At 38.5% G+C, this 537,516-nt stretch overlaps 32 protein-coding genes and 1 long non-coding RNA gene across 65 annotated transcripts; 10 read left to right on the forward strand and 23 right to left on the reverse strand.

Moving 5' to 3' along the window:
* Window positions 1-11,171: 11,171 nt before the first annotated feature.
* Window positions 11,172-40,435, reverse strand: fes (FES proto-oncogene, tyrosine kinase). The gene is made up of 18 exons (XM_044097982.1): window positions 39,981-40,435; window positions 39,231-39,404; window positions 31,049-31,145; window positions 30,780-30,963; window positions 26,832-26,913; window positions 26,292-26,329; window positions 26,033-26,155; window positions 23,584-23,779; window positions 22,602-22,691; window positions 20,222-20,428; window positions 19,768-19,890; window positions 19,028-19,081; window positions 16,685-16,803; window positions 16,486-16,580; window positions 16,288-16,411; window positions 11,745-11,902; window positions 11,515-11,637; window positions 11,172-11,441 (listed from the first exon to the last, which is right to left on the reverse strand). Exons 1-18 carry the CDS (start codon window positions 40,203-40,205, stop codon window positions 11,299-11,301), a joined length of 2,355 nt encoding a protein of 784 aa, XP_043953917.1. The 5' UTR covers window positions 40,206-40,435; the 3' UTR covers window positions 11,172-11,298.
* A 5,420-nt stretch (window positions 40,436-45,855) lies between these two features.
* Window positions 45,856-127,319, reverse strand: furina (furin (paired basic amino acid cleaving enzyme) a). Of its 6 annotated transcripts, XR_006372681.1 has the most exons (17): window positions 127,077-127,319; window positions 119,094-119,418; window positions 85,662-85,760; window positions 79,911-80,006; window positions 77,956-78,084; window positions 77,762-77,838; window positions 70,685-70,773; window positions 66,849-67,021; window positions 65,091-65,303; window positions 61,342-61,442; window positions 60,201-60,304; window positions 58,078-58,195; window positions 54,908-55,087; window positions 54,701-54,825; window positions 52,934-53,053; window positions 49,682-50,349; window positions 45,856-49,604 (listed from the first exon to the last, which is right to left on the reverse strand). XR_006372681.1 is itself a non-coding variant. In XM_044137816.1 (16 exons), the coding sequence occupies exons 2-16, from the start codon at window positions 119,301-119,303 to the stop codon at window positions 49,763-49,765; spliced, it is 2,421 nt and encodes an 806-aa protein (XP_043993751.1). In that variant the 5' UTR covers window positions 119,304-119,418; window positions 127,077-127,319; the 3' UTR covers window positions 45,856-49,762. The 6 variants fall into 6 exon arrangements, 5 of the variants coding, with proteins under 5 accessions (XP_043993751.1, XP_043993759.1, XP_043993768.1 ...); XM_044137816.1 differs by having other exon boundaries at window positions 45,856-50,349; XM_044137824.1 differs by lacking the exon at window positions 127,077-127,319 and adding an exon at window positions 126,516-126,861 and having other exon boundaries at window positions 45,856-50,349.
* A 4,373-nt stretch (window positions 127,320-131,692) lies between these two features.
* Window positions 131,693-146,050, reverse strand: LOC122843247 (stereocilin). Its single transcript, XM_044137869.1, has 28 exons — window positions 145,877-146,050; window positions 144,580-144,604; window positions 143,922-144,480; window positions 142,501-143,388; window positions 142,359-142,421; window positions 142,154-142,279; window positions 141,245-141,411; window positions 140,980-141,166; window positions 140,628-140,743; window positions 140,329-140,461; window positions 140,032-140,217; window positions 139,491-139,529; window positions 139,234-139,410; window positions 138,875-139,024; window positions 137,979-138,037; window positions 137,755-137,878; window positions 137,581-137,663; window positions 137,366-137,501; window positions 136,743-136,945; window positions 136,472-136,562; window positions 136,180-136,351; window positions 135,915-136,084; window positions 134,889-135,044; window positions 134,658-134,800; window positions 133,476-133,624; window positions 133,127-133,224; window positions 131,975-132,122; window positions 131,693-131,856 (listed from the first exon to the last, which is right to left on the reverse strand). The coding sequence occupies exons 1-28, from the start codon at window positions 145,947-145,949 to the stop codon at window positions 131,768-131,770; spliced, it is 4,710 nt and encodes a 1,569-aa protein (XP_043993804.1). The 5' UTR covers window positions 145,950-146,050; the 3' UTR covers window positions 131,693-131,767.
* A 4,614-nt stretch (window positions 146,051-150,664) lies between these two features.
* Window positions 150,665-154,093, reverse strand: LOC122843253 (dynein regulatory complex subunit 4-like). The gene is made up of 11 exons (XM_044137882.1): window positions 153,978-154,093; window positions 153,657-153,752; window positions 153,259-153,456; window positions 152,605-152,805; window positions 152,468-152,522; window positions 152,178-152,383; window positions 151,763-151,918; window positions 151,585-151,665; window positions 151,293-151,502; window positions 151,136-151,201; window positions 150,665-150,985 (listed from the first exon to the last, which is right to left on the reverse strand). The coding sequence occupies exons 1-11, from the start codon at window positions 153,978-153,980 to the stop codon at window positions 150,938-150,940; spliced, it is 1,320 nt and encodes a 439-aa protein (XP_043993817.1). The 5' UTR covers window positions 153,981-154,093; the 3' UTR covers window positions 150,665-150,937.
* Window positions 154,094-154,958: 865 nt separating this feature from the next.
* Window positions 154,959-160,652, reverse strand: LOC122843262 (transcription factor E2F4-like). 2 transcript variants are annotated; one of them, XM_044137893.1, is made up of 9 exons: window positions 160,567-160,652; window positions 160,227-160,380; window positions 158,792-158,901; window positions 158,564-158,698; window positions 158,365-158,408; window positions 157,328-157,392; window positions 156,923-157,238; window positions 155,227-155,268; window positions 154,959-155,145 (listed from the first exon to the last, which is right to left on the reverse strand). In XM_044137893.1, exons 2-9 carry the CDS (start codon window positions 160,374-160,376, stop codon window positions 155,099-155,101), a joined length of 909 nt encoding a protein of 302 aa, XP_043993828.1. In that variant the 5' UTR covers window positions 160,377-160,380; window positions 160,567-160,652; the 3' UTR covers window positions 154,959-155,098. The 2 variants fall into 2 exon arrangements, with proteins under 2 accessions (XP_043993828.1, XP_043993836.1); XM_044137901.1 differs by lacking the exons at window positions 154,959-155,145; window positions 160,567-160,652 and having other exon boundaries at window positions 155,223-155,271; window positions 160,227-160,446.
* Window positions 160,653-161,960: 1,308 nt separating this feature from the next.
* Window positions 161,961-169,169, forward strand: si:ch211-122f10.4 (cathepsin A-like). Its single transcript, XM_044137915.1, has 11 exons — window positions 161,961-162,275; window positions 164,124-164,235; window positions 164,313-164,450; window positions 164,527-164,685; window positions 165,300-165,391; window positions 166,147-166,231; window positions 166,307-166,459; window positions 166,547-166,692; window positions 167,390-167,552; window positions 168,621-168,710; window positions 168,786-169,169. The coding sequence occupies exons 1-11, from the start codon at window positions 162,097-162,099 to the stop codon at window positions 168,867-168,869; spliced, it is 1,401 nt and encodes a 466-aa protein (XP_043993850.1). The 5' UTR covers window positions 161,961-162,096; the 3' UTR covers window positions 168,870-169,169.
* Window positions 169,170-171,059: 1,890 nt separating this feature from the next.
* slc38a7 (solute carrier family 38 member 7) lies at window positions 171,060-179,289 on the reverse strand. The gene is made up of 12 exons (XM_044137927.1): window positions 179,130-179,289; window positions 177,012-177,371; window positions 176,878-176,931; window positions 175,413-175,557; window positions 174,791-174,935; window positions 174,619-174,717; window positions 174,469-174,526; window positions 174,271-174,385; window positions 174,026-174,173; window positions 173,442-173,641; window positions 173,312-173,363; window positions 171,060-172,769 (listed from the first exon to the last, which is right to left on the reverse strand). Exons 2-12 carry the CDS (start codon window positions 177,264-177,266, stop codon window positions 172,667-172,669), a joined length of 1,374 nt encoding a protein of 457 aa, XP_043993862.1. The 5' UTR covers window positions 177,267-177,371; window positions 179,130-179,289; the 3' UTR covers window positions 171,060-172,666.
* Window positions 179,290-179,964: 675 nt separating this feature from the next.
* got2b (glutamic-oxaloacetic transaminase 2b, mitochondrial) lies at window positions 179,965-187,631 on the reverse strand. The gene is made up of 10 exons (XM_044137937.1): window positions 187,458-187,631; window positions 184,839-184,995; window positions 184,615-184,743; window positions 184,470-184,529; window positions 184,224-184,385; window positions 183,903-184,007; window positions 183,583-183,733; window positions 183,236-183,401; window positions 182,488-182,638; window positions 179,965-181,125 (listed from the first exon to the last, which is right to left on the reverse strand). Exons 1-10 carry the CDS (start codon window positions 187,538-187,540, stop codon window positions 181,003-181,005), a joined length of 1,287 nt encoding a protein of 428 aa, XP_043993872.1. The 5' UTR covers window positions 187,541-187,631; the 3' UTR covers window positions 179,965-181,002.
* Window positions 187,632-190,728: 3,097 nt separating this feature from the next.
* LOC122843296 (calretinin-like) lies at window positions 190,729-210,204 on the reverse strand. The gene is made up of 11 exons (XM_044137949.1): window positions 209,918-210,204; window positions 202,308-202,384; window positions 200,710-200,799; window positions 200,524-200,604; window positions 199,543-199,599; window positions 197,607-197,684; window positions 197,106-197,161; window positions 196,978-197,017; window positions 193,609-193,662; window positions 191,391-191,462; window positions 190,729-191,268 (listed from the first exon to the last, which is right to left on the reverse strand). The coding sequence occupies exons 1-11, from the start codon at window positions 210,009-210,011 to the stop codon at window positions 191,152-191,154; spliced, it is 816 nt and encodes a 271-aa protein (XP_043993884.1). The 5' UTR covers window positions 210,012-210,204; the 3' UTR covers window positions 190,729-191,151.
* A 10,082-nt stretch (window positions 210,205-220,286) lies between these two features.
* Window positions 220,287-226,627, forward strand: cmtr2 (cap methyltransferase 2). Of its 2 annotated transcripts, none has more exons than XM_044137962.1 (3): window positions 220,287-220,327; window positions 221,040-222,299; window positions 222,969-226,627. In XM_044137962.1, exons 2-3 carry the CDS (start codon window positions 221,049-221,051, stop codon window positions 224,013-224,015), a joined length of 2,298 nt encoding a protein of 765 aa, XP_043993897.1. In that variant the 5' UTR covers window positions 220,287-220,327; window positions 221,040-221,048; the 3' UTR covers window positions 224,016-226,627. The 2 variants fall into 2 exon arrangements, with proteins under 2 accessions (XP_043993897.1, XP_043993905.1); XM_044137970.1 differs by having other exon boundaries at window positions 220,318-220,387.
* Window positions 226,628-231,272: 4,645 nt separating this feature from the next.
* On the reverse strand, window positions 231,273-239,370 carry slc38a8b (solute carrier family 38 member 8b). Of its 2 annotated transcripts, XR_006372687.1 has the most exons (11): window positions 238,661-239,370; window positions 236,511-236,709; window positions 235,632-235,788; window positions 235,425-235,526; window positions 235,280-235,337; window positions 234,140-234,254; window positions 233,914-234,061; window positions 233,645-233,847; window positions 233,077-233,128; window positions 232,054-232,134; window positions 231,742-231,833 (listed from the first exon to the last, which is right to left on the reverse strand). XR_006372687.1 is itself a non-coding variant. In XM_044137982.1 (10 exons), exons 1-10 carry the CDS (start codon window positions 238,847-238,849, stop codon window positions 231,725-231,727), a joined length of 1,332 nt encoding a protein of 443 aa, XP_043993917.1. In that variant the 5' UTR covers window positions 238,850-239,367; the 3' UTR covers window positions 231,273-231,724. The 2 variants fall into 2 exon arrangements, 1 of the variants encoding a protein (XP_043993917.1); XM_044137982.1 differs by lacking the exon at window positions 232,054-232,134 and having other exon boundaries at window positions 231,273-231,833; window positions 238,661-239,367.
* Window positions 239,371-244,390: 5,020 nt separating this feature from the next.
* nrn1lb (neuritin 1-like b) lies at window positions 244,391-250,602 on the reverse strand. The gene is made up of 4 exons (XM_044137998.1): window positions 250,530-250,602; window positions 249,872-249,980; window positions 247,299-247,446; window positions 244,391-244,814 (listed from the first exon to the last, which is right to left on the reverse strand). The coding sequence occupies exons 2-4, from the start codon at window positions 249,924-249,926 to the stop codon at window positions 244,508-244,510; spliced, it is 510 nt and encodes a 169-aa protein (XP_043993933.1). The 5' UTR covers window positions 249,927-249,980; window positions 250,530-250,602; the 3' UTR covers window positions 244,391-244,507.
* Window positions 250,603-255,367: 4,765 nt separating this feature from the next.
* Window positions 255,368-257,250, reverse strand: thap11 (THAP domain containing 11). The gene has a single exon (XM_044138009.1). The coding sequence runs from the start codon at window positions 256,743-256,745 to the stop codon at window positions 255,933-255,935; it is 813 nt and encodes a 270-aa protein (XP_043993944.1). The 5' UTR covers window positions 256,746-257,250; the 3' UTR covers window positions 255,368-255,932.
* A 977-nt stretch (window positions 257,251-258,227) lies between these two features.
* gfod2 (glucose-fructose oxidoreductase domain containing 2) lies at window positions 258,228-265,258 on the forward strand. 2 transcript variants are annotated; one of them, XM_044138061.1, is made up of 3 exons: window positions 258,228-258,517; window positions 259,767-260,120; window positions 261,636-265,258. In XM_044138061.1, the coding sequence occupies exons 2-3, from the start codon at window positions 259,868-259,870 to the stop codon at window positions 262,529-262,531; spliced, it is 1,149 nt and encodes a 382-aa protein (XP_043993996.1). In that variant the 5' UTR covers window positions 258,228-258,517; window positions 259,767-259,867; the 3' UTR covers window positions 262,532-265,258. The 2 variants fall into 2 exon arrangements, with proteins under 2 accessions (XP_043993996.1, XP_043994004.1); XM_044138069.1 differs by lacking the exon at window positions 258,228-258,517 and adding an exon at window positions 258,634-258,876.
* A 395-nt stretch (window positions 265,259-265,653) lies between these two features.
* LOC122843347 (zinc finger BED domain-containing protein) lies at window positions 265,654-270,493 on the forward strand. 5 transcript variants are annotated; one of them, XM_044138037.1, is made up of 7 exons: window positions 265,693-265,862; window positions 266,028-266,115; window positions 266,541-266,951; window positions 267,071-267,198; window positions 267,716-267,776; window positions 268,207-268,626; window positions 269,680-270,493. In XM_044138037.1, exons 1-7 carry the CDS (start codon window positions 265,848-265,850, stop codon window positions 270,042-270,044), a joined length of 1,488 nt encoding a protein of 495 aa, XP_043993972.1. In that variant the 5' UTR covers window positions 265,693-265,847; the 3' UTR covers window positions 270,045-270,493. The 5 variants fall into 5 exon arrangements, with proteins under 5 accessions (XP_043993980.1, XP_043993962.1, XP_043993953.1 ...); XM_044138027.1 differs by having other exon boundaries at window positions 265,684-266,115; window positions 269,701-270,493; XM_044138018.1 differs by having other exon boundaries at window positions 265,690-266,115.
* An 828-nt stretch (window positions 270,494-271,321) lies between these two features.
* Window positions 271,322-285,619, forward strand: cog4 (component of oligomeric golgi complex 4). The gene is made up of 19 exons (XM_044138082.1): window positions 271,322-271,530; window positions 272,795-272,877; window positions 272,965-273,079; window positions 273,174-273,348; window positions 273,604-273,797; window positions 274,549-274,654; window positions 274,737-274,894; window positions 274,965-275,023; window positions 276,508-276,632; window positions 276,732-276,850; window positions 278,738-278,904; window positions 278,998-279,163; window positions 280,465-280,527; window positions 280,615-280,728; window positions 280,854-280,946; window positions 281,030-281,113; window positions 281,189-281,290; window positions 281,408-281,536; window positions 282,944-285,619. Exons 1-19 carry the CDS (start codon window positions 271,396-271,398, stop codon window positions 283,076-283,078), a joined length of 2,322 nt encoding a protein of 773 aa, XP_043994017.1. The 5' UTR covers window positions 271,322-271,395; the 3' UTR covers window positions 283,079-285,619.
* gnao1b (guanine nucleotide binding protein (G protein), alpha activating activity polypeptide O, b) lies at window positions 283,827-292,461 on the reverse strand. The gene is made up of 9 exons (XM_044138097.1): window positions 292,362-292,461; window positions 291,286-291,748; window positions 291,146-291,188; window positions 288,240-288,381; window positions 287,833-287,993; window positions 287,609-287,737; window positions 287,386-287,515; window positions 286,128-286,281; window positions 283,827-286,043 (listed from the first exon to the last, which is right to left on the reverse strand). The coding sequence occupies exons 2-9, from the start codon at window positions 291,401-291,403 to the stop codon at window positions 285,856-285,858; spliced, it is 1,065 nt and encodes a 354-aa protein (XP_043994032.1). The 5' UTR covers window positions 291,404-291,748; window positions 292,362-292,461; the 3' UTR covers window positions 283,827-285,855.
* A 1,832-nt stretch (window positions 292,462-294,293) lies between these two features.
* On the reverse strand, window positions 294,294-312,181 carry tradd (tnfrsf1a-associated via death domain). The gene is given in 6 exon segments (XM_044138110.1): window positions 294,294-296,258; window positions 301,111-301,261; window positions 302,515-302,581; window positions 302,635-302,800; window positions 302,898-303,058; window positions 312,093-312,181. Coding segments are annotated over 6 exon segments (933 nt in total). The 3' UTR covers window positions 294,294-295,959.
* A 1,436-nt stretch (window positions 312,182-313,617) lies between these two features.
* ogfod1 (2-oxoglutarate and iron-dependent oxygenase domain containing 1) lies at window positions 313,618-322,911 on the reverse strand. The gene is made up of 13 exons (XM_044138118.1): window positions 322,651-322,911; window positions 320,098-320,243; window positions 319,978-320,024; window positions 317,863-317,963; window positions 317,664-317,780; window positions 317,489-317,580; window positions 317,283-317,411; window positions 315,873-315,986; window positions 315,718-315,797; window positions 315,392-315,651; window positions 314,015-314,143; window positions 313,870-313,928; window positions 313,618-313,795 (listed from the first exon to the last, which is right to left on the reverse strand). Exons 1-13 carry the CDS (start codon window positions 322,808-322,810, stop codon window positions 313,640-313,642), a joined length of 1,590 nt encoding a protein of 529 aa, XP_043994053.1. The 5' UTR covers window positions 322,811-322,911; the 3' UTR covers window positions 313,618-313,639.
* A 1,647-nt stretch (window positions 322,912-324,558) lies between these two features.
* nudt21 (nudix hydrolase 21) lies at window positions 324,559-329,268 on the reverse strand. Its single transcript, XM_044097995.1, has 8 exons — window positions 329,047-329,268; window positions 327,672-327,680; window positions 327,479-327,640; window positions 327,338-327,401; window positions 327,175-327,264; window positions 326,279-326,354; window positions 326,067-326,181; window positions 324,559-324,865 (listed from the first exon to the last, which is right to left on the reverse strand). The coding sequence occupies exons 1-8, from the start codon at window positions 329,166-329,168 to the stop codon at window positions 324,844-324,846; spliced, it is 660 nt and encodes a 219-aa protein (XP_043953930.1). The 5' UTR covers window positions 329,169-329,268; the 3' UTR covers window positions 324,559-324,843.
* Window positions 329,269-330,964: 1,696 nt separating this feature from the next.
* Window positions 330,965-339,660, reverse strand: LOC122843413 (flocculation protein FLO11-like). 2 transcript variants are annotated; one of them, XM_044138137.1, is made up of 8 exons: window positions 339,416-339,660; window positions 338,414-338,517; window positions 337,865-338,336; window positions 337,694-337,786; window positions 337,577-337,613; window positions 334,125-334,196; window positions 332,796-334,040; window positions 330,965-331,624 (listed from the first exon to the last, which is right to left on the reverse strand). In XM_044138137.1, exons 1-8 carry the CDS (start codon window positions 339,512-339,514, stop codon window positions 331,347-331,349), a joined length of 2,400 nt encoding a protein of 799 aa, XP_043994072.1. In that variant the 5' UTR covers window positions 339,515-339,660; the 3' UTR covers window positions 330,965-331,346. The 2 variants fall into 2 exon arrangements, with proteins under 2 accessions (XP_043994072.1, XP_043994064.1); XM_044138129.1 differs by having other exon boundaries at window positions 330,966-331,627.
* Window positions 339,661-342,509: 2,849 nt separating this feature from the next.
* On the forward strand, window positions 342,510-349,617 carry LOC122843426 (transcriptional repressor CTCF-like). Its single transcript, XM_044138150.1, has 13 exons — window positions 342,510-342,727; window positions 344,885-345,151; window positions 345,236-345,418; window positions 345,516-345,888; window positions 345,995-346,165; window positions 346,366-346,499; window positions 346,589-346,709; window positions 346,798-346,947; window positions 347,077-347,237; window positions 347,321-347,503; window positions 347,580-347,736; window positions 348,258-348,407; window positions 348,517-349,617. The coding sequence occupies exons 2-13, from the start codon at window positions 344,906-344,908 to the stop codon at window positions 348,756-348,758; spliced, it is 2,271 nt and encodes a 756-aa protein (XP_043994085.1). The 5' UTR covers window positions 342,510-342,727; window positions 344,885-344,905; the 3' UTR covers window positions 348,759-349,617.
* A 4,511-nt stretch (window positions 349,618-354,128) lies between these two features.
* LOC122843428 (rho family-interacting cell polarization regulator 1-like) lies at window positions 354,129-378,012 on the forward strand. Its single transcript, XM_044138162.1, has 17 exons — window positions 354,129-354,285; window positions 358,986-359,067; window positions 359,189-359,320; window positions 359,405-359,483; window positions 360,363-360,386; window positions 360,917-360,970; window positions 362,628-362,777; window positions 363,512-363,575; window positions 363,650-363,693; window positions 363,785-363,910; window positions 367,054-367,202; window positions 367,296-367,404; window positions 374,070-374,606; window positions 374,681-374,904; window positions 376,601-376,691; window positions 376,764-376,857; window positions 376,936-378,012. Exons 3-17 carry the CDS (start codon window positions 359,229-359,231, stop codon window positions 376,977-376,979), a joined length of 1,881 nt encoding a protein of 626 aa, XP_043994097.1. The 5' UTR covers window positions 354,129-354,285; window positions 358,986-359,067; window positions 359,189-359,228; the 3' UTR covers window positions 376,980-378,012.
* A 365-nt stretch (window positions 378,013-378,377) lies between these two features.
* vrk3 (VRK serine/threonine kinase 3) lies at window positions 378,378-390,312 on the reverse strand. 6 transcript variants are annotated; one of them, XM_044138175.1, is made up of 16 exons: window positions 390,052-390,173; window positions 388,330-388,514; window positions 388,112-388,246; window positions 387,861-387,986; window positions 386,728-386,856; window positions 385,755-385,907; window positions 384,184-384,227; window positions 383,947-384,013; window positions 383,641-383,725; window positions 383,459-383,561; window positions 383,279-383,371; window positions 382,135-382,267; window positions 380,876-380,993; window positions 380,731-380,789; window positions 379,725-379,865; window positions 378,378-378,830 (listed from the first exon to the last, which is right to left on the reverse strand). In XM_044138175.1, coding segments are annotated over exons 1-16 (1,602 nt in total). In that variant the 5' UTR covers window positions 390,081-390,173; the 3' UTR covers window positions 378,378-378,828. The 6 variants fall into 6 exon arrangements, with proteins under 6 accessions (XP_043994110.1, XP_043994137.1, XP_043994120.1 ...); XM_044138202.1 differs by lacking the exon at window positions 390,052-390,173 and adding an exon at window positions 389,326-389,397 and having other exon boundaries at window positions 378,383-378,830; XM_044138185.1 differs by having other exon boundaries at window positions 378,384-378,830; window positions 387,861-387,983; window positions 390,052-390,172.
* Window positions 390,313-391,146: 834 nt separating this feature from the next.
* rab27a (RAB27A, member RAS oncogene family) lies at window positions 391,147-405,930 on the reverse strand. Its single transcript, XM_044138232.1, has 6 exons — window positions 405,608-405,930; window positions 397,028-397,196; window positions 395,696-395,781; window positions 395,512-395,615; window positions 395,167-395,290; window positions 391,147-393,114 (listed from the first exon to the last, which is right to left on the reverse strand). Exons 2-6 carry the CDS (start codon window positions 397,178-397,180, stop codon window positions 392,919-392,921), a joined length of 663 nt encoding a protein of 220 aa, XP_043994167.1. The 5' UTR covers window positions 397,181-397,196; window positions 405,608-405,930; the 3' UTR covers window positions 391,147-392,918.
* Window positions 405,931-406,908: 978 nt separating this feature from the next.
* LOC122843470 lies at window positions 406,909-408,415 on the reverse strand. The gene is made up of 2 exons (XR_006372713.1): window positions 408,254-408,415; window positions 406,909-407,268 (listed from the first exon to the last, which is right to left on the reverse strand). It is a non-coding gene; the product is annotated as an uncharacterized LOC122843470 (long non-coding RNA).
* Window positions 408,416-408,912: 497 nt separating this feature from the next.
* pigb (phosphatidylinositol glycan anchor biosynthesis, class B) lies at window positions 408,913-413,467 on the forward strand. Its single transcript, XM_044138287.1, has 12 exons — window positions 408,913-409,292; window positions 409,396-409,519; window positions 409,857-409,974; window positions 410,065-410,169; window positions 410,259-410,389; window positions 411,012-411,152; window positions 411,231-411,282; window positions 411,346-411,557; window positions 411,634-411,698; window positions 411,769-411,988; window positions 413,079-413,256; window positions 413,331-413,467. Exons 1-12 carry the CDS (start codon window positions 409,181-409,183, stop codon window positions 413,442-413,444), a joined length of 1,572 nt encoding a protein of 523 aa, XP_043994222.1. The 5' UTR covers window positions 408,913-409,180; the 3' UTR covers window positions 413,445-413,467.
* ccpg1 (cell cycle progression 1) lies at window positions 413,410-423,195 on the reverse strand. 4 transcript variants are annotated; one of them, XM_044138275.1, is made up of 11 exons: window positions 423,075-423,195; window positions 422,548-422,628; window positions 421,606-421,723; window positions 420,781-420,866; window positions 420,519-420,708; window positions 418,831-419,145; window positions 418,619-418,734; window positions 417,388-417,507; window positions 415,527-416,821; window positions 415,402-415,453; window positions 414,051-414,185 (listed from the first exon to the last, which is right to left on the reverse strand). In XM_044138275.1, exons 2-10 carry the CDS (start codon window positions 422,605-422,607, stop codon window positions 415,423-415,425), a joined length of 2,331 nt encoding a protein of 776 aa, XP_043994210.1. In that variant the 5' UTR covers window positions 422,608-422,628; window positions 423,075-423,195; the 3' UTR covers window positions 414,051-414,185; window positions 415,402-415,422. The 4 variants fall into 4 exon arrangements, with proteins under 4 accessions (XP_043994196.1, XP_043994186.1, XP_043994210.1 ...); XM_044138267.1 differs by having other exon boundaries at window positions 420,519-420,726; XM_044138261.1 differs by lacking the exon at window positions 415,402-415,453 and having other exon boundaries at window positions 413,410-414,185.
* A 7,384-nt stretch (window positions 423,196-430,579) lies between these two features.
* Window positions 430,580-462,554, reverse strand: prtga (protogenin homolog a (Gallus gallus)). Of its 3 annotated transcripts, XM_044138298.1 has the most exons (19): window positions 462,400-462,554; window positions 460,241-460,543; window positions 449,954-450,098; window positions 449,570-449,703; window positions 448,211-448,507; window positions 447,970-448,129; window positions 446,655-446,902; window positions 445,529-445,693; window positions 443,657-443,962; window positions 442,481-442,669; window positions 436,740-436,835; window positions 436,474-436,660; window positions 435,311-435,438; window positions 435,049-435,219; window positions 433,055-433,234; window positions 432,841-432,964; window positions 432,608-432,749; window positions 431,762-431,881; window positions 430,580-430,930 (listed from the first exon to the last, which is right to left on the reverse strand). In XM_044138298.1, the coding sequence occupies exons 1-19, from the start codon at window positions 462,464-462,466 to the stop codon at window positions 430,580-430,582; spliced, it is 3,513 nt and encodes a 1,170-aa protein (XP_043994233.1). In that variant the 5' UTR covers window positions 462,467-462,554. The 3 variants fall into 3 exon arrangements, with proteins under 3 accessions (XP_043994233.1, XP_043994241.1, XP_043994249.1); XM_044138306.1 differs by lacking the exon at window positions 431,762-431,881; XM_044138314.1 differs by lacking the exons at window positions 460,241-460,543; window positions 462,400-462,554 and adding an exon at window positions 459,372-459,519.
* A 4,513-nt stretch (window positions 462,555-467,067) lies between these two features.
* nedd4a (NEDD4 E3 ubiquitin protein ligase a) lies at window positions 467,068-499,085 on the reverse strand. Of its 4 annotated transcripts, XM_044138338.1 has the most exons (30): window positions 498,858-499,085; window positions 496,810-496,883; window positions 496,202-496,228; window positions 494,263-494,341; window positions 494,135-494,173; window positions 493,432-493,485; window positions 481,269-481,319; window positions 480,040-480,101; window positions 479,822-479,924; window positions 479,233-479,393; window positions 479,014-479,134; window positions 476,572-476,736; window positions 476,353-476,436; window positions 476,068-476,187; window positions 474,984-475,220; window positions 474,820-474,897; window positions 474,628-474,682; window positions 474,472-474,530; window positions 474,058-474,123; window positions 473,745-473,974; window positions 472,299-472,420; window positions 472,127-472,197; window positions 471,932-472,027; window positions 471,778-471,851; window positions 471,633-471,693; window positions 471,494-471,553; window positions 471,286-471,393; window positions 471,100-471,196; window positions 470,329-470,401; window positions 467,068-469,019 (listed from the first exon to the last, which is right to left on the reverse strand). In XM_044138338.1, exons 1-30 carry the CDS (start codon window positions 498,906-498,908, stop codon window positions 468,917-468,919), a joined length of 2,781 nt encoding a protein of 926 aa, XP_043994273.1. In that variant the 5' UTR covers window positions 498,909-499,085; the 3' UTR covers window positions 467,068-468,916. The 4 variants fall into 4 exon arrangements, 3 of the variants coding, with proteins under 3 accessions (XP_043994273.1, XP_043994280.1, XP_043994260.1); XM_044138345.1 differs by lacking the exon at window positions 496,202-496,228; XR_006372720.1 differs by lacking the exons at window positions 493,432-493,485; window positions 494,135-494,173; window positions 494,263-494,341; ... (1 more) ...; window positions 496,810-496,883; window positions 498,858-499,085 and adding an exon at window positions 487,026-488,297 and having other exon boundaries at window positions 467,068-467,664; window positions 468,707-469,019.
* A 7,230-nt stretch (window positions 499,086-506,315) lies between these two features.
* On the reverse strand, window positions 506,316-526,498 carry LOC122843542 (DNA-binding protein RFX7-like). The gene is made up of 9 exons (XM_044138357.1): window positions 525,958-526,498; window positions 520,971-521,004; window positions 518,733-518,821; window positions 517,886-518,008; window positions 515,919-516,035; window positions 514,287-514,371; window positions 513,974-514,193; window positions 513,055-513,335; window positions 506,316-512,484 (listed from the first exon to the last, which is right to left on the reverse strand). The coding sequence occupies exons 1-9, from the start codon at window positions 526,152-526,154 to the stop codon at window positions 509,509-509,511; spliced, it is 4,122 nt and encodes a 1,373-aa protein (XP_043994292.1). The 5' UTR covers window positions 526,155-526,498; the 3' UTR covers window positions 506,316-509,508.
* Window positions 526,499-527,842: 1,344 nt separating this feature from the next.
* Window positions 527,843-531,793, forward strand: LOC122843549 (testis-expressed protein 9-like). Of its 3 annotated transcripts, none has more exons than XM_044138369.1 (8): window positions 527,843-527,926; window positions 528,916-528,967; window positions 529,063-529,165; window positions 529,316-529,407; window positions 529,718-529,891; window positions 530,023-530,100; window positions 531,488-531,622; window positions 531,702-531,793. In XM_044138369.1, exons 2-8 carry the CDS (start codon window positions 528,947-528,949, stop codon window positions 531,774-531,776), a joined length of 678 nt encoding a protein of 225 aa, XP_043994304.1. In that variant the 5' UTR covers window positions 527,843-527,926; window positions 528,916-528,946; the 3' UTR covers window positions 531,777-531,793. The 3 variants fall into 3 exon arrangements, with proteins under 3 accessions (XP_043994304.1, XP_043994313.1, XP_043994322.1); XM_044138378.1 differs by having other exon boundaries at window positions 528,922-528,967; XM_044138387.1 differs by lacking the exon at window positions 527,843-527,926 and adding an exon at window positions 528,806-528,823.
* A 1,290-nt stretch (window positions 531,794-533,083) lies between these two features.
* On the forward strand, window positions 533,084-536,930 carry LOC122843566 (testis-expressed protein 9-like). 4 transcript variants are annotated; one of them, XM_044138399.1, is made up of 12 exons: window positions 533,084-533,191; window positions 533,463-533,593; window positions 533,854-533,917; window positions 534,055-534,131; window positions 534,282-534,330; window positions 534,484-534,566; window positions 534,648-534,787; window positions 535,195-535,286; window positions 535,459-535,632; window positions 535,745-535,879; window positions 536,417-536,551; window positions 536,628-536,930. In XM_044138399.1, the coding sequence occupies exons 1-12, from the start codon at window positions 533,144-533,146 to the stop codon at window positions 536,703-536,705; spliced, it is 1,206 nt and encodes a 401-aa protein (XP_043994334.1). In that variant the 5' UTR covers window positions 533,084-533,143; the 3' UTR covers window positions 536,706-536,930. The 4 variants fall into 4 exon arrangements, with proteins under 4 accessions (XP_043994334.1, XP_043994343.1, XP_043994357.1 ...); XM_044138408.1 differs by having other exon boundaries at window positions 534,285-534,330; XM_044138422.1 differs by lacking the exons at window positions 533,084-533,191; window positions 533,463-533,593; window positions 533,854-533,917 and having other exon boundaries at window positions 534,484-534,564.
* Window positions 536,931-537,516: the final 586 nt, after the last annotated feature.

Here is a 537,516-nt window from a genome sequence, read left to right on the forward strand (position 1 = left end):
AAAGTCACATGCTCACCACCTTTAAAAACGTTTTGTGTGCTTCATATCTCACTGATCACCTGACCAAAGATAAATTACAGTTAAAGAGTTCATCATATTTCAGGTATGGCTCCCTGAGTGACACCTAGAACATTCCACTCGATATCTGTTTTCTCATTTAAACATATTCACCTCACACTTATGTAACACTGGCTAGTCAGAGATTTCATGATAAATTCCCAGGATGCTCTAAGGATCTATGAATGATAAAGATGGCAACGTTCGATTAAACAATAGTAATAATATTATTTTTGAGTGCTGGAGTTTTTTATTGCTGTGTTTTCATTTGACGTGTTCAGTTTCTAAAATTTGTTTGCAAGAATATCTAGAAAACAAAACATAAATATGTTTTCTTGTAGGTAACTGAATTGAAAGTATAGACACAAAGTGTATGTTAAGTAATTTATCTTCTTGTGTTCTTAGAAATATGTGCTGAATGCTAAATTAATGCAAATTTGTAAGCAAGATTTTGTATTCCAAGTTAAAAAGTATCAGATCTCTTCCACATTTTGTCTTGCTCCTTTTTTGTACACTGACATTTTTCAGATAATCGAACCAATTTTAGCATCAAAAGTTTCTGAATTATGATTTCCTTTATTCAGTGAAAAAACCTATAAATTCAACCTGATGTCATGTGAAAATTAAATATGTAGGAGTGTAAATATGACCACTTGGCGGAAACAAAAATTGGCGAAATGGATGCATGACAACCGACAAAGACTCACTCATCACTGTGGAGGGGTTTGTTAATTCATCCCTATTTAAGGATTTTCAAGTATAAATATTGGAATCAAATTAAAGTCCAGACTTTGACTAGGCCACTGCAAACCTTCTCATTTTTAGCCATCTAATCGGACTTGCTAATATGTTTTGCATCATTCTCCCAACTGGGTTAGAACTTAAGTTCACAAACTGGTAGTCAGATGTTCTCTTTTGGGATTTATTTATTATTTAGCTGAATTCATGTTTCCACCATCAAGTTTGACTTCTGGTATTAATTTAAGCTTTTAACCATTTTCAAACCAGTAGATCTCTTTGTTTCTCATCTGGTCTTAAAATCATTTAAATCAAAGTATAGAGTGTTGATGTTCTTACTTTTCTGCTGCCTACTTCATGTTGTCAGACAGTTTCTTCTAAGTTGATTATCTGGACTGTATTTTCCATTTTTATCATGCTTGTTTTCCACTATATTTACAATGTTGTTTAGTATTTCAATTAGCCAATATGACCAGGTCAAAATTAAATCCACTTTGTCAAAGTTGACAAAAGCATAAATGCTGCATAAGTAGTAAAGAGATAATATGCATCTGTTAAAAGGCTCTTTGTTGGGTCTATTTTAGTTCCCAACCTGCAAGGAATCAACCAAAAACACAAATTGCTTTTCTGCAGAAAAGGGAAGCTGAGCCAGACGCGGAGAACCGCCGTCAAACACTGTCTGTGGTTAACTCCGTCTGCTCTCAGTCCCCAACTGCCTTTTATTATGATTACAAAGAAGGAGGTTGGCTTTTTCACACAATGAATTAAAAGACCTTTACTACAGGATGATCCGGAACCTTCTGTGGACATGCCCTTACAAGGACACAAGGCTGACCATTACCAATCAGTTTCACAGGAAGCTAATAAAACAATCAGCCAATGACCACAGCAGCTGAGGACACAGGAATGTGTAAATGTTTCTAGCCTCCAGGCAAACATCCTAAAAACAGTTAATGATGTACCACAAAAGAAAGACGTCAAACAAGCAACACACAAAATAATAATATGAAAACATTACCTTAAACTCATAAGTAAATGAACCTAGATCAGTTTTTCTAACACTCTTCTAAGGAACACTTTACTCCTTTTGGTTGATGAAAAACATGTTTACAGACACAGAGAGTCCTCAGTCAGGAGACAAAGTGCCATGAAAATGAGGAATGTCACTGAGTCACAAGGTCACATTTAAACATCTTTATACAGAAGCATTCAGGCTGCTGAAAATCCCTCAAGCAAAAATAAATCTTGCTGTTATTCAGTACTTTGTAAACATTTGGGTCATGCTAGAAATGCGGCTGTCATAAGTTTAGAGAAATTATCAAATGTTTTATTATAATTATATGATTTTATTATGTTTCCATGCAAAGTGTAGACATATAGAAAGTCTCCACACTAAAATAATTTATTATTATAATTTGTCAGTTTGTTTTGGACGTAGTTGGATAACGTCCAAAACGTTATCCAATGTTGTTGGATAACTATTTCTAAACTCCCTAAGCAATCATCAGCCTTGGTCAGTTTTCCTTTTCAGCTACAAAAAATTCAGGATTTGTTGAGTTTATGGTCTTTAGAAGGTAAAGAAGGAAAAGTTAGTCTGTTTTAATGCATCTAATATTTATTTACTTCCCCTTATTTAACAGTGAAACCAGCTAGCCTTTAATAGGGTGAGAAAAACTGGTGTAAGTTAAAAATTACAGAATTAATTCAAACAGAAAAGGTATGAAAGCATAAGAACAGAAAATGTGTTGAGCAATACTTAAAATCAATTCAATTCAGTGTATTTACATAGACTCCATTCACAACAAATTTACAAAAATATTCAATTTAATCACACAAATATACCAATTAATCATCTTTATTGAAAAGTACGCTCAATCAATTATTTGTAGTTTAAAAATGTTTGTCTAAGGAAACCCAGCAGAGTGACTTTGTTTTATTGACGCGACAAAAACTATCAACGTAAAAAAGTTCACGCAAAAACTCTTAAAACACACCATCAATCTCGTCAACCACTCCTTTAAAAGCTTAATTAAATAAAGAATAAACAAAGGATTCTGTTTTCATAAATGAGTCCTTTACCTAAGCCCCAGCTAGAATAAAATACAAGTAGAATAGTGAATGTAAAATACAAGTCTTTGTATCTAGAAAAGTCAAAATAATTAATAAATCACCTAAACAAATCAGGGAACCGTGATGTATGTTAAGATTCCCCCAATGACCCTTTGATACTGGAAATGCAGAATTAGAGCCTAAAGATGTTTTATTGCATCTGCTGTGTCAGTTTAGTCCTGATTAATAATCATATTGAAAGAGTGTGCAGCTGGATTTAGCTCAAAGCCCACAGGACGCTGTTTCAACAAGAGTTGAGGTGCAACAGTAGCGTTTGTTTACAAACTGCAGACTGCACCAGCAAAGACGACTGCATTTTGTCACCTTTATAGTGAGTGAGAGCTCTGTTACAACACAATGTTCACTTTACATTTTTCATCCATTGCTGCTGAGGGTGGGACAATTTTTGAACAGGGAGCGCTTAGATTTCCTTGAGTCAAAAACAAGCAATAAAACGATCAACGCGTGTAAGTATATTCTTTAATATACGTGGATTTATTCATAAAGTATGAGTACATCCAGATTTGAAGTCAGAGTTTGCTGATAAGAGCCAAACCAGACCTGCTTTGTTCCTACAGCAGCTTAATTAAAGTTTACTTTAACTTTACATTATCGTCAATCTTCTTAAACTTGCTTCGTGATTCAAGAACCACCAGGACCAATTTATGGGGAGGCAAATATTCTACAAAACTTGGATTATTCAAAGCTAACAAGTGCACTGGATGCTGATGATTAATCTACAGAGCCCCACTTCAAAATGTTAAAAACAATCTTTTCACCTTTTTGATATTTGTTGTTGTAAATGGGTATTAGATGTAAAATGTACACCTGGCATTATTATGAACTAAACCTCAACTGTGCTAAAACTGCTATAGCAGAATAAACCCCGGTTATTTTCACATACAATGTCTTATAAAGTAAAGGGAAAAAAATAGATAAATAAAAGCGTTTGGCAAAACATTTTTTTTCTAACTAAAGCTCATAAGATAGTCCACAGACGACAGAGGACTGTGGAAAGGTGGAAACATCTGCTTGTAAGCTAAGTGATAAACACTAAGACATGATAAAATATTGCCCTGAATAGATGAAACATGTGACAGAGGAGCAGTGTGGAGGTTTCAGATCTAATCAGAAGAAAGTATCTAAGTTATGCTTCGTCACATGCCGTGGCGCATAGCACTGGAATGAACGCAGCAAAGATACAAAGAGCGGCTGTCAGTCTCGGGTAAGTGAGCCATACCACAGTGGCCTTCAGTTATTTAAACAAAAATAAAACTTTGAAGATTGTTCTGTTGTTTGGTTAGCATTGTCTGGTAGCGTGGCTGATTAAATGGAGATGAATGCACATCCAAACAAAAATCGGATGTGTGCTTAATTATGTTGTGGGTTTCCCCCTGTACTGCCACAGTAGTCAAATTGAGCACACTTTGATTTAACTCGTCAACCTGCAGAAAGTGACTAATGTTGGAGGAATTTCTCTGCAGGTACAGAAACCACACAAAGACAGATGTCATGAAGATATCATAGCGTCAGCCGATCGGTCGGCTTGCTCTTGGTGACGGAAATCTGCCCCCCTGCAGGCGATGCTCCTTTCTGATAATTTTCAGCATGAAGAGCAGAGGGCGCCTTGTCGGCCAGCATCTTTGCTCCTCACATGTTGCCTCATGCGACAGCATGCAGAGATCTTTCTGCAGGATCTCCGTCACATGACGCAGGTAGACGCACAGTAATGACTGTGACCGAGAGCAGCCTCCATTCTCAGACGGAGCAACATCAGTTGTTGCACTTGCAGTTCCTTCTTCTTTTTCTTTTGCTTGTTTCATTTAGTAGATCAGAGAAAATCCCGTGTTTATTTCTCTATTAAAATGCACACTGACGTTGAAAATACAGGTATCATGAGGTGAAGCAGGTTATTTTATCCTCAGCATTGTTTAAATAATGTTCCTCTGTCTGGTATGATATATGTGTTTATTTTAGAATGTGGTTTATTAAAAAAAAAAAAAAAAAAAAAGCTCATATAATCCACCTTATTTGTTTTGCTAAATGTAAACAAAATTTTAGAAACAATTTTTTAAACATGATGATTCTCATGTTGAAATATATACCGGTATATATATAATCATCCAAACAACGAATGTGATCATTTCTCTTCCTCCTGTAGTTTGCTTATGACAAACGCTAAAATATGTCAAAGAAAACGTTATCCTGAAATGAAAAATATTGAATTAAAAGCAGTCTCATTCTGAAATTAAAATATATTTGTACTTACAAAATGCTTAGAGAAATAGAATATGAAAACAGATGAGAAAAAAACACATTACTGTTTTTAGAGTTTTCCCTAAATTGTTTTCCAATTGTCGTTCATTGGAAAAACATTGGATCTTAATTAAATATTTATTTTCCAATTAATCTCTAAAAGTTCAAAACAATAAAAATTCCCACTTTTGGAATTCATTGGAGAATGACGTGTGTAGTAAAACAAATACTCTGAGATTATTTAAACTTGAACATCTAGTGAGTAAATGTTAATTTATCGTCTCCAGACAGATTTACTATTTGACAAAAGAGTCTCCAAAAACAACTCCCTGCTGTTGTCTCATACAGACACTTTAACAGTGTTGAAATCAAATGAGACAATCTTAATTTGGTCAAATTGTTGGATCTGTTGTGCACTTAGAATCGCAGTTCAAAACCAGATGTGCCTGTAATTCTGGACGTTGACAAATGATTTGTCTGATTAACTAATCTATCACACAAGCTGTCAAAAGAGCAGGGAGGAATCTTCTCATCTTGCAAGAACTTTGTTCTGTTCATGTTTTGTTTCCTTGGAGGCAAATAAATCACAACTCTTTCATCAGACGAACTAAACGTTACACAAAACAAGCTCAACCAGTAAGGTTTCAATTACAAAACAGCTGCAGGGGGGATGGAAAGTCTTGACTGATGAGGGACACACCTTCCTCTTTGCACGAACAGCATGGAGCTTTATTTAGTCTAGAGCACAAGTGTCAAACTCCAGTCCACAAGGGCCGGCGTCCGGCAGTTTTTAGATGTGCCACAGGTACAAAACACTGGAATGAAATGGTTTAATTGCCTCCTCCTTGTGCAGATCAGTTCTCCAGAGCCTTGCTAATGACCTAATTATTCTATTCAGGTGTGGTGCAGCAGAGGCACATCTAAAAGTTGCAGGACAGCGGCCCTCGAGGACTGGAGTTTGAGACCCCTGGTCTAGAGGATGCCAAAGCACCTCAGACTACATTCAGTCATTCACACACTCATGGTGGAGTTACATTGCAGCCACAGCTCCTCTGTGGCTGACTGACAGAAATGAAAACGGCTCCACTGGACCCGCTGGTCACCAGGAGGCAAAGCGGATGAAGGTGACTGGACAACTCCGACCTCCTCAGCTGCTGTCGCCCCATCATTCTCATACATAACTGTTTGGGAATTTCTAGCCGTGATATTCAATTTCTAGTAAAAATAGCAACAGATATTCATATTATACTTGAATGCCTGGAAGTTTTTTTCTCTCTTATTCATCCATCCATCCATTTTCTTACACCCTTATCCCTAGAGGGTCAGGAGGGTTGCTGGTTCCTCTCCAGCTACATTCTGGGCAAGAGGTGGGTTCACCCTGGACAGGTCGCCAGTCTGTCGCAGGGCAACACAGAGACACACAAGACACACAACCATTCACACACACACTCACACCTCGGGAGAATTTAGAGACCAATTAACGGTCATGTTTTTGGACTGTGGGAGGAAGCCGGAGAACCCGGAGAGAACCCACTATGCACAGGGAGAACATGCAAACTCCATGCAGAAAGACCCCGGGCCGGGAATCGAACCCAGGACCTTCTTGCTGCAAGGCAACAGCTCTACCAACTGTGCAGCCCTCTTTCTTTTATCTACAGGTTTGAATTAGGTTTGAAGCACAAAGTCTCAAAGCGTGCTCTCACTGCAAAGAGGATTATCCACACTGAAATGTCTAATACACATTAAATAAACGTCAAGAAAAGAAACTGCACAAAATTTCATGATTATTTAACTTGATCTAATCTGTGCAGCTGATACAAAGGACCAGACAAAGGTGTTTTCTTAGGTCTCTGGTGACAGTATGTAACCTCTGAGTGACTTCACACACTCAGAGTAGAGTAGTCATCAGTAGACATGTGTTTGTCATTCAGGAATGTCACCTGCTCACTCTCTAAAAATGCAGCTGTTAGCAAAGGTTTTCCTCTCCTATCACATAACACATTTGAACAATGCTTTGGGTAATAGTTTCAGTTTTGGCAGGGGGAGAAAAGGCAAAACTATTCATTGGTTTTTTTTCATCAATAAACACCAGGAAACAATCTGTCCATTCATCTGAGGTAACACTTTTATGCATACAAGGTCTGCAGGGATCTGGTGCCTATTTCCAGAAATGAAGGGGTGAGATGCAGGACTACACTGTGGACAAGTCACAACAGCAACACAGACAAGACAGCAATTATGGGACTCCCACTTAGTCATGAAGTCTCCTCATTTTACTATGTCACCAGGTGATTCTGAATGCATCCTTGCACTGAACAAGTGTGTGGAACAAATCAATGTGTGGATGTTACCACAATGTTCTCCAGCTGAACAAAAACAGAACTGAAGTTATTATCTTTGGACATAAACAGGAACGAAGCAGAGTCAACACAACATATATTACAGATAGAAACTGGAGATCAGGCATGAAATCTGGGTGTAGTGACCTAAACATTGAGAGTCACTTAAAGACAGTTACAAAGTCAGCCTTCTATCACCTGAAGAGCATCTCGAGGATTTTGTCTCAGTGAGATCTAGAGAAACTTGGTCCATTTATCTTCAGTCGCAGTGATTACTGCAACAGTGTTTTCACAGGTTTGCCTAAAACAATCAACCTTCCAGCTGCAGCTGATCCAGAATGCTGCTGCTCGCATTCTGACTAAAACCAGAAAGTTAGAGCACATCTCCCAAGTTCAAAAGTCCCTACACTGGCTCCATGTAGCTCAGAGAATAAACTTTAAAATACTTATTTTAGTTTATAAATCACTGAATGGCTTAGCAACAAAATAAATAAATAAACTGCTGTTGCTGCATCAACTCTCCAGACCACTCAGGTCTTCTGGTTCTGGTCAAAATTTTTCATAAACACTTTCTTAAACCTTGCAGAAAGCCTTCATATAAAAATGAAAACAACGTAGGGTGTGTTAACATTGTGGCTTAACCACGGGATGCTACTCAAGTTCACACGTTGTGAAGCAGGTATAGTGTGTTTGGGAAAATGTAACTATTGTGATTCATTCCAGCGAGAGTCGATGCACTGAATACTGCTACTTTTTAAAAGTTATTTTGATACAACAGCACATGCAGCAGAATAAATCATCTCTTTCAAACTGGTTATAGATGTGAATGAAGTAGCAACATTTCACCACTTGTTAGAAAATGCAGCTGTCTCTATTTCTGTTGTAGCTGCACTTCACGTGACTCCTGCTTCAAAAGTGTCAGCAGCAGCTCACTGACATTATCTGCTTTTACACTGCTGACCTCTCAGCTTTTATAAGATGATTTATATTTATCTCAAAGTTAAACAACATAGCTGCAGATTTTGACCCTGAAAAATGATTGAAATTTGATTTATTTTAAACAGATTCATACCCAATTTCTCCTTGAATTAAATATTAATTCAAATATTTTTTTTTTTTTAAAGTACTTTTTGTTTTTCCGTCTGTCATTTGTACACAAATGGAAACTGGAAAAAATAGTAAAAATTGTTTGAGTGGATACAGATCAAAATATATTTAAGTGTAGAGTGGCTCCTACACATCATAGTGCAAGCTTGTATTTTCTGCAGCATGTTTCTTTACTGAAGGACAGTTTCGTGTCAGATTCTCTCCTAGTGCTGCAGCCAAACTCCAGTTCCTCTCATTATATGAATTTTCTCACTGAATTCAGAAATGAACACTCTCTTTCAAACAATTTTCACTTCTCCTGGCATATTGCAGCCGCTGTTGATACTGGCAGAATATTTTGAACATGTTTCTAAGGAAATTCTTCTCTCAGCTAAAACTAATTACTGTTCATCTTTTAGGGAAAAAAACAAGAAAGGTAATGAAAACATTTCCATGTACTAAAAACAATTTTCCCTGACAGCTGTTTATTTAAATAGTTTGACAAACCTTTTGAGTCATTTTGCATTTTTTTTCTTTAATCAGAACAGAAAACTGAATGAAAGTGATTCACTTTGCGTTCATACCTGGAACTAGTTCACTAAGCTCTTCTTCAATGGGATATTTTTAAAGGAGTTAAGCAAATTATGATTTAAGATCATTTATGCATGCATCACTTTTTATGCTGCTCACTTTTTACCAGCCACAGTTGTGTTTTACATTAAGTAAAACCTAAATTAAAACAATTCAGTGATTACTAAATGAAGTGAGAGCTGTGTAGATCTGTTTAAAGTGAGATTCCAGTTATCATTGGTTTCTGAGCTTATCTCTCCAGCTGCAGGCTTCTGCACCAGCACCAGGCCATCTCTCTTGTTAAAAGCAAACTCCCATCCCTTCTTTATTTGGGAAAGTTGCAAAGCGTTGCACAATTTTTGAGAGGCGGGACTGGAGCAGGGACTATAACTCACCTAGCTTCATGGCTCTCTCTCTCTCTCTCTGCATGATCCAAGGAAGTTGGATCGGCTCCAGATGAGTATGTTGAAACAGGTTTGGACACACCCTCCGCTTACACCTCATGACTTATTTGCGCTTTGAATTACGACTTTGAATGGACTGAATCTAGAAAGATTACTATGTCTGGAGTTTATCAATCTCTGTTGTGGGAACAGTTTTAATTAAGTTTACAGACTCACCATGGGAATATTTTGGGAGTGTTTTTTTTGTTACTTTTTTATGTCTTTTCTCTGTAATCCTTCAATGAATTACCTCAGTCAATTTTAAAAACAATACCTGAGTCACTTTTTTTAAACAAAAGCAGCCTTTGTATTGTAGTTTGTTATGTTCTCTAGGGTTCCTGAAGCTTGAAGAAAGTCTGCTGTATTTATTCCAAAGTTAGTTTTATGTATGTTTAAATTAATCATCCAATTATGTCCAAGTTTCATCCATATGTTGAAAAAAAATTGCAGCCTGGCAGCCCCAAAGCATGATGTCCCCACCACCATGCTTTACAGTTCTGTTACTTAGTCTTAAAATCCATTCTTACTGCAATCCCTCCAAACACAATTTCTTCTCACTGAGGCCAAATCACTAAATTTATGGAAGTTTGATGATTAAATTTTATTTCATTTGCAGTTTCCATGGTGAGTCCTGGGTTATTATCTAACATCTGGAGGTAAGAGTTTAGGTCAGCTGGCTTAAACAAGAACACAAAGAGTGTTTTCAGTAGGTTAATGATTTAAAAATGCATTTAAAAAAAAGATTTTTAAATGGATAAAGCAGAATTGCTTTTAGCTTCTCGAATGGCATCAGCTTCAAACCTTTTGAAATATAAAGTTTATTCTAAAAACCAGATCCACACTAGGAAACCAGCAAACTTAAATGAACTGTTATAGCAACAGTGCTGAAATTTATATCACAAACTTGATGATGGCAATAAAAAACTTTCAAAAGGACATTTACACAAACATAAGAGAGGATCAAAAGTGTATGTATTATATAAGACCCTGTGTGTACAAACGTTTGTTTCTGAAATTCAGCGTTTTTATGTGATTCCTTTAACCCTGAAAAGACTGAAAGTCTTAAAAGCAACAAAAAAGCAAAAATGTATTTGATGCTGCATGAAAATGTGTCACCAGGTCCGTAGATTTGTTGTATTTTCCAAAGTGCCTCCTGCTCTCACAGCAGAGCCCCACAGGGCCATGGGAGCTGCTGTTTTTATTCAGCTGAAAATATTCAGTCTCATCCTTTAGGCGGTTAACGATAGCTAGTTTTGATTAGACTCTTGCATTTCTTTTACAGCATTTAGAAAAAAGCTATACAAAAGCCCCTCTTCTCCTCAGAGCAGCTTTGCTGGACAGCACAACTGGAGAACACACACTCTCTTTCTCTTTCTCTCTCTCTCTCTCTCTCTGTCTGAAAAGAAGTTTTCTTGTGTTGAAGGCGACTTTGGAAAAGTCGAAATAAGAGAAAAAACGCCCCCAGGAGGCCGACCAACACACTTCCCGCCTCTAAAAGTAATTCTCCATGTAGTTTTCACACCAAGAAAAGCAAAAAAAAAATTATTAAAAAGCCAGTAAGATCCATTGATTTTCTTTTTTTATTTGAGTACTTTTTCAGTGTTCAGCTCTTCACCAGAAGGAAACTAAATATATAAAACAAGTGACAACAACAGGCTACTAATAAAAGGACAGAAAAAACCCTATGACAGAGAAGTGTGTCATGTGATTTTGTTGTGTATAGCATTGAGCTCAGTCCGAATTTTCTTGAACGTTGGTCTGTTTTTGGGGTCATACTGCCAGCAGTTGCTCATGACCCTGGAGATCTCCACGGGGCAGCCGTGAGGAGCTGGCATCCGGTATCCTGCAACAAGATTCACCATCAGCTCTCCGCAGGATTCCCTGAACTCCAGCGTTTATCCAAGAGACGTGTTTACCTTTCTCCACCTCGTCACGTGTCTGCTGGTTATTCATGCTGGTGTAGGGCGTCATCCCCATGGAGAACGTCTCCCACAGTAAGATCCCGAAGCTCCACACATCACTCTGAGTGGTATAGCGACCTGAGAGAGACAGCAGAGGGCAGCATTCGCAAAGGAAAAGGTGTTGTGTTCTTTTGACGGTTTGCAGTTTGCAAAGTGCAATAAGGGTGAAATCATTTTTGGCCTACCATAGTTCAGGGCCTCTGGAGCGGTCCATTTGACGGGGATCTGCCTCAGACCCCCCTCTGCAGAGTAGACCCCGTCATCTCGCTCGCGGGACATCCCAAAGTCGCTTATCTTCACCAGTTTGTGTTCTGCAACAAGGCAATTTCTGGCTGCGAGGTCCCTAACAAAAGAAACAGATGCATTAGGGGAGAAAAACAGACAGAAAAATCATGTTCTGCAGAAGAAACGGGAAGGAGAGAACAGACGATGGTGAAAAGGAAAGAGAAAACGTGTCTCTGGTGTTTTATGTGGGTTCGTTTTGACATTCTGTGATGCAGGCTGAGCAGCCATTCTTCCAGAAACCTGCTCTGATCTGTTCCCGCTGTGTGAACTGTTCTCAGCCAGATATCACAATCGCCGTCTCCTCCTCCTCTCCACAACTCCCACAGCTTCATGATGCCTCAATTCCTCAGCCCACATCGACTGTTTAACTCTCCATGAATTTTCTTGTTTTCAGAAATTTTCAATTGCATTGATCTCTACTTTTACGTTTTCGTTGAAACGAGCTACAAGGACATTTCAAGTCTGAATAAAGAACCTGTTAAATCTGTGTGCAGTCAAACTAGAGATAATGAGACTTTTCTCAATTAGCTCACAAATGAGAAGAAACATATTCTGCTAACAGAATAAAATAACTTCTTTCCTGGAATGAAGATGCAGAGCTGCTCCTATCATAACTTCACTGTGAAAAACCATTTCTCTGCATGAAGTTTGATTACGTTTCAATGGGGCACCGCGTGTGCACATAGGGGAAATTCTGCATGTGTTTGTTCATATTTATATAAAATAAAGCAAACAGTTCTGAAAGAACGGAGCTGTTTGCAATAAAAATAAAATAAAATGTTCCGAAAGGCATTAAGAATTGTGATGCTGGAAAGAAAAATAAATGTGTGGAAAAACATATCCAACCTTGGATGTTACAGAAGGTATAAAGCTTCCTCTCCTCCACGAAGCTATGTTAGATTGCCTTGCAAATAATGTTTCTAATTTAATGAACTGTCTACATTTTTTAAATGCTTTTTAAAGTTTGTCACTGTGAAGAACACAGACTCTTCAACTGCAGAGATAATCAAAATTATAAAAAATATAAACTCTCAGAAAACAAATATAATTTTTAATTCAGCAAATAAAATTAACAACATACCTGCAAAACAAGGCTGCTCGTTTTGAAGTCTGATACAATTATAAGTTACTACGGACTCCTGTAATGTCATGCATATTTAATTTTTATCTCCAAATGAGTAAAATAGAAGCATCATTCCTGCCTTTTTCAATCTGCAGCATCACATTGGTTTAGCAGCATTAGTGAGACCTGATTGTGCCAGATGTTGTTCTTAAAGCTCTGAAGAAAACTTAATCAGGTCAGGACTTGGAGTTCCCTGAAAATTATAGAGAAAAATTACATTCTAATTTTCTTCTCCTCCTTTGATCACTTCAGCTTCTGCTCTATTTTTGGGTGAAAAGTTGGTGCAAATTGTTCCCATCTGCTGGATCTGGTCGACACGTTGGCTCTGGCATCTATTAGGCTCAATCTGCCTCCTGAATCAAGTGCATTAATGAAACAGTGAGAGCAAAATAATAGCAAAAACTATTATGAAAATTAGTGACATATTGAGTTGACTGTATTTAAACATTTGCAGGTTTGTTTTTTATAAATTTTGTTGACATATTGTGTTTAAAGTCGTCTCTTCCAGTTTGAATAATTCAAGTTTTACTTTTTAACATCTTGACTGTTGACATTAAGTTTCCGTAAACTATTCTGTTCATTTCCAGTTTAATCTGATCTCATTAAATTACGCTTACGGCAATATGTCACAGAGGAGTTTTCTCACGTTTTATTTGAGGAAATTCCTTTATTCCTGTTTTTAAAACTGTCATGACAACAAATGAGGAAGTGTTGTGAGGAAAGTTAACAGATTGATGACGTCTGTGTGCTAATTTAAGGGTTTATATTTCAGTCCACATCAAAGGAGCTTGAGCTGCTTTTCTTCTCCGAAATATTTCCAACACTCAACGTTAGCTTGAGGGTAAAGGTTGAAAATGATCAAATAATGAACTTTTATTTCTCTCATATTCTGCTTTTGGTGTTTCTGTGCTCAAGTTGGGAAACCTGGATCTACAGTGAGAGAAATCCTGTTGCATCATGGGTTGAAAGGCCCCTCATAGAGAGCAGGAAGCCTTTCTGAAACGCCAGATTTGCAAATGCATTCTGCAACAAAGACCTTCACTTCTGTAGACATGGTGTGTAATCTGAAAAAATAAAAATTAAAGTGTTTGGGCAGCATTATCTTTGTTACATTTGGAGGAAAGAAAAACTTGCAAGGCTTAAAACATCATCCAAAGTGTTAAGTGTAGGGTTGGCAGCACCATGTTATGGGAGTGTTTTACTGCAGGAGGGACTGGTGCACTTTAGAAAAGATGGCTATATGAAGAAAGAACATTAAATGGAAAAAGTGAAGCAACATTTCAGAATATCAGCCACAAAGTTAGTGTTTAAGAACACGTGGGTCTTCTAAATGAATAATGACTTTAACCATAGGCAAAATCTTGTTAGAATCTGTCTTAAGGAAACAAAATCAGTGTTTTGGAGTGGATGTCCTGATCTCAGTGCTGTGGAAATCTAAAGAGTTCAACTTTTTTTCTTGTGAGTCCCCAGAATATTTTCCTAAAAGTTCTGGGAATCATTAAGATGTTTTCTGGAAAATCTGAGACGAGCCATAATCATCTTGTGGCTTTTGTTTTGAAACTCTGTCATGGAGCCATTTTTGCTTCTTTCCTTGGGTGAAGACATGAACTCTGACCTTGAGTTAGGTTAGGCCTCACTTGCCTTAATTTAGGCAAGTGAGGCCTAACCTTCAGTTCTTTGGATGCTGTTTTGGGATCTTTTGGGATCTCTTGGATGAGTCGTCGCTGTGCTCTTAATTTCTGTTGGCCAGCCGATCCTGGAAAGTTCACCACTGTTCCTTTGTTTTTCCATTTGTGGATAATGGCTCTCACTGTGGTTCAGCAGAGTCCAAAAGCTTTAGAAATTACTTAACTATTTCCAGACTGATGGTTCTCAATTACTTTCTTTACTTGCTCCTAATCTTTCGGTGATCTAGGCGTGATGTTCAGGTTTTGAGAGTATTTTGATGTACTTCACTTTGTCCATCAGTCTTCACTGAGAGCAGTGGAGCAGGTGTGGCTAGAGAGTGATAAACAACCACCACTTCTCATACAAAACCATGTAGGTTTGGATCATCCTTTCCCTAACATTAAACACCTTCATTTAAAAACTGCATTTTGTGTTTACTTGTGTTGTTTTTGATGTTCTGAAACACTCAAAGTGCAGAAGAAAACAAATGGAATCACAAAAGGAACAAACATTTTTTTTTCCAGCACTGCGTAGCTGGAGTACAGGAGGCCCTCGCTCTGGATCAACCCACTCTGACCTTCCCTGCGGCAAGCGGCTCCGACTCATTTCCTCTGCAGTGGCTGAGTTTCTCTGAGTGTGACAGCTTTGCTGTTCGAGCTCAACTATCCATTCCTAACGTTCCGGTTTGTATCAGCTCAAAAACGGTCGCTCTTGCGCATTATAGATCCACAGAAGGAATCAGCTGAGCAAAAAGGAAAAAAAAAAAAACACACTGGAGGGATGATGGCTTGAGCAGAGTCCGTATGAAATCCCTGGTTCAAACACGTCTGTGTGTCTGCTGTCAGATGAAAGCTGCATGTCGCAGTGGGAAGCCACCGCTGTGAAGCACTGAGAGAGGTCAAGGATGGTTTCAGGGTGCTGGGCTGCAGGAAAACTGTCTGATCTCTGTAAAATCAATGGAACATGCAATAAACATGGATAACGCTCCATCCTAAAGTTTCTCACTAAGCCTTCAGCAGCTTTAACCCACACACTCAGACTGAGCAAGAACCAGTTGGCAGAGAAGAAAAGGACGAATGATGACCTCAAGATGACCGGTTAAAAGATTCACTTCACAGGAGGTGGCCTCAAAGAAGGAAAGATTGCAGCAGGTCTCAGTGAACGTGGCCAAAATCCATTCTAGTAAAAGGTCACAGAGGTCACATGAATGCCTCCATGATGTGATGCTGTTAAAATTTAAGTTTTCTATTATTCTGAATCAATAAATTCAGAAATCTTTGCTTTTGCCTCCAGTTCAATTAGCGCTCCAAAACTCTTTTACATGGGTACAGTTTTTGCTGTTTGAATGCATATTAGTTGTTGCGGTAGTTTAAACATTCCTTAAACTTTGTGAGTCATGTGAAATATTAATTTTACCTTTCATTTATTGTCAGTGGAATGACATTTCCTTTTGGCTAAATGAAGATCTTGCCTTAAATTATTCATCATCCGTCCTGTTTTTGTAAGAAAACTAAACTAAATCACAGCCTTGCTTTAAAAGTTTCACAAGTTTTTCCTAGTTGGAAAGATGTGCAAAAATAAAACTCTCTGTACAAAGACACAAGAAGGATCTTTGGTGATTTATTTTACCAGTAAAACACATCGCCACCAACCTGTGGATGCACTTTTTACTCTCCAGGTACTCCATTCCTGCTGCTACATTTTCAGTCATTTTGACCAACATCTTAGGAGTCAAACTGTGACCCTCGATCCGCAGGAAGGTGAGGAAATCCCCACCTAGAAAAGTTTAAAACAGAGCGTGAATGATGCAGCTGAGTGGATGGAGCTGAAGATGTAGAGATGGTGTTCACCTGAAACGAGCTCCATGATGATGTAGATGGGCTGTTTCTGTGTGCAGACTCCGATCAGTTTTACGATGTTCGGATGGTTGTACTGCTTCAAGATCCTGTAGGACATGCGAGCATCTCAGAGACTTTGCTGCTGATTGATCTGTGTGTGTGTGTGTGTGCGTGTGCGTGTGTGTGTGTGTGTGCTTGGAGACACACTGACCTGGCCTCCATCAGGAACTTGCTCTTATGTTCTGGAGCCAGATTCTCTTTGCAGGACTTCACAGCGACAGGAGTGTTATCGGAGCGTAAACGACCTCTGTACACCTCCCCAAAGTTGCCCTGCAGAGACATTTTTAAACATCTATGTATGAAGCTCCTTCAAGATCTTTTCACTCTATTATAGACTTCTGTCACTAACTCTGTTTCCTTTAACCATATAATTCCACAACCTGACATGTCAAAAGTAAATTGACTTCATTTGGTCTATAATGAGGTCAGGTTAGTGTATTTCGTAAAACTGCAATGGAAATATTTTTTTCTCATCACGCGAATCACGAGATCAACAACTGGACGTTGCCACTGGTGCAAACCATGAAGAAGACAACAGGAAGTAGTTGGAGGATGATGGTCCAGCATGATTTTTAGGACTTGTTGCTTGAACAAACTTATTCACATGTAATTTTAACTGCATTTCTTATTTACTGCAATTGCAAAATTGTGGGGTTTTTTAACATTAGTGGAATAATGACAAAGTTTTGAGCACATTTGTAGTGCAAACACAGACATAGTCTTCTTCATTTGTTGCAATTGCATCAAGTTCTGGGCATCTTTTTGTTCTTGGTGAGTTTTTTGGGTTATTCTGTAGTTTGTGTAGAAAATCTAAACTATTTAATTATGACATTTCAGAGTTTTTAAAGAAATAGCATTTTGCAGAATTGTGCAGCGTCTTAGCCGTTATTCAGCCTTAATACTGAAAGGGCTAAAAAGTTTCTAATTTTTATACCGTGTATGAAATCATTACAAAAGGTGGGAAGTTGTGTGGAATAAAAAAACCAAAACCTGGTGTTGATATAGATCTTAGTAAGACATATGTTGCATCACCTCTTCTAATAATAGCACTTCATTTTTGGTGATTTGATGAGACTAAATTCTTTTGCTTTAAAAGGAAAATTGATTTTAATTTTGTCTAATGGCTTTCTTCAGCTGAGAAACGGCATGAAAATTCAAAAGTTGCATCTCAGACTCTAAAGGCCTGTTACAGTATCCTATTTTAAAAATTAAACGTGAGTTACTTTAGAAAAAGACTGAACAAGTTTGGATTATTTGAAATGAAAGGGCTGCCAGAAGAAACTGTTGGCACTTTGCAAAGTTGCATGAATCCCAAGGCTTCTGGAAAAATGCAATTAGAAAAGATTAGACTAAAGTAGAAATATTCGGTCCTAATGCACTGCAGCATCTTTTGCAAAAAGCCAACACAATACAAATTTTCTTCTCATCTGCAACCCAGATCAGATCTAAACTAGACTGACATGTAGTGAGACCTTCAGTGAACTTTGAATGTCTGAGAACTTCAGTGATATGAAGTGGAAAATAAGAGACTTAAATGACTAATTCAAGCTATTTTAACTAAATCTGATCTCACAAGTTGTTGGGGGTTTTTTTCCCCATGACTTTAAATATGTGAATGTAATAAGGTATTAATAGTTCAGATCCTAACACGATATCCTGCACTGATTTCCATCCATGTCCTGGTAAGAAGCTCTTCCTTTCTCTCTTCAGCCCTGAGGACACAGCAGCCATGATTTCCCAAAGGAATCTAAAACTTAACAGCAGATTAAATGAAACCAAAGAAAGGCTGTGTCGTTTAAAGATCTTAAATTACTTTTTCCCCTTCATGAGGATTTAAATTGGGCTTGCAAATGCAGATGCAGTAAGTGTTCTTGACCTGCTGCAGAGATTTTTTTTTGTATAGCTTCATGTTTTACTCTCGATACTCACGGTTAAAATCCGTTTTTAATAGCCCTTCTTACAACCTCCCACTGGTTTTGTCTTACATCAATGCATCCATCAATATTTGCAATGAAAATTTAACTTTTAGATTACAAAACAGCTTGAAGGTTTAGTGTTTCACAGATGAGTTAACTTTTCTCCAGCCTTTCTGTGTTGTGCATTTTACACCCAGCAGTGTTGCTGACCTGTAGCCAGCAAACATAATCAAGCGGGACCGCTGCGGTGTTTCCCCCCGAAGCAGTTTAAATTTAAGCAAAAGCAGGCAACATCAATACTCTTCCTGCTGTGCAGAAATTAACTCCCAAGCGAAGCTAAAATTAAAATGAACTTTCTAGAGACAGAAAGCTCAGGAATCTGAGCTGAAGTAGCAGAAACACCAAAACAGGCACCATTGAGAGGAAAACTTCAGAGGAAAAGCACAGCTGTGTTACAGCTAAGCTTGAGAATATATGTTAATTTTTCCCATCGCTTTCACTTGCAAACAGTGTTGAAGTAAAGAATTTTTTTTCATGCCACTTCAGTGTTTCTGCCAGTAGATGCGAGATGTACTCACCTTTCCAATGAGGGGGCCCAAGATAATGTCATCATGTTCAAGCACCCATTTATCCTGCAGGGGTTGGAAACCAAAGGAGAGGCTGCGTTACTCCGTGACAGCAGCAGGTGACAAAGTGGAACGGTGATTATTAGGGAAGAAATTTAATAGAAGAACCTTGAACAGGTTAAGATAGGACTTTTGCACAAAATCATTCTTAGATAATGACATTTCATTCTGCTCAGTTCTGCTTATTTTCAGCTTCTGTCAGAATGAGATGTTTTAGGGCCTCCTGTCACTTTAAATCCAAATAAGCTGCTGCTGGCCACGCCCTCTAACTCAACGCTTACACTCACACATGAACATTTTCTGCAGACAGATGCAGAATTCAACAAACGTACATCTTTGAAAAGCAGAAGTAGAGCCTTCTACACAACCAACAATTATGCAGCAAGTGGTTTCTGGATGGTAAGTCGGCATTGTACAACGCACACAGCGGTAAAGACAGCTGACCAAACTTGCTGGAGCTACACTTGGGTTGCTAGGTAACGGTGGAGTGGCTGCCAATTTGGGAGGTTTTTGAAACAGCTCATTTTAAAGACACCAAAAAACAGCGATGAAAAAGCAACGCACTTCATCTAGCAGCTCGGACAGAAAACCAGAGCGGAGCGCCAAAAGCCAGACCACATAGATAACATCAGGTGATAATTATGAGCATAAAGGTTATTAGATGCAGAAAGTTATGAAAGTCATAGTTTTACTTTCAGTATTGGTTTCTTCAGGATGGCCTCTGACTTCCTGGTGACGGGTAAACGAGACGACTGCAGGTGGTTGATAAGCTTCGGGATGCTTTGGAAACCTTCTCCATCCAGACGGTACAAATTCTACTGACACACATGGAAACGAGTTCAGATGAAACCTTACTGACATAAAATGTTGTTTTTAACTGTTAAACTAGCTGAACTGATGTGTTCTTGTATCCAGTTGGTGTTCAATTAGCAGGATAAATACCCAAGCTGGGGGAAACTACATAATTACTAAAATGCTTGCATAGTTTTTATTTACATAGAAAAAAAAGAAAAAAGCATCTTTTTCAAAACCTTTGAAGATATAAAAAACTGTATTCTTAAAAAAAAAATGAATGCAATATTAATTGAGGATGGAGTGACGCAAGAAAGTGAAATGCGAGCTGTGCTTTTTGAAAGGTTTACTTACATCCGTGTTCTGAATGAGGAAGTGCTTGCACGATCCTTCCCACTGCACAGAGATGACATCCACCTGTTTCTCCTGACTCTTCCTCACCAGAAAGTCTCCGTCGTTCTGGAGCAGCTGCTGCACCTCCAGCCTGGGAATGGCCCCGTGATACCAGTCCTGCTGAGACAGGGGCCGGTCCACTTCCTTTACGGTGGGGACTTGGTGAACCTGGAAGCAGGAGGAGGAGGACAGGGAGACGGGATCTTTAATGGTGCTGGCAGGAGTCTTAGGAAAATAAACGGAGACAGAAGATGCGCAGAGATCTGGGAGAGATTATTTGAAGACACTTCAGTCGAGACTCTATAAAACTTAAAAGTCTGAGCGCTCCATCGTCTGTGCATGCCTGTCGGGCACCAGAGTGATGTGAAAAAGAGAAGAAGGAGCAGCTCACTCAGAAATTACATTTTATACTTCAGGTGCAGCATTTTAAATATCACAGCATTTCTGCCATTTGAACTCTCCGCCCCGTCAGTGTGTTTCTCAGCATTTTAAACGTAAACGTGCTGATTGTGAGGTAGAGCTGAATTTGGGTCGAGCAGAACTTTGAAAGCAGTTGACCTTAAAATGTCCGTGCAGCATGGTGTCAGAGCACGTCAAACCCACAGGATGTCCTCCGAAACTCTGACACGGCGTCTGCAGTGTGATTTATTGTTTGTTGCACTGTGAGGTTTGGGAATTCAAAAACAGGCCCTGCAGTCAATCTGCACTAAGGTAGGACCAAAAGAGGAAGGGACATTACCTTCAGCAGGAACAAATGTCCTTCACTCATAATAATATAATATAAAGCTGTAACCAGTATGGGTGTGCTGTGGTAGCACAGCCCTTGAATGGAGGCTTTAGTCCTCGACACGGCCGTCGCAGGTTTGATTCCCGGCCTGGTGACCTTTGTCTTCCTCCTTCTCTCATTACTCTCTTTCTTGTCAATTCACTATCAAATAAAGGCCACAAGAGCCAATAATAAAAAAAAAAGCTGTAACAGGTACTATGAGGTTAAATAGTGCACTAATCAACTTCACAAATAAATGTCTAACAGAATTGAATGAGAAACAATATAATAATAACAATATTATATAAAATAATTATAGATTTTAAAATTATAGTTCAATTTTAGATAATATGATAAAATATTAGGAAAAATTATTATCTATAATATAATATAATTTCCCTCCATCTATTTTCTAACACCCTACTGGGGTCAGGAGGTGCTGGTGTCCATCTCCAGTTAACGTTCCGGGCGAGAGGCGGGTTACACCCTGGACAGGTTGGCAGTCCATCGCAGGGCAACACTGAGACAGACTGGAAAAACAGGCATACACACGCACACACACACACACACACACACACACACACTCCCAGGGAGAATTTAGAGAGACCAATTAACCTGACAGTCATGTTTTTGGACTGTGGGAGTCAGAGAACCCGGAGAGAACCCACCATGCACAGGGAGAACATGCAAACTCCGGGCCGGGAATCGAACCCAGGACCTTCTTGCTGCAAGGCAACAGCTCTACCAACTTACAACCATGATTCATTTAAAATTTACCGTACTAAACCCATCATGACCTCTATTTCCTGCAGGTAAGACAAAAAGTTAATATCACACTTCCTTAATTCTTATACAGTCTATATAATCAGGCTGGACCAGTCTAACCTGACAGACGAACTGCAGTTATACATTTTATAAATTTCTCATTCTTATTTTCGACTGGACGTTGTGGTTAGTTTGCTGTAATTTTTGTTGCTGTAGTCGCCATTGAGCTCAATTTTCTTTGAATGAACATGTTAATGTTTTTGACACATTAACTAATAAATAACATAGTAAATCAACAAACTTCTCAGAATATTTTGTACAGATGACAAATATCTGATTAACAGTTTGGTCAGGTAGTTAACCCTAATCACAAACTGCTGATCATATTTCTGTAAATAAGGGAAACTTCAGCAGCAGCTCATAATCAATAAAACATCAATTAGTAATTAGTCTCACATTTATCTCTGGCTCATTTCATAATCAGTTATTGACTAATATTGGCCTTTTTAATTTAACGAGATAATCATGATAGGTTAATGATCAACTACATTCAGTTCATAATTTCTGTTCAACAAAACGATTGTTTTTCTGGCCCTTATTTGTAAGATGTTACCAAAATGTGGTCATTTTTATCACCTTTCAGAAGGAAGGAAAGTTTCATTCTGATGAATTTCATAAACACTCAGTTTGTTAGACTGATCTGTAGTGGAATGAGAATCATTTTAATTTCCTTGGGGAAATATTTGGCCATGTCAACATAGTTACTGTTCGCTGCAAAAGCAGCTTAATGAAATATTAATCCCATCCTACCTCAGATTTGTGTCGAAACAGGTTGCTCAGGTTGCTCAGGTTGTTCATGATCCCCTCCACGAGGATTTTACCCGAAGTTTGAACATTTTCCTATAAACAACAGAGCAAAGCATTATGGTCAATATAAATGTAAACTGTAAAATGGAAAGAGAAACATTTTTATGCAACAAAACAAAAGGTAATCAAAAGAAAACATTTGCTTTAATTGTTGTTATCTATGACTCATGTTGCTTTCAGTTTGACTCATAATGTAACCGAACGATTTACCATTTCAGAACATATTTTTGTTCGAGTAATACCGTCATGCTGCAGTAATACTGTTAAGTTTGAACACTGGCCTTGGTACTCTGAATAAAATTTAAAAAATAAAAAAAAAATGCAAAGATTTTTCTCATTTGCAACAGTGGATACAAATATTTCTGTGTTGTCCTACTACCAACAATGACATTGACAAGTTATGCAACTTTGTTTAAAAAAATAAAAGAACTATGTGAATTCAAAGCCTGGTCAAAGGAAAATAGCTTAAGGTTTACTTTAACTAGACCGATGTTTGGGATTTGTAACCTGGTAAATCTATATAGAAATGGAAAGAGGTGACAACACCCAGCATATCTGCCTCCCAGAAAAGACTGCAATTTGTTTTTGTTTTGAATTTTTTTCCTGAAATTTTATTTCTAAAGTTTTCAGACTCCAGTTTTGTAGCGGTCCTCATTTCTATTCCATCTTATTTATTTTTTTTATTTAATTCTTTATACAAAACCTCCAGCTTCAACTTGATATGAAACTTTCTCTGTACCACATCAAGACTCGCTCATTTTAAAACCAAATGTCGGTAGTTTCTTCCCCACTGAAAACATCCAATCACTTCCAGTGAGATGTTACACACTTTCTGCAAGACGCCTGTTTCCTGGCCTGCTTCAAAGAACTGACAACAGCTGAGGAAAAGGCAAAGCAGAAAAGGTCTGCAGCAGGGGGAACATACATTGCTTGTGCTGGATGAAAGCGAAACAGAGTCCATGTCCAGCCTGAGGGCTTGTGGAGGTTCTCTGAAGCCCAGCTGGTCCAGTTTCTCCGTTATAAGAAGTCTCTGAACATCCAGTTTGGCTTTTATACCCTGAGACAGAGCAACCTGCTGTCTGCACTCCTCCATTGCATGTCTCTTGCTGAACTGATAAACCCTGAGGAGAGAAAACATAAATAAAGTTACTTTTTTTTATTATTTAGCACATCCTGAAGTTTACTATCTGCACCTCAGTCAGCTGTGATGGTCCATGAAACTAATTAGAAACATGCACACCAGCCACAAGTTTCAGGCCACAAACACATCCTGTGTGTGCGAAGGTGTTGCCATCTGCCTTTGATCGCTAAGGTTGTTTGTGTTATGAAATACTTGAGGGGTTTCCGGAAAACAAGTTTCTGAATTTTAATGAAATTTCTCAATTCGACATGAAAGTTGGGAAAAATATGTTGAGCAGAACAACATCATAGTGAACTTTTTTTTTTAAAAATCTATCCCTTAACTTGACTAAAAAACAAAATTAAGCACTTTATGTGTTTATTTGTCTTTATTGTTGGCCAACAGTTCAACCTAAAACATCTTCTATCTGCATTCGCCCTGGAGCTGCTGATGCAAGGTTGGTTATTTTCGCAACTGTTGATTTCAGCAGCTGCAGCGAAGTGGTTTGTGTTGGTCCGTGTGGTGAGCGGCGTTGCAAAGCTACTGGTTAACAGTTCAGCCAAAGATTTCTTCTTGTCTGTTGTGATAATCATGGGCCTACAGACATGTCATTTCAAAGATACACCTGCCAACTACCTGATCAGCTTGAGGCTCAGCCTTATAGTTGAAAGCTCCAATTGGTGTGCTTTAAATAGGACCTATTATTCAGAATTTACATATTGTACATTTTTAATACTTCCTCTTTGGGTTTCAAATGCTACTAAAAACAAACCAAGCACTTAAAAAGACAAAGTCATTTTCTGGTAATTAGTGAATGTTTTATACTATCTGGAAAATTAGCTCTTTCAACAACCTCCAGCTTGTTAAATCACAATCACTGTTACCTAGCAACCCCAGCAAAGCCACAGGACGTGTGGTCGGCTGGTTTTACCACTGTATGGACTGTACAATGGCTGCTGGATAAGACAAATGTTTTCTTGTTGACTTACTGCACAGAAATCACTTTCTACATTGTTGTTGGTTGTACTGGATGCCCCACTTCTGCTTTTCAAACATTTGTGGTTGTGTAATTTTGCATCTGTTTACAACCGTTTTCACGTGAGAGTAAACGTTGAGTTGGGGGGCGTGGTCAGCAGAGGCTTATTTGGATTTAAAGAGACAAGACGCCATTAAACAGCTCATTCTGACTGGAGATCCAAATAGACAGAACTGGTCAGACTAAAATCTCATCATCTCAGAATGATTTTGTGAAAAAAATGTCATGAACATGAACAAACCTATCCCAGGAAGATAATAGGTCTCCTTTTAAGATGGATATGACTGCTTTCCATTGGTTTCTAACAGACATGAATCAAGAGTAATGTGCATGGAGAATCTAAATTAAAAATTAGGAATCCTTCAATCTGCAAGCTAACGTCCAGGGAGGATGAAAATCGACAGACCACCAGAGAGGAAACCTTTTGAAAAGGGTTAACAGAACAGCTGAGAGCAGATCAGATACGATTTTAGGTGTCAGATATGAAAAATGTAGGAATGCCCTTTTTATGAGCCACAGTACCTTAATGGTTGACGTTCCACCTTTCTTCTTTCTGACTGATGATGATCCAATTACACACAACCAGCAGCATGCGTATCGGTTTTCTGTTATTTTACTTCCGCTGTCGGTAAATTATTTGCCATGTGCTGAAAACAACTAAACTAGCTCTTCCCTGAACTGTACTTCCCAGTCTTGACATGACAATGTTTGTGAATTGTTTCAAGAGAATCAAGCTGAACTGAATTACGGTGCAGTCTGAAGCAGAGGATCATTAAGCCTGACAGCTTCAAAAAGGTCACAGCAGGTCAGCTTGAAACAGATTTTCCTGCTGGTTTACAAAATGTTTCTCTGAAAATCTCACCAGAGGGCAGCGCGACCTCCACTTACTTAAAAAACACCATATGTGCTTCCTGCCTTTCTGTAATGATTGTCAGAGTTTTGCAGGTAAACACTCTGTTTCCGTTTGTCCTTCAGGAGCTAATTAATGACTGTGACACCTCTGGACAGGCTTGTCAACCAAGAAAAACGAGGGGACCGAGAATCATAACTCCATGCATATTACTGCCTTATTATTATTAATAAGGTGCTTGCTGCCTCTTGAGACCAGGCTGGCTATTAGCAGTCACTCAGGGCTGCACACAGAGGCAAAGCAGGAGCAAGATTTCAGCAATTTGTTTCCTCCATTGTGTGAATGCAGCAGCCCTACGCTCACTTCACCTCTGGCCTTTTTTGTCTTTGTCCAGCTCGTTGTCCAGCTCCAGCTCCAGCTGCTCCACAGACATCTGCTGAGAGCCCAGAGACCAAGACAGGGCCAGCAGCTCCTCTTCGATCGCAGTCAGCCTAAGAGCAGAAGTACCATGAGGAAAGAGGGGAATTAAAGGCAGGGTTTAAAGGAAATAAAGGCAGAAAAGAAGAAAAGGAAGTCATTGAGATATTAACAGAGGAAACTGGGCCTTTGCCATCTGATTGTTCTCACTTGTGCTGGATCGTCTCCAAGGTGAGGTCATTCAGCTCCTCTGGACAGGCTTGTCAACCAAGAAAACGAGGGGACCGAGAATCATAACTCCATCATATTACTGCCTTATTATTATTAATAAGGTGCTTGCTGCCTCTTGAGACCAGGCTGGCTATTAGCAGTCACTCAGGGCTGCACACAGAGATGAAAGCAGGAGCAAGATTTCAGCAATTTGTTTTCCCATTGTGTGAACAATGAGCAGCCACGCTCACTTTCACCTCTGGCCTTTTTTGTCTCTGCCAGCTCAACATTGTCCAGCTCCAGCTCCAGCTGCTCCACAGACATCTGCTGAGAGCCCAGAGACCAAGACAGGGCCAGCAGCTCCTCTTCGATCGCAGTCAGCCTAAGAGCAGAAGTACCATGAAAAGAGAATTAAAGGCAGGGTTTAAAAGGAAATACAGAACAGAAGAAAAAAGGAAGTCATTGAGATATTAACAGTGAAAAAAATGCCTTGATCTCATTGTTCTCACTTCTGATTTCTCCAATGAGGTCATTCAGCTCGATCTCTTTGGGCCTCAGCTGCTCCGTGTCCTCCAGGAGGCTGCAGTCAAAATCTGCACAAACAGGATTCTCCCCGACAGACCTGAGATCAGAAACACAGAGTCAACAGCTTCACCTCCATCAGAGTATTTATGATTTTAATCAACTTTCAAGTGTTTTGCTTCTTTAGTGAGGTTCTGCTGGATGAAACTCTCGTGAACTCTGTCATCAGATACAGATGACGGATGACATTGCACACATGTGGACCTTTACTAATTAGGAGTGAGATGTCAAAGTATTCCTGCAGGATCCTTCAAATGGATGTGAAGAATAGTTAATAAAACCTCAGAGAGACAAATATTCATTTCCTCTAGACATTGGTGTCAATAATCATTAATTTCTTATATAAAAATCTGATAATATATATAATGTATAGGAGAAGAAGAATTGAATAAACTGTATCACAAATGCAACCGCCGCCTAAGGTCAAACTGAGCATCCTTCCATGTTTAGCTGAACTAAGGGTGCCTCTCAGGTTCAAAGCATCCTCTGATATAAATGACATCCGTTCAGGAATCCATGCTTTATTGAGTTTTATGAAAAGGGTTAAATGCTTTTGAAAGGGGCCACAGTTTTTCCCATTTTCACCAAAGCCTCTCAGAAGTGATCATACGGGTGTCTGCATCCTGAAACCTCTCATCTGTCACAGCAAACTGGAAACTCCTGGTCGTGTGACACATCTACAACTTTCTTCTTTTCACGGCTTCAGGTCTGATTTGACTTCATCCTTTTTCATTCAGCACTTCATTTTTCAGTTTAAAATAATTAATAACATCAGTAATTTGGTTAAAATTAGGTGCTTTTTAGCAGATATCTTTTTGATGTTTTGACTCTTAATCATGTTTGATATGTGCAATATAGTTTTGGCACCAGTCGTCCATAAAATACCCAACATGTTTGGGCATATATTAGTCAATCCTCCTTATTATGGTGACTTTTATCAGCTCCTCTGAGATTCACCTGTTCTTTTATGTTGTGTGTAAGTTGTGTTTTCCTTGCGTTTTATTGTTTCACATAGTTTTATGTCTGGTGTCTTATGCATTGAGGTTAGCATCAACCTGCTGAGTGCCGAGAGACAAACAGATAGAAACCCTGGGTTATAATCCAGCATGTTTACAAATATTGTGTTTTTGTTCATTAATATGCTCCATTTCTGCTTAAATACGTAAATAAATCTGAAATATGAGCCTCGGATCCATAAGTGTAGGAAACGTGTCTAACTCAAGGACCATTCTGGCCCGCTGTAGCTTTTCATGTGGCCCTCTAGACTCCAACTTACATCAATAAATTCCTCCACATTTTAGTAAATCCACAAAATCAAAGATTTTTTCAGATTTTACTACAATTTTTTCTCAAAATTGGCCAAAAACATTGTGTTTAAGGGATTGCTTTACTTGACGTGAAGTTGTAGAAGGTGATCGATGCGATTAATAAAAAGTCACATTAACCTCTTATATTAGCGCAAATATTGTAAAAAAAAATAAAAAAATCCTTACAAATATTTCTAAATGAACACCACACAATCTGTGATTTTAACCACAAAAACAACTAAGAAATTCTGGATGGACTGAAAAGGTCTTCAGTCATCATCTCATTTTACTGAAAGCTGAAACTAAGATATTTATTGATATTTGAACAGTTTAATGGATTCTATCAGTAGATTCTGACACAACCGGCCCTTTAAGAACAATAAGATTTTTGATTTTCCCCAAAATGAAAATGTGTTTGATGCCACTGGTGTAAAACTTCCCAAATAAAAACATCAGTATTTTTAGAATCAAATGTTTTTAAATTTAATCTGACTTTTGAATTTTTCTCTGTTTTTTATTAAATAGGGGTAAAACAGCTACCTTCATATTTTTGCATAACATTTTTGCTTGCTACATACAGCAGATAAAGTGGTATCAGCTATAAATAAAAGTGCAACAAATCTCAATAAAATGAAATTAAAACCCATGTATACAGACAAAGAAAATTCTTTATGTCAATTAATAAATAAAGTAAGTTGAAAATTGGTGACTATCTTTGTCTTTTGAGTGTTGCAGTGAATAACAAACCATTTTTTAAGTTTTTAGCGTCAACTTCTGCACGCTACTCTTCACCAACAATGAAGCACATGTTCATCAATAAACGCAGCTTGAAGGGAAGCTGATTTTTCTGATTTTTTTTTGCTTTTTTCTGCTTTTTTCAGGGGGTTTTTTCAGTTTTTTTCTTTGTAACAACTCTTCCATCTAACTAACACACATCAATCTCTCTAACTCGTTCTTCTTGATGTTTCTTTAAATCTTACATGTTTTTCCTCATCAATTATTTAAAGATGTGAATGGAAGCATTTTATTTACTTTGAATTGTTGTTTTTGCTGTTCTCAAACAGGGGCTTTTAATATCCAACCGACTGCAGAAGAACAAAGTAAAGCTTCAGCTTCATTACTAATTCATAGGAATTTGTTTTTGTTGAAAGTAAGTGAGAAATGTTGATAAACCAGACAAAATGTTGACGTTTCACTCAGAGATGAGGAGCAGCCACTGTGGTTTAACGTTTTAGTAAAATGTGAGAGAAACTGCTGGAAGAAGCTCCGTTTTCTCCAGCCTGCCGTTCATCGAACAAAGGCTGCTACACTTATATATCTCTTAAAATAATACAATTAAAAATATACAAATATGGATGTATGAAATTATTCCCTGTTGAGAAAAACATGGACGGTAATAATGTGGAGACTAAAAGAAGTGCCAGCAAGTAAACATTGTTTAAAGCTAAGAACCCAGCTAGCGATACAGAGCATTGACCCGCTTATATTAGCTTGACATATTTGTCATTTTGTCTATAAAAACAAGAATTGCAAAAATGTGTCATGTTTAAAAAACAATGCATATTTTTAGTGTCAAGCCAATATTTTTTACTTGAATCCAGGTATCACAATTAAAACATCAATAACGAGATAATTATACCGCTAATATTTCATCATTTAAACAATAATGGAAATTGTATTCCTTTTTATTTCAAATAAAGGCAATTAGATTCTGTTAAACATATTGAAGTTAAATCTACAGGTGTGTATGGAACCACATGTATGTTTTCTTTCAGGAACTTTGAGATTTAAATTTTTGTCCTCATCTGACCTCATGTGCAGAAAAACACGCCTTCATGTCTGCTGGCTGATCAAAAAATAATGACACATTAATCCAATCCCAGCCTGGTTACATTAGCAACCCATTAAATGTGGAGTCCACTTAAAAATGACTACATTTAGATTTTAATCAACTGCACATCAAGTTCCAGCTCATGTGTCTGACCTTTGACACGGGTGCTGACCAGAGGTTTCCCTCTGTCCAAACCAGCTGTTTGAGGTGGAAAGGTTCTGGGATGATTTATTCAGGAGCAAAACATAATTGAACCAGTCAGAGTGGATCAGAGTCAAATTCACTTTAAACCATATTTTAATCACCTTTGACTTGATTCGAGAAACTTTGTCTCAACTTTTGCACCGTTTATATTTACATCATGTTTTCCCTATGGACACTTTCTTGACACTTTTTGGTCTATATGATGCAAATATATCCTTAACTAGTTAAGGATATATTTGCACTAAAGGACCTTTAGCAGTTGTTTAAAATAAAAAGTGTAAGTTCAACAGTAAATTAAATTAAAAAAAGCAAAATGGATATAAAATTATGTATTTGAAACTACCGAGTCAAAACGATGAGAAATTGTTTTGATTCAGTAGTTTTAAATTTATTGCTTTATATCTATTTTTCATCAACTGTTGATCTTATATATATATATTTCCACTTCATTTAAATGAAAGTTTATTGACATTTTAAATGTATGTCTCTAATTTTCTTTAAGCCTCTCTCACACACACACACACACACACACACACACGCAGACTGTGTTGAATGCAATCTTACAGGATGAGCACCATCTCCTCCTGCAGGGTCTGCAGTGCGCTCAGCAGAGCCGGCTGCATCTGGCTGTAGTGATGCTGATGGTAAACCTGAGCCGCTTGCACTGACAGCACGTACTCATTGTGGAGCTCATGCAGCTTAAGGGAAGCCTTTATATAGCGCTCCCTGTTCTTTTCTCGCTCCTTATCTGCATAAAGAAGAAGAAGAAGAACGTACAAGACGTGTCTGAAACTGATCCTATTTAGAGAAGCAAAAACCCTCACAGTTCTCACCTTTACTCATGTCCTGGTACTTCCTCCTTGCCAGAGCTGTGTCTTTTACCGCCTGCCTGTAGCTGCTCTTCAGCCTCTCCAGCTCTGTGTGGGTCACCTACGCAAACAAAATAAAGCATTTTTGAATTAATAAATGACAACATAAATTATGACTCCGACAAGATGCTTTTTTTTGTATTCTTTGTTTTGTTTTTGTTTTTTGTCTTCTAGCAAATGTCTTCCTTCAAAGCACGAGATGCAAGTGAGCTGGAACAAGGAAACAAATTGCTTCACGGACGCTGAAGAAGCCAAATCAATTCAGAAACTGACAGCAAACCAATGCAGAGGCTCTTGAACGTGTAATGTGTTCTCTCCCTTTGGTCAAACACAAAATCAGTCAGCAGCAGAGGTTCAGTTTTACTGCCTCTCCCCTGTCTACAACTCCACAATCCTTCTCATTACAACAACAAGGTTCAATGCATTTACTGGGATTTTCCGTGACTGACACACACTAGTGTCTTAGTGGAAGAAAAGCACATACAGTCTTTGAAAATCTTAAGGCATTGTGTATTTGTATTTACCTCCTTTTGCTTTGATTCATTTAAATAAAATCCAGTGTAACAAAATGCTTTGGTAAAGAGAGCCTGGCTCTGCATGAAGAAACTTCTTACTGACAGAAAAATAACATATTGATATAAAGGAAGCAAAACACACCCTCTCTAAGATAAAACACGGCTTCATATTGTGACGATGAACTGGAATAGGATGAAGGTTAACCTCTCAAACAGTCTGACTGCATTTTTCAGATTTTATTTTACATACCGTACATATAAAAAGGAAAACCATGAATCCTTTTTACTTCCACGTAGCAGTTATGAAGTGCTGTTTGTTCGTCTGCTGTTAAAATACCAGTAAACAATTTGCAATTTGTTGTGTTGTTGTGCTTAATAAAGCATTTATTAATAGATTTTGGAGGTGTTGGAAAAGTTGTAAAATTACATAGTGAATATAGCCGGGTGTCAAAATAAGTGTGATGCACAGAACGTGTAAACAGGACTGACACCTTTGTATGTTTCATCTTTTTATTGCTTTTACAAATCAGTCATGATCAACAAACTTTAGCTTTTTGACAAAAAAAAAACAAAAAACAAAAACATTTAATATCAAAAAACTGATTTCTACAAAATAAGCGACTGCATAATTTTCTCCCTTCCCACCAGGATTCAGTAGATGCACCTTGAGCTGCGATCACAACATGGAGTCTGTGTGAGTCGGTTTCAACAGGGATCACACATCTGGAGACTCTATTTACTCCATTCTTTCTTGCACAACTCTTCAAGCTCTGACAGATTACATAGGAATCAGATTCTTTTCAAGTGCTGTCACAAATTCTCTATGAGATTGCAGTCTGGGCTTTGACTGGGCCACTCCAGAACATCCACCTTGCTGTCTTCAAACCAATAAATGTTCTCTAACTCTAGCAGATGGAAACAAATTCCTTCAGTATTTCTCTATATTTGTAACACTGAATTCTACATAATTCTGCCAGCACCGTGCTTCATTGTGGGGATGGTGTGTTCGATGTGATTTGTTTTGTTTGACGGCCAATGAACTCCATTTTGGTCTCATCAGAACAAATAACTTTTTGTTATTGTCTACCTAAGTGCAGTCAAATTCTGATGTAAGTTTTCTTAAAAAATGTTGCCGCTCTTCTTTACTTAACTGAGATTATGAAGAAAGTCTTTCCATTTCTTGATGATGGATTTCACTGATGTTTAGTGCCTTGGATTTTTTTTGGAATCCATCCCCTGACTTATACTTTTCAAAAACCTTTTCTCTGACTAGCTTGGAGTGTTTTTAATCTTTATGCTATAATGGTAGCCAGGAATAATAATTTAATGAATGAATGGACCTTCCAGATGCAGGTGTCTTTACACTACAATACCTGAAACACACTCACTGCACTCAGGTTATTTCTGTTACACTTTTTATGAGAATATTAGCACCAATTGGCAGGACCTTTGTTGAATTAAGTCAGCCACTTTAAAGCAAGTGAATAATTATGACTATTGGTCATTATTTTTTAGAAATCAGCTTCTACTTGTAAAAGTTTTGTCAAATTTTGATGATCGTGACTGATTTGTAAAAGCAATAATCCGAGGGGAGTGAAGACTTTTTACCAGCAGAGTTTCTTTGCACCTTGAGATTAAATACCATAAAACACAGACACAGGAAGTGGACAGCAGACCTGCCGCGTTCCTCCTCTGAAGGAACATAAAAGCTGACAAACAACATTTGAGGAAACAATCTGACCTTTGTCATGTAGCTGGTGGAAACGTTTCAAAGCTCTTTGATAGCATCTCTGACTGCTCTGTTGGCTCAGTCAGGACAAAAAAATATCTATTGTAAAACCGCACAGTGATGCTCGCATGCACTGCAAAGTAATAGCACCATGCTAAGCAAACGACCCAACAAATGTTTGTGCTGCAGCCCAGCATAGATTTACAAAACGTTGCACTTCATTTGTTTGATGTAATTGGGTAATAAAACAAAGAGGAAGGGCTCGTTTTAAACTGCACCGGGCTTTTCTGCTTAGGTTTATGAGAATTAGCTCTAATTATAAATCTGCCACTCATCTCATCTGCAGAGGCAAACCTAACACACATTATTGCCAATTTTCCACATTGTGTAAGTCAATTTGTGTTTTGTTTACCCAGAAAGAAAAGACTTTTAGAAATGGTCGAGACTGGAAGAAATAAGATTATGGTGTGTAAAAGAATACTTTGATGTTGCTAATATTTACAATGTACCTATTAATTGATTGCTTATATATATATATATATATATATATATATATATATATATATATATATATATATATATATATATATATATATATATATATATATATATATATATATATATATATATATATATATATATATATATATATATATATATATATATATATATATAGTTAGCACTGGATTTCCTGTGCAAGTTTACTGCTCCTCTATTTCAGGCCAGTGGTATTTTAAAGACTCCAGCAACAAGAACAAAACCTCAGTGATCTAAAACAAAACATGTTGAGTCTTTTTGTTCATTAGTAACTAACCCGCATTTTTAATGTGAAAATGGAAGGAAGGGAGTCTTTGCCCGCATTATTGAACTGAATATATTAGCGTTTCTCAACGGGGGCGTTCAGAGGACGGCAGGGGGCGCTGGCGGAAATCTTTACAAAAGGGGGGCGCTTCGATTCCTTTGGGGGACGTTTGCTCGATGGTAAACTTTACTTCTTTTATGCACAATTATGCCAGTTTAGACTTTGAGCAACTTGCTCAATACACAAAATTGTATAGTGTAACATTAAAACATGCTTGGCTGCAACTGTACCGATGGCAGCTCTTCTTCTCTTCAGTGTTTCTGTTAGCTTATTAGCGCAGCTCCGTTCTCCTGCTACTGGTAGCTTCACTGCACCAGTTCCTCGTTACACCGGCTGATGACGTTGCTGCGATTCACTTGTCTGGTGTCTGATTTTCAAATATTTTATGTTTAATTCAGGATTTTTGCACATATGTTTTGGCAGTGCTGTGATCATGTCAAACTTATATTAAAAACTGTGTTATTGCTGCAGTCTTCCAATATGAGAGGCGAATCAACACATGATGCTTAGGCGGCGCGCCAGGTGAATAAGCATGACGAGTGAAGATTACTGGAGGTAAGCGTCAATAAACGACGAAAGAAACTAAAGAGATCATAGCAATAAATCAAGAGAGGATAATACTAATCAAAGAAAACTAAATGAAGAACAAAATGCAAGAATAAACTAAGAAACTATATTAAATAGGAGGTGGAGGTGTAAGGAAGATGGCGGCGGCGGTGGCGGCGGCGGCAGCAACAGCAGGAGCGTATCGTTTTGACAATTCCTTTTCTCGGACAAAACCTGATGTCTATAACACTACCTGCGGTAAAGTGATTGTGGAAGATGAGTTTTTACATTTTATCTCTGTTAAGATAAATACAGCGGAATAAGCTGATATGGCAAGACCTTTCGAGCAATAATTAAGGACCGTATGGCAAGAACAAACAAACAATCAAAAAAGATATAATTGATATGTCTGATCTGGAACTTTGTTTTTCCACTGAACGCTCTGTTGCACAGTAAATGCCATGTGGGTGAAATTTTATGGATGATACTCTGATGTCCCATTCCCCTGAATGCATCACAGAGCTCCTCCACCAGAAACTCACAGAAAACACTGAAGAGAAGAAGAGCTATGATTAATGTAGCTGCAATTCTATTCGTGTTTTGATGTTGCAGAGCACTGTCTTTTTTCAAATGGATCAAAGTTTAAACTGGTATTGCTGTACATATTTTATCTGGTCATTTTGTCCGAGATTGAGCAACTAACATCAGAAGATTGCAAAGAACAGGAATATTTTTTCCCCATTTTTTCCATATTGATGATAAATACAAAAACAAGCATAAAAATCAAAACAAACAGATGGAAAGTAACCTTCAATTTCTTTGGTGGTGGGAATGGGGGGTGGGGAGTGGACCTGGATAATGGATAGGGGGCGCTGGCCCAAAAAAGGTTGAGAAACACTGCAATATATTACAAGGAGTCTTGAAGGATATTTTTCTGAGTCTTCTGAGTTACAGGAAGCTAGTCCAAATATGGATGATGATCATGACGATCTATAATGTCATCGTCTGGAAGCTCTGTCATGTCAATAATTAGTATTCTTGATAAATAAAAAGAAACTAAAAGGCAACATGTTTGATGGACGCCTGATGTTCAGGAGAGGTCCTCTCTTTCCTGAGAACTTTTTTAGATTATAATTTAATGATGCTCAACTTAGACATGAATAGGCCTGTCGTGATAAACGACATATTGATTAATCGTACGATAAATTAATACTATCGACGTCATTTTAATTATCGGCGTTATCGTCTCTTCCAGCCTTTTTCTCTTTCTGTTGATGACGCTAAATTAAAAAAGGGTCAACTCCGGTGCTCTCCACTGATCCTCCCTTCCTCATTTCCTTAGTGTAATGCCCAGCACACAAGACACCATCTTAGTGCTGTCAGTCGATTGACGGCCCATTTTCAAAATCTGAGACCAAACATTAGCCGACAGAAATCCTAGGTATAACGGTTCGATTGGGTTCGATGTGCCGTGTGGTGTCCAACAGTGGGCACAAAACTATGGCTACAAGTCCAGCTAACTAATTTTAAAACCAGGCATTAATCAATGCTTTACTACAATCTACCTGCAAAGCATGTGGCTCTAGTGTCAGCGTAACGTCCTGACTGAATGAAAATCATTAGAACCGATTTATGTCACGTTAACGAAGAACAGCTGAAAAGTTACCGGGTTCATCAACGTAGCGATTTCGCTCCAACTCCTCCCCTCGTCATTTCTATATTCTTTCCACCAAATGTTTTATAACCAGTAATGTTGTTTCCACATATCATCTCCAATGTCCGCTGGACTTCGGGTTGCGCCGTGTCAGCTGTTTGGGATTCCCCTCGGTAATTTCCCCTCAGAAAACACGGAGCAGAATCCGGCTTTCTGATTGGCTACCTGTCACATTCAACAGGCTGCGTTAACGATCCCAGTGGGGAAAACCCCTGATTTAGTAGGAGGGTACCACAACGATCTACCGTAACACACCACACACTACAGGATGATAACAAGAGACAATCTTAGTACGATAAAAGTTCTAAGATTGTCATAAGGGGAAAATGTAGGTGTGAACTAACATGTAGTGTGAACTATTGCATTAGGTAGTCGATGTGCCCATCTTCTCTATTTAAATCTAATGATTACTGAAGGGCAATATAGTAAACAGACTTTATAATCTGCACTCTTTTGGTTGAATGCAGTATTTATTTACACTTTGGCTTTATGTTATTTCGTTTTTATTCAAGTACATTTTTGTTAATGGAGACTGAGAATCAATTTTATTTTTATTTTTGGTTGTTTTGTTTATTTTGTTTATAAGTTCCAGTGTTGGGTGTTCTTTTGAAAATAAAGTGTATCTGTGTATCTATCTTTGGCAGGAAATCGCATGCATTATTACGTCATTTCCATTAAATCAGTGTAAAAAGGTCTTCAAACAATACTATTGTCTATTGCAATAATTTTTTGAGACAATTAATCGTTCAGCAAAATTTGCTATCGTGACAGGCCTAGACATGAACAAATTAAATTACTTTTTGGGGGGCACTAAGGGTAGCGTTACATTTATTTTTCTTTAATCTTCAGCTTGGTAACTGCTGACACATTTCAGCGAACCACGAAAACCAAAATTTTAGCGCCTTAGTTTTTGTTTTAGCCCCTTGATTTTGCTCTTTCTCTGAGAATTAGACGCTCCAGTAGAGAAGAGGAGAGGACAAGTGCAGCTCTGCTTACTTCTAACATTTCTTTCAGAAGACCATACAGGTTAATATCTAACATTTACTTTGGGGATGATTTTGTGACACAGTAGATTTGAACAAAATCAGGATTTTAGCTTGCTAACTAAATATTCAGTTTGTAAAAAATATTAACTTGTGACTTAAATATTTCACTTGGAACTGTGACTGTTATAATATATCAATAACATTAATAAAATATGACTTTGCAAAATGAATTAAGGTAATAGAGAAATTACCTTGTCATTTTTCTATGACAAGGTAAATAAAACCAAATTACTGTTGTTGTATTTTTACTCTTTAACTTTAAAAACGGTTCACCATACTCCCAAGTCTACTCCTCACAAACGTTAGATCCCATCATCAACAAGCTCCCAAAGTCTCTCCAGAGTCCAGAGCGTCTCTAAAGATGCTCTGGACATTTTTTCTTTTCCAGATTATACTTCAATCTGGTCTTATGTGTCTGTTTGTCTATAAAAGCCCTAAGCAGAGCTGTGCTTTTAATCTCATTGTACTGCTTATTGTGCAATGACAATAAACCTCGTCTAATCTAAAATAATCTAGTCTATGGCTGCTCCTCGCCACAGCAGACATTTCTGCGGGCCACTTTCAAACAATCTAAATATCGATGCAAAAACAGCAATCTAATTCAGGTTTAATAAATCACATTGTGAGTGGCAAAGCCATTGCAAACGCCGCTGCACTGAATGCTTTGACAGATGCTTTACTCAAGTGAAGAGAAAACCCAACAAGTCAAACCAGTTATGTGGAGATAAAAGTGAGGCTTGCACAACAATCTGAGAAATCATGAGGTGAAATTCTGCAGGCCTAGTTACTGAATGGAAATGTGCAGACACATGGCTATTCAAATAAAAGCTACAACTCTAAAATTACGTGTAAAATTAATGCTGAAGTTTTGTTTCTCTTTCCCAGGAGCATCCAGTGAGCCAGTTTAAGTCTCCAAATGATAACATCACAATACTTCTTCTGTCTTCACACTATTTTTACATCAGAAATGTCTCCATTTTGAGCAGGGAAATTAGTATAGGTATCACAAGCAACATGCCTGAAATAAACATTATTACAAGAATTGTAGTGAAGCTCCTGGGTAACACTTTACATGAAAGGTGTGCATAAGGTTCACTTAACCAATGAAGGAGTCTTCAGGAAGTGACATTTGGTAAATAATGAGACTTTTAATGCCAAGTTGACATTTTTAATTGACTTTTCATGCAGGTTTTAATGGAATTGTGCATTAAAAGCTTAATTATTTAACGAATAATGCAAAGTTGACACTTTTAGTGAGGTTTTAATGCAACAGTTAGAGCACCTTTGCATTAAAAGTGTCATTATTTGCCGAATGATATTTTATGACAAACATTTATGAAGACTCCTTCATATTTATAACACGTTTTATGTCATGTTTATGACAGCCTCATGTCAATCTTATGCACATCCCTTCAAATAAAGTGCTACCACTTTTAATGGACGTTCAAGGCAGGTTTTAATGCAACTTTGCATTTAAAGTGTCATTATTTACCAAATAACACAAAGTTGACACTTTTAATGCAACTTTTATTGCAACTTTACAATAAAAGTGTCATTATTTTTGTCATGTTTATGTCAGTGTCACACCAGCCTTACGCACACCCCTTCGAATAAAGTGTTTACATTAAACATTTTAAAAACTTCTTAAAACAAACTCCAGGAGTTAGAAGAAAAACTCTCCAGCAGGAAGTGAACGTGTCACAGAAACACCTCGCTGTGTGGTTTGTTTCGCACCTTGTTGAGCTCTTGTCGCAGAAGGCTCCAGTGCTCTGCGTAGGTTTTGCGGAGCTGCTGTTTGTCTCTGATGAGCAGAGTCAGTTTGCTGATGGGCCCGTCCAGCAGCTCCTCGGAGCGCCTCCTCATCACCTGGCTGAGGGACTCGGTCTGCGAAACCAGCACTCCCCACGACTGGCACACACAGTGGTGGGGAGAAAAATCATCAGCTTTTACGTCCGACTCAGGAGAAACATTAAACAGGTTTTAGATTTGAATACAACAGCATGCAGATTGCACAAAGTGCCATAAAGTGCCCTGCTTCCACTTTCAAGAGCTGAAGCCGTTCAGCATCCAAATGCCATAAATACCAAGCGCTGTGTGACTACATCCCCTTTTCTGGTGGCTCACCAGCATTTTTACCTGAATATCAAACCGTATTTTAAATAATCCATGTTCATGAGCTCGTCACATATTCTGAAAGCCATGTAGATGAAAAATTAAAAAGACTTTCCAAGATGAGTAGTGGCATTCCAAAATAAGTGCAATCTTATGTGGGGCTGGGAATTCATTAACATTAAATTAATGGTGCGACTAGAGGAGAAAGGTCTCTTGATAAAACCATTTTGCAACTTTTGGTCTTTATTAATAGTTTTCTGATGCGTTTTTTTTAAATGAACATCATCATCTTTGACATTTTTAGACTCAGAAGATAAAATGAACTCTACCAGACGTTTCAGTCCGTCATTGTAGAAGTAGAGAAGACCCCACCTTGCTAAGTTGACTGATGTAGTCCGCTCCCGGGTTGGTCTGAGGCCGCTCCATCTTCTCAGCAATGGCCGTCATTTGGTGGAGTTGCACTGAAAACTCCCGTTCACTCTTCGCCCGCTGACCCATCCACTTCTTCATGACCTCCATCAGGTGAAGCTCGGAGTCCAGGAGCCTCATGACGGCCGCGTGCGCCTGCGGACACCGGAGATCCTCACCAAAACCCATCTCTGGACTGATACAACCTCCTTCTGCCTGGGATGCGTCGTCAGCAGCGCGTTCTCATGAGTGAAGCAGCGGCTGCTCTAATGACCAGCAGAGTCTCTCTCTCTCTGCGGCCATGCAGAGGTTTCACTTCCCTCTGAGCAAGAAAGAAGTTTACAGCGGTTTATGAGAGGCAGCACTTCCTCATGTATGTTTGAATACGGTTCTACTTTCAATTTGCAAACAACTTCAGTGGCATAACACCTCCCAAACTCCATCATGTAACTCCATGTGTGCCATAAACACAAATATATATATATGTATATATATATATATATATATATATATATATATATATGTATGTATATATATATATATATTTATTTATTTTTTACTTCTCTGGGGAAGAAAACTAATGAAAAGTAGATGTTGAACACAGCTTGAGCTGGAGTCATGGTCCTTATCTACATAATTCATCATGTCTGTTCATTCGCTGCTCTGTGCAGCACAAACATGAGATTCTCAGTTTGATCGGCTCGGTTGTGTTTCCTAGACTCAGATATCTGCAGGGTCTCAACAAGAACATATTCAAAGTCATCAGCAAAGCATTAAGCCTCATTAAGTTTCTCTTTATTTGGAATTAGTCGATTTACTGCGACTAAATGATGAGAATCTTAATCATTAAATCATTCGAATTGTTCCGTTTGACATGATGACTCTACTTTCGTCTGGTTGCTGCTCTGCTTTGCCGTAAAAATGGGTTTTCCTTGATTGATGTAACATGTGTGTATTACATACAAACATCCTCTGATTGCATGGTTACATTAAGAAAGAAACTGAACCTCTACAAATACCGTCAACATGAAACAGATGAACTCAACATTGATCAAATTACAAGAATTTCTAGATGGCATCAAAACAGGACTGATTTCACTGTTACTGCCTAGAATCCACTCAGAAAAGGGAAATTAAACTGCCTGGCAGTGGGATATACATAAAGAATGAATATTTCCCTCTAGAAAACAACTTTAAATATCTTATGAGCAAACAAAAATGTTGTTTTATGGGAGGTTTGGTCATGTTACATCATTTAGTGAAGTTAAAACAGTAAAACAAACTTGTCATAAGGTGCAAAGCACTGACAACAGAGAACATGTTTTTGTTTTAGAATAGATTCATTTCCAAATGTTGTATAAATGGACCATCTAAATGTGAACTGTATCATCACATCATTATATGCTATATAATGAACTAATGTGTTAAATTTCTACATATGTTTCCTTTTTTGACAGAATATTGTCCCTCAATATTGATCACAAGAAATTAGCAAACCAGCTGCTCTTAAAGCATACACCGATACGTGTAAGTACGCCGTCACAAACGGTTCTGATGCAAAAACTATAGAAAAAAGATCCCAAGCAGACAAGAACAGACCTGCACAATGTGCTAAATTAAAAATAAAATACAGCAGGACAAGGAAGTTGTTCTGACTGAACTGCATTTCAAGCACCTTTCCCCCCCAACTATCAAAGACACAGTAGTTTAATCTCTCAGGTATTAAATATTTCACATGTGGAAATATATTCAACACAGGGAAAGAAAGCTGACTTCTACAGTTTTCAGAAGAGACACAGACAGACACAAATCCCATCTATGTTGATATCTTGGACAATAAAAGTGCAGAAACCTTCAGCCAGTCCAGAGTTTTTCTGGTTGGCTTGTGTTGTCAGAGAGTCCGTCGGACTCAGCGGTGTTTGGAACCTCAATCATCCACCGACTCATGGAGTATGTTAACCCCCTTTTATTACACCTCCTGCATTGTACGGGGTTCCAAATGTGCCAAAAATGCTTGTACATATTTATGTGTGCGCACTGAGTTTTGTTTACTTTCCCTTTGGGAGCAATAAAGTGTTTTTGAATTGAACTGAATGTGCTGTTGACTATGAGTTATGTCAGAAGTTGGAACTTGGAGCTGGTTTCACATCTAGTTAAGAAGCTGGAATTTAAACATGGCAACATAAACAAACGCGATCTACAGCACCTCTTACAAACATCATTTTAAACTTTACATAAGGAAGCACCACTTTGGAGTTTGGAGTTGCAGACGCTGCACGCTCCCAGTTACCCAGGGACTGTGGCACAGTTAAACACAGTCTGCAACAGGTAAATATTCAGGCATGTTGGGTGTTTTTGGCTTATTTAATGATAAAGTAATATTTTAAGACAGGTTGGAAGGAAAAGGAAGACTGTGGATGAAGAAGAGATGATGCCAAATTTTGTCATTTTGTGACCCAGTTTATCTTCTACAGCCTCACTTAAAGGAGCCATTGATTCAGGTGTGTTGCATCTAAGGGTTGACATTGATAGGTCACTCAGCGACAGGTCTATCCAGGAATAAACATACAGCTCGCACTGGATTTCAAAAGAGTATTGGTTGAGTTATTTTTCTATGGTATACCACAAAAAGTTCAGCCAGCAAACAATTGAGGGTCTATGTTGCATTAAACCAAAAGTTTTCTTTTTTTTTTTTGACTGAGCACAGCATCAAAGCTGGCCTTTTGCCGTTACTTCAATTTATGAGATGGTTTTATTGTTGAGGGCAACCTCCCTGCTGTAAACTCCTTCACAAAATTACACCGACCATAAATTAGAAGCACTCTCATTAGACAAGCTATGGGGGTGAAGAGGCAAGATTGGCTCTGCAAACAGACCACAGAGGAAACAGCTGCAGAACGTGTTCATTCGCTGCATGCACAAAACCTGGATGTGAGGTTAGATTATTAGGCTGTGTCCACTGGCCCTCAGGGGCCACAGTCCTGCACGGTTTAGATCTCATGAATCTAAGATTTAAATCTCTGAATTACTTCCCTGGCCTGTTTCCAGGTTCTGCAGAGGTCTGGGTAAGAATCTGTTCATTAAATTCAGCCGCGTTGAACCAGAGAAACATCTGAAGCATGCAGGACTCCAGCTCCTAACGACTGGCGCTGGACATCACTGCTCCAGGATCCGGACTTCATCATCTTGAAGTCCAAATTCGGACTCTGAGTCAGAAGTCTACATGAGGAAGACACCAAAGTGCCTTTGAATGTCACTTCAGAGTTACTCGAGAGAAATGACACACCAGTTCTTGATATACCAATTGAAGTATTTATTTTGGTACAGTAGTATAATAAAAGACAAACACTTTACACGAATTAAAAAATAGAAAGGAAAAAAAAAACGTTCACACAGCAGCTATTCCTAATCTACTCATTTTAAGCTTAGCTACATGAATACATCTATCACACTTCCTTTTCTTAAGCCACCTCACATCCTGTATATCGTCTCAGTGTTAATTGTAATTTAATGGCACAAATTAAGATCTAAAAGCACAAGACTTACAGCTTAGCATATTTTTTTTGGTGTTTCAGGTAACTGTGTAGTGAGCATGTCTACCGGTTATTTTTTTCCCCCTAAATATTTGCATCTCTACGGCTCTGCAACTCGGAGCACTCAGCTTGCAACCCTATGTGAATTTTTCTGTATTTTTTTTAAAGTGCTCTTGATTACAAAACACTGGTGGGAAAAGATGCACAAAAAACAGAGATAACTTCACATTGCACAGTTTGAGTGCAGACAATGGATGTTTTTTCAATTTTAAAAACCACTGTGGGTTGGAGTCACTGCAACCCACAGTGGTTTTTAAAATTGCAAAACCAGCGACAGTATACAAGTCTTCTTTTCATTAAAGTAAATTTTGCATTTAACTTGCTAACGATGAGCTGGTGCAGACATGCACCAGGAAGGTTTGTAGTACTTCAAAGGAGAAACATGGTTGTGTAGGCAGAGTGAAGGAAATGAGCAGGAGGTTCTTAAAGAGACAGAAGCACAATTTCAAGGTGTTAAACTGAAAAACCAAATTTCTCTTAAGTCATGTTTCATGTATACAGCATTTCACAACAGAAGTTAACACAGATACTAGATGGTGCTACATAGTGCCACAATGTGGCTGAAAATGCATAATACTGCCCCTTTGACACCTCAGCAGGCATAAAGACTGATGACCTCCATGCCACGATGCATTTTTAAGAGCTCACCTTTTCCTAGCAGTTTTTCTTTCCACTTAATTTCTAGTAAATGTGTTTCATTATAAGACGGTATAGCCTGTGTGTCTGGGGTTTAGCCTCCTTGTGAAGAGTCTTCATCACCCTCTGCTGGGTAAATGTGAAGTCGGTATAGTTCAAGTAAACCTTCTTTAACACATTTGAATTGGCCTTTAGTGATACTTCATGAATTTCAGATTTTAGTGTTGAAAGTATCTTTATATTCTGGTAGAAATGTCCATGTGGGGAAGAAGTTCCTTGGATTTCCCATCTGTCATTGAGCTGCTAAAAATGGAAACATCCAAAAGCAGAAATAGAGTTTTTAAAATTCTGTTGGGGTTTTTTTTTTCCACTTATTTCCCTATTACCAACTTCATGACTTGACATTTACTCTGTAGCTTTCTTGAGCAGGAACAACTCGTCTACTGCTGGGAACAACTGAAATATTTTTAAAAATAAACTATGCAAATTTACTCCAATTTGGAATAACAAGGTGTTTTTTTAATACAAGACAGCAGCTTTCAGTTTCAGTTAAATTATTCTGCTCCATAAACTTTGTAATTTTAAATCGAAATGTATTTTTATACATTATTAATTTGCCGGATGCACATGGAAAGGTTGAGTCACAGCTTCAGCACCGTGTTTATTTCAGTTCAGCTCACTCAACAAACTAAGATGTTCTTCATGGGAAAAAAAACCAAACTTCAGGCGCTCCAGCGTTCTCAGACCTTAAGACAAGATTTAAACACAAAATACAAACTTAGGAAATATAATGGGGCAGGTTTTAAATACCTGAAAACAAGGAGAATAAGGAAAAAGAGAAAGGAAAAATAAGGATGGCAAGAAAGTTGAGAGACAAAGAAAGGAATGGTTGATGGAAGGAAATGTTTGACAGGAAGAAAGAAAAATTAAAAACAAGGAGGAAAGAAGAGCAAAGGACCCAATGAAGGGGAGAAGGGAACAGAAGTACACAAAGACGAGAAAAAGGGAAAGACATCAAGAAGATAAGAAAAAATGGCAAGAATGGAAATAAATGAAAGACGAGGAAGGAGGTAGAAATGAAAAGTGCAAAAAGGGAGGAGACAAGGGACAAAGGAAGAAAATGAAAGGAGGTAAGGAAGAAAGGGAGGCAAGAAGTAATTAACAAAAGGAAGGAAGGACATAGAAAGAGAAAGAAATGAAGGTAGGGGAAAGCAAGAAAAAAAGCAGAGGAAGTACGCAAATGGGAAAAATAAAGGATACTGAAGAGAAATGGTATGAGGGAGAAAGAAAAGAAGCAAAGAAGGAAGGTACAAAAGAGATAAGTGAACACAATGACAGCTTCAAAGTACGTGAGGAAGGTGAGAAAAGAAGGGCACAAAAAAGGAAAGGAAATGAGTCAGAGAAAAGGGAGGAAGCAATGAAGGACACAGCTGTTAGGAAGGACAGAAGAAAAGAAACGTATAAAATGAAAATGAAGAAAAAAGGAAACCAAGTGAAAATGAAAATTGTCTGAAAATATTTTTTCTTTCTCCAGGCCTTGGAAATACTAATTAAAATTGCACTTTTCCCAACAGCAGAGGAACCGTGGAAGAAAACGAGTGAAGACACGCTTAAATTTGCATAGATCTTTATTTTTAGTAGAATCTATAATTGACATCAATTAAATAAAAAGGAGAAAACAAAAGAAAAACATCTTTAAATTACAAGAAAATTACACTGCACCATTCATATAGTACAAAAATAGGCCTTATTTTAGCGTTATGTCCCATGTAGAATAGTCATTCTTGTACATTAATCATAGGTCACAAATCTGTAAGGTACTGTGTGCAGCCACAGGTCAGGATCCTCGCCAGGAGGCGGGAGGAGGTCAAAGGAGTGGACCGAGACGGCTCCTCCATCGCAAAGTGTTTCGCTTCGACTTTAACGAGCTTGTGCGCGCAGATCCGGTTCAGCCCTTAAGGTCATGGCGATGGGATACATTCTACCTCCTCCCTCCACAGCTGCTCAACAGGCAACATGTCGTCACATATCACCGGTGGGCTTCGACTAAACACGCCGAACGCAGCTACAGGAGGACGATGGGACGAACCGACCTGGAGGCGACGCGTTCTAATACGAAACAGACGGCATCTGAATGATTGTCTTTGGTTATGCCAAAGATATTGCTCCTATCAACTACGTCCGAGTTCGTGTGGATAACTTCAGACTGCATCGTAAAAACGGGGACAGGAGCAACACCGAGCTCCGAGTGATAGCATTAAAACGACATGATGGGGTTTCATCTTTATAATCAGAAAAGTAAAAATTAGCATCAAAGTGATTTTTGTCAGCATTTAACAGCTTTGAGCTTTACTGCCAGCGAGGTGGGGGCTTTACAGTCATGAAAAACGCTGCTTTCTGGGACTATTAGCGATCTGGTTTCCTTTTTAGTGTGTACTTTATATCACATTCTGGCAGTGAAAGCTGCTGATGGGCTTCAGCAGCTCAGGAAGCACAAGCTAATTAAGGCTGCTGCCATTCAGGAGTTTCTGTAAAAGTTAAACCCTTAAATGAAAAGAGTGAGAATCGGTTAAGAGTTGTAGTGAATACATCAACCTAAGATGAAGGAAAAACAAATCAATCTGTGAGCTTTAATGGGCTCCAAGAAGTTGCAAAGAAAGAGTTTGAAGCGGGGAAAAGGCAAAGTGCATTTTTCATTATAATTCTTCAACATTCATATTTTAATTGGAACCTGTTTTGTTGCCCATTTTCTGGTGTTTGCACAGAGCCGGTTGAGTCTGAGGCCGGAGCTCAGTGGAGACCAATCAAAGCATTAATGGCGGTAGGCTGCAAAGATCATCCCCAAAAAGCAACAACTATAACATCTTTGTTGTTTCTGAGAGCGTTTTCCACCAGATCCGCTCTCATGGGTCTCCTTCCAGTCCAGAAACGACCACACTGCGAAAACACAAGAGCTTACCAAGTATTTTTCATCTAGTTTCTGGGGCTAACATGTCAGAACACTTTAAAAAAGACAAAATTATCTTACAGGCAACTAATCAGCAAGATATAAGAGATTAAGTGAATAATTCCTTAATATTGTTGCTAAAATAAGAGTTCCATTGGCAGATTATTTCACTTATAACATGAAAAAATTATCTCAAAATAATTCGTCAGTGGAGCTAGTACTTTTTTTGACATAAAAATAGCTTCTATATTTTGCCGAAAAGCTTCTAGTAAGTTAGTTTTCTCTGTTATTTCTAGTGTACTAAGATATTTGCACTAGAAACTAGATCAATAATACTTGGTAAGGTTTTGCATTTTTGCAGAGCAAACATGTGTCTCTGTTGCATTTTGGCCATCGGAGGGGATTTTATGGTGTTTGACAGCCTCCTTACTAATACATCTGTATCCCTCAGTTCAGTTTCTGAAACACCTGTGAAGACTTTACAACACCAGCGGTAAAATTAGAAACTAAAATTGGTCTCTTTGTGTGCCTTTGCACCCTCTTGCACTCAAGACAAGGAAATTGATTGTCAGTGACATAAACGTAAGAGAAAAAAACAACAACAACAACAAAAGAGTTTGAGATCCAGAAGGAGACGCCCCATTAGAGATGGAGAGCAGAAACGCCCCTGTTGGTTTAAAGGTTGATTTAGCACTTGAATGCCAGCCATTTTCATCTGTGAACATTTCATCTCAGTAACCCTTTTTAAAGCCCGCGTGTGACCACGCATGATGCCGATCCTCGAAGGCAATACATTTAAGAGAACAGAAGAGTTTCCAGGAAAGTAGAGCTGACAGTTTCTGATTTACTTTCACCCTTTCCCTTCTGAAACATGAATCCAGCACGCGCACCCCGTCACCTAAATCACCACAGAGAAGATTTTCATGCCTAACCCACATTTAAATTCACCTCTGTAATTAACAGCTCCTCTAAGCGTCTACGAAGCCTCGCTGTGGGATATGAGAGGTAGATAAAAGGATGAGCAGCTGCAGTTTTCTATGCACGCCATCATCTGAAAACCTCTCCCAGCAAGCTTCAGCATTTTTGTGCAGAAATTTAAACAAAAAGGAAGAAAACAAAAAATCAACATGGCTATAATGGATTAAACAATGCGATGCTTATTTCATATGATTACAGCTCAGGAAGGAAAAAAAAAACTGATATCGCTTAAAGAGAAATGATATTAATAAAATCTCTTTGCTGTAATATCATCTGGAGTATGAAGCACGCCGACTTGATGATTTGAATTTCTGATTGGATGAGGATTGGAGTGCAGGGACACTGATGAGCTGAGGAGCGTCGACGTGGGGCTTTAATCAATACTCGAGATTTGAAGAGCGGAGAAAAGAAACCATCACTTCAGAGGCCAGGTGAGTCAGGTGGTACTTCACATCCTGACGCACGAACCCGCATCCAGTCATTACGGCAAGAGGCTGGTGTTTGTGGGGCTGATTCGCTATGACAGCGGGGGAGAGCCTTGATGTATTGTTACGGCGTCGGCTGAGTCGAGGAATCAATCACAGGTAAGTCAACACCTGCCAGCTGCTTTGAGGCTCACACATGCGCGGCGGCGCCTCGGCCGATTGACCTCTCACCCCTCAGGACGGGTGCATGAGATGCAGCCATTAAACATCTGCGATTGAGTGTTTGAGATTCTTGTCTTTTGCTTTATTTGGCTTTTTTTTTTTCTCCTAAAGTGCAGAAAATGTGAGGCTGGAATCTAAAACGATGGAGCAGCTTTTAGTTATTTCTTGCTTTTAAAACTATTAAATTTAAATTCTTATTGCTAGTAATGCTTTTGATTTGAAAGCACTTGAGAAGCGCGGCTCCCTGCTAAAACATTGGCTTTTGCTGCACCGGTTTCAAATCCTGATGTCAACAAATAATGTGGAGAGAAGAAATGTTTTTAAGTTAATAACCGTCAGTCTGTCATCAGCTAAAATATTAAACGACAGGAAACGCTTTAAACGACTTCACTAGGGGCGCGACGCTCCAGGCTGCTCATCAGATCTCGACACCCTTTATGATGCAGGCTCATTCATTCAGAAATGCACACGCACACAAAATCATCTCTTACTCTCACATTCAAAAATCTCATCTGGCTACTGCACTGAGACTAATGGAAGGTAAGGGGGGGGAAAAAAGGCAGGGAGACGCAGCAAATGATAAGCATTTGTTTACTGTAACAAAAAGGAGCTGGAGGGAAATGAACTCTGCACCAACTGATGCTGTTAGCGATCAGACGCTTGGAGGAGGGAGACACCTAAACAGAAATGCAGCCAACTGTGAACAGAGCGAAAAGCTTAGGCCGTCCCCAGCTTTCAAAATCAGCAGCTTCCCATCAAGGCTCCCGCAACCAAGTGAGACCAGTTCCTAGAAGCAGATGAGGGTCTGATAAGACAGAAAGAATAAAATGAACTGGGTGTATGTGCGGATGAGACTGAGCTCACCGAACAGCCATGAAGTGTCAAACAGATGGAGAGGAGAGGAGTTTAAAAGTAGAGCAGGAGGAGGAGGGACTTATGAAGGCATTAAAGAGCACTTTGTGTTTTGATAAAGGCAGTTCTCTCGTTATGGACGTCAAACTCTTCATTTTCTGATTCAGTGTTCAGTCCGTCGTCCCCCCAAACCGTCGGGATGCCGCGGTACGACACCACCCTGTCCCCCCTCAGGCTGAAGCCGCCGCCGGGCTCCAGCGAGGGCAGCTTGATGAGCGCGCCGGAGCGCAGCTGCAGCATCAGGAAGACGCCCGCGAAGGTCGCAATGATGGCCATGCAGCCGAGCATGGCGACGGTGAGGGGCAGCCGAGAGTCGTGCTTGAGCCAAGGCTTCAGCTCCTCCATGAAGGCCCCCGGCGACTCGCGCATGGAGTGGTTGAGGCGCAGGCAGGTGCCAGAGATCTGGTTAAGGGAGCTGTGATCGGGGCAGGTCAGGCAGAACGGGGGGCTGAGGCTGCTGCAGGTGACGCAGGGCGACGGGCACGGCAGGCAGGCCGGGACGGAAGCTGGCTGGATGTAGTTCCCCACCGTGTAGTTGAGGGGCTGGGAGCCCACCGCGAAGCCCGCAGGACATTCTTTCACACAGCCCTGCTGAAAGAGGTAGTAGCCAGGGTTGCACTCTGCGCCGGCGAGAGAGACAGAAACTGAAATTAGCAGCTGCACTCAATATTTACCCCCTTTGGGGAGTCAGAACAACCACAAATAAGGAATTAAAAAACCTCCAGAGCTGGGTCAGTCATTAATTTATGAGTCTCAAGTGTTTTCACTCAATTTATAAACATTAAACGTCAGTTAAACGAGTGGTCACATACAGAGCATTTTTAGTTTTCAATAAGTAAATACACTAACTTGACTTCAAGTCAAGTTAGTGTATTTATTAGAATAGAGTAGAAATGGCCTTTATTGTCCCGCAAAGGGGAAATTGAGATGCAACAGCACAATCAGATATAAAGGTTCACACAAAATAAAGTTCCTAAAGTGTTAAAAACAACATGTGCAAACATCAGCATGTATTTAAATACTTATTGATTTTGCTGGGAGCTTTGATGGCTGTAGAGTCTAATAGTTGCTGGTGGGAAGGATCTGTGACAACGCTCCTTTGTGCATTTAGGATGCAGTTATTGGCTAAAATCATAGGTTGATCTTAGCCAACGGTCCCCAGACACACATTTCAACATACACCACAGAGAACAAATAGGACAAACTGGAAGCAGAAGTGGATTAAAAAGGTTTACCAGAAGGAAACATGAAAAGCTATATAACCTGTTTATCTGAGTGGTAGGTGCTGGAACAAAACCGATTTTAAATGTTGCTGTTTGGGACCCAGAAACCTTTTGTATAAGGAAGAAACTGAAACTGTGTAAAGAGCAAGCAAAACTGGACCAGCCAACCACTGGAGTTGAAGTCATTTCCCAGAACAAATAGGGAGGAAAGGAGGAACTAGTCATTTTGCAGATGTATTTGTTAAACTTTGTTGAATCAGATTTTATTGTTTGTCACAAGGTGATTTGCGCTGAACATCCATTACTTTGTCCCGACCGATGCATGTTTCATAGCCGCTTTGAGAACCGACGGTCTAACTCTACACTCATTTCTCAAACACTATTTATATTCTGCTATAAGGTAATGGCTTACGTGACGACTATTAGTCATATCAGGATATTTTGTTTTAATCTGCAGTCATGTTTAGCATCAACTATAATAAATGTAAACACACAATAGTACAAAGTTTCAAATTCTGAGCATTTGTATGTCAACCTAGCTCCACAATTAATACAAATACTTCACTGGCAATAAAAATAAACAGATACGTCTTATTTTAAGTACAAAATGGTTTCTTTAGAGGTAGAAAATGATAGTAGGAAAGGACAAAGTAGCAATAAGGTTGGATGTTGGTGAATTGACCTGATGTCAGTGAAAGTCCAAAACTAAATTAACAAATCAGTGCTGACGTTGCACTTCAAATTAAATATTAAACAAATATAACATCAGAAATATTCTGTCCTGGGTTACTTTAGGTTACAAGCGTCTTACTGAAACAACGGTTTTTATTTATTTACACTACTGATACTAACTGCTGAATGTTTTATCCAAGTTAAATAAAAATATAATGCACATACAATAGTTTTACTAACTGGTTATGTTACAAATACAACTTTAAGAGGTTTTATTTGCAAAAACAAATATCTGACATGGCCTTCTGTTTACTTCACAAATTCTAAATAAATGTAAAGATTTGCAGCTTTTCAATTACTTACTATTTTAACAGCTTTTATTAATTTTTAACAGGATCAAGAATAGGTATCGCTTTGGGTCATTTACGCAAAATTTTAAATTTGATAGCGTCCATGATGAAGTATCTTATGATTTCATCAGTAAAAAGGCAGGAAAATTATTAGATATTTTGACTCAAGTTTGCATCTTCAAAGAAATAAACCAAAAGTGTGTTTTTCTTCAGTTCAATTCATTCTTGGGCTGTTTGGTTTCCATTTCCTTTTTCTTATTTCAGTGAAAACCTTTGCTGCCTTTCCCATTCCCAAATAAAGCCGGTTCAGGTACAGATCACTGCCTATAATGATCATCAGCAGCACGAGGGGATCAGAGCTGAAAAAATTAGCCTTGAACACGGCAGCATTTCAGCATCTAGAAAATAACATAATTGGGATTCAGCTGTCATGCAGAACTCTGTTCCTGAGACACACAATTATCATAAGGTTCTGTCTGAGATGATTCAAATGCACGATAATTGCGTTCAGTCAGAACTCGAGTGCCAGCATGCATGACCCTCAGACAGCCTGTAGGGGTCACACCGTCTCCACCTCCGTCAACATGCGGCTGGATTCAGACTGGGCTCACTGGGAGCGTGAAACCTCGCCTGTAGCAATATTTGTATTGGGAAGAGCGGAGGAGAGCTTTAAATTAAAATGAGATTAGCTAAGAGACCTGAGGTGAAGATTATTTGATGTCATCAGGGGCTAGCTATTCATTTAAAACACTGACAATGAGGTCAAGACCCCACGCAGGAGTGTGGTGAAGATCTGAGTGAAGCTGCTGTAGAAAAGCCAAGCAGGCGGGTGCAGCTGAGCACAAGCCATCACGTTAGGGCTTTCCCTCCAACGCGCTTCTTTTTATCTGTTCTATCCACCCTCCGACTGCTGTGGCCTCCTGCGAGGAGTTAACCGGGGGGAAGATAACGGATCTTACCAATGCATTTCATACTCAGATCCAACGTCTTGCATATGTCGTTGTTGGACTGGGGCTGTTCAGAGCTGGAGGATGGTGAGCCGGTGCCGTACAGCACCAGGGTGAACTGGGTCAGGGTGCCTAAAATGAGATGAGGCGATAAAAACAGAAATTAGAAGTAGGCCTGTCAGAAGCTGTAAGGCTCCAGTGCTCCCAGGGGATTCTGGTAATTGTATTCTCTTGATATTCCTGACAGAACATGACTCTGCGACACATTTCAACAGAGCAGCCCCTCTCTGTGACTAAGTTCAGTTACTGAAAAGATCCACACACACACACACACACACACACACACACACACAAAAAAGACTAAATAGTAAGACTTTAGTGAATAACTCTGGACTAATGGACCTTTTTCAGGTTGTTTATCGAGTCGTGGGTGAAGCACCTTTGTTCATTAAGCATTGAGAGATGGATGTCAAATCCAAAAACAAACATAAAAAACACCTTTTTGCTATAACTTATGCTGCCTCGTGTCCTCCTTGCACTGGTGACCTAGAAATTGTTCCCTGCCCACGATCCTGAGCCATCTTTCAATCCCTTAAAAGCACCTTGAGAAGATGAGGACAAAGGAGGCTTCAGCAGGAGCTTAGAGCTGAGAAATCAAAGGTGCAACCTTTCTTCAATGGGTTTTTTTTTGACATTCTCTTAGAAATGAGGCAGAAATGTGTTTTCTTACAATGAAAACACCCACAAGTTGTCTACTACGGTGTTCTCATGCAGAAGAACAGAATTGAACAGGTTAACTGGCTGCTGTAAGGCAACGCAGTATAAACCAGCGCAAAGAGAGAGAGAGCAAAGACACCTTGGCTTCAAGAGCCACTTGATCTCTAATCGCCTTGCAGTGAACCTTGAACCTCTTAGCTGAGGTCCAGACACAACAAATTACAATAAGTTAAAGAATCTTAAATAATGGTTGTCAGATCTAATTTTTTTTTTTTGGTACTTTTTAAAATTATTTTTACACATTGAAAAAATAAAAAAAAACAACTCAGGTCACATCAGTATCACAAACAGGTGAACAGAAAAAAATAATCTCATCTTTGCATTTATTTAGTTCATTTTGAACAATTTCTATACTTGAGTTTCAGAGACAAATACTACTCTGTAGGTAAAAATTTGTACTCCATTTCGTCCAATTCTTAAAGAATCCTTCCTTATGCAAATTCACTGAAGAGCTCATTCTAAATATTTTATAAATGTGTTTAATGATTCCAGTTAATTCCTCTTTTATTACAGGGTCCTTATTTTGCCATTTACTCATGATTGCAAAACGATAGTTTTGTCAAATATTTGTCTGCTAAATTAGTTTACTCCATCTACCCGTAGGTATGTGGAGTAAAAACCATATTCTATATTCTGACTAATAATTAAGTGCTAGCTGACTCCTGCAAATAAGGCTGGAGAACTTGACAATCACAAAAAATACCATATGATTCCCACATTCTCTTCAACAATTGGTGTTTTACTTTTGCTTAATTTCAGGTGTAATAAAAATAAATAAATGGGTGATGTTGAGGTAGTTACAGGAATTTTACATATATCAAGCCATTAATCTTCAGTTATAATTGCTCCTATTTCCTATTTGGATTTAATGTAAAATGCAGAAATTTTGTTAGGTTCCTGGAAAGATGAATATATTCTTTTGACTACTCTTGTGTTAATCTTACGGTTGATTCTTATAAATATAATAAATAAATTTTACAAGTAGAAAGAAATCTGTTTTACCGTAGTCACTGGCACCGGCGACATTCTCAATCTCCAGTCTCCACACGCCGCTGGGGTTCTCGTCCCAGGAGTGGGTTGTCATGAACGCCCAGTCATTGAAACCCTCCGATGAGTAGTCATGGGGCCTGCAGGAAACCAGGGAAGCAACTGCGTTAAAAGGTTTGTCCACTGGGACTGCATGCGTCCATATTCTGGTACCACTGGTACCTCGGGTGGAGCAGGGTGGAGCGCGTGCCGGCGGGACTGATGAGGTGGATGGCCAGGTTCCCCCTCCGGTTGTAAGTGAGGGTGAGCCGGGCCTGGACGTGCTCTAATGAGGTCACGTAGCTGTCTGAGCCCAGGCAGGCGTCCACGTTTTTGTCAATCGACAAATGGCTGCCAATGTTCCTGTAGGGCCACAACAAAGACGGTCAGGAACAAGCATCGTCTTTGCTTCGTTGGAGTTTTTCTTTCGTCACAATTTAGAAAACAGAGAAAGATTTGGCTGCTGTGAGGGACTGTGAAGGGTGAAGAGGATTAATGCCTTAGAACCTGTAGCACCGCTGTTCTCAGGCGGGTAAAGCATCGAACACTCTTTCTTTCCTTCACCTCAAATCCTCTTAGGAGATTAGACACATCCACATCCGTTCTGAGGAGGACCGCAGCACCGGGCTTCGGATCCACAGATGTGAACATCTTTTAACAGCCGGAGTGATTCTTAAACCTCACATATTGCCTCAAAAACAAAGCCTGCCTCTGGTTTCAGTCCAAACATATACACATATTTTAATCTCCGTTAAAGGATTGCCTGCAGTAAAACACTTTGACCCGTAAAGCAGCTTTACTTTGGAAAAGACATCTATAAGCTGAACTTAAAGCGCAGTGGGGGAGTGATAAAATGCGGCTCTGTAACCTGTAATTAGTTTCTTAAAACCAGAAAAAAATGAAACGCACAATTTCTTTTCAAACCAGGTTTGTAACCTGCATATCATCTGGATACTGGGTCTAAAAAGTCATCAAAGTCTGCCGCAACAAATGACAGCTCACACAAGGCCTGAGATCCTAATAAACATAAAACAGTTACTTTCCACTGTCACCACATGCTTCTTCTACAAATTGTCTAAATTTGTAAATGTTGCTAAAAACTTTGACACTTGAACTCACAGAGTTCCTTTAAATCATGTTTTAAAAACCCACCTGTTTCAAGCTGCCTTCGATTCATAATAACTGGAACGTGGATCAATATATATAATGAACATTTGCTTGATTTTGATCAAGCAAATAGAGCTGCATTGGACAAAACTTAATGTTTATTGCTTGCTTCATAATTGGTTGCTGTATGATGTTTTTATGGTTGCCGAAATACGCTATACAAATAACTTGACTTACTTCAATCGTTAGAGCTTCTTTAGATATAAATTATTACCCATTAGCATAAAGGTAAACTGGCTATCTGTATTGTGCAATAATTAGGATCAATGAACTGTATTTTCACTGCTATAAACTAAACAGATTTTTTACTGATTTTGGACTGAACTGGATTGTACATACAGTAATTGTATATGAATTTTTAAAGTGCCTAGAGATGCCATCTGCTGTGATTTAGTGCTGTATAAATAAACTAGATACCGGCAGGGCTCATCAAGGTTGTTTGAAATAGTTATTTTCCTGCCATAATTTTTTTTTTTTTATAATCACCTTTTTTGAGCTATTTTTCCCCAAAGGCAACACCTCTGTCTCCCTCTTCTGTCAGTGGGAGTAATTACACCCTTAATGGACGTGGTGGATATGAATAAGACCCAACATAACGATGCTCGACAGGCAGCACTTTAAAACACTGACTCTTGTCTTAATGGTACCAAATGGGGGGGAATTCAATATGAGGTATAAAGCAAACATTGAAGATATGAAGTTGATTTTTTTTCTCCCTTCTTGTGTTAAAGAGTTTTAAAAAAAATGTTATCAATCAAATGAAAAGCAGCAGATTAAGCTGCTAAGAGAAATCGGTATCAGCCAGAAACTAATTCTTATTTCTTTTAAGTGTTTGTAGGATTTATCTTAGCAAACAAAAGACAATTCTTTGAGCCAACCAAATGTGAGGCTTTGTGATGCTGCGGCTGGGTAACCTAGGAGAAACAGGAGAGTGTATCGAGACTATAAATCATCTGCTGAAAAGCTCCCAGTGAGCTTCCAGCTCATCCAGCTGGTCTTTTCTCAAATTGCTCTCTCTCCTTTTACTCATGATTACTTGCAATCAGCATGTTAAATTCTCAGTAACAACAAAATGGATAAATCCATAAATTCATAACACATTCAGAGGTCATGAAATTCAGCTTATAACATATGCAACCTTATTCAGTTGGGGGAAAGCTCAGAGGAGTTTTTCTTCCAGTGGTATTTTCTCTTTGGTTAAAAATCTATTTTCCACACATGAACACAGAAGCTGTCCGAATCAGATTTTAGATAAGCAGAGCAACAAACTGATGTTATTCTGCAAAAATATTAAGAAGCCCTTTTGATGTGTTATCCATTACACAAGTACATCTCTATCTGTGGCTGAGATAAATCCCTGCAATTATGGGCGAACAGACATTTTAATCAGATACAACTCTGTCCGCACAGCACTGCCAGCATGTAGTGAATGTACCATTGGTAACAGGATAATTCCTTCTTCTAATCATTTTTTGTAAATCACTGTTGATAAGCCAGTCAGCTAAAAACCTAGAATGTAAATTGAATAACCTGCAGCTCCCAGACTCTCGACCATCTGCTCAAACCCAGCGAGACGAGTGACAGCGAGAGCATAATGAACAGAGCATGTCACACAGAGTTTAGTCCGTGTCATCAGGAAGAGGGGTGGGAAAAAGATGGCTGAAGAATAATATTGAACATGTAATTGGGAGAAGCCTGAGCAGACAAATGTTGGCGGAGATTTTAATGAATGCCACCAGGTTGATGAAGATGAAGGCACAACATTTCACTGAATTGATGCACGAAGGCTCGATCAGACACAGACATCTCATTCACATGCATTTATGATGATGAAGCATTACAGCTTCACAAACTTGACTGATTCAACAAAATCCTTCTCCATGCTGAATCTACTCCATTGTAATTTTGTTGATTATTCTCCAAAGAAGTCATATTAACTCAGTCTACATGCAGTTACTCTTGCTTTCACCCTTTTCACTACAAATGTTGTAATCAATACAAAATACAGACATAATGCTACAATAAGTGCTCCCAGTGGTACATTAACACCTACTATAATAGATTTGTGGTTTTAAATAAGTTTGCTCATTATTTTTTGTCGGATGGAGAATTTTTTAATGTTTATCAACTGAAATGTTAAGTGAATTGAGCACAGTGAGATCCGTGTTAATGTACAGCATACAAACCTCGGTTCACTGAGAACGGAGATCACACACTTTCTCTGTGGCCCCACATTTGTCCATGTCTTCGCCTGTGATACAATTGCGCTGGCATCAAGCAGACCGTATCCATATGAATGACTAACTGCAGAAACAAAGAAAGAACAGAGGTGAGATTTTCAGAGATGTCCTGAAGGTCTGTACTGGTCCAGTTTTAGACCCAGATTTCAACTTGATACACGTTTTTAGTTCTCATTCAGCATATCTTTTTAGCATGAAGACTTTGCGATTGCATTGATTGCACTTTTGGGCATTGTAGATAAAAAAAAACATCATCTCTAGGCTAAAGCATTGGTTGGACATCAAAGGTCCTATCTTTTTGATGCATCACTAACAAGCTTTTATATTTGCCTTGGAGGTGTCACAAGGCTCGTTTATCGGACCGCCTCTTTTTTTCTGTTTTCTCACCAGAATCATAACATTTCCTTTCATTTCTTTGAAGACTGCCAGGTTTTCTGTCCACTAAAGATCTTTGCTGACTGCTCTGATATCAGGCGGTAATTGGAATCCGATTTCTCAGTCTTTATGACAATAAGACTTATGTCAGGCTGTTCAGGTTCAGTCTCACCAGCAAATACTTCAGCTGTGCCTCCCAAGCCTCGCTTGAGTAAATCAAATATTTAGGTGTGAGAATGGAGTCTTCTTAGACTCGATAGTCACGTTAAATGCACTGGTAAAATCCTGTGTTTTCCAGTTTAATTGGTTATACCAGAATATACGCTGAGTGTATATTCTCTCTTGATGAAACACTGAAACACTAATCCTGCTTTTATAAGACTGTGTCTTGATTGCTGTAATGCTTCTTTGTGGAATTGGTCCATTTTCCATGTTTCATTTACAACTGGGAGCAAATGCCTGCAGTTGATTTTTAACTGGTACAAGCAAAAAAAGAAAAAAAGAGCCTGTTTCTCCAATTTTGGCAGCCTTTCCCTGGCTTTTTCACTGCATTTCCTTTTTTTTTTTTGTCTTTAAGCCTCTTAACAGTTGTGCTCCCTTTTATCTGTGAACCGCTGCATTCTAATGTACCGTCTCATTCCCTCAGGTCAGAAGACCAGATGCTTTTACATGTTCCAAAGACGTGATGAAACCTCAGAGGACGTAGAGATTTTCCTGTTGGAGATCCAAAACTGTGGAATGCTTTGGCTTTGTATCAAGCAGGTACATTTTCTTATGGTTTCTAAATCTCTGACTTTTAATCCAGTGTGAATTACTGACAGCGTCGTCAAATTCATTTCCTCTCTATCCTACTTGTTCTAATCCTTGACTATTTTTTTCTTCATAACATCCGCTGTTCCTGTGTGATTAGTTTATTTCTTATGTTTGGTTTAATTGTGCAGCACTTCTGTCAACGTGTTTTAGTTTTATTTGATTATAAGCAAAAGACTACGGCACTGTAAATCCAGCATTGTGCAAAGGTTTTAGGCAGGTGTGAATAACTGATGCATACTAAGAATACTTTCATCTCTGGAAGTGTCAGGTTATTTTCACCATGTCTTCGCCTGTGATATAATTGCACTGGCATCAAGCGGGCCAAGTAAGCAGTGAAGTAAATTAGCAAAAGAAAAATCTAAATCAGCAATATTTGGTGTAATCACTCATTACGACAGCATCAACTCTTCAAGGTATTCTTCAAGTGTTTTGAAGAAGCGCACTGGGTCGGTTGTTTCAAACACCTCTCAGAACTAACCACAGATTTCCTCTGGATGTAAGCTTTCTCAGCTCTTCCATGCCTTCCTGATAGAATTGGACAATGCACGATTATCTTGCTGCGTCTGTCAGCCTCGAGTCCACCAAATATTGTGACCAAATCAAATGCAGCACCAAAGTTGTAAGGAACAAGGACCATGCTTCACTGTTGCCTACAGACACTCGTTGCTGTACTTTTTTTTCTGGCAATTTGGCAAACTTTTTTTCTTGACCCCAATTGAGAGTCTACCAGCCTCATATTATGCGAAAGAATATGGCTTTTTCTCTGCAACTCTCTTATAATACCCACATTTGGTCATACTTCTCTGAAAAGTAGATGTAACTCAAACTAATCTCTGATTGATTTAAAACTGACCAAACAAAAATAGATTATATTTCTGTACCTTTGCGTGCAACTCCATTGGTTCTCCAGTCACTGGCGAGCAGGTGAGCAGGCCGAGAAGTTCGCACAACCAGATGCTGCATGTCCCTCCAGGTGAGGTTTTTACTGGAACAAATGGAAATGGATGTTAGCACGTAAAAAAAAAGGCACATACAGGCTAACATGTATAATAATATACGCTCGGGCTTGTAAATCAAGCTGGAGCTCCCAAGATCAGGCTACAGTTTTAACTTGCAGGTGGACAGATAATTATAAACAATGAGCTCAGTGTCCAGGCAGTCTCTTAAATCTTCAGCCAGCGTGTGGGTTGAGGCTCATTTCAGCCCTTTGGCAAAACAAAGAAAAACTGATGAGTCTCTATTGTTCTTCATTCCTGGAGAACACTTAAGATTTAACCGGCAAAAAGGGGGTAAACACAGTCAGAGCCTGATTTGTCTCCTTTTCATTAATTTCATACAAGCTTTAAATTCATTATTGCTTTTTATTGTGGATTTGGCTTAAATGACTTAAACTCCAGCTAAATCCTTTCTCATCAAATTCATTTCCATCTACAGTTTTTCCCCTCAATCATTTCACTCTGCTGCAAGACTAATTACTTACATCCAGCCTTGTGCTGAACATATTTTACGACCGTCCATTAGTGCTGGGTGACCAGATAAGAATGATTAGTGCTCCGAGCTATTTGTAAAAGCACAATTTAAATATGCGGCAGACGGCTTAAATAACTTTATATTTTAATTTTAAAAAATAGAAAAACAGCATTAAAAGGAATGCTGGCAAAACAAGCAGAGGTGACATAATTCAACATGAAGGCTTGAAAACGTATCAATTTATTACTCTTTTTAAAATATTCACACTTTTTTAATGAAGCGTTTGCTGTCAGGAGTTTTCGAGCCACATGGCAGGAACTGATAACATGTGGCCATTAATTCAAGCTGCTTTGAAATCTAATTTACTCAAACCAAAAACTCTCCAAATGTCCTTATAAAAATTAATGCACAACTTAACGAGCTCGTTGTGTACACATTTTTGTTTTCTTCTTGTACATTAGATTAATTTGAATCAAATAAATATGCCAGAATTTAAATGAGGCAGTGCAGCTCATGGTCCAAACTCATAGAAAACTGGTGATAAACACTTACTTGGCTTCTAGGGCGAGAGCGATGATCCCAGCAGCCAGTGGGGCGGAGGCAGAGGTGCCAGTGTGAGAGTCGGTACATTTGGACTTGAGGTCTGTTGTTATCTAAGGAAGAGAAGCAAAACGCTGAACAGATTGCTCCGCTCTTATAGTGCTGTGAAAATATATTAGCTGCCTTACATTTGCTTCTTTTTTTGCCATCTTGTCTCACTTAAAAGTTTCAAACTAAATTGAACTAACACAGAGAATCAGCACAAAAGTGTTTTCTTTAAAAACTGGCTGTGCCACCTGTGTTGGCATCAAGAGTTTATGGTAACAGACGAGGTTTTTTACGTCACTGTGGGGAAATTATGACCCAGTTTTGTTATAGTTTTACTTCCGACACTTTTCCATAAGTGATGGCTTGGTCATACTTGCTTCAAAGGTCATACCACACCAAAGCAATCAGATGTAGGTCTAGGCTTTGACTAAGCCATTTTAAAGCCTGTCACATTTTTGAGCTACGCACCTAACAGTGTGTTTCAGATTACTATCTTGCTGCTTAACCCAATTGTGCTTGATTTTAAGGTCACAAAGCAATGAGTGAACATTCTGATAATAAGTAAAGGATCCAACTCTGGCAAGTCATCCAAATATTGAAACAGCAATATAGCCAGAGATCATTACACTCTCATCAATATGTTTGACTGTCATGTTAATGTATATTTTCCTAAAAAGCTGTGATCTCTTTAGATAAGTGCGTGATATCATGCGTTTTAAGATCTTTTAGGCTACTTCATGTCACCAGAAAGGTTATATTTAAGTATTTTTCTTTATTAGAAAGGCCTACAAAAAATAAGTCTGGGTGTGGCCCAGGAAACGTAATCAATGTTGCTAGTCACAGTTAAAGGTTTAAAAAAGTGGCAACTAATTTTTCAAAAAGGGACAGGTTTCTTTGGAAAGCTTTGTTCCTCTAATAAAATCATCATCTGAAAACTGCTTTTTGTTTTTCGGTTAACTTTGAATTTGAAACAATATGTAGAATGGTTTTATAAATCTAAATGCATTCAGGCAAGTTAGTGCAAGTATACTTTATAATAATGCTATATTACAAACGCTAAATATTCGTACAAGCTGATTTGCGCCCTAAAAATGTATTTGCAGGATCCCCTTCAAATAACCAGATTACTTGGAACTGGTCTCTGTAACATGAATAAAATCCTTTGCTCCTCACCACATTCTCATATGTTATCCCATACTGCTTGTATTTGCTGGAGGCAAGAATCATCAAATGCATAAAGAAGCAGAAGGTTAAAAGTAAAAAGCCGCCAGCTAGAAAATCAAACCGCAGAAAGCAAGTGCTCTCCTTCTCTTTAAGAGAGTCTCCTTTTAGAATGAACTGCTTCAGCAGACATCCCCTAAGTGATCCACAGCAGAGAGTTGTGGATTCACTGGCCAGCTCCCAGATTTTAATATCTCCCACCGCAAGAATAAAAAGTATGTTGCTGCAGAAGCAGAGAATTTTTTCAAAGAAATCTCTGACTCCAATGATACGAAAAAAAAAGACTTTTCATATGTCAGAAGTCTTACATGTGAAAAGCCTGCTGTCCTGCAGGATGATGCAAAAGAAGAAGTCTGCCTGTTACTGAAGAAGACTGATAAAATAAAAGCAGGAGATATTTCCGCAGGCTTTACAGAATGATTATTTAAAAAAAAGAAATAAAAACTGGGATAGTTTTGATATTTCTAGAAGCTCCCCCTTGCTTCATTTGGTTTCATGTTTGGTTTCCAAAGCAAAACAAAAAAAAATCTTAAGATGAAAATATTCTCTCTGGTATAACCTCACAGATGTCAACATCTCTCCTCTTCTCCAGCTCTCCAGCTCTTTATTTCAAAGTTCATGAGTGACATCATAATTAAGTCGGTACATCACAGACACATTAAGGGACCAGCCACATGTCATGAAGTTGTCATCGGCTGCCTGTCAAGCTCTTCACGCTGTATGGCTGCATGCTATAAAGAGGCAGTCTGTGTGTGTGTGTGTGTGTGTGTGTGTGCGTACGGGTATGTGTCTGCATGTGTAAGAAATAGATTTAATGCTTGTCACAAGAATGTTAAGCAGAAACAGATTTGATGGATAGAGCTCCAGCAGTTTGCTATGAACTTTTTAATGACTCAAAACAGCACAAGATCTGAAGAAAAGGTATGTAGCAATTGCAACAATTAACTGTTAGTTGAAATGGAAAAAAAGCTGCAGCAATAAATTTGACGATGGGTTAATGTACTAAAAAAAAAAAAAAACTTGTTAAAAAGTTTATTTACTTGCTAATAAGGTAAATATCCAAAGTGATTGATTTTAAAATGAGTGAGTATTTTCTACTGTTTAGAATTACATTAAACAGGAAATACATGTACATATTCAATTATAAATGTACATTTATAGTATTTTATCTAGTTCCTCTCTTTCAATCATAAAATTAGCAACAACCAAACCATATCTGATCACTTAAGTCACGACTTATCATTTTTAAAAACATTTACCGTATTCATCCATACTGATAGATAACATGTCAATGAAAGTGTACATCAGTTTACATTCTTCATCCATCCATTTTTGTCTGTCTTGAAATTTGAATCCGGTTTAGGCAAACCCTGCTTTTCCGAAGGGACACCGAGGCATTTCCAAGACATTCAACAGATATAATCTGTCTACATTTACTTCCTGTCAGTCAATTTGGACACTCCTACGCTAAGAAATGTCAGGTTTACTGGATGCCTGAACCCATTTAGAATCACTCCTCTCAATTAAGAGGAAAAACAACTTTTCCCTAGTGATTGTGCTTCTCTGCATCGTCCTCTAAACATCCTCAGAAGAGCAACACCCTTGTTTAATTTTGTTGCAGACAGAGAAACAATCTGAGGTTTAATCTCTGACTCTGGTAGCAAACAGGACTGGACTGCAGACTTAAAGCAAGGCCGCGACTCACCGGTGTAATCGAAGATGAAAACAATCCGTTTGTCTTTTTGCCATTTAAACATAGGTCAAACTTCTTTCCCCCAAATTACTGTCTGTGAAGATAGTTCCCTGTCTGAAGTCCGCAGCAGAATCTGTGTGCGTCTGTGTGTGTTGCACACATCCGCTGTGTTTATCAAAACAAACATGGCAGATAAAGCGTCTGACTCACTGATAAAGAATTCTGGTTATTCAGATTTCTCAAACACTGAAGTGGTCGAAAACATGGAAACATGGTCACTCAGCAATTCATTATGGGGAAAACAAGCAGAGAAAATATTTAAATATACAGAGTGTGGACATCTGCTTTTAATATCTCCACGAACATGAAGACAAAATAATCACCTTCCAAAAGCCTTTTTATGTCTAGATTGAAACAGTCCAAACAAGTTCACACACTATAGCAACAAAAACAGTTTGCGTTCCCTGCTAATATCTGAATATTATCTGTTACTATCTCTGGGAGAAGGAAATTGAAACTTCACTTTCTGCACTATTGAAGGCTTCACACTAAGCGCCTTGTAGCTGGAATATATTTTTTTTATTTATCCGGTTGCTAAAGGCAAAAATTTAATTATTATTTTTTTTAAATCCAAAGCCTCCATCTAGTCAAATATTTCAGGAATGACAGCAGGTCCGCTTTGAAACCAGTCAGCAGAGAAAGGATGGAGAAACTCAAAGTAAAGTCAAAGCTCTTGTGCAACAGAAACATGAAAAGGCAGACAAACGCAGAGGACACGCTGCCCTCGGCCCCAACTCACAATCTGTTTCTCATTGATGTTCCCCGAGCTGTAGGTGGTGGCGAGGGTGGAGGAGCAGGCCTCGCTGTACCAGGGGACATTGCCGTTCTGCGTGGTGCTGCTGATGGACAGAGTGTAAATGCTGTTGGTGTAGCCGTCGCAATTACAGCTGTCCTTCTCCCTTCCTCCGTTCCCAGAGGCCCACACGAATATGGAGCCCAAACCGCCACGACCCTGAGGAGCAGAAATCACAAAAAAACATAAAAACGCTGAACACCAGCAGCGGGTGATGCAGACTTAAAGGTTTTATCAAGATATTTTGCAATAGTATTGTGATAACAGTGAAAGGGACAATAAGAACTATTTATCACATCCTTTTTTAGAAAACTAAAAAAAAGCAATCATCTTGAAAAAGATTCCCATTTGTAATGTGCTTCTTTACAACACCTGCCACATAAACAAGTGTGATTCGTATCGCTACACTACCCATGGTAACTGTATCTCACATTTGTTGCCATTTATTGATACTTTCATTGGACCAACAGCAGAAAAAATAGTAAAGTTGTCAATCATAGCAATATGGACAGTTTTGGGGGGTTTTAAACATCATAAATTGGAATTTATTGCGACAACAAGAAATCAAAATTCTCAAGAAATTTATCACAATAAATGATACGATAAATGCCTACCCTACTGAAGACACATCCTTTTACTTAATTACATCACAGACCAACGACAAAGAAGAGATTCTCATTCAAACTTTAAAAAGAATCCCACTTACAGGAGGGTGACTACAGGTCCTCAGAAACCTATATCCTGTATCCTGGGCCGTCCCTCAAAGAGGTCCCATTAAAACCCAGTGTACATCGCCGGGGCCAAGGTGGTCACTCAGTAAATTGCAAAGAGCTAAGTATCGCATGACAGCAATGCAATACATAACGACTCAAAATGACAACAGCTCATTGTAATAAATCATCTAACCTCTCAGCCTTTAAAGTGCAATAATTTTCATCTAAGAGCTGCTTTATTGTATTGAATGGCACCATCTCTCCATGTGTTGATCAATTCCAGTGATGCACCACCCACTCCACTATCTGACAGCGCTGTCAGAGTGCCAATTATCTTAGTAGTCAGTGTCAGCGCTTCCAATCAGCTTTATGGGACATGCTTTGAATCCTACAGCCTCACAGCAAGAGACAAAGCGAGCAGAGACAGTGTGAGGAGCAATCTGTATTCTTATAATTCTGTTGACTTGTTCATTTCTCAAAGAGCTGCGATCAGCAACAAGACTGTCGACATCACAATATGCATCCTTTCATGTTTAATATTCAGACTGTTACTGTTAAGACGCTGACAGACTGGCTTTCAGCATTAATCTCCTGAAATCTCCAATGTTTGTGCATATACATAGACATTAGAGATTAATTGGGAATATTTAATAATTCAAAGCTGCAGGAAAGGCACCTTTATTATAATAAATAGTCTTTCAAAAATACCTAAAACAGTTCTTCAGGTGACAACACTGCTTTAAAACAAATGGGGAGAAGAGGGGAGAACCTTCTGGAGACAGTTTTTTGTTTTCCCATTCTCCCTGATTGTCCTCACTGGCGGCTTTTAGAGGACATTTCTTCCCATTCGGGATGGCCAGGGTCAAAAACTGCTTAGTCCCTCTTGCTGGTGTCCTCTCATGCCTGAACAGTTCAATTACTTACTGGTGAAAGGAGGCAATACAGAGGCAGTAAATAATTCTGCCCCACACAGACACAATCATACACCCACCTCTGTGACTCCTCGAAGAAAGGCTTCTTTGGCCAGTTTAGCGGGTCCATCGACTGTTTTTCCGTCGTCCTCTGGGCCCCAGCTGGCGCTGTAGATGTCGATATGTTGTGGGTTCAGACTGAGAGACCGGGCCTCCACCATGTCAGTCACTTCTCCATCCAGCATGCGTACTCCTGCAGCCAGGTTCACAGCAATAGATTTTCTTTAAGCACTTCTCATTGAAAGCAGAAATGATAGTTTTATATGAATATTTAATGCACACAAATCACCAACTTTATAGGATTTATAGTCAAAGATCCCCTGTCTTCAAACAGGGTTAATCCAACTTTAGTTGAACACCACATGACCCCATTTCATTAACGTTATTTAGTTAATAAAAACTAAGCCAAGCTGCCGAAGCAGTGTGTAAAAAAGCTGATTACATATTTAATATTATCACTGCAATTAGGGGGATAAGCAGCAGCCAGGAAATCCGATTAACTCATCGTCAGCCAGTGAGAACCTCTATAAATGGCAAAAGTTCTGGCAGTTTGCTGCTTTGGTGCATTAAGATGAGTCAACGAAATGACAAGGAGTAAAAACTTCAGCAATCTTAGAGGCGCTCTTGATGCTGCTTATAAATCAAGGATGGCTTTTACAGGCATTTTAAAATGCTATAAAGTCTCTTAACAGATGCATCACAATAAGTTAGATTATGATTTACTTTAGCTACTCTTTAAAAAGAGAAGCTTGTGAATTACAAGCATTCACTGCTCTCCTAGTGCTATATATTTTATTTATGATACTTTTGATGATCAAGGCTTACATTTGTAACGCTTAAATATAATAACTATGCTTCTCAGAAAATTTTACTTTGCAGGTTCGTATTATATTTGGTCAGTTATTATTTGATATAGGTTTTAGTGACAGAGATGCTAAATACCATCAAGAGCTGTGAGGACTCCGAAAAAAAAAAAAAAGAATAATGAAGATAATGTTGGCTAATCACAACAATATTACAGTCGCATGTTATGCTGCTATCATGAGTATCTACTCACAAGTAAAAAAAATATTTAATAAAACAATTAGTGTTCGTTGGAAAAGACATCTAAGCCAATCAGTGCTAACAAAGCACTGCACAAAACGGCATAATCTACATATCTCTCTCCCTCGCCTCACTTAGGGATTTCTATCCTCAAGTTTGATAGAGTAGCCGGAAGAAAACATCTGGTAGAAAATGAGATGACAGGAAGACTTAGCTTTCCAAAGCTGTGCATGAACAAACTACATAACTTCAGGCAAAAAAAAATAAAAAAAATCCTGTTGACAGACTAAACAGGAGAGATTAAAACTATAATACACAGCTCTGAGTTTCGTAAAAACAAATCACTGCAGAGAAGAACAAACACCAAGCATCAATAAATGCGGAGGAGTGATGATTTTAAATTTCTTTTTGAAGTCACAAGACCCTGCAAAGGTTGTAGCTGGTTTCAACTATAAACCCCTCTGAATTTAAAAGTATGTCCAACAGCTAAAGCCTGGTCCAAACTGGGTCATGCAACTGGACAATAACTTCAAACGCTTCAACAACTTCACAACATAATGACTCAAAATGTGGGCAAAAATATGGTTCACTTTTCAATAAGGAAGTAGCTCAGATGAGGAAAAACCTCAAATGTTTCCCCTTAGTGATTGATATGGATATTAACATGTGTTATAAATTAAGTAACCTACATGTCTTTCATGTAAAGAACATTCAGAATGGAAGGAAATGCCGCTAGTGTACATCTGCTATCATTTCAATTTAGAGCCAGCACCATTATTCAAACAGTAACTATGGATTTTTGTCTGTACTCGAGATGGTTGTAAAAGAAATACCAAAAGAATGAGATCTGTTGAATCTTGAGTGAAATCTCCTTGAGAGTTAAGAAGACATCCAAGACAAAGCATTCATCAAACAAAGGAAACGGTACTTGACTCTAAAGACGGGATTAGAGCAGTAAATTGAACCAGATTCGCACTTCATTTTGCAGATGCAAACAAACCAAAGTTAATCAGAAAGCTACAAATAAAGTGAATTTATAAAGAACAGTCAAAAAATAAATAAATAAATACATACATGACAATTAGATTACATTATTTCATGAATTATTTTTCCATAGTTGAAAGTCTTATGTAGTAAACAGCCAGATGTGCTTCATACAGTGCTCAGTTTATTGTTATGGTAACTTAAAAAAATTCTGCATTAATTAGAGTACAAAAATAACAAATTGTGATTTATTTATTTATTTTTTGTTATTAGGCATACCAAAAGCAGGCTCCCATATGTGGGTTTTAATAGATTTTGCTTTACTCCCTGCAACAACTTGTAAAAGAAATGTCCTGCACCTCATGCATTGTCTTTAATAAAAAGAAAATGTATTTAGATTTGCAGTACAACAGTTATCGAATTTCTGTCGCTTCCTTTTTCTCTGACAACATCAGCACAGCACAGAGGAAAGGTGCATTTCAACTCAGCAACCCAAAATGCTTTTCCTGTGGAACTCATCTTCCTTGAATTTATTTTATTCTACTCCATCTGTCAGCTGTGTCCGTGTACGCTGTGAGGTACAAAACTCTGTGGTTTACATAAATTACATCTGCTGATGCTTAGCAGTTCCTCCTCCTGCAGGAGAGATGCTGCTGTTACTATCTGGGGATATAGATCTCCCACCGCAACAGCAGTCCAGTCCAAAACATGATTTAAAACAATGAAGTCAGACAAATAATGGTTTTAATATAAGGCAATTTTATAGCGTTTGTTATTTAACAGCTATCTAAAGTCAGTCCAAACGCTGTTCAAAGTTAGAACAGATTTAATTCAACTTGGCCAATCCTGCTTCCCAAGTCTGTTTAGTGAAAAGAGGAAGAAGTGGTGATGATTCCCATGCATACATGATTATTTCACTGTAATTACCCTCTGAAACTGATGTAAAATCACTTTAAGCTCAAAGGAAGCTGGTAATAATCCGCAGAACTAAACAATTAAAGTCTAAAATTTATGCCCAGAAGGAGCAATAACTATGCAGCAGCTGCATATCTGTTTCTTTTAAATATCTCACAATAATTAAAGGCTGTGATGTTTTAACTTTGCATTTTAGAACATAACAATAGAATGTGAGGATATTACTGGAGAGATTCCATTAAAATATCCTTGATGAGATCACTCACTCCACTGAATTCATTTAATGAATATTTCCACCAAGTTAAACAGATTTTATTGAGTTATTTGAATGGTAAAACACTGATTTTTAACATGACTGTGTGGACTTCAATGTTCCTTCATTGGAAACACACCAGGCATTATTTGTAAATTACATGATTTTAAAATAATCCCACACAAGTCACACTGGTGTATTTAATTTTTTTTTTTTTGCTAAAATAAAGTGAAAGCGTAATTAGTCTGACATTATTAAAGTGGATGCGGCTGATGATACTTTTGCACTGAAGGTTATTTAAAACCCCTGGTCACAAAATCTACACAGGCTATTTCTGCTAAACATCGATAAAAACTGAGAGAAGAGAGTTTGACAATACATGCACACAAACTGAATCAAGGCTGTTGTATTGTGTCATTTCAGGAACCACTTCTCAAGACTGTTACTCCTTGCAAAACCAATACACTTACAGCAGCGTGCCAATCCTCACAGCTGCAGCGATGCTTAAAAAGATTTAGAGACATGCTGTGTCTGAGAAATGCAGTGAAGAAGTAAAAGAAAATCAGGTGCTGCAGGATTACTATTTCATTTCAGTATTAGGCTGTTCAACATGCAGTCAAAAAAGAACAGGGACGAAGCTTTGAGAAACCAAATTCTTACCTCCAATCTTTGCATTATAGGCAACGCCGATTCCACAGACCCCATTGTTGGCCACGGCCGCCACCTCTCCAGCACATCGGGTTCCGTGCCTGGAAAGAAAGAAGAAAAAGAAACAGATAATCCTTATTCTCGTAAATTTGGTCAACCTGCTGACAACCAGTTACTGTACATGCAGCCAAAAGAGGGATACATGTCTCTGAAAGGTTACATGAGAAAAGATATCTCCCATCATGTGGTGTGGTGAAGCTGTACAGTGAGACGATACAAACGTTTGGAGACAGGTACTTGGCATGGATACTGTTAAACAAATAAATTCATCAGTGTGGGGAATCCATTGTGCATTATCTCCAGCTCTGTAGCATTAGTAACCTTGGAATGCCTCAAGCTTGAATAACGAGGAAGCTGTGAATTAGGCTTGCAATTTCCATTAAACATGAGCCCCTGCGGTAAGGGCTAGCTCCAGGCACCACAGTGTGGGGATCCAAAATAAGAGCGCTAGAAGGGCAGATGATCCCACCGCAGTCAGGTGTGTGTATCCTTCCCAGCCAGATGGACACACAGGTTTAAAGCCCTAAAACCTTTAGCTGAGTCTCCCTGGACTGCAGCCATTCCTAGACAGGAAAGCTGGATCCAAGGCCGTTCATTCACTGCTCACGAAACACTCCGAGCCAGCCAGGCTCAGCTGAGACACTAGCTGACGAGCCAAACCAAAACCAAATAATCAAACACAACATCAGCAGCCAACATCTTCCACTGATAAAATACTCTGCATATAATGTCAGGGTAAGGACATTTAGCTGCGTTTTAGCTTGTAGTCTGCCAGGGGGGCTATTACCGGTTACTAATCTGTAATGCATTCTGCTGCCAAGGTGCATTTTGAACTGTACAAAGAAAAAAAAAAAAAAAAAGACAAGAGGTCTGAATCTTCAGGGACATCTAATTATAATCAAGATTTCTGGTTGCATAAAAAAGCTCGAGTATACTGACATAAGGTCAGAGGACTGTAATTCACTTTTCATTCCCCTGAGTTTTCTTAAGACACAGTGGTGAGCTCAGAGGGCGAAGGCTAATGTAAATGCTACAATCAACAGCAACACCAGGACTTCAATATGTCGCAGGATGTTATTTAGAGGGAGACGAGGCTTGACTGAAGCATGCAGAGAGAAACATGGTGGCTGGGTATGAATAAAAAAATAAAAATAAAAGCTCATTGTAGACTCAAAAAGAAAAACACCTTCACACAAAAATGTCATCCGAGTCATTTCCCACTGAGCTTTATCACAACATTCCTGGAAGTGCTGGTTGATACTCTTTGGGGTATTATGTTGCTCTGCATCTGTTATTTTTGTGATGCAGCTGATAAGCAGAAGCCAAGGTGTCTGTGATCAGATGCCAGGCATGCACAGACCCATTCCTCTCATTGTCAGCAAAACCCATTTTCCAGCTGTTTTTAACAGATTCATTTCCTGAGTAGGCCGATGTACAGAATGCAGCAACACTAGCAGAGGTCAAACTTTACACTCTTATTATGCAAAAACTGCTTGCATTGTCAGTACTCTCAAACTAATTATCTTGGGAGCGATATAACAATCCAAGATGATATCTTCTAACTTCTCCCACTCACTTGTTAAATGCCAAGGAAAGCAGCAAGGATACATCTGACAGTAAAACACTTTAATTAGAGACCGATTCCTTAAACAACCATACAGGGTGGTTATATCAGAAATATGCCAGGGGATGGCAATGTCACTAATCATCAGGCCACCGCACAGTCTGAATTTTAGCTCCACTGAGAACCTTTAATGGGCTGGAGCAAATCCATCATCAATAGTCTACCAGTGAAACAAATGAATGCAGCGCTGACAAGAAATCAATGACGCACTGCATACTGTAATTGTTAGGAAACAATGCAGACAAAATAAAAGGTAACAAAGATCTAGTCAAGCTTTCACCTTTTGGGCCGGGCAGTAAAAATACGCTGATGACAAATCATGCAAAGAACCAAAGTAAAGGGTTTCAGGAATGTGCTTAACCACAAAGCTCTGCCAGAAAACCATCGGTACATGTTGGCATTGATCCTAAAGTCTGCAGCTCTTCACTGCAAGGTTGGAATGCCAGTCTTATTGATGATGGAGATGGTGCAGAGAATTATAATACCGGCGCAATAAAAAAAGAAAAAGAAAATCTCTTGTTTAAGCTACATTGAGATCTCAAGACCAAGGGGCACCAAGTAATTTTAATTAAAAATGACCTTTAAATGCCAAAAGAAAGTCAATTATCTCACTGTATGAACACAGTCTTAGGATTTTCTTTTTCATTTTTATTCATTCGATTTGTTATGGAGCAAAGGCTAAAGACTATAAATCTTTACGGCACAATATCGGGAACAACAGAAGCGGTCAACAGGATGTGCGTTTATTAATGGTTCCCCCAGGGGACAACTAGTCCTCCAACAAAAAAGGCAAGATGTGAGGAAATTTTCTACTGCTCTGTGGTGGCTGAGCAGACTGCACAATGCACAAGATCATCACAGGATGCACACCAGTAAGCATGGATGTCAGGAGGAACAATGAGCTGATGAGTGGGAATCGTTAACAAGTCACCCTGATTAATTCTGTAATACCTGCCTGATGGATTCCCTTACGCACTTCACAAAGAAAGCCACATTCAACTGCTTACCCACCTTCTGCATATTTGGTTATATATTGCAGTTTTATGTAGCTGCGGCCAGTATTTCAGACAATTGTACAGGCATAAAACTTGTAGAGACACAAACATACGACAGATAAACTATTATTCCACCAAAATTAACAAGACTTGTTCCTGTGCTTCATGCAGTCAAAAACAACTGATACACGAATCAATCAGTGTGGATTCCCCCGAATTTTGACACATGCTAGCAGTAAGTGCACCGTTGGACTAAAAGGTCAACACCTTTTCTTTTCACACAACAAATGTTACACCCAACATCCTGATGATGAAAGAAACAGGAAGATAAATGTGGTTTGTATTTAGACACTTCTGTCCTAACACATTCACACCAGAATCTTGAGCAGTTCAAGGAAAAAGAAAGTAAAACAAACGCTTATTGGGTTCCTACATATTCTTCAGCCTTGTTAGATGCACATGGTGTAACAATAGTAACCATTATTGATGACAAAAATAAAAAGTTTTGTTTAAACATATGGAGAACCATTCTGATGGAGGACTGTTGGTACAGAACATAACTGAGTGAGGTGAACAATATAACCCAAAGAAGACAAATTACCAGGATTAACCAAAATAAAAGCCTTACAGAACCCATGTAAGGGAGATAGTACTGCAAAACAGATGTCTTCCAACCTTATCCAAACTGCAGAAATAGTACATTAAAGAGTAAAAATGGGAAAACGATCTCTCTTATTTAGCTGTTTATGAAGGAGATCTGCAGAAAAAAGGGAAATATTAACATCAGATACAATCCAGGAACCGGATCCGGTACGGGAAGAATTCTTTGATGCAATTTTGGGTTTATAGACGACAGGATAAACCTATACACAACATTGAGGTTAAAGTGTTTTAGATTGGAATATGTAGCTGATTTAAAAGCAGATAACAGAATCTGATCTTTACCCAAGAATCATAAATCAGAGCAAATCTATGGTTATACCTCACAAAATCTAAATTTGGCTCCTGCTCTTTAAACTCAATGTGAAAACTTGGCGCAGACAAACAAAAGAGGAACAGAAATCATTTAAGAAGGATTTGATTACATAGGATTAGAAATATTAAATTCTTAATGCTTGTGCTACTGAAATGGCCTGAGACATTCAGGATGTTCATACACAGATTTTAAGAGAGCATCACTCCAATTATTATCTTTAGCGTACCAGCACTCCCACATTTAAAGATTTACACAAAGCATATGTTTATGAATCTCGCCTCAGAGCTTGATTACATTAAGATAAAACTTTTGAAGAATCCGAGGTTTTCGAGGTTGTAGAAAGTTGCATTTGCAGTTCAATAGTTCCTTGGCTTCACTAAACCTGAAAGGTAAATTAGAACAAGTGTTCTGCTCTGCTCCTTCTTGAGTCAGTTAATGGGCCTGTCTGTTAACTAATGAGCTGGTCTGCAGCACAAAAGGGCCAGTGATTTTTAAAAAATCCAAAGTAAAGAAACCAATCTTTCAAAATAAAATAAATCAAGCATGTCCCAGGGAAGTCAGGCATCACTTGATTGCAGCTTTGTAAAATCTTCCTGAGTTTTCAAGTACTTCTTTTATATGCTTGTTATATATGTCGGAGATTATCTAAATATATACATATAATTAAAACTACAACAGTTGACACTAAATGCACTTATACAGCATGTATATTAACTTATACAGTTCTACAAGCAATTCCACCCACAAAAACAATTTGAAAATCATTCAAATAGGTTTTTAGAGAAGAGCCTGGAAAGAGAAACATCTATAGATTACATGCTGCTTTAGATAAACATGAGGGTGACTCGTGCTCTCCACGGCTTGCATGCTGTGAAAGAAAGGCAGCCTTATGGGAGTGAACAGAGTTGAGCTTTCAGAAGAGAACAGACAGTTACAGTCTCTCTCACATATTCAAACCCTCACACAGGTTGTTTGCACGTAGATCTGCACTAATGGTACAGTATAGCATACAAACACATGTAGAAGCACACATGCAAACGTTCTCCCTCTAAACTGGTCCAGCCAGATGGAAGCCACAAAGGGCTGGGTGGCTCCAGATAGGAGCTGGAGTTTGTTTGTGAGAGCTGGAGAATGAAGGTTAATCCACATATAGGAAAACCTCAATAAGAAACGTCTTTGCTGGGCTCTGGGCCACCATGAACCCCAGGAGGGGCTTAACCTTCTTCGACATAGATTTTTGACTTGAGGAAGTGCACAGGAGGAATTTTTATATAAACTCTTTCTCAAGGAATACCACCATTTAAGGTTTTATTAATGATAGTGGGATAACTTTCTGGGACAGCAGTCCCAGAGTGTCTTAAAAAAAATCACTCGACTAGTCAGCACTAGAAAGCCATGGTTTATTGTTTGTATTGGATCATTACTTGTCAAACTTTTTCTCCCAGATATGTGTGAATATAAAGAAGTAACCTATTTGTAGTGGGATTAGATTCACAGACCTGTGGTTGTCATCCCTCTGTCCCAGGATATGACACAAACATACTAACAATCTTCCATCTGTAGCTTACAATACACCTCTTTTTCCCAAAGTCTAATCTTCTCTGCCCATCATCAGCAATCACACAGCGCCTCCCCTTAAAAAGGTTTCCCGGGCCAGCGGCCAACAAACAGCAGATTACTGCAAATCAGAAATTAAAGGGGAGAAACAGGGGCAGGCAGCGAGGGTGAGGGGGAGACAAGTAGGGACCTTTCTGAGCCAAGAGATTTGCTGTTTCATTAATGCTGATGAACTTAATTCAATCCAATTCACTGCAGGGCACCATGGTGGCGATAAACAAGCCCTAATGTCATCTGGAGACACCGCCGCAATAATTATGTTTTCTACACGCAATACCTTAATACCACAGCAAATTTTCTCAGACTATAAGAGAGTCTTGGTGGTACTGTGGTGCTTTAGGAAGCCAGAAAACTGGAGTCCTGTTTCCACTGAGTGGTACAGATCAATGCGGTGGGCTATTTTATTTTTCTATTTTTTGAAAAAGCAGTCTTTATAATCGACCCTACAGCACTATTCCTGGGCCAACTTCAGCTGTAGGTGCACAGGACAATGCTACGGTAGCTAATGGCATCACAAAACACAGTTCAGAAAAACATCACTGCATGAGACATGCTAGTGCGTCAAATTTGCTGTTGCATTAGTATGACACAAAGTAAGGTATTTGGGTTTAACCTCACCTGGTCCTATACTTGGGACCCAGTTGGTGGTAGAAATGCTCTCCTAAATAAACTGGGCCATAAAACAGCTTACTGAACAGCAACAAACCCACGTCGCATGTACCACTCAATGGAAACAAAGAAAAGGTTCAGAAAGTACCAAAGACTTAGGATTTTCTAGAGTCTCAGAGTTCATCTTAATTAATTAGATTGTCTTTAAACGTTTTGAATACTTCAGCAATGGAAATAAAGAACTGTATATTCAGGTTAATTACAGAGTAGTCAATTTTAAAACTTTTAGTGGTGTTATTTTATAATTATGGATCATAGCTAACAAAAACCAAAAACAAAGTGTCCCACAAAACTCCAGTATTTCATCAGGTAATCATTGAGATCCTCTACAAAGAAGATGGCTGCTCATGTAGTGCTAAATCCAAGCATATCAAGGGAAAATTAAGTGGACGAAAAGTATGGTGGGAAATGTATAAGTGTATAGTAAATTTTTCTGAAATACGGGCGATTTAGGGAGTTCTGTCACTTGCTAGTGTTGTGTCTGTAGTCCAAAGCCAGTGCAATCCATGACTCACTCTGGTGACGTGCTGTAGGCTTTGCTCATTTTTCAGAAGGACTTGGCACCTGCTCATACTCCCAAAAGTACCTATTCCCGCTTCAATGACCAGGGTATCACTGAGTTTCACTGGCCAACAAATTGGCCTGATCTAAACCCCAAACAGAATCTATGGATACTTGTCAAGTGAAAAATGAGAGACAAGAACAGGAGCTGAAGGTTGCTTTGCAACTTTTCAGTAGGCTGACATTTCTCTTTTAAAAATTACTCTCTTTTTTTTTTTTTCAGATTTTGTGTAATTGTCTAAGTTCAGAGAACCAGTGACAAGCATTAAAATGATCAGAAATAAACATTTCTAATTCCTAAATTCGTAAGTAAGTAATTTACCTTTCTAAATTTAATAAGTAAAAATCACCTATTTACTTTAATAAACTTGTATTTATTCGCCAGCAGATAAAAGGTTTTTTATTTAGTTTTGGGTGACAATTATTTACACGCTAGAAGTGTGGTGAAAGCAGAAATTGAGCAACAGGACTTCCTCTCAGCATGTATCCAACAGAGGCACATTTACAGAAGCAGCAGCATAGTAGGCCAGGGGAAGAAGACACAAAGCAAGAGAACAGATGAAACTGTGATCAGTATAAACAGCTACCTGTTGTCATTAAGCTGCGTGTACCGAGGCGTAGGATCGGGGTCCGCATCATTCACATCATAACTAGCCTCCGGGTCCTTTAAAAGACAGAAGAGCAGCTTGCGTCATCAACTGTTGGTTAATTTCTTTTTAACTTGTATACCAAAAATCTGTTAAATTTTGTGTGTGCATATTTTTTTTTCCCATGTACTCACATAGTTCTGCGACAGGTCAGGATGGTTCTTCTCTATCCCATCATCCAGGATGGACACCACCACTCCTTTACCTGTGTAGCCCAACTGCCACGCAGCTTTGGCATTCAAGTCCTGGTGGTTGTGGTTGTACTGAGAGCAAAGATGGCAGATATATGAGAAAAAAACTCATTATGGAACAGAGGAGAAAACATGAGACAACGTAATTATTTTAAGAATTACTTCCTTTTTGGGTGAAATGAAAACAACTTTTACCGTGTGAATTTTTCCCACTTAAAGGGAAGCAGTGATGGTATAAGGAGCATCAAGGGTGTATATTTAAGGATATCAGTATCACACTTGCTCTGACTACACTTCCTATAGCTAGCAAGCAAAGTAAAGTAACAGTGAGGTGAGTAAGGGCACACCGAATGCAATTTGCATGCTTTTGACGTTTAACTTGACCTTTCATCAAAAGTCACATTGGGCTTTCAAATGGTTCAAAGCTCCTCCTCTCGGAGTTAACCATTAAAAAGTAATGTGTCTGACGTGTCATCCAGAGCACTTCTCCCATGGATTTCAGTACAGTACCATGTGAGCCTGGGTCGATCAGACAGAATTAAATTACTCCACAACCTTGTAAGATCCTTGACATCCCAAGCATCAAGAAGAAAAATCAATTAAAACTGAAAGTTCTCATTTTGCAGACTTACTCTGATTTGCAATGCAGAGTAAGTCTGCAACAAAAAAAGAAAAAAGGCCGTTTTGTGGCTGATGTTTTTAATTCTGAATGGTGTCCGTCAAGCAGGAGCATCTCCTTTCTCATATCATTTCAGCAAACTGACAAAAACTTTGTTTTATTGACAGCTTATCAGTGGGACATTTTTTATCTCATTCAAATAAATTAAAACATAATTAAACATGTTCAATCTAATATCAGAGCCATATGTCCATCAATATTCCTTTACTAAAAGTCCTCTAGCCTATCGGCTTTGATTGACAGCCATATTGGTAGGTTTTATAGATGTGTTGTAATCTTAATTTAGGATAGGGTTTGACAAGATGTTCCATCCATGAGACATGGGAAAATCACTTATAACCTTACCCTGCTTTAAACTTTCTCTTTTTTATTAAAGTATGTCAGGGAAAAGGGGACTGAATACATGTACACATCTTTTTGTTGTTGGTTTTTTTTTTTTCAGATTTTTACTTGTAAAAAATTTTAAAAGTTTTGAATCACTAGATAATTATTCTCTCTCACAAAACAACCCAATAAAATAAAATCACAAATAGAAAATTTGTGATTTTCTGTAAAACTCTGTAAAGCAAATCTTACTTTGAACTGTGTGCAGTTTTCCTACAGCTTTAAGGCTGAGGGTTTTATAGTTCATAAATAAAAGAGAAACCTTCATAATGAATGAAAATTATATATTATTAGATGTATTAGAAGTAACTAAAGGTGCAATTAGATTTCAGATAAAGTAGTTTTTTTCCATTTTGCCACACAGGATATGACATAAGTTAGGGGTAAAGTACTATGCTCTTACCAGGATGAGTAACAAATACCAATTCTACAGGCATTTGTGGTCTTTTACTTCTTTTCTTGTCAAAACTACTAACTACAGGCTCTGTCCCTCCAGTTTGTGATTCAAGTCTGTTTTGCATCGCCATGAATCGTCTTCTGCCGGCAGCAACCTCACAGTAATTGAAGAGCGGCGCTGAGCTGAAAGTCTGAGGAGTTGTTGCCACTGCTTTTAACGGCCTAATGTATCAGTGGCATTCCTCAAGTCAAATGTGAAAATCAATCCAATAAAAACAAGACCACATCAAGATAAACTGCACCCGTCTCGCTCTTCCTTCTCTGTTTGTTGCTGTGCTTTTTATGAACTACTGCAAAGCCAGCCTTTCTGTTTGGACATCACTGCAGGTCAGGCAGTTTCTGCTAAGTTGGGTTTTTGTCACACACTGTTAATACTCACCAAGTACCACTGGTCTCTGAACTTGGGATCAACAAATTCTGTGACTGTATCCCTCTTTTTCCTCTGTTTGGACACCTGTTGCTCTGACCAAGTAACCTAAACAGAGAGGGCAAAAACAAAAACAATTAGAGGCAAAAAAATATAGACGTTTCTTAACCTTCAGCGAAAGAAAAGAAAATGCACAAGCAAAATCACTCACGACATTTAAAAGAAGGGGGGGGAATAGAAGGTATAATTATGCGCTGCCCATGAGCGTCAGCATGCCAATGAAATAACTGAGATCCAACTCTCTCTGGGACAGCAGCTGAAAGAGTGAGATTAGAGGCACAGGGGCATGCTGGACTCCTCTCTAATGAGGCTCGCTGATGAATTCCAGAGCAGGCCAAGACTAATTAAAATTTCCGGTTTGTGTAAAGTGAAATGCAATGCATCAGAGGTTATTGTGAATATGCGCACACCTGAACATGAATGCACATTAGGGTGGGACACGTAACAGTACATAAGTGTGCAGCGGGCCGTCATAATGGGGGAACACTTGTAGGAAATGTTGGCAGAGTCAGAGGGCTTACAGAGAAAATGTTTCTAAATATTACTCCCTGCACTGGATTGTGTTTTCATCACAGGCAGACACTTAGGTTGGCATGTCGCATATTAAAAAAAACAAAAAAACATTTCAAAGAAGAAAGACAGAACTGTCTGCAGCAAGGACGGTGCACCTGATGTGAAGGACAACTAAATTACATCCGATCTCCCTTTTTACTCAAATCTCTGGTGATGCAGACAGAGGGAGAGGGACAAAGAGGGAAAAAAGTAATGAAGGTTACATTAACTGCTGAAGCAATGTCATAATGGAAGAAGAACGCTCTTCAAAACGTTAAAGAGGTCTGGGTTTGGGCTCAATCAGTTTAAGAGGATGTGATGTTTTTATGCTATTCTAACAGTGAAGATCAGGTCAGCTTTGAGCTGCGTCACCATGGCAGTTCACACACTCTGAATCAGCTCTGGTTGGTGATGGGAAGGATCAAATACAAAAAATAAAATAAAATCCTTAATAAAAAGGTTTTTTTATATATATATCCATTACCAGAAACAAAATTATAGACTCTAAAGACCTTAAGGCTTTAAATGCATCAAGCAGCAGCATGTACTTCGATTAACTATGAGTTCCATAACAAATTTAAGAAAATTTAAGGCCATAAGCTCTGATAAATGAGTTAGAATATCTTTACATTCTCTGTAGTATTACAAAACGTGCAGAACATTTTCATACTTCATGTTCTATAGTCCTCAAAGGGAAAATTGAAACAAAACGATAAAATAAATACATTTCTAAGTTGGTTCTGTGCACCTCTAGTTGCAAGTGTGGGAAAGTGAGAGGAAGCAGCTCCTGTGTTGGTCCCTCATACCTCATAAAGCAAACATCTAAATCTAAAATATACTTTGAAGTACATGTTTAAAGTATTGTAAGCCTATGAGAGCATTCAGGACATGCTGCTAAAATCTTCGTAGCTCTTTTGGTTTGAGGATTTAATTCTTCAAAAAGGAACCTGGACAGACTATCTAAACAAGCATTTATTCAATACTGCTTTCATATTTTTTTTACTTCATAAAGCAAGCCAAGGCAAACACTGCTTTTAGTACAATCAGATCAGAGCCTATAAAATCTGACATCACTGTATCAGTTAAGTGGAAGAGTTGCTAAAACCTAATTCTGATTCATGAATCACTGAAGGTCTGAGACACTCTCCAAGTTTCACAATATATGCATCAAATTTTGAACAATTTAAGTGGTCAGACAGAGACAGAGATGAAAAGGCAGCTAATGGAGCGCTTTGCTTCTTTCTTCAGCTTAATTATGGCTTTCCATTTCAATGAGACGACACATTTTTTAAAACAATCTCTATGGACAGAAGAAAGCAGTCATTTTTCTGCATCGACTAAACTTCATTTGATTTCAACTTAGATTAAAACTAGTTCTTTTCTTCTGCGTCATCAGGAAGAGGGTGTGATTTCCCCCTTTTCGTTTGCTAGCACCTTCTCTATCAAATCTGACACTCTGGTTTCACACATACGCAGGGAAAGGCTGTTGTGTGTAGGAAATTTTCAAGCTGACCTATATGCAACGATTCATATGTGTGGTGTGTAAAGTGTGGAGCAGCAAACACCTCACTGCCCTTGTTATCTGGATATTTTGCAACCTTTCACATTTATTCCATCGCTTCATCAGAATTTCGAGCACATGGGATGTTGCAACCTTGAATCCTTGTATGCTGTGAAACACAATGCAGAAAACCACAATGCGCAGATCATGCTGTAACCCCGACTACACCTCCCTCGACTGTGGAATGTCTGCTCCTAACACCTAACCAGGAAATGGTAAAGATGTTTTACCAAGACAAACAGGAAACATTGGTCTAACAAGCAACACTTCTACAGCTGGGAAAAAAATTTGCAGTAAATGCTCAGAAATATAGCTTACTCATATCAAAACACCTAAAATCCCCCCCTTTTTGAGTCCTTGGCCAATTATTTATTAGTTTGTATAATGCAACTGAAGAATTATAGGACTTTATGGTAATTGTTACCGGCTTTGGCAGGATCAGCAAGAAAGCACACTAGCAAGAAGACTTGTGTATCTTCATGTTATACACTAGACGACTTCTCTCTTACAGCCAAACTGAAGTAAACATGTTTGACTTTTTACAGGAAACGCATCCATGATGATACAAAGTCACTTAAAGATGCTTTCTAAATTCTTTTTCATGTAGAGAATGTTTGAAAATTAAAATCAGAGTGTATACCAATCTAACGGAAAGCTGACGTTCAAAGAGTTTGCCTTACCTCGTGTTTAGGAGAAAAAGTATTTTTCCTCCAACAAATTAAATCCCCATGCACTCATTTTGTCCACCGTCTGCATTGTCCTTCCAAATTCAACAAGCAGAGCACGGCTCCCCGGTGACAAACTGGAGCCATGAAATAAAGCTGCAGTATTATGAAGGAATATTCTAGCAGTTTATCTATGAAGCTTGTTTAGTTGTGGCAAAAATTGCTATTACTGCAGAAGTAATAAAAGCAGTAACAAAACATATCCCATAAACAAGTGTTGGATAATTAGTTGAAATCGGTGCTACTGCTGTGCCTTTTGGCTTTTTACTGTCCCTCTAGAAAAAAATGACATGCACTGAAACAAAGTACTGTACGAAACAACAAATAAAACCAGAATAAAAGAAAACAGAACAATGCATGTGCGCAATAGATAAAACTCTAAACCCTTAACTCACTTGCATTTTGGGTTTATAAAGTCTGGCAGATGCCTAGGTGCTTCTGTGAGCAATTAATCACACTTCAAATAGAATTCAGTGGAACATTTAGGCTTCATCTCAACTAGCTTAAAAGCTGCAGAGAGTCTCTCCAGGGTTTAAAAAATCCTCCTATTTTAACCCTTTTCTTTGGGGGGGGGGAGCTGTGTGGTTCAGTAATATGGGAGCACAATTAGCAATAATCTCATAGTTCATAGGCTTTGATCACGCTGTTAATAACAGAAAAGTTCAAATATTGATGTTTATGTGAGGGAAGGAGCCGAGGGAAAGTGCGCAAGTAAAGTAGAATTGGCAAAGTTCTCCTGATTAAACCAGATTGAAAATAAATTAAAACCCAACTCTTACTTTAACAGACAGGAGGAGCTGAATGTGTAACGGTCCATTTTGTCTGAGGAGCTGTGGGACAAAAGGAATTCAACAACAGGAAATGGAGCTGCGACGTTAAAGGAAATCCCAGAGAGGGAGGTGGACTGCTTCCACCGTGTAAAACAAGCCCAGCAGACGCTCGTCTATTCCCGCTCAGCACCTGTGCAGCGCAAATTAAACCCGTCAGTCAGAGGGCTGCATTTCTACAGACTGATGCCAAGATTTATGAGAGGAATTATGACTGATTGCAGTACACAGCTTAAATATAAAGTCTTTCCAGTTAAAGATATGAGTTACTAGCATAGTAATGCTCCCCAGCTACACTGCTGGTGATCATTATTAGCAAAGGAAATCACGCTGATGTTCAAACTCAATGCTCTGGTCGATATCAAAACGCCTAAAATCCCTGGTTGATCCATAGGTTACCCCTAGGTAACCTATGGATCAGAGGCCATCACTTTCCATAATTATTCATGCACCAACTGAAAGAATATGGAAGGCAGCTACAGCTGTGCTGCACACTTTAAAAGATGAATGCTCTCAGTTTTTGATTTTTTATATGGTTTAGTGACCTGCAGAAATTGGAAACTGAAGAATAGAAAATTTATTCAGGATGAAGAAAAAGTGCCTGAAATTGGTCCACACTGTTGTCTTGCATCATTCACAAAACGCCCCGAGAGCACAACAAAAATGGAAAGAATAAATAAAAAAAAGCAGCAAGAACTACCTAAGACAAGCTGCACCCCATCATCACTGGCACACCAGTTCTTCCATTAGGTTAAATTTATGTGTTTTAATCATTCTTCGTGGCAGAAATAATTAGTGAATTAATGCATCAAAGGAAACCCTCTGGAGGTAGAGCAGGTTGCTCACTAATTGGGGGCTTTAATACTGGTTCCTCCTTTCGGTGAACCCCTCAGGCAAGACCTTGAGCCCAAAATCATCTTGATGGTTTGGCGAGGATTCCGCTTAACATCCAGCCGCCACCAGAGCATCGGCCTCGATGTGGGGAATGTGTGTGGTACTTCCAAGGCACGGCAGAAATGTTTCAGAAAGTCTGAAACTATTTTGTCTTTTTTTGCCCTAAAATTTAGACATCTGTTTCTACATGAGTTTCCACACTTTATTTATGACAATGCTTCTTAAGTATAGCAAAAAAAAATGTAATATTGATCTGGACCTTTTGTTGGCAGTTATGATGGAGGATCTTTCAGCGCGGGGTCTACTTTCAATGCATCTACTTTCCCAAAGCACATAGCTGTAAATCACATATGGTGAAGACAGCAAAGATTTCTAAGGAAACGCCGACACCTTACTACATCTGCACTGCAGTAAGAAAATCCAGCTCTGCTCATGCTTTTCATTGGGTTAATTATTTTTAATTAGTACCTTGATTGAACACTACTTTCTTTTACAACTCTAAATAGTGCAGCTTTGAGTTTTCTACTTCGATTTACCAAACATGATGATGTAAAAAATTTATTTTAACTATTCCCATTTCTACGTGATTGCCGTACAATCAATATGTTAATGAGTTATGTGCATATTATTACTTCAGATTAGATGCTGGAGCTAAAAGACATTCATCTATTGTCAGAGGAAGCCTGAAATTTGTTGTACAAATAGACGGAATTATAAAGTAAAGACTGAAAGATGACTCCACACTGCGCCACACATAATGTTCCATTTTCCTTTTAGGATTGACTGATTTAAAAAAGTATTTCTCAGTTTAACATCATTAAATGTTGAAATCCTGTGGAATCTTCAACCTACAGGCAATAGAGCTAACTCTGTTGAATAAGTAGAATAAAGCAATGCTTTATATCTAGACTCCATCTGACCTGCAGTACAGAAATGAGACATCCTTAATTGCTATGACAAGTTCTAACTGGAAGGCTCACTGCAGGCATCACAGGCCTAAAGGTGGGAAATAGCAACTAAAAATGCCTTTTAGCTGGAAAACAATAACTTCTCACTTTCCATAAAGATGCAGCTGTCCCCAAAAGCAAGCCTTAGCCACATCCAAATCTGAACACCCTGTTACCCCAAGAAATAAACCTCTTACCTTAGGATCTCTTTCCAGACGGACTTGTGCCCCTCTGTGATCAGACAGCGATCTCTTTACCACTCTGCGATGCCGGAAGTGATAGTAATCACCAAATACCTGGAAAGACAAAGAGATATGATCACCCATCACATCCTGTGGTTCAGATCTGTCTGCCTATAATCTGATAACACCTCCGTATATCCTCATGGCATATCCTCTGCCACTAAATGACAAATATTTCTATAAACTTTACAGAGTGGCAATAAACAGAGGAGCAGGCTGGAAAAAAACATCCTTCTACTCTAAGATGAAACCAATACAACATAAATAATTACAGTCATCTGGCCTGGCACCGAATATTTTCTTTTCTTGAACATGCATAACCTTTAACAGCATCAAAAATATTCCTTGCACTTTGTTTTTACTCAGATTATTGCAAGCCCCATGCACATGTTTCTCCACAGACAAGTCTTCTCTGCATTTTAAGCTCCCTGGTTAGGTTTGTTCTGTCTTTAAACACAGGGATCATCATAACTCTGCTGTCTAAGTAAAATATATTTATACATTTTATCTGGAAAGCTCAGCTCATTCCCCCACAATCCCTTCCTCCCCACATGGTGCCACTCCAGTGTGCACTGCAACATTCCCTCGGTCTAAAAGAATTACAGTTCAACCCTCATCAGCCTCCTTGTTCCCATTTAATCACAGTAAACAGGCTGATTCCAGCAGGGGTGACACAAAAAACCCCTGCACACAAACCCGGCAGACAATAGGGAAGCAATAACCAAGAGGAAGCACATGGTTAACGGTGATATTCAGCTCTGAAAAGGACCACCAAAAGCCACAAGCCTTTGTGTGTGTGTGTGAGAGAGAGAGAGAGAGAGAGAAAGAGAGAAAGAGAGAAAATGTGTTCCTTTGTGCGTAAAACTATTAAAGAATGACACCAAAGTTAAATGCTGGTCTTATAGAAAGAAGGGAAAAGAATGCAAACACTTACAGCCATTAGCTGAGCTGACTGTCCCCTTTTTCTGAAGAAGAAAAGAATAAACCAGGCCGAGGGTCAGCTGTTTAGATAAGGTCCTGCTTGACTGGACTTTAATGAAAAGTTTCTTACAAAAGATGGTTCAACGATAAACCCACAAACATGAACCTTCCTTTATGACTCCCTTGGTATTTCACTGAAAGAGTCATGTACCTTTCAGTGACAATGTGCCCTTAAAGAAGTCAAGCTAGCATTGTGGAACAAGTGAGGGAAAGTTGGACCATTGACTTTAATAGCAAGCTGCTCAGGAACTCACGTCGGTGACTAGGTCATATTCTCAATGCATAATATAGGTGTGTGTTTTTTTATGCCTCATCATCTGCTGAAAGGTGCCAACTCAGAATTTGGGGCTAGAGTGCTTCGTTATGTCACTGATCCATATCGGGAGGTGGTCATAATGACAAAAGAGACTGCAAAACGGCTGTGAAGCGGTTATTCAATACAAAGCAAACCCACCAGCAGCTGCAGCAGTACAAGGATATGCAAGGTGCTCATAAGGAGACAAAGGCACACACCAATGTTACTTTTCATTTAAAACACTGAGTGCATTTGAACAGCTTGCATACAGATTGCAACACAGTTCAGGCAACATGCTGTAAAAACACACTGTCCTGGGATTTCATGGGATTACATGAAACACAAATTAAGCTGGAACAGGGATGGTACTAGTTAGGTGTTAATAGTGAAATTGTAGCCATGTCAAGAAGTAACAGTCTGCACAGAAATAAGAAAACCTTGTACTACCCCCACACCGTTTTTATTTTGGTCATTTCATGACACACTTTGGATTTTTCCAAAGTTGTAGTGCTTAACCAGGGCTGTTGCTAGTGCCTGATCTTCTCAATCATGACTAACTGATCAGAGATCTGTATCAGCAGTGTTGTAGCACAAGAAGTGGCTTGTTGGAGGAAACCCCCACTTGTGGGTGTCAAGAGTGTCTTCAGAACTTTGTATCTTGAATCATTAAAAGCCTACTGTACCCAATTAAATGTATAGATTTAATTGTTAATTTACTGATAAATCTGTTACTGTCTGTCCTCTTATTGGCAAAAAAAATCCTTATTTTCTTAATTGTGATGAACTGGTAACTGTGAACAACTTTTCACACTTGTCACAATCTTGTTAAGTCAGGAACAAGATTTTTTTCTGTCTCCGTGTGAACCACGGGAGGACCAAAACTGCAACAGTGGAAAAAGCATAGTGCACAAGCGACAAATTACAAGATATTGAAAAGATAACAGTATACGTGTCGGAGATCTAGATATAGACACCCGTATGTATATCTAAACATGGATATGCATAGACTCGGCTTAATTTCAGGTAAACTGCTCAACTGTTGCAAGTGTATGGACGGACACGCACTTTCACCTCATTCAACAATGTGAACCAGAATCTAGTCCTTCGAAATGCAAACCCAACAGCTTGAACATTGTCTGGCAATCAGCAACAACACTTTCAGGGGTTCATGTTTTCAGCAATTCTAACTCAAGACCACACGGTTTCTTATGGGGTTTAACTGCTTTCCACTGAGGTGGAAAAAAAAAAAGCCAATTTACAACTAACACATTTAGATGGAAAACCGATGTGGAAACAGATCAAGCTCTGTGACCATTACTGATGTGATAAGCTTGGAGCTGTTACAGCACAACAGGCCACTCAACATGTGGTCAGTTACCAGAGCGAAGCAATAATCCATCAACATTAAAATGCAAAGCAACGCACAGCAGAAAATTACTGCCTGCTGGTTTGTTTGCATGTTTGGTTCCTCCCCTACTGCCAAATTTACCTTGTGGGAAAGCAATTATCAAAAAGGTCCGATGTCTTATCCCCACTGACTGTTGTTGACACAATTATGTCTTACAAAGAGACAAACAATGTCAGAAGACAAGCTGTTAAAGGAGCTTGGGGCTGTATTAAATTAACAGAAAACCACAGCCCATATGGAATCGTGAACATCAAAGACAGCCAAAGGATTTCACTGGAGAGCGACGTCATTGCAGTTCATTTCCAGACACTTTTGACAAGGCATTCTCCTTTTGATTTTGATACCATCTGATTTACAGGCCTCACACAGAGTGGAGCATTAACATATTTTGTTTGCACATCAGTGAGCTGAAATAAAGTGGGAGCGCAAGTGTTACGGCCTTCTAAAATAGTTTGGCAACTTGTTTGTGTAATGAGGCTAAAGTCCAATTAGGAACTGTTCACTGTGGTAAACGGGTAGGAGAGGGGCACCAGTTCCCCACAGTGGCAGCCAGACATAAAAAGCTCTTTCTTTGAAAACACAGCACCCTGAAATGAACCCATACATCTGAAAATACTTTTACTCATTATTTATACCTTCCTTAAACATTTTTACTGCTTAAATCATATATAGAGCTCTCAATCTGTTGCCCTTTATTCAATTTTACTTGGCATTTAGGTTATGTATATGTTTAAGAAGGTTCAAAGCTAAATCAGCACTTTAAGCCTCTCACTTGCCTTTTTAGCCTTGACTGAAGCAAACACAGCAGTAGAGCAGCACTCAAAGAAATGAATCATTGACTTAACATCATTTTTTTATGTCGACAGGTTCCACATAATTGCATTGTGTTAGTTGAAAGCAAAACATATATAGCAATCTAACATTATGACTTTATGTTTAACTAAAATAAAATGAATGAATTAACCCAACTACTTCTAATCACGTCAGACTGACAAAATAGTAGTTGTACTAACTTAACTTTTTTGTGTTGGTCTGACAAAGCAAACATTCTTTCAGTGAACTTATGTTTTATTTGTTCACTAAACATAAAAAGATTACTTTAAAGTTATTTTAACAACTAATATTAGCTTTCCATCGACCAATATATTTTTTTAAGTTAACTAATTATTTTCTAGTCAAGTTAACTAATTTCAAGTTTATCAACAGGTTCCACAGAAATGAATAAACATGTTTATACAAATCACTGTAGTGTTGGTCAGACGGACAGAACCAATAAAATAGGAAGGAACAAACTATTGGCCAATTCAACCCCTCTTATTTATAGACGTGACATCTATTCTCAACACGTTACTCGACCGTTCCTCCTCTGTGTTTGGAGAGCAAACAGATTATCATTCTTGACACCATCCGCTTTCACTTCAGTTGCTCGCAGGACATTAAATTTGTTCATTTTAATAGTGTTGACAAAAACAAATGGAAAGAACAGGACAGTGACATATGGAGGATTATACTCAGAAGGAGAGGTATGAAAAGATACTCAGTTTAATATCCACAGGGGCTTTAAAGGAAAACATGGACTATGCTCTGTTTTACTGACTGTGGGTAAAAATGCAGATCATTAAATATCTGCATTCTCTCCAGAGACGTTAACCTGGGATGTGAGTGAGCTTGTAAAAAATCCCCCTCAGCACCTTTAGTCTCCCTTCTAGCAAACACAGATGTGTCAAAACCGCACCCTAAATCTCTTGAAAAACATTAAGTGCTGTTTATTTGGTGTGTTTGGATGTGGCAACTCTTCAGTATGGCTCTAGAGCTGCACTGCTGAGGGGAGAAACAAATTTACAGCTGCCAGTGAAGCTCACTCACCGGACGTTTGGCTCCCCCCGTCCTCAACTGAAGGATGTCTATTCTGGGTACCATCCAAAAAACAAAGATACCCAAAAGTCCTCAGTGTCATTAAGACTTGTTAAAAAATTATTTATTTTCCCTAGTGAGCAAAGATAAGGAAAATAACTCATTTCTTGTTAAAAGTATTTATATAAAGGGCAAATATTATATAGAAGAGCCATAAAAACTATAAAGAATAGGAATATGTTGAATGGAAGAGTTATTGGCAGAACAAAAAAGGAAGGCATTTGGAGACAAAGATCATCTCTGCAGGAAACATGAGTGAGCTCCATAGAAGTAATCAGACATACACAGAATCTTCCTGAGCCAACAAAACATTCTCTAAGTTTAAAGGAAAGTTTTGTGTCAGGATTGCTAGACTAACTGAGTCTTCAATTTAAGTGAAGACATATCTTAAACAGGAGGGAAGACAGCCCAACAAAGCTAGGACAGATACCTGACATATCCACCAGCCAGATTAATAAGGCGACCATGGAGTCGTTTGTGAGCATAAAGTTTAAAATAATTACAGTGGTTCTTGCTTCTTGTTTTGTCATTTCAGTACAAAATGTCAGCTTGGCTTAATTGTCAAGCCAAAGTTGTGCCTCCCTTTCATCAGTGTCTGAGCCAAATAAAGAGAAGAGTGACAGCAGCACTCGTCTGATTGCATTGTAAGTTCTTTTCCCTTCCACATTTTAGATTGAAGCAAGTTTTTAGGCATAAACAAGCCCCTTGGGAGGAACGAGTCTGCACATAGACTGAAAATAAAAAAAAGTTGTCAGAGGTTTCGTACTGTACTGTATTAGAACCCCGATAGAGTAGGGAACTTCGCCAATTTTTGCTTTCATTCCCAGATGCCTTGTACTGACTTATTTAAACACAGTAAAAGTGCTAAAATATTTTTATTTTATTTTTTTTAATTTTCTGTATATATTCCACTGTTTATTTATGCATTTCATAATTATTGAACATTGTATTTTCAAGTATAGTGGCTCACTTTAAACTCGATTTTAGTGTAATAAAAACAAGTTAGAAAAAGATGATCTTTAGCGAAGATTTTAAATTTGCTGTAATACATTACTAAAAATATTTCCTTGCTTTTTCTAATTCAGTCTCTCGGAAAGGAGTAATATTAAAAACATAAGTTGTACCACTGTGTAATAAATACAGATCTTTAGCAGTTTACCATTTCTTGCTTTCTCACCACATCTCAGCATTGGTAAATAATGGCCACTGAAGCATTAGCTTTATGGTTAAGATAAGGATAAAAAAAAATAAATCAGTCATGGTACAACAGTTATAGAGATACTAATTGGACATTGAATGCTTTCATCACATGTCTAAGTCTTTAATGTTTATGCTGCTGGAAAGGCAGTAGTTAAAAAGGCAGAACAAATATGTTAGGTTTCATGTACAAGACCAAAGCCCAGAAAACACTAAGTTTGCACAGACTTTGATAACCTTTAATAGAAAAGCCAATGTATCCAAGAAATACACACACAATCAGTTAGGTTCAAATTTGCTGTTAAATACTGTAAAGTCAAGAAAGGGAGCCGTTGTTGCCTCTAGGGATTCCACCCCATTGCTAGTTTCAATCATGGGTTTATCACATGTCTTCTCACAGTAGAATAGTTGTCAGAAGAATAGCATGCATTAACAAGGTAGAAGGAAAGAAGAAGATGAAAACCTTCTGCAGATAGAGTCAGTTGTAATCTCACAAAGTTAGTTCATCCTGAGTAGAGAAAACCAGCAGTTCCTGTAGGATAGAGGGCTTATTTTAAAGAACACACTGAACCAAGTCTGTACTACAACTCCCTTAGTGTTGATTTCAGAAGCGCTACAAAAGGCAAAAAAGTGCATTAAAGTGGATATTGGCAAGACGAAAGTAAAGCATTTTAGTATTTGACATTATTTTGTAATTTTGTCTTACAACTTTTTTTCAGTTCTGATATTTGTGTTGTCAGTTTTAGTTTTGCTGTGTTGCTTAATTACAATTAGCCATTGTTGTGTCACGTTGTGTTGGAGAGGACATTTTTAATGCCGCTTTTTTATTACATATACAAATGTAAAAGTGTCAAAGGCAAGATTTCAAAAAATTTCAGTCATTTTGGTAATTATGGGGGGAAAAAAAGTACTGTAGCAATAACAGCTCTAGCAACCTTTCTGAATAGTTAAATGGTTTTGGTTTAAGAAATAATGAAATAGTACTGAGGATGAACCAATCTTCAGAGGGGAATATTGAAAAAGCATGAGCCTTTTTGCTCATTTATGCAAAAATAAGTGACATCAGAAAAGATAATAATGTGGAAATTGGGAAGAAACACCAAGACATTAGCCAGGATGTTAAAGCTTAGGAACATATGGGTCCTCTACATGAACAATAAATTCAAAGAATCAAAAATATAAAATTAGATACAAAGTTTCTAATAAATGGAAAAGATTAGTCTAATTTAATGTCATACAGTGAGAATAAAATGGTTATGTGGATATGATTTCAATTATAAATACATTCAAGCATTTGAATACACTAGGCTTTGCGATGACATTTTACTTTAAAATATCCACATCATCAACTGTCAACCTAAGCATTAGGACTTTGTAATTTCTCCACAAATATTAGAATGATCCAAAATCATAGTAATCCAAGCTTAAATTGAATTCAGTGCCACAGGCGGAACTGTTTTCACTCGTGTATAATACTTTCTGAAGTTTCAGTAATTTCTGCCAAGTTGCACAGCAACCTTGTCATGAGCACTTTTACTCACCGATCCCAGTAAAAACAGCTTTTAACTCCAAACTGCTTATACATCAGGCAGAAACAGGATCCAACTCAAAGTCCAGGCAGAGAGACAGAAATATTGTCTAATACAATATTAATACAAGCTTTTTCACAAGCTTGTATTAAAACTGTTACCGGGTAACTGTTAATTTTCACTCTGGTTATTTAATCACTTAGTTGATAACTCACTTAGAAATGATTTACAACAATATAATGATGGACAACTTGAACAAGTTGCCTTTTATCTACAAACACTTCGAAGAACAAACAGACGTTGTTATGGCAACTCGTTGACCCCAGGTCTTAATTAAATGCCACTCTTGCTGGGATCTTTTTTTAATCTTCTTTTGTATAGCCACAGAGTTACAGGTGTGAACTTTTCTGTAACTCTGTTTTTTCTGTGAACTTTTTAATTTTTGTTCTGGCTGTAAATGTGTGCATTTGTATGATAACAGCTTATTTCTGCCTTGCAAGCTTGTTCTTATCTTTGTCATTTGGCAGAGAAAAAAAATGTAGGCCTCCATGTCACATCAAGTTTATCCCCCAGAAGAGAAGATTAAAATTAATCAAACTGATTCCCCCTTACTATATTTTTTCATGCTTAAAAAAATAATCAAGCCTCCAGTCACTAGGTGGCAGCAGTGCTCAAACTAAACAGGATCTTTGTCCAACCCAGCAGAGGAAGCCTACACAGAACTGAGACAGAGAAGTTTGTGATGGTGAAAAAAAAAAATAATAAGGGCAGCAGAGGCAAATAAAGTGATTGCGGCTCACAGTAAAAGATCAGGAAATATCATAAAGCATAATTAGCCCTTAGGTTTACTGTGAATGGGAAATGTTAGTCACCTTTTCAGCTATTCCGATATACTAAAACATAGGCAATGTTGCAAATTCTATAAGTTAATGACTTTACTGTTTTTCAAAAAGGAATAACTTGCTGAAAATGACAAGTAACCAATGTTTACAATATAAAAAAATTTTGAATGTTAGTGTGGTCAGTCTAAAAATGCCCATCCCAGTGAATCATTTGCACTTTTTTCTCTTTTGAGAAACACACAGATTGAGCAGGTCTTAATTAAATGTTACAAATTGAGTTAGCATAATGAACTTGGTCATTTTTAAGACTTAGAAGAATAAAATAAATAAAAATGTAAGTTGTTGCAGCTTCTATTATTGATCTGTTTTGATAATCAGATGATTGTATGCAGAATGCTAGAACCAGAAAGTCATACAATGGTTTGTAGAGATATATAACTAAATATCATCAGTTTCTCAACAGTATATCAATTTAGGACGGTTTGGAAAAAACAATTATGTTCCTTAATGGGGTCATGACAGAAAATAACCAAGAGCCATTGCCTTAGACGAATCTCACAAAGATCAGAACAGATGTTTCAGTCTTCCTCTGATCATACAGTCATTTCAGATGGGCTACAGGCATCCCTTAAATACTGTATCTGGTGTCATAAACATTTAGCCAGATTTAATTTAATATTTAATATAGTTAGGTCAATGTTTCAATGAGGTATCAGGTTCCTGGGAACACGTGCAAAACAAAGGAGACAATAAGAAAAGCCTATTCATTTATTTTTCTCTATAAATCTGTAATACTCTGCAGTTTGCAGGTTTTCTGCTGCATCATACAGTATGAGCACTGGAACGCACTTCATGCATCAATGGCTTTGAAGCTTAGCTTCCTGTGCTCTGCTCTCCAAAAGACTTTGCAGTATAAAGCATAAGAAAAAAAAACTGGGTCCCTTTTTATCCTACTCAAATCTTCATTGTTTGTTCAGCGGTAATCACAAATCTCTAAAATGCTGAATCTAAAAACTCTTCACATTTTGAGTAAATGTGTCAGAGACCCGGAAGCAGGAAGCGTTTTGTGCTCAGTAGGCTGGAAATAAAAGATTGTTCCTTTGGAGTCCTGCTAACAGCTGAATAATCTGTGTAAATATGTTCCGCTCTCTCATTCAGATGCCCTGATGAGCTCATCCTCATTAGTGGACGGCATCGCCCGGTACACAGAAAGACTGAATATGTGGAGAAGAGGGTTGGGGGGGAAGTGGCGGTGCTGCAGAGAAGTCTGGCAAGCAGAAGCAACTCAGCGGAGATGGAGCAAATTGGAAAGGGACAGGGAGGAAGCAGGTTTTTATCAAGAGGGAGACAGTTTTATCACCGTTAGAATGGATTCTATGATTGCTTTTGACACTATGAGGTTATATTAAATCTAATCAGAGCTTGGAATCTCTGTTAAATACACAGCAAAACTGACCAGCATGCAATACAAAATGAGAAAAAGGTACCATTTGATAAACGGATACTGAAGAGCTATTCTGCTCCAACTGTGGTCGCCATTTTCACTTTCCTACATTTTATCCCATTCCCAGTGTTGTGAAAAATCTTTTGGCCCCTTATAGAATACACACTGTTTTACACAATAGTAACTCGTTGTACCACCCTTAGCACTAACAACTGCTCAAGCTGCTCAAGTGATAACTGGCAATGAGTGATTGAAGCTCGCACTTCAAAGAACTGTTTTAATTCGGCCACATTGGGAGGTTTTCGAGTATGAATAGTCTGTTTAAGGTTATTCCCTCACAGCATCTGAATTGGATTAAAGACTTCGACCGTAACAATCCTCAACCTAGTTAGCAATTGTTGGGGTCTTGCCAACTGACGAACACAGCCACTTTACCACCATGTTTGATTGTCTGTTGCTGTTCTGAAATACCAGGTTAGTTACACACGTAAGTTATGGAACGTCCAAAATTTCTACTTCTGTTTAGTTTGTCACTTGAATATTTTACCAAAGGTCTTGGGGACAGCTACAATGTGTTTTGGTATTTTCTTGCCATTTTCTTTTTGGACAGTAGGGCCTTTCACCGTCAAACTCCTCCGTCTGTATCAAATCAAGCAACTGGATAGAAGGTGAAAATGAAGAGGTGGGTCTCAGAAAAATGATGAATGTGGGATTAGACACAGTCATTTTCCTTTACATGTTTGCCATGAACCATAATAAAGAGAACTGACAGAGAGCCTAAGTAATTACATATTTATAATACAATTCATATAAAAGCTTTTTTTCCTAATCCAATGCTTCAGAGCAGAATAAAACCTGAGTCCAAGATGGAAACAACAGGAGACCTACAAAGAATTCAGCTCAAGTATTTTTGCTTCACAGCCTCAAAGACCCCCTGCCACAAGTGCTGGCACAAATACTGTTATTTAAAAAGGCATGAAAGCACGCTGTGTAAAATCTTGAGTTGGACAGAATGTTCACTGATGAATAAGCATGAGCTGTGATATTAATACAGTGGTGAGTCATAAAATACAAGCAGAGCTACAAATTGATTTATTGCATTTGATTTTTTTTTAAATCAGATTATATGATTTCTGTTTCTCCTTAAAAAAATAGTAATAGATTTAACAGATTTCTGCATCAAAACTGGTACATGAACTATTTCGTCGGTAAAGTTAAAAAGTAGGAAAACACTTGGCAAAGTCATCATTCCATATTCAATGCCATTAATAATCTGGAGACATTATCTGTGTGCTTTTCCCCATTGCTTACTTCTACACAAAGCACACACACATACTCTCAGAGATAATGAAGAAGGTGCAAAAGGTGGCTGCCAGCGGGACAAGAGCTAATAAGATTTAACTCTGCTGTCTAATTCCACCTCCCCTTTTTAATCTCAGAGCAAAGACAGAGCACGCAGCTCCTGGACAGAAATACCAAACTGGTTCTTCTCACCTCAGTGAGGGACCGCTGGGGCCATTTTAGAAAGCTGCACTCTCTTAATTTCCCACAAACTTACCACCTAAGACATTTCCATCATTGTCCTCTTCATCCACAGAGGACCAGCTACTTAAGTGGCTGTGCTCAGTTCACCACCGCAGGTAGCCCAGCTCTTTGCCCTCCAATTAAACCCAGTGTGATGAGGGTCTCCCAAAAGTGCAAAGTGCCAGCGATCCGAGGGACCCTTGCCTTCACAATGTCAGGAGCATTTTCTCAAACAAATCCTGTCAGAGATACTCCATTTTCTATTAATTTAAGAGAGGACCTGAACATGTCAGCATCATCCCAGAGGAGCACACTGCGAGTTTCTGTGAAAAGTCACATCAGCAGCTTTACTTTATTGGACCATTCATCACATTTAAACACAGCAGTTACGAATGGCCTTCAGTCATTTATAATGGTGAGGTTGTATTCAAAAGCAACCAGACATCGCTGATCAGGATTTCCTACTGCGTGCAGTGGAGAGCTAAATGTTTAAGAAAACAAAATGTTGGGCACATCTCTCTGTAACAGCTGGCAGCCTCAAAACGTCATTAATTTGGCGAAGAGACGTGTTCTTGTGTGAGGGAGCGCTACAGGCTTGGTCGGCATCAATAATGTTATCACAAAGATGCTAATTTAGACAAAATCCTCCTGCTCCCTCCAATCTGATACAATAATGGGCACCTCAAAATGTTTCAAACCACACACACACACACACACACACACACACACACACACACACACACACACACACACACACACACGCCCACGCACGCACGCACTTCCACTGTCGCAAAAATCCATCCAAAATCAAATTCTCAGCTGAAAGTACTGAAAAAGGCAAAGAAAATTGTCACATCAAAAACTGTAAAATGCATCACACAGTGCCATCAAGAGTGGTGTGTAGATGTACAGCAACAGCCGTTCTCCGAGTATGTTTTGCAAGCGGGGCTCTGACTTCGAGGTTTCCCATAAGTCACCTGCAGAAGAACTAGATGCTACCTGGAAACAGCCACAGACCATGTCTGAGAGCACTTTCGATATTTATCTGCTGAAGGAAACCAGAGGACATCCTGTAAGTACCGGTAAAAAGGATAATTTCCTTGATACAAATCAAAGATATTACAGGCCAAGCTTGTTACACACAGGGTATGTTTAGCACACAGTGGCTGACCAGATAAGATAAGGCACATTTTAAACTGGTTTATATTTAAAAGGGAAGACTTTTTAATTACTGCACTTGAGATAATATCTCAGTCTGGGTGTGGCTTTGAAACTGTATTATTTATCCCTTACTGTGACAGATGAGATATCGGCACAGGGTTTGACAATCAGCTACAACATTCACTCATCTGAACATAACATTGTGCAGAGGGACATTTAAAGATTTAAAGACTCTCAGTTACTCCAGAGCAAAGATCACTAGACACAAGTTGTCTAAAAGAAAAAGAAGGTTTCAAATATTTTACAGAGCAAACTCCATCTAATTGTTTAATTTACTGAGATGCCAGAGCATGTTTAGTAGTAAATTAAAGGATTTCCAGCTGAGTGGAGTTGTCCCTCTCCTGTGGTTGAAAGAATAAAATCTGACTTTTCCCTCACATATTACAAAGACATAGAATGTGTTAACCGGAAACATTTCTGTTGGGGAAAAACAATGACAGTCATTGTCTGAGAACTGAAGAAAAATGACCTATCACTTTTATTAAGGAAGGAAGGAAGAAGGAAACAAAACAAGGAAGTGTGTGAGAAAGGAAGGACAAAACATTCAAACAAACAAATTCTTAGTGAAGTCTGGAAACTGAAATCCGACTCCATACATTAACACTTCTCCAGACTCTGGAGGAAACCCTAATACTAACTGCTACACGGTTTTAATAAAAGGAACTACATCGTATCTAGCATTTTTTTTTTTTCAGTTTTAGATTTGTGTGTAAATATCACAATCTAATATTTTGACTCAAAGTTATCATTATGTGAAAATTTCATCCCAGTCCAGGCCTGGATCTGAATAAATCTTGGCCATGGCAGAGTAACGACTACTGGTGAAAATTTATAGACTTACATGAAAGTGCTGCACTAATAAAATCTGATAGGTACATCAAATATAAAAGTTTAAAGCTAATTAAATGCAAAATGTGCATTTAATAGGTGGTCAATTAGGATACATATTGATCAGCATAATGGTAATCATAAGGAAGCAGTGTCTGTGGTAATAGATTAAAAACAAAATTAAGAAAAGTGGAAAAGTCAAAAAAAAAAAACTGTAAATTTTGGGAAGACACATAAAAATCCTATGCACATTATGCCGAGGTAACGCAATAAGTTAAATTAAGTAGGTGACTGCCAATGAATAAAATTACCCATAATCAGTATTCTCTCAGCATATAAACAAATGGGGTCTTCCAGACAAATAATTCAGCAACAGATGGAAAAAAATACTAAACGCAACCATTTGGCTGATTTATTCATAGTAGACAGAAGAGTGCAGAAAACAACTTGCGTCTCAGCGACATTATGAGAGTGGAAAGCAGTCAGGGTCTAGTCATGGAACATTAAAATCATATGATATGGCTGCCTTTACTTCAGCTCCTTGTCAAATAAAGCTGTGCTTGACCTGGCATGGGGATGATATCAATCACACACTTGTTCCTGAGAAAGGGAAGCATTATAGTTATTAAGCAGCACACAGCTCCGCATAATCTGTGCAATGCTGGAATAGAAAACAGCCCAGTAAAGCCCAACAGCAATACAGAGTTTAAGTAACACAACACAGGAGTGTGTAGAGAGTTGTGCATACAAGATGAATTACCTGAAGCAATTACCAGCATCCCAGTTTTACTCAGTTGACTAACTTCAACATCGGGCCACATGGCTTCACAGACTGCATGCTAAGTGTGCACCACTCAAATGAGCCACTTTAGTCATATTTTTAACTCATCAGCAACAGACGTTAGAGTGACTGGATTTCTCATCACATGCAGTAAAATGTTTATAGCTTGGGAGAGGCTCAAAATATCAACCAAAGCAACTTTATTAACCTTTTGTTAAGGTTTAAATTTAGCAGAGCTCTACACTGGACAGCTTAAGAGAAGCTGAATGGGTCCGTAATGACGCATCGTCACTCCTCCCAAATTCGGAGCCATTTTTTCAGCCTTGTGTTTTTCTCGATATACGAGCTTACAGCCGGAGAGAGAGAAAACCCACACAGCCACTCATAACACAACGTCTACATATTGGTATTGACATAACGGCAGCAACCATTCAAACTGCAGATCCTTTACTTTTCCCAGAGGAGTGTTTGACACGGCATCAATACACCACAAACACACACGCAGCTGAAAGGCAAATCAAAATCAAAAGCTCGCCTCTTCTGCTGCTAGTGCAGTCGGGTCACTTTAGCATAACGCCTCTCTAAACCCTCCACTGAACACATCTGAAACCGAAGCCACGCAATGTAAATGTGTGTTCAAGGCGTTGTGAGAGACTGGAGCGTTACGAGGTGCGCGCACATGGCCGCTGTCAATGCCACAGGCTGTCACAGGTGACATATACCTCTGTAAACATGTAATTATCCATCTAGTCAGCGAAGGCTGCAGTGGACTCAAACAAGCTGGTAAGAACTGGGTTTTATTTCCATCCCTTGCCCCCCCCCAAGCTTAGGCGGAGAATGTCAAGAGCTGAAGACATCACAGAGTAACTAAGATGAGCTCAATTATCTCATCGTAAACACAGAAATAAAAGACAGACTGCTTCCACAACAGCTGCTTTATTTCATCTGCGGACAAGCCAGAAGAGAACTTCTCCGTGAAAAACCATTCCTGGTCAGAAGGTTGGTAAAAAAAAAGAAAAAAAAAAGAAGACTAATGTTTTACTAAGAGTCCCCTCATGCCTCTGTGTGTGTGGGTGGGATGGTAACTGCTCACCCACACAGCTGTGTTCACATATGCTGTGCAGTAAGTCCAGACACTGCAGGTGTGTTGAAGCAGCGCTGGGCTGACAGCTCCATCACTCTCCTGCTACGGCACCTGTTCAGCCCGAACCACTGGCAAACCCTCATTTGAATGAGTTCATTAAACTTAGTGGTGTCTCATATTTTCTGGCCAGACTACATCCAACCTTAATCAACTCCGAGTGGAATTTTACAAACGCATAAAAAAAATAATGTTGCTATTTAGTAATACTTGTATACATACCGTTATTTTTAAAAGGCACTGGCACCATTTTTTGTCTATCAAGAAATATTTATCTTGATAAACAAGATAAATGTTGCTTATCAAGATAAATGATACGTCAGCTAAATTTCACTGTTGGCTGAAGTGAAATTGGGACTCAGATGCTTTTACGTGGAGGGGCTGCTTTCTGTTATCCATTTAAGAATTAGATTTTTTATTTGTCATTTAATTTACTGCTTGTACAGCGGGCAAATTTTGTGAATGTGTATTTGCCGTACATACAGTTTGTCTAAATTTCATATCAGTTTTTATTTCCTGTTTTGACGCTAATAATATGTGTGTGTACATCATGTACACACGAGTAAAATGTAATTGGTCTCACAGAATGATCACAAAACAATTCCAACTATATAACTTGTTTCTACTTTTTAATAATGTAACAATGTTTTTTTTTTTACATATATTCAGTTATTTTGTTCAACTGTCATTGATTTTATTTTTGCCTTCTTTCTTACTCACATATTTGGTTTTACTGTGTCTCTTATATGTTTGCATTGAATTGCATGCATTTGCTGCACCGCAATAGAGAAAATCTTTGGGTTTCTTACGTTGTTCACTGAACTCAAAGAAATTATAAATCATCTAAACACAATTTAAACTTCAGAGATCCTGGGACTAAACTAAACACCTAATATATTTACCTTTGTTAATTCTAATAGCATGAAGTTTTCCTAATCATAATTGTTAGCATAAAAGACTTCCATGTCGCATAGCCCAAATGGATCTCCACTGAATAACACTCAAACAAATTTTTTTAGATATGGTTTAAAAGACCCATCCCGTAAGCTGACACATGTGACAAGTTTTTCAACTTAAGCCTCTTGGTTGAAAGTTTGATCGTTGAAAATTTGAATGAAATTACAAATTCAAACACTAGCTGGCAGCAGAGATTATGTGGGCCTCTAAATTTGGCCTCCCTGCATTTTTGCAACAACAGTCTGGATAAACCACACAAACCCAAGTCAAACAACCAAAACATACAATTTCTAGAAAAAAATATAGTGTGTAATTATGGGTAAAGTGGAATAAATATATCAAATATATCGTCAGAAATAAACTTCTATCTTAGATTATGACTAAAACTGATATAAAAAAAAAAACTTAAAATTGGAAACGGAAGATTCCAATCAGTCTTTGCCCAGTCTGTTCTGTGTGGCCCCCAAAGGTTTGAGCATCCCACTTAATTAAATTTGGGTCAAATTAAGAATATTAGATTGGAACAATAAAATTGCCTAAAACTGAATCTGTGTGGAAATGAGTAAGATTTCCTTTGATTTATTTAACCCTTATTGGTTTTTTTTTTTTATCTTAATGTTCCATTTGAAACATTTAAAAGCAGATAAATCCACCCCAACTAATGTCAAATATTGGTTTTATGGGGGGCTCATTAAAATGCCCTTATCGTTCTCATGGGTGTAACAAGAGTGCTGTGCTTTGGAGAGAGCGTTCCTGATTTTTGGTGGCATTTCAGGTCAAACGACCAAGACAGGGACATTCCGTTCTGAGTCGATCCCAGACTGAGGTTTACAGAGGACCAACTCAGCCCAGATGCAAATCACCCAAGCTGGATTCAGCCAGATTCTGGTGGTCAAACCAAGCTGCAGTGTGGAGGCTGAAACAATAGCAGGAAAGCTGACCACAACAACTTCCTGGACTCGTTAACACCCCTAGCATCGCCTCCTATTGAATGCCTTTAATCAATGGGAAAAAGCAGGTGAGCTTTAAAGCTACTCTTGCTTTATTTTATCGGTATAATCAAGAGTGTATATTTTTTAAGGCATCTACTTATTATTCCCTCCAGTCAAAATTTGACTCAGCTCTTAACAGCCATTACAAGGAACCAGCATAAGGTTTCCAGTCATTTCTCTTTCACTGAGTAATTGGGCCAATGGGGGAAAAAAAACTAGTGACACCAGTGTCTGAGGTTACCGTAAAGTCCAAGAACAAGGATGAATGAAAATAGTCTGAAAATAAACGAACAAGCCTGATTAGTGCCAAGTAGAGATAATAAAAAGGTCTGGAAAGCGGTGGGAGGCAGACAGTCTTCTGCGGACTAAACACCGAACCCACTTGTTGGGAAAATTACCCCAGAGCTCGGCTCTGCACCGGACTCAGTTATTTCAAATATACCATAATTGCAGTTCTCCTAGTTTACTTTGTGCATTTGAAAAGCTTGGGGAAGGAGACGGCAGCACTGGATTCAGGGAAACCTGCAAAGTGGAGAAAATCCGCCCAGACGGCAGGGAGCAAGAAGCGAATTACCCTGGACCACTGCCCTGGGAGAGAGACTGAGCCGCTGGGGCTCAGCTACTGCCGCCCTCACTACGGTATCCTGTCCAAAACATGGGAAGTATTCCCCAAACTGAAGCGGCTTTCAGAGAAACAAATCTCAACAGATGGACCCTTCTTCCTGAATAAATTCTGTGTTTACAAAGCATCTGGTTTTCTACATACTTCTGTAAATACAGCAGGAATCTGAACATTTTTTTTTTCAATCATTGGATCCTTAGTCACTTTGGAGCACAATCTAACACAAGCTAAGACAGATAACGTTGGTTTAAATTAAGATGGTTCTTTACTGCGAATATAAGGAAGTACAGCAAAACCATGTGCTTCAGAAAGTGACAAAAATATAAACAGCTAAAACATAAAAGGAAGAAACGAATCTGTACCTGCAATCTAACTCCTAGGAGGTTATGTGATTCTTTTTATTTTATTCTACAGAGCTTTGCAGCTTAAGGGCTTAAAAAAAACAAGATAATTTCAGACTGAAGTCCTGACCAATTCGTGAACTCTGAATAAAAACAAAATCAGTCAGTGTGTTTGACTTTCAGGTTTGATTTGGAAAGAAAAAGTACAACTTCACAAATCAAAGGAGGAGAAAAAAAGCCTTCCTGGCATGGATGTTCCCTCAAGTGCTTTAAAACTGGCTGTGCAGAAACGATTAAACTGGAAAACTTATATAGCTTTAAACCCAACGGTGCCTACACCATGAATTATTACCAAACATCTATGGCAGAAGTAGGAATTGTGTTCAAGAAAAGCATTTTCTAACAGTTTGGCAAGTGCTAAAATTTAGCTCTCTAAACACAGAGCTAAGTTTAATTAGCTCTGTGTTTAGAAAGGTCAGGCTTGAAAACTGCAGATTTTCTTGAAAGTTCAGGGTAGATTATCAGCGGAACCAACTTCAAAAATTTTGAGATAAGTCTGAAAGACATTAGAAAAAAGCTGATGTGTCGCTGGATATTCCATGAAGAAATTAAATAATCAAGTCAACTTGTGTTAATAAAAAGAGCAAAAAATATTTTCTTTAAGGAGTTTCACAGTTTAATAATAATAGTATGTTATCAAAATCAATAGTTACTGTCAGAAGCAAACCCTACTACCACAGTTGTTATTAATACTGGTCTTTTAGGGACCTGTTGATGGGTTTGATATGAAAGCTGAAGGATAACCTTGGTTGCTCAGAAACCTTGGGGTACACAGGTCATCTTTAATGACTATAATCCTTCTATTAGTAGTTTGTAAATCAAATTTTTTTAATGTTTATTTTTTGTTAATCTGCTGCATTGATGAGTAGATTTGATGCTCGAATATTCACACACTGGACTTCGTTTTTCTTAGTTGAGGTGTTATTTTTATATTGTCTTTTTTTTTCCCTTGAAATACACAATAATCCTGAACAGACATCATTTCTTCTTTAAAGAAATTGTAATTCACCCCCAGATTGTTTTGTTAGATTATAAAACGGGTTTATCTACCGGTATGTACTTTAGAATAGGTTTAACGTAGCTCATCATTGTTATGTAATATAAAAAGAAAATAATGTGCCTTTAGGTTTTTTTTTTTCTTTAAAAAAAAGCTAAATAAAGGTACTACTCCTACCAGAAGCCAAGACCCATATATTTAAATTAAAGTATTATTCCTGATGCATACACACAGCGGTCGTCTCCCACAGTTAAAAAACAAACAAATAAAGCATCCAATTTAGTCAGCACGGCTTCAGTCAGCATAACCATCATAGACAATAAAGCAGATAGCGAGCACCCAGAGATTCAATTTCACAGACGTGAGATGAGGTGAGGGGCTGGGGAGGCCCGTAACTCACTGATGCAAAGCTTACATCAGCAATAAAATATTCATGAACACTCTAACACCCTCAAGAACAACCGGTGGTCGACACAGATCTGATAAATTTCACTTCCTCTGCAAAGTGGATGGCAGATGCAGAAAGAAGCAGCTCACTTTAGGTCTCGGGTCACTTGTCTTTCGGGTGCGAGCCAACGGAATGGGGGCTTTCGTGGGAACTGAGGAGAGCCGAAGATACTGTTGCTTCAATAAAACAGATGAAATGACAAGCTGGAAAGACAAACACGGCATTTTCTAGAGTCACCAGGAAAAATACATTTTACCTCCAGGACTTTTACGCAAGACTTCTGCCAAGTTGGCAAGGCACTAGTATATTACTGGAAACCCTCAAACAACAAACATGCAACCTACTCAGAACGTAGCGCTGTGGAGAGGGAGCAGCCTCGTGACTGAGGAGTGTGGAAAACAAATTGAAAGAGCAGCTCAAACAGATCAGTTTTTCTTGTTATTTTGACAAGGTGCTGGAGGAAATAAACTTAAGTTAAATAACTGGCATCTAGTCACGGAGCGAAAACTCAAAAAGTGAACAGACAGACGAGACGGGTAACATTGCAACTACAAACGACTTAACAAGGTGGGAAAAAAAGAGCCCTTTTTTTTTTTTAGCAACGGACCACAGTAGCGAAATCAAATATTAACTGGTTTCATCCTCGTTTCATTTATGCAGACAGAAACCAGCAGCTCTGTGCAAACTGACAATGGAAACGATATCTGATCTGTATCCTAAAACCTCCGTCTCCGTTTCACCGCGGCGCATCCAAACAGGTCAAACTGCTCCCACCCCGGCAAGACTCTTCATGTAAAAGGAAAAACTAAATGAAGCTCCACCCAGCTGACACATTCCTCCCACAGTCCTGCCTCCATTAGGCTCGTTAAAGGCTGCTTTACATCCACCTCCTTGTTTTCATTGTTAAAAGGGGCTTATCAGCGATCCGGCTCTTTGTGCTTCCCAACTTGTTACCGCAGAGGCTGCCCCGCCTTCCGGGGTAAACTTGCATGTGTGCCACATCAACAAACATGAGGAGGCGAGGCCGGGTCGCGGGGCCCGCGCTGATGAAGGACGCAGGAGCTTGACACAGCAGAGAGCCCTGTCCTCATCGAGGGCTCCGTGACACGAGGCGCCAGGCGAAACCAACGACTTTTATTAATCTGTGGCAGTTCTCTCCAACTCAGCTGATGAAACAAGAAAGATTCATGCTTTCTTATGAAATTAAATTATTATTCATGAGGTTTTGTGTAATCATTGCACCAGAATGCTGCTTCTTCTTTTTTTTTTTTAAGTCACAAACATGCTCACACCTGGACCTACAGCAAGCTTATCTTGTAACAGCTGGGTAAGTACTTCTTTTAACGGCGCCATGAAGTAATTTCCTTCCCTGAAGGGGTGTGTTCAACCCCCAACCCAGATTCAGAGTAAATAGGAATCATATGAATCTTTGAACACTTCAGTACTCTGGGGGTTTAAACTAATGAGTATTTTCATAAGCAGTCAGCATTCTTGTTTTTCTTTTTGATTAAATCTGCTAATCGTCTCATCTTCGAGCTGTCAAGAGCGTAAACTCTGAAAGTGATTAAAAAAAAAGAGAGAGAGAAAAAAAGTTCCATTACTGTCCTAACATTCTTCAAATGCTTCATCTCCCACGAGAGAGCGCATGTGCGCACATGTGTGCGTGCTCATACTTAAAAAGGTAAAGAGGTTCCTGCCCAAGTGTTTTCATGTCTCTCCTGCACATCTGGCTCTCGTTACAGTCTCTGTGACCTGCGTGTGGTTGGGCTCCGTCCCAGCCCCCATCGCTCCGCTGTGGGAGAGCAGAATAACGACTGAGCGTTGCTGGGTCCCAACTGCTGCGGTTCCCAGGACTCCTGGCAATATGGGTGGTTCACCGCTTTGCTTCAGGCAAGAGATTGCCTCCCACTGACCAGGCTGCTATTTTTCTTTTCATCTTTGTCTTTAGATTAAGTTTTTTTTTGTTTTTTTTTAAGCCACCTCCAGAAGTGCTTCTAGAAATGGATTTCTGTTATTTTAGACCTTTAGAAAATAACAGCATTCTCCGCCATCGTCTGTGGGATCATTTTGACCAGATAGTAGTTGTTTTTTTTTAATAACAGTTCTTAAAAAAAAATTTAAAATAAAATCATGAAGACTGAGAAACACTGTGCAGCTCTACAGATGGCAGCAGAGTTGAATCACACATCATTAGACGTAGCTGCATCTACTGATCTGATCCATTTAAAAATGTCTATCCTGATACGTGATAAACTGAAACATCTCCAGGCGTAATTTCTAAAGCAATGCTGCTACATAATTAGTTCAATTATTATAACAAAAGCAACATTGGGAGCTGAAAAGAAAGAGGCAATTTGTAACCTTAAGCATCAACATCTGGAATGTTACTGAGTCATCCTCAATTGGGATTAGCTCATGAAAATTTATGAGCAGACCAGTAGCTATTTGTTGTTCACTGTGGAAACTGCAGCAAACACTTTTCCTTTCATATTTAGCAGAGATAAAACAGACCAGTGCTTTTCAGAGAGATACAGATTTTCAGCTTCTCTTCGCAATCTGAGCTGCTGATTCCAACTTCTGTTTCCTAACAACGACATGAGGGGGGGAAAAATGTGCAGCAGGTTTGTCGATGTTGTCGTTTTATATCCCATATGAAAGTGCACGCTGCTTACAGTCAACTCAAGTCAAATTTGTGTTGCACATTTCAGCAACAGGACTGTTCAAAGCTACTCGCATCATAAAAACTCAGAAATTATATAACCAGGCATAAATGTCACATGTTGTCGAATGTTATCATAAAAATCATGAAGCAAATACATCAAATATATGTTGATCTGTTTTCCACAAAGGCAGCTCTGAACAGGGAGGTTTTTAGTCTTAATCTAAAGGAACTCAGTTTCAAATGTTTTTCAGTTTTCTGGGAGTTTATTCCAGATTAGAGGAACATAGAAACTGAATGCTGCTTCTGTTTGGTTAGAACTTAGTGATCTGGAAGGTTGAAGACTAACTAAATTGATTTTTTTCAGTATTTTAACTACCTATGGCACCAATCTATCTATGGAAAAAGAGTGCAATATCTCATCAGCTGAAAAATAATTAGAGATTTTTTTTTTTCTGGCATCGTTTCTACTGCAACATGCATACAGACAGTGAGTCAGTATTTTTTTTATTTTACTTTTTTGGATAGTCACTTTTTGGCTGGCAACTTTATTCTTTCGCCACCGAGGTCTTTAGCTGAACGAACAAGATGAGTCAGCTGTGAAGTTCATTAGTGTCCAAAGAGGAGCAGCTGTGCTAAGACGAGATGAGAACTGGGGGAACTTGATGAACAACAGATCGACGCCCCGGATAAAGGAGGCTCTCTTATGGACGAACGCAGAGGCACCGTTCTGTCACTGACGAACCAGCCCAGCCTCGGTAACAATACTCTCCTCCCTGGGTAAAAAAAAGCCTGTCTGCACCCAACGAGGGGCCAAATCCAACAACTCTGACAGCACACACCGACTTAGACGCATTCATTACCGAACTTCAAAGCAGCATCATCTCTATGGGTCTCTATGGGCGCTACGATATCTGCGCTACGCTGCACAGCCTTCCGCTGAAGTAGGACAGAGTCACAGCACAAGAGTGCTGCGTTAAAGATTAATGAAGATATGGCAAAAGCAAACCAGCTTACAAAACATGCTTAAACGTAATCAAATATTTAGAAGTAGCAATCTGTGTGTGTTGCGGTGTTTGACTCGAGGACCCTGGAGAGGCCTTTGGGGCATCGTAACGTATCCGTAATGAATAGCATGATTGATGCTTTAACAGCAGCTGGATCTGGTCAGCAACAGGAAAACAAAAAGGGGAAAGAAAAAACACAAACGCTCACTGTTCACACTGCTCTGTTATTCAAGGAGGAGTTTAATGTGTGGTAGTGAGACATTTATCACCTTCAGGATGATATAGGGATGTTTGTGTTTAGGGCTAATTTTATTTTATCAGGCCACATTTATTAAATGGGCTGTGCCTTGCCAGTATATAACTCGTTTTTTTCTAACAGCAGAAGCTCGCAGGATTTAATTAGAGTCGCACCCTATTGACCAATATTAGCTAAAACATTTCCCGTAACACTCATTTATGAAAGGGGTTTTTCCACATTAATTCCCGTTTTCTCAAGCTGAATGCTCTTAGTGACGCACCTACTTCGTTGTTTTTTCCCCCTAAAGTAAACTCGCTGACTCGTTTGAACGCCGCTGATGAAGGGAACAATTATTCTCACTGTTTTTGTGAGAAGTTCAGAGTTAATTTCACACCGTGCTGCAGAGCAGCCTGAAACGTTCAGGCATTGTTAGGGAGAGACAATGAGGAGGAAAAACAGGGAGGTGTGGACTCAACTGACAGGGTTTACTGAAGGCACTGAGTCTTGTTTTTTTTTTCAGACAGGTCTGTGTTTGGCAATAATGATCACAAAAAGAGGAACCACCCACGTGGGACGGTCCGACTCATGCCGAGAAGCTCCAATCAGTACTCAGCGGGCTGCCTTCTTCTCCAATCATCGTCACGTCCTGCTAAAAGATTTCCCAGCAAATATCTCTGACCTCCTCCCGCCCCACAGTTAATTATTTCATGTCTCTGGAGTCCAATTATGGACTCTGAACGCTCAGCTTCCTAATTTCCAATGTTTTCTACTTCAGAATGCTTGCAGGTTGCCATGAAGTTTCAGCAGATTGATGGGTCAAAAATAATTCAGGCCTTATCTGGCTGTGCAGCCTCTACAGTTTACCAGAGCATCTAAATTAAGGTATTTGGAAGTCAGCACAATTAAACGAGCCCACAAGCTGAATGGCAGAACCTTAAACAGTTATCAGTTTCCACAGGTAACATAAACCGCAAATAATTAAAGCACAACAAACTGCTCTGCTCCTTCCAACAGCAGAACCGTTCAACAAGCTGCTTTGTTTATCTTAAAATATTCAAAAAACTTAATGTAGACTCGATGAGGCGCTGAAATGGCGCAACATTTTTCATCATACTGAAGACGACTTTGCGAGGCACGATCCAGCAGATGGATTCAGTTCACTTCATCAGGCTAATACTTCTCAAGTCTCCACTGGGTTGCAATGCAGCGGAGAAGGCCCCCACTACTTTTAAATTATTTATCCAGCAGCATTCAGGTCATTCAGTGGAAGAAAAAGAAAAAAAAAAACCTGTGAAACTGTGAAAGATTGACAGACAACAAAGAAATGATCTGAAAGCAGAGTGAGAATGAATTTTTATTTGCAGTGTTTCAGACTAGAGAGAAGCAGAGAGAAAAGAGGGGAGGACGTGCAGCCAAGGCCCCGACGTCGAGAATTTAACCCCGGACGGCTTCGTCAAGAAACATTAGCCGAAGTGAACAGGGCACCCGCTCTGCCCCTCGCATGAAATATTCAATTCCTCTCTATGTGGCGCAACTCCTCTTGTATTATCATTCAAACACTGGACAACGTCACAGAAGAGACTCATATCATCGGTAAAAAAAAATTTAAAAAATAAAAATTTAAAAACAGGAAGCGTTTCTGGTTAATGGTAGCAGAACAGAATTCTTTTTTAGGACTTTTCTAGTCTAGTTTCGCAGTGCAGTCATTTTTCACTCACTCGTTCACTGAGATACAGATCAGTAGGTAACTGAGGTTTAACTCTTTCCTCAGGGCCAACTCAACATGTGACAGGAAGAAGCTGAAGTCAAACCAACAAGTTTCTCAATGCAAGACAACAACACTGAGTTACAGACACAACACATACCTCAAACATGATTGCAACATAGGAACCTTCAGAGCTTTTTCTCAGTTAACATGCTCCACAGGTGAACCTTCATCCTAAACTTTGATGGATTACAACTAATTACTTTCGTAATCAATTATTCTGACAATGAATTGGATTTTAAAAGATTGCCATCTCCTACTAATTTTTCATTTTACCACTTGAGCCATTTTTATACAACATTAGACATTCATAAAAAGATTATAATAATTCAATTCCTTTCTTAAACAACATTTATTTAATTTACTGTTAAAATGCAGTGATAGAGAATTTCTTTAGTGTATGTTTCAGAATTTGTAGCAAAGGATGCATCTGGTTCATTAACACTTCTACCATCAAAGCTCAGTCCTTCCTGCTCAACTTGATACCAACACACTGTAGGGCTGATCTGCTGATTTTTTTTTATTTGCATTTACTGAGCAATAACTGAATAACAAAAAGTGCCAAATAGATTCTTTTTGTTGCATTTTTGCAGAATTTAAACAGGATAAGCTAAAACTATACCACTTTAGTTCTGGACAGAATATATTTACAGACACAGAAACGTTTTTCCCACATTAAATACAAAATGGATTTGACCAAAATAATGCTCTGAATGTTGTTCTTTCAGCAAATGGCCCGTCTGAGTCTATAAACTCTAGTTAACAGTTAACCGATTACTAAGTCAGTTAACAATTATCTCAATAATTCAGTCATCACAATTAACTGTGTCAGCTCTTGTGATAATGATAAAAAAAGAAATCGTTTTATTTTCTTAATAGGTAAGGAAAACATGCTCGACCATCTTTTGATATCTTTCCACAAACATGTTCACACAGGATCAGGATGCCAATCCAGTGTTGGCTGCTGCATTAGCAATTCCTAAAACAGATGATTGCATAACAGTAAGCTTCCAAAAACAATAACCAGACATGTCTCAATTCATATTAAAACACCTTACAACACTATAAAGCTAAGTGGAGCTTGGTTGATTGCTTAATAGAAACGTCTGTGCATAAAGCAACCTAAATCCCACATTGCTACATGGCAGCAAACCAATTTGAGAAACCCGTTTTGATTCCTTTGAGAAACGTCGGAGTCAATATTCAGGTAAGGGAATACTTTTCTCAGCTGGAAGAAAGTTGAGAAAAACTTGCCAGGCGAATCAATTACTAATTACACTGCGAAGGAGTTTCTTGTCTACAATCTGTGCGATTTCCACTAAATTTAAGCTTCATTCCGTCTGATCTAATGAAGTCTTTACAGTGTATGGATCATTATCAACCATCACGGTCACACTGAACACATCTGCTGAATACTTGTGGATCTCAAAGCCTCAAGCCTCGAATAGAAAGAAAGAAAAAATGGTTCAAGTTGCACTAAAATTTCATCCGACTTAGAGCAACATCATCATAAATTCCTGTTAGGGTGTCAATAAGATGCAGAGTGAAAATTTCTGTGAAATCAACTTGCACAGAGGGCTTATGGCTTTTTATTCTCGCCTGCATGCAAATGCAGCCACAATGGAGCATGAATTGTGGCCACATTAAATTCTTTGGTGAAATATCTTGCAATATCCTTGCAAAGCCCCCAGGGGGGAAGGGTGTACTTTAAACAAGCTGTTAAAATTACAGGGAAATATCAGAAGTGGTAAGATTAGAAGTTGTGGCGTATCTTTTCCAGCCTAGAGAACGGTGGTTTAGATAAAAGAGAAGTTCTCAAAGAGGCTGCCCTTAAGTGCAGTGCTGTGTCATGACTTACTGATAGCACAGCCCTCATCTACTTCATCAGAACTTGGACGGTGTTTGCCCTTTCTGCGCGGTTCTTTAATCTTGTGTTACAGAATATTAATGGCCATAAAAAAATTTAAAAAAATTAAAAATGCTTCCACCACTTCATAAGGAAGGAGGAAGTGAGTACTTTTAGTTAGAAAGCTGGGCCAGATGGTGCCATGGAGTACAGCGAGGGTACAGTTTTCCAAACACAATCCTGCCTTACAGGCAAAGCCCCGGGGTAGGATGCTGCGCTCTAAATAGATCAGCTATGAATACAGGTTATTATCCACTGTCACCATCAGAAGTCCATGTTCACATGAAGGACTTCTGAGAAATGCAGCTAAGGAATGCCTTTTTTTTTTTTTTTTTTTTTTACATGAAGCAAATATAAAATAGCTGTATTTAAAATCAAACAAAATAAAAATCTTTCTCATAAATAATCAAATCCAACTTTGCAGAAAAACTTGAATCTTGGTTTTGCATTCTGAAAATCCGGCTGCCTTCTTAAAATGAGCACCTGGTTCATGCCGCAACAACAGGAGGAAGCAGGAAACAAAAAAAATATGAGCTTCTGGGAAAATGAGGCTTCCGTCAGTCACTGAGCGGCACTCGCACATACCGATCATTATAACCAGGATGGCGCGGCTTTCCGAGACTCTACGGCTGATAACTAAAAGAAAGGCATTGATGAAAGTGGAGTTAATAACTCACTCTAAGGTGCAGCTACAAAGAGTGAAGGTTTAAGGATTCATCTTCAGGAAAAGAACTTTGATGTGCCACATAGAAGATGAGAAAGATGGTGAAATCCTAAGGTCACAAAAATAGACAATGTTTCAGTCCCACAAACAGCAATAGCAGCAGCTTCACCAGCAGCCAAGCTGATCAAATGGAAAAGAAGTTCTTTTGTTGCAGCGCTGCCTGCAGTTTATTCATTTTTAAATCATTCCTTTGATCTCGTAACATTTGATCCTATCCATGCTGAAGATCGCGCTCCTAATGATCCTCGGCATTCATTCGCTTGTGTCAGTCCTCATTACTGACCTCCGTCTTACCAGTAATGGCTTCCTTCAAATCCCATTTCACTATTTATTTAAATACCCCCCTAATGGGAGCGCAATCGGACCGGGAACAGCGCCACAATTTCAGGTTCTGCTTTAACTGCAGCGCAAGTTTGATGATGTGAGCAAAAAAAAGAGGGTCTTTAAAATGCAAAATAACCATCAGCAGATGCAGGATTGTTGCTAAAGCCGGTTTACTGCAGTGTGAGTCAGCCATTTCTTAATTGTATGACTTTAACTTGGTTTTAATTATTTGCCTTGTTCTGAAGAGCACTCTAATCTAGAAGCGCCTTCGCAGCGAAAAGTCTAATCACTTGGTGACCGTAGCTGTTTACGTTTAAAAACATCAGGTATTTTCAAATACATTTAATCATTTTTTGACATCAACAATTTTTAAAACATAGTAGAGAAAAATATTGAGAAAAAAAGAAGTGGATGATTTACAAAGTTTAGAGGATAACAAATGTCAGAGCAACGAGGCAACACCTTCATCCCGACAGTTAGTGCACTTCTGGGTCAGAAATTCTTATAACAAACTGCTATCTGTCAACAGGACTTCAGTGTTTCCACACCATCAAACAACCCACTCGCACCAGCCAGCTCAGCTTTATCGATTAGCAGGGAAAGGAAAACAAAATGGAGTTCGAATGTACTTTGACCTCAACAACTGTGCCAATGATAAGGACAGATCCATTACACCAGTCAAGAGAAACATGAAGGGAAACAAGTAGTAGATCCTGATCAAGCAAACATTCCCATCATTCCCGGCTTTCTGCCCCCACATTTGCACTTTCTGATACAGTCCAACAGCAATTTAAAACCTTATTGTACTATTAATTTGGATCCTAATGACAACTTAAACGAACACAGATCTGACGTAAGATTTTGTTTTACTTTATTTACTGCAGAAAAATGTACCTTTTTCAAACCTTACAGAATTTTAATTAAGGAAAAGTTTTGGAAGTAATTTTTGACTGCATATTTTTAAAATAAAATAAAAATATATATTTGTTAATGTATACATAAAAGACCCCCAAGTTAAAAATGCTTGTGTCAGCCCATTATTGTCATTACATGACAATAAATGCGACAACAAATAGCCACAGGATTATCAAACATCTTATCAAATATTCGAAAATAAAAAAATAAAAAAAGTAACTTCTTTAGCTTCCATTTGTAATTGTTTTTTTCTTCCGTCAATCAACCTTGAACTTTTGGTGCACTGTTTTTTTTATCAGTGAACAGACCAGACTAAACTCTACCAGATTGAGCTGATGGGTGTGGATGCTGAGATTATCTGTGCACTGAAATTAAGTCAGAGAAGCAGAGACATACAGCCATGGAAAAAGAAGCTGTCGTTTCCATACTGAGTTGAAACATGTTCAATCAGGTTGTGAGAGAGAGCTAGACTTTCAGAAGATGACAGGAAGGCTAACCAGAGAACAGCACAGTTGCTTTTAGCATTGGTCTGGTGTGGAAGATGCTGGATTTGGAAATATTTGATGCTTTTCAGGAATCTCAGAGTCAAGGTAAGGCTTTATTTACATAGGTTGATGAAAACAGAAAGTTTGAGTAATGCTAGCTGTGCTAATTGTTAGCATAGAATGCTAAAAATAGCTAAAAATGTGTTACAGCAAAGCCCAAGGAAAACCAAAACTCGCTTTGAAAAGAAATTGTAACTGCATCCAAGAGCATCTAAGAAAATACAGCTTTTATTTTCACAAGAAATTTTGTTGTGTAGGATTTGTTCCTAGCAAAGGCTATATTTGCAGAAATGTGTCTTTTGTGTGGACATGAATGACGGCAGACAGCAATAAATAATCCATGTCTTTAGGGTAGAAGAGCTACAGATGCCATATTTTAAACGGAGAGAGTGAAGGTGGAATGAAACCAACACCTGTCCAGCTGGTCTTTGATCCCATCATGCAGGCCTCCTGTCCAACGCCAACACAAACCAGAGGAGAGAAACTCAGAGCAACATCACAGCTCAGATATGCTACAGTCCGTCACTCACACACACACACACACACACACACACACACACACACACACACACACACAGCAACTTCCATTTCTAATCAGCTGTGGGGCAAAAAACCCTCACAGATTTGTTTGATCATTTCTAAACTAATGGCTTCATTTTAATCAATGAACAAAAATGCTATGCAGTCTAGGCAGTGCAGCGCATCAGAGCGTCTTTATTGAAATAACTGCTTGTGATTCTCAAACTCGCCATTTAAAGCTAACGAACAGAGTATTTATTTATACCAGCCCAAGGCCGAATGGTACCTGTCCAAACTGAAAAAGGTAAATCTCCTGAAATGGTGTTCATCTAGCAACCACCCTCATAATTAATTAATTTATCATCTTATAATTGTTTGGCCCATACAGCACAAAGGGAGGAAGTGCTCATCAGTTTTATAAGGCCCAAGGTGGCATCTTTAACTGCTCTTGGTTGCACAGTCGACAGTTAAAGCTCAGCTCCGCTGTTGAATCCCAGCGAACATAAACTCCATCTTTACTTTGTGGCATCAGCAGAACCAGATTAATCCTCATGTTTTATTTCAGCTTTCCTGCTCATTAAATTTTCATTCTATAATTCATTTTAAACAGGGAATACCATTCACATGTAGTTCTTCTGGTAAGGAGTAAGTGTTCCTCTGTTGAACTCTTTGATACTTTGACTTTACTTTTTTCATGAGGCAAGAATGAGTCACATGCATGTAAAGTTAAACGTAATAGAGGTCATCCACAGCACAAAATGGCTTCAATGATTTAACAAGACGTGGCTGGGATTTTCTTTTTGTTTGTTTTATTAAACAGGGTGATTGGTCCTAACTGGGTTTAATTAGCCAACGTTTAAAAAGATGCATGGGGGGTAAAGCGATCAAAGTCATGGAGAAAGAATACTGGGAGAGATCACATCTGTTTTCACTTCAGTGGCTGTTCAAGTCTTTACTCAGCATCCTTCTAGATATCCTCGTTAATGCAGCGTTATGAAGCAGAAACAGCCTCAGACACTCCGTCAAGTCAGTCCAGCTCAGACAAAAGAGTCCATCTTCTAGCTTTTTTCGGAATATCAAAAATGATCTGAAGCAAGCTGCTGAGTCCGACCAAAGCTCACACAAGAACTCTTCTCCAGGGAGCTGTTTTCTGAGCACCCAGGTATAGTTGCTTTGTTTGTGTTCCCCCACTTTTCGCAGCAAATACATACTTAAAGGGTTTAAGTGCGTAGGATTGCTCATTAGTGTTCATGCCATGATGCAGAACGCAATTAACATCTTTCCCATGTGACCAGTCAGGCCATATGGGGCAGAGACATGGTGGACTTTAAACATCTGGATGAAGAGCTGCTTGTTCTCCTCTGGTTTTCAATTGCAATAGTAGACTGAACTCTAACATATAAAGACTGCTTTGTGCAAACAGCAGAACACAAATCAAATGCATTCTTAAATATTTATATGGTCTGAAATAGAGACCAAGTGGAAATGAGGATACTTGTGTGATTAAACTGTAGCCTTTTAACTAGAATCTATAGCAACAATAATGACATCTACTTTTACAAGTAAAAGATCTGCTGGGCATTTAAGCACTGTCACGGATTTGATGCTCAGCAGTTCCCAAGAAAAAAGAAATTGAATAAAAACAAACATGTCCAGCAACATCTTCCTAAAGGCTACATTCATTTACGTCAGTGTTTGTTTTTAAGAGAGAAGCTGATGATGGGAAATGATAACCCAGCTGATCGCCTTCCAAGCAGGAAGTCGTAAGGAAGGAAAATGTCACCAAAGCATGTAGGAAAAGATCATAGTTTGTTTTACACAAAGCCAAATTATCGATTTAACTACACCTCTTTAGAACACTTAGAGCAATCTTCTGCATCACAGTTAGATGTTTCAGGTCAAAGACCAAATAAAGATATTACGAATCAATTCAACAAACAGTTCAATAATAATGGGGGAAACAAATCTACCTGCCGTGTAAGAAATTGTAACTGCCCCTTTTGTAAAATCATGAAGCAACTGAGGTTAATCCCTGTATCACAAGTATTTAGTTCAACTTGACTACCAAGAAACTCATATATCATTTAATTAAAGCCTGTCTAGCAACATGAAGTGGGACAAAAGATCTCAAAAAGAAACACACCATGTCCCTAATTTTCAAAAAAACTCAAATCCTTCCTCCTGACTCTGATTGGTTGTTTCTAATCAGGAGTGGTGTATTTCTGCAGATGGCTGTATGAACATACAAAAGAAGAGAGGAGCTTGATTTTTTCACATACCATATTGTCACAACATGAGAACAGTTTCAACACTCGTATAAGAAGACACATTTGTTTATAAAAGATACATACAGAAGCTTTAGTGGCTCCACAAAAACTAAGCTTTTAGAGCTGCCGAGTAAAAGTTTGAGGTGTTGTGGTATGACCTTAAATACCACATCTTAAAACAACAATTCTGAAGAAGTGCGGACCAGGATTCATTCACTCATTGCCACATTTTGTAAGCCAGATGATTAAAATTTGCTTCATAATCTGAAACATGCATATGTGACAAAAGCTGTTTTATTTACAGGGATTTTTTCCTTTTATTCTAAATCTGAGAGAACTTTCCATGTCAGCTTTCAGATTTACACGTAGATACACTATACTCTTAGACTTGCCAACTAACTTGTTCAACTGCAAGCATTTTTCACTTTCAAAAGCTTCCCAGAAACAACCCAGGAACACACCTGTTCTTGTGAACTGAATGCATTCGAAGAAAAACCCTGTCAAGTTAACCCCAGAAAAGAAAGATCAGTGACACACCTGTAAAAGATATCCTTCCCACAACAATGAAGCACCTGCAAAAACGTTAATACGAGGTGGTTTCATTGCAAACACAAAAGGGGAGCTTTTTTACTCTTTGAACATGTCAAGGTTTCTGTTTGTGGAAGGAAACCTGAATAAAAATACAAAGGCATTATGTTACTTTGCTGTCCTCCCACAAAAAAAAAAAAATGAACATAAATAATGAAAAATCATCTATGAATATTTCAAAGAGGGGTTGAAAGAGTATGCAAGAGCTTTTTGGAGAACCCTAATAGCAAATAAAGGCAAATATTAGCTACAAAATAATGGATACTGTGTGCAACAGCTTCAGGTTTTAGCCAGCTCCTATTTGCATAGTCAAAACCTGGCCTTGGTAAACTCGACTAACAACTACCCAGAGGAACATATCCCAGCATCATCTAAAGAACTACACTAAAAACAGCCTAAACAACTTACATGTCCATGGTTTATGAAGCCATGTTTCTTGGCAATTTGGTCAGCTTCCTCTGGACCGCCGGGTATGTGGACTGCCCATGTGTTGGTGTAGACCTTTTGACCCAGTGCCGATCCAAACCCGGACACCAGCAGCACAAACACAGCCCCGATTAGCAGCTGCAGCAGCCTGAGCCTGCGGCCTATGGAGGGAGATGGAGGCCCAGAAGCCATGGGTTCTCCTAAAGCAGGACAGTCACGGACCAAAGCAGCTCTCCAACAGGCGGGGGCTGCTTATAGCACATGCAGGTGGCACAGGGAGTCGAAGGCAGCGAGAGTCGCAGCTCACCTGGAGAGAAACAAAAAAACATGGGAAACCACAAAGCATTAAAACCAACGTACAAGTTCCAAAACAGCAAGCTGGACTGAATCCAGTATGAACAAAGATGATTTATCACCCAGGAAGAAAACAGAAGAACAAGAAAAAAAGATAAAAATCACATCTCTTCCTTGAGTTTTAAATATAGAAAACTAAAGAAAGAGCTGAAAACACGACAGCTGCTGATTTTAAGAAACCGGCTGCTAATTTCATCTTAGATGTATGCGTTTCTATGAGCAAATATTATAAAGTTAGACATAAAAAAGAACCATTTAAGACATACTGTATCAAACGTACGTAGATGCATTTAAGGTAGACTGCATCTTAAATATTATTTGAACATTTTGGCTCTGAAGTATAAAAAAAAAAAAAACACAACATGCTGCAAGTTGTATTTACAGACACAAAAGCAGATGCTATGTACGGAGGGCCACAAGGGACAAAATCTAATAAATGCATCATTAAATTATTAATCAGCCCCTCAACTTGACAGATAAAATTGTGTCATGGTGACACTGCAGAACAAAAACCTAGGAATACATTTAAATACATTTAATTAATAATCTGCAAAAATTATTCAAACACAAGCTTATGCTTACACAGATCTGTCAGCCACGTAGTCTGAGTGATAATCTCCTGCTTCCATGCCGTCTGCTAATTGTAAAATCTCTCCAAAGAGCTCACAGGAAAACTTATTACAAAGGCTGCCACAAAAATCCGGCTGCACTAGTGGAGTTCAACAGATTCATGTCTGTTGGAAAGCCCCACCCACTGGGTGGGGCTTTCTGCTGTAATGTTGCTGGTAAACACTGCTGGGGGATAACTTTTATTTTGAAGAACAGAAACCAGGATTTATAGGAAGTTAGTTTTTAAGAAGAGCTTTTCTGCTGAGATAATGCTGAAAACTAAAATTCCAAAGAATGGACGAAGAGTGCAATTATAAAATAGAGCAGCAGTCACATGCTTCTTTTGTCTATTATATTTGATACCAGCCTTTCATGTGGTCCAAAATCCTGAGTCTGTCACATGCATTGGTATGAAAGTCAAATAAAATGTGACATAACCAGTTAGAAAACATTCGACAAATATAGAATTTAGGATCACAAAGTGGCCTGGGTGTGATTATATGAGAGAACAAAAAACTTTTTAAATACAAAATATATGTAAATCTGCCTATGAAACACCAGATGTTAAACAAATCACATAGCTTACAGTATTTACTTATTTGTTTTTGATCAACCAAAAAAAAACAAAAAAAAAACTAAAGTTTCCAAACAGCAGGTTTGAGCAGCACAGCTAAGAACAGGCATTTAACAATCCGGCATGACGCAGTGAGCGGGACGTCTGGAGAGGACCTGAGATTGTGGTCAGGCACACGGCAGCAAATTTAGGCCTCCAAACTCCCACGGGACGTTACTGTCAACGAAGGTTGCAAAAGAAAAATGCTTAGGTAAACCGAGTTGGCAGCAGAGGTGGAGGAGTGTGGTTGGAAAGCAGGACCACACCCTGGATGCTGAGGGATAACAACAGAGTCCGTTTCAGTAGGAAGTGAAGCAGCCTCTCGAGGGCGAACGCCTCAGGCAGCAGTGGCAGCTACTGAAAAGGCTGCAGCCAAGGACAGCACATAAAAAGCAGTGGAGAGAAATTTTTTCACAAAGTAGAAATTTTTAGTCCTTCCACTTTTTTTCTTTTCTTTTTTTGTGTGTAGCATGCTGCAAGATAGCCTCCCACTATAAACAAAGATGGAAAACCCCATTCCTCATTTTAGGTTTTCTGCTACCAGGTTTGTACCCAGACACAAATCTTAGCTTGTTGTTTAATTGCTGTGGGGTCAGCTTTATTGTCTGTACAGACCATTATCCCTCATGCTAACTGCTGTGCCACCGAATGAACTAGACCTCACTGAGCACAATGCTCCTATTGTGCGGTTCTCTCTCCGTGCAGTTATACGAGATCTCCAGTGGTGTCTATGGTGGAGCCACTGCTCTCACCTATTTCTTTCTTCTTCTTTTTTTTTAACTCAGGTGTTATAAGCAATATAGTCACTTCTCCCATGTAAGCCATTGTGTTAGCCTCGGGAAGGACAAACAAGCTCCTGAAGATTTCCCATGACGATATGCTGCAATGAAAGAATAATGCGTTTAGATGCAGCGGTGGCTCATTTTTCCTCTCTTATAAAAACCTGTTATTTCAAATTAAAAACACAGGAGCATTTCAGTGTACGGGTAATTAGGGGCAATTAGAATAAAAAGTGATCGCTTCACATCTCTAAAACCAAATGCAATACATTTTCAAGGGCAGATTGAAGCAGGATTTTTTTTTTTTCCTTTAAGGTCTTACTCGCTGATTGAGGATTGGACTGATTCTGATTTTCTCCCTCAAGGAATAAATGGGGAATTACAACATCATCCCCCATTTATGAAGCTCACATCCCCAACAGGCAAATTATTTTAATCAAACTAAATAAAAGTGTCTTCAAGAACACGCATTTTGTTGATGTGCTTCTGATACAAATGGTGGGAGTTCTTAGTTTTGATACATTCAAACAAACAGGAATATTTACATTTTTCAGTATCTGATTTGCCTCTCATTTACCAGCATCAGTCAGTTGAAAAATCAGCTTATTCAGATTTATGACTGGTTAATCGGTGCATCCCTAATATCAAGTAAATAATTGATGATTTTGTTAATTCAGGAATCATTTGACTCGGTGATGGTTGGATCAGCGTCACAAAAACACATTTGCCTAGTTGAAAGACCGAAAAAAGTTAATACGACCATTAAATCTTATAATATGGCTTAACGGTAGCATGTGGCTTATCTTGTGCTTGCTACACAGGGCCAACAAATATTTCCGAGTGTTAACACACATTGTGGAAACAGCTGATCTGACAAACTCCTTGGCTGGCACAGATAACACATCAGCTAAAACATTTGCTCTTTTACTCTTCCATGGATCAGAGCAGAACTTGCCATCCAGTGATATTTTGTTTGTCTGTATTGGCGGGCAATGTTGCTATAAAGAAAAATCCAGATAACCTTTAGTGCTTTGGGTTGGTTTCAAAGCACTAAAATGAAATTTAAAACCATTTCATAACCAAAATGAAACGATGAAAACATCCTGAGATGTCCGTTAGTAAAGTGAGAAGTTAGTGTCTTAAATTGTAATGTAAATTTCCATCAGTAGATTATGAGGCAACCATCCACAGCAAATACCAGTCAAACAGGTCAACCTGTTTTTGTCCCGGAAAGACAGGCTGCTAATCCATGTCAGGCTTTACAAATGCCTACATTTTATTCTATAAATAGCTTCACAACAGAGACAGATCTACCTATGTCATGTTGAGCCAACAGAAAAAAAAAACACAACAAATTGTCACTTTATCAAAGATATATAAATCAAATCTTTACAAACCTCCAGTTCCAAAGAGGCTACAATACAGAGAGAAACCTATCAAAAAGTCTGCGTGTATAACTCACTCAGTTTTGTCCTCTGTCCTTTGATGCAACAAGCAAACAGAGTGTGAATGTTCGCCAGGCTTTTGTTTGATTTTCAGACACACGCTGACATTTAACTGCAGAAGCCTGTGACCTCATCAGAGCAGCTAACCACTCAGTTTCCTTAACGTCAGCCTAAAAAACCGCAAACCCCACGGCCAGCAGACCGCCAAACTCCTGCAAGAGACACTAGAGGAGTCGACATTCGCCACGTTTAGCGTCTTTAGGCTCCCTGAAGTAAATTACAGCGCAGGTCAGAGTCTGACAATGCGTTGAAACTATATTATAATTAGCCAGGAATCATTAAACCCCAACAGATAACTGTGACCTCATTACAGAGCACATCAGGACAGTTTTGGTAAGGAAGCACTTTTTACACCTCATTGGTTTATTGTTTATGTTCTGATGAGATTAAAAAAAAATAAAAAAAAATAACAAACTCCAGCGGGTTTAGCCAACATGACCTTTAACAAGTTATTCTAAGTCCGCAATTACTGTCGGCCCGCTCACTGAGACACACATGAACTAGGTTCTCCGCAGTCAAAAACTCTCCAGAGTGTTTTAGAGATAATAGGCTGCGAGGGTAGCCAAGGACTGAATTATGAATATAATACATGAATGAATATAACAAGGACAGCGCATATTAGCCTATGCAAAATTTGTGGTTTGTTTATTGGACCAACATACAAATGAGTAATTTATTCATTCACGGCAAGTCGCTCTATAATTAGCATTGCAGGTGTTGCATAACCATAGGAGCGCCTATTTTCTGAAAAATCCTTAATTAGTTCCAATTAAATATAAAAATCCAGCTTACCATTTCAATTATAGTAAAAAAAATAAATTAAAATAAAAAATCTTGGTTTCATGGATTGCACACAAACATTTTAAGGAAAACACACAGCATGATCTCACTGACTTGATTAAAAACAGAAAGGATCGACTGATATTCCTGCTGCTAAAATGAGTCTGTGCTTAAAAAAATACTAGACACTGTTAAAGCCGCATAGTTTATTGAATAAATATCATAAGCACAAAACTAATGTGTGCAAAACCAAAAATTTAAAAGACCAGGTTAATGATCTGAAGTCCAATAAGTGCTAATAATGCATCCGTTTACTCAGATGGAACTTCCTGCCGCTATAGCAGAGCAGAATGAGGATTTCCTCTCTTCCTCTGCAATGATGGCAAAGAATATGGCAAGTAAATAAACAGTGGGTTGGTTGCAACTCATATCAATACCACATTTTTTTATAGTTGTATCTCAATTGCACGCTTTCCCAATATGGCACAGCTCTAGTTATATTTTTTTATAACATACATTTTAGGGAAATATGTGGAATAAAGTAAATGTAATTTTAAAACAAAGTTTCCTAAATATGAAGGATGGACGGCTCTTAATTTCAATTTCATCACTGTAATTTCTTTCTTTTTTACCACAAATAATTTAATCAAACAAATTTGCATGTTATATGAGTAAAGGATAAGTGTACAGCTGAGTAGCAGTGCTCAGCAGCAGGTAAGGAAAGGACAGGTGTGTTCCTCATGGCTAAGAAAACTCTACATTTTCTCCAGCATCTCATAAAAAAATAATCTTGACCTTTGGAAGTCTTAATGTGTAACTTTATAAACTCTTCTAAAGTTTATAACTGCACCAATAAAACAGGTACAGTTTTATTGCACCTGCCTAACAATAAAACTGATTCTGAAACTGAAGATCACCGTCGCTAAGCAATCGTTCTCAGACTGCGTCAGAAAAGCTCAACCGGAATGCGACAGAAAAAGCTCATAGACGCTGGAAGGCAGCAGGTCTGGAACCAAATGACTTCCAGAAAGGCATTATCAGAAGTGACAGGAGCACAGCCCAGAAGAAGATGCTTGTTTGTATCTTTGTTGGAGAAAGTCCCCGGAGAACGAAGACGTCATCTGCAACAGTCACAGCATTTCTAAGAAGAGTAACAGCAGCTCTACTCCTTTTTGTCAAACAGGCCTGATTAAAGACGATGATAAGACGTGTTTTCGATGGGATTCCTTTTAAACGGAGAGGCTGCGGGGGCTTGGGGAATGATGACTGAAGACATGAAGAGAAGAACTAGACAGTAAAACGGCACCAACATTTCAAACTGAAATTTATTTTTAAACATCAGAAGGCACAAATGCAACAGTCTTTATTGCAGATACCAATAAAGCCTGCTTGCTGTCTAAAAAAAAAAAGTTTTAAATATTTGTATTATTTCAAACTGATATATTTTCTATACTGAAAAAAAACTAATGTAAATGTTGGAAACAAAAACCCAAGTCTCCCACATGTTTTCCTTGCTTATAACAACAGGGACAAATTTGGAAGCACAACAACAATCATGGTGTTTAAACGAAAGAATAATAGTAACAGTTTTAAAACCACAGTTGTTGAGCAATGTGAGCAGCAGACTGCAGGCTGACTACTGGAGCAGACAGCCGAGCTACTTAGCAAGCTTTTAAAATATATAAAAAGGAAAACAGAAATAATTAAATCTGAGCAATACATACTTTAAAAAAGCTATCCTATTTTTTTTTTTTTTTTTTGCTTAAATCAATGCATTAAAATAATTTTTAAAAATTATAGAGATAACACTATTATAATTTAAATAATGTTATAGCATAAGAAGAACTCAGAGCACCAAAATCGAATTGCTTATTTGTCCAGTTAGGAAATTGTTAGTATTTTCAATATGCAACAGTTAATCACCAGGTAAAATAGAGCAACGTGTCTGATGGACGTCAACAAACTGCTGCAACTCTAAGTCTCACTTCGGCTGCTGGAATGTGAAGGTCATCTTGAGAAAATGGGAGGAGGACGTGTGGTTCTGATGCAGAATTATACATTTTGTGGCTGCCTGTGAACAGCCAGAACTCTGGGGGAAACGCTGCTCATGTGACATCGCAACCTTATTATAACAAGAGTTAATAAAACTCTCAAAGACACAGGGCTCAGCTCTTAGCCGAAACAATCCCTCTTTCATATTTATATGTAAATACTGCGACGTGTTTTTGTCTTGTACTGAGAGGCTTCATGTTTTGTGGGATAAATGCTTCATTATGTGAATTTTTGCATTTGTTTGGTCTTTTTTTTACCTACTGCATGTCAGTGGGTTTCACAGTTTTCTGTGATTATCCATAATGATCACTAGCTGAAAATTTCGAAATTGCAGTGCAAGACAAAGACAACAGGAGATCACTTCTCATAATGTACCAATGTAGCAACAACTCTGACACCTAATATCAAGAGAAATAAATCACCAGAAACTAATGCCTTGACCTCCTCCCTTATGGATTTAAAGCAGCCAGATTTATCTTCGTTCCTTTATAAAGTTTCGTGAAAGAGGAATCACGCTGTCCCCGAAAAACACACGGAGGACCAACAAAAGTCTGCTGAGAGCTGAGCTAAACTGCAGCACAGAAGAGGAAGAGCCAAACTTCTCTCTCTCGATCTGGCCCCGAAACGCTCAAAATATCAATATTTAGCAGATTAAGTTACAGGGTTTTGATTTTTCGCCCCCTGTTGTGAGTTCTCCGTGGGGTTGACTCACCTCAGTCCTCCAGTTCGCCACAACACGGAGTCACAGTTTGGCTCGGAGCTGCGGCTGGAGCTGATCCGATGATGATGAGGATGGTGATGATGACTCCTCCGCTTGACAAATATGTCTGAAACTGTAGCGCTCAGTGATCAACGCAAACTTGACGCCACGCTGCTCCTTCTCACATGTGCCTCCCCCCTTTTTCCCCCTCTTTCCTCCCTCCTCTTACCTACTTCTGACGATCGTTTCACAATTGTTTTTTTAGGGGACACAAACCGATTTAGTAGCGCAGATCGGAAGCAGCAGTTTTCCTACCGTCCGCAGGAACAACCACAGAAACCGGACGCGGCGTAGTCGACGTAGGCTCCGTTTATGTGTGATTTTCCCCCCTCCTTTTGGGAGATCGCCACAAACTGACAACAGCGTAGTCAATAATCCATTGCCTGCTCCTAAGTGTCAGGGTTTCGGCGTAATTGGGGGGCAGCTGGCTCGGTGAAAGTCGGCAGCCCGACCAGAACAAGTCAAACACAACAAGCTAAAGCAAACGGCAAACTTACCAACGGCTCAACTTACCAGCTTCCTTTACATCCTGCTCGATCCTGCGGCTTATTGTCTCACACTGCGGTGTTAAATCCGACGACGACACGGCGAAACGACTGAAGAAGGCGTAAAAGACAACTGCTGATAATAAACAGTCATGATACCCCTCCGGTGTACCACTGAGTGGTCGGCACAAGCCCCAGGAAATACGTCAGGATCATGGACAAAGTGGAGACGTTTGAGCAACACCTCCTCACGGAGAAGCAGCGCTGCTACATCTCCACCTGCTGATCACAGGCGGAACTGCACCATGGATGTGTCGCTCGAAAAGGAGCAGACTCTCTTTGCCGGTTCCCATTACGTTCGCGTTATTTATTATTTCAAGGCTTGCCCAAGGTTGAATGAAATCCTGAAAATAAATTGAGTTGGCGGCCCATTTGTAAACAAAGCATTCGATAGGTAGCCACCACTGCGTCACTACATGTAAGATGCTTTTTAGAGTTTACTGGGGGCAGACATAAATTAGTCTCCCTTTCGCCAATAATTAGCATATTATTCATGCTAGCGCATATACTTTTTTTAATAATTCAGTTTTTCCCCTAAATTGTAAGGGTCATAAAACAATAAAATGTCACTATTTTATGTGATAATGTTATTTCATGTAAACTTTGTATTTTACTCCATTTACATTCATTATGTTTTAGTTTTTTCCAAAGAAATACAACAGAATTTGAGTCAAGTTGCCTATGTTTGCACATTATATTTCAGTCAACAATAAATAGCTTACAGTGGCCACCCAATTTAATCAGTCCTCCCCTTTCACCACTTTGCATCCTCATTTTGTACCCAAATGTTTATTTATTTATTAATTAATTAATTTATTTATTTATTTTGCCCATTTGACAGGTTATTCCCTTAGAGTTTTAATAGTTTTTGCTGTGTTTGATTAGTGTCAGAAACTGGAGCTCAAATCAGAACACCGTCACACCTGAGTTATTGTATTAGCAGTTTAAACAAAGAATGGGACTTGCCATTTGTTGTGGCTTTGGAAAAACTACAAATCCAGGAACCTTTGATTATTAGAAATAGTGTAGAACTGCATTGTACCATCCTTTGTCTTAATATCAAAAGAGTATTCCAAAATGCCATTGTTTTGTCTTTCAGAAATCGCATTACAGTTTCCTAAATTTTAAAATGAATTATAAAGTATCTAAGTTAAAAGTGAAACAACCCGGTTAAAGTTTGAACAGTTTGTGTGTTTTAGATTTTGATCTGAAATTAGCAAATCAGTTCAGATGTCTTGCAAAACACTGAAATAGCTCTTTCCAGATTGGCTTTGTATGTAAATAATCCACAAGGAAGCAAATCTTCTGTTCGAACAACAACTTGTATTTCCCTTAACAGCCCTCACATGTGCCGCCCTCAATTGGAGTGGTGCCCTTGTCAGTGAGCCATATCACTCATGTTCAAAGCCACCATTGGTTGGCGCTTGGAAATGCCCACTTTATGGTACAAATGGAATGCAATGCAAGTGCCGAGCCATTTGCAGGCTTAGTTGGAGAGTTGAATCAAATGATCCCGTTCCAGGAGAAGAGCTGAAATTCAACATGATAGGCTTCATCTGACATGCAGGCTGTGTGAGTCAGGCTGATGCCAGCCAGCCAGACGGTCAATTTATCATGGGGAAAAAACGTTCACTAAAGAACCAGTAAGGAGACTGTATGCCAACAAGCATCATCCTGACTGAGAAAATTGTTGCCAGCATGAAAGGATTATAAATCGGCTCACCGGGCTCATCCCCAAGGTAAGGAGACCCCTGCAGCTCGCAGCCTCTCTTTGAAGTGATTAGCAATTCTTGCTTAATAAATCAATCAAACCCCTGCAAACAAGCACTAATTTATGACATGTTTATTTTAAGCTGCGAATAAATTGAACAAATAAAAAAATAATAATGAAAGTGCATCAAAACATTAAAACGGCACCAAATCTAATAGAAAGTCCAACAAAAAAGTACATCAATAAAACCTTAACCCAGAGTTTATTTTACTTCAAAATGAAGTTGTTTTTTTTGCACAATTAGCTGCCTGCTCTAAAATTGATAAATGCCAGAACAAAGATAGATTTTCTATGTCACAGAGTTTTTGATAGTATGATTAAACTTGACTTTAATTTGAAATATGCGCCATCTGGGTCGCTCCTGCAGCCAACTCTGAACTGGTTCCCATCCATGAGGCCACCTGTGTTGCATCTTTCTAATTCATTTCATCCATTTCATTCGCCACCATCACTCCGCTTGTCTCTGTTGGATCGATTAAATAAAGGTACACAATGCCAAGAAATGAAAGGGGGTGATTGAAGTATATTGACATCATAACTGGATTTATTTCAGCTCAACCAGAATAAAAGTCTCGGTGTAGGATTTTGAGTGAAGGAATTTAATCTCCTATTCCTAAATGTAATTTTTGGCCTTATTCTTGATGATTTGTGCTAAACTAGCTTGAACATGTTTTAAACGGTAATTCATCTTCTTTACCTCTCCTTTATTTAATGAGCGACCACCTGTAGTCATGAATTGAGTCTTCAATGGTCCTTGAACAAGAAAGGGAGTATTTCAGTGGTTTTTAGAATGGTGCTAAAGTAAAAATTTTAAAAAGGAGACATCACTAAATTCAATCATATATACACAAAATTAGGTTCCTAATTGGAACAATTTGTCATTAGATCACCAGAAACAGACTCCCACACTAAAACAGGCTGCTTTTGAGCCTCCAGCTATCTGATATTTTCCTGGAGCTCTGCCAGCAAATTAGGTTACAGCAGCACCTTCACCCTCTTTAGCTACATCATCATCCTCATTTTAACAACTACAGCGTCTTAAAGAGGTGTCTCTCCAGATCTGGATCCTGCATGTATCCCTGCTCCAACTGATCTGCGTGAAATAGTTGACTTATTTCCAAAGCTGTCCACTGATTCTCCAGGAGCCTGCTGCTGATCACCTACTATTTGAGTTAAAAGCTTCAGCATGACCCGAGCATCATCCAAATCTCACTTCTACCTTGTCGCTGTACTGAGCTTAAGCTACATAAAATAAAAAGATACTAACTATACAACTAATCAAAGTTGCATTGGCTTACAATATAAATGCTTCAAATTGTTTTAGGAGATTTTTATTAAATTATAGAGTCACTGTAATGTTAAACGAAAGTGCATAATCACTGATGCATGATTCCAATTTAGTGGATTATTGGCAATTCCTGTCCATCCATCCATCCATTTTCTGTTCACCCTTGTCCCTAATGGGGTCGGGAGGGTTGCTGGTGTCTATCTCCAGCAACGTTCCGGGCGAGAGGCGGGGTTCACCCTGGACAGGTCGCCAGTCTGTCGCAGGGCAACATAGAGACATACAGGACACACAACCATTCACACACACACTCACACCTAGGGAGAATTTAGAGACCAATTAACCTGACAGTCATGTTTTTGGACTGTGGGAGGAAGCCGAAGAACCCGGAGAGAACCCACCATGAACAGGGAGAACATGCAAACTCCATGCAGAAAGACCCCGGGCCGGGAATCGAACCCAGGACCTTCTTGCTGCAAGGTAACAGCTCTACCAACTGCGCCACTGTGCAGCCCTGGCAATTTCTACTCCTCATGAAATAAATACTTGAAACTTTTCATAATTATTAGGTTTTGTACTGTATGTATGTTACAGTATGTTTGAGATGCAAGGTATTTCTCGCTGTTTTCCAGCTGCTGTTTTAAATAAGTTTCTCTGCCCTTCCAGCGGTCTGCCAGCAGGTGGCACTGAATGGAGTGACAGACTAAAGTTCATTGAAGTGGTCAGTTACCTATTAGCCGTCATAAACTGCTTGAGGAAATTGACTTTTGAATGTAGCTGCAACCAAATTAAATAAGTAAAAATAAGATCTGAATTTGGATAACATACGATAAGGTGTATTAAAACAAATTAAGTAAGATGGTTTAATTAACACAAGGCTTTACAGAAGATCTAACCTCATTAATGCCTCCAGCTGGATGTTGTCTGTTGACTAAAGTTGTTTCTTTATTTACCCAGAATTTAATCTTTTATCTTAACTTAAATGTATGAATGTTGCATCTTTTTGGTTAAAGAAACACACCTAGAAACCTAATTAGTATTGCAGAGGGACAAATTTTGAAGTTCATATAAATCCAGACAATACAGTTGTTGAATTTTCACAGAGGACGAGGGGTAGCATTTCACACGACGGGCTCCAGGAGCTGCTGTGAGCAAATCACAGAGCCAACAAGAGTTATTACTGAATGTGTGCGAGAGTTTAATGGTCTATTATAGGTTTCTGATTCCATTTCTGTTCTCACTGTTACAGTTTGGTTCCCTGCATGCAATAAAATCTCCTCTCAGGTCTATCTCCCTGGTTATGCTGTACAAATGTTAGAAAGACTGTTCCTCTGTCAAATAAACATTAATCACTGTCACCGCCTGTTGTTGTTCGAAGAAAAGGTCAATAAACATTGCACAAGAACGCGAACAGTGATTTACATCCCATAAAGCTAATAAATCTCATAAAAGTGAATCATGTGAAGGTACAAAGCACATCTGATGTCTTCGTAAATTCAGACTCCATTACAATGAAGAGTGGGGTAATTGAAAATATTTATTTGCATTACAAATATAATACCAGGAGAAGTCAATGTGAGAATCAATTTTTTTCCCCATTATTTTAAATTAGCCGCTGTAACAAAAGGCACAGAGCCAGTGAGCGCAGAGGGAAGCTGTCCGTGTTCAGGACTGATGGAGAAGAGTTTCGTCCTGCAGAAAACATGGAGAAGAATTCATCACAACTGAGCTCACGCAGTTTGACACAAACAGACTCTTTACAAGAGAAAGGCTGGCTGCAGTTTTCTCAGAAAACAAAACAAGAGCACACCTCTGAGCTCCATCAGGACGTCTCCCTCGTAGCGAGCCAGTCCAACAGCGTGCCTCTGTTCTGCGTCCAGCTCTGCCCACTGCTCCTCTGTGACGGCCCACGCCTGCTCTGCACTCAGCCACGATAACTGCACTGCACTGAACACCACCTGTAGCACAGAACAAGAAACAACAGTCAAACTGTTGGTGTAACACCATACTGTAAGGCTAAAGCTTTCCATTTCTCTTTTTAAAAGAAAATTGTGTCCATCTGTCAGTTTTTATTGATTAATATATAATAATCCTGCTTCAATTTTTGCAAAAAGTTCAGAGAAAAGTTAAAAGCAAATTGGGGAAACTGGGTCTGGTTTATTTCACACTTAAGGCAAAAGAAAAGTGCCTTTAATCTTCACTAAAAACACTGTTATCATTCACAGTCTGTCTGTCTGTCCAGTGTAAGCAGGCTGATAAAGTAAAACATGTTCTGTGGCTGAAAGCTGGTTACTAAACTGCTTCAGTTCATTAAACATTTCTGAGCTGCCTGATTAACAAGAGAAGATTGTAAATCACATCATCACAAATCAACTAAATTAAAGTCAGGATTATAATTTAACATTTTTTCCTGTTACTGAAAATATTATTAAATTCAATTTAAAACAAATAATGGTTTCTATCTCTCACTTGAGCCTTGATTGTTGCAACAGAATGCTTTTCTTTTGCCTGAATTATTTTACAGTTCTGCAGATCAAGTTCATTGAAAGACATTTTTGGACTTTTCCAGACAAAACAAGTCCTATAATCAAGTCATGACAAGTCAAAGTTGCTGGGGCAAATTCACAGAGTGTTTTGCTCACTGTGAATGTGTGCAGATGAGAGCAGAGATGTTTCTCTCTGCTCTGAAGCAGCTTCCTCACATTTAAATGAGGTTTGACGAATTAGAGGAAAACCCCCCATAAATATATGTGAAATGCATAAATATATTCATCATAGGAGTTGTTCAAATTAATCTGAGGTATGTATTTTCCTCTTTATTACAATTTAAAAATATGTATTTAAATAAATTCCAGCTTATGTGCATAAAGCTTGTCATCTGTGCTGTAACTTGCCTGTTGGCCTGCATTGATACTGCAGGTTCATCTGCACAAACACCTTTTTATTAACAAGTATAACTCACTGCCAACTTTTTCGGAGACATCAGCGCTACAGCTTCAGGGGTGATTCCCTCCATTTGTTCTTGTAGCAGAGCTGACAGCACTATATCAGGCAGGCCCGCTGGAAACACGCACAAACACTGAAGTCAGGTAATTAATGTTTCTAATTTCAAATCACAGAAAAAGTGTTCAAAAAAACTTTTCCTTCCTCCTTCTCAAACCTTAAACCTCTGGGACTGTTTTAATTGGACATATCTGTCTAACAGCTGCCATTTTCAACCATCACCCTTCTCACTCTTTAAATCTAAGACGAATTTTAGAAGTCTGTGCACAGGAAGTTTGCACTCCGAGGAATAAAGTGCTCCACTGTACCTGCAAGTGTCCCGATTTCAGTGAAAATCTCCGGCCCCCAAGCACTGACAGGACCAAAGGCCTCCGCTCTGGCCAGGCAGTTTGTCAGCGCCTCCATCTGCTGCTCTGTGCAGGGCAGGGTCGATTCCCGCAGGAACAGGACGGCCATGCTGCAGGTTCAGAGGAGTTGTGTTGTTAAGATGCCACCAGTCGTACAGTTGACACGTTCATTTGTTTTGTCTTCTAGAATCTGCTCACTCGGTCATGCTGCACAAAAAGGTGTCACTGCTATATTTCCTTCTGCTAATAATATGATGAACAACTATGAAGGGATTTTGTATCACTGGAGTTAAACAATAGAACGGACTGAATATGTATTTAAAACAAGAATCGACCAGTTTAAAAATAAACATTAAACTATATTACTCACAATGGGAAGTAGGGGATTGACTCAAACATGTATGACAACGAGTTTCTTTCTTTAGTCTTTTGTGTTACTGTTACAATTACAAGTAAATGATTATTGTGATATTACTATTATCATTAGTTATTTTATTTTATTTTATTTGTTGGTTATATAACTCTGAATTTGAAAGTGTAATATATGGTACATTAGCGGGAGTTAGTAATTATTCTGAGGCTGCAAGTCTGGTTGTAACTTAGAATTGACATTATTGCACGTAATGATAATAATAATAATAATAATAATAATAATAATAATAATAATAATAATAATAATAATAATAATAATAATAATAATAATAATAATAATTCCTTGTCCTGTTATGAAAGTCTGTTTGTAATCATTTATCTTTTCTGTAATATAACTTTTTTGTTGGTTCATTAGAACAGTGAATTGAACAGATATATGAATAACGCAACATGTTTTTAATTACACATTTCTGATAATTACTGAGTTGGTAAATTATATATTTAATTAAATTAAGATAAGGGTTACTATTGGATAAGTGTTCACTTCTTTCCACTCCTTTTCAAAAAGAAAAAGAGTGGGAAGATTATTTATTTGGTTCTTATTTATAAACGCAGATGTTTTCTCTTGTCCTACTGGTTATTTGTTTTCTTTATTTTTAAAAACCCGATGGAAATAAATAAATGTATTTATCAAATGTCTGATTATTTATCTTTTTATGAGATTTTCAATCATTTAGAAAATATTAGATCTAAGTTGCATATATGACCCACCTGAGGTTGTAGGGGCTCAGGCGTTTAATCTCTGTGGGATACAGACCGCAGATCAGATGGCCGAGCGTTGCCATATCAACAACTGATAAATGCTCCACTTTCAGTCCACTTTTCCTCAGCACACTTAAAACCACCGCTCTCATCTGAGAAAGGTGAACACCAGCATTCAATAATTATTGCTACGTAAATTCAAGCTTTCATCGCATTTTAGATCCAGAAAGAGGAAGTTACTTTTCGAGGGGTCCAGTTCGTCAGTGAGCCCAGATGTACCAGCACGCCCAGATCAGTGAGACTGGTGTCCTGAAGCTCTCTGTCTCCCATCTCTGTCAACAGCGATCCCAAAGCTATCACCTGATCCGCTCTCAGCCCCCTCACCGGACTCAAGGACTGCGTCGAACGAAGCAGAGTTCATCCACAGAACATGTCAGGACTTTTCGAATTCATATCCTTTACAGCAACAAACTTTAACATGGAGTACCGTGGTTTTAATTTCATCTTAATCCTTTAACTGGGCACTGGCAGTTAAAGTGCCAGTGCCCAGGGTCCTGCATGTGACGGTATTTGGGGTGGCAGTTAAAGGGTTAAAAACAAAAATCTAAACAGTGTGGTGTACATTTACAGGCCCATTTTAAAAAGTTATTAATATTACTGAAGAGCCAATTTATTTCAAGAACTTTAACACATTTATAGAACAATTACATACAGATGGATGTTTGAAAGCATTTATTCCTCTTTATCATGATTATTTTCCACTTAAAGGTAATTAAAACATGGCATTTAGAAAATTGCATCAGACCAATTAAAAAAAAAACTATTTTTAAAAACAGAAATTTGAGATTGATGAAAAGCATGGAACTCAGCTTGGGTTGCTAGGTGACAGGTTGGGCTTTGCTTTGGTTGCTAGGTAACATGCTGGGCTTCGCTGTGGTTGCTAGGTGAGGGGCAGTGCCTGCTGATTTGTGACGTTACATTCGGAAGGGTTTTGAAACAGGTCATTTTAGAGACGCCACAAAACATGAACTTATTGCCAAAAAATGGCAGAGAGTTGGGGTTTTTTAGCGCTTGGGCTGTTTTTAGAGGCAGTAGACACAAATGGAAGTACAAAAATGAGCAAATGAGAGTTGTGCACATTTTTTCCTCCAGAGATCTCTTAACTGATGAGAATTTATTAATTTATAAGCACCACGGTTCTTCACACAGGAAGACCTGTGTGAAATTTGTTGTGAGTGTTGTGTTGCCTCGTGGAGTTTCTCTGACCTGCCTGAGCTTCACCCAGAGCGACCGTCGCTGCTCAGAGCTCAGCGACGGATCCTGACCCAAAACGTCCACACACTCCTTCAGCTCGTCTATGGACATGCGGCGAAGCTGGGTGGGGGTCCAAGCAGACGGGAACGTTCCTCTGATGTCCGCACAGCTTGGGACTGGCACTAAGTAAAACACACAGGCGAAACCAGTGCTATAATTAAACTTAATTCACATGTAAAATGTTTCAGATTCAGCCGATTGGAAGCATGTGTTTAACCTTTCGCTCTCCGGTTTCGTGCTTTGACAATTCCTCGAATTAGACTCCAGGTCTGCTTTCTGTGGTACTGTTGGTCCACACACTGACTAATACAGATCCCACCGACCAGACTTTCCTCCCAGCGCTTTTGACCCACCAGAACCTGCTCCACTGTGGTCTTGTTTAATACCGTCTGTTCAATAAAAGCAAGACCATAAGTTTACAGAAAAAGATTTGCTTGAATTATTCTCATAGATTAACAGAAATAACTAGTCTGAATTAGTTTACAGATTAGTTTATTTGAGACTCTGACCAGGGGAATGGAGTTGATCTGCTTTGTTGAGAGAGCAAACACCAACCTTCCCAGATGCTCAACATCCCCAACCTGCCATTTGGATGGATTTCTGGCAAATAACCACATGTAACGTTATCGTTACTCCTGCTTTATTAAAACAACATCTATATGTAAGCATAAAACCCAAACTGTAAACTGTGGACAGCATTTTCAGTCAAAGACAGCCAAACTTAGACTCTACATCCATCAAACCAATCAGCTAATCCATGAAGAGGTGAAAATGTTTTACCCAAGCAAATCTCTCTGAGTGAGAAGGTCACTAAAGTCTCTGAGCGCCTCTTTGGGGAGGCAGAAACTCCTCATCTCTTCCAGCCGCAGAGCCAGCGCTCCTCTGTCCACCAGAGCCAGACTGTCTCTGTCCAAAAACGGCAACAGAGGCCCCAGGACATCCAGAAGGGCGCCATCAATCATCCCCTGAGCCAGAGAAGGACCCTGTGGAACAGCACAAACACAGAGGTGCTCTAGATTAGCTTGGCTTCACAACGTCATCATCCCGCTTCAGTAAAAACTGCTGAGCGAAAAGAAGACTGCTTCCAAATCATTTTCCACCTGCTTCTGAGCTTACAAATATCACTTTGAATATTTTATGATTCCCCATCACTCAGCCTGATTTAGATTTCCTAAGAAAATTGTTCCTGAGTTGGCATTTCCTCTGAATTGTCATGGCAGCTTTTTATCACTTCAATTACCTTAACACAAACCTGTGATTTCCCATTCCACTAATTAGTGTTTAAAATTACACCGCCATCTGCTTTCCGATCACACTTTCTCACCTCAAACACATTGCAGTGTGCAACCATGTTCACGTCTTGCAGTAAATAAGGCATTTGTGAAGTTACAGTAGTACCTTACCAGCTCAGATAAGGCCTTCTCAGCTAAACTTGTCTGCTTATAATGAGGCAGTCTCAGGAAATCAAGAAAGTGTAGCTGAATGTGGCTCAGGATTCCTCTGACAGACGCATTTGACAGGTTCTCTAGCATTGTTACTCTGGAAAACAAACAAACCGTTTCAAAGGTAGTTACTGGAGAAATGTGCTTTATCTATCTAAAACACTTCGCTTACTTACGGTAATGTTGCTGCAAACCCAGAACTCAAAGAACTGAGGTCAAGTTCAGGTTGTTTCCGCAGCTCATCTACAAGGCATTTTCGCTGGAAATATTTTTTTTAAAATAGCGTAAACATTATTATAGTTCAGAAATAGTTACATTTTATGGTTGCATGGATGAGGCTTGCTTCTTACCAGAGCCGGTCTTGGACCTCCAGGTAGATCAGTCAAAAACTGAAGCAGCTCAGTAAAATCGGTGTGGTTGGTCAAACGCCTCACAAAGTCACAACTCATTCCAGCAGCAACATGACCCAGATCTCTGTTGGCAGCAGAGAGGTCATTGTTGATTATTACTGGAAATCTAAGTGGTGTGGTTATGCTGCAGGATCAAAAGCAGGAATACAGAAGGTCAGACTTACTTCACCGTCTTGATGGTGATATTTTTGAATTCATGGATCTGTCTGAACAGAAATTGAGCCTGTGCATAAAAATGAGAGATTATTGTACATTTTAAAGGGACGGTATTGTGTATTTTGTCAGAAAATTACTGAAATAGGTTCTAAAGGTTACTGACCCCTACCCTAAAGATTAAAATTTTCAGAATTGTAAGAAGTTGGATTCATGTCCTATTATTACTTTTTTTTTCCAACAACTCTTGAGCCAAGAACAATATTTTTCTTCCATGGAAACAAAACACTGAGTGGCTTTATAAGCACGTCAGCAGAAGAGCAGCTGCTCCAGGCACAACTTTGCTACTAAAAATGGACAAAAATATATTTTTTGTTTGCAATGAGATTAATTCCTGCTTAAGAGCAAACATACAAATTAAGTTTGCATTGTAATTTATATCAATACAGCAGTTCTGGCTTTAGGATAAACTCTAATATCTAACCATGATAAAGATTCAGATCATAATATGGACAGTATATAATTCATCAACAGGGTGTCGTAGATTTCAGCATAAGTGAAAAGGGTGATCTTTATTAAATTAATTCAGGTCTTGTTAGGCTGAGAACAGGTGGTGAAAGAGCGCTCATACATTCTTGGCTGTGATAAAAATCCCTTTAAGGCAGCCATTATTAATTTATGCCACACTCCAGCAAACTATTGTACTACATCCAAAGTAATTAGTCTGATGGCAGCTGATGTGAACGGAGGATTAATATCCTGAAAGGCTCATCTGAAGCATATCCAATGGGTTGCAGATAAAAGGGAGCAAGACACCATGCTGAGAAGATTCTCCTTTTTACCCACTGTTGACGTTTCACAGAAACGCGAGGCTGCACACAGGAGCAGATTATAGAAGAATGTGTACCTGCTGTGGAGACCACTGTACATCTCTGTATGAGCTAATGCCCCTCCAAATGGTGTTGCCACTCATAGCTGGTATCAGCTTTCTCAGCGGGACAAAGGGAAGCAGACAATTTGATTCCTGAGAGAAGTTCATCGAGTCTTTGTGGAGAGTCTGTCAATAAACAAGCAATAAAAATAGATGTTAGACACCACGACTGTTCCTGAAAGTACAAATGAATCTGATTCATTCACCATTTAAGACTGAGTATTGAGACTGAAACTTTAAAATGTGGCATGCAGCAAGTGAGATGAAGTCCTCAGCAAACTAAGAAAGGAGAAGACGGTGAGAAGTGATGCTTTAAGGCGACAAAGCAGCATCACCTCCTGCATTGCATTGAATAACATGGCTCTGTGTCCAGGCTTAAGCTCAGTTTGCAGCCTTCTCCAGCACGGACAGTGGGTATCCTCACTGAAATCGGTCCACCGGAGGTCTCGGAGCGCAGCGGGGAAGAGACCGGAGAGTAACGGCTTCAGGCTGCACAGGTTTTCCACAGAAAGCTGGCAGGAGGAGAGGGACAAGGTGCTGAGAGTGCAGATGGCTGTCAGTCAGTGCAAATGTTCTGGACATGATTACTTACATTGCCGTCTTTTGTGATCTTGGATAAAATTTGAAATGCCTGAGGAGAGGATGGAAAAATATGTTATACAACAAAAGAGTTGAGTTTCAAAGAAAATGTATGCATTTTAAACGGTAATCGTATTACAACTTATACGCATCATGTCACATAAAACTATGAACTTCAGTGTAGTACTGTATGCATAATTGTTATAATTTCTTCCTCTCACTGCAATTATAGATGCAAGTCTTTTGGGTACGACTCTGTCAGATTTGCACGTAAATGACAAATTAACAGAAAAAATGAAAATTATTAAAAATATATATTTTAAATTTAACTTTTCAATCAAAATCAGTATTCGATTTTTGTGGAAAAGCAACATGCATCTCTGTTCCACACAGGATCTTTGGGAAAAGAAATGAAAGGCTTTTGAAAACCTTTTTTGTAACATATTCTGCTCATTATTACACACCCACTGGGCTGAAACAGACAAGAAAGCCACAAAAGCAAAGCAGAATAATGCGAAACTAAAAGTGTGAAGAAGCTCTCCCTCCCTGCTGACCTGCGCTGGTGAAAATGTGTGAAAACCCGGCTCTGACAGGATTTCCATCAGTCGCTGTGAGGAGAGTGACAGCAGGAAGGAGGCTCCTAACTGGGGCAGCAAACCGCTGAGTGCAGACAGCTCTGAAGAAGTCACGCTGCTGATGTTCAGCCTGCTTGATACTGCTGGGATCAACCAGGATGACAGCTGTAGTGTCCATGAAACATAGTTAAGCAGAGTCAGTCAAGCAACTTATAACAGCGCATAAAAACAAACTCTAGTTTATGCTGCAAGTGGTCCAAGTAGTGTGCAACTCACCCTGCCGCTGGAACTGATGAGCCCCTTGGAAATGCACTGAGACAGCTGCTGCCAGAGAGCAGAGGACACAGCTGGGTCCTGGAGATATAAACCCAGTTCTGCAGGATCCAAGTAGCACGCGAGAACTCCTAATCTGGAAAAGTACTTTATTCTTTACCTTGCTTTTCTTCAAATCAAAGGTAAGTTCAAACAAGTCTTGTAAATATGAGTTTCCAGCTGCATGCTGCTTGTAATTACAACATAGTTACAAGTCCTTTAGTGACCCAAACATAAACAAGCATAAAGAATCTCAGTCCCACCTCAGCAGGTCATCACCAGTTAGGTTCTTTCTCTTACTAAAAATTGTCCGTAGCACATGGCGGCCACGCACGCCATCCAGACTGCTGTTGCCTATCAACTCCACCAGAGGAGACAGCTGAGGAGAGAATCAGTGAAATATCAAAACTAATTTAAACAAGATTTACTAAAAATAACAAAGTAAACAAAGACAAAGAATATAAATTCAGTAACTGCATAACTCATCAGGCTTAATTATTATTCCATATGTTTTGTTTTTCTTAAAACAACAGAGAAGACTTTCCAGCTCAACATTTAGTGTTTGTCCTTATTCAGCACTGCAGTGACCTGAGGTGCTTTTATTTAATCTCTGACCTGTTGAGATGTCAGCTGCTGAAAATGATGGACAGGCAGGTAAGGCAGAAGTGGGAGGATGGAGCTGAGGAAGTACGGAGGCCACGTGGGCACGTCGCCCACCATGTTTGACTGCAGCAGTCGTTTCACAAAAGCCTTCTTCTGCAACGACTTCATCTCTGAACTGTGGTCACGAATGGCTGTCAGCCTGAGGAGCAACGACAGAAAGATCGTTGGAGGAGAATCATCTTTAAATTAAATGTTAAACACTCTACCGGTGACTCACACGCTGTCGTTCACAATCAAGGAGGTTGGGAAGTTCATTATGTCAGAAACAGACATGAAGGGGATGAACTGAGAAAGGTCGACAAAGAGCTCTGGGGTCACTCTGGGGAACTTGTGGATGAAAGCCGCTGTCATTGTTTCCATGGCCTGCAACTCTTGTTGAGAGGCCTGAAATAGCAAATTAAACAAGATGAGAGAAGATTCATTTAAATAGCTCTGAAATAACCACAAAAAAGTACAAAACATTGTGAAATAGGTAATGAACGCTTTGCTCATGAGAACCAACAGAAACTGCATTAAGGGTGTTTTCACACGTAATACTAAGATAGACCCGGATCGATTGGGACCAAAATTGTAACATTTACACCATTTTCAGCTGCTGCAGTTTGCTTAGACACTGGGCTGTGTCAAATGATCCAAACTCATTGAAAAAACTGTCCTTCACCTTGTCTGAGGTGGAGTGACACCAAAAACAAAAACCTCCAAAGACATTGAGCAAACTTCCTTCTTCATAAAATGTAAACAAAAATGGAGTGGCATCAGATTTTAGTAGCTGTGGGATTTCTCTTTTGTCTGGTAAAAGATCACTAATTTCTCCTTCTAATGTTTGTTTTGGTTGTATTTACCCAGAATGCCCTGTCCTATATTCCATTTCCTGCTTTTGGAGAGATCTCTGGTCCATTCGCATTCACATATGCATTAAAACCACGCAAGAGTACACTATCTGAACCGAGATCAAGGGTCTTAGGCGGAGTAGAGTTCACTTTCTTGATCCACATTGACTGGGCATTCACACCTCTCCAACAGAACCGGACATTCTAGGCAAACAAACTGTAGTTTGATTAACGTGGACTAATCAGGCATGGTGGAAATTCACCCTAAGAACTATAAACAAGCTTGTGGAGATAACCTGGCTGGTTTCAACTTGAAGCTGGTCCCAACTTTGATGCATGTGTGAGATAAATCTCTTCACAGCCTCTTTCTCTGCAGACATCACCAGAGAACGAATGCTGTCTTTTGGCATCTGGAGATACTCCTGGTGAAATAAAACGTCAAAAAGTCAAGTGAGCCAATCGGTTCTGCAAAATGCAACCATAGCTGCGAAGGAGCAGTACCTGCAACAGAACTCTGAGAGCGGACGAGTTTCCATTTTGCTGGATGAGGTCCCAGAGGACGGGCTGAAGTCGCAGCAGAAGCAGGTTACTGATTTGTTGTTAGTGTTGGAGACAGAAAGAGAATTGAACAAGTGCATCTTACACTGAAGCAGCTCAGCAGGTCCTCCTTCACGGTGGCGTTCTGCTCTCTACGCAGGAAGACCCCCACGGTGTGAAGGACGCTCATGGAGGCCTCCGGTTGCAAGCTGGCCCAGGAAGTGTTGTCAAGGAGACTGGACAGGAGGATGGCCTGGCCCAGACCCTGTCTCGCCTCTCGTTCCCCTTCGTCCAGCCCTGAGGACAGACCCACCACAAAGTCCAAGACACGGAGCACGTAGCCCAGCACCACCAGAAACCCCTCTCGCTCGCCAACGTCCATCTCACACACACTCAGCTTGTGTATGAGGTCGATCAGCATCGGGGCCGGCTCCACGCACAGCTGGGAGGTGTCAAACTCATATCGTGCTGGAAGCATGTCAAAAATCCTCTGCAGAAGGCACTTACTGCTTTCCTGCTGAGCCCGCAGATCTGAACAGACATCTGCAAACTGTGGTATCAGTCCTACCAGCTGCTTGTAGAGCGTAGCATTTAAACACATGTGCTCTCTCAGTCCCTGAGTCTGTCCACACAACTCCAGCAGAGTGAAGTTGGTGAAATTTTCCACCGTCCATTGCCTGTACTGACAGGGCTCTCTGAATGTGTCATCAAAAGTGAGGTTGTCAATCTTGGAGCAGTATGCTGCAGCCCAGCTGCCTTTTGGCAAGGCCTGCTGGGAACCAGGGGAGTCTCTGCCACACAGAGCTGAGATCAGTACCGAGTTATTAGGAAGGAAGCAGTTTCTGAAAGCTTCGGCATTGAGCGACCTGCTGCCCAGCTGAGCCAGACAGTTCTCACTGAGTTCTGGATTCACTGCTGCATCTCTTGACAGCTGCACACAAAGGTCATCGATGCTTGTGTGGTTAAAGAAATGATAGTCCTGTAGAGCTGCAGCCTGCACACACAAGCATGGAGATTAGTGAACAACTGCAGTGCATACAGTCACATTAGACCTCACCTTTTACACACATCTATTCACTTTCACCACAGTGTTTGAAAATCCATGACTTTAACGCTGGTCAAATGACACTTTTAAGTCATAGAGATGATGTCATTATTGGCTGACAGTGCTGGTACTGTAAGTGTAATACTGTATTACATGTTATGAATTTTATTGTAAGCCAACTTCCCATTATAATATATACATTACTATGGGATTTGACAACATAAACAAGTAGTAAATCATCATTCTTTGCATAAAACTACGTATAAAAGAAGCTCTTTCATTAGAAGAATTAATCTTTTAGACTTATTCTATAGATATTAAACTAATCAATTAGTAGATAATGATCAATTCTGTGCACATTACTATATTTTAATGTGATTGTCAATTTTAAAAATTTTTCAGGTGGAATTTAATTTTAAACTTGCAGAGTTTCCCTGAGGAAAGTTTGTGCCAACTTTCAAACTCTCAAACTAACTCTTTACCTGCTGTGCTTTCTGCAGCCAGAAAGAAGAGTTGGCACACACCGTGTTGTTGAATTCATGGGCAAAGAACTCCGTGCAGACATGGACCCAAAAGAAGTCCTCCTCAGCAGCAGACAGGTACCAGGCTGCATCCGAGCAAGTAGCGTGCAGATCGAGCCCTAAATGAGTCGCAGCAGGATTGCCCGACCCGTTCTCGCCTTCAAACAGTTTGCAGTAGAGGAAGACGGTGAAGTTCGAGACACCCGTCAAGCCTGGGATGGAGTCATTACACGCTGCCTCCAGGATTTCTGTGGAGGTGAAGAACTCCATCTGTTTCTGCTTCCTGTTACTCTCTGTGAACTGTCTGGGACCTGCGGCTGAGGGTTTACGACTTTGTGTCTGTTTGAAGGGTTTCTGTGACGATAGAGTCTTTTTTGAAGATGACTGAGCTGGCAGCGGAGGTGACCGTAATTTCCCTTCCTGGGTGGAGGGGCAGGACAGAAATGGGAGTGAGCTTGGGAGACCGTGAGAGCTGGCACCCAAAGCCTGAGCGTTCCACATCACATTATGTCTTATCCCCCTGTAAAGCCATGGAAACAATTATTCGAGTATGCACATGTCTTTGCAAAGAACACTTTAAAAAAAAAAACACTGCCCCTCAACAATGAAATACACTTACCACAGGATCAACTGCCTTAGATTGCCTTAAGAAAGAAAAATCAGAGGGAAATGTTTGAAAATCGCAGTGAAATCAAAATGAATGGCAGAAAAAGCAGCTGAAGCCCCCTGCAGTGAACAACTATGAGTGATGCAACAGCTCAGCTCAGCTGACAATGCCCAAGATATAATGTTACTGACATCAATGGACGGATAAAGAGCTTAACTGAGCCAACAACAGAAGCTTTCACTGGACTGAATGATTCTAAAGATTATAAAGCAGTGTCAGTCACTGTCACACGAAACATGAGCCAGGCTGATTAAAAAGGATTTAAATTATTAATTCAGCACAGTGCACAATTTATTGGCAACCCTTGGTTAAGATTTGTAGAGAAAACCAAAACATAATGTCACAATAAATAAACCAATTAAAAAAATAAATTTTGATCTCACCAGACCAAACTGCACAGCTCCAGTTAAACTCTCTGAAGAGTTTGAAAACCCAAATATTGAAGGCATTTGTTGAGCATTAAGCCCCAAACAACATGCATATAGCATCTAATGAAAGAAATGGCAATATGAACTGAAAGGTTTATCATATCAATTGCAATAATCACAAAAGTAAAGATTCTGCTGGGGAGTTTTCTAAATATGGATGTGACTTTTCACAATCCCTAAAATAAAATGTACCCATTATCAAGCACACACCTTCACTACACCAGGTGTATGGAGTGGTGCTATAGTACTGCTAAACAGCACATAATTATTGCATTTACTCATATTTTCAACTTATGAGTGTCTGTTGATATTTATTCATGCTCCTATTAATCAATCAATGGACTAACTAAAACCTTATTAATCCCAAATGTACTGTCAGTTTTTTAGGTATACCTAAACATCATGTATTAAAAGGATTTGTTTTTTATCTTGATAGATTACAATTCTCATCACAATAATTTTACCCTAATGATAAACTACACAGTAGTTGCTAATTAATCTAATGGGTGTCCCCAAGAAGTCTTCTGCTACATTTATTTTAGTTTGTGATCAATAATTGTGGCACCAATTATTAGCAAAAATAAAAAGATTATTTCATTATGTGGGTGATTTTTTTGTGGTTATTCTCAGAAGCATCTAAATGTTTGGTAATAATCCACAACATCCACAACGACCCTTTAGAGCACAGATGAACTGTAATTGCTTCTTTTTGTTTTTTAATCATCAAACATTTTCAGAATTAGATACTGTGACTGATTTTGAATGTTTTGTGTCATCCCTAACATGTCTGGGTGGATAATCATCTCATCTCTCATACTCACCCACAGAGCAGCGGCCCTGAAAGTTGGGCTGCGGCACTTCCACCAGGCTGCTCACATCATCGAGTATCGCCATGGTAACCCGTGACACTTTCTCCCTCAGGCTGCCGTAGACAGAACTGCCCACCCTGTGCAGAAGGCCTCGTCTCAGTCCATCCAAACTCTGCACGAGAGCGAGGTTTTTCTGGGCCTGCTGCCCGCCTCGATCCCCGCCACCTGAACGAGACAAAGCCTGCAGCAGGAAGCTCTGCACCGAGTCCAACTCGTCCTCTTTGCTCATCATGTTTTCTGCAGATGCATTTGCTGGGAACCCGTCCTGCCTCCACATGGCCTCAGGGGGCAAACTGAAGGGTTTAAAGCGTCCAAATGCACCGGGGCCCTTGCCGTGTCCTGCAGGTTCCCCTGCTGGGTGCAAGCTGACCACTGGCTTCCAGTTGCGTGTTTCCAGGAACTGCAGCAGCTGCTGAAGCCAGCTAACACTAAAGGCGCAATCGCTACGACCCTTTAGAGCACAGATGAAGCCCTGAAGGCCTGCGCTGGCCTGGCCGTACGTCCCGCTGATTACAGCCTGGAGTGTCGCCTCCAGCACAGCGCTCACCGTCCTCCAGTTCTGAGATAAGAAAGCCAAGATTGGTCTATAGGGCTGACGCTCGGACAGAGTGATGAGACTCTGCAGGAGCCCCAGCAGCCAGTCCCAGTGTGGACTTCCTCTCAGGGACAAAAACCAGTCCTGCACTTTAACGCTGGGTCTGGGCGGTACACGGCCGTTCCACTGGTTCAGGGCTGCGTTGCCTTCAGACTGGAGAAAGAAATGCAGCACCTTCTCCCAGAGCTGGTCCTCATCTTGCTCTGCGGGTACGTCCTCCAGCTCTGCACCCATCTCTTGCAGATACAGAGAGATGTTGTACAGGAATCCAGAGAGACGGCGTCTATCTATTGGCTTGTTTAAAGAAGGCAGGTTCTTACTGGGAAAAATAGTTTTTAACCCCCCCATAATGCTTCTAACCCAAGAGGGCAAAGACTGGTCCTTGTTTGTTTCAGGTGGGGGTCTCAAACCTGCTTCTTTACTCCATTTTGAGACGATCTCCTTCAGGAGAGCATCTCTGTGGTCCACTTTTTCACCTCCTAAAACAACAACAAAAAAAAAAAAAGGATGACACAGCTTGAGCAAGCCTTGAGAAACACACAGACCCAAAAAATTACCAGCATGGCAATCACAATGGTATCTTACTCACCTGTCCTCTGTCCAACCAAAACAGCACAAACTATGATGGCTGTGAATTTAAAAGCGGCCATTCCTGACCCTTTCTTCACCATCGTCATTTCATGCTGCAGCACAAAACCGGTGTCACATTTTCCTTTTAAGGGTTTTCTTCCCTGTAGATTTTACAAAAACTCTGTTTAACTTTCATCGAGTTTTACCTTTTATATATGAAGCAGTAGGAATAAACATTATGGCAGTCAGAAGTTATTAAAGTGTAATGGCTGGCTTGAATTGCACCTTATGACTTGCACTGCAGATGATTGAACCAGACAAACTACAGTCTATTAGAGTCGAAAACTTTGAATATCTAAAGTTTAATCATGTGTTTAGCTTAAAAGCTAAATTAATTTCAAATAGGCTATATGCCATTATTTTCTATTAATATTAAAAAAGAAAGTAAGCTAATAAAGAAAGATTTTTAACTTACCAGTGGTTATAATCCATTTTTTTCTTTAAGTGTCTTCCAGCATCTTTTTAAACTTATTGTATCCATTACACGGTGAGCTGCCCTCCTTCTGAGTGGGTCTCTATTTCACTACCACTGTGACTTTCTCTACCTTTCACTCTCTTTCTGGCACCCCTCCCACCACTCACCACGACTACTCTGCTATTTTAGATGTATGAGATGCATGACTGCTTAGTTCCTAAGGTTTACGTTTATTTTAAGCTTCGAATGTGGGATTTATTCCCCTGTTTTGTGTCGATTCTAACAAACATTTTGCAGGCAACAGCTTTGCACACATAACCACTGTTTTTTTAGCTCTCAGCATTCTGATGTATTATGATGTTACAGGAAGGTCACAGCTCTCAGCTCTGTGTGTAAACAAGGTGAAAATCTGGATCATATTAATCACACCCAGGATATCCATCCTGTTCTCGAACCGTCCAGTGTCTCCTGCTGACTGATCCCCCATTGAGCTGGGACTCATCTGGTGACACTGGGTTTGTTGGGGGTGTAGTCTTACCGAAGGGGCCGGGTCAGCAGGACTGTGCAGCCTGTCAGTGTTTTAGTCTCTTCTATACCTCAGTCGGACAAACGTACAATTGGGCCTTGTGCGGGGGCACAAGAGCAGTCAAAGCACTGTCTGCGAGCCCTGAAACCCAAGAGGGTCGGGTGAAAGGACCGGCCCCTCCCTCCGCCTGCTTCAGCGCTGTGATACTGCAGCCTGCGCAGGGACAATAACTTCCTCCTATATTATTGATGCCACAGGGAACAGCAATCACTCAGTGCAGCAGGGCTCGATTCACCACGGGAATAGTCAATGAGAAACTGGATCCGCCCCATACCTTCCTCCTCTCTCCGTTGTTGCAAACTCGGTCATGGCAGGAGGGAAATCAGCTGCCGAAAATGCTGCTGTTGTTGAGATTTTTTTAATTCATGGTTCGAGGCAAACCTTTGGTCTAGATTATAAATAGAAGGGGAGCAAAACCATGAAAGCTGAGCGTTTTATATCAGAAAGCAGGAAATTCTCTCTGTCAAACATGTTGTCGTGCATTTTTTTAATTTTCTTTTGCACAGTGCCGTGAAAGAGCATTTTACAGGTTTTAATCACACAAACATAATCTGAATAAACACACAAAGCCGTTTTTTAATTTTGATTTCATTTATTAAAGGAAAATAAATCTTTCCAAATAGCTCTTACCATTAATGAAGAAGTAATTATTCCCCAGATTTAATAACAGGTTGTATCACCCTTGGCAACAGCAACTGCTATTAAGCCATTAGTTAATGGATCATTTTCTATCAGATTTAAGCCCTGACTTTGACTAGGCCACTCCAAAACCTTCATTTTGTTTCTTTAAGGATTCAGAAAATAAATCTAGTGCGTTTTGGTAACTTGTACTCCTGCATGACTCAGTTGTGCTTGAGCTTAAGGTCAGAAACTCCCTTGTCCATCAGTTATTTTGTTGTTTAATAAGTCTTCTGCGCCCCAAAGCAGCAAAGTATCTAGAACATCACAATATTTTTATCTCTCAATATCATATCCAGTTTCTAATTGCTGTGTTAGTTTTGAGTCAAATAAAATACTGTGCACTTTTTCCAAAATGTTCCACTTTTATCTGGCAAATTCACAGAATGCTTTTTGTAAAAGTTTTGTTGATCATAAAGGTCTTTTTGGTAAATGTGAGCCAGCACCAGTTTCCGCCCTGCAGCTCTCCTGTGGATGCCATTTTCATCCAGTCTCTTTCTTATTGTTGAATTATGAACACTGACATTAGCTGAGATTAATTAGGTCTGCAGTGCTCTAGTTGTTGCTCTGGGTTCTTTCTGACCTCCAGGATGATATTTGAATTTGTTTGATGATCTGAAACATTTAAGTGTGACAAGAAACAAAAGGAGAATAAAGCTGTAAGATGGCAAACACAAAAATTCTGTAGTTAGTTGCTGATTCTTGTATTATTTATCAGAATAAATCAGTATATCACAGATTGGTTTTCATATTTTAGACAGACGTGAGGATTTCTTCCAATTTGCTTCCAGTTTAATGAGGTTTAGACACTCAATCCCATTATATTGATTTGAGTAGTGAATAAATGCAGCACAGCAGCAGGTCAGAGATTTGTCAGACAACAGAAGTTTCTCTGTACCATTATATTTGATCAAACACACATACATAACATTTATTGGGTGTGTGTTCAAGAAAAAAAACAAAAAAAAAAACTTTTGCAGAAACAGCTTTATTGTATCAGCTCTAAAATTCTTACAAAGTCACTGGTACACAGCAGAACAAAACAAATTCATCTCCACAAACTACTTAGCAAAATTAAGTATTACAAAGGCTAAATAAAATAAATTTTATACTGTTACTTAACACATACAAACATTTCTGCATTACGTCTTTTCTAGCATTTATCTTAGATCAGCCTTTTAGATGCACTATGACAAGTTCACAGTCATATTCAATAAATTAGAGCATAATAACATTTAAACAGGTACTTTTCAATAAGTCCATAATTTTTTATAACATATATTCACATATATGTTTTTATGTATTTAATTGGTCTGATGTAGTAATCTAATCTTGGATGCCGTTTCATCAGTTGTGAGCAGAAAATCACCACAATTAACAGAAATAAAAGCTTAAAATCATTAGTCTGCGTGTAAATAATTTATAACGTGTGTCAGTGAGTTGAGTTACAGAACCAAACCTTTAGGTAAAGACAAAAATGTAACGACAGCCAATAGCAAAAAGACCATTTCATTTCACTAAAATCACCTAAAAAGCTTTAATTTTATAAATAATATTTGATTATAAACCCAGATTACTTACCTAAGAGTTTATATTGTGCATAACTAAACATTTAGGAGAGTAAAATCTAACTGTTAAATAAGGTTTTGCCTGTTATGTGACTCCAGCCCTTTTACATCCTTAGATTACCCAGATTAAATGCCATCAAAACCAGTTTATGCTTCATAGCTGCTATTATTGATTGGTTTTAGTCAACTATTGAAATCCCTTTCCTTAAGCCAAATCTTGATAAACATGCACCTTTTTCATCATAAGGTAAATTATTGTAAACACCTAGCAAGATTTGTTTTTATTTATTTCACCAAAAAAAACTACAACAGGGTAGCTTTGGTTACAGAGCTGTTTTAGGGGGTCAATATGAGGATGAAAGTTTGGCTTTGAATTCCTTCTGATAAGGTGATTTCCTGCCCTAAGTCAATATTTACTTTTGTCAAAGAGTAACTAAAAATAAAAATTAAACCAAGAAAAAATAGAATGAACAAATTTAAGATCTGACCAGATATAATCTAGCAACTTGTGTGGGAAATCAAGGGCTCTTCCAGATCTTTTTTACATCACGATGACGCCCTCCGCCCTGTCTAGTGCGGCAGTGTGGGCCTGAAAGACACACATTTATCTCCCATGAGTGTGAGTCCAAAGCTCACATGATCTGCTTGTAAGACAGTGATGCAAATCAAACCAAAAGTTTCATGCAACAGTGTGATCAAAAGCAAGGCTCTCATTTTCTCCAGTAAACATACGACTGACCGTTGATATCAGGTATCTTTTATGCTTCAGGTTCTTGATAGCTGAATTTCTGATCTCCAGTTCTTTCTGCAAGCAAATGTGTTTTTGTTATGCTTTTGAAAACATTCTCAGAGAACTTAAAAGAGTAGCCACCAAAGGTGTGAGCTGGCAACATTACCGCGACTTTGTGAGTGATTTCAGTGACAGCAGTTTGGTCCACGTTAGGGGCTGAGATCAAGGTGTGGAGCTGAGTCTGGACCTTCTCCACATGGTCATTCAGAGCCATTAGCTCGTCCTCCAGAGGCCCGAGAGACAGATCTGCTTGTTTCTGCGCAATATCAATTTTCGTAGGAACAGACGATTGCAGTTCCTCCACCTCAATCTGAAGCTACACAAAAGTTTAAAAACCACTTCAGTCATATGAATGCTTCTTACACTCTAGCCATCAAAATCTTAAAAAAAGCTGTTACCTTGCTGAATTGCTCTTGCAAGTCTTCAAACTCCGTCTTCTTGTCTTTCAGGATCGCTTTTTGAGGAATTGTTAAATTTTTCTGTGAAACACATTGTAGCAAATTACACTTCAAAAAAAGACAGTAAAAAACCCCACTTATAACAGCAAGCAGTTACAAAAAGAATCATCAACACAACCTCTGACTGTGAGAAGGATTTTGATCTCCTTTCAAGACGGCTATATTCATTCTCGGTTTTTGCAACACGCTTTGCAAATTCTTTATTTTCTTTCAAAAGTGCAAAAAATTCGTCTTTCATCGTCATCAGCTCCAAGACCTTTTTATCTCTGCATTCCTATGATGACACACAAAAAAAAAAGAAATTATGGGAGTTAAATACAAAAATTACCACACCGAGGCACACATCATGATTAAAGCTGCAGGGACTGAGAAATCTAAAAATAATCATCATTAGTAAAAAGTATGTGTGTGTAAAGTTGCATTTTTTTGTATTCAACAAAATTACATTAAATCAAAACAAAAAATGTATTTTAATCATTCAACTGAAATTGCATCAAAAATCAGTCTAAGAGCTATTTTATTTACGGGCTCACCTTAAGAGCTGTGATCTCTCTGCCTGTATCTTTGCTCAGCATACTAATAAGATCTTTTGCGTCACTTATGCATCTGTCAATGTCTTCATTAAGATTCCCAAAGTGGCTCTTCCAGAGCAGCTCTCGCTCACATGTCACACTCTTCATTATGTAGTCGTGTTCCTTTTCCAGCTCTTGTATCTCCGTCTTATTTTTGACCGCAGTTTCTGTTTGAACAGGAACCAAAGATGTAGCTCATTGTATTGGTGACACTATGAAATGCACAAGTGTGTAGTAAATTAGTCGCTCACCTTTCAGAAGTCTCTCCCACTTCTCTTTAGCTGCAGTCATTTCTTCTTCATGTTTCTGTTTTTGAAGAAAAAGAAAAACACTGAAGTGCGCGTCAGAAACGTTGATGTGTTTTAATGTCATTCTGTACAGGACGAACCAGCAGAAGCTCTTTAAAAACGTCTTCACAGCTGGACTCCTGCATCTCAACCAGGATGCCCATCATTTCCCTATACAGATCTGCCTCCAGTTGACTCTGCTCATCCTCCAGCACATCGGTTGAGGTTACAATATCTGCTTCCAGCTCAGTGACTGTGTTATGGTGTTCACACAGGAGGTGCTTCATCCTCTGTTTAAAGACCTGGCAGGAAAGATATCAAATGAAGCTATATAAGTTGGGAAATCTATCCAGTTTTTTCATTCAAAATGCACTACAATTATATGGGCTAAATGCTTTTTTTTTTCTATGCGATGTCTGAAAGTGGCGACACCTTTTAGGTGGCTGTGATTCATAATGAAGATTAAGCATTCTTATGTACTTCAAGCTACAGACTGAAACAACTCATTTTCAACCAGCTAATTGTTTTCAATCATAAATGATCATCATAGGGGACAATGTGGAAAAAAACATAATAGTAACTACTACTGACTTCCAAACAGTTCTTTGCTAACATAAGATTGCACACAGAACTGTGGATTGCACACAGGTGACTTTTTACCTTCGTCAAAATACATGTTTGTCTGAACACAGACTAAAACTATATTCAGCCCTACTTGTGATAGCGCAGCTGCAGTATTTGAGCATTAACGTTACCTTAATTCCCACTAGGTGATGTGCCTCATCATCTTCTATGGCCTTCTCCAGGTTTTTAAGTTCAGCCTTAACCTCCGCTAGTTTTCTGTCAGAAACTTCCCGAAAGGACTGAATCTTGTCTCTCTCCAGCTGGAAGTAATTCCTCTCCTCCCTCTCTCTGTCCAGCACCTCACGAAGTTGCACCACATGCTCTTCTATCTGAAAGACAAAATTTCGCTGTAAACAATCCATACACGCTGCCATTATTTTGTAAAGAAAGACATAAAGTAGGTGAAAAAGTATGTAAACCCAAAACAAGGATATAAAGAGGACTGTCTTAAGTGGTATGAAAAAAAGACAGATGTTAAGGTTAGTGCGGTTCAAACCTATACTTTAAAAAATTTAAATTATAACCTAACCTGCTCCCTCGATATCTCATCCTTTGTGAGGCCATTTATTAGGATAGGGGGCTTCGCTTCCGCCTTTTTCTTCTTCTTTTCATCCTTTTTGGGCGGCTGTTAGACAAAAAGAAGTGTAAGATCCAACTTTCATAGCTCCTGAGCTACTTTAAATGGCAACGTCATAAACATTTTTTGCTTATTAGCCTAACACCTAGCATTTCCGGAGAAAGCCGTAGCTGTTACCAACAATTTACAAACCACATTCGGTAATTAAATTAAAACATTTTAATTTACGGTAAGTAATTCGTAAACTAAAAATCATATTTAAAAACACTTTACCATAATTCGTTTAGAGTCGATAACGATGACGGTAAGGGATTATGTTTTTAAGATAAACAACAGCGGCCAGCAGGTACAAATCCAGTGGTTTACACTAAGGTTTCCATAGCAACAACGCCGCGAATGCGGAAGTAACTTGTATTTAAGTACATTTCTGGCTTACGTGCTTTTTAAAGCAAAAAAGTAAGAAGAAACTTTTACTTTTCTACGTTTCGTCAATGTAGTGATTAAAGCCACGCTCATGTAGAAACAAGGCAGTTATAAATCTCTTGCTTTACATTTGTTTTGCAGTTACAAAAAATGTGCTTTGTGTGTCTCCCAAATTTATGTTTTCTTTTTGTTTCTACTTCTCCACTTTGTGGATCCCAAATTTGTACCATGATTTTTCTGTCTGACCCTCTTAAAGCTGCAGTTTGTGAAAATGTATAGAGTGTCAAATGTACCAAAATGTTCTTTTTATAAATTATTAGATATTTAACATGTTTGAAATTGAACCTGTAGTAAACACATATAATAGATAAATACATGTATTTGTGTTAATTTACTGAGCTAAATTAAATGTTTATTACCTAAAACCGGTGGCTCATTTTATGTAAAATCATATAGAATTCTTTCAACAAGTTTGGGTTTCATAGTTTCCGTGTTACCATAAAATTGAAAAAAAAAAAAAGAATAACATATGTTAGGTTAACCAGGATATTAAATCTACTGCACAAGTAGACAAGAGTAGTGTTAGCACCCCTGATGGCTTTGATGAGTAATGCTGACAGACTAAAATAAATTCATGACGTACTATAGAAAATCTGAAATAACTAGTGAGATAGAGGTTATACTTTTTAATATATTAAGAGGCATTTGTTTGTTTCATTTCCAACCAAAGTAAGAGTCTGTATAGTGGTCTGATACTTCTGCAGTATAATTCACACTGCAGACAACTGTTTCAGTGCAAGCTTTTAAATCTGAATTAAGACAATTTCTGTATTATAATTCAAACTTTATTTGTTGACAAAAATATACTTAAACCAAATATACATCATAAAACATTGCTCATGAAGAAATGTAAGCATTGATGCCAAAAAACAGGATATCAACCAGGTAACTCATCCTGATTACAGTGACCTTTACGCCTTAGATGGGGATGTAGACAGCTGGACGATTGGAGGGAGCACTGAGACAGAAGCAAACATTATTAATGCAAATAACAATATGCAAGAACTACAAGCATAAGCAAAAACTACAGGACACTTACCTTTCGAGCGAATGAACTGGGTGAACAGATCTGCATCCGTAACTTCTAACAAAAAGAAAAGAAATTTATATGAAGTCAACTAGGCAAAATTTAATCAATATATCTTCACTAATAGCAGGATTCATAGATTCATAGATTCATACTTCTGTAGTTCTTTTGAAATGTTTTGACCTAAGAATAAAACATTTACCCATTACTAAAGAGGTGCACTATTCCATAGTTGGAGGAAAATGATATCAATATATTTTAACATACAAAATCTGCAGCGGGTGACATTTTCATAAATTCAGTAACCTTCACACCGACAGCCCTAAATAAATCCTAGGACAAATAATTGTCTTCATAAGTCAGGGAAGTAGGAAATGAAGTTCACATCATGTGTGTAATTAAATCTCAGTATAAACCTATGTGAAGCTGTCACAGGTTTGTTAGAAAAAACACAAAAGATTATCTCACTAGAAATATATATTCATAATTAAAAACAGAATATACTATGTAGTCCAAGAATACCCGAGACATTCCCATTCACTTCAGCTAAGAGGCTCATAGATAAAAGAATTAATTGGAGAATTAGTCAAGAAGCTTATGACAACTCTGGGGGAGCTGCAGCGATAAACAGCTCAGATGGGAGAATCTGCTGAACAGACAACTTCACAGAAAGCCCCATTTTACAGAAATTAATTGAACGTCATGTGTCCGGTCTGCCGGATGCCTTGTACAACACAACAGGGTGGTTTGGTCAGATGAAAGCACAACTGAACTTTCTGCCTTAAATGTAAAACGCTGTAAATCATCTGTAATGTGAAATCTGGTGGTGGTGTCATCATGATCTTCTGCATCATCACTGATCCTGGTCAGAGGCAAAGGGAGATTGATGGAAATAAATACAGGACAGCCCTTTAAAAAAAAACCTGTTAGGGACTCCAAAAAACGTGATGCCGAGACCAAAGCTTACCTTCCAGAAGGATGAGGAAATTCATATGACTAATTGGCCTAGTCAAAGTTCCAATCTAAATTCATTTGGCAATCTTAAAAGGTCAGTCCCAACATGCAAGAAAACTTGCATTGTAATTGCATTTAAAGGTGGTTGTATTAAGTATGGATTTAAGTAGGGGATGAAGTGAAAAAACTTATTTTATGCTTTTATTTTTAAAACAGGGCTGCAGAGTGGTGCAGTTGGTAGAGCTGTTGCCTTGCAGCAAGACGGTCCTGGGTTCGATTCCCAGCCCGGGGTCTTTCTGCATGGAGTTTGCATGTTCTCCCTGTGCATGGTGGGTTCTCTCCGGGTTCTCCGGCTTCCTCCCACAGTCCAAACACATGACTGTCAGGTTAATTGGTTTCTCTAAAATTCTCCCTAGGTGTGAGTGTGTGTGTGTGTGTGTGAATGGTTGTTTGTCCTGTCCAGGGCAACCTGGACAGGTTGCCCTGCGACCTGTCCAGGGTGAACCTGCCTCTCGCCCAGAACGTTAGCTGGAGATTGAGACCAGCATCCCTCCAGACCCCATTAGGGACAAGGGTGTTAGAAAATGGATGGATGGATTTGTATAAAAATTTAAATTTAATTTCCTTCCACTTCAAAACTCTGAGCTATTTTATGTTCATCCATTACAAGAAGTGCCAATGAAATACAGCAATGTTTAAGTTTGGATTCACTAAATGAAAAGTTTCAATGTGAATGAATACATTAGATACTCACATGCAGACGCTTCTATTTTGTTGGGGCTGGAGTTTATAAAAGAGGTTTCTTGAAGTTGCTGCACGTCCTGCTCAGCTCCCCATTCAGATTTAGCGCTTTTTGCGATAAAAGCTGATGCCTCACAGAGTCCATCATTGTTTTCTTTATTTTCTGATGCAGATATTGCTGACTTGGCAAACTGCAAAATTTCTTCAGGCGGTGGGACTGGAAGTACAACGAGAGCCGAGCTGACAGTTCTCTTGTTAAGAAGGACAACATCTATAGGCCCTCTGATGCTTTTCAGATAGATCTGATACTTTGCCGGACAGTTTGGGACCTGCAGGAAGATACAGCCATTATATCATCTGAATGAAAGGCATCAAGGACAGAGGAAGCAATAAGGATTCCTAATGAAGCAGAACTTACAGCTTTGGGAATGGGAACATCTAGCTGGGTGCCTGGTGGTGCTTGCACTGCCAAAATAATGTGACCTGGAGGGAAATTAGATAATTATAATAACTTTTACGCAATTTAAAGCAAAAAAAGAAAGTTTCTTTTTGCCCCTTGAGCTGCTATATTCTTCCAGCTAACTGGTGAATCAGCTAAACACCAACTCATTCTGTTTAGATGACAATAAAACTTCAATTATTCAGAACACATAATTACATTATCAAACATTTGAGTACTTTTATGTCAAAATCAGCTGAGCTTTTTAATAATTTAATCCCTGCCTTTGAATTTCTGAAGCCTTGCAGGCTGAATCTAAGCCAAACCAAATCCTCCAGATTCACAGCAACTTTCTCTTCCTCTGATTTCAACTTGAAGGACACTTCAGTCAGAGAGGCTGACTTTTTAACCCTCGTGCAACTTTAATGGTTTTGCATCTTACTTGACTCATGCTGCTATAACAATGTTCTTCAGTCTAAAAAAAATATTCCCCTCGGTTTTTCTTGTTAGCCTCCTCAGTGCCGTCCTGTGAGAGCAGGTTTTGGTCGGATGCTGTATGTCCATCTTCATTATCATGTGATGTTGCATTAGTTGGTGGGAGCTTTAGATGGCACCCTGAGTTGATATGCCCTTGAACTGTCACACATCAAACACAACCTATAGACAGGATGTGCTTGGCTTTTTTCCAAGCAGTAAAAGTTTAATGGCCTTGGTCGATTGCTGCAGAGAATCTGGGGGAAACAAGTGATATCTGACTTGGCTCAATAGAGTGAAATCTTTAAAATATTTCACCAGAGCAATATAGACCAGGTAACTGTAGCATCATGGGATAAAGTAGAATTCCCCCAACTGTATTTTTTTTCTCATGTAATCCTGGATTATAATGTGCAAAGTGTTTTAAAACAAAGTCTGATGTTCTCTCATACACAACTTCACGTTACTGTCATGTACTGTAAAAAACTAATTACCCTTTAACCACTTTAAAACAAATCAGCCATAAAAAATCCCAGCCTCACCACTGAAGCAGTTGCAGATATCTTCATTGGTCACATAGGTCAGAGTTGATTTGAGTCAAGAAATATAGATAAGCCATATAGTTCATCATCAACGCGATACACATGATTAGCTTGAATCTGATCACTGCAGTGCCAAAAGAAATTAAGAAACAGATTGTAAATCAACATGTTTATGCATAAACTGCTACAAAAGGGATATTTTTTCCATTCTTCTGTTTGGCTCCTGATGACGTCTTGAACCAACATCCTCTGCTGGTCCAATATAGATTCCTTCCACTTCAAGTCCTCCAGCTCAGAGTTCAGGTTCATGAATCTGTTGTCAAGAGGCGTCCCTCTTGTAAATCAAAAAGAAAGTGTCAAGCTGTTATACAGACTCTGTTTTGCTCTGCAATCCTAATATGCAAACCAACAAGAGGTAAAAACTTACACCCATTTCACATGGCGCTTGGATATTTTGACAATAAGGCCGATGCCCTCCAGCACGTTTGTGATATCGTAGATTCTTCTGATATGTTTCACAGCCAGAACCTTGAATGCCTGAAAGAGTACGCCCACATAAAAATTAATAGACTGAATATCAAAAAAAAAAAATTCTAATTACATTAGGAAAAAAACTATTTAAATGTTTTCTGAAGGTAATTTATGAACATCAGTTCTTTTACATTTTTTGATTTGATGTAGACTTCTTGAATAATTTTTTTTTTTTTAATCCAAAGTACATTTATGACAGATACTTTAAATATGGAACCTGGACAAAGAAAGAAGAAAAGAAAAACAAATCAGATAAGAAAAGCTTGTCAGATGTCTCTATTATTTCAACATTGTGTTTTTATAGTATAAAGTAAAAAACAAAATTATGTTAAAGACACCCCAGATGTCATCAGTGGGATAAATATTAAGAGATGCAAACATGCAGTCATTTTCAATAAGAATAAAATTATGTGTTCCAATGTATTGAAAATAAACTTTCTGCAGGTATTTAACATAATTTTCAATAAGCCAATATTTCTGAATTAAAATGTTGTTTAACTGGTCTGCTGTAATATAATTTTAAATGAGCTGTAAGTGGAAAATTATCATAATAAATTCAAAATAAAGCCTTAAAAATAATGATATGCGTAATGTTCCACTTAGTGAATTGTGTTACTGAATAAATAGATTTTTAAATATTTTTTCAAATGTGTTAAATATAGCCATTTACACTTTACCTACTAAAGTAAAACAATAGGTAAGGTGTTTTACCTCCTGTTTTTCCATTCCTGTTTTTACTGATAATCATGGCTTACAGCTAATAGAAACACAAACTTAGGTTTTTGGAAAATCTTGAATATTACATGAGACCAATAAAAGAAATGTCATACTGAAATATGATGCTACAGCCTACACAATCACGACTTAACAGCTGTGCAACAGTCATTGTCTCCTTCCACAAGGAAGATAAGCTGCAAAAAGCCATTTCTAAATAAGCTGGCTGATCACAAAATGCTGTATGTAAGCATAAAACTGGGAAGTTGAGTGGAAGGAGAGTGGTAGAAAAAGCTGTACTAGCAACAGGAACAACTGTAGAAAGGAGATAATTGTGAAGAAAAGTCAATTCAAGAAATTGTGTGGATTCCCAAATTGTGGACTGCAGTTGGAATCCTATTTATTTATTTAATACTAGAAATTGCCAACCTCCTTCCTTGTTTCTAAGGTTGTAAAAGCCATACACATAATGTGCAAACAATCTAAACTTCAATGTTGAATGAAATATTATAAAAGTAGTTAGCTAATTTAGATAAAAAGAAATTAAATAAGTTTAAAAGGACTTTCAACACAGACTATTTCAACTTGGGTCGTGTTGCGTTCACTGTTCAACTTACGTGACTAAGGTCCAGCTCCCCGTGCTCGGCCTCCTGTAGTAGCCTAACAAACCTCTGAGTCAGAAGCGTCAGGCTCTTAAGAATCCTTTGGGAACTGAGGTGTTGTCTCGAAACAAAGGGTTTTTTTTCTGGACTTTCTTCAGAATCCATTCTGCTGCACAGAACAATCAAACAAACCCGATTTGAATGAGCTGCGCGGTGCCAACAACCGCAATGTTGTCCTTCAAAATAAAACCCCAGTCGGGTTTCCTGTGTATGTTTTCTTCGAAATTGTATTGTGATGTTGCTGATAAACTTATATGAAATTTTTTTTATAAAGACGACTAAATTACGCGCTTACCTTTTCTGTTTTTAGGAAACTAAAACCAAAGTACTTCCAAGCAAAACCTTATTTTTGCAAGACTTCTAAGCGGAAGCACTTTTGTGTATGAACAAAAAGTTAGTGACTCCTAATGACAACTACTTTTACATAAGATAAAAAAGTTTGAAATGTTGGTGAACATTGTCGTAGTTTAATTTCTGATGTCAATGCCGTCTTTAATCACTGTTCCATGTGAACGTGTCTTGTTTTGTGATACGAAGCTTCCTGCTGCCTTCAAATTAAAAGCTCAACTGCTTTTTAAATATAGTGATTTCTCATGAATGAATTTACATTGGATGTACATGAAAATTGTAAGCGGACAAATAAAATAGCTTCTATTTTCAAAAATGTGTATTTGTCTTTCAAAAGTGAGGAAACCTGTGACTAAAGTCTAAATTATTTTTGTGCAAGGGAGTGTGACTCCAATATTGTAAACACTCTCTTCCCAGATTTCAGTAAAATGGGTTTAGCTTGAATAGAAATAGTACAAACCATATCAGATATTATTTATATTTTTATAAATAGAAGGTTGTAAAGCATCTTGATGTTAAAATTAGAGTAAAAGTATGGTGAGTCTTTGACATTGATTATCTTTTCTTGCTTAATTTTGTAGCACAACTTTATCTGAGGCTATTGTGTCCACTTATCAGTCCTTGTGGCTCAGACTTGTCTTTGCCCTTTGTTTTAGGTTTTGCATTGATAAGCCCCACGATTGTTTTTCAGTGGAAACTTCACTCAGCAAATTATTTTTAACCTTCTTTTTCCAAGGTCTGAGATGAGTAAAGTTATCTATTGAGAAGTGTTCAAAATAAAAACACAATGTAAGCTGTGTATTATATTCTTCTTTATTGCTTTTATTCCAAGACATCTCTGTGTTACAACTTGACCATGAAAAGGAAAAAGAAACCATTCATAAAGCAAAATAAATAAGTCACCATCCTCCATCAATTGTATATACAGTACCTGCGTTTCAAGGTATCTTTTTGTTGTGGATTTGAAATCTCATCAAACTTTAATTCCAAATGTGAAGAATCAGCGACAAGAACTCTTAATATTTTTTGAATGAACAGCACCTAATTTGTTTATTTTTTTAAAAGAAATTAATAAAAAAAATCTGTTTGTGTTTTCCTCAGATCCAAATTGTTGGTAAAAACTATATCCACATCTTTGAAGAAATTGCCTTATACCTACCTTACTTTTACTCATTTAATTTTCTAATTAATGTCTCTCTTTCATGTGCATGTTTGTTATATTCCAAGAAAATATGCTCTATTGCTTTAATTTGACCACAACGAACACAGCAACCTGTAGCATGTTTAATATGGTTCCTTCCTTTAGCTAATTTAAAAAAGTGTTGAGCTGTTTCCGTGTTCCGGCACGCAGTGGTCACGTGACTCCGCAGCAGTCATATGACCCTAAGTTTGGATCTTGGTGCTTTTCAGTGCAGGAAGCTCTTATCTTCGTCTCAGTGTCTGGGGTTTCTGTGTGAAACCCTGGTGAAGTTCAGCGATGCACGCCGGCGGTTTCCTGCTGTGTTTGCTGTCCGTCCTTCAGCTCGGCGCCCGGGCTCAGTACGCGCCCGATGAAGTCACTCACCTGCCGGGCATGACGTTCAAAACCAACTACAGTCAGTGGTCTGGATACCTGAAGGCAGGAACTGGGGATAATGTGAAGTTTCTCCATTATTGGTGAGAGACTTTGTGACTGACTGATGGTGATGGTGGGAAATCTTTGATAAAATACTTTAATGTCGTTTGCTAAGATACTGAAACTGCCAAAGATATATTTGACTTCAATTGACTTCAATTACAAGGTGTGTCCAAACTTTTGGTCTTTGCTGTAGATATTAAACTACAGAAATATTATGTATTTCTTTCATATTTAACACAATCTCTTAGATGCCGCGAGATTTTCAGTCACCGTGTTTTGTACTATTGAAAAACATGCGACAACCTAACTTTCTGGTTTTGTTGAAGAGGCTCATTTTCATCTTCAGCTACTTTGAAGATTAACTAAAATAAAGAAGTAAGAAGTAAAGAAAATCTGTTTTAGTAAAAGCTGATGTAAGCCTTCTTTAGGGATTTTCACAACAGGAAAAAATATAATCACTACAGTAAAGTATCTCAACATCAAGAAGTGAGCAACCAGAACCGCAGCTGATAGTGAGAGATACCAACAAAGTACTCCTGCATTTTGCAGTAAAGGGGCAGGTCAGGAAATCATTTCTTGGAGGTATTTGATTGAACTGCTGAAACCTGGAGTGACATGTTATGTAAATGTTTCAGAGGAATATTTAATGATCCCACCTTCAGTGTCGATGTGAAAACTGAGGTGATCCTTCACAGATCAAATTCACTTCATCCCTACTCTTCCCCAATGGGCTCAGTCGTCAATAACCACCAATATCGTTCTTCTAGTCGACTATTTTAAAATACTTTGAGGTAAAGTTTAACAGAAAGGAAGAGAAGATGTTGAAAACTAAAATTACTTAAATTTTTATATCAAAAGAAAATCCTTGCAGTACCCAAAGTGGAATGCATGCAACAAAATAAAATTTGCTCGCAGCTGATGCCAAAAAGCAACACATTTATATTTTACTATAAGCTCAGCTTTGAACTTCCTCTCCCAGAGCTAGAACGTTTTGAGAGTAACAAAAACCACAAGAACTAAGAAGTTACCCATAAATAACTGTGACAGCTTCCCTCTGTTATTTCCTCTGTTTTCTTGCTTTAAATGGGAACTAAACTCTCAGATAGCTGAATAAATAAAAACAGTCATATTTCTATTGACTGTACCTTAATTTGTAAACAACAGTTATAAATTTCTAGCGACGTGGGGGGGTATTTAATTTTTTTATTTTATATTTGTTGGGTGTTTGGATCAGAAAACTGCAACCTTTGCAAGCTCCTACTAAATAAAAATCAAGAGCTTGAAAAATATTCCTACTATATGAAATGTGCTTTTGTAATGCAAAGATTTCACTTCTGTGTTTGGGTTTGGAACAGAGAGAGGAAACTATCATCTTTATTGAGTGGAACATTTTATTTTTGTGGTAAAAGAAGACCAGCATGTAATGCTTGGCTTAATGCAGTGTTTCTCAATTCCGGTCCTCACCCCCCCCTGTCCTGCATGTTTTAGCTGTTTCCCTTCTGCTACGCACCTGAATTGAATATGTGGGTGATTAACAGGCTTCTGCAGCACTTGATGGTCATGCAATCATTTGAATCAGCTGTTCTGGAATAGAGGCACATCTAAAACATGCAGAGCAGGGGAGCCTGAGGACTGGAATTGAGAAGCGCTGTCTTAATGACAAAGAGATTTCTTTAACTCATAATTTAACTGCTAATTTTTAGCAGCTTTTCCATCCAAAGTTGCGAAGAATCACTTTGTTTTCTGCTGGGTCTGATCCTGCTCCTTGTCACAAGTTTGCATTTTTCTTTTGTTAGTTTGTTTCATTTGTTGCTAATCAAATGTGTAAATCCTGGCTTCCATGTCGTGTATGACGCGGTTAATTATTTATCTGTGATGTTCTGCAGGTTTGTAACTTCTCAGAGAGATCCGGCCACAGACCCCCTGGTTCTCTGGCTGAACGGCGGGCCCGGCTGCAGCTCTCTGGACGGATTCTTGTCGGAGAACGGGCCGTTTCATGTGAGCTCTCTTGTCATGGACTTGTCTGTGCACTGTTGGTGCAGACAAACTTTAAATTGTTGGTCTTTTATTTGCAGGTAAATGATGATGGGGCCACTCTTTATGAGAACAAATTCAGCTGGAACAGGATCGCCAACGTGCTGTACCTGGAGTCTCCTGCAGGAGTGGGATACTCTTATTCTGACAGTAAAACATACGACACGGACGATGATCAGGTATGTTTGCTTCTCTTGCTTGGACCAAAAGGAAAGCTGGCAGATAATTTGAGACTCTAAATGTTCTTTTTCTCAGGTTGCTGACGATAATTACAAAGCCCTTCAGAGTTTCTTTGCCAAGTTCCCGAACTTTACTCGGAACGAGTTCTTCATCTTTGGGGAGAGTTACGGAGGCATTTACGCTCCGATGCTGAGTCTGCGTGTGGCAACGGGAAAGGCTAAGATCAACTTCAAGGTGAGGTGCTGCAGGCTAAAACTTAAAAGTAGAAAAGTTCAAGAAGTGAAAGTAGATTAATTTCCTCGGAGTGAAATGTTTTCAAGGAATTATTATTATTATTTTTTTTTTTTATAATTATTGCTTGCAGCAAGAAATTTCAACATTGCAAATGACCAGTAAAAGATATTTAATAGAGAAATGTCAGCCTATTGAAAAGCATGTTCATGTATTGAAAAATATTTTCAATCAGTTGCTTGTCCTCATTGAGGTTTCATTTGAGGCTTTGAGATCCTCTTCACAGGTTAAACAAAATATAGAAAAATGCTAAAAGACATTTGTCCCTTAAATGATTGAAGAGAAAGAAATTTGTCTGTTTTTGTTTTTCTTTGTGATTGTTAAATTGACTTTGTAGAAAGCCATTCATATTCAACCAATAGTTGTGGTTTTCAATCACCTTTGCTTATATTTTATGGGTCAAAAGCTGAAAAATTCAGAAAACAATAATAATTACAAGAATGTTTGTTTCATTTTAGTTCTTTTAACCTTTTTTCACTGATTGCTTTTATACTAAGCTCTTAACTTTCTAAAAAAAAACTTTTTTAATTGAATCATTTTAATGTTTGTCTTTTCAGGGCTTTGCGGTGGGAAACGGTCTCAGTAGCTTTGCGCTCAATGACCAATCTTTGATCTACTTCGGTTATTACCATGGCCTGTTTGGAGAAGAGTAAGCAGCTCGCTCTACTTTTAGTTTTTAAGAAATTGTACAAAAGTAGATGAACCTCAACCGTTTTACTGTGCAGAAGTTCGGGAACGTATTTCTGTTTCAAAATTGTAAATAAAAGTATCACTTCTGTGACGTTAATAGAAAAATAAGCATTACTCTTCAGTTTGCTGTTCTTGTCTTTTTAAATTTAATTAGGTAAAATCCTTATTTGTTACCAAATGTTTTTAGTCTAAGAACAAATAACTATTATCAGTGGTTTCAGATCAATATATCAGGAGAAAATCTCTCTTCCTGTCTGAACTTTGGTCTCGTTTAGTTACTGGGTAACATTCCTGAGTCAAAGCTTGTTTCTTTCTATTTTGCCTGAAATGTGTTTACGCTGTTAAAATGACCTTGTGCAATTGTTCTCCCAGCTTTAAAATGTCTTCTTTTTGTCTACTATTTCACTCCTGTTGTGTTTTTTTTTTTTTTTTATTTTATTTTATTTTTTTACAACTACCAATAGATTATTGCATTGGAATTGGAAAAAATCCTTTAATTCTTTTGGGGGGGTTGAAATGCATAATTAATTGCAGAAATAAAAACAAATCTTTCAGTCCCACTCATCAAATAACCAACTTTAAATGTGTAAGTTTGTGAATTTTCAGTGAATTTTCTGTTTGTTCCTTTTTTTTTTTTTTTGGGGATGATTTCTGTCATGTGACAGCAATTCTTTTACAGATCGCTTATGAGGTTTGTTTGTGCTTCATGTGCAGTTTGTGGCGTGATCTGAACAGAAACTGCTGTGACGAGAAAAGCTGTAACTTTTACAACAACACTAATGAGAAATGCATGACTCTGGTATGTGTCGACCGTCCTGCGGGAACTTTCTGGCTTTCCAAAATGAAGCTCAACATTTCCTTTTTTATTGTTCAGGTGAACGTGGCGTTTGTTATCGTGTATGAAAGCGGACTCAACGAGTATGCCCTCTACCTGGACTGCGAGGGCCTCAGAGCGTACCACAAAGGATACGAGCGAGCCATGAGTCATCTGTTCAGGAGCTACAGGAAAAACCTGTCCAGCTTCAAGGTGCTCTGCATTTCGATCACTCGTCTGTGATCCCATCAGATTCTTTTTAATGCAATGCAACATTACTGGCGATGATGTCGAACGCAGCTTCCAGATGTCAAGAAGTCGTTTGTGTCTCTGAGGGGCGTTCCTCCCTGCATCAACAGCACGGCTCAGATAAACTGGCTGAACAGAGGCGACGTGAGGAAAGCGCTGCACATCCCAGACGTTCTGCCACCCTGGGACATCTGCAGGTAGATCGACGCAAACAGGAACATCATTTACCTCATGTTTTATTTTAAATCTGCAAATAGTGCTTACCGTTTCAACTAAGAGATTTTTTTTAATAAGTGATGGCGATAGGGGAACTAGAGCTGAAATGATTAATCTCGATGAATCAATTATTGAAATGATTGTCAACTAACTTAGTAATTGCTAAATGGGGCATACAGACCATTTGGTGAAAGAACACATTAAGAGCAGTAAAGACAAAGGGAAAAAAATACACATTTTACATGTATGGAAATATGTTCTAACCAGAACTCAGCTTCAGCTTCACCTGGTTCAAAATCGTTTTAAAAAAAAATCTCATATTGAGATCATTTTTGCATAAAATTATTTCAGTTAATAAGAAAGTGTGACTTGATGGCACTGAGTTTTTCATGTTGATGGTAGAAATACTTTCTTAGCTGCAGATGCATTCGCTAAAGGAATGCTCTGTTGTTGCCTTTCAGACAATAATGTGTTTATTTTCTTATTTAAAATCTTGTTTTACATTTGAATGTATTTCTGATATTGCATAAAAAAGGTAAATGAAATCTCAGCAAAATGTGCCATTTTAAAAAAAATCCAAGTAATCGATAGAATAATTGATTAGTTGCAGCGCTAAGTGGATCTACTGTGAATTATTGTTTCCAGATAGTTTATGTTGATTACATGTCCTTGTTGCAGTGACGTTGTTGAACAACAATACATGATGATATACGACACAATGAAGGAGGTTTACCTGAAGCTGCTCTCTCTGGACCTGCGAGCGCTCGTCTACAACGGAGACACTGACATGGCCTGCAACTTCCTGGGAGACCAGTGGTTTGTGGAGGACCTCGGGTTTAAGGTGCATCCTGAAAATATTTTATTTAAATCCTTAAATACAAAACTTCTTAAATGTACCAAAACATGCACACATTTTATTGATTTATAAAGATTAAATGTAGCAGGAGTTACTTGAGTAAATAGTTTTTCTTTTTTCTGTAGAGCTCTGGCACACCCTAGTGGTAGAGTTGAGGTAGTTCAACTGTCAGGGAGGCTTGATTTGCTCGTCAGGCTAAAGGTGTTCCGATCCGTCCACTGTAGAATTGGTGACACGTATTCAGAGTGTGAATATGTTATGCATCAATGCCTGAGATTGAAGTCACCAGCCTTTCATCACTTCCGCTCACTAGTTTTTTTGTTTTTTAAGAAATAGCTGTTTTTGTTCCACAGAAAGGAAATTCAGATAACATAACATCAGATATGTAGTTCCAAAAATTTTAGAAAATATACGGAGATAGTCAATCTTATTTATAAAGCATGTTTAAAAACAGCTATTGACTATGGCACAGTGGTGTGCAGTATTCAAAAAACACCTGTAATAAAACGTAGGAGTAAAGCAAAATAAATTAAACAGGACAAGTAGAATACAATGTCAGACCTTATGTAAATGCCAGAGAATAAAAATGAGCTTTAAATGTTTCAGACTCTGGGAAGATCTAATGTTGAAGGCTACGTTGTTCCATAAATTCAGAGCAGTGGCAGCAAATGCCGGGTCTCTCCTCTGCTTTTAGTCTGTCAGAGCAGTTTATTATTTGATCAAAGTTTTCTGGAAATGGAATAGTAGTGAAGATTATTCTGGAGGTAAGTCGGCGCTAAGCCACTTATAACTTTTAAAAACCAATAAAAGAATTTAAAAATCAGTCTGATGGGAAGCTCAGGTTTTCCAGGTTCCAGCCGAGCTGCAGCATTTTGAGTCATTTGGAGATGTTGTAAAGATTATTAGTAAATATTGGAGTGATCCAAGTGTGTCGTAATGAAAACATGCATAAGTTTGTGTTCTTTCTAAACGATTTAAACCAAACAAGCCCGGAGACGTTCTTCATCACGCAGCTTTAAGATTTGCCTCGTCACTGTGTTAAAATCTCTCCAGGCAACCAGCAAGTACCAGCACTGGATCCACGATGACCAGATTGCCGGTTTCTATCAGCAGTTTGGAAACATCACTTTTCTGACAGTGAAGGTAAGTGCTGATGTTTGCATGAAAACATGTCCTGATTCGGCGAGTGTCACAGATGTTGCATTTCATGTGTTTCAGGGCGCCGGCCACATGGTTCCCCAGTGGGCGCCGAGTCAAGCTCTCCACATGTTTCAGTCCTTCATAGAAAACAGACCGTACTGAGTCTGTGGCGGCAACCTGCGTTTTGCCGCCTGCACTCCATTTTACATTTCAGGGAAGATCAGTTTGCCTAAAGACTGCTGAGGCAAACTGACCTCATGTTTGATATCCAAGTGTTTTTTCTTGTGGTGGATTCTTGCATATATTGCCTGTCATTTTATTGCTTTGCTTGAAGAATGGGAATAAATTTGAAGTTTGTTTGATCATATTTGTTATGGCAGGACTGTCGCAGTCCAGAGCAAAGCTACAAAGAGAAGATGTAATGCTCAACATGTAACTGAAAATAAATTCTATTAAAATTGAGCTGATTTTTGTTTTTAAAAAAAAAAGAGGATCTTAATGGGGAGTGGAGGAGAAATCATTCAAATTTACCAACAACGTGGAGTTGCAAGAACAAAGTCTACAGAAAATGGGAACTCTTTGAATCAGTCCAAACTGGTGTCTAAATTAAATTTAAAAGTCCTTAGGAGCCATAAATCCTGCTCTGCTTAAAACACAAAATTATTTTATTATGAATTCTCTGGTTTTTATCTCCTCTGCAACAAACTAAAGATGAAATATTTTGATAGAATAGAAAAAGTCCAATTTGTTTTGCATCTAAAGAAAGTTCTCATGGCTTAAATCCAGGGAAGGTGTAGCAAAGTTTAACTAATTGGCTCTTCTGAGTAAATAGTCCCCGTATGTTTGGGACCTACAATATTTAAATTAAATCTATAAACACGACTAATAAGTTATGAACTGCAGTTAGGAGTCACTTTAGTTGCTCATACTTTAAGGGAGTCAATTAATTGCACTAATTTAAGGTTCTAATTATTTTTGACTTTTAAAGTGTAGTATGTGAGCTCTGGATTGATGATGTCACTTCAGGAAAAAAATGTTGGTTTTATTAATATTGCAATGACTATATATAAGTTTTGCTATAAAACAACGGGGCCCAGCTCTGGACCCACATCGACATGCTGAAAACAAAGTTTTCAGCATGTCGATGTTCTTCTTAGGCCTCTGCTGATCCATCACTGGATCCAGGTGTTGAACCAGAAACCAGACTGTGAAGGATTTGGCCCCTCCTCCCTAACAGGTGCTGGTTTTTGTCATTCCTATATTCTAATTTATCTGGTCAATGTATTGCTTTTGTTTGGAGGAAGCAACTTGCTTTATTTAATATTTAGTTTGAATAATTCTCTCTTGTCTTTGAGGTCACCAGGTCATGTGTTGCCATGGAAACCCGCCCATGAGCAGACCTGGTGTTTTCAATCCATTGTTTGAGAGGGAGGGGAGATGTTTTTGGGTTTTCTTTGGGCCCAGATTGTTTTTGAAGTTGTTGGTTAGTTGTAATGGTGTAAATATGTTTCTAGGAATATAGTTTAGTTCAAATGTGTTTTTCTATCTGGAAATGTAAATGTTGTCTCCACCCCTTAATTAGTCCTGGTAGGAGCCAATGCTTTAAAAGCCGGGTGGTTTTAGATCAGAGACTCTCCCTCCTGTTGTTTGAATGCATGTCATGCTGCGAACTGGAATGAAATGTTTGAAGAAGTGCAGGAAAAAAAAAAAATCAGAGCTCTACAGTTTCTGGATTCTGTCTTGATTTCTCATCGCAAACCAACGCAGGGGGAGAACTGAAACAGGAAAGTATGCCGGCCCTCCAGGACCCACTTTGGGCACCGCTGCTATAAATCCTCATCGTCCTCCTTTAAGATGTTTATACGAGGCTCTCGCATCCGTCTCACAGAGCAAGTCAAATCAAAAAAGGAAACTTATTTACAGACTCATTAAGTACAGTGATAGAAATTTCCTGTTCATGTAATTATGGTTTTAGTTAAAACCCAAAAATTCAGGAAATGATTTATGAGGCCAATAGTTATTTTTAAACACAGAAATACCTGCAAAATTAAGGAAAAGACTGCTGACTTGACTGTTTGACAGATGGCATCCACAGAAAGGGGGCAACCAAAAGATCAATGGAAAGCTGAGTGGAAGGAAAACATAGTGGAAAAAGACAAACACACACACACACAGCTAGTGATCAGCTTTTGTTGTAGATCGAGACAAAGTCCATTTGAAGCGACTGGTACTTTTGGACTCTGTGCTTCCAGAGCCACCATGCAGATATACGAGGGACACAATGAAACAAACTCCTGACTAATTATAGGGTGTAAATCTTAGTTTTACACAATATTCTGAAAAGCTAATGTCAACAAAAAAAATTCAGGCCATGTGTGTTTAAGGAATCTATACATTTTAAATGTCACTTTAACTGGAATAACTTATTTATTGAAGTACAGCTGCATTGTTGAATGTGATTTTTTGATATTTAAAAGGACTATTTGGAATGATTTAATTGGCTAAAGTTTCACTCTGATATTACTATAAATAGTGTGAAATTGGTGCTTCTAATAATAAAGTATAACCCATCAAGTTAAATTACTCTTTAAATGGGGAATGCTAAAGAAAAGAGACCAGTCCATTTCTACATAACTTTGATTAAAATGTCTCAACAGTAATTTTGTACTTTTTAATGTATTTTTTATTAAACATCACATTTGTCCACATGCCTTTAAATTCATTGCTTTCAAGTAATTCTAAATAAAAACAAGTCTGACAAATCAGTATTTGATTAGTGTTGATTTTTCCTGTAGTAAATCAGATGAAGCAACAAAAAGTCCATTGGAGAAAATATCAATACAAAAAAAGAAAAATCCCAAATGCTTAGGCACAAAACTCAAAATATATGAAAAAAGATGGAAACATTTGGAATGAGAGTTTAAATAAATACAGCACAACATTTTTGGCTTAGATTGCAGCAAACCACACATTTAAAAAAAAAAAAATCTCTTTAAAGTGCTTTCCCTCATTTACAAATTACACCATTATAGGAAAAGAAAAATAAAACGTCAGAGCTGAAACACTAGAGTCTTCCAAACATTTACTACAACTTCCTTTAAATGTAAAAGAGCTGCAGATATAAAGCACAGACATCTGGACCAATTGGCTCCCAACGTTTGAGGTTTTCTTCCCTTGTTTTTCCCCAGTAAACATAATTTCCTGATGCATTTTAAGTCAACTTCTTAAACTGGCTCCTTCAAGGGGTTTCCAACCCAAATCCTCAGGGGCCAGGAACACCCTGTGCTCAACACAAATGATTAAGATGACCTCTTCACCGGGTCAATAAGTTGTTCAGTAAACAATGAACCAGTCATTCTTTTGGTTGAACGTGACACCAACCCGTGTAACTGATCCTGGACACCAAAGCAATCATGACAGAAGCTGCATTTGTTCCACGTCAGCTTAAGAGTTTTTCCTTAAGCCGTCCAAAGTAAACAACAACAACAAAATCTAAATAAATACATGATTTACTCAGTTTAAAATCTGCATTAGTCTCACCCCCACAGTAATGCTTCACCTTTTATCCAACTGCAGCACCTGGATTTGATGATAGTGTAGGACGGAAACATCGTCACATTTTCAGTGATTAATGGTGACATGCAGGGTAAAACTCACAAATTGGTACAATTTCATTAATAATAAAAAAATCAATGTGATTATAAAACCCCTCCACCCAAAGTCCCTCTGCCCTTGGAAACCAGACGGGCGTCATTCATGCAGAGTTGAGCGGCAGCGGGAAAAAAAAATAAAAAAAATAAAAAATCTGTTTGATTCCTTTAGGAAACAGATAATAGAAAAAAAAAAAAAAAGAACAAAAAAAAAAAGAACTAAATCTGTCCATAGTGGTTCCCCGACCAATTCTCTCCAGAGCAGCAGCACGGTTCTTGTTACGGAGGAAAGAGCAGACGGGGTCCTTTTTAGTTCACAACATCCTGGTAGATGGAGTTGGACGTGGTGAGGCCAAAGATGAAGGCTCCGAGTGTTACCATGGCAACGCCAAGGCTCACCAATAAATGCCAGCTGGAAAACATCAAAACAAAAAGGCAAAGCTCATAAAATAACTGAAATCACATATTTAAAAGCTGCTTTATCTGCATAAATATTGGTGTTAATTATCTGTAGACTACATTAAAACAAAATAAATTTTTTTAAAAATCCTTAACAGCTACACCTTTAAATCAAAAGGTGTAGAAGTCAAAGATATTTGTTTAACTATAGGAAATGGGGAATTTGGACCACAAATTTCATTATATGGCAACATAAAATAATAAAATTAAACTTCAGTCTTCTGAATTATAAATGCATCACTATAAACTGTTTTAAGAGCTAAAACACCTTCAATACATTCAATTGTAGGTGAAAAAATACTGCAAACAGAGTAACACACCAAAGCATACAGTTGCATCTCAATCATTAAGATTACTTATTTGTAATGTAGTTATAGAAAATGTGTCTAATCCTAATCACTGAAACAGTCAAAGAACATGCATGTGTCCATTTCCTACAACTAATTATATATATATATATAAAAACAAATGTTTGCAGAAAATAAGCAGCCTCACCTTGTGGTTCGAATGTCCGTCTCTGAAAGTTTGGCCTGCATCAAACACAAACCTGTGAAGTTAAAGAGACATAATGAGACGTTTAAGCTCCACTTGGACCTGCAGGCGGGCGCAGGACCTGCAGCGTTACCTGGGAACACGAAGATGAAGCAGGCCGCCAGTCCTCCGATCAGCGAGATGACGCGGCCGATGTCTGGGATGAAGAGAGCGAGGACGAGGGTGACGACGAACCACACCAGTGTCTGCAGGATCCTCCTCCTCCGCTCCCGGCGAACACACACCTCCACCTGCTCGCCTCGGAAACGCAGCCACAGGCCCTCTATCACCGCCCTGCAGGACAGAACGGGGTCAGGGTTTGAGATCGATAAGTCAATTCATCTAATAAAATAAAGGGGTTTTTTTTCAATGGGTTTCTATAATTCAGACTAATGTCAGCACAGCTAAAACATTTCAATTTATATATCTCAACTTTGAATTCTCCAAAAGAATCTGGATCTGTAATTAGATGCAATAATCAGATAAGCTTCAAAAATGATAAATCATGGCCGAGTCCAAATTCATGGGTTTCATCCTTCAAAGCTCGATTACATCACAGCAATGCAACGAAGGCTCCAACAAACTGACACTTTTCATTGCATTTTAATATTAAATATCCACATTGGCTTTAAAATATCTTTGCTTAACCCCCAAAGTTGCCTTTCTATTGGATCTTACCTGCCACAGAAGTGTAAAATGGGGTAGGAAGTCACCACACAGATGACAATGAAAGCTCTGGCGATGGCCACTGCGATGTCATCAGGAGGGTAAGACATCAACACGTCCTGATTCACACTGGAGCCAAAGGTCAGGAAGCCGCAGACGCCTGACCACCAACGAGTTGCACACCAAGAGTCAATAATAATTCAACAGGAAACGCATGAAGGGAAGCTGTCAGAGAGAGATAATCCAAGGAAACCCACCTGTCCCCGTGTAGACAAAAAGGCAGATTATCATGCTGCAAGTGACTACAAACCCCCACGGTTTGATCGCCTTCGTCTTCATGCTGTTAAACACCGGCACACAGCTGACATGGCACTGCAGAGAGAAGGTGAACACATTTAACTCAAGTTACAAACATATTTTCATTTAAAAAAAGACGACATGAAACGAGGAGATACCTGGAAACCAAAGCATATGGTGGGCATTGCATTGAAAACAGCAGTCCAGGAAGCAGAACTGTAAACAACAACGATGGTTTAACAACGAGCAAAGAAAAGTGACGTGGATGCAGGAGAGTTGGGAAAAACTTGAATATTTTCAGGACTCACGTGGCTGGAGCGTGGTCTGGGTTCATGTCTTTGTCCGGAAAGATGTACTTCACAATGACCACAACGGTTACGTACCAGGTTCCCATCACACTCAGAGCACTACAACAACAACAACCCAGTTGATCATCACACAAGATAAATCCAGGGCTAAACAGGGAGCAGATCCAAATACCTGGCGTATTTCTGGAAGCTGATCTCTTTGGGGATTGACAGAGGCAGAATTACCAGGACTGCAGTGACGATGATGGTAAACTTCCTGTCTGTGTACCAGTGACCCTCAGGTGACCCCTCCGTTTCATGAGCAACCGCAGCGACCACTGCAACAAAAACAAATGTTTTTATTTTACCCTTAATTTAGTTTTCTTTTCAACAATTATTCAAACATGAGAAATACTGAATCAAATCCCTGACTTCTGCAGAGTGCAGGAACATTTGAAATGTACAGGATGAAATGGAGACAGTTCGACAAAAAACTGTCTGAAAAAACTGTTTTCAGCTAGAAAACATTTCTGTCACCTCGACCAGAGGCAGACAGATCAGGATTTCTGCTTTGTCAGCATCTCAGAGACAACGGGTCACATGAGGCATTTACTGAGAGAAAAAGCTGAGCAGAGTCATAATGAATGCTCTTTGCACCATCCTTAAAACTCTGCATTTTCCATGTTACTGCTTAACCTGAGCATTTCAAAAATCTGTCCTGATGGATAAAAAAAATAAATAAAAATCTGAACTCAGAGAACCTAAAGTTCAAAGCCTCCAGTCATGAAGCCTCATTGATCAGAGTCGATACTTGCATCGATCCAGCTGGTCGCCGATGACGATGAAGAAAGCGATGCATGTCCCAAACGTGTAGATGGCGATGGCCAGCTCACAGAGGATTCCTGTGACTTTCCCACAAGTGGCTCGAACAACTTCCTGATAGGTGCCTTCATTGCTGACCTGCAGAAACCAGACAGCTGATTTACAAACATGTTTTGAATAAATAAAAAAAATTAAAAAATGTATATGAAATACTTAATGAGTTGATAATGAGAACTTTTTATAGCGAGTTCTTCCTGCTGAATTGCTGTGTGCTACAGATCCTGCAGGGCTCAACTTAGTTTTGTTATATCTGAGCTGTACAGGAACAGAAAGTCTTGAATTGTCACAATTCTGCTTGTCGTGATCAGGAACAGAAAGACAACACAGAGACTTTATTGCCCAACAATGTTGCTTCCTGAAAAGATTTGAAGTCTCTGCTTTTGCCTGGAGAACTTTAATCTGTTTCATTAAGATCGGCTGTGATACAGCGACACAGGGTAGAGTATGGCTGAGGATTGGAGGGGAAATGAGGTTTTCCATCCATCTTTAAACACAAAACTGTTTAAAGTGGAGCATGCCCTGTTTACACAGACACCACTAAATAAAATCTAGTGTAACTAGAACTCAATCACATCATGTGACTGATTTAAAATCCAGCTGTCCTGTTGTGGACAGATGGATCAGACCGGCGAGTCAGACCACAAAGAGCAAGGAACACGCTGATCAGGGATAAAACGGTTCAGCAGTGATCAATACAGAATCAGAAAATGCAAAGATTATGGCCAAACTAAAAATGTAGCAACCAAACAAGAGAAGCAGCAGAGATCAACAGCTCATGTGGGAGACACTAATGATTGTACTTTTCTATCCCATTCAAAGAGGTTAGGTCTACAAAAAATTAAACTTTACCATCATGCACTGCTCTGAGGTTGTAAGGTGAAAACGTATAAACACGTTTGCCAAATCTAGTAAATGTGTTGCAGAACATGTTGCTGGTTCAGCAGAACAGATAGAAACAAAAACAAAACATACCTAGGCCTGTCGCAATAAATCAATTAATCGCATGATAAATTTTAAAAATCTCAATGATTTCTATTTGCATGATTTGTTTCTCCCTTTCTAAAAAAAAAAACTGGATGACAAAAGTCTTAAGTTTGGTGCTTTGGTCTCAACTGGCCCCTTTTTATGAAGGACAATTTAGTTTACGGCGATTTCAAATTTAATCTATTTGCCATTTCTGTTATGTTTATTTATTTTGGATATTTAAAATTTCTTCCAAGTCCAGGATTACGTATTAAGTCAAATTTAAAGTTTATTGATCTTTGACAATGTGTCCTTGCTTTATTATGCCATTACCAATTGAAAATAGTCTCAAAACAACAACATCATTTATCACTAAAACTCCTGCAGCACTTTATCATGTAGTGAAATTGAACATGGTGACAGGCCCAAACATACCTGAGAGCAGTAGCCAAGGATCACCAGCCCACTGATGATGAAGATGAGCATGAACTGTTGCAAAAACAAACCACAGAGGGAGTGTTCAAATGTTTCAGAAACTTGTGAATATTGCAGTTCTGGTATCCGTTTACCATCTGCAGCATCACTCCTGCTGTCACTCCTCCAGCCATGCTGAAGGCTGCAGGGAAGTTGAGCAGTCCGGCACCCAGCGCGGCATTCACCACGATGAAGACGGCACCCAGAGCCGACACGCCCCGGCTCCCCTCTTCTGCCTCGGGTTGCCGGGCAGAATCCACGCTGGGGCTCTGCAGGAGCCACACTCGTTCTCCGGAGTCGCTGCTGCCGCTGACGTCGCCCCAGTCTTCAGCGTCAGTGTTGACCGCCATGAGGAAAGGAGCCGAGAGAGGACCGGCGTCAGCTGGACCGACGTGCTGCTGAAGTTTCTCAACTAACTGGAGGGATCCTGGAACGGTGAGGCTGTTTATTTCACTCTGCAATCAAATATTGATTATTGGGATTGATACATATGTGGGATTTCCTGTAAAACTCCATTCACTGATACGAGCAAGAGCAGTTCCTAACAAAAGCATTAATACCCCTTGAAATTGTTCAAGTTGCAAATTTCATTGTATTGTTATGCGATTTTAAATGACAGCGCAACATCAAAATATTTTGCAAAATAGTGAAGTGAAAAAAAAAAATAAATTTAAAATTCTTTTTTTTTTTTTTACAAATAAAAATCTCAAAACTACATCTTCAGGTCCCTTTTATGTAGTTATAGAAAAAAAGTACCAAAGAATATCAGAAAAAACAAGGACCGACATGCACAGCAGACAGATCAGGGAGAAAGATGTGGACAGGTTTAAAAGCAAAAGTTAGGATATAAAACAATACTTGGTATAAATTTAATTCAGTTCAGTTTATTTATGCAGCACAAATTCACAAGACGTGGTGTTTCACACACATTCCAATTGGTCCTACTTATCAAATAGCACAGCATGCTCAGTTAAATATTTAAAGTAGAATAAGACGTTTATGCGCACAGAAACCCAGAGGATTGGATAGAGTCATAGATTTGCAGCATCCACAACCAGGAGTTAATTAATATGCCACATCACTATGAATGCACCATTCTAAGAGAAACACGATGGCTGCAGATCCATAATTATGTGTAGAAACTCAAAAACGTCTGAAGCAGGGCAGGAAACAAATTCATGTTCTGATTTTTATTTGCAAATAACAGAAACAGATTCATTCTTCTCTTTTGTTGCCAATTTCTAAGCGTTTATAGCAGGGGTCTCAAACTCCAGTCCTGGAGGGCAGCTGTCCTGCAATTTTTAGATGTGCTTCTGCTGCGCCACACCTGAATATAATAAGTAGGTCATTAAGGCTCTGGAGAACTGATCTACACAAGGTGGAGGTAATTAAGCCATTTCATTCCAGTGTTTTGTACCTTTGGCACATCTAAAAACTGCAAGACAGCGGCCCTCGAGGACTGGAGTTTGAGACCCCTGGTTTATAGCATTAAAACACACTGAAGTTTTGGATGGACAAAAAAAAATGTGAAGGGGTATGAATAGATTTCTAAAGCAATAGCGTCAAATAAATTGTAATCTCTAAAAGCCCCACTACCGCCCTCAATTCTAACAAATAACATCATATAGGAAGCTGCTAAACTTTGATCACGAGTGTTTCCTTCAAGACAGAAACCGGGATTTGGTTTACACTTCCCACAAGTACAATTCAGCATGCACTTGCGAAACTACTAAGAAACAGATTTAAATGAATAAATTTTTCTTATTTTTCAGATAAGATCCGAACAAAAAGGGTTGGGGACAGGTAAAAACAGAAAAATTTCATTAAACTTATATGTGAAGGTAGGACGCAATAATGGATTTGAATCAGTGCGTTTATTCTCATTTTTCCATGCACATTGCGTCTCCGCGTAAAGACACCCGTTTTAATCGACCCTATTTCAGGAACGATATGAATCAATAAACGGCAACTAATGAGGAAAAATAACACATGACCTAAATTTGGTTTCCTTCTGCTTCTTAACAGGAACACGCCACGGGCATTTTATTGTTTAGCCTAATTAAATCAATGCTTCTCTTTCATGAAAAGACTCTCAGCGTTTATCAGAGCACTAGCCATGCCCTTTGTTGTTATGCTAAGCTAGCAAACGATATCTGAACGTTAAATACGAATAACAATCTCGCCAGCAACATAACACATTAAAATACACCAACCTGATTTAAAGTTCCTGTAACCCGTCAGCTGTCAAGGAAGGAACCACACAAAACGCTGACACCTTCTCCATTGGCCTCTCTCTCAAAAAAGACGCGCTTTTAGCTTTAGCGGCGAAATTGACGTATGGCTGCCACGTGACTTCCTCTTTTTAATTGGAATTCTAGTTGTTGTAGTTTTCCATGGTTTGATGAAATTACGTACCAAGAATGCGGAAATGATCGTATTAGGCGAATTTAAATTATTTTAATATAATTATGATTAATAATTATGTCTTTGTAGAAGCGTAGAAGGTGAAAGAAAAGTATGGGTAACATCCAGGTTTTGAAATCAAAGAAAATGTGAAAATTAAGCTTAAGAAAAGGTCAAATTTAGATAACGAACTGATGAAAATATTAATGATATAGAAGTTTTAGAATGAGAGGCATGGATAAAGTTGAAATTAATGTTGAAATTGATCGATGGTGGTAGCAGTTCTTACTCTTCTAGAATTGCATAAGAAAATAATAATAAAGTAATCTATGTATAAATGTACTAAATTTATACATAGTATTGAAATAATATTGAATATTGAAATGTTTAGCATTTCAATATTAACACAAAACAGCAAGATAGAAAACACTACAAATTTAAAAACCCATCTGAACTTTTAATAAAAATAATTTAATCCGTTTATATGCATCTTATCTCTGTGAGAATTTGAATGCTCATTGATCTATGAATGTGCAAAGAAGCAGATAACATATTTATAGTTGAGGTGTATATGGTTCTTAAAAAATGGCAGAAAAAAACAAAAATGTTCCTTGAATACTGAAAGAATTAAAATAAAGCCAAACATTTTTCTACAAGGATTTATTGTTTGTTCAGTAAGGTAGATGACCCATGTTTAGTTTCAGACAGAAAGCAGAGAATGGAGACAAAGTTCCAGGAATATCAGCAAATGACACCACAATTGCCTAAAGCCCTGGCAATTATAATGCCTGAAGCAGGGCATTTATAGATGCCCTGCTTTATAAATGTATGTTTTGATAGTCTCAATGTTTTGGCCATAAAGAGATTTAAACACTCAAGTATAGCATCAGGACAAATGAGACTTCTGTACATTTCTTTTAGATTACATGGGGATACGTTTTGTGGTATGATGACATGAAAATACCCATTCGGCATAGAACCACCCCCAGTGAACTTTACACTCAATACTTCCATTTTACTCTCGACTTTTGTGCTCTTTCTTTTAACTGTGATGTCAACTGACAGACTGCTGCTCTGTGAAGGAAAACTGAAGATCTCACAAACGTACAGGAAAAGTACAGAATGGAAATGAGATAATTCAGTCATTTTAAATATGGAAACTAAATAACAGAGGTTGATAAAATTAATAAAAGTGAACTGATGACCAGATAAATGCCTATTCTCACAGTAAAACCCACCTACAAATTCAAATAGTGCCACACATTTGATAAAGTGCTAAAACACCACCAACATAAATTAAAAAAGCATATTTTCTAAAGATTTTCACAAAGCAACAGAGATCTTGCACCTAAAGCTAACATGCATTATCCCAACGTTACAGCGAAATGCATGAGGGTCAAGAGCAAATATTTAGAGGGACAGAAGTGCAGAGTCAGCAGCTGATTCCTCAGAATAAATAAAGACTATCAGCTCAGTCACAAACGTTTTGAATATGGCAAAAGGGCATCAGTTCAGTGAAAACTTGCAGAAAAACAACCGTTCTGTGTTGAAATGATTATGAAATCCAGAAGAGAAAAAGAAAAACTAAACATCGGCCCGTCCTCTGAAGGTGGAACAGAGGACACACAAAAAGCTCCTCAACACAGCAGCTTTGATTCTGTTCTTCTTCCAGTGAGATCTGCTCTACTTGGTGACCGCATGGATCCCCTCTGCCAGGTAGCCCACATTTGCGGAAGTCACGCCCGCCATGGAAATCCTGCCGTCTTTGGTCATGTACACCGAGAACTCCTTCGTCAGGCGCTCAACCTGCAGGAAAAATAAAAACAAAAATTCAGCAGAGCTTAAACAAGTGCTGGTAAAAAAGAAAAAAAAGAAAAAGGAAACAGGCTTTGTTTTTTTTTTTTTACCCTGATATTTGATTTAATAATCAGATAGGCTGCACCAAATTGGTGCTGAGTGCCTTTTCAGTGAGCAAGTTTTCTTCAGCAGTGCCTGAAACTGAACCCTATAAAATTAACCCTATTATGCTCCCTCAAACTAGTTAGGACTAGTTAGGTATGTGGTCTATACTAAACATGTTCATCACATTTTTGCACAAAATCATTCTTAGATGATGAGATTCTAGTCTGATCAGTTCTGCATCATTCTGGATGAGATTTTTAAGAAGCTCATGTCACTTTAAATCCAAACACGCTGCTGCTGGTTACGACCCCAACTCAGTATTTACACTCACATGTGAAAATGGCTGCAAACAGATACGCCATTATACAGCCATACATCTTTAAATAGCAGAAGTGGAGCCTCCTGTACAACCAACAAGAATGTTGGTTTCTGAATAGGAAATCAACAACAAATCACTTGTCATTTCCAGCAGCCATTGCACAGTGGTAAAACCACCTGACCAAATGTCCTGGAGCCCCGCTTGAGTTGTTAGGTAACAGGGCTGGGGTTGCTAGGTAACAACAAAGTTCCCATCAATTGTGTTTTAACAATCAGGAGGTTTTTGAAATAGCTCATTTTCCTGATAAAAACATTAACATATTGCCAAAAAACTGGTTTGTGTGGGGGTTACTTTAAGTGCTCGAGCTTTTATAGAAGAAGCACAAACTTGACAGGAAGCATTAAAACATGAAAAATGTGAGTTTAAATAATAAGTTCACCCTAAAACAATTAATTAAGCTGCTCTTATAACCAAGAGGCTGACCTATAATTTGAATCCAGTATCATAAATGCAGACTGTTACTATCAGGTAATAGATTTATCTATGGGCTTACATAGAGTTTGTCCATTAAAAAGGGTTGAATTTGTCAAAGCAGAATATCTAGTAATGGAAGGATGATGCATCTCTCTAGTGCTGTGACTCAAATTGTCAGTATTTTCTTCGCTAAACATTCAAATATTGTTTTATCACATCTATTTTATCATCAAACTTCTCCATTTTTAAGCTCAATATGCAGGGCTAGCTGATTTCAAGGAAAATATAAGCCTGAGTCAACTAGAAGGAGGAAAATCTTTTGAAGAACCCTTTTGAAAATAAAACTACTGATAAAATCTATTTTGAAAGATCGCAAGCAGATGTGGCTCCATTAAATTCAAATTTTAATTAGTTGCAGTTTTATATTTTTACCCAGTAGATTTCCATAGAGAGCGCATTATTCCTGCTTGTACCTGTTCGGGTTTGAGGCCAGTGAAGCAGAACATGCCGATCTGATCGGTGACGTGCTGCCAGTTGTGGGAGGAGCCCTGCTGTTTCAGACCCGCCACCAGCTGTTCCCTCATCTTAATGATGCGGTTGGCCATGCCATGGACTTCCTCCAGCCTGACAGCACAAACAGAACAAGAAAAACCTGTTAAAACAACAAGGTGGCATGGCACGTCTTACCCCTTCAGTTTTATTCTTATTACACACCTAATCGTTACAGTGCAGCCACAAGACTCAACGTATTTTGATGGGATTTTGTGAAATAGAAACACAAAGTAGCAGATTGTTTAGTGAAAGGGACACAAAGTTTTTAAAAATGTATTCTGCAACATGTAGAATTTTAATTAGGACCGAGGCGACAAATTAGATTAATTGTAATGACTTAACTATTGAAATAGGCTGCAGAATGTGGCAATTTTCTTATCCAATGAATTGATAACTCGTCACAATAAACAATAGATAAATCAATACTGTACTAATCATCTGTTGCAGTCCGGATAAGGTGAATAAAACACTTTTTATTTGTGAAACATGTTCCTCAATCCTTCCTATTCAGCTATGCACTTACAGAGCTGGTCTATTACACAAAATATATGGAGGTTTATGCCTTAAACCTCACAAAATGTGGAAAAGTTCAGGTTGTAAGAAAACAATCCAGCTTCTGGGAGATGTCTGCTTTCGGTTCAGGTTCAGCTTCTGTGTTAATATTTTTACCAGAGCGAGCGCAGGTCTGGTGTGTTGAGGATGGTTGCAGCGATTCTGGCGCCGTTTATCGGTGGGTTGGAGTAAATCGGCCTGATCAGGATCTTGAGTTGGGACTCGACTCTCTTGGCCTCTTCTGCGTCTTTGCACACAACAGTGAAGCCTCCCACACGTTCACCTGTCGTAACCGAGAGAACAGAGTCAGGCAGAGCCGAGGCTCCATGAACTATCAAGGGTATAAACACTCAGCCTGGAGCTGAGTGTTTAAACTCAGATGCCCACAAAGTTTAGCCACTAGGTGGGGACAAAAACAAGCTTTTGCTGCAGGTGTTGCAGTCTGCTATGATCTTTACACACACCGTAGAGTCCCATGTTCTTGGCGAAGGACTGAGACAGCACGATGTTGTGGCCCGTCTCGATGAAGTGCCGAACAGCCCAGGCATCACGATCAATGTCGCCGCTGGCGAAGCCCTGGTAGGCCATGTCGAAGAACACCAGAAGGTTCCTTTTCTGTGAGGTTCAACACGCAGATAAGAAGCTGTTAAAATTTAAAATGGTGACACGACAACTTCCTAATGTACAGCTTTTATAAGCCATGGAAGTCTTTGTTAGACAGGAAGGTGATAAGCAGGTTTTATCAAGATGTTCCTAGAACCGGACCGAGGTGATCGTTTCTCACCTTCACGATGTCGGCAATCTCCTTCCACTGCTCAGGCCTGGGATCCACGCCGGTCGGATTGTGGGCGCAGGCGTGCAGCACAATGACGCTCTTCTCTGGGATTTTCTGCAACACAAAATGAGCAACCGGAGTATTAAAGACCATTTTTATTTAATGATGATTTCAGAGTTCAGACTGTTTTTTTCCTTCACACTTTGACAAACCTTTATTCTACAAAGCTTGAGTGTTAGTCTAAGGCTGAATTAGTGTGAAACTCAACCCCTCCTCAGATAAATACTCTTATTGATCTAAATGATCATTTTTAGCTCCACCCTAACTCACAGAGATGTCGTCCAGGGCTCCTTTGAAGTCGAAGCCGCAGGTGGACGGGTCGTAGTATCTGTATGCTTTGAGCTGCATGCCGGCGTCTCTGAAGATGGGTGTGTGGTTTCCCCAGGAGGGTTTGGGCAGGTACACATCATGTGGACCTGTATGGAACCGAGCCTGAGACACAGAAATAACAGATTATACAGTCAGCATGACCTTTAACCCGTCTCTTTTTATACTGACAGTAAAACCAGCTCTCACCAGGTAATTTCCCCCGATGCGCAAGGATCCAGTTCCTGAGATGGTCTGGACAGTGATGCTCTGAAGAAAGGTCAATTTCACAACCTTGACTGTTTGATTGTGACACACCAAGGTCTAGATTGCTTTATCAGACACCATAACTTACTCTGCCGCTCTTCATCACCTCATTGTCGGCACCGAGCGCCAGCTGGGCGCAGGCCTTGGTAAATTCACCAAGACCACCGATGGGCAGGTACTCCTTATCCAGCTGTTTGGATGCCATCAAAGCCTCTGCCTGGAGAACAAGTAAAGAAAAACTTTTTTTTTTTTAAACTAACAGCATTGTGAAAATAAAAAATAAATAAATAAAAAGCAGATTGACCGTTTTACCTTACGAACACAGCTGAGCACAAAAGGTTTCCCCTGGTCATCTCTGTAGGCTCCCACGCCGAGGTTCATCTTCTTTGGGTTGGTGTCCCTCTTGAAGGCCTCCGTCACCCCCAGGATGGGATCAGGGGGACCCATCTGCACCCCAGCCCACCATGAGCTGCACAAAACAAACAATAGAAATGGATGCAGCCATGACATCAGCTTTCACCCAAACAAAACCCAAAGTAACAACAAAAAGTTGGTTTGAAGCTCTTACATTCATTACTATAAACACCAAACCACCTTTATACAACAGTGTTAGCCATGATCCTGCTCACTGAAGTGATTCTATCCGCCTACTTAAGTTTTCCCTTCATGTGACCCCACTGAGCTGGTGACACATGAACCACACAGGCTGCGTTTCAGGAAATAAACATAATCCAATTAGCCGTTTCAAAGTCCAAAATCAGGAAAAGAAAGTAATCTGGATGCAAAATACAACTTAGGACTGAAACTATTTCCATATTTACTCACTAGAACAAAATTGTAGTAATGGTGAATATACAGATATTTACTGAAGTAATTTCAAGGACATGGACTTCAACCCTGTAAGGGGGTTGGGATCAGACCTTAAGGATTTTAAAATGCAGATGGCAAAGGTGGGCAGACCTGTCCAAAGAAAAGCAAGCATGTTTCTTTTTCTTGCACTTATTGCCTCTACTCAGCTTTGTTTTCTTGGAAGTCATGTTTCTAAACAAGGTTTGCATGTTTTCCTATGGAAACACAATGAAAAGTATCTGAAATTTTGTCTAAGGTATTTTATTTACTTAAATTAAATAAATAAAAGAAACCAAGTCTGATTTATTGCCGCCCATCCGACCGTTTAAGACTCGTCATGCACAGGACGGCAGAGAATGATGCAACTTTGAGCATTGAGATCCACTAAGAATAGCATTGAAAATGATGCAAATGATGCAAAAAATGAACACATTACGCTACATTAACATCATCATGAGTTGCATGCAGATTTGATAAAACTCAACTGTTTATCTAAAGGAATATTTGAAATCCCAGAAACATAACTCCTGTGTGAGTAAATAGAAATAAAAGTTGCTACATGTGACCTCAGTTACACTCCTTCCCTTATTTGTTGTCTCAGGTTTCTTTTACTTTGTGAAACATCTGAACTTTGTAGCTAAATTTAGGAAAGAACTTCATGCAAAGGGCAAAAGTCTCAAATTAATGTTCAAACATGAGGTGAATTTATTATAATACACTTAATTTCTTGGCAAGCATGTTGCACAAAACTTCATCTTAATGAAGGGTATCCAGATTGTGTGCAATACTTGCAAGGTTAATACAACTAGAGCCATTCAAAATATCCCATAGTTACACATACTATATGAATAAAATCCATATGAGAAAGTAAAGGCTTTGTCAATGTAGAAAACATTATGGTTGGTGTTTAAAGAGGCTATCTGGTTTTAACCAGCAGACCAGGGGGCACAGACTGCACAACTTACCTTCAGTAATCAACAGATCAAAGGCCTTTTGGCTAGATGAACCATTGTTTTCCCTTGCCAAATGACTTTGCAGATCATTTAGCACAAGCATCTTGTTTAAGAATAAATGTCTGTGCTTGGATACAATCAAACTGAGACTCCTAGCCTTAGGCATCTTACATCTAAATCATTAATCTATGCAAAAGAGGCTGAAAATGTACATTTAGGGCCAAAGTTTCATGATAAGTTACATTTTTATACTTTAAACTTGGAAGGAGAATAGTATGGGTTTAGTACGTTATTAATCTAATAAATCTTAATTTAAAGTGGAGAATTTTATTTTATTTTGATCGCAGTTGTCTGAGCCGACAGTAGCTAATAGCTTACCCTCTAAGAACTAACTCTAAGGACGAACAGGCGTCTCTTTCGCTTCTCGTGTTTACCCAATCACCGATCAGAGGTGGAACCCGACAACCTATCAGCGCGCAGAGGAGAAAAGAGTTAGCCAATGAACTGACGCGGGTTCATTGATTTGAGGTGGCTGGGGTTTCCTATGACATTGCGTGGAATTTAACGCGAAACTCTGCTAACTGGTTTACTTTATTAGAAAAAGGTCACAATTGAAGGCAACGTAACTTAAGCGGTAATTATTATGAAAAACACGCTAACTCGTCAAAATTTTTTCCCTCCACATGGATGCATTCGTCTCCGCGGGGTGTGTGCCACGAACCAACCAACGTGCTTCCACCAAACCAACTGTCACTGTTAGTAACAATCACTAAATTGTGAGTTAAGTAAGCTCTCAGGGGATTCCTTGAAATATAAAGGGGAACTTTGGTAAATAAGAGAGAGAAGCGAACCACCACACCGATGCTAGCGAAAGCCGACACATCGGGGCCTGCTGAAACCATTTGACCCCTGTCTGCTGCTGGTTAAACGGATAACATGGCCTCTTGATACACCGTCCTCTAAAGATGGTTCCTAACATTTAAAAGTGACTGCGCATTTAAAGGGCAAAAAATACTAATAATCTGCATCCTGTGTTAGTTAAACACTCACACAAGACGTAGACTGGTATAGGAGCAAAAAGCTCACTGTCCTCGGGTTACATGTGGGTTAGCTCGGGAGTCTGGTTTACCTGTTGCGGCTGGACAGAGCTCCCAGGGCCGGGGAGATGTTGCCCAGGCAGTGGATCACCTTGTTGGACTTGAGCAGAGCCATAGTTGCTGTGGTGCAGAGAAGAGCCTAGCAGGATGTGGACAGACGTGAAGGACAGGGAAGACCACGCTGATACGCCTACGGTACGTGCTGACGACAGAGCTAAATGTCACAAGCGAAGCGGACCACGTTGATGGGAATTCCGTTAAGTTTTAGGGATACGTGTCGTTTGGCTTGCTTGATCTTCTTCACTTTGTGTTGAGATAAAAGTTCAATTAGTAAATGAATGGACGCGTCATCGTAATTTAAAATATTATATAAGGTTACATTATATTAAATAATTAAAGTAAATTCAATTTTAAAATGTAAACCTATCTTGTAAGCCACATACAGATATACTTAAACACTTAGTTCAGTTATTTCTGCAGAATTCGGTTTGTAGCTACTGAAAACCCAATGGTTAGTTTCCAAAAAATTTGGTAATTAATAAAGACCAACAAAAAAAGGATTTTTCAATTCAGACATGTCACCCTACCTATTAAAAACATGTCTTTGCGCTACATAGTACTTGTATAAAACTTGGTGCTCATTTTGGATAAATACATGCACTACAGCACATGGAAGTGAGCAGGACGTTGTACTGCTGAGGTGTTAAACTTATGTCTGCTAAAGATTTAACGCAAAACCAGACACACAAAAGCACACAAAATAAACGTATTCTCTACAAACTACCGTTACAGCTACTGATAATAAGGAACGTATTGTGAATCAGAAACTGAGCGTTCAGAAAATTATTTAATCGAGCTCATCAAAAGTCAAACTTTCATCCAAAGTTCACCCGTCTTTTACTGAAAATATCTATCAAAATCAACAGATTATGAAGAAAACACAATACATTTGTACATCACATATACTGGTTAAAAGTGACTTATATTTAAAAATAAATAAATAAATAAATAAAACAAAAAATATATATATTACCGTGTTTAAATGACATTTAGATGTATAAGTTGCAATTGTTTAGTGTACTGATATTCCACTAGAGGGCAATCTCAGACAATGAAGAGCGACATTAAAGTCGCTGCTCTGACAATGCCCATGTTCAGATAGTCCTTATTTCAGAAGTATTTTGATGCTTGATGATTAAAATTGACCTGCGTGGATTCAAATATTTAAATAACAAAGCACTAAGAGAAGGAACGTATCTGGGCCTGATCCACTGCAATGATTTCGGTTGTGACTGAAGCTAAAAATAAACCCTAAAAAAAGCAAACTCATAAATGTACTTATTACGCGTATCTCAGTCAAAAGACAATTTATTTTAACTAGATGGAGAATTTTCATACTTTAAAATGAGTGTTACTAAATTAAAATCACCGTACATTGCAGTGAGTAATTATTTCCCCCTTGATTTTTTCTGTTTTTGCTTTTTTTCTTTAATGTTACAGATTATAAAACTAATTTTAATATCAGACATAATTATAGTCTGAGATTAGATGTAAAATCCAGTTTCCAATCATGATTTTATCCATTAACAGAGAAAATCTATTAGTTTGGTAATCGATTTTGTTTTACGATCTGAAACATAAATTTAACAACCAAAAAAAAAAAAAAGGAAAAACAGAAAATATCTAAAACTTTTTTTCTGTTTCTTATCTTTATTTAGCAATAAACACACTGTCAAAATATATGCTCTAAATGCTGTATGAAACAAAGATGCAGAATTGTTTTCGTTTAATTTTTAATGTCTGATGTAGCTGCAAGAGAGGAAAGCTCACACTGAGCATCTTAAAGTCTAGGTGGTTTATCACACTGTGGAGGCTGGAAGTCCATGAAACACTTTTCTCAAATTCAGTGGAAGACGACAGCGTCTGCTGGCAAACCAACAGAGTGGCAGAAAGAAGCTCATCCCTGGCTTACATGTGGCTCTGCATCTGTCCACAGAAGATATGGATTAATCCAGCAGAAAGAATAGAAAGGAACCAGGAGGCATCGCTGTGTCAAAACTGGTTCATCCTCACCTTAGAACTGCAGATATTATGATTTTATTATATTTTTGCTAAAACTTCCAGAAAAAGATGACAGTTTCTTACTGGACCAGTACTATCTCTCAACAATTGTCATCTGAAGGTATATAATAAAAAAACAGGTTCAATTCACTCAAATGAAATAAAAGTAATCAATTTAACCCAATCATAATGCAATGTAGCCAGGTTTAGTTGATTATTAAATATCAGTAAGTGATCTGATGTCCAACTCAGCTGACCAGCAGATTTCACAAAATCTTAACTTTGCATCAAACCATTTTTCAGTGACATTTTTATGATTCTTGTCATCCTTTTTCCACCATTTCAATCAGGGCAGAGGTCCAAATAATTTAACAAAACCAGACACAAGTGAGAATATTTTTTCTTTGCATTAACTTTAAATGTAACCTTCATTTCCTGCTGCAGAACAAGGTCGCAACGTTTGACTTAAGAAGGGGGGAGGAGGGGAAGCAATTTCCACTGCATTGTTGCAGAAAGTAAAGTCATCTGCTTCCCTCTTTCCGCTCCTCTGAGTGGGACTGATGTGTGTGAAGGAATCAGAGCAGATATAACTCTCTTTTCCCTTGTTGTCAGCAGTTAACAGCTTGGTGTACTGCTACTCTTTCACTGTGTGTCCTTCTGTACTTCAGTGAGGCCATTTACCGTCCATATACTTTTGGATATATAGCCTGTGTGCGCGTGGATGCAGTAAAGGCGTGAGAAAAGTTTAATTAAATATGTGTTGATGATTAATTGATATAGACGTTACATGGTTTCCATCACATATGAGGGATAAAATCAGAAAAATAAATAAATTTTGGCCTACATTGCATTCAGTTCACTTATATTAAGGACGTCTTGGCATTCGAAGATGGATAACTCTTTTTCTGATTTGTTTTCTGGGATATAAAGTGGAAAACGCCGGTTGTATTTCTTCATGCTGTGTCATGGCATGCCATTTTGTGTGGAAGGCAGTGCGAACTGATCACCCAGCTCCTACTTTGCCCACTTTCTCTCAAAATGGTCCGGAAAGAGTCGCCGAGTTCCTCTGAGACTCTATAAAAAATGGATCAGCACAAGCTCCCTCTTCAACACACTTTCTGTCTGCAGGAGATTAGAAAGAGAGGGAGCACTTAGAGTGAAACACTCTCTTCCTGGTGATCTGTAGTGGAGATGTAATCTTTACACTCGACACAGAGGTGAGTGTTTTACAGCACCAGACAAACCTTTCACTGCAGCAGCTTTTGGATTTATGTTACATTTATTTATTCTCTCATTTGTATATTTCTGTAGAACAGTACCAGCCTCATGAAATAAAACAAGAACAATATAACAAAATAACCTGAAACAAACAAAACAATGAGGTGCCACAGAACAGAGTTCCTTCTCTATAACTACAGGGAACATATGTGATGAAGTTAAAAATACAAAAGCATAATACACAAGATTCTTCACGTGCCATTTCAATCTCAATAAACAGCTTTACTTTGATGAAGAAAAGAAAGTCAGCGGGTATTTTCTGTGCTTTCGGGCGCACTGTTTCTGGTCACACATGCACCAGGCTACATTGAGAGGTAGGAAGGAGGAAGCAGTGCGGGAAGACAGGAGGGTCCCAGGCAGGCAGGAGGCAGGCGGCAGGCGGGCAGGTCACAGCGTGGAGTCCCGGCACAGGACGATCTCCATCTCAGTGCGGTACAGTTTCCCCCTGTCAGCCAGAGCCATGATGCTCTTTTTGTAGTCCACCAGCCCGGTTGAGTCCAAGTCCTGCCAGAAACGACACAGCCAGAGAGAATCACACTGTCTGAGGCGGCAGCTCCATCTCCCTGCTATATCTGGCCTTCAGAAGAGGGATGGATGTGTCAATCAATAGGTGAAGTATTCATTACCATTTTGTTCTTGTCACAGAGGTCCTTCAGCAGAGCATCCAGCTCCTGCTCATCAATGTAGCCATTACCGTCCTGATCAGAGAGAGACGAGGACATCATCGAAAAAAGACGTTCCTTTAGGCTTCACATGTATAAAATCACCCCAAACCCGCTGCTGTCATGTGGATTTTAGCCTAACGAGTTACACGGAACATGTACAAATATGGACCTTGTGTATGGAGACTGAAAAGTGCCAAATTACAAGAGTTTACAGAGTTTGTAGAAAACAAATTACAGCAATTTACAGAGTTATTTTCACACTCCCAAAGAAAGTATTGACCCAGAGTCATAGAAAACTTGAAAGAAGTTGTCTTGACTTCCTGTTTGAAGCAACCAATCAGATGTCAGGGTCTATAAAGGGATAATCAGTCAACGTCGCACTACATCAGCATGTCGCCTGCAGAAAGCAACTAGCAACCAGTGCAGATCACCTCTCTTCGCACGCAGCTCTGCGGTATCTGCAGATAGGTTTTATTTTTAGTACAGTGCCTCTGCCTCCTGTTCAGTCTGCTGCTACACTTCTGATGGCTTAGTTTACCACCTGCCCTGACACCTGCAGCCACATGTTCATTTTTCTGATAATCATGACCAAAATTGGAAGAAATTATCCTTTTGTTCACTAAATGTAAATTCTATTTTTATAATGAAAATTTTCAGTTGCAGGAAAATCCTATTCCTTACCCAACGCATCTCACTGAGACCTGATCTGTACATGGAAAATTACTTTAATATAGCAAATAATGTCCAGCCACTGAAGTTTGGGGCATTTTCTCCCCCCCCCCCCCATTCACTAATGTCCGTTTGGTATCATAACTTATTTTATCACGCTGTGATAAACAGTTGAAGTAGTTACATTCATCTGCTGTGTTTACAAACAAATAATCCCTCAATATACAGCTCTCATAGAACGTCGCTCTTCTGTGAGCTTTGTAACTGCCAGCCGTCTTGATAGGCAGTTGCTATGGAGTTGCTATGACAACAAAAACCAAACCACAAGCTTAGAACTCGCTCTCGCCTCTTTCTTAACTTATAAATAATTTAATTGAGGCATATTTAAGTAATCATATATTAAATATATTACTTCTGTATTTATTTCTAGTTTTAAAAAGTTAATGTTGCATTTAAATATTTACTTCATAAGTTATTTATGTATTGTGACTTGGCACTCTTCACCCTCAATACTTTTGGTGACATAACGAGTCTGATATTTTTAGCAGGGAATAACAGAGATAACATTTGTTTTAAAATGTCTTTATTGAGTAGTTAATGTTGCATTTTATGTTTTATTTTTCTAGGCAATTGCTAATTCATTTAAGTAGAAGTAAATATAAATTTACCTTAATTGTCTATTTCATTATATTTAAAGATTTTAAGTCGTGTAGATTATCATTAAGCCTGTCACAATAAGAAATTAATCAATTAAATTTAGTTCAATAATTTTCATTTTGATTAAAATTTTTTGAAATGGAATTTTGTTTAGAGAGTTCATAATCCATTTTATTATAATTTTGATTGTTTGTGGTTTTTATTTCCTCTTAACTTGTTGTTTTCGGTTGATATGTTTTATTTTGGGTATTTGAAATCTCTTCCAGTTGCAGCATGAAGTGTTCTGTATAAAATTAAAGATCATTGAAGTAGCATTGATAGGCATTATTATATTAACTGAAAATGGATTCAAGACAACAATATTAGCAATGATCGCCATCATTTCTGCCAGAGACAATTTATTGACCCAGAAAATTTGTTATCGTGACATGCCTAATTATTATATATAAACATTAGTGATTTACTTGTTTTATAATTGGAATTTGAACTCCATAGATGATTGCTAAAACTGAACATCTATTCAATCTATACGAAAGAATGCCTCAGTCTTAGAAATAGGTGAAACATGCCAGTTTATAACACAAAATGTGCAAAAATCAACTTTAGAAATGTGAAAATAAGACTGACAGCGATGTGCTTTCATCAACATATACATTAGATAGACTGAAATGAATTTCCCTGGAGAATAAATCCAAATGACCTGATCGTTTGTGTTTCCACAACCCCCATCATGCAGCAACAAGCAGAGAGTGGACAGATGTCCATCGTAAACATGTCTGGTCAGCGATCAGCCTCCACAATCAACAAAAAGTACTGATTTTTGTCAATTTATGTTCAGAAACACGTTTTTCACCTTATCGTAGAAAGTGAAGAGAGAGTCAAACTCCTTAACGGTGAGTCTGATGCCCTGTAAAGTCACACAAAGAGAGAGAAGACAGAATAATTAGAAACCAATGCATATTTCTCGAGAGCGGTAAAAGCCCCAGATCTACCACAGATATTAATCCATGCAGATTATGATAACTGGGACTAGAGTTGAGTTAATCCTCATCAGACTGACTAATCCTCTGTCAAGAGAAATTGTTGATCTGCTCTCACAGTCCAGCACATTCAAATGGGAACAAACAAGATCGTTGAAGAATCCAAATTCAAAGACACAAATGTGTTGGAGGTGCTCAGTCTAAATTATTTCTCCCAGTAATGCTTGATTAAAGTCTATATGGCCAGAGAAATTACACAAGAAAAAAGTGAAAGTAAGTAGAAGCTCACATAAAAACCTAAACTGTGGATTTATTAGTTTTATAGAACAGTCAGTTCAAAAAAATAAGGAAGCAGGATTGACAAAATCAGGAATCCCAATTAACTCTGGAGGTAGACTTCATATTTATTATTAGAATATGAGTCATTTCTTTATTTTCAGTGATACCGTTTACACTAATGTCATTGCAAGCAGATGATGTTCACCAGAAAATATTGATTTATGTTACCTTTACCAGGAGCTGACAGCTACAAGCTGGTTTTTGCTTCCCAAAATAAAAATAGATTCAAAGTATCCGGGTCTTTCACCATTTTTACAATTTTCTATTCCTTTCCAGGATTAGCAGACTAATGTCTCAGCAATATCTGGAGAAACTCATCCCTGCATTTATTTGTAGTCACATTGATTACTGCAACACTGTTTTCACATGTCTGCCTAAAAAAAATAATAATAATCCATCCTCCAGCTGAAGCTGATCCATAACGCTGCTGCTCGGGTTCTGACTAAAACCAGGAAGTTAGAGACACATCACACCAGTTTTAAAGTCCCTACACTGGCACCCTGTAGTACTTTGAAATGCCTTGTTGCTGAAATGTGATATACAAATAAAATTTAATTGATTGATTGACTTTCTGTGGTCTCAGAGAGAAAACCTCCACAAACAGGCAACAAGGACGATCCTGATCTGACGTCAACTTTTTACTTTCAACGCAGAGCAGCTTTCTGACATACAGAGCTCCACCTGCACTAAATGACACCAGGTGTCAAATAAGTTGCATGCTTGTGGTCCTTGGGATGATAATCTCCATTACTGTAATCTAAAAGATTAGTCTACATCAGTGAAGTGCCTTCAGGGAAGCCAGTTCCTCACCAATCACTGGCTTACACCCATAAAAACTCACTTTCGATAATTATTTGGCTCTGCATGCAGTGTTTAGGCCCAGCTACTCTAAGCAGTTTAAATTAGACTAGAATGCAGCAATGAGGGCTGAAGTTTAAACTCTTATTTCAGAAACAAAGCAGATAAAATCACAAAGTTAAAGCCAGCGGATTACTGAGTTCCACATTCGCAACATGAAAGTTTGACGCTGGTTTTCCACTTTGTGTTTCCACCTGGTTTAATCTCCAGTGGCCACTGTGAAGCAGGATTTGTGCCATGCATGAAATGCTAAGGTTGGACAAAATGTGCATGCAGCGTGGCCAAACAAACTGGCTGCGGCTTACTTAACCGGAACAACTGAATACTGACATGGTGGCAGGAAAAGACAGGGATTTAAAAAGCATGCAGCTTTAGGATGTCTTTATATATATTTAAAACAATTTTCCTCAACTCATTTTCTGACTCATTAATTAGGTTTTACTGCTGCCAGTGTGGAGGCAGTTGCCAAAAAGCACTACACTTTAATCTATTTGTGTCTATAGTGTGATGCGCCTTTTGGCAAGGCTCAAAAAGTAAAGCAATGCCAATCTAAAAATGTGGGATCTTAAGAAGATGAGTAACAATAACAATTAAAAGATAAAGCTGAAGCAAAAATGGACAGAAAATAAACCAAAACGTGAATAAAGGCCTTCTGCATCCGGCTAATAATTAAACATCTATGATTAAGGATTGGATTTGTGCACTAGACTGTTTTTATGACTTTTAAAAGTAAACAAAAGTGACAAAAGAAAGCCAGCTAAAAGACATTGACAGTGATTTTAAAAATAAAACTATCGTAAAGAAAATGAAATCTTCTTTTCAATGATACAGGAAAAACTAAATGTATAATTATGAATCCTTGAAGGAATGAACGTTGTACTTTTTAATTTCTTTTCATCACAAACTTTATATATATATATATATATATATATATATATATATATATATATATATATATATATATATATATATATATATATATATATATATATATATATATATATATATATATATATATATTTATATATACATAATTGGTATTTCATGAGACCAAGTAATGATAACAAAACTGAAATGTAAAAGAGAGAAAAAAATTGTTTTCAAAATGTTTATAAGTAAAAATCTGAAAAGTGTGGCCTGCATTTGTTTTGTCCTTGGGTCAATACCGTCCCTATATTTAGGATTCTGGGCTGGTCTTTGACTAGGCCAGTACTCTGCAACCTTCACAAACCACAGAACCGTTTTTTGCTCTCAATCCAGTTAAATAAAACTTCATCACTGCAAATGTTATATAAGCTTTTACAAGTGCCCACTGTAGAATACTTCTTTCATATAAAATAATTTATATTTTCAGGTTTAAAAATAAATAAAAGTCAAACTTTTATTAAAAGAGTAATGATGCATTTTCCATGATGTTTATATTTGTGGAAATGATCTAAATCATAAAATTGATTGAACTATGTGCTCTTTATAAAAGCACATAGTTTCCATCCTGCTGACAAGAATGGATCTAAAATAAAAAACTGTTGTGAAAATTGGATGCAATTATTAATAAAATACTGCTAAACCTGTTATTATATTTATTTATTAACATTAGTTGGTTCTGAAATTTTTTTAGCCAAAGTTATTAAGAGCCATCAGATTACAAAGTTGTAGTCTTTGCCATTTTAATGCATGAATGTATTTTAATTATATTGTATGTTTTGAGTCTCTGTCCTGCTGGAATATGAACAATATAATGAAATCAAATTCAACGTTTAACTCTGTTTACCAGTTAGCTGACCTCTGAAGGATTGGATTTAATTTAGGGGTATCAGAGTAAAACATGACTAAATCCATATACACAACACACTTTTCAGAATTTTATTTGTAAAAACATTTGAAACCATTTGCTTACACATAAATTATATCGATGTTTGTGGCTGTAATATAACTAGACGTGAAAAGTTCCTAGGTTTTAAATAAACACTCTTGCGATGGACTGTGTTTTAAAGAGAAAGCACTTGAAAGTTGATGTTTTTTGTTTTTTGACGGTGTAATCTCACCTGAAATTTGAGCAGGAAGTTCTCCTGGACCGGCAGAAGCCTGTGGTGAAAAACATAAACCTGTCAGTGTTGATCTGAAGAGCAACTTTCAGAAAGAAGAGCAAATAAAACCGGGAAGTGACGCTCACCTCGCCATCTCAGAGAGGCCCAGCTTACCGTCACCATTCAGGTCAAACATCCTGAGCTACAAAAAAATTAAATTAACAGGGAACTCATCAGAGGAATATGGGGAAATGTTGCAAACATTTGTCATTTGTTCACTGAAGCGGTCGGGTGTGTTCAGCTCACAGATGGCCGACTGACTCTGGTGGCAAACAAAGCAACGTCTCAGCAGTACAGGTGCACTATGTGCAGCAAATGTGATTAATATTTAAGCCTCCACATAATGCTTCATTATGACCAGCAGTTAGCTGTAAATTGTGAATATGGCATCATTAAAGGCCAAAAGGTCAATGCAGATCTTAAAAATAAAAGTATTTTCAGACTTCAGCTTGTGTGGCTGAATCTGAAGCTTTGAGGTTTGTCAGAATACAGCAGCATGATTGATATGTGTTCATGATTTTTTTATATATATGTTTTGTATTTTGAGAGGCCGGTAATGTTGGTTCTTTAAACATTTTAGCTCTCACGATTGTCTGTGTGTACTCGTTGAGCTTCTTGTCATCGTAGTCTCTGTTGGCCTTCTTCAGCAGGTCCGACAGGAAACCCTGAGACGAGAAATAAACCAAAGATGAGAGGACTCTAAACGTTTTCATCTGACTGCAATCATGGAGGAAATCAGAGGAAATGAAATGTAGGAAGTACTCTTTATTTTCTTTTTTACATAAAAGTACAGAAGTGTGAAATATCTTTTAACATTTACACCAACGGCATGACAACAAGGCTTATTATTGTCATCTAATTATACACATGCATAAAGATGTGAGGACTCATCACTGCCTTTAATTGTCTTCATAAATTTGTCCATATCTACAGAACTTTGAGTTCAATCAGTTTTTCTTGTATATTTGTTCATTATTAGCTTTTTGCATTTTGATTATCTTCTGTGGTTGATCGGATTTATTATGCTTCCCTGATCCCGATTCTTTTATTGTGTATTTATTCTGTGTTTAAAAGTAATTTTTCCTCAGTTTTGCTCTTCATGCAGCTGCAGTGCATCCATTTAATTACTGTCACCTGTTTCAGGCTCCATTAATCATTCTCACTGCATTTACTGCCCAAATCTGAGTCACTTAAATCCAATTTTCTCTGTACTCATTTATAGACCATTTGCAGATCCATGTGCATGCTTGTTATTTCCATCCATCCATCCATCCATTTTCTGTTCACCCTTGTCCCTAATGGGGTCGGGAGGGTTGCTGGTTCCAATCCCCAGCTACGTTCCGGGTGAGAGGTGGGGTTCACCCTGGACAGGTCGCCAGTCTGTCGCAGGGCAACACAGAGACATACAAGACACACAACCATTCACACACACTCACACCTAGGGAGAATTTAGAGAAACCAATTAAGCTGACAGTCATGTTTTTGGACTGTGTGAGGAAGCCGGAGAACCCGGAGAGAACCCACGCATGCACAGGGAGAACATACAAACTCCATGCAGAAAGACCCCGGGCCGGGAATCAAACCCACTGTGCAGCCCATGCTTGTTATTTATTTATTTATTTATTTATTTATTTATTTATTTATTTATTTATTTATTTATTTATTTACAGTGATACTGAATTACTTCAATTACTTTTAGGTATATATAGAGCTCTGGAAAAAATTAATAGACCACTTAAAATGACCAGTTTCTCTGATTTGACCTTTTTATATTTATATGTTTGAGAAAAATTAAATTTGTTCTTTTGTTCTATGTCTCCGAAATGCCAAGCACAAATGTAGTATTTGTTTGCAGAAACGGGTAAAATAACAAAAAAGATTCAATGCTTTCAGACCTCAAATAAAGCAAAGAAAACAAATTCATATTCCTTTAGAAACAACGATACTAATGTTTAACTCAGGAAGAGTTAAAAATCAATATTTGGTGGAAAAACCAGGAGGTTTTCAGTGCAGTGGGCTTAGTTTTTTCCAGAGTTGTATATATTTTATAAACTTTTACCTCTTATGGTTATTTTTGTGTTATTAATATTCAACACCTCAGATGGAGCAGCTCGTCAGTGAATAAGCAATTTTCCCTTCTGGATCAATAAAGTATATTCTATTCTAAACTCAACATATTTAATCACTCTGTTGCGTTCCCTCCACGGTTTGCTTTGCAATTCAATGTTATTTTACTTTTGTAAACCACATGAAAACATTTCTACATGTCAGCCTTTAAATCAATAAGACTTAACCACAATGGCCTCTATGTACACTCACTGCACAAGACTCCACTGCTGAAGAAAGCAAGTTTTTAAGTTTCGCGACAGAAAATTTGGACACGCCTGCCAAAGCCCGGACTAATATTCTGAACTCTTTGCTGTCATTGCACACAACGTATATATACTGGAAAATATTGTGAGGACATTGAGTGGTTTGTTATCTAACGAACGCACAAAGTGCTCCAAATGCTTGTTGTGTCACCTTGAGCTCATTGGACTCGATGTATCCGCTACGATCAGTGTCATATCTCCGCCAAGCCTGCAGGAGAAGATTTTATGTTTTTAGAGAACATCTCAGTTAACAACTACAAAAAACATAAACATCTATTCAAACTGGAGTATAGCCAAACACTCGTATTGCCTGACTTTGTGTTAATATGGAATTTGTCAAAAGAAGAAAACCTAAAACGCTTGCAGCACTCTCCGACTCCCTCCCCTCCACAGAAAGCTGCAGGACATCCATAATGTATGGCTTTTCTGAGAATAGCTTTAATACACGGAACAGCCTGAACATCCCACCATAAAATCCTCCTAAAAGGAAATAAGTGAAGTGTGTATATGTGTGTGTTTTTTTGTGGAGTGTATGTTCAGTCACAGTGCAGCTTATGTTTCATGGCTCTCCGTTTCCCCTCAGATTACTTTAACATCAAACATACAGCTGAGAAAAAAAAAAGCAAAGTCTGCAAAAAATGCTGCATTTTCATCAGCGTAAACGCTGAAATACTTATTTTGAATTAAGCAAAGTAATACTTTTAGATGTTTTCTTCAAGCTGAGGGTTTTAAACATTAAACATTTGTGAATGTTTGACCCAGAAAACAAGCGTCCAGATGAATGTTGTGGCAGTCCTTCCTGAAATGCCACAACATTAAAACAGACGCCCCAACTTGGCACGGAAACTGTAGGAAACATGAGGCAGCTGAACGCGCGTCCCACAGGACAGACTGTCAAGGCGAAGCTCGCTGGAGGCGCTTGTGAGGAAATTTCACAGTTCAGTAAGGTTTATCAGATATTCAGTGAACAACTCAGGAAACAGAAGACCTCCAACTGAGAACAAACGTGGCTAATTCTTACAGTCACTGAGCATGAAAAGGTTGACTGAGCACATCTACTGTAAGGAGTTACGCAAGAACAGTTTTCAACGTTCAAGGCAAGGGACACGGATGTGAAAATGTACCAACTTACATCCATGAATTCAGCACTGGATCTCACAAACTCTCTGAAACAGATCAGGAAGTTTTCCTCCGTCGGCAGAATCTGGACCAGCTGCACAAGAACAATTTGATGCGTTTACTTAAAAAGCCACTGTTTGCTGGGCGGATAAAAAGACTTGTTAAGAAAAAGAAACAGCAGTAAATGACCTGGTCTCACCTCAGACATCTCAATTCTACCGTCAGAGTTCTTGTCAAAATTTGCCATGAACTCCTTCAACTTCTCCTTGAACAAAGCGTGTGAGGGATCCTGCAATGACATGAAAACCGTTTTCAGTTTGCTCATATTTTGGCTTTGCATGTACAAAACCAAACTTCAGTACTAATAACGATAAATGTATGCATCTTAAATAAAAAATGTCCCTACATTGTACAAAAAAAATCTTCTTTTTTTTTGCTGTTTCACATTAATCAGATGAAACTTCTTCTGTTTTTGATCAGTTAGGCTTATCAAAATTATTTATATTTGCTAAATACCAGAATAATGAGGTGGGATTTCTTTTTTTCTTTAGACATTTTTATTAATTTCATTAGGGAGAACAATGAAAACACTAAGATTACTATCTCTTTAAACAATTTGATGATGCCATTGCTATATTTTCATCCATTTTCTGTACATCCTCGTCCCTAGTGGGGTCGCGGCTATTTTTTCTTTGTGATATTATAAATCAAAAACACAAGTGTTAGAAATAAGTGCATAAAAATACAAAAGAAAAGAGGGGAAAATAGAAAAAGAGTCCAGTGTAGTACTTGGGTATTTGTAGTGTTTGTATAGAGGAAAAAATAAGATAGTGTTAAAATAACGTTACTACTATTAAAAAAACAAATAAATAATAATAAAACAATAGCAATATTAGTGATAGTAAACTGAAGCTGTCTGTCTTCAGGTAGAACATTGAAAACACTAAGATTCCCATCTCTTTAAACAATTTGATGTTGATGCTGCTACTGTTGAGCAGCTAATTAACATGTTTTGTTGTAAATGTGGCCATCAACCCAGGAACAAAAGCACCAGGCCTTGTGAAAATGCTGACTAAAACAGCCTCTGTACAAACACAGGCTATAGAGCCAATCAGACAGGAAGAGGCCATTTCTCCAAAAAGTCACATATAAAATCAAATTAATGTTTGTAGTTCACACAGGGGCAAAAACCTTAATTTTCAGAGCTATATCCTGTGTGATGAAACTAAAATTGAAGTATTTGGCAATAACAAGTATTGTTACATTTAAAGAAGAGAGACGTTCAGAAACCTGAGAATAAAATCCCAACTGTGAAGTAGGTAGCTGTATTATGTTGCAAGAGAGACTGGTGCGCTTTCTAAAAATTTTATAATTGAAGCAACTTACTTAAAGCTGGGAGAAAAGTATGTCTAGACAATGACTCTAAGCATACCGCAGTCATCCATGTTTTGAGTGGCCCTTATCTCAGCCCCATAAAAAATTTGTCTACAGGGATGAAAAGTTTATGCAAGCAAAAACACCATTTCAGTCAGAAAAAAATGGGTCAAAAATTACAACAAAATATTGAGAAGCTTGAAGAAGAATTATTGAAACTATCTGACCCAAACCAGACAGTTTAAAATGCAATAAACAACAAACCTCTGACATGAAGCAGAGTCTAAAAAGTACATTTTCATTCTGGTTAGCAAATAAAAATAATTGATGCAATAGGTGTGACATGGACACTACATTAGTTTCACCTGCAGAGTGTTAGCGTTTACTAGGCAGGATTATGACAGAAGGGAGAAAAACACCCACCACACCGGCTCCTCGCCTCGCAGTCTCCAGCTCTGTGAAGAAGCTCTCCAGCTCCTTCCCCTCTATGTAGCCGTTTCCTTCAGAGCACCAGAGGAGCGAGATTAGTTTGGCACAACTGACGTCACGATGCTTTTAAGTCACTTTAAGCTTTGTTGACCGTTCAGAAGTTTGATTAAAGTTTAATAAGCACTGAGGGTCTTTAAGTTTTGAAGCAGTTGCCAAACCTCGAGTACTGGTCCAGCCTCAAGTCCTCTGTGATTAAACAGAAATAATCAGTTTATAAACGAATTTGGAGTACACTCCTTGTTAAAGCTGTTCTTATTTCTTACAGTTGATTAGTCTGGAGGCCCAAATAATGCCTAAAGTGGATCCCAGAGCTCCACAACTGCGGGAAAAAAGATTACCATACATCTAAACAATCTTCAATTATTTAAAATTGAGTTTTGTTAACTGGTCGTAACAAGGTCGAATGGATAAAATATCTTAATTTACATATCCATATCCAGTTGTAAAGTGGATTTATCCGTAAGTGAGCTCCAGCTGGGACAAACAAACTCCACCAGAGTGAAGTGGCATTGGAGTGTAAGCAGAATAATGAGCATCTTCTTGCCTAAAAGGGCAATCAGACTGATGCTTACTGGAGCATCCTGTCCCTCACTCTGCATTGCACCACTTACAATGCCCACATTTTAGAAAATAATTTAGTTTGTCTTGAGGTCACAGGTTATACAAGACGTTCTGTGGTCCTTTTTAATCATGAGAGCGAGTCCCACCTGTCACCAGTCTAAACACGGGAAAGGGGATTTAGTGCAATTCAATATTTAACAGGAGACGTAGATAAACTGTTGTCCCAATTCAAAGGAAAACATAAACATACTGAACTAAATGCAGGGACGTGTCCCATGACTTATTCATCTTTTAATCTCTTATCCACTCGTTTCTTTTTTATCGTTCCTCCCAGCTCTGTTTGCGCGGTACATCTGATTGGTGCCACCGGCTGTGCGCATGTGAACTGGTGTTTCAGACAAACCAGAGCGAAAACTAAAAAAAAAACTGTTTTTTAAGTCAGTATCAAGTTTTTCATGTCATTATTCATTCATCCAACTAGAAATTTATCAACAATAACAGAGAGGACACTGGGAAGTATTTCCTAAATCAAGAACTTATTTAAAAAACACAATTCCTGCATAACAGTATTTTTACTTTTTTAGTTACTTCTGTGTTAACCTGCTAATATCAACATAATGGAACTACCAGTTAGTACAAAAATTACAACACATCAAAAGAGGACTGTGTTGAATAAAATGACACTTTGGGTTATTTTCACAACAAAGCTTCTCTGTTCAGTTCAATTTCTCTGCTATCTAATTTGATTTAACATACAATGATTTTAGTGACCACAATAACCAGTAATATGACCACTAAGAGCTAATAAGATCATACTTCTAGACCCATGGCATCACCTGAAAAACAAAATCACTCCAGTGCAGCAGGAGGTTCTGGGTTGGAAAATGAAGCACGCCATTCATTTATAGGCAGCTCCTGATGAGGATCTGCGAAAAGCTGTGGATCATCCATGTCCACAGATGTGAATCGTAAAAACTAAAAATAAAAAGCTGAAGCGAAGGGGGAACCTGTCATATGTACGGTTGTTCAAACCAGTGTTTCCCAATTCCAGTCCTCGGGGCCCCCCTGCCTGCATGTTTTAGATGTGCCTCTATACCAGAACAGCTGATTCAAATGATTGCATGACATCTTCTGCAGCCACCAAGTACTGCAGGAGCCTGTTAATCACCCAAAGATTCAGTCCAGGTGTGTGGCAGAAGGGAAACACCTAAACATGCAGGCAGGGGGGCCCCGAGGACTGGAATTGGGAACCACTGGTTCAAACTACCAGCATCATAAGTGTCAGTAGGTGTGGCCCTAGCACAGGGGTGGGCAACTCCAGGCCTCAAGGGCCGGTTTCCTGCAACTTTTAGCTGCATCTCTACTTCAATACACCTGAGTCAAATAATGAGGTCATTAGCAGGACTCTAGAAAACTTGACTGCACTTGGGAGGTGATTCAGCTGCTGGATTCAGGTGTGTTGGATTCAGGTGTGTTGGATTCAGCTGTGTTGGATTCAGCTGTGTTGGATTCAGCTGCTGGATTCAGCTGTGTTGGATTCAGCTGTGTTGGATTCAGCTGTGTTGGATTCAGCTGTGTTGGATTCAGGTGTTTTGGATTCAGGTGTTTTGGATTCAGCTGTGTTGGATTCAGGTGTGTTGGATTCAGGTGTGTTGGATTCAGGTGTGTTGGATTCAGCTGTGTTGGATTCAGCTGTGTTGGATTCAGGTGTTTTGGATTCAGGTGTTTTGGATTCAGCTGTGTTGGATCAGGGAGACAATGTAAGAGTTGCAGGACCACCCCTGCCCTAGCAGAGAACAGTTACTTCCCAACGCAGCGTTTTCAATAACTGGAGATACTACAATAAAACATTAGACGTTTTTTAAAGCTACTTATCTTATCTGCTTATCTCAATTCTCATAAGTACAAATACTGGTGGAATTATAAATAATGGCTCAAATTTTATATTTTTCAGTAAGAATTTATTTCTCTCTTTAAAGGCGAGCCATTATGTTTCCTTGAACAGATTAGGCTCGGTCTACAACATGTTCATTACATTATTTTCTTACAAAATCATTTCTAGATAACTAGAGTTCAGTCTTGTCAGTTCTGCCTATTTAGAGGTCGTTTTAGGGCCTCTTGTCACTTTAAATCCAAATAAGTTGCTGCTGGTCACATCGCTGTTTACATTCGCATTATACAGCTATAGATCTTTGAAAAGCAGAAGTGGGGCCTCCTGTGCGACCAACAAGAATGCAACTAGAATTTTCTGGATGGCAGGTCAACAACAGCACTTTTGACTTTTCCAGCAGCCATTGTACAATATGTAGAGTAGAAAAAAACCCAGCTGATTAAATGTGATGGAACTCTGCTTGGGTTGCTAGGTGATAGGCGGGGCTTTGCTGTGGTTGCTAGGTAACGGTACAGTCCCCATCGATGGGAATTAATCAAGAGGTTTTTGAAACAGTTCATATTCCAAAAAATCATTAACTTATTGATGCAAATGGAAGCATAAAAATTTGCAAAAAGTGAATTTTGCAGACTTTTACATTCTGTTTATCTCAAAATAAATGAACACATTTGATTTGTCTTTGGTTGTATTTCTATACGTTTGAAAAAGAACTAATTATCTGTCATAAATCTGATAAAGCATGTTCATCCAGAACCCCAGAGAAATAGCTGTGCTCTCAGTTCATTGGTGGTTAGTGCCAGAGTTTAGTTGGGATCTAAATCTCAGCTGTCACATGGAGCGCACCACTGCACACTGAGCAGATGAAGTCCCTTTCCCCTCCATAACATTTTCAAACCCGGCTCAACTTCTGATTGCTCAACAGCACCGTGGGACCATGTCAGCTGTCCAGCACATAATGGCAGAAAATGACATAAAGGCTCATGTGACTGACTGAGTGTTTCATTGCTGCATGAAATAATGCTGCAGGATTTGCTTCAGCTGTTAAGACGCAACTCATTTGTGAGATTAAAATATGTTTCAGATTTTGAGAGATTCGCTTTAAAGGTCAGGTATCGCTTTGAACATCTTTTCTTTTATTCATTATGTGGAATGCTCTGATGTTTATCTATCAGAGCATTCATTAACTATGAACAAAATGTCTCCAAATAAGCGGGTTGAATTCCTGTTCAGGATTTAACATCATGGATGGACACAGCTGTAAGTTTTCTCAGGATAGTTCCATTAAGATCTGATTATCCAAGGAGGTCAGAGGCGCCAAGGTTAACCAGTAGAGGAAGCACAGATCCAAACCTTCAAACACCATTATGAAGGATATCCATCCGTCCGTCCGTCTGTCCATCCAACCATAAATTCATCCAACCATGAAATAAAATGACATCAGACTTATATAGTTGGGTTAGTAGGACACTCAAAGACAGTCATTTCCATTCACACACTGATGACAGCAAGCTACTGGATAGTAGCCACAGACATCCACCCACACATCCATCCATCCATCCACCCACACATCCATCCATCCATCCATCCATCCACTCATCCATCCATCCATCCATCCACCCATCCATCCATCCATCCATCCATCCATCCATCCATCCACTCATCCATCCATCCATCCATCCACTCATCCATCCATCCACCCATCCATCCACTCATCCATCCATCCATCCATCCATCCATCCATCCATCCATCCATCCATCCATCCATCCATTCATCCATCCATCCACTCATCCATCCATCCATCCATCCATCCATCCACTCATCCATCCATCCATCCACTCATCCATCATCCACTCATCCATCCATCCATCCATCCACTCATCCATCCATCCATCCATCCATCCATCCATCCATCCATCCATCCATCCACTCATCCATCCATCCATCCATCCATCCACTCATCCATCCATCCATCCATCCATCCACTCATCCATCCATCCATCCATCCATCCATCCACTCATCCATCCATCCATCCATCCATCCATCCACTCATCCATCCATCCATCCATCCACCATCCATCCATCCATCCATCCATCCATCCACCATCCATCCATCCATCCATCCATCCATCCATCCATCCATCCATCCATCCATCCATCCATCCACCATCCATCCATCCATCCATCCACCATCCATCCATCCATCCATCCACCATCCATCCATCCATCCATCCATCCATCCATCCATCCATCCATCCATCCACCCATACATCCATCCATCCATCCACCCACACATCCATCCATCCATCCATCCACTCATCCATCCATCCATCCATCCATCCATCCACTCATCCATCCATCCACCCACTCATCCATCCATCCATCCACCCACTCATCCATCCATCCATCCACCCACTCATCCATCCATCCATCCACCCACACATCCATCCATCCATCCATCCATCCATCCATCCATCCATCCATCCATCCATCCATCCATCCATCCATCCATCCATCCATCCATCCATCCATCCATCCATCCATCCATCCATCCATCCATCCATCCATCCACTCATCCATCCATCCATCCATCCACCCACTCATCCATCCATCCACCCACTCATCCATCCATCCACCCACTCATCCATCCATCCACCCACACATCCATCCATCCATCCATCCATCCATCCATCCATCCATCCATCCATCCACCCACTCATCCATCCATCCATCCACCCACACATCCATCCATCCATCCATCCACACATCCATCCATCCATCCACCCACACATCCATCCATCCATCCATCCATCCATCCATCCACCCACACATCCATCCATCCACCCACACATCCATCCATCCACCCACACATCCATCCATCCATCCATCCACTCATCCATCCATCCATCCACCCACTCATCCATCCATCCATCCACCCACACATCCATCCATCCATCCATCCACTCATCCATCCATCCATCCATCCACCCACTCATCCATCCATCCACCCACTCATCCATCCATCCACCCACTCATCCATCCATCCACCCACACATCCACTCATCCATCCATCCACCCACTCATCCATCCATCCATCCACCCACTCATCCATCCATCCATCCACCCACTCATCCATCCATCCATCCATCCATCCATCCATCCATCCATCCACCCACTCATCCATCCATCCACTCATCCATCCATCCATCCACTCATCCATCCATCCACTCATCCACCCACTCATCCATCCATCCACCCATCCATCCACTCATTTATCCACCCATCCACCCACTCATCCATCCACCCATCCATCCACTCATCCATCCATCCATCCATCCATCCATCCATCCATCCATCCATCCATATGTTAAGCCTGGCCTCTGTTAGTATGTCTACCAAATTAAAAATAAATATTTCTGATTTTAAACAGTAAGTAATGGACTGGGAACTTACTGTAAATTACTGTGTGGAAAACATGAACTGATATTAACATGAAAAATGTTAATATTAATAACTGTTGTCAGTCCTTTTCCTAAAATATGCACAATGGTCGAGACAAACCAGTAGGAAAACTGGGATAAACCAGAACATAATATGTACTTGAATGCCATCAGGCTATGTCATTTGATGAGAAAATCTGTTGAGCTTATATGGACCAGTTTGAAAAGGGTTTAACTGTAAAGGTCATGGGATCTTCTCAATGGCATCCAGAATAATCCTTACCAAAGTTGCTCTATGGAAATCGGTTAAGCTGGAATGACTTGCAGCAGCAGAGAGAAACAATGGTGGAGCTCTGCAGTCATTCAGAATAAATATGCTACAAGTAGTCAGGAAAGAAGGACATCCACAAAACAACAAACGCATCACTTTGTATGAGAATTTCTCATTTAGCATTTAGATTTTTGGTTGAATTTCTGAACCAAGTCCACTGATTTGATGGTTTGGCTGCTGTGTGCTTTATTGTCATAATCAGGGATGCTTCCAGAACCATTTCAATGAGACACCCAGTGGTAGTTTTCAACACAAAACTAAGACAGAACAACAGGGTTTTGATTCAGGTATGTTGTAAATTACATCTGTAAAAAAAAAAAAAAAAAAAAAAGGTAATAAACCTGATAAGACGTAAATTGACGTTTTCAACATAAATAACATGATTTGATATGTTAGAATATGCTTTTTCAGACCTAGAGAAATCTGTGGCACATTCTTTAAAAAATAAAAACAAAAAATACATCTTCAGATTTATGACTTTAACTAGTAATATGTCACCTTGGTATTACTGATGGGTAGAGCCAGGAGTGAAAGCAGAAAATCAAAGCCAGGCACCAAGACAAAACATAAAGCATTTAAATAAATAAATAAATAAATAAATAAATAAATAAATAAATAAATAAATAAAGCTACATTATCAATAAATATATAAATTCATCCCTGTCTCCTCCTCTAAGAATGCACACATACAAAGATTATGCATATATTTATTTTTCTCTGTTCATAAACGCTTAAATAAATTGGATAGTTGTGTTCTTGTGTTTGTGAATTTAATACAGCAAAACCAAAACTGCATCTTTGTACTGTTGACTCATAAATAGTGATCTTCCACTACAAATTAAAAGCAAGTGGCTTTCCTTGTTCACATAATAAGTACTACTATTATTAAAAGAACAATCCAGTTAACGTACACCAGTTTATAGCCAGTAATGTTCAAAAAGATTCAATCAAAGATTTTAAAAAACTGTTTCACTCTTATGTCCTCCCAACGTCTCTGCCTCTATTTTCTGCTTTCTCTCCTCCTCCTGCATCCTTTTTTCTCCCTCCTTTATCTTTTCATCTTTTAGCATTTATCTCTTCAGCTAGCCTCTCCATCATCTTTAAAAATGAATACGTTGCATGATTTGCAATAGATTCATGTTTATACATGCTACATAGCATCAACTTCAAACTTACTTAAATTAATACTGCATCTCATTCTGTTTTTTAATCTATTAGTAATGATGCCGTAAAAGATTGTAATTTAACAATTCACTATGTAAAACAATACGAACCAAATATATCCTAATTGCTCTAATTGATTGGCAGCTGCCTTCACTGACCGTCTGTGTCAAAATGTTTCCAGATGTCGATGAACTGCGCCGCGGTGAGCTCGGCCAGGTGCAGGTGGGGCAGCTGCTCCGCCTGAGTTGCCATCTCTTCAGGTTCTCCCTCCTTTGGGTGGTCTGTGGTACTTAGAGGTAAACTTTTCCCGGTGCAGAGCTCCTCAGATCTGTGAGCGGCTCCTCTTCAGCCCGAGCTTTTTAAACCACCCGCTGGCGGAGCGCGCTTCTCCTGCCCGCCACACGGGGGCGCAGCAGCCAATACGGCGAGGGAGAGGACAGTAGGCAGAAAAATGCGCTCCTATTGCGTTTTTTTGATGCATCAACCTATCATCAACCGTTTAAAAGAAAATTAGATTAAGCAATTTAATCTGCAAAGGACCTAAAAGGATCAACCCTGATATTCCTAATCCCTCATCTCTCCGCAAGGGGATGAATCTGAAATTTAAAATTAATTAAATTTTACGATTCGTGGAATGTTATAATCTGAAAGTTATGTTTGAAATATTTAACTACCCCGGCGTATTGTAAAGAGAAAAAAATGAGTATATTTGCAAGAAAAAACTTTCAATAAATTTTTGGCTCAGGAATTTACAAGTCTTTGCTACAGATTAATATCAAAATTTATGACTTTGTTTTTTATCTAATTTTCTACTTTTTGAAATCAGAAACTTCCACGTTATCTCTAGAAAAAATTTGAGTTTAGTCTCCAAATTTCTGAGGGAATTTTTTTAACAATTGTTTTACTTTTGGAGCTCGGGAATGTCCTGTTTTGTTCCATAAAATTTCATAAATTAGTCTAAAAATCTAAAAATGTCTGGGATAATTTTTCTTGTAAATATTTGACTTCTGGAGCTCAGAAATTTTTCCACTACTTTTAGAAAATTTCTTAGATAAATCTCAAAATTTTCTCTTTTTTTTTCTAGCTATTTTTTTATATTTGGAGCTCAAAAATTTCCTTGTTTCTTCCAGAAAAATTCAGAATTCAAAAAGTAAAAAAATTTACAAGAAAAATTAACATTTTGAGATTAATCTCACAAATTTTCTAGAAAAACTTGGAAATGTTATAAAATTTCCAAAAGTCAAAATGTTTTGACAACTAGAACTCTGAGATTTCCCATTTCTTTCAAGAAAATTTCTAAGATTAATCTCAACATGTCTGAGGTTTTTAGCAAAAACATACTCCTTTTTCTATCTTTGGCCCTAATATGCCGTTGTTCCTAATAGCATATAACCAGCACATTAATAAAATATTTATTACAAGAAATAGCATTTATAATTAGAGAGGATCAACAATTTTTGAAACATCCAAATTAATAATAGAAAATAAAAGTCAGAACTAAATAAATGGAACATTGTCTTTTTCTATTTGAGGAAGAAATCTGTGGAAAAATCAGTCTAAAGAAACTATAGAGTAGGTAAATTTTTATGAAAATAATACAATATAATATTCCATTGAGGTATAATGAAGTATATTGGCTCAGATGTGTCCATATGGATGGTTGACTGATGTTTTAGCAAACTGACTGTTGAATATTGCATGGACTAAATAAAAAAAATTTTTCTCACCTTCTGTTTTCATTCAAAACTTTTGTTTATATCAAGATGTGACATGTTCATTTGAAACTCTAAATGAATAAAATAGATAAATTATACATCTCCTGTTTTAGGGAGCATATGTAAGAGGAAAATAACACATTTATTGTGATATTGATGCTCCTGTTGGAGCTGGAAATTGTCATAATTCACTCCTGCTGAGTTGGAGTACATATGAGATGAATAACCCTCCCTCCATTCTTTCATTGTGCTTTTATCTTCTTCCTCTCTCTGCTCTCAGTCTTATCTCAGCCTCAAACTACATCTGGGAAAAAGCAAAGAGCTTCTTGAATGGCCTCAAAGTAAGCAAATCTTTTCTGGTCGTTTTTCTGGATAATTTTGTTCCTTGTCTAGCCTTTCCCGTTTCCAGAGCTGCCTCCCTCTCTGTCGTTCGAAGATGGATGCTGTGAAGGAGGGAGGAGGCAATAAGAAGGAGGAGATGATGCATGTCTGCAGAGCTTTGCATTGCTGATCAGAGAAACGTGGAAAAAAACAGGAGAAAGAATTCAAGACAGCAATTGGCCATGTAAAACCCAAACAGCACAGCAATGTAGTCTAGTTGACTTCCTATCTATATATTTCTTGTGTTTTGGGGAGTTTTGTCACATGTAATAGTTTCAGGTAAGGGTGCAGCATGTAGCTTTAATAAAATAATGTTTTTCACATATTTGTTGTGAGACAGGAGACCTGTAAAAAGGTGAACCTCTTCCCCACGCTGCTACTGATACCTGCACTACTCTCAACCAAAAACAACCAATCAGAGCAAGGAGGAGGGTCTTAGTGCTGTCAATCAGTCTCATGTAGTCACTGCTAAATGAATTAATGGTGGAGAAACAACTTACCATTCCAGAAAAGCTGTTTATCTGCCGTAATTAGAGGCTAGAATAAGTAGCCTGAGCATTCACAACAAAGTAGCTTCAGCATACCAGAGAGCAAAGTGGGAGGGTGGGATGTACAGCGCCACACAGAGAGGTGATTGACAGCGCTGAGACCCTCCTCCTGGCTCTGATTGGTTGTTTCTAGTTAGTTCTGGAAGCACTGGATGAAGGCAAAAGAGCTAGATTTTTCACTGACAATCTGTCTCATACCATACTATCATGACATAGTGACAGTTTCAACAAATATGTAAAAAAATATATCTTTTATAAATGTTACATACTGCCCATTTAAACACATTTTGAAATTAGACAGAAATAAAATGTGATTAAATATTAAAAGACAGCTCTGGATAAGCATACTGTTTTGAAATGAAGGAGAAAAGTTATTGCCCAGTTATAAAAAGTAATGTGAGAATAAGTTTCCCCTGTTAGCCATCCTCCTGCTTCAGATAACTTTGTAAAATATTTTACAAAGCAGGTAACACTAATGGAAAGATAATATATTTTAGGACTTTCTTGTGGATTATGGTTTGACAAAATGAAGCTTCTGCTCCAACTTTCACTCAGGTTCTCAGGATGGATGGATGATTTCTGAGCTGCTGATGACAAGAAGAGAAAGTCAAAGCTCTTGTTGAACGACCTGTAAGTGAACATGAATATTTAACCTCTTAAGAACCAATAAAAAAATCATTCCAGTTCAAATATAAAGCCAGTCGCAAACACAACCATATTATGAATTTCAGTTGGGTCTCTTGTGTTAGCTTTGCATGTCAGACACGCTTTTCATGTAGATTATAGATAATAGTGCAATCCAGCTAATGGTGTGTTAACAGCACCATGAAATTTAGATTTGTTAAAGTAGCAAAACGCTCATATTCAACCAGCAGAGTGGAAATCAGGTGATGAAATGTTGCAGACGCCCAGTAGTTTAAGAAGCTTTTAGTTTGACTGAGATTTAATTATCCTAATGTAGCAATAATGCAGCATCTTTGGTTTCTGTGTAGAATAATTCAGGGATCAGGTGTGCAAATCCTATTGGATTTGTACATAAAAATTACAGATTAGTGCTCAAAGTAATTAAATAACATCCTATGCATACTTAGCAGTACAGATATAAAATGGTAATGTATTTTAATAATTATAAGCATTGCTTACATTGTCTGACATTATATATCTGTGTTCATTCAGCTCAGAGCTTTTATGCAGGATCATTTCAAACCCATTCACTCTTTCAAAATGAACCGATGAACAGCAGTTTTCATCATTCCAGACTTTAAATCATGTGCATAATAATCTGGAACAACTGGACTGGCAAGATCTGTGCTGAAATGCTCTGAGTTTAGTTTCTGCAGATTAACTTGATTAATCTGACCAACTGATTTATTACATTTGAGCCAGATATAGATTCCTGCTAATAGTCAGTAACTAAGATGGCAGCTGATCATTAAGGTTCAAATCGTCAACTTGGAAGCAGTGCAGGTTCTTATGAGCATTTTTACATCTTATTTATGTTCAAATAACAACAACACACAGAACTAGGGGTATTACTCACTCACATACATAAATCCTAATTAAACTCAGTCTACTGTAAGAGAAATCCAGGACGGGGAAGTTTCATGTGTCTTTGTGAGGTACATGTGATAAGACAGTGGTGTGCGAGAAAATGTGGGGGAAGTAACTTATTTAATTCAACATGTATGTTCTCTAAATAACATGGACGCATTGAACGCAGCTGCACAGCGCCTTTTTCTTGATGAAATCTGGCCTCTGGCGTTCCAAAAACCCTCAGCTGCTGAATAAATATGAGCAACCGCAGCTAGCGAGACGCGAAGACACAAAGGAACATTTTTAGTGGTTAGTTTAGCACCTGATGAGCCCCTCACTGAGGTTTGTGTTTGCTATCTAACCTCCAGCAGGATAAACAATCTGTGGCTAATTCTTTTCTCTGATCAAACAAAACTACGCAAAGCTTTCTGGCTCTTTAATTATACCCAACAGGGATTAAAGAGAACAGAGTTGTGAACAGTGAAGAATAAATGACAAAACAAACTGCTTAAAGTTGTCATTGATGAAGCTCGGTTCAGTAAATGACAGGAAACTGGGAGATGAGATCCAAGCAATTCAGTCTCAGAGAGTAACAGAAATTGTTTCAGATGGCGAAAGCTTTATTTCGAACCATTTGTTTGAAAGAAAACCAGTCAAACAAAGCAAACATGTGGAAGAAGGAGCTCTGTTCTCTGAAACTAAAGTATGGATTTTAGTATATTAGTATCGATCATGTTCAAAGAATATCCTTGAAGCAAACCTCCAGCAAGCTTTTTTATCATGCAGCCAATCTGGATTATCAGTAGAAATATGCTACGGGAACAATTCTTCACACCAAACTCCTCCTCACTCGATGCAAAGCCGCTGCTTCTAAAACTGCATAATTACGCGCTCCAGAGAACAATAAAAACTTACTGTTGCTAAGAATGAATGTCACAGTGGGATTATCTGGGTGGAAGTGTGCTTGTGCATTAAACCAGGACCTCTGACACATTTTTGCTCTTGTGTTAATGTGGCTGAGCAGCAGTGAGAGTGGGAGTGTGCACTTTTTGTAAATTAGAGTGACACTGCGCCTCATTGCAATAATCATCTGTTTTCATCAGCTCCAGCCTGAGTGACTGCATCTTAATCACCAGAGATAAAAACTGCTGCAGCAGCCAAACAATGAAAACTGTGTTGAAAACAGATAAGGCAGAATCCAGATTGTGGACTGTTTGGCAGATTGTGCTGGGATTTTCTTCGGCACGACGCGACAGGAGATAAACACCTTGCAGTGACAATAAACTGCATCATCATTCCCTGCAAGCCGTGTGTGCAGACAACAAATACACGACTCACCACCATCAAACAGTGGGACACAGGAGCTAAAATTACATAAAGAGCCTTGTACACACACACACAAACCTAGCAGCCTGTTTCCCATCATAAAATTGGGATTTTCTCCCTTTTTGTTGAGCATTCAGGAGAAGAAAAGCATCTGCCCGGAGGCCAACGGGACAACATGATCTCCCCCAGTCCATGGGGAGCAATTAAGACCGCAGACTTGCTGAACTCACCTCTGTGAAAACAATCCCACCATGAGGAATAGACACCTGAGAATGGAAAATAAATCCTTGTGAGGAAGAATTGAATGCTAGAGCAGGGGGAGGCTGCATGCTCACACAGCAAAGCAAGAACTTACAGGAATCCAGCATTGAAGAAGAAGAATCCATCATCTGAAGGTGATGGCGCTGAGAGAATGACCGAGAGCAATTATTAAGAACGATTCTGTGCAACAATCTGCTCAATATGAAATCAAATTACAGAATACTACCAAATTAAAACCTTCAGCAACAATTGTTTCAAGATTACACATAGAGAAGAACTACCAGATGCCTTCAAAAGTATTAATACAAGTTGAATCTTTCCTTGATTTCTCATGTTTGTCAGCCACAAATAGCCATGTGTTTCATTGGCTTTTTACATGTCAAAACTACATGGTAAAACATTTAGCCGTACCTGCTCTCTTCTACTCTTTATGTCAAATAAATGTAGCAAGTCTTAGATTTACAGTAATGAGTTGTGCAAACTTTGTATTCATTTAGCCAAACCTCCAACAATTGAATAAACTAGAGTTTTTAGGTTAGCACTTAAAAAACTGAAAGAAGAAAAAAATCAGGGAACTATTTCCCAGAATGCTTAGCGGCTTGATTTTGTAGTGCGTTACATTGATCTGACTCTTGCTTGAAGCTTGAAGACAATATCCTGTTCACATTAAATGTTTTAGAGCAGAATTCATTGTGATGTTTAACAAAATTCATTATCAGATCAGAAATTTTGTTCATGCAATTTCAAAGAACTTAAATTATTCTAAAGTAAAATAAGTTGTTATTTTAACTTGACAATAGAGAAATGTGGCTCTTTAACCAGGTGAGGGCAGTTTCTTTTCTTGCAAATTGTGAAATAATTATTTGTTTTAAATTGTAGCATTAAGTCAAAACTCACAATTCAAGATTAATGAACTTTAAAAACAATGTTTAGTCAACTTGTCTCTTGTTAAATCAACTTAATGAACTTTAATTTCTGAGTTAAAACCAAAATAATTTTCTTGTTGACCTAAATTGCATTTTTAAGGCAGCGGGTGGAATTTCATTTTCAAGTTAAACCACCTTAAAATGCTTTACTATGTTCAACCTCAGTTTCAAAGAAGTTGGAACGTTACGTAAAACATGAATTAAAACTGAATGTAATAATTTACAAATCCTTTTGAACCTATATTAAATCAAATGCTCTACAAAAATGAGGTATTTAATTTAAACTGATAAACTTTATTGCCTGCTAATAAGTTCTTAGCTTGACATCTCTAAGCCTACATGGCACATAACTGTGTCTTATTTGATCGACAATCCCAACATATTTCCTCAACAACAAATAATTTTCAAACATAAAATTCAGGAATGACATTAACCGTTTCCACCAACATGAGGTTTCCCATTCTGTTGTTCGCATTGTAGAAAAAGTAAACTGTGGCTCAGGGTGGATATTTTATTCCTTTTCTTCAGCATAAGTGCAAGCTAAAGCAGTGATAAGGGTTTATGTCACAGCCCATTCTGCACCCACCACCCTTCATCATCAATGATTCAGGGAGAAGAAATATGAATCTGTGCAGACAAACGTGGATCACACGCATGGAGGGAGAAAGTTCAACCCGGGGGGCCACATCGATGTAATGAATCAGAGAGAGTTGACAGGCCTCCGTATGAAAACTCATGGAGGCGCAACGCTGGCACAGTCTTCAGATGGATGTGCTGTAACCCATGACCTTTACTTGACATTTTTTGCCCAGGTTATTTATCGAATATTATTATGAGTAGTGTTATTTATCATGTATTAAAAACCAAACACAGATTCAGTCAAGTATTTATTAAAGAGTTTGCACATTTACAAAACTGAGAATTTGGATATTCTTCCTTTTCTGGCATTTTCTACCTAATAAAATGAGTTAGTGTTTATTTTTTTAAAATAACATTCACTACTGCAATGTATTTCACAGGCAGACTAACATTAAGCTGTCATAGCTTTGCCAGGTTCTTTAGACCAAGCCTCCATGGGGCCCTAAGCAAAATGTGGTTTTGGGGCCCTCTAGTTCTGATAACAATGTGGACTGACTGCATTCAGCAGCCCGATCATTAGATCATTCACACACCTGCCATAAACTTATTGCATCTCTGGCAGTGCTGTTTACATTATATACATGTATAATATAGGATCCTTTTATTGGCCAACCGATTTATCAACCAGTTGATTTTTGGGGGCCAATTTTCTTAACTTTGGGGATCATGATTGGCCAGTGAATCCCATCTTATCTTCATCAGCAAAGGTTTAAAAATCAGTCTCAGTCCTCTTCTGCTCTGCAGTGAGAAGTTTGACTAACAGACCGACTCACCAGGTCAGGTCTGAATGTTTGCAGTTAACAATATTCACCCCACTGCTGCCAACTCAGCGACTTTCTTGCTATATTTAGCAACATTTCAGACAAAAAAAGTCATATCAGTCAAAATCAAAATCGGCAGGTCAGGTTCTTTAAAGATCGGTAACCAGGGATCGGCCAGAAAACTGCAACTGGTGCAGCCGACATTCTTTGATTAAATACATTTCTTTTAAGCGTTACTCCAATAGCTAAAAATTTAATTTTTACCAGGTGAGTCTTGCTCACCTGAGAATGTGGACCGGTACCGGTACTGGACTGATTCTCAGCCTTCAAATGATTTTAACAGAAGTTTCACATAACTTAGAAGTTGATGTAAAAATAATGTTTGTTTTACCCACAAAATGATTAAGCTCAGCAGCAAACAATATTTCCCCAAATACAGTAGCTCATGGATGTAGCGGCCATGTAGCCTGACATAAAAACATTTTGCTAGACAATGTCAAACATTAAGAAGTTTTAGTTATTATTATCAAACGTTATCAAATACGCCGTTTTGAAACCAAAAATACCTCAGAAATATACAGAGCCAAGCAGGAGAATCAACTCATTTAAAGTTTAAACTCAGTTTCACACAAAGACCCTAGAATAAATGTTCGGCTGTTGAACTGGACCGTTCCAGGTCGCTATCAAGCTAATTTTCTATGAGCAGCTTTACAAATCTTTTACATTACTTTACATAACATTACCAAGGCACATTAAAATAAACTTTATCTTGGCTTCTTTCTGTCCTTCCTCTTTCCTTTCTCCCTCCTTGAAGAATAAGTCCTTTTTTGAGACATTGTTTTGCTTTCGCAACTTCTGACTGGAGCTTTGGCAGTTTGGATGCACACTGCACATTGCAGTGTGCAGTGTGCAAGAGTGCAGTACCTACCGTGACCAACAGGGGCCCCCAGGAGCAATTTTTTTTCCTTTTGATCCATAAAATAATCATTTCTACATACATTATAAAATAAATATTATTGTAAAAACAAATCACTTCATAGTGAAATTGTGTGTTTTTGGTATTATAACGACATAGAAATTATTACAAAAAACAATAATAATAATCAGCTCCACCGAGGGGGCCCCTTGGTGGCCTTGGGGCCCTAAGCGGCTGCCTAGTTTGGGCCGGCCCTGCTTTAACGTCTGCTTTCTTTTTGCTTTGCTTGTTGGCCTGCAAAAATAATCTCTTAATGGTGACAATAAATGCAGAAGCTGTGAATGTTAATGCAAATAGTTTGTGTGTCTGTTTACATTGTAAATTATTGTCTACATCCACAACTCCAGATGTGATCTGGCAGTTAAATCTTTTTCCAATTCAGAGGTTGATCTTTTTCCTGTCAGTTTTCAGAAGATGCATGTTTCGACTGAGAAAGGTTTGGAGAGAGTTTGCTGTCAGACAGCAGCTGTAGGAGGAGAGAGCGCGACTCGTTTGCATCACTGTGACAGAGAGCAGCTGTTCGTGATTGTTGTTTATTCAAACTCTGCTCCTTTATCTAGTCAGAGTTAAAATATAGTTGTCATCCTTAGCACTCATCCCCCCATAAAGATGTTTCTGTTCCACATTTCACCTTCAAATTTAATATTATTTTAAATTAATTAATTCATAGTATATAATCATATTAGATCATAGATCCTTTAGGTATTTTTAATCAGTCTGAAGAGTCTAACAGCAAAAGGGCCGACTCCTTAATCTCTGTTTGTTAGTTTAAAAGTTGCACAGCATCTGGCAAAACATCTGCTTCAACATGACACTGTCATCAGCGGACCAGCTACCATGAAACACATCCAGTGAAGTGACAATACTATCTTTGAATCTTCTGTAAAATAGACAGGTGTGGCATGATATAGACAGGCTGGATGTAGCTTTTCAGTTCTCAGACAGGATTTACACAAAATGTAATCTCATATTAAACTTGTGGCACTACAACTAAGAACCACCATTACATTTTATTTTATATGAAGCAAAATTTATTAAATTTGGCATAAAATCTATCTATCTATCTATCTATCTATCTATCTATCTATCTATCTATCTATCTATCTATCTATCTATCTATCTATCTATCTATCTATCTATCTATCTATCTATCTATCTATCTATCTATCTATCTATCTATCTATCTATCTATCTATCTATCTATCTATCTAGCTATCTGATTGATGCAATGCTGTTGAGGATAAATAATTTTAAACACACCATTTTTTTATCAAAAAGTGAAAAAAACAGCATTTTATTCAGGACTTTTATAATGTTTTGTTTTATCATCTTAATTGTTTTATTTTTTTTCAAACGCTACAGGGGTATGCATAATTTTGAACCGGTCAAATCTCGGAGCTACTCCTTTAAGAAAACTACGACCACTTGTTTTCACGCATGCGCAATGTGTGCTTTAAGTCACGTGGGTGGTGTGTTCCATTTCCTTACTGAATATCATCTGGGTGAGTTGTCTGTTCGCTGATTTCAGGTTGTTTAAGCTGAAATTGACACACCGCAGACAGGTACAGACGTTTCCCTGAGGGAAAGAAGTTTTAGGGATATACAAATCTATTTGGGTTTTGAAAAGTCCGTGAAAAGTGACACGCTTGGACGTCACACAATATAATCATGACATGTTTTCATTATCCTCGCAGCTCATCCGGATTTCCTCAGTCGCTTTGGTGCATTTTTCAGAACATAATTGAAATTCTCAAAACTACTTGTTCAATTTTTGTGCACAAAATTAAAGCAGTTTTCTCATTTCTACTGCACTGAGCCTCATTGAAAACCTCCTGGTTATTCCACCAAATATTGATTTCTGAACTCTTCCTGAGTTAAAACATTAGTATTGTTTCTATATTAATATGAACTTGTTTTCTTTGCATTATTTGAGGTCTGAAAGCACTACAGCTTTTTTCTTATTTTGACCATTTCTCATTTTCTGCTAATTTATACAAAATCTTTGCTTGGATTTTCGGAGACACGTTGTCAGTAGTTCATAGAATAAAAGAACAACGTTCATTTTACTCAAACACATGGCTATAAAAAGTAAAATAAGAGAAATTGATCACTTTGCAGTGGTCTCTTAATTTTTTCCAGAGTTGTGTATATATATTTGAAATTTAAGATGTGGATTTTAAACTTAATAATTCCCACATTGTATTTGCTCTACAGGTGGGGAGGATGAGCTCAAGCTATGGCACAAGAAGAAAGGTCCGACAGCAGCAGCTCTTCTGCAGCTTGGTGCCGTCTGATCCTGAAACGCAGGCAGAGATCCAGGATCTCTTTAACAAAGTTAAAACCTTTATGAAGCCGGTGGGTGAGGGATGGCGCATCCCGGATCCTAATGTTGCTCTCAAACACCCGGCAGAGGACCACCAACACCTGCAGGAGCTGAAGGCGTCTCTGAATGCCGTGAAGAACCAGCTCAGTGACAAGAACATACAAGTGTGGCACCAACACACCAACTCCACCAACCGAGCTGGGAAGGTGATCGCTGCTGTTCGCTCGGCTGCCAACGCGGAGATCTGCACTCAGGCCTGGTGCAAGTTCTACGAGATCCTGGGGACCTTTGACCTTCTGCCAGAGGAGGCGCTTCAAAACGGGGAGCTGAACTCCGTCCATCTCTGTGAAGCTCCAGGAGCGTTCATCACCGCTCTCAATCACTACATGAAAACGAACGAGTCCACCCGCTACTGCGACTGGGGCTGGGTCGCCAACACCCTCAACCCGTACCACGAGGCCAACGGGGGGAGCACGACCATCGTGGACGACCGGCTGATCGCCAACACGCTGCCGTGGTGGTTCTTTGGCTCCGACAACACGGGGAACATCATGCACCAGAAGCACCTGCTGGATCTGCAAGTGTTTGTGTCCAACATGCGGCGGGTCGACGTGGTGACGGCCGACGGAAGCTTCGATTGTCAGGAGAACCCAGACGAGCAGGAGGCGCTGGTGGCGTCGCTGCATTACTGCGAGGCCGCTGCAGCGCTGCTCCTCCTGAGCCCCGGTGGCTCCTTCGTCCTGAAGATGTTCACGCTGTATGAACACTCCTCCGTCTGCTTGCTCTACCTGCTGAACTGCTGCTTCCGCTCTGTCAGCGTCTTCAAACCCGCCACCAGCAAAGCGGGGAACTCCGAGGTTTACGTCGTGTGTTTGAACTACGAGAGCAAGGAGGAGGTGAGGCCTCTGCTCTCCAAACTCATCCGAAATTATGGCCCAAATCTGGCTGACAGAGAGGCGTTGTTCCCCAGCTCGGTTATCCCAGAGACGTTTCTGAAGCAGCATGAGGAGTTGTGCTCCTACTTCCACACCCTGCAGGTGGAGACCATCGGTGAAAACCTGCGACTGTTTGAAGGGATGAGCACAGAGAGGAGGCAGCGGCTTGACCACATCAGAGACTGTGTTGTGCATGAATACCTGCAGCGCTTCCAGGTAAGACGCATGTTTATTAAATTGGACCTATTATGTTCTTGTGCTACCATTTGGCTCTCAACTGCTTCTAAAAACCGCTTAAACTTATTGCCAAAAAAATTGTGGGTGTTTTTATTTATTTATTTATTACCGTCTAGAAAACGAGCCATTTCAAAAACCTTCCTGTTTTTAAGTCGCATTCCATTGGGACTCTTCTGTCACCTTTCAATCCTAGCCAAGTCCAACCCTTCAGCCCAGCTCTGTTGCCTAGCAACCCTCGCTGAGCTTAGCACATTTGGTCGGCTGGTTTTACCGCTCTATCCGCTGTACAATGGCTGCTGGAAAAGACAAGTGTTTTGTTCTTGTCTTACCACTTAGAAACCACTTTCTGCATTATTGTTGGTTTTACAGGAGGCTCTACTTCTGCTTTTCAAAGATGTTCGGTTGTGTCATTGAGTATCTGTTTGCAGTGTGTATAAAGTGTGAGTGTAAACACTGGTTTGGCATGGCCAGCAGCAGAATATTTGGATTTAGCAAGCAGTCATTCAAAACGGGGATTTACTATTTAAAACACAGACAAAAATAATCATGTATCTGACTTTTAACCAGCCTCTAGAGGTTTATATTCTACTAGTCTCTCTTGTCTGTGGCATCGCATCTGGATATTAATTGTAGTATTTCTGTGTGCAGGTGAGCTTTCTTCCCAGGAGTCGGTGGATTTCCAGGAACACGGTGAGTCCCGCCTGCTGCAGCGTGTCAGCAGGTCGACCTCTGGGCCAGAAGAAGCAAACCGGCTCCTTCAACGAGCGCAGGGACCTGCAGAACCTGAGCTGGAGGGAGCGAATTGGGCGGAGCTGCCAGGCTGCGTTGATACAGAGTCACTGCACTGAGGACAGAGGGCTGGGCTGCGTGTTGGAAGGACCGCGCTCCAGCTGCTGTGTAGATTCATGGTATGTTGTAACTGGAGCTGCGCTGCCTGCAGTCAGGAACTCTCCGTTCTGTGACTCAGCGCTGCTGAACCACCTGAACGAAGCCCTGCAGGGTGCAGCGGTGGACTGGACTCTAGTGACCCCCTGCCGCTCCTGCCGTGTGGCTTGCACTGCCTCCATTTTGTCTGAAGCTGGAGGTGTTGAGGGGAGCAAAGAGAACAGGCGGTGTCTGGTGTTCGACAGCCGCACATCGTGGGCTGCTGCTGCTGAGAGCCAAGTAGACAATTTAGTTTTGACGTTCAGTGAAGAGCCTTCGATTCCTCAGAGAGGCTGCATCCTGCTGCACGACGGCGAGCCTCTGTACCAGCAGCAGCTGCTGGGATGTGTCCTGCTTGCTCTGCAGACCCTGAGCGCCGGGGACGCCCTGCTGCTGCGGGTGTTTTCAGCTCTGACTCGAGTCACCGCTGCCGCTGTGTTCTGCCTGCACGCCTGTTTCCGCTCCATCTCCTTCAGGTGTCCACCCCCGTCCGGCGGAGTTGGGGCCTTGCTGACGTGCGTCGGCTTCTGCCCCGAAGCGGCCGCTCCGATGCTCCCGGTTCTGAGTGACGTGCAGAGCAGCATCCAGCAGCTGATTGGAGGAGAAGGAGACATGGGGGAGAACCGAACACACGCGGGTGACAGACAGGTGCTGCAGTTTGTTCCCATGGAGGAGCTGCTGAAAGGAGGACTAACAGAGTTCCTCTGGACCATGAACTCTGAAATCACCCATCAGAAGCTGCACCTCCTGCTGCAGGAGGCAGCTTACTGAGTCTAATGCTGCAGCGGATTATCACTCCAGAACAATAAGACATGTCCGTTTTTATTTTTCCAACCCCAACTAACAGAAAAACAAACCTAAAGGATCAGTCCACTAAGTAAAAGTAAATTTTACTTCTTGAATTTAATTTTATAAATCAAAATTATGTACAGAACACTGCAAATACACAAAGTTGTACCAAGCAATTTTGGTTTTGTTTCTAGTACAAATGTCTCGGTACAATTGAAATCAGACAAAACTTATTTAAGCAATTTTTAATAGTTTGTTTGTATTGAAGAAAAAAACACTAGTTCCACTGGCAGATTATTTAATCTTTTCCCATATTTTAAGTGGAACTGGTACTTTTTCATAAATATTAAGGAATTATTGACTTAAAAGTTACTTCTAAGTTAGTTTTGTCTTATTTATGTCTTATATATTTCCTTTTCTTATATTTCAGATATTTTCACTAGAAACTAGGCTAAAAATACTTGGCAAGACTTTCTATTTTTGCAGTGAAGGAAATACATTTTCTTCATTTTTTTTTTCATTTTGATGGTTATGAATTAGAAATAAACAATATTCAGTTTCTCAGAAAATTAGAATATTACATAAGATGAACTAAGAACAATTAATATTAATACATGAAGGTCCTCTTAATATCGGCTTTGCGCTGCGTTTGCTTGATTTACTGCATCAGTGCGGCGTGGCATGGAGACGTTTAGCCAAGCCTCTGCTGAATAAGCCAAGTTTTAATGGCGCCTTCAGCTTGTCTGCATTGTTTCCTCCTGAAAAACTCTGTGTCTTATATTTTATTTTATTTGGGTTTTGGACAGGCAGGGTGGCTGTTGATCACAGTGATTCCACATTTATTAAAGAACCAACATCAGCAGAGGACATGGTTTCCACATTACCGACTTTGCAAACTTTACACTGAACCTCGAGCAAATCCTGTGATTCCTAATCCTTGATTTATAATTTGAATGCATATTTATTCTAAAAGAGGACTTTGGACCACTGAGTTTAGTTATAATCTTTAGTTATAATCTCTGGCTCAGCACTGGCTTAATGTAACTAGTGCACTAGTTTTAGATTAAGTCCTAAAAATACTGATGATTTATAAATCTCACGTGATTTCTAGAATGGCTTTTCCTTTCCCAACTTCTCGAGGATGAAGTTATGCCTTTTACAAGCACACTTTTTCCTTCCACTCAACTTTCTGATGCTATGTTCATGCAGCCATTTCCTTGAAGAATTACATTTTGTGACTTATCTGCCTTGTTGGTCTTATGTAATATTCTAATATGATGTGAAATTGCGTTTTAATTCAAATTGACAGAAATAATGAGTTGATAGATTTCAGTCTGTCTAATTCTATTAGTTTTACTTATCAGTTATGTTCTAACTCGTATTGAATGAGTAAAGAGCTTCGCTCAGTTAAACGGTCGTAGTTTTACCAGGATGAACAAACATAACCAGAGTTTCACACATGATTTAGTTCAGAGAAACGGAGAAGAGAAGAGATTGGGAAGCATTTGAATCTTCCAAGACAACGATGTTGCTGCTGTAACTTATCTCGGCCCACGCCATTAATCTAACTTGTATTTTAGTTTAAAATTCCATTCAAACATTTAAAAAATGATAGAATCAACAAAATCAGATTTTTAGGAAAGCAGTTTTTGTTTAATAATTTTAGTTTCAAAGTGCTAGAAATCCATTCTTTCACCGAAGTTTAAGATTTAGCGCCAAACAATCATGATGTCAATATTGACCTGAATAATTGTGATTATTACTTTAACATTCAACCAGCCTTACATAGTGCTAAAACTGAATTCAGTATTTTCAGGCAGCAACCAAATGTTTGAACTATCAATCTTGTTTGGACGAACATTGACGCTCTCCCACTTTGAATAAACAGTGAACACATTTTTAATCTCTAATAATTTTCTTTTCAAAGCAGGAAGGATGCAGCTGATGTTATGTTGCACCCACTGAGCTGATTTGTGAAACTGCTCAGTACAAAGATTCCTCTTTATTTGATTAAGATTCATAAGACCTGAAACAAGTTGCTCAAACATGATAAATGATCATCTGCGATTGATTTGAGGTTATCTGATCAGGTCGGTGCTCCTGATGTTTGAGCGTCCAACGTGTCAAATTAATTTAACCTTGTAAATTTCTTTTACTCCTGCAGGCGAGAACTAAAACCTGCAAGGCTTGAAAATGCAGATTATTTTCAGAAGATGATCAGCAGAACTGATCTGTGATTAAAGGGAGCTGAATAATAATCCGTTATAAAATCCTCTGCACCAAACAAAGAGGCTCTGCGTTTCCCCCGAAGTGCCTGTTGTTTTTGTTACAAATTATTTTCTTACCACGATGCTAAAGATCTTTTAGCTCTCATGGATGTTGACGCTAAATTCCTGTTAATGCTTTTAATTTCAGTTTTTCATGCTTGGGGGAAGACATGGTGCACTAATCTGTTTTATTTATCATGAAAGACTTCGTTCTTATAGCTCTGAGTTTAGTTTATTCTATTTTGTAAGAGTCTGTATAACTTATTTTCTTAAGAAAAAATAAAAATGTGCACTGAAATAAACTGCCGTTGAGGCTGATTAAATATTTTTTGTTTGTGATACAGGACTGTAATGAATATTTAATTCTTTTGCCTCAGAATATTCAAAACATTGAATATTAATAACCCTTAAAGAAGGAAAAACTCATATTTTCACTACTGATCCAAAACAATATTATTCCATTCATTCATGCAGCTCCATCATATAGGACAAATATTAAATCTGCATTGCAGATTGTCTGCATTAACATGAGAATGTTGTTAATACAGGTTTTCTGCTCTGCAGATCTGCTGTATTTTTATTAAAACTGCACAATTTTAGAAAACATGACATTGTGATCTTATTTTACGACACTAATTGTGAGTAATTCACATTTTTCTTTCTACTCGTCTTTCGACATCATTCATTTCTGATTAAACTCTATTTGTGGATGTAAAGGACCATAAATATTAATCTAAACTGTCTATATATTTTTATTTTATGTCCAAATTACCATGTGTGCTGCATTGCAATTGAGATATGGTACACATTGATGTCACGTTGATCTGAGTAAGGATTTGATCTACAGTGCAGTTCTGATTTGTCGGTTAAAAGCAGCATTAAAAATAAAATTTAATGAAACAAATATTTAAAATTATGATTTTGAATGCACTTATTGAAAATTCTCCTGGTATTTTTTGGTTTGAGATCTGGAGTCCACACAGACTAGTGTTGAAAAACAATTTTGTTAAAAATTAAGTAGACAGTAGTTGACAAGACAGTTTTCAATGTTTCCATTTGTCACAGGAAAAAGTACAGTAGTTATCCAAACCGGTACGGCCCAGAGTAAATTAATCTCATCCCTCCTGGGTTTTGATTGATCGCATTTTTTGGTTGAAATTATCATGCCACACCAATGACTGAATATTGGTTGTTCTGTAATATCAGGAAATCCCTTCACTAGAACCTGTTTGACAACATGAAGTAGACTAAAATTTCTCAAGAACAACATACCCTGCCCCGTCTAAAAAATAAAAATAATCATGAAGTTATTTCTAAAGCTTTGGGAGTTTCATGTCTACCAAAGTTACATTCAGGCTGGTGATTCGACCTTGAGGATCTGAGCAGAAATGCTTCAGACGGGGAGGGCTTCATGGCCCCAAGACTAATGGAGTAAAACAGATTTCCCACTTTGAATTTTCACTGTGTTGCAAATTTAACATTTCTATTAACAAATTTAGGAACAAGCTGTAGATAACTTTTTTTAAACTTAATAAAAACAAATATATTTTGTGAACATTTTGTTTTTTTCATAAAAGTATTTTTGCTTTGTTTTTTCTGTCTTCATCTGAGACACCAGAGAGTGTTACGCTAAGCCCTGACAGCTTCTGCCTTTGCAGCGGATGGGGTTAATTGACTTGGTCTGCAGCCATATTTGAATAAGTGAGTTAAAAGACGAACACAACCCCTGATCTGAGTGTTTCTACTGAGCTCTGCAGCAGATACTGACAACTGTTAAATCTGTGGATTAAGTGATCAGATGGGGATCTCATGAACTTCGCATGAACTCAGATTTTATTTTTTTTTTTTTAGGTCAAATGAGGTCTGAACAACAGAATTACTCACATTCAAACACTTCTTAAAGATACGAATCAAAATACAGACTTGTATTGTACATGAGAGCTGATATTCAGGCTTTCTCTTAATTGATTTCCAAATTGTTTAAGCAGCATTCAGATGGAAAGCTCGCTCTGTCAGGATCAGCTTGTTCTCTTTCAGCTCAGAGCAAAAGCAGAAAGAAAACATTTTCCTGGAAGAACCCAAAAACAGAAACCAAGTCAAACCTTTGTTTTTTTTCTAAACACTATAAAATATCAACTCACAATCTAACTCAAGGTTTATAGTGTTCAGCTGAGCTGCAGTAGCATACTGTTTAAATCACTATGGAGGGAAGAGAACAGTTATAAAGGTCATCTGTGACTTTAAAAAATGAAATGTGTCCTGCAAATAAGAAGTCAGCCACATATATTCATTTTGAGAAAGGGCATCCTGGACTTCATTTCCCTCCACCACCCACTTTACTTTGACTCAGCCTGTGACCCTATCCTTTAAAATGACTGTAAATCTAAAAACAAATACAGTAACCTTCTCTAAAACTAGTTATTTCCAACTTTTGTTCAAGCTAGCCCCAGCTAGCAGCATAATATAGACAAAGTAAAGATGTGAATCCCACTGTGCTGCAAAGATTGATATTATTAAAGCCTGAACCCTCTATAAACACTTCAGTTTTAGCTCAAATTAGACGAGTATGAAGATGCACTGTTGCCAAGTTCCCAAGCATTTATGAATCCTTTATTGTTGTCGCAGCAGCGCAGCTAGCTCCTACAGGAAGTCAGACAAGTGGAAGACTGAAGTCTTGGCCACGCTAACAAATATAATTAGCAAAAAATAAGAGATTTCAAGCTGCCTTTGCTTTTCGTATCTTCAGACTGGTGAGAAACTCTTACTTGTGCACCACTATCACTTTCAGAGCCAAACACAACACAAACCAGCTGCTTTCAAGATTTTTTTTGTATCAGATTTACTTTGACTTTCATGTAATATAAAAACATGAATCTCTGGAACAAATTTCTTGTTTTGGAGGATCTTTATGCTAGCACTCCTAGCACTTCCCAGTCAAAGTTCAGACTTTAATCTGTCATAGGACTTGAAAAACTGACACTCATCACGAACAACCTCTGCACGATCTGAGCCTGTTGAGCTATTGTCCAAAAAAAATGGGCTAAATTTGCAGCCTGACAGACTTTTTTGTCCTTGTATTGCTGTAAAAATAAATGGTGCAACAAACTCCAGCCAGCAAATTCAAAAGATTTTCAGCTGGAGCTGATTACTGTTCAAGCACATGATCACATTGCTGACTTTGGCCTCCTGTACCTGAGAAGTAAATCGATTCTGTCTCAGAGGTCAAAGATCTAAAGTCACCAGTTCAACAGAGGATGGGAAGCTGGATGAGCTGTAAGGACGACCTTATATACATCAACTGGATGTACAGAAAACAAAGTCATACAGAAGCATCTGAAGCTCCAGAGATTCTCTATTCCTAATTCAACTAATTGATGTATTTGCTTTTTGAATACCATGCATTTTCACTCTGGTGTCCCACTATGGCTCTTATCAGAACCAATTTAATGTTAAAAAGGATGCAGCCACAGAATGCTAATTACTCATCACAACTGCAGCAAGACTGCGTAAAAGTCTGTGCAACCAGTAATCTCTCTCTCTTTTGCTTGAAATTATTTTTCAGTAACTGGAAAAAATCTGATCTGATTATGAGGAGAATAATTTAGGATTCCAGCTTGTTAGAGGTTTCTGTCTGTCAGTTTTGTCCAGCAATGCAAAACGCCAGGATGGCCTTTGTGAAATTATGACATTTTCTTCAAGGACATTATCTGAACAACTCTGTGACATTACAGTGGCTTTAGCAGCAATATTCAGAGTGAACGGTTTTCAGTGTAAATATACTTATTATGGGGATAGTTTGTATTATATAATGCTTCAATTATTTTGAATTTAGATTGATGAGTTGAATAGTTAGCAAAACAGCACTAAAAATAGGATTGTGTACAGTTAAGCTAAGCTAAGCTAAATAGGCTAATTGCGTGACCTGAAAACTTACCTGTGCTTTAAGTCAGTGGAACAAACTGCATAGTTTTCGCATGATAAATAGTTTTGCTATTAAAGTTTTGGCCTACTAAGACATTAAGTTATTAATTGTAATAATTTAGATGAAATTGTAATTTGAGTGTACCACCCTTCTACAGTTTGTGCCCCAGTCTGGGGATAATTCATGGGAATTAAATAAATAGTCACTTACATCTGTGCCTAAAAAGTGATAAATGACCATTAAAAAGCCACAGTTTGATTCATGCAGGTTGAGCCAATTGAAGCAGGGCGCCTGGATCTAGAACACAGCAGTAAAAAACTCATTCATTCTCTATTTTGCTTTAAGCTGTGGAATAATGACAGTGTCTCATCTGTATAATATAATAATGCTTAGAAAAATTTAAATGTTAAGTTAAACCTTATATTTCTGGACAGAAAAGTCTCAAATGTTTGCAAATGTGTTCAGACAGCAGAGGTGTTAATCTTTTCTTTTCTAAAGTAAACGATAACTTTATAAAGCCATACAGCAGCTGCAGGATTTACGAGGGGCTCTGTGTGATTTTCAAGCATTTTTTTTCCGAGCTGCATTTAATGGATTTAAACATTTGGCCAGGTCAAACTATAATCCTGAGGACTAAACACAGGCAGAGTGTCCCAGGTTTTGCCCCTACAAGTAGTTCCACCCAAGATGAAAATATCCATTACATAACAGAAGAATCCATTAAAGCTGCTATGTATTTTCATGCTTAAAAATCATTTTCTCTGAGTTCAGCCAGACATGCGTCATCTGCTTGATTCTTGAATTTCAGCCTGATACGTTGCTGATAATCGCCCCCCTGAGTCCAGAGCACGACAGAACCGGTTTGTAGATTCACTCTAAATCACTTCATATGTGCACGGCTGCAAGCTGTGACCCAAAACTCATTTAAGCTTGAAGAGGATAAATAGTAAACGTTTCACTTCTACAGCAGATTTATACCGCTGCTGTGATTTAGGGTAGGGAGAAAAAGAAAGAGAGAGAACAGAGAAGTACTCAGGACCCTGAACGAAATAAGGTTTAAAGCATATTTTCATTTCACTCAAGCAAATGGTCACAGAGATGAGCAGAAAGGGGACAAAATATTGCCTGAATCGACAATAAACAGTTTTATACATGATGTGAAGTGGGGGGAATACAGTTCAGTCATTTATAAATGATGCAATAGCGCCCCCTGGCAGGGTTCAGTAAGAATACACAAATACTCAAAAAGACAGATCATCTGTATAATACTTCTGCTGCAAACATGCTTAATCATAATCAAATATATATACAGAAACATGTTCTGCTTAAAATAAAATCCATTTAAACTGAAAATTGCACAGCACACAAACATATTCTATTAACATGTGTCCTGCTCAAGAAGACAAAATGTATATTTATATGTACAAGTAAAAGACGGACATGGAAATTCAATGTCCAGTTCGACAGAAGAGATGAGGTTCTGCTGTAGAGGACCTGCTTTCTTAAGCTTTGAACTTGTGGAAAATCTCCATCACAGCAATAGTGGTGCTCTGTCCAAAGATGAAAGCTCCAACCACGATTGTTACAACGCCCCAGATGGTTAAAATGTCCCTGCGAAGGCCAACAAAACTCAACAAGTCAGAAGAAAGACGAGAAGAACAGGTGACTTTAACTAAAGGAGAAGTATTATGAATTTTACAGGCACGTTTTAAAGCATAATCAAGTAACTAAGTTACTTTTAGTTATGGTTCCATTTACTCACATCAACTTCAAAAACTTAGTGGGACAAAACTTATGCAAGTAGTTTTATTGCACCATAATTTTTTCTTACTTCAATATTATTTTGAAGAACTGCTGGTTTTAACTGAGAACAATTTCTGGCTACTGTAACTCCCTCAAGTTACCGAGGCACTTGATGAAGAACAAACATGTTTTTAAAAAAATACATCACACACAGAAACACCCTTACAGTTCATGGTGAAGTGAGACATCTTGTTTATAAACAGTCTTCATTGTTCTGAGGTTATTTTCTATCCACTGTTTATTTTACCATTTTCAGGTAAAATAAACCTCAGCAGGTTTGTTCTGCATTGTTCCAGCATACAATCATTACCTGCTGTAAGTATTTCTTTCAAAAGTTTTATGTTTGTTAAAAAAAAAAATATAAAATTCACAAAAAGTTTATAAAAGTTTAATTTGGAAATAATTTTTTTAAATATTTTTTTTATTTAGCAATAATTAAGTTTTACTGATTTTTTATTTTATTCTTCTTTTTTTTTATCAGAATTTGCGAATCATTTGTGAATTTTGTCCGAATACATTTTTTCTTTTAAAAATTAAATCAGTTATTCACTACTTGAGTAGCCTATTCTGAAAAATGACAATAATAAATAAATAAATACTGTTTTACTCTTACTCCAGTAGTTTTTCATGACAGCTTTTACTTGTGCTAGAGTAAACATATCCTGGTCTTTTTCTACATTTTTTCTGACAAACCTGCTCGCCTTTATGTTTCTCTTGGAGTGAAAATGTTTCCTCCTCGCTCAGCTCCCATTAAACTTGTGCAGACGTTTTCTGGCTGTAAAGGCTTTTACTTTCTCAGAAGCAAAGGCTTAACGCTCAGTTCATCTACAAAAACTCTCAGAAACTTTATCTACAGCATTTCACTATTAGACCGTCATGGACAAACTAAAAACAAAAAATATCCAAAAGGGCAATAGGGTATTTACTATAACCACCAGTGTAGGAAATTGTATATGTAAAATTGTGGATGTTTGCATGCAGATAGCAGTTTTGTGCCCAACACATTGCATTCATGTCGCCGTCCATGGTTTAAATCAGTATTTACACTCACCGGAGTCTTGGAGAGACATCTTCAGTTTGCATTGTGAACACTAAGCAAAGACCTGCAGCAAACACAGAACACCACAGGACTTTTAGCGCATAATCAATCCAACAGTGAAGCAGATTTAAGGTTTAACCAGATAATCAGTTTGGTTCTGCTGGACGTTTCCTGACTGCAAAACACTCTGCTAAAGCAAAACACTCTGCTAAAAAGAGTGTTTTGCTTTCCTCTGTCGCCCTGTGCTTTTTTTTTTTTTTTTTAACAAAGCGAGTAAAAGATGAAAATTCTTCGAATATACAGATTTTCATTATAAAAATGTTCAGAATCTGATTGCATTGAACTGAATTAATATTTTTCATAGACTGAATTTAATTGTATTTATTCGGTCTGAATGAGCTCTACTGGCTAGTGGATTGTACATCTATGAATCTGAATTAGATTTGTTTAGTTTTTTAATGACGTAAATTTCATTGACAGTTGACACAATGGTCAGACGGCTGCATTAAATACCAACCAGTTCCAACGAGAGTTTAGAGTTTAAACGGGTTCTAATTGATAAAATAAAGTTTCTGCTTGCCAGGGAAGATGAAGATGAAGAAGGCACTGATTCCTCCAATGACGCTGATGACGTCGGCCATGTCTGGGACAAACATGGCGATCAGAAGCGTGAAGGAGATCCAGGCCACAGTCAGGACGACTCTGCAGCGACTCTCAAACGAATGAGTGGCGACCCCCCAACGATTTCTCTGAAGTCGCAGCACCAGGTTCAGGATCACAGATCTGTTCCACACAGAGACAACATGAAGATCCTCAAAACCACACAAACTCCACTGAGACTTGAATTACCTCCCCAGCAGAAGAATAATGGGATATATCGTGATGATCGACACGCCAAAAAGCAGCCTGGAGATGATCATCACCACATCATTTCCAGGATATGACATCAGAATATCTGAGGCGACGCCTTGCCCAAAGGTCAAGAAGCCATACACACCTGGTGAAAGAGAAGGTGGACGTGGTCAACAGGTGAGAACGTTCTGGAGGAAGGTCGATGTTTGAGACGTGAACCCACCAGTCAGAGTGTAAGTGAGCAAGCAGAAAAACATGGAGAGCACAGAGATGGCCACCCAGTGGAGGAGCTTCTGGTTCTCCATACTGCTGTAGATTGCTATACAGGCTTCATGGCACTGCACTCAAAACACAGCAGGATTCCTCTTGATTTAATAAATGTGATCTAATAGGCTTTCCTGAACAGGATGGGATAAGTCTATTGGCTATACAAAATATGTTCATCACATTTTTTTGCATAAAATCCTTCTTGGATAATGAGATTTTTGTTTGGTCAGCTCTGGCTATCTTGAGCAGTGATCAACATGAGCAGCTTTTAGGGCCTCCTGTCACTTTAAATCAAAATAAGCTACTGCTGGCCACACCCCCTAACTCAGCACTTGCACATGAAAATGGCTCCAAATAGATGTGCAATTATAGAACTGTACATCTTTGACTCTGAATAACACCCAAAAGCAGAAGTAGAGCCAACAAAAATGCAGCAAGTGGTTTCTAGATGGTAAGTGAACAACTAAACACTTGTCTTTTCCAGCAGCCCTTGAACAGAGCATACAGCGGTAAAACCAGCAGACCAAACCTGGTGGAATTCCACTTGGGTTGCTAGGTAACGAGGTTGGGTTTCCCTGGGGTTGCTAGGTAACGGTGTAGTGGAATGTTGAAATGGCTAATTTTTCAGACATCAGAAACATTAACTTATTTTCAGAAAAGTTCTGGGTGGTTTGTTTTTATAAGCAGTTGAGGCCTAATTGGAAGAATAAAAACAAGGAAAATGTGAATTTTGTATGTTTAAATCCAGTTTTCTGACACTGGCCAACACATTTAGTAACAATTGCATGATGTTGTTGCTTTGCAGCCTAATGTCAGAAAATCCATCTCCCTCGGACTGGCCCAAATATAATAGAAAGCCCTGATGATTACATTTCATTTGATATATTTTTAGGCATTCCTTAGAAGTGGAAATTATGTTATTGGTTTTTGTGTTTCTGAACATAACAGACGATTTGAAAAATAACCCAACAAAATCAGGAATCATTTCTCGGAAAATCATGTCTTAAAGTAAAAAGAAAGTCCTGCAAGGCAACAGGAAGCTAAAAGACATTGTGCTTGTCATTGACAACTTGAATGTGGTTGAGGATGGTCGTACCTGGAAGCCAAAGCAAATGGTTGGTACCACACTAAACATGGAGGTCCAGGAACTGACTCTGAAAGATACACATATTTACTACAGTAAATTAGATAAAACGCTAGACTTGTACACGCACCATCCAAGAAAAATGAGAGGTACTGACCCTCGGCTTTGCTCTGGGTAAATAATCATGTGGCTGTCCATTAGATAATGCTTGACAACGACTGCAACACAGAGATACGTAGCAGCAAGAGTCCCTAATACACTGACACAAAAAAAAACATTCAGAAAATTAAAATATATATATATATATATATATATACATATATATATATATGATGTTATCAGAGGTGAGACAAACACACAGTACCTTGTGTATTTCTGTATACCAATTTCTTTTGGGATGGACAGAGGCAGGATGATGAGAAGACACATGATGAAGAGGGAAAAGCGCTGGTCAGTGTACCAGTGATAAGGCATGTCTGCCTCACCTGATACGGTCACAGTCTCGTATAAAGAAATACACACTGAAGAGAGAGAGAGAGAGAGAGAAAAAAAAACTGAGCTTTTGTTTACATTCTGTTGCAAAGAGTTTTTGATAAAGATAAACCCTCAAATATTATGTTTTTCTGCAAATGTATGTAAACATTTTTGTGCTCGACTTTATTTTGCACAGATGATTTTTTTAAATCTGTACATAAATGGTTCAATTTTGAATGACAACTTATAATTAACATAGCTACACTGGCTTTGAATACTCCAACTACTGTAAATGTTCAGTAAAAAAATATTTTTGCAATCAGACTGTAACCAAAGCAACTTATATTGCAGATTAGTTTGTAAATATCCTTATTTTAAAGAGCCAATGTTTGCTACATGACCCAAAGACCTGCAGGCTGGCTTTGGAGCAAATATCCAAGTCAACAGAGGATTATGACACAAACCGTACAAAGTATTTGGAAGCATTAATAGTGGGGCTAAATATCAGAGAAAACTGAAAAAAGCTGAACATTTACTGCCTGAAACAACTCAAAGATAAGAAAAGCAAAATATTGAATATCTGAATGCTGAAGAAGAACATCTTTCAGAGCAGGAGCCAAGTTTTAGTTTCCTTGACAGATTATTGTCTAGGTCACCAAGTTCATCAATGACACTCAAAGTCTTACCTGAGTTTACACGTGAAAGAGATAAAGAACATACAATTTTCAAAACATAAACTAGTTGCTGAGCTCGTTCTACCTTTACTTACGTTTCTCCAGTTGGTCTTGCACCACCACCAGGAAGGCGACGCTTATCATAAAGAGGTTGAAGCAAAAGCAGACTTCACAGAGCTGTCCCACAGTTCGTCCACACACCTCCCTCACTACGTCCTGATAGGTCTTCTGTCTGCTGACGGACGACGCATAACCCAGGATGACCAGGCCGCTGATGAGGAATACCAGAGACACCTGCAGAGGAAAACGATGAAGAGTTCAACGCAAATCCATACTCGGTGTCACTCCCGCTTGAAGATTTTAAACCTATGGCCATGGACACACCTGTGAATGGTGTACCACAGCCTGTTTTCTCAAAATTACGTAATTTTCCACAGTAACTAAAACAGAAACACTAACCTTGGCATCAACACCTTCGCTTACAAATGAGAAAACAATGATCATGATAGCATAACAGAAAAACGAAGTTGTCTTAAGGAACCACAATCCAACTCATTTCACAGCATCTAACACAATACTACGTGAAGAAGGCGCTACAACCTCAACAGAATCATTAAATTAAATCCCTCTAAAGGCTGTAGAAATGAGTGACTAACAAATCTTTCTAAAAGTTACAATCCTCTTGACAGGGAAGATATAAACAAGAACCCAACCCAGGATTACTATTGCTAAAACACATTAACTTGTGACTTACTCACAATGAGACAAAAATTTTTATAACTATGACAGTTTACAAAAAATAGGAGCTTTTTAATCAGATAAAGCCAAAATGACCCAAATAATTGTCCCTATAAAGATACAATACTTAAAATATTTTTATGGGTCACACCAATGAGGGTGGTAGTATGTTTGTTTTTATGCCTCGCATGCTAACAAATGAGAAATAAAATTATGGAACTGAACAAGTATTAGGATTCTGTAAATTTGGAGCAAAATCCTGGATCAAAAACATAAAACTCAGACTGCTGCTTTGCTTGTTCTTAGAAAGCATGTTTTAATGCAGTCATATGAAGTTCAGTGAAACTTCACACCAAAACCTGAAGCTTCATTAGGGCTCACCTGTGAAAAGGGGGGCCTCTTTCACACCAAGAAGAGAGAGAGAGAGAAGGTTGCAGGTCAGCATTAGCCTGGCCAGTGCCTTCATCGTGATTCTCATCTCCCTTCACTGCTCTGTCTGGGATTTCTCCAATTGTAGTGAATTTCTCCAGCAAAAAATTCTATCAAGCCAGAAGTTGTAAATGACAATGTCGATTTCTTGCTGTATTTTAGAACTGTAGTCTGCCTGTAGTTTTAGCAATGGCAGCGGAGGAAGTGCATGAAATCATTCAGTCCTTGTTGGTTGCACTTCCAAATACTTAATTAACATTAACAGCCTCGTTCTTCAGCTCAGTACTTCTCTTTTCAGTGGGAGATGTTTTTTTAATTGAAAGATTTGTGCAAAACAGAAGGCAGTAATGGAAATAAGTATTCAAATACAACTCAGAAATCAGAGTTATAGTTGCAGGACAGTCAATAAACTAAAAGGGGAAGGAGAAAATAAAGCAAAAATAAAAATGAAAAGAAAAGGAAAAATATAAATAAAAAAGCTCTGAAAACAGTATGATTTATGGCAACAAAACTGATCAATTGTGTTTTGCAGGAATGTTGAGAAATTTCTTAGCATTAAGATTCACCATTAGGCTACTTTGTGGGATTTTATGCAACATAACTCACTGAACACAAAACTGAGGAGACATTTTATTAAACGTGGATTTGTGTCAGCACATTGTTCACAAAAAGAGAGGGTTGTTTTACAGTCCAGGATAGGACAAAAAATGTCTTTATGACAAGATTTTGCTTCAAGCGATGTTCGCAATTTCCGGTTAGCTTCGTAGCGAAATGGCGCATTACATCACGGACAAATATTGGTGCGTGGGCTGCATTTAAGACTTAAGAGTCCTCGCCGCCAGCAAGCAATAAAATAACGACATTTCCACCATTATCTCGAGTTGTTTTGCCATACAAAAATTGGCGGCCGTTTGCTCACCGGAAGTACGTAATCGCAATTTTTGTCTGAAGCGAATCGTAGCCGCCAGCATAAAAAACTTAGCAACGAAACTTTCTGACTAAACGCTAACGGACTCTATCGCAGTTTTGAATTAGATGGAAAGCTCAGAAAGCCCAGAATAATTAGTTTTGAACTCACCAGCTCCACGGTGATGGCGGTGTTCACCCCCCCAGCCTTCCCAAAAGCCCAGGGGAAGTTGAGCAGTCCCGCTCCCAGCGCGGACTTCAGCATGATGAACACCGCTCCGAACGAGCCGAGCCTCGGGGGATCGGCTACAGATGCCGACCGGGCCAGCAGGCTGATGCTCTCCCGGGCCAGTTCCTCCATGACGCCGACCCAGTTTAAACACTCAGCACCAGAACTAAAGGACACGTTCCCAGACAGGAAACCACTATGAGCAACTGGTGTTTGGGGAATATATACACACACAGTTTCACTTACGTGGTCTTAATTTTAAATGTTAAGCATTTCACACTGGGGTGAAAAATGTGACACAAAAGTGAGCGTTTGCTTGTGTTCAGTCAACCACTGTCCCTTTATGTTCATTACTGACAACATGAAGCATCTGAGATGTGCTACAAAACAAAACACAACGGCAAATGAGGGCATGGACTGTGTAATGAAAGCGTTCCCATGTAAATAATTTACTTTAAATATTACATTGAGTTAAAATGACAAGTAAGAACAAAAATATTTGTTACTATTTGTGGTGCTTTGGCAGCTTCTTCTAATAGGCTTCTCTCTGAGAGCAAAACCAATTGAATGAATACTTGTCCAAGTTAACAATTTGAACTAGTGATGTAAAATGTTGATCTTTTTGCTACTGCAGAATTGTAATGTTTGTTGTGTAACATGGATGCCCAACTCTAGGCTTGGAGATTAAATATCTGGCAGCTTTTAAATGCGTTTCTCCTCCAACACATCTCAGTAACAGTTCATTTCTTGACTGAAGGGGGTAAAAATTTACTTAGAATTTTATGATGTAATACTGTAAATATAGTTCAGAAAAACAATTAATTATTTTAATGTTTCTACATATTAAATTCTTTTTAGATTATTTGTGTTTTTAGTCATTTTGTACATGTTTTAGTGCTGGAATTTGCCACCTTTACAACCTAAAGAGCCATTTTGCTCTTTAGCTGCTAATGTCACATAGCTTTTTGAAAAAAGACAACTTTTTAGACTAGGACATTTCTAAGGAGCCAAAGTTGTATTTCTAGTTTTAGGTTTTTAAATAAACACAAAAAGACTGAATTAATAATAATAATAATGGTCACAGATTCCAAAGAAAACAAGTCTTAAAACATATCACTGGTACTTTTAGTGTCATTCTTTGTGTTCAATGCAAATATTGCTGAAAATTTTAAAGTGTTCAAAAACCATGATTTGTTTTTATATCTTTATTTTAAAAGATTAACTGGTTCTTTTTAGTTTTTAGCCAAAGTTATCTAGAGTCATTATTGAAGGTCCAAAGAGCCACTAGCAGACCCCGGCCGTAGTGCCTCCATGTTGTTGTTGGTGTTGAACAGGAGCAGCAGCAGGTTTGCAAAAATCTCTCTGGGTTGCTGCTGAGACCTCATGGGTTTTTATGCATGTATATTTGTTAATGGTTGGTCTGCTCCTTATCTCTGTCTCAAGCTGCTAACAGGAAGATGTTCACGTGCTTTAGTCATTGTAAAGATTTTAGTGGAGAGCTAGCTGGCGCTGTCATGTTTAGCGGTGGTGGAGGTGAGGCAGAAACGCAGCTGAACCAGATTGCATGTAAAATATGATGAATTTAATGGAGTAAACCAGATCACAGGGAACAGGACGACGGAGGGACGAGACATAGACGTGACGAGGATCCGACAAACACACGGAGACACAGGTGACATTAAATACACATGAGGTAATCAGGGAACGAGACACACCTGGGAACTAATCACGGGGAGACAGGACAACACAGAGACTCAGACACACAAGAAAACTAGAAATAAATACACAGAGAAACATGGATCCTGACAGGCGCCACTTCAAAGAAACTTCCACCTTATAACAAAGTACAAATCTTAAATTGCTTGTAATGTACTGCATTAATAGTTTAAAAATGAATTGTTATTGTTGGTTTTGTTCTAATTCAAATATGTGTGAAGTTGATGTGACATACAGCTTACAGATTTATGCTCTGATGCACCCAAATCCTTCCATATGGATAGAACAATCCACGGCACGAGGATTTCATAATCCCTGATGAGCTTGATGCTGCATGGCGCCTGCTGTGGATGGAAAACATTAAAATAAAAACCCTGCCTATTCTGCATGTTATAACACTCAGAGCTCGAAATAATGATTCTTCATTTTCCATTTCATTGGTCCTTAATCATGATAAGGAAGCCTTAAAGTGATTCAAACAAGCAGCAGGTGGTGTTTAGAGAGATTAGATATGTTTATGGATTTACGGTTGAAACCAGACTTTTACATACACTGAATTAAAAAAAATCCACACATTCTTTTCTCAGTGTTGAAAGTAAATCAGACCAAACTTCTTGCCAAACATTTTTTTAATGCAGAGGTTTTTACATTGCTACTTTGGTATCAGGGATAGGAGTCTTTTAAGCTGTATGCCTTGGGTCAACAGTTTAAATTTCAGACTCATTTTGCTTGCATGTGAATTAATTTAACTGGTTTAGGAATTCAAACATGATTAAATTCAACTTACATGAGTAACGAAAACAACAGATTCTATTAAACAAATGTAAATAACCTGGCAAAAGACAAGGTACACATGCAATGTGTGACGACATCATCAGTATATGAACTTGGTAAATGACATCACGACTTAATATGAACGATTAAGATTCATGTTGGAGATGAACAGTAAACATTAATTAAATAATTTTAAAGGATTTCTCATCCCATTGGTTACCTTCGTTTTTGATTCTTTGTGTTATTTATTCTACTTTTCTGAATTAAAAATCTTTAGGAATACAAAACCATCTTCTGTTTCTTGTTTTATTACTTAATGGAGATTTGTATTTGCAAAAGGATTTATCATCAAGGTAAGTTTTTATGAAACGGAGAAAAATCTAATTTTAGTGATATCAAAGTATCACTATCAGTGGCACAGTTGGCAAGGACCAGGACCTTCTTGCAGCAAGAAGGTCCTGGGTTCGATTCCCGGCCCGGGGTCTTTCTGCATGGAGTTTGCATGTTCTCCCTGTACATGGTGGGTTCTCTCCGGGTTCTCCAGTTTCCTCCCACAGTCCAAAAACATGACTGTCAGGTTAATATGTCTCTCTAAATTCTCCCTAGGTGTGAGTGTGTGTGTGAATGGTTGTGTGTCCTGTGTGTCTCTGTGTTGCCCTGCGACGGACAGGCGACCTGTCCAGGGTGAACCCGCCTCTCACCCGGAACGTAGTTGGGGATAGGAACCAGCAACCCTCCTGACCCCAGTAGGGACGAAGGGTGAACAGAAAATTGATATCAAGCTAAATTAAATTATATCATCCAATCATTTACATACAAACACTGCTTCTAGAGTTTTACTGTAAATTAACACTTAAATAGGCTTCAAATGTTAGGGGATAAAGTTCATGTAATTTATTTCTGACGTATGAGGAACAAAATCATAATATTCCTGTATGTCAATGGTGACTTATTATAAGACTTGATAATCCCTCATTATGTACAGAATAGATTAAAAATATCCTTATTCTCCCTCAGAGGGGAAATTCAAGTCTTACACAGAATTTAAAAAAGCTCTGAGCGTCCAGAAAAATGAAGTCTGACAGATTTCACACATCCTGGTTTTCAATAACAAGTCTTTTTGTAAGGGAACGTAAACGAGGATGCTCAGATGAGTTTGACTGAGAACCTGATGCACTGCTAATCATCTACCACCCGAGCACAGGAAGAGAAAATTAAAGGTTTCAAGGTACGACCCACTTCATCGTGCATGAGAGGAGAAAAACGAGATTAATCTGCACATGAATCTGCGGTTATAAAACGGCTTAAGAGTATTAAGTTTAACATACATGCACATTGATACAAGTGAGGCTGAATTCACTCTTAAAAGAACTGCTTTATTTCTGTTCACACTCCTTTAAATCAGCAATTAGTTTGAAAATCAGTTTTACACAAACAGGCAAACAAACCATGACAAGAACGCAGACGTGGAAGGAGCTCCAGCAGTTTCATTCACAGGTATAAAAGCTTTGTTTTTTTCTTTAAGAGGAACCTCGTTCTTTTAGTTTTCTTTTAAAATCAGAGTCTTTTAATAAAATACGTTCTGGGGAACAAAATTCAACTGAATGATAACTCTTAAAGCAGAGGATGAAATGACATTACACATCCAAATTTTGAAACAAGAAGGGTTTAACTTTCTGATTATGAAAACTCACCACACAACTAAACATTTTGCACAAAGCTGCCGCTGCTTAAACATGGAATGATTACATGTACATAAGGATTTACAGCATTGTTTAAAAACCTAATTTTCTTCTTCAGAAGTGAAAAAAAGAAAACAGTTTCTATCATATATTCCTGCTGGATTCAGGTTTTATTTCAGATCTGTTGTCACTGTTATTGTTTAAACCATTGCTTAATAAAAAAATCTGTTATAAGAGGAGGAATGGTTGGCAGAAAGAAACCTCCAGCACAGAGTAATAAACTTTTAATATTTATCTAATGGCTAAATGGGTACAGTGCTTTGCAAAAGTCTTGAGTCTCTCATACTTTCTTGAAATTTGCCTCAAATGATCCAATCTTGTAATGATCTTGATTTTTCTACTCTGGTCCCACTTTTACTTGCATTTATGTTATTTCAGGACAAATGATCAGAATAAGTTAGAAAACCCGACACAGTACTTGAGAAATGCATCATTATCCAGTTTGTAGTCAAATCTGTCAACAAGCCTCGTCTAGAAACGCTTAATGCTCTTTTAGGATGCCCTTTGACCCCATGCAGGAGGTGGGAGACAGAAGGACTTTGACTAAGCCAAAATCATTAACCTCTTAACTGGCGGTATCCCATCCATGGACAAATCTAGTTTGTTTGAATACTCTGTCTTTTTTGCCGCCAGTTAAGGGGTTAATGGACGACGTCTCCCACTCCGCATGACGCTGAGAAGCTCCTTCAGTGACAGACTGCTGCATCCGAGATCAACAAACTCAATAAGTTTTCTCATCCCTGCTGTTGTTTGCACTGATTGTTTTCACTTCTGCTAGATGTTTGTTATTTTTTATTCACACATATAATTTTTTTTAAATCATCCTATTTGACTGCATGTTTATGGTTCCTATTAACTCTACAGTATTTTCTCATGTTGTAAATTAACCCTTGCTGTACAGTATGTAATTGCTAGTTCTGCTTTTATATTTTTATTTTTGTGTAGTTCTGCATTATTCGACCTGCTTGTCACATTGCTGCTGGTACACCTGAATTTCCCCCCTTGAGGAACAATGTCAATAAAGGACATTTATATTCTTTTATTTTCTATTCTAAGGAGATGTTGAAGTGTAATTCTCTGTGTCATGGGGTATTTTGTTTTTCAAAAGAGGCTTAAAACAAAACACAAAATACTCAGAAAACAATTTCCTAGGTAACTTTAAAAAGACTGCAAAAATGTCTAAGTCCATTTCTGAGAAATATAAAGAAACTAAGAGGCCCAAGACTTCTGCACAATATCAAAAATGCCCCATCTTAAGTGAGCCAGAACAAATCCAATAAATTAATTTAAACTTTTTCAGAATTTAATGTTCTGAAATCTTCTCCACTGTGAACTGGGCAGCAGGTGGAGCAGCTACCATCAGTTAGACAAAAACTTTTAAACCTATAAACATTTAACCAGAAACTTTGCTTTGGGATCTCTGAAGTACAAATCCACAAGAGCACAGTCACACATTCACGCCGGACAACAATCACCCAGCGTCTCACGGTAGCATCTCCAGTTGAAAAGCCTGCAGCTTGTTGAGTCTTTGCTGCGTGAGCGTCTCTGTTTGGGGTGACTAACTCCTGAGGGACAGCAGCAGCAGAACGCTGCACACAGGCAGCAGCACTGAGATGCTGGCGGAGCCGTGTTTGTGTCCATGGCCCTTCAGAGTCTCCTTGTTCGTCTGGTCCGAGGTGGCAGAGCTGTCGGGTGCAGGCAGAGAGCTGGGGGGGAGAGTGGTTCGGCTGGCGCACATGTCATAAAGGTTTCCAGAAAACTGGGCCTTCCTGGACTCTTGTCTCAGAGACTCCCAGATAGCTGCTGCTTCTCCTGGGCAGCCGGCCAGGGCGGAGCTGGCACAGACATGGAAAGTATTCCAGGACCTTCGAGAGGAGAGGATAGGGAGAGTAAATCTGAATGAAAAACGAAAGCGCTTGGATCTCAGTAGAAAAGTATGTCGTACATGTTGCAGCCACGGATGTGAACGGACTCCATTAAGATAGACCAACATTTTATAAGTAAAATTCTTAAAGGGGCATTGTTGTGTGTTTTCCATTTCATAGCACAATCAAATAACTATAGGTGTGTTAAGAAAATGCTGTATTTATCAAATATGACTTTAAAAACGTTGGACCTCTGTCGCTTTAAAAATTCTTGATCTTTCTGAAACTCCGCCTTCAGGAAGTCATCACAACATTGCTCATCTATTAACCCTCCAACAACATTTTCACTCACACTGCACTGAAAAGTAGCTCAAATACTTAGCTCAGCAAATGTGCAGTTTCACCAGGTGTTTGCTAATTGCTGCTGGCTAGTCTGAAGGAGCTGAGTGGGGGAGCTGATGCTCTGTGAGGCAGAAACTTGGAAACTTGGAAACTTGGAAACGTTTTGCACAGCTGAATGGTTGCTACAGGAGATTAAAGGATTTCTCTAAGATGCTTGAGAGAATCAAAGCAAAACTCCAGGTGTGTTTTTGATAAAGGAATAACATTATAACATAATGTAAAGGTAAAAATGGCTAATTTTACATAATATTGCCCGTTTACATGTATTGGACATTTGCATCATGTTTCCTGTCTTGCATCAGATTCTGAATTGGATTCATATCTGGACTTAGGCTGGGTCTAACAAATGAATATGATTTGATCTAAACCAGGTATCCAAACTTTTGCTCAAAAGTAAAGCAGTATAAGCAAAGAAATATCAAACTGTAGCCTTTTTTTAATCTATTCAACAATAGACTAAGCATAAAATATTTTTAATTAAGCAAACAAATTAATCAGTTTTTTGTAGAACAAGATTATTGATCCAACACTTCAAATATTCTTCAATGTTTCCTTGATAAATTAAAGGCGTCCAGTTTGCTTTTATTCCAGGGTCAATTGAAGAAAAGTGGAAAAGTATTTAATCTATTTACAGAAATAAAGTCAGAATCTAGGTCAGTCTTCATTTGAAAAACCAAATGTACTTTAGACTATAGGTCAACGAGTAGATGAGGTCCTAGTTGCCATGACAACAGAAGAAGAGAAGATGGTTGTTTTGTGTTCCTTCTAATATTTTGTAAGTCGATGTTAATTTAAAAGTAACAGTTTTCTACTAATTTATCCTTGAATTGTGGTCAGAGGGCCGTGCATAATCACTCCATGGACCACAAAAGGCCCCTGAGCCCCACTTTGAACACCCTTCATTCTAAACCTTTCTATTGTTGCTCTGGCTGCCTGGTTTGGTTTGTTGTCAAGCTAGAAGCTAAAATCTCTGCTTCTGTGTCAAGTCTTTGGCAGTTTTCAGAGTAATTATGACACAATCTGAAAAATGCAAGTTTTTAAAGAATGGGTTTCTTCTTGTCACGTTTAAAAACGTTTGAGTTGTTCCCCATCATCTTTTACAAACCTTGGTATCACAATTTTGAAGAGACTTTTTTTTTTTCCCTCCAGGGGGTTCTTTTTGTGGGCTCTAGTGTCCCTTTTTTCACAGTAGGCTGACAGGAAAGGGGGAAGGACATGCGGCAAATGTCGTCGGGTCCGGGAATCGAGCCCACGACGGCCGCGTTGAGGACTGAGGGCCTCCAAACGTGGGGCGCTCTACCCTCTACGCCACCGGAGCACACCCCAAAAGACATTTTTTTAGATTTCTTCAGATTTTCTGAAATCTTTTGAAGCTTTATTTCTATTTTCGCAGTGTATTAGCTCGATTTTACAGTCAAACATAGCTGCTTTCTTATAATGTTTTATTTTGTTTGTTTTTGTCTTGTTAAGCCTCTTAACTTTGACGTATGACTCAATTGGGGCATAAAAAGGGGATGAACAAGTGTCGTGTCTACGCAGCAGACAGCTGAGCAAAAACACAATTCTACATCAGATATTTAGATTTAGGTGCTTTCTTACCAGCAGCCTGTCGTAAAAAAAAATTTAGTTTTATTTCTGTGCAGTTTTAAAAACTTTATTACACATATAAGTGGCAGAAAAACAAAAAGAAACATCCAGAGGCAATAGATGTTAATTGAAAAATTCATATTAAAGAATATTTCAAAGAATATGACAAAGCTTAACCCAACTTCAGGCACAAAAAAAGCATAAGATATTCTATTATTTATGCATATTAAACACAAAATCTGGACAAGTGCACTTTGACAATACAAACTTGTACATATATATATGTATGGGAGTACATTTCCTGTTTATTTTCAGTTGAGAATGTTATTTTTTTGCTGTTATCTTAATTAGGCTGAATGTGTTTCTATACAAATCATTGAATCTTCCCACTGAAAAACATTTTTTCTGGTAATTTATTCTCATCCACAACAACTCCAGTCGACACAAAAAGTGTAACTGTGTTAGTAATAAAGGGAAGTGACATCACACACACACCTGCAGATTGAGTCGATGTCCTGTGTGCTCTGGTCTTTCTGTGTTTCCACCAAACTGTCCCCGAGTGAGATGAGACACTGAGCAAAGCTCTTGTAGATGGTTCCACACGCAGCGGGGATGGCAGCTCCCAAACACACCGGAGCCAAACCTGGAGGGGGAAAAAAGCAGAGATATTTAATGATAAACATGAAGGAACATGGAAATGACAACATCTTTTGGTAACAAAAAAAATCCATCTGATGCGTAAATGGATCAACCGAATACAGAGATGTTGCGGTCCATTCATCTGGACAGATTACACTCCATCAAAGCCAAAATGTTTACAAGCTGTCTGAGTACATTGATCTGCTCATAGATTACACATTTCCCTAAGTCAGCACTTTAACTCAACTATCTAAATACAGCAGTGGAATAAAATACTTTGGGTTTAAGATCTCTTCCTGGTTTTGCTGATTTCCCAGCAGGATTTTGTGAGCTCTTCCAGGGTGAGGAGTGCAGCACTCAGCTTGGGGACGTTTCATCACTTCCTGCATCCAGAACATCATTTCTGTTTGTTGATTTATATCATTTAATGCATTGATTGCTCTCTGGGCGCTGATATCATCCGTGTGTCGAACTCTGGATCTCCCCTGAGATTCTGATCATTTCTGTCTTCATTACAGTCAGTTATGAATAAATGTTTAACCTTACAGAGGGACCTGCATCATTTTATTAAAGCAAAAACAACATAAAGGATGCCTGGATTTTAGACACAGACCCTTTTTATTTATTATCTATTTATTTTTTTCCCAAAATGTTTCACTCTCTTATAATTAATCAGTATAAAAGAAATTATTTTTCCACCTTTTCTAGTTTTTCAATAGTCAGTCTCAACAGACATTTTCTATTGTTGGACAAAAATTATATATTTGGTCAAATTAGCCGGTTTGACTTTGCTAACATTTCTATAAGGGTTTTATGTAGATTTTGATTCGCCAGGATAGATTTGAAGTAGGACTGGACTCACATTGGACTGGGGGGGCCATGGGAGGCAGTATGGATGAATGAACAAAAAAAACAGTTACACAAAAATATTTCACTGTAAAGATGGTTTGTAGTTTGTTTTGTTGCAACCTTAAGTGTGAAATAAACTTCAGTGGAGTTTGAAAACAAAATATGTGTATCGGTTTATGTCTGGTTGAACGATGTGTGTGCCCAGTTGTTGTTTTTTTTCTGTTTAGGGGGGATTCTATTGTAATCCATAGAGGGGCCCAGAAAATCTTTGGGAACCACTTTAGCTCTACAGCACTGTGCAGCAACAGGTGGGTGAGGGGCAGAACTGCAGGACTCCTTCATAGAAAAATACAGTTTTCTTTCTTAGACATTTCATCACAATAAAATGTAAGTATTTCAGCATCATGCCAGAAAAATACCTTTTCTTTTCTGCAGTGAGCCTCCCAGCTATTATTAAGATTCAAACAAAACATTGGCAACAAAATGCTTAAAACAGCTAAACCATTAAACCACTAAATCTGCTCGCTCTGGTTTTTATTCACTCTTCTTAAACTTTCAGCAGTATAGGTAACAAAATACTTTATTACTCCTAGACTCCTCTAATTATTGAAGTGCATAATTTTACCTGGGGATTTAATCTGGTGCCTACATTTGGGTCCAGAACTTTAAGATGGACTCAGATAGGCTTCACAATGAAAAATATTTTTGATTTATTTTATGACATCATTAAAATTACAGCTATTTTTATTACAGGTGGTTTGAGAGAAATTTGTAATTTCAGTTTCAGTCAACTAGTAAACTTGAAGTGTGCAGTACTGCCTGTTTTGATATTGATCAGATACCAAATAAATACAGAGCCAGCATAACCAATATCGATACTGATATCAATACTTTTTATTTGAGTTTGATGTGTCATCTATTTCAGGTGTTTTTTTTAATTATTATTATTTCGTTCAAATTTGGCACAAAATTTGGACAAAGTTATAGGTATCTGCAAAATACTTTAAAATCATATTAAGATTTTTTGTGTACATTTATTCCTAAATAAATAAATAAAGTTAAAAAAAATATTTAAATAAAGTCTGTTTGGAGGTAGATTTGAAAAACTACAATACAAAAGTAAAATATCAAGAGGGAATCTAAAGCTGAAGTATCAATCCTATTCTGGTACCTATTTGTTATCAATACTATTTTGGGTCGATCCAAACTAATATCGATTTACACATAAATAACTTTCTTTAGTTGTAAGTTTACCTTTACTTCTCTGCTTTTTGGTTGTAAATTTGGCAAACGTGAACCGATGTTCAACCAGATTTCCGGTCAGTTTTAGCTCTTCCTTTTATTTTTCCATGTATAATTCTTCTCCATACCATTTAACTGTCAGCAAAACGTTGATAAAATTCTCATTCAAATGTAACGTACTGTGTAAACTTTTATCTTCACACTATCTCGAGCTATCAAAAGGACTTTAACATGAACATCTCAGTAAGATAAAAGCATAAATTAGAAAAAAAATAATAAACTTTTCAAGCAATAAGAAAGGTAAACGAAACCAGCTTAAAGCAGAGTAACATCCTTACTGAGGCAGAGAGCGATGGGCAGCAGCACGGCCGCAGCTCCTGGACGGGACTTCATGGCTGGGTTCAGGAGCTGAGAACCGCCTCTGACCCAGAGTGAAGCCCCCACGAGCTGGAGGTCCAAAAACAGAGGAAAACGTTGGTGCTTTAAAATGTTCTGTCGTGGTCCATCCGTTGGGAAATTGGCAGATTGCAGAAAGAACGACAATGCTCAGAGGCACAACGGAGCTGGATTAACAGTGACAGAGACCAATGCATCATGCAGCGCAAAGAGGATGTTGTGGCAGTCAGTGTGTGTGTGTGGGGGGGGGGGGGGGGGTGCTGGTGTGTGGGGGGGGGTGCGTGTGTATACGGCGGGACCAATGACGGCATCCCAACACGGCTCAGTGGATTAAAGCATTCTCATTTCCGGTATTTCAGTATCTGGAGCATTTATTTGAAACACAAATGAATTATGTGGGGTTTAATGGTGATTGTGTTCTCAGCCACACATGGCTGCTGACATCCCCGCATGCTGCTTTTATTCTGAAACAAGGAGCTATTTGTGACAGTGATGGACTGAAACATTTCACACCAAAGTGTGAAACGGATTTGTGGTGTTTAGAGACTTTATTTGAGCAGATGGATGACGTCCCAGCGAGGATAAGTTCATCCAGCTCACCTGGGAATGTGACGCAGATGCAGGCTGGCCTTGGAGAATAGCATCCGCTCATGGGACAGTCCCTCCATGCACCTATATGGGTCACCAAGGAGCAGTGGTAAACGGTCCCAACTAGAGACTAAACTGTTTCAGAACTAACTAAAACTGCTTTCAGATGTTTTTTTGTGAATCATCTTCTTCTCTATATGCCCTCCAGATGACTCAGATTTATTGTATTAAACATAAGTTCGCATTTCAGATTTCTATCGACCGATTCAGAATACGATGCATTTGAAGCTCATCACCAAGTTGAGACAGAAAGAGATGCTTTAATAACTGGAAGCTAGGGTTGCAACTAACAATTATTTTAGTAAATGATTGTTTTATCAATTATTCTGACAATTAATCGGATTAAAAAAATACCACATTCTACAAGATTTTTTATTTAACCGCTAAAAGCTGCACCACTTAACATCTACAAAAAAATATTTTTTAAATATTTGTTGAAACTGTCACTACTATGTGACGGTATGATATAAGACAGGCAATCTCTGAAAAAATTCTGTATATTCTCCCAGTACTCCCATCGTTAACTAGAAACAGCCAATCAGAGCCAGAAGGAGGGTCTTAGCGCTGTCAATCACCCCTCCATTGCTGCTCTCTCCTTTGGTCTCTCAGCTGCCACAGCCTGTAATGAATGTTCAGTTGTTTCTCTGCCATCAGCACATTTGGCACATTTAGCAGGGAGTACATGAGGATGATTCACAGCTCTAAGAACCTCCTCCTGGCTCTGATTGATTGTTTTTGATCGGGAGCTCTGAGGCAATAGTAGCTCAGGGATGAAGTGGAGAAGAATGGTCTTTTCACTGATTATATGTCTCTTCATTGTGACAGTTTTAGCAAATATAAAAACACAGTTTAAGTAAAACTTACACACTATGCTGTTAATTAACTCCTACTCTTAATTCAATACATATTCAAAAATACTTTATTGCTCCCAGAAGGGAATTAAAACAATACATCTCAGTAGCTGATTCTGTAAGAAAGTGTCCCTCCACATATGTTGGTCCGGGTTTCTCCAAAATCTTTCCCCGGAGAGCCACCGGGATGAGCTCAGATGTCGCCTCCGTCAGCTGGACCTCAGCGGTCGGTAACAACAGCTGTGAGCTGATTTACCATCGGAGAGAAAACAGCTGCTTTATGACGCCAGTGGACACCAAATCGCTGTTTATCTCTGGGCCCAGGAGGCGGCACACCGGACCGACGTGGGACCGTCAGATTATAATAATTGCTATGCGGTCACATGACCTTTTAATATATGCAGTAGGCTATAGTTTCCATTGGTTTTTATCCTCTTCTATTTTGGATTGTAAAAATGATGACGAACTGAATTCCTTTAAATAAAAGCTAAAACCACATTTGTTTAGAGTTTACGTTAATTAATAATAACGGTTGATTCATTCTGTAATATGTTTTTAGGTTTTCGTCACTTTCCTTCATTTTGCCACATCAATGTGACGTTTCTTGCTTGCTCCTTGTTTTTGTTTTTGTTTGTTTGTTTGTTTGTTTTTCATTGTGGAGAGCACTTTGAATTGTCGCTGAAATGTGGTATAAATAAAAATGCTTCGAGCTCTTTACTCCATGTCTTACCTCCTTCGCTCTCTCCGCATTTCCTGTCTGATTATTGAGAATAAAGGCCACAAGTCCCACCATAGCCTATCTTAAAATCATCAATCATTTAACAAAACTGAGCTAAGGTATTTGTAAAGGTTGCAACTGCAATTATCATTTTGGTGAAAAATGCTCATACATAAAGGTATTTTGCTTCTGCCTAAGCAATGTAGTCATGGCAACATTAATGATTGGTGACTGATTGATTGAAAAGTATCGAGTAGATAACTGAGTCTGAGTCATTATCAGTCTAATGGCTGAGGGAAAAACCTATTCGGGAAGTTACATTAATAACTGAATAAATGAATTAAAGTTATATGTAGCAAGAAATGTCTGTAAAAGAAAAACACACAGGATGAAAAAGCACCACAAAATTTCACCAGACACTACGGGACACATAATCACCACCTGGTAGAGTCTTCATGAACAAATCCTTCAAACTCATTTCTCTACGTCACATCTGATCCTGACCTCAGTTTATAATCTGTCCAAAACTACGAACGTTAGAAGACAAAACTGTTTTTCAAATCTTGACACTTTTTCATTCCAACAAATTTTGAGTAAATGTTGTAATTATTTCTAATATTTGTTGCTTTACGTTCTCCTCATGTGTCAAACCCTATTTATTGTCACATTTGCATTCACTCCCACCACATCATCTCCCTGACTGAAAAGCTGCTGTCGGTCCAAACAGGAAGACATCAGTTGTAAACGACAGAAAATAAATATAGAGTTGTGTAAGTTTGATCGACAGCGCTGGATTAAGGAATTATGCAACACTGTTGGGGGTAAAAATAAATAAATCCAGATGAGATTAGAGATCTGGATCCTCGCTCCGTCTATCCATTCATCGTCTCTGCTGCTTTCTCTGTTTCATGCACATTGGCACGGCAGGTTTCATGCGTTTAAGTTTGCTTGGAGGAGCTGCACTAAGTATTTCAACACGCAAAAAAAGAGAGAGAGATACAATTAAACCTGCAATCACATACAGTCATGAATTGAATTAAGCCATAATGACGGGAGCTGAAGGGACGCTAAGCATTTATTCATCACATCGCCATCTAGAGGTTAAAAATCATGCTGCAACAGTTAGCTGTTGGCTAGTAATTTCTGCTCTTTAATAATTATCACTTTTACAAAATTGGGACACATCTTGAAGAAAAAAGTCTAGTAAATATTATATTTTTAGTACTTTAGTGAGTGATAAACCATAAATATAAAATCAATTGTGTGTTAAAAGGATTTTTCAGTGCTGGAATATTTGGTTTCCATACAATTTCTTTTTGGGATCCATTAAATTCTCTTTTTTACGTCTGAATTGTTTCACTGTCAGGCAGCATTTTGGGTTAAAACGATAAACAGTGTCGGATTCTTTGGTTTTCTAGCACACATCACACACATTTCTATCCATAGACTTTGTTTTAAAATTTTCACTTGCAATAGTAAAGGCTGATGTTTATTACGTATATGATTTGGTAAATGTATGCGATCCAGAATGTTTTAAAGAAGCCAAACATTATAATCTGATTCTTCTTACTTGATATTTATGATTTTTATTTGCGAAAAATATATTTTTTTAAGCCAGAAAATTTCATTTTATTAATGATTGCGCAAATGTTGATTATCAAGTTTTGTGTTCAAAAAGGATTATATTATAGAGTAAAAAAAATTTGAAACCTTTGTCAGTATGGCCAACAAAAGCCATAATTTATAGAAATTCCTGTTTTTTATATTTGTTTCACAGCTGCTTTTTGTACATTTTTAATCAACAAGTGGCATTACAAACTGTGAAATGCTACCTGTGCCTCTGGACATGATTTTGTTTGTATTTCTTCCAAAATGGTTAATTTCTTTAGAAAGCCATGAGGTTTGCAACCCAAATGTAAGAATCAATGTTAAATATCAGAACTTTTAAATCCAGAGAGCCATATTATATTAATTATAGCCATAAAACTATAACTAAGTTTTTCCCTTCAGCTTTTTGTCCCCATCTACACTCATTCACAAACTTCTGTGTGGTAAAGATGCATACATTATTCTTCTGACTTAACATTTATATAATTCGTGCTGATGTGTAAAACAGCTAACTAGTGTGCCATTGGTGTTTTTTTGACAAATTATTTGTTTATTTTCCAAGCATCTGTTGAAATGGTCTTGTACCTGAGGGACTGAATAATTTAAATCAAATATCTTCTTTTCTAAACAGCTTTGGGTCTTCATTGAATTTACACTCAAATCTCTTGGGAGTCTTTAATATGTACAAAACTTACCTTTTTATGTCTTTTCAAGTTTTTAAAAAGGTAAGCAGAGCATTTTTCTATTTACACCTGAAGAATACCCAGCAGTCGGAAAGGAGATGATGGAGTGGTGGTGGCAGCATCATGACTTGTAGGTGTTTTCCTGCAGGAGAAACTGGTGCACTTTCCAAAATAACTGCAATCATGAGAAAATAATGTGGAAAATTTGAAGCAACAAACAGAAGTTAGAGAATTGGTACAAATGGGTCATCACTTTAGGACTTTGTTCAATCTCTAGCACAAATCTTTGTGACTGATCTTTTATAATATATAGAAATATATTGTTCAGCGTTTTCACAAATCAACCCCCCAAAAAATTCTGCTTCAAAGTAGTTTTCAGGAACCAATGCGAAATTTTATTTTAATTTTTTTTAAAGCAAACGTCACCCTGCAGTCAGCTGTCATTGTCTGCATCTGAAGCACCGCAGAAGCTCATTACAGCCTCAGGTAGTGACAACAACTGGACAAAATATCAATATATATATATATTTTTTCACTACATCTTTCTTTTCATCAACTTATTCTATTGTCATTTTTGTACAGCCCTTTGGTGCAGTTTCAAACCTCTTTTTAAAGTGATAAAGATAAGATAAATTTGACATTGAGAAGTTTTTTTATGCAAGTCAGAATAAAACTTTCACAATGACATTGACTTCAAGCAGAGATTGAAGCACATCTATCAGACTGAGTTCAAAACTAAGAAATGTCTAAAATGTATTGTGCATAAAGCCCTAAAGACAGCACAATAAAAATGCGCTCAATCCAACATGATACAATGAGCTGGCATGACAAAACGAAAACAAAACTAGCTTGAGGCAGATTACATGTAGAAGCTGCAAACTGTAACTTCAGTAAATGTTTTCCTCCAGGGAAAAAAAAAAAAAAAGCACATTTAAACATGTTGAAACTTCCTTTATTAACATTTCCGATGTTGAGGGACGCTTGCTATTCTAAGGAGTTTCCTAAACCTACACTTCCCTTGCACAAATATTTTCAAAAGCAACAAAGGTAAATTAACTTAAAGTTCATTGAAAGGCATCTGTGATGAGGGCTGAGTTCATTTAAATGATGAAAATGCTTCTCAGTAGTGTTTTGTTCATCTTGGTGCCCTTCATGTTAAAGCACAAGCTGCTGCTTGGGTCAGCCTCCTACTATAAGGTGAAAGGCCTGGACACAAAGTCAAAACAGTCAGTAGAAAAACCCCTGTGCGACTAGAAAGTTCAGAGTTCAACTTCTGCTCCTTTCGCTTAGAAATATGCTTGACTTGGGAATATTGGGGGCGTAAAATGTGTTCAGTTCCTATGCGACTAGCAGTAAGATGAATTAATCTGCTACCTAAAAACAGGCAATCTGTTTTAGTTTAATACAAAACTGGGCAGGATTATTCCTCACACTCCTCCTGATGGATCTGGGTCCATGTAAAGGGTCGGTTCGGGTAACTTCAGTCGCCTCCTCGTCAATTTTTCTTCCGGGAGTTCCCAGCCATCGGGCTGCTGCTCAGCAGCCGGTCTCGCTCCCGCACCTCCTCCAGCAACCTGGCCTCAGCCACTCGCAGCTGGCGGATGGTCGCCTTCATCTCCTTCATCTTCACCTCCATCAGCGCGATGATGTCCCGCTGCTCGTTCAGCTTCCGCAGCAGCTCTGCAGACGTGGTGCCGGTGGTCAGGGAGTAGGAGTGGTCCAGCGGGCTGCTGGTCACACTCAGGTACTGGACGGACCGCTGCTGGTGGTTGCCCACGGAGTCCCCGGTTAAGTCTTCAACTTTAAGCTCCACCATACTCTGCGGGGCGCAGTTACAGGGTACCACTGCCTGCGCGGGAAGACGCGCCGTGCCCAAGTACTCCCCGTTGTTGCCTATCTGAACCACGGTGATGCTATCGTCGCCGGCCTCTCCTCCGGTGGTGCCCTCGACGACGCCCGTCGTGTTCCCCAGCACGCTGGTAGCGACGATCCCGGGGGCAGGGGCCGAGCTGGACAACTTCTTCCCTCTGCCCCGCCGACTCCTGCGCTCATTGACGCCCCGCAGGGGGAAGAGAGACGGCACCCGGACGATGTACGTCTTCCTTCCGCCGGCGAAGTGCACGCTGCAGACGCGGTGGCCGGTGGTGGGCTGGAAGGTGCTGAAGCAGCCGCTGACCCCGGCCCGGGAGATGTTCCGCAGCCACTGCTCCCTCAGAGAGGGGTCCTTGGGGAACGTGTAAAAGCGCAGGTCCTTGTCCCGGTGCGAGTTGTTGTAGCAGCCGGGGACACAGCAAGTGAACCCGGGCATGTTCTCTCAAAAGGTTAAGAAGCACAATCTCTGTTTTTGGTTATTTTGTAGCTATTTCTTTTTTGTATGCGTTGTTATTAAGCTTGGCGGCCTACAAACGGAACTACACGTCCCACAAAGCTAACAACTTCCTGTTTATTTTGGCCCAAAGTAAGCTGCTCTTCGGTACAAATCCACCAAAAGCTGTTCAAATTCAAAGCTTGTGGATCTCGTACTCACGCTAAATTTAACGCAGACGAACTATTCAGAGGTCTTTTTTTGCTCTTCGGAGTGTTATCTAGCCAGCCGTTGCTCACTGAGAACTAAAAGTCCCAGGATCCTTTGCGCGTCCTTTTTGACAGTGCCACTTATGCAGCGCCCCCTGTGGTCAAAAATAAATTCAGTCGCATCCACCTTAGATCTTTTTGTTTCTATTATTATTATTATTATAAGTAATAGCTGCATAACTGTTTATGTCTATGGTGAAATTAGTGTCATTAAGAAAATACAATGCTGAAAACCTGTCCAAATATTGTTCAAATGGATGAAGGTAAAAAAAAAAAAAGTTATCTATTTCAATATCACTCTCCACAGGGAAAGACTTTGAAATCTATGTCAAATCTTTTCTGTAAAATTGTTTTTTGCTTGAATAAATTTTGTTTCAAAACTTAAAGAAAACTTATTATTTTAGAGAATAAATATTTTCTTAAGTATATGCCTAACATGAACGATTTATTTTTAATAGAAATAGGAAACATTAAAATGCTGGCATTTGAATATTCTTTATAAATTTGTAAGCTATTTATCAACAAAATTATATTCAATAATGACAAAAGAGCTGGCTATTCATTGTGAGCTTTATATGAGCAGGAAATTTAATAAAAGGAAAAAGTAAGCTGCAGACAACCTCAGCTCTGAGGGTTGGTATTTTAAGCACTCCTGAACCGGTAAACCATTTAAAATCAACTTACTTAATCAGTACAGCCATCAGTACATTTTAGAGCACTTTGTGCTGATTTCATTTTTTAGCAGAAAATGCTCCAACAAAGTCTTGACATATAACATGACATATTTTCACAATAGGTAAAGGAACTATTACTGATAATAACTTCAAAGAATCACACCTCTGCAGTTCCACATCCTGATGGCCTCCAAACTACATTGAGGCAGTAACTCAAAAATGAGAAGTCCTGATCAAGTACTGGTGCATATACATACCATACATCTCCAAGTTGTATTTATATTAAATGTTGCTTTATTTTTCTTCTTAATCGTGTAATCTGTTACATTTTCGTTGATATTTTTCACAAGTTCTCTAAATTGACACTGCCCAAATGATGTTTATATTGTTAAAATTTTTAATGTTTAAAAAAATCTTTGTCTCTCTTTTTAATTCGACTATATGTAGGATCTTGGTTTCTATTTGATGTAAAGATTGATAAACGAAAACCATATCTGAACGTTCCCGTAAAAATTGAATCGGTTGATTGAGCAGGTTCGGTCGCAAACTGCATTTAGTTCAGTGGGACTCTTTGCCACTTTTTACAGAACGACATTTGCAAAATTTCGTAAGATAAAGAGCTGTGTTCCTTTAATCACACAAAATATGCTTTCAAAGCGTTTTCATCTGGTGTGAATCTCGTATTTAAATCCGTATTCAGTGTTTTTCCACAATAAAATTTCCGTCGACAGTATTTCCGGTTCCGCCCAACCGTTGCTACTGAAGTTACCATCATTAGCAAATGGGCAGCGCCCGGGTTCAACCTATCGCTGCTGCGGACGATGACCCACCGGTAGGTACTCTGTGACATCAGTTCGCGTTCTTGTGCCATATTAAGTGTATGACTTTCGAGAACCAGCGTTAATTTTAAATTATGCTGTTATGTATGTAGAGTCGCGAGTTTATCGCGAGTTTTGTGAGTTCTCTCTGCATCTGTTTGTGCGGCTAGCTGGATGCGCTAGCTGGTTATCAATTGTCTCTGTGTGGTTAGCTCTTCGCCTTTATGAAATACTCCTTATAATGGTGATACTTGTATGCCGCATCTGTTTTAATATTATGTGTGCGCGCCAGTAATTTCTGGTTTTGATAAATAAATGGTTTATCATCAGTCCACCTGACTGGACGCAGCTTCAGTAGATTCTCATGGTGACAGTAAGTGAAAAAGCCTTGACCTGCTGATAAGCAGTGTGATAAGTGACGGTTTCCATTGTTCCTGGTTCATGAGTGGGGAGAGTTTACTTCTGGTTTCACTGGTAATACAGGTGCTCATTCACACATTCTTTGTTTGTGATCACACCATGATCACACCTGGGATCATGGTGTGAGGTCATCTGTTTGCACACATGCAGTAAATAGCCACTCATACTCTACTAGCATAAACCTGCAGCACACTGTATGAGTAAAGGCTCCTTTCTCAACTGAAGGAGCATTAAAATAACTTTTAAATGATTCCAATTATCTGTGTTTTTATACTTAAGATTAGACTTGTCCAAAAACTAATAAATCTGTTAGTTGCATAATAAATTAAAACAAGCTCAATAATTTCCATTTGCATAATTTATTGTTTTTTTCCTTCTCTGTCTTTCTACCAAAAACTGGATGAGAAAAGTCTTCAGTCTGGTACTTTATTCTCAACTAATCTCCCTTTTTTGATGGACAGTTTTGTTTACACATACTTCTTAATTAATTTCATTTGTTGTTGTTTTTTTATTTATTTATTTTAGATATTTAAAATTTCTCCCAGTTCCAGTGTTAAATGTACATTAAAATTAAAAGTTTGATTATTTTGCTATTACCATTTTATTACTTGAAAATGGTCTCAAACCAACAGTAACTTTTGGGACAACATATCGTCCAGCAAAAGTTGTTATTGTGACAGGCCTCCTTGTGATACTATATATACTTGATGGGTGTAGAGGATGTTGAAGAACGTGTCAGGATATTTTAAGGGCTTTCTGATAGGAGACCCTAAGCAAGGCTGCTGTTTAGTTACAGAAATGTTTATCGTTGATCCTTAAAGATCTATTTATTCATTTTCACAGGTAACTTCCTCTAACTTTACCAAAAAAAAGCAGATCTACTGCTGAGAAACTGGAATGGATGGCTGTGGTCCACGTGTAGAGTAACGCCAAGCGGCAGGGCCATGTTGCCAGGAGTTGGTGTTTTTGGCACCGGGAGCACAGCCCGAGTGCTGGTCCCGCTGCTGCAAGCCGAGGGCTTTGAAGTCCATGCGCTTTGGGGACGAAGCGAAGAGGAAGCTTGCTGCTTGGCAAAGGAACTCGACATCCCGTTTCACACCAGCCGATCCGACGACGTCCTCCTGCACCAAGACGTCGATCTGGTGTGCATCTATATTCCCCCCTCAATGACAAGACAAATTGCAGTCAAAGCACTGGGTAAGCGTTTTAAAATACTTTCACTAATATTTAGATTTTAATTTTGACTAAATTAACTTTGTTTTGTGCTGAAAGTATAATATTAAGGTGTTTCCATTGACTGTGATCTCACTGGGTGTGGCAGACGAGACTTCCCTCAGAAATAATTGCACTAACCGTAACATTTCCTCCCCTGGAGGAACTGATCTGATATTTTTATTTTTTTTAACTCTTCGAAGTAATCCTAACATTACTGTACCGGAGGGGCGTCGGTGTAAAGCATCTGTTGGAATTCTTCAGGGTTGAGCTCAGTTTCCTGTTTTGGTTGCAACTTCCTGAATGTTTCCCTGCTGAAGGACTTGCAGGGAAGACAAGTAGACAAGTCCTTCAGCAGGGAAGCCTTCAAGAGGGGATCTAACACGCTGCTTATCGAAGATTTCTGCATGCAGAACACACCCGGTGTGTGACATGTGAACAGACAGGCTGGACCAGCTGAAGCAGTCAGTCCTTCGGTCTGTTAAAATACCTCTACCTTGTTCAATTTACAGTTACTGTAGACTTTGTTACTCCCAGCAGTGGTCACAATGGGTTGAAGATGTTTGCAAAACATGGTTCAGATAGGCAAAGTGTTGCATTTATTTTGCGTTTTCAGGCCAGGTGATAAATTGATTTTATCTCTTAGTTGAGTTTTTGTTTATTGAAGATTTAATTTTTAGAAAATTAGGATTTAAAAAAAAAATATATATATTATTTATCATTGCACAACCAAAGCCACCATTTTATTTGACAAATGTGCTTTAGAGCTTCTGTTTATTTGGACTTTGAATTCAGGCCAACTCAATATATGGGCCAGGCTAAGACTTGTTTTTAAAAATTACAAGGATAAAGTCATAATATTACAAGAATACAGACGTATGACACTAAAGTCGAAATAATATGAAATATACCCATATTACCAGAAAAACGTCATAATATTAGGAGAATGAAGTAGTAATTTTATGAGGATTCTGTCCAAGTAAATAAAAAATGAAAATGAGAAATGTTGAGCATCTTTTGAAGTTATAATTTGATATTGGTTTTACAAATGACAAAACTCTAAATCTTTAAACACATCAGCATCAAATTATTACCAGTAGCAGGACTTTGAAATGATTGTGGAAACAACTCAGTCTATTTTGAGGGAAGAACCACACAGATTGAGCTGGTTTGATTAGATCTCTAGAAACATTTTTTTCATTAAAACAACATGATTGGAAAATGTATTCAAGAATCCCAAAAAATTTAATGTTGAAATTAAACAAAAAAACATTTTTGCAGCCTTGCCCCTAATACTGTGTTGTAACAGCTCACAGAAGGGATGATGAAAATCAGTTTAGGAAAATATTTTCTGTCATTTGTAATTTTGTTTTTTAGAAAAAGTGAGAAAAGTAATAGATTAAAATTGGATCTGATGTGAAAATAATCAGTTTTTGTGCAGTGTGAGTTCAATAGTTGAGCTTTAGCTGAGTTTTTCCGTCTGTTCCCGCTGTCTTACAGGTATTGGTAAGAATGTCGTGTGTGAGAAAGCTGCAACCGCTGTTGACTCTTTCAAGATGGTGACTGCAGCCAGATACTACCCTCAGCTGCTGAGCATGATGGGTAACACCCTGCGCTTCCTGCCGGCCTTTGCGGCGATGCGACGGCTGCTGCTGGAGGGCTACGTCGGGGACATGCAGGTGTGTGACGTGCGGGTCTACGGCCCGAGCCTCCTGGACCAGTCGTACGGCTGGACCTGCGAGGAGCTGATGGGCGGCGGCGGGTTGCACATCGTGGGCTCGGCCATCATCGACCTGCTGAGTTACCTCACGGGAACCAGAGCTCACCGCGTGCACGGCTTACTGCGGACCTTTGTGCAACAGAACAACCTGATCCGAGGCATCCGCCGCGTCACCAGCGACGACTTTTGTTTCTTCCAAATGTTGATGGGTGGGACCGGATCCTCGGGCGTGTGCTGCACCGTGACCTTGAACTTCAACCTGCCGGGGTCGTTCGTGCACGAGGTTATGATTGTCGGATCTGCTGGCAGGCTGGTCGCCAGGGGAACCGAGCTGTACGGCCAACGCAACGGGAGCGATCGCGAAGAGCTGCTGCTGGCTGACGGCGGTGGCGTCGGACCGGAGGCGAAAGAAATGCCCCGCCCTCACCTGCAGGGGCTGAGCTCCATGGTGAAGGCGCTGAGACAGTCCTTCCAGGCTCACGAGGAGCGGCGATCATGGTCACCAGGTCCGGTTGCCTCGGCGCCAACCTTCGAAGACGGCCTGTACGTGCAGACGGTGGTAGAGGCGGTGAAACAGTCCAGCAGCAGTGGGGAGTGGGTCTGCGTGGAGATCATGAGTCAGGAGCCGGACCCCAACCACAACCTGTGCGAGGCGCTGCAGAGAAACAAAAACTGAACCGAAACATTCACTGAGTGCAAAAACTACCTGCGTGACAGAACGGGACTCTGAACGTCTCTTTGTGATGCAGCTGCTTTGGCCGTTTACATCACACATTCTCACACACACACACACAACTGCTTTCTTCCACTTGTTCACTTCCTCTCAGGTTTTGCAGATTAATATTTAGCCGACACAGACACAGCTGCATTGTGCGCCTGGAGGAAGGAGAGCACTCCATTAGTACTCCATTAGTAAACCACAGCCTTATTATTTGGGTTCGGACCAGTAGAAATACAGACAGCCTTGTGACACACATGTGCCAATAATCCCGTAGATGCTGTATTCATCTGGCTCATTTTGAAGTTGAGAAGTAGGGAATGTATTTTTGTCGGTTTGTAAACGCGTTTGTGTCAGTAAGGCACAACAACTGCATTTAATACTTGGTTTTTGCACGTGACAGAATAATCTATGTGCTTAATTTGTGCAACAAAGTCTGTAGCAAAATATTTTCCCTCAAGTTTTGCATTTACATTAAGACAAGTTGAACCGTTTTGTACTTAAAATCAAAATTATTGTTTGACTAAGTATTGGTTATATCACTACTAATTCATCCGAGTTTACTTTAGGTTTAAATATGAAGCAAGAGAATAATTTGACTAACAAGGTGCTTTTCATAATTTACCTCTGATAGTTAAATAAGATCAGAACAGAAATAATAATGCTGTGGGGCGTTTACATTTAGTTTTGTTTTATTTTAGCTCTAATTTTGGTTAAAGTGACTAATGTAGCAACAAATACTGATAAAATTGCAAATAACTTCACAATTTTGAACATTTTAAATGTAACAAAGCTATAAACATAATAATTCACTAACATTTTAAGGAAGTATTTGAACAAATAACCTTTCGCCAATACTGTGAAAAGAAATATTCCTCCAAATATTAAATCAAAAATTCAAATATATAAGAAAATGAAATGGAGATTATATAAGAAAGTTTTAAAATTATCTCTCATTACATAGAAAGCGCAGCCCAACGCCTTTCCTTAATCAATACTTAAATATAAAAGTCTAAAAATACTTGATGAGCAGAACACCAAAGTTTCAAATAATCTGATATATAGTTTTGTTATTAAATTACATCAGCTGCAAATATTATTATATTTCAGTGCAATAATCCATTATGTTATTGGCAAAATGTTTGTTATTGACAAAAACTTTAGGATACTATTGACTTATTGTTGTTGGCTTTCTTACATTAAAAATGGTCAAAATTATTCACATTATTGATTGCTACAAGTAACCTAACCAGATAAAGAAATAATAGTAGGTTGTTTTTCTTTCTGTTACAACACGCTGTGGTAAATATACCAGGGACTGAGTGAAATAAGCTACATAGAGAACATAAATATCTCGTTTGAAGCAACGGCCCCCTGAAAGCGACCGGGTAAGTTTGAATGTTTGTTTTTGAGCGGCTCGCTGTAAATAAGCCAGAGGTTTGGTTTCACGTGCTGCATTTCCATTATTTTAAAAGAAATGTCCTACATTTAGATGAAAATTATAGTTATTGTTGTAAGACGGATGAAATGTTTTTTTTTAATCGTTTGGATTTTCTTAAATAAGTCTTGATGACATCGTGAAAAATCTGCCTGCAATCTTTTTATCTATCAAAACTGAAGCCATAACATTTACCTGTTAGGTTTACCTGGAGATTTAAACATTTTTTAAAGATACAAACTTAAGTTTACACTTTTTTTTTTTTTTTTTACAAAAAAAAATAAAGTTTACGATTCTAAATTAAAACGTAGTCCGGTGCGAGTGGGTCCAATCCGCCACATAGCAGCTGCCTTTTTATTACAGTCAAATCTCCAGTTAAATGGGAATCAGGGGAAGTTAAAGAATATTTTATGTTATTTAATCTGTCCAATTTTTTTTATTGGCTAATGTAGATTTTAATATATTTGTTACATCTCATTTGTCAGCAGGGCTGTAGTTTACATTAATTTCTGTAGAAAATGTTTCTGCTGAATTATCACTGCTAAAATGCATTCCAGCTCATTTTTTTTATCACCTTATCAGCAACTTTTTTTGTCTTCACACTGATAAAATGCCACCTGTCTACTAAACGATTTAGTGTTGCACAAGCCAGCTTGCTGCAAATGTGACTTCAACATTTCTAATAAACTTTTGTATTTATTTATTATTCCCTGTAGAAAGTTTGACATGTTTGTCCATTGTCTTTCAGCCTGTGAATTTCTGTTTTGATGCTGTAATATTTATATATCTTTTTTTTTCTTATTTTTTTTTTTATTTTTAGATTTAGTCTTGTTTTAACTAATATGACATTTTGGGCACTAATTTGCTGCTTCAGAGTTGATAAACTGTACTGTTAATCTGTATGACAGATATTTTTCTTTTAATAAATATAATTGTATTAATTTAAAGGCCATTTTCCGACCTGAGTGTGTCATTTCTCTTGTTTATAACAACACAAATTAAAACAGGTTGTAGTATCTTGAGAGTTTTAGCTTGGTGATAAATAAATCATCCATTCAATGTATTTTCTTTCCTGTTTTTGGTTTGTTCGATAGGAATGTTTCTCATTCTGCCTTTTTCTATCAGGACTTCATAAAATGACGTGTCAACTTATAATAGTTTTTGTATAGAAAAAAATATTTCTGGAATGTAATATAAAAGAAAATGTAAAGTATAGTAATTTCTGTCATAAAGCTTTTTTGACAAAATGGACAACTGGCAAGTTTGAACCTTTTTTTCAGCTTTTTTAAAATTATTTTTTATGTTGCCTGCTTCAATATTAAGATACTTCAGTCCTCCCGATATGGAATTCATGTGTAGCCTTCCATTACAAACATTCACCAGTAAAAATTTATACATAAAATCATCAAAAATAGCTTAAAAACTGAAACTGCATGTTTCCTAAAAAGACATTTCCATAGCATTGTGTAAAAGCTGCTCGTAAATCATCATACGTCATTATTTTTTTGTTTTACCTTTATCTCATAAATCACTTAGACAATATATTCATTTTCAAGACTTTAGCCCTGTCAACTCAATTATTTAAAATTGTAGTACACAAAACGCTAAATGTTTATACAATACATGATACTGGGATTTGGAGGTTGAATATGTCAGAAATTCACCGTTCTGCCCAGCTGGTGGCGCCAGCGCACCTGAATAGTAGTGGTCGAAGAAGAACTGAAAAAAAGAACGCAGTCTGAGTCAGTTCGGCTAACTTAGCATGACAGCTAATGAAGATCAGCCAACACTCAAATTTTGGTTTTAGACCAAACTGGGTCATCGGTACCGTGTGGTATGGGACCCCGAAAGGTAAAGCTGGACACATACCGTAAGAGAAGCGTGGTGTGGAGCTTTTTTACAGATATAGACGAAGGGTCGGTGCAGTGTGTGCTGTGTAATCGTTTCCTTCATAAAAAGGAGCACGGCTCCACCACTCCGATGCTAAGACATCTGCGCCTCAAACACCCCACACAGGTCTACAGAGGTATGGAAAGAGACCACGAAGCTGCCGCCAGCCACGACCACCAGCATATGGAAATAGATGATGAACAGATCATCTCTGGTATGCCTTCCTGGTTATTTCCTGTTATTAGTTTGTTTGTTTCATCCCTGACTGCTTGTAATCTGTTTTGTTGTTTGGAAACTGTGCAGTTACCTTTCAAATACGACATGTTTTTTGTGTGGCTGGATACACGCCCAGTTTCCAGGAGATTTTAAAATGTGGCCTCAGTTTTACGCCACATTTTGCTTTTCATTGTCATTCAGCTGAAGTTCACTTTTATGCAAATGAAACCTTACTTTATTCATAGCTGGTTAGCTTAAATCTGGTTCGGAATGTAAACAATGCTAAACTTTAGTCTCATGTGGAGCATTTAAGTGAAGATGTATTTTGGGGCTGAAATAATGTCTTTATGATGCCTTCTGCTTTTAGAGACAAAAATCAAGGTTTTTTTTTTTTTTTAAAGAAAACACCCGTTTGTTTTTCAGTTGTAGTGTCGGTGGATGATGACGAATCCAACACCAGGACCACCCAGAATAATTCTGACCCCAGCACTGCTGTCAGTGGCCTCTGTGAGACTTCGCCACGAGGCTCCCTAGCTCATCTAATACACGAAGACGATCTTAGCCACATTCCCAACAAGCAGTCACGCAGGCGCAGCTTGATTTGGAGACTGTTTGAACATTTGGACAACTTGAACGCCGCTCGCTGCCGCATTTGCATGAAGAAGTTGCACAAAAGTGGCGGCATTAGCAACCTTCGTCGACACTTGGTAAAGAGGCACCCAAAGGTGCTTTCAGAGCTGCTGTCCACCAACCACCGCCCTGCTGTGCCCTCACAGGATGTAAATGCAGCCGGTGTCTCTCGTGAATCCTACATAGGAACAGAGCCCCATCCAGGTACGTTTGGTCAATGAAACCAGTTCTCTTCATGTGTAGTTTTATCAGTGAGGGGACAGCATGGTCTCTTGTCATCATCAGAGCTTCTTTAGGATGTTTATTTTTCTCTTGTTGTGTAGTGAAATTGGTTTTGGATGATGGGGAATCTCACATTATGACCACACTGAATGAACCTGATATTCCAGCGATAAACAAGCTTCCAGGCATACCACAAGGAGAGTCCGCTGAGAAAATAATAGAAGCAGAGGTAAGCTATTTGTCCACTTAAAACAATTACAGTTAAAAGAAGATATTTTTTCTCACTGTCCAACTTTAAATTAGCTGAAGCTTCTTCTGTTTGAGATCAGATTAAAAAAGCGTTTCTACTTAAGTCTGTTTATCGCTTACAAATCCATCATCACCTGGGCTTTCCTTTATTGTTTAAAAACAAAGGAATCTCAGTTTATGTACGCCTCTGATTGTGGCGTAAAAGAAAATTTCTCCCTTTATTATTCTGGCATTTAGCAAATAGAAATATTATAGCAGTGCGATAAAGCAGAAAAATCTTCATATACGTGTAAATATATGACTTTAACTTGCATAATGAAGCATTCTACACATAACTTAAACCACAGGAGATGAAATATTCTTAATTGCTGCAACTGCATTCAGAAATCTCAGAGTTTAAAAGGTTGTATCTCTTCCAGCCTGACCAAAAGACATGAAGTGTTATTTTAAAGTTTCTGTCCACTAAGCTACACTGGAGAACTTTTCTTCTTCTGCAGGATTCAAATGGTGACGGAACGGGGGGAACCATGTGGGACAGTGGACAGAAATGGTTTCCGGGTGAGCATCGATTGCTCTAACTTGTCTTATTATTATTTTTGATATTATTTTCCAAAGATGAGTCAAGATTTTTCTCGGTAATCTGAATTTCTAGGCTCGACCACTTCCTGAAAGGGATGTTTTCTTTCGGACCTAAATCCTGCATATTTTTGATGTGTACCTGTTTGAGCATGAGGGATTTTATTAAGAGGAAAAGACAGGCAGAATTCTGGTCCCAATGATCAATTCACACCTTTATGTAGAAAATCATAACAGCCGCAGTAATAAATGGCGCTTTTGCAATTCTTAGTATGTTGGATTAAACCAGCTGCACTCATATTCAGAAAACTTACTGCTACTGACTGTAGGAAAGTTATTTTAGACACTGAGACTTCAGAGCCGCATTTAAAGCCTCGATAATAATTGGTACTTAAAATTTCTTTTTCATCAGTGGAAGTTAGAGTGGAGGACGACAGCTCTGACGTCATGACCCCTTCTATCGAACCTGATGCCAGTCATATCATAAATGACAATTCCGACTCTTTGCAAGAAGGTTTGGCACAAGAAGCGTTTCAGTTAGAGGCAGGTGAAAGCTCCTCTGAGAGACCGCAGACCAAAGACCGCAGGAGGAGCGTGATCTGGAGGCACTTTGAGAGATTAGAGAGTTCAGAAGCAGCTCAGTGTCGCATTTGTATGAGGAAGCTGCAGTGCTACGACAGCGGCTGCACCGGTAATCTGCATCGGCATCTGTCAAAAAGACACCCGAAGGTGTTTTCTGAGCTGGGATCCAACTCACTCAAACAGTTGTCACCAGACTCAAATGGCCACGGTGGAACAACCGAAAGTCCGTTAATAAAACATGAACTGTCAGGTAAGTCTCTATTGCTGCTTTTGAAAGTGTTTATGGTTTTTATTAAAACCAGGTTTATGTATTCAAAATTAACATTTTGCACGTTTTGCACTTTCATTTGGCTCTCAACTGCTTCCAAACATTCCAAGCACTTAATTTTTGGCAGTAAGGTAATTTTTTCTTCTAGTGTCTGGAAAATTATTGCAGACTTCTGCCCAGGTCCCTCTTGAAAATGAGATCCAGATCTCAATGGGGTTTACATGGTTAAATGAATAAAACAAAAACAAAAAAATGAGCCATTTGATAAAGCTCTCAAATGTTCAGTCACGATCACAGACCATCCCACCATTACCTAGAGTTCCAGCAGAGTTCCAGCACGTTTGGTTAGCTGGCTTTATACCACTGTATGCGCTGTGCAATGGCTTCTGGAAAGGACAGGCGTTTTGTTGTGGACTTAACATCCAGAAGCCACTTGCTTCTTTGTTGTCGGTTGTGTAGTAAGTTCCACTTTTGCTTTTCAAAGATGTATGGTTGTATAATTGTGCATCTGTTTGCAGTCTTTTTGACGAGCAACTGTAAACATTGAGTTGTGGGCGTGGCCAGCAGCAGCTTAATTGGATTTGCAGTGACAAGATAAAACAGCTCAAAATAGACAGAACTGGGGCGTGCTGTGGTGGAGTAGGGGATAGCGCGACCCACATTTGGAGGCCCTCAGTCCTCGACGCGGCTGTCGCGGGTTCGATTCCCGGACCCGGCGACATTTGCCGCATGTCTTCCCCCCTATAACTCCCCTTTCCCTGTCAGCCTACTGTCATATAAGAGACACTAGAACCCACAAAAAGATCCCCTGGTGGGGGAATTAAAAAAAATAGACAGAACTGACCTGACTAAAATCCCATCATTTAAGAAAGATTTTGTGCAAAAAACACCATGAACATGTTTAACATAGCTTATAGATGCATTCTAAGCTCTTAAAGGAAGCATAGTAGGTCACCTTTAAAGCTTTTGGTCATATATTCCTTCACTATCGAGCATAAATATTTGTTTACATCAGCTTTCAACCGTCTGTTACAGTGAGATCGTCTTTCCCTTCAGCTGGACTGAAGATCTCCAGGCAACCAGAGGTGGAGGTCAGGGTTTTTGAACGGGAGCTGGAGCTGATTGAAGCTCTGAGAAGAACGCAGAGGGAGGAGGCTCAGGCTCTGCAGCAGCAGCGGGAGCTGCTGGAAAGGCTGCAGACAGTCGGCGCCAGAGAAGCCGCTGCAGACAGGGAGACAATCGAGTCGCTGAGGAAAGCCCAGCAGGAGGAAGCCGACGAGTTGATCCGACAGAAAGAGGAGCTGGAGAAGGAAAAGGCAGAGCTGCGGAAGAAGTGGGAAGAGCTCTACCAGGAAAAGGAGGAATTCTCTTTGCTCTCCAAAAGCAAAGCGACCCATTGATTCTTAGCCTTCCTGCAAGAGTTAGACTAATTCTAACACAGGGTGATGTAATAAATATATAGTTAACTTCCCTTCCAAGTGAAACATGTTTTTCCAGAAAATTGATGCACGGTGGCTCAGTTCCTGTTCCAGCTGATGTTTTCTTTAAATATGGAGGAAACTGACCCGGGGCAACGTTTCTGCCTTCAAATTACTCTGTATTCAGATACACTCACAAGTGGCTTTGTAATGTGTAGCATGTAGATTATATAAGCTTTTTTTAAAATAGAGTTTGAAAAATGAACTTCCATACTGTAAGATGTAAAACTGTATATAGAGCATTTTAAACTTGTAAACATTTAAATTCATGGTTCAGACTGTTTTAAATAGAAAAAAGCGTTGGAGAAATGATTTTTGTGGACTTTTTCTGTTGACGTAAGTTCTCATATAAATATGTTTCATTGACCTTGTTTGCTTTGTCTTTATTAAGGTTTACCTTTTCTTTAAAGGTAAATTTGATTTGGTGTTAAAAAGGTTTTGCACCAAACTGTTTTATTTTTTAAGGTAATGTTTACAGTAGGCCTGTGTTAGTAATTTTGGTGCTATGAATACTTAAACTCAGTTAAATGTACACGCAGGATAAATAAAATGTACAGAAAAGATGTTTATATCAATTTTTAAATTTTAAATATATAATTGGAATTGAAGTTTATAATTGAAATATTGATCAGATATTTTTTTTAACATTTCTGTATAATCAGAAAAAGTTTTTTTTTTTTTTTATTTTATTTTGAATCCTGTTAATACAGGTAACTATATTAGTGACATCCTTTCAAAGGGATTACAAATTGTATGGAGGACTTAATCTGCTTTTAGACAAGAATAAAAACAAGATTTCTAGTCAGATTGAAATAAACCGTTGTCAAATACCTTCAGATATAGGAGAAATTGTTTCGAAAGCTAAAATTGTTGTAAATTATATTTTTTTTAAATTACTTCAAAGGCAGTACAAATAATTATCACAGTGAAGATAAGGGCCAGAATTTATAAAAACTAAATAAAAAGAACTCATGAAAGCCAGTAAGGAGTCGTGCTTGGTGTGGCGCGCATGTGCACATATGCGGGGTAATTTACCCCAAAAGTTGTCTACTCAGGTTGGATGTTTAATTCGACAGTAATAAGTGGGAAGTTTTGTTTCATGTAATAATGTGCATAATAAAACGCTTATTAATTAACACCAATATATAACAGGAGGACAATGCTATAGACGTAAAGCCGAAGTTGTTGCTGGAGCGCTACCTGCCAGACTATACCGAGGGATTACTAGCACACTGATGACGTTGACGCCGGAGTAACTTTCGTGTGGCGGAAGATGGCTGACAGCGTAGCTTTGGTAGCCAAAAGATGCGACTCTGGCTCGTTGTCGTCTGTGAGCATGGAGACCATCTCCGGGCTGACGGAGCTGGATGACCTGGAGCGGGTTTACCAGCAGCTCTGTACCGAGGAGGTACGTATCGGAGGCAGAGCTCTGTCTGTTGCCTACGTCACCATGTAAACTTCCGCGATGCTGCTGCCTTTAGGAACAGAGCTAACCAAATCCGCTGTTGATTAATTATCAGAGGATCTGGACCAAAGCTACCACTCTGTGTTTTAGAAACTACTGTATTGTTCTTTGTGAAAACTCGTATTACAGTTAATTACAGCGGAGTTTAGCAAAACAATAAAACAGTCAAACCCGTGTGTTAAAGCTGCTATCCAAACTTTTCAAGTCAAATCAACTTTAGACATTATTTTTCACCTTTAATTGGTCTTTTTGTTGTGCTATTTTATTGGAAATCATAATTTAATAACTGTTAAAACAGGAATACTTACCCCATAGAGACGTCAAGAGTTGTAAGTGATTAGATGTTGTGCGTGGAATTGAGGAAAACAATAAAACACATAACAGACGACCAGGACAAACAACCTACTGCACATATTTTCTTATTTATGTGTTATAGTTCTTAGCATGAAACATATAACGTGTGATAACTGGAGTCACATAGTTAAATCTGTCCGGAAATGCCTGATGGATGCATCTCTGTGTTTGAGTCTCACAAAAGATTTCTGCACCCAATGGTGAAATTCGCTTTCTGCTTATAGAGACTTTACAGAGGTTTGTATTACAACGCCGAGGAAAAAGCTTATTTAGAATATTGGGAAATACTTTTTTATTGTTTATTGAGAGGTAAATGATTGGCCTATATAAAAAAAAATTCTCAGATTTTATTTCCCGTATAAACATAGAGAGTTTGTGCTTTACAACCTGCTATAGATTTTTTTTTTTTTTGCAGGACATGTTAGCTCCTAATTTGTATAGTAAGAGTTTTAGAAAGACTTCAGTATAGCGTAGGTTGTGCAAACGCTATTAGACCATTTGGAGAAGCTCCTAAATCAAATGAAAACAGTCGCTGTTTCTGGGGAGAATATAACATGGCCACAACAGAACATTTATTTGTTTAGAAAATCTTTTTGTGTGTTTACATTCTCAAAAAAAACTCTAGTTTTAGTTTTTGCTTGTTTTTCTTTTGTTTGTTTTTTTCTTTTTTGCTGCAACATATCATCAAATAAGCAAAAGTAAACTCTTGAAATATACATTTGAGTATATGAATTTATCCTATGTGACTATGTTGATGTTTTGTTGAGTTAGACCTTTATGCACACGTGATGTGATTGCACTGCATGCATGCTGCTTAATTTAAAAATATTGGTGTTTGTTCTGTTTATTACAGACAGAAGTGGAAGCTGAGCTTGACAGGCTGGTGGGACAGGAGGGCAGCATTCACACAAAGATGCTGGCACTGCAGAGAATGGGGTAAAGACTTAATAAATCTGTTTGAGGCTCACTGAGCTTTTCTGAGATCTTTATATATAGCTGATGCACTTAATTTTTTCCTTGCAGACCGAATCTACAGCTGATTGGAGGAGATGCCAGCCAGCTGTCAGGCATGATCACTTTCACCTGCAGTCTGGCTGAAAATGTCAGCCAAAAAGTCAGACAGCTAGACCTGGCAAAAGTAAGTGCAGCTCTTTTATATTTTTAAAGTGGAGACTTTGATAATTAATGCATATGCCTAAAGGTCTTATTTTCATTTTTTGTTTTGCTTGTAGACCCGGCTTTATAAAGTCATCCAGCGCGCTGACGACATCCTGGACCTGAAGTTCTGCACTGACGGCGTTCAGACGGCGCTGCGTAACGAAGACTATGAACAGGCAGCTGCTCACATCCATCGCTACCTTTCTCTGGACCAATCAGTAATTGAGCTGAGCCGTCAGGGAGAAGAAAGTACGAGGCTTTTTATTGCCATGGAAACACGCTGAGTGTTAATTTTGAACTTTTTGGTTGTTTTCCTGTCTTCATGTTTAGCATCTAATTTTTGCTACCATGTCAGCCTGCCCTGGATTGTGCATCTCAGTTCTAACTCCTAAAATATGACCATTATATTTAACCTTTGCATTTTACCAGCTGGAAGTATTTCTCTCAAATTTTTTGTTTTCAGTAGATAAACTCTGACAGTCATAATGTGTCATTTCTGAACAGGCAGCGCTGTGGACGCCAGTCTGGTGAAGCTGCAGGAGGCGGAACAGAAGCTGAAGGTGATCGTGGCAGAGAAGCTCGACGAGGCTGTAGCAGCTGTCGACTTGGCCCAAGTGGAGAGGTTCTTCAAGATCTTCCCTCTGCTGGGCCTCCACCAGCAGGGTCTGGCCCGGTTCGGCCAGTACCTGTGCAGTCAGGTGGGTTCCAGCAGAACTGCTAAAGTGCTGGATGGGAAAGGGGTTTTTTTGTCGTAGTTTTGTACGGTCATTTCAATCAATCAATCAATCAGTCAATCACATTTTATTTGTACAGCACATTTCAGCAACAAGGCATCTCAAGATGCTTTTTGTCAAGTCCCATCTTTACACATCAGAATGTTGGTTAATGTTTCATTAATAATGTTTCAGAAAAAGCTCTAAACAGGTGGCTGTTTAGTCGAGGTTTAAAGGAACTCAGTGTTTTGGCTGTTTTGCAGTTTTCTGGAAGTTTGTTCCAGAGTTGTGGAGCATACAAGCTGAATGCTGCTGTTCCGTGTTTGGTTCTGATTTTGGGATGCAAAGGAGACCAGAACCAGAAGACCTGAGAGGGCTGGAAGGTTGCTATGACAACAGCAAATCTTTAATGTGTTGTTGTGCTAAACCATTTAGTGATTTTTAAACTAAGAGCAGTATTTTAAAGTCTATTCTCTGAGCTACAGGGAACCAGTGTAGGGACTGTAGAACTGGAGTAATGTACTCTATCTTTCTGGTTTTAATGAGAAATTGATCTTTCTAGAACAGCTGCCTGTCTGATTTTTTTTTTTTTAGGCAGACCTGTTGTTTCTGCTTCCTCCAGCTTTTTATTCTACAGTCTTCCCTGAAAACTGTCTCCGTCTTGCTGCGAGATTCTCGTAGCTCCAGTTCATCACGGGATGATTTGAGAAACTTGTTGTGTATTTTTTCCACACAGCTCGCCTCCAAAGCTGAGGAGAACCTGCTGTTGGCGACAGGCGGCGATCTGGGAGAGAAGAGAGCTCTGCTGATATTTGCAGACACTTTGACGCTGCTGCTGGAAGGTGAGAATCCCCCTCTGCATGGCCGCCTGGGTTCTCGCTCATTAAACAATGACTCCAATAATGTGATGGTTTCTGCTCACAGGCATCGCTCGTGTCGTTGAGACTCATCAGCCCATAGTGGAGACGTATTACGGTCCGGGCCATCTGTACACCCTCATCACTCACCTGCAGCAGGAATGCGACCGTCAGGCCCAGAAAATTGTCGATAAGTTCATCCAGCAGAGAGGATACCACAACAAGGTGTGTGTTGCACCTGAGCTGCATGGTTTCTGCTCTTGATGTCTCCTCCTTCTGACCCTTTTTCCTCCAGTTCCAGATTGTCCAGACCAGCATGATGAAGAACGTTCCAGGGGAGAGGATCGAGCCAAGGTCTGCTTTATATTCACCCCGTTTGTCTCTGTAGTGGTTTAATTAATAGAAATACTGCAGAAAATAACCAATTACCATTTTTTTCTGACTATAAGCCGCTACTTTTCCCCCTCATGCTTTTTAACCATGCAGCTTACAGCCTGGTGCGGCTTTTCTGTGGATTTTTCTTCAACCACCAGGGGGCTCTGTAGCAGGAAGTGAATCATTGGAAATCAAAGAAGAAAGTGCAAATTTTCATTTAGAACAAGCTAGCAGCAGGCACGACGGAGACGTTTATTCAAACTCATATGATGCCGCTTTTAAGTTGAAGGCTATTGATCTGGCAGTACAGATTGATAATTCGGCGTGAACGAATCCATGGTTCGGCGTTGGAGACGCAGGACTGAGTCCTTAATAGCAGATTTATTAAGAGCAGCGGAGATATCAGCGGTTTGTAGACTTACATATATGTATGTTTCCAGTTTGTTTTTTTGTTTGTTTTGTTTTTAAAATACGGTGATTAGAAAATGACATCAAGTGAGGCAGGTCCGGATTGGTATGATTTTCTTTTGTCACATATAATATGTGCTTGGACCCAGGGAGGCCTGTCATGATAACAATTAACTGTTTCAGAACTTATTGCGATAAACGATAATATGGTTGTTTTGAGACCATGTTCAAGTAACATAGTGGCAAGTTCACCCTTTCAAATATCAGTAAATCTAATTTCAAACAAACATTTAACACTGAAGCTGAAGGAACATTTTACATATCTAACATAAATAAACAAAACAACAAATAAAATGGATATCAAAGTCCGTAAACAAAATTTTCCTCCACAAAAGTGGCTAATTGAGACCAACACATCAAACTGTATCCTTTTGTTGTCCAGTCTTTGGTAGAAAGAGAGAAAACAAACATGGAAATGGGAATTATAGAGCTCGTTTTAATTCATCATGCGATTGATTGATTTATTGTGACAGGCTTACTCACATGCCACTCCGACCGTAACCAAACACATCGGCTCTTTAGACTAAAAGTTATAGACAAAGTCAATCCACTGTCATTACTGTATCATTATTTAGAAAAATAATCTAATGAACTTTGACAGCTTCGTTAGTTTCTGTTCTCATAAATGCATCTTATATTTGTTGAAACTGCAGTCGAGTCATCAGAAAAGGGTTTTATTTTTAGTGTAAACTCTGGAACTCATCACCATCTGACTTTAAGACCAAGACTGACATTAAAATATTCACTTCAAGGCTCCAGAGTTGACAAAAGATGAACCGGAACTGTATTCATTTTTAAATATTGTAATTGTTTTGATTCAGTATCTCTGAAAACTATCTCTTTTGGATCGTTTTCTTCTGTTTACTTTTCATTTAAACCGTGAAAGGTCCTTCTAGGGTCGGGTGTCACAAATTAGCTATATACATAAACTCTGTGATGTTTCTTGTAAAATAAATAAACAGTAAAATAAAATAAAAAAATTTCCTGTCGAACAGGGAGCTGGACCCTGTGCTGACAGAAGTAACGCTGATGAACGCCAGGGCCGAGCTGTACCTGCGCTTCCTGCGTCGCCGCATAATGGCCGACTTTGAGGTTGGAGATGGTCAGAGCATCACACCAGGTAGTTTTATCACGAGGCAGGTTTTTTGTTTCAAATATTTCTTTTTTTTTTTTGGTTGTTGTTTTTAACTGCTCCATTGTTTTCTCCAAAAACCGTTAGAGCACCAGCAGAATGTGGAGAAGCTAATCAAGCACTGTTTGCTGAGCACCAGGATGCAGGAGCTGATTGGATATTACATCCCAATGGAGGAGTACTACATGAGAGAGTCGGTCAACAAGGTCAGGCTCACCAAGCGTCACATCTGTTGTCAAAATAATCTCCGAACTCTTTCAACACTCACAAAACCTCTGGAATTAGTAATACTGGAGAATTTGCTTCATAAACTACAATTTAATTCAAATTTACACAAAATGACAGGGAAATAGTGTCCAAATTCAAAGTTATGACAGTAAGATATTTCTAAAAAACTTTTTAAAAAATCACATCTTTTGCTTTCAACGCTTATTTGGAAGTAGAATGAAATAGAATAATTCACTGATGTTCAGCAGAGTAGAATACTGCCTTTGGCTGAGCGACATGCAAGATACATTTAGAAAAAGTTTAAAAACGACACCACTGTTTTCAGACAGAACTGAAGTTGATTATCATCCATCTTAATCTTAATGCTATCTTCTATTCTGAAATAATTTGCACAAAAAGCCCCCCAATATGTGCAACACTGTTAAAGGGTTGCAACTGGAATTTCAGCAGAAGGTGGTTCTACTATGTTTAGATCTAGGGGAGCTGAACACAAATGCAAGCCACACTTTTCAGATAAAAAAAAAAAAAAGTTGAAACCCACTAACTCTTCCTACCTTTTCCTCATTGTGTGTGACTCTTTGTTGGTTTGTCACATAAAATCCCAGTAAAATCCATCAGAGTCTGTGATTGTGATGTGACAAAATGTAAAAAGAAAATAAAAGGTTTCCAGGTTGTGAATACTTTTTAAAGAACTGTGCATCCTAAGTTACCGACCTGCTGCCAAGAAACCAAATTAGTTCCAGTTCATTGCAGATTTTCCAGAACCTGTACTGTGATTTTTATTGTTGCTTTCTACAGAGCGCTCTTTGAAACTCGTAAGCAAATAATTTGCTTTCATAGTTCAGTTGATGACGGGATTATTTGATTCAGGAGTCTTAACTCTGACACACTCACAGATGCCGACCTTCAGGCTTTACGCCCGGCTCCTCTGTTTTAAACATTTCCACGGTGATTAATTCTTCAGATCCATTTCTCCTTTTGCTGAATATAAACGTTGAGCTCCTATTATTTTGTTTTGAACGACTCTGTTTCTCAGGGATGCTCTGCTTTATGTCCCAGGTTACCGACCTGATTCCAGTTAAACGAATTACTTCCAGTTTGTTAGACTTGTTTCGACGCCTCATTATGAGATTCGCCCCCTGGGGCATTAGCAGAGGTTTCTAATCCTGCTGCGCCTTGCCTCTTGTTGTTAGACAGGATGTCCAGGGAAGAGCCACAAAATTAACAGTGTGATTCTTCTACTACTGTTTTTTTCTAAGTTATGCTGCTGACGTTAAACAAAAAAATAACATAGATTGCATCGTGACGCTATAAAGCAGAAATTGAAAAATAATGGATCTTAAAGTTTTTTTGGGCACAACAAGACTGTTGTGAGTGATACATTTTTGTCTGAATTGTGAAAACAATCAGACGTGAATGAAAGTAAAACCGTGTTTGTGGAGGCTATTTGTTTTCTTGTCATCCTTTCATTTATTCAGCTCTTTACCAAAACATTTTAGTTTGTGGAGTTCAGAAGAAGTCAAATATTTGATGTATTTTCTTTGTCTTTGCTTGAGTCCAAGAGCTGGAGGCTGCATCCGATTTTAACTCATTTATTTTATTCTAATCTTACTTCTTTAAGGATTCAACTGTATTGTCATATCAGCTCACATTTGGATGTTTATTGTGCAAAATTTGGACTCGCGTCCCAATTTAAGATAAATAAATAGATTTTAGAAAATGCTGCTGTAATTAGCTTTGCTAAATGCTAAATACACACGTGAAAGCAAGAGATGGTGCATAATATTACATGATATTGACTTATTAATGTGAAATTATGCTGCCTAATTTTTACTTAACTTATTAATTACTCTGACCTTCTTCAGGCTGTTACCATGGATACTTACGAGAAGGGTCAGCTGACCAGCAGCATGGTGGACGACTGCTTCTACATCGTTAAAAAGTGCATCAGCAGAGCGTTGTCCAGCTCCAACATCGACTGCCTCTGCGCCATGATCAACCACGCCAACTCTCTGCTGGAGTCAGACTTCAGGTGACTCCTCAGCCTCTCCACCAGACACAAATGAAAGACTTCTTACAAACCGCTGCCACTTGTCTGACCTCTGTCCTCCTTCCCTGCTGCCAGAGAGGTGTTGTACAACAAGCTGCGGCAGGGCTTCCCGGCCACGACGCTTCAGGACATCCAGCGGGGCGTCAGCAGCGCCGTCAGCCTGATGCAGAGCAGCCTGCAGCAGGGCAAGTTTAACACGCTGGGCATTGAGAGCACCGAGAACGCCAAGGCTGCCTTCCTGGTAAGATGATCGGAGACACCGCCGTGTGCGGCTCTCCCTTCTATTTGCTAGTAAAATCCCTTCCATATAGAGGTTTACAGCTAACAGCTGAGGTTATTATAGTGATAAAATCTTTGGCTTCAGGATATAGACAAAAGTAAAAAAAAATTATTTATACCACTCTGACCATTTAAAACAATCAGTTTCTCTGATTTCAGTAAAATGAACTTTGTTCTTTTATTCTATGAACTACTGACAACGTGTCTCTGAAATTCCAGGCAAAAATTTAGTATTTATTTGAGGAAAGTAACGAAAAAAATAACGAGAAAGATGCAGTGCTTTCACACCTCAAGTAATGCAAAGAAAACAAGTTCATATTAATTCATTAACAACAATACTAATGTTTTAACTCAGGAAGAGTTCAGACGTCAATATCTGGTAGAATAACCAGGAGGTTCCGAGCAGTGGGCTCTTCATTATTTACAGAGTTGTAATCTGGTCCAATAGAGTCAGATGAAGTCCGACTGATACCAAATATCTTTTGTAGAGATTATAATTAATTATAATCAGATAGTAAAAAAGTGAGTAAACTCAAAAAACTTGTTGTTGGTTGATAATTAACTGAAAGTAGCAGGAGTTTTTATTTCTTTATTCCTTTAAGTGCATCTCAAAATTCACATTTTGGGTATTTTTTTTTTTTTTTTTTGGTGTCTGGAAAATTTGTCTTTTAAAAAACTTCCAGAATGTAACGCCAACCCAGTGAAGCCCAGTTCATTACCTAGCAACGCCAGAAGAGTTCCGCCCGTCACCTAGCAACCCAAGCTGAGCTCCAGCACATTTTGGTCAACTGGTTTAACCCTTCTAGGCCAAACAGGAGATGTTGCGCTTTTCAGCCAATATCGGGTTATTACGGTAATTTCACCCCGATGCAGGGAGTGAAATTAATCTGATGAAACACTCTTTTAATAGACGGTAAATTACAAAAATAACTTGCTAGATATTGAAGGTTTCAGTTGTTACGGATAATAAATGGGCCAATATTTTTACTCAAAGGACATTTAAAGAACTGTGTGCAATTAAAATAAGCAAAAATATCCAGGCGGAGATTTGAAACTTATGACTCAAAGGCTTAACTGCAGACTGGTTTTATGTCGCCGATAGACCTTGAAGGAAGCATAATGGGTCACCTTTAATGAATTGGTCAAAAATCTCTTCTTCAGCATCTCATCTGCCAGTCAGGGCTTAGCTAGAGAATATTGTCCGGTTCAGATCTCTGTCTGGTGCAGTTCTGTTCAATCTTTAAACTTGCTTTTCAAACGCAGGTCACTCTGAATAACGTGGAGGTTTGCAGTGAGAATATCACGACGCTAAAGAGAAACCTAGAGGTAAAAGGCTCATTTCTCCCCTTTCTTTAGGAAAATTTCTCCGCAGGTTGAAAAAGCAGATATTTTTTTTTCTCCTTTTCCTGGTAGAACGACTGCTCCAAGCTGTTCAGTCAGGGAGTCGGATCTGGTGAAAAAGCAAAGATCGAAAGCTGCTTGTCCGACCTCATCGGCACTTCTGCAAAGTTCAAGGATCTGTTGCAGGTTAGACACGCGCAGAAAACGATGAATAAATGTCAGTAATTCTCTGCAGGCTGAGACGTATCTGTTCTAACTTTGACTTGAATGCTCTTAGCTCAATATTTAACCCGACTTTTATTTATATTTAGGAGGGTCTAACAGAGTTGAACACGACAGCTGTAAAGCCTCAAGTCAAGCCCTGGATCAGCAGCTTTCTATCCATCTCCCACAACATAGAGGAGGTTCTGCTCACCTCACACTTCCGCACAGACAACAACCAGAAGTCGGGTTTGTTTTTGTTTGTAACTGTGGCCGATCTTCACAGGAAGAGTTTAATGACTATGAAGCTAACGACCCCTGGGTGCAGCAGCTCATCGTTAACCTGGAGCAGCTCATGGCGGAGTTCAAGGTAAGGAACATCGAAGTAGCTGATTTCTGACCGGATTAATCATGTTTTTGTAATCGTTGTGGTTCTCCTCCCCAGACGGCCCTCAGTCCCGTCATCTACGACACTCTGACCAGCCTGATGACCAGCCTGACCTCCGTTGAGCTGGAGAAAACGGTGCTCAAATGCTCCTTTAGCAGGGTAAGCAGCTGCTCTTGGCCACAGGGTGGCGCCAAACTGTCCCTGCATATTTGAAAAGTTGCAGTGATTTGCTAATGAATCCTGCTGGTTTTGTGGTTAATGTATTTGCTGCTGCAGCTGGGAGGGCTGCAGTTTGATAAAGAGCTGCGGTCTCTGGTGGCGTACCTCACCACGGTCACCACCTGGACCATCAGAGACAAGTTCGCTCGCCTCACGCAGATGGCCACCATCCTCAACCTGGAGCGGGTAACTCAGATTCACACCAACACACTTAAAATCTGTCGTGGCGTTGCACTGCTTCTGGTTTCACTGGTTTTAAGTGTTAATTGCTACGATTACTTTTCGTGAAAAGAAACTATATTATTGAACTTTCTAGATAAAAAAAAATCTTAACCTTAATTGAAAAAATTTAGGTCAGACCAAATATTACTTTTACTAGTTGTAGCTATGAAGAATATCAATAATTTAATTAACTTTGCCCAAGAAAAAAAAGCATGTTTTCTCTAGAGCCTCTGACCTTTAAAGTCTTTGCTATGGAGATAAAAAATACTTAAAGGTTGCAGTAAGCCCAAATTTCTGATGACAATAAAATGTCCTTTAAGCTTGAGCCTGTATGAAATATTCACTGTGTGATAATCTTATTTAAAAACACCGTTGTCTCATGGTATTCACTCAAAAATGTAAAATGACTCAAATGATTTAATTTAAAACAGGTAACTATTAATATTGCACCTTAATTTCTGTTATATTGCAATGTTGAATTTTATTTTGACACGACACACAGGTAAATTTAGTCGTTTTGAAGAACTTATTGCACAGTGTATCTAATCTGTTTTGCATTTCTCATCTTAATAAATTAACAGTTGGAGAAAAACACGCTAGCTGCTTCAGACATCCAGTTAGTTACTCACCACATGCAAATAAGAGCGGTGGGTGATGCTTCTTTTGCTTCCATCTTGTTTACAACTGGAAATCCGTACTCTCAGCAACAGGTGGGAGAGGGGCAACTGTGTAACTCGGTGACTCAATCAATACAGGCTGGAAATGCTCTGGCACTTTCTCTCCGCTGGCTCATTCAAGGGGTTAAAAAAAATGTCTGTAACTTGACATCCTTAAAAAGTCTTAAATTTATGTATCTAAAATTAAAATGCCTTAAATTCATTCACCGAAAAAGTTCGTCAGCCTTAAATATGTTAATCGGTTAGGAGTATTTAATCATATGGTGTATGTCTTTTTCTCTCTTTTTATGGGACATTGAGTGTGACTGGGTAGTTGAGCCTACCACTAACTAGCTGCTAATTAAGTGCAAACCTGAAGTCAGTTGACTGGATAAAGTTCGTACATTTCTGTGGAGATAAAGGTCTTAAATGTACCTCATACTGGCCTTTAAAAGACTTAAATTTGAGTTGGTAAAACCTGCAGAAACTCTGCTAACATAATCATTAAAATTGTGTCCAAACCAAAACTGTTTCCTCTTTGTGCAATGTTTTATTTTTCTTAGAGGTAAGTTCAAATAGAATCAGTATGATTTTTTTAGTTTTCATGTGTTTGGAAAAAAAAAAAGTCAAAACTAAGGAATTTAAAGGTGGAGTGAGATCAACATTGCCTAGCTTTTTGCTAGCATCTTGACGTTTCTGCTTATCTGTCCCGCAGGTGACTGAGATCTTGGACTACTGGGGTCCTAACTCAGGCCCGCTGACATGGCGGCTGACCCCCGCCGAGGTGCGTCAGGTTCTGGCTTTACGGATCGACTTCAGAAGCGAAGACATCAAGAGGCTGCGACTCTAGATAACGAGCTAGTGGCCGTCTGCAACATGGGGGAAAAAAAAAAAAGAAAAACTCTAAACAGATGTGTGCGCGACACAAAACAAACACCCTGTTTGTTCCTCAGTGGTGTTTTTTTTTTTTTTGCAGTTTGTCCAGCTGATCCCAGTGTGCATCAGTTCCAGCTGAGCTTTCAGAGACGCAGTTTCAGAGCAGCGACGGCGAGCGGCCTGATCTTTAGTTAACTGTAAAATGTGTAATTAAAATCATAAATGTGTGACTGTATTACAGTGGAGTATTTTTAACCTGTATTGGGCCGAGAGAGAAACGGGGACACACTGGGAGCGTGGAGTGGAGCTGTGGAGCCGCTGGTGCAGCAGAGCAGTAATGAACGTCCCGACCATTAAACTGACAGAAGCAGGTCAGACAGCTGATCCAGCCCAGTCATTCAATATATGAATAGCTCCTTGCCGGTGATGATGGAACACTTTTAACCTAATAAATTGAGAGCTTGCTGCGCTGCGCTCCTGATCCCTGCCATCCAGCACATTTCACTGCCATGCCAGAGCTGCTCTCAATCTTTTTTTATGCGTCTTTCTGACTCCAAACGGCCAGCTTTGTTCACGAGGCAGTGATGCATCAAAAGTGGTTCACACTCTCATAATATGCAGCCTAATTTCCTGGTCCAGCCTTAATTCTCCGTACAGATTAAAGCAAAGGGAACAGCTTGTTACGTCGCGGCGCAATCAAAACTCAAGACCGGCAAAGCAGAGATAGTTAGGAAAAGTGTGGCTTTAATGTAAACACAACATTCGATTGGCTCAGCACAAACATTCCACATGAGAGCAACCAATAAACTACTGAATAGGATGGGGGTGCAGCACAGAAACATTCACAGTAAAAAAAAAGAAAAAAGAAAAAAAAAATCTGGTATAATCATAATATATATATACAGTACGGTGCTTTTTAGGGTGAAAATGGAGATAGGATGTGAGGACTGACTGATATGTGATGGGTTAAAGAGAGTACAGGGGATGGGAGGGGCAGTCTGGGTGAAAATGAGGGGCTGTACTTTAGATTTCCCTGCAACAGAAACATGACGGACTGTGAAGAGAGAGGAGGGGGGCTGCGGTGGGGGGGTTAAATCAGAAAACCTCCCCAAACAAAGACAGCCTGAGGTGAGGGGGCACTTATCTACCAATTTCACAACCAGGGACCTCGCAGCAGCGCCAAAGTCTGGATGTTGATGCAGAGCTGCTGCGACCCTCTGCACCTCGGTGTTTCATGAATGGAAATAAACACAGTGCTGTGAAGAAGTTTTCACCCCCTTACAGATTATTTCTTCTTGTTTTTTTTTTTGTTTGTTTGTTTTTTTTTATCACGTCTGTCAACAAACCAAAGAGAAACAAAGTCATTCATATGGACGAGTCAGGACGGAGTTACAAAGCCGTTTTCAAGGCTTTTAGCTACAAACCTTTAGCCACAAACGGAGAAAACATGGAACAGTGCTGAGTCTTCCCAGCCTACCTAAAATATTCGTTAAGAGTTCGTCGACGCCGCCTCATTCAGGAACATCTAAAGCACTGTAGGCCTCGTTTTCCTCCGTTAAGGTTCATGATTCAACATACAAGAAGCGACCGGGCCGAAACCGGATCCTTAAGAGTCCCAAGGCAAAACCCACTGAGGACCATCTCACATTCCCCCTTTAATATCCTAATGATCCCCACAACTTCTAGAAAAATATTCAGATATTGTTTTAGATGATGTGTCGTGTTACATCTGGCATGAAGCTGACAGCATTTCAGAAGAACATAACGGTCAAACACGGTGGAGGCAGTGTGATGATCAGGGTAATGAGCTGAAGCACAACAGTCTGAATAGTGCAGGGAGGAAAAAAAGCTAGATGGAGGTTTTGAAGTGGTCTAGTCAAAGTCCAGGCTTAAATTCAGTCAATATGACGTGGCATGATCTAAAACGGGCTCAAAAACTATACAGTCTGTAAGGGGGCGAGTTTTCACAGCACCGCATGCGGCACGGGACTTTTCTTCTAGGTAAGAGGGAGACGGAGGCATAAATAAGTCTTTCATTATAATAAAATCTGATATTTAAATAATATAAATCAACAGTATGAGCTCTAATTTCTGACCCTACTGCCCTATCTGTTATTCTCAGGTGGTTGGCACCAATGTTTCTCTTTGTTTTTCGTGAAGAAATGACTGGCTGATGGGCGGCAGCCAGCAGCTGCTCTGGACAGAAGAATCCTCTCTTTCATGAGAGCCAAACCGAGTGGGACAGACCTGCAGGCCGGCAGTTTGAAGGGAAGTTAACACAGCCTCCTTCTTTTCTTTGCGTCCACGCCCCTCGGCCACAAGACACCGTCACCGTCATCATCATCATCTCCACCTTCACACTCAGCAGCTCGTCGCGCGGAGCACCAGAGGCTGTATTCGGAGCGTAACGGGACGGCGTCCTCCTCTGCGTTTCTGGGCAAGGCTTCAGCTGAATAAACCTCTGGTGCTTCCAGCCTTACAGAACATTCAACTTAAAAACACATTTTTAAAAGACCAAAAAAAAAAAAAAAACGAAGAAAAAAAACTGGGGGGGTGAGAGGGTTTAGATTTAAAACAAAAACGACGGGGATACAAATCATGGCAATTATCCAGTGTGGTGTTTGACGGCAGCTCTTTGGGTCCCGTTTGGACGTGTAGAATTACATATTTATGTAGTTAAGAATCATCAAAATTATCATTATTAACACCTCACGCACTCCATGACGACCTTTGTGCTTCTGGCTCTGGGCCTCAGTACAAGCCGCAGCCTCTAAGGTTGTTTGCGATAATGATGTCGGTGACGGCATCAAACACTACCTGGATGTTCCCTGTGTCTGTGGCACAGGTCAGGTGACAGTAGATCTCCTTGTTGGGAGAGCGGTTCTTGCTCTCAAACTGAACCTGAATGTAAGCCGTAGCGTCTTCGTATGTGTTAGCACCTGCGGAGACAAGAGGGCCAGACGTGACGCTCGGTGCGTCTGTGGCGAAGACGAGCAGGAGAGGACGAAGGTCCACCGACTCACCTGTGTATTCTGGAAAACAAATCGTCAGCGGCGACTTCTTGATCTTTTCAGCAAACAGATCTTTCTTGTTGAGGAAGAGGATGATGGAGGTGTCGATGAAGAACTTGTTGTTGCAGATGGAGTCGAAGAGCATGAGGGATTCGTGCATGCGGTTCTGCAGGAGGAGGAACAGCACTGAGGGAAATCTTTCCAACTCGCTGCAACAGATCCGCTCCAACCACAGAAATGTCACAGGAAAACTGAACCCTGGCAGAGTTTGACCGTCTCTCCTGGTGCAACGCAGACACTTTATGATTTTATGAATGATCAGTATAACGCTCTGCTACCCTGAGGAATAAAACTGCTGCTCCATTACAGCTTCTACGGAGTTCAAATAGGGACAAAACCAGAAGCTGAGCTCACTCTACACACATTATAAAGTGTCTGCAGTGGCTACCTGAACTGTTTTGACCACAGATCTTTACTGGTGTCTAAACTGGTGTGTCAGATTTCCTTTGGTCCTCCAGGCCAGAAGAAGAAAAGTTCTGCTGATACCTGGAGTGAGAACTAAAACTGCGGCGCCATTTTCCCACAGCGGTCCTCACTGGGAGCATTTTCTGTATTTTAAAAATGTCATCAAGTTTAACTATTTGTTAACATTACATTTATTATTTATTCGTTTATTTTTAGTTTTGTTGCTGTCTTAGTTTAATTTTGAACAATTTTAGCAAGTTTTTGATTGATTGATTATATCTTATTATTAGATCATTTATATTTTAGTTATTCAATTATCAAGTATTCCATAGCTATAAATAACTAAGCTTTTATTTTTTTTAACCAAGTTGCTTTGCTTAATGTATCATTTCTGTTGTAGTTACTAACAATTACAACAATTATTTCTTTAATCACAGTTTAACCTTTTTTGTTTTAAAAATTGATTTTTTTTTTAAAAAAAAGGTCAATAGAATAATAAGATATATTTACGCTTTAATTGTTAACATTTATTTTTCTATGAGGCGTTATTTTAAAATTTTTATTGCCTTTTCAGCTTCGTTTTTCTGCGTCAACCTTTTAATGTTTCCTGCGTTCTTCATCGTTTAGAATAGTTTAAATCTGTATCTGTTCTGACTGGACTGACTTGGTCATTTCCCGCCTGTATAAGTCACTTTTTGTTACATTTGTTTGCATGAAAAATAATTCATAAACTCCCTGGGACGGACTGAAGGACGGCGGCGTAAATGATCATTTCAAAACGCGCCCACGTTTCCCCAGTACTTACAGTTGTCTCGTCTTCATGGAGCACCTGGTCATAACCGCTCAGAGCGACGCAGAAAATGATCGCTGTCACATCCTCAAAACAGTGGATCCACTTCTTCCTCTCTGACCTCTGACCTCCAACGTCAAACAGCCTGGAAACACGGAGCACGTAGGTTCAGAGCAGGAGCTTAAACTGGTGACATTCAGTCCTCGCAAGATGCAGCGGGGCTTTTTCCCCTCCCCACCTGAAATGGAGATTTTTGAAGGTGAAATGGGTTTCGACGATGCCAGTGGTCTTCACTCGGGTCCTCAGGATGTCCTGCTCTGTTGGCTGGTAATCTGCCGCCCCGATGCGGTCTAAACTGTCCAGGTAGCTGTTGACAACAGGAAAATAGGTGGGAAAATTACAGGTCTACAGTTTTTTTCTTCTCTTTTTGTTTCAAAAACAGTGGCTTCTTGTTGCGCTCACTATTGAGCCGAGTCGTTCAGCTGGTATTCCCGGGCGCGGTTGAAGCACTCCTGAGTCCCCGGATCGGCCCAAACACGCTTCATCGCACCGAGAAGCTCGGCAGAGTACGGCTCCGTGTCCTCCATGCGGCTGACGACGTCACAGACCAGCTTTGCGTCAGCCTGTTTCATAAGTTCAGGGGAACAGACACAGAAATATGATCTTGTTAATTATTCATCACCAGCTGAGACAGTTTTGTGAGCTTTTTTTAAACTAACTTTTCAAAACTGCACATAAATGCATTTATTACTCGTCCTACGGTCGACACCCGGCTCTTCTCTGACACGTTCACATTTCGAGGTTACATGAATAAAATTGAATTTCCTAGAGGTCAACTGTTCAGATGGTTGGGTGTGAGTGAGACTAACTTTTCTGTCCTTGTCTCCAAACTCAATTGTCAGCGAGTCCATGGCTCGAAGGATGGCTGCCAAGCTCTGGATGGTGTTGCTGTAGACCACAGGCTTATACTGCTTCACATCATCCCCAGAAAAGCCATCTTCATGGATAATCCTGCAGGCGTACAGAGATATTATCAGACAGGCACGAGCCTGGACTAAACAGAGAAGAAGGGAAAAAAAAGTCTCAATTGTCCATATGTTCCTACATTTCAAAACAAATGACTTATTACAGTAAAAGCTTTGTTCTGGAGCTGTACATGCTTCTACAGTGAGCTCTGGTTGTGTTTTTTTTTTTTAAATATCTTTCTTCCTTCTCTCTCATGTTAAAGCAAAGCAGGAATTGATCCCACTCGCAGTCTGCGATGTGTAATTTGGCAGTAATGTGATATTTAAATAATTTACAATGCATGACGAGCGATGGAGTGAAATCAGTCTGAGCACCAATCAATCACCACCACACAAGACCAGGCACAATTAAACTCCTCATGATCTGGTCCATCAGGCCCTCCTCACCCCGACTGACTGGATCTATAAGGAAACCGACCCGCAGCCCAACATTCATCTCATCACTCGCAAACACTGACTGGCATCCGATGAGGGAAACGGATAAGGGATCACGGTTTTCATGTTTCCGTCTGATCAGAGCACATCATGAAAAGATGCTTCGCTGCAGAGATCAACCAGATGGCCTGAATCTGCAGCACCATCATCAAAATTAACAGTTTTATGGAATAAATTTTTTTTTTACCTTTGCGAAGGGAATGAGAATGGCTGCATTTTTCGGGTTGCAGATTATGATTACTTTTATTTTGCCTATTAAAAAATAAAAAATAAAAAATCCACTGCTTATGTTTTACTGTGGAAAATACCAGTTTTGCTTAAATGGAAACGTTTAAAAAAAGAAAAAAAAAGTTGCTTTTGATTAAAATGGGTGCTTTACTTCACAAAAATGCCTAAACTCTTGTTATATTTTGAGACATAAAAATATTTTATAGTATAAATAGTGTATAAAGTCAAAAATAACTGGGGCTCTTTTGTTTGGAAAAAATGCTCTAAGCATTAAATGAGCTAAAATATGCTGGATTTACACAATTAGTGTCTCTTTAAAAAGCAATATGAGTTATTGATGAAACTCCTTCTGACCAACACAGGGTGCTAAAGAGGAAAAGCACAAAAATAGACATCACTGACATTTCTGCAGCTGACTGGCCACAGCAGCATGCCTGTTTTATTCATAAAATCCACCCCGCTGCATGCATCATTTCACCTCACTTTATGACCATTTTCAAGCCTTTGAACAGACTCCTCATGCCTGTGGATACTACACTTCACCGCCTTTCTCATGAACGCGACCAGGAAAAGGATTTCCACCGTATGTGACAATGATGTCATCACGCTCGCCTCCAATACCTGCACTTTATGACCCAAAGTGAGCAGTAAAACTCATCCATCCGCTGCCTGCCCAGGCCGGGGAAAGGCCCTGAGAGTATTTGCAAACTGTTTTTGAGAAGCGCCTTGGGTTCAGGGCAGAGCCGTACGACATGCTGCAACCTGGGAGCACTGGGAGGGTAATGAGGTTGAATGGAAACAAGAGGAGGCCGGGCAAACTTCTCCCAAGATAAATGCTCAATCCCATTTCACCTCTTGCTCCTCGTTCGTTCCTGAGGGGTAGGCCAAAGCCAGTAGTTTATGTAAAGTAGGGGGAGGGAGAAGCAAAATACGCTCACAAATGTGAAGATTTTCCCCGTTATCGTCTTTTAAAAAGGCACAAAAACCTCCAAAAAGGCCCCGTTTGAAGAGTTCTCATATTGTCAAAGTACTGTAAACCAACACGAAATGCTGCAAAATTATAAATATTCTCAACTGCTAAGATTTACCATTAAAACAACAACTAGGACGTTCTGATAGATATGGAGTAGCACCAGGAACACTAGCCATACAATTCTGCAGCACCTTTTTTGATGATTGTACCAAATGTACTATATTGGAAAAGAAACATAGACACACTTTAAACATATTAAGGTAGATTTATTTCTCAGTGGAGTACATTTGGTAATTTTTTTAAGAACGCCTGCTGCAGGTTTGCAACTGTAAGCTAAGAACATAATGTGCACATGGAAGTCAAATGTGTTTGTGTAGTAGAAATAAGTGGGAACTGAGAACGCATTGGCTGCTTGAAGGAGTGCCCCACTTCTATCTGATTTAATATACAGGTACAGGGATGACCCAAGGAAGTGGGATCCAGTCGCAACATTGCAGGGAGGTTTGTGTCTTTTCGTGCTGAAACATCTTTAACTTGACTAAGAGGTTTAGGGAAGACAACAGCAGTCGTTTAAAACATCAAAGGGTGATTTAGATTAGACAGGGGAAGGTTTAGATGCGGTTTTAGAAGCAATATTTCTGAGTAAATCCGCTTTATAGGCAAAGTACTCTCGGCGATATCGGGCACTTAAAGCCATTAAGATTAAAAGCAGAGGTATTCACTAATGGAGCAGTAGTGACCTCACACACACATACACACACACACACACGCGCGCGCGCGCGCACGCACACCCTGTACATATCCCTAGCTGCACACTCCCTGTAGTCAAGCGAAACCCTCGTTAACTACATTTCAGCACCCCCGGCGGTGAACAGCACCCTGGCACAGCCTCGCTGGCGGTCTGCAGGAGGTGCTGGAGTCACCGGTGCTCCTCTGGGGCTTCGGCCTCTCGAAACATGGCGGCCCAGCCTACCTCCGTGCAGACAGGGGAGGCGCAATCTCGGGCCTTTCACTCCGACTGAGTTTGTCAGCGGAGAAAATGAGCCCGGAATTTGAATAAAAAATAAAATAACAATAAAAATAAAAATAATAATAAAAAGTAAAGGGCACTTACTTCATCTGTTTGACGATGGTGCTTTTCCCGGACTCTCCGCCGCCTGCAAAGAACGGAGGCAGAGGCAGTGAGATCAGCACCACGGAGAGCACCTCCGCCCCTCCATAAGCGCAGCGAGGCGCCGCAGCCTCTCCTCTTACCGAGCAGCAGGAGCTTGACGTCCTTGGCGGCCACCAGCCCGTCCTCCTTCAGGTTCTTCTCGATGGCCTTGCTCCGGTCCAGAGCTGCGCGCTCCTCGGCGCTCAGTGTACATCCCATGTTTCCAGGCGAATAAGCGATCCCGTCGTCTCCCCAGTCCGCCCTGTCCCTCGCCGACTCTCGGTCGCTGCGTTACGTCTCACTTCGCTCTCTCCTCCGCGCTGGCCGCTACAGCATTAGGGCCCGGATTGAGGGCGAAACAGAGCCGGGGTCCCGGAACGGTCTTCTCTCCGCGAATGCGAGCCTGTCGCTCCGTGCCCTCGCTCAGAGGGGGTTGGGAGGTGGGGTCGCTGTGACAGAGCCTGCGGGGTTGGGGTTGTTAGGTGGGGAGGGGGTCTCCAGTTCGCTCTCTCTCTCTCTACAGGGCGGCGCTGAGGATGACGAGCCCGCGCGCTTTCGGCGTATCTTTTCAAGGAAAGCGCAGACGGGATGGTATGGCAGGCCGTTGTAATATATAATCAAAGAGGCGGCTGTGATTTAGCTCAGTAGGATAAATAACTACAAGTACACAAACATTGTACTCAAGTAAGAGTGTGACTACTTCAACATATTCTTACTCAAGTAGAAATGAGAAGCAACTGTCCGACAAATTACTCAAGTAAATGAATGACATAATGACACATTTAGGGAAAAGAAACATTTTTCCTAATCAATTCCCTTCAGTATAAAACTTATAAAACTATCAAAAACTTCGGGTGTGTGTCTGTGCCAGGGGGTGTTTATATATATATATATTAATAAAAAGTTTTGCTTTTCTTAACTGAAGATCTTTTATAAATATGTTGGGGTTTTTTCTGTAACTGAAATATAACAGAAGGGGGAAAATATTACTGGCTAATACAACCCTTTTAATGCTACACTCAAAACGTTTTTGTAACTGAAATGTAACAGAATGAGAAGTTACTTAGTAATATACACATCTTCATGCTACGCTCACAAATGATGTAGATGCTCTATATTTTATCAAAGAAAAAAACAGCATCAAGTGTAAGTGCCTACCAAACATATAAATACTTACAAGCACAAACGTTATCCAAAGTAGAAAGCGTATAAAGTACATTCAGAGAGTTTTTGAGCCGTTTACTCTCTCCTAACGGCCTAAATTCTTGTTGACATGGTTACCGGAGAAATATACGTCACAGATAGTTTGTTGTGAAGAGAGCTCACTCGGCCATGTTTCTGCGAATACAATATGACAAAAATCGTTGGTAACACAGAAAACAGTTACATTAGGATCAAATATCAAACAGATTAAAACCAATCAGTCAATTAATATTTAAAAATTACATTATCAGATGGACCAATATTGGTATTTTAAAGACCAAAGTGAAAATAATTCATATAGATTACAAAATAACAAAATCGAGCAAAAGAAACATTTATCCAAATCAATTGATTTCAATATAAAATTCAAGAAGCTTTAACAAAAACCGCAAGTGTGCGTCTATATCTGGTCAATTTATTAGGTTAAAACAAGCTTGTACTTCATTCAGTAACGTTATTCACAGAGGGTTGAGCATCCAGAAATGTTACTCAAGAGTATTGATATGTCATAATAAAATTACTAGTACAGCACTGTTAAAAAATACCCTTAAAAGTAAATTTTTTCCAAAATGTTACTCGAATAGATGTAACTGGAAAAATTTGTCACTATTCAACATATGATAAAACAACCCTTCTGTTTGAAATAGTTCATACTACTTGTACTCGAGAATCAAAACTGAGATCCATCTTGGAAAAAATTAAAATATCTGATCACCAAGGTAAATCAGAAATCTTACTATAAAAGTCAGAAGTTACCAAACACTGGCGGTCCTTAGATGAATGGCACCATGGGCATGCCTCCCATCCCATTCAGATAAAATCCAAGAAATGATCTGGGATTCACAGCACAATCCCAGATCATTCATGGGATTCATGGTTGTATTACCAGTTAACTAGGGAAGTTAAATCCATCTGAATAATAACATTTCTACTTTTGAAGCTTATATTTTCATTCTAGAAAATAGTATTTTTTATTTTATTTTTTTTTTTCCTCAACTAATTAAAAAGTGGCCCTTTTGAAATTCCAATGGTCCAGATGTCCAGAGTGGCTTTTGTCTTACAGAGTAACAGTATTGTGACGTAAACTGGATTTTTGGAAACTTTTTTTGTTTGTTTGTTTTGTTGTTGTTTTGTTTTGACAAGAAAAACTAAATTATGGATGTTTGCGCTGAATATTTATATGATAAATTGGCCTGCCATATTCAGAACTGTCCGCGCGAGACTCACCTAACAATCTGGTATACGTCAGAGCCGCCGAGCTCTAATCACGTCCGATGAAAGATTGCTAAAAATGACAGAAATATTGAAGTGGCAAGTGTCGCTTCGTGGTCTGGTGTCATTGGTGGAAATCGTGTCGCTGTTATGGAACTGAAATCTGAAATGTCCCAACTCGACTGCCGTTACTTGTCCTCTTTTCTCCGGCACCTGGGTGACGTTTAATCGTGTCAACAACATAAGTAGGTCTGAAAAACACCCGGTGGGGGACACAGAGCACCAAGTGCACCTTTAATTACGTCAATAATATGGCAGGAAATCCACGTACTGCGAACGTAAAATTTAAGATAGTGGTGGGTGTTAATTCGGCTGAGAAACTACAATGTAGCATTAAAAAGTAAATATTATAATCAGAGACTGTATTACAGTTGATTCTCAATTATATCTGATTATACGTTAAAATAAAATATACATTACAGTTTAAATAGCAGCAGATTTCTGTATTTAAAGTTGTAATTTTATAAGTGTTGTAAAGCTAATGTATCTAAAAATATAAAGTACGTTGCAATGAATTAAAATATTGAAAATATTCAAAAGAAGAAACTCATCTATATTACATACAATGATACAACTTAGGCATTTATCACTGCTATTCTAATGTACAAAATAAATAAAATAATTTTTGCATTTATGAGTTGACTGAAAAAGTAGGTTTATTACAGTACATGATATGCATGGAATACTGCACCAATGTACTGTACAATTACTGACATAATAAACCTTTCAATTGCCTTTACATACTTATTTAGGTGCACCTGTATGTGCTAAACAAGTCACAAGGCAGTTAGCTATTTTCAAACAATTTAGCTTTTTGATATCCCTTATGGATTGTTTGAAAAAAAAAAAAAATCACAATTTAAGTTTTGTGTCAGTTTTTGGACGTTTTCGTTTTACAGTGTAATGCAAACTGCCACCGTGTGTTACTGTAACTGAAGCTTTTTCAAATTTGACTTTTCACAAACAAAATGCTTGTACAAATGACACTGTATAGAAATAATTTATGTATCAAAACCAAGCGCCTGCTTTGTGGAAAGTTAAGCATCATTGCTGTAGGTTTTATGGTTTTCTTTAAAACAATTCTTGGGCGCACGCTCCCTTTCCTCCACTGGGCTCCAAATAAAACATTTTCAGCTCTGCATCTCTCTTCACTTCTCTCTTTAAATGTCTTCGCCTCTGTCTCTCTCTTTTACTCCCTTCAGTTTTTTTCTCTCTCTAGTCGTCTTCACCTCTCTCTCTCTTTCAGCTGACTTCAGCTTTGCCTCTTCAGCTCTCCAGTTTGTTGTCTCTCTTGAACTGTTGTCTGCTGTTTCTCTCTCCATCTTTCTTCATTTTTTTTTCTCTTTTCACCTCTGTCCATCTCCTCAGTATCTTTTGGTGCAATCTTTAAGCAGATCAGGATTCTCACTGCTGTTTCTGAAACAATCTCGTTACTTCCAATGACTGCTTGTCCATGTTTGTGTCCATACCATAAGGCTGTAAAAAGTGTGCGTGATAAAAGCTTCTAATCCAGCCATCACATCTGGATGGACGGTCAAGCAGAGTATGAATTGAGGAAGAGTGGAGGGGGTTGAAGCCAACCCTGTCCATCCATCTGATCTATGGTCGGCATGGTAAGACACACACACACACACACACACACACACACACTTCGGCCACAGTGAGACTCAAACACCCACATACAAACACATTCAGCAGCAACATCGGCAAACACTAGTTCAGTCGTAGGCAGAACGTGAACGTGTGTGAGTGACTGAGTGATGGCGGCGAACGGGAGGAGGATTAACACCAAATTACACCTGAGGGAATTTAGACAAAATTGTGTTTTCCGTTTTAATTACACTAATGCATCAAACAGAAACATAAGCCTTCTTTCCACAACCATTTAATTTGCTAGAACCCATTTTATCGGAGAAAAAAAAAAAAAAAATCAATATCCTTCAGTTGCGTTGTCACTAGAAGCAGGACCCGACAGGTCCGATCTGTAACACATGATAAAAACGCTTCACACAGTGTCTTAAACTCCAGATTGCATTTTCTTTTAACAGTGATGACAGATTACTTCAAACAAACAAAAGATTACAAATGTTGATCTGAATCTCTTCCTCTCCCTCACACACACACACACACACACACACACACACATACATAAACTGTGAATTCACACACACTTGGTTCTGATTCAAACATGAGGAAAGTCGGGAACAGCTACTCTGAATGTAAAAAAGCGGCGGGAGAACGTTTCCACTCCCACGTAGGAGCCCGGCCCTCAGTTTGGGTCTTAAAACTGGCACACAGAGTTACTCTCGGGGCTGCATGCCCAGCATGTTTTCAGCCAGGCTGGTGAGTTTGCTGTCCTCCAGAGCTCTGACCAGTCGGCTCAGCTTGGCCGCCCTCCCCTCCGCCTGAATGAAGCGGCTCAGCAGCTGATAGGCTTGCTCATACAGCCCTTCTCTCTCGTACTCGTAGGCCAGGTTGTCAATGACGGGGCCCTTCAGAGCCCGACAGCTCTTCCCCAGGGCCCTCCCTACATGTTTCCACTGGCGGCCCACTCCGTTCGAAAAGCTCTGAACATCTGCCGGTGTCAGCATTCGGTCCTCTGGTGAGCCAAAGGATGAAACGCCGAGAGAGAGGAAAAAAAAAACATTAATGTAAATTCTACTTAGCATGATTATGTAAACATCAAACTTTTCCCAGAATACTTTACAAATTAAAATTTCTATTTCATAAGAGGGTAGCGTTGCTGTGCATCTGTTACATTATGTTAAAATGCTTCAAGTAGGGCTGAAACGATTAGTCACGATGTCTCAATTTAGTAATCGATTAATCAGTAGCTGGAGAATACAGACTAAAAAAAAAGGTAATTTGCTGAAAGAACAACTTATCACAGCAGCAACTAAACCAAAATTGTACAAAAAATAAATGTTTTGCATTCAAGACAAAACAAAACCTTCCATCTGTAAATAGTTTAAGCTTCATCTGGTTCAAATTCTGTCTATAAAAAAATCCTATTTAGCACTTTTTTCTGTCCAGTTAAAATAAATCAACTTATCAGCCCCAGACTGTGTAGATGTCAAGTCGAGCAGAAATGGCTGAACTTTTCACATGTCTAGGTCCTTTTGACCTTTGAAACTATATTATTGCATTTAGGCAATGATTTCTTTAAACAAGTAATCTAAAATGCAAGCTTTTCAATAATAAAATAAAAAATGGTTCAGGATTGTGAGATATTTATCCAGATCCAAGCATTAAGTCCTTCAAGCAGTCAGCTGCTCTCCTCCAGTCATTTAGCAAAGGGTTTTGTCATTAACACATGCATTATTAGACGGTTAGCATTTTACATGTTTCTCTAATGTACAGGTAAACAATTTAAAAGCAGATCACGGGTTTTAAAGGTTTTTAGGACCAAATCTAGCTAGCTTAAGTACTGACTCAATATTTCTTAATATACTGTGTAGTTAATATCTTTCAGCCACTCATTATCATGTTTTTCATGTGACGCGATGCTCTGTCATGCTAACAAATACACAGATGACCACCAAACAGAGCCTATGTAGAGATAAAAGGTTGTTTTTCACGGAGGTTTTATATCACTCTTCATTCACTCGACTCTTCTTGGGGTAAATGTTAATAAGCCCACTTCCTTGAATGAGATGCAACCGCACATGGACTGCGGTAGATCTCATCTTTTGCTCTCCCATTAAATGATTTCCCAGATGTCCCAAACAATCAGGATGAGTCATCAGAGAAAATCACTTTTGCTCCAGCCTCTGTCCTCCTGCTGCTAAATTTCTCTCCGTTTCTTGGCTTCACTGAGATTCTTACTGCCAAACTTGAGCATCATTCTGTAAAATCCTCCTCGGTTGGTGCATCCAGGTGCTTGTTGGACTCTCTGAAGCTCCTTCTTGCAAATGAATCTGTAGCCTTGAAGTTTCTGATGATCCAGAAAACTGTTATTTCAGCTGCAACATCCCAAATAGTGATTTTATGGCTAACACAAGAATCCATCTGCTCCACTTTATAGCTAAAGTCTGCTCAATGGATTGATCCTGTAGTTTCAGCTGCACCCTTTAACGCCTTTACTCATGACTTTATGTAATACCAGGGCAAAAAAAACAAAAAACACTGAAAATCAATGTGCACCTCTTCTATGAACAAAAACTAAAGTTGCAAAATCTGAAAAAGCACAACATTGGTAGCCTGTGTTCATCAGCCAGAGGCTATGGGTCTGTTTGGAGCAGAGCAGTCGGTGCTCAGAGGAGAGCAGCTGCAATTAACTCTTATGAAAAAACAAATCAAACAAGTAGCTGCAGGCCTGCAAGCCAAAAGCAAAACAACCAGCTGAAAGAGCTGAGAGACGGTGGAGGTGAAGCTGACACCGTCTGTGAGTCACTGGGTGTCGGTAATAATGAAATACATTTTAGATACCGGTAGATTTTTTTCTTTTAATCTTACAAAATAAGAGCCTCCACATCCATTAGGAAGTTGCAGAAAAAAATCAAACTGAATTATTTTTATTTCTAATGGGGAGTCATGTTTTATGTAACATCGCAAGGCTTAAAGATAAGCTACAAATTCATGTGAAATTCGGGCGAGCCACTATGAAATCAACCCAAACATGAACAGCACATTTTGTCTGTTTCAACTAATCTCTCACCACAGACAGGTAGCAATCAGATGGATTAGAGTCAGCTGGAAACGGCACCAAACTCAATATTTAATCAAAAATGGTGGCCGTCGTCCAGGAAACATGAACCTGACAGTTTGTTGTGTTCTGGGAAGTTAGTTTGGGAAATGGAGACACATAATGAAGCTCCCAGATGGAGATCAAAACCAACTCTGACACATTGGATAGTAGTGAAAAGTAAAAAAAAAAATAAAATGAACAGTTTTCATAGATTTTTCAGATTTTTTGAGTTTTCAATCAACTATAAGGTAATATTAAAGTAATTACTGAAAAACCTGACACTGAAGTTGTTGCGGATATGATCACAGCAATAAGACAAAAACAGAGAGTGGATGTACAGAAATGTGAATAAATCTGCAACCCTTTGGACCTTCCACAATGGCTCTTCACAATTTGCCTAAAAAATGTGCAGAATCAAGCATTTCTTAAAAAAACGGATCCAAAATTAAATGCAGATTTTATCAGCTTTTAATTTTTTTCATGCAATAATTCCTGTGTTGACTTTTCACAATAAAATGACACTAAAAGCATCAGTGATGGTATTTTTTCTCTGGTCATTACATTGGAAACTAAGTGTTTTTTTATTTTTTATTTTACATTATTTCCCACAAACATCAACATCCAACAGAAGAAAATGAATCCACCCTGTTTTTAAAAAGGTTTTATGTTTGTCTTTATTTAAAAAAAAAACATAAACAAAATGGTGGTTCTTCAAAGATTTAATAGAGAATATATTAATCAAACCAGTTTAAGTCATTTTCTCCTGAAAGAGAAAGTTTTATTTTACTGGACAAAATTGGTCCTGTGAGAGACAAACTACTTATTCAATGGATGGATGGATGGAAAGCTGCAACTATTGATTATTTTGATGACGATTAATTGATTTGTTGTATAAAAACTCACATTCTGCAGATTTTTCATTTCACCAATTCAGCTTTTCCATACAACATTAGAAATACATAAAAAAATATGAGAGAAGAAATAATGACATTTAAAAAAAAAGAAAATAAACATTTTACTGCCTAAAATCCAATTCGATAAGAATCCTGAAGTGTATGCAAATGATGCACCTGCAGTTAAAAATAATTCAAGATCAAACACATGAAAAGCTTGACTTACAATCAATATAATTTTGAGCTGATCTGGTAATTATTTATTGGATTAAGCAATTAATAACTGGATAGTAAAAGGAACCCAGTAGGGGATTTTTCTTTTTATATATATATATATAATTTGAACCAGGTGAGGCTAAAATTAAGCTATCTTCCTCTTAGCTCGGGTCCTCTACCAGAGGCCTGGGAGTTTACACACAAAAGTTTTTTTTATCTTGTGCCTAGGACTGCACATTTCTGGACTGAGATGTCTGATGTTGTTCCTGGGATCTGTTGTAGCCACTGTTCCAGTTTGGGGTGACTGCCCCGGACCACAGGCACCACTGTGGTCTTCACCTTCCAGGCCCTCTCCAGTTCCTCCCTTAGGCCCTGGTACTTCTCTAGTTTCTCATGCTCCTTTTTCCTGATGTTGCAGTCACTTGGTATTGCCACATCCACCACAACGGCTTTCCTCTGTTTATCCACCACGACTATGTCTGGTTGGTTCACTCACCATTTTATCTGTCTGGATCTGGAAGTCCCACAGGATCTTAGCTCGGTCATTCTCCACTACCTTCGGGGTGTTTCCCACTTTGATCTTGGGGTTCCAGTCCATATTCTGCACAGATGTTTCTGTGCACTATGCTGCAGCACTCAGGGGCCTCCTTGCACAACCTACACCTTGGGTCTTGTCTGGTGTGGTAGATCTGGGCCTCAATTGCTCTGGTGTTTAGGGCCTGTTCCTGGGCCATGATGAGGGCCTCTGTGCTGTCCTTCAGTCCAGCTTTTTCCAGCCATTGGTAGGATTTTCTGATGTCAGCCATTTATTTGTGGTACATCCCATGCAGGGCTTGTCCTCCCATGATGGTTCCTCCGGCACCTCAGCTTCTGTTCCCCATTGTTTGAGACATTCACTGAGCACATTGTCTGTTGAGGCTTTGTCCCTGATGTATCTATGGATCTTGGATGTCTGCCTTGGATAGTGGTTCTCACACCACTAGTCCTCTGCCTCCTTTATGCGGTTCAGTCTCAGTGCTGGATTTGGGGTGGAACCCTCCATGCATTGTTAGTTTGTCTTAACATCTGTGGCCTGTATTCCTCCTTTGGCCAGCTGATTATTCCTGCAGGGTATCGGATTACTGGTATTACTGTATTAGGGCATAGCTTGTTTATTGCACGGTCTTGTATATATATTATATATATATATATATATATATATATATATATATATATATATATATATATATATATATATATATATATATATATATATATATATATATATATAATTTGAACCAGGTGAGGCTAAAATTAAGCTACTAGAGGAGTCCTGGGTCAAACATATTTACACACAAAAAAGTTTTTTTTATCTTATATAAAAAATGTTTACATTGTTTGTATAGTTTTAACATAATTACTACTCTGGATTGTGATGTACTTTCAGCAAATCACCTTTTTTGAGTCTTCACACTCCAGCTAACAACTAATCAATCACAAAATTAGAATCAGCTGACAAATTTTTCAACAATCAATTCATCACAATGAACCAGATTAACCATTTCAGCTCCAGATGGATGGATGGAACATTATTATTTTCCTTTCCATTCCTGTTTAATCAACTTGCCTTTAGAGTTGCTATTTTCAGGAAATGTTGAAGCTGTTATTTCATGCACCATTCAGATTCTGATTCTGAAACTTGAAGCAGTTGCTGGGGACTGGAGACTCTTCCTGTGTGACTGAACTAGGGCCAGAAGCACAGCATTCTGGGAGCTGCTGCAGATGATCGATCTCAGCCTCACAACCTCCCACAGACACTAAACAAGGCTGGAACAATTATACATCTCTTTGGTACCTAGCAACATCGTGATCAACAGCAACAGCAACGCTGAGAAGCAACAGTTTAACAGTTTCTACCAAGAGCTGCTGTTGACCAAGAACACAGCTAATCAATATAAAACCTGATCAGTATTTATTTTCCTTTAACATCCCAGTTGCTTCTTTTTCTACCATATTTATTTAAATATACTTATTATTATTATTATTATTATTATTATTATTATTATTATTATTATTATTATTATTATTATTATTATTATTATTATTATGACATTATTAATGAAAGGTCCACACCTTGTGCAGGTGGATGTGCTGCAGCAGAAGCCAGCTGGTCGAACTGCATCCAGGTTCTGCATGGCCCAGCCTTTGCATGGTGGGTTCTCCGGTGGTTCCTCCACAGTCCAAAAACATGACTGTCAGGTTAATTGGGCTCTCTAAATTCTTCCTAGGTGTGAGTGTGTGTGTGAATGGTTGTGTGTCCTGTATGTCTATGTGTTGCCCTGCGACAGACTGGCGACCTGTCCAGGGTGAACCCCGCCTCTCGCCCAGAACGTAGCTGGAGATAAACACCAGCAACCCTCCTGACCCCATTAGGGACAAAGGGTGACCAGAAAATGGATGGATGGATGGATTATTATTATTATTATTATTATTATTTCTATTAAATTATTTCACTTGCATTTAAGAGTTGCTATTTTCAAAATGTTGAGCTTTCTTTCATGCACGATGGCATTAAAAGGAATTCAGATTCTGATTCTGATAATACAGCTGATAGAATGTTCAATTATTTCACTGAACTAGGAGCCAGAGCAGCACAGCATTCTGGGAGATGTAGGCAAAGGAAAGGTTTTAGCCTCACAACCTCTCACAGACAGATAAACAAGGTCGGTGGAACCAATTGTCTCACTCACTCTTTGGTTACCTAGCAACTCATTCCTTCTTTGGTTACCTAGCAAAGACCTGCTGAGTAAGTAGCGCAGCAGCAGTTTAAAGTTTCACCACTGTGCTTCATAACTGCTTAAAAATAAAAAATAAAAAAACAACAGCCTGGAGTGAAAACTGTGGATAAAACAGGAAATGTCACCAGTTTGGTGGTGCTTCAGGTATTTAAAACGAATTAATAGTTATTGACATGAAACTTTTATTGAAGTATTTCAGCCATGTCGTCCAGCCCTACTTAGACTTGTTACGCAGGATTAGCTTGAACTACTGACATGAAGAAAATTAATGAAAGGTCCAACCTGTGAAAGGTGGATGTGCTGCAGACAGACAGCCAGCTGGTCCAGACACATATTTACAGACAATAGCCTTTAGCTATTTTAAATGACAAATGTATATAAGTCTTGGGGAAGGCTGTTTACAGCCATGAACGCTGTTGGTTGAGGGACTGGAGCACCGCTCCGGAGCTGTAGCTCTCCAGGAACTGCTGACACGCTGCCACATCCACAAATTTCACCTCCACCCCCAGGAAGGGCTCAGCATCATGGACCTTTAGGATGTCGTAGCCTCCCAGACCTCCTGCAGAATCTGGCCGAGGGAAACACTGATTAATTAATGCGACAGCCTGGAAAAGCTTCCCTGTGTTTGTGCATCATCCCTGGTGGATCCCGGCTGATGGGTTTACCTCTCAGAGTCAGCTTAACAATGATGAAAAATTAACCAACTTGCTCGCCTTTTGTAGTAGAGAGCAGGTCCACTAGAAAGAGCGACTGCAGGAACATGGGATATGTAACGCCTCCCCATCCGCTGTCTTGTCCGCCATTTTCTGAACACAGTGCGGTTCGACTTTCAGAGAAAGACAGCAGGAAACGAATCAACTGGTAAAAAATAGTCAAAAATGAGGATCTTCACCAACTATTTACTGTAGGGCTAACTATTTCAGTAATTGGTAATTCTATTGAATATTGTGACAATTAATCAGATTTTCCTGCCATTTATAATTTTATACAATATTCTTTCCAAAATGATGACAGTTACAAACTCATTAAGTGAAAAAATTTTTAATCCAGTGAAATTATTTCTAAAACTGGTGATGAAAGATATGTTTATAAACTTTACCTTTGATGGGGTCATTTGAGATCCAACAGAAAATAAAGAGTTGAAAATTATTCTGATTAAATATGCAAAAAAACTTAATAAAAATATGTGTTATTTTACAGACAATAGATTTTTTTATTTTAAATGACAAATGTATATAATTTTTGTACTGCCATGAATATGTTGTTTGTTCAACAAATGGCCTTTTTTAAGTCTGTGTACTTTAATGATATCGACTACTAAATTCTTCACAATTATTTCAATAATCGATTCAACACAATTCATTAATTCCTTCATCCGATTACCGTAATCGTTTCAGCCACAATTTACAGTCCTCAAGTATTTCCAACTCTGAAATTAAAGCGAACATTTTGAGTGAGACTTTCATTTGTACTCAGCCCCCTTTACTCTGATGCTCCTAAATCAAGTTCTTAACAACGTGGATGAAAAAATCAACCAACTATTATGCTTAAATATATTTATATATAAAAACTAGAGCAGGCATCAGAAGATTTTTTGGGATATGTAACATGGGGTATGTAAAATTGCATCGAATTTTCACAGGAATCAAAGCCACTAAATAATCCACCAGATAAAACACGAAACGAATCAATAAATAAATGTTAATTAGAGACGTACAAATCAGCCTCTCACTGCCTGATCAATTCCTAATTTATTATTTTCTTTCCAGATTTGTCCTGCCATTTATAATTTTATACTATTTTCTTTCCAAGAATGATGACAGTTACAAACTCAATGGCGTAAATTTTAATCCAGAAATGAAATTGAGCTAAAACTGGTGATGAAAGATATGTTTATAAACTTTACCTTTGATAGAGGTAATTTTAGATCCAACAGAAAATAAAGGAGTTAGAAAATTATTCTGGATTATATGTGAAAAAAAACAATAAAAATATGTCTTATTTGGATAGCGCCTTTCTAAACACTCAGACACTTTATAGGAATCAGACAAAATCATCAAAACATTGTAAAAATAACACAACAGGATAACAGTGATTCATTACAAGCTGATCTGATGCATATTGTCTCAATCAAAGATATGTTGATGCATTTTCAGTCTGAAGAAAGTAGGACTTTAAGTTCTTATGCATTTATTGAGCTGGGAGAGGACGTCTTACTGGTGCATCACCAGTGTAATGACCCAATTACACTGGTATTTTATGTCATTAATTCATCATTTGGCTGTGTGAATATTATTAGATGAGATTCAGAGCTACACAGTGATCGACATTAAATTAATACCTCTTTAATTTCTTCCTCTGAAGATGGAGAATCACATCACATAACTCTACCTAAAATAAACGCCACTGCTCTCTTAGGACCCAACAGCTGTGAACCCAGCCCACCTGAACTTTTCTGTTTAGCCCCGCCTCCTTCGAAAACCCTCATTACATAAAAACCCTCGTAATCTCATCGCTCCCCTCCCCCAGCCTCCGACGTCTAACTCCTGTACCCTGGCTGAACCACTGCAGACTGCAAACAAACTCTCTCTCCCTCAGCGCCGTCTGCACCTCTGAGCTGGATTATAATGCATTTCCTCATATTTCACTAATACACTGCATGCTTGACAACCAGATCTGGGAGAATGTCTAACAACTTAGCCAGTGTGCAGTTTGATGTGATCCTATCTACTCTGAAAGTAAACTGCGAGATTAGTTCAGCAGCTGCATGAGCTGCATGAGGATTACACGACCGCTAGGAGCTTAAAACGTATCGCTTATCGTTCGCTGCCAAAAGGTTACCTCTAGGATTCCCTGGACAGATCATCCGGCGATCCGACGGCAAAAATGTTTGAGTCACCCGGGAAAACTTTCACAAATTAGCAATCAAGCTTTCTGATGGGGTTTAATAACCGTCTGCACTGGGATGGACTGAAAACACACGTCCCACTGACATAAACATAAGATCTTACCAAGTATTTTTTCCCCACATTCAAGTTCAAATATCTTATTACACTTGAAATAAGACAAAACTAACTTACAGGTAACTTTCAATAAGATATGGGAGCTTATTTTAAGTGAATAACTCCTTAATATTGATGAAAAAGTGCAAGATATACGTGAACAGAGTGGGGCAGAGTACCCAAATGTTATACTAACGTACGAGTAGCACTACTACAAGTAGGAACAATATTATACATTACCACATACAATGCTAGGTAACCTTTATATGTTATTATCCACATATACCGTGTAAATAACATTGTCTGCATTATATGTAGATATAATGTGCATAATGTACATTATATTTTGCAACACTGGTTATACATATAATGTATATTATAAGTACATTATATGTAGATGACCACCTATAATAGTTATCTAGCATTATATGTTTTATAACTCAGGTGATTCACTGAATATGTTATAATCAGTCAATCACCAATCTTCCAAAATTAAAGAAATCAGGACTGATTTCCAAAATTAAGGAAATTGGCCCCGATTTCCTTAATTTACAAAATTTGGAAAATTTGTTAAACCCGCTTTTAAAATGTCTAGTTCCACTGGCAGACTGCTTCACTCATAGCTAATACTTTTTTCATCAATATTAAGAAACTGCTGATTTAAAAACATGCTGAAAATGTACTTGTAAGTTAATTTTTTTCTAGCTTTAAGTCCACTAAGATATTTTCACCAAAATGTAGCCGAAAAAATACTTGGTAAGATTTTGTTTTTGCAGTGTAGGAAAGAAAATATTGAGAAATAAACATTTCCTGCATTCAGAAAGGCAGAAAACTGTAGTTGCTCGAATCTTGAAAAGGCAGATTTTTATCAGCCTACATGCTATGCTGTGTTTAGCTTGTTTGGGATTGCAACATTGAAACAGGAGCTTTCCAGTGAGGTGAAGGACACGGCCGTGCCTCAGAGAGAAGCTGGAAGTCTTTAGGAGGAAACTGGCCTCCAGGCTGCATGTTTTGCCAACAGCTAGGTGTGTGAGAGCTCAAATATTCTGCAGAGCTCTGGCCTTTCTAAAAGAAAACTGAAACCAAGCTGTATTTGTGTTTCCCACGTTATCACAAAGAGAGAAATAGAAAAGCATGAACGGACGGTTGCTGAAGGCAGCACTGCAAGTGTGTTGACCTCAGCTAGCAATGACACGACCTGCCTGTCACCTGGCGTTGCTGCAGAGGGGAGCAACAATGACCTCAGGTTTCCTAGGGGTTAGGCGGCTGCATGTTTCCAACATGAGCATCCCTCATGACAGAGCCAGGCATTGGAAATGAAGTCACATGTGTAGCAGCAGCTGCATCTGGCAACATCCGCGCCTTTCCGCTACAAATGTCTGAAACTCACTTTTAAAAAAAACAACAACAAAAAAACACAGCAAGTGGGATTTTTAAAAATAGTACGGCTTCAAACTTAAACATTTTTGTTTATTATCCCAGATTCTTCTGTCACTTTACAAATTTTTGTAGAAGAGAAAAATCATGACTTGCCAAAATCCCCTAAAAAGGCTTAAAAGTTTTATTATTCTTCCTCAAATAAGTTGTTTGTATAGGGCACAATCTATGCCCTATACAAAACATGTTCATTAAATTTTAAATCATTCTTAGGTAATGAGATTTTAGACTGGTTAATTCTGGCTATTTCAGAATGAGCCACTTTAGGGCCTCTTGTCACTTTAAACCCTAATAAGCTGCTGCTGGCCACGCCCCCAACTCAACGTTTACACTCACAAGCAGAAATGGCTACAATCAGATGCACAATTACAACCATACATCTTTGAAAAGCAGAAATGGAGCCTCCTGCACAACAAACAAGAATGCAGCAAGTGGTCTCTAAATGTTAAGTCAACAACAAAACACTTAACTTTTCCACCAGCCATTTGCACAGAGACCAAAACCAGTTTGTTCGGTTAACGACACAGTGGCAGTGGGTTGTGACGCAACAATCGGGAGGATTTTGGAATTACTCATTTTCCAGACACCAAAAAACATTGACTCATTGCCAAAAATGTCTGGGTGTTTTCTTTTTTTAAGGGATTGGGTTGTTTTTGGAAGAAGTAGTGACAGTAGCGAAGGACAAAATTATGCAAAATGTTTATTTTGCAAAATGGATCTCCTTTAAAAATGAGCCGGTGACAACTTACCAAAAATGCAACAGAGTCTATAAACAGATAGTTCAATCTTGATCCAATGATGCTGATACACAACTCAGGTGGGAGAAACCATCAGAGCAGCTAGAAAACACATTTTTGTGTATACTTATTATTAAATGTTCTAAAATGGAAAGTCACAGTCAAAGACGTCAACCATACAGTCTTATTGGAGCTATCTTTAGCAGCTCCTTTAAGCATGTGATATGTAATAAATCGCTCTGAGCAGGAAAACACTGACACCACGGTGCAGTAGTAAGGTGTGGTTTTTGCTCTGCTGCAGGAGGAGGTGAGGGGACTTGCTCAGGGATTCGTGCGAGGTGAGGCTAATTAGAGAATCTGCAGGACATTGTCTAATCAAGCGCTCTCTCTCTCTCTCTCTCTCTCCCTCTTTCTCTCTCGCTCTCTCTCTCTCTCTCCCTCTTTCTCTCTCTCTCTCTCTCTCCGTATGCAGAAGCAAACTGAGCCCCTGGAGAACGGTTGGACTCCTGCCAGTGTCTATGTTTCCATTAGTGTTGTTGTTATAGTTGTGTTGAGGTTTGGAGGTGCTGCATGGAGCACACAGTGTTTATTGCTCTAACAGAGCAGGTGGCATTCAGACAGCTGTAATCACTCCTGAAGCTTCCTCTGACAGCAGAGGGAACCGGAGCAACAATCACTGCTTCTAACACACAACTTACGTCTATTGTTCCAGGTAATTAATGAGGGAAAGTCATATTTGGCAGCTAAATAGGCAGATCTGGAAAAAATTAGGAGATCAGTTTTACTTTTTATAGGGATATGTTTGAGTAAAATGAACGTTGTTCTTTTATTCTATGAACTACTGACAACATGCCTCTGAAAATCAAAGTAAAAATGTTGTATTTATTTTCAGAAAAAGAGAAATGGTCAAAATAATGAAAAAGATGCAGCGCTTTCAGACCTCAAATAATCCACAGAAAACAAGTTTATATTAATTTAGAAATGATACTAATGTTTTAGCTAAGGAAGAATTCAGAAATCAATATTTGGTGGAAAAACCAAATATTCCATCAGTGGTCTCTTAACTTTTTCCAGAGCTGTTGGTGTTTACTTTTAAATGTATAACTCTATTTAATTCTTTGTTATAGGGCTGAAACAATTATTGAAATAATCATCAACGAATTTAGCAATCTATTAATCATTAACGGGAGAATAGAGAATAATAAAGGTAACTTGCTGAAAGAACAAAGAGTAATTGAGCCAAAACTGTCTAAAAATATATATAAATACATTTTGCATTTAAGTTGAAAAACATTCATATGAATAAATGCAACCTTTACTACAAATGAACAAGCTCTAATTTATATTCCATTTTAGGCAATAAAATGTTTATTTTCTTATTTTAAAAGGAATTAAAATTATTTATTTTCCTTTTTATGTATTTCTAATATTCTATAAAGAGGTTTAAGTGGTTAAATAAAAAACCTGGAGGATGTGCCAATTAATCGACAGAATAAATCGATTACTAAAATTGTTGTTAGCTGCATCCCTACTTTGTTTAATAATGATGTTTATAAAATTTAAAAATTTTTAAAAATGCCCTTATTGTCAGGTTTAGTAGTTTAATACTTCTTCCACTGTTGGTGCAATGAAAGTGTCAATAAACACCAATAAATTTGAAAATATAGTTACTGTGTGATATATATCACACTTCTTTATGTGACTAAAGAAGAACATTACATATGGGAATGTTTTTCAAGGACATTATTTGTGCTTGCGGGACTATAATTGCTGTGACACACATTTAAAAAGATGTAATAAATAGTTCTTATCGTCACGTTTATGATCACAAAGGTACTGAAAATGTTGTGATTCCACTGCCCTGGTACATTGTTTGTATCGTCCAGCTAAATATTGAGAAAAAAGTTTTCCGCCCTCGTTAATACCTAGATGTAGAAATGATATAAAAGTGGACCTTTGTCTTATATAACCAATAAAAACACACTTTACCTCTGTCATATTTTAAACACGGTTATAATTTCAGAGCCTTAAAGTGAACCGGTTCTAAAACTGAAAATCCTCAAAGCTCATTGTGCCATCAGTCAACTGGCCCTTTAACTGAACCTCCCAGTCAAAGTAAATATCCCTGTGGCACAAGCCAGGAAGTGAGTAGACGAATGAATTATCTAATTAATAATTAATGCGCTCTTCAGCTTTCACTTCAGGGTTTCTGGATACCAGTGTGCCCAGCATCTTGTCCTCTCCCAGATTTTCTTACTAAACTTTAAAAATTTTCCACCCAGTTATTCCAGATTTGACATTAACCAAGCCTTACTATCAGTGCAGAGGCAGCACTGAACTACAACTCCCCTTAGAAAAACTACAAAACGGCAAAGGAAATATTGCTGGAACACACTTGAAAATAAAAACTAATTTAGAAAATCAATGTATTCAAATCAATCTTCATACTGTTATGGAAGGAAAATGCAAAGCTGGACTGAACAGAAGATGGTGAATTATTTTTACTTTTTATTTGTTTTCATTTGACTTCTATCAACTATCTTGTTGAACTTTGTTTGTTCCCTTCTAAATACGTGTGTCATTGTGATACAAGGCTGTAGAGATTATAATTTGGTTCATTTCTCCTGAAATGGTTTAATTTATTGTAATCTATATAGACGGGAGGCATTATGTTGAGACAGGGAACATACTAAAAGGATTACAGGACTTCAGCTTACTGACTGCATGTAACAGGCATCACTGTCTGAACAAAACAATATTATTATTTCCAGTGTGGATAGAGTATTTCTTGGTTATTATTCGTCTTTAGGAGAAAACTAAGATCAGCTTTACACTACGAATACAAAATAAGATCAAGTTGGGCTGTATACAACTAAGAACAAAGAGACGTTTGAGTTAATGTAGGGGAGTTGATTTTTCCTCAAAATTAGAAAACTATTCCATACTCTTTAATATTTTTGCATTTTGTCATGCTAAAACCACAAACATCATTGCATTTTATTAAGATTTCAATTGATAAGCACAAAGTTATTACAATGTGGAAGAAAAAGGTTAAAAATAAAAATCTGAAAAGGTTTTGTGAAGGCCTCAGAGGTTTGTTAGAAAACATTAGAGAGCAAACAGAATCAAGGTGAAAGTTGCAACAACAAAAAAAACCTTTAAGGTGCAGTTAGTTTATAAAGCAAGAAAACATGACATACAATAATGTTGGTGAATTTTGCTTTGACAATATGCTTTTCTTTACATAAAAACATTCAAATATACAGTGTTAATGCCTTTCTGCTTTGAATTAATCTGTCCAGTTAATGAAAAACAATTTAATTCATTATTTTAATCTCAGCAACAGTATTTTACGCTGCCTTTAGCTACATCAGATTTTTTTTTAGCAAAAAAGAAAAAAAACAACTTTTTTTTTAATTGACAACATGACCTCCTTAAACAATTTTTGTTGCATTAACAAACTAACAACCAAATGTAGCATTGGAATAAGGAGCATGAATCTGTAGTATCTTTAGCTCATCTTTAGTGCAGTGCATGCACTTTACTATATGGATGCTTAGTAAAAATGGTAAATTTGCAATAAACTGTGCAGCCATTATCCCAAGATTTTAACATCTCTATTCAATCAATCATCTAACCATGGAAACAACTAGAACTACAAACTACCAATAATCCACTAAAACTGGCTGGCCTGCACAGCAGGCGATTGTTTAGAAAGGCAGCCAGCGCTCAGGTGAGAATATATATTAAGCATTCATAACACAATTTGGCAAAGACGAGGAGAAAGACGCTCTGGTCAGATGACATCAAAACTAAACTTGATGGATGTAACAATAGAAACTAAATCAACCTAAACACATCATGCCAGCGTGAAACATGCTGGTGGCAGCATCATGCTGCAGGGATGCTTTTCTTCTTTAAAAATAATAAAAGGGGTCAGAAATACACATGCACAAACACGTTTTATAACTTAACGTGTAAAACTTCTAAAAATGCTGAATTTTTTTCATGTCAAAAGTACGGCTGTACTTTAGGTTTTTCAGTCACAATTCAACGTATTAATGTTTGTGGGTGTATTGCGAGAAATGTGAAGGTGTTTTTTTTTTTACTTGTAAGTAACTCAATGTTTTTTATTAATAATATCTATAAATATGTTAACACTAATCATTGAATTATAGTTTCTACTGCTAACTCAACAAGCTTTTACTTGATCACACGATGTCTTACAATGTATTTTAGAACAGCAATATTACTTTTTCATATTGCTGTTGCAAAACAACTTGTATGCATAGTTAATGTATGAGATTAACCAACAGACAGGCTTATGTAGGAATTTAACACAGTGCTACACCAGCGGACCCACAGCTACATGTGATTCAAGTTACAATAACAGTTAGTTACTTGTTAGAAATTGTAACTATTCATCAGTAATTGAACCGTGTCGTCAATTGTATGCAGACTGAGATAGAAACTGAGTTTTATGTTTCTGTAACATTGTGTTGACGTCGTTGTAGTGGAGATGCTAGTAGTAGACCTTACGCACAGCAGAAGAAACAAAAAAAAAATCTCATCGTTTTAAATTATTGCTGCGCAGTTTAAGCACACAAAGACAAACTCGCGGGACATCTAAGTAACTCTTCCTCTTATACGTGTAAGGTAAAACTTATTGTGGGGACAAACTTACCTAAAAAGAAAAAAACTTTTATGTTGTTCGGCAGTGCTTCCTCCTGACAAATTACTGTTTGACATAGAAGTGACTTCCTGGCCTCTCATTGGCTGAGGGGAAGCGAGCTTGCCTGTGATTGGTTAAACCCGGCACGGTGTTGAAGAAAAAAATCGGTGGCCAACAGGAAGAAGGCGGTCCGCCCTCCAGTTAATGTAGGACAAAACACCCAGTAACTAATCAGTCAGCATTTATTATTAAATAATTATAAAAAAACAAAAAAACAAAACTAAAGCCGAATATTTTAAATAAGAGCTAAACACAACAGGAGAGAATTAAAATTGTTAGCTTGATCGTGTTTTGTGTCATAGCAACACTATGAGCTAAAATGCTGCTCATTGTAACTTTCACTTACATCCTGTCTGTCCGAATTGTTTACCAAAGGAAAGAGTTGTACAGTCCCGGCATAACCTTTGGGCCTTTATTAATTTCCTGGAATCCATATTTTTTCTTCATCAAGATAATAAATTTAATATCGTTTTTAGTTGTTGCTTTTTGAAAAAGCAACTGTTTCACTTTGCCCTGGTTTTGTTGGTGTGGATTATTTTACATCATTATCTTGTCAAGTTAAGAATCGGTTGTTTAATGGCTCTCATTTAGAAATCTTACAAAAATAATGAGCATATAGGCACTGCTATATGTTTAACAAGCTCCTGAAGCAAAAGACACATTGGCTCAATCATATGAAGAGGATGATATTAATCTCAAACAGTGCTTTGCAAAAGCACTTGAACTCTTTCGTATTTTGTCAATTTACAATAACGTTAAATGTCAAGGCCCCTGTTTCTTTGCCACCCCTTTCATTGTAGCTCTGACTGAATATTTAGTGTTGTTCTGCTTGGCAGGTGAACCTTTAGTCATTTACACCCTCCAATATTTTTGCTTCATCCAGCTTTCCGGTCTCACAGCATGATGGTGCCACTACCATGTTTCCCTGTAGACATTATGCATTCAAGGTGATCTGTAGTGTTTGTTTTCCACCATACACATGGTTATGTAGTTGGGCCAAATATACAACTATCAATTATCTTGTTGAACTACGAGTCTGTGAAGTTTGTACTGGAGGCTTCATTGATTTTTGTGACCTATGACCTTCACCTCTGCATAACCCAATGCTGCTTTAAGCCTCTCCACACAACTCAAGCCAAATGTTGGCTTTTATTTAGGGGAAGTAGGCAAAAGGGGCTAAATATAAATTCATGGCAAAATCTCACTCTGCTACATGAGAAGTTGGAAACCAATTTGAATTTTAAATAAAGTTATTTATATGTTTGGGTTTCTTTCTGGATCATTTACCAGCAGATTTGGATAAGCTCAGGATGTTGATAGAATTATATCTATTTTGACTGTTAAACATATTTTAAAAGTAGTTATTTACCAATACAATTTATATTCATACTATATTTCTAAAATATGAAGTTCAACATGAATATTAACGTCCATCTTTCAATACCTAGCATAATATTTATGGGAAAAAAACTCAAACATACACGAGGACAAAAATATGTTTATTCATAGTAGACAAAAGAGAAGTCATAAAACTCTCTGGAGGTGGAACTGTCATCCAGGGAGCTTTTGTGGTTGACGTGCTTGACAAATTTGAGGGTTTCTTTGTCCCTGTAGACGAGAGCGAGGGAGTTGTCCTCTGGATACACAGTGAGAAGCTGAAAAATGATAAATTAATGATCTTCACAGATGTACAGGGCAAATATTTGCCTTTATACCTGTCAACACTTACCTCCTCATCTTCTTCGTTGGCAACATAACACGTGAAACCCCCAAACTCTGCCTCCCACTCTGTGAGACATTCATTCTGTGAGTATTACAGCAAAAACTTAAGGGTCATTTTACACAATGTGTGTGTGTGTGTGTTTGGGTTTCACCTGCACAGCCAAACGGCAGGATGAGGTCCAGAGCGTACTCCGCCTGTGCAGCCTCAGCATCATGCAACAGAGTGTAGCCACCATGAGACCAGCGACGCACTTCTCCACAACACACAGGCGAGCTCAGCTCTGAAGAAGATCAGACCACACGAACAAACAAACCTGTGACTGAGCAAACGTTTCAACTACGGCTGAAACGATTAACCGGATTAATCATGATTAACTGAACGTGAAACAATCCTCAACAAATTTACTGATCGATTAATCTTCAAATGGAGAATACGGACTCACAAATCGGCAATTTTGCTGGAAAAGAAACATATTTAGAGCAGTAATTAAGCCAAAACTCTATAATATATATATAAAGCAGGGTTTTATTTTAACAATATTATACATGTGAAGTTTGTCAAAATTTATTAATTTGACTTTATTTTGTTTAGTCAACAAGTTGTTTTAAGTTCTGCTACGCTGCTGTTGGCAGTTGGTGGTTACCATAGTAACCGGTAACTGACAGCTCCTCCCCCTTTTCTCTGTTGCCATCGGTAACTGTGGTATGTATCAAATGAGCTCTGTGTTTTCTTTACAAGTATTATATTTTAAAATATATGTTGGACAAATTTGACAGATGAAATCTGAGTAAATTTGTTACGTTTTGTTTGTTTCTAAATGTTATTATTGTTAATGTTGCCCATTTTAGCTACAAATGTTAACTTCTGCTAACTTCTCATTGGGACATATTGCTTTGTGGTTTATTCTGAGTTATTTATTATATTTAATTTAATGTATAGAGGCAGAAGCTGCTGAACTGATGTTAACCACCAACTTGATTTTCTCTTTTCTTAGAATAAATACAGTGAACCTGAATATGTCTGTTGTGAAGTCGACCTACTGCACCTGAGATGAACATAGAAGGGTTACATAATACATATAGTTTGCACTTAAGATAATAATAAACCTTGATATGTTCGACCCAGATCTCACCAAGTGGTATAGTTTTACCTTAAGCCGATTTAAAATCTGTAAAAACAAAAATCTCAGTCAAGAAGAAAGAGCTGAGCTTATAACACAATGTTGATGTTATAAGTATGTTTTATATATTTTTTTTATTTATTTATTTTTTAGATGTGTACAGGTGGATCCTTCGCTACAAATGATCAAGTAAAGGAAAGCTGCGTTACAGGCAAAAAAAGCTTCAATTTCTGATATATTAGAAATATATTAAAAGCTGGCCACAATGCAATGTATTTCTAATGCTGTGTAATGTAGGCTTGAGTGGTTAAACTTAAAAATCAGCAGAATGTGCCAGTTTTTTTTAAATCTAAATAATCGATTATTGATTTCTAAAATAATTGTTAATTGGAGTACATTTTCACATACTTTTCCCTCCGCTCTCGGTGCCTGCCTTTGATGATGATGATGACGATGATGGCGATTCTGTTGACGTTCCTGCAACCTCCCCCTCCTCTTTGTCGTCCTTCGTCTCTCTCTCTTCGTCCTCCTCATCTGCCGGACACAGGTAGTGCAGCCGGAGGCCGGTGAAGTTGGAGAGGAGGAGGAAGAAGGCCTCTGAGCGGAGCAGCTCCCAGCACACACTCACACACTCCGGCAGGGAGTCAACAGAGGCCGATTCATAACACCTAAAACAACATTTAGCATGAGAATCCGCTAAACGTGAAACCGCAGAGCTGGCCGACGTCACCCACCTTTTATTGGGTGGATCTCTCTTCATCCACTGAATGCCAGTCTGTCGCAGAGCTTCACTCACTTCCCTGAACTTCTCCTCCTGAGGAAATAATCTGACAATAAGCCTGGAGGAATACCTGGGTACAGGAAGTGAAGACGAAGGCAGAGCTGTTACCTTTAGAAAATCTTTGAGCTGAATTTCAGAGTTGTCTTCAAACTCAGTTTGGATCTGCTCTTGGTAGGAAATATCCAGGTATAAAGGATTGACCCACTCAAGCAGCACAGTCTCCTGTCAGGAGCAAAAACAAGCTGGACGTTACGCAATTAATGGGCTGTATTACCCGCTTACTGACTTCCCCGTTTTTACTTCTTTTTTTTTTGTCACATTTAACTGATTCAGACTAAATGAATTTTTAAACAACTCCAGTAAATATAACATACAGTTCTCAAATGAGTTTATTGAGTTTTCTGAACAGACAAATTTAAGCATTTTAAGGTAGGTTTTAGTTTTCCAGCTGCACACTTTGGAATAAAAGCAATACAAATGAGCTAAAAAAACAAAAGTTTCAATTCACAATTATATGGTTTCATTTAATCTTTTACAGTTATTAATGTCCTGTGATTATATTCTGTATTTTACAGCAGAGACAAGGTAAATTAAAATATAACAAAATGTTATGTTTTTAAATCTCTCTCTTACACACACCCTATAAACCTGATAACAAAACACTAATTAACAACATGAAAATCACCCACTGCCAAAAATGTTGTTTAACATATAGAATGTAACACCTAATTGATTAAATTCAAGTATCTTACAGGATTTCAAGCAAGGAAAAAAGAAAAAGTAATTATATAGTATTACATGATTACTGCATCTATAGAATGCAGTAATCATACCTAGACTTGATGATTAAAATAAAAAAGTCATTAATCAATAATCGATAATACGTCTGATAGAATACTCAATAATTTTACTGAACTCCAATCCAGAGCTGCACAGCATTCTGGGGGATGTAGGCAGAGGAAAGGTTTTAGCCGCTCAACCTCTCAAAAGCTGACTAAAATAGGTTGGTGGAATCAACTCACTCTCTCACTCTTGGTTGCCTAGCAACTCGCTCTTTAGTTACCTAGCAACAACCTGTTAACTGGAGCAGCAGCAGTTTAAATTTTCACTATTGTGCCTCGTAACTGCTTAAAAATAGAAAAAATAAAGCGGAGTGAAAACTCTGGATAAAAGTGGGAAAGATCACATCTTCAGCTTGACAGTAAAACCTTATCAATAATTATTGATATCCACTGATAAAAACACTTGATATGTTTTTTAGTCATAGTGTCTAGCTCTACTATGCTATCATAATAGAACAATTATTGTTTAATTGGCCCTTATACACCATCATACAACTCACAGAAGGAGCGAGTGAAATAAAACCCACTTTTTAAAAATATTTTTTGTAATTTAGAATTTCTTAAAAAAAAAAAAAACAAAGAAAAATAAGCTAGAAAAAAAAAAGTCTAATATCAAAAATCAGATCTGGTATGTAACAATCTGAGATTTGAATGTCTCTTTCCCAAAAGCACTCACATCTCTGGGTAAGTGTGGATGCTTGAGGATGGACGGCTCTTTAAAACGAGGAGGACGCTCCAGAGAGGGTCCATGAAACCAGCCGCTCAGAGACAGACGGCACTTGTCCTGCGACAAAACTTCAGAAACCTGCAGATAAAAAATCAACAACAAAAAAATCAGCTCAAACCAACCCCATACTGAGAGTTACAAACCCAAATCCTGACCTGGTGAAAAGATACTGGAGACACTTCGAACAGGACCAGGGTGTTCCAACACGGTACGAGTGACTTCACAATACTCTCCGGCTGGAAGTGACCTGATGACAGTGTTGACAGTGAACAATACAGCTGCACACACATACACACACGCACACACACACACACACAGAGAGGTTCCTACTGTCTGTGGAGTAGAGATCAAGGCTGCCTCCGTCGCTGCTCTGCCATGGAGGTACAAGATACAAAATGAAAGCTACGCGCCTTCCCTCCAACTCGTCATCATGGCACAAAAGAACATCTTGAAATGACACAAAATGCGATTTACTGTCACCAAATGCAGCGACTTCCTCCAAGTCTCTGGGGTTGAGTTTAAATCTCACCTGTATACTCATATTTAGCACAAGAAATATCCACGGTGGGCTCCAGCTTGACCCCCAACACGTCCCCGAGCCAGGAGCGGAAACGCCCAAACAGAGCCGCCCTGAAGAAGAAGAAGAAACACTCAACACAATAGTAAAACTCAGAGACAACAAACACACGACAACCTACCATGACATTTGCTGCTACATGAATTATAGATGATAACAAACAGAGGGGGGCAAATCTTATTGTATATTTAATAGCAGCATTTAATCCCCAAGGCTGGATCGCATTAATAGGTGTGCCAGCTTATAAAGTCAGTGCCTTGTGTTTGTGAATGGAGACAATTTGTTTGGTATTTATATCTTATATTTAATCAGAATTACAGCTCTCCGTAATAAGAATGTCAATATTTCTATGTTGGTAAAGCTTTTTAAACGTAGTTCACTCAAAAATGAAAGTTAATGCAATACATTAGATTAAAAATCATAATCAATAAATCACACATATTTTAAACATGAAAAAAAAATTTAAACCAATAATGAAGGTAAATAGTGCTGTAGAAAAAAATTACAATAAATAAGCTTTATGATTTATTTATGTATTTAATTTATTTAACCTGTCCATACACATGTAAAAAAACAAGACAAACTAGTGCAGAAAGAAATAAACAATATTTAAATTCCTGTCAACACACATTATCTCTCTTTGTCAGGAGCAGAAATGAATACCTAGGTGGATAACTCGTTTATCCTTTTTTAAATCATGAAGATAAAACATTAACTGGTTACCATATCCAGTAGCAAAACATAGGACATTCGGTTTTTCTTACTTTATGTTCACTGCAGTTATTACAATAACTACAATTTTACACTGGCCGGTCTGCAGCTCATTTTAACTTATTTAAATCATCATGGTATTATTACACTCCCTTCACCAAGCACTCTCAATGTCCTTCACTTATCACAAGAAGCGGTCCAATGACGACATTAGAGGTGATAAATCTCTGGCGCCCCCTGGTGGAGGCAACCATTAAATCAACGAATTCAAAGATTCATAAATTAATAAATAGGCCATTTGTGAATAAATAATCATAATAACGAATCATATTAGTTACACAAACCTTTTTCAGTTAGCAATGCGTACATTAAGCCTAAAATGCTTTTCTCAAAAATAGATTAAATGTGAACAGAAATATGAAACATTACAACTTACTGTTTTAAGACAATGTCAGATAGAATCTTATAGACCGAATATGACTTATATGAGGTCTTAATGACTGAATTTAAGCTTGTTTTCTAATGAAGTGATTCCCACACTGTGTGTTATGAAAATCAAATGAGTGATCATAATTTTTTTTTTTTTTAAGAAATAAAACAATTTTTTAAATTTCTGTATGAAAGAACTGACTCTACTAATCTGGTCTTTTTCACATATCTGGTGCCCCATTTATTTTTTATTTATTTATTTTTTATGTAGATGGCTCCTTTGGTGTGGGTCGAGTTTTGTTTTTGTGCTTTTTTATTGTAAAAGAAATCCAATTGCAATATTTTTAAAGAGATTAACACAATGGTCAAAACATTTATGTTGCCTCTATTTAATTATTTTATACTAACTAGAATTAATCTTTGCTCTTCAATTAATGACAAGATTTTCTGCCGTTAGACAATAACAGTATAAATATGAAAGCATCTTTTAATTTAGTTGCACTTTATGTATTTTCCTCACATTATCTGAAAAAAGTAGAACAGCAGAAAAGGCAGAGTTTTCCTGTTAATCCTCTTGTCTGCTCTGAAGTTTGAGCTGAATTCAGCCGTCAGTAATGCACCTGCTTCTGTAATGTGTTTAAAAAGAGGCCGCTCTGTCAGGTAGGAAATATTGATTACAGTAGAAGTAGGTTTGTGTGTCTGGTATTGGGGATTAGCTCTGGATCAGGTGCAGGAGCAGAAGAGATTAACCACCCATTAAATGTCACATCAGCGCCAAAACTGTGAGACAATAACCACACATATGAATAGAAACAGGACGTCTTGGTTTTTTGTTGTTTTTTTTTTTTGCCAAAAATTGATTTCTTTTTTTATTAACAGAAAGCATTTAAATGTTTCATACCGATCTGGATTTATTGCTTTTGTTACCTTATTGCTGCAATGTGTGGTTCTTTTTTCTTCTTCAGATCATCTGACTTAAAGAGAATAAACAAAATAATTAATAATTGACCACATTCCAGGAGAAATAAACCAGGGTTTGATGGTCACCTGTTTAAATTTGTACAGATCGTTTGATTTCTCGTTGAAGTTGAGCTCCAGCAGCTCTCTCTGCAGGTTTTCTACAAAGGTTTGGCTGCTCAGGAAGTTCTTGATTATGCAGTGAGGGAAAGGGTGGCAGTCCAACTCCAGATCTCCTGCAGCAACAATTACACAAGAACAAATAAAGATGTTTTCAGAATATATTCACCTCCATTTTGAAAGGCCAGCTATACAAAGACAGCTAACCTAACATGATGACTGCGAATGTCAATAAGGAATGAAAGATTAATCAAACCTGCACAGGAAAAATAACTTTTTTGACTGTTTTCTTAAGAGAAAAAGAAGGAATATAGCATCATGGGTGTCCAAAAGCAAATGTTTTCTATAGAATTACTTAAACTATTTTGTTGATTTTAATAAAATCATATTTTTTAAATTTATTATTGAGCAGACAAAATAATAAAGTCAGACAAAGTTTGTTATAAAAATATGTAACATTTTTGTGACCCCATGTGCTTCAAGGTAAAGATTTTGGCCTTTATGGCAGAAAGTTTGGACAAAACTGATCTGATCTGAGTGCACAATTAATTATAAGGAAAGTCTGATTTATTATGAGGATTATTTATGTTAATCACAAACTACTCTCTGTTAATCCAAATTGCAAATAAATCTCAAATATAAGTTTTTAAAAAAAGCATAAGTGAGTTTTTTGGGAAAAATATCTACATCTGCAGAATTACGAAGCAAAGAATTGGAAAATACACATTTTCTCATCATTCTATTTTAATCTGTTTAAGTGAGAATTATGAACAACTCAAAACTTTCCAATAAACATTTCGAACATTTAAAGAAAGGGAAAAAAAATCAGTGACCAACATAGCCACCCAAACTGACTACGAGTTGGATCGGGTTGATGTCAGGTGAGGAAGGTTCTCATCTTCACTGGCCGGGTTGCCAGATCTGACTGACAATTTCCAGCCTAAACAACATAAAACCAACCCAACACACACAAAAAAGCACAAATCTCAACCTCTAATGAAACATATGTAAACAGAACCAGATATAAATCATGTGTTCTTATGCGTCATCGACTGCATTTACAGACAGCACATTTTATTGTCCTTTATTATATTCTGACTAGAACCAGATTTGTGCCACTATGGGCCTGTCACAATAAGCAACAAATCAATTAATTGCATGATCATTTAAAACAAGCTCAATAATTTCCATTTGTCTCTCTTTCTACCAGAAACTGGATGACAAAGGTTTTCAGTCTGGCACTTTGGTCTCAACTAGAACTTTTTTTGAAGGACAATTCAGTTTACAGAGACTTCAGAATTTATTTTAATTATGTTTTGGTGTTTGTTTGTTTTTTGTTGTTGTTTATTTTGAATATTTAAAACGTTTTCCAGTTCCAGTAAAAGGTTTATTGAATTAATATTCCATTATTAATATATTAGCTGAAAATGATCTCAAAAATAACAATATTACGGTTTATTTAAAATATTTCTAGGACAATTTATTGTTCAGAAAAATTTGTTATCTTGACAGCCCTACCTGTAAACCTGAATGAACTGAAGAAATGGTTTAGAGAGGACTAATTACAGTCAGAGTAGTTAAAACAGGGGTGTCCAAAGTGCGGTCTGGGGGCCATTTGCGGCCCTCAGAACAATTTTGGGCGGCCCCTGATTACAGTTCTACAATAGCTTAAAACGGTTTGACGGTTCATGTAGATTCACATTCAAAATCAATATCGGTGAAATTTTCATTGATGCCTGTCTGTTTAAGAAAGACACAGACAATTAAAATATTAATATGGAAAATGTAACGTGCAGCACAAAGTATTTATCCACGGTTTTCCTTTTAATTTACTTTATCAGTAACAAGAGTCGAAAACATCCAGTGGTTTTTACCAAAATGCAGGAACGACCGTTTAATAAACTGTTCGTATGGCAAAAAAAAAAAAGATACAAAAAGAATCTATTAAAAGATGAAAAATGGAGCATATGGTATGCCAGTTTTTAATCTGGCAAGACCCTCTTTTGTTTTAAAGCTACAAACAGCTTTGCTTATTTAGCTAAAATAATGCGTGCTTAGTTTGTTTATTTAGCAAGTAAAAATAAAAATAGTTGTAATTATATATATAAAAAAATACTAAGCAGTTTGTGGCCCTCGGAGTAGTTGCAACCTGACATTTTGGCCCCCCGAGCCGAAACGTTTAGACACCTGAGTTAAAGTTACTGCAGCGAGACGTGGTTCTTATACATTATATATGTACTCTCTTTCCCCAAGGGTTTGTGTTTTTGGATTGTAACAAAACGAACAGGTAGAAAAGATTGCCACAAAAAAGAGCTCGCCATCTCAATCATTTAATCAGGCAAAAATGTCAAGTTTCGCCATAGCAACGTGAATAAATGAATCGTACAAAATTGTAGTTTTAGAGTGGAACCATCACGGTCTCCATCTGCCCACCCATCAACACCTCCAGGTGCCTCTGGATTGACCTAATAATAGTACTACAAACATGACCAGTCCACGGGAAACGCGTTGTGTTTCACTAGCCTTTGCTGTAATGGGTCCTGTTGCTCCACGCCTCCTTCACCGCTCGCTTCACCTCCTCTTCCTCCACGGCTCCACAGAGATCCACGGTCTCCACGCTGCTCCTCTTCTTCTTCTTCTTGTCCGTGTCTCCGCTCTCATTCTGCGCTCGCTTGCAGCTCATAGCTGGGAAATCTCTCCAACACAAACTTTACAGACAGCGTGGAAGGGGCGTCGCGGGTAAATGACGTCAGAGGTCAGCCCTCAGATGCCCGGTGTGATGACTGTCAGGCTGTATTGTTTTTCTTTTAGTTGTAACAGACTCGTTATTATGTACTTTTACACATTTGTTAGGAAAATAATATTGCTTGTATAGACTAAAAACTAAATATTAATATATTATACATATTTATTTGTACATTTATTTTATTTACTTTAAATTGCAAGATCTTTTAGTAACATCAGCTTTTGTGATTTTTTAAAATATATTTTTATACCATTATTCCTCTGTTAATTTATGTTTAATGTAATCGGACATTATAGTATTAAATTCATTTCTTTATAATGTTATTTGTTCAAAATAAAGTATATTTTTTAAAAAAATCCTGCAATAAGATTCATTAAGATTTTTAAATGTATTTCACTGAAGAGGATTTGAGCTTCTAAAAAATGAAAATTCTGGCTTAATAGAATTCTGACATGAAGTCAGCATTTTAACAAAAGGTAAAACATTTTCCAAAGTCTGACCATAAAAAAAGAGCCAGCATCATGAAAGTAGTTGTTTTTTTTTCTTTCCACTGAGTGAGAAACATAGAAATAATTTTAAACAGGCCACTTATAATATCAATGACTTATTGATCAAATGAAAGTATTTTAGAATCCAAACAAGCCTATCAATCCTTCTAGGATTCACTGTATATCAAAACATGTTAAATTTACGTTCAACATGTTTATTACTTTCAAAAAGAAATAAATATTCACCGTTTAATTCAGTTAGTGGCTTCAGTGAATCATCTTAAGTACTAATGTGAGACAAAGGTAATGTCCAACAGCGATTGCTCTACTTTGAATAAATGTCCAGAATATTGTATAATAAGAGACAAAGACAAATGAAGGATAGGACAGTACTTACAAAAAAGCACAAAAATGTCTAACTTACTAATGAAATGAACTCCTTCTGCCTTACAAACAGCAGGTATGTCCATTTGAATCACCTGCATTTATGAATAATTACATTTCTCATTACTCCAGCATTGCATTTCCATGTAATCACTTAGTTAGTACACGGCAGAGTCTGACAGTACAATGCATCACAGAATATAACACTGTAATTAAAAAACCTGTAATAATTTGATTATTATTTCTGAGGTAAAGATTTTCAGAAGCCCTATAACATCATTTTTATTTTTAAATAACTGATAAAATCTTATTGGCGCTTAATTTAAATCTGCCTGTATTACAAATCCCAGGGCAAATTTCTCCATTATGTGCAGCTGGGTGCCTGAAACCCAGATTTCCACAAAATTAATTTTGTTTAGTGGTAAAAATAAACAAAAGTCATGAATACAACACATTACTGGAAGTGAAGTCTATTTTAAAAAGCATTTTTCATGTTGCCCATTGATCCTAAAGTAGTTTGATTTAAATAAATGCTGTGGATGGTTTTTTATTTATCCTGAATTAATTTATTTATTTTTCCAGTATAAACTGCTAAAGAAGCTTTAATAAACACCTGCTTCTAAGATGGCATTAACATGGGTTTATTTTTATTACGCTGCAAAGCCCTTCCTCTGTGTTTAAAAGCATAAACTTGGCAGATTTTTAAAAAGTGCTTATCAACATTCAGTACCTCTAACTTTATAAAAACATACTCAAAACACAGCTTTATTTTAAAAAAGACAGCATTGTTACAGGTTAAAACAACAGGAAACACAATGTTGTAATTTTTTTTAATCAAACATTGTCAACCTTTAGGCAAACATAAAACCAGATTCTGGAATAAAGACCTGCATACTACAAAAGGCTGCAGCTTCACAAGTTTAAAAAATAAAACAAAAACAACTCGGACCGTGTCATTTTCTCCAACAACAACCCCGTAGACTTTCTATTTACCAGACATAACAGGTGTTGGTTTTGTAAAAGATAAACGAGAGACGACGTCCTTTCAGCACAATGCTTCTGGCTGCACTCACAGAGACAGCCACACTGTCGGTCAGGTTAGTTGTAGATAAAGTTGAACCTGAGGAAAACAGACAAAACAGGTACAACCTGAAACCCTTCAACTCTGATTATTGGTGTCGGCTTAGACGGAGAGCCATGACTTTGTAGGTTTGCAAATTTATAATGATGGTTTGATAAGAAGCATTTTTTTAATCATAAAGGGAATAAGTGATTTTAGTAGCTCTTCTGATGGTTTTATGTAGAGATGCTCCAATCAGGCTTTTTGCTGCCGACTCTGATACCAATCATCCATGAGGCCGATCTCTGCCGATCGCCTGGAATGGCTGTTAATTTTTTGGATTTAAGTATAAATAATACAATGTTATCTAGCAAAGTGGAAAAATGATCTGACAATAAATTCAGAATAAAGGTTTGTGCATCCTTCATCACAGAGCTGGACGATGTTAATAAAATATGCTTTACCTGCTCAGTAGCTGCGGTAGACTGGAAATGATCGGTCCATATCCAGGAGCGTTGTCGTACAGTTCAAACAACGGAGCAGCCACCAGCTTATAATTTTTGGGAGAAAACCTGAATAATTTTTTTGGATTATTTGTTTAGCTTTCTGACCGTGATGCTAATCCGAGTGAGTGTTTGTAATAGTGCGCTGCTTTACCTGCTATCTAGCTGCTCCGGATGTCCTTTTGTTCCTGCACTGAGCCTCGATGTAGCCAAACTTCGTCAAGTGCTTGGTTTTTAATGTCACACTTGATTCGTTGTGTTGATGCATTTTGACGAATAATGAATAATTTCATGATTTTTGTAGATTCAAACTATGTGGTTTATATTTAAAGGGAACCTCTTGGGCAAGATTCACATTTTGGACTTTTTGTGCTTCCATTTTGGGTCTTTACCAGCTTTAATCTACAAAATAAAGTTTTCTGTCCTTTGTAAAGCCAGATGACTCTACAATTTGAAAATGTAACAGAATTTCAGCTTCGTCGCATTGGCTTTCAAAATTAAAAACGCTCATAAAACCATTTGTTTTCAACTTCAGAGAAATTGTGTTTTGTACCATCAGAGGCAGAAGTGGCTCTTTGAATTGAAGTCATGATAAAAAATCAAAACCTTCTTTATCTTTGACCCCTTACTCATCTTCATCGTCAGTAAAAATTAACCAAGGAAGAAAATTTGAATGTTTCTGGTAGCCAAATAGCCAGAATAAAAGTTTGTGCGTCCTTCATCACAGAGCTGGACGATGTTAATAAAATATGCTTTACCTGCTCAGTAGCTGCGGTAGACTGGAAATGATCGGTCCATATCCAGGAGCGTTGTCGTACAGTTCAAACAACGGAGCAGCCACCAGCTTATAATTTTTGGGAACGGCAAATAATGCTGTGGGAATATTATAGATTTTAAATGCAGAGACGTTTGTCCTCATTTTATAATTGTAGTTTTCAGCACTTTTGAGGTAATAAAATGAAATGCTGACCTTTCTCCTGCAGCTGAACCAAAAAGAGCTTTTTATGCTCCTTAGGTTTAGTGATGTGAGCTGGAATGTACGGGTACTGGAAGATGAAAAGCACCGCATTAGTTCACTCATGAAAACATGGATTTAAAGGGAACCTCTTGGGCAAGATTCACATTTTGGACTTTTTGTGCTTCCATTTTGGGTCTTTACTGCTTCTAAAAAACACAGTCCATGTCCTTAAAAGTAAACCACCCAGAAAATAAACTTACGTTATTTGATGTCTGGAAAATGAGTCGATTTAAAAACCTTTACAAATCAGAAGGCACTGCCCTGTCACCTAGCAACCCCAGCAAAGCCCAGCCCGTTACCTAGCAACACAAGCTAAGCTCAAATAGGTTTTCCTGCTGTATGCTCTGCACAGTGGCTTCTGGAAAGGAATTGTTTTGGATTGTTTGAGCAACCAAAAAACAACTTGCTGCTTTGATGTTGATTGTGCAGGAGGCTCTACTTCTACCTTTCAGAGATGTTTGGTTGTATAGTTGCACATCTGTTTGCAGCCATTTTTATGTGCAAGTGTAAATCTTGAATTATGAGGCGTGGTGAGCAGCAGCTTATTTGGATTTAAAGTGAGAAGAAGCCCCAAACTAGACTAAAACCAGACTAAAATTTCTTTGTCTAAGAATGATTTTGTGCAAAAATTAATTTAAATGCTCTGTACACCCCATAAACCCATCATAGCCTTCAGGGAAATACAATAGGTCATCTTTAAATCTTCAGTTTATCAACATAAAACCTAAACAAACTCCAACATTACTGAGGATCTGTGGGAGGAAACAGGAAACGTCTTCCCTGTGTTGGATTCTGCAACAAATGTGTGCATTACATAAATATGTAAACAAATTCCTTGGCATACCAACCTGCGGAGGTTCAAAGTTGGGGCGCCACCAGTTACCGATGCAATCATCTATCACCCAGTCCTGCTTCACCCCGTCTTGCCGCCCGAGGATCTAATAACCAGTCAGACGGTTAACGCAGGTCAGTTTCACACCAATCACAGAGGCAGAATCAAACAGCGGCTACCTCAGTCATCAGGCGTTTCAGACCCTCCACCTCGTCTTCTCCAGGATTCAGCTCTCCACCAGGCCTGCAGGACAGACACAACCTGTAAGCGAGCCTCTCTGCCGACTAGAGCTGCTTCCTGCAGCAGCACCAGCCACTCACAGCTTGAAAAACGTTGTGCCCAGCTGCAGCAGGAGAACGTGAGGCAGCCTGTGCTCGTGAACGATGAGGACTCCCTCTACTGTCCGGCGCATGCCCATCTTATCAAACTCTTCACGCATTCTCTGGAACCTGGCGGCCACAGAGCTGTCTTTTCTAGGCAAAGAGGCTCATCCTAGAAGCCTGTTACTTTGTGAGAGGATATCTAGAATATAGCATTTTGGTAAAAAATAATACATTTAGATCAGTGTTTTGAGTGAGTAGGGAGTTCACTCTAATTTTAATCCACTGCACAACTTTACTGAATGAATGAAACACAAAATCAACAGATTTTATGTGTGACCACCGTTCTTTTCTAGGCAAAATGTTCATCCTAGAAAGCCTGTTACTTTGTATCAGAAATCTAGAATATAGCTTTTCGAGCATCGTTTTCAACTTTTACATAAAATATTCCAAATTCAAACAGAATGTGTTTTTACTCCATGTAAAGTTTTGATCATAAAATTATCATTTTCTACATTGAGGAGATTATCTTTTAGCATAAAAAAGGACTATTCAATTATAATCTATTTTAAACTCCAAAAATATGGAACTTTAATAGAAAACATTTGCTAAAGGTTTAATCAGAACACATAAAACTAATTAGAAATTATACCAGTCATTACCTGAATGTTTTCTTTTGGGTGAATATTTTTTACATGTTTTAATGTAAATTTACATAGATTAAAAGAAATGTTTTGCTTTTAAACTCCTGCAGTCTACTTGTACTCCACAGAAAAATTTTAATTTTCTGCATTGAGATGTTTAACTTTTAGGTAAAAGAGGAAAACTCAATTAATTCAATTATACTATTTTATGTAATAATATGTAGATAATTAATCAAAACACATTTACTGAAGGTTTAATCACAGTAACATAACACAAATTATAAATTATTATGCAATTAACACTGATTATTTAATACAAAATTTGCTGGAGGTCAGAAATGTGGTGTAAAGTTTTGAAATAGGATTTAAACAGCATGTTATAATAGTTGAAATTATTATTTTCTGCATTGAGAGGCTTAATTTATAGCTGAAAAATGGCTATTTAATTAATTAAATTCCAATCTATTTCAAATTTATATAAGCAAAACGTCATTAAATGGGTTTAATCAATACGGATAAAAATTTTTAATTAAGCACCGATTACTTAGTCTATAAATCTGCAGTGGATCAGAAAGATTGTGTACAATTTTGTCATTTAAACTTGGTATTTTATACATTAAAAGCCAACAAATGAGTTAAGTGTAACTATTTAGAGCAATTTAGATAAAAATCACACATTTTATGCATTACCTTCCACTTCATTGATAAATAATATTCCCTTATGTTTGCCAATGCTAACTAAAGCCCAAATACCGCCTTCAAAAGTCAGACATTTGTGATTTTTTTTTAAAAGATTTTGGTCAAAATATTGCACAGATCTGCATCAAAATAAATCATCTGTCACAGTCAGAACTGCCTCAGTCGTTCCGGACACTTTTCCACATTAGTACCCAGACTGAGGGCTGCAGGCGGTACTGGACTCACAGGTTGATGGTCCGCTCCAGGGTGAGCGGTTTAGCGGGCCCGCTGATGTATTTGCCCCCGAACTGCTCTCCGCCGCGGCGCGGCCACCCGGTGGACGAGCGACTGGGCTGCACGACCGACATCCTTTCCTACTAGTATGAAAACTCCTGCAGATAAAAGGCAGGAAACCTGATTAATCTACTGACTAACAAAAGAGAAAAAACACACCGAGCGCTCCACTGCACAGACCCCGTCTCTTTTGTTCTTCCTCTTCCGGGTGAAAACAGCGCGGTTTGCTTGATGTCCTCGGCAGCGACCCCTGCTGGTCCCGGTGTGTTTAGAACCAGAGAGTCACAAAAAGTAAACAGCTTGGCGTTCATTACCAAATATAAACACTCACAAAGGTGAGGAGAGTACCCGAAAATTATACTCAAGTAAGATTAGAACTACTTCAGCTTATATTTACTCAAGTAAAAGTAAAATTTAGCCGTCCAAGAAATTAAAGTAAAAAAGTATTTCATTTATATTTGAAAATTACATCATCAGACAGACTAAAATATATAGAAATGGTTGTATTTTAAAGATAATTCTATAAATAAAATAATTAAAAAATAACAAAATCACGCAAAAAACCCCCCAACTATTTCCAAATAATTTTTTTTCATTTAAAAACGTATTAAATTAACACGGAAGTGTTTGTGTCTGGTTAATTCTTGTTTTAAACGAGCTTGTTCTTTATTCATTGACGTTACTCACAGTGAATAGAGCATCCAGACATTTTACTCAAGGAAAAGTAGCAATACTTCAAGATAAAATTACTCAAGTAAAAGTAAAAATACTCCTAAAAGTAACTTTTTTCTACAAAGTTACTCAAGTGATTTTTACTGTGTAAATGTAATGAGTTACTACGTGAATAAAAGAAAAGTTAAAGAAAATTTAAAAAATCAAACATTATAAAAAAACGTATATTATGTAGGACTTTTCAGTGTTTATTAAATTGTTGAGAGGTATTTTTAGTAATAAAACAATAGTGAATAATTATGATTGAACCAAAAGATAAAGAAAGTCTCTGAGTAACTTTCAGCTTGTTAGTAACAGAGTTAGTAATGAGATATAATCACTGATAATTTGGACCTTTTGCTTTCTGACACATTTGGAAAACTAAACAAGACTCTTACTTCACCTGGAAATAAAGCAAATGTAACAGAAAATGATTGGTAAACTGCAAAAACACAAAGATTTACCAAATATGTTTGGTTTAGTTTCTAGTGCAACTATCTTAATATACTTGAAATAAGACAAATTAAATTACAAGTAACTTTATAGTAACATATATGAGTTTGCTTTAAGTCAATAATTCATTAACATTTATGAAAAATTACTATTGCACTGGCAGATTATTTCACTTGTCATGTAGGGAAAATGTCCTGTTGTAGGTGAAAATAATCTGCCTGTGGTACTTTTACTTTTCCATCAATACTAAGGAACTACACCAAAAATACCTGGCAAGATTTTGTGTTTTAGCAGTGTAGCAAATTTTTTTATCTCAAAACCTTCTCCTGAGAATGCTTACTGACTTTCTCCCTGCTGAAATTAACAATCCGACAAGATAAATAAAATCAATTAAATAACTTAAATAAAATAAACTGATTTATTGAGTGGTCCTGGGTTTCAATTCTGGCCTGGGAGGGTTTGACCGCTGTAGCTAACTGGTTCATCTAAATTGCGATTAAGTGTGTGTGTGTGTGTGTGTGTGTGTGTGTGTGTGTGTGTGTGTGTGTGTGTGTGTGTGTGTGTGTGTGTGTGTGTGTGTGTGTGTGTGTGTGTGTTTGTCTCTGTCTTGCCCTGTGATGGACTAGTGACCTGTCCAAGGTACAATAATGGATGGATGATGTTTCAGGGTAATATTACTAACTTCATGTACAAAAACAATTTTAAAAAAGCTTAAGGAATGACTCAGTGAACTGAATAATCCATTTAATAGTCATAGCTATGTCTCTTTTCCGTCTTTTGTAAACATCATGTATTTTACCACAATAGTTTTCTTATAGTACATAATCATACGTGCAATGCAAAATTTCAACAGAAGTTAAAAAAAGGACAAAGACACTGCTGGATTTGTTGATTACATCACACCAAGCGGATCTCAGTTCTTTGGTCCAGTGGCCCACTCTTAGTGGTGTGCTGCAGTAATGTGGTGGTCCCTGTCAGAAGTGCCATTGATAATCTCTCCCCCAGCCTTCCTTACCCTCGTAGCTTTCACTGTGGACTCTCTTGTCTGTCACAGTTGTTGGTCCTGTGTTCAGCGGCTTCGTTATTTTTCACTTATCACCTGCTGACGTTGTTTCCTCTTGCTCTTGAGCCTCATTGACTGTGTCGTCTCTGCTCCTCTCACCCTCTGCGCCCGGGTCGGGTGCAGAGGGTGCATTCTCCTCAGCTCTCACACTTTCTTCCTGCACTTCTTTTCTTGTTACATCACCGTTGTCAACCAGTGGTTTGTCACTGTTACTTTCGCTCTTCTTCTCACCGTGAACATCTTCCTCCTTCTCATCAAGAACACCTGATTTGGGCTGTTTGACCTCCTCAGAAGGCTTATCCACTGCTAAACGACAAAAACATTCAATTAGACAAACAACCTACAGTATATACATTACAAGGAACCATGTGAACGATTTTGACAAAAGTATTTATGCCCCTTGAAGTTGTCCACATGTTTGCATATTGCTGGTCTCTGGTCTTCATAATGCATTTTTCATTTTTCATAATGCATTTTTCATAATGCATTTTTCAATCTGTAAACCTCTGAGGCTTTCATAGAACTACATCTGTACTTAGAGTTAATTAAAGATGGGTGGTCTCCATTTACTAATAAGATGACTGTATACCTGGAAAAAAATAGATTTTGTAAAAACTTATAAATTACATATTATGCTTACAAAACATGTTCATCACAAAAATCATTCTTATGTTTCTGTCTGGTCAGTTCTGCCTTTTCTAAGCTTCTTTCAGATTGAGCTATTTTAGGGCCTCCTGTCCCTTTAAATCCTAATAAACTGCTGCTGGCCACGCCCCCAAACTCAATGCTTACATTCCCTTGTAAAAATGGCTGCAAGCAGATGCACAAGTATACAAGATACATTCTTGAAAAGCATAAGTAGAGCCTCCTGAACAACCAACAAGAATGAAGCGAGTGGTTTTTGAATGGTGAGCCAACAGCAAAACATTTGTATTTTCCAGCCGTCATTAAAGCAACTCATACTGTGGTAAAACCAGCTGAGCTCAGCTTGGGCTGCTAGGTAATTGATTGTGACTTCAGGTGGTGTTTGAACTAAACATTTACTTATTGCCAAAAAATGTCTGGGTGTTTTGCTTCTTAAGCGTTTGGGCTATTTTTAGAGTAAGACCAAAATGGAAACAAAAATGTGCAAAATGTAAATTTTGCATCATAGATCTCTTTTAAGATCTCTTTTGTTTTGAATTGACACTATTTAAATCTGATTAATTGAAATGACCTGAAGTGATTTTGAGAGTTAGGAGAATTGGATTGTGTTTATTCAAAGGAGGTTGAATACAAATGCACATCAAACTTTTCAGATTTCTGTTGGAAAAAAAAGTTAAAACATTTCCTTCAGCATTTAAATTATCCATTATACTTTTCACATTATCTCTCAGTAAAATAAACCGAAGTTATTAAAGGTAATCTGAAAACAACCAAGTGGGAATAGATCTGCAAGGCACTGAATTACACATTTACTAAAATAAAATCTTACCGGTGTCTGTTGTTGTAGGTTTTCCTGGTTCTTCTTCTCCTTCCCTCCTTTCCTCATGCAGCGTCTGTAAATTTTTATCCTGGTGTGGCTCACCGTCAGGGGGTGCTGGACTGCTGAAGCAGCGAGGAGTGGCACTTAACTCTACGTCAGGGGGAATCGTGAAGGCTGGATCTGACCCAGTTATGTGCGGGGAGCTAATTGCAGCAGCCCCCGCCGAGCTGCTGGTGGAAGTGGTGTCTGCGCGGTTTAAACTGGTAGCAGTGGAGGCGGTGTCTGTAGGGTTCGTGTCACTGGAAGAAGTGGAGGGAGCAGAAAAGGGAGCGGCTGACTGGACGGTGGCAGGAGAGGAGGCAGAGTCCATGTGGTCGCTGGATGGTGGGCTGAGGGTTTCATCACCCGTGGGAGGGAGAGGAGCAGGGGTTGCAGGGGAGGTTGAAGTAACGGAGACACCGTGTGTATCTGCGGTTGTAACTGCACCAGAATCAGGAGGATGACAGGTAGCTACAGCTCTACTGGATGGAGTATGTAGGCCTGAATCTGTCACGCTGGTGGAGGAAGAAGCTGTGGTGCTGACAGAAACATCACCTCCTGCAGCTGAGAGAGCACCATTTGGCTCCAGGGAAGATGCCTCAGTTGGTAGATTTGTTGCTGTTTTACAAACTGGGCTCTGCTGGCAGGGAGCTGAACCAGTTTCCAGGGTGGGGATGGAAGAAGTAGTTTCTGTTTTGGAGGTGGAAGTGACTGAAGGACTTGGGGTTGTGGACTCTGAGGGGGTGGGTGTAAGTGCGGCTGTGCCAGGGGGCTCAAATTGGGTGGAGATGCTAGTTATTGTGGAGGTGGGTGCTTCAGTGACAGGAGAACTAGATTTAGGGACTGAGGTTTTACTGTCACTGGCTATAATGCTGGTAGGTGTTGTAGTTGCTGCAGCAGAGTCCACTGAGTCAATGCATATCTCTGTGTCAGTACTTGAGGAGGAAACTGTGACACTGGCTGAGTCAGGGACTGAATTAGAGATTGTCGGTACTGAAGAAGAAGTGGTAGTAGGAGCAGACAGAGCAGCAGCCAGACTGGGCTTAGTGGGCGTGTTTGTCTCTGCTTCCTGGATCTGTGCTAGCTCGTTCTCTGGCGTATTGCGGCCTGATGTTGCAGGAGGCGGAGCTGGTTTGATTACTGGCTTTGGAAGCAGAGCAGGCTTCCCAGCTGCCTCATGTGCCGACAGACTCGCCCGAATTTGATGCCGGGTGTCTGGAGAGAAAAAGGAAGGAGAAAATCACCTCGCTGATCGTAGCAGGTTGGGAAAGAGGCTGAAAATGACTAATTGTGGTTTACCTGAAGATGCAGACATAGTCCGAGGTTTTGAGAAAGTAGAGGGTGGCTCAGGTTTATTGTCAATGATGGTACCTGAAGCGCAAAGACTTTTATGTCATTTTAAAGGACAAATTAAGCACCACACTTCAGACTGAAGCAGGTAGATTTTGATTCCTTAACTCTTTAAGTCTTATACTAGAAAAGATAGTCATGACATACGCTATTTCAGATTTATGTTTTATTTCTGTATCATAACAAGTGCATTAGCCATTTCATGATCATGTACTTGACACATTTTTTCCAACCAGAAGGATATGGATATGACAGAAATCAACAATAAAAAAAACAAAACATGTAATTGCCCACAAAATATACCTGAAAACCTAAAGTAGTAATTTTTTTCCCCACAATTTCACTCGCAGCGTTTTAGATAAACTATATAAAGAGAAGCTGGTTGCCTACATGTGGCAGTGAAATGTTGCTCCATGAAAAGATATCGGAAGATGGATTCCAATTGTATCATTGATTTTAATGAAACAAAAATTGCATAGCATCAAATAAAGCAGGGCACACTGATGAAATAGGAGCCTTTGTTAGTATGACCTTCGACCATTTGTGTGTGAGTGTGTGCAGGTAGAATAGGTGTGTGTGTTCATTTTTGACCTGGAGGATGTGATTTACCATCTAGAATAGTAGAAAGAGTAGAAATCCAAACCCAAAACACTTTGAGCCATGGAAAACCAAGGGTAAGGTGGCTTTGGCTGCTGAAGACACCATTACAGCCATACAATCGACAGAGATCACCCAACACCAGAACCCAGTTGTACACACCCCTGTGATAACACCAGAGCTCATAAGACCAATCCTGCACCACCATTCTCTGTTGAACTGGCAAAGGCACAAAGGCAAGATGGACAGGGGTCCATGCAATGCTCCTCCCTAGTGTGTGCGTCTATGCCTGAGCTACTGTGAAATGTCTCAAGTGGATTAAAATGGGGGTTACAATTAGGGTGTTGGAGATAATAGTTGGGCTTGCAAGGTCCATCATCCCACTCCCCAAGACCATGGTGTTGAGTGGGTATCCCATAAAGCAGTGGTCTTAAACTACATTCCTCAAGGGCCAGAGTCCTGCAACTTTTAGATGTGTCTCTTGTCCTACACACTTGAACTAAAAGGTTAGCCTGCCTCTCTACCATACAGTCAAGCTCTACAGAGCTCTGCTAATGAGCTAATATTTGAGCCAGATATGCTGAAGCAGAGAGGAATCTAAAGGTTGCAGGAAACTGGCCCTTAAAGACTGGAGTTTGAGACCACAGCCAAGTAGAGAGGATGGCTGCTGACGTGCCAGGACAGATTTGCTCTACAAAAAGTATGTCTGAAGATGGTATGCTAATTGCATGATTGACTTTATGAAAGCCAGAATGCATCCAGGATCAAAGTAGGCAGGCTATGGTGATGTAATAATGACCCGTGTTTGTATGACCTTCAACCATTTGGATTATACGTGTGTCGGAGCAGAGTGGTGCAGTTGATAGCGCTGTTGCCTTGCAGCAAGATGTGTGGATTCTCTCTGGCTTCCTCCACAAGCAGTCCGCAAACATGACTGTTAGGCTAATTAGTCTGTCTAAATTCTCCTTAGGTGAATTTAGACAGAGACAGACAGGGATGTCTGTGTTGCCCTGGTGACATGTCCAGGGTGTACCCTGTCTCTCTCCTGTTGACTGTTGGAGGTAGGCACCACACCAGATAGTAGATTCCAGCCCACAGGCAGAGCTGGGACTCAGAAGGACCAGGTGGAGAAGGCACATTACTCCTCTACCTAGTGGGTTACCCTCTGGGAGGTTAAGAGGGATGAACACCTACCAGAACCCCACCGCCCATTGGCAGCCAGACACATCCCCCGAAACCATAGACCACCCAGTGGCAGTCCACTTTCTGGGTTTAATCAAGCTTCATTTCAAGCATCACCCCACCTAAAGCATGTAAGAGGGTCTTGATCCAAATATGTCCCTGTAATATGAAGTGTAGTGTTTATGTCTAAGGTGCATTAAAATTGGAAATTGGGAGCAAAGTGCTGCATAGTGCTCCACCCATGCCTGCAACGCCCATTGTCCCACATCCTAATACCCTGCTAATATGAGGAGTTGCATATGTTAGGGAGGAGGGGGAGGCGCTAAGGGCCAGTACGAATCCTCTTGGGAGCCAGCTCACCAACTGGAGCAGTCCAGTTAATACAAGTCTTTTTACTACCTTTTTTCTATAATTCATTTATTATTAAGCAATTTTTTGTCATAAAAGCAATTTTTTTTAAATGTTCAGTTCAGTTTTTAGGGTTATCTTTGCTAAAACTGTTTCAAATCAAAGACTTTTCTTCTTCTAAGATGCATGTAGCCATCTTGAATTAGGCTTTCCACGAGAGGGCAGAAGACAAAGATACAATTCAGTAACAGCTTTTTGAGGAAAGTACAAACTTAATTACAAACATCTCAGGAATACAATTCTGTAAGGCAACAATTGTTGCCTTACAGATTTCCTCTGTTATCGGTTTTATTTTTACACTTAAATGTTTTAGATCACTAACCAGCATGCCCCAATGTAAAAAAAGAAAATATTCTCAACCCTAATGGCTGTGCCATTCCTGGCAGCTGCAAGTGTGATCAAGTGTTTGCTAAAACTGTTAAAGAGCCTTTGACAGTCTTTTTGTCCCACTCTTCCTCTTGGAGTTGTTTAAATTCAACCAAACTGATCCAAGTGTGCTTAAGTTTAACGTCAGTAACTGATGGTTGGAGATTCGCCTTCAGGATATCCTTTTGGGAGAATATCCATCATATTGCCTTCACTACGTTCATTTTGTAAATTGCAGTGCTAGTTTCCAAAATGTTTCCCTTTTGTCTCATCAGTTCAGTGAATATTTCCACCATGTCTTTATGTCTTGAAGATGTTTCTTTATACGGCATTATAGCTCTCATATGGATACAGTTGTTCCCAGTCTCTTTCTGATTGTTGAATCAGGAACACTGACTTTACCTGAAGCAGGTAAGGCCTGCAGTGCTCAGATGTTGTGATGGATTCTTTTCTGGGTGAGTCTTCAATGTGCTCACCATGATTTGGTTTTCATCTGTTTGTGAATTTCTGTGAATTGTTGAGGAATAGTGTGTTGTGTTTTGAGCTCTCTTAGCCTCTCTGTTGTCTTGCAGGTTCTTTTGAAGGGATTTCTCGACTCTGTGGGTCGTGCAGTGATCAGGCCTGGGTGTGGTTATCTTTGGTTGATATTAAAATGTGTTTGATGATCTGAAACATTTTAGTTTGACACACACAAAAAAAGCAAAACTGAAAAAATCTGTGAAATATGAATGTTTTCACAATACTGTCTGTGTTTTAAAAATATACTTTTGGCTTAAAGGTTATTTCAGATTTCTTAACAATCAGGAGGAAATAATGATAAAAAAAATGCCATAGATGATGATACATACCTTCAGATTCAGCCTTTTTCATTTCTCCTTCTTGACTCTAAAATAATAACACAAATAATTTAACTCTAATACTCATAATTCCTTATTATATGCCAGATAATTGAGGCATTTACACACCTGTGTGTCTCCTGGTGGAGGCTTGGAAACCCCAATGCGCTGAAGCATAAGATGGAGTTTCTGCTCAAAGCTGTGCTGGCCTTCAAACTGTTTCTGAAATCAGCAGAACATGAGCGACATTCTGATGGTTTTACTGCAATAGTAGAAGAGTTGAGCTGCAGTGATGCTCACCTTTGCGGTGTTTCTGGCATTGGTAGCTCCTGCCGCTGCTGCTGATCCAGACAGCAGAATGAGCGACTGGGATTTCCCCTCTCTGAGAGCTCGGCGGGGAGGCGCTGCCTCGCCCCTCAGCGGCGCGTCACCGGTAACCTCCGTCTCCTGAACAGCTGCCTCTCCGGTAACAGCACTGGGATGAGCTTTCGCCTTATCCTTTTCATTCTCCTTGTCGTGCTCCTTCACCCGCTCCTTCTCCTTGTCTTTCTCTGACCTGGCGACCTCCCTAAGAGGTCGGATGAAATCGGCGATGGAGGCTTTTTTGGGGCGACCCTCCTGACTCGGCTCTGACTTCAGACCTCGCTTCCTCTTGAGGGTGAAGAAATCTCCCAGTTTCCTCCTGAGAGTTTTTGTCGGTGGAGGACAGGGAGCAACAGCGCTGGCAGGAGCCACTTCTTGCTGTGTGATAGTTTCCTCATCCTGCTTGGTCCTACACAAAGAACCTTACATGTCAACTCTAGCTGCTTTTATTCACACTAGATCATTTAGCTACTGAGCGATACTCACAGCGTATCAGTGGGAAGCACTTTCTTTGTAAAGAACTCCTCCACGCCTTCATCCACTCGCCCCATGTGCTCAAGAACTTCATTTTCACTCTCAATTATCGTCTCCTAATTTCCACACATAGCAATAAGCAGAGCCCGGCAATCACAAACTGTATCACATTTAACTTTACATTACATAACAATCACCTCTGAAAACCCACACACTCTGGCAGAGCTGTTCCTCCTGCCTCTATGCACTTTTTTTTCTTTGGTTTGATTTTTTCATCCATTCCAGATGGAACCAGGCCTCCTGGGAGCCAGTCGCTCAGTAACGTACAGTGATCGAGCATCGCCGGGTTTTACATCCAGAACTAGAACAGCATAATTCATTTTGCCAATAAAGGTAACGTGATATCAAAATTGCCGCTATGCAGGGTTGCATTACGCTGATCATGTCAACATCTGCGCCCACAAGTGGAGATGAAAGTCAAGAGGTTGGCTGCAGAACACGAATTTAGCAGAAGTCACCGTTACGCGATCTCCTGCCAGGGGCATTGGGTGAAATTTGTCTCCATGGGAGTGACTGCATGTCTATAAGCAGCTGAAGCTCTGTGACAACATGACCAGCTCAATGGAGAATAGATGCACTCACTCAGCATTTAGAAAAATTTACAGATTAAAAATGCCTGAAGCCTATTATTATTTTTTTTTTTTTGTATGGTTTCCTTTTTTTGCAGGAAGAGCCGGGAAAGACGCTGAGACCAAATTCCCACTCGCCCTCATCACCATCTCATATGCACACAGAGAAAAGAGAGTGGGTTTTTCAAAGAGCAAGTGACCGGTACAAAGGGACTGCCTAATTCAAGCAGGGACCAGGCATCTTCTCCACCCTTCCCTTCCCCCTGCCTCTCCCCTCTATACCCTCTTCCATCCTCTCCCTCCCTTCCATTTTTCTCTCTTCTCTCTCTCTCACACACACACCAACCATTTTAACCCAAACCCATCTGATCCTCACACACATTACCTGCGGTCTGCTGGGACGGTAGTTCAGTTTTTGCCGGTGGGGTCTCGGTCTGCTCTGGGTGTAGTGCCTGAGAGCTGGTCCGCCCAATGGCAGCTCCATTGGGGAGACACGGCACGCTGCTGCCGCGGCTCTGTTGCTGAGGCACGGTTGCTAAGAGCACCAGCAGTATGTAATGCCTCCACAGCAGTGGGAGGGACCAGGCTGGCTCGACTGACAGATCTGACAACAGAACCTCGCCTTTCTCTGCCACCCCCCCCCCCCCCTCCTTCCCTCTGCGAGAGGAAAAACCAGGAGGAAAAGATGGTGATAAGACAAGGAGAGGCTCTGACACACACAGAAAAGTCGCCACTCTGACACCTGCTTCATCAATGCATCCCTAGCACTGTGCATCTGCATCCTAACCATCACTTTAAGCAGGAAGCCTCTGAATAGACTGCATGTTCTGCTGTTGCTTATGTAACAAATTAATAATTTATTTTATATGCGCAAAAGATGCTTTGAAGCAGTAATTGACAGGCTGACCTGGCATTTCTTGGGTCCTTTACCACTGTAGGAACCTGCGTTAAATGGGTTGTGAGGTGTAAAACAGCGAGTTGCACAACTTGTTCAGGAGCCATAAAACACGACACACGCCCACAAGCACCAGTTTCTATATATTTCAATCCCAGTGCCTATTTCTCTGGCGGCTTGCATCCTGGGCTTCACGGGAATTTTTTTTGCTTGCATGGCTGCTGAAGATTTGATATTCAAACTAGGAGAGATTTTCATCCGGATTGTTTCTATATGTGGATTGCATTTCTTTGCTATTTGCTTCTGCGACTATTTACACAAATGAAGGGAACGTCACAGGAACTGTTTCTTTTCAGTTTAAACTCCCTTTTCAGCCCGGAAAGAATTTGTTTTCATTTAAGGAATCCCACATGAAGCGTTTTCCACGTGCAGTAATATGCCATCACCTATTTCAGCGCTAAGCTGCAGGTATAATAAACCTGGAGGCAAGTTTAGGTCATTGTTTTCTGAAGCTTAAATGTGTTTAATGTTAATTAGAGCCTGTCTGTACTTGTAATCCCTGGAGATTGAATCTAATAAAAAGACCAGATGAGACTGTACTTTCAACTAATGAGCAGGAAAAACTCCTGCTGACTAAATATTCTCAGGGGTAGAAAGAGGATTGAAAGTTTTTAAGTGTATTCTTGTACATTTACTTAAAAAAATGTGTCCTGGGAAATTTTTTTCAAGGAAATTGAGCACTGCCTGTACGTCTGTTTGACTTTGAGAATTTAATTTAAATAATAACTCAAACAGTAAATAAATCAGTAAATCAAAATGCATCAAAACACAACCCCATAAAAATAAATTAATAAAATGTAAAAAATGAAAAGTCCAAATCATAGAGATTCTAAATCAATTTATCATTCCAATCTATATCTATGAGCTTCAACTTGATGACTACAGTGAGAATTAACTATAAGCAATTTATTTCACAACTTTGTATTAAAAGGTGACCAGGGACTGATTTATTTGTCAATCAGATTTTTTTTCTTGTAGCAACGTGTTTGCAGTCACCACACATTTTTAGTACACTGCTTGCTGCTCAATAGTTGGAAAATATAGTTGTGAGATTATGCCTGAAAACTGTGACAAAGTGAAATTGTTCTTCAGGATGTGCACAGTTAAAAAGACCATCCTGCATAAATTAGCTTCATTTTTTACTTATTTTGCTTCTGATATTTCTGACGGCTTACAAAAAGTAGAACGAATCTTCAAACCTTGAACAAAGAATGTTTCATGAGTATCATTTTATTTTTAGGTCACTTTGGTACAGACTGTGGAGAAGCCTGTGTTTCTCTTTCTGTTCTAAATGTGACTGATATTACAGAGCACAGACGTTCACCTTTCCCTTGCAAATAGTTTTAGAGAGAACTGCGAGTCCCATGCAGCAACATGCATATAAACATGAATGAAATTGATGCTATCGGTTTGGTAAATGGTAGTCTAAGAATTGCTGATGGACATAATTTGGTTAAACAAAACGTGATATATTGTTTGAGTTCAGTGAAGTAGAGTGAATTCAAATAAAACTTTCCTGTTTAAAGTGCACACAGGTCCCCAAACTGTTTATAAAATATGAAAAAAATACTTATACTTTAGATTTTCTATATTCTCGTTTGTTAATTTTTATCTGCGGCTTTCTGACCAATCGCCGATTACACAATCTTTTAAAAAGCCTGACCTGCTTATTCCAAGTTTAGCCCATAGTCAAACCTTTCTCACAGGAGAGCTGAGGACAGTGATTGATATTTTAGACCTTTGTTGAGATATGAGATCGGTGGATCAGATCAGCTTCACATGTAAAAATAGGTTGACCACCAATCTCCCAAAATTAAGAAAGCTGGCACAAATATATATACAGAGAGCGAGAGAGTTACAAGTACATTGAGTTTTATTATTTTTACTATTTTTTTGAATAAATAACTAAGACAAAGAAACTTACTCAGAAAACCCCCTAACCAAACATCCAGATAAACAACAAACAAGTGTGATTAGAACTGAAGTTAAGGAATCCTGTTCTTTTCCTAGATAATGCACCATATGGCCTTAATTCACGTCCCATATCATGCTGATCCCATCTATCTATGCTTGCACTAAAATCACAGAGCAATATGTGCTGGACATTAAAGGAAATGTAACATCAAACTGACATTAAAAACCTCTTTCCCAAGGAAAACATAGTCAAGATGAGCAACACCTACATAAACCTGTTTACATACTGTAGTGCACAGAAAACAGTTTCCTAAAACACTTTTGTTTTACCTTTTGTCACTTTTGTGGTTCCATATATTTCAAATTAATCCCATTTCTAACAAACCTCACACTGCCCTCTTCTGGTTAACTTTATGTACTACTCCAATCCGAATCACTATTTTTGTCTAAGCTTTGAGTACTTGTCCGGGGTAAGTTTATTTACACCAGAACTGATCTGCACATGTTAGAGCGCTTTTCGTGGCCCCCCTCCCAGCTTCTATTGATTATAATAGTCGTGTCGCCACGCCCACGCCTCATTTCAAATCTGGCGCCCATAACACACAGCTGCGGCGGGGCCACTCCCCTCTACTCCCTCGGGCCGATGTGGGCGCGCAGGCGCACTGCTTCTAATGGGCCGCCATTTTGTGTTAGGCCTACTCCTCCAAAGCGGGAGAAAATTAAGAGCTCGGCGCAGAGCACACACCACCGTCTGCTGCAGGATTGAGAGGAGCAATCAGCGGCACTGAGGTTCGAAGTGACTACAACGGGGAAAAGAACCAACCAGTAGTAAGTAAAAGTATCATTTTGCCTCCAAACAAGGAGAGGTTTTTGTAGGAGCCGTCGACGGCCTCTAGGTGTCACGGTAGGGCTTACCGTCCAGGCGGCTGGCGGGGGGTGTTTGTCTCCCTCTATCGTTATCCAAAATACACTAAATGCCTCTATAAACCCCCACTAGGTGAATCTGTCAAGTATGTTTGAGGCTTCCAGACGAGATAATTGTGTATTTACGTGGGGATGTATGTATTTATCGACATTTCTGATTTAAGTCTTTTCAGGCCTGACGTCCATCTTATCGTGCCCTTTGTTTCCTGTTTTCAGACGTTGTCGCGCTTCCCCACTTAAACACAGCGAAGCTTAGCCAAGTTCTTGTCTCGAAACCCAACTTGTAAATTATTTCAGATCAAATAAAAGCAAACGGAAGACGGACAACTTGTGTTTTTAAAAAAAACGGATTCATGAGTGGCTGGGGGATTGGCCGATCGACTGATTGTGATTGGCAAACGGTCAAACCCCATCAGTGTCTCATTATCACCGCAGGAAGACGTGAACTGACTCTGTCGATGGCCGTTTTTTTTTTTCTTTTTCAGTTAAACCGTCGGGTTCGCGGTTTCTTTGAAACGGCACTTTATGAACACATTTTAATGTGAATTACTGTAATTTTTTTCACTATAACTCAGTTTAACCTGCACTCCAACATGAATTCCATTATTCTTGTTTTTGCGCGCTCCAAGTTAGACTACTTCGATAATTTTATTTATTTTATTTTTAACCACTTTGGGGTTCAGACAAATAATACTCAACCAATTGTGCTGCTGAAACTACTACAGCGGGAAAGGGCGCACCACGTGAAAGTAAAATACTTTTTAAATTACAAATCTATGAATAATCGATTTGCACTGATAAGCTTTATTTAGTTTTTTTTCTGAGCTGGTAAAACAACAAAACGGCGACTGAAGATTCTTTTATTTGTTGTCTTTTCTGGTTTGGGGGAGTTTATTATGTTGTCTCAACTTTGATTTGTTGAAAGTCCTTTTGAGTATTTAAGCATGGTCAAAGGGCAAAGAGCCTTGTAGTAATTTCTCTAAGGTTGTGTCATGTAGATGTTGGGCGATACAGACTTAAAATTTAAACTCTCATCTCGTGGTAACTTTTGCAAAGTTAGTGAAACTTATTCCAAATGGCCTACTTTTGTACCTGCGTGCAATAGTTTACTGTTAATAAATTGTGTTGCATTGTGTTCAATATTTTTTTTCTTGTGGAATAAACACATGGAAAAGTTGATGAAAGTTATAGTGTTCAGTATAAATGCCTATGCTTCATGCCCAATCCTAGATTATATTCTTTGTTTTTAATTGTTTAACCTTCTTGTTTCTAAATATTAAGAATATAAAATCAGTACATCACATTTAAATGTTTTTTTGTTTGAAACGGTTCACTGTAACACAGAAACATATTTTTGATTTACCTTGAACAATTCTCATTCTTTCAGTTGAGATGATTTTAAATCTTTATTAGATTAGAAACAAACTGGTTAAGGTCTGGCAGATGCAGCTGAAGCCCATGAACTTTGCTGTGCGTGATTTTTGAAGCTGGAAATGATGGCACTCTTGAGTTCAGCACCTTTTCCTCCACCTTATTTTTAAGCACTCAAGTGACAAGCTCACAAATCTATTTTTAAATATTCCTTGCACTTGAAGTGATAACTGGTTTATGTCTATAACTCTTAGTTTCTGTCGAATTGGATGCTAAACTCAGGACTCTGCAACTGCTAACGTTTCCACCTCATGCACAAATTATAATTTGTGCTTATAACATTGTTATAAGCAATAACAATGTTGCTTATTCAAAGCAACATTGTTGCTATTATTGGATACCTTGATGTCTGATTAACTTAATTACTGCCCTACATTTTATGGCGTGCAATTTCAGACATCTGAATCAGGCCTGTCTAGATTATAATTAATGAAAACATAACACCTTAGGTTAAGATGAAATCGAAAGTGGGAGGGAGAGAAATTAGGGACGCAGGATATATTGACACCAACATCGGTATCGGCCCTCGAAATAAAACTGTACCAACATTAACAACCAATAGTTTTCAGCACCTCTACTGGATAGTGGTTGGTTTCCTTATTCCTAACTATTCCAACTCTTTCTTTCCAGAGCGTTGGTTGGCCCACTGCCATGGAGGGCGAGGTCGTTTCCATGGACTCTGCTCAGGCTGCTGCCCTGGGCGCTGATGGGAAGGTTCTACCGGAGGGCGGAGAAGCTCTGATCCAAGCAGCGCAGGGAGAAGTGGCCGGTGACATGAACATGATGGTGATGGACGCGCTGGATCCCACTCTGCTGCAGATGAAAACAGAAGTGTTGGAGGGAGGCGGCACTGTGACGGTTACCGGAGGAGACGAGGGTCAGATCATCACACTTCAGGTGTGTACAGGTGACTAAAGTGGGTTGTGAGTAACTGGACGTATTGTGAGTTGTTTAATTGTAGCTCTGAGCTGTTCTCTGCAGGTGGTGAACATGGAGGAGCAAGCCGGTGCCGCGTTAGGTCTCGGTCAGCTTCAGCTGGTGCAGGTCCCCGTCACAACAACCACTGTAGAGGGGCTCCAGGCCACTTTTGTTGAGGCATCAGGCACTAACAAGGATGCAGAACCGGTTATCTGCCACACCCTTCCTTTGCCTGAGGGCTTCCAGGTGAGAAATGATTCCTTCCTTCTTTTAAATCCATGGTGTTGAGATTATTATTAAACAGCTTTGATGCTACACACTGAATCTTTAATGGCTTGTTTAGGTTGTAAAAGTGGGAGCGAATGGTGAGGTGGAGACTGTAGAGCAGGAAGAGCTCCAAGCAGCCCACGATGAGCTCCAAGCAACACAGGAGGAGGAAGAGGAAGATGATGAAGTGGTGGAACCTGAAGCTGCTGTCCCTCATCAAGAAGACCCAGAATGGTCAAAGGATCCAGATTACCAGCCCATCGCTGCTGTCCGCAAAGGGAAAAAGGGCAAAAAGAGCCGACTTCGGTATGCAGAGGGAGATCGGGACATGGATGTTTCTGTGTACGACTTTGAGGAAGAACAGCAGGAGGGGCTCCTGTCAGAGGTCAATGCTGAGAAAGTTGTGGGCAATATGAAACCTCCAAAGCCCACCAAGATCAAGAAAAAAGGTCCATTTTCATTTTAAGCACTTTCACAGTGCGTTGGTTTCCTACTTAAATTTTGTTGTCAATATTGTAGTGTTACTTTTTTTTTTTTTTTTTTGTCTGTTCTTAGGTGTAAAGAAAACTTTCCAGTGTGAGCTGTGTAGCTACACCTGTCCAAGACGTTCTAATCTGGATAGACACATGAAGAGTCACACTGACGAGCGGCCGCACAAATGTCACCTGTGTGGCAGAGCCTTCAGAACAGTCACGCTGCTGAGGAACCACCTGAACACACACACAGGTAAAATGAAGCAAATATATTAAAATAATTCTACTTTAACATCGGGTACCACATCTAGTATTCATAATTACTGAAGTGATAATTCACGTGGTTCTGTCAAAGTTGGATTAAACAGCAAATTGACAGTTGACTACATGCATAAATATACAAGTGTTCGAAACTAGTGCAGAGAAGTTTATTCTCGTTTTCTCACATTTTAGGCACCCGGCCACACAAATGCACAGATTGTGACATGGCGTTTGTGACCAGTGGAGAGTTGGTGCGTCATCGTCGCTACAAACACACACATGAGAAACCCTTCAAGTGTTCAATGTGTGACTATTCCAGTGTGGAGGTACTTTGATTTATTCAAGGATGCTGCATTTAGTTTTTAAATGTATTTACTTGTACCGTGAAGCAATTATTTTAATTTTGTTTTCTTAGGTGAGCAAGTTGAAACGGCACATCCGCTCTCATACTGGGGAGCGGCCGTTCCAGTGCAGCCTTTGCAGCTACGCCAGCAGAGACACCTACAAGCTGAAAAGACACATGAGGACACATTCAGGTAAAACACACCTGGCCTGCTGTTTTTAACCAGTTTGCATGTTTTTGCACAGCGCATCAAATTTTTTTTTCTTCCTTTTGTGTTTCAGGGGAGAAGCCGTATGAGTGCTACATCTGCCACGCCCGTTTCACACAGAGCGGCACCATGAAGATGCACATTCTGCAGAAACACACAGAAAACGTGGCCAAGTTCCACTGCCCCCACTGCGATACGGTGATCGCTCGCAAGAGTGATCTAGGTAAGTCCTGCCAGGATGTAGGAACAAAACCCGACACAGAGTTGGAACTGATTCTCTTGAGAATGAGCGACTTTAGGTTGTGTGGCGCTTTCCTCTCTAACAATAATTACCTGGCCGCCTTTTCTGTAGGTGTTCACTTGCGGAAGCAGCACTCGTTTATCGAGACGGGGAAGAAATGTCGTTACTGCGACGCCGTGTTTCACGAGCGCTACGCTCTGATCCAACACCAGAAGACTCACAAGAACGAGAAACGTTTCAAGTGCGACCAGTGTGACTACTGCTGCAGACAGGTGGGATGCAAGCATCTGCTGCATGAAGTTATGACTTTACATGAAAACTGCCAATTGTAAGATGCTGGTGTGTTGTCTTGCAGGAGCGCCACATGATTATGCACAAGCGTACACACACAGGGGAGAAGCCGTTTGCCTGTAGCCAGTGTGAGAAGACTTTCCGTCAGAAACAACTTCTGGATATGCACTTCAAGCGTTACCATGATCCAAACTTTGTTCCCACCGCCTTCGTCTGCAGCAAGTGTAGCAAGACCTTCACTCGCAGGGTAAGACGCAGCACAGTGTAGCCACTGCAGTTTGTCCGTTGGCTGTCAGAGATTTACAGTTTGGTCTGTTCAACAGAACACAATGCTGCGTCACGCAGAGAACTGCATGGGTGAAGCTGGTGGAGACGAAAACGGAGACCCGTCTCCCAAGAAGGGACGGCGTGGCAGAAAGAGGAAGATGCAGAGCAGAAGGGACGACGACGACGACGATGATGATGATGACGATAACACTGGTACTTTAAACTTTATTTTAAGATTTAGCTTTTGTATGCGTTTGTGTTCTGCACTTCTCTTTCTGCTCACTTCTTTTTACTCCGTATCTTAATACTTTCTGAAGCACTGTCTGGTTTTCAAAGTAAAACTGCTTGATAGTATCTGCAAAACTACTACACATGACTGATTAGTAGTCCAGGACCTGGTGGTTGGAGAACTTATTTATTTAAACTTTTATTAAATTATCAAAAATATTCTAAATAAACATGTCACAAACCTCCTTTTGTTGTACACAAAACAGAAGGTTAAGTGCACATTTTCTCTTATAGATTATTTTTTTTAGAAATGTAGGAACTTTTGTTTGTAAGCAGCAAACCTTTTTTTTTTTTTTAAAGAAACTTTATTTTTTGTCTCTTAAAGCTCAATAAAGTGGTCTTTGTATCTCTTCAGCTAGCTGATTAAAATGTACCCATCTGGGGTAACTGCAGGAGATTTTAACAAGCCTGGTTTTTGTTTTTGTTTGTTTGTTTGTTTTATGTAGAAGGAGAACTGGATGAAATAGAAGACGAGGAAGATGAAATGCTAAATGAGATCGAAGTGGAACAAGCTGAACCAGTTGTCCCAATTCCTGCACCAGTTGAACCCCCGGTGAAGAGGAAACGTGGACGCCCCCCGAAGAACAAGCCTGACCGTAAGTTTCTGTCTCGTTTTTAAAATGTTCACACTCTGACATTTTACTCTGTAGCACCAGATTCTGACTCGAGTTTTTTTTTGTTGTTTGTTGTTTTTGTTTTTTGCAGCCGCTGCCATTATCCGTGTGGAGGATGAGGTCACGGGAGAGGTGGATGACATCATCGTGAAGAAGGAGGTCGGTGCGGAGCAGGAAGAGGGCGCCATGGAGGAGGTGGTGGTTGGCGGCGTCAAGTCGACCATTCAGTTGGAGGAGCTGTCTCAGGTAGAAGGAGCGGAGGTGCAGATGAGCGATGCCCCGCCCAACGGAGACCTGACCCCCGAGATGATCCTCAGCATGATGGACCGATGATTTATGTGAAGGTGGATTCTGTAAAAACGCCCAGACCTTTGGTTAAAATCTTTATTTTAATTCTTGGCATTTAGGATAACAAAACCTTGCACCATGCACAGAAAACATCACTGTTGTAATTTAAAAATGTACTTTTTAATAATGTGTCGATAAAAGACTTGGGACAAGTGGGGGAGAAAATGTTAATAAGGATTTATCAAACCAAAAACAAATTTTAGTACATTTTAGTTTGAGGTGGCTGTAGTTTGTTGCAGTTTATCTATGGGTGATTTGGTTTACAAAAGTAGTGTGTTAATCCATATTAATTGTCTTCAAAAATATCTGGATGAGCTTTTTAACCTTTTGTAGGACATTTCTTGCCATTTTAGGCTGATATGGAGTGTGTAAATAGAACCTGAATATTTAAAGCCCAAATTGAAAAATTTGATTGTACGAACAAACGACTGTCTCTGATTACGGCCACTTCAAATTACAAACCATGAAATATCTTGAAATTTTTTTTTTGTTTTGTTTCTTTCTATGTGGTTAGTACACTTTCTTTTTTTCTTAAATCATATTCTAGTTTTTAAAAGCTTAATAGACTGCTTATCTCATGCAACTTTCCTGCTACTGTAATACCTGTAGAAGATGTGTATGTACTAAACATTGTCACAGATGAGTGCAAAGATAAAAACAAAACAAACAAAAAAAACTAAATAGTTTTGCTCTCATGTGTTGTCATTCCACATTAGGTTAATGTTTTCCTTTTTGTACTATTGGCGAAGCTACGTAGCAGCTTGAATGACCTTTTAATAACTGGCAGTTGAGAACAGATGTATGACTGTACAACCAATAAAAGTAGTCATGGGACTGATACGTTTCTGCAGTTGTAATGATCTATATTTTTAAAGAAACTGGTTTGGCTTTGCTGATATGTTAGTACAGTTGCAGCAAGAATTCATTTGACACATTTTCTTAAAATTGGCTGGCCGGGGGGGGGAAGCAACAAAATGAGAAATGTCAACATATTTTGCTTGCAAATATATTTTATTAAATTGGAAAGCCTGATTTTTGTTTTCTTTATTTATTATATGACAGATGAGTGGAGAAATGTGCCTGAGTTTTAGCTGGACTTGACTTGCTTCCTGTTTTGACGACATCTGGAAATATACAAACTCAAAATAACTCAATAATACTTTACAGGTCTGGATAAAGGAGAACAAATGAGAAAAAAAATAATGTATTTCCACATGTTAATCCCTATTCAGTTTAAATCTTGTTTGTCCTTTTCTCCATCAAATCCTCTTTTCATTTTTCTGTCCTTCCATCCTTGTGTTCTTTCTACTCTTGTCCCTGTTTTTCGTCTTTCCTCTCTGCCCTTCATCTGACTTCAGTTCCTCCCTCCTCTTGTGTCCTGCTTCCCTTTCCTCCTTATGTCCTTCATCATTCTTTTCTTTCTTAACTTCTGTTCTTCATTGTTGTCCTACTTGTCTTTGCTCCTCCTTTCCTTGTGCTCTCATCTTGTTTCCTTCCTTGTCATTTATTTTCCTCTGACTCTTGTCACCCTTCCTTTCTGTTTTTTTTTTTTTTTTTTTTTTTTTTTTTTTTACCTATTTCTATATTTGAGGCCTGCAAGTTATTGAAATATCTCAAATAATTTTATTGATATTTTATTAAAAAGTGGTAATTCTGGAAAGGTTAGTTTTTACATAAAAAATTATATATATAAAAACTTGAACTTGCTTATAATTATAACTGGCTTGATTTTCACTTGTCACGTGCAACTTTCTTCCATGTGACGTGTCTCATAGGCAAAGCATGTTGAGGCTAATTACAGATACTTCCACTGTCAGATATACACGTTTATTCTCTTTTTTAAAAATGTACAGAGACATTTCAAATTAGATTTAAAGGGAAGTTATCTTTCAGTTATTATTCCTATTAATTTGCAAGAATGGCGAAAAGCACCATCAGTTTGTATAAACTGATTGTGCTACTGAGATAGTAAATCCATCTGAGTATTTTTACTGTTAACTGATTTTTGCAGCATTCTGCAACTTTAGTGAAAGAAACATTTTTGCTCTGTCCAGCTAAATAAAGCTTTAGGGCTGCAAATGTTATACAATCTTCTGAAAAAATCAAGTTGGCTTATAATTTTTAGTAAATACCTACTGTAGAAAATTTTATTGTCCTAGATGAAAACTGGAGCAAAACTCCAGTTTTCCAGAGAAATGTCTGAAGGATTCTACTGACGTTGATGTCAAACCTCAAGTGCAGAAAAATACCACAAATTTCACAATGATTTAAAAATAAAATCTATTTGTAAGAAACATACCGAGTCAGTTTTATATTACTGAAAGTAGCAGGCAGGTGCTGCTGATGAAAACCTTTTGATAAAGTGATCAGTAACAAGTGGAACCATCTTCATAAAAGCATCTGTTTAGATAGTTTGCTGGTCTGTTAACACAATGCCAATATGGAAAGACATCAGCAATGTCTGAGAAGGAAGATGGACTGTTTGTGGTGGAGGTTCTCTACCACTGAGCAGCTGTCATACCATTTAATATTTAAAAGTGTAAAATTACAAATAGCACACCTTAATTACAAGTGTGTAAACTCGGGTCAAATTAAAGGTTTGCTTGTTCATGTAAGGTTTGTTAATTGAGTGAAGCTGTTTTTTATTTTATTCTACTGCTTACAAAAATCTTGTCAAACTGATGGTTTAAAGTTGCGGAAAGTGTCGAAGTGGCAGCAAAAAGCACCACCGCCATTCCCTCCTGCTGTTAGCGGACTCAGAGAAGGCTACACTACAATATGTGTTCCCGTTGTACTCGGAACTGAGAAATTCCGACTTTCCAGTCGAGAAAAATCAACTGGAACGGCATCATAAATCAGATTTCCCGCTGATAAACTGGCAGTAACTCCAATAGCCCCAGGTACACTGGACTTCGCGTTTCAAAATGGCCGCCGCTCTCATCAACGGTAGTAAGATGTGGTGGAAGCATGTTTATTTTACGAGAGTACAACTAAGATTACGTCTTAAATATTGTAGCGCCCATAACTCTAAACTGCTCAAATACATTAAAAGTGGCGTTTGTTTATGTAAGTCGTATTACAACGTTTATAAGCATCGCCATGTTGAATTTTTTTTACTTCTTAACTAGAATGACGTTACCCGTTGGTTTGACTTCAAACCAGCTCCGAATTTTGTGCCGGAGTGATAAAATATTCACAAGTTCAGGTATGTGGATTTGTTTTTGAATAATTTGTTTTGGATCATTTGGAGCAACAGTAAGTGCGACTCAAACAATAAGAATTTGAAGTTGTTTTAAAATACAATTATAAAACTCCTATAGAATATTTTTCAGAAATTCAGAGGTCATTTTTCTGTTCAATTTCAGCTGCAAGACTGAAATTTGGGGCACATTTTTTGCCTCAAATGTGCATTCATAAACTTTTAATAACTGCTGCTCAGTTTCATTTACACACATAAACCATAAACAGACAATGGTATTTTGATTTCATGTGGTTTCTGAGAGCCACCTAGAGTTTCAACACTGATCAAGAATTATAAATAAAGCAAATAAAAATAAGAAATACTGTAACTGAATGACTGCATTAATGAAGAGCAAAAGTTTTAGGCTACTTGATAAAACTACTGGCAATAAACTCTGTTAAATCTAGTTTGCTGACTACAGATAGTATTTTGTGGTCAGTTTTTTCTTTTTGTATTATTTTAACGCATACATTCCACTGTTGACATATAGGTCAGACAGAGTTGTTTTATACATTTTCGTTCTTTTTTCAGTCTTATTACATGTTTTCAACCAAATTCTTTCTTTTAATGTGTTTACTTGTACATTGTATGTACGCAGCAAATTCTTTTGAGCTCGATGTGGAAAACACTGCATGGACTTTAGAAAGATTTGGCACAAACACGTGGAAGCAGTTTGCAGCTCAGTACGGTGTATTTTTAGCCTTCTGCAGAGGGAATCCACACTTTATTATCCCAGTTACATTAAGTTTATTCCTCCTAATTTCTTTGCCTTGATTCCCCGATACTGTAATAATCAGTCGAAACGACATAATTTACCAAGCGGTGTAGCACACCACACTCTGTCAGCAAGCCAGCTGTATTTTATGAGTAAAAAGTGCCAGATGCTCGCCCCCATCGTCCCTTCATTTCCAGCCTGCGGGTCCAACTCGGACCAGCAACCCTCGGGGCATCTACAGCTCAGATTTATCCGTCAGAACCGAACCGAACAGGCCGCTCATTGTGACCGCTGCTCTGGGAAAGCGTTCGTCTCCTGGTCCTTCCTCTTTCTCGGAATAGTCATGGCTATTTGTTTCCGCTGCTTTCTCTGTGGTGTCGCCAGCACAGAAAAAGGGTAGCAACGGAGAAAACAGTGACTGAGGCTGAGGGACATGTTTGTTGTCACAGCAACTAGCCAGGCCCAATTTCCGGTTGAGGGAGCCAGATTTCAAAATAATATCAATAATAATAATAATAATAGTAAAACGCCGATATAACTTCAAACAAGCCTTTCACAAATCAAATGTTTTGGAACAAGCAATAATAATAATAATAATAATAATAATAATAATAATAATAATAATAATAATAATAATAATAATAATAATAAATACAATATTATTGAATATATTGAAAACTCAATTTATTTCAGCAACTAAATGAAACAATATATAGATTAAATACACACAGATGAATGTTTAAAAGTCCGTATTTCTGTTATGATTATTTTCTGCTTACAGTTAATGTAAACATGACTTTTAAAATTAGAATATTACATCACACTAGTAATATAAAACATGTTTTTACACAAAAATGTAACCTTAATGAAGTGTATATTTCATATCTGCTTGAAAATACGGCAAATCTTTCTCCATTATTTTTTAATTTAGGGCAAAAGAATGTAAAACCCCCCCAACAACTTCAGCTAAATAAGGTAATTTGGATCAACTATAACATCCATCCCCAACCCCAAATCTAGCTTCTTTGTTTGTTTAACTGAAACATTTAAAAATAATTACATTTTAAAAACTACTTTATTGTTATTATTTTTATTCATAAGTACTTTTGAGTTGACTATTTTGACCCTTGTGACAAAAAGTTTGGACACTTCTGCTTTAAACCGTTTCATTCACATTTTAAATAATTAAAAAAAATAATAATTCTGACCTTCCTAAAAACTTTTTTTCCTGAATCAAATTTTGTCAATAAATAGGGAAAGATGTTTTTGCTGAAATCCCTTTGGACAAAAAAAAAAAAAAAAAAAAAAAAAAGGACTTTGGCCATTATTTTAAGAAGGTAACTAAATGTAACTTATTGAGCTTTTATGCTGAAATCTGCCCACCGGAAGTAGTCTTGGGTGTGCGCAGCTAGCTTGACTTTGGACACCAAAAACTGCGAAATCAGGGAGAAGGACAGCGCCCAGCATAACTGTAAACCTCTGCTAAGTGAGAGCAGCATCTCGCTGAGAATGGGACTCCGGCTCTACCCTCCGGGCTCTCGGACACTAACACAGAGGTAGGACGCTGAACATTTATTTTATCACCAAGGTCACTGGAGGAACCCTGAGTGTTTTCTCTGGACATGAGTCCGTCCGTCGGGCGTGAAGAAGTTGTCTCGCTGTGATGTTTTCCAAATAATAACAGTCTGCCTGCAGGTTCTGTTCGGCTCTTCTCCTGCTTTGTTTGTTTTTTCTCGACTGTTTTGGTTTCTAAAATACGTTCGGAGTTGATGGGGGTCCTGGTGAGGACGGGAAAGGACTTTTTGTGGCCTGTGATGAGCCCCTCTGGTCGGCTGTGGGGAGGGATATGAACGGAATACAAAGTATGGATGTGGAGAGAAGAAGCCTCATAACTTCGAGCTCCATCCGTCTCTGTTAGTGCGGGGGAAAAGATCTCTGCTGTGTGTGTTTATCCGCCTGAGTGGCCTACTGCTGCCGCCGGGTAAAGATAATCCAGTAATCTGGAAAAGAGGTGGCTGCATTTTATTGTAACACCACTTCCCCTTCCTTCCCACCTCCTCCTTCTCTTCCTCCTCCTTCTGAAGCAGAACCAAAGTATGGGTGAATGCAGCTGTGGAGCAGACACGGTTCCCTTTAAGACTCCCAAAATCACAAATCATACTCACCAGAAAAAAGTAATTGTACTAAAAAACATAATCAGATTGTGGTTAATTTTACACGTTTTCAGTTAAAATTAGGGGCGCACTGATTGTCGTTTTCTGGCTAATCGCCGATTACCGATCTTTTAAAAAGCCTGACCTGCCGATTCCGATTTTGGGCGATACTAATTTAAGAAAAAAAGTCTGAAATATTGCTATATATAGCAAGAAAATCGTGGAGTTGATAGCAGTGGGATGACTATTATTAACTGCAAATGTGAAGACATGACTTGGTGGGTCCGTTTATCAGTCACACCTCTCTCACAGAAGAGGACAGTGATTGATTTTTAGACCTTTACTGAAGTAGATAAGATCGGATTCACATGTAAGTATCAACCGATCACCAGTCTCCCAAAATGAAGTAAATCAGCACCAACAAATCGGCACACCCCTAGATAAAATGCAGTTGGAAGTAATTTTACATGATTGACCTGATGGAAAAGAATGTATACCAATAAATAAAATTCAGTGCAGTAATTGCCTTTAGGAGTCACCTAATTAGTAAATGGAGTCCACCTGTGTTTAATTTAGCATGAGTATAGATCCAGCTATTTATTGAAGGTTTGTTAGAGAACATGAGCGAACAAACAGCCGGCCAAGGAGCACAGCAGACGGGTCAGGGAGAAATTTAATGCTTTGAACATCTCAGAGGTTTGGTTAGAGTTACAATAAGACGAGATAAGATGAAGTTCATGTGGACGGAGGCAGAGGTGTCAAAAGTACTCATATTTTCTAGAAGTACAGACACTTGTATGAAAAAATACTGTAGTAAAAGCAAAAGTACAGTTCGGACTGTTTTACTCAAGTACAAGTTTTGAAATGTACTTAAAAACAAAAAGTAAAAAGTCATTTTCACCTTGGAGAATACAAAATGACTTTTGACAAATCTAATATACTTAAAAAGTTCTAGTCATGCCAAAAAACTTTTGTTTTTGCTCATAGAATGCACTCTGTTGGTATAAAGATTTTAAAAATACTGATATGGTCGAGTTTCTCTTCAAGCCAAATCTCAATCAGGATAATTTAGATAACACAACACATTCGTCACTAATCGTCTTTTGAGCCAAAAACATGACAGAATGTTTTAAAATAAGGCCACATATGGGGAATGTCTTGCATCTCTGAATGTGTTCCTCTTTTGTTTGTGATATTACTCGGGTTAAAGCCTCCATTAACGTTGTTTTTCTCACGCCACAGTGTGCTCTCCTTCTTCTGCTTTGCTTTGGTTGCATCCAACTGAATGGAGAATTACCGACACCAATACACACTCTCTGCGTGCAAAGTGATTTGACTCCATGCCACTATTTCTTTTCATCAAGTAACGAGCCATATGTGAAATTATGAAAAGTAAAATTAAAAAGTCATCAGAAAGATAAATACTTGAAGTAAAGTACAGATAACTAAGAAATCTACGTAAGTACAGTAACAAAGTACTTTTACTGTTTTACTTTACAACTCTGGACGGAGGTGCTCTGGTCAGATGAGATTAAAATACTTTCTTTAGCCTGTGTTCAAAGTGGTATGTGTAGCAAAAATCACACAACATGTCCACAGTGAGAATGACGGTGGCAGCATCATGATGTGGGGAGGCATTTCTTCAGGAAAGCTGGTCAGAAAGCAGAAAAGTCTGATGGATACTTACAGTATTAATGACCCTAAACAAGCCATTAGAGAAACACTGGAATGGATTAGATCAAAACATATTGATGGATTAGAACGGCCCAGTCAAAGGCCACAGCTAGATTTAACTGAGGCTTTGTGGTAAGATTTCCTTCAGAATAATCCTTTACATTGTCTCATAAAATATCAATATAACACATTAAAGTTTGTGGATGTTGTAGGAGTGGGCATTATTTATTTTACCATTTATCATGATAGGAAATCAGATTTATCGTTGTAATATTTAAAACCCCCAAAACTGTCCAAATTGTCAGGGTTGTTAATTTTACTGTTTTTTCCCACTTTGTTCAGTTCAAATGTGTTATTCAAGATCAGCACGTTAAACAATGTTACACGTGAGAAAGAAAGCAACCGTTGTTTTGTGCACAGATTTTGTCCCTGGTTGGACCTTTCATAAAAGAGCTAAATTAAAAAAAATTAAAAACCCTGTCATACACGCACGCAGACACCTACGCTGAATTTCTGTGACTATAAACAAGAAACGCATGAAAATGAAATTAGAGAAGCTAATTCAGCACAACAAAGTAGATTAGTTCAATGAGAGTATCGATAAATTTGAAAATATGATTAATTAAGTGAAGTCTAGTGATTCACATCACCTTTATATGTGATTGGCTTCCTAAGGAAGCACATTATAATTTTTATGTTTTTCAGGAGCAGTATTGATTGTGATTGATTGTGATTTCTGTTTTATGTAGTCACAGCTATATAGTTACATAAAAAACAAAATATAAATAGTTATTTTTGTCACTTTTATCGCAATAGTACCACAAAGTATTGTGATAAAACCTTCAGTGCATATGGGCCATGACAAAATGTGGGAAAATAAAACTGAATTCTTCTTGTGCGGCTCTGGATGTTCTTTCTGTTTTGTTTTCCAAGTCTTTGCTGGGCTCCTAATTTGAGACGAACAATTTACAGATTAAACAGCGAATGTGGAACGTTGTTCACTCACCAATGTATGGATTAATTCCTGGGATTTTTCTCAGCTGAAACAGCTGTCAGAACTTGTACTTTCACTGATTGTAATAAAGCTTTTCTGTTGTTTTTTTTTTCTTAGAATAATGTACTCCAGTCTTGTGAGGTGTTTGTGAACAGTGTCCTCTTTGTGTGCAGCTCTGTACAGAGAGGATTAATCCAGCTAATGACCTCTGTGAAAAAAGGGATGAAAGCACATCTAACAGGGGGCAAACTGAGCGATTAGCTCTCATAGTTATTAATACAAGAGCCGCCTGCCGAGGAGGACATGATGTGGGTCTAAAATGCATGGATGTGAAGAGATAAATGGGATTATTTCTGTCAGATTGTCACAGGAGGCGTTGATAGGCCATGTTTAATCTGTGAAACTAAAATTGATCAACTCCACCAATCCCTCCAATCGACATCTTCAGACTGTTTTCCTAAAAAAGATTAATCTTATTATTTAGCAATAATGCTTTGATCATATAAAAATCATAATCTGAGTATTTCCTTTAAGGCTGAAATGATTAATCGGATTAATCGAATTACTGAAATAATCGGCATCTAATTTAGTAATCGATTTATCAATCCGCATATAGATTCACAAAAAGGTTATGAATAGTAATTTGGCCAAAACTGTACAAAAAAATATACAGGTATACATGGTATTTCTAATATTGCAGAAAACAAGCTTAAGTAGTTCAATAACACAATCTGCGGAATGTGCCAATTAATCGTCAGAATAATCATCACAATAATTGATTATAAAATGATTGTTTGCTGCAGCTCTAGTTTCCTCTGCAACAGGTGGAGCCTCTCACCGTCTGTCACAGTGAGACTTTCCCCAGCAATGCCGAGCAGATGCTTTAGTTTCCGTCCCATCCAAGCTCCTGCTGGACAGATTTGCTTTGCTTTAACTCTCTAATCTCTGTTGTGAGAAGATTATTACTCCTCCTGTTGGAGTTTCTGCTCCTCGCTGAGCTGAAGCCTCGACATTTTTCTTCTTTTTTTTTTAGCCTCTTGCGCTCAGTGGAGGACTGGTTTTCTTATTCTTAGGCCAAACTTGAGTGGAGAATTTCCTGTCTAGTGTCGGCCAGCGTCAACTTCCTGCACTCCGGTGCTGGACGTGGAGGAGAGGGAGGGGAAAGGGAAGGAAGGGGAAGAGAAGCATGAGCAGACTGTACTCCCTGCTGCTGTCAGCTGTGGCCTCTGTGGTTGCTGCTGACATGCTGCTCGCCATCTCAGACTTTCAACAAAGCGGCCTGGACAAACTGAGGAAGTGAAACGCTGTGCATGTCCTCCATTTTCCTCCTCCCATTCACCCCCTGTAATTACCAAAATCCGTAGGGAATCTCAAAACAACCACGTCAGATACAGACAGATGTGTTTGCTAATGTGACCTTCTCGTGTGATTGCAGGACATGTACTTCGGTTTGTTAAAGCCGCAAAGCTACACTCAACCCTCCAAGCATGCAGTGATCGTGTTTCTCTGCTCAGCAGGTGAGTGGCGTTCCTTCTGCCTCGTTTCGCCGTCGCCTTGGTGCTTTCAGCTGGAACAAATCCCAAACCTCTTTATCAGAGAAGATAATTCTCCTTCTTCCTCTTCTTTCACTCTGCACAGTTTGATCCAAAAAAGAAAACGTGCCTTGTAAGGAAGCAGGATGTTCACAGGCTCCACCAAACTGCCACCCACTAAAACCCCCCAACCTGAGCGGCTGGATGAAGTTTATGCTGCTCTACGCAAAGGCTTACAGTGAGTGGAGGCATGAGTGGGTGTGGGTGGCTCCCTGGTGGAATGTCAATTGGGGGTAAAGATGGTTTTCCTTTGTCATGTCAGGTCATACCTGCAGGTCCACCAGCTGGAGCTGGACAGTCTGGGTCAGCAGATCAGAGAAAACAAGAAGAACAGTCGCCTGGTGAGAGCTTGCCCAGTCAAACCAGTCACCCCAGTATCTGTATTATTCAGTATCAAGAGAGGCTATACAGCTGTTATTGATGGGGAACTTCATGTTGAATGTAGGGATGCAAACAATTAATGGTTTGTTACAGGGTAGTGAAACACGTATCAAGATCAAGAACTGGCTCTGGCAGAATGTATTAAGAAAACTCATTAAACAAACTGTTTAAAATATGAATAAATAACTGTGTCTGCATCTGATGCAGACACTTCTTGAAGTTAAATAATACTAAACATATTTTCAACTTTATCTAATTTGGAAGAATACAGATAAAACTCCTTATGGATTAAAATAATATTTAAGTACAGAACTGTTATATTAAAGGTTTTACGTTTAAAATCTGGGGGCCTCATGAAAATTTATGCAGACTGGATTTGGCCCGCGGACCATCAGATTGACACACGTGGTTTATCAGATTAAAAGTCGTTCCAATATATTATCTAATTATTGACGCCTTCTCTTAGTAGGAGTTGTAGTTTGGCCGCCATCCAGTAGAAGGCGCCGCCGGTCACCCTTAATCTGAGCCAGTTGATGTAGAAACAAAGATGGCGGCTAATCCTGAACAGAAAAGGGAAACGATCCGAACAGAGCCCGATTTCGGATGTAATATTTACATTAGATGGTTCTGTTTCGAAATATATTCACTCGATAAGCTCCTTAAGTTTCACCTTTATGGCGCTCACTCAGTGGAGCTGCATGACGGAGCGGCCCGTGAGATTTTAAAGAAAATGTGTGCTTATAATCATTAGTCGATTGATAAGATCAGTCTACTTTAGATTAACTCATTGGTCGATAACTTGCCTTTCTAATTGATTGTTTTTATTTATCTCTTGGCAGGGGTCTCTGTATGAGTTGGATAAGGTGAGTTTCATTCTGATTTATTTTTAATGTACGAGTCTATGCGTCGTCTGAACCAAACTACATACAGATCCATCTGAATTCAGTGGATTTGGACATGTACACAAATACGTTTGGCAATATAATATATGTTTTACTGTGCCGGGGTAAAGACAAAATTTTAATATTCTGCATTTTATTCATGCGATTGGCTCCAAAATCAGCTGAATTTGTCTACAAAATGCTATAAATCATTAACTATGTAAATGCTCAAACATCTAAATGTAAACATCTTTTTTTGTTTTTGTTTTTGTTTTTTCTGTTTGACCTCTATGTTTCACATGTCATTGGACTCATTTCTGCCTGACCCTTTAGGCTTTGACAGGACATGCTTTAAATGAGACATTAAGTTTTTATAGGTCTTTTCTGAGTAAATTAAGTAGAACAACAAGCCTCATATACTGGATTTATTTTTTTAATGCCAGCCCTGAAAACCTTTAACTGTCTATTCTTTATGTGACTGAATTAGCTGATATATATTTTTTTTGTTATAGCAAGTGAAAGCCATCGAGAGGTTCATGCGTCGCCTGGAGTTCCACCTCAGCAAGGTTAGCATGTAGATCTGATCAATGTTCTGAAATAAGGGTTAAAAAAAAGACACAATAAGCAATTCTGTAGGAGAATAAATGATGATTCCTGCAAAGATGCACAGATTTATTAACCAGCTTTTCAGTTTGTTCTCAGTTCTGTGGAGAAACGTGATCTTTCAGCTCATATTTTAGTTTTAATGGCGGGCGTATTCAATGTTCACTGTTTTGATTCTCCATTTTCGTCATCGGCTAGCAGACTCAGTTAATCTGAACTAATCTGACGTTTCAACCTCTGGATTTTTAGCCACAGTTTGATGTTCATTGCAGAGCTTTAAAAACAAACATTAAAAACCTCATTCTGTCACCATTTGGAAGTCATTGGAGCGACATCAGCTCATGCTTTCTACAGAAGCAGCTAGATTTTTGATTTATTAAACTCCAGGACTGAAAGCATGGATGCTTGTTTTCTCATGGTTGGATGTCTTGCCCTATGTATCATGTAACTGATCATTTCCTGCTCACCAAAAACACAGAAGCAGTATTTTTATGGCCGTAATAATAACAGCAAATCACAAGGTCATGTAATAAGAAGCTATTCATTTTGCCCCGGGTTTGTGGAGAATGTTATTGGCTTTCAGCTCATTTTTTTTAGTTTTATTGGCTGACATAGTTAATGGTAACCCTCTGGGTTTTTCATTTTCATCACCAGCCAGCAGACATGCTTGTATCCCGTGCCTCAGTTATTGACACTTAAGTGTTTTTTGTAATTTAGACTTTACGTTTTAAATTTATTTAATTTTTGGTTTCTACGACTTGCTGTGTTCTTGGAGTACAAATATGATGATCGAAAGCAATAGTTTGTTTGTTTACTTCCTCTTAGCCACAATTCAAAACAGGAAGGATGAGAGAACATGCTGCTTAAGTAAAATAGATGTGAATCTTATATAGGATTTCTACAAATAATATTTACTCTTCTACATTTATCTACAGTCAAAACTATAATTAAACCATTTAAAGCAACTAAAGACCAAACAAGTTCCCAAGCTTAACCTGGGGACCGAACAGAGGAGAACAAATTGAGATTAAAATAATCTCACCAACACTGTAGAAAATATTCCAGTTTGAGAAACTGTGTTTTATGGCTTTCTGGGATATTTTTATTTTATTTGCTTTTCTTTTTTCATAGATTCATTTTTCAACATGAATATTTTTCATTCTTTTCAGATTTTATGCATATTTTACAGTTCATTATACATTTTTATTTCAGTTATATAACACGGGGTTTGTTTGGAATAGCATTTGTTTAGCTTTTTTCAAAACCTTTCTTTGCACTTTAATCTTTCCCATCAACAGCCATCGCCAGCTTTAATAAAACTTTGAAGAATCTAAATTAATGAGTTACAACAACACTTAATGTCCCATTAGGATTAATAAAGTATATTTGAATTGAATTGAATAATTCTGGGCATCTGATGAAGCATTTAATAGCTAAAGAGCAACACAAAGACTTAGAGAGGTGGTTTGAAGTTAACGTTATCATTAAATACTTCTGATTTAAAGCTAGAGTGTGTGTTTTGTTGATTTAAAATAAAGAGTTCACTTTATACAATAAATCTGAGCTTTCTGACCTACTATGACAAAATATAAATGCTGATCATTTTTTCTCCTCCACCAGGTGGAGGAACTGTACGAGGCTTACTGTATACAACGGCGACTGCGTGATGGAGCGAGTAAGATGGTGGCAGCCTTTAACTCGGCCACAGGCAGCAAGGAAGCCCGAGAAAGCCTGAATGAAGCCAATAAAGGCTACAGGGAATACACAGAGGCAAGTGGCTGACCTGGAGTCTGCTTGTTGTTACGTAGCAGCTAATCAAAGTCTGCCCTGCTGATTAATTTACTAATTTTGTCCAGGTGTCCAAACATTTTGTTATGTGGGCCAAAATAGTCACCTCAAAAACCACTGCAGGACAAAATAATATCATTTTTAAAAAACTAATAGCACCAAAAAATGTTGCAATTTTATCTACTCAACAATAAACCAAGCATAAACTATTTTAATTAAACAAGTAATCAGATTTATTTTTGGAGGAACGGGATTGTAGAGTTAACATTTCAAATGGTTTTAGAATGCTTTTCTTTTTAAATAAGTCATCAGATTTGCTTATTTTTTATTACAGACATTTTTCTTCTGATCTCAGCAATAAAAACGGGATGTAGGTCGGTGTTCATTTGAAAACACTTGCTTTGTTTTGCCAAATTTTACTGCAGCTCTTAAAAGCAAATTTCTGTGCACCAAATCAATGAGGACATGTGGTCCTAGTTACCATGACAACAGAAGGAGACCAGAAAACTTTGTGTTGCTTCTCACATTTTTGCAAGTAGATTTTAATGTAAAAGTTGCAGTTTTGTCCTAATTTGTTACTGAATTGTGGCTTACACCGAATTGTTCAGTTCAGTATAAGAAGAGAAAGTTAGAAGAATGAACGAATATTGATTTAATTATTGATCTGTTAAGTATGAGCCTGTTTTTTTTTGTTTTGTTTTTTCTTGCCTGTGTAGCACATGTGCTCCCTGGAGAACGAACTAGAGAGCCAGATGGGAGAATTTCATGTGAAGATGAAGGGTGAGTCACTCTTCACACTTACTTTGCGACTTCCTTCTCGCGGTCCAGTTCTCATTTCTTTGTTGACGTCTCAGGCCTCGCTGGGTTTGCACGGCTATGTGCTGGCGACCAATACGAGGTAAGGCACAGCCACGACGGGCAGACCCAGTCAAACCGCTGGTTTCTGCTTGCAGTGGCGTCATGTTGTGGTTTATTTGGGGGGCTGGTAGGTCCTGATGCGGTACGGCCGGCAGCGCTGGAGGCTGCGAGGTCGTGTGGAGGTCAGCAACAAGCAGATATGGGACAGCGAGGAGTTCACTTTCCAGCCTCTGGTCACAGAACTGCTGTCTATCAAGGTAATTAAACTATTTGCAGGATTTTTCTTTTATAGTGAAGTCAAAAATGATTGGAAAAATGTAGATAGGCAATAAAATCACCTGGTGTGACTCAGTTAGAGCACTAAGCTGTGGTCCTTAAACATTTGATGGTGTAATTATTATTCCTGTTTATTCAACGTTTCCAGGCTTTACAAAGGGTGTATGGAAAAAAGGGCAACTAATATCAAGAATATAGAAGAAATGTACATCTTTTTTCCCATCAGAACATTATTATACAGCTATTTATAATAATAAATATTAGAAACACTTAGAAACGCTTACAAACAGTTTGACACTTTCTAAGTGTCAAACTCGAGGCCTGTGGGCCAAATCTGGCCCGACATAGCTTCTTATGCGGCCCTCTAAGTTCTAGACTGAGCACTAAATGTGCTTAAATATTATTTCATCAGTCAAATAAATGCAGTTTTTATCTGTTTATTGCCAAATTATATCAATCAATCCCTCCGGTTTCTTGTGAATTATCGTGGAAATTTACGCAAAATCAATAAATCCTCGCACTTTTTTGCACCAATATATAAATGGGAGCTTATTGCAGAATTTCCTCACAAATGGTCAAAAACTTTCTTATTTGTCCTAAACAGCTGCCTCAGCCTTAATTAATGTCAGGATCTATACAACAAGTAATAAAATGTCGCATTTACCGTCATAAATAAGCACAAATATTTCCAAATTAGTACCACAAACACTTTGATTGTTTTATTGCATAAAATCACAAAACAATTGTGGAATACTTTAGGCCCTTTTATCAGTAGATTCTGGCACAACCGACTTTTTAAGAGCATTAATGTTCCTGATTTGACTCAAAACAAAAATGAGTTTGACGGTTCTGACATGAACACAAACGTCTCCCTCTTAGTAGGAGCCACTGCACAGGACTGATGAAACATTTTGAATTATCTGATGTTGAAACTTCAATCTGTACTCTACTGTGGTCTTGCATTATTTCAAAACCTTGTAAGCCAACAAATACAACCTTTAAACTGGTCCTGCAACAAACAGGAAGTCCTTGGAGCAATGCCAGCTCATGTTATGATCATATCTCCGAGCTCCTGTCCAGACATGAGCGGCCGCATTTTTTCATGTCATTGATGTGTGAAGCCAGAACTGAAAGTTTTCTCATGGATATATTATAATAATCATATCTGACTAGATCTCCCTTCTAAATGTCACAAAAGTATCTTTGTATGATGTTTTAACAGATTTTTAAATATGTTTTTTTTGTAAAATCCTGCTGGTTGGCTGTAAACCGTGAAATGTTTTTAGTTTTGTTTTGGCTTAATAGTGATAATATCAAAGTGATTTATAGTTAAATGGATTCCAGTTAGCAGGAGTTTGAAATGAGAGGGGGAGGAGATGCTGTTGGGTTTGTGTTGACAGCGTGGGAAAAGGGAAGTTGATCAGCAGAAAGAACCTGCAGGAATAACCCAGAACCATCAAACTGGAATAAAGGGAATAAATCACTGCTACTGACATTGTGCTCAGGTTTCTGTAAAGTGGTAATGAAAGGCTCATTACAGCAAATCTGGCTGGTTTAGAGGTCCTGAAATAAACAAAATAAATTGACACTGCAAGTCTTTCAGAGAATTTTAAAGGATAAAATAGACTTCTTTCCATTGATTTCCATGAAAGGATTTGACTATTGAGAGTTAATCAGTCATATAAAGCTTTAAAATTTAAAGGGGTCAAACTCATTTTCATTTTGGGCCGTATCAAAAATCTGAATTGTCAGAATGTTTTGATAAAACCCATTTAACCAGTAAAATATCAATAAGTAGCTGGTTGGTTCAGCATTCAATATGTGTTCCCTAAAATGAGATAATATTGATAATTTTTTCACACTCATCGTTCCATCCAGGATTTTCTGACATTAAGTAAAGCCGAGGCAGCGGTCACTTGAACACGATGGTTTTGGCCAATTTTCACAAGAAAATTGTAGTAAAAATTATTTTTTTTAAATATATGGAGATCTGTTTATTTTTGTGGGAATTTTGCAGATTTATGAAAAACTAGAGGGATTATAGATGTAGTCTGGAGTCTAGAGGGCCATGTAAACAGCTGCGGCGGGCCAGATTTGGTCCCCGGGCCTTAAGTTTGAAACATGCATTTTTTTTTATTGATTTTTTAAAAATTTTTTAATTGGTTTATATTTGTACTCAGCTCGAGATTATTTAACAAGAGATCTATCCGACACACTAATATACAAAAACAGATTTTTGGTTGTTCTGATGCATTTTTTTATTTAAATTTCCTTCTCTTAAATCATAACCACTCTCTCTGTCACAAGACATTTTTTTAATATTATGCAGAGGTTGATGGTTTCTTTCTTTGAACTTGTTTAAATATTTTAAAAGTTTCCAGAATTTCAGTGCCTTTGGTTTAAAAAATAATGGATAATAATGTAGGTTTCCAATAGCCCAGTATATGTTGTAATTTGATTGTTTTTATTTTTTGTATTGCGTACCAGGCTGGGTTCCTACGGGTGCTTCAAAACCTTGAAAATGTGTAAATTTCAATTGCTTTCGAGGTTTGGAAAGTGCTTAATATTCAAACATTCTAACATTTGATTAAAAGTATAATTTTGGAAAGCATTTATTTACAGTTGAAACCAGATATTTTCATACTTCTGAAAAATACAGACATTTTTATTCTCACTGTCATGTTAAGATCATTTACCTTAACATGATTTGTTTGGATTGTTTCGATGTAATTGGTATTTATTATTCCTATTGACTCTGGGATTTATTGATCTGTGAAATTAAGATTGGCTTATATTTTATACTTTAAATAACTTTATTGAAATTGGGGGATTTTTCTGAGAGAGAAATTTCAATTTTCTCCATGCTATCACAAAACATCATTAACAGTATTAGATGATGTCCTATAGTACTGAATTTACACTCTTTTTTAAAATTTATTTAAATGTGGTTCTGGAAAAGTTTGAAAACTTTTAAAATGCTTGAAATTGTTTAAATGTTACTGCGTTCAGAGTGTCCGCAGCAGCAGGAAAATGTCCTCCGTGCTCTGGTTGCTGCTCGCCCTTTCGATGATTATCTCATGCCGAACGGTTTCTGAGCGGCTGCGCCTCGTGTTCTGTTGTCAAGGTGACGGAGCTGAAGAGCCTGGCCAACCATGTGGTGGTGGGCAGCGTGTCCTGCGAGATGCTGGACCTGTTCTGCCCGCTGCCGCAGACGCTCGCCGTCGACATCAACGACCTCGGCACGGTGAAGCTCAACCTAGAGGTCACCTGGAGGTCGTCAGTTATTCTCTCTCAGCGCTTCTCTCTCATTGCTGCAGCGGCTTTTATCGTAAAATCTGACGCCCTGCGTTGTTTGTGTTTGTTCAGTCCGTTTGACAGGGACGACCAGACGTCCTCGTCCAGCACGGTCTCCAAGCGACTGCTGTCCAATCAGAGCCCTCCGGACACGCCGTCCATGCGGGAGCAGGTCTTTTACGTGAGTCCAATTAAAACTGATTTTACTGTTTTCATTGAACAGTCGTCTTTATTTACACTGGCTCAGAAAAGTATTCACACCTTTTGGACTTTTAAGCTTTTTGTCACATTACAATTATTAACTTTAACATTTTATTGGGATTTTATGTGGTGAAACAATAAAAACACAAAACTGTAAGGTGGAAGGAAAACGAAGTCAGAAGGGTAATGCATAAATTTCAATATCTCCCTTTATTCTGATTCATTTTAATCTTGGTACAGATACAGCGGTTCTGTGAAAGTCTGCAAACATTAGTGAACAAAACGGATCATGAAGAAGACAACAAGCAGGTCAGGGAGAAAGTTTAAAGCTGCATTACGTCTAGGGCTGAAACGATTAATCAGATTACTCATGATGAATGGATGTTTGAAAAATTTAGTAATTAACTGAAGTATAGAGATTAAAATAAGGTCATTTGCTAAAAGCATATGATCAGTAATTAAGCAAAAACTGCAAGAAAATACATACATTTCGTATTTTTCTGTAAATATTTACTAATTTCATAAAAAAATGTCCTGCTAAGCCCCTTGTGCTATGAAATTATCAGCTGGTTAAAAGACAAAACATAATCAACAGATCAGCCCTGCACTGTATCAATAAGTTCTTCACGTTGATTCTAGCAGTATTTATGGAGATGCATTCTTTCCTACAGGTGATTTTTATTTTAATTATGAAAATGGCCACATGACAGTCAAAACAAAACAAGAATAAAGTTTTAATATTCGGAGAATAAAATGGTGACTGCACTCCTACATGAAAAACACAGAAACATTAAAATGTGAAGTTATATCTGGGCATCGGCCTTACAGATGAGGAGAAACTTAATCTTTTATTATCTGTTATTATCAGTAACAGGAGGTCTGAGTGATTAAACAAACGACTGAATATATTATTTGAAATATTAACCATTTCTCATTTGAACTATGTTTTTCTTTTATTTATGCATTTTTATTCTGCTAATATTGTGACTACATTCTCGCAATTAAAGAATAAAAAATGGTACACTCTGCTACAACTTACAGAAGAGATGTTAAAAGCCACTTTTTGAAAATATTTTAATTCATTTGTAATTTCTTCTTTAGAAAAGGAAGTAAGGGAAATGAAACTGATTAAAATCAGATGTGGTATGAAATAATTTTAAGTCCAGCCCGACTTACAGGCAGAGGTGAGTAGAGTCCTTTATTACTTTATTAAGCGTAGCACTGCTTCAACATATTTTTACTCAAGTGAAAGTAAAAGCAGCCATCCAAGAAATTACTCAAGGAAACTAAAATAGTATTTGGTGAAAAGTAACTGATCAAATTATCAATCTTTTAATGTTTAAACATTACATCATCAGAAAAACCGAAATGTAAAGTCAAGTGGAAATTTTGGTATTTTAAGGACCAAAATGACAATAATTTGTGAAAGTAACAAAATAAGGAAAAAGAAAAAAAAATTCCAAATCAGTTTCTTTCAATAAAAAACTTATGAAACTGTTTTTGGTTAAAGCATGTTTGTTTTTCATTCAGTGGGTAGAAAATCTAGAAATTTTAGAAATGCTTCATAATAAAATTCCTCAAGCAAAAATAAAAAGTATAGCGTAGTAAAATTACTCCTAAAAGGTATTTTTCGAATTATAAGCCGCTACTTTTCCCCCTCACTTTGAACCATGCGGCTTTCAGCCCGGTGCAGCTTTTCTGTGGATTTTTCTTCAACCACCAGGGGGCTCTGTAGCAGGAAGTGAATCATTGGAAGTCAAAATTGGAAATCAAAGAAAGAGCTGAGTTTCATCAAGCACATGCTAGCAGCACGGAGAAATGCTTCCAAACTCACATCCCCTCATCATGGAAACAACACAGAAGTTCATATGGTGCAGCTTTTAAGTTAAAGGCTTTTGATCTGGCAGTACAGATCGATAGCCGCTGCTCGTAATAGCAGATATATTTAGTTGAAAAACCAAGAGTAGCAGAGATACCAGGGGCTTATAGCCTGGTGCGTATATATGTGCGTGTATGTATATATATATATATATATATATATATATATATATATATATATATATATATATATATATATATAACTCAAGTAAATATAATTAGTTATTCCTCAACTCTGCTAACAGCTGTAACATGTGAAAATGTAAATTTTTCTTTAAATAAACAATGATGCTCTAATCTGTCACATAAAATCCCAATAAGTTGCATTTTTTCTTACACAACAAAAGGAGGGAAACATTCAAGTGGTTTGATTAATTTTAGCTTTTTTTTGTGTGTGTGTGTGTAAGATTCATCTGTTTGTTCCTGTCATTTCACCGGCTTGCTCTGTTTCAGCTGCTCCCTTGTTGTGTGTGTAGCCGTAGCTCTGGAGTGTGTGACGAGTTTCACAGAGGCTTGTGTGACCCAGCGTGTGCCTGTGGGCCCCACGGCGCCAGGGGAGTGAATGTCTGCAGCGGGGGCTTGTTGTGTGGTGGCAGCAGCATGATTGAGCGAAGCTGTAGCTGTTTGATAGTGGTTGAGTAGTGCTCCAATGTGTCCCTGCTCCTCTTCCTCACCCTGACGAAGAGCGTGCCTCATTGCGGGCGGCGCCGCAGCCGCTCGCTGGCGGAGGCTTTTCCAGGTGTGGCGGCGTCGCTGCGGTGGGAATTCAGCCGAGCGAAGTTCCACTTTGTCTCATCACAGCCGGTGTGTTGGGCCGTAGCTTTAGCGTAGTTTGTAGTTTTTAAAATCAAATTAATCGTTGTTGATTTCCAATCAGTTCCTGCTAACGTTTAATTTATGTTTAAACTAGTGACAACGAGGCATGGGCTGGTTATCAGTGTAGAGCAAACTCAAGGCCCGGGGGCCAAATCTGGCCCGCCGTAGCTTTTTATGTGGCCCTAGACCATCAATAATTCCCTCCAGTTTTTCACAAATCTGCAAAATTCACACAAAATCAACAGATCCCAATATTTTTCTCTGATTTCATTGAATTTTTTTCCCTCAAATTTGTCCAAAAACATTGGCTTTAAGTGACTGCTCCTTATTTGATGTCAAGTTATAGTCTGTGACCAATACAGCAATTAATAAAAAGTGGATGGATTTCTTTTTGATTGTTTTTGAATCAGTGTGAAAAGATGTTGAATATTGTTTTATTTTAAGAAGCTCTTCTTGAATGCTCAAACAGTTGTTCATTGATATTATTTTAGCTATTTAATGGGTTTTATTTGTACATTATGGCCCAACCGGCCCTTCAAGAACATTCAGATTTTTAATACGGCCCAAAATAAAAATTAGTTTGACACTCTTGGTGAAGAGCTTTGAAAAAGACTCATTTTTGCATTTTTTGCTTGGACTTGTTGGATGATAAATTGATCTTAACAATCAAATTTTGGGTTTTTGAAGATGAAGAATAAAGTAGCAATTTTATGAGAACTCAAACATGAAAAATAAATAAAATGATGAATGAGCGTATTGTAAAGTTATACTTTGGTATAATTTTTTACAGATTATACTTAATAGAAATACTTAATGTTTTAACAAGTCATCTAGTTATTATCAGTAGCAGAACTTTGAAACAATTATGCAAACAACTGTCTAATCCAAAAAAAGAACCACATGAACTGAGCTGGTCACATCAGATCCTCATTAAGCTTTTCTTTCTCAAATTTTTCTCGTATTTTTAAGACCATTCTCTGGTAATAAATTAAGGCTATATTCTGATAATTAAATACATATTCTTGTAGCCTGACCCTGATTCTCGCAGAAGGGATAATTGAAATAAAAGCCACCTTTTGAATAATAGTTTTTGTCATTTGTATTTTTCTTTCTTGTTTTTTTTTTTTTTTATATAAAAGAAAGCGTGAAAAGAAAAAAAACAACAACAAACGCTTAAAATTGGATCTGTTGTGAAAAAATAGATTTAATTTTTTAGCCAGGTCATGCAGCTCTAATCTGACTACAAGAAATGTCCAACTCTGACATTTAGAAATATTGTCAGTCATAAAATACACAACTATTATTAAACTAATAATACTTTAAAACTACAGGTGCAGGCTGGCTACCTGAGCAGATAGGCCAACTAATTAACCAACTGATATCAATAAAATGTCAAAAAGCACAATAACTTTATAACAACATTCGTAATCTTTTAATTAAAAAAATTATGTTAAAACCACAAACTGCAGTGTATTTATTAGGATTTTATGTGATATACCAACGTAAAGTGGAACAACACTGTTAAGTGGGAGGAAATTAATACATGATTTTTAAAATAAATTAGATAAAGATGTGAAAAAGTTTGTCACATTACAAACTGCTTGTTGGTAGTAAGTTAATGTTTTTTGTGTCTGTACAAAGAGCCGCTTCAAAAACCTCCAGATTAACAGGCACTGTGCTGTTACCTAGCAACCTCTGAGCCCAGCCCGTTACCTAGCAACCCAAGCTGGGTTCCAACACTTTTGCTCAGTTGCTTTTATTGCTTTTACTGCTTTATGCTGCTGGAAAAGACAAATGTTTTGTTGTTGACTTACCATTCAGAGAAGATATTTGTATAATATTAAGAGAGTTGTATAATTGTGCATCTGTTGGCAGTTATTTTCTTGTGAAAGGGCAAATGTTGAGTTTTGCAGGCTTATTTGGGTTTTATGTAAAAAAAAAAAAAAAAAAAAAATGTAATGAACATGTTATGTATAGATCATGGACCTTTCCTAACCTCTTCAGGAAAGCATATTAAGTCAAATCTAAGCTAATTTCTTTATTTCCAGATGATGGATTAAACAATACTGAACAAGATGTTCAAAGCTGTGGATATTGTTTTATAAACTTACTCTATCCCCAACCTATCTGCTGTAGTCTTGGGATTTATAATGTTATTTATTCACTAATGTTCTTTAACAAACCTCGTAGACTCTCACAGGTCACACAGTTGTACTTTATTAAATTTATTTGGTGATTTGTGAAAGATTTAACTGAGTGGCTTCAGAATGGAGAGCCTGAATACAAATGCATGCCGCACCTTTCAGAGTATATTTTGTAAAAAAACAGAGAAAACCATTTTTCACATGCGTTGGTCAGTCTCATAAAAATCCTAATAAAACACAGTGAAGATTAGAGTCAAAGTATCAATAAATGAATACTTTTCTGATTTTCATGACAATGTATTAGGATCAAAGTTATTTTAAATGTAGGTGTTTTATTTTCTTGTTAGAATCTCATACCATCCCATGTTTACTTACAGCTTCATAAAAGGAATGAGATCATTTAGTTGGTTCATTATTTGCAAGTGAAATCAATACAGCAGCAAAAGGGAAGCTAAATGAATCATCTCTGCTGACATCTTTAAAAGCCAGATGAGTCTTATTTGGTTGAGTTTTAATATCCGTTCCTCTGTTCATGTTGGATTCAGTGAAGTTTAGTACCAAACATCAACCGTCGTCGGCTAATCGGCTCAAGTCAAAGCATTCCTCTCCGTTTTCTAGTTTATAATTTATTGGCTTCTATTCACAACTTAAAGTGCTTCACTCAGCAAACCAGATCCAGATTTTCTCTGTGTTTTTGTTCACAACATGAAGCTCTTTTAATACTCCATGTTTACACACTGAGGACATCTGGGAATTCGTTTTCTCTCTTAAAAAATTACTTTTTTTCCTTCTCCTGAGGTAGATTCACTCAGCAGATACGTAGATAATGCTCAGCACTATCCAAAACGTTTTGGATTATAGTCTTGTTTTTATGGAATTGAGCATTTTTGTAATATTTTTAATGGAGTATTTTAATAAATGTCTTTGTAAAGAAGTGAAACCTGATGAATGGTTTCGCTCCAGTTTAGGTTAATTTCTGCTGTAACTTGCACAAAAATTCATATTTTGTATGTTTTTCTACTTTCACTTGGGTTCCTGCTGGTTCTAAAAAAAAACACCATGGTGCTTAAAAAAACACTTGGCTGTTTTCTGGAAATAAGTTTGTATTTTTTGGTGTCTGGAAAATGAGCTGTTTCAAAAACCTTTCAATTATTAAATCATATTTGACAGGCACTGCGCCAGTACCCATCAACCCTCTCAAGCCCAGCCCGTTACCTAGCAACCCCATGTTTGGTCAGCTGGTTTTACAGCTGTTTGTGCTGTACAATGGCTGCTGGAAAAGACTGGTGTTTTGTCATTGACTTACCATCCAGAAACTTGCTGTTTTCTTGTTGGTCGTGCAGGAGGCTCTACTTCTGCTTTTCAAAGATGTGTGGTTGTATAGCCGTGCATCTGTTTGCATCCATCTTCACGTGTGAGAGTAAACGCTGAGTTAGTGGGTGGGCCAGCCACAGATTATTTGGATTTAAAGTGACAGGAGGCCCTGAAACATTTCATTCTGAAAGTGGGCAGAACTGATCAGACTAAAATATCATCTAAAAATGATTTTGTGCAAAAAAATGTGATGAACATGTTTCGTATAGACCATGAATCTACCCAAATCTGTTCAAATCATCTTTAAATCTTTAGATAAAGATTTATGTTTTATAACACACAGCTACTGTAGAGATTTTCAGTCTTCTGTTTAACCCTTTCAGTATCTGACTCATAGTTTGTATTATTATTATTATTTTATATTAAATTTAGCTCTGGATTATATTTACCAACCTACATGTTGAAGTGACGGGGATCATTTTTCCTTCGCCAGTCTCTGCTGAAGCGTCAGGGAGAAATGGAGAACGGCACGGTTTGGTCCAACTCCTCTGAATCATCAGACGACTCCTCCAGTCCGGCTCTGGCTCATCACACTCAGAGGCTGACGGCCTCCAACCTGCTGCAAGCTACTCCCACCACTCAGCTGTCCGCCGCGCCGCACAAGTCCAGCGTCTCCACGCCTTCGCTCTCGTCCAACCAGGAGGAGGACGAGACGGAAGGCATGGACGTTTTCCCTCAGCCGGAAGCGGTGCCGAACGGCCACCTGCGGGCCTCCTGCTCAGACTGCGGTGCCGCCGACGGGGCGTCTGTCCAGTCGGAGGACCTGATCTCTGAGGCCTCAGCCGAGCTGAGCGGCTGCTGCCCCGATGAGTTCTCCACGCGGCTGGCTGAGGACGTAAAGACGGAGCCGCTCGAGGAGCCTGCAGCTGAACAAGCTGAGGCTGAGGAAGAAGTCACTGCTGATGCTGCAGGAAAACTGCAGGAGACGCAGACCGTCCAGGAGAGCAAGCTAACGGCGGACGCTCCGACGGTGGGCTGAAGGCTAACGTCAGCGTGTCTGTGTGTGACGCCGGGCGCTAACCTGCTGCGTCTGTTTCTCCTCAGGCGCCTTTTCCTACGTCTGCCAGCTTCACTCAGGAAGTCGAGACCGCCCTCGAAAGCTTCGACTTTCTCAACTTCTCAGATGTGGAAGAAGAGGAAGCGGAGCAACAGCAGGAGGGTGAAGACCAAGAAGAGCAGGATGGGCAACAGGAAGAGGACCAAAATGAAACGCAAGACAGGAAAATAGAAGAAGAAGAGAAGAATGTGGAGATGTTCTCTGAAGGAAGGTCAGTGCCAACAACTGCTCTGCATGTTTACTAAAAAAATTCAAATTCAAAAATACTTTATTGATTCTAAAGGAAAATGAAATGTTGTTGTAACTCAGATCAATTCAGATTATTCAGAGTAATTGTAGATAGTGATGGAAAAGACTAATTTAAGACTTTTTAAAGTCTTTTTAACGTGAGATTGTAGAAGAATGAGGGCCAAGCTAAAAAAAATAAAAAAAACAAATAAAATGACAAGAGTTAAGTCAAAATAATACAAGAAAAAGATCATAGTAATTCATGAATAAAGTCAGAATTTTCCAACATTATTCTGGTAATATTATTTCCTTTTTTCTTAGTATTGCCCTAAAACTCCATCATAAGCTTGAATGAAACACAGGACATGGTTGGGGCCCCTGCTGGCTCCTATAGGGTTGGCAACAGAAGTGGCAAAAACAAACGTCGTCCTGCCAATCAGTGATTTATTTCCACTTACCCACGACGGATACAAAAAATGCTAGCTAGCTATCTGGCAACAATACATTAGCATATTAATGACTCAAACTTAAATACTAGATTGAAAAGTCCTGCAACAATATTTAAGACCTGTGATTAATGTATTTAAGACCAACTTACACTTTTTGTTATAAATTTAAGACTTTTTAAGAGTGTGTGGACACCATGGATAACTTTAAACACTACAGACATGTTGAAGGCAGGATCTTCTTAAAGACACAGAGACCCAATTTGAAGGCGTCAAACTGCAAAGGCAAATTTCTTTTCTTTTTAATCTTTGATATGTACAGCATCTTTACAACTGAAGGAAACTTAGTTGTTTGTGTTAAAATGGCACTTTGTGCCTGAAATATACAGGATGTGTTTGCTATAGAAATGTCTTGTCTGCTGGTCAGCCTGTATTCAGTTTAGGGAAGGAAGTGAAGTGAAATTAAACTTGGCTTTTAGATAAATTTGGTTAATGATTCATGACTATTGGTACATAAATGGTTCATAATTTAATAAGGAGAGGCAATAACGTTTGAGTGTTTAAAGTGAGATCCAGGGGCATTTCCAACAACAATTCAAGAACAAATTAAATAAATTGGGGCAAAACTATGAATTTTAATTTAAAATCTACTTACTTACATCCTGGATGTAGCACAAAGTGATTGTGTTTTCCAAGCTTTCTGTTGGTTTCTTTCCATTTTCATGCTAACTGGGACATCTACTCTTTGATTTACACTCCAAAGCAAACTGCAGTGCAGCCAATTGTTTTAATTGCTCAATTAAAACAATTGGCTAATGTTTTCAAATTTCCTTCAAAATAGTAAACAAATTGGACGCCTTTTATTTAACAATGAAAACATCAAAACGTTTTTGGATCCTTTTCTATAAAGAAAATTTTATTAGTTATTTATATAAAATATGTCATACTCGGTTTATTTCTGAGTAGGTAAAAAATGCAACATTTTTGCTGATTTTAGTTTTTAAAAATTATACTTATTTGGCTGCAAGTACGTTTGAGCCGGTCATTTTGGCCTAAATGACATTCCTGATATGGAGTTTGGTGATTTTCCCTTATGAGTAAGTAGAATATGATGTTTTTAATTTTAAGATTATTTTGACCTGACAGAAATCAAATCTGGAACAAATTTGTAAGGGTGTAAAAACGTTTTCATCTTGCTCTGGTTACATCGGGGGTTTTTTTCTGTCTCATCAGTGATGTAGAGGAAGCGGACGGCCTGGAGTTCCTCATGGAGGCTCCAGAAGGATTTAGGAACTCGGACGAAGACCGTTTCTCAGAATCACAGGTGAACAGAATCCTCTTGAAGCTCCGGTGTCGCTGTGGCTGCTTTTATGTAAATATTTGTCTGATTTCAAAGGAGTCCAGTGTGGCGGATGCGCAGGATTTGGGCCAAGTGGAAATTCTAGACGATGAAGACGAGCGACGCAGCGAAAGCGGAGACGGACCTCCCGGTGAGAGACGCGTGTTAGTAAACAGAGGTGATATCTGTGAGTCGGACCGCCGCTTTATGAGTCTGTTTCACCGTTCAGGAGAGGAAACCTCACATGACCAGAGTCCTTCCACTCCCAGCTAGTCGGCCACTGCTGTTGCTACTGACTCTCCTAACCCATTCGTCCCGCTCTGCCATCCGGTGCCATCGCGCTCTGCAGAACCGCAGGCCTCAAGGACGCTCCACTCAACGCTCAGACAAACAGCCTCCGCCGCCACGGTGGGGTTTGTGCTCGTTTTTTCCGCCTCTTTTACCAGGAAAACGTGAATGGCGCTCGTCTCTGGGTTAAAGTGGGACCGCACTTTTCACAGTTTACATTTCCATAAACCACTTGTGTCCAGAAACATTTCAGGAACAGATCAAAGCGGCCTTCTGTTTGTTGCATTCGTTTGTGCATTTTATAGAAGAGATTATTTTGAAAGGATTTTATAAGTTTCTCTTTTTCAGGCCTCGGAGAAGCATTTAAGTACCAAGTTGCATTAGAAGGTTTTAAGACCAGTAACCATAAGAGCTAAATCAGCCCGATGCTTTCATCGTCAGAGGAAAAAACTGCGAGCATGTGATGTTTATCTGCAGACCAGAAATCGTTTCTAAAGCAGGAATGTTCCCTGAAAACAATCCTTTCCTTCAACGTCCATCTCAGCGCTGCAGCTGAATGGACACCATCCATAATCTGCGAACATCGAGGAGTTCAGAACTCCTTCTGGGCCGGCCATCTGCAGCGTGCGACTATATTTAAACCTGCATGTGTAGCTGTCTCATGCTGCCAGCATGCCTGTATTAATAATAAAAGCTTAACTGATCGGTTTAAGTGTGTAAGCTAGGCTCTGCTCCAAGAAAGCCACTGTGTTCCAAAAGAGACTGCCTCCAGGGGGCGCTGTCGACTTTTAATGTTGTGCTTTTGTCTGTTTCTTCAAAAAGTGCCTCAAGTGACATAAAGAGATGTTAGAAGGTCCAGCAGTGGACGATGGCAGTGTTTATTTTCTGAATCACTTTAAGAGTGTGCACAATGAGAGAATATTTACAGTTTCATATTAAGAATTGTATATGTCCCGACCTGTTCAAAAGGTTTATGTTCAGAAGTGTTTAAACTTTATAAAAGTTTCTTTAAAATGAATATGTTCTGCTGGATTTATTTTTCAGAGTTGCAGGAACCAACGCCACCAGTATTTGTGCTTCTACGTGCGACTTTTAACTAGCTGATGACGTTCTGTTTCTCAAATATCTAAAACATCAGAGCTCTAAATAGAAATAAGAAATGTTGAATACCTGTTCACATGCACGTTTATGTTTTGTCTGAAAATAAAGTGCCTGGCTTAAACGGCAACAACGGCTCAAGTGAAAACAAAACCAGGATGGCTTACAAAAAATGTAATTATTTGAGAACTTTTTTTTGTATTTACCCAGATTACTTGGATTTTAAAAGCTGAAACATTTAGCAGTGACAAAGTCAAAACAAACATACCTGTAAGAGGGAAACGTTTTAAGTACAAGAATTTAAAGTATCCATCAAATGTGCAACATAGTGAACAACAAATATTTTAAATAAGAAATTCAGTCTATTTGGTTTTTAAAACAGTTTATTTTAACTTACTGTTGTAGTTAAATCTTCAGCAAGAAAGATGATGTAAAGAAAACAGTAAACCTTATCTTTAATTCACATTCAGAAGTTTAAAAAAAAAAACTCAACTGAAGCAAAAGTTTCCCAACCTGATGAAGTTTCATTAGAGCGGCGTCTCATTAAACCAGCAGCGTCAACATCCTCCTGAATTTAAATCCACTTCACCTCAGGTTAGAAACCTCACAGTGATGGTTATTACTTGAAATGCTGACTAAAACCTTTGAACTGTTCAGGATTCAGTGCTTCGACAACAATCACAGATAAAAATTCAGCTATTAAAACCAACAATGAGTTTTTCTCCTACAATCTGGATTCTGTGAAAAGAAAGAGATAAAAAACTGATTCAATGATTTACTTTTATAAAATTGCTTTAAATATGTCACTAATAAAATCACAAACCTGACAGGTCATTTATTTACATTTTTTAAGTTCTGAATAATTGATTTATTTATTGTAAAAACATTTAAAGCAGACTGGGTGGTATCTGACAGATTAAAATAACCATTTCATCAAATCCCCAGAAATTACCTTCTCTAATGCAACAATTAAATAAACAGCACAATAAAGAAATTGTTGATAATTTTAACCTGAAAGTGAGAAGTCTAATTTATATTCATATAATAAGCATTTGACTATTTGCTGGTTTGACTCCTTCATAAAACAACTTAATTTTTATTGATATTTGATTACAAAGTGATAGATCCTACACTGCAAAAACACAAAATCTAACTAAGTGCTTTGGTCTAGTTTCTAGTGCAAATATCTTACAAATGACTTCTCTGCAAGTTACAGTACACTGTCTTAAGTCAACAATTTCTTAAAAATATTAATTCCATGGGCTGACTATTTCCTTTGTACCATTGAAAACAGTTAAATAATCTGCTGGTGGAACTCGTTCTTTTTTTTTAAATTTTTTTTATCAATATTAAGACATTATTGAGTTAAAACAATCTCCTGCATCTTTCTGAAAAGATAGTTGTAATTAGTTGCTTCAGAGTAAAGAGGGCTAAAAACTACAATGATGTATTAAGGCCAGGCTAAGAAAAAGCACCATCTTGTATCCTTCCACTTTACAATCATGCACTACTTAATGTTGGTCCACCAGATAAAAAAAGCTCCTTGTTGTGGGTGTTAATCTAAATAACTACAAAGAGATTCCTGACATCATGCTGGTGTTTTCAGTCCGGGCTGCAGGTGGAGTTACTTACATATGGGTAAATTGAGAGGCTGCTCCACCGACCCTCCCAGCTGCTGCAGGGCAGCACTGAGTCCAGTCTTCAGCATGGAGTAGTTTGGTTCCTCCGTGTACTGCAGAGACATCACTGCTGTCAGGAAGCTCTGAAATGCACCTACACAAAAAACAAACGGGTATAAACAAACAGCAGGCCATCCCATATGGCCAAGGGAAAAAACAAATGTGATATGTGCAACAGCATTTTAAATTTCCAACAAAAACTGAAATTTTTAATCTCAGAAATCTCCTAGAAAAAAAACAAAGAATTTACGAGTATGAAAATTTGCTAGAAAAAAACTAAAATTTTGAAGTTAATCTCTGAAATCTGTTTTGGGGGAAACATGAACATTTCAACTTTTAAACTCAGAAATTTTCAAGATTTTTCTGGAAAATGTACGATTTATTTTCCAATAAATTTGCAATTTTTCAAACAAAAATTTACTTTTTTTTCTCAACATTTAAAAAAAAAATCTATTATTTTGAGTTGTTCTTGGAAATGTACCCCCTTTTTTCTATTTACAATGGCTTTTATGGGCTGCTGTAGATATGGACTAAAATCACTATCAAGTATTGATCACTTCACCTCGATAACGATGAATTGATAACAAGGATGAGCTTCAGATTTTTCACCATTCAAAAAAAACGACGGAAAATATTAATTACGTTAACGCGATCAAAATGTTGCCAAACGATTGATAACGCATTTTTCATTTCTCCTCAAACGTAAAGCAGCTAGCGGGGCTTCTACGTTTGAAATTTCCTCTATTTCTTTCGCTTCTTGTCACTGATTGGACAGGGTGGGATCACGTGACTATAGCCTGTACACGTAGCGTAACGTCTTAAAGGGACATGAGCGTAGCCTACCTTTATGCAGCCAAAAAATGACGAAAAACGATTACTTTTCTTCCCATGTTTTTTTTAAACATCGAAATTATCGATCATTGTCAAAAAATTTGGGTGTCGGTTAATTTCCAGTTTACCTGAAACTTCCCTCTTCCCAAAGCAGTCTCTCAGCAAGGCTCTCACGTCTTTCATATACCTGAAAAAAATATGTCAAAAGTTTTTAATATTTCTTGTTATTAGCTGAAGGTGGGATGAAGGTTTTTGGGTATTTTCTTTCTTCACCTCTGTTTCTCGGCGGTCACCAGCTTCGGATGGTGGAGTTCAGACCACGGCAGCGTTCCCGTGTGCCACAGCAACATGCAGTAACCCAGAGACTGCAGGTCACTGCGACGAGACGGGGCTGAAACACAGCAATGTTCATATTTTACCTCCATTCATGGAAGAAAAAAAACCACAACGTTGCTCATCTGCAGAAACCAGCCTGCTCATGGATTGTTGCATTAAAGAGTCTGCACATCACAATTAAATTAGCAAGATCTAATAATCACATCTATGATTATGTTTGCCAAATGACCAGATGGCGAGTGGGTGCAGAGCTGGAGGAAGGAAAATAAATCTCACAAAGCTGCATTAATACTCCAGTAGTTAAAAAACAACTTTCAAACATGATTGAACTAAACAAATCAGCTTCTGATTGCATTTTAATTTAAAATGTTTCAGGTGAAAACAGTTTTTAACCCCAAAAGCATTACCAACTATGAGAAAAAGATTTAAGCTCACCTCTATGGAGACTTATTAGCTTGCGCTACACTTCTTCTTCAACCTACTGCTAGTATAAATGAGCTTTACAAGTGGTTTCAGTTAAGGCACTTCTGACATGTTATGAGGAAGAAACTTGTGGATATGTATTTATATTTTGTTTTTATGTTAATTGTGAAAGTGTGTAGTACCATTTAGAAATACAAAAATACTTTGAAATCTTTCTAATGGTTGACAGGATGTGGTCCTTTGTGACATCTCGGACATGCTGGTAATGAACCACTTAGACCTGAGCAGGGGATAAAAATGGAGAGACACAAAAAAGGAACGAAGGAAATAAGAGCAAAATGAAACAAGAAGGGAAGGAAATAAAGGAGGAAAGTTACAAGAAATAAAGGACGAAGGATGCAAAGAAGGACAGAAGTAGGAAGGAAGGATAGACGAGGGGGGATAAGGAAGGAATACAGAAAATAAAGAAAGGCTAACACAAGGAAATAATCCAGTAAAAAGGGAAAGAAATACACAAGGAAGGAAGGATTAAAGAAGGAATAATGAAAGTAAACAAGCAAACAGAGATGGCTTGAAAGAAAAAAAAATAATGAAGGAAAATTGGCAGGAAATGAGAGAGGACACAAGAAAAGAAGAAACAAAGAGAGAAAGAAAGAAAAAAAGAGGAGAAATCAATAAGAAAGACATGGGGGAAAAGGACACAATCACAGAACGCAAGGTAATGTGACAAAAAGTCAGACAGTACCAGAAGTTTGTAAAAATAAAACACACACCTGCTCCTTTGTGTATGTCCAGGCTGATGAACTCCATGGCGCCCTCATGTGGCATTCTGCTGGACTCGCGATATTCCACATGCTGGCCTCCTGGACGGTACCTGAAGGCATGGCAGTATCCTCCCAGGTACACCTACCAACACACACACACACACACACACACGCCCACGCACGCACACACACACATTCCAGTTACTGGAATGACACTCGCACAAAACCTTCTTCGGACATAAAATAAAAAACAAAACTAGCCAAAATTTAACATTTTGTAATAAACATAAAAAAAAAAAAAACTTGCTGTTTGGAGAAAAATATATATATAACCCTTCTTTGTTCGTCTTAGGTTGACTTCACAACAGACACACTCAGGTTCACTTTATTTATTCCAACAAAACAGTAAATCAAGTTTAGTCCAGCAGCTTCTGCCCAACAGAAAAAGGGGGACGAGCTGTCAGTTACTGGTTACCATGGTAACCACCAACCGTCACTCTCAATGTCTGAAAAAAAAAAAAAACGTTTTGGACTAAACAAAATTTATTTGAATTATAAATAAAACAATTTCAACAAACTTCACCTCTATAATATTGTAAAATGGTTACTTATATATTTATATTATTGTTATATAAACAGATATACACATATATTTTATTGTACTCTATTTTTTAACATGCTATGTATTTTACGTTCTCGTTTTATAATTTTGTATGATATATTTAGTGTTTTGTTTGTTCCTGCAAAGTGACCGAGTGCTTAGAAAAGCGCTAAACAAATAAAATGCATGATTATAACTACTATTTATTATTATAACTATGACTATTATGATGATTATTATTATTATATATTAACTTCAACACAGACCTGATTCACAATTTATAAACACAAAACAGAAATAAGCCAAAAACACAGCTGAATCTCTAAGCCTTTTAATTTTGTTTATTAGTTGTGAATGTTTTAGGAATTCAGGTTCCTGAGTGGCTCCACTTTTTGTGTATACGTTTTGCCACAAAACTACTTTTGTATTCAGTAAATATTGCATTTTTGCAGGAAATGCCAAATTTTCTAGTTTCTTCTGCTTTTTTGAAAATTTTATTTGTTTGGTTTTGTTACTCAGAGTCAAGTTTCCCACTGAGACGCTGTGTTTCACCTGTGATTTCTGCCCAGGTTTGACGTAGATGTTCTCTGCGTTGACGTCAGCATGAACGTACTCTTTTGAATGGATGAACTCCAGCACATCAAGCTGAAAGGAGCCGACATGGCACATTTTACAAAAACATCTTTTCCTGAGTGCTTTAAGGCAGTTTCTACCCAACAGGACGACACTCACTATCCTACAGGCAAGCTGGAGAACGGCCATCTCAGAGAGAAGCTCGTTTTCTTCCTCTAAGATGGATTGGAGGGAGCAGCCCATGTCGGGGAAAACCAGAAACCTACAATTTAACATGAGAAATATGTGATTCAGCGTAAAATGCCGTGACAAAAGGGGAAAAATGGAGACTGAATTCACACCTATATAGGTCTGCATGAAGACCAAAACCAACACAGGGGGGGATGCCCAGAAAATCCAGTTTGTTCTGCTTGATCCACTTCTCCACTGCAGACAAAACAAGTCTTAAAACAAAGATCATGACGCAACATGTCACCTTTAGCACTCTGTTTACGACCTGATCGCACATGAACATGAAAGTTAATGACAGATTTGTTTAAGGTTTACAAATTACAATGAAGCATGAGTCTGCTGTAAAACAATCCAAACAGGCAGAAACCTTAGTGGCAACACAGTAAATCTGCTGTCAACCCATAATAAACTCCTACCTGATGCAGATTTAGCAGCTCTTTGCAGGAAGTTCTGCTCATTGAAGATTTTCCCATCTTTAGCTCCCTACAATTTGGAAAATTAGTTTGATTACACTGATTCTGCACTGTAAAATTAACATTACTAGAAGTAACCGAAAATGATTGAGAATTAAGCATCGTTAGATGTGCAATTGAAATCACGTTGTGTTAAAAATTTGATGAATTTAGGAATAGAGGACTCAGAAAACCACTGACCAGTTTGAGGATGTGATCGGCTTTTTCTGAACTGGGTTGAGCCGCTGAAAAGTACACAGAAATATCACGGAATGTCACTGATGTCAAGCTCCTGATGTTTGTTTTCATGCGGTCAGTGTCCATACAGAATCAACTGCAGATTAAGAAGCTAAACAATAGGCCTGTGTTGAAGAACTTCAATAATTACATTTAACAGGACCATTAAATACTAACAGTGTGTGATGAGGAACCAGACAACAATAATTTATTCAGTTCTAAACCGGCTACAAAGCTATTACTTTGCAATAAAGGCTGCACATAAAAACAGGGAATTAAAATAATCAACTTAAATATGTGACATCAATCAAACTCTAATAAAAGTACTTTATCTGGAAATTCTTTCCTTTTGTTAATTAAATATTGTCTTAAATGTCCAACTGTCAGTCTTTATAGACATAGAGACATTTAATGGCGGCATCCATATTTTTAATCTGGATCAGACTAAAAAGGTGAATTAAATTAATTAGAAGCTGTAATTAATTAATCACAATTAACTGCATTTTTATTAAATACCAATACATGCCAAAGAATAAAATTATATTTGAATAAAGGTTTTCAATGCCAATAAGTTTTGACTAAAGTCTGAAACAATTAGTGATTTACCAATGTCTCCGTGGCAACGAATGGATACAATGAGCCACATCATAGAGCTAAATGCTAACAGGTTGTTTAGGAGTTACAACACGTGACTATGTGTAGCTGGACAGCCAGCGAACAACTAAAGGTCTCCACACGAGGTTTACTTTTATTCATTGAAGATCTTTTATAAATGGATTCTTGTAAAAAAAGACGAAAGTTTTCGAAGATAGAAAGCGCACGTGAGTACATTATTCATGAGCCGTTTATTTTTTCCCAACTGCCCAAATTCTTGTTGACATGGTTACTGGAGAAATACACGTCACAGATAGTTTGCAGTTAAGAGCGCTCACTCTGTCAAATTTCTGCAAATCCAACATGATGAAGATCGTTTGTAACACAAATCTCACACGCTGATAAATTTTCAAACCAAAACATTTTTTTTGCCATTCTTAGCATGAATTTAGTTAAACAATTTGCGAACTATGAACTTTACTACCAACTTATTAATGTAACTTATTTCCACTATAAACTAATCTATAGAATTTGACCGAATGGCATTCTACATAAACGTATGAAGTTTGTTTAACTGGATAATATCATAAACTATTTGAAATAATATTACATAAAAATAAAATACCGGAGGAAAAAATGATTCACTGGACAGATTGCCATCTCAGTCCACAGACCCAAATCCTGTAGGAATAGCTGCACAATGAGCTGAAGAAAACATTAATTCTGTCAAATATAACAATTTCTTAATGCACTAAATAGATGTACTCAAAGTAAAAGCTGGATTTTTTAGGTTTGAGAATTTGAAATTATTCAACTGCAATAGAAGATTAATTTACTCTACGGCTTCGTATAAACCTTTACAAAGGAAGGCAACAAATGCGACTGCAAAAAAAGTCACCATTCAACCAGTGACACCTTTTTTTAACATCACATTATTTCACCTTCGTACAGGAGTTCTGTCATGTTCTGATCAATCAGCTTGATCAGTTTCCACGTCTTGCCCGACTGATCTGTCAGCTGCTCGCCTTCCGGCAGCGGCTCCGGCGAGGACGCGTGCTTCGCCTTCTTCGATTTGCTCCACCCTCCTGTTACTGCTGTTTATAGATATACATAATTATAATCATAAAGTTTGGAAGAAAAAACATCTAAGTACCTAAGTATGTCGCAATTTACACCAAACTGTTCATCTATTTAGAAAATAGCAAATAAAGCAAACAAAATCAGACATATAAAAAAAAAATCTCATGCACAATGAGGAGCAAGATTAGAAACTGATCTGTCCACTAAAGTCTTCACTTATTTATTTTCATCAATAACAGTAATGCCGTAGAAAAATCAAAACAGTTAAACCAGATGATATATAAACAGATTTAGAATAAATAAATATCTTCTAAAAAAGCTAAAAATACAAGAAATAAAAACAAAAGCATTTTTAAAACTGGAATGTGTACATGTGACATACTTACTTTCTGTATTTACTTTTATTAAAGTGTCCTACCTTATACTTCTTTGTTTATTTGCATCTTTACTGCTACCATTCCTTATCATGTTGCCATGTCAGAACCAATAATTAAGTAGATAAAACAATGTTTATTCTTAAAAGAGCAACAGACAATTTTCTGACTGCGTCTCCAAAAACTCAAAGTCTTACTAGTTGTTTTTGACTTGCATTCTGGTGCAAATATCGCAGTACAACTGAAATAAGGCAAAACTAACTTACAAGGAACTTTTCAGCAAGAAATACAGATTTAAATTAAATACTAATAGTGATTTAAAAAGTACTAGCTCTCAGTCTTTTTTCAAAGAAGTCTGATATCTTCTGTGGACAGCTAACAAAACAAATATGATACAGGAGAAAATACTACACTGTTTGATTTAATGATGATAGCACAGAAGTGAATAAGTGCAGCTTACTCTTCGATAGAAACTTGAAGGAAACGGAGCGCTCCATCTTTGATTCCTCTGTTGCCGTTTCATCCGATACGATCCTTCCCGCTGCTGCTTCATTTTTAACGGGGCTTGAAAGTTTCCCTTTTCCCCTGACTGGAAAAATTAGGAAAATTTGAACTGTTATGGACTCTATCTTTTCCTCTATCTCTTTTTAGCTTCTTTCATCTGCTTAACAAGCCGCAGCTTACATAACCATGCTTATGAGCGACTGCTGTCAGTCACAGGTAAACAGACTGAAACTGATGGGACTAACCCTTTAGGGAGGGCACAGACTGCAGAGAAGAATGTAACTCTGCATCTGTTCCATTTGTATAGCTTGTAACATTTGATCATTTTTCAGCATTAAAGCCTGCTTTTCCATATAACCAAATCTCATTATTTCTCAAGATAATAACACTGAGGGGTTCTGGTGGGGTCCTGAAACTGGTTAATGAACCTGGGAGGCTCACAGAGACAAAAATGAAAGAACTCCAACCTTTATATTAACTGTCTGCAAAAGTATCTGCACTTTGACATTTTTTTTTCTTTTTGTAATTTTATAGCCACAAAGTTAAATGTGGTTTAGAGATTTTATGTGATGGAGCAACACACCGGAGAGAATAACTAACCTATTTTTCATAAACGTTTACAAGCAGTCTGATGTGTATTTGCAGTAATTTCCCAGAGTCTACATTTTACTGCAGCAACGGCCTTGTAATTGTGCAAACTTTTTTCACACTTGTGCTTTCTAATGTAACTCTCCTTTAAACTTCTCCACTACTTAATCCCTTACCCGTCTACTGAGTTCATAGAGCTCCATTAAGTGCTGATTGTTCACTAATGGCAGCTGGATTTATAATAATTTTAAATTACACACTTGATGCCTCTTTTAAAAGCAGCTGATATCACTGGATTTTATTTAGGACTATAAAAGTAAAGAGGTTTTAACAACCAGGCACATCATCATTTTTCTTTTTTACACTTTGAAAGCCATTATTTTCCTTTCACTTTAAAATTCTGTACTTCTGAAATTTGAGGTTGTAATGGGATAATTAATTAACATATTTAACTGTACTGTGTATAAATAGCTAAGCAGATTATTATTGTTTTTAGCTCACCCTGTCGAGGAGATTTCACAGCAGAAGGGGATCCGGCCTCTGAGATGGGTTTTGCCTCTGGTTTAGCTTTGACTGTGTCGATTTGCTTCTTTGGATCAGAGGTTTGACTCCCGACACCCTGACCTGCTAAAACAAACCAAGAATGTTCAGGTTCCAGACCACAAACTCTCATTCTCTCTCTGAGTCAGAAAGTGCAGCTAAAACTATCATTTCTCTTCCATTTCTCACCGTTTTTCTATAATTTTTCGTACCTTTAGTCTTGTCCTTTTTGACTGGAGATGATGAAGGCTCGTTGGATTTGGCAGGAGTTTCCTGCTCCAGGCTTTTATGGGTCCTTCTCAGAGAAGATCGAGGTGAAAGTGGAGATGGAGTTTTACGGCCCTGGGCTGCAGAATGAAAATATTTACAATCCTAAAAACTTACATTTACAGACAACACTGATGGGTTTTGCAAACAACTGTTGGCTCACAGGTGAAAGTTGAAGGAGGGCTTGTGTTAGTTACAGCTGTTTTTGTTTCTTCCTTTAAAGAAACAGCTGAAATCTTGAGTCCAGCTTCATCAGGAGAGCTGGGAAGTTTCTCTCCACATGACGGGCAGAATCGGAAATCAGGCTGTAGCTTCGTCCCACACTGTGGGCAAAAATGGAAAGGCATCCTGGAAGGGCAAACACAGAGGCAATCAGTAAGCCAACTCAATATTTATACAGACAAAAAATGTTATTGTACAAAATGTGGTTCCTCGATGAATGAATATCAGACTCAAATCTTTTCCGCTACATAAATGTTTTTTTTCTTCTGATTTTTAAAACATCTAATTACTTCTCAAGGTAAAAGTTAGTTTCCCAATGAAAGCTTGAATTTCAAATTTGACAACAGGAATCTCAAACCAGGTTTTAGATTTATGCTTTAGGTACTTGGATATAATTCATGATACATGCTACAACTTCAATGAATTTTAAAATAAAGAATTTGGTGCTAAAGCAGTGCTGGTCAGTCAAATTATACAGCATTGAGAAACACCTTCACCAGTACTGAAGCTGTTCTTCAGAAAGCTGCAAGGAAGCCACACACTTACGTGGACATCAACATAATTCTGGCGCTTCTTTTGGGTTAGTTGAGTTTGTATAACTTGGTCGAGTTACTGGCACTGCTGCAGCTTTTAAATTTAGTTCACAAGTTTTCAGTGAGGTTGAGCTCGGAGCCATTCCTGAAGCTTAATAAGAGCTTGCTTTATCTAGTCCCAGAACACTTTGGATTTGCACTTTTGACATCCACCTGTGTGGACGTTTCAGCTCACTAGCTGCTGAATTGAGATGACGTGAAAAAAACTTGAAGGTTGCCTTCTGAAAAGGTCGCCGCTACCAGGAGTCTTGTTTAGCTACCAAGACTGTTGGTAGCTAAACAGAGCCTCAGCATGCTTCTACCACCGTCATGCTTTATAGATAGTACTGTGTGCTTAGCCTCACCTTCACCCATCCAAGCATATTTCTTGTTAGTTTGGCCAAATATTGCAATGTTTTTCTTGTCACAGCATCCAGAAGATCTGTGGCTTTTCCATAATCAATCAGGCAGCTGCAAATCAAAAATATTCTTGAAAGTGTCAATTTTGAATAAGGAGCTTTCTGCTCAGCGTTGGTAACTTGGCTCACAGTAAGCCGGGCCCTGGTTGTTCCAGTATCTCCCAGTTTGTGATCCAGCTCAACCGCGATCATTTATGAAAATCCTGATGAATTTGTTTTATTAAAGGGAACCGTTTGGGTCAAATGAGTAAAACTTTGATACGTTTGGGTGTTCCAACAAGTGTGGAAGCTGAACACATCTAAACTGGTTTCCGAATAGATAACTTTGATTAACTTTAATAAAACTTGCTTATACAACAACCTGTAAGCATTCAGGGGTTACATCTGTATAAATGAGTCTGTACGAATAGTTTTAAATGTGGATTAGAGAAAATTGGGTTAAATTTAAACTTGTGCACCCAGATTTTTACAAATCTTAGAAGTTGTTTGCTATATCGCCTCATTAGATAATATTTGTATTACATAATGTGATAATATTTGGCCCTAGTAACAATACTCACCGTTTAACTATATGATAAATAAATCAGGTACCATTTTACAATATATAACACACCAAAACCAAAAATCGGTGTGTTTTTAATTTATTTATTTCAAACTTCTTCTATTTCTTACCTTGTAACTTCAGCTAGGTTAACAAACATTCAGAAAGACATAAATACCAGCAATAAATACGCCTGTAACTTCAACTCACTGCCGAGTTTTACTTCTAACACATTATAACTTCGTACGATTGACTAAAACTGTCTCATAAATCTTGTACAAGCATTTTAGAAATATTTCAGATACCTTTTAAACACAACTCCACCGCTGTGTTTAGGTTCGCTTGGAATCCTTCTTCTCGGGATTAAATAGTGCTGCAAGTCAAATGGTGGAGCAGATATGCCGCCCCCTGCCGGGCTGTACTGGAGAGACAGGCGGGCTTCAGATGCAACTCACATTGTTTAAACGGTTAAAACTCACAATGTTCCCGCTCCAGTTGTATTATCCTCGGTTATCTATCCACAGTGGTTCTTTTATTACCGCAAAATGTTGTTCTGAAACTTGTGAATCAAATTAAAATCTTCTCAGCAATACAAGTTTTGTATTTAAAATATAATACAAAACAGGGTCAATCTCAAACTTGCAAACTTCCATATTAGAAACACTTTCAATTACAGATCAAAACATTAAGTATTTTTTCCATTATTGTATTTCTTTATGTAGAAAGTGGTGAAAGTTGGTATTTGCCTATTAAAAAACTTACTTAAAAACTGAAAAATGCTTGAAAATGTATCTTTCCTGTGAATAACTTAATGTTTAGTTTTACAACCATTTTCATTAAGAACAGCATTACATCTGGGTTGCACAAAGTTGTCCAACTTCTGTAGATTATCTGCATTATTTTTCTTTTTCCTCAAATGTTCTTCTGGATTAAAATGGCCACTCCACAATTCATAAAATGTTGCATCCTTTCTTTCTTGTGTTCAAAGTAAGACAGCTACTATCTGAAGTGACTAAATAGTTGAAAGTAATATTCATGCATTATTTATTACATCGCAGCTAGTTCTAATCTCAATTAGGGACTTAAAGTGTAGAGTTTGCATGTGTTTCTCTAACATGTGACCTATTCATGGACTGGTTTCTTAATTTTGTCTCATTACATTCAGGTTTCTTTAACTTTTCCCCTGTCTTAAAACTGAGCACATTAAATAAAGAAATGAGTCATGATTTTACATAAATACAAATGTTTATTTCAGTCTTAATATACACATTTTAATATGAAAGCATGGCACATGTGACAGCATAATATATCCTAATAAGATCAAACCCACTAATGGAGGGAAAACATTCAAATATTTAAATCTGTGCACAGAAAGAAGATTATATGATGGTCTAAAAACACCTTTACACATACTAAATAAAGTGTAAAAAATGTAAAGTGTGTGTGGAAACTATAAAAGACATCATTCCAGTGTTTTATGAGATTTATAGAATAACAGAAGCTCAACAAGCAGAAGGTCTTTAGAAATCATGCAGTGATGTTCTGACGGGCTCATTTCTAAAATGTGCCAACAGAACAAGCTCAGCTTAGAGAGTTTCAAGAAACAACCCAGAAAATACAGACTTCTTACACTGACAAAGTAGATTTTATTAGGAAAGACTCTGATTTGGTATGTGGCAGATACGCTCTACCAGGACTATCTAGAATAATAACAAATTTCAGAAATGCATCACATCACCACCAAGAAAAACAGCCACACCGAACCACTTATTTACATCCTGTAACCATTTAAGTGTCTTTAATTTACTTTTTAAGCATTTTTATGTCCTCAGTTCTCCATTTTTGTTTTAAAGCACCAATGGACAACATACTTTTGTAATATACTGTGAAATAACAGGGGACCTTAATTAAATATATTGTATTTTGCGTAAAGGCTATAAGTATCACCCAGATGCAAGTTTAATCTCAAACTAAATCTTGAATTTGTTATTTCAGATTAAACGCACAAATGAATTCACGTAGACCAAAAATGTTGGATTTGAAATCTTCAGCTGATGAATCCAAACAAATTTTCAAAATAAAGGCAAAATTAGGTTATGTAGAAATAGTTTAATAAACCAGTGTTTTCTAGAGAAGACCACTGATCTCCAAACTTAATCCTGGGTACAATACTTATATTTTACTGTTCAATTGAATTTCACCGTTTCATATTATATTTCAACATAATTTGTCACAAATTTATGCACAGAACTGAATTGAATCAAATAAAGAGAGCCTATAAGATAGAATTTTACGCAGAAAAAAAAAATCATGTTGGCAAAAATGTTTCTTGAAATCTGGTTTCCTATAGTTTTATTAAATAACTTGTTTATCTTATCTAAATATTACAAAGTATTTTTTGTAACCGTTGGCAAAACCTGCACTTATATAAAAGTGCAGACTAAATAATCATGTAAACTGTCCACCAAGCAAACGCAGGAAGACGATAAGAGCTACATGTTCTCTGGCGGTGGCACTAGTGAGACTGCAGTGACCAACAAGGCACTCAGTGAAGCATCACTGACACATAATCGGTGACCTGAAGTACATTCATTAAATTTTTTCTCTGTGCAGCACTTGAGGAGTCCTGACAACATATCAGCACAAGTAACATACAGGATCAGTGTTCTTTAAATATCTGAATCTAGGATCCATTTCTTTAACTTAATATGGAAACTGGAGGACCTATAAAGGAAAATAAATACCCCACACTCAATAATAAGATTGATGTATTGAGAAAATGGTAACTGACTACAGCTGACTCAGCGTGTCAGTGGCAATGAACACGTAACACTCTGGATTGTGGGGAAAAGCGGATGGATAATGTTGGTGTTAAAGTTTTACTCGACAAGGTAATAAAACTCCCACTTTGTTTTACTTGGAAATCTTCCTTTTCTCCACCACCTGATTTATAATGAAACAAAGATGTGCAACAACAAACAACAAAAAAATAATCCTTCTAACATGCACATTTGCCTCGATCAGATCCCTCAGAGAGATCCGGGTTGGCGGGTCCGTTGGGCCGCACGGTCCCGTCCGGGATCCAGGACTTATCGACGCACCTTTCCATCCTCTTCATGATCAGATCCAGCAGCACGTCGACGGCCTCGCTGACGTTCTGCCCGCTTGCAGCACTGGTCTCAAAGTATCGGATTCTGTAGAGGTGAAATAGTTTTTAACTCAAGTAAAGCAATCATGCCATTTTGTTAATTAGCTAAACATCTTAAAGAATTCAGGCTTAATGGTTATTATAAGGTCTACTGTCATTTGTCAGGTTCCTCAGAAATAAAATATATATATATTTTTTTACATTATTAAAAACTTTTATGAACAGAAAGACTGAACCAAAAATTAAAGTATCATTTCATAGAGTTTTATGTGACGCACCAACAGAATAGAGCATAGTTGTAATGAAATGGATGCATCAGAAATGCATTGCTACACATGCATATTTATTTCCCCTCTGTGCCTCAATACTTCGTGGCTTCCTTGTTAAAAAAATATTCCCACAGCTAGGCCTGTCGCAATAAATCAACTAATTCCATGATAAATTAAAATGAGCTCAGTAATTTCCACTTCCTTGATTTATTGTTTCTCTCTTTCTACCAAAAACTAGATGAGAAAAGCCTTCAGTCCGGCGCTTTTATCTCAACTTAGTAGAATTTAATATTTAATAATGTGTTCTTGCATTATTATGCCATTACCATTATATTACTTGAAAATGGTCTCAAAACAACAAATTGTTGTTTATCGCAATAACTTCTGGGACAATGTATGGTCCAGCAGCATTTGTTATTGTGACTGATCTGCCCACAGTGTTGCCTGCAGCAGAAGCAATAAGCAATAAGCAAGTGGTTCCTGGATGGCAAGTCAATTATAAAACACTTGTCTTTTCTGCCAGCCATTATGAAGTGCATAGAGCAGTTAAACCAGCCCACCAAATGTTCTCGAGTTCCGTTGCGTTGCTAGGTAACGTGGCTGGGATTGGCTGGGGTTGCTAGGTAACGGCGCAGTGCCCGTTGAATGCGACTGAACAGTTACTAGGTTTTTGAAACGGCTCCTTTTCCAGATTTTTTTTTTTTAAAATAAAACACCCAGGTGTTTTTTTTTTTTTTTCCATAGCACTTGGGATGTTTTTAGAAGAAATTAAGACCCAAGTGGAAGCAAAAACAAGATGGGAAAATGTGAATTTTGCATTAAACACCTGTGGTGCTTTGTGACTAACTTTTATTTTACTGATGTAAAATCAGGATTTCAGAAATTCTAAATGTTTTCCTAAGATGTCGTCACTGGGAGCTACTTTTAGTCCTAGGGTTCGCTGTGAATACGTCCCTGACCTCAACCTGTTGTGTGATCTTTGGTCTTTGTGATGCCATTTGTTCACTAATGTCAACAAACGTCTGAGGCTTTCACAGAACAGCTGTGTTTATAATGAGGTTAAATTACTCCCATGTGGAATCTGTTTACTGATTAGGAGACCTCTGATGACATCTCCATTTTATAGGGGTATCAGAGTAAAGGGGACCAAATTAAAAACACATGGCAGTTATCAGATGTTTTATTAGCAAAAAATTATCATTAAAAAACCTTGTATTTAGGTCTGTCATGGAAAATTTTGATGAACAATAAATTGTCCCAGTAATTATTGCAATTGTTTTGAGACTATAGTGGCAGATTAATGTAAATCACCCTTTTAAAAAACAATAATTTAATTTTGTAAAGAACACTGTACATTGGAAGATATTTTAAATAAAACATGACAACAAAATACAACTGTGGAAAAAACACAAAACAACAAAAAACAACTTACCACCACAACCATATAATCATCGAGCATTTAGTTTTCTTTGAGCATTTTTAAATGTCAACAAAGGTCTGCAACTATCACTTATTTCAGAGTCAAACTTAAAAGTTTTTCCCTTTAAGTAAAGATTGTATCAAATTATCTGTTTACTTAAAACAGCCGAGTTTGTGGTAATTTCACATAATTTATGAACTGCTGCTTGCTGAACTTCAGTAAAGGTGTGTCTAATGGCGTGAGACCAGGATATCTTACACATGTAAGCAAATATTTGCTTTTCGAGGAGGACCAGCTGCGTCTCTCAGTCTGAGAACAGAGTTGGGTCAACAACGCAGCCACTGCCTTCTTGACAAACTTTTGAGGGAGAGGTTTGTGCACAGATGGATCAGAAACCAGGCGGACGTACCCGTACTTCTCAGCCAGTTCCCGGGCCTGGCTTTGGGTCACGGCTCTCTGGTCACTCAGGTCACATTTGTTGCCACACAGAACCACATCTGGATTTTCACAGTATGCATGAGTCTGTAGCTGACCTGTGGGAAACATCCAGCCAGGAGTCACTTCCAAGCTTTAACAAGAGCAATATATTATATTCCAACCACTGGAACTGCAGGAGCTGCAGGAGCTCATCATAGAGTTTGTTTATGTAACTACTGTCAGTTCACCCAGATAAGTCAGATATAATAATGTTACTAAATGTAAATGTGCATTGATCATGCCTCAGTAGAATTCAACCAGACCCTTCAGGACTCACTCATCCAGTTTCTGACGTTCAGGAAACTTTGTTCATTCGTGAGATCAAACAGGAGCAGGAAACCCATCGCATCCCGGAAAAAAGCCGTCGTCAAACTTCTGAACCTGAAGAAACCATCGATGGAAGTAGATAAAGTCAGTCAGGATTAGCTTCAGAAACAGGAGCCTTAAGATGACTGATGTACCTCTCTTGTCCTGCTGTGTCCCACAGCTGCAGGTGGATCTTCTGTGCTCTGCCTGTTGTTCCATCTGGACCTGTTGAATTGTAGATCTGATGGGAACAAGAGACACACCAGGTCAAACATTTAATATCATAAACCTGCAGAAGGAAACTCCAAAACCCGGATGAAATGTATCAGAATGGTAAAAAAAAAATTAATAGAATAAATTTGCCACAGATTATTGATGGCAACCCAAAAAATGTACCAAAAGTTTAGCTGTGTACTAATAAAGTATCTGACTTTTCAGGTTTGTTTCTACTAACTTCGCAAATCTGGAAAGGGAAATTTCTTTCATTTTTCTTTGCAACACAACTTGAGCTCAGTAAGGTTGCATGGAGATCTTCTGGAAGATGAACCTTGACCCCAGAATTTTTTTCTTTGCTCATTTTGCATATTTTTCATTCAACTATGTAAGCTTTTATACAATATTAGACATATAAAAAAATAAATAAAAAAATGTTTCAATATTAAAACATTTAAAACATTAAAATAACATTCCTGCAGTGAGAGCTTGATCATTTGTAGCAAAGGATTCATCTGCAGCTAAAAAATACTTGTCAAATCAACACCAGAAGCTTGACTTACTGCAGTGTAGGTCTGATTTGTTGGTTATTTTTTATACTAACTGATAAATAATTGGATAAAAAAGGTGCTCAATATGAGATTTCCTTTAGAGAATTTGAGCAAAGTGAAGCTAAAACTTTGACACTTAATTTTTTCTGGGTAAAACATATTTACACACAAAGGTTTCACTTAATCAGCTTAAATGTACATCTTTTTTCCTTTTTTTTTTAACAGTTGTGGGTTAATTACTGCACTAACTGTGTTGTTCTCTCAGGAAATTGTCTTTTTCTGAGTCTGAATCCTCAAATTAACAATTAATCAATAATCATAAACCATTAGGATTAACCATTTCGACCCTAACAACTACTAAGATCGATTTAGTCTGATCAAAAAGCCAATTGTTGCTTTTCAAATAAATATATGCAGATAAAACCGGATCTCCTTCAAAGGTTTTAGCTCTAAAGGAAGATTACTGTAAACAAGAATCAGACTCAGCTGTTTGCCAATGGTTTGAAGTGTTTAATTTTCCGAAGGGCGTTGCCTGCTATTAATTATACGTCATATTTCAGTAGCGACATCGTTTGTAAGTGTTAAACAAGTATTGCATAATATAATGGGAATACACTTAAGCCCCAAACCAGGCAGTTTTGTAGAAATGCTGGTGTGGAGCCCAAAATCTGAATAATGGAATAAAGTTTCACATTGGTTGTGCTGAAAATCATAATTTCTTACCACTCTCCGTTCTCTGAAGTCTATTCCCACTGTAGTGATGAACTTGTTGTTGAACTTGCCATCTGTGTATTGGTACAGAAAACTGGTCTTTCCCACACCAGAGTCACCCAGCGCTAGGAACTTGATGAGGTAATCATACTCCCCATCAGACATGGTGAGTCCGTAATTTCTGAAACATGAAAAAGGAGCTCAACCAAAGCGTAAAAACACTGAATATAATAGTAGCTAGTGCTAATCTGTTTTTTTGTTTGTTAGTTGTTTTTTTTGGGCTCACTTTCTTTTCTAAAAACAGACACTGAATAAACTATTTTCAAAAAATGTTTCTTAATTCACTCAACCCTTCTGTTTTTGTACAACGGATTATCAGGGCAAGAATATACCAATAATAATATTAACAGAAAAGATTAAATTTTACCAGAAAAATCTCCAAAATGTACATCAAAGTTTGCTCAACATTCCTCATTTGATTTTTATATCTTTAAACTTTACAAAACATCTGAGCCTGGCTCTCATATTCCATCATACAACGGACCAAAATTCAAAGTCCAAATAAACAGAACCTTGTGAATCAAGATGGCCGCCTTTCAAACGCTGACCTCACTCTGAACGATGGAAACCCAACGAGTTCATTGGTAAAAAAAGAAAAAAAACCACCCAATTTTTTAAAAGTTAATTCTTCAAAACCCAAACATTAAATGAATGGTAAAATCAACCACCCAGCCCTACTTGTGGTAATTTCTCAGATATTACAATAAATTGGGCATTATAGTGTTGGAATCAGAATAATTATAATTAGTCTGACATTACATTGGTAGAAATATTCACTCCTTTAAATCCCAAGGATTTAATATGAAGTGGGTTCACCCTTTCCAGTTATACCAGCTCTGGTTGGAAGGCTCTCCAAAGGGTTTAGGGAATACCGGAGCATTTTTCAAGAAGAGCATATGTAAGGTCAAACACTGACGTATGACAAGTGGAGCACAGTCAAGACGGAAAAGGAAAAGATCATCCTCAAACTAATCTCACAAAGTTGGGGGCATGAAATTGTCCAAATATCTCAGTTTAGCGCAGCAGTAAGAGCTCCTTTCAATGCGACCAAAGAGCCAAGCCCACAGCATAATCCTCCCTCCACCAAACTTTACACAATGCAGGCGCTCTCCTCCTGCTAACGGCCAAACCCAGATTAGTTTTGGATGATTCATCTTTCCAGAGACACGTCTCCACCGCCCTACAGTCCAGCAGTACGTTGCTCAACTCCACTGCAGCCGACGCTTTGCATACACATGAAAATGTCAGGCTTACATGTAGCTGAATGTTGGTGGAAACCCAAACCAAGACGTTTTCTTTCTACTAACCATTCCTGAAGGCAACATAAAGCTCCCCACCACGATGCTACCAAATATTCTACAATAAATCTTTGGTGCTATTATTACAAAGTGAAAGAAATGTATGACTTGACTTATGATGCAGTGGAGTCCAGGGCTGCAGCTAATGATCACTTTAATAATAGATTATTTTGATTATTCTGAATACTAATCTGACTTTTTAAAAGTGGCACAGTTCAGGGTACAACATATTTACAGAAAAAGAAGGATTTTTTTAATTGTAAATGCAAAATGTATATACTTTTTTAGCAGTTTTGTTTGCTGTTCCTTCAATAAATTGCTTTTTTTTGCATTTGCATGCCCAAAATACTTTTTGTAATAAAGTTTATGTAAATTACTAAGTTTAAAAGTCACTACCACTCTACTAGTTCACCCTTTTATAGTAACAACTGGTTGAAAAAAAAGAGCAAATGTATAAGAAATAAAGGGGATTAAAAAAAAGAAAAGGTAGCTTATAATGCCACAGTGAGGACCAGTATGCCGTCACCAGTAAAACAAATATCCCTCTGTGTCTTTTATTCAAATAAATGGAGCAAACATTACCTTTACTGACCACTTCCTGGCTTTTAAAACTAACTCTTCAACAATATAGTTCCTACCATCAAGTTGAAATTTCTCTCTTAAATGTGATACTTTTTTTCTTCGGAGATTGAAACAAGAAATAAATAAATAAAAATAGCTCAATTTCAACTATTTTAATATTGTAATAAAATGTCTGCTTTTTAATCCTTAGAATAAACACAAATAATTGACTTGTACAGGTTATTTGACTCAGCCAAAGTCCTGTCGCTGTTTCTTACTGTACAACAACATTTTAAAGTTTAAAAATAGAGACCAACATTCAGACTTGAAGCAAGAAGATATTTGGGTTGAGTTAAATCCTGAAATTAAGAAATCATATTTAAAATTTCTGATGAAATCGAGGCCTTGTATGGGCTAATTAGGCATGTTCACAGATGTGAAGTCAATTTATTTTTTGTATATGAAAAAAAGGAAAATAAATTGACAGACTGGTTAAAAATAATGCTACTCAACTTCAGGTAACAACCAATTTGTTCACCAATTTATGTCAGTATTTTATTTAGAAGTACACAAAAAATGCACCACAACAGTAGGATTTAGTAAAAAGGCAAGAAACAACACAACTTCTAGAGACCTGCAAGTGAAAGTGTTAATTCTACAAAGTTGATAAAAGCAGCACTGATCCAATTAGAAAAGCTTCAGACATTCAACAGAAGGAAGTTAGTCAGTTTCCCCAACAACAATAAAAAAAAGCATGCTGTGTTCAGCTGAGTAGAATTGAAGCACAATCTGATGTTGAAAACTGAATTCTGTGTCACGTTTCCTGCAATTCAACCCGCCTCCCTTCACCCAAGTTGTGAAATTGAACAGCGTTACAACAGGAAAATCCCTTTTGCATGAAAACATTGAAACAGACAAGAAACACAGTTAATTATTGCAGTAACAAAACGAAGGGATTGATGCAACGTTTCATTGCTCATCTCTAAATCGCGTGTGAGCTTCAAGGCTCATAGATTTTAATCAGCATGCAGACTGAAGGCGCATCATGTGTTACAGATAGCCACTTACCAGAACGCTGTGCACCAAATAAAATCAAGCATGCATACCACTTAGATAAACATATTGTTATTGATGACAACAGAAATGATTTGCCACAACACCTACGTTATGGGCGAAAAAGTAAAATCTTTTCACTTACGGTGTGTAAATTTATGTAATACGAAAACAGCAAATTCATCTCAACTCTAAAAAAAAAAAAACTTCTTCCAGGCACATAATCAAGTTCAGTTGTTATAAAAATGTTATATATATAAATATATACATATATCTCAAATATGACTAAATAAATTTTGCTTCCTAATTTAATGCCTTGAAATTGGGCCTCTGTCGCTTTAAAACCTCCTGCTCTTTCTGAAACTCCACCTTCAGGAAGTCATCACAAAATGGCTCCTCGATTAACCCTTTAAACACTTTCACAGAGAAGTAGCTCGTATTATGAGCTCAGTAGATGTGCAGTTCCACCAGGTGTTTACCAATTGCTGCTGGCTAGTCTGAAGGGGCTGAGAGGGAGAGGGCTGCTCTGTGAGGCAGACGCTCCTCTGAGGAATATTTTGTCATATTTGATATATATATAGCATTTTTATGCCCTGTGACAGACTGGCGACCTGTCCAGGGTGAACCCCGCCTCTCGCCCAGAACGTTAGCTGGGGATAGGCACCAGCAACCCTCCCGACCCCATTAGGGACAAAGGGTGAATAGAAAATGGATGGATGGATAGCATTTTTATAACAACTAAACTTTATTATGCTGTAAAATGGAACTATGTGCCTGGAAGAAGTTTGTTTTTTTAGAGTTGAGATGAATTTGCTGTTTTCGTATTACATAAATTTACACACCATAAGTGAAAAGATTTTACTTCTCTGAGGAGGAGCTTCGCATTCGGTCCCTCCAGGCGTTTTGCAGAGCTGAATGGTTGCCATGGAGATTAAAGGATTTCTCAAAGATGCATGAAAGAATCAAAGCAACACTACGGGTATGTTTTTGATTATAGCAACATGATGTAAACCTCAGAAAAGTTGCAGCTTTAATATGAAATCCTGGGAGAAAAACAAAAATACTTATGTTGTGATTTCTGAGCCTCTATTTTATCCCTTTTACTTTCTGAAAATATGCAAATCATCACCAAATTTAGCCTGAACTACTGAAAGAAATTGCTCTTGATGTTTTACACTGATCTATGGCCATAGATTGGCACCAAGAAGATTATAGCCTTTATTATTTAAGGTCATAATAATAAACAATTATTAGGATTTATTATTAGGATGCTTCACTGCATTACTTACTTCATATCTTCCTATCTGGCCTAAATGTAGTAAAAACTCTGTCAGCAAAAATCAATTTTCAAAGCATTTCAATGTTCAAATTTTAGAAACATTCTGGCCAATAAAAAACCCACTTCCTTTCAACTACTGGGAGCAAGATTTTCATTAGCAACACTTCACTAATTACTGGTGAAAAAGTTCAAAGAAGGCAAAGATGTGTCATATGATCAGTTAATTGACAGGATTTCAGACAAGCCTTGCATTCTTTCCCTGCATGCACCACTGAGCCTTTCATCTGAACCCATAAGCTGATTAGAGGCTCGTGTAAAATCTACAGTCATGGTAAATGTGGTGGGTGGAGGAAAACAAAATTTGACCAAAAATGGTGAGTTTACAGTCCAACTTCTAACTGGAGTCATGAACTAAAGTCTTGTTTTGACTCACATAGGCAAGATGTCCAGGTTAAACCTTTATATACACCTTGCAGAGATTTCTGAGCTTCTAGAAGTGACTCAAGCAGAATCAGCTAGCAGAACAAATCTTGAAAATTTGAGTTAATTTTTTGTGCTTATACCAAATGAGTTACTTTTTCCAACAGATTAAATATGAATAAAGATGTTAGAATTGCGATCAAAACATAAAACCAGCTTCTAATATTTTAATTCCACTTTAACAGAAGCCCATTAAGTGAAAAACGTCAAAATTAGATGTATTTTAATAACTGCATTAAACCTTCTTTGGAGTACAGAACACAGCTTAAAATTAGATCTCAATTTTAAGATAAGATCTAAACTGTAGCACTGCCACAGCTTAATGCCGCCATTGCTGTGGGAGAGAAAGAAAAATAGAAACCGAAGTTATCTGATGTCACATGAACAAGAATACAATATTTAAATATTAACCCCTTTTAGTAAGCTACAATTTTAGTTATAAGGAAGTTGATAAACTGAAGGCTTCACACGTGAGTTTTTGCAAACTTTCCACTCCTTTGACTGCTGCAACTGTGCCGCCTTTAGCCCAGACTATATCTTTAAACTCCTCATATTTGTTTAGTTTTTCTTTTAGTGAGAAAGAAGGTGGCTCTTTATCCGTCAATTTAGCAATAAATATATGGTAACCAGGAAAGTTGATTTCAAGTTTATAGTCTGCACAAGTTGTAAAAGAAAAAAAAAAAGATTGCATAAAAATGTTAAAGGTATTTGTACCTGTTAAATAGTAAATTATGTTTGACGTCTAGTCTGCTTTTTATAGGAACAAAGATGATCAGTTTTGCTGCTTTAGGTTAGCTACAAATACCCCAGTTTATTTCAATTTGTTAATGCCAGAATAATAAAAACATTTGAATTGTTTTTACTAATTCTGACATGTACATACAATACCTTAGCATTTGGTAGAAACCTTATAAACTACATCACTACAGGTGTCCTTCCAGAGCTTCCATAGTTTGCTGTAACTTTGACCCATTCCTCCTGGCTGTTCTGATGCATATTCTTTGATTGATGTTTATACTTATAAACGGCAATTCTAGCTTTTTTATGTTCCTTTTAAAGTTATGGCTTTAATCTTCCTGTCCGAGTGGCCTTCAGTCCATGAGGACTTGTATTATTAGATAAAAGAAACAGTCACCATCTGGGGGGGTTTATAATTCATATTCCCAACCAAAACATTAAACAAAATTAAATATTTACAGGCCAAGTAATATAAAGATTATGTCAACTTATGAATGTGAAGAAAGTAATAAATTCTTTAAAAGGTGTCTCATTAATTTGGTATTCAGAACTGACCAGAAATAGGACAATAATACCCTCATTTTATGTCACCAAGAAAAACATGTAAACATCTGATTTTAACTGAAAATCAATTACCATATTTTCCACACTACAAGTCTTGCATTAAGACTTGATCCCTATAGTTTTGCTGGTCCTGAACTTGGTGTCAGGAGCAACCTGTGCGGGGTATTTTTTTACTCTTCATGACGTGTTTTTTGCAGTAAATATTAATTAATTCTGATGGAAATGAACCAAGGATTAAACATTACCATCTGCAGCCATGAGGAAAACTAATCAACAGCTGAAAGCCAGACGGCCAGAGCTGGAGGAACGAGTCCACAGTTGGATACATAAAGAAGGTGCTGCTAATGTTTCGACAATTTGTGCTACCTCATCGGATTTCCCATCTAGATAGCTCTATGTGTTGGTGCTACCTTTTGAAACCGCTGGAACAGCTGTTGAGGCTCATGAACGGTGTAGATGCATAAATCACTCATGATTTTTCTCGGCTTCATACAACGAAATTACCTTTCTGTCACCCCAGATTTACTGCATGCGTCTCCGCTTTGCACCGCTGCGCACTTCGCCAGTGGAGCCATTCCTGACCTCCCTGATTGTACTCCAGTGCATCTTTTCCTCTTCATGTTGTATTTTCTTGATTAATGTGACTTGTACTCCATAAAATACAATATATATAAAGAGCCTATATATTCTTGTTTATTTATTTCTAAAGGAACAATGCACATCACATAATATGCCAGAGTTAGCCACAGAGGCTAGATTTCATCTGTACTCCCTTTACATGAATGCGATACATCAAGTTGGAGCTCTGGTACTGGATTGCGGTAAGGCACAAAGAGCTTTTTTTGTTTTAGCAAATTAAAATCTAGTACATTTGAAAACCGTGTTGTTTAAACAGAATAGCCACAACCTTAGAGCACACAAACACATTTTTCCTCTTCTTATAGTCAACCTTAGTTAAACCCCTGAAAATAAACTCATACCGGTATTTAATTTCAGCAGAAACAGGTCACAGAATAACAAAACCACAATGCTGGAAGTACAGATTGCGTCAGCATATTTCTGAAGATTATATCTGCCTAATCAGACGTTTCCTTACAGAGCACTACCACATTTCTAACATGTCTTAATCTTGCCCAAGCTAATGAGCTGAACAGGGAAGTACAAGTCAGAGTGTGTCGTATTTCTAACGCACCAAGTCTTTTGCAGAACCATCTCTAACTCACTTCGCTACTCCCAGGTCCTACCACAGTCGTGTAAGGGAAGCCAGAGCATCATCTTCTGTTGTGTTGCGCAAGAGAGCAGAGCACTTTCAACAATTTTAGATAAGGTTATTCAGAAGCTCTCCTGTCTCCGTCAGACTGGAAACTCTCCAAATAAGCAACATGATACTGGTTTCATGACAAACAGGTGGAAATGTCCTACACAATAAATCCTGATTTGAAGTAAGTGCCTGTAGCTTTCGTACAAGCCTAATATATTAACTTTACAAAACAGGCTTTAATTGCTCAGAAAGCGTGGGAGTTAATCTAACTTGGAAGCAAAAAGAAATAAGATTAAGACAGTCTCATGTTTCACAAAACCTTTTAAACAGACAACAAGTGAGACCCTGTTCTACCAGAAGACCAGACCTGCCTGGAAAAGGCCAGAGAGAGGGCATTTAAATAGCAACACAGAATAAACTCTAGTGCCTTCTTTAAATCAAATTATTTTGTTATTTTAAGCAACAGCAGTTACTTGAAACAGTTTTAAATAAAGCACATATCTTGAAAGTCTGAGCTGAGCTTAATGCATTTTATCTCTTTCAGTGGGGGCGATCCTTGTAGCAGTTTCTGCCAGCCAGAAAAGCTTTAATCATTTGTCAAGGATAAAGTGGAGGACCCACCCTGGGCAGCGGTCCAAAGCAGTGGAGGCAATGGGGATAGGGCGAAAAAAAAATCCAGAAACGCAAATAAATACTTCTGAATAACTTATGGAGCTACAAAGAAAGAAGGGCCAAAATGAACCAAACAGTATCTTCAATCAGCAGTTATGCATCTTTATAAAAGTTACTGCCACATTGCAGCACCATGTGAGGACTTATCAGCAACAGGTTGTAAGACGCATTTCAAACCGATTTCCACGCAAAGTCACCATCATCCCAATCAATTAACTTAAAGCAACAGAAAACCTAATGATCCTCAGCTGGTCCTCATGTGGCTGCAACTGAGGGGTCACCTGACCTCATATACTTGAAATAATCCCCTTTCCTCCCAACTTTGAACTGAACTCTGGATTAAAAGGCCAACTTTCCAATTTATAGACTATATCTAATATCTGAATAAGTGAGGAACTTCACCTCGTCTTGTTAGTGTCGGTTATAGCTAGCAGCTCTGAGACAGAGCAGGTGGAAAATGCTCCTCAAAGTCAGGACTACGTTAAACATGACTTTCTAACGCTCCCATGAAGCAAACACCAAGCAGAGAAAAGTTTTAAGTTTTCAGCGTCTTGCTAACTCCTGACAGATGCTATCAGCCAGCCTGGCTCTTACGGCTGACATTTCCTGAAAGCGGAGTTACTCACCAGCCGCGGAGCGTAGTTGCTGCTCGCTGCCTCCTTCTCTGTAGAAAAAAGCTCCCTAAAATAACCCGAGAATACTTTAGATTGACGTATTAAAGTAGCGCTTTAGTTTGTCCGTCGCCTATGACCCATCGGTGTACATGGGAACAGCCTCATTGACTCTGAGCACCACCTTAACTTTCCGAGCTGTGTGCTGTCAGCCCCCCGGTGAGAAACAGCTCCTCCCCGCGGAGCTCACGGTGGTTAACCGACGACTAACGGCCGTTAACACGCCGACAGCCGGGTCCACTGGGCTCCAACCCGAGGCAATCATCAAACAAGGGTAGTCTGTTTATTTTGATTTAATCCATCATTAATTCAGTTTCACAAAAGCAGCGCCCAGGGCCGGCCCAAACTTGTTCAGGGCCCTCAAGCAGAACTTGATTTGGGGCCCTTCAAGCTACTGCTGTCATCCACTCTCAGGGAAAATAGCAACTGGCAAGAAGTCGCTAAAGTTGTCATTATTTTCCATCTGCATGTAATTTTAATGGATATTGTAGAGGAGGAAAGATGTAAAAAATAAATAAATCTACTTTAACAAGATAACTTTGCTTACATCTGTAGCAGTTTCTTTTAGAAACGTGAAATAGTTGTCCCCTTTAAATCATGAATTAATTAAATCACCTAAATAGAACCCGTGCAACAACATCAAGAAAACAAACACACAAAAATCTAGAACATATAAGAAACAGAGATTAAACAAAGGTTTAGCAGCTGGACAATATTCCATCAACATTGTCCACTTCTAAATAAACAGAAACAAAGAAGATGAATTTGGTGTAGCCTAGTCAAAGTAGGCTCATGTCTGATTGAGATACAAAATGTTTTCTCAATTTCATTGCATCAATAATTTTACATATAACATTCACTAAATATTTAAAAGATGAATTTGCTTCCACATGAGATAATTTAGTGTTACTGGAATATTTTGTGTCATTTTTGTCAGACTTCTTGTCTGCATCTTTTCCAGTAGCTCATGTATCTTAAGGCTGTAAGTGAAAGTTTGGCATCGAAAAGAAATACACTGGAGTGTATTGAAAACATTGAGAAAAATACAACCAGTCATGATTCACTCAAAATGAGAAAACATTTTTATTTTTTAGTTCACAATTCACTAAATTGTATACTTCAAAAAAGTATACAAATGATTTTTTCACAATTTGTAAGAAATCATTTGTAAATGATTTCTTACAAATAATTGCAAGGCAGGAGGGTGTTTAAAGCTGAAGAGTGGCAGCATTTTATATCATGTTAAAAAAGTGATGTCATAGAATAAAATATTTTATTTTATCATTACGCAGGGTAACCCATAATAGCAGAAATTTATCCACACTGGTTTGAGTTTTGTTTTGCTTCCAGTCCAGCATCAACGGTCGTAATTCTTCAGTCTATCAAGTGTTTCCTGGGAGTGGTGATCTGCTCAGTCCGTGTCATTTCCTTTCTTTGGCACATCCTGGTTTTGGTGTTCAAGGCCCTTTGGTCGTGACTCAAAATAAGGTCTGTAGATGTAGATGCCACCAGTGACCCCAAGCACCGTGGCTAAGAGCAGCTGTGAGAACGGCAGCCTTCTTCGAAGCATTACTCTTGTTTGACAAGAAATCCAGGTCTACAGACCCCAAACCATCCTGAAAAAGATGACAAACAGGTGAATTATGGGAATGGTTGAACAATTTCTGTACTGTGTTGAAGTTTACATGCATAGCTTTTAAGACATTCTAACCTCACAGGCTGCGGAAGTTATCTGTTAATGCAATTTTTAAAAACTCAAGGTCAATAGCTGGTTATATACACCAGTATAACCACACTACAGATTTTTTACTTTCAAAAATGACACCAAAATTAAAAAGTAGTGTGTACAAAACTCAGCACATTCTCAGAGTTTCCACATGTGAGACAGAAAGTTGGGTGCAGCAAATTAAATGCATTTGATAATCTGATCATCATCAGTGTGTGCAGATATATTGTCAAAAGAAAAAGATATAAACAATAATATGTAAAAAAACCAAACTGTTGCCCCACATCAGGCTGGGATGCAATACAAAAATATATCTAAAAAGCTGTCATCTTAAAGCAAGAATATTTATTCTGCCAATCTTCCCAGGAGTGGGTGGCTTGGTGAATTCAGTCGAGGGTTGTAATTTAGAAGTTGTATTAAAATCCCAAATCTCACTTTTTTACAGGCCTAACTTAGAATGCTTAATGTTGACAGGAAGATTGGAAAAATACTAAAGAGAATTGTTTATTTTAAATAGGGTTGTGAGAAAAAAATCCATCTTAATAAGGAAACCAAACTTTTATACACATATTTCACTAATTTTAAAATAATTGAGTATAAATATACCAAATGTAAGACTCTGAACGGTGTAAAGCTTTTTTGAAGTATAAAACCTACAAATAAAGGAACATTAACTCTTATAAAAGATAATTCACCAGTATTCAACAAACTCCAACAGCAGCGCCGAAATGGCATCTTATTTTGAAAACTCCAGACCGGATAATGATCGTGTGTGACACCACCTTGACAATATGCTAACCTTTTCATTGAACAATGATCAAGAATGACATTTTTAACTAATGCAGAGAGAATTATCTGCAACCTTCATCACTCACCAGTGAAGTCCTTTATGTAAAGTGTCTGTAGTCACCAGACAGAAAAGGGGAAATAGGCAAATAAAAGAGGGTAAAGGCGTTAAAAGAGAAAAAACAAATAGGACACTTATGTACGGACGGAGAGCATTCTTCTTCGTTTGTTTTGATAAGTCTAGAAAACGCACAGCGCCACCGAGCGAATGACAGGAATTAAAACGTGGGTCATAAAAGCAATGACATAATCTATGTTTTTAAAAAACAAAAAACAAACAAAAAAAACCCCACTAATTTTTAAATAAACTCAGCCACATTAAGTTTTACTAAGATAGAAAACACCTATTAAAAGTTGCATGGTAAAGGTCGCTTTTTCTTTCTTCTTTTCTTCTTCTTGTTCTTTTTTTTTTTTTTTTAGCAAAAATAAGATTTCGTTTGACATGATTGTTTATATTTGGAATACTTGTTTTAATTAATATTTTCATTTGGTTCTACGTAATAATTTCATAGGTTAAAATGACCAAAAATTCTATTCTGTATTTTCAAGATATATTTATTTTAGATGTATAGGAATTGTTCTATTTTACTTGCTGGTCAAATAGAAACAAAACAATAGTAAGACAATTTACTTACAATGAAAAAACGAAGCAGACTGGAAAAACAAGAACTTTTACTTTGTAGTTGCGACACAACAAAAACACCGGAAATAAGCGTGAGTGCGGAAGTGTTGATGACCCTGTGTAATGTGTCCAAACTAGGAAGTTAAAGCAGATTAAAATGGTTTTTGTAGAAGTCAAATAAGCAAGGGAATTTACTGAGTTAGCAGCTGTAACCTCGGGTTAAATTAGTTTATTTAAACTTTGCAGTAGGGACCTTTCCCTGTGTTAGATTCTTCGGGCTCTCGGCCGAGTCGTGCTCTGACAGGTGAGCCATGCCCCCCAGCAGCACGTAAGGATGGAGAACCTGCGCTCTCGGCTGAAGCTGGGGAGCAAATCAAAGGATGTGAAGCTGAGGAAACGGAGGTCCCTGCTTTACTCCAAGGAGGATGGGAGACTTTTAAATCACGGTGCTGTGACTTGCTCACCTCCATCTGCCATTATATGCTGCTGCTGTTGGGTGCAGTCAGGAAATTCCTGTTCCCACTCAGATGCAATGATTTATCTCCACAGATCTACTGAAGGTGGTTGTATTCACTGTGGTGTTCAGGCTGGTTAACTGTGTCCTGGTTCAGACCAGCTTTGTCCCTGATGAGTACTGGCAATCCCTGGAAGTGGCCCATCGGATGGTCTTTAAATATCCTTTGTCAATGTCCATAATTATTTAAATGAACATTTTTAATAACCTGAATCAACTACTCAGGAGGTAGATTTTTAAGTAGGCCCGTCATGATAACAAATTTAGCTGGATGATAAATAATATTGTTGATTTGAGACCATTTTGAAGTAAAATTGGTAATGACATAATAACACATTCTCAAAGATCAATAAACTTTAAAATATAATCACACGTTGTAGCATGCAGATGTTTTGCACAAACAGCAGCAGTGGTGTTACTTTTGTTTTGCACGAGAGATAAAATCAGCATCTTGTTCTCTGGTTTTATTGTGGGATATTTTCTTTAATAATTAAACATATGGGTATCTGACCTGGGAGTGGAAAGCAGGAATCAGAGGATTCACATTTCCATTGTTCTTTGCATTCCTGTACAAAATACTACACCTTCTAAACTACGACACAGTCCATCTCCTGGTGAGTTGCTCTATTTTATTCTCGGAACAACACTTTTTTTTTTTTGACTACATGAATAAAAGAGTTCATGTGGCTTTGTTGTGGTTCCAGATTTGGCTTCCTCGAGTAGTTCAAGCTCTCCTGGCTGCGTTCGCTGATGTGAAATTCTACCTGCTCATCCGAACATTGGAAACTGAGGACGTCTCAAGATGGACGGTAGGAAAAACCTTGTCGTTTTCTAGTTCCTCTCTCCAGGACACCATTCAACATTCATGAACCTGAAATGAACCTGTGCTGGTTTCCAGTTCTTTTGCCACCTGTGCTCCTGGTTCTCCTGGTTCTGCTGCACCAGGACTCTGACGAACACCGCTGAGACCACCCTCACCTGTTTGGCTCTGTTTTACTTCCCTCTGCCGGGGTCCAAAACTTACAGCAGGTGAATAAGAGTTAGCACATTTAAATTCACATTTTGCATGCTTTTGTTCTTCGTTTTGGTTCTCTACTGGTGCTAAAAACAGTCAAATGCTTAAAAAAAACACCAAGTTGTATTTTTTGGGAACAAATTAATGTGTTTTTGTCTGGAAAATGAGCCGTTATAAAGTTTAAATCACATTCAACTGGCGTTGCGCTGTTACCTAGCAACCCCACCGTGCCCACCGGCGTTACCTAGCAACCCCTATGGAACTAGAACAAGTTTAGTCAGCTGGTTTTCCCGCTGTGTGGATACTTACATCCAGAAAAGACGTCTGTATAATGTTAAAAAATGGCTGTATATTTGCGCATCTGTTTGCAGCCATTTTGACGTAAACAATGAGTTTTGTGGGCGTGGCCAGCAGAGGGCCATTTGGATTTAAAGTGACAAGTGGCCCTTAAACGTCTCATACTGAAAGGAGCTAAACAAAGGCAGAACTGAAATCTCATTAACTAAGAATAATTTTGTGCAAAAAATTTAATGAAAATGTTTTCTGTAGCTCATAGACCTGTCCTCATCCAGTCAAGGAAGCAAAATAGGTCACCTTAAAGTGTCTTTATTCCTCACTGGTTTTGTTATTTTCCAGTAAAAAGTACTTGTCTCTGGTGGCCTTGGCTGTGCTCGTGCGCCCGACGGCCCTGATTGTCTGGTTTCCTCTGCTGATGTACCATTTCTGGCAGGAGGAGAACAAACTGAGACTCATCACTCGTCGCTACATTCCTATTGGGTGTGTGTTCTCAGCCTCATGAATGCATAGCCGGGTCTCACCTCCTTTCCTCACTGCTTCATGTTCTCTCATTTCCAGGATTTTGGCGGTTCTGATTTCAGCACTGATCGACTGTTTGTTCTACGAAAAGGTAAAACAGAGCCAGCAGCTTATATGTCTGAGGTCAGATGGTAACATCTGGTCTCTGTTCCAGTGGACTTTGGTGCAGCTCAACTTCATAAAGTTCAACATCCTGTACGGTGTGGCAGATTTCTACGGCTCCCACCCCTGGCACTGGTACTTCAGCCAGGGCTTCGCCGTCGTCATCGGCCCCCATCTTCCTTTCTTTCTACATGGATGCAGCCTCGCCTTCAGGAAATACAGGATCCTGCTGGCCACAGTTCTGTGGACTATTGTTGTTTACAGGTAACCAGAACTGAAGAGTAGAAAAACACGATTGTGAGGCTTGCAGAATTAATTCATGAGTATTTTCTCTCCTCAGTTTCCTTCCTCACAAGGAGTTCAGGTTCATCTACCCTGTACTGCCGTTCTGCATGATCTTCTGTGGTTGGTTCCCACTTTTAATTAAACCCAGAGTGTTGGGATGTATTGATAACAGAGGTGTGTTTCATCACAGGAATATCTTTGGCTCATCTCAAAGCGTGGCGGCGACCAGCTGCAGCCTTCCTCCTGGTGTCCAACCTGGTTCTGGCTCTGTATACGGGTCTGATACACCAGCGAGGCACTCTGGATATCATGAGCCACCTTCAGAGGCTTTGTGAGGTCAGCAGCGGCTCTGCCCGCCCGCAGCCTGATGTCTTCTTCCTCATGCCCTGTCACTCAACGCCCCTCTACAGGTACACACACACCAAAACACCTCCAGCCCATCAGAGCTTTATAAGATAGACCGTTGTCTGAACTGCAGCAGAAGTTAAATAAGAACAAACAACCTCCAAGAACATGGAGGATGTAATGTTGTTACACTACAAATGGTGAGAAATATCTCTAATATGTATTTAGATTAACTCAAATTCAATTAAGGTGGAAGTTTCTGAAGTTTACCATCTAATTTTTCCCCATAACCATAATTAACTAGCTTGAATGTTTTTTAAAATGCACATAGAGCTCTGGAAAAAACTAATAATCACTTAAAATGATCTGTTTCTCTGATTTTACTCTCTATAAGTATGAGTGAAATGAACATTGTTCTTTTATTCTATGAACTACTGACAACTTGTCTCTGAAATTCCAAGCAAAAATTTTGTATTTATTTGCAGAAAATGAGAAATGGTCAAAATAATGAAAAAGCTGCAGAGCTTTCAGACCTCAAATAATGCAAAGAAAACAAGTTCATATTCATTTAGAAACAATACTAATGTTTTAACTCAGGAGAGTTTAGAGATCAGTATTTGGTGGAATAACCAGCAGGTTTTCAAAGGGGTTCAGCGCAGTGGACTCTTAATTTTTTCCAAACTATATATTCATAATTTTTTGTATTTTGCATCAATAGTAACAAACTTTCTTGCAAATTTGGTGATATTTTATCATGCTGTTAAAAACTTCCACAAACTCTGCTGCTTTTAATCTTTTTATCCTCACACTTAAAGCTACAAATCAAAAAATTTTTTAAAAAAGGCTCCAAAGCTCCACAGATGAACGAAGGTTTAATATATAGTTAATACTTTAGCAGGAAATACTTTTTAAATTAGATTTTTGTTAGCAGATAACATTTATTTAATGAAATCCCAGAAAACAGCAAAAAGTGTTTTTTGGGATTTTAAGGGGATAAAATAGTTAATTTTCTTTTAGACCTAACAAAAGCATAAAAAAAGACATGAGAAAAGCCCCATAAGTCGAGACGAACCACCACCACTGCTTAGAAGACTCAGCTGGTTAAAACCTTTGTTATTTACACGTGGCAGCTGACAGGCGTCTGTCTCCTCGTAGCCATGTCCACTGTCCTCTGACGATGAGGATCCTGGAGTGTCCTCCAGACCTCGGAGAGGACGGCTACGCTGAAGAAGCTGCACAGTTTTACAGCAATCCTCTCCTCTGGCTCCGGACTGCCTTTCCATACAAATCCTCCCTGCCAACACATCTGGTTTTGTTTGACGTTTTGGAAAAGGTAAGCCACTAACAGAGACCCTTTGTGCAAATATCTGATGTTTAGATTAAACAGGTTTTGTTTTCCAACTGTAGGAAATTTCCACATTCCTGCAAGCGAATAACTTCACGAGGACAGCAGAGATATTTCACACTCACGTTCCCGAGGGAAGAGTTGGAGGAAGCATCTTTATTTATGAAAGGCACTGAAAAAAAAAAAAAAAAAAACCCCAGCAGAAACACCAAGGAAAATGTAACAATTTTCTACTGCAATAAATATTTTAAACTCCAATGTTTCCGTTTTAAATTCTAATTTCCAACCACAGTGAATTAGTTGTTGTTGTTTTCCAGTCTTTTCTCATAGAAGCATTTAAAGCTGAAATAAAACAAGCGGGTCCAGTTAAAACGAGGCTGAGGTGGGATGTTAGAAAACATCGTCTGAACTCTGAAAGCTGATCTTAAAAAAAAACTGTCTACAAACTAAACACCTCTAGGTTTGAGTTTGGTCTGGCATGTGATTATAAGTTATGTGAAATTTTCCTTTTACATGGTACTTTGTTTTATTTTTTGTGAAGTATGTACGTTAATTTTTGCAGGATTCATAAGGAAAGTGAAACCTTCAAATTGTAAACACAGAACAGCTCTGGGACATTCAGCAGCTCGACAAGGATTGTGCAAACTTACAAAAAAAAATAAAAATAGAGAATCTGCGTCAAAAATAAAACTCACAATTTAAAGGAAACCCTTATCATGAATTATTTTCAGTATTTGGGGTCAAAGGGCATTGGGCCCAGTTCGATTTTAACATCAGCCATGTGCCTGTCTGCATTTCTTCCTGATCGGCTCCACCTGCGACCGCAGTGAGGACGAGATTTACCCCTCGGCTGCTTCCTCTGCTGGTGCCTCGACCTCCACTCCTCCTTTGGGTCTTCAGGTCTCTGAAACGGCCCCCTGTGGAGTAGAAACAAAAAACAAATTAATCACCACCAGGAGACACAGTTAAGAGTTTTATAAGCAGGAAATGATGCTGCATAGGGGATGCAAAAGATGCAGAAATTCAGTGGAAAGTAAAACAGGTAAGGTACTCGTATATATATTTTGTCAAATTACCACAAACTTTACACTTGTTTTGTAGGAATTTTATATGTCAAGGCCACAGAAAGTAGTACACAATTATGAGGTGAAGGAAATTTCTCATAAATTCAAATCTGAAAAGAGTGGTGTGCATTTGTATTCAAATCCCGTTCCTCGCTTAACACTCAATAAAATCACCTTCAGCCATCATGTAAATAAAAAATTATTTAATCTCGGCATAAATCCAGATGTTCTATGAAGGCCTCTCTGTTAGAGAACAAACAGCAAAATGAAGACAAAAATAAAAAACACGGCCCTCCAACTAAACCAGACGTGACCAAAGTGCAAACGTCAATTCAAGAACGACCCAAACGTCGCCATGCGTCATCAAGATAGGAAATGGTTACAAAATAAACACATAGTTTGTCTTTTAATAACCAAGCTTTTTGCATTTTCTTTAGTTTCATAGGAACTATCGCATCTATTCGGTGACTTTTTACTCAACTTCTCATGAACACAGCTAATTCATCTAAAACCTGATCATTTGTTTATTTTTCTGTGTTTATTACTGTTTTTATTCAACTATTTAACTTGCCTTTGACTTTCTTTTTTATTAATTTTGTTGTTCTTTCTTTTGTTCACAATTTCAACAAAATGACTTCTTATTCTGATTCAGCTAAGCAAAGTCAATGGCTTCAACTAACTCACTCACTCTCTGGTTACCTAGCAACTCACTCACTCTTTGGTTACCTAGCAACAACCTGTTGAGTAAGTCACATTGCAGCAGTTTAAATCTTTTTCCACTGTCTCATAATTGCTTCAAAATTTTTTTTAAAAAAATCAACTGCGAGGAGTGAAAACTGGATGAAACGGGAAAGATCCCCTCACCAGTGTGGCAGTATTTTAGGTATTTAAAACAAACAAAAATAATTTTTTGATAATTATTAATACAAACTAAAATGAAACTCTTATACCAAGACACATTTTTCAGCCACATCCTCCTGCCATAACTAGATGGAGGCAGAAGACATAACTTTCTTGTGCTGCATCATGTTTAATGTTTTCTTCCCTGGAATCAGATTTTATTCCTTACATTATTTTAAGTTAGATTCTCTCACTGCAGGAATTCCTCAGATGTTGCATGCCTGTAAAACAAACCGGTCTTAGCTTTGTGCGCAGCATCATTTGGGAGGATATTTCCGTCTGCAGGGGACCTACCGCGGACCGTAGCTCCTGGCGTAGCCTTCTCCGAAGAAGTGCCTGTAGATGTAGTCGTCGAGGTCTCTGAACACGTCGCCGTCCAGGCCGTGGTATTCACGCATGTCGCTCAGGTAGCTCTCCACTCTGCCTACGAAGTCTGTGAAGAGCATGCGGTCGTGGATGAAGAGTCCGTTGTGAAAGAAGCCGTTGATGAACGTCCTGAGTTCGTTCCAGTGGTAGAAGTGGTCGACCTCCTGCTGCAGGTAGCTCTGCAGCAGGAGGTCGAACTCTTCGGCTCTGATTGGCTCTGTGGCTTTGTTGAAGAGGCTCATGGACTCCAGGTAGGCGCAGTCGAAGACGCCGCTGCATCCCTTCATGCTGCTCTTGTGGCTGCTCTCATCCTCGTCCTGGAGAACCTTCCCGGCTGATTTCCGTGTGTTGTGGTGGCTCTGGAAGGAGTCGGGTGTGTGTCTGGGTTTCTGCGCTCTGTGCTGCCAGCACTCCTCTGTGTTTGCTCTGTCACATTTCTTGCTGTAAAATCCCTGGGCTTTGTTGATGAACGTCGAGGCTGAGTCTTTAAAGTGTCTGAAAGTTGATTTGACGGAGTCAGAGAACTTCCTCAGGTTTTCCTTCACAGCCTCCTTGGCTTTCTTAATCTGCTCCTTATGGTGATGGACGAACTCCTTGGTGGAGTTTTTCACAGCATCGAACGTCTCCTTCATTTTCCTGGCCACTCCCTGTTTAGCTCTCCTCACTTTGGATTCTCGGTCTCCTTTGACCTTTTCCTCCTTGGTTTCCACGTACAGCCTTTCCCACAGGTCGGAGCGCTGCTGCTCGAAGCTCAGCCTCTTCTCCAGATCCAGCAGACGTTTCTCCAAACCTCCTGCTTCTGAACCACTCTGCCTGTCAGAATCAGAGACGTGACTCCTCAGGGCCGTCAGCTCCCTCTTCAGTTCCTCCGTGACCTTCCTCTCTCTCTCCAGTTTCTTCCTCAGCGTGTGAGCTTCAGCCGTCATGTCTTCCCTCTGAAGGTGGAAGTTTCTGATGGTCTGCTGCTCCTCCTCCAGCTGCTCTTTCAGCCTCTGGTTTTCAGACAGCAGAGAATCGGCTCCTGCTCCCCTCGCCTCCAGATCTCTGATTTGGGATCGCAGGTTTCTCAACTCGTCCTGCAGGACGGACAGAGACTTTTCCTCGCGTGCCACGGAGTTTCTCAGCTGGATGTTTTCATCTGAGAGAGTCTGCTGCAGAGACATGATTTCAATCCTCTCCTCCTCGGTCTGTTTCAGCATCTGCTCCAGGTTATCTCTCTGAATCTTGATGAGAAAAGACACATATTTACACCTTGTCTAACATGTAACGCTGCATTATTAACTTGCATAAAGAATTTTTTTTTTTTTTTACATATTTGTGAAACTGTCACTATCTTCTGACAGAGATAATCTGTGAAAAAAAAATCAACTTCCTCTGCCTTCTCCTAGTGCTAACTAAGAACAACCAATCAGAGACAGGAGGCGGGTCTTAGCGCTGTCAATCACTCTGTTCTCTGCTATGCTACAGCTAGCACAACCTCTCATGAATGCTCAGGCTAGTTAGCATAGCCTCCAATAACAGAGGAAAAACTGTTTTCCTGTAACAGAGAGTTCTTTCTCCATTTAGCAATGAGTACATGAGATTGATTGACAGCGATCAGACACGCCTCCAGGCTCTGATTGGTTGTTTTTGGCTGGAAGTGGTGGAGGAGATTGATTTTTTTCACAGATTATCTGTCTCATATTATACTGTTGCAACATGGTGACATTTTTAAACATTTTTTAAAATAAAAGTTAATTGCACCTTTAAAGTTTGGGTTACATGTCTAAACAGGTAGAACTGGATTTACCTGGATGTGAACTTGTTTTGCTTTGAGCTCCTGGTTTTCTTCTTTCGCTTTTTCAATCACTCCTGAGAGCAAATGAATAACCTGCTGCTCATCGAGGTCATCTGGCCCAAAGTCGCTCCTCTGGGTGAAATAACCGTTTTTTTTTCAGTTCATACAATCAAAGCAGTATATTTAAATGATCCTGTTTTAAATTTTGACTTTATGCTCCCCACTGCTTACACGACAAATATCAACAATGAATTTGTGTCAGTCTGACAAAAGTAATTCTAGTGTGAAGGCCATAGCACCGCGGTGCTCCAAGTTGTTTCCATGTTGTTTTTAAAGGGATTTGTTAGTCAAAATTCATATTTTGCACGTTTTCTTACTTTCATTTGGGTCTCAACTGCTTCTAAAATAGCCCATGCGCCGTTTTCTGGTAATAAGTTTACGTTTTTTTGCTGTCTGGAAAACGTTTCAAAAACCTCCCAAATGTTAAGTCACAATTGACAGACACTGCGCTGTTACCTAGCAACCCCAGCTGAGCCTCAGCCCCGTTACCTAGCAACCCAAAAGGAACTTGATCACGTTTGGTTTTACTGCTGTATGCGCTGTACTACAGCTTTTGCTGTTGACAAACCATTCAGAAATGATGTTTGATTAATGTTCAGATAAAAATGACTGAAAAGACCCAATAAGTGACAAATCTAGCGACTTTTTTCTGTTTGTTGGAAGGTTTTAGTGAGATGGTTTTATATTCTGAGGTGAAAAGCTGCACCATTTAATAAAAAATGGGAAATTTCAATTGCTTAGGGATTGTTTGGTGTCAACCTCCAGTCCTCCAGGGCCGCTGTCCTGCAGTTTTTAGATGTGCCACAGGTACAAAACACTGGAATGAAACGGCTTAATTACCTCCTCCTTGTGTAGATCAGTTCTCCAGAGCCTTAATGACCTAATTATTCTATTCAGGTGGTGCAGCAGAGGCTCATCTAAAGGTTGCAGGACAGCGGCCCTCCAGGACTGGAGTTTGACACCCGTGGTTTCACCAAAGGGGCCAGCACTGCCATGGCTTTAGGCAAAAATAATACAGAACTAAACAAATTTACAAGAAAATATCCAAATTTGTACAGAAACATAAAGCTAGAACCCTAAATAATGTACCTAGACCTTTTATCAGCATGAAAAAGTTGATTTAAGGCATTAGTTATACTCTAAGCTTCCTGTTCCCTCAGTGGTGAGGTGTGTATTAACTAACCTGCTTTGTTAAATGCTCATCTCTGATACGTTGCTCAAGTAGACCCCTCACATCCAGGTGTTCAATCCCTCCGGTTTTCTCCACAGTTTTTTGCCTTTCCTGAATCTGGACCGTGCCTGGAGGGGAGATTGGCAAAACGGATAATTTACACATCACAACAGAGGTCTGTAACTGCAGGTCTGCACAGGTCGAAGTATGAAATCTGGTATTACCATAGAAGTGTCCAAAGCCCATGCTGACGGCGATGAGGAGGGCGAGCAGGATGCATCTGTTGAGGACGTTCCCGCCTCGGCTTTGCTCTCTGTCCTCGTTGGCAGCGTTCGGTCTCCCCTCTGCCCAATCAGGCTGCTGCTCTTCTTCACTGGACCACGACTCTGGCAGCACCTTCTCGTCCTCCTCTGGATCAGTCACGACGCTCGTGGTATTTTTCCTAACCCTTCGTCTTCGCATGATCGGAGTGGAGCTTCGTCGGGCCTCATCGTTGCTGCTGCTTGAGTTTGTCACCGTTTGTTGCTGCGCTGGGAAAGCTGCATTTCACATCAAACAGATTATGACAAAGAAGAAAAGACACCAACCAAGTTTATGACCCCAAGATTTGGGGTCATAAACTTCAGATTTTAAAAAAATCAGAAGGTTTTTTTTAAATCACACAGGCTTCAGAGAAATAAAAAACCTCTGAGAAGTTCACATTTAACCTGTTATTGCATAATACTGGCTATCAATATTTTCTAAAATACCCTAATTTTGTGGGATAATGTAAAGACATTCCAGGCGTTTAAAAGGTAAAGTTATCCATGTAGCATAAGGTCATAATGCTTTAGCAGAAAAACACCAAGTTACATGTAGTAGTTACATGCTAGTAAAAATTAGAAAAAGGGGTAGAGGTAGGCATTTATTGCAGTGTTTGTTATTTATTGTGACAATTTCTTGATTATAAGAATTGTTGATTTATCTGTGTCTCGATACATTTCAACTAAGGATGCTAAAAAAAAAACATAAATCATTGGAAATTAAATTTTTTACCATTTTGTCCAGCATCAATAAATGTCAGTAATTTTTTAAATATGATAAAATGTAGTTACTGTGAGCAGCTGTTTGTGGCGCTAAGAACGTTCACAGTCATGCAGTTGAATAATAAATAGTTTTCCATCATCATTTTTGTCGTTATTACAATAATACCACAAAATAGCAAGATAAAACTCTAAGTTCATATGAATACTTCTCTGAGGTACTACATGTTAGGTTTTAATTATCATGCTTGATGAGTGTATAAAACCCACAAATAAATATTTAGAATTTGTGATTCCAGTGGTTCAGATTATTTTTGGTGAATAAAAGAAAGAAACCTCAAAATCATAAATTTCTCTGTCTGTCACTACACTACAAAGATGGAAGATCAATCAATCTTCTCAGCTAATATCAGCAGGAAAGTGAATGAAGATAAAAGATAATAAGAGGACATCACTTTAGGAAAAAGATATAATAATTTTTAATAAAGTTTATTGGATTTTCTAGTCTGTCTGTAGGATTAAAGATTATAATGCTACAAAATGTCACACTCGTGCCTAAAATCTGCTCATGCAATCAAACACTAAATCTACCAGCCCACATTTCTCAGGCTTTTGAAAGGCACCCAGTGTTAGTTTGGTATGCTGCTAAAACAAGGTTAGCGTCACGTTACATTCATTTTGAGTTAAATCAAGAAACGAGCCACTACCAGGGAGCCGACTCCTCAGGCGGTGACTCAAGTTCACCAGAGTTTGTTGAAGTTTCCAGCGACTCAACAACAAACCTGCTCCAGAAGAGGAACATTTGGTATTTGAATCGTTGCTGTCGACTGTTGAGGAGGGATTTAAATTATTTTGCTGAAGAAAACAATGAGGTGTGCAGTGAGTCTTACCCGTTTCTGTAGCAGTGAAGGTGTAATGACTGCTGCTGGAGGTGCCGAGGTAATTCTCCTCAGTGCTGCCTGCCTCTTCCAGTTCCTCCTCCTCTGCATGCTCGTCCTCCTTCAGGTCCCTCAGAGTCACAATGTCAGAGTGATCACTGGAGGAGAAGACTTGCTCTCTGACTGCAGAACCGTCTCCAGCCTGCAGACGGTCATAAAACTGTAATTCTGAATTATTCTGATATTTTCTGGGTATAAATTCAGCTCCTCTCACCTCAGGACCGCACAGTGTCTCATCTACAGCCTGTTCTCCCAGAGTGTCATCAAGAGAATCAGCAGCTTTTTCTTCAACACACAGAGCTGGTAAAAATGTAAAAAGAAAAACGTTCAGTATGATTAGAACAAGCCTTGGATAATAAAATCTGAATCAGCTTTATTAGCCAAGCTTGTGCACAGGAACTTGTGCAAAGAAACTTTGTCAATTAAACAAAAATGTATTTAACTAAAATACAATGCTTAGATATAACTTCACAATTAACTAAACCTTAATACAAGATAAATGTAGATGTACATTTTATATGCATAATAAAAAAAAAACATAAACACAACACAAATAAAGCTAGAAAAAAAACGAAACTATTTTGTTTAAAAGCAAAAACGGGAGGCAAAAGATAAGGTTACATCAGACAACTAATTTTACAAAGTAAATTCTCATGATTTAATAGTTCAATTGCGTGGTTAATAACATATTAAAAATTTATGTTTTCTCGACTACATTGGCAAATTCAGAATTTAAATTGAGCAAAGATGCAAAATAAAATGTTTTTGTTCAGTGTTTATAGTCTATATAAATTCGTAATTAGTAAATTACTCATTTTAGAGACAATCCACCAAGCAATTGTAAATAAAAAGGATGCCATTACTCTGATATCACCTGCTGGTGTCTCACTACCACTCTGCAGGCCGGGGATTAACATGAAAACACAGCAAATTTACCGCCTCAACAGTTTCTCTCACTCCGTTTTTATTATTTATGACCATTCAAACCAGCACTGCAAGCAGGGCTATCTAAAGGACAGCATTTAGACAGATTTTTTACCAGCAGATACTGAGGTTTGTGATTCCAGCAACTGTGGTTCTTCCAAAGTGGGGCGCTCCACCAGCTCAGCTCCATATTCGCCAGCAGCCTCCAATCCCAGTGTCTCTATATCCGAGCCCTACAAAAGCACATCAGAAATACTGAAAAACTAGAAATGATGAAGGAATAGCATAGTTCATGCTTTATATGTACAGTTATAATAATGCCTCATCCATCCCTGAACCAATTTTAACTGTAAATATAGAAGAAGAAAAAGAAACAAGAACCAGAACATTTTAAACTTGATTATTCCCAACAGGTGGTCAGAAAACATTGAATTCTTTTATAAATCTTTAAAACTGTCTTTGTTGATCAGTATCCGTGTTTCCTTCAGACTGTGAGATAACGTAGAGAGCAAGACTTTGAGCAGAAAATAAGAAGGCTAAGCAGAGGACAGCAAAGTTGCCCTGTTTTCTCTCTTTAATATTGCTCTCCTGGAACATAACAACTTCTGAAATGTTGGGAATCGTTGGGCAATTTCATATTTAAACTCAGAATCTATATAAAGTAATACACAAGGGGTTTGTCCGTTTCTAAAGCTAGCTAAGCTAATCATGCTAATTTTAAATATGAGACACTAAAACCAGTTTAAAATGTTAACGCCATAATTATGTTGACTTGCTTTAAAATATTAGTAAAACCCTGTTTTACAGTGAATGTTTTCAAACACACATACACACCCTGTGGTAGTGCACAACTATTAATGAAAACTCATAGCAGGTAGCTTAAAACAAAAATATTTGTTATATATATATACGCGTGTGTGTGCTGGTTCTTAAAGTGAGATCAGAGCAGTCTTAGTTACATCATCCACAAGAATCTGATTTGTCCCTCTCTACTTGAGACTGAACAACCGTATGATGATGCATGTTATTAAATACTATTTTTATAACAACAGCATACCTCATTACTGATAATGGTCCAGCCACAGGAGGACTCGGTGTCACTTGATGTTTCTGACATGTTTGTCAGCAACAACCAAGGCTGTAACGAACAAATAAAGAGTAAGCTTTCTGATAAGGATGCTACTCGGAATAGAAAACATTAATAAGCATTTTATTTTAGCCTCTAAATAAATTACAACCACACGGGTGAAACAGTGGCCTCATGCGGCGCTACGATGTATTACATCTACAAGACTATGCGAAGCTACGCGGCCAGACAACAAAAACAATCATAAAAATCTCAAATATCCGCAGCTAACTCTGGAGCTGGTAACTACAGAACCCATTACTGCTGCCTCTTAACAGCAAATAGCAACATACAGCTAATTATTTTTCGACTGGTTAAGTCGCTTAACATATTTATTATTAGCGTCACCCCCCAAAACACAACATGCAATTACTGTGATGTAGACAACGCCCATTGCTTTTTAAATGTGATTCATCCTCGCCAGATGCATGCAAAGAAAGAAAAACTGCTTGATTTACCTGTGTTTTGTGCGCAGCGACTACACAGCTGTTTGCAAGCTGCTCCACAGTTGCAATATTGCCAAAACCCGAGTTATCGGCTAACGACTCGCTGCAGAGTCGACATTTTTGGGAAATGTAGTTTTTAAGTCGAATTACTGGAGAGGTACATAGTGGTTCAGAACTACATTTCCCTTGAGGCAGCGCAGCTCAACGCGGACGCTGCAAGCAAATTTTGCTGCGCCGGAAAAAACATAAACAAGGAAGCGTGACGAAAAAGGCTGCTTACGTCGTTTAATATGTGCTCTAGACAGAAAAACACCTTTCCTGAGCTTCAGAGACCAACTTATAATTATTCTACAGTTTAAGATACGCCCAAAACCACAAACAACTTAAACTACACGAATAGCTAGCTAATTAGGGTATTTTAGCATCTGAATGTGCTAAATTAGTACATTTTATATTTCTCTATGCAGAATAATTACAGGCATATAGTTAGTTTTTCATTGAAATAACCCTAAAATAAAAGACTCGTCAAGTTTACACCCAGTAGTGATTTGTCAAACTAAATGTAGGCCCACTGTGAAAATAGAAACTGGGTAATGTATGGATTTTTCAAAGCCAAAACCAAATAAAAAAGCTGATTCTTGATCACATCACAACAAGAATTGAGCTGCATTTCTAATCCTCATGATTAATAACTTGTCACCTCAAAGCTGCAAATTCTAAACTTTATATGGATGAATACAGTCTTCTATAGGTGACATCATCGGTTGATTAAATATTTGAAACAAGCAGCAATAGCTCAAGATCTTTATTTATGTAACTGGTTTGAGCTATCCAGTTTATCCTGGTTCTTCTCTGTGTTATTGTGTTCAGGTTTAGCTAAAATCCTTGCAATGGTCTCAAAATATGACTGAAGTGAAAAACTTTAATGAAGGGATTTTATTAATACCATGCAGGTAAAGAAAAAAAGATACAAATGAATGTACTCCAGTTTATGCTTTAGATCACGTGTCAAACTCAGGGCCTATAGGCCTTTTTCTAATATTTCCTGTGACTCCTACTGTTTTTAACTGGATCCATCACACTCATCTTCACAGTCAAACAATTTCACAGCTAATCAACGCCAGACCAGGTGTAGCTTCTGTGGAGAGAAAAATAACTGAGAAAACAAAAAGCTTAGTTTCTAACTAAACTTTTTAGTTAGAAAAGATTTTGTTTCTAACTAAACAGATTGTTTAGTTAGAAACACCAGAGCGCCACCTTCTGGCCTCTCTCCAGATCAGTTCAGGTCAGAGAATGGAACTGTTTCTGGCTTTGTTTTTTCCCCTCCGCAGGCTGCCACCTTATCGTGGTGGAGGGGTTTGAGTGTCCCAGTGATCCTAGGAGCCATCGGAGGCTTCATGGCTCTATGTGGGTCGGGTCTGCCAGAGCAAACTGGTCCTGGGTGAGGGATAGGACCAAGAGCAGCCCAAAGATCACTTGGAAATATAAACAGAATGTTCCTATCTAGAGATGTCGATATAGACAGGGTTCCTGCTTACAACCAGAACGATAGACAGAAGTCAGAGTTTCTCTCAGTGTCTTATCAGCTTGGTGGGCCACCAGGCTTTATTTTTCCCCCACCATGGTATTGATTGTTATTTTTTTACTTTATCTTAAATTTTTTTATGCAAAAAATTAACATTTCTGGAGATGAAATTTGACATCTGATAAACATTGGCAATTATGTTAAACATCAAAGACAACAGAAAGCATTGTCCTTGATTAAATAAAAAATCGGGGACATTAAATATCCTGGATATTAAATGCTAAACATCAGATAAAGTTAAACATCCCGGATGGCATTAAACAGCCACCATAACCATTGGTGGCTACAGCTTAACACTGACAATGATAAACATTGGGAGAAACTTTATTTTCACATGATTTATTTGAAATTTGATTTCAAGTCTGAAAATCTTGGACCCTTAAAGTTTTTTTATTTAACTGTTGTAACTATTAAACAAGCCTTATAAGTAGAGACACATTGTTGATTTTACATTATACAATAACTTGCAATTAAGTATTTGCAAAGCTCAATGTAATTTTCACAGCTGCTGAAAGTAACAAGAAAAGTTACTTTTAATGTAACTTAATTACTTTTCAAATCAAGTAATCAGTAATGTAAGTTACTTTTTCAAGAAGTAATTAGTAATCTGATTAAAGTTACTTTTTCAAAGTAACTATGCAATCACTGGTCGCCACAGAGACATGAAGCTACTTGCATTTTGTCCTTATTTAGGTTTTAATTCTTGAGATGCGGCAGCCAAAGTCTAAAAAACTTCAAATGTCTTTTGAAAAGCCTGAAGAACGACAGACTGATGGAGTGATTTAAAATTTCTGCAGTTAGAAGTATCAACGTGAAATGTTAATTTTTTTTTAAAGTATTATTTCTATTGTCTTCTACAGTGAGTAATTACAATGTATTTTATTAAAAGTGTTATAAAAGCAAAGTGTCTAAATGTAGAACTGTTTTCATCACGGTTAAGAGGAAGTAAATTTAAATTCAAGCTTAAAAGAGTCATTTAAGGCTTAAATTCAATATTGTTGGATCCTTTTTCATGTATTTGCTCACTTTCTTTCAAAAGTATTTTTCAGTGTCTGTGTGCTCCCACTTTTGCTAAATTAAATTATATTGATCATGAGACTGCACCGATAGATATCAGTCATGATCAGTGTTTGTGATGTTTAATTCATTTTAAAATCGTATACATTTTTGTTGTGTGGACAAGTAATTTTTCCCTGAAATAATAAACAGTATACCAAGCAAAATATTAGCAGTTTAAAGTGTATAAAACAATTCTTTTTAAAGATTAAAATCATCTAAAAACATAAAAATGTCAAACCATGTAAAGAAAAACACTTCAGAGATTTTTGTAATTTTATTTAAACTGAGAATGAGACTTTTTCATAAGGCAGTTGTCTAAAATCTTCTTTCTAAACAATTTGGTAAAAAAAAAACGTCTTGTAATTTTATGACAAATCCATAACATAATAATAGGAAATATCAAATAACATACTAATTACAAAAAGATACATTCAATTTCAAAGCTTGAGACCTGTGTTTTTTTATTTTTTTTTATTTGAGGGGAAGCGGCTGTGGATCCCCCTGAGTCAGACTGTAAATGACCCACAGCGCTCCACGGCTCAGAAAAGGGACAAAACAGAGAGCGCGTCACGTCCACTTCGTGCTTTATCCCTTCAAATTCACATCATCGGACAGGAACATTCCAACATAACACCTTTAATGAGAAAGCGCAGCAAACCTTCTGCACTGTAACAAAAAAAAAAAAAAAAAGATCGAACAAACAAATGAGGTAGCACTTGTTCACCTGCACGAGATTTAAAGATCCAACTATGAACTAGGTTTTATGACAACTGGACTTATTTCAGCCTTGTTCTTAAAAAGCAGGATGCAATCTTTATCACTGCATATAACTTTCTTACAAAGTCGTAAGTTTAAAAGAAGATAAAAGAGTTGTCATTCTAGATTGGGTCTTTAAGTCACAAATACATGAAATACAAAGACACTGAAATTAAACAAGTCTTTCTTTATCTTGGTGGAAGAACAACAGCAACTTATCCTGATTTACAACTAACAAAACATTATTGAGGTGGAAATAAATCCAGTTTCCAGGTTGCTCTCATAGAAAATAAACAAAACTACAAACTGAGCATCAAAACACTGATGATATCATTTGACACAAAGATAGGATGTTTATAAACTGAATTTGGGCCAATGTGCAGCGGTGAGGATTAGAAAAAAAAATATCTTTGGTTCATATTGTTTGCCTTTCAAAAGAAATTGAAACTGATTGTGCCACTTCTCGTCTCATATGATTGAATCCTCTGCAGAGTCCTCTGATTAACGACACAGAAGCATGGCAACATTTGTGCACCCACTACGTCTACAAACAAAACTCCAATTACATTTTGTCACTCTTAAAAAAGATGCATTATCAAAATATAGACAATAAATCTGAATATAATGACACATTTGTTCTTTTTTTTCATAAAGTATTCTCTAAATTATTCTGTAGAGGAGACAATTAGTGGGTGCACATCTACATGCACCTGCACTGCTGCAACACAGACCACTAATCAATATAATATAACATATTTATCTCTTAATATCACCTACATCTGTTTGCAACAGCTTATGAGGAACTCTGCAGAAGGAAAATTTGGTCAGCGTGCATAATCTTGATTATTAGAAGTCACTCCATGAAGCTGGACACTTCCTCAGAGTTTCAACCCACAACCTCCAGGACTCTTCGTCGCGGGCCAAGGCCACTAATGTGCAAGGCTTTGTTTGAGGAGCAGCGCCTCAACTGATCCCTGAAGCCACTTTGGTCTCCTTTGATTATTTCTCTGTCCTCCAAAGATCAGCCGAGAGGCCAAAATAAACTCAAATAAATCAGCAAACAACTCTTTGGGTATTAGCATCACGGTCACCGCTGCATATTCACCTTTAACATAAACTACGTGGCAGACAAGTGCTAATCAACACCTACGCTAGCAGAGAAAAAACAAACTACAAAGTAACTACAAGGTGTACTCCTCTGAAGTACATTATCTTCTAAGAAAAATAGATTCTTTAGAGGTAAAACATTTTATGGTGTTCATTCTTCACTTCAATCTCTGATTTAACACTTTCCACCGCTTTCACTACAATCATTCTTCATGTGTCGCATCCTCACGTGGAACGGCTCCCTCACCCAGACCGGGGACTCCGCCCACATTAAGGCCAATTATAAAGCTTTTCTGTTCAGATATGCCACTGCAAGCACTTCTGGTGTGAATGTTTACACAAATCAAGTGAACACTGATGCTTGTAGAAACAGACACTGCAAAAGGGGAGGGGGATCTATCTAACGTCTGAGCGGCGTGCTCACAACGTCAGAGGTACATTCAATACATTTTCAGCTTTTTCTCTGAAGGTAATAAAACATTAAACAGGTTAGTACTGAGAAGATACCCTGTCAGTTCGCCATGTAATACCACATGGCTTTTCAAACGTACTAAAACTTGTTCCCTGAGTTTAGGAAAAGAGGACGACAATAAAAACAATTCTTAAAATGAGGTAGTATAAAACGCGAGTAGCAAGGGCAACTGCACCGACATACAGAACAGAAGCTGACATTCATTATTTCTCTCATACCATTACTCAATAATGGACAAAAAAATGAACACAAATATTATTAATACTGGCTCAGTACCTCAGCAACATCTGAGGGGTTAAATAACAAAGTGAGTGTGAAGTTTAAAGCCTTCATTCCACACAGCAGGTGGAGCGAGAGGAGGAAGCAACAGCGCCCTTACCATCCGCCAAATCAAACAACGCAAAATAAAATGGATGACAAACGGAGGAAACAGTCATCAGGAAGTATAGCAAGGGATGCAGTTGAAACAGCTCACCATGCAACAAAAGTAGTTATTAAATATTTAGTGAAAGGTTTGCCCTGAGGGTAACCGAGGTAGATAATCTGCAAAAAGGACTCACATTTCCCTTCTGCTCCAGTGATAAACTCTCATAAATAATCTCAGAAATGCCTTTTTTTGACATTTCAGACAATCTTTTAACATTCATGGTGGGTGAGATTTTTGTTCCAAAATATACAAAAAAATAATAAAAAAAAAACAAACAAAAAAAAAAACAAGAAAAGAGACATTCACAGACAGAAAAAGTTAAACAAAATCACTTTCATACTGTCTTTGTTGGTTCCTACTCATAGGAAGAAGCAACAAATTGATACAATGCTTCTCTGTGCTTCTTTACTATGTTTTCTCAAACTTAACTCACACATTCAAACCTTGTGATAATTTCAGCATCCTTTTTAAGTCAGTGTTTGATTAATTGATTCTAGAACAGTGCAAAGGTAACAAAATCTACCTGGAAAGCAAAGAATTGTTGATTTAGCTTCTGGATGTGTACTTTTGCTATGTAGTAGTGTTGGACGATATTCAAGCATTTCGGATCAAATATTGACCCTCGGCACGTGACGTCACTCTCTTCGAAACTCCGCCCACTCCGCCATGACGGACGTCAAAACAACAAACGTGCTCCTGTACAACCTGTCAAAAACACATGTGCTAGCCTAATATTGCCTTTATTTAGTTGATTTCGCAGTAAAAATGGTCACATGGAGCTGCGGGGTCGGCTGCATAAACAGATAAGCGTGAAAACCAAACATGTCGTTTTGTTGTATAACTTTTAACGAGGAAAGATGCAGCGGGGATTGATAGCAGCGGTCAATCGTAATGACTGTCAGCCCCCGGTGTAATCACTGATTTGCAGCGGGCACATTTTACAAGGTAAGAAGACTAATGTTTATATACTTTATATGCAAGTATGATTAGAAAGATATCAAGTATCGCATCTACCAATCAGTAACCATGGAACAATGCCCCACCGCCATGTAGCTTAGCTTACGGAAAGATAAAAAAGGCTAGCATCTCGTCTTTAGTACGTTTTTAAGTCTGCTCCTGTGTAAGGAGAACGCTGTTAATGACAAAAAAAATCATGTGATTTGAATTCAGCCAAAGTTGTTAATTTGATCAATACGTCAGGAGGGAGGAAGTACGGGTCGGTTTCTAAGCTAGCGGTTTCAAACTTATGTAAATACCGCCATCTGTGAGCCCCAACCAGGTGCGTTGCGCTGAAAGACAAATTGGCTTGACTCGGAAGAAGAAGACGCCATGATTAAACTGGCAAAAACAACTTGGGAAAACAGGCCTCATTTCCTACGTCCATCAAGGCGCTGCAAATAATTAAGTGACTAGTTGCAAAGGGTCTTTGTTTTAAATATCTGACATACTGCCAAACCGGTGACGTGACCTTTCCTGTTTTATCCAGTTTCCTCTTGTGCTGTTACACAGATTTTCTCATTTCACTCCACACTGTTTTTATTTTTAGTGTTTAAGCAGTTATGAGGTACAATGAGGAAAAAAACTTGAACTTCTGCTGCTCAAGTTACTTAACAGGTTGTTGCTAGGTAACCATGGAGGTAGTGAGTTGCTAGGTAACCGAAGAGTGAGTGAGTTGATTCCGCTAACCTTGTTTAGCTAGCTGTGAGAGGTTGAGCGGTTAAAGCCTTTCGTCTTTCTACATCTCAGAGGAAACCTGTTGGAGTTCAGTAAAATTATTAATCATTCTATCGGAAAAATTTTCTATTGATAATGATCACGTCTCTTTTACGTATATGTACAAACATATATAGTTATTGATTAATTACTATGTAGTCAGGTTGTAGGTTGATTTTGTTACCTCTGCACTCTTAGTTTATAATCACCGAATAATCCAGATGTGGAGTAAACATGTAAACCTACTTTTCACCTGCTGTATGATGCCTGATTGAATTATACTCCCTTTCTTCCTGAAACAAACACACACACACACACACACACACACACACACACACACACACACACACACACACACACACACACACACACACCTACATCCAAACTCGCAGAAGCAGCTACACACTGAGTTCACTCTGAGAACTTCTCTGGACTTCCTGATGACTGCAGCTGGCTTGGACAGACTCCTTCAGCTTGAGGTCAGCGCCACGGTCAAAGTCTCCTCCGTCCTCCTCCGTCAGAGACGGCGGGCGGCTGTTGGGACCAGAGTTGGTCAGCTCCGTGTCGTCATGAGAGAAGCGCCCTGAGTCGCCCGTTTCATGGCTGCCTTCGCTGTTGGATGAGCCTTCTGCGTCACCAGGATGACCCAGCAGGTGCTGAAGAGTGGCAGAGTGGTTTGCAGAAAGCTCCTCTTCGTAGGTTAACACGGTGGCGCCAGGCAGGTAAGAAAGTGAGCCGTTTGTCTCGTTCTGCAGCACAGAGAAAGTTTGGTCAAACATGATGAAAGAGACACTGTAAGTAATCTTGAGTTTCTCAATCTAAATTGTCGAGCATGTTCAACAAAGTAGAACTGAAATAATTAACTGGATTAATCATGATGATTTGATTACAACAAATTAGCGATTAAACATTAACTTGATAAAAAAAAAAACATTTGAAAGAAACTATATATTCAGAGCAGTATTAAGCAGAAACTGTACAATTTATATACATTTAATGTTCTTTTTTATAAGAATGTTTTAATCAAAACTCATTAAGTGTCCTAGTTTTAGTTTCTTCCAGTTCAAATTGACTACAGCAATGCTTTATTATTGCAATTTAGGCAATAAAAAAATGTATTTCCTAATTTTAAAAGTTGGATTTTTAGTGTTTTTCTAATTTTGTATAAGTGGTTATTTGAAAAATTTGCAGAATTTTATATTTGATTAATTGTCAGAATAATTGATTATAAAAATAATCATTATTTGAGAAACTATTCCTATAAAGTTATGCTTGGCTGTTTTGGACTATTTCAGTCCAATAGTTGCAACTCCAAATATTAATGTAAAGTCTCTCATCGTTCTCAATCATCTTAACGTTTCCTATATTTTCTTCTTCCCCAACCAATCACTGCAACTCGACTGAATTTTGACCAATCCCCTTTAGCCTTTCTGGCTTTATTTTCTTGGTTTAAAAGATTTGTAGTGAGATGTGGTTGTATCTAGAGGTCCCAGTATAAAAACCACTGGAGATGTCTTTCTTATTTTTCTTCCAAGTCACAAACAGTCGATGACAATTTAAAGAGAAGAATTTGAACCTACCTGCACAATTTTCCTGTCTTGTTTCACTGCACTTCTAAAGAAAGACCATTTCTTTTTCTTCTTTAAATCTGGGCTGGGCTGAACAGGGCCGTTAGAATTTATGATCAGGCTGGTTCCACCCTTCAATAAAAAAAAAAATCACATTTTTAATCTAAATGTTACATTAGTCCTAATAATACGGCACCCCATGAGGCACAAGGAGGATTTGTTTTCTTTTGTGCTCCTTTGCAATAATTTGCTGGTGCGGCACAATTGAATACTGAAAGTCTTTTCACTATAATTTAAGGTTTTTCATGTATGTTAACATCTTGTTTGTGAGATATTTGAAGTTTTATATCTTTTGCTTTAGGATTGAAATGCACCACAAACCTATGGGCTAATACAAAAGCAAACAGGCCAAACATGAACTTTACATCCCTTCTAAGATAAAAATGGAAACTTTCTATACAGAGAAAAAGAAAGTGAAAAAAAAATGTCCAAACTATTCGGACTATTTCTGGGTTACTTTCACGGGGTAATAAAATCATCAGTTTTGATTGTTTCTCTATTGTGTTGGTAGTCTGAATGACTATCTCAACCTTTCACAAACAGACATAAACATGCAGTGAATAAATCAACTTTCCATCAGTTTTTGCACCAAAGAGTTAATTAGACATTCATGTTTTCTCTGAGATTCTTTAATCGTAAATTTATGACTGCATACAAAACAACACCAGTGTGTATTTGGTAATTTAATTACGAGGGAACGCAAAAGAAAAAGTTTTTCCCATATGATAATAGAAAGAGTTGCAATTTTTTCATAAACAACTTCTGATGCTTCTGAAGTTTGTCAGCAGAATAATTTACCTTTGCATCAATGAAATGACCTCGACTCATCATCGGTACGGTCACTTCGGCCATCTGCACGTCTCCCTCCGGTCCTACATGTATTGCAGATGCAGCAGATGTGCTTTCCCCGTCTCCGTACGTTTTCACAGCTGATAGTTTCCTGAAAGAAAATAAACACAAAGCGTGGCACTTTAAGTAGCTAGAAAAATGTGCGAAAATAAATGCCCCCAGCATTCAGAGACGCTGCGTACCTGTTTTTGCCTCTGCAGACAATGATGAAAGCGCAGACGATGATGCAGGTGAGAGCGATGCAGACGCCCACACTGATCCCCGTCATTGACTTTTGGTCCAGGTGGTAGAAGCCATCAGAAAAACCTGCAGCGGATCACGACATGAAGCAACACCATCTAACAAACCGGGTCTCATTTTCAAAAACAAGCTAGTGTGAGTGTGGCTTTCACTGACCTGTGGAGAGCGTGGAGCCACGGGAAACTCCGGCATCATGACCAGAGGAGAGATCTGCTCTCACCGTCAGCTCCACCACGTTAGAAAACGGGCCGTCGCCCATGTTGTTGGATGCTGACACTTTTACCAAGTAAACCTGGCCTGGACTCAGGTTCTCCAGCAGCGCCATGGTGATGCTTCCTGTGGTTAGATGTAACACTTTCTGAAAAAACCAGCTGAAAATGATGTTTTCTTTTTTTTTGTAAGTAAAGGTTTTCTCATTTACTTACATATGAAAGTATAGGCCTGCAGTTTATTTAGTAATCAATAAATAAAAAAACTCATACTGCAGATTTTTCATTCAACCACTTAATCTTATTTTTATACAATATTAGGAATACATAAGAAAATGCAAATAAACAAATAATATAATTCCTGTTTTAAATATGAAAGTATTTTATTGCCCAATAGTTTGATCGACTGTAGCAAAGGATTCATCTGCAGATTTAAAAATACTTGTAACATGTGAACAGCTCACCCTTTCCTGCTTGACTTAATATCAAATCTACTAGTTTATTTATTTTTTATTAATAATTAGCTAATAAAAGATGTTTAACACAAGATTTTTGAGAAGAATTTGGACCTGTTGAAGGTAAAACTAGGCGACTTTAGGAGTTTTTGGTAGAAAATATTTACAGTCAATGATCGTTTCTCATCATAATCTCCACTCCTTTGAATGTTTATTGTTATTGCATTGTTGTAATTTTGTGGTAACTTGGCACGTTAAAGAAAGAAAGAAAGAATAATTGCAAAATTAATATATTTTTTGTACATTTTGGTTTAATTACTGCTCTGATTGTATTGTTATTTTAGCAAATTGCAAAAAATATACTTCAGTAAATGATTGTTTGACTATTTAATCAGTTGACAATTATTTTAGTAATTGATTAATCTGATTAATTGTCTGGGAGAAAATAAGGAGAGCTTAGTGTAAGCTCAATTTAACTTTATACATTGGTCATAAAAACCAGGAGAAAACTGAAATAACCGACACTAGTTCACACTCAAAATGCGTTCAAGGATTACAACATGTGACAAATTTAAATATCGCTATTAAATTTGAAATATTTTCCATAAAGTCATTAAATTAAACTTATCTAAAAAAGTCACTTTTTCTTGTGTTCCATAGAAATTAAAAGAACAGCTTTAAGAACAAAACCACTCTATGACAAAAGCAAATTAGTTATTTTGTTTTCAATTGCAACTGTAACTTTTCTGTTTATGTTAAGCTAACCAGTGTAGAGTTTGACGCTGTGATGCAGCAAAAATGAATCCTCACTAGTCGACCATGGGAGGGTAAAATCTGGAGGTCAGGGGCCATCAGGTCCGTCCACATTCCCTAACCTGGTACTGCCCTGCTTGCTCACCACCAGGGTCCCTGCAGGGGCTTCTGGGAGGTGGATGGGGGCTGGGATGAAGGAGGCTTTGTGAACAGCTTCACTTCTGACCTCTTGGTCAGTGGCAGAGGGGGTTGCTATGAGCTCTGCGTGTGTGTTTCCTGGGGTCATCTGCACGTTAAGAGAAGCTCTACTGCATCACACACCAGACGGCAGGTTTATATTACTAAACTGTGACATTTGAATTATTTCTGTACATGGAGCAACAACGTGTGACTTTAAGGTTTTTATGTTCCGAAAGGATGTCTGTCGAACTTGAGAACTTGAAAGGTGATGTTCACAGACACACTTGATCAGGTCTGACTGCTTTTGAGCTATTTGGCAAAGAAAATACACAAATGTTTAAATCTATAACTGTTTATGGAGACAAACTACAGAATATTTGAAGATGAAATTGCAGCAAAACGTGTTTCTACAGAAAAGGAAGTGTTGAAAATTTTGTATGCCTTTGCAGTTATGTGCTATTTTGTGTCCAGTCACATAAAATCCCAATTGAGGTTTGTTTCTTTGAACAGCTGAAGAGTTGTGAATACTTTCTCCATTTGTTGTCCTCCTCACCTTCTCTTTGCAGGACTTGCCATTTACCAGCAATCCAGGCATTTCGTGAGGCGTACAGTATGGTGTAGTGAGTTACGGCTACATTTGGCTCATCTGGGAGTTTCCACGAAACGAGGGCGGTGTCTTCTTCAATCAGCGTCACTTTGATGTTGGAAGGGGGTAATGTTGGAGCTGAGAGATAATGGAGGAAAGAGCAAACTCAAGACGTGTACCATTAGTGGAGCGAGTTTAGCTTCAAATAATAGCTAAATTTCAAACTTACCTTCAGGGAAAGTGTTTTGATAGACCACAGGGCTCCAGGGGCTGGAGAGCTGGTCGATATGAAGGCGTACAGCAAATTCATACTTAGTGTTTGGCTCGAGATCACGCACAAGAAGGCTCTGTTCACCTCTGCAGAAAGAAGACATGACAGGTCAGAGGGCAACATCAAACCAACTGAATGAAGCGCTTTGCTCAACTGGTTTAAAAGACAGAGAAAAAGTTGTAGCTGTAAGATTTCAGACTAATCGTTTCAGTCCTAAAACATGCAACATGAGGCCGCCACTGATGTTATTCAGTTTGGAAGCGGGGCCAGCCTATTTATAGTGTCCAGGAGATGGCGATGTGGAGCTGTGCAGAGGATGCAGGAACACAAATGGATACTTCAGTAGGAAGGATTTAAGCTGAAAATGTGAAACAATTCCTCTAAATTCAGACTAAAAAGTTAGTCAGAAGTTCAAAATAGTGATCAGAAAAGGACTAAAGCACTAAAAGATATAATCACACAGCTGGATGTTCTGGAAAATTCTTTCTGAAAGTTAAAGGGTTACAACTAACAATTGGTTTAGCAATCAATTATTTTAACAATTGAATAAAAAAATGGCCATATTTTGCAAATAAATTTTTTTTAATTCCCTTTTAAATAAAAATTATTTTATTACCTGAAATGCAGTAAAATAGCATTTCTTCAGTGAACAGTTTGTGATCATTTGTAGCAAAAGATCCACCTGCAGCTAAATAAATACTTCTGATAGCAACATGTGAAAAGCTCAGCCCTTTCTGCTTGACTTATCAATACGGTGTATGGGTTAAACGTTTATTAATTTTTGGATTAACCAATTAATAGTTGGATAGCAAAAGCTGATTGAAAGGAGACTTTTTTATTCAGAATTTGGACCAAGTTGAAACCAGGCCACTTGAGGAGTTCTGGGTAGAACATATTTACAGAAAAGGAAGGATTTTTAATCTTAAGCGCAAACTGTGTATCAATTTTTTTAACAGTTGTGGCTCAATTACTTTAGAGTTAGCGATTAATCGATTACTAAATTAGTTGACGATTATTTCAATAATCGATTAATCACGATTATTCCGATTAATCATTTCAGCCCTAAAAATGAATAATTAAAATTACATCAAAGTTGGTTTAATCATCATGATGGTTCTTACGTTTGCAGGTAGAGGACCAGGGAAGCGTTCTGCAGACCTACTGGGTTGCAGCGGACGGTGAAGTTCAGCGCATGGCTGGAGGTGAAGGCCGGTCGGCCCCAGAACAGAAACACGGCCGAGGAGCTGTTGGTCCGGGCCTGGACGTTGTGAGGAGGTGGTGGAGGCGGCACGAGGCGATCTCGGACAGCTACCAGAGACGACACGTTGAGATTTAGTTTAGCTAACGTGAAGGAAGGAAGTCAGAAGTTTTCCAGTTTTGGACTTACAGACACATCCAGGGGTGCTGATGGTCTGATCTGCTTGGTACCCATCTCCAACAGAGTTGTAAGCCAGGAGCTTGACATGATACTTCTTTCTTGGGTCTGAATTGAGAAACAGTTACAACATTTAAATGAATGTAACTCATTCAATATTGGGTAAAAAGTTCAAAAGAGAGCTGGACTGTGTGGGGTCGGTGGGGTTTTCTGGTGTGGTGGGAAAGAGAGGTGGCCCAGTGGAGCAGATGCTTGGTGATGGGAGTCCTCTGGTCAGTTTTAACCCCACAAAGGGCAGCAGAACAGAGGAGCTCTACTATCCATCACCCTGTCAGCTCGGGTCTTTTGATAGCAAATGACAAAGGCTTTTCTCTGGCCTCGGTCAGGCCTGCCGGTCAGTGGCCACTTTGACTCAGGGTCTGAATCTGGGGGTCAAACAGAGAGGCAAAATCCCCAGGGAGGGGGCGCTGCAGACGGTCAGCAGCAGTTGTGACCTCCGTGACCACGAAGACCCACTGGCCATGTGACCAAATGAACCTTTTACTCCTCAAACAATGACCAGGCCAGGAATTACATGCTGCATACGATTTCAGATTTTAAAGGGGACGTGTTATTTTTCCTGGAACAAAAAGGAATAGGATTGGTTTATGGGTTTTACAAACCATCTTCATCACATTTTATTTTAATTTTTTACACAAAATCATCCTTAGATTTTAGTCTGGTACAAGTTGTTTCTGAATAGTTAGTCGACAACAAAACACTCGTCTTTTCTAGCAGCAGTTAACAGTGCATAGTGTACTCTAGTACACTACATACGCTGAACTACACTGTACTCTAGTACACTGTACTACAGTGCATAGAGCAGTAAGACCAGCTGACTAAATGTGTGAGTTCTGCTTGGGTTGCTAGGTAACAAGGCTGGGGTTGGGTGGGCTTAATATTCAGGACTTTTTGGACATTGTTACATATTAATAGTATTAATAAAATTAAGTAATATAATTACTTATACTATTATAGAAATAGTTTTAGTAACTGCTCAGTTTCCAGACACCAAATAAACATTAACTTATTGTCAAAAACAGCTGGGTATTTTTGTTTGGCACTCGGGTTGTTTTTAGAAGAAGTTGAGACCCAAATAGGAGCAAAAAAAGTGCAAATATTTAGAATTTTGCAGTGTAGGTCCCATTTAAGATTAGGACAACGTTTATTAATTTCACTTTTATTTTTTATAAAGTTAGTTGGCAAGTTTAGAATAACGCATAAAAAGACACATGACCTCACCGAAGGTTTGTGTTTTGTAGGAGACAAACATGCCTTTCTGTCGCTGTAAGGACATAAGACAAGAAGAAGACAACAGGAGGACGAGCTTGTTTCCATGGAGGCTGAAAAGTTTAGCCAGGGGTGGAGCGGAGCTGCCTGCACCCCCCATGCAGCCCCGAGGAGTTTCACTGAAGCCACACCAGGGCCAGCAGGTCAGGCTGAGATAAAACCAAAGAATCCAGGGAGGTGGGAGTGATATATGAGATGAGAGAAGAGTCCTACGCTGCAACAGTTAGTTGCAAAGACAATAAAGAGCAGCGGATTAATGAGATGAATGGTTCCTGTAAGTTTTCAAATGCTGAAATTAATCAAAATTCAACAGAAACAGCATCACTTAAAGCTAAACTCAGAGATTTTGAACTGTCTGTCTTGACTTCCAGAGTAGCTTTTTAGATCCCAGTGTCCACCTCTTAACAGGAGGAGGCATTTAGAGCGCACCTCTTCCCAGCTCTACAAATACAATGGGCCTGCCGTAATTATGCGCAAGAGGAGCTCTGAGAGGGGGGAAGCTTTGACATCTGGGCCATGACCTTTGACATGGAATCTGGGCAAGCTAAATCCTGCAAAAGGAGGGGATACACATCTCACTCTGAAAGGGGGGGCAGGTCCAGAAGAGGAAGTGAGTGGAAAACCAGGGAATCTCACAAAAAGTGGGAATTAAATTGCTGCTTAAAAAGGGATGTAGCAACATCCTGATAAGAGACAACTCAGTCAACGGGTCTGTTTTTTGGCTTCCTGGTGTAAAAACTAAACATTACGATGCAACTAAATACAAAGTTGCATCCTTATGTTGTGGTAAAAATGAGAGATAGGATAGCCTATTAAGCACTGATTTATTTAAAAACACTAATACAACAACTGAAAAAAACACAATAAATGTTAATGTTATTTTGAATTTTGACTAAATCAAATACATAAATACAAACATATAAAGCAAATACAATTTCAAGTATCCTGTTATATAATATGGATGGTATGGTCTTGATGTTTTATTGCGATATTTTGTGATATTATTGTGATAACCATTTTGTCGTAGGTAAGAACTATTTATTATTTCTTTTTTAGGTACTGCATGGTTGTGACTGCAAAACCCAGCAATCATAGCCACACAAACGCCAATATTGTTCTTGTAAAACATTTCGTTAAGACACCAGTCTCATAAAAAATGTCTAAACTGTTTAATCATATTTATTGATCCTCTCATTGAACAAATACTGGAGAAAATAATACAAATAACAATGCTGACAATACGGACAGTCCTAGAGGTCATTAATTGGAATTTATTATAGCAGCGATATATTAAAATTCTTATAAGAAATTTATCACAATAAATGATAAATAGGATAAATGCTCACAATGCAGAGCTTGTTTTGGGTGCCAGAAATAAAGATACTCAGTCATTTATTTGTATTTTGTTATGTTTGAACCATTTGCAGTTCCCTCCTTATTAAGTTAAGGAATTAAGTTAAGCTGAAACTTAATTCTTGTTGGCCCCTGAAGTTTTGTTCTGGAGCGAAAAGCCCCCCAGGCCGCAGCAAGCCAGGCCTGAACGGGGGCCATAAATGTCAAGTCCTGCATGAACCCCCACACCACGGCATCCATCATCCTCCCTGCCGCCTCCTCTCTATTGAACTTACTCACACAAATCAACTCTCGGACGTACGCTGACGTACTCGATGCTTAAGCATGACACAACCTTTTAAAACTCTTGCCTTTTCCTGTTTTCCAAGTGTTTCTGTACACGTCTAATCAGAGTGAGACGGGACGCAGCATGGCGTGATGTAAATCTACATTTGCGCACACAGTGCCGACTGGTGCCAACGGGTATGACGGGTATTTAGGCTCCGGCAGTAAATGGACCTCCAAGCCGTGTACACATGTGAGAAAGGGTCAAACCACTGCGCCATTTATACCCAGCTGGAGCTGCTCCAACACATTCCTGCCTCTCATGGTGTGCTTTTAATCATCGGGATTGTCATGAGCGATAACTGTAAATGGTGGTTGGGGACGGGGGGCGACAACGCTCTGGTAGCTGCTGACTCAGCAGAATCCAATGCTGCCACAGTAAGAAGTTCAGAGATCAATGGTGTTGGCAGAAAAAAAAGACACAGCCTCTGTGTTTTACACCAAGTGGATTATAGGAAATGTCATTTACAGAGCAGGGAGATTTAATTTGGAGTGATCACCTGCTGTAAAAGATCAGCCTCAATAAGCCTCAGCAGCCTGCGCTGCTTCAAAGCCACATGGTTCAAGTTACAAGGCTCCACAGTGTGGTTTATAGTAGAATTAGTCAAATATAAATCAAGATAAAAGTGCTGCATGAAAAGAAATGTTTTCCAAATGTGCCCTCATCTCTTTAGGTCAAGAAAAGTCACCACGGCTATCAGGTTAAGACTTTCTCGATGTTACAATTCATTAATTGATTTTACTTTTGGTTTACCTGCCTTAAACAGTATGAAATTATTTTATGTTATTATAGTGAGAAATATAATCTTGGAGATTAATCGTAACTCAAAGGTTTGGTTCAATTTTCTTGTAAGTTAGGTAAATTTTATGGAAGGTACATTGCAATAATCATCTGGATGTCTTAATAAATAAAAACATTTTACCTATTGAGGAAATGTTGGAAGAACACTTTAGAGGAATATTTTTTATTAAAAAAAAAAAGTATCTTGCTGTTCATAATTAACAAAGAGGATGTGGGATGCGTATATTTTTGTTGCGTTGAAATCAATGACAACCCTCCATATTTTCTTTTCCAATAATGTGTAACTTTTCAGCCTCTTTCCCATCTATTTTACCAATTTAATGCAAAAATGCATCCACATTTTGTCGTATTCAAGCAAAATAACACACACTACATTATATTTTAACCTTACACATTGCATACCTTACATTTACATGTGGTCTAAGTGCTGCAGCTCAGAGAGGGAGGTTCTCAGACCTGCCTATTGTTTGGGCAACAACTCATTTGGCCAAGAGATGCATTTCCTTTAGGTCCTGGCTAATAAACCCTCTTTGTGGCTCTGAAAGCCAAACACAATGAGACTCTTTGATCTCCGTGCTCCTCAAGCAAAACTGCTCAAAGCAGTCATAAAACACGTGATAAATCAACCTCCGCAGAACAGCTTTCTTCTTTTTAACACACAACCCTGCAAGAGCCTTTTAACAAACAGGAACAAAACAACTATTCTCTTCATTTCAGCTGTATCTCTGTTATTTATTTAGCCAGTTGCTACATTTAAAATACATTTTATAGTAAAACAAATATCCAAAAAGCATAATTACATTGGTATAAAAATATTGAGATATTGCCAGTTTTCTACAGCCTCTTAAGTACATTATGACTCTTGCTAATGATTTTCAGCTATATATTTAACACCAGCTGTGATTTGCTGTGGCTTTCTGATCTCCTACAATCACAGAGCTTCCTGATTTCCAAGTTAGCCGCTGACCAGCTGGCTGACCCCTTTGGCCACAGATGGTCAGATGTCCAGCACACTGGCCGGAGCCCCGCTCCTCTTTCAAACAAAACAGAAAATAAATCTGACCTAAAGGGCCAGAAAAGCTCTGATGTGCACCCAAAGTCTATTCAGCAGCCACAGAAAAGCCCCATGCAGAAATACTGCTCAGAGGTGAAAGGTCACGGAAGTGCGACGTGGTTCTGTTCTCTCTCTAGACCCGGAGAACCTCTGGTCAACACATGACAAGACTTAAGCCTATTAATCACTCACAAGTTTGGGTGTCAACAGATGCGACGACGACTGCGTCTACCTGAATCCAAGACTTTTTCTGAGGATGTGTGTGAAGACGGAGAGAATGTGGAGGGAGATCGAGATGAGGGTAAATTAGGGGTTATAAATAAAATCTCTACTTTTTTTCCAACTAATTCTGATTTTAATTGATTTTTTTGTTCTGAAAATGAACTTGCATATGGCAGAAAATATTTTCAAAAAGTGGCTTTTGTTTCAATCATCCCGTCTTTGATTTGTACGATGGAGCAAGAGGGTCAGGCTAAAATATTTTTTTTGTTTTAATTACGAGAATAAATTCCTAATATTAGCGGAATAAAGATGCAATTTTACCAGGTGAACGTTTTAAAATTACGAGAAAAAAGCTGTTTTAAGAAGAAAAAAACATTAGATAATTGTTGCTTTTTTCGTGTTGGAGTTCTCTACTTCTTCATTCTCCAAATATTATGACTCTCGTATTATTTGGTCTCTTTGTTGGTCTCCAGGAGAACTGTAAGAGCTTCCTCAGGAGAATAACTTTGGATGTGTTTCCATCACTAAAACTCTGAAATGAAGAAGTGATAAAGCCAGGAAGTGGGCAATAGACAAAACCAATACATAGGTTCAATATACCTCAGGCTTTACCCTTTTTTAAACTCCAGAGTGTAAAAAGCAAAAAGTAATATCTGAAGCGAAACTCACCAAGGCCTCCAATGGTGTGTTTATGAGCGGAGGCCTGCAGCTGGAGTGGAGCGCTTTCCGGCTGACTTTCCTCGTGGTAGAAGAGCCTGTAGCCGCGCACGCTGGCCGAGTTTCTGGGCGTCAGATGCCAGCGGGCTGAAATAGTGGTGCAGTTCAGAGGCTCCAGGTACAGCTCAGGAGCAAGAGGAACTGCACAGAGACAGAGTTAGAAACATCTATGTATTAAAGCAGGTTATCGGAAATTTATTTACCAAGGTTTTACATCATTTTATTCTCTGTAAGTCAGAATAAGCTGTGCCATTCTGGTTCACAGAACACACTCAGTAATGGTCGCTCTTCCTCTGGTGACTTTGAACCAGGGAATTTTAAAGAACCCCACATACTTCATCCAAAATTGAGCCGAAATCGAGACTCATTGATGTAAACGTATGGTGAAAATTAATTTTGTTCAACACCAAATTAACTATTTTGATAAAACTCTGCAAAATGTTGTTTGACCAAGGATGGCATCAATCCGTTGACGAAGGATCAATGCCATCCTTGGTCAAACAACACTTGGTCAAAGGATTGATGCCGTGTTTTACATGGAAATGCACTTAGATAGCAATGTTGATATTTTTCCTCAACAAGTTTGCTTCCACAATCCAGTTGTTGTATCCGCAAGAGACATAAATACTCTTGAGGAACTTTTATAGTGACACAATGCATAGTTATGTACAATTGTACGATTCTTCACTAACTTTAATAATCATACCTGCCATAGCAGGGAGTGAAATTAATCTAATGAAACACTCTTTTAATAGACGGCAAATTGCAAAAATAACTTGTTAGATATTGAAAGATCCAGTTGTTATGGATAAACGGGCAAATATATTTTGTCACAGGACATTTAAAGAACTGCGTGCAATTAAAATAGGCAAAAAAATACAGGCAGAGATTTGAAACTTAGGTGTAAAAGGGTTAAAGATGACTAGTAAAAAATAATCTCAATTATTAGCATTTAAAAATATGTCCTAATAGTTTGTTTCTTTAGGAACCAATACTGAAACCCTAAAAGCATAAACCTAAAGTCTGGTAGTAGCTAACTCAGTATCTGAACAACAACCATAAAGTTTTCACTAAAATTTAGTAGCTTTTTGTCCTGCTTGAGTCTCATGACGAATCAAAATGGTGCACCTTGAGCACTCGATGCCTTTGGAGTGCGGTGAGACGTCCAAGCGGACTGCTCTCCCCACCCTACATTGGTGGCAGCCACAAGTCGCAGAAGGTAGATGGTGTCCGGCTGCAGGTTTTCCAGGAGATGTTGGGTCTTCTCTCCAGGCAGCTCTATTTGTGATGTTGCGCTCTCCGAACTGGTGCGATAGGACAGGCGGTAGCTCGAAACCCGCCCACGACTCAGCTTCATTGGAAGAGGTTGCCATGACACCTGAATGTCTGTGGGGCTGCGGCTGGTCAGGCTAATCTCCGGCGCCCGGAGAGGAACTATGAAAGGGAAATACAGAAATAGATTGTGAAACAAATGGTTTTCAGAAGTGAAATAAAAGGCAGCTCTAACCTAAAGGTAAAGTTCGGAGCATAGAATAACGAGCTGATTTATGTAGGTTACTAAAACAAATGTACAGTTTATAACAGTTCAAATTGATAAACTGCTTTTTATTCCAAGAAAGATAAAATAAACTATTAGCCAGAATTTTAACAGAAAGTTATATGATATACATTGTTCATGCTGTAGAGATCAATCAAACAAGAAAATTCTAATTCATCTTCTTTTGATATTGTAATTATCTAGTTTTAAAGCGATCCAACCTTTGGATTTAACCTTTCACCTACTGAGACCCTTTGCTCCTCTCTGCCTACTTTAGCTAGCCTGCTGGATTTTATGATTTAGCCAAAATGACTCCCTAGTTTAAGTCTCTTTCTCAAAAATAATAAATGTTTTCCTGACCTTCCAAACTTGTGGTACAGTTTTGCTAAAAAAAAAAAGAAAAAAAAAGAGAAAGACCAAAACAACAGTATTTAGGTACTCTGCAGGTGCAAAAGGTTGTCTCTTTCAGTTGCCATAAAAAGTAACGTTTTGGTATACTTGTTGCCATGATTGCACCAAAATCCCCTTCTGATTGGCTGAACAGTCTGTCATGATATTTTACTCTCTCCTTGTCCTGATAGGCTGTGTTGTTTTCAAAGAGACAGCCATAAATAGAAACTTTCATCCGATCTGATCAACATGTGAACTGTGCTTAAGCTTAAAGTTTTATTTTCTACATTATTTTTATCTATTTCTGAGTGCAACTCTGTAAGAATCCCTTTTTGCTTTTTACATCTGGGATGTGAAACATTCCCAAGTATGTCATCCGTTTCTGAATCTAAACCTGTAGACATCCAAACCTGGAATAAAAGAGACAATTGAGGTTTCCTCTGTGTTCAGGTCACTAAGACATAAAGAAACCAAACATCTATAACAACTAGTTCCAAGAGGAAAAACAATGGCAGCACAAGGCCCTTTATGTCCTGAGAGGATTCTGGTGTGATTATTGGTGGATTATTTGGTGGTTTGTCATCTTATTACTTCGCTTTTTTGTTACAGAAGTAGTTATTAGTTGATTCCTAGTAAGTTATTCAATACAGTCCATTTTATTTATAAAGCACAATATGTTTATCCAAAGTGCTGTACAATAGGGACAGCTAACCTGAGACAATAATAATAAAACAAAACATTAAATGCAGAGTAAGACAGTAAAAAGACTACAGGTGTTATAAAATGGAAGACAACAAACCAATTCACATTTTGTCAAAAGCAAAAACAGCAACAGAAGACACTTGCCAAATATTTAATGGCAAATTGTTTTACAATTTTGGCACAACAACAGAAAAGAACCTCTACTGTGATAATTTTTCCTTCATTTTTTCAGCACAATCGCCACTTAAGGTATACAATTCATCCATTGGATGTAATTAATTTTACGGGCACGTTATGATACCGAGCTGGCTTTTAAAAACCAATTAAACCGATTGATTTGTTGATTAAAATGTCTCCTATATGGGCCTCACCGTCCTCCAGCGTGTGCTGGAACACGTGGTCCGACATGCGACTGGCTCCCATGGGCATGTAGGCCACCACGTAGAAGGTGTAGTTACGAGCCGGCTCCAGATCATCAATAATGTAGCGAGTCGTATCGTTTCCGATGACTACTTGATATTCCTCGTTGTTTAATCCTGGACAAAAGATTAGATTAGGAGATGGAGAGACTTTATCAAAATCTTCAATCGGATCCAAAAACCTTGGATAGAAAAGAAAACCAAGTTCATAATTAACATCTAATACCTGCTATAAAATTAATTAGTCTTATTAGGTGTAATGATGTTAAAATTTCCTGAGATCTACAATCACTTTTTGACTAAAATCTGCAAATTCTCAACTAAGATTTGTGGCATAGAAGAAAAAAAAAGACCAGCACTGATTCTTGACCTGGTAAACAAAATACTTCAGAGTAAACAAAAAGACCCTCTAAATAGACCGAAAGCCTCAGCAAGCTTCAGTGAAAAGAAACAATGCTTTCCTTTCTGTCAAATCCACACCGTTTTGTTGCCTCGCAGAATACACACTTTTGAGCACTCCATCACACAGACTAATTAGTTCCTCCTTGCTGCAGAGCCTCTCTGTCAACAACCTCAGGTGCAGAGTGCACTGTCTGATACTCTGTCAATGTCAGTGGACAGCTATTCTTTCTGAAAGAGACCAACGTGATTGTGTTGAAAAAAAAAAAAATCTATACTGAGAGCTGAAAATCCCTGACAGATGTCGGGGTTTCAGGAATGAAACAGAAGGAATTTGCTCAGCTCCTGTTTTGACCTCTTTATCCAACACCATGCAGGTGGTCCTTTCTTCAAGTTGAATTCTGTACGTTTCCTTTCCAAAGGAAAGTCAGCAGCTTTGTCGTTAAGTACTGTGTATTTCTTTTTGGAAACGTAGCAGTGTTTGAATGCGAGTTTTGTCATCGGCGGAAATCTAAAACACTTGAAGGTTTTTGTGCTGCTACAATGCATTCCCGTTGCTTTTCAGGGCGAATTATCAGCCAAAGAAAACGACTACCCCTCTTGAAATTCTACAGGTTGACGAAAAAAAAAGAGAAAGAAAAGAAGGATTCAAAATCCAAAGTATCAAGACATTATTTACCTTCCGCTTTCATGTAGTGCACAGAATATGCAATAACTTTATCAGCGTTGTACTGAGGTCTGTCCCAAGCCAAGAGGATGGCGGAGCTGGACACGGTGTCAGCTCGGATATTTCTGGGCGCGCTCGGTCGGTCCTCTGACATCACCACGATGAGCCTCGCCATGGACAGGACCGACCCCAGCTCATTCTCTGCCTGGCACTGATAAATGGCGTCGTCTTCCAGGATGATCTGGTTGATGACCAGTTTGCTAGAAGATACAAAAATAAAGATCATAAAACCCAAAGTTTCCCCGTTCTAAAAACCCGAAACCAGTGAAGCCGTAAGTGTCTCTTCGAACATTCAACATTAGTTGCGTTTCCATCAACCTTAAAATTGCAGCAACTGGAATTATGGAATAAATTTGTTTTATGAAACACATCAATTTTGAAAAAAAACGTCACGTCTTTTGATAAAAGGTTTTTGTGGAAAACTGCAATGGAATCCCTTTTTTTGTTTTTACTTGAACAAGCCAATTCATGTCTGATTTTAATTACATTTCTTATTTAATGGAAACGCCACAATATCAAAAAAAGTTTTACATCCATTTTCAATGGAACTGATTCTTAATAATTTGGCTAAAACATTGGAAAACCAACAAATGTTTTAAAATACAAATAACCTATGTATAGTTTAGCTATTTTTCAGGGGTATTTTTGTATTGAATAGATCCTGCATTAAGTTTCAACAACAGAATGACACAAGTATTGATAATATTTATCATTTATTCCCATCATTACTTTGGAAACTAAGTGTTTTATTTGGTTTAAATCACTTTCCACAAACATCAAAGAAACTGTATTAATCCTCTTTTGGTAAATGTTTTCTGTTTTGCCTTGCTTTAAAATCTGAAAGCAGAAATAAAATGGTGGTTCTTTAAAAGTTAACACAAATTTCCTATTGTAGATAGTTGTTAAACATTTTAAGTTGTCTTTTAACAAAGAGTTATGTAAAATGTGTGGCTCCAGACATGTTTATTTGTTTATTTGGCTCTGGTCTGTAAAGGTTGCTGGTGTTGTCGCTCTATAATTACTGTAACAAGCAGCGACAGTTAAATAAGGAGCAGGAATACATTATTGGAAAACCAACTAAAATCCAATCTACACTACTGTAAATTATTCAGTTTCCTTTTTACTGCAGGGACAAGAGTAAATTATTTATTTAAGCAGCTTTGAACTGGTTTACAGCCAGTCTTAAAGGATTGTTTTTGCATTCAATGTAAACCAGATTGAATTGTCAGGGAAGTAATTTTAAAACACCGAACTGGTAGAAACAGACCTGTGGTACATCTTGATGCGCCCGTTGGACTGAACTGTCTCTCCGTTCTTGAACCACGTTATCTGAGGCGCTGGCGTTCCCTCGGCTTGGCACACGAAACGAGCGGTGCCGGCGCGCGGACGGGTCAAGCTCTCTGGCCACTCCACGAAGGATGGAGGTGCTTTACAGCAGCACAAAAGCCAAGTTTCAAAGTTATAAATCATCCAAATGAAATTAATGCACTGAACATATGAATCTTTACCTAGCACTGTGACGTTAGCTGAAGCAACAGTAAAATTGCGTGTGCCTGGAGTGGTGGCTCTGCACATGTAGACTCCGCCATGTTGGGGCTTGATGTCTGTGATGATGAGGTTACCGTTGCCCAACACTTTGGTGTTGTAAACATCGATAGACTTGCTGTCTGCGCGGCTCCAGGAGATCAGGGGTCGGGGATTTCCTGTGGCCAGGCACTCCAGGATGGCACTCTGGTGCAGCGATACGGAGACGTTCTGAGGCCCAGCGATGATGCGTGGCCTCTGAGGAAGAATGAGGCCAGGAGCTTGGTAGAGACAAACACACAGAATCAGTGATTTCATCAAGAGTTTCAGTAAACATGTAAAATTCACATTTTGCATGTTTTTGTTCTACGATTTGAGGTTTACTGCTAATAAAAGCGCTTAAAATAAAAATCACGTCCCAGTTTTTAAGTCACAATCAACTGGCATTGCACCGTTACCTAGCAACCCAAGCCGAGCTCAGCCTATCACCTAGCAACCAAGCGGAACTCCAACAAGTTTGGTCAGCTGCCAAAAGGCTGCTGGAAAAGACAAGTGTTTTGTTGTGCACTTATGATTCACTATATTTATATAGGCCTGTCACAATAATCAATAAATCAATTAATTGCGTGACAAATTAAAACAACCTCAATAATTTCCACTGGCATGATTTATTGTTAATCTCGTTTTTTCTCTCTTTCTACCAAATACTGGATGATAAAAGTCTTCACTTTGGTGCTTTGGTCTAAATTAGCCCTTTTTTTGGAGGACAATTTTGTTTACAAAGACTTCAAACTTCATTTCATTTGTTGTTTTTTGTATTTATTTTGGACATTTAAAATGTCTTCCATTTCCAATGCTAAAATTTAAAGTTTACTGATCCTTTAGAACAGTGGTTCCCAAAGTGTGGGGCACCGTGCCATTGCAGGGGGCCGCGGGAAGAAGTATGGATGAAAAAAAAAAACAAACAGTTACACAAAATGTTTCACTGTGAAGATGGTTTGTAGTTTGTTTTGTTGCAACCTTAAGTGTGAAATAAACTTCAGTGGAGTTTGAAAACAAAATGTGAATAAGTTTATGTCCGGTTTACCGATGTGTGTGCCCAGTTGATTTTTTTTCTTTTTTGGGGGGGATTTTATTGTAATCCATAGGATTATCAGAACTGGCCAGACTAAAATCTCATAATCTAAGAATGATTTTGTGCAAAAAATGCAATGAACATGTTTTGTATAGGCAAATTATCTATCCTAACCGGTTCAATGAAGTATAATAGGTCACCTGTCACTTAAAGTAATGCTCTATTCCCAAGATATATCAAATAATTTTATCTGTGTGGGTTTACATACCGGGGGTTACAGTGAGAGTGGCTTCGATGCTTCGCCGCCGGCTGGCGATGTTGGTGGCTATGCAGCGGTAGTGCCCAGCATCTCCTCGCTGCACGCCTTGGATCTGAAGAACGCCGCTGGGCAGGACTGTGATTCTGAATGGCAAGGAAGGAACTACATGTCAGGTAACAACTAGAAATGGACAAATAAACCTGATGGGGAACTAATTAATATTCCCTTAGCTGGTTTTAATTGGTAGTTGATGGGTAAAACGCTGATATATCTTTTTTTTTTTTTTTTACATGCGTCCTAATCTAAATAGTCCAATTATGTTCAGTCTGCAAACACACTTATTTTCACTATGTTCTAAAAGTGTTAAAAAGTAACGCACATGATGTTGCTTACCTGTCAGTGGAGAGGGGTAACGTGACCCGGTTGAACTCCCAAGTGATGATGGGAGGAGGATGGGAACTGATTTTGCAGGAAAACCTGGCAACCGAGCCCTCAGCCACCACTACGGACGATGGCTGGAGTGCAAAAGATGACATACCTGCACCAAAGAAGAGAAATAATAATTAAATACATTTTTCCCTTGTATTTGAATCTTAGAAAAGGGATGCTTTATTGCATATTGTTGAAAAAAGAAGGAAAATCCATTCTAACTCTGCAAAGTTTTCCTTTGCATTATTGCTGTGTTGTACAAAAGTATCGGTACAGCTCACTGAGAATGTCTTCAATCTTTGCTGTGAAGAAACAAGCAGGTAAACAAAAATAAGGTTTGATGGTTCAAGTGATTCTGTGTTGAATTCAGTTCTTTTAGCAGTAGTTCCAGTAGTTATTACTGTTTTAGTACCTTTTATAAAACAAACTATTTGAGAAAGCATTTTTTGATCTCAAACTATATCACAATTATCAAAACTATTCAATACAGAAAAAATAGTGATTACTTTCTTGCTTTGATTCAGATACAACTTCATTCAACAGAATAAATTTTGCTTGTTTACAACAGTTTTGTGCACAAACTTTGAAGTGATCAATGCTGCTTTTTACGTGATGAACGTGAAGGGGGCGCCCTATTTGGATATTAGACTTACACTGCAAAAACATATACTGATTTTGCAGTGCATGTGATCTGCAAAATCACATACACTGCAGATTTTGCAGTATTTATGAAAACCAATAGTGGTACTGCAGGCTTATGAATCTCCGGTCGCTTTTAAGTTGAATTCATTCAGCTTCACTTCATATGTAAAGAAAGACTCAACCAAGAAAATAACGTTATAAAACACAGTCAAAGGAACGATAGGTAGTGTACATTGAATTAAAAATGTTTAGGTGATGAACTATGAACATGAGTTAAGTCATTTAAAACTGGCTGAACTGATTATAAAACTAGTTCTGATTAAGGTGAACTGGCACAGTGTTGATTTGCAGCATCAGTCAGTCAGTGGACGTCGTGCCTTAAGACCTAAAGCCAGAGACGAGCCGCGCGCTGCAGGAAGGTGTTGACTGCAGTAGAACAGCTACATCCTGCATGGATAAGGTTTCCCTGAAACTGAACCTGGGTCAACAACCAACTGACCCACAAGTAAATGAGACCCACTGGGAGCTATCAGCAAGGCCTTTTATGCAACCACAGAAATGACGGGAAAAGAAACGGAAAAAAATACAGCAAAAGGAACAAAACGATGGAAGAAAAGTTTATAGAAATGCTTCAGTCTTACGAATATATAAGTTGCTTTATCTATTTTTGTCAGAAAAACATCAACAGATTTCTGAGTTGTAAAGGTCTTCATAAATGTGGATATAACTTGGAGTCCTTTTATTCTCAGAATCTGCATCAGAGACACAGCAAACAAGTAAACAAAATCAAAACAAAGATGGACACGACGTTATGTTCAAATTACATTTCTTACACGTCAGAAACACAGTTTCTTTTTTTTCCCCACCAGGGGGTCTTTGTGTGGGCTCTAGTGTCCCTTATATGACAGTAGGCTGACAGGCAGGGGGAAAAGAGAGGGGGGAAGACATGTGGCAAACGTTGGCCGGGTCTGGGAATCGAACCCGCGACCGCCGCGTCGAGGACTGAAGGCCTCCAAATGTGGGTCGCGCCATCCCCTACGCCGCCACAGCACGCCCAGAAACACAGTTTCTAGTGCAAAAATCTACACTTGAAATAAGACAAAGCAAATTTGAAGTCAATAATGACTTATTATTAATTTTAAAATCTTTGTCACGTAAATATACGTGAAATTGTCTTGTAAGTGAAATCTGCAAGGGAAATTGTTTTTTGTTTTTTTATCAATATTAAAGAATTACTGATTAAAACGAGCTCCAGAAAAGTTACTTGTAAGTTCGTTTTTATTTACACTATAAACTGGACAAAAAATACATAGTAAAATTGATCAATCTTTTTTTTTCTGTCACATCGCTGCCTCTGCTTTTGAGAAAGCTGTGCAGAAAATTCCTGTGGTGCAGTAAACGCAGTGTGGTGAGTCCGGAGGAATGATGAATGTCTCTGTGTAAGCAGCGCTGCCAGGTGTTATGGTGCTAAACAGCAGGAGAGCTCGGACTTCCAAAGGAAACAAAACAATAAATTATGACATTTACAAGCCTGACAGCAACTTTCCTGTAAATCACGCTGACATCCACGGAGGGAAGAACAGCACAGTTCAAACAGTAAACGTTTGATACAGGTTCGATTTGGTTCTGTTTGGACATGAGGCAAATTGTGGCCTGGATCAGACGTCCTCCTCACTCTGGTCCCGTTTAATCAAATTAGTCCTGAGCTGTTAGCGCGTTAGCTTCAGCTCCTCGGAGGCTGTTTGATGTGACGATGGAGGTGAGAAAAGGCCAACACAGACCCACCATGTGTTGACGAGACGTGGCTACAGGGCAGAGCTACGAGCTCTTCTCATCCTACTCCACCTATTCTACAGGGAACAGTATTGAAAAACACAGGGACGGATATTGATTATTGGTAACCTATTAAGGCTAGATGGAAAGAAATCGATCTGAGCTTCTTTGTATATATTTCAACAAATTATATTTTATTATTTCAGTAAATTTTAAAGGATTTAGAGGAATTAAGTTATGCTTTCTTTCCTTTTCTGTCTGCAGGACACGCTTATTTTAGTAAACGTAAAAGCATTTAAAGGTATTAAGTGCTGCTATTTCTTTTTTCTTTTACTTATTATGTCTGTAAAACTTGCTTAGTTTTACTAAAACAAAAACAAAACATTTTGAATTCAATCCTACCTATACACAAAAAAACATAGGAAGGTTATTGATTATTGATGACCTCTTAAGGCTATCAATAGGAAATCTATAGGATTTGAGGTTTTTTGTATTTGTTTCAACAAATTCTAGTCTATTCTATTATTTCAGTAAATTTAAAAGAATTTAAAGGCATTTAATGCTGTTATTTCTTTTCACTTTTTTTGCTTTTTCTGTCTGTAAAACTTGCTTCACTTAACTTAAAAAAAAATAAACAAAACATTTTGAACTCAACCCCACCCAAACAGAAAATAAAAACACACATTTATTGATTATTGATAAACTATTAAGGATAAAAAATCAATACAATTTGAGTCTCTATGTATATATTTCAACATATCTTATTCTAGTCTATTATTTTAATAAATTTTAAAGCATTAATTGCTACTTTTTTCCATTTTCTGTCTGTAAAACTTGTTTACTTCAGTACATCTAAAAGCATTTAGAGGTACTAGGTTACGTTTTCTTTTCTCTTTTTTACTTTTGCTGTCTCTAAAACTTGCATAACTTAACAAAAATGTGCAAAAACAAAAGTTTTGATTAAACATTTTGAACTCCGGCCCACTCGAACAGAAAATAAATACCTCTGCCATTTCCTCAAGAGCTTGAAGAAACAGTTCTGACCATCTGCCCCTCTCTGCAATCTCACCTCTCACCTCTGACCTCCACAAATCCCGACTAACACTCGCTCAGGCAGCTCCCAATTTGACCACCCCAAACCAGACCTGGTGCTCACTGCTGCTTCACTTAAATCTTTCATTAAAGGATTTAAAATGTGCTTTGTGAAGCAAAAACTATCAACCAGCTACAAAATGTTATCGTATCAAAATTAGATTATTCAGTTTTAAAGCTAAAACTCTGTTCTTTGTGCTATTTTTAGGAATAAAAAGATGCCTCAATGACAAAAGCAGCACAAAACAAAGTCTTTCTGGATTATTTTACAACTTGATCCCTTCAGTCTAAACTAAAATACCAAAGTGAAGCATATCTACAAAAACTCTTCATACTGTAGACTTCAGTTGGTGGCAACTCAACAAACTAGCCAACAAACTGAAGGTCAGCAGAGGTCAAACCCAAACAAAGATCCTCTGCAAATGGCAGGAACTGGTTCAGCCCTCTCTCCTCTAGTCGCTGTGGTTCGTTCATTAGGAAGCATCACAACTTATGTAAATAATTATTTCTGCTAAACCCAAAAATTTCTCATCTTGTTTTGTTCTGAACCAGTCGATTACATTTTTCTGGCGTTGAAGGAAAATTTGGTTTGTTTACTCAAAGGGCTGGATGATAAATCGACTATCAATCAATCAAAATTTTGGTTTTTGAAGATTTAATTTAGGGAAAATCTGGATTTTTTTTAACAGCTTATTTAGGAATGTATCATTCAGAGTGATGTCACCACGCCCGACGGCCGCCATCTTGTTCGAGCGCGTTTTACCGCTTTTGTCTATTGGGCCTTTTAATTCAGGTCAACTCTACCACAAAACATCAGCGCCAGGCTACGATTAAGAAAATAAAGTGTGTATGCAAGAATAAAGGTACAAGAGCACAATCACAACAACACGAGAATGGAGTCATGTGAAAATGAAGTTCAAATAATGCAAGAATAAAATGCCGATTTTACCAGAATAAAGCTGTAGAAGAAGGAAGTAATAGTTTTATGAGAAAAATGAAAAATAAAATGAGGAATGTTGAGCATCTAGCAAAGTTCTGAGCTTGATAACTCTAGAAACTTTTCTCCCATTAAAACACCTTTTTCCTTGTAATTTTAATAAATTACTTTTGGTCAAATTGCATTTGTATTCTGCTCAGATTATGACTATAATGTTGTAATTAAACAAAACTTCTCGTAGCCTGGTCCTAATACTCTGTCAGACAGGATGATTGAAATAAAAGCCACTTTTTCTATCAGTTGTCATTTCATTTCTAGAAAAGAAAGCAAAAAGAAAAATCAGATCAGGTATGAAAACACATGAGAAGCCTACTTACTCCGTTGTCTTAAAAGTTTAAATTGACATTAAATGTCAATTTAATTTAATATTGATCAACCTTGTCAGACCTTGAAGGCAATAAGTTCACTAAATCAACCTACAAAGTTTCCCATTTACGTTTCCAAGTCCGATACGTTTCCATCAGAGTTGTTTACCAGATGCTCTTTTGCTTAGTTCACCTCTTCCCTAAAAAAAAAAAAAGCACCAACTAATCAAGTAAGCGATAGTTCTTCCTTAAGTTCACTGGCCCCTGTGAACTTTAATAAGAATATGAAAAAAATGATAAGCTGCGAGACGAATGCAAAGCTGGAAAAGGCCACAAATCAATGGTTGGCTGTTTGGCAGATGTGCAGGACAGTCCAGTGACCATTGGCCTGGCTAAACAAAGACCTATTCCCGTGAGCAGTGTGACCTCTAAACGCTGCAGTGGGGGAGCTGTGCAGGCCATTCATCCACCTCCTCCAGCTCCTTATCTCTGTCACAAAGTTTTCCAATCAGTCAACAGCGACCCTCCTCTGACAACAGAGGCTTCATTGTTTTTAATCCCTGTATCAGATCAGATTTTAAAAGTCAACCTGTACACCTACCTTTGCTTGGAAATGGTTTTATTCACCACTCTGGAGCGGACAACTAATAAAACTGTAGATTAACTTATTTAAACTCATGTAAAATAACAGAGAATATTGCACAAAAATAGAAGCAGCAGATAAAGTTAGATGCCCATCTAGCACTATTGAACTAAAGATTATATCCCAGTCTCAGTCCGGCTGCCTTCCATCTATTTACCAGTTTTAGGGAACCTTTGACCTCAGGGCCTGCTGTTCAGGGGAACCATGGTAACCTTTCGTCTCCAGCAGAGGAGAAAAACAAGATTCCAGGCTTTGAATCGTTTCCCTTCAGGGCATTTCATTCGTTCACCTCGCTGTTCACACTGTGCAGGGTTTGCTTTTGACTTATAGGGGGGTTTCTAATAGTGTCAAGTCAGATGCATGCCTTAGCAACCTAAAGAAATGTTCCTGAGCTGACATCCTAAGGGACGCACCAGGGAGGTAAAAATAAACTGCAGCGGCTCCTTTGTGGCCTGTAACGTCTTTAAAACTTGGTCTGCAGCAAGCATTAAACAAATTAACTACAGGAAATTACAAATATTCAGCTAGAACACAGAGCCAACACAAAAGAGATGATCCAAAAGGAGGGGGATACATTTCTTATCATGGTAAGATTTTAATTCATCATTGTCACAATAAATTCCAATTAATGATGTTGAAAAACCTCAAAAACTGTCCATGCTGTCATTTTAACGTAGGGCTGGACGATACGGCAGAAAACCACAATATAAGTGTTTCATATCAGTCAATGTCGATAATTATTGATTAGATTTTTTGCTATAAATATCTGAAACAGAGCCAAACTGGTGACGATTCCTGTTTTATCCACAGTTTTCACTTTTTTTTATTTTTTTTAAGCAGCTATGAGCCACAGTGGTGAAATCTTAAACTGCTGCTGCGCCAGTTACTCAACAGGTCGTTGCTAGGTAACCAAAGAAGGGATGAATTGCTAGGTAACCAAAGATTCACTGAGCCAGTTGATTCCACCACCCTGGTTTAGCTAGCTGTTAGCGGTTGAGTGGTTCTGGATCCGACTTCAGTAGATATTCTATGTTGAATATTCAATCAGAAGTGTTATCTACTGTTATTGATCGTTATTGATTTTTTGCCCAGCCATATTTTTTTTTTCTTTTACAATTTTACACTATTTGAGAAAGTACTTGTTCCATTTCCAGATTGTTTCCCTTGTTATAAGTGAAATAATCTGTCAGTGAAACTAGTACTTTTTAATCAACATTAAGGAACTATTGCCTTCAAAACTTTCCTGTATCTCTAAACAGTTGCCTGTAAGTTAGTTTAGTCTTATTTCAAGTGTGCTAACGTTATTTGCAGTAGAAATTAGACCAAAACTACCTGGTACGATTTTGTGTTTTTACATTTTTGCCATGTTGGCCAGTTTTCAAAGGACTGCTCATTAACCACTCATTTGCTTGAGGTTTGATGGAGCGTCCAAAAGTTTTAGGAGAGCGGCATTTTGCAGAGCCCTATCACCGATTAAATGGCAAAACCAGAGCTATAAACATCACCAGCTGAGTGTAATATTTAGACTGAAACAATGGAGAGAAATATGACAGCATCTTCTGTTGTCTTGCCTTGTGTACTTCTGGTCATGATAAAAACATAGAGCCAACTTTAGGAGGCATTCTCTCAATGAAAATCGCCATCAATCTGAAATCTGTTGACAAACGTCACGCAGTGAAGCTCGGGTGTCACATTCCTTCCCATCAAAGCCAAATCCTGACCCACCTTTGTGGTTTACGACCCAATGTTTAAGGTTACCCTCCATCAACGCCGTGTTCCTCTATGACAGTCAGCGGCTTCGACATGTGTGTAAAGGGTTAAAACGCTCCCACAGAGCATAACTCCTGCACCGAACACATAAAGCATGTCAGGAGAGTCGGCCACATGTCCTGACTTCCACTTTCAACCTGAGCCGCTAACATACGACAAGACCTCCAGGCGCAAAAGTTGCTAAACATAATTTATTTTAAGCCTGTCAGTCATATATAAACTACAGCAAACCACCCTGACGTTTTAATCAAAACACAAACTTACTAATGATTAACTTTTACGATGAGTGTAATTACACTTCTTACTGCTTATCTGTCCACCGATTTAAGGACAACTGCCCTCAAAGAGTCCCGTTTCTTTTGTGACTATGGGAGGCAGCGGAGACAAAACCGGCCGGAGAGAAAAGCCTTTCAGTCGTCCATGGGAGTGGTGAGGCAGAAAACAATTGTGTGCAAAGCCTCCAATTCCTCCTGACCTGGGAAGGCCTGCAATAAAGTTTGGTCATTTAGACACTCAGGTTAAAGCCCCCAGAATGCCGGGAAACAGCAGCTCACATCGGTGTGTGTGTGTGTGTGTGTGTGAGTGTGTGTGTGTGTGTGGAGGCTCATCCCCCACTGCTCCTCCAGCCTTCAACTGAGCATTTCTCAGGTATGTGAAAAGTTTATGAGCTTCCCAGATAGATCTTCTAGCAGCTCTAAGTGTCCATCCAAAAACAAACTGGAAAAGCTTGGTGGCAGCTTTTACCACCACTTTATTCCAAGCTACAGAGCCAGCAAAGTATTGATTAATTGATAAGACTATATGGACTGGTGAGCAGTTTCAGGATGGCAGACATTCATACAGTTTTTCTTCATGTAATAGAAATTAATGCTGAACTCACCCATCTGAACACATCTAAATGAACTGTTCACTTTAAAACCTTCAATAGATTTATCAAAACAAGCATTTCAGTAACAACAAGCAGCCTGAAATGGGATGATAAAGGATAAATTGATCAATTATCCTTTATCATAGGATATTGCGATCTTATTATTATCGCAATAATCGCGATAAACGATAATATTGCTCTTTTGAGAACATTTTCAAGTAATATATTGGCAATGGCATAATAATCCACCTTTTAAAAACCAATAAACTTTAGTTATGTAAAGAATACTTCACACTTTAACCGGAAGAGATTTTAAATATTCAAAATAAAATGGAAAAAAAACCTACAAGTAAAACCACAAAAACGTCTCTGTGAACAAAATCACCATTCAATTTAGTTCTACAACTATTGATTATATTGGTAATCAATTACTCTATTGATTATTCTGATGATTGAAAGTGATACAATATTTGAAATATGTTAAAAGACACAAATAAACCAACAGTTTGATATCTTTTCTCAACAGGAAAATAAACATTTTACTGCATAAAATGCAATAAAATAGGAATTTTTTTTACTGAATCTGCAGATTCACTTGAAGAGTTTCAGGTCAAACATATTTGTCATAAACATGTTTTATCTTATATGCAAAATGTGTTTAGTTTTTGAACAGTTTTGGAATAGTTACTGTTCTGAATGTATAGTTTTTTGAGTTAATTATTCCAGCAATCAAATCGTCATGATTAAGCTGACTGACTGGATTAATCAGAATGAAAATGACTGAGCTCATTTGGCTAATTGCTCAATGCGACATGTGAACGTCGTCACTCTGATGGAAACGCGATGGTCAAAGTTTGGTGTGGTAGGTAGAGATGGCATAAGGTCCCAGCGGACACATCTCTGACCTCCCTCCCCCTTACAATACGACGGGCGCTGAGCTGCGCTGCGCTGGGGGGAGAGCATTCCTAAAGAAACAATTCCTCAAGTGATCAGGGTGCAACAACATGAAAGCCCGGCCCGTGAATAGGGGTCATCTGCTCTTCAGCGGAGCAGGGCCAGTTTCCTGGACAGCTCCTGACCTTTCAAATCTCCCTCCCCTTCATTAACACACCAATGGGCTTTTCCCCAATCCAACCAGCAGTTCCTCCACTCGAACTCTGAACACTTTGTTCTGCTTCCACGCTGCTGCCAACGCCGCCCTGGAGGCACCAAACACATAAATAACGGCACGATTTCCTGTTAAAGGATGCTTAGCATTAAAACCTCCGCGAAGTGTGACAAAAATAACTTACATTTAACGTCCAAGTTACATGTAGTTTTGTCAAACTGATCAATCACCAAAGACTGAATTCACTCCAGCCATGTTTGGGTCGGTTTAATCCAACTCAAAGAATCAAACGGTTCGCCTAAAAACCTCGCTCTCAGTTCAATTACAGTGAACTCTGCCGCGATTCGAATGCATATTTGAATGCAAGCAGACCAGACACCGCTCCAAAAGCAGGACGTGGACCACAGCGCAGGGCATTCTGGGTAAATTCAACCAAAACAAACGTGTGAGTCGAACGCTAGTGGGGAAATGGGTCTTGATTTTTTTTTACCAATTACAAAAGAGAAATCCTATTTTTGCTGAAATCTGGTATTGCTCCAGTTTTTGTTTACATTTTGTGAAGAAGGAAATTGAATTCAGTGTCTTATTCAGATGTTTTTGTGCCATTTCCTTCACTGGTTTTTGGTGCAGCGCCACCACAGGCGAGGAGGGGAACAGGTTTTTCAAAGTGCAATATGAAAGTGAACCGCACTAGATGAAAATGTAACAAATGTTGCAATTTTGGTCCCGACTGGGACAACAATTTTGATTTATCATATAAAAAAATATATATATATAACAGTATTATGTAAAATGTTATTTTTACCAATTTTTTCCACTGTTTCTTCCACAAGCAGATCAATAAATATCATTAAAATGATTAAAATAATAATGATATAAATCACCCAGTAAGTAAGCAGCGTCTTGAAGATTTTAATTTCAAGAGCAGTATTTGTCTTTATAAATGCTGCGACAGGCAGTCATACGAAATACAACAAAATATTGCACTAAAAGTCAATATTGTCCACCTCTAGCTCTGAAATATCTCCTAACCGAAGCACTTCCTGTACTCACTTGCGATTGTGAGATGGGCTTTCTGGCTCAGGATTGTTCCGTACTTGTTTTGAGCAAGGCACTGATAGCAGCCTTCGTCTGATTTGTCTCCTCTTCGGCTTTCCACCTCAGAAATAAAAAGGGAGCCGTTGGAAAGCAGGTAGACCCGTTCATTTTCCACGACTTTCACTCCGTTCCTGAGCCACCTGACGTCAATCGGCGCCTCTCCGCGCGCCTGGCAGTCCAAAATAACCGCCTCCTTCCGCATGATGGTGACATCATGGGGCTCTTTGACGAAAAGTAACTCGCTGAAGCTTAAAACACCTGTGGAAGAGAAAGAAAGAGAGAACAGAAGCTTATTAAAAATCCCAACACTTGCAGCTCATAGTGGCAGTAATTAAAGAGGTTTGGTAAACTTTAAATAGGTATGACCAGTGAAAGTGGAAACAAATACTTGCTCCTGTTTTATTTCACATTTAAAGGTTGCAGGGCGGCCAAATGGAGGTTTTACTGTCCAATGCAGCAGCTGCACCAAACAGCATTTCTGCTCCTTTTACTTTAAAGTCACCTGCTGAAACAAATGATGCTGCTGCTCCATCGATTCACAGTAATTCACTTTATTTTGTCAAATGACTTCTGGTTTACCAGCTGGGATGCTTTTTGTGGTTTCAGAGTTAAGCTTTTATTCCTAACTCTGTGTTTCTACGGGGAGGTAACGAGTTTTTAGTCCTAAAAACTGTAAAACATGTTTTTAATGGAGGTGTAGCATTATTTTAAGCTGGGTATGACTGTTAAATGTCATTAGTAAGCAATCAAATATGACCAAATTACATATTTTGCCAAAAGTGTTGGTATCAAAACCAAAAGAGTTTTGTTTAAAAAGTTCATTTAAAAAATGTTTTTATATTATTTTCAACATGAAAAATAAATAAAAAGCTAGAAAAACTAGCACTGACTTAACATAAAAGCAACTTTAAAGTCTAGATTAGTTCTTTAGGATCAAACATTTTCTTTCACAATCGTAAGAATAGTCTAATAGGATTTATAAATGATAAGAAATTATGTCCCATTTCAGTTAAACAGCCTGAATTAAGTGCAAAGGGGTAAAGAGCTGCACAATAAATATTGTTATTGCAATATTGTTTTGTACAGTATAAAGAATGATATCATTTAATATCTGCAGAATCAGTAATAATAAATATGGACAGAGTTCAACTTTAATGCCTGCATCACATTATATTCATGGTAGATTTTATAGGCTCATTTTATGCATATAATCAATATTTTTACCACAATTTTCAACAATAGCGTCACAATCAAGTATTTTTCTAATATTAAGGGACAAACTGTGGAAAAATACACTAAAAGTAACAAAATAAACCTTACTGTAATGAGCTCTGGTACAATAAGTATCATTATTTATTCTTTCATCGCCCCAGGATGACTAATTTATTCCAATAAATGATCAGATAAAACAGCATCGCTAGCATAAATGACCTTGTGACTGCTCCTGTTACTTTTATTAACTTTCATAAAAAGAACATAAGAAATAAATCTCTGTTAAAGTTTTTAAACATATTAAAATCTAACATCAAGTGTACAAATGTGTTAAAGTAAGTACACCCTCTAAACTGTGAATATGAAACTTCAATTTATCTATATAATCCCTATTTTATTTATATGTTCAGTGGAAAAAAGGGAGAATGCAGCTGCAACTTTTAAAACAAATAAAGTTTGTCCAGGTTGGTTTATCAAGTTGTGAAGATAAACACGTAAATAAAGTAAGTTCACTAAACTGAATGCAGTTACTTCAGACCAATTCACACAATTTCCTTAAATCGGAGCTGGATTCTCTCTTTTCAGCGCAGAAAAGCTTTGAAATTAGTTGCAACTTTTATTTTACTCGCAGCCATGGTTACTGGTTAGTGAGAAAGTGGAGAAAGTCTGAATAGTGTCACATTAAAGCAGCGACAAAATGATAAACAACGGCAGCAGTTTGAGTTCCACTCATGTATAAACCATCAAATAACTTCAGTTTCCTCCACGGAAGTGAAAAGTTGACGTGTTTAATCGTCTCAGAGTGAATCCGTTCAAACGGATTAAAGCTCTGCTGGCCTCATCTCGTCCCTCCTGCTCTGCTTTAGCGGCTTTACACCAAACGAACCGGAGTTTTTCCTCACCTGAGATTGGAAGAAAAAAGGCAAGAAGCAGCAGCCGCTGGTGTCGTTTCCCTTTCAGAAAAGCCATTTACGGTAATTGTCCACGCATGCCAGCTACTCTCTCATGGCTGTTTCCTCCGCATGAGCCGCACTAACTCTGACGAGCTGCGACAGAGCACAGAGATGCACAGGGGCAGATTCCCTCCTCTGGGATAGACGGAGGCAATTAATCACCCCCACCGAGTCAGCGTGTGGTCCAGCGCCCCCTGCAGGCAGGACGCACACACTCCGGTTTACACGCACACAGATAAAACCAAGATTTGATTCACACAGGCCATTTTAATGTAACAATAGTTATTTAAATTAAAGGAATCACAAGAGATTAAAGCAGGCGTGTTCAAAGTGTGGTCCGGGGGCCATTTGTGGCCCTCTGAATTACTCAAATCTGGCCTGCATGAGCAACAATTATTTACAAATCCTTCTTGTGTAAAAGTCTCCTTTCAATAAAATCATGCATTTAGTTCAGTTTACTGAGAAGATACGATAACAGAGGCACAACAAATTCATTTGAATCTTTTTTGTGTTGTTTTGTTTTCGCCTTGACAGTTTTGTCCCTCATGTCAAAACGTTTGCACATCACAATTAAGTTAAAACTATAAAAGGGAAAAATCGTTCCTCCTTAGTGAGCTTCGTGTGCATCTGTATTAGTACTATGTTTGTGTAAAAGCAGTAATTTCCAACAAGTTGTGTCTAATTTATAAATAAGATTCCCCCAGAGTTTGTATGTAGTGTGGAACGAAAAAACCCTGAAAACTGTTAAACAACAGATTGTGATGCACCAGTGAAACCAGTGAAACCAGTGAAACCATGGCTTTCCCCATCAGGATCTTTCCCCTCCTCAATCCGTCACATTGATGAGAGCAGATCCATCAGGATCAGAGTCAGGCTGCTCACCAAATGGTCTCTGCAGACCCTGAGAAAGAGAAATGTTGATGAAAATGAGTTTGTCCCCTCAAAGTGTGACCCGCAATTACCAGGAAGCATCGATGGAGCCGGACAGCTGCTGCATCGATCCGCCGTCCATCACTGATGGAGGACGGAAACACACCCCCACCATGGTACCACACACACACACACACACACACCTACACACACACACACACGCACACAGACACACAGAGCAGCCATGTGTCATTCAGTGGCAAGGACCAGCTACGATAGAAAAATCCATCCATCCATCCATCCATCCATCCTTTCATCCATCCATCCTTTCATCCATCCATCCTTTCATTCATCCATCCATCCATCCATCCTTTCATCCATCCATCCATTCACCCGTCCATCCATCCATCCATCCATCCATCCATCAGACCATCCATCCATCCATCCATCCATCAGACCATCCATCCATCCATCCATCCATCCATCCATCAGACCATCCATCCATCCATCCATCCATCCATCCATCAGACCATCCATCCATCCATCCATCCATCCATCCATCAGACCATCCATCCATCCATCCATCCATCCATCAGACCATCCATCCATCCATCTTTTCATCCATCCATCCATCCTTTCATCCATCCATCCTTTCATCCATCCATCCATCCTTTCATCCATCCATCAGACCATCCATCCATCCATCTTTTCATCCATCCATCCATCCTTTCATCCATCCATCCATCCATCCATCCTTTCATCCATCCATCCATTCACCCATCCATCAGACCATCCATCCATCCATCCATCCATCCATCCATCCATCCATCAGACCATCCATCCATCCATCCATCTTTTCTTCCATCCATCCTTTCATCCATCCATCCTTTCATCCATCCATCCATCCATCCATCCATCCTTTCATCCATCCATCCATTCACCCATCCATCAGACCATCCATCCATCCATCCATCCATCCATCCATCCATCCATCCATCCATCCATCCATCCATCCATCCTTACATCATCCATCCTTTCATCCATCCATCCTTTCATCCATCCATCAGACCATCCATCCATCCATCCATCAGACCATCCGTCCATCCATCCATCCATCAGACCATCCATCCATCCATCCTTTCATCCATCCATCCATTCACCCATCCATCAGACCATCCATCCATCCATCCATCAGACCATCCATCCATCAGACCATCCATCCATCCATCCTTTCATCCATCCATCCATCCATCCATCCATCCATCCATCCATCCATCCATCCTTTCATCCATCTTTGCTCTAGAAGTTAGACAATATTAAATATTTGGTTCACTGTAAAACATTTTAAGGTAGTTTAACTTGAAAATAAAATTCCACCTGCTGCCTTGAAAATGCATTTTAAATCAACAAGAAAATTATTTTGATTTTAACTCAGAAATTAAAGTTCATGAAGTTAATTTAACAAGAGACAAGTTGACTAAACATTGTTTTTAAGTTCATTAATCTTGAATTGTTTTAACTAAATGCTGCAATTTAAACCAAATAATTATTTCACAATATGCAAGAACAAAAAACTGCCTTCACCTGGTTAAAGAGCCACATTTATTTTACTCACAATATCAAGTTAAAAACAACTTATTTTACTTTTGAATAATTAAATTCTTGTTTCAAACTGTATGAACTGATAATGAATTTTATTAAACATCACAATTAATTCTGCTCTAAAACATTTAATGTGAACAGGATGTTATCCTCTGGTTTGGAAACTTACTAAAACACAATTAAGTATCAGTGTGTTGCAAGATTCAGATCAATGTAACGCTTCAAAACAGGATACAAAATCAAGCCGCTAAGCATTCTGGGAAATAGTTCCCACTCCTGTCTTTTTCTTCTTTCAGTTTTTTAAGTGCTAACCTAAAAACCTTTATTCATCTGTTGGAGGTTTGACTAAATTAATAAAAAGTTAACACGAGTCATTACTCAAAACCTAAAACTCTCTAAATTTATTGGACCTAAAGAAGATAGTAGACACGACTAAAATTGGCTGAGAGGTTTTACAGTGTGCAGTGTTTTTGCAGTGACCTGTTTTGAACGGATCGGTTCGGTTCTCTTCCACCTCATGGGAAAGCGAGCCGCTCCCGGTCACTTCCTGTCTCCGTTCGGTCCTGGGTTTGGACCCCAATCAGCAGGCTGGGCCCGGGTCAGGCTCTGCTGCAGCCCGATCAATGACCTATCACTCATTATCAGGTTCTGCTTTTTCTGTGCGCGTGTTGGTCCAAAGGAGCCAGCCTCCCCAGTACCATCTGCTGTTGGGTCAGTGCGGTGTCCCCCCGCCTGCGCCCATCCCCGCTGACCTCCAGAAGAGTCCGAAAGGCTGGCCTGAATCGTGCGTGACCTTTCCGCTGACCCCCATGCAGGGAAGGGGCTTTACTGCCTCAATGCAGGAGGCAGAAGGAGACAATAGGACTGCGGCTCTGCGGTCGAGGGTCACCAGCTTTCAGAGACAGAGTAGAAGGAGCACGTCCATTTTATACCGCAGGACATCAGCAAATCATGTTTTACTGATCAGTGATTTAGCTGGTTTAGACGTCCTGAAATCTCATCAATTACAGTGAGAAAATACAGTTAAAAAAAAGAAACATGAGGTTTTTTTCTCACTGTCTGAAGTTAAATCAGTGCAAGTGTTTCTCGTTTTATATCACTCAGAATTACCAGAATGATTTAGTTTTGCAAAATGTTACAAAACTTACTGAGAATATTTATTTTTACAGATTTTTTGTAACTTTTTTCTTGTGTCTTTGGTTTAATTTCCAGCGTTAATATCTTGGCACACTTGAAATAAGGCAAAACTAGCAACTTTTCAGGAAGATATTAAAGCTTATTACAAGTCAATAATTAGTTAATACTGATTTTTATAAAGTATTAGCTCCACTAACAGATTATTTCACTTATGACGAGACAATTGTTAACGTTTTAAGTAAAAAAATCTGCTAGTGAGTGGAACTTTTTCATCAATGCTAAGAAATTATTTACTCTAAACAAGCTTCTACATCTTGCTAAAAAGTTACTTATAAGTTCGTTTATCTTATTTCAAGTGAACTAAGATATTTACACTAGAACCTAGACCAAAAATACTTGGTGCTATTTTGTGTTTTTGCACTGACCAGCGGATCCCATCGCATCATGACTCAGCAAATATATGACTCGCAACGTGAGCTTTAGCGCCCCCTGCTGGATCAATTCAGCATCAAACTACGAGATGCAAATATTTATACTCTGTGTGCCTGGAAAATTATTAACCCACACTGATACACAGAAAAATCGTACTTTTATTTTGACGGATCGATCATCTCACTGTGTGACATTTCCTGTTGCTAGGCAGATTTTTTGTGTTTATGTTTCTGGTTTTCTTTGTAGTTCTTCCATGATGACTTTACCACACAACGACTTGAATGAATTTAAAAAACAAGAGCTGTGCAATAAAAAAAATAAAAACAGAAGCGATTTGTAATGAGGTAAGTCATTCTCTACAGCATTTTATGTAAATATTTCAGCCTGCAAGAATAATTATGAATATGCTTGTGCATCCAGCTGTAGTTTTTTAAATTCCTTACAGTTTTTTTAAAATAATAATTCAAGCATGACAAAAACATCAAAATATAGAAAAATTTAACATATTTATATCCATGGTGAGATGTTCCCAACTGTATAAGAAATAAGCAAATAACTTGACATAAAGTCATTGCATCCGGGGTTTTATGTGTTTATTTTGCAAACATTTATATTCAGTCTATAGATATGCTATAGGTAGTTAACATTAATGAAAAGCAAAAATAATTCTGCCCTTTTTCTGCTGTAATGTTATTTCTAGCATACACAGATATGATAACAACTCTAAAGTCTACATAACGTGTCACAAATGAAGGCCTTGGTATTTCTCTTTAAAATGAATGTGAAAGAAGAGAAAGTGCTCGTTTTAAGCAAGGTTAACGTGTAAACATTTAAACACATGAAGCAAAAGATCATGAGTGATTCAGACAGTCTGCAGTTTGGCAAAGATTCAGAAGTAAGACTCGTCAACAAAGTGCTTCACTTTATAAAAGCAGGAGTAAGAAAAACGTCAGACAGGAAGCGGGCCTCATCGTCTCCCACCCTCACCGATCTGTAAACATGGCAGCTAGAGTAAACACATTTCACCTGTCAGAAAATGTTAAAACTACTGCTCAAGTACAGACATTTCATACAAAGGTATCACAAATGAGTTCTCACTTTGAGAAGAACAATCTGTACACAAAAACACGTTGAAGATGCGCTCTCAAAAACGGAGCTGCAATCAGACGCTCCCTGATGAGATAAAAACGATGATGTCACAGGACACAAAAAAAAAAAAGTCAGTAAAACTATTTAACATGTTAAGGCCAGCTGGCGAAAGCTTAAATTAAAACTCAGAGATAAAAGGTGAATTTTCATCAATTCGAAGGGGAGAAAGACGCTGAAAGTAGATGTAAAAGGCACTGGTGTGTCTGCAGGTACGTTAACGCAACGTGAAATAAACAAAAAATGTAAGAGATACTTGGCTATTTTACATCGATATGTACATGAGTGCATAGTATCCAACACTGTATGCTGTAGCCACTTCTCCCTCTCCATGGACGACACAGAAACAATAATTACTGAAGCTTTTCACTGGTCCAGGTTCATCACTACCTCAACAATCTATTTATTCACCAACACATTTAGACTAGCTAGTCGCTCCAACGTGTTTGTAACGCTGTCCGCTGAAAATGGCTTTAAGGTCCATGCAGCTAAATACCTGAAATACTGGAATGAAAAAATGTAAAATACAGGAAATAAAACTGATGAGAAAAAAATAATAAAAGAAGAAAAGCTGTTCAAAATGATTTTCAAACTAAATCACAACCGTTAGGTATTTTAAAATAGTGATAAATTTAGTTTTTTATTTTACGAAGAAGTAAAAAAACAAGATGTTTGAGCTCAGATGGCGACTCTGGTTAACAGATCATCTTTACTGCTGGTAGCGACTGATATGTTTCTATTCTGAAAAGCGAATAAAATAAGTATTATTTTCCTGTTGATTGCAGTAAAGCAAACTGAATGGTAATAAATGTTACTTTTGTTGAATGAAAAGAGTGAGACTCCTCAGGCGGGAGTGAAGCTGCTGAATGTCAGTAGAACCTCGTAGCTTTTTGCAGCTGGATGAAGCTGGACTCTTCCACACCAGTGTCTCAGATGTGTTCAGGGAGGCATGAATTCATCAATTCACAGTATTTATGCATATCGGCTCACAAAACAAACAAAAAAAAATCAACCTATGTTTAGCACATCACAGCATTTAAGCAGATCAAGTGACAGTGAATGCATGTACCTCTGAGCGGCTCCCGATAAAGAATCTGACTTGTAAACGTTGAAAAGTGCAGATAAAAACAGCATCTGTCTCTTTTTTTTCTCCGTCAGTGGACCGAACGACGGCTCTGAGGTTTTCCTTCATCTGACCGTCAGCTGGCAGGTCGAGGTCCTGGTCGGGTTCGCTCTGACTGGAGCAGAGTCCGCTCCCCTCGTCCAATCACGGCGGCCGTTAGTCGACGCCGTCGAAGCCCTGGGCGTTCTCGATGGCGATGTTGAGCTTCTCCCTGAGCTCCTCGAACGACTCGTAAGGAGGGAGGTCCAGACGGTTGAAGCTTTAGGAGAAAAAGAGGGAAATAATCCGGATCAAATCTGCCTTTGAGGAGAATCTCTAAAGGGATAAATCAGAATATCACGAGAAGAGCCTGATTTTATTTGTTATATGTATTTCAAACAGGTTTTCAGAACCAAGAAATCCGCAGGACACAGAAAACATCTGCAAACAAAATTATTTGTTTACCACTAGACTTTTATGTTTGACAATAATCCTACCCCTTATCTCAATTTAATGAAATATACAACTTACTGGCTCAATAACTATCAATAATTTGAAATTAAACCATGTTCTAATATTCATGTGCCTGTTTAATATACTGTGTTAAAAAGACAAGAAATAAATTATATTATAGACAAAATGGTTACAAACCAACAAGAAAAGAAAATCTACAGATAATAATAATAATAATAATAATAATAATAATAATAATAATAATAATAATAATAATAATAATAATAATAATAATAATAATAATAATAATATCCTTACCAAATTCTTCTTAATGTGTGTTATGTAACAATAAATAAAATAAAAAAACAGAGAAAATAAACTAATGATAACAATGACAGTAAGACGACAAAATAAGCAACTATTAACAGACAAAGGAAGAAAAAACTCACATGTTTTAATTCCCATCTTCCCTGTCCAGTGTGAGCATCATAGCTTTGTACTTAAACTGGTTGATGTTTTGACATTGTTTTAGCTCCATATTCATTTCACTCCATTGTTTGACTCCAGCTACTGTGATACAAAATCTGTTCATAGCTGTTTGGATGCTGCATATTTTGAAATTCAGTGTTAAGTCAAAGTCTAGTACAGATGCCGACTGATCACACAGAATGGAAAGTTGAATGGAAGGAAAAAGTGTAGTTGAAATGCGTTTAAAACTCTATTTTACTTTCATAAGCTGAGATGCTTTGACTGCTTCTGTGCATTAAAAGACTCACTGACAGTCAATCAGAAAAGCGAAGTTAAATTATGAATTTTTTTGGTTTCTTTTAAAAAGATACATTAACATGTTTAGGGAAAAATAAATACAGAAATCATGATAGACTTGCATTTTCTCTTAAAGGCAATATTCTAGTTTTTGGGGTTCTGTGAAGCAGTGATCAGTACTCAGTATGCTACTTGTAGTAAACAAGATCCTGTCACTGTATCTAATAAATATTTGATCCAGTTATCTTGCATTAATAACGCGACACAACAGCATCCTGGAGGAACCGATTTATGAGCAAATATTTATGTTTCCATACGTTTTTATTGCAGTTAAATTTGATCAAGGTGTTTGTAATGGGCGAGGCGCTCACCATGTGTGGGCTCTGGGAAGTTTATCACTGGTTCCCCATTGCTCGATGGTAAACAGCTGCGGCCCGTTAGAGCCTGGAAGTGACGAGAGAAACAACATGAGACTTTTTTACTGACATCAGTTCAGAAAAATACAATAAAAAACAAAGAGATACAGACAGAGAGTTAAAGTAACACTAAAGCAAAAACTGTATTTGTCCGAGCATGTGAAATTAAATGTGAGAAATGTTTGTTTTTAAGTGAAACAGAAGAAATGACAGGTTTTTGTTTAGGGCTGAAGTGATTAATTGGTTTAATCGTGATTAAACGATTATTGAAATAACTATTTGCTGAAAGAACAACATGCAAAATTAAACAAAAACAATTACATGCTGAATTTAATTTAGTAAAAAAAATCCTTCTTTCTCTGTAAATATGTTGAAACCAGAACTGTTATATGTAGTTTTAGCTTCACCCGTTTCAAATTCTGCAGAAAACCTTTTGCTGTCTAGTTATTACTGATTTAATCCAATTTCTAAAACTTTTAAGTAAGTATTTTTTAGCTGCAGATGCGTCTTTAGCTACAAAAAATCAAGTGTTCACCAAATGAAGGATATGTTGTTGCAATAAAATATTTATTTATTGAATTAGTTATTTTAATCTTTTAATGGATTTCTCATTATGTGGTTAAAAAATCTACAGAATGTACAATTTTTTTCATCAGATTAATAAATTAATTGATAGAATAATTGATTATTTAAATTAATGCTGCAGCCAACAATTATTTGTCTCACCATAAAGTTCTGCGAACCCGTTCATCGGGACTCTGGACGTCCCCGTCACAAACTGCAGGAGCCGGATTCTCTTTTCTGCATCCATCAGCAGCACCGTCTACACAAATCAATAAACAATAATCAATAAACAATTACATCCCAGCCAAATAACTAAATCTAACCGAAAGGTGAGGAAAATGCTCTTACTTTCCAGAACCACTGGATGACCATGTGGTCGCCACAGTAACCGTTCTTGTACTTGGTGTTCTGCCTCCAGTCGTTCACGTCCACGTCTCCCAGCCCGCACATGAGCAGCTGGGAGAAAAAATAAAAACAAGGAGAGTAGATTATAATCCAGGTTTTCTCACAGATTTATTAAACATTTTAACACCAAATCCACTAAATAAAAACTCACCTCAAGCTCATTCTCATCAAAAATCCTGATCAGATCCTTTGGTATCAGCTCAAAGAATCCCTGAAACACAAAGAAACTTACTTTTCTTTTTCTTTTCCTCCAGTTTTATTGCTTTGCCACCTCAGAAACATTTAGTTACCTCTTTGAAAGCCATCATCTGTTTCTGTATTCTGTTCACAAATCTCCACTGCATCACCAGGCTGCCACACACAAAACATGACATTATGGTAAACCCCTCATTTAAGCGTTTAGAGCAATAATAAACGTATCTGAGTTGTTCTTACTCGATGTATTCCCTCTTGTTGTCATTAGTGACAACAATCTCAGAGCCGTCCAGTTTCAGGTCATGCTGGTGGGTCTGCAGGACGATATTTATTATTTATTGCGAGTAATTTGAATTAAATATCTGGAGGAAAGTGTAAGAGATGCTGAACGTACCTCTCCAAACAGCTCCTCATCAATGGTGAACCTCAGGTCCAAATCCTCCGGGTCGTTCTCCAGAATCCACTTCAAGGAGTTAAAGTACTCGCTGTCCTACATTGAAACAAATGCAGATTGGAAACAGTTAAAATAATGTTCCATATAATTCTCAGTGCATCATCTTCAGGCGTGGTGAAACTGTCTGAAACTCACGACAGACTCCATGTCCTGCAGAGTGATCGGCTTCTGCAGCATCATCTTGTAGAACGGTCGAATGAAGAACGCTGGAGAGACAAACCGAGAGAAAAGGCTCAGAAAACATCCGTTGTCAGAGCAGGAGGTGTTTTTAATCGAGTCTGAGCCTGTTTGGACAGGAAGTGCTTACCATCAAGGAGTTTGCCGTGAAACACCGCCATGCCAGCCACACGACCAATGAACTTGAAGTAAGTCAGGTGGTCTTCATTGCACAAACCGGAGTTGGGGTTGATCTGCAGCGTGTAGTTGTCTCTGAAAGGACCGAAAAATGAACCTTTTCTGTTCATTCAGTTTTTCTGTTTGTGTGCGTGTTTCTAGGAGGAGAATTGTCAGAAGCAACACCAATACTCTGACTGATGCTGACTGAGGTAAGGTGATGCACTGGGTTTAGTTACAGAGGTCGTTCTAGGGTGTTGGATGATAAAGAACAGACAATACGTCTGAACAGTAATGCTCTCTCTCACGGAGACTGAAGCTTGGCCTAATTAAAGCCCAACAAGTAGGCAACAGAAAGAGTTGTTTACTTCTCTACGTAGCAAAACATGCAAAGAAATAAAATGAAGATACATTTTTACCTGAGTGCACACAGTGAGCAATATTCAGGTCAACATACTTTAAAGTGATGCTGATTAACAGTTTTCCAGTTGTTTTTGTTAGTTTCTTTCTTAGATATGAACATAAATCATTTTATATTTGCGAGGTTTCTACATGACCTTTGCATTTAAAATTCATTAACTCAGCAGAAGAAGCAAAGTCACTGCAAAGACACAAAACCTAACCAGGTATTTTTGGTCTCGTTTCTTCAGTAAATACCTTAGTACGCTTGAAATAAGACAAAACTAACTTGCAAGTAACTTTTCAGCAAGATATTTGAGCTTGTTTTATGTAAATAATTCCATAATATTGATTTTTTAAAAAGTACTGGTTCCTCTGGCATGGGAAAAATGTCTTGTCACAGGTGAAATAATATTGAGATTTTGTGTTTTTGCATTGAAACAAAGCAAAGAAAATATTTTAATAGAATCTTTTCTTTCTGTCACAAATACAGTTTACTCCCTCATTTCTTTATTTTATTTCTGAAATGTGATATTTACCAAAAACAGTAGCTGACATAAAATAACATTCAAGCAACAACAGGATACTTCCTAAAGAGTTATTAACTGAGAAATTGGCATAAACAGGATGATCAGCTGAAGGACGATGCAGCTGCTGCACCTTCCTTATTTATTGTTTATTGTAAATACTTATTATTCATTAAGACATGACTTCTGCTCTTCATATTCCTTTTTTTACATTTTAACACGACACTGAAAGCAAAAAGCTGCTAAGATTCTTATGTTTTAAAATGGATTTGAATCATTTTCTAAAATCAGAATCAGCAGGTCAGGTTTTTTTAAAAGACCACAGACAGCGATGGGACAGAAAACAGTTGTAACAACGTCTATTCTGATGCTACCTTCCTATAAAACAACCAGCTATTATCTCAGCTCTGGTAAAAGAAGAGAAGCTGCTTTTTAATTTATCAAGAGAGTAAACAAAGCCAAAATCAAATAAGATAATGAAATTTTAAACATACGTGGCAGAATACTCGAACAGTCCATAATACGGGTTGAACATCTCCTTGGACATGAGGAAGAACCACTCTCTGGCCAAGCCGCCGTAGTCCAGGCCCTTTTCTCCGTCAAACTCCACCCACAGTCGAGCCTTCAGCAGCTCCGGCCGCTTCACCGCCAGGATGCGTCTGTAGGAATCCTCCAGCACCGAGTTTCGTTTCAGCTTCAGCTCAAAGCGGTTCGGGATGTCGGCCTTTGTTGGGAACAAACAGCGTTCAGCTGTTACCTGCAGGATCCGATCTGTAATCGCTGCTGCTGCTGCCTGATGAGACTTACCGGTTTGATCAGCTTCTTTCTGAAATACTCGTACTTCTGCTTGTAATCTCGAGAGTAAGGCACGGCCTGCGATGAAACAACGGCATTAAGAGACAAAAAGCTACAGCTACAGCTTTTTACGCACAGCAAAAACACAAAATCTTAAGTATTTTTGTCTTGTTTCTAGAAAAAATATCTTAATAAACAGAATAAATAAGACAAAACTAACAAGTAACTTTCAGCAAGAAACCTGAGCTTGTTTAAATAATTCCTTAATTTTGATTACAAAGAAGTGCTAGTTGATATGTAAAGAGTCTGAAGAGTTACATGTAAGTTAGTTTTGTCTAATTTTAAGTGTACTATGTCAGAAATAAATCCAAAAATACTTGTGTTTTTTCAGTGCTTTTATGGCAAAATGTTTCGTTTTGTACTCACTGGACCAGTTATAGCCGAGTTCTGCAACCTGGGATCTTCCCACTGTGTGACTTTGGTGTCTATCAGATGAAATATTTTTTAAATGTCATCCACAGACAATAGGAAAATATTAATACTGCATGAATTCAGTTTGTAATTATATAAAAGCGTACGAACTGTGATCTATGTAGAATATCCTGCCGTCACCGTGGATACGCTCCTCCCATCCAGGCTGCAGACAAAGAAAACATCAGAAACATGTCACAGAACTTCATGTCCACCAAACATCCAGCGACCTAAATATATATATGTATACAAGCATCCGTCCCAGCCACGTTGTTGCAGAGTGTCTGTAACCAAAGAGCTTACTGGCAGCGGGCCGAGGTCTTTGGGGTCGAGTGAGCCGGTCCTCCTATTCTGCACGGGAATCTTAAGCCTGGGATCTTCCTGAGGAGCACAAACAGGTTGTGTTTCAGTCCACAAATAAATAACGTCAGTCAGTGACGGCGATTAGAAACCGTTTCTGCTCTTACCCAGGTGGTCGTCTTTGTGTTGTGATTGATAAAAAAAGGTCTTCCGTTTGGAGCGCTGCGGACCTCCCAGCCCTGCGGTAAGGAGCCGAACTCAGCGGAGGCCTCTGCGCTCGGTCTGGGCTGAGCGGCGTCTGCAGGGCTGACCGCCGCCGGCTGGGACGGTGGGCTGGAGTTCTGAGGCAGAGCAGATCCACTCTGTGGTGCCGCCGCTGGTGCCGCTGGTGCGTCTGCAGGTTTCTGTCCAACAAATAAACCAATAAAGTTTAGTAGGAGAATTAGAAGAAATAGAATCAATTATTTTACAAACAGGACAGCTTTTGTGAAACCAAATTTAATCAAAGTTTAACATAAATCTAAAGAAGATAAGAGGATTATTTTCTCTCTCCCTTCCAGTGATTTTTTTATTTAAAAGCAGGATGAACGGGATTGGTTCTTGGTGCAATTGATTCTACATTTTGGGTTGGTTCTGTTCAACACTGGGAAGCATTTAAAAAAAAAAACATACATGGACAAAATAAATATTTTCAATTCAAAAATCTTTTTTATTGCTAAATTATTTAATAAATAGCAAAGATATTTGTTGTTAATCTGTTATTTAACCATCAGTTTGGTGTGAAGCGTTATCATAGCCATCCAGCTTTCAAGTGTTTCAAGAAACCCTGAACCTTCACATAATGTGGGACGTCTGTGCTTGCTGCAACATGTTTTGCATTCAGATGATATTTTAGGCTTGGATAGATTCGCTGATAGAGCAACTCCTTTTTGCAAAACTTGCACACAACGCTAGTATTTTCCAGGGTCCCATCAGAACATCTTTTAAAGCAAAAATTAACCACCAGACTGTTGCTTGGGCGTCAGATTTATCAAAGCACCTGAAACACAGAACAAAGATCAAGCGACTAAATGAGTTAAAAAAAAGTCCCACCCATAGTTTTGTCAGATAAACAAAAAGTAAACCTCTGCCATTATTTACTGTATGACGTTTTCTTTACTTAGGGGTGTAAATCTCCACTTAGTTTTTATTCTCCAGCAAAATAAAATATGCTAAGTGAGCATTATCAGAGTATAACTAAGAAAGCTTTACCTGAATGACTGGACGCACCCATGTGGTGGTTCGGGTGTTGTGGTTGACATAGTAGCGTCTTCCTTTATTGTCACGCTTCTCCTCCCAGCCTGGAGGCAACTGAGGTGACGAGGGAAGTAACTATTGAACAATATAAATAAATATCACTGATCAGTTCAACTATATAGCAGGGAAAGAAGGAGCACCAGCTGTGAGAGCTGAGGCGGAGCAGAGGCACTAATAGTTTAGCGTGTGATGAAGTGGAACCGGATTGGTCAACCTTTTGAGGAGGCAGGAAATACCCACCACAGGGCTGATAGGTTGTTCCTCTCTTGCAGAAGTCTGAGAACTTTCTCTGAGGCTGGAATGGTTTGAATTACTCATGTGATTCTGCAGCAGAAGACATGAAATCTGTTATCAGACATTGCAGATCTGCTTTCAGCCTCCCTTCCTTTCTCAGTGGAAGCGGATGGCTCCCTTTAGTCTGTTTATAAATTTCAGTAAGAGGAACCTCCTGCTTCTCACATTCTGTGGACTGCGCAGCTCTCTACTTGTGGATTGTGAAACGCGAAGGTTCCTGTTCTCGTCGCTGAACGACGAGAACGCCGGCGGCTCGCTGGATGAAGTTGATGTGAGCTGCTGGTTTCTGGGGTACAAAGTGGATTCGTCCTCTGTGATGATCTCCCAGCTCTGCAGCATAAGAGACAGAAACTGTGAGGTTAAAAAACAAAGGATTCATACACAAAGTAGTGCTTAGTAGGAAATAAAGGAATACAAAAAAATACTTTAAAAGCAAAAAAAGAGTAAGAAAAATATCATTTAGATAAGAAGTAACACTGAAAAAATGCAGATAAACTCATAAAATGTTCTTGTACTTTGAAACTGTGGTGTTTTCTGATTTAAAGGAGCCACAGTCCATGTGGAAACAGAAATTTAAGTTTGTGTAGCAAGCATGTAGATATTGTTGAGCTGAGGCTCGGGAATGGAGCCTTGAGGAACTCCATCGAGTCATGATGCTCTGCAACATAAAACCTCAGAGACCTGGAAAACCCAAAAACACTGGACACCTAAACAAGTTCACCAGACAATCATGACTCACATTTAAAAGTATCAGATGCATCAGTAACACAATATGTTGTCTGCAACTTTTACCCACACGTCACTGATGTGGCCAAGTTGAAAATCTGACTGGAATAAAGCACTAAAGTTTTTCCTTTTCCTCAAAAACAAACAAATTTGGTACTCAACTGTGTTTCTATTGATCCCAGTTAATAATGCTATGTCACTACTTATTATTGAGGCGTCTAAACTAACAGGAGTTTAACCAGAACAACCTTCAAAACAAAGAATCATTTATTTAAATATCTTTAAAGCACCACATCAAGGCAGCAGCTTTTTTGCAGTTTTGTTAAAAATGTTACATTTTTAATCTAGTTTGAACAAAAACATTTTCTCAACACAACACTATACTGTTATTGATAAAAACAAATGGTTTGGTAAGTGGGAACCTATTTAAACAATTAATCCCGAAGACCATTTCAGGTCCAGACAAGTTGAAATTTAAGTCTCTATTATTTGTTCTTTCTTAAAACCTGTAAAGTCTGGAGTTAAACATGTGGAGTGTTTCGTTTCCACCAGGTTGATCAGATCGTCGCTCGCTGTTATCTGTTGGCATCAGGCAGGTAATGGAACAATGTTTCCATCGGCTTTTTGTCTGAAATGCTGACGTGAGAGGAATGCAGCTTATACTCATAAAGCGTGATAAATTATATTTTATCTTGGAGCTTTTTGCACATTCACTAATAAATCTGGAGGCAACGTAAGCCTTTAGAAGAAATAAAATTTAAGTTTTCATCAGAAAATGTGTGACTTCTGGAAATAAATTCCACCAAGTGTCATGAACAGGTATGAAAAGTATTGCATAAGGAAGAGCCTTTGTGTCATTTTTAAACACTCGACCAAAGAGTCGTATTATGTATCAAGATTAAAGGCTTATAATGAGCTGAAAGTCATCGGTTTCATTAAGGTGGGGCTAAAACCAGAGTTAAAACTTTCATTAAATCATCCATAAAACATGAGTATTAGGGTCAGGCTATAAGAACTTTTGTTTAATTACGGGAATACAGTCATAATGTTACAAAAATAAAGATGCACTTTTACCAGAATGTCTTAAAATTAGGAGAAAAAATTTGTTTTAGTGAGAAAAAAGCTTCTAGATATCAACATAACCATCTCAGTCTTTGTGGTTTCTTCAAAACAGACATTCGCTTCAAAGTCCAAATACTGATAATAATTTGATGCTGATGTGTTAAAAGGTAAATTATTTTAAAGTATAACTTTACAAGACGCTCAACATTCAATATTTTGTGTCATTTTTCATGTTGGTATTTTGATAAAATTGCTACTTATTTATGATTTCATTATTATGAGATTATGACTTTAATCTCATAATAATAAAAGAAAGTCCTTAAGGTTTTAATATCCCGTTGTAGAGTTGACCTGAATTCAAAGGTGAAGAGAAGCTACAAAACAATACTGCCAATCAAAATGAATCACTGTGATTTGTGGAAACCCAGGGAATGGATTGGTGAAAATCATCCTGATTTACCACAAATTAAAGACTCAAAAGTCAAAAATTCAGTTAACAGATAGAAATGATTTATCATCCAGCTCTAATCAGTAATATTCTTTTCACGCAGGTGAAACTTCTTCTATGTTTAAAGCATGGTGGTGGCAGGTGTTGTTTGTCCCTATAACCTTATTTGAAATGATCCAGAGGATGGAGTCTAGTTAAAGTCTCCTCTTCATTACTGCTGTAGCTCCAGTTCTCTAATTTAGTTTTCGGTTCTGTCAGAAAGCAGTGAAAAAGCAGTGTGCATGTTTTGCAGAATAGAAACTAAGAATCTGTTAAAGGGTTTCCTTAAAAAGCACCACTGTGGGACTGGACAGGAAGCAGAATGGTGTTACCTCTGGAGACTCCTGCGGCGTGGCGTTCTCGTCGTGGTCTGAGATCTGTCTGCGCGTAATGAAGGAAGGTTCCACATCTGTGTTACTGTTCTGCGGCCGGTGACTCTCCCCGTTGCTCTGCCTTTGTTCAACAGACACAAAAACGCATGTTGGCTCTCATCTATCGGGAATGAATCTGAGGAAACGATGTCACTCATGGAGGAGTGGAGGGTTTCCTACTGCAAGGTGGGGCGGAACCACTGCGTGGTTCTGGTCACGTGGTTGACGAAGTAGTTCCTGCCGAGGTTGTCCTGCCGCTCCTCCCAGCCAGGAGGAAGAGGAGGCAGCAGCTGGCTCTGCCTGGGGCCCGACATGTCCTGATCCAGAAGCTCCCAGCTCGGCTGCACAGCAGCACAGAGCGACATTTAAACCCCTCAGTACAGATGTGGAAAACTACAGCTTTTATTTCTACGTCATATTAGTCAAGAGGTTGGAAAATTATTCATGGTTTAAGTTTTTTCTTTTTTCTTTTACAAATAAAAATCTGCAAAATGCGCATCTACTCTTAGGCACTACTTTTTCTTTTTTTAAATATATTTATTGAGTTTTTGCAGATATGAAAACGTACATAAACACTGCCCAACCACAATCAACCTCTCTGTACAAAATAAAACTAAAATTCAGCTAAAAAACAAAAAGAAAAAATTTATTAAATATTCAGAATAACGCTCCAAGAGCGACCTGTGATTCTCTCAAGTTGAATCTATTTTATAATGATTTTGTCCAATCAGATGTGGCCTCACTGCAGAGAAAAACTAAACTAGCTTACATCTGAGTCCTCTGTCTGATCTGCCGTCTCCTCTTCTGAGCCCGAGTTCTTCGGCAGGTAGGTCATTTTGAGACGCAGATGACCTTTGACCCTGGACTTATGGCTGGCCAGGAAAGAAAAAAAACAACAAAAAAAACAGAAAACGTGTTTAGATGAAGCCAAGAAACGTCAACGGTGAAATGCTCAATAGCAAAATGAGAGTGTGATGAAAGGCAAACCTTCGTGGGTGGAGCAGAAAATCCTTGAATGTGTATGGTCTTTGTGCGTTAGGATTTTCTGTCTAAAGGAAACAAAGGCAACAAAAATAAAGCACAGAGCTTTAACCCGCTGCCTAACGTGGCATTATAACACCATCATTTTTAAAGACATGGCATCGTGGAAGGATGGTGGATAATGAAGGCTAATTAGTGTTTACAATTAAACATAAGCAGAAACGTAGCATAAACACAGCGGGCCGTGTTTTCAAAACTGAAGAAAACGATGTGGAACAGACACCAGAATAAGGGCACACATGTTTATGTTTACATGGAGACACATGGAGACACAGATACAGTTAAAACAAAACACATGCTGCTCTGATCATCTTTTAAAAAACATCCAAAAAAACAGGAACAGTAAGGTTTTATGAACACTTAGTGTCCTTGTCCTGATGGTTTATTTTGTCCCTTTAAGTTATTTTGTTTTTTCTGTGAATAATATTTATTACACATCCTTTACACGTACATCATGTTCCTGGCAGTACTGTTACTGAACTTGCCTTTTAGGGGATGTTTTTACAAAATCAATGTGAACAAGCAGAAGCCATAATTTACATATTAAATGCAAGAGTTAAGTAAAAGAAAAACACTGAGTAAACAATTCCTCAAAAAAAAAAATTTAACACCCAGTAAGAAGCTACCAGATTTTAAGAAGAGCTTCGAAATGCAGAAGGAATAAACATGAGACACAATTAGTCACTTTATCTAAAGTTCATGTTCATATGATTGAAAATGTTAAAATCTGTGTATAAATCTAAACTAGCACTTTTGAAGGAATTAAGAAACCTTTGACTTAAAACAAGCTCATATTTCTTCCTGAAAAGTTACTTGAGAGTAATTTTTTTTATTTCAAGTGTACTAAGATAGTTGCATTAAAAGTACTTTATAAGATTTTGAACTTTGCAGTGAAATCACAACAGCAGGCCTACTCAAATAAAACCATTTTAGTTCAGTTTTGGAGTTTCTGTGATTAAGATCTGTAACTTAGATCAGCCTGTCTGAGTTTAAATCTTATCTTCAATAATTTATCCAGTCTATGTTTTGTCTTCTGCTCCTGTTGCGTTTTCTTAAACCCGGGCAGTGAAAAAATGTGAATGCAGCTCACTTGGTTTTACAATTATGATCTGGAGCGTAAGTGAAATAAAACCGGCCACGGGGGTTATTACACCTCGTTAAAGACAAGAACTCACCGGTATCTGATTTAAAGGAACGTCCACCTGTCCAAGAAAGTCGTCACGTGTCTGAAAAGGAGAGACAAGGGGACCCATGAGATTCATCTCCAAAACAAACATCAACAAGACTATCCTCCAAGTCTTTCTACTTAAACCACTTTGTAGTATATCACAGTCAAATGCATGGTAAGAACAGAGTTGGCAGGCAGCAATTGAGTGGAAAGATTTCTGCCGCTTTTCTAAACCTCCTTCTCCCTCTCAGCAGCTGCCTCGTGTTACAGTAAACAGAGAAGTATCTCAAACACACCATCGTTCATTATTGAACAACCACCATCACTTGATCCAAAGCATTTCTGTATACATCTCCTCTTCATCTGGCAGGAATGTGTTTATCGGCTCCCGGTAAATAACTGGTCCGTGTTATTACAAGAGAGCCCAGGATCAAATACTGTGGCATAAGCCAGATGCCGAGTCACCGCTTTAAACAGGGGACATGTTTACCGCCTGGAGGCCCTGCAGCCTGGTAGGGGAGCACAATGCACAGCGGGGAGTCCGCCTTGTGTCCAAATCAACACCCCCGACAGGTCAAACTGTCCAACAGTGGGACAAGTGATTAGATATACGGAAATAGACACACCTGGTTCTTCCTGCCTTTAATTACCAACAGACAGAAACAGGTGAAGAGGAAGACGCTCCTGTTCGTCTTACTAAAAACTCAGAAAGTGACTTTAAAACTACATGTGCATTGTTTGAGTCTCATTATCAGGGTTCAAACACTTTTCAAGGATCATCCAGGGAAGCTTTCAGACTCTTCCTTACAAAGGTTTTTCAAAATGAACTAAAAAAAAACAGTTTCAACTCACAAATAGTACATAATATAATTTATTACTGCTGTTAATAATGTCTTATGATAATATTCTACATTCTGGAGCAGGGAGAAAGCAAACTAAAACACTGCAAAATGTTGTGTTTTGAAAAGTCTTTCTCACACACCTGACTGGTCTGAGAACAAAACACTAAAAATCCTCTCATGTCAGTAACTTTGTTGGGCGTATAAAATACAAGCCAACTTTCATTTCAATTACACAAATCAAAACATTATTGACAGTGAAATAAGCCAAACAAATCGTCTTAAGATAAATTAACTTCCTGCTCACATTAATGCTAAAAACACAACATGCGAAAAAAAATCTAAAAAATAAATAAATACATTTTCTCGCTAAGTTTTCTAGCATTTAGAAAATAGAAATTATTTTGGTGATTCTAAATGACTTAATACAAGAAAAGTTCTGTGTAATTTAACACATTTTTTTTTCTATGTGTATGACAATATTTGGTTTCAACTGTAAATAACATTTCCAAATCAAAATAAAGTAGATTGTACTTTATTACAAAACTGTGCAGCTTGAATATCAAGCACTTTCCAAAATTGTCACTCAAACATTTTCAAGTAGTTCAAGCACTCATATTACTTACTCATCTCTTAAGACATTTATCTTAAGTTTTATATTGCACGTCTTATTACAGGGGAGTGTGGTTTATTGCATTTCAACAACCGTGACCTTTCTTTCAGGAAACTTTCCATTTCTAACCGTTAGCTGTACGCTCAAGCCCTGGATACTGAATGACGAATATTCAAGAGCTTCATTAGGACTGAGAGTCGTGCCATTCGGACCAAGTTTATTTACAATCATTCACATCCAGCTCTCTTCTGGCACACCCTGCAATTTACTAGATCGTGTTGTTTATAGTATTTACTGTGGTTTTGGCAGCATATAGAACATAATGTTTATTGATGGAAAACAAGTGCTTCCTGAAATACAATCAGCTTTTATGGCCTTATTAAACCCATGTCCTTGCGTTTGCTTTAATTTTTACACATCGAATGCTGTCCATTTTCAGATTTTAGATTTCAGATTATTTACTCTACTTTATTACTTTATTGATTTTTTATGCCATTTTATCTATCCTTCTTTGTTTCGTGCATTTTATTTTACATAACTCTACAATAATTGTTGGCATGATTATTCTTGGAAAACACAAACAGTAAAATTTAATTAGATGTATGGGTTTTTTTTTTGTTGGGAATCATTTTTGTACCATTTTATTTTAAGGATACTGTACAACATGTTGGTGTAGTTAATAGCCATTTTTAAAATGCTTTATAAATAATTTGACATTTTGTCCTAATTGTTTTGTACATATAATAACGTCTCACATATAGGCCTGTCACAGTAACAAATTTTGCTTGTTCCAGAGGTTATTGCGATAATATTGTTGATTTGAGATCAGTTTTAATTAATGTAATGGTAATGGCAAAATAATAATGCAGGAGCACATTTTAGAAGATCAGTCAACTTTAAACTCTAATGAACATTTAACACTGGAACTGGAAGACATTTTAAACATTCAAAATAAATAAACAAAACAACAGATAAAATTAATTTTGAAGTCCTCGTAATGAAAAAATGGGCTAGTTGAGACCAAAGCACCAAACTGAAGACTTTTATCATCCAGATTTTGGTAGAAAGAGGAAAAAAAAAAAAGATAAATGATCAATCATACCAATGGAAATAATTGAGTTTGTTTTATCACTTGATTAATTGATTCATTGATTATTGTGACAAGCCTACTCATGTTGCTTAATAGATAAATAAAAAAAGATGTTAGCACATTCAGATCTGCCACACATGCTTGGACTAAATACTTTGCTGGCTAATTTAGTAAAATGTCACTAACAATAGTGTTTGCCACCTGCTACTCATCATTTAACCCTTCATATCTTTTTCTTGGAAGCTTCCCTGGTGAAGCAGATTTAAAACCAGCGAGACAGAAGCTCTGCATGCATACCAAGCGCTTAAATTAAAATTATAATGACAGATAAATTTCCATTCAGGGCATCCCTGAAGATTCAGGTGACACTAAGTGCTGCTCAGTTTACGGGGTGACATTAGGACCAGATCATTAACCATATAAGCTGGAGGCAACCTGCATGCTCAGAATGATGTCTTACATGTGTAATGACAAACTGCTTTGACAGGTGGGAGAAAGAGCTGCCCAGTTAAATGTTATGAGAGCGGGCAAACCAAACTGTGTGGCGACGATCCATCCTGAACGTAGTCAGATCTGTGTGCCACGGTTTGAGATCCACCTGTTCATTTGACTTCAACCTTCATTTTCTCATGGAAAATGTATAATATAAACATGATTAGTTCAAGTCCAATAGGAAGGAAAGGTCATGCTTTTTCAGAATGGTGGCTGGAAAATAATATGTTGGAGTTGAGGAGGGCATTTTTCCTAATAGGGGTGTGACGTCTTTAAAGAACATTCCTGCAGGAATTTGTACCAAATGACATAACAAACCATTTCCTCCTAAAAAGGTCCTCAGTAAATCCACTATCCAGTGCCATAAAAGCTAAATTCCTCAAGATTATTCATTTGTATGGTGAGATTAGAGCCAGTTAGACAATGTAAACTGATCTATAATTGCTTAAAGATGGTTTTCAAAATTATGAGTCGTCAAAAAAACACAGCAGAAATGGGGTTTGAGTCATACTTTCCACCTCACTTGTGTAACACAGTCACATATGGTTGTTCATTAACTTTGCGGCGGAGCACATGTGGTTAGGAGGGCAAAACAGATAAGAGGAGCAAAGCTGAAGGTTTATTTAAACCTCACAGCTAGCTGCATCACTGCAAGCTTAATTAAAAGCAACCTGAAGGTATTTGAATTTGATGTTTTTCTAAACGGTGCTGTGAGTCTGCAACAAAGTGACCATTTTACCATTTCTTAGCATGAACACCATGTTAAACAATAATTAATCTATGAATTATTACATGAAAAAAGTAGAACTATTTAACTAAAAACTAATTTAGACATTTTGTAATTAGAGAATTGAACCCTGAAATACTTTTTGTTCCCTTTTCCCGTCTCTTGTAAATTTGAACTATTAGTTATATTTGTTAGATGTCACTATAATCATTACATGATTATCGAGAGTAAAAATTAAAATCTATAACTTTGTGTAACAGCTTCTATGTAGAAGAGAAAACCAACTATTGTTAATACTCTATAACAAGACTCATTTGTTATTATAATTGTGATGCACAGATTGAAGACAACATTTCAGGCAGTAGCTTTCTCTGTAGAATAACAAGTTAATTTAGGTTGACTAATATCTTAATGAGAGACTATTTTATTTTAAGGAAGGGGAAAATATCAAACAGTGAGCAGCAACAAGTGGAGGCAGGGCAGCACTAGTTTTTATTCCTTGCTCAGAGTATACAAAGTTTATTTTATGTGGTTAAGTGGTAATTATGCAGCAGGTCTGCAGTTGGCTGCATTACAGATATTTACCATTTGCATTTCTTCTAAAGGGAAAAGACAGAAAGCTCCTTTCAGACAGCTGATCTGCAGTATGCAGCATTACTTTCATTTCCTTTAAACCAAAGCAATCTACCGTTTCTCCAATTCTTTATTTGGCACTTTATTCAACTGATTTGAAAACATAAGAATGGTGTGATGGAACATTTTAGTGGTTTTTGAAAATGCATTGTTTTGTGACAAAATAGGCTGTTCATGACTGGAGAAAATATACGATTTAATTGAGACACTGACGTAGAGTAACTTTCCAAAGAGTAATACCTACAAATAAACCTAAAGAAATTGTGATTTAATCTTCAGAAAAGGTAAAGATGAACAAAAGAAACTGATGTTTAATAAAAGGTATGAGTGATGTGTTGATAACCAACCAAGTCAAACTGTTACCTTAATAGTCATCAGAGGTAATAATGGGACAGTATTCAGTGTGTAAGTCCAAAAAACGTTTCAGGAAAAGACAAATTACTCAGGTAGGCCTTCTTTCTTGACAGCTTGCTAAATGTAGGGGGAGACCGACACCTGATATTTCACAAACACTGCTTAGTGGGTGGGGGGGGAGAGACACCCACAGGGAAGCTAACACACCATCCGATCGTTTACTGGGAAAGGCCAACACTCTTTGCCCCCCACCCCCACCCCCACACACACACGTCCACAGATCGCTGGCATGGCTGCTCTCGTATCATGCTGTTAAATTTGAATCCACAGGAGCCGGCTGTGCTTCAAACCACCAGACTATCTGGAGTCGGGGGGGGGGGATATTTCAGAGCCGCCTTATTTATATCAGCAAAGGGGGCACCGCGTTTCCCCAACACTTAAAATAACCACGGTAAATACGTTGATCACTCATAGGGTTATCAGATTAATGAGGAGAAAAAGGAATATTATTCTGAAGTTGAGTTTGCACAGACGTGAATAAGACCTCCAAGACGAAGGGGAGCTGGTCTCTCTTATTTCAACCAAACTAATGTCCTGATGGATTCACTGTACTGTGAATGTTTGTCCACACTGAGGTAGTTAAATACATGACTTAGAGTTAAAGACGCTCTCAGTTACTCTTATAAGCAGCATAAAGAGTAACACTGAGTTTCATAGACTCTAGAAGGAGAAAGTAAAGAAAAATTAAGACTTGGATAATATATCTGCATTTGTTATTTCTATTCGTAAAAGCCTGGTGTTATTCTTTGGTTCTGTATGTAAAAGCAGCAGTCAGGAAGGTATTGTGAGAAGTCAAACCCAAACTGTGTGGAATCCGCTTGGACTAGTTTAACAACATTGTCATCACATCCACAGAGCTCTGTCAAAGAGCCATTATGTGACTTCCTCTTCAAAAAACAAACAACTTTCATAAGTTTCTCTACAGTCAGGAGACATCAGCGAATCTAAACACTCACCTCCCTGTTTCCTTTGTGGCTTTTTTTGAAGTTGTCGGGGTAAGAGGGAACTTTTGCAGGGCAGCAAGGGGACAAATGAATGTGTACATGTGGAGAAAGAGGGCTGCTGAGCTTTGGGTTTGAAACGTGACATGAAATCCCAGTGTTAGCGTAAGGCACCTCAAGGGAAAAACTCCTCTGAATGGCGCGATGACAGTGTTTCCCTTGACCCTTCCCTGATGAACAGACCCTACTGTTTTTCTCAGGTTGCTTAGATGAGGAAAACAAGCAAGCAGAGGTACTCCGATAAAGTTTTTTGTGGGCTTCGCTTTGTCTTTCAGAGAGTCCAGCCGGGTAATGAGCATCGGGGCGTTGTGAACTGCACGAAGCCACAGATGCGGCTCGTTTTGCAGATGCCATTGGTCTTTGGTGGGGAAAGCGTAGCAACACGCTGCTAGAGTGAAGATTAGATGACTGCTCCATAACTGCAGTCTTGTCCTCCAGTTTGCAATTTGGTTCATCCTCTAGCGGGATGTTAAAGTGCACCGTGTGCTTTGAGTCCCTAAACTCAGATGAGTAGTTTCCTTTTGGCTGATTGTGGCCACTTAGAGAAGGGCTGTTGGGCTCTTTATTAGTCACTTCTTCGTTTGCTTGGAGGAATTCACTGGCAGGTGCCTGGAGAACTGGCTGATGAGATCCTCGTAACGGGGGCAGAGCAAACAGAGCCGCAGAGCCTACTGGAGACGCAGGTGGCGTGCTGCAAGGGCTCCTTGGAATAATGACTAGGGAGGAGCACCGCCGCAGTGGGACCTTGGACCTGCGGTAGACCTGGGGCCTCTCCTGGCTGCTTCTGTGCTTTTCTGGAAGCTCTGGCTCAAAGATGCTGTTGCTGCTGCAGTACCCGGCGTCGCTGGCCATGCTGCTGTTGCACGATCCTCCGTCAGAACAGACACCAACGCCGGCCTCTCCATCCTCCACGCTCCCTTCCAACTCGCCGCTTGGCTTTCCGCACGGCTGCAGTGAGATTTGCAGAACGCTCTTCTTGTTGCAGCCTCCGGAGTTAACCCTGGATATGAAGACTGAAGAGCTTTGACTGCTGGCAAACTCTGGTGACAGAGGAGTCACCTTCAAGTGGACTGAGCTGTGCTCCAGATTCTCTGCGGGGCCGTGCGCTGACACACCGTCTCTGCTCTCCTCACTATGGCAGCTGAGGCTTTCAGAGAGGGGGTCCGTGTTGCTTCGTCTTGACGCGAAATGCAAGCGGAGCTGACGTGCCATTTGTTTAACTCTCTAATCCCTGCAGCGCTGGTGAGAGGTGCATGATCAAACTTGCTGGTAGGAGGAAAAAAAAGTGGACGAAAGCAACTGTTTCACACTCTGCTCTGTGATCTCAATCATTAGTGGCTGTGCATTGCCAAAATAGCTCCAGTGACAAGCTACATTCCTCTGCAGGCTGATCTCAGCTTTTAGCCGGCCATTGGTTCGGTTTGAAGAAAGGACCCAAACAGGCGACTCTTGAAGCCGAATCAATTCTCTTGAAGGAGCCTCTGCCCTACACAGAAAGCAACACTAAACGAAAACTTAAAAACCAAAAAGCCAGCCAAACAAAACCATGGCAGTCCTCCACACTGAATCCTAGACTGAAGCTCTGGCCGCTAACTTGAGAGTCCTGCTGCTGCTATGCCACTAATGTTTCTGCCGCTCTGTGGCCCCCACAAATAGTTTTACCCGCTGCTATTGAATTACAGGAAATCAAACAGAATGAATGCCAGTGTAATTCTGCATTAAAGCGAGGTTCAAGTTGGAAAAGATACACAACACAAGCACACAAACGTAGTCAAACACCCTATGCAGGAATTAGGTATGACTGTTTGGAAAATAAAAGACAGAGGGGTGAAAGAAGTGTGATCATTGCGACATTAAAGTGGTATGACACTGGTTATACGACACCTCATGTAACAGTCTATGCTGGTCTTGTTTCTTCTTCATAGATGTTGACAGTCCAATTTATTAATGGCAGTCTATTGTGGGCAGTGGACGACTTATTTTAGGCCATTACTCTGCTTCCAAATCAGCGTCAGGTTAATGTTTAATAGTAGGAGACACAGCCAGGATAAGGACATGACTCACTGGAGGAAGCAGGGAAAGTCATAACCCATTTTCCAAACTTGATAGTGATTGTGATGTGGCAGCCACATGGTAAGACAGGAGCCCAAATATGGATATTAACTACAATATATATTGACAATACAGAGTAGTTTACAATATCAGCAGCTGAGTCAGAAACGTCTATTTTTTACTGGCAAAGGATAAGAAAAATACATTTACATTTATCAGCAGGTACAACAAGAAGAAATTTACGCCTAATGAGTTTATTTATTTCCTGATAATATGCATATCAACCACCCTCCCACTGACAGAAATGGGCTTTTGCCAGCTTTCTCTGGATGATAATATTTGGAAGAAAGTACAAATGATATTCACCATAATGTTAACCACACAGACAAAATTGCTGGTACTCCTTGGTTAATGAAACAAAAACCCACAATACCTTATTTTTTAAAGTAATTCTGTTGACGCATGTTTGAAAAGCAGCGCCTGACTTTCATTTGTTCATTTTCATGGAATTTTTATTCATTATTACTTTTATCAGATTCAGAATAAATCTTATTCTGACACATAGTAGTTTTTAAGTACCGGTATATTAATCTTTCTGCTGTTCTGTTCTTTATGGAGTAACAAGCTGGTGCATTAATCAGATGTAGCATTAATCTCTGGTAGCCAGCCTGCACTTGGCTGCTTAACAGAGGTGCTGCCAGTTCAAAGCTTGGAATTGTAGTTAAATGTTTATGAAGTTATTATCCTCACAGCAGTGATAGACGACACTCCTTTACTTCCCACATCTTGACTCTCTGTGTGTTTTAGAACTGGAAATATTTTCATACTGAAGCATCATAGCAGACATCTTTCTAAAAGTTGAAAGTTCGCTTCAAAAACTTTTAAAGTCAGATTTAATACTACACCACAAATGTAAATATTTAATTTGTTCAGTAGGTTGGAGGAAATATATATTACAATCAACCTGCAGAATCTAAAATTCTACAACAAAACTCCTATAAATCTACATTACAAGAAGATATTAAATGCTACATCATTCCAAAAGGAGTTCAGGGTCCGTTTCTGATAAAGAACAAAATAAAGTCAAATAACTTTCAAATCCTCCATCGGCAACAGAAACAGGATGTGCTGTCTGTTTCAACATTAGTTTGTGGTGAAGACATGTTCTGCTGAACTGTTAAGACAGTTTATGACCCAGAACGCTGATGTTTAAGAATTTTTTTCATTTTCTAGGAGGAGAAAACGCTCCGGGGCACTGTTATTGTGTAAGGGTAGCCAATGAATACGTAGATTTTAATTTAACTTTCCATTAAAGTCCTGCAGCAGGTAGAGGAACTGAGAATGTGGGAAGATAAGAAAGTGGTATCCATGTCTGGAGGTTGAGGGTTATTCCCTTAATTTAGCCTTATTTAATGACAAAATACTCTTTTAGCGTGTTTGTGTGCAAATAAAACTACCACCTGGGGTCCTGCATACATTCTGACAAAACATTTACCTTCCAGAAACTGGCAATGTAAATATCTGCATAGGCAGAATGAGGGTGATCTTCACAGGAACAAGGAGTACTTTGTTTAATTCAACAATTTTGTAAATACTTCAGTGAATTTTGTTCGCCTAATTTATTTTTCACCTGCAAACACGGGGCGTTTTCTGAATCTATTTATGCAGGCGGTGGTAATAAATTCAAGAAGGCCTCTCTATAGAAACACAGATGGTATGCACATACCATCTTTTTATGCCTTTGCAGCCATAAAAAGATGTAAAGAGTGAATCTGCAGTGTAAAGAATGAAGTTACAGGAATTTTGCTTTAAATTCCTTGTACTTTAGGCAAGCAGTGACAAACACATACACTCAGAAGCACATTTACAGCTCCGACACGTCCCTCAACGAAATCTACCTGGACTGTGACGAGGCAGGTCTGAGTCAGCCACGCCTAAATTCCTGTTCTCATGTGACTGTAAACATGTGATGTTGTGACACACTCCAGAAACCTCTCAGTCTACAAACAATAACCACATCCAGCACAATAACAGCTGGAAGTATTTGTTGTGTTCTATGAATAATTTAGCATAATGCCAAAAAGACTGATAAACACTATGAGACAAATGTTGTGCAATTAATGCAAAAACCCAAAGAGCTAAAAAAACAAAAACAAAAGTAGAGTCAATAACTTCTCATTCTGAAGCTGTAATTTCTCTGTTCGGAAAGTTGCTCATATATTCACATGCGGTTTGTATATAACTGGATATTCAAGGGAAAAAATAGCACAGATGGCCCTGCCCTGACTTGCTCTTCTAGGAACCTAAAGAGCCATTTCTTGGTAATCGCTGAGCAGATTCTACCAGTAAGACCAGTACATTAAAACTGCATAAAGAGCTGATGGGGCTGCATTCGACACTACTTCTGAAAAAGCAGTAAGAATCATTTATGAAAGCTTTGGTTCATCAAAAGCTTATGTAAAATAAATTATGTTTTTTATTTTCCCTAAAAGTCACTACATATTTATAACAGAGTACATCATGACTGTAAAGAAGTAAAGAAAAGAAAATGTACAATTTAATTAAACTAAGTGATGCAGATAGGAGGAGTAAGACAATATCTGATGGGGTGAAACTCAGGACTTCTGAGCTGTTCATCTAAACTAACTGCTTTACGACGTTTCCTCTATCCACACAGAAACACGGTTAGGAGGACGTCTCACATAGAAGAGCTGGCATTAGAGGGGTCATCCTTTGTGCCACAGGATGAACTGTGATAACCTGCTACAAAAAGCCTCTTTGTTACTCTGCACCAGCACCACAAACTCATAGAGGTGAAAAACGCTCTTTAAGACGTCCACAGTGACTCTTAATGATTTTGGACAGAAATGACAGGACAGCAGCAGTGTTAAATATGAAGGTAATTTTAAAAGTCTGATTTCAGTAGCATTTGCACAGAATGTTTAAATAAATTGTACTAATTAGACTGCAAATTATAATGTTTTCTAAAATGTTCTATGTAGGAAGGGTTTTCATTCTCGGTTTTATGTAAAAGTTAGATATTATTCTTTGCCCTAAAACACCAACTGCTGCTTAAATTAAATTACAAAGTATTTTCATACAGCAGGTAGTTAGTGAAAGGAATTGTACAGATTTTGCAGCTCTGAACAAACTGAAGATGATGGGCGGTTCATTGGTTAGTATAGTGAACTGGGCCTTGTTGTGGGATGTATGGTGAAGCTTTGTCGCTAACAGCCTGCTGCAATTGCTGCAAGGGGAGGTCAACAGGAAACATTATCTGACTGGTTCTGCAGAGACTCTCTAGCTTTCATACTCTAACAGGTTGAACAAAGCTAATGTGGTTAAATAAGTAAAATAATTGAATAAAATTATTAAGAGACATAATAAACAATGTTTACTTCACAATAGGTTGAGGATCTCTGATCTAGAACAAGCTTTCCGTGGATCGCATGTACAGGTTTTTGTTTTTTAATGTTACCATGTTTTATGGTAACATTGATTAAACTAAAGCAAAGACTTGGAAGAAAATATTGCAATAACATCTTTTATTCATGGTAATAGCACTAAACTCTGATTGCTGATGTTTGGTAACCAAAACAGATGTTTCTGGGTTTTTTTATGTTTCTGATGTTTCTCATCACTTGAACTAATTTTCAACTGCTAGTTCCATGACAGCGTCAATAAATATCAATACACTTAAAGATACAACTAAATGTGACGGCTGCATGCTGTTCAGTGGGATGACAAGTTAAACAAAGGAGCTAACACAGAGTGCATTCAATACATTTCTGCCTAAGAATCAAAGCTAAAAAGCAGCTAAACTAAACTCCAGATTTGATCCACAGCTCTTAATCCCCACCCTCACAGACGTTAGGATGTTCTAACGGAAGCCAGAATTACCCTTATTTACAGCTCAGAGTAATAAGCTATGATATGTTTTCAGCAACATCCGGCATAATATGGCAAAATAAGGGCCTCCTTATTTGTTGACAGGCAGACAAAGCAAAGTCATTCTTGCACTGACTGGAGGATACCTGCATCTATGGAAATATGACACATTCTCCTGTTTAGCATTTATGGTATCCAAACACAGAACATATTATCACCTCAGCAGCTGCCATGAATCAAGAACAACTAATTATATTTCTCTGCCACATCCACAAAGAGTCCAGGATAGGCATATTAAGATTTATGTTTGGGTTTTCATTTGACAAACTGACTGAAATTTGACTTTGGAGGGAAATAGAGCTTCTAAATAATATCAGCCTACATTGAATCTTTATAAGATGAACAAATCTAAACAGCTTACCAGTCTGTTCTCATCAAACACCTCAAACAGCAGCCGATGCTTTCTGGGATTCACCTGAAACACAAAGTAGAAGATTTTTGTGTGGTTACAGCTTTACTAATCCAACAAGGGATACTAGGCTGTTTCCATTTTTAACATGCTTTCAAACATAATCTAAATTATGCAGTTTATCTTCCATTAGGGGCTGTACAGTAACGCAGTTGGTAGAGCTGTTGCCTTGCAGCAAGAAGGTTCTGGGTTCGATTCCCGGCCCGGGGTCTTTCTGCATGGAGTTTGCATGTTCTCCCTGTGCATGGTGGGTTCTCTCTGGGTTCTCCGGCTTCCTCCCACAGTCCAAAAACATGACTGTCAGCTTAATTGGTCTCTCTAAATTCTCCCTAAGTGTGAGTGTGTGTGTGTGTGTGTGTGTGTGTGTGTGTGTGTGTGTGTGTGTGTGTGTATGGTTGTTTGTCCTGTCTGTCTCTGTGTTGCCTGGCGACCTGACAAGGTGAACTTTAGCTGAAGATAGGCACCAGCAACCCTCTCGACCCCACAAGGGGCAAGGGTGTTAGAAAATGGATGGATGGATCTTCCATTAGTGACAACAAAGAACCAGTATTATCCTATGACATCCTATAACATGACAAATAGTATATCCATGGATGCATGGATACACGCACCCATGCTTGAATGTGGTTGTTGATTTATTTTAAGTGTAACTTACTCGGAAATAGAATTCTTCATTCCATTTTGGATCCAGAGTCTTCAAGTAACATGAAATAAGAAAAAAATATATGTTTATACAAATAGGATAAAATGAAGCACGTTCAGATGCTGTTTGTACCTACGCACCTTTTTAATGGTTTTAGTCTGCAGACTCGTGATTTCTCCATTGACGGGATCATAAAGAGACAGTCTGGTGTATGGATCACTGCAATAGAAAAGCAGAGAGAAGACGTTTTGCTTTGGCTCTTCATTTTTTCTGTAACATTTTTTCTTTATCTCTGAAGGAAGCAAAACATCATTTGTTTGACACACCGCCACATTAGTTCTGGTGACTCACTGCTCACATAATGACTGCAGTTACTCTGGTAATGATTCGAGTTGGAGTTCATTGAAACCACATCCATCTGGCACATTACATTATTCATTACCCAGGAAATGGTTTGGTATTGCATAAAACAAAACCATTAATACTTCTTAAACTATTTCACATCATGTTACAACCTCAATGTTCAATGTTATTAATGGATTTAATGTGACAGACCAACACAAAGTAGTCCATACATGCAATGCTTTTGCAAATAGAAAATCTGGAAAATATGTTTGAGTCAACCAATAGAACCAGGTTTTGAAATGAATTTCTAGAAGTGCTTCATACTTTGCACTTCTCCTCATGTAATCTCACTTTCAAGTAATGCTACTAATTCTTTAGTACAATTTCTCAAGACACTTCATTAAATCATGAAGCTTTTAGGCCTGTCACAATATTCAATAAATCAATTAATTGTATGATAAATTGAAACAAACGCAATATTTTCTAATTTTATGATTTATCATTTTTCTCTTTCTACCAAAAACTGGGTAATAAAAGTCTTCAGTCTGGAGTTTTGGTTTCAACTATACCTTTTTTTTTTTCGAAGGATAAATTCAAAATTCAGTCCATTGTGCTATTTGGAGATCATATAATAAAAAGTTGTTGTTGTTACTGGAAGTGCTTTGCACTGTTCTAACATAAGATACATTTCTGTACAGTACTGATGTTTTTCTTCTGCACAAATTTGTTATTTTGTAATAACACTGTTACTGTTTTGTGTTTGTTTCATTATTTTGAAACCAGACCAGAACCTGCACATCACCTTTTATTTAGTTTTTATGGTTACATTATTTTCATAAATTAAATCAGATCAAAGTAATTAAATACTTTTTGGTTTTATACGAATAATTACTGGGTTAGTCTATTGCATCGACTCCCTACTTGTGGATGTAAATTGGAGCCGCTTGTTTTGTAAAAGGTGTTATAAGGTGACATCTACTGTGAATCGGTTCTGTATAAAAGAGAGGTGACAGCAACATTTGTACCTGACTGCATAATTTCACTGGATTGCCTTATATTTGATTTGAGTAAATACAAATCTATGCAAAAATATTTCTCCTTTTGCTTGCAGAGAATAATTTTCATCTACATCACGGTAATCCATTACTTCATGTAGGTCTTTTACATAAAATCCGTTGAAGAGTTAAATAAATACGTTTGAAAGGCGCCACAGGTTGGAGACAAAAGAGGAAAGAAAAGTCCCAGAATAACAACAAACAAAGAAATCGCCGTTGTATGTGTAAGTCTTGAAGAGGAATAAATTACCAACACAGAAGCAATAAAAAGAGATTGAAATATGTTAGCAACCCACCAAAGTTTTACCAGAAGTATCTTCAAAAAAACTACAGTCAGACTCATGTCAGTGTTCCTGGGGCATGATGTTTAAACATCACAAATCAATTTTCTATTTCTGATTCCTTAATTTTTTTTGCTGCTACGTTCCAATATTTTAAAAACACAATTGAAAAAAATCCAAAGATTTTTAAAGGTGTGTTTCTGCACATTTTAACAAGTCTTGTTAACTCTTAAAGCCTTGAGAAAAGACACAAAGGCTTTGGAAACTGACTTGATCTTGGTTTGACTTTATTCTGGTAAATAGTAGTGAATAGTGAATAAGTGAAATAACAGGCCCAGTAGTGGGCTAAATGTTAATGTAACAGCAGGCGGCAGCAATACATTTGAAAAAGTACTTACTGATATACTGAACTGGTCGCTTGACTCCTTGTCAATAAAACAGAAGGTGTAGGTGAGTCACTACCATGCTGTTTTGTTTTAATTGTTGAGTGATTGATTTGTACCTATTGTGGTTACTGACTTGTTAAAAACCTTTGCATCAATCATTGCACAAGAATAGGGATTTTCCAACAGAATTACAAAGACACAACACTTCTTGTTTACGCTGCAATGTTTTTGCAAAAGCAGCTGACGAGCCACGAGCGGGATGCTGGTGGCAGGTTTTCTAGCTTTCTGATGGCTTTAAAAATATTTTGGACTAAACTACAGAACAAATAAACAACCTCAGTGTCATCTCTACTGGTAGAGGACATCTTGTGACTGTGCAGAGATGGAAATAAATGTTTTGTTAATTGCAGGTTTCTGTGATGACAATAGTTTTCGTTTGCAGCGTTTTTCTGGTGCATTTGTGTTTTTTGGAGTTTGCATCCTTCATGTGTTTGCTGTGTGTTTTCTCCCCCTGCCATTATAAGTTTCAGTCAAGACCGAAGTTTATTGTTTATTTAATAACTTCCATTTACTTAAATATGACATTTAAGCAATGACATTGTAAAAAACAAAAAATGTACCTTGCGCCCAGAAGGTCTTTCTTGGCCAGTCCAATTCCAGCAATGACTTTCACTTTGAGGATTCTGGACGTCTCCTAAATGAACAATAATAATTAAAAAAACAACAATGAAATAAGATCAAAACAAAGTTAAAATATATAACAATGACTGGTATTTAATCCAGAGCAGTCATCATTTTGTAAAGTTATATTAGCTCAATGAATTTGTTATTACTGGTAAAAGACAAATTAAGATATTTTCACCTACTTTCTAAGTTCTGTGTTTGTTTTTTTATTCATGAAACACCAAAAAGAAACAAAAATGATTTTAACAAGCTAAATTAATAATGACACAAACGTGGTTTCTAAATGTCAAATTAAAAACAGGATTGTAAACCTGAGAGTGGGGCTTGGAGTAAGATTTCTTACAAAATGTGGGATGAACAAATTTAGACCAGAACAAGCTATATGTGTAATATCTAAAAAATAACAATAATTAAAGATGAATAAAACAAGACATACAATTTAGGAAGCTGCTTACATGATTCAATGTTTATGAGCAGACCAGCATCTTTATTTATCTATTTTTCTCCCCTGCATGTATAGTTGCTTCCATACATCAGTATGTAAGTGTCGTTTCTGGCTCAACATAATATGTTTGATCAGATGACTGGCTTGTTTTGCAGTGATTAAATCTTTCTGATGTTATTTAAGGGCCTACAAAAGTTTATGGTTCATACTTGAGGGAAATGTTCCTGGATAAAATGCACAAACTGAAAAGAAACATACAAAGATTATTTTCAAGCGATTAATAATCATCTTGGACTTCAGATAATGAAGAATAAGCTATGATCAAACTAAATACAATACTTTTACAAACCATTACCTAAATAATCTTAGTTGTTTTCAGTTATAAACATACAAAACTTGCATAATGTTACTTTAAAAGCAATATACCACTTAGAAACCCAATGTACATCGAATATAGCCATCAATATAGTTTCTAACTAGGATTTAAGATTCACCAGATGGCATATGCTATTGGCTGAATCCCATGGACACTTGAAATTAAGTGTCCATGTTTAAAAACAATCAAAATGTTCCTCTTACTCTTACAGAAATTCTGTTTTAGCTCCAACTGACAGAGCTAAACAAACAGATCTGATGTATATACAGAATATGCAACTAAGTCAATCACTTAGACAGACTGAAATTACACTAAAAAAATTCCAATTTGAATTGTAGTTGTGATTCCTTCTCTGAGCAAGAATATGGCAATTAGTGGACAGTTGACTTCGTAGAGTTGCTAACTTTACAGCTTTCTGTCCGTATAAAGGAAGTAATCTTCAGCAGTCTTCTTTTGAAAAGTTAATAATCCTGGTTATTTTGGGGAAAATTCAGTACATTTCACACCATTAGCTGCTGCTTAGTTCACCTATGCCTTGGGCTGGCTGTGCTTGCAGGTGACCAATGACAAAGTTACAGAAAATAAAATCATCTTAAGTAGTCCAAGTTCCACATGAATCCTATCAGCCTTTCCTCTCCTCCCATACAAGTATTGTTTAGTCTATGGGTGACGTAATTTCCTGACAGCGCTTGGCACTAGGACATTTCCCCCCGATAAACCCAGTCGTGACATGCCTATTGAATTTATGAATCATCGTGAGAGGTCGCAATCAGTGTCATCAATCTGACCCACTGTGATGGGTCTACCTGGGGCCGTGAAGCCGCTGCTGAAAACAAAGTCTGTGTTATCAAAGTTTGGTGTTTGCGTGCTGAGACGCAGGAACGCAGGCGTTGACAGTTGGCTTCCTCCCCGACCAACTCGAGCTAGCTCTGAAGTAGTCATATCGATTGTTCCCGCTTATCTTACACTTCATTTTCTCTCATTTAGCTGACACGACATTACACTTATCGAAAGTAAACCTATATTTGAGATAGCTGTCCACGACTTTTTCCAGTTTTTTAAAAGTTTATTTCGCGGAGAACAGCAAGCGGCAGAGATGTCAAACGGTCGGGTCGCGCGAGCAAGCAGCCCCGGTCATTAACGTTTAGTTAACTTTGGTTTACCTCGTCAGCCTGGAGTCCTCTGATCTGAGAGGCAGGGACAGCAGCCATCATGAGATCCTTCTTCTTCCTCCCAGAGGGCGACACGAAGAATAGTCAGCCCTTATGTGCTCAGGTGTGCCGTCTCTGCTAGTCCTTCCGACTGTTTATGCTGACAGGTAACTACCGTGAACCAGACCTAGTGGATAGCTGTGGCCTTGTCGTCATTGGTAATATCCATCCTCTTCCTCCTCCTTCCTCTTCCTCCTCCTTTTTTTTCTCAGGGTTTCTGCTACAACCGGGTATGGTAGGCCGTTTTGACATTAAATCAATCCATTAAACACTCCGAAGATGTCAACAATATTCTCATTTTGGCAAATTGCTACTTGCCAAAATTCTTATTCAGAGCGTTACTTACTTTAACTTTTACTCAAGTAAAAGTAAAAAGTAGCCATTTAAGGAATTAATTTAATTATAGTTTTTTTAAAAAAGTATTTGGTAAAAGGTCTACTCAAATACTGTTGTTTAGAAAACACACATTTTTCCATAAAACTCAAATAACAAAAGGCCAAAATATTCACCTGCAGCAACACTGGTGTTTATCCAGAGAGATATAAGATACAAAAGAGTACGTTGCAACTTTTTAGTTAATCTGGCAGCCATTACTTAATTTTAAAGTTTAATAACAAGAAGATCCAGACTTGTTAAATTTAGAGATTTAATATTTTCATTCTTTTAAATTCTGTGAAAATAACATATTTAGCCATTTAAAATTGAGTTATATTTGTCAAAGACAAAGATATGAATTATTTTAATATTACTGTAATGCATTAAACTTTGTGTCTGCGTCTCGTGAAAACCTCTTTTCGTGTAGTTTCACATTATCTATTCTCTCCTGAAAGAGATTATGCATATTCCTAACAAAATAAACAGATTCAAAACCAGCAATGTGAGGAGACCTATTTTCTGTCTTTTATGCTCCTACAGTTCTTAAAATGTACTAACTTTGAGAAAATGAAAAGCTTGTTATTTATTTATGGCTATAGGAGTTTTCCATTATTTGATCTCAGCTCTATATCTAAATATATAGATATATTTATTTATAGATAGATATATAAACAGTACAGACCAAAAGTTTGGACATACCCACTAATTCAATGAGTTTCTTTTATTTTCATTGAAAATTGTAGATTCACACTGAAGGCATCAAAACTATGAATTAACACATGTGGGATTATATACTAAACAAAAATATACGCCTCACTGTATATTCACTGTATATGTACAGCCACCTTTTGCTGTGATTACTGCTTCACTCTCTGCATTCTCTTGATGAGCTTCAAGCCACCTGAAATGGTTTTCACTTCCCTGGTGGGCCCTGTCAGGTTAATAAGTGGGATTTCTTGCCTTATAAAAGGGTTGGGACCATCAGTTGTGTTGTGCAGAAGTCAGGTGGATACACAGCTGATGGTCCTACTGAATGAACTGTTAGAATTTGTATTATGGCAAGAAAAAAGCAGCTAGGTAAAGAAAAACGAATGGCTATCAGTACTTTAAGAAATTAAGGTCAGTCAGTCCAAAGAATTGGGAAAACTTTGAAAGTGTCCCCAAGTGCAGTGGCAAAAACCATCAGGCGCTACAAAGAAACTGGCTCACCTGAGGACCGCCCAGGAAAGGAAGACCAGGAGGAGGATAAGTTCATCTGAGTCACCAGCCTCAGAAAACAGCAGCTCAGATTAGAGACCAGGTCGATGCCACACAGAGACCAGCAGCAGAAACATCTCTAGAACAACTGTTAGGAGGAGACTGTGTGAATCAGGTAGGCTGCTAGGAAACCACTGCTAAGGACAGGCAACAAGCAGAAGAGACTTGTTTGGGCTAAAGAACACAAGGAATGGACAATAGACCAGTGGAAATCTGTGCTTTGGTATGATGAGTCCAAATTTGAGATGTTTGGTTCCAACCACCGTGTCTTTGTGCGATGCAGAAAAGGTGAGCGGATGGAGTCTACATGCCTGGTTCCCACCGTGAAGCATGGAGGAGGAGGTGTGATGGTGTGGGACATTGACCCCAAACACACCTCCAGGGCTAACTAAGGGCTATTTGATCAGGAAGGAGAGTGATGGGGAGCTGCGCCAGATGACTGGCCTCCACAGTCACCGGACCTGAAGCCAATCCAGATGGTTTGGGGTGAGCTGGACCGCAGAGTGAAGGCAAAAGGGCCAACAGGTGCTCAGCATCTCTGGGAAGTCCTTCAAGACTGTTGGAAAACCATTTCAGGTGGCTTCCTCTAGAAGCTCATCAAGAGAATACAGAGAGTGTGAAGCAGTAGTGACAGCAAAAGGTGGCTGCTTTGAAGAAACTGTCATGGTGTGATCAAGTCTCTGAACCCACATGCGCAGAACACACTCCGGAGACAGATCAGGTTAAGGAGATTTATTAAATACAATGTGCAAATATGTACAGGTGACGACAGGAGGTCTCTCTCTCTCAGAAACGCTGGATCTCTGGAATCTAGGAGAATGGGAATAGGGTGAGTACAGGGGTTGTGGAAGTCTTCAGTCCTTTATATATATATATATATATATATATATATATATATAGATATATATATATATAGATATGAAGGAGCTGGGGTCCAGGATATATATATATATATATAGGTCAGGCTGATAGATAGATAGATAGATAGATAGATAGATAGAGATAGATAGAATTAGATAGATACAGGTGGTCAGAGGATAGGCTAGATAGACCACAGATACCATTACTGGCTAACACTCTGGCACTGGAGTGTCAGCAGCTCCATCCAGATATACTCCTCCAAACGAGTCAGATATGTGTCAGGTGTGCAGCCGTGAAACCACGCCCTCCAGGAACCTCCAGGAAGCCCCCTGGTGGAGAAAGTGGGAAAGAACCCCAGCCAGCCTTCCCCAGATCCCAACAGAAACTAGAATATAAGAGATATATTTTCAGTTGTTTCACATATTTTGTTAAGTATATAATTCCACATGTGTTAATTCATAGTTTTGATGCCTTCAGTGTGAATTTACAATGTTAATAGTCATGGAAATAAAGGAAGCTCTTTGAATAAAAAGGTGCATCCAAACTTTTGGTCTGTACTGTATATATATATATATATATATATATATATATATATATATATATATATATATATGGATGGATGGATGGATGGATGGATGGATGGATGGATGGATGGATGGATAGATAGATAGATAGATAGATAGATAGATAGATAGATAGATAGATAGATAGATAGATAGATAGATAGATAGATAGATAGATAGATAGATAGATAGAACAGTGACATTGTTGACTTGATCAGTATATTAAAAAAAGATGACAGAAATACCCAGTGAATTAGTTTTTACACTTCATAGAACTTCTAGAATAAGAATAGACAAACAGTTATCGATTATTTATTAATCATTACAGAATATGTGACTCACACTGTGGTAGTATAGTAAACAACAACCCTTCAGTTAATATTTCCATCTCCAATCAGCGACCTTTTAACAGAAAATCAAAACATATGAATTCATAGGAAGTGATGTAAAAGTCCACTCTGGAACGCTAGCTTACAGCTACTGTAAGCTAGCAGCTTCTTGTCTCACGCCAGTTTTCTTTGATTGAAGTTGGTTTAAAATGAGTCGTTTTGTTAACAGTCAATTGGTGCTTCAGTGGAAGGAACATTAACGAGTTAAACTTTTCAGATCATTAATCGCTTGTATTGGCGGATTAACGCTGACAGCCCTGAAATATATATTTCAAAGTAGGTTTTTCTTTATCAGGTTATCATTTAATAAATTATAGGCTACATCACTATGACTGCAGGGTCTATGCACCTTTTTGCTGCCTGAAGACAAACCGCATAGATCATTTCATTTCTTTTTTTCATTTTGGGAAATCATTGTTAATCTCATCTGATTTATCCCCTTAAATCAGAGCGATCAAAGTGTAGGATAATAGCAGATTATATTTGATTAAACCAATCTTTCTCAAACTGGTGCAGCTTGTTAAAAATAATAATGGATAATTGGGTTAAGACAATTTATACCACAGCAGATACAGAAAACTACAAATGAAACAATTCAATCATATAAAAATCTATTATCAATCTCTTTATGTTAAATAAATTTAAAAAAATGACATTATTTAAATATTTAGTCATTATTTCATCTATAGTTTGAGTCATGCAGAACTGATGTGTTCGTTTCCATAGCAACGATCAGAAGCAAGACCTTGCACCAGAGCTCCAGTGCGGTCATTGATGACATCACAGACCTTCTATGATGACCTCATAGAAGGTCAATGAGACTTTAAATAAGTGTAACTCAGTTCATCGTCAGTCAGAATCCAAACAGTGCATTGAAACGAATCTTCGTGTCGGACAAATATTTTTACTATTACAGAGATGCCTTACCCCTTGATTTTTCCTCTTGGTTGGGGACTTGGATACCTCGTCACAACAGGAATGAAAAAACTGTGCGACCATTACTTGCCAGGAAAGGACGTAGACCAGAGTGCCTCTCCAGACGAGAGCACTTCCTGTGGGAACCAACCTACAATGGTTCCCAAAGAGCAAACGGACCCGGCTGGGTCCGTTTGCCTACAGCAGCAAACGGAACCGGCTGGGTCCGTTTGCCTACAGCAGCAAACGGAACCGGCTGGGTCCGTTTGCCTACAGCAGCAAACGGAACCGGCTGGGTCCGTTTGCTGCCTAGAAGAGCAAACGGACCAGGCTGGATCCGTTTGCCGCCTAGAACAGCAAACGGAACCGGCTGGGTCCGTTTGCTGCCTAGAAGAGCAAACGGACCAGGCTGGGTCCGTTTGCCGCCTAGAACAGCAAACGGAACCGGCTGGATCCGTTTGCTGCCTACAACAGCAAACAGAACCGGCTGGGTCCGTTTGCCTACAACAGCAAACGGAACCGGCTGGATCCGTTTGCTGCCTACAACAGCAAACAGAACCGGCTGGGTCCGTTTGCCTACAACAGCAAACGGAACCGGCTGGGTCCGTTTGCCTACAGCAGCAAATGGAACCGGCTGGGTCCGTTTGCTGCCTAGAACAGCAAACGGACCAGGCTGGGTCCGTTTGCCGCCTAGAACAGCAAACGGAACCGGCTGGGTCCGTTTGCTGTCTAGAAGAGCAAACGGAACCGGCTGGATCCGTTTGCCGCCTAGAAGAGCAAACGGACCCGGCTGGCTCCTCTCCAGAACCTCTAAATGTGGAGGATCAGAATACCACAGAGGACAAAACAAGCGGCCGTATTGAGGAGGGAGTAGTGAGGGTCAGTCAGATGGAAGAGTGGGATCCTGAATTTTACGACAGGATAGATGAAGAAGCTTTCTGGATGTTTGTCGTGCCAATATTTTACTTTTTGTTTACCTTGTTCTGGGTGTTTTTTCCATGTCTTATTTCATACTGGGCTGGGTTTTCCACACTTTTCACTCTTTGCATTGGTTTGTTCTGTTTTAGTGTTTCTACATTTGAAAGTTTTGTACCCTTACTGAATATACTTTACCATTATTTCGCCTGAAGTTTCTCTCCAGGCACTCTAAAATCACGTCTGTCTAATTGGTCTCTCTAAATTCTCTTTAGGTGCACTTAAAAATTTAATTTTGTAATTAAACTTTATAAATAGTTTGCAGGTTTCTCTCCGGGTGCTCCGGCTTCCTGCCACAGTCTAAAAAGATTTAGTGAGCTTTATAGTGAATGCAAATTGACAATATCAATACTGTATATCTATATATCTACATCTATAGATAGATGTTTATATATCTATCTATATAGAGATATAGATATATCTATATCAATATATATATATATATATATAAATTTATATACATTTATAGATGTATATCTGTATATTTATAGATATATATCTATCTATATAAATATCTATATATAGATAGATGTTTATATATCTATCTATATAGAGATATATCTATAAATATATATCTATATATACATTTATATATATATATATATATATATATATCTAGTTATAGATATATCTGTATTTATATTTAGATATATTATCTCTGCTGCCTTGCAATAAAAAAAGTCCCTGGTTCGAAAACCTACTGCAGCAACAATGAAGTAGGTATAAAAATCTGTACCCAGAATAATTTTTTAAATCTATAATTTGGTTTTGATGTAGGGAAGAGTTGCATTTAAGTTATAAAGCAAACACACATTTCATAAACTAAAATGATCAGAATTGATCTATTATGTATTATCTATTATGTAGATATTTAGAATTTTGACTAGGCCATTGACTAGGCCTAGATTTTGAGGTAGGCCAATCTGACATGTAAACACGGTATGCTTTGACCTCAATAATTCCACTGGCTTTATGTTTAATCATTTTGCTAGTATCCAAACCAGTCTCAGGTGTTTTTCAGCCTCTAATAACTTCCCCAGAGTCTGCAATTTATAGACTCTCCTCCTGCTTCGTCTGAAAGTCTTTTGGGACAGACAGCAGTGAGTCTGAATGTTTTTTTGTTTTGTTTTGTAAAACAGGGCTGCACAGTGGCGCAGTTGGCAGAGCTGTTGCCTTGCAGCAAGAAGGTCCTGGGTTCGATTCCCGGCCCGGGGTCTTTCTGCATGGAGTTTGCATGTTCTCCCTGTACATGGTGGGTTCTCTCCGGGTTCTCCGGCTTCCTCCCACAGTCCAAAAACACGACCGTCAGGTTAATTGGTCTCTCTAAATTCTCCCTAGGTGTGAGTGTGTGTGTGAATGGTTGTTTGTCCTGTGTGTCTCTGTGTTGCCCTGCGACAGACTGGCGACCTGTCCAGGGTGAACCCCGCCTCTCACCCAGAACGTTAGCTGGAGATGGCTGTCCCCTGCCGAGCCCACTAGGAACAAGGGTGCACAGAAAATGGGTGGATGGATTTGTAAAACATCTCAGTCTCAGTCAAACTGGATGGAGAACTGCCACTGACTGCATGGGTTAGTCCAATCATTCTCCACTCTTATGCTGAGGAAAACAGCAGAAAGAAATAAGGATCTGCAAATGGAGTCTCCTTTTTCGTTAACATAAAACCTCCTGAGCTTGATCGGGTACTGGAAGTTGAAAAGAAAGCATGACATTTAGAAAGTGTGAAAAACTATGAATAATCATTACGAGAAAATATTCTCGTAACAAAGAGGACATTTGTTGCTATGGAAACTCAGACAACTTGCAATATTTCTTATCGAGACATGCATCACGGAAAAGGATTAGGGCCACTGGAAAGGAATTCTGAATTTAATCTCAGAATTCTGACTTTTTTCTCAGAATTCTAAAAAAAAACCCAAAACGTCCCAATTCTTCTTTCTTTCCAGTGGCCCTAATCTTGTTTCGTACTATTCTCACGTGCCAAAAACATTCAAGTCTAATGTAATTTGTCACACGGGATCTTGCTGAGGTAAACCGCCTGCTTCAGCTTCCTTCACACGGATATAAAAACCCGACGGTCTCTTGTACTTAAAAATGTTTATTAATTTAAAAAAGTATTTTTAAAAAAATGCATCAACAAGCACTTCCTCTCATAAAAGCAATGTCTAAAATACAGAAAAAAACAAAAAAACGTCACAGCAAAATGATTACAGTGGAGAGAAGCTCTACATCTCGGCACCACTTACAAGAGGAAGGGTAAAGTCTTAGTGAAACATTAGTGCTAATGAACACACAGTAAAACAATGGAAACCTGGGGCAGAAAAATGCACACAACAAATATAAAGTCTGCTTTTTAGCAGTCAAATATAATCAGCAAGGTTCAAATGACTGCATTCTTAATGTATCCAGACATTATTCTTTGAGCAGATAACCATTACACACCGTGCCACTTCCACAGAAACAAGTGCAAACGTTTTTGGAGCTCCATCCTGAATCTAAGGAGCCAGGATGCATCTATAAGGGAATTCAATAAAACAAGAAGAGAAGTACCTTATTGTGGTAGTATATGTCGATAATATAAAACACTAGTTGAGTTATTGTGATTATGCCACATTACATGTCTTAGTTCTTCTGTACAAATAACCCGGCGTAAATAAAAAGTAGTAAAGCGACTAGAACTGATCACACTTCCCGTCTATAAAAAACACAGCAGTACAGAGTCGGATCAGAAAATCACCAATAAAAATTACAAACAGTAGATCAATACGTCACCTCTAGGATCAGTTTTCCTATATAAAACATGTTCCTGCTGCTTAAACAAAAGCATCAAAGATAGTAAACGGAGAGATTACTAAATTTTAGAGACAAACATCTTTGCAGTGCTGTAAACGTCACAAGGTTTCTACTTCTCGTCGTACCTTCAAAGTGCAGTCACATGGCTTTTGGCTGCTAACACTCAGCACTATTTAACATTACACTCATTGCACAGTGCAGGTTTCTGGAGGAGACATCTTTGGCATGGACATAAGGCTCAGGAACCAGAGATCCTCAGGTGCATCTTTTGTTTAGCGTGAAGCTCCGCTGGGTAGGAAGAGAAGCTTCACATGGCAGCCGGAGCACAGTGATTATTCTTGTTTTTATGTAAAGCACAACAGATTGTCAGCGCTGTAGCCACAGGTTTATTACACAGCCCAGCCAATAAAACAAAAAGCACCGCTTTCGTTACGACAAGCATTGAGTCTGACGCTACGTATTAATGAGGAGTAAACCGTATTGTGTTTTTATTCCTCTCTGAGTTTCTGTTGACGTAAAGGTGAAGTTTTCTTCACCACGTCTCAGGTGAAGTCTGACCCTCCGTTTAATTGTCCTGCCAGTTTAAACACAGCAGAGATTTTACGGCACCTGGCTCGATTTACGAAATAAAATCCTGGCAATTCGTTTCTAGCACGCAGTGGTTTAAAATAAGTATTCATAAAGCCACAAGGGAGAAGTGGGAAACTTGCAAAAAACAAAAAAAAGATTACAATTGCTTTTCATGTTCATTGTTAATAAAAACAGTGCAAGAACCACCCATTCAATGGGTTTTGTTAGTAAAGTGGTTTTATTATAAACATTGTCTTTTATTTAGTGTTTGAAAAGGACCCTGCTGGTGCGACATATTTTATTTAAAGCTATTTTTGAGAAAATTACACATCATATAACATCTTTTTGATAGAAATTGCATAAATTATGTAGTTTTAAGGGAATTAGCACTAAATCTGCCAAGATTGACGATGTTTCTATTACATAAAAGCATAACATCAAAAATGTTTTTAAAGCTTGAAAATCTTTAGGGATACTTTCCCCTTCCTTTTAAGGTCCTGTAAAGATAACTTTTACACACACTTTGTAAAGAAAATCTCATTAATTTGTTCATTTATTGCAGTAGCATTGTCTCTTACAGGAAAATAACGTAAATAATCAAAGTTAGGGAATAACTGCATTTAACTGGATCAACAGTGGCAGTTATTGGTCTCCCTTCCTGTTTGAATCCCTTTTTTAAAAGAAGGATATAAAGATAATAAATATGCACCAGTGGCTAAAGCAAACAAACCTCTGTGTAAGGTATAAATAAATTAATAGTAGACATAAATAAAGAATAAATAAAAAAGGCTTCATCTACATTCATTTCAACATTTGCACCAGTGGTGATTTTGTAGAAATAATTATTTCTAAACACTGGATTTTTTAATTTCTACTCAAAGTAAGTGCTGGACTTTCAAAAATATTTCTGTGTGATTCCTATTTTTCTTTACCGGGGTTGAAAATAAATGTGGCTGGTTATATTTGTATATGATTAGATAGCTAAAACATTATCATAAATATATTTGTATATAAGATTAGAGTTACATGGGTGAGTTTGGATCAAAATGTCATGACAACAAGTGTGTACCTGGAAGCACAGACAGCTGGTTTAGATGGATCATTTTTATCTTTTACTCTAAACATCATCTAAAAATAAAATAAATGTCGGTTACTTTGCATTCTTAACCAGGATTTTGTATTCATCTCAACTTTGTAGTAAATAGAACCACAAACACCTTTATACACTTTATACTTTAGCTAACACAAAAATGTAATCCAACAAATGTAAACTGTGTTCCTGGACGTTTACAATCTGAATACTTTGTTACCTTTAGTAAGTTTAGTTTTTTATCAAGCAGATAATGAGAAAATAAGTCACAAGAAATTTATTTTTGTGTGTTTGTGTCTTGAGACTTTTGAAGATTAGATGCTGTGGCCTCACAGGTGAGCACTGTCACACAGGTTAGTTTTTATTAGTATCTAAGTAAACTGCTGAGTGTTATTCCTACATTAAAGTCTATGACACACAGATCTGTGGTAAGATATATTAATAGTTAAGAATAGATTATAGTTTAATTGATGTTTTTTTAAACATTGATGTAGTTTTTAAATGTTAAATGCCATGATGTAACTGTATATTTAGAGAAATACATAACAGTGAGTTTCGGCTGATGTTTATCTTTTTGCTGTATCTGCTTGCTGGAGTTGCTTTTGATCACACAGGATGTCTTTTTATTTTTTATTGTATAGTTAAAGGGACGTTTTGGTGTTGCAGCATTATATCAGTTCAGCCTGGCACTTGAACTGGACAATCCTCCAGCGTGTCCTCAGTTTTGTTAGTACATTGGAGTTACGGTGTAAATACCTGATAAATACATTAAAAAACACACAGCTACATCAGTTTTATATGGAAAAAGTCAAGCTTTTCAGCCCATCAGCCCAACAGTTGGGTGATCTTTGCTCTCCAGCCAGTCCAGTCCGCCTGAGTGAGGCGTGTCGCTGATTTGCTGGAACAGCTGGTCGTTCAGCTCCTCGGCTGCGGCGCTGTGGAACCGGCTCTGCTGCTGGCTGGGGTCAAACAGCAGGTTTGTGTCCAGCGAGTTCAGGTCGTTGATGCTGCCAGAGAGCTCTGATGTCATCCTGATCTCACAGGGGAAGTCTGGCCCGCCCGCGGCGAGCTCCGACACCTGCTCCATGAGCGGCCCCGTCAGGAGGTGGTGCTGCTGCTGCGTGTTCCTGAAGTCCAAATGCTGCTGCTGCTGCGAGCTCAAAGCTAGCATTGCAGACTGAGCCTGCTGCTGCTCTGCAGAGACTGGCTGAGTTTGGTTGTTGCCCGCTGAGAGACTCATTTGTTCGCCAACAGTGTTTTCTATGAGGTAGCCTGCCTGCTGTGAGCTGCTGCTGGACTCAGACGCCATCAGGCTCAGGCTGTCATCGCCACCGGGGGGGCAGGAGTTGGACTCCAGCATCTGGGTCAGGTTCATCCGAGCAGTGTAGGTGGAGGGAACGCTGTGCACGCCTAAACCGCGCAGCGCGTCATCGTGGTCCCCTTCCAGCTTGCTCAGAAGGATATTGCTGATGCTGTTGCACTGCTGCACTTCGGTTTGCATCATGATGTTCAGCGGCACGGAGCGGCTCCTCTGAGCCAAGCTGCTGACCATGAGGTTGGCCTCGCTGTTGGCGAAGATGTTCAGCATCTCGGGCGTTACGGGAGAGTTGAAGGGGGACACCACAGAGCGCGGGATGTTGGGAAGAGTGCCGAGGTTCCTCTGATGCACGGCTGGGCTAACACTGCGACAGCGAAACGTCGTACAGGTACTTTTGTTATCCAGAGGCGCCGGCACGGCGAAGCCCTCCTGCCTGCTCATGCTGGCGACCTGCTGCTGCACCGGGGAGATGGGGGTCAGGCGCCCACAGTGGCTGTCGTGGTGGCGCGCATGGGGAACGGCGAAGGCGTGAGGTTTCTGAAATGGCTCATCTGTCAGGCCTCTGTAGCCGGTGAGGATTCCCATCCCGCTGTTTGATTTGTTTGAGCCGCCGCCGCTGCTGTAGCTGCTGTTCATCCAATCCAGCCTGGCCTTGTCTGGGTGGGTCGCTGTGGGCCGCTGCATGGGCTTCACGGGGCTGCTGGAGACGGGGTTGCTGTCGTGGAAACATGTCATGCTGGAGTTGATGGGCGTGAACGCGAACGGGTTCCTGCACTCCACCGGACTGGGAGGGACGGTGCTGCTGCAGTTGGAGTGAGGCGTCCCGATGGGGGTGTGGCGGCTGCTGCCCAGGGCGCTGTCCACCGGGGTGGTGGAGGCGATCCGAGAGCAGGGGCTGTCTCCGGTCAGGGCCTGGGCTCCACCCATCACCTCTGAGGTGGGAGTGGGTGTGTGGATGAGGCTGTTGGGGGCCTGATAGAAGCCACTCATGCTCTGGTTGGTGGATGTGACGCTGTTTGGCGTCAGGACGGTTTGGCCCTGCAGCGGGCCACAGCTTCCCAGCTCCTGCAGCCGTTTCAGTTTCATCTGCTCCTCCATCTGGACCAGTTCCTCCACGATGCTGTCTTGTGTCACATCATCATCGAAGGAGAAGTAATCCATGTGCTCCTGCATTGGGAGCTGATTAGGAGCTGCTTGATCCACAAATTGAAGGGAGTTTGCAGCAGAACTGCACTGATAAGCTGAGTTTGAAGTCAAGCATGCATGATTCTGGTAGCCGGGGTTAGCTGGTATGCTGTGCATGTTACCCACTGCGTGGCTCCGGTGCTCCTGCATCAAGGTGTCACCAGTTTCCATTACACTGGGAGTGGTTTTCCTCTGCATTGAGCTTTGTGGTTTGACAACAGAGTTGAAGAAAGAGGAAGAACTTTGTACATGGACCTGAGAGGAGAAGACGCTGCTCATTTTCATCTCTAGCTCCCTGGAAGCTGGTGCACTCTCTGGTCTACCTGAGCTACTGTGGCCTTGGACATAACCAGCACCCTCTGCTGGCTGCTGGGGCATGAAAACCCGTTTAACTGGGGAGAGGTCTGAAGTGAGGCCCGAGCGTTTCCTGAAGCTCTTTGTTGATAAGAACCCGTCTTCTGCTTGGGCGGATTCTCTGCAGGACGATAATCTGCTGGTGTTTGCTAAAGAAAGAAACCTGCTGGTGTTCAGACTAGAAGAGGTGAAGAGTAAAGAGCCGGCTTTATTGGCAGTATTACTGCTACTTTTGACCGCAGACGAGGAGTTTCCACTGCTTGTGTTGGCCGATGTTTCTTCCAGCCCCAGGAAGCCTTTGGAGTGAGGAATGGGCACACTAGCCGCTCTCTGAACTGGACCTCCAACTCTGTTGGCTGCTCCCTCCTGGGTCAAAGCCTGACTGCTGGGATTTTGCAGTTGGCTGTTCATATGTATTGCTTCCACTTCCATTTCCACATCCATGCTCTGAGTGTCTGCCCCGGGTATCGGGGCCAGGAGGGCCACGGCGGAAGAGCTCCGTGCGTTCTGGATGGAGCCGGCGTCTGCTGCAGCTGCAGAAGCGACGCCTGCAGACGCCGGCCGCAGCATGGTGTTTGTGAGGGACGTCGTCTCCCCGCTGGTAGGCGCCAGAGAAATGGCGGTCATCTTGACCAGGCTGACAGGGCTGACCTGACATGTGGTCATCACCGTCTTAATGGGGCTGTTGGCGATGATCATGGTGGAGGGCGAGCGCATGGCGATGCCGGAGGTGGCAGAGGGCTTGGGCAGGATTTGAGCGTAGCGCTGGCGAACTGGGCGCTCCCCCGCTGGACTGGTCACGTTATTCTGGGCAGGTTTGGGGCTCTGCTTCACTACCTGAACCGGCTGGGAAACCATCTGGAAGTTGATCGGCAGAACTTTGCTCTCCACTGCTGCCACAGGACTCAGTGACATCAGACGCCCGCTCTTCTGCACCTAAACACAAAAAACGATTATAAACTCAGTTAGGGCTGAAGCGATTAGTTCGATGAACTAGGGCTGTTGTAAAAGAATAGTTTAGTAATCGAGTACTCTATAGAATATTTTTACGATTGTTCCTCTCTCTCTTGCTCACACGGTGACGATGCGGTTCCGACAGCAGAAAACCTATCATACTCTGATAATCGCACCACGCAATGTAACAATACTTATTTGTCCCCAAAACCTGCTAAAACACCGGACAATTCAACATCATGCTGCTAGCGCTTAGCAACAACTCCTAGGCGGAAGTGAGAGCGATGCCCACCACTAATAACGAGGCAGACACATTTTCCTCTCTGAATTTTAATAATCAAGGTACTCGAATCATTGAAGGAATCGTTTCAGCCCTAAGATGAACTCTTCCAGACTGAACGGATCGGCGTGGATCCAGCCAAATTTGAGCTATATGAAAAATTCAAATGGTTTCTGAAAGGGGAGACGTTGTGCTTTCCAACCAATCTGGGGTTATTACAGTAATTTCATCCCACCTGTCTGAAATGAAAAGACATAATCCTCATTTCTTACTGTGATGGGACTCGGCACAGCTGCCACCACGATGCCGATGGTCGGCTGCGGTGAGGGAGGGCCGGGGCTGCCACCAGTCACGCTGTCCAGCATCCGCTTCGCCTGCTCCTCCCCCAGAACAGGAGAAAGCATCTTCTGCTCCTGCTGCTTCCTCTGGATCTTCCTCTGCAGCTGCTGCTTTGCGTCTACGGACGGCGACGAAAACATTTTGCCTTGAGGCTGGAAAGGCTGAGTCTCGGCTGCGGGTACAAAGGCTGAGACGCTCTGCTGAGGTTTGACCTCTGGAGACAAACAGAGGGACGTAAAGACACACTGCAACAACAATGTTATTTATATGGTTTACTGTTGTTCACAATGAAAAAATATTTTGCATCGCTTTGTGGTGGGTAGAGTACCCAAAAACTGTACACAAATGAGAGTATAGCACTGCTTCAACTTATTTTTACTCAGGATAAAGTAAAAAAGTAAGAAATTACTCAAGAGTAAAAAAGATACTTCCGATACTTCACAGCAAGAGTAAAAAGTACAATGTAGTAAAAGTACTCCTAAAAGCAATGCTTTTCCCAAAAAGTCACCCAAATAAATGTAGCTAGTTACTAACCAAATGTATTTTAGAATCAAAGTTTTCATCATATAAAAAATATGTGCACTCTAAAAAACATTAGATCATTTTAGTACAAATATTTCAAGTGAAAAACTGATTTGAGAAAATTAATCCAATTTAAAGCAACGCACACTAAAAAGGAGACAAGGCAATGACAAAAGAACAAACACTTGTATAAGGAAAAGACAAAACAAAAAATACACATTTCTGCTTTTAGTTTTAATTATATCACTTTTGGTCCTCCATACTGAGTGCAGTAACACGTAGCTGCCACTAGATGTCTCCCCCACCTTTCGGCAGCGTTAGCTTGCTCACCTGGTGCTGTTGCTGCGCCAGTCATGAGCGTGAGAGCTGCCAGAGACTTGTTGCTGATGTAATGGCTGTCGATCAGAAAGCGGGCCAGGTCTTCCACGGCATCAAACTGGCGCTTCAGAACCTTCTGGGCCCACTCACACACAAGATCACAGGCTGCAAATCGCACCTCCTCCTTGATGCCGCTCACATGGCATGGCGACTCCAGGGCGTCACACTGAAGCTGCTCGATGCGGATGGAGTTACACAGGCAAGAACAGATCAATAAAAGGTTCTCCAGTACTAAAAATGTTTTTGAAAAGTCCGGTTTGCTTACTCCATCTGCTGATTTATGGAGGTCCAAAGTGGGTAAAGACGGCATGTGGACGAAGGGTCTCTTTCTTAGTCCACTGTAGCAATATGTAAATCCGAGTTAAGGTCAAAACAGTGAATTTGTACTAGAACATTTTAGGAAGTATTTAAACAGGTTAGGAACGGTCTATAGACTAAACAGGAGATGTTTATTAAATTTTTTCCTCACACAAAAGCATTCTTAAATAATGAGATTTTATTATATTATGAGCTTCTTTCATAACAAGCTGCTTACACTGCAAAAACACAAAATCTTACCAAGTAATTTTGGTCTAGTTTCCAGTGCAAATAAATTATTACACTTGAAATAAGACAAAACTAACTTAAAAGTAACTTTTCAGCATCATATAGAGGATTGTTTTAAGTAAATAACTCCTTAATACTGATGAAAAAAAACTTGCTCTATTATTGGCAGATAAATTAACTTATAACATGGGGAAAATGTCTTGTTATAAGTTAATTTATCTGCCAATGGAACTGGTACTTTTTCCATCAATATTAAGGAATTTTTTACTTAAAACAAGCCTCTGTATCTTGCTAAAAGTTACTTGTAAGTTAGTTTTGTCTTATTTCAAGTTTGCTAAGATATTTGTGCTGGAAACTAGACCAAAATTACTTGGTAAGATTTTGTATTTTTGCAGCGTAGGGTCTCTTTAAATCCAAATAAGCTCCAAATAAGGCCACACCTTCCAACTCAACTTTTATGTGAAAATGGCTGCGAACAGATGCGCAATTATACAACCCTACATCTTTGAAAAGCAGAAGTAGAGTCTCCTGCACAACCAACAAGAATGCAGGAAGTGGTTTCTGGATGATAAGTCAACAACAAAACGCTTGTCTTAGCCAGTAGCCATTGTACAGCAGTAAAACTAGCTGACCAAACATGCTGGAGATCCTCAGAACCAGAATCAAGGAACAATCTTCTAGAAAACGGCAAAAATGCTGAAACATTGAGATCGTTTAAGATAGAAACCAGTTTGTTTATAACTGCCATTAATTACTGGCACACTGACTGAACATCTAGTTTTATTACTTCGCTTTACTTTACCACTGACGTGTAATGTTTCTTTTTTTATTTATTGTTACACTTATAGATAAACTTTAAATAAATACACTTTAAGCTGCATTTTCACAGAAACATGCAGTAAACAAAAATCTTGACAACCTACACAGTAAAACTGAAGTTTATGTTTTAGCTTTTTAATTCAACTTAATGTCAATAAAAACAGTTTTTCTGAAGCTTTAATCTAAAAACCAGTCTCCCTTCAGCTAACCAAGATATCTGACCCCACCTTCCTCTGAGATAATGACATTAACCTCAGTGAAGGTCATGGACACAAAACAAACAGCAGCTTGACGTCACAAGCTCAACAGGCACGGCTAAACATGAAGGTCAAGATCACACAGACGCCCCCGAGGGTCTCTGTATTCTGCTGCTGCCTTTGAGGTAGAAGGGGGCTTCATTTCATTTCACATCTATATTTAGAGAGCTTATGAACTGCTGCAGCAGATGGTCTGAGACCAGACACACACACACACACACGCAGACAGACATGGGCCAGACTGGTACAGTACGGTCCATTCCAGTAAAGGATATTTAGATTTCCCTCTCATGCCGAGCCGACGCGCCTTCATGTTCGGGAAGACGTTTTTCATCATCTTTCCAAAGTCCGCGGCGCTCAGTGGATGATAGTTGAGATTGTCACAGAAGCTCCTGAATCATACAAGAGAGAAAATGAATTAGTGAATAATAACAGCAAAGAGTGCGGGAGCGGTCACATGTGAAAGGCCTTTCAGAAGCATTTTTATCTCACAAACTTCTGCTGTTTGTCACATTGAAACCGTAAAACTCTGTATAATTTTAGGCTCCGGAGCCACAAGTGGCTCTTGAACTTAATATCTTTGCTTAAATAGACAATATGGAAACAGCTGATGTTTTTAAGTGTAGCTCTAATAACAAATGCAGGTTTTTTTTGTAGTTTTTACTCTTTTTAAAATGGATTTTGCATTGAATTTCCACAAAAATACATGCTTCTTACATAACTTTCTCTGTCTTAAGTTTAAAACGCTGTTTTTTTATGTTATGTCCTAAAAAAAATTAACATCCAAAAAAAACCCAAAATTGTTGTCCTTCATAAAATTTCACTGACGTTATTTTGAAAACAAAAACAAAACGCACAGCCTCTAAACTTCACACAGCTGATTGAGAGGCATCCTGAAACTGGAGTCAATTTTCAAAAATCTATTTGAATAAAAATGAAAGTTATTCATTTTCCTCATATTAGAAAAAGACTACATTTATTTATTTTGGTGTATCACAAAAAATACAAAGTACAGTTACGTTTATTGTTGTAATGTGATAAAATGTGGAGACATTTGTATAAAAAGGGTGTGAATATTTTTGCAACGAGCTGAATTTGAGCATTTTATGATGATACAAGAATGAAAGGAAGGAAAGAAGATCACATGGAAGAAAGGACACATTTAGAAGATCACCATCAAATCTTTCCAAGAATTTTTATTCTAGTTTCTTGGGAAAATACCTTAATACACTTTAAGTAAGACAAAAAATAACCTACGAGTAACTTTTCAGCAAAATACAGGAGCTTGTTTTAAGTCAATAATTCCTTAATATTGATTTTTTAAAAAGGTTTTAGTTCCACTGGGGTTAAGACATTTTGTTTTATAGGTGAAATAATCTGCCAGTAGAACTAGTATTTTTTAAGAAATTGTTGACATTAGACAAGCTCCGATACCGAAAAGTTACAAATAAGTTAGTTTTATCTTCCTAAGACATTTGCACTAAAAACCAGACCAGACATTCTTGGCTAGATTTGGGGTTTTTGGAGAGATGGGACAGGAATTAAAGTCTGGAATTGCAAATCATTTTTAGAAACTCATTTTTTGTTTTCCAAACTGGCCCAAAAAAAAACGCTGAATCAAATCCCTGACTTTTCCAGATTGTGCAGAAACAACCTTCACCTGTTGACACTACTGATCTATCAGGTTGTATCAATCAATACGGGTCCCAAAATATACATGTAAAGTTCACCAAAACCTCTGCCCTGGTTGATTATTGATTGGTTATCAGCTGTAGTTCCCATTCACTTAGATAAACCTTGTATGTATCAAACAAACACTAAGCCTGCTGAGTGTTTTTGGTCTTTTTGTAGCAGCCGGTCCCGAAGGCGCCAATGTTTCTGGAGGCTGCTGTATTTTTGTTCTGGTGGAGTTAAATAGATAAAAAAAAAAAAAAAAAAGTTATATAAGAGTGTCAGAGCTTTTCAATGGCTGTCTCAGATTTTCCATTCTAATATTACCAACACATGCTGCTCTATGATTCTCATGCCTGCTGCATCTATTTATACCGACACTTTAGCCTGCAGTAATGTAGGGCAGGACGCGGCACAAACACTGAAAGGTGTTCGCACAAAGAAAAATTAAAAACAACAGCAACTTCTGAAAAATGTCTGACTCAGTGGCTGTATGCTAAAAGCAAAACTCTGAAGTTGTGGCTAAAGTAAGCGGACTTCTGCAGCCAGGTTTTGCTCCGTCTGTCCGTACTTGTACTCATCGTAGACCTCCTGCTTGGGAAGCGAGGTCTCCGGGTATTCCTCCAGATGGTCGCGGATCCAGCCGAACGCGTGCATCTGCTGAGTGCGGCTGGACGACAGGGCGCTCTGGTCACTGAGAAAAGAGCCGAGTCACAGAAACTGATTCAGCAACACAAAAACCTCCTCAAAGCCGTCAATACGAAGAGTTTATCGCAAACATATTCTGTGGCTCTACCGTGGATCGTTGTTATTGCTCATTGTTGTTATCATGCAGGTCAAGTCAGTGCTGGGCGACACGGATTAAGGTCAAATCTGATTTTCTTAAAAAGAAAAACGACTCATTTTTATCGGAAAAATGTCTCAAAATTATGAGAAAACCAGTTGTTTTGAGGAGAGAGAAAGGTTAGCTCAGTCCAAGTGGTTCTTTCTTCGAAATAGATATAATTTTTTGAGCAATCGTTTAAAAATCCTGCTACTGCTAACAATCTGAATGTGCTAAAAGATTAAATTTTATCTGTCAAACTTATACCAAAATATGAATTCACAAGAGTCTTAAAATTTCTCATTTTAATTTTTTATTTTAAAATATAAAATTCCGACTTTACTCTCCTAATATTGTGACTGTATTCTTGTGTTATTTTGACCCTATTGTCATATATTTTTCTTGTAATATTATGACTTTACTCCTGGCTCTAATGTTCTGAATTTAAAGTTCAAGTAAATAGAAGCTGTCATCTACGCACCCTGACGTCACTGAACGGTGGGGGAAAAAATCCATATTTTCCAAAAATTGTATCTTAAAAAACCAAAAATGTGATAAATTAAAAAAGTCGATTTATTGCCCTGTGAGGTTTTACCTTTTCTCTGCGCTGCTGCTGCTGGGACCAGTAGGCAACTTGAGGTAGAGGTAGAGTTTTTCAATGTCTGAGAACTTCTCCAAATCTTGCTGCAGACGTAAAAAAGAAAAGAGGATAAAAGTTTATATTTTTAATCAGGGTGAATCTTAAGTACAACACAAAGTATTATTTTTTACAACTAAGCTTGTATAATAAGTAGAAACATTTTCATCCATGGATTTTTACTGAAAAGAAAACTATGTTGCATCTAAATCAGCTTTTTTTATTTTTTATTTATTGAACTCAGCTCAACAACTGTAAACATTTTAAAGGAAAATGACCCAAATCCTGTTTTTATATCTGAGAATAAATTTGTTCAACTGAGCCCAAAAGAATTTGAAAATTAAATGCAAATGTTCAAAATCCTGTTTATGTTTTGTATCTGTGATGAATAACGAAACAAAACAAACAAACAAAAAATCAATTGGAGGACTTTATTTGCTTCATTTTATTTTAGTTTTTGTCTTGGCCAGTGAATACTTTAGACTCAACGATTTGGCCCATGTGACAAAAAGTTTGTACACCCCTGTTCAAGCAACAACACATAAATTCATCATTTCACCTGGAGTTAATCAGTAACTGTGGCATTTTGTGACCAAAAACTTGAGTGTACTTCACTGGTATTTTATATTACAGACCGACACAAAGTACAGTATAATGGTACTTTGAAACCCTCTGGTTACAGACTTTGACTAGGTCTTCCTAACACAAAAACAATTCTCTAGTACCACTGGTTTAATATTTGTTGCACTAATAAAGTGATCCTCCTCTTTTAGAGCCTCTAACAGGTTTTTTCCCCATCAACTCTAACGATCTTTGCTAAAATGGGGATAAAACATGGCCGCCACAGCATGATACAACCACCACCATTTTTCACTACGCTGATGTTCAGCTTGACATGCTGTGTTAGTTTCTGACACGTGTATTATGAAGTGACTCAGCATTATTATTATTATTATTAATAATTGACACTCATATTAAAACATTAGCTAAGCTAAAGATTACTCTAAAGGTTTCAGACGTGTGTATCAGGGTGTGTTGACCTGTGATGGAGGGTCATCTGTCTGAGGTTTATCTGGTGCAGTTTCTACAGTCTTGCTGTATTGTCATGTGGTTATATTGTGCCTACATCTTCATAAGAGGTTAAATGTTTCAGAGTCTTAGGGTTGGCAGACAGTGGTGACAGCAGCTGAGTGAGCTCTGAGGGATTCATGTATCTGCTGTGTGTGCTACACAACACCGTGCACACGCTCAGTTTAGTGAGACGCTGTGGACAGACGGACGGACAGACAGGCCGGCTCCTGTGGGGCAGGACGGTCTGCAGACTGAACCAAAGTCTTCTGCTGTTAACACGTCTCCCAGCACAGCTCCACTGATCCTCTGAGTTCACCCCCCTGGCTTAAGGTCAAAGGTTGTCTGCAGCTTTCACACAATGAAACTAAAATAATTAAGGTTGCACATCAAGTGTGAATTTAGCGGTCATCAGTCCTAGCTGAGAGTTTGTACGTGTGTAGCTAAAGTGACGTAATGTGACCTGTTAATTAGAGTGACGTCTCAGTTCTAATGAATATTAATGCTGATCGTTTTCTTATTGGTTTATCAGAACAGACATTTATCAAATGAGTTACTTTTTATTTTTGTTTTATAAAGTCCACGTTTTCTAGGTTTTTAGTTAATGTCACATTTTCAAAAAGTCAAAAAGAGAAAAAGTTATTATAATTTAGACAAAATAAAACAGAATGAATTCAGTATGATGGATAAATTAACTAATGGTTGGATGGTTGGTTGGTTAGATGAATGGATGGATGAATGATTGGTTGGATGTAGTAACTCATGTTTTATAAATTCAGTTTCCTGGAGTTGTCGGTCAAATCATTCAATCATTTTTACATTTTAATTCTTTTCCAGCAGGAAGTACTGTCCTGGATTTTCATAATAAAACAACCTGTAAGAAGCTGCCATGTGAATCTGAAATATAAATGACTGAAATAATATTTAATCAATTAGGTGAAACCTGTGTGAGGACATAAGTCTTTCTGAGAGACCAACAGGGACAGCTGAGGATCGAACAGCAAACTCCCAACAAATGAAAACGATCGTCTCATTATTGGAAAAGTAAAAAAAAAAAAAAGTTGAACATCATGATTATCTTTATTTCCACAAACATCAGATTAACCAAAAGGTTTTAGTTGTACTCACCAGGATGTTTTCCACTTTTGACTGGACAGATTTGCTGTAAAACAGACGCAACATATAAATTAGCATGAAGCTTGTGTAACATGAACGCTTGTTCCTAAACAGTATTTATTTATAAAGCAGAGGACTGTTTGGTATGTGACGACCCTCCCTGCAGCATCTCTCAGGTCCTCTACTACAGGAGCGACACGTCGAAACGAACAGAAAACACGTTTTCTAAGACGGAAGACGCTCCATCAATCAGGAAATTCAGTCGCCGTCGCTGAGAAAGCCACATTAATTAAACGTAGCTTCAGGCAAAACTTAAACTTTTAGTATTTTATTTCCTTACCTTATCACAGCATTTTCAGAATAAAAATGTGTGATGGTCTGAGGCTGTTTTGTAGGTCCAGACCTGAACTAATTGTCATAATTGATAAAAATAAAATCATTCTGCTCTCTACCAAAAACCCAGAAGGAGAATGTCGGTCAGGTTGTGACCTCAAGCTGAACGGACGATGCTTCAAACCACCCATAAAAAACCCATAGAGCAGCTTTTATACCAAAAACATGTTCATCACATGCTCGTTAAAATTATCATTTTATTGTGACAGTATAATGTAAGAGAAATAAACTGCGAAAAACTGGATCTCCTCTGCCTTTTCCCAGTGCTCCCAGTACAATCTGCAGAAATACCAGAGACAACCAATCAGAGCCAGGAAGAGGGTTTTCTCTCTGCTACGCTACAGGAAGGCTAAGTCTAGTTAGCACAGCCACTGATAATGGCGGACAAACTGTTTTCCACCATTACCACATTAAGCAGCGTCTATCTGAGGATGATTGTCAGCGCTAAGACCCTCCTCCTGGCTCTGATTGGTTGCTTTTGACTGGGAGTGGAGCATTTCTGTAGGCCGCAATGTTATCACTGGGAGGAAGTGGAGAAACTTGATATTTTTCAGATTATCAGCCTCATATTATGTTAAAATATGAGTTTTAACAAATATGGAAAAACATTTTTGCTGTAAAAGTTAAATATTGTGGCTTTAAGCGGGCTGATCATGCTCTGAAAACCTCTAGAGAGGCAAAATTAAACAATTTAGGACCAGAATCCTCCACAGTGAACTAGAAAACACCAACTGTCACAAAGTGGTTATGTTTAGTTTGGAATTATATTTATCACATATGGTTGGAAAATGATTAAAATAATCATTAATTGAAAACTGCATTTTGTATTTACTCAAGTCAGCTTTGACAAATATGAAAATACTTTTTCCTGATATAATAAAAAAAGCAAAAACAAAAGAAATCTGCAGTGGAGAAAATGCTTCTTAACAGCACTATTTGTGCAATATTTTACATTTAACTTTTAAAAAACTAATTAGCAGAGATAAATGTTTACCTCTTGTTTGCTTTTGACAGTAAGCCTACAGTACACTCCACAAATATTTTATTCATTCATTTATTTACGTATTGAATTTACAGTTTAAAATGAACATGAACAAAAATTTGAGGAAAAAAAAAAATCTTGTCTGTCAATCTCTTAAATTAATTTGCAATAATATAAGCAACTAAGCATAAACAAACCACACATATAAATACATCTTTAAACAAAAAAATCTAATATGTGTATATAAAAATAAGAAAATGTTTTTTTAAATACATATAAAAAATTATATCTAGAATTTAGAATTATCAATTATTTTCTTTGTTAATAATGATAAAGAGAAAAAAAAATCTTATATATATATATAACATTTTCTTCATCATTATTTGTTATCATGTCTTTGTAATGAGAAAGCTCTCTACTGAATCAATAGACTTCATTATACCTTCATGGAATATGTAATAATAAATACAACAGGTTAAGTCAAAAAACAGAGTCATAAAACTAACAGAAAAGTATTTTTAAATTCTTTATTCACTTTAATGTATTTAAATGAGCTGCAGCTCTCATGTTTAGGTGAGTCAGACAGTCGTTGACTCTGAGACAGAAGCGGGCGATGGGTAAAGTCTCTTACTGGGCGGGTCAGAATCAGGAGATGTTCTGAGCCGTGACATGAGCGGCTGTCTTTAATTCGCTGTTACCAGGGGGGGCGCGGATTTCCTGCTGCTGAAAGCCCGTCATTAAGCTCTTTGTGAGGTAGAGCTGGCAGGTAGGCTGAATGACACCTGATGCAATGTTTAGCAAGGGTTCAGCTGCAGAAGTAAAGAACTGATGCAACAGCTGCAGTTCATTCTGTGAGGAACGGATGAGAAAAACAGCAGCCATGCAGCTACAACAGAAGATGAACTCTGACCTCTGTGAGTTTCAGCCTGTTTGGAGCAGAAAACGACATCGACACCAGATAAGTGACGTTTCTGCAGACGGTTGAACTATGAGCCGTTTCTGGTCACTCAGCCTTTTGGCGTTTTATGGCTCCTTGGTTTCATTCAGAAATAAAAGGTCAGAGAACAGGCTTGAGTAAAACCTAACACTGTACGCCATCACTGTTTACATGATGCAAAACGCCTACATTTCTCTGTTTTAGGGTTTAACGCAGCTCCGTAATTTAACACAACCAGAAAACAGGCGGTTGAGTCAAGCTTAACTGGCTTTATTGGAATATATTTAATGTTTTTAAATTAGCTGAATTCAACACCTGTGTATCTTAAAGGGGCAGTATTATGTATGTTCTAGGCACATAGTGCTATTTTATAGTACAATCAATTATTTTACCTTCATTTGTTATAGAAACATCAGTAATATGCAGATCTGGAAAAAATGAAGAGTCCACTGCTGCCAACCCCTTTGAAAACCTGGTTTTTCCACCAAATATTAATTCTGAACTCTTCCTGAGTTAAAAGATTAATACTGTTTCTAAATGAACATGAACTTGTTTTCTTTGTATTAATTGAGGTCTGAAAACACTGCATCTTTTGTTATTTTGACCATTTCTCATTTTCTGCAAATAAATACTAAATTCTTGCTTGTAATTTGTCAGTAGTTCATAGAATAAAAGAATAATGTTCATTTACATATAAAGACTAAAATCAGAGAAACTGATCATGTTAAGTGGTCTCTTAATTTTTTCCAGAGCTGTATTATCAAATATTTTAATTACAAATTCTGACTTTGTAATTTAACACCTTGACATTGGGCCTCTGTCTTGTTGAAAATGTCTTCTTTTTCTGAAACTCTGCAGTTTTCTAACTATAAACCTTCATTAAAAGCCATATTCAGGAGCATCTCAGTAAATTAGGATATTAAGTATGAGTTCGAAACAATGATGCTCATTTACAGATTCATTAATCACATCTATTTTTGTTTCAAGCATTTTTCTGTTACTTTTGACAATTATGACTAACAGCTTTTCAGAAAAAGTTAATATTAAGACGAATAAAAACGGTTTTTGAAAATAGATGCTATGCTATGTTATGGCCTACTCAGTCGTGAAGAAAACTACTGAGTTGCCAGATTTCCAGGTGACAGTCATTCACAGGGCAAGTCATTGTTAAAGAAGCTGGCTGTAAACATGGAAAGTTGAGTGGAAGGAAAAACGTTTGGTTGAAACCAAGCAGGATAACTAAAGCGTAGAGAGGATTGTGGATGAAATGTATTCCACACTCTGGAAGAAATTGATTGGCAGCATACACACAAATGATAAGTAATGTGATAAGTAATAATAATAATGGAGTGAATTTAATACCATATGGATCAATGTTTACTGTATCAAAAGGCCAAACTATGATTAGTTCAATGATAGTTTGATTTCTTGAAAATCAAAACTAAAACTCTTGAAGTGTAGATTTAAAAACACTAATGTTAGCAGAGCCAGACAAAATGCTGATATAAGGACTCTCGCATTTGAAACGGCACATAATTAAACATTTGGAGGCTAACGAGGGCAGTGGAGGAACGTTAACAATAAAAACAGAATAATAATTTCATTAATGCTGCTTGAAAATCTTAATGGAAGAACAAATAAATCAGGACTGTAGAGATGCTTTTGTTAACCAGAGATCAGATCAAAGACATTTTTATCAGCTCTGACTGACGTTAGCATTTTTAAATGCTAAGAAAACAGAAATGTCCCTCCTATTCAATAAATAATTCAAAACTAAGAACTCCCACCATTTGTGTTCTTTTAAAGCACAAGAATCAACAGCATGTCATGTTCAATGGAAATAAAATACAAGTTAAAAACGCATGCTTTGATGAATAAATGGTGATGATCTCTTTCAGTTTCTGCTTGATTCACAACAACAAATTAAATCAAAAACACTTTTTTTTTCTAACTTATTCCCATATTCTTTTAAAATAAAAAAGATAAAATTTGTAAAAATAATAGTAGATGCTGATTAGTGGATTTAGTGATGTTTGCAGATTTGACTAGGTTATGTTAATAAAAAGCTCAAATGAGCTTCAAATTACTGCCTGGGTTACAAAGTTGATGCCAAAAGTGTTATCTATAATATCAACAGTGATAAACTACATTGACAAACACAAACTCATGTGAGGGAAATAACTTCCTTTTGCCAGTGAAGGAACTTTTATGACACTCCACCTGTACTAAAGTACAACCAGAGGTGAGTTGTAACTAGGTATTTTTACTCAGTTACTTTTACTTGAGTAACTTTTTTAACAAAATGTAAATAGTCTCTAGAATGTGCACATATTTTTTCAATTAATCGATAGAATGGTCGATTATTAAAATAATCACTACTTGTAGACGTAATCAAGTTTTACCAAACATTTTTATAACCTCCTCTTACTTGAGTATTTATTTATTTCTCTATTTTATGGTCACGTTTTACCTTCACTTGAGCACCAGAAGTGCTCATACTTGAGAACGGTTCTGCATTTCCATTTTCACAGAGACTTGCCAAAAATACTACTACAAATTATACTTAGAATTACTACATATTATACTGATTTTATCTCGTGTGTTGCTCTGAAACAAAAACTGCGCGTAGTGGTGAGATGACTTATCCAGCATGGTGCATGCCCAAACAGTTAGGTGTAAAACCTCACCAGATGGAGTTCTTGATCCTGAGCTGCAGAGCGCTGGTCTCAGCACCCTGCAGCCCGGGAAGAAGGCCGGGTAGACTCCCCGCTCCGGTGTCCGGCTGCTGGGGATCCTCATCGGCCATCGGGGTGCGCCTCTGAGCGGGACTGGCCTGGAATGGACGGGACTGGACGAAGACAGGCGGAGTCGAGTTAGCGGACATGGACCGGGACACGTTGCGGCGGGACAGCAGCGCGCCCTGTTGTTGTTGTTGTTGTTGTGGTGGTGGTGGCCACCCAGGGCTCCTCCTTCGACATCGCTCGCTTCAGACTCCGGACAAACCGCCGGCCGGCCGGTCGGTCAGTCTGGAGGCTGCGCAGCCGAAATAGGCGCCGCTGCCCGGAGCCTGGGTGATGCGTGGATATAAATAAAAGAGGAGCGCAAACAGCAGAGCAGACAGCTGGAAAACAAACTAATCACTCCCTCCGGTGAGCCCTGCTCTGCCCCGCACGTTGTGGGATTTGTCCGCATGTGCATGGAGAGTAGTAGCGGCTGGGGACGCGCATGCGCGTTGGTGAAGCCAGCACAAAAACAAGCTGAACTGTCAGCCGAAGTGCATCTGAACGATTACTTATTCCTCTGACATTAAATTGAAATTATAGAAATGTTCGTGCACATTTATTATGCTATTGATTCTGTTCGCTCATACAAGAAGTCCAAATCACCCAATTTTATGGCTTTGACTGCTTTTATGGACAGTTTATGATCGGAACAAAATGTACCACAATAGCTAAAAATAAATAAAATCTAAATACATAATCCTTATTATTACTCATTAAAAACATTTAAGTTATTCATGTTCACAGATTTTGTTTGAGGTGGTTAAAATATTTCTCTAAGAAACGAGACTTTCCTTCAAGAAACAACCTCAATTTCCACTGATTCGCAGTATGATTTAATGTCCCTATTTGGGTTCTCTTCACTTATCAGTCCTGCAGAAAAACTTACAAACACAAAAACATGATACCAAATGAAAATACATCTGAACATGTGTTAAAAAATATGTGTTTTTCATAAGGCTTGTTTAAAAAAAAAAAACTTGAGAATTACCTTACACAAAAACACATTAGTATGCCTTAACTTACACATAATAATGGTTGGAGTGATGATAAAATGTTTACATTGTTAAATATATTACTTTGACTATTTTTGCTCATTAGTAGCATATTAGAACACACCAAAGACACTAAATACATTATTGTTCCTACAGATATTTGTCAGGTGAGAAAATACTGACAATCTTGTAGTTAATGAAAGCTGTGTCATTGAGAAGTCTCTTATTTTGGGGTTTCAAAACCTTCTCTATTGAATCATGTGCTATGCCCCCTGGTGGAGGTTTTAAGTACTATGTTTAGTCAGTGTCAGTTGTAGTAAATAATTTTAAAAACTGTATAATTAAATTAATTCTACTAGATGAATTGTGTTTTTATCAGAGTTTGACGTTTTTCTATTATAAGTTGTTCAAATTATCAATACAACAAAGGCACGATATCAACATTTAGTCAAACAACATTTGGAAAAGGTGGAATTTTATCATTAACATTTACTTTATCTTAATTGGGGGGAAAAATCATTTTAGGTGATGATGTAGATTTTCAATAACTCAGATATATTATTCTCAAGATTTTATGAAGTACTGTACCTTTAAACTTCAAATTACTTTAATGACGGATAGAAACACCTGCTTCAAGATTAACTCAATATGACCTCAATAACGCAATAATTTCCGCAGTTTTATTTTATTTTATCAAAGTACAATAAACATTCACCCAAACAAACATGTCTGTCTGTTTGTCTTGATTCATATTGCCAAATGCCCTTCAGAAGCTTCCGTACTTTTGGAGTCGTTGCTAGGCAACCAGAACTGCGTCTTTGGAGGTGTTAAACAGCAGGGTTAGAAGTTGTAATTAAAACATTAACGCCGTCGTTTAGCGGGTATGTGATGCTTAGATTGTTATGTTAATACCGGGAGAAACATATTTTAGCTTGAAGAAAAGTTTTATAAATAGTATTTCAAAGTGGACCGAGTCAATCGTTGTGATTTAAACCCACTACCATGCCGAGTTTTACTGCTCTGTTCTTAATAGTACTTGTCAGGAGAGACGTTTTTGTTAGTTTCTGATTTTTAATTGGCGTCGATAACTGCAGTTCTAATAAAATGTGGATAATCGATCAGCTTGAGATCAGAATTAGCCAAATTTATTTTTGACAGACTCCGATTGGTGAAGAAATACATTCACTAAAGGCATTAAAACTTTCAACTCACCCCTGGCTAAAGGGGTGATAATAATCAGTACTGGCCAGAGAGAGCCTGAAATGTCAGTTTTGTACCTGTCAGTTTTCTGACTGTGTTGACTGTATCCCGTCTTACAAAATTAAATATACCAACAATTTAAATTAAATTAGCACTTGTTTTTAAAGCTGCACTTCAAACTGGAAATAAATCAAAAGACTGATTAACTTACAAATTAATAATAAATTTTTTCCTGCCAGTACTTACTATGAATTGTGAACTGTATCCATAAATAATGTGCTTTGCTTTCTGCGGTGTCAGTCAGGCTGTTGAGTGTTGTGCTGGAAGCCAAAACAGTAGAACTATTAAAACAAGAATGTGAATTATGGTTATGAATATATCTGCTTTTACTCATGTGGCAAATTTATTGAGACTTATAAACCTAAGTTAGCCTGTAGATGGAGAAAAATATGAAATCAATCAGGATTTCTTTCAAAGGTCAAACAGATTCTTGTGGGTTTTAGATGGAGGAGAGTGAAGTTCAGTCAAAGCCTTTATCCAACATGCTGCTCTTGAATATGGAAGATAAACAGTTTCCAGTTAAGAACCATCAGAAAAGGCCGTCCATGTAGACAGATACACATCTTCACTGTTCATTCAAAGACAAATGTGTTTGTGTCCAACTTCTTAGCTGCAGGATTTCAAAGTCCAAAGCAAGAACCATGCAAGATCCTGGAAAGAAGGTATCAGTCCAGATATTTTCCTGGATAAAATTGTGAGTATTCTGGAGATGCCTTTTGTGGAGGCTAGAAACTTGATTTAATTTTGTAATCCTTAGAATTTGGCCAATAGAAGGGTGTTCGTAACAGCAAAATACGTGGATTCTGACCAAGATGAAAACGAGGAGAAAATCAATAATAACGTTCCGAAAAAGACTGCAGGTAATTCAGCTGTTTTATATATCATACTGTTTTATATATACATATATAAAACAGTATGTTTTGAAATACATAATATACTTAATGGTTGTGATTTATTGAAAGTTTAGTAACTATATTGGCAGATTTTACTCATTCTGTTTTACTTTACAGCTCTTTCTGACCATGACACCCGGGTTTTAAGAACCAAGCTACACATTGTGCAAGAAGAACTTGATCTGCTTTCCACTGAATATCATAATCAGGTAGAGATATAAATCTAAACAAACTCCCATGTAGTTCAAACTTATTTTGCTTTTGTGAAACTTTACTTTATTAGAACTATCAGCATGTTTTCATTCTTCATTTTAAAAGCCCTATAATTTCCCAAATATACCTACAATGGTCTCTTAGCCTGTTATTGCAACAGCATTTTAATGTTAAATGTATCTACAGATCAAGATAATAAATGTAAAAATGTAAATACACCGATTTTTCTAAAATTTTAAATCTAAATCTTCTTGGAGTCTGAATGGTTTTGGCCTAACTTTACACTTGTAAATTCTCCTCTTTCAGAATGATGAATTTGATAAGCTTTTTGCAACAAATAAGAGGATGGCCGACGATCGAGCCAAACTGCAGAAGACCATTTATGTCCAGAAAATACAAATTGAGGAGCAGAAAGCTTCGATTAAAGATCTTGCCCACAAATGTCATGATCTCCGTCTGCAAGTGTATGACTTAAGCAAGGTTCGTGTCAGTGGCAACTGAAGCATGAGCTTGAAACATCTTTTAAGTTTCATGTTTAAATTCTGACCATAATGTTGAATGGTTCCCTGTTTACCGTAATAAATAACAGCAACCTTCATTGTTTCTCTAAGCTGGTTAAAGGTTATGATGAGGAAGTGGAGAAGATGAACTGCCAACTGACTGCAGCCAATCTGGTGAAGAAGAAGAAGGTCTGTTGAACTTATTTCAATACTTTATATTAAATATAAGAGACTAAAGATATATTTATTCTAAATATAGGAAAAAAATAAACTTGGAATTAGTAGAAATAAATAAAATTGCTTTAGAAAGTTGATTTGTTGTCAACAGGGAACTAAAATACATCAAAGAGAGTATTTCAAAAGTAGAGTGAAGGTTTCCAGACTCTAGTGAAGATTGTTTATCCAAATGAGGAGTTCAGTTTATCAATAATAATTCTACACTGTGTGCACAATTATTAGGCAAGTGAGTATTTTAACCAGATCCTAATTTTTAGTCGTATTTTAACGACAAGCTGAAAAAAGTGCAATCTGTTCAGACTATTTAAGCTTAGCAGGTGATGAGTATCTGTGTAATGAGGGAAGTTTCAGGAGGTCAACACCTAGTACCAAGGTGCCCAGAATTATTAGACAGGTTCTTTTCTTTAGGCAAAATAGGCCAAAAAAGATTTCGCTCACTCTGAAAAGTCAACAATTACCAAAAATCTATTAGATGGATGCAGCACTCTTAAAATTGCTGAGATATTGGGGTATGATCAGAGATCCATCAAACATTTTGCTGCAAATAATCAACAGAAACGTGTTGAGAAAAAAGAAACCTGACCCGTATTGAACAGGACGCATGAGCTGACGCGTCTAGATTGGGGCAAGAAATATCTGTAGACAGATTTCTCTAAGGTTTTATTGATGACATGAGAGTGACTCTGGTGGACGAGATGATGGATGGATCTATGGGTGGATCAGTAACGGGCAAAGAGCTCCACTTTGAGTCAGGCACCTGCAAGGAGGAGATGGGGGTTCTGGTATGAGCTGGTTGAACCTTTTGGGCTCAAAATCAACTCCCAAACATACTGACAGTTATTAGACAAGCCTTTATTCAAGCAGAGGTACAGTCTGAGTCTTTCAAAAAGACACAAAGCTCCACTACATGCTCGCCAGATGAAAAACTTCCTCACCTGAACTGAATCCAATTGAGAAATGTGGACAGTTGTTACACTAGCTCCGATTATAACAAGTAATAATCAACTGCAGTAACTATGCAGATGATACACAGCTCTACGTTACAATGTCAGCAGGTGACTCTGAACCCATCTGAGTGATGTTTAAATACAAATCTGAAGTCTTTATCTTAGGATTTAAAGAGGACTGATCAAGAGCCAGCAGAACAGCTTCACCTATGATGGCTAGAAACTAGCGATCAGGGGGGAGTGATTGAATTCACCTCTATATTTCTGTATATGCAATGTTTTTTTTGTTTTGAAAAGCCACCAGACCACATTTATTGTGACTTAGATCAATGCAAATAAACCGAACTCAACTGAATTTAATTTAATCATTTTGATTTCTTGTGTTAATCTAGATTCTGAGCAGTGAAGAAAATCTAAATATAGAAAATCTACTGGCTGAGAACCAAAACCTTAAGAAGCAAAAATATGACCTTATTTTGGGTTTCAAGAAGCAAACCAAGCTGATCGACATTCTGAAAAGACGGATAGTAAGTATTTTTATGTTACTGTCGTAATCAGTGTGGTTTATTTCAAATTTAAAAACATTACACAACTTTTTGTGTGCAGATGCACCTTGAGGCAGCAAAGCTGCTGTCCTTCACGGAGGAGGAGTTCATCAAGACCATGCTGGAAACACAATAAACATGATCCTCACTGTCCTTCTTACTTCTTATAAAGTCATTTCTTCATGTTATGGGGCTACACTGTAAACCTAATCCTGTGTTAAACAACCCCAGTTTGAAATTGCATTGATTAATATTTTGTTCACTTATTCACTCAGAAGGGTTTTTGAAACATATTTTGAAAAATATATTGTTAAAGCATAGGCTAATACATAAAAGCATATCAATAAAAATGTTTTTTTTTTATTAATAAAACACATAACTGAAACATAACAGAAAATAGAGAAAAGCTGGCAGTTCAACTTTTTTCTCTTTATGTCTCCTCCAAACTAAAAATGTATATTTTAGTGTCTGTTGCCTGTTTATCTACACTGAAGGAAAGTATGTCTTTTTGTTGGCGATTATGCGCATATTTTGTGCGCACGCACGCACGCTTTATGCGTGAGGACCTGGTCTTAATTTGAGCGACTTTTTTTTCTCTCTAGTTTTCACTGTGAAATGTTCACACCAGATTAGGCTGTAAAGTCTTGAGAAGAAATTCTCACACAATAAACAAAACAACAATAAATAATTTACAGACTTTGTCTACCTTGAATGGGACATTTATCCTATGTAATTCACCTGAACAAGTAATGGGGGATGCAGTACAAAAATGAAAAAAGGGCAATAAGCTAGTTGCACAAATGTACTCACTTTTAGAAGCAAGCTTTAGATACAATTTCAGCATCCATTCTTCATTGTTAGGAGCATGCGTGTGCCATGTAAAAGTTTTTTGTTTTTTTTTAAATCTACAGATGTCCAAAATACTCTTCATGTGATTCAACAGATTTTTTTGTCTCTTGGTTAAATTCAAAACATTAGTGAAATTTTATAAATTAGGGTTGAATATCTTCCCCTGTGAGTGAAAACACTGTTTCCCCACTATGATGCCAAATTGGCCCTCCAAGTAATATCTCAGTTGATTGATATGTAATGACACCGGGTCATTCAGTCGTCGGTGTTATGCAGCACACATTTTGTGGAGAAAAGGAATACATATTACATATTGTTATTATTATCTTATCTCTTAGGTCCACATGAGGTACCACAACACCCCTCCCCAGTCAATGTTTCATGTTTTAAATGTTATATTCAATTAAATTCAATCCAAAAATATTTTATTGATCCCAAAGGGAAATTAAATGTTGTTGTAATTAATTTAATTACTGTTCTCGAACAAATATGATCTCAGTAAATCAGCGGGCAATCTTTGTCTTTGTTGAAGAATTGGCAGTAATCTCACGTTTGTGGCCAAACGCTGAAATTCCATCCGAATGTCTTTCAGGAGCTTCCGTACTTTCGGCTGTTGAACAGTTGTTGCTAGGCAACCCAGATTTGGCCACAACAATGGCGGATAAAAGTTGTAAGAAAAAGGCAAAAGCAGTCATTTCGCAGGTATGTAATGAATAGATTTAACTTCGGGTGTTAGAAAAGTTCAAAAAGAACGTTTTCTCAGCTTAAAGAACATTTTTTCATTTTATTTTAAATCTCCTTAAAGACCATTTGTACCCCCGTTTTGTGATTGTGTTCGAAGTGGATAACGTAAAATTATTTACAAAATGCTGAGTTTAGACAAAATAAAAATTAAATCACTGTGCTTCTAAAGCTCAGGTTAAATACTAAATCTCTCTGAAACTCAGTGCTGTTGTTTGTTTTTGTGTTACAGACCAAGAAGCGTCCGCCACCCAGTACAGCTGAGAGCTCCAAGAAGGTGGAGGCGAAACCAAAGGAAACATGTAACTCGAGTCCAACAAAAACACAAATTGATGACATTTTTGCCAAGGAGGAGCAGTACAAGTAAGATAGTTAAACGTGTTAATGGCCTAATCACCCCCCCCCCTTTTTTTTTAAACAAAGTAAAGTAGTTAATTATTCCTCCCTATAAATGGGAAAATACACTCACCATAGACATACTTTAGTCATTCAGCTGTTCATTTAAAATTTACATATTTAGTGAAATTTTGTTGCAAGGCTCCAATAATAATAAAACAAATAAATAATCAAAAGTTTCACAGCTTGTCCTCAAACTATTTTATGCATCCTCTTGTTTCCATCAGGCTGTTAAATGCGGAGCTTGAAGCCAAAACATCAGAGCTGGTCAGACAAGCAGAGCAACTCATGGCAAGTCGTGAATATAGATTTGAAATCTAATATATTGAATTTCAGCACCTAAAAGATGCAGAAATATGTGGAAAAAAATGTAATGCATTTTTTCTTGTAGAAATCAAAGTAAATATTTTCTGCTTGTGGGATTTTAGAGAGAACAAAATGAAGTTCTGTCATATCCTCTCTCTAATGAACTCACCTTGGAAACGGGGGATGGAGATGGTGTCAGGTAAGAGCTGTGACAAGAGGGCAGGGCATGCTGAACAACAGGGAGATCCACTGTGCAGGCACATACATTCAGATCTTTGTTGCTCATGAAAATAATATAACTAACAAAGCAAGTGCTATGTGTGTATGTGTGTGTCCGACTCCTCTGCAGCAGAAACTCAAAATCTCAACCAAAAGCTGTGCAGGATCCTGGAATGAAGGTATTAGTCCCGAAAGGAAACTTTGGTTCTCGCTCAGATGTTGTTGTTTGTTTTTTTTTTTTTAAATCTGGAGCAGCTTTTCCTTCTGTCTGAACAATGTAATAAAAACAATCTAATAATATTTTTGCTCAGTATGATTTGTGTACTCCTTAGAAGGTGAGCAAAAAAAGGGTCCCATCACCAACACAGAGTAAGCATGCTGGGAAACAAGGAAAGAAGCCCCAATGTAAAACAGTGTGAGTTTGATTTTTATGTGCATTATCAGTTACATCCTCGTTTATTATGACGGCTTAAAAAGGACATATTGTTTATTCTAGCACATCGAAGGACTCGCATGACGACGAAGCTCTATTGGATGAAACTGATCTGTTCTTAGCAAAGACTATTCTGGGCCTGGAGGAGATGGAGTCTGTTCAGGACAACGTAGTGGACGATGCTGAAGATCATGGAGGATCAGGTAATGACCAAAGTAGAATGAAGTCACAGTCATTTGTTGACACAAATGTTTTGAACAAATTAGAAAACATTTCAATACTCAGCTTGGAAGGACCCAAACTTTTGTGCTCTTATTCTGAAAGCGCTAGATGTAGAGACGCACATTACTTTTGCGTACGTTTGCGCTGCTAGTCGTAGTTGACCTGGTCTTCTAGCATTAACATACCCCAGTAGTTATTCAAACTTGCAACTGGAATATGATTAAATTAAGGTAACATCAATCCTGTTTCCAGGTCAAAGTTTGAACTTCAGAGGTGAAGGAAACTCGGCTTTCTTCTGTTTCCAGCTCTTTATGCTGGGAGTTCTGGAAATTTTTTTTGCTTTAGATTGAGTAATTATTTACTGTGATCACTTTATTTTCCTGTGCAGCTGTTTCTGATGTTCAAACACGAGTGTTGAAGGCAAAGCTTCGAATTATGCAAGAAGAGATCGACATGCTTTCTTGTGATTATCATAAGAAGGTAAATAAATAAATAATACACATTACGGTAATTCATTTTTGCTTCAATGTAATCTTATCCATCACCGTAAGTCTAAAGAAAAGGCTAAAATAAAACTCCTGGACTATTTACACCTTCAGTCTCAGAAAATAAGCAGACGACTGGCATTTAGAAAACGTTCCTCACCTTTCAGGAAGACGAAAATTCAAAGCTGGCTGCAAAAATTAAAGAGCTTGAGGAGGACAGAGTCCGGCTGCAGAGGACCATCAACATCCAGCAAACACAGACTGAGAAGCAGAAAGCCTTAGCTGAAGAGTCGGCCAGAAAATGTGACGATCTCCAGCTGCAAGTGTCTGCGTTGAGCAAGGTTGGTGTCTATGGAACTGCTTAGAGAAATCTGTCAGAAATGACAACAGCCTTCACTGCTCATGCAGTCAGATCAGAACGTATAACAGTGATGTCTGCTGTGCTTTGAGTAGGAAGTAGAAACTCTGACTAGATCCCAAAAGCAAGCGGCGCTCGTCCACAGCACCGTGGAGGTTCGTCTGAACAGAGCTGTGGAGGAGGTGGAGAAGTTGAAGTCTCAGCTCGCCAAGACAAAACAGATAAACAAGGTAGGAACCTGACTGTTTTTCATAGTGGATTAATACTAAATACCAGAAATCTAATGTGCTATCATTATTTGCATCATGTGAGTAATTTTACTCATCATGCCAGATGGCTTTAACAAAAACCTGTGGTTATCTAGCAACACAAGAGTATTTTTATTTACATGAGAAAAATCTTAGAGACCTTAGAATCATTTTAGTTGTGCTGTTAGAAGTTTGTGAATTTGGTCAGAGATCATATTGAGAAATGTAATTTCTAGTTTAAGGTTTATGTTTGTGAATAAATAAAAACTTTAGTAGCCCAGACTTGCTTCTAGCTTTTGACAAAATAATTTAAAATATGACACCAGTGACCAAATGTCTATTAGCTACGACTTTAGTAGCTAATAATTCAAGTTCCGTTTTATTTTATGGAAGGTAAAATGTTGTTCTTAAATTATTTTATATATTACGAATTTCATGTGATCTGATACCTAAAGTTTTGCATAAAAAGTTGGTTTATGCTCAACTATAACTTCTTGATTATTGTGTGTGTTAAACAAGGACAAAATCAGTGAGGAACAGCAAAGTAAAGAAAATCTTCTGGCTGAAAACCAGACTCTTAAGAAGCAGAAAACGGAACTTATTGCTGGTTTCAAGAAACAACTGAAGTTGATCGATATTCTCAAAAGACAAAAGGTAAGGATCTTTACTCTACACCCGCGCTGCGTTCATGTTTTCTCTTTGAAAACGTGATATGACTTTGTGCTTGCAGATGCACTTTGAAGCTGCAAAGCTGCTGTCCTTCGCAGAAGAGGAATTCATGAAAGCTCTGGACTGGGGGAAGTCATGAACATGGAGATATGCACAATTTATTTAATTATTTTTATGTTTTTTTGTTTGTTTGTTGTTTTTTTTTTTAAGAAAAACACTTCCAGCAGGCTCCTTTTAGAGATGTTTCTATGTTTTGTGTTGTGAACTGTGTAGATTGATTAGTTCACTGTAACTTGTTGTCTCTTGAGATGTATTTTACGAATTTAATAAAGGTTAACAGTCTAAATCTAAATAAACTTTTAAAAAAATAATAAGCTAAAAGTGTTTTTTATCTAAACCTACAAAATTCACCGCAACAATACCGCCATCTAGTGGTCAATAGGAGGAGAAACATTGTTTTCTGAAGTCTTCACCGGTATTCAAGGTGTTTCACTGCAGAGGAAGCCGTCTGCTTAAATGTTGGCCTGTTTTAGAAACATGTGAAGCTGCATAAATAATGTATATTCAACCATACACTGCACTCCGTCTGCTGCAACACGCCACCAAAACTCCTGACAATCAACCAGAACCTCATTTTTTTAAACACTGGACTCAACTATGGATGTTTCTGTTGAGTCTTTAGTGGATCAAAAATGCTTAATGGTGGCCTCAAATAGTAGGTAATACATTCAGTTTATGAAGCTGATGTGATTTGATTCTGACAAAATTACGATCTATTACGTTAACCCCAAAAGCAAATAATCTTAACTACGGTAGTATTTTTGGTCATGTTTCTAAGGCAAATATCTTAGTAGCTACACTTGAAATAAGACAAAATCAACGAGTAACTGTTCAGCAGCATATTGGAATTAGGAACATGTTTTAAGTCAATTTTTAATGATTAAAAAAAT

Source organism: Gambusia affinis, linkage group LG02 (genome assembly GCF_019740435.1).
Source record: "Gambusia affinis linkage group LG02, SWU_Gaff_1.0, whole genome shotgun sequence".
Classification (NCBI taxonomy): Eukaryota; Metazoa; Chordata; class Actinopteri; order Cyprinodontiformes; family Poeciliidae; genus Gambusia; species Gambusia affinis.

Coding starts and splice junctions, on each gene's coding strand:
- slc38a7 (XM_044137927.1), bottom strand. CDS start 177,266: ATGGCGGTCAACACTGACGCTGAAGACTGGGGCGACGTCAGCGGCAGC. Junction 174,386..174,468: donor CCATATGCTTTGGTTTCCAG/GTATCTCCTCGT, acceptor TTCTCTCTGCAG/TGCCATGTCAGCTGTGTGCC. Junction 173,364..173,441: donor CTTCATCTTCGTGTTCCCAG/GTAACGCTGCAG, acceptor TTAACTTCACAG/GTTTGTGTTTGATGCAGGCC.
- rab27a (XM_044138232.1), bottom strand. CDS start 397,180: ATGTCTGATGGGGAGTATGATTACCTCATCAAGTTCCTAGCGCTGGGT. Junction 395,616..395,695: donor GACACAGCAGGACAAGAGAG/GTACATCAGTCA, acceptor TGGTTTCTTCAG/GTTCAGAAGTTTGACGACGG. Junction 395,291..395,511: donor GAACGTCAGAAACTGGATGA/GTGAGTCCTGAA, acceptor TGTTTCCCACAG/GTCAGCTACAGACTCATGCA.
- LOC122843426 (XM_044138150.1), top strand. CDS start 344,906: ATGGAGGGCGAGGTCGTTTCCATGGACTCTGCTCAGGCTGCTGCCCTG. Junction 345,152..345,235: donor GTCAGATCATCACACTTCAG/GTGTGTACAGGT, acceptor TGTTCTCTGCAG/GTGGTGAACATGGAGGAGCA. Junction 347,504..347,579: donor GCAAGACCTTCACTCGCAGG/GTAAGACGCAGC, acceptor TCTGTTCAACAG/AACACAATGCTGCGTCACGC.
- ogfod1 (XM_044138118.1), bottom strand. CDS start 322,810: ATGAGCTGCAAGCGAGCGCAGAATGAGAGCGGAGACACGGACAAGAAG. Junction 315,652..315,717: donor AGAGATCCACCCAATAAAAG/GTGGGTGACGTC, acceptor ATGTTGTTTTAG/GTGTTATGAATCGGCCTCTG. Junction 314,144..315,391: donor CACCGAGAGCGGAGGGAAAA/GTATGTGAAAAT, acceptor GATCTTCTTCAG/AGCTGAGCTCGCCTGTGTGT.
- nrn1lb (XM_044137998.1), bottom strand. CDS start 249,926: ATGAAGTCCCGTCCAGGAGCTGCGGCCGTGCTGCTGCCCATCGCTCTC. Junction 247,447..249,871: donor GCCCATCGCTCTCTGCCTCA/GTAAGGATGTTA, acceptor TTCCCCCTCCAG/GTTTGGCTCCGGTGTGTTTG. Junction 244,815..247,298: donor GACATCGACTCAATCTGCAG/GTGTGTGTGTGA, acceptor CTCCTCTCGAAG/GTCCTGGAATACTTTCCATG.
- LOC122843296 (XM_044137949.1), bottom strand. CDS start 210,011: ATGGCAACTCAGGCGGAGCAGCTGCCCCACCTGCACCTGGCCGAGCTC. Junction 200,800..202,307: donor CGAGGCGAGGAGCCGGTGTG/GTGGGTGTTTTT, acceptor ATGTCATTGCAG/GATCCCTCACACGCTTTGTT. Junction 191,269..191,390: donor TCTGTGACAAGAACAAAATG/GTAATGAATACT, acceptor CGTTTCTGGCAG/GACTTGGACTCAACCGGGCT.
- LOC122843413 (XM_044138129.1), bottom strand. CDS start 339,514: ATGGAGCTGCCATTGGGCGGACCAGCTCTCAGGCACTACACCCAGAGC. Junction 338,518..339,415: donor ACCGTCCCAGCAGACCGCAG/GTAATGTGTGTG, acceptor TGTGGAAATTAG/GAGACGATAATTGAGAGTGA. Junction 331,628..332,795: donor ACCTACAACAACAGACACCG/GTAAGATTTTAT, acceptor TTTGTCGTTTAG/CAGTGGATAAGCCTTCTGAG.
- LOC122843253 (XM_044137882.1), bottom strand. Junction 152,806..153,258: donor ATCACCTAGTGGGAATTAAG/GTAACGTTAATG, acceptor CTTTCCTGCCAG/GTCTTTAAACAGAGGATGAA. Junction 151,919..152,177: donor GAGAGATCACAGCTCTTAAG/GTGAGCCCGTAA, acceptor GTGTCATCATAG/GAATGCAGAGATAAAAAGGT.
- LOC122843347 (XM_044138018.1), top strand. CDS start 265,848: ATGGGACCCCGAAAGGTAAAGCTGGACACATACCGTAAGAGAAGCGTG. Junction 266,952..267,070: donor AGGAACAGAGCCCCATCCAG/GTACGTTTGGTC, acceptor CTTGTTGTGTAG/TGAAATTGGTTTTGGATGAT. Junction 268,627..269,679: donor AATAAAACATGAACTGTCAG/GTAAGTCTCTAT, acceptor CGTCTGTTACAG/TGAGATCGTCTTTCCCTTCA.
- vrk3 (XM_044138175.1), bottom strand. CDS start 390,080: ATGTTTGTTAACCTAGCTGAAGTTACAAG. Junction 384,228..385,754: donor GACAGAACTCCTGTACGAAG/GTGAAATAATGT, acceptor TGTACTTTTCAG/CGGCTCAACCCAGTTCAGAA. Junction 379,866..380,730: donor TGGGAAGAGGGAAGTTTCAG/GTAAACTGGAAA, acceptor TTTTTTGTGTAG/GTGCATTTCAGAGCTTCCTG.
- furina (XM_044137816.1), bottom strand. CDS start 119,303: ATGGCTTCTGGGCCTCCATCTCCCTCCATAGGCCGCAGGCTCAGGCTG. Junction 85,761..119,093: donor GCTTCATAAACCATGGACAT/GTAAGTTGTTTA, acceptor TTGTCTTTCCAG/GTATTTGGTGATTACTATCA. Junction 78,085..79,910: donor TCAGAGACCAGTGGTACTTG/GTGAGTATTAAC, acceptor CTTTGCTCTCAG/TACAACCACAACCACCAGGA.
- prtga (XM_044138298.1), bottom strand. CDS start 462,466: ATGGCTTTTCTGAAAGGGAAACGACACCAGCGGCTGCTGCTTCTTGCC. Junction 435,439..436,473: donor CTGGTCCTCTACCTGCAAAC/GTAAGAACCATC, acceptor TTCTTTCTGCAG/AGGTGAACAGAGCCTTCTTG. Junction 432,965..433,054: donor TGGCTCCACGCTCTCCACAG/GTCAGTGAAAGC, acceptor GATCCGCTGCAG/GTTTTTCTGATGGCTTCTAC.
- thap11 (XM_044138009.1), bottom strand. CDS start 256,745: ATGCCCGGGTTCACTTGCTGTGTCCCCGGCTGCTACAACAACTCGCAC.
- cog4 (XM_044138082.1), top strand. CDS start 271,396: ATGGCTGACAGCGTAGCTTTGGTAGCCAAAAGATGCGACTCTGGCTCG. Junction 276,633..276,731: donor TGGTCAGAGCATCACACCAG/GTAGTTTTATCA, acceptor AAAAACCGTTAG/AGCACCAGCAGAATGTGGAG. Junction 279,164..280,464: donor ACGCCAAGGCTGCCTTCCTG/GTAAGATGATCG, acceptor TTTCAAACGCAG/GTCACTCTGAATAACGTGGA.
- nedd4a (XM_044138325.1), bottom strand. CDS start 488,282: ATGGCACGTCAGCTCCGCTTGCATTTCGCGTCAAGACGAAGCAACACG. Junction 472,421..473,744: donor CTGTTCGAGTATTCTGCCAC/GTATGTTTAAAA, acceptor CGGTCCTTTCAG/AGACAACTACACGCTGCAGA. Junction 472,198..472,298: donor TCACGGCAAACTCCTTGATG/GTAAGCACTTCC, acceptor TTGTCTCTCCAG/CGTTCTTCATTCGACCGTTC.
- slc38a8b (XM_044137982.1), bottom strand. CDS start 238,849: ATGGAGGAACTGGCCCGGGAGAGCATCAGCCTGCTGGCCCGGTCGGCA. Junction 235,527..235,631: donor GGTATACAGAAATACACAAG/GTACTGTGTGTT, acceptor TTTTTGTGTCAG/TGTATTAGGGACTCTTGCTG. Junction 233,848..233,913: donor ATTATTCTTCTGCTGGGGAG/GTAATTCAAGTC, acceptor TGTGTGGAACAG/ATCTGTGATCCTGAACCTGG.
- LOC122843247 (XM_044137869.1), bottom strand. CDS start 145,949: ATGGCGATACTCGATGATGTGAGCAGCCTGGTGGAAGTGCCGCAGCCC. Junction 139,025..139,233: donor TATTCAATGCAATGCAGGAG/GTGATGCTGCTT, acceptor GTTTATTGACAG/ACTCTCCACAAAGACTCGAT. Junction 137,664..137,754: donor GAGGTCCAAGACCGGCTCTG/GTAAGAAGCAAG, acceptor AAATATTTCCAG/CGAAAATGCCTTGTAGATGA.
- LOC122843566 (XM_044138399.1), top strand. CDS start 533,144: ATGGCGGATAAAAGTTGTAAGAAAAAGGCAAAAGCAGTCATTTCGCAG. Junction 534,788..535,194: donor TGAAGATCATGGAGGATCAG/GTAATGACCAAA, acceptor TTTCCTGTGCAG/CTGTTTCTGATGTTCAAACA. Junction 535,880..536,416: donor AGACAAAACAGATAAACAAG/GTAGGAACCTGA, acceptor GTGTTAAACAAG/GACAAAATCAGTGAGGAACA.
- fes (XM_044097982.1), bottom strand. CDS start 40,205: ATGGGTTTTGGTGAGGATCTCCGGTGTCCGCAGGCGCACGCGGCCGTC. Junction 19,082..19,767: donor TGAAGAAACCAATACTGAAA/GTAAAACTATGA, acceptor CAACCCCTGCAG/GATAAATGGGTGCTTGAACA. Junction 16,412..16,485: donor CATCATGGAGCTCGTTTCAG/GTGAACACCATC, acceptor AAACTTTTCTAG/GTGGGGATTTCCTCACCTTC.
- got2b (XM_044137937.1), bottom strand. CDS start 187,540: ATGGCTCTGCTCAAGTCCAACAAGGTGATCCACTGCCTGGGCAACATC. Junction 184,008..184,223: donor GAGCCCTGGACGACATCTCT/GTGAGTTAGGGT, acceptor TTTGTGTTGCAG/AAAATCCCAGAGAAGAGCGT. Junction 183,734..183,902: donor AGATTGCCGACATCGTGAAG/GTGAGAAACGAT, acceptor TGAACCTCACAG/AAAAGGAACCTTCTGGTGTT.
- LOC122843549 (XM_044138369.1), top strand. CDS start 528,947: ATGCAAGATCCTGGAAAGAAG. Junction 529,408..529,717: donor CCACTGAATATCATAATCAG/GTAGAGATATAA, acceptor CTCCTCTTTCAG/AATGATGAATTTGATAAGCT. Junction 529,892..530,022: donor AAGTGTATGACTTAAGCAAG/GTTCGTGTCAGT, acceptor TGTTTCTCTAAG/CTGGTTAAAGGTTATGATGA.
- ccpg1 (XM_044138251.1), bottom strand. CDS start 422,607: ATGTCAGAAACATCAAGTGACACCGAGTCCTCCTGTGGCTGGACCATT. Junction 418,735..418,830: donor GGGCTTTGGACACTTCTATG/GTAATACCAGAT, acceptor TCTCCCCTCCAG/GCACGGTCCAGATTCAGGAA. Junction 417,508..418,618: donor ATGAGCATTTAACAAAGCAG/GTTAGTTAATAC, acceptor TATTTCACCCAG/AGGAGCGACTTTGGGCCAGA.
- si:ch211-122f10.4 (XM_044137915.1), top strand. CDS start 162,097: ATGCACGCCGGCGGTTTCCTGCTGTGTTTGCTGTCCGTCCTTCAGCTC. Junction 164,686..165,299: donor AGGCTAAGATCAACTTCAAG/GTGAGGTGCTGC, acceptor TTGTCTTTTCAG/GGCTTTGCGGTGGGAAACGG. Junction 168,711..168,785: donor TCACTTTTCTGACAGTGAAG/GTAAGTGCTGAT, acceptor CATGTGTTTCAG/GGCGCCGGCCACATGGTTCC.
- LOC122843542 (XM_044138357.1), bottom strand. CDS start 526,154: ATGTCCGCTAACTCGACTCCGCCTGTCTTCGTCCAGTCCCGTCCATTC. Junction 518,822..520,970: donor CAAAAGTGGAAAACATCCTG/GTGAGTACAACT, acceptor TTACGTCTGCAG/CAAGATTTGGAGAAGTTCTC. Junction 514,194..514,286: donor TCCATAAATCAGCAGATGGA/GTAAGCAAACCG, acceptor CGCATCGAGCAG/CTTCAGTGTGACGCCCTGGA.
- gfod2 (XM_044138061.1), top strand. CDS start 259,868: ATGTTGCCAGGAGTTGGTGTTTTTGGCACCGGGAGCACAGCCCGAGTG. Junction 260,121..261,635: donor AATTGCAGTCAAAGCACTGG/GTAAGCGTTTTA, acceptor GCTGTCTTACAG/GTATTGGTAAGAATGTCGTG.
- nudt21 (XM_044097995.1), bottom strand. CDS start 329,168: ATGTCGGTCGTGCAGCCCAGTCGCTCGTCCACCGGGTGGCCGCGCCGC. Junction 326,355..327,174: donor CCAACTTTGAACCTCCGCAG/GTTGGTATGCCA, acceptor TTCATCTTCCAG/TACCCGTACATTCCAGCTCA. Junction 324,866..326,066: donor CTACCGCAGCTACTGAGCAG/GTAAAGCATATT, acceptor TGTTTTCCTCAG/GTTCAACTTTATCTACAACT.
- LOC122843428 (XM_044138162.1), top strand. CDS start 359,229: ATGTTCACAGGCTCCACCAAACTGCCACCCACTAAAACCCCCCAACCT. Junction 374,607..374,680: donor TAACGGCGGACGCTCCGACG/GTGGGCTGAAGG, acceptor GTTTCTCCTCAG/GCGCCTTTTCCTACGTCTGC. Junction 376,692..376,763: donor ACCGTTTCTCAGAATCACAG/GTGAACAGAATC, acceptor CTGATTTCAAAG/GAGTCCAGTGTGGCGGATGC.
- cmtr2 (XM_044137962.1), top strand. CDS start 221,049: ATGAGCTCAAGCTATGGCACAAGAAGAAAGGTCCGACAGCAGCAGCTC. Junction 222,300..222,968: donor AATACCTGCAGCGCTTCCAG/GTAAGACGCATG, acceptor TTCTGTGTGCAG/GTGAGCTTTCTTCCCAGGAG.
- gnao1b (XM_044138097.1), bottom strand. CDS start 291,403: ATGGGATGTACACTGAGCGCCGAGGAGCGCGCAGCTCTGGACCGGAGC. Junction 291,189..291,285: donor CGTCAAGCTCCTGCTGCTCG/GTAAGAGGAGAG, acceptor CGTTCTTTGCAG/GCGGCGGAGAGTCCGGGAAA. Junction 286,282..287,385: donor TCCATGAAGACGAGACAACT/GTAAGTACTGGG, acceptor CTCCTCCTGCAG/AACCGCATGCACGAATCCCT.
- LOC122843262 (XM_044137893.1), bottom strand. CDS start 160,376: ATGGATTCTGAAGAAAGTCCAGAAAAAAAACCCTTTGTTTCGAGACAA. Junction 158,699..158,791: donor AAGCGCCATGTGAAATGGGT/GTAAGTTTTTAC, acceptor TTGATTTACAAG/AGGGACGCCTCTTGACAACA. Junction 158,409..158,563: donor CAAACAGAAGAATGGAAAAA/ATATCCCTTTTG, acceptor ACTCAAATCAAC/TCTGACCTATGTGACCAATG.
- pigb (XM_044138287.1), top strand. CDS start 409,181: ATGGAGAACCTGCGCTCTCGGCTGAAGCTGGGGAGCAAATCAAAGGAT. Junction 410,390..411,011: donor GGGTCCAAAACTTACAGCAG/GTGAATAAGAGT, acceptor GTTATTTTCCAG/TAAAAAGTACTTGTCTCTGG. Junction 411,699..411,768: donor GTTCTGCATGATCTTCTGTG/GTTGGTTCCCAC, acceptor GTTTCATCACAG/GAATATCTTTGGCTCATCTC.